General features: G+C 43.7%; 2 protein-coding genes and 2 non-coding genes across 4 annotated transcripts; 3 read left to right on the top strand and 1 right to left on the bottom strand.

The window, feature by feature from the left end:
* Positions 1–39909: 39909 nt before the first annotated feature.
* Positions 39910–340918, bottom strand: GALNT13 (polypeptide N-acetylgalactosaminyltransferase 13). The gene is made up of 12 exons (XM_001511774.4): positions 340705–340918; positions 300351–300597; positions 191103–191271; positions 150475–150641; positions 148988–149195; positions 148022–148192; positions 137085–137202; positions 119863–120043; positions 78265–78404; positions 72936–73034; positions 57481–57615; positions 39910–43288 (listed from the first exon to the last, which is right to left on the bottom strand). Exons 2-12 carry the CDS (start codon positions 300490–300492, stop codon positions 43148–43150), a joined length of 1671 nt encoding a protein of 556 aa, XP_001511824.2. The 5' UTR covers positions 300493–300597; positions 340705–340918; the 3' UTR covers positions 39910–43147.
* A 13697-nt stretch (positions 340919–354615) lies between these two features.
* Positions 354616–354753, top strand: LOC114814383. Its single transcript, XR_003762181.1, has one exon. It is a non-coding gene; the product is annotated as a small nucleolar RNA SNORA7 (small nucleolar RNA).
* A 108261-nt stretch (positions 354754–463014) lies between these two features.
* On the top strand, positions 463015–463755 carry LOC100080840. The gene is made up of 2 exons (XR_003761917.1): positions 463015–463146; positions 463598–463755. It is a non-coding gene; the product is annotated as a reprimo, TP53 dependent G2 arrest mediator homolog (transcript).
* A 1195-nt stretch (positions 463756–464950) lies between these two features.
* On the top strand, positions 464951–466032 carry RPRM (reprimo, TP53 dependent G2 arrest mediator homolog). Its single transcript, XM_039913172.1, has one exon. The coding sequence runs from the start codon at positions 464961–464963 to the stop codon at positions 465309–465311; it is 351 nt and encodes a 116-aa protein (XP_039769106.1). The 5' UTR covers positions 464951–464960; the 3' UTR covers positions 465312–466032.
* Positions 466033–468794: the final 2762 nt, after the last annotated feature.

The raw sequence follows: 468794 nt of genomic DNA, 5'->3' as shown, positions 1-468794 counted from the left end.
ATTGTTAGAATGTACTCTCCCAAGCACTTGGTACAGCGTTCTGCACACAGTAAGCACTCAGTAAATAAGATCGATCGTCCCTAAGCTCCTAGTGGGAAGGGAATGTCTCTACCAACTCACACTGTATTCTCCCAGGCACTTTAAACAGTGCTCTGCACAGAGGAAGCACTCCATTGATTGACTGATCCACTAATATATTCTCCCAAGTGTTTTAAATACAGTAGGCCCTCAAATACTACCAACTGATCGCACTAGATGCAGTTTGGGAATGCCCATCTTACTAATGATACACTCTAGAGAACCCCGCTTTAAGGAATTAGCTAGGGAGAACTGCATTTGCACGTTTCATATTTCATCTACGGTATTTATTGAGAGGTTAACGTGCACGGAGCATCATGTTACTCGTCATGTATTCCCCATGCAAGAGTGAGCTCCTTGAGGGCAGGGATCCTATCTTGTCTCCTCCCTCGTTTGCTCACACAGCCCAAGCAGAGATCTTTCTGAGGATTAGTCATCGTGCCATGGTTGGGTGGAAGAGCTAGTTGGTAAACTCGAAGATAGGAATCATATCTATCAACTCTGAGGTACTGCACTCTCCAAAGTGCTTATTTTAGTGCTCTTCACACAGGAAATGTGGCAGAGTTGAAATAGCACAGGCCTGGAAGTCGGAGGATCTGGGTTCTAATCCCAGCCTCGCCACGTGTTTGGTGGGTGACCTTGAGTAAGTCCCTTAACTTCTTTGTGCTTCGATTTCCTACTGAACTTGATTAACTAGTATCTACTCCAGAGTTCAGAAGAGTACTAAGACAAATAATAAGCGCTTTAAAAACCTTAATAAAAAATAAGTACACTTGGCACTCGCCAACTATCCCTCTTTCTTCCCAGTTAAGAAAAATCCATGAAAGATTCTCAGATTGTTCAACGACATTTATTCTCAGATTGTAAACTCCTCTCACTAGGTTGCAAATACCTTGAGGACACTTTTTTAAAAATCACCATCGTCATTGGTACTTATTGAGCTTTTACTGTGTTCAGAGCACTACACTAAGCACTTGGGAGAGTTCGATAAAAAGTTGGTAGACACGTTCCCTGCCCCGAACAAGCTTACAGTCTAGAGGGGGAATTGTACATTAATATGAATAAGTAAATTACAGGTACATGTGTGTCTCCCACATGTATCCGTAATTTACTTATTCATATTAATATACATCTCCCCCTCGAGATTGTAAGATCATCGTGGGAAGGGAATTTATCTGTTTATTGTTCTATTATACTCTATCAAACACTTAGTAAAGTGCTTTGAACACCAAGTGCTCAATATATACGACTGAATAAACTAACAACAATATTTTAAGGTCTTTGTTAAGTGCTTATGTGCCAGGTACTGTACGATGATGGGGTAGATACAAAATAATCCGTTTCAGCAGTTCCTGTTCTACAAGGGGATCATGTCTAAAACTGGGAGTAGGAGGATTTAATCTCCACTGTACAGACGAGGTAACAGGCACAGAGCAGTTAAATTCATTCATTCAATAGTATTTATTGAGCGTTTACTATGTGCAGAGCACTGTACTAAGCGCTTGGAATGTACAAATCGGTAACAGATAAAGATAGTCCCTACCCTCTGATGGGCTTACAGTCTATAACTAGCTCAAGGGGACACAGCAGAGAATATCAAATCTGGGATTAGGATCTAGGTCCTCTAACTTCCAGGACGGTGTTCTTGTGTCTACCTACTCCATTGTATTGTCCTCTACCAAGCACTTAGCACTCAAATATCACCAGTCAGTAAAGCTCTTTTATTCTCTGACTTGGTTTTTTTTTTTTATTTTTAGCTTAAAAAAAGGTCTCAGGAAAAGATGCAACTGGATTTTTACAGTCCAAATGGAGAAGCAGCAGGGCCTAGAGGATAGAGCACGGGCCTGAGAGTCAGAAAGTTCTGGGTTCTAGTTCTGGCTCTGCCACTTGTCTGCTATGTGAGACCTTGGGCAAGTCACTTCTCTGTGACACAATTACCTCACCCGCAAAATTGGGATTAACATGTGGGACAGGGACTGTGTCCAACCTGATTACCTTGTAGCTACCCCAGCACTTAGAATGGTGTCTAGCACATAGCGCTTAACAAATACCACAGTTATTATCATTATTCCCAGCTTCCAAGCTCCAATTACCCAGGATGTTTACTTGTATGCCGCTTATTGAGGCAGCATTTCTGGAACTGAAAATTTAAGACTTCACGGAAAATGCTACGGCAGTAGTAGTTTTCTACCAAGAATTCTCTAGTTGCTTGTGTAATGAGTAAATTGCGGTAATTTATATTTCCCTTCACATTCTCTAAGAGGTGGCAATAAATATTATCTCTGTGGTTTAGCTGTCACTGGGGAGTATTGGCGGAGGGAATTAGTATTTCTGTTCGTCAGTTTCTAATCTCTGGCTATTTCTTCTTCCTCTTAAGCAATAATTGGTTTAAAAAGTGAGCCTATTCAACTAATACAGTCAAATCCAATATAGTCGTGCTTCCTGCGTTTCAAGATGGTCACCTCTGCCGGGTCAGTGAGGGGACTGTGCTACTGTGAGGCTAAAATTCATTCCTGCTTAAATCTTCCTCAGCTCCCAAAAGGCAGGAAGCAGAGAGCTAACAGACTATCCCGGTGACCAAGGCAAATTATTTTTGTGTTTTGCTCTATACCGGTTCCCAGATGACAATTTTGAGTAGGAGATAAAAATATAGATTAATACAGTTCAACCCCCAAACCATCTGTAAGGTGTTTTGGGTTTGTTCTGCAGGGCTTAAATTAGAACACTTTTGTCCATTTCTGTTTAGGTTTGGCAAAAGTCTTTCTGGATTTTGGAATGATTCTATTACGCTTTTAATCTTCCAAGGCTCGTTTCATCATCACGGGAAGGCAAGACGAGCTCCTGAAGAAATGGGGTAGTGTGGCCCAATGGATAGAGCACGGGCCCGGACCCGTCTTCTCACCCGGAGTCTGCCGTTGGTCGGTTGTGGGACCTTGGGTGAGTCGCTTAACTTCTCTGTCCCTCAATTACCTCACCTGTAAAATGGGAATTAAGACCGCAAGCCTCACGTGCCATTGTTCTCGTCTGTCCGTCTCCCCCCATTAGACCGTAAACCCGCCAAACGGCAGGGACCGTCTCTATCTGTTGCCGACTTGTTCATTCCAAGCGTTTAGTACAGTGCTCTGCACATAGGAAGCGCTCGATAAATACTATTAAATAAATACTATTGAATGTGGAACATGGACTTTATCCAACCTGATTAATTTGAAACTACCTCAGTGCTTAATATAGTGCCTGGCACACAGTAAGGACTTAACAAGTACCATAAAAAAATGGAAATGGAGTTCATTCATTCATTCAATAGTATTTATTGAGCGCTTACTATGCGCAGAGCACTGTACTAAGCGCTTGGAATGGACAAATCGGTAACAGATAGAGACAGTCCTGCCCTCTGACGGGCTTACGGTCTAATGCTGTAATTAATAGAGTAATAGAGTTTAGAGAAATAGTGATAGTAATAGTAATAGGGGAAGCAGCGTGGCTCAGTGGAAAGAGCCTGGGCTTCGGAGACAGAGGTCATGAGTTCGACTCCAGGCTCTGCCACTAGTCAGCTGTGTGACTGTGGGCGAGTCACTTCACTTCTCTGTGCCTCAGTTACCTCATCTGTAAAATGGGGATTAAGACTGTGAGCCCCACGTGGGACAACCTGATTCCCTTGTGTCTACCCCAGTGCTTAGAACAGTGCTCTGCACATAGTAAGCGCTTAACAAATACCAACATTATTACTTAACTTCTCTGTGCCTCAGTTACCTCATCTGTAAAATGGGGATTAACCGTGAGCCTCACGTGGGACCACCTGATTACTCTGTATTCACTTCAGTGCTTAGAACAGTGCTCTGCACACAGTAAGCGCTTAACAAATACCAACATTATTAATAGAGTAAGAGTAATAGTAGAGTAATAGTGTAATAGAGTTTCAAATACAGTGTCACTGGGTGTGCTAAAAATAATACACTGATCACAGACTGTGAGCCAGTTATTGGGTAGGGATGGTCTCTGTTTTTGAATTGTCCTTTCCAAGCACTTGGTACAGTTCTCTGCGTACAGTAAGTGCTCAGGAAATGCGATTGATTGAATGAATTTCTGGAAAGGCCCCAATAAATCTGAGAGGAGGATGGGAAGGCTAGTGTCCTCCATGGAGGATAAGGTTGAAAGGTCAGCAAGAGCAGGTATACTGATCCTAGTTTAGATAATCTCAAATATCACTTCCCTTCTCAGTGCTTCAGCTAGCTCATCTGTAAAATGGGGATTAAGACTGTGAACTCCATGTGGGACATGGATTGTTTCCAACTGAATTAGTATCTTATCCCAGTGCTCAGTACAATCCCCGGCACATAGTAAATGCTTAACGAATACCATTAAAGATTACCAAAAAAAACCACCCAAAACATGCAGCAGATGCTGTCGTCCAATTCTCCTTGCATATCGTACCCAAGCCGTGTTGCTTGTGGAAAGCATAGTAGCCTGGGAGTCAGGAGACCTGAATTCTAATCCCGGATCTGCCACTTCCCTACTTTGTGACCTGGGGAATGTCATTTAACTTCACTGTGCCTGTTTCCTCATCTGTAAAATGGGAATTGAATATGTGTTCTCCATTTCTCTTAGACTGCCACCTCCATGAAGTCAGAAGGAGTTAGGCTCTAATCCCGGCTCCACCACTTGTCTACTAGGTGACCGTGGGCAAGTCACTTCTCTTCTCTGGGAATCAGCTCCTTCATTTGCAAAATAGGGATTCATTACCTGTTCACCCTCCTAAACTGGGAACCTCATGTAGGACAGAGAAAGTCACACCTGCTTATCTTTTATGTACTACAGTGCATAGCATGATGTTTATCACATAGTAAGTGCTTAAGTAACGACAACAACAAAACGGTGTCAACTTGGAGAGGAAAGGACAAGTCAGAAATGTAATTCAGAACTGCCTCCACCCCATTCTGAGATCTTAGAAGAATCTTAAACGTCAGCCCATTATCCAAATTTCACATTTTATGTAAATTATGTAATGTGAGCATTTGGAGATTTTCCAACTTGGAAATATGCATTTATCATAGCAAGTCCTTTGGAGCATATGTCTGGTCTAAATGGTATGTTATAGTCATTTAAGAAAATTATTCAGCAATTCTGAACTTCCATCCGCAGAGCCTCTCTCCTCTTTTCTGCTCTCAAATGGCAACTCGGCATTTTTGTTCTTTCATAAAGCTTTAGCGAAAGCACAGGAAAGAAAGATGAACAGGTCTAAAAGTGCTAGGGAAAAGTCGAAAGAGAAGGAGAAGGTGGAGAGGAGATCCAGGCAGGTGGTGGTAAGTGTCATCCATTTCCACAGAAGAGATGGGAGCTGTCAACTCCATCATAGCTGAATCTTGATTTGACATTATGACGAACTTTGCTGCTGAAACTCTGTCTAAGCAGCTGCGTAAAAAGACACCAAACCCCTGAAATTCCAAGAGGAGTTTTGAGGGCTTGGATCATCCTGATTGGTTGAGGAATGTCAGGCTGGGAAATTACTGCAGAGTTTCATATTTGTACAAAAATAAAAGCAATTTAGATCTCATTTGATCATCTCAAATTTCACTTGGGAGGTTTTTGAGCTTATTTAACATAAAAAGCTGCCAAATGACTTTACACATAATTAGTTTCTCACACACACCAGCAGCCACCTGGTATTCAAAGTTTTCACAAGTGGTAAATGGTTACGGATGTTCTCTAGAAACTTGAAAAATAAGCTTATGATGGAAACATTTTACTCGAGCACATGCTGTTGTCCTTTAAAGTGTATGGTGTTTGAAAATGAAATTAGGCACGTGCTTATAAGGCACGTATTTTAATAACAGAGATGAAGTTAAGCTGAGTATATCACCAGAGGAATGAATTAGGGAAATTGCCTATATTTAATCTTGCTAACTGAGATTGAATTGAAGCCCCCAATAAAATGTAGATTGTTCAAGTCTTCCTAATAAATGTAAGAAAGAGGAAACACTCAGAAGCTTTGAGTTTTTCCTCCCATAAATTCGGAAAGTTTCCTTCAAAGATGTTCACCAGATTTCTTTCAATTAATCTATCAGTGGCATTTATTGAGAGCTATCTGTGTACAGAACACTGTACTAAGCACTTGAGAGAGTACAACAGATCAGTTTGGGTAGACATGTTAGCTGCCCACACAAGATTTTTTTTTCCCCTCTGCTATGGAATTTGGAATTGGAGGCAAATTCTCGTTGAGTCAAACACCATTCCAAGTCCTGGAGTGGACACAGATTCATCAGATTGAAAACAGTCCCTGTCCTACATGGAGCTCACAGTCTAAGTGGAAGGAGAACAGGTATTGAATCCCCACTTTACAGACAAGGTAAGTGAGGTACAGAGAAGTTGAGTGATTTTGTCAAAGGTTACAAAGAATGCAACTGGTAGAACTGGAATTAGAATCCAAATCCTCTGACTCGCAGGCCCGTGGTCTATCCCCTAGCCCAAACTGTTCCTTTTCTAGAAAGCACTAAGGCAGGCTTTACTTGGTAGTTTAACTGGTTTCTCTATGTACTACTTCTCAGGAACAAGCAGTATGCCTTAGTGGAAAGAGCATGACCCTGGGAATCAGAGGACCTGGGTTTAATCCCAGTTTTGCCTGTAGCTCTCTGTGTGACCATGGACGTGATGTAGTTTTTCTGGGCCTCAGTTACCTAGTCTGTAAAATGAGGATTAATCCTGTAAACTCTACTTGGGACTGAGACGGTCCCCAACCCATTTGCCTGTATCTAACTCAGCATTTAGTCCAAGGCTAATCATGTTATTTATTAAAAACAATATTTGATTATTTTTGCCCCAAATGGGTTCTTTGGGTATTATTGGCTGTTGAAGTAATGCTATTATTATATTTGCAGGTAAGTGGGCTATTGTGGGAGTTTACCTTTCCATTTAGGACCAATTAGCATGTGGGATGTGAAGTTAAATTCTCCCACCATTCTGGAAGTTGGGACTCCAAAACCCAGAATGCTGCACCCTTAATGATAGCAATAGTCATGACACTAATAATAATGATAATTTTGCTATTTGCTAAGCGCTTATTATGTGCTGAGAACTGTTCTAAGCGCTATGGTAGATACAAGGTAATCAGGCTGTCTTAGGTGGGGCTCACAGTCTTGATCCCCATTTTACAGATGAGGTAACTGAGACACAGAGAAGTGAAGTCACTTGCCCAAAGTCACACAGCAGACAAGTGATGGAGCCAGGATTAAAACTCACATCTTCTGATTACCAAGCCCATGCTCTTGCCACTAGGTCCTAAATACTAGGGTAGATATAAGGCTATGAATTTGGTTTCAGTCCCTCTCACAATAATCTGTGTGGCTTCATGGAAAGAGCACAGACCTGGGAGTCAGAGGGCCTGGGTTCTAATCCTGGCTCTGCCAAGATCGCATAACAGACACGTGGCAAGTCCCAAATTTTCTGTGCCTTGTTCATCATTCTATTGTACTCTCCTAAGCGCTTAGTACAGTCCTCTACACACAGTAAGTGCTCAATAAATGTAACTGACTTAGTTACCTCATTGGTAAAATGGGGATTGAAGCTGTGAATCCCATTTGGGACACGGGCTGTGTCCAACCCGATTATCTTGTCTGCACCCCAGTGCTTAGTAGAGTGCCAAGCACATAGTAAGCTCTTAAATACCCTTGAAAAGAGAAGGTCACAATCTAGCGTGGCTCAGTGGAAAGAGCACGGGCTTTGGAGTCAGAGGTCATGGGTTCGACTCCCGGCTCTGCCACTCGTCAGCTGTGTGACTGTGGGCGAGTCACTTCACTTCTCTGTTCTTCAGTTTCCTCATCTGTAAAATGGGGATGAAGACTGTGAGCCTCACGTGGGACGACCTGATTACCCTGTATCTACCCCGGCGCTTAGAACAGTGCTCTGCACATAGTAAGCGCTGAACACATACCAACATTAATAAACCCATTTTACAGATGAAAAAAGAGGTCCAGAGAAATTAAGTCACTTGCCTAAGGTCACACATTAGGCTGGGACAGAGCTGGAACTTGAACCCAGATCTATCTCCCAGTCTCATGTCCTTTTCTTTAGGCAACAGATTCGACTCCTTTATTGAGCCTGCGCCAGCCGGGAAGATTAAGCATTTAAAATGAGCAGAAATGGACGGAGATGTACGAGCAAGAGCGGCTTATCAGTTCACTAGGGAGGTCCCAGTTCTGTGCTATTATATGAACAGACATATACGGTGATTTCTCGCAGTCACCCACAACTCGAGACCGTCCTAATGAACTGGAACTTATGACCACCCTTTGTGTCAGCCTTCTGCCATAAAGCGTCAGCAATATAGAGGAGAATGGCTTTTACACGGACGGACCCTTAGGCAGGGCAGTGGTTAAGTTCGCAGACAACTCTATAGCTTTCGGAAGTAGAGAGCCCGAGCCCTCCAAGCAGAGGACCTCAATTTCAGTTTCTCTTTTTCTACTTGTGGTGAGTGCGCTATGACACGCTAACGGTCACCGGGCAATAAATCTTCCATTCTCCTTCAGACAGCCGGGCACATACTACAGAGGCTGAAAGTTAATTTGGGTTTTTAATCGAATGCGCCGCTCGAGATGAACCAAAACCCATCAAAATGACTTGCTTTGAATTTCCTATAGGGACAACTCGCTAGCAGATCTGATGCTGAATTACCATTTCGCCTATTCCCCCTCTCTGAGTTCGTTCCTACGGTAGTTGCCGGTTGCACAATTAGCCGAGGGAGCAGCCTTTTTTTTTCCCCTCCTTTAATAAGCCGATAAGGAAACGTAAGCCCGGAGGCAACGGCGACTATTAATGGGGAGAGAGGTCTAGCCGTCATTCTCTCAGACACTTACAATCCTGAGATTCTTTCCCTTTTATTAGTAACAAGTAGGGAAGGTTCACTGGGATACGCCATAAAACTTTTACGGGGCCGTATTGCCTCTATTGGGGCTTGGAGAGGGATTATTCTTTTGGATCTGATCCTACAGTGCTTTACCTAGCCCAGCTCTTCCCAAAGGCAAACGGGAGCCGTACACAAGGAAGAATCCTGTTGTAGTGTAGAGGGCACACCAAGGATGCAATTGTTTGACCCAGAGGGACTGTGACCCAGAGGGACTCCGTCAAGCCGGAATGGGTTATAGTCCAACCTGTTGCTTCAGCTTTTCTTCCCTCCCTAAAGGAGGGATTTTTCATCTCCATTCGGGATTTTCATCTCCCATGTACCACAAACATTATTTTACCGAGGACGCTGGCATGGCTGCCTTCGTCTTTAGACATGACGACCTTGCTAGGGAAATCCCTTTTTGACAACTCACCGGGAGGGATCAAAGGATCAAATGCAAGGTTCAACCGGGACTGAAAGTCACATAAAGCTTCAAAGGTGAATTTCTCCATCAATAGTGTCTTTTTCGAGTAGGAAGTACACCTATATAACCAGGTCGGAATTAGAATTAGAATAGGGACTTGACCCTATCTCACCATCTTGTATATACCACAGTGAAAGCCCAGAGCACCCACAGTGTAAGGGCTTAATAACGTAATTATCAGGAGACACCAGAGTAAGACACCACCCAACTCGGTATTGAGCGAGTGAAGGTGGCTGAAAGTGAGGTAGATTTTGAGGAAAAGCACATGTCTTCCAACTAAAGCTGTATCTAACCAGCTCAAAAAAAAATCAAGAAGTCTGAACAGCTAGCTAAATGATTTGCTCCAGATAGAGAACCCAATTGGAAAGTCACTTGAAAAAAAAGAGATCTACCCTGCTAATGTTGTCACTATAAACTAAAGGCCTTTCCCTGATTAAGCTCTCTTTACCTCTTCTCCCTTTCTTCAGCATCTCCCCAACTTGCTTCCTTCATCCCTCTCTCCCAACCCCACAGCTTTCATATACATAGCTATAATTTATTTATATTAGTGTCTATCTTCCCCTCTAGACTGCAAACTCACTGTGGACAGGGAACGTATCTGTTTATTGTCATATTGTACTCTCCCAAGTGATCACATTGCTCTGCACACAGAAAGTGCTTAATAAATAACTGAATGAACTATGATCTCTCCCCAGTTTCCATTTCTTGGTGAATTCCATCTTTATAATGTTCTCCAGGAACGGAGTGCCTTTTATCTTAATTCCACAGGACCTAAATGGGGTGGAAATTCTTTCTCTATGAGAAGATGGGGAGATATTTGCTTCAACCAAGGTCAGTACAGGTCTCTTATAATACCTAGGAGGAGAGAGGAAAGACCTGAGAGGAGTCATTAACCTGACACACCCCACTAGAATTCTCCGGTCCGGGTGAGACAATACCCAACCAGTGGGGAGTAGGCCCAGTTGGAAAGCCAGGCTCTCTCAATACCTGGCAGACAAGGCGACTCAAGATATACCGACTTTAAGGGATACGTGGGAGTGTACCAGTTATGATAATTATGGAGGTCCATAAATATCATTACTAGCGTGCAGTCGGTAGATTCCAGATGGATCTTGTTAAGAGGCACGGATATTCGAGCATGGTTATAAAAGGGGTGGTCACCATATAATTTCCCCGGTGATTCTTTGTGTCTGTCGCAAGGTTTCCCTGCCTATCTCTTTTAGATGAGCTCACCGCAGAGGCACCTAAGAAAAACCAGCCTGGAAAGTTATTCTGCCCTTTTTCGCAGTCAGTCGAATCACATCAAAATCCACTTCGTTCCCAAGATACACACAAAGAGAGGAGAGTGGGGCAGGGTATATATGATGGCAGACTGTGAGAGTAAATGAAGAGTGGATGGAATGTTGCCATATTTTGATTATGTAAATTAAGAATTCTGCAGTGGAGTTATTAAGCAATTTTCCCTGATGCTAATGTTCAACACTGCAAGGCTAATTTTCTTTCCCATGTTTTGACTAATCAATGCTACTTTTATACAAGTTTTAAAGCCTCATACTTAAAACTGTAATGAAGCTGGTTAGTCACCACGACAGAACTGTAGACCTTCTAGTTATTAGGGAAGATAAATGGACTGGCTAATTAAACAAGGCTTTCTGGTTTTGATGTCGGCCTTAGGTTCAGCCGTTCCCTTACAATAACAAGGAGACATTTGGGGAAGGAGGGTGTGTTTGAGAGATAAATCTAACCGGCAAAATGTTTTTTAACAAAACAAAAACCCACTCACAAAACAAGTTGCCTGTAGCAAAAGAACGCCTTCCACCACTCTGGACTCTCCAGCCATAACAGTTTTCCAGCCCTCTTTCATGGACCTTCACTTTTGGGAGGAGAGTCGTCATGCGGATATACCTATATGAAGTAGTGACGCCGAATAGTGAGTGAAACAAAAATCTCACCAGTCTAGGGATTTAGAGAGAAAGGTTTTACTCTAAGGTGTTAAAGTCCCCAAGCCAAATCTACCGGACCACTGCTTTCCCATCTTCAGAGCTCTTCTAAATACCAACTCCTCCAGGAAGCCTTCCCTGATTCATTCATGCAGCAGCCCAACACCCAATTCTCTTTCATTTTCTCCCACATCTCCCTAAACTCCACCTTGCTTTCTCTGATTCACCTCAGATGCAGCAATAATAATAATAGCAGTATTTTGTCAGCTGCGTGACTGTGGGCAAATCGCTTAACTTCTCTGTGCCTCAGTTGACTCATCTGTAAAATGGGGATTAAGACTGTGAGCCTCATGTGGGACAACCTGATTACCCTGTATCTACCCCAGCACTTTGAACAGTGCTCTGCACATAGTAAGCACTTAGAAAATACTACTACTACCAATAATGTTGATATTTGTTAAGCGCTTACTATGTGCCAAGCACTGTACTAAGCACTGGGATAGATACAATAGATATCTATTTGTCCCAGTCCCTGTCCTACATGGGGCTCGCATTCTAAGTAGGAGGGAGAACACATACTGAATCCCCCTTTTACAAAGGAGGAAACTGAGGCACAGAGAAGTTGTGACTTTCCCAGAGTCACACAGCGGGCAAGGGGCAGAGCTGGGATTAGAACCCAGGGCTTTTGACTCCCAGGCCCATGTCCTTCCCACTGGGCCATGCTACTTCCTTCCATGAGGTCATGGGAAGCATTTTCCGGGTGAGCAAGAAACCACATTTGACAAAAACCCATATTTTATTTGGTTGTAGTTTCCTCTTGTACATTCATCACCAGATGAATTCAAGACTGAAAGGCAAAGAGAATAACTTCTGCATGGTGGGGTTTAGCAGTAGAGATAGAGATGAGCTTCGACTTCCAGCTCAGAATACTATTTTACACTGGGAAATTAAAATTCAAGGATAGTGAGCCCCTTTTAACAGGGAAGCAACTTGACATCCGTGCTTAGTAAAATGAGACCATCTGTTCAGCTCTCATTTGAACGTGGAGGTAAATTATAAGTTATTTATATTAATGCCTTTCTCCCTTCTAAACTGTAAGCTTGTTGTGCCAACTCTGTCGCATTATACTCTCCCAAGTGCTTCTCACAGTGCCCTGCACACTGTAACTGCCCCATAGATAGCAGTGATGGTGATAAAAAGGAGTCCTAATAATGCTGTTCTTCCTGTCACAGCTCTCTGAGCATCCGCCCTTTAAGGCACAATTGTGTATCTTGAGCTTAAGGAGGACACACTCGATAGCGTTTGTTGTAATTAAACCCACCGAACAAAAAACTACTAGAAGGATAAACTGCATCCAACCTGAATTACTATCAATATTCTGAAGCCATCAAGCTTTAATGATTTAGTTTCCATCTACCCCTCGTGCCAGCCCTACGTCTTTAGACAAGGTCCCTCCCTGTGGGAAGATCTTCAGCGAACCTCCACATCAAATAGAAATTCCTCACCATTGGCTCGAAAGCATTCAATCAGCTCGCCTCATCCGACTTCACCTAGTGTCCTACTTTAGCCCAGCCCACACACTCCTCTCCTCTAGTGCCAGAATACTCACTGGGCCCCTATCTTGTCTATCTCACTGCCATCCCTTTCCCCACATACTCCCCCTGACCTGGAATGCCTTCCCCCTCCATTTACACCAGACTATCACTCTCTCCACCTTCAAAGCATTACTAAGGTCGCATCTCCTCCAAGAGGCCTTCCCCATTTAAGTCCCCTTTTCCGTCATCGGTGTAATAATAATGTTGGGGTTTGTTAAGCGCTTACTACGTGCAGTGCACTGTTCTAAGCGCTGGGGGAGATGCAGGGTAATCAGGTCGTCCCACAGGAGGCTCACAGTGAATCCCCCTTTTACAGATGAGGTAACTGAGGCCCAGAGAAGTTAAGTGACTTGCCCACAGTCACCCAGCCGACAAGTGGCAGAGCCGGGAGTCGAACCCATGACCTCTGACTCCGAAGCCCAGGCTCTCTCCGCTGAGCCGCGGTGTACTTCCATCTGTGACCTCTGGATACTTGATATTTGCCCCATCCTCAATCCCTCGGGACCTATGTGCATATCTTTAAATTATATATTATAAACCATCGATTTATTCATATTAATGTCTGTCTCCCCCTCTAGACTGTAAGCTCATTATGGGCCCAGAATGTGTTGGCTAATTCTGTTGTATTGTGCTCTCCCAAGCGCTTAATACAGTGCTCTGCACAGAGTGAGCACTCAAATACCACTGTTGGATTGAACAAAAGGCATGAATACCAACCGTGCCTATAGACAGTATAAGAGACTGATTATATATACCTTCAGAAATTCTAAGTTCATAATTGAGGATTTCAGTGGGGGTTACTAGACAGAAGGATAGCCATGTAGAGAGAAATGTTAGGTGAACCCCTTCTAATATGCCTACCACAAGAAGAGACTGCAAGCTCCTTGTGGGCAGGGAACGTGTCTAACATCTCTGTACTCCCCCAAGCACTTAGTACAGTGCTCCCCAGACAGAAAGTGCTCAGTAAATACCGACAGCAAATAAACTTGCTCGAGGCATCCGGATGCAACTTGGGGAGGTTGAACGTGAGGCTGGATGCTTAGTCTGACTCCATTGCGTCCGCAAAATTTGAAATAAAGTACGGATCCAAAGCTAAAGCCTTTCAGAGCGAACGCTCGTTACGTTAGCATTGGACTGGGCGTTTCTTCTAACAATCCAGCTCGTAAGCGAGGACGCTCTCTTTGCCCTTGGAACGGGGCGATTTCTACTGTTTCAACAGTGGGCAGGGAGATATTCCGAAGCATCCGGAGTCAGGCCTTCAAATCCTGTCTAAATGGAGAAATATTGGAACAGGTGGCAATTAGTGATGGGTGACTTTTATTTAATCTAAATCAGTTCACCCGTCACTGATGACAACAACACAGCAACTCGTGATTGGAAAAAGGCCCTGTTTGAGCCCACTGCCTCCCGGGTGAAGCCAACTAGTGGAAATGGTAATCAGTCAGTGCGGAGCGGATGATAGAGAATATTAAATTATGCAGGTGAACCGACTTTTATAAATAAAGATGCGGCCCGGCTCTTCTAAGTAATGCCAGGAGAGTGCAATAATCAGGTTTGGCGTGAAATGGATGGCAGCTAGCCAGAGTTAGGTAAGTCCGGCTCAAACACAGATACTGTTTTGCATGATGCTAATCTATTTGTCCAGAAAGGCCACTGAAGTGGAAATATTCGACTTGATAGTTGCCATGAAGATGCTAACTATTGGAAAGCAATCCAGAATAAATGAGCCACGGAGATTATGCTCAGAAAGAAGGTCCCGTGGGTTCATGCCATTACCTAAATCCCTCAGTAAGGAGAGTGAGACTTTTTTTTTTTTAATAGATGGTGTAGAGTGATCTATTCACACCCACCTTGTGCGCATGGGTGCTTGTGACTGCATCGTGCTGTTTCAGCATCTCCCCTTTTCTCTCCAACAATTTGTATTCTTTATGATGAGATGACAGAATTAGTCATCTTTGATTTTGAAGTCATATCCAACATTTACAAGAGCCTGTCACTTTTTATAAATCACTCCACCCGACCTGTCATAAGACCCACGAACGTGCACGATGTAGTGTTTTATATTAAAAGGTAAATATTTTCAAAAGTTCATCTCCTTTAAGGAAACACTACTAAATCATTTCCCTGACAGAGATATTCCCCGTTCACAAGTGTACAGACTAATGCAAATAAATTACAGATATATACATAAGATATACTATGTACTATATGCCCTGCACTTAGTAAGTGCTCAATAAGATTGATTGAAAAAGCGACGAGTGCATGGTAAATTAGGCTCTTCTGTCTCTGTTTATCCTTTAATGTCCACCAAAGACAGTTTTCCTCAATATTTCAAAAGAGAAACATTTTTGCTTCAACCGTTATTTATTCAGTAAATCTTGAGTCGAAATTGGCTAGAGACACGTTTGAGCCCATCAGCTAGACATTAGGTAATTGTCAGCTATAAACAGAATGAAACAGTCTTTTAAAAACGTGAGTTCAGGGCTGAAATTTAGCAAGTCATTTTGAGCTCTTATGGAGATGGTCCCCGGACGAAGGCAGCAGGACACTTTAGACCTTCTTGGGTCAGTTCACGATCCTCACTGTAATTCACTGATCCTTGAACTCTCGAATCTTCTGCTGAGATCTTGGGGGATTTTGCACCTTAGGTTAGTCTAGATATTCTTGCATTCCATATTCTTATGGACTAAAACATGTTTTAACAATCCTCTGGTCCTCAAGGATATGACTAGTGTACTCAATCCCTGAAATTTATTGAATGCTTTCTATGCCGTAATATAGTCTGAAAAGATCAATTTGTTCTAAATAAATTTTACTAAGAAGATTTGTTGAAATGTATTCTAAACCATTTTGCTAATACCTGGGAACACACACACATATATATTTAATTGCATTTGTTTTGCACTTACTATTTGCCAAGCACTGTACTAAACACTGGGCTAAATGTAATAATAATGATGGCATTTGTTAAGTGCTTACTATGTGCCAAGCACTGTTCTAAGCACTGGGGGAGATACAAGGTCATCAGGTTGTCTTGCGTGGGGCTCACAGACTTCATCCCCATTTTACAGATGAGGTAGTAACTGAGGCACAGAGAAGTTAAGTGACTTGTCCAAAGTCACACAGCAGGCAAGTGGCAGAGCCGGGATTAGAACCCATGACCTCTGACTCCCAAGCCCGGGCCCTTTCCACTCTCTGGGGTAGGAACAGGTATCAAATCCCCACTTCACAGATGAAGAAACTGAAGCACAGAAAAATGAAGTGACTTACCCAAGGTTACACAACAGGTAAGCAGTACAACCAGGATTAGAACCCAGGTCCTCTGACTCCCAGGCCCATGCACTTTCCACTAGGCCATGTTGCTTTTTAAGTCCAGCTCAAAAAGACTGTGGAGGCCGTCACTACAGTGTATCCCCTTGGATCCGTCATCCAGTCAATCATATTTAATCGGAGAAGCAGCGTGGCTCAGTGGAAAGAGCACGGGCTTTGGAGTTAGAGGTCATGGGTTCGAATCCCGGCTCTGACACTTCTCACTGTGTGACTGTGGGCAAGTCACTTCATTTCTCTGTGCCTCAGTTACCTCATCTGTAAAATGGGGATTAAGACTGTGAGCCCCACGTGGGACAACCTGATTCCCCTGTGTCTACCCCAGCGCTTAGAACGGTGCTCTGCACATAGTAAGCGCTTAACAAATACCAACATTATTATTATTATTGTTTATTGAGCACTTACTGTGTGCACAGTACTGTTCTAAGTGCTTGGGAGGGTACAGTATAACAGAATTACTATACGTGTTCCCTGCCCCCAGTGAGAGACAGACATTAAATACAGATAAGTACATAAGTACCGTGGGGCCGAGGGATGGTTGATTTAAAGGAACAAATCCAAGTGCTAAGGCAACACGGAGGGAAGTAGGAGAAGAGGAAACGAGGGCTTAATCAGGGAAAGCCTCTTGGAGGAGATGTGCCTTCAATAAAACTTTGAAGGTGGGCAAAGTCTGTCAGATATGAAGAGGGAGGATGTTCCAGGCTGGATGTGGGTGCGGGATTGGTGGTGCGTTAGACTAGATCAAGATGTGGTGAGTAGGTTGGCATTAGAAGAGCAAAGTGTGTGGGTTGGATTGTATTAGGAGAGGAGCGAGATAAGATAGGAGGGGGCAAGATGATTGAGTGATTTAAAGCTAATGGAAAAGGTTTTCTGCTTGATGGGGAAACAGACTGAACCCTTTTGTAGAAAAATGATCCAGACAGCAGAGTGAAGTATGGACTGGAGTGGGGGAAAAGACAGGACAAAGGGAGGCTGATAGAGTAATCAAAGCAGGATAGGATAAGTGCTTGGATTAATGTGATTCTACTGCAAAGAAAAATAGTATTTTCTGAAAGAGGTAATTTATTCAATAGTATTTATTGAGCACTTACTATGTGCAGAGGTAATATTCATCCTAAAAAGCTACACATTACCATGACCCCATGTGAGAAGATGGAACGAAGGGATCAGCATTCTTCCACTGGAAACCACGTTTCAAAGAGCACGATTGAAGTTTATGAAGTCATAAAGGGTGTGATAGAGCAAACACAAAATTGCTGCTCGACCCAGTGCTTAAGTCCAGATAAAATGCTTAATAAATGCCATTATCAAAAAGTCACCAAGTACACACCAAAAAGTAAAACTCACTCTCTGTTTGGGTGCTGGGTGTGGTGGGGCTTATGAGCTAAAAACTGGCCTTTCCAACCACATGGGCACACAGACATGAGTTGCGAATTTCAAGAACATAAGATGGTTAACACACACACACTATGGGCTTAACACACACAAGAAAAGTAAACGATTAAAGTAAAAGTAAAAGAGAAGTAAAAGACCAAGGTCCCTGACCTTGAGGAGCTTAAAGGTTCACAGGGGAGACAAGGGAATGTAAATCGCTCAACATACACTAGATAAAAGAGTGAAAGAATAATGCAAACTATTCTATTTAATAGTCACAAAAGAACAATCAGTCCCTCTTATTACTCATTTGTCCCTTGGCACACAGCAGGAGAAGCTGTTGGCCACTGCAAAGGGTTTTTACAAGCTTGGCAAGGCCATTCATTTCTTAGAAATTATTTTTTGCATAAAATGTTAAATGTTGTCTAGGCAACATTCCTTCCCTTTCTGTGGGGATGCAGCTAGGATGAGCTAAATAGTTTCCAGTAGAAAGGAACACCCAATTATTTGTATTTTTACAGATTTCTGAACTTTGCAAAAAACCTCTCCCTTTTTGATTTGCTTAACATCAGAACCTGGTGCCTAAAGCAGTATATTATGATGGAGGATAATTCTAGACCAACACCAGACTCGACCCGACTCCAATTAGAATAAATCTTACCATATCAGAAGTGGTCTGTTTTCTCCATCGCTACTGCTGGCAAGAGTTCATTTGATGAAGAAAACAGTTAATAGCCCCATTCTTCTTCTGGCTCGTGCCTGGGAGAGGCACGCTTTCTTATACAAGGGGAGTTAGACTGGCAGAAAATAGCAGTAGGTTCAGAGAGATGTTGATTAAACCACAGAGAAGTCCATAAGAGGAAAAAATTCAGGCAAGTTGGATATCCACTCACATAGTCCTCCAAATATTCAGTTGCCAGTGTTGGAGCCAAAGCCGTGGGCTAAGTGGAACTTGGTCTAAACTAATAGGATCTTGCGTTCTTAGGAGAGAGCTGTAAAGGTGAACCAGTTCTCAATTCTCCCTTGGAATACTAAGTTGGGAACAGGTGGGAGCATTTAGAACTCTTCCAACTCCACCCCTGAGAGAACCATGACTTTGACACAGCTGGGGCTGATTAAACAACAACACTTCATTAGGAAGGGCTGTTTCAAATCAATCAGGATAGTTTCCCATCCAAGCTTGGGACACCCTCTTTCACTGGGCAGAATTTATCATGTGACCCAATTGACTTTGTGCCCAACCTACACAGGTGGCTCAGTGATTGCTGCCTGCATGCCCAAAATATATATATTTTTTAATCCTGAAGGAAGGGTGAAGACAACTTTCTCCCACCCCTTCTAAAGACTCTCCACAATCCACCTTCCTCCTCCAGAGAAAACAAACTTCAATTCATGAAACCTGCCCCATTCATTGAAGGAGAGAAATGGATTGGGTGAAATGAGGGCAGAGAGAGAGAGAGAGAGAGAGCGCGCAGGCAGGGCGAGGAACGGCTGATTAAAAGCAACTGCTTTTATTCCTCCTTATAGGCACTGCTTGGGAAATGCCAATCTAGCCCTATTGAATGTCAGAGGGAAAAACTAATTATGAGAAAGATTTGCAAGAGAAAAATGCCCAAACACCTCCTGTGCCAGAAGAGCAGGTTAAATTATTTAAATGCACAGGGAAGCACAGAAAGCAGAATTGTCCTGGAATATTGGGAGACTGATCGACTGACCACTGCAGCTGACAGATGAGCCTGGAGGGCAGCAATGGGGAGAGGGATTGCTCTTGTTGATTGGGATTCCAGACAGAAGCCCGAAAACAGAGACGGGTCCTATATGCAACAATCACACTAGGTTCGGCAAAGTAAACAGTATGTCCTGGTGGAAGCAGGGTTTGGGAGTCGGGAGACCTGGGTTCTAATCTCAGGTCTTCCATTTGCCTGCTGTGTGACCGCGGGCAAGACGCCAAACTTCTCTGGCCTCATTTACCTCATCTGTAAAATGGGGGATTCAATATCTATTCTCCCTCCTCTTTAAAAGGTGAGCCCTGTCAGGGTCGGAATCCAACCTGATTATCTTGCATCTACCCCGGCTATTGAGTACAGGGATACGTCACTCAATTCGTAGTATTTATGGAGTACTTGCTATGTCAGAGCACTTACTAAGTGCTTGGTAGAGTACAGTGCCAACAGAATTAGCAGAAATGTTCCCTGCCCATAACGAACGTACAGTCTGGAGGGGGACTCAGCCATAAATATGAATGAGGTGTATAATCCATAATTTAAAGATATGTGTGTAAATTCTGTGGGGCTGGAGGTGGGACAAATATCTAATGTCCAAAGATCACAGATTTAAGTGCATAGGCGATGCAGAAGGGAATGCAAGCAGGGACGGAAGAGAGCTTAATCAAGGAAGGCCTCATGGAGGAGATGTGACCTTAATAAGGCTTTGAAGGTGGGGAAAGTGGTGGTCTGGTGTTAATGGAGGGCAGGAGGAAGTTCCAGGCAATCGGGGAGGATGTGGGAAAGAGGTTGGTAGTGAGATAGATGAGATTGCAGAAGAATGAGTAAGCTGGGCCTAGAGGAGTGGTTTGTGTGAGATGGACTGTAGCTGAGCAGTGAGGTGAGGTAGAATGAGGCGAGCTGACTGAGTGACTGGGCCTGGGAGTCAGAAGGATCTGGATTCTAATCCTGACCCCTCCACATGTCTGCTGTGTGACTTTGGGCAAGTCGCTTCATTCCTCTGTGCCTCAGTTACCTAATCTTACCTAAAGCTCCATTCATTCTTGAGGTTTGCAAAGGACTCATTCAGGGCAAATTGGGAGTCCTCTGTAGGGTGATTCTGTGGTATTTGTAAATCCTTTCCTAATTTCTCTCCATTAGTCCAGGGTTTTTAAAGGACAAAAATACCTCATTCTCTCCTTCCCTCCCCTACTTGGGAGAAGTTTCCTTTGTGAGAAAGGGGAATTTGTTGCAAGCCAACCAATGGTCAGCTCCTTTTTGTAAAGAGGCCAATCATCTTTCTGGAAAAAGAAAAAAGTTGTGTCAATTCACATTTAGGCTAAACTGGTGCACACCATGTTCCAGCTTTATCAACATTTACACTGCAAAATGATAAATTCTAAAAATAGGGATCTATAATGAGAAATGTTGGCAGCCCCATAACGAGAACAACATTATGCCACTATAAGCCCGTACCAAACTTGGGTCAACTCAGAGTGTCTTGTGATAGACATTAAAAGGGGACAATTTAAAAAGAATGCAGGCGAGTGAAGGGCAAGGGAGTTTATGTTCATAATAGGGAGTGCTTTTAGATGAGGTAATGTTTAGGCCTGTGTTTCCTGTAATAATTTGCAGTGGGAGGCCTCTAGACTGTAAATTCACTGTGGGCAGGGAATGTGTCTTCCAACTTGGTCGTATTTTACTCTCGTTAAGTTTAGTACAGTATTCTGCACACTGAAGGCACTCAAAAAGTACCATTGTTTGATTAATGGGGTTAATCAAGTGCTCCCCAGTGTGCCAAACATGATGCTAAAAACTGGTATAGATTCATGATAATCAGATTAGACACAGCTCCTGTCCCCCACAGAATTTACAGTCTAAGAAGTAGGGAGAGTAGAATGCTATCTCGCACTCTTAACGAAGCCCAGAGAAGTTAAGTGACTTGCCCAAGGTCATACACTGGTTGAGTGATAAAGCTAGGACTAGAATCTCTGACTTCCAGCCCTATGCTTTGTCCATTAGGCCACATTGTCTTTCAAGGTCCCACTGCCTGACAACCTTGAGAAGCAGCAAGGCCACCAATTGTCTGCTGGGTGACCTTGGGCAAGTCGCTTACCTTCGCTATGCCTCAGTTACCCCATCGGTAAAATAGGGATGGACTGTGAGCTCCATGTGAGACACGAACTGTGTCCAATCTGATTGACTCGTATCCACCCCAGTGCTTGGCACACAGTAAGCACTTAAGAAACATGATAAGACAAAACAAAACAAAAAAAAGAAAATAAAAATAAAACACTCTTTCGTGTAATAGTGTAACAACTGGGTTCTGCACCTACCTACCGTATGGCTCCAGGAGACAGATACCAAATTGTATATATTCAGAACAAAAGCGGACACCTCAGTTGACTGAGGAAGCAGCTGGGTCTAGTAGATAGAGTATGAGCCTGGAAATCGGAAGGACCTGGGTTCTAATCCCGACTTTTCCATTTTTCTGCTATGTGACCTTGGGCAAGTCACTTAACTTCACTGTGCCTCATTTCCCTCATCTGCAAAATGGGGGTTAAGACTGTGAGCTCTATCGTGGGACAGGGACCGTGTCCAACCCTATTATCTTGTATCAACCCCAGTGCTTAGAACAATGCCTGGCACATAGTGAGCGCTTAACAGATACTACCGAAAAAACACCACTGTCCCTTCTCCATAGCCTTTAGAATAACAACTTAAACAGGAATACAATGGTTTTGTCTTATGTTACCATGAGAACATTAACAATGCCATTTCTATGCTTCAAATTTCTCCCTATCCAGCTTTTAATAAGGTCCCAAAAAGTATCTGAATCTGAAGCATCCATTTATATGTTGGTCCTCTACCACACCACAAAAGAACTCTCTAATTCTTCCCGAATTTGCAAATCCCAAGGCTCTGTTTTTCTCTGACAAGGTTTCTACGGCCAGGGACTCAATGTTCTCCTATATCTTTTTTTTTTTTTGCTTTCCTCACTCAGCATGTTAAACGTTGGCTCTGGGAACATGAGGCTCGCATTTCAAACCATGATAGCATTTGTTTGCATTGCTCAGAAGCGGCCTGAGCGAAATCTTGCAGGAGAGAATTTCAAACCCAGGCCATCGCAAGTTAAGATCACGAGCATTCACTAGGGAACCCGCCTCACTGAACCCACCTCACTATCCCAGCCCGGTTCTAGGAGGAATTTCAATCAATCATATTTATTGAGCGCTTACTTTATGTAGATCACTGTACTAAGCACTTGGGAAAGTACAATAAAGCAGAGTCGGTTCATTCCCTGCCCAAAGAGCCTAACGTGCTAAATCAATAGCGACAGTGGGACCAAAGTACACTGTCCCAGTCAATCAATCAGCCATATTTATTGGGTGCTGGTTGTGTAGAGGACACTGTACTAAATGCTTGGGAGAGAACAGCACAACAGTTAGAGCTGGTTAAAACTGGTGTGTAGTGGGCCCTTTAGGTAGTGGGTTGTGAAATGAATGCTCTGTGAAATGAAATATGGTTTCCTCAGATAATAATAATAATAATCGTGACATCTGTTAAATGCTTACTATGTGCCAAGCACTGGACTAAGCACTGGGGTGGATACAAACTTTTTCCTATATCCCATAAGCATTGACAGCTGGAGATTTCTTGGACAAACATCCTCCAATCCTAACAGTCAGGGACCCATGGGCAGCCACAACTGAAAAATGATGGTTTTGAGGGGCAAGCAAGAAGTGGCAGAGAGGGATTAGAAGCCAGATCCTCTGAATTCCAGGCCCACGATGGTCACACTGCTTCTCAAGCTGACCCTGAGGGATACTTGCCGGATACCCAGGGAGATGTCTTCTAACTCTACCGTACCCTTCCAACCATTTGTACAGAGCTCTGGACGTAATAGGCTCTCAAAAAATACTAATAGCAGTGCTGTTTCACTCTCACGTAACACCTCCTTGAACACAGCTGAGGAAGCTATGATGGAAAGGATGAAACGGGAAGAAAATCACAACCCTCCTCTTCCCTCCGGGTTCCACTGAGTGATTCTCCATTTGAAAACCCTCTCCCAGTGGGATTTGCAGCTCTTCTCCTGAACATACAAAATCAATTAGAAAAGGATCACTTCTCCCTCTCTGAAAAGTAGTGAGCATTGTTCACTCATTTAGAAAGGGAACAGGAAATTGAAGCACATATGTATTACGAATGCATCCAGGCTGTGCTTGGTGAATAGTTGATGAGAGGCTGATGATCCTGATGCTTGAAACAACGATGACTGTGATATTTCCAAAACCCATATGCAGAGGCAAGGCTTAAATTAGGGTTCTCAGCACCAACAGTTAATGAGCTCTTTCATAGGGTATGTATAGATGGAGTCAGAGGACATGGCTTTGAATCCCAGTTCCACCCCTTGCCCTGCTGTGTGACCTTGAGTAAGTCACTTAGCTTCTCTGTACCTTCAGTTTCCTCATATATAAAATGGGGATTCTATACCTGTTCTCCCTCTGAGGGACTTACTGTGTGCAAAGCACTGTACTAAGTGCTCAATAAATACCAACTGAATTGAATAAATTGAAGCAGCATGGTTTAGTAGAAAGACCAAGGGCCTGGGCGACAGAAGATTTAGGTTCTAACCTCGGCTCTGCCACTTGTCTGTTGTGTGACCTTGAGAAAACCACTTAACTTCTCTGTGCTTCGGTTACCTCATCTGTAAAATGGGGATTAAGACTGCGAGCCCCATGTGGGACAATCTGATTACCTTGTATGTACCCCAGTGTTAGAACAGGGCTTAGTAAATGCTTAACAAATACCGTAATAAGAATTAAAAAAAATGATTGATTGATTACACTGTGAGCTTCATGTAGGACAGAGGCTGTGCCCAACCTAATTAGCTTATATCTACAACAGTGCTTGGCTTGTAATAGCATTTAACAAATGCCATCATTATCATAATTATTTGCCAGTTCTGTATTTAACCTAATATATACATATATATTTGTGCTTCACATTAGAGACTCTCTTTAAAGCTATTCTTGGCCCATATAGCTATCTAAATCAGAAATCATTTAGGTGATTTTGCAAAGACAGCTGCTGAATGAGGCCATAATCTGCGGAAAAGTTATTTCTAGAACTCAGGTGGAAACAGGCTGCCAGAATGATCTTTTCATAACAATGGAACTAATGCCCTTCGGGGAGTTCTGTGGGTTGGGCAACCATCTCACTGCTAACGGACTCTTTTCCCACTCCAAAAATTGCATTCAAAAGACCCTCACTAGCCTCAGAGGATCAAGGGGTCCTTGTCATCATCCTAGTTATTGAGGTATTTATAGAACTTCCATTTTAGATGATCAGAACCTTTGATGCCACAGGCATGTTGTAACCTTGAAATGTAACTTTAAGATCAGGAAAATATTTTTAGTTGGATTTCAACAAAGTCGGAGCAAGAGGGGATTCATCCTGAAGTCTGATACTTACTGTTCCTGCTCTGGAGATAAAAGCTCTAAAGAGACAGAATTTTACGCACTCTAGTTGTCACACCGGATCATGAATCTATTTGAGAGCAACCTGCTTTTACCCACGGCCACTGACTGGTTCTTTAAAGGGAAGAAAAACCACCATTATTTCCTTAATGCTGGTCCTTATCCCTAGCACTGTACCCGCCCAAGAGAATCAGGAGTTTAGTGGGCAGTAGTCTAGGGCTGGCAGTCAAACTTGCCTAAAGAGCCTTGGTAAGTACAGTAACTGTTGTGGATGGTCTGGGCAGCCAGAGCCATGTGGAAGCCATTCATCATCATCATCATCATCATCATCATCATTGGTATTTATTGAGCAGTTATTGTGTGCAGAGCACGCTTGAGAGAGTACCATACAAGACTTGGTAGACATGTTTCCTGCCCACAGTGAGCTTATGGTCTAGAGTGGGAGACAGATGTTAATGTAAATTAATAAGTTATAATGTGGGATTTACAAATAACTAGAGGAACTGGGGCCGATTTAAAGCATCGGTCATGCCACCCAAATTCCCGGTCAGTCTTTTGAAAATTTCAGGATCAGAAAGGCTGGACCTGGTCTTTCAGCAAGACTGTCAGGCTCGGAGTGGGGAAGACTGTGGCTGGGTGGAATTAGCCCCAGTCCCAACAATCCAGCTGGGGCACAACTCTAACACAACATCTACCTCTAGCCAATCACTGTCTTCCCTCTCAAGCACCGAGTCCATGGAAACCAAGGAAAGAAAAATGATAGGAGAAACAAAAAAATGGAGTTTGAATTAGCCACGTGACTGGTTCTCTAGTTCTAGCCTAGAGAAGCCCTGGATATATAGCTGGTACTTATTTTCGGGGCTCCGTCAAAAATAATCTTGGATTAAAGGACAGTAGCCCCAGTGCAACACTTGTTTCTTTCCAAACTATAGAAATGGTTTCTGCTTCCACAATTTCCTGTGGCATAAGCTCGGAAACTGCCAAGGGATTCTGTTCCACTAGTGAATTTCCATATAAATAGGTGTGCCAGAAATTAAATCAGAAATATAGGGCAATCATTTGAAGAATTTTTGGTATTCCATAGTTTATATTTAGCAGTAAATTGATGTAGCATCCTGTTGTAAGTATAAAATAAGGGCAGCATAAAAGTTCAAGAAGCATAACAATTCCTTGAAAAACCAAGCCATATCATTTGTGTCGAATCGATATGTTGTTTTACCCATGTCAAATCCTTGCTTTAGAGATGATTCAAGAAGTAAAGATTTCTGCATGTGAATGAAGAAATAGCTGGCTTAAATGTCATGGCTCAACCCTCTAAAAAGCATTACGTTAATAATTTCGAGTAAGAAGAGCACGGGTCTGGACTTGGATTCTGCCACATGTCTGCATTGTGACCTTGGGCAAGTCACTTCTCTGAGCCTCAATCTCATCTGTAAAATGGGGGTTAAGACTGTGAGCCCCATATGGGACATGAATTGTGCCCAACCTGGTTATCCTGCACCTAGGCCAGCATTTAGTACGGTGCCTGCCACATAGTGCTTAATAAATACCATTTAAAAAAATCAGATCTGGCTCCATTTTGCCCCTTTGTAAATCCACGTGGGTGACCCTCGATGACTGGATGAGCCATCTGAGGAAATGGGCATTTAGGCTACAGAGTGATAGTTGTGTTTGGGGTATCAAGTGAATGAGTGCAAAAATGAACAGCCTTTCTCTTCCCCTTCCAGTGCCACTCTTCTTTTAATTCAATCCACCTCAGCCCAAATTTGCAAAACCACTGGATGAAACAAGTCGATTTCACTTAGGCACATGTTACTATTCATTGGGATAGTCAGTAATTCAGCCATTTCACCCTGACATAGGGCATAGTATTAGGTCCTCGTTCTTTCTCCTGCTAGAACTATGGGTAAATTATTTTGGTCTGTCTTGCTCTGTAGATTTTAAAGTCCCTGAGGGACCTCATGTCCTGCTTCTGTCATGCTTTGCACTCTGTGGGTGATCAGTTAAAATCACTGATTGATTAATTGATTAATATTGATCATTCAGGCTTAAAGGTTTCCTGAGGTTTCCTCCTTAAGTATAGAAATGCAGGCCTGTCAACTGATGAATCTATGATATGAATTGATTGCTTACTGTGTGCAAAGACCTATGAGAATCACTGCTTCATATTAGTTATCATAGGCTGTTCCTGCCATATCCGCTGCTTTGGCTTCCGCTGGGAATCTTCAGACAGGATCAGAGCCAGATCTCGCCAGCATCATTCAAAACACAAGAGTGTTGATATTTTGCCATGTTTTCCCTGAGTTGTCTTTTCTTATCTAAATGCCTGTCTGTCTTCGCTGAACGGGGAAACGGTCTTCAAAACCAAAGAGAATTTCGGAATCAGAACATTAACTTTTCAATGATGTTTCGAAAGAAGATGGAGTTACATTATTGTCCAAAGGAATACAAATTTGAGTACTTTCATATTTTAGAAAAACAAACACATATGGATATTGTTATATATTATCCCTGTACTGTATTCCAAAAGGACATCTATTGTTTATAACATCATAAAAATTATAGGTACATATCTTTTCTAAAGCACCAGAATTTCCAAAATATCGATGACAGCAACCATCTCTTAACATGGTCTAAGCAAATTAAAATTATATTGAGTGGCTATTGAGTCGATGTGACTTGAGGTTTTGGGTATTAATTGGGGGAAGATTTCTGATGGGTTGGGATTTCAGGAAGAATCTGAAGATGGGGAGAGCTGTGGATTTTCAGAATGAGGGAGTTTCAGGCAGGAGGAAGGCTGTGAGCAAGGAGTAGGAGGAAAAAGATCTTTGTGGGCAAGAAATGTGTCTACTAATTCTTAGATTTTACTTTCCCAAGTGCTTAGTACGATGCTGTGCACACAGTAAGTGCTCAATAAATATAATTGATTGAAAGAGACTTGCGGGTACTTGGACTGTGCTCTGCACAAAGTAAGTGCTCAATAGATGCCATCTGCTGCTTGGGCCAGTAAGAACTAAGGAGTGAGATTGGGAGAAGGGAAAGAACGATGGGAAGTAGCTAGTGAAAAAGATAGAAAAACCTAGTGGAGGGCTCTGAAGCCAGTGTCAGCAGTTACCACTAAATGAAGAGGAAAGGAAAAGATTTTGGAGGTATTTGAGGAGTTGAGAAACATAAGCTGGGAAGCAGCATGTAATAAAAATGAAACAGGGAGGCTGAGATACCAGTGAGCAGGCTGATGGTTAGCCTGACTCAAAAGACGAGAAGTGCTTACCTCAGAAAAGAGCCACAATCTTATCTCTTAATATATGGAATGCGTCTATGTGTGGCTTTCTTTTGTGGGAATAGCTATATTTGCTTTGAACATTATAGTTCATAGCTTCCTCTACTCTGATTAGCATGTGTTTTTCCGGGCCACAGCTCATCTAGTCATTTTTATGCCCTCACTTCCAAATTCGGAGTCCCTTTGTCTTATTTCTGTGTCCTCAATTAGTGTTCACCACAAGCTCTATTTAATACCTCATCTGATTTAATTAACATGCTGTTTACCTTCTCTTCCAAATGATTAATGAGGAAGACGGTAAATACTGAGCCGAACACCTATTCCTCTGGCATGCTGCTTGACAACTCCCTGTAATTCAGTATATTAAGAATCATCATTACACTCTTCATTGTCTTTTTTTTTTTTAAATCCCCAAGCTGGTCTTTAATCCATGGCTTCATTTACAAAGAAATGCTGACAGGATGTTTCTGATAGGCAATTACCTTATAACCTCTCTATTCCGGCATCGACATGCAAATAACACGGAGACTAGCCGCTTATCGACTGGGTGATTTGGAGGAGCCATCTGTCACAGAGATGACGGTGGTCAGAAAACACTAACGCAATGCACAATTCAGCGGTTGCTGACAGCTCATCCAGCTAGACTAGCTAGAGCCCAAAGGGAGAGTCTCTTTGGAGAGGGGAGCAGGGGGTCAACCGGTGGGCCGCCATTGTGACATTCCAAGAGCTTAGTATAGTGCTCTGCACATAGTAAGCGCTCAATAAATACTACCGAATGAATGAATGAAAGAATGATGACCTCCATCATTCCCTACATCCCTCCCATTGCCCAGAGATGGAGCACTGGAGTGACGAGAAGTAGTGTGGCCTAGTGGATAGAGAATGGGACTGGGTGTCAGAAGGACCTGGGTTCTAATCCTGACTCTTCCACTTGTCTGTTGTGTGACCTTGGGCGAGCCACTTCACTTCTCTGTACCTCAGTTACTTCATCTGTAAAATGGGAATTAAGACCATGAACCCCATGTGGGAAAAGGACTGTGTCCAACCTGATTGCCTTGTATCTACCCCAGTGTTTAGAAAATTGCTTGGCGCATAGTAAGTGTTTAACAGATGTGATTATTGTTATTATTTCACCTACCACTGAAACCCCACATCTTTGGAAAGTTGTCCCAATTTGAGCAGGCCCAGCTAACGGGATCCAGGCTGAGTGAGCCTGGGTCACCCTGCCTGGACTGTTAGTGGAAGGAAAGCAAGAAGCAGTCAGTGAAGCAGGTGAACAGCCATTGCATCTTACTTTCCCCCCTTTCGATATTTGTGACATTATAGCAGATAACATCCTCATCATCATGCTCAGCAGCCCGTCGGAGTACGGAAGCCCTCTGTGGTCATTTCAAGGTGGAATTTATAGCATGTAAAGAAGAAAATGGGAAGTTCAGGGGCACATGGGGCATTTCTGACCAAGGTGTTGAATTGCTGGATCCCTCTGAACCACGGGAAATGATTCCAATAACATTTTTGGAAGTTAACTGGGACCAAGCTGTGGGGAAGCTAACTCTGAGTGCTTTTTGTCAGGGATAAATGCAGAAGGGTTGAAATCCTCATAATTACTATTATTAATATTATGATTATAATTTCACCCCTCCTTCAGCCCCATGACTAATGCACATAGCCATAAGGTATTTATTTATACTATTGTCTGTTTCCCTACCTAAACTGTAAGCTCGTTGTGGGCAGGGAACATGTCTACCAACTCTGTTATACTGTACTCTCCCAAGTGCTTAGTAAGTGCTCTGCACACAGTAAGCATTCAATAAACACGACTGATGGATTGATTCTATTTATTCTTTATTTATATATAAATATATATATCTAAATAAATGAATAATATTTATTTATTCTTGAATCTATTTATTGCTACTGTTATTGTCTGTCTGTCTCCCCCGATTAGACTGTAAGCCCGTCAAAGGGCAGGGACTGTCTCTATCTGTTACCGATTTGTACATCTCAAGCGCTTAGTACAGTGCTCTGCACATAGTAAGCGCTAAATAAATACTATTGAATGAATGAATGAATAATTAAGCACTTACTCTGTGTCAAGCACTATTCCAAGCACTGGGATAGATACCAGTTAATCGGATAGAACAGATTCTAACTAGGTAGGAGAACAGGTATTGGATTCCCATTGCAGATGAGAAAAGTGGGCACAGAGAAGTTAAGTGACTTGCCCAAGGTCATTCAGCAGGTAGGCGGCAGAGTCCTCTGACTCCCAGGCCCATGGTTTCCCATTAGGCCACGCTGCTCTTCAAGAGAGATGGCTATTTTTACCATGAGATTGGTGCCTCATGTGGGCTTCTTGTTTGGCTCAAGGGTCCACCCAGTCAAATGCCTGGGCCTTTTGGAGTGGGAAACTGACGGCTACAAGTTCCTTATGTCATGGGAGAATATCACTAATTGACTGAAAAATATTGAGGACTTAGCGGTGATTTAAGCTCATCCTCTAGACTGTAAGCTCACTGTGGGCAGAGAATGTGTCTGTTCTATTGTAATCTCCCAACTGCTTAATATAGTGCTCTGCACACAGTAAGCACTTAATTAAATATGATTGATTGATTGATTGATTGATTGAGTCCAAGGTTCATATTGAAGAATTTGGCACTTCCTCTAGGGAGAAAACGCTCAAGATCTCTTAATAAACCAGCCCCCCAGTTGGACTTCCTGGATTCAGCATAAAAATAAAATCAGAGTAGCAAAACAATGAGGAGCAAATAGAATTAGTTCTTTAGGCTCTTAAGAACCTTACAGTATAGCAGGAAACTATCTAGTGATCTCTTGCACTTCCAGTTTGCCCTTTAAAAGAAGATAATTTTCAAGGTCTTATTATGGGTCAAGCACTGTGCTAAGCGCAGGGGGAGGTACGTAATAGACATTCTTTTAATTCCATGATGTACTCTTCTAGGGAATTAGTGTTGTGGTTATATAAATTTCTACCTCAGTGAATCCAGGCTCTGGAAGCTGGTTGAATAGATATGACCTCAACTAAACCAAAACATCACATGATTTATGCTACTCTGTCAATGGTGACAACATGAGAACGTATCAAGAAAATCCATGTTTCTGGGCTATTGAAAAGCAGCTTGGAGTTTTGACCTTTGAATCTCAGGGGATTTCCCTCAACCTCATCTCATTATCAAATCTCCCTCACTAGAAAGGTGTTTCCTGTCAGTCAAGTCCCAAACTCAAATTCAGGCTGCCAACCCTGAGTCTACCTGCCACAGCTCTATTGAATTTTTCTTTGAAAAATGCCCTACTTTTTCAAGATAACACACCTGCAAAAAATGAAACTATTTTCCCTTTTTTGGGAGAGTTTGATACTGTAGACCCAAAGGCATTAAACTATCCAAAGATCTTAAAATAGCAGTAGAAGGCCTTTGTGTCTCTTTCCTCACAAGTAGGAAGGAAAAGAGAATCAGAATGCTGTTGCCAGCATGGAAGCAACATGGCCCAGGGGAAGAGCAAGGGCCAGGCAATCAGAGGAGCTGGGTTCTAATCCTGGATTTGTTAATAGCTTTCTGTATGACCTTGGGCAAGTCACTTAACTTCCTGTGCCTCAGTTCCTTCAACTGTAAAATGGAGATTAAATTCTACTCCCTCCTTAGACTATGAGCCCCGTAATGATAATAATAATAATAATGATAATAATGTTGGTATTTGTTAAGCGCTTACTATGTGCCAAGCACTGTTCTAAGCCATGAGCTAGATACAGGTTAATCAGGTTGTCCCACGTGGGCTCACAGTCTTCATCCCCATTTTACAGATGAGGTAACTGAGGCACAGAGAAGTTAAGTGACTTGCCCAAGGTCACACAGCTGACAAGCGGCAGAGCCGGGATTAGAACCCACGACCTCTGACTCCCAAGCCCATGCTTTTGCCACTAAGCCATGCTGTTTCTCCTAGCCCCGTGTGGAATAAGGACTGTGTCCAACCTGATTAACTTGTATCTATCTCAGAGCTTAGAGCAATGTTTGACACATAGTAAGTGCTTTACAAATAAATATCATAAAACAAAAACAAAATTCAGACTTGACAGCAAAGCCTTTGGAGACAGGCTGGGGATGAGAGTTGGATAGGAACAAGCAAAAGTATCAGGGATTAACAATAATTATGGTATTTGTTGAGCATCTACTATATATCAAGCACTGAACTAAGCGCTGGGGTAGATGCAGTACAAGCAGACTGATCACAATAATTTGTCTCACATGGAGGTCACAGTGGGGAAGAAAACAGATATCTAATCTCCACTTTTCGGTTGAGGAAACTGTAGCACAGAGAAGTTAGGTGATTTTGCCAAGGTCACACAGATGGCAAATAGCAGAACCAGTATTAGAACCCAGATCCTCTGACTCCCTGTCTCAGGGTCTTTCCGCTAGGCCACACTGCTTCCTTAAAGTAATAACTTTTGGTGGGGAATCTAGCCTTCATTTTCCTTTTGATAGCGGTAGTGATAGCCTTAATCGGCACCCACCGGGTTCAATATACTGCAGTAACCCTGGGGAAAATACAGACTCAAAGAAGTGACATTGTGCTTGCACAAAGGAGCTGTAACAGATGAGTTCCACATTCCACTTTCCTTTTTTATGATAATAAGTGCTTACTTTGTACCAGACAACCGTAAACACTGGAGTAGATATAAGCTGGCCAGGTTGGACACAGTTCTAATTCCATTTTCCAGATGAGGTAACTGAGGCACAGAGAAGTTAAGTGCCTTGCCTTAGGTCACACAGCTGACAGGTGGCAGATCTGGGATTCGAAATCATGACCTCTGACTCCCAAGCCCGAGCTCTTTCCACTGAGCCACGCTGCTTCTCTAATGAGGTTCCAGACCTGAACCAGCCTCTGTGAAATCCTACAAGTCTGAAAGAGTGGATGGGCCTCCCCCTTAATCTAACTTACTACCAGGGAGAGTCAAAGGCAGTGGTGAGAATAAAGCCTAAGACCATCCCTTTGCAAGAAATTGCCATTCACCACTCTTTTGTCCAAGGAAATGAAGCAGTGTGGCCTAGCGGAAAGAACACAGGCCTGGGAGTCGGAGGTTGTGCAACCTTGGGCAAGTCACTAAACTTCTCTCATCTCAATTACCTCATCTGTAAATGGACATTAAATATCCCTCCCTCCCTCACTTCTCTCATCTGTAAAATGGGGATTTATTATGAACCTCACGTGGGACAACCTGATGACCCTGCATCTACCCCAGCGCTTAGAACAGTGCTCTGCACATAGTAAGCGCTTAACAAATACCAACATTATTATTATTATTATTACCCAAAGAAGTGAGCACTTTCTTTATTACAAAGGTGAGGTGCTGAGAAGAGTCATTTCTGACTCAGGCATTCTCTTGATCAACGTCGTCTAGGGTATTTCTGCTGGCGTCACGTAGACCAGGTCTACAGTAGCCAAGGAGAGTGGAGTGGTGAGGCAATTGTCCAGCTCATCAAAGCACAAATATCATTTTTCCCTCAATTATCCAGATATTTCAGCTAAGAACTCCTCGAGGTGTGTCTCAACTTCCTCTTCTCCTTGCTAATCCATATCCGATCTGAGTCAGGATCTGCTCAGTGTGAGTGGAAAGCAGAATAATGATCAGTCAATCAGTGGTATTTATTGAGCGCTTACTGTGCGCAGAGCATTCTACTAGGTGCTTGGGAGAGAACGGTTAGTTGGTAGGCACGATCCCTCTTCATAGTATAATGGGGAAACCAGATGTTAAAATAGATTACAAGTAGAGAAGCAACTGAGTTGTCCGGGGGAGTACTTAAGTGCTCATTGGATGAGACTAAGTGCATAGGAAGGAAAAGGGGATGGGGGGGATGAGACTTTACCTCAGGAAAGCTTTCTGGAGGAAATATAATTTCAGAAGGGCAGCTTGGCGACGGGTGGGAGGGGTGGTTCATATAACCATGATGTGGTGGATTTGATCGAAGTCAGTAGCCGAATAACAAAGGCCAAATTCTAAACCTAAGAATTTAAGAACTTGGGCCTGGGATTCAGCCAGTGCTCCGTCAAACCGAGTTATCTCTTCTTTCTAAATCACCTACACGTGAACCTCAACTTTCTGTTGCACTTTACCTGGAGTCAGGCATAATAAGTTCAGGATGGCTAATTATAATGAGTTTTCTGCATTATGCAAATCACTGGAAATGAACCCCTCGAAAAGTATCTGTTTAAATCCAGTTAATTAATTTTGATTTAAAGCATGTTAAACTAGAACATTAATATGATACATTTTAATTTCACAATTAACTCTCGGAGAATGCTCCGCTAAACTCGGTGCTTGAAAATTCTATTTTTTTTAATGTTTTCCCACCATTTTTATTGTCAATTATCTGCAGAGGGTACATCAGTATCTTATAATCCCCGAAGTGATGGAACTCAAATCTCATTTCAAATAAAAACAAATTAAAAATAAACCTTACTTTCACAAAGAAAGGAACTTAGTGGAAAAAAAGTATAGACCTGGGAGTCAGAGAACCTGCATTCTAATCTTGATTCTGCCACTTCCCTGCTGTGTGACTTTGGGCAAGTAACAACTTCTCTGTGCCTCAGTTTCTTCATATGTAAAATGGGGATTCAATTCCTGTTCTTCCTCTTACTTAGACCAGTAGCCCCAACTGGGACATGGACTGTGTCTGACCTGATTAACTTGTATCTACCACAGCATTTAAAACAGTGCTTGAAATGTAGGAAGTGCTGAATGAAAACCATAATCAAGTTCAATTAAATCCAGCTCAATCTTCAGAACTCCGTTTTAGATTCTACAGATATTCTTGCTCTGAAATAAACTGCATCTTCTCAGCTGTGAAGATGTGTCAAAATGATTGTTCTATGTCTTTTGGGATGCGTTGTTTTACTGAATGAAAGTCTGTAGACACACATGCAAGCAAACACACATACACACACATAATATGGACGACATATTCTATAAGATAAATAGCATATCAATCAATCAGTGACATTTATTGAGTGTTTACTTTGTGCAAAGCACTGTACTAAGCACGTGGGAGAGCACAGTGGAACAGAATTAGCATACGTGTTTCCTGCCCATAATGTGTTTACAGCAGAGAGGGGGTAGAATACTGGATGTTTGGGGGATGCAAGTCAATATATTATATCACAAACTTGCCTTTAGTTCTATGCCAGTGACTAGTACTGATTTATGTATCTTTCGAGCATGATGTCACAGGAAATTATACTTCTTTCCTGAAAGTTATTAGCAAGCTAATTCCAATATGACTCACACACATAGATATGAAATTAATGGGTTCCAGCTATTAATTGGATTTTCAGAAAATAATTCAATAGTAATTTACTGGTTTAGAAAAATCTTATTCTGTTTCCAGGTTCCTGCAAATCCCAGGATGGAACAGCTCCCCAAATTGATCTGATACGATAGCTAGGAATGTTTCTCTACAGTCCATCCTGGATAATTTGAAAATGAGTCTGTGCCTTAGTCTTTGGCCCACTTAAACTCGAGAAGTCACATTTTTTAAAAAAATGGGGTTTGTTAAGCACTTACTATGTGCCAGACACTGTTCTAAATTCTGGGATAGATACAAGGTTAATCGGCTTGGACACAGTCCCTATCCCACATGGGGCTCACAGTCTCAATCCCCATAATACAGTTGAGGTAACTGATGCACAGAGAAGTGAGGTGACTTGCCCAAGGTCACACAGCAGACAAGTGGTGGAGTCGGGATTAGAACCCCTGACCTTTTGACTCCCAGGCCCATGCTCTATCCACTATGCCATGTTACTTTTCCAAATTGCTTTGCCATACTTTATTATCATTATTATTATTATTACGGTATTTGTTAAGCACTTAATATGTGCCAAGCACTGTTCTAAGCACTGGGGTAGGTACAAGGTAATCAGGTTGTCCCACTTAGGACTCACAGTCTCAGTTCCCATTTCAAAGACAACAAACTTTTACATTTTAAATACTGATTATGTGAACTGGCGAGAATGGCTCAAGACTGGATAAAAGTAGACACCCTTTGTTTTTTTTTTCTTTCATTTTTAGACAATGTTTTAATAATTGGAAGCACTGTAGCCTTTTGCATGCAGTGTGACCCAGTGGAAAAAGCCCGGGCCTAAGAGTCAGAGGATCTGGGTTCTAATCCTGGCTCTGCTACATGTCTGCTGTGTTCCCTTGGGTAAATCACTTAACTTCTCGGTGCCTTAGTTTCCTCAACTGTAAAATGAGGATTCAATATCTGTTCTCCCTCCTATTTAAACTGTGATCCCCACCTGGGACAGGGATTCTGTCTGACCTGATTAACTTGTATCTATCTCAGTAATTAGAACAATGCTTCTTTTTTTTTTTTTAATGGTACATGTTAAGCCCTTAGTATGTGCCAGCACTTAAATATAATAATAATCATGATAATAATAGTAACAATAGTAAGAAGAATATACTAGTTCTGGGATTTTACAATCATTCGATTTATACTACACAGACTCAAATAATATCTAAAGACTAAATCTCCTAGAATGAACTATAAAGGCCTTTTTTTTCTATTGAAAGATCACTTGTGCTTCTGTAATTCCATCATCTGGATATAGATGTTTTCATGTGTCATGCATAAGCTTAATAGAATTTTATACACCATTGCTGGCTTAAGCCACTTTCCCCACAAAACCTGGCTCTGTCAAGACCACTATTTGATTTCTGCGATCGATTTCTGTGAAAAGCAGTGAGAAAAATCTGGAGAGGCTGTGAAAAACCACAAAGAAGAAGGCACAGTGATTGAGATGGAGAAGAGACGGCTTAGAGGCAGTTCATCAGTGCACTACAAATCAAGGCCAGCATATCCTTTGGGTGACTGAAAAATAAAGTCTGGCGGCAGGGCGATATCTGGCTCCAGACCAATCTAGAGCTGAAATGTTCAACTTTTCATATGGCTGTGAGATAGGGATCCTTCACACACGCCACCTCGGTCAATCCGTTAGTGATATCGGCACCCCATCAGCATCCTTAACTAAACATAAAATGGCAAGATGACGAGATTACAGACAATGGTATCTTTTGTCTGCCTTGCATTCATTCCTTCATTCAATTGTATTTATAGAATATTTTCTGTGTGCAGAACGCTGTACTAAGGGCTTGGGAGAGTACAATATAACAATATAACACACACATTCCCTGCCCACAGTGAGCCTACAGTCGAGAGGAGCTTAGAGTCCAAAGGGGGAAGCCGGAAGGTGGGGCAAAAGTGGGTGAGATCCTCTCTCTCTCTCCTTCCCACTCTGGTACTCCCCATGTATCGATCTGGTCTATTTACAAAAAAGACAAGTAGGACCATAGGAAAACTAAACTGGTATATTTTAATTCTACAAAAATGTATAAATATTTCAATTTACAGCAAAGAGTACCATTATACCATTTAGTAACTATTACAACATTTAAAATGTGTAATTCTTTATGCATCATCTACATGTATAAATCGTTCTAGATCTGTGTCTCAAGCGTTGATTAGGGAAGCTTTGGAAATGATTTCTCTACGGTTGTGCCGACACAGGCTATGAAGAAGTGCTAAATTCGCCATCACCGATGGCCCAGTGATGTGTGCTATTTTCACCTGCACGTGCAGCCGGATCAAGAAACTGCAAACCGGATCACTGTGGCTGTAGAAGCAGTGAGGCCTACGGGAAAAAAGCAGGAACTGTGGGAGATCTAGGGTCCAATTCCGACTCTGCCACTGGCCTGCTTTGTAGCCTGGTGTGAGTCACTTAACTTCTCTGTGCTTCAGTTTCCTCATCTGTAAAACGCAAATTAAACACCTCTTCTCCCTTCCCCTTAGACTGGGAGCTTCAGATGGGAAAGAAACTGTGTCAGATCCGACTGCATCATATCTATCCCGGTGCTTGGCACAGTGCATGGCACAGAATAAGCCCTTAACCAACACCACAGTTGTTGTTATTATTTGAGTGAGACTCCCACACCTTTTTCTAATCAATGTAGACACATCAACTAATATCCTTTTACCTCATGGGAGACATAAAAGAAAAAACGTGCTGAAGTCCTTGGCGGAAAACAGATGGTATTTTCCATGAAATACAACATAACTACTTCAGGAGTGTTTTTTTGTCTTAAAAGAAAGTTTCTAACCAAGCTGCCCCGGATAAATAATATTTCAGCAGGAGACTGGGCTTCAACATTTTTGTTTTTTTATGATGAAACTTGCCTTAAGAAGTTACTGAGCCTTATAAAACCAACACAAGGACACAAAAGTGCACACAACCTAGTTAAAACACATTGCTGGTGTTCATTCAACACCTCAAGGTCGTACACAAGCTTATATTTAATAGCATTTTAAACACAGTGTAATCACACCAGATGTGTTCATATACTGTACAGTAGAGCAGCTGATTTTTATCTATTCCATACACCGATATACAGGAATGATGAATTATGCTTAGTGGTATCCCAAAGGAATCCTCAAGCCGAAGCTGTTGCAATATTAACTGAATCTCTGCCAGCCTGTCGAATTGGAAATAATGTAAGATTTTCAGGAAGGAAGTACAATGAAGAAGGACACGCGGGTGGTCACGCTGATTTCCCGCCTTAACCGGAAGGGCTGAAGCTGTTTCGAGCCCTCTAGGAGGTATCTTTGTCACCTCTCTGTAATTTCCAGCAAAGTACTGGGGGGAATAGAAGAGATTCCTCTCCCATCTGCTCGGCAGACCCAAGCACAACCCCAGAGAGGAGTAGGGTAGGAAACGAGCCAAGAATGCCAAACCTCTGAGTCCGGACTTCTCTGCTCACACTTTCTAGGTGTATGAGGTGGCCATTTTCTTCCGGCATCCCTAAGCCGCCAACAGCGTACCACAGCCGAAGCTGGGAGCAAGCCCAAATTCAGGCAAAAGAACTAGAGGCAGGGCCTGGAAATGGATGTTTCCAAGAAGGGAAGGGAAGAAACAGGCAAATTAAACCCAGGGATTTCCTAAATTTCTCCTCTCGGTGAAAACAGTATGCATTCAAAAATCTCAAAGCCAAATCATCCCTTCGGGAATCACCGTATTTGAGACTGAATTCGGCGTCTTTACCGGAGATGTGATTAAAGTCTCTCTGATTGGATGTGAACCTCGTTTTTCAAGTCCGGAAAGCAGACCGTGCGTTAGGAATATGGTACTGAAAGCTATTTCCCAAACCTAGTGGGGCGGGATAAAGTATTATTACATTATGAACTACTTATTTATTTATATTGATTTCTGTCTCCCCCTCTAGGCTGTAAGCTCATTAAGGTCAGTAAACATGTCTATTAATTCTACTGTCCTTTCTCAAGTGCTTAGTACAGTCTCTGCATATAATAAGTGCTCAATAAATACAATTGATTGATTGATAAGTAGCCATGGCCAGTATTCTGGGGTCCAGGATGGTGAGTCAAGTCCCAAGTTAGGCTTCTAGTGCAGAAGAACACAATGAATGTCATCCACAATTCCCTTTACCCATATACTGATGTTTGATCTGATCCCAAATACTAGGAAAAGGGGAAATACGGACTATTACTGTAAGTCAGTGGCCACAGCAAGGTTAGTACAACGGAATCTGAACTCCTTTAGCCCTAGTCTGTCAGCCAGCTCTGAAGCAAGAAAAATCCCCACCATTGTTTTTAGGTTTTAGCACTATTACGATCTGTGCTGGGATTCTCCATCTATTTTAATAATAAAATATGGAGGATTTATGGGGCAGCCAGTGATCAAAACATTTTTTCTTCTATTACTCTGTCTTTCATGTTAGATTCTGATTACTTCATCTGCCATCAGTTTCGGACAACCTCTTGGGAAGAGAGCTCGAGTTTAGCATTGTAAAATCCTGATAACCTCAGGTGTTTGAGGCAAGAAAACTAGGTCATTGCATATGGCCATAAACCCTCCATCCCCATCACACACGTACACACACACACACCACACACACGCACACACACCACACACACGCACACAAATTGACACTGGCCTAGGGAAGCAGTGACTAGAACAACTGTGGGTGGAAAAAATAACTATCAAGAAAGATAGGCAATGTAAAACGATGGGGGTCCATCGTAAAGACATTGATCTGCTCTGTCAGGCTTTGTGAATAATCTGATTTTCTCACCATTTAGAGGCACTTACACATTAGTACCACTTCCTTCTTCTTTGCCACTGAAAACATTGTGCAAGTAAAAACAAGTGGAGTGCAACTGCACTCAGAACCCTTTACAAGTGCTTCGCAGTTAGGCACTTTCTTACATTAAATATCACCACAGCGATAACTGAACCTGTGTCAGTGCGGAACACGGTTAAATCCAGTGGGACGCCGAAGAAACACCATAGTGCATCCCTGCTCATGTTGTTGACCAATTTGGAACACCTATTTGTCATTCGTTCAATCGTATTTATCGAGCGCTTACTGAGCGCAGAGTACCGTACTAAGTCCTGATCTGGCAGCTCGACCTTACTGGTGTCAATGGAAGGGTCCAGTTTAAAGAGCAAAAATAGACCCTAGGCTCAATCTGGATGTCCAAGTGACTTTTCCCCTCATTTTTAAAAACTCTCTGTTATAAAAGATGCATGTTTGGATTTTCTTCCTTTGGGCCGTGATTGGCCATTTTGGTATCGTGGGCAGGGAAAATGTATCCGGTTATCGTTCTATCGTACTCCCCCAAGGGCTTAGTAAAGTGCTCTGCACGTGATAAGCACTCAATAAATACGAATGACTATTTCTAAAAGAGGAGCATAATATCGGATGGGAAATGATCCTGAAGGATGGGGAATGCCATTTTTAACTCGACCAGCTCCAGCTATCCATTACATGGAGGGACTGAAAGGAAGAAGAAACCACGATGCCTTTCTCTGTCCTAAAGTGGAAGAAGGAAGAGCCCCACCACAAAGTCCCCTGTGTCCCTTCTGGGCCCCAGACTGGGGTAGTCCCTGCAAAGGACAGGTCTTGAATTTACGTTGGGGTCCAGGAGGCTGGATCCACTCCGCCATCTCTGGGGTGATTCTCCAAGGATGGCTCCAGTAATTTCAAAGTGCTCATCGCCTTTCTCCTCCCCACCCCAGCCTCCTGCCCTGAGATGATTCAGGCTGCTGCTGCTGCTACAGATGAGACAGATCAGTGCCTGCAGGGGGGAATCCTGCAGTGGTGGGAGAAATACAGGGGTCATTCCTAGCATTTGGCTGGTGCCCTTTCCACCCCGAAGAGTAGAGTGGAGCCCATTACGCATAAATACTCTGTTTCAGTCATTTAGTTCTCTCTCGAAAACATACAGTATAAAGTATCATCCCACAGGGGTTCAACTCATATCCTCCTATCGACTCCGAAGACCTTTATTTGTACCTATTCTCTTGCTTTTTAACTGGGACATAACAGTGCAGGCCTACTGACATCCCAATGGACCGTACTAACTCACGGACCATCGTTACATCTGCACACTCACCAAGGGCCTAGTGCCGTAGGTGTATAGTAGGAACACACTCTAGGACTTCAATCAATATTGTTGAAACTGTTATGGAAAGGCCTCTCCATCACCACCCATCCCTGCAACTTGCCAAAGACTGCCCATCACCTTTTCCACCTCTAAGAACCACTGCCCGTGAAGCTTCTCCGTAGGGACTAGCAGAGCGGGAGAAGCCGGGCATATGAACAAGCTATCGAGAGGGGCAAGGGAACTTGGTGGGGGTAGCTCTTCTTTCCCCCATGATCACTTCAATCAGGTCTCATTCTCAGTTGCATGGGAAAATATTGTTCTACTGCCCCCCTCCAAGGGAGAAGAGATGGGCTGGAAGGAGAAAGGAGTGAGAGCATCACCCATGAGCAACAGTTCGTATATAACCCATCCTGGGCTATAACCCACAACAGAAATGATAATTAGGATGTGAGAGAATCTATGAAAAATAACTTTTTATTATATTTTCCTGACCTGGTAGTAGCGTCAAGATTCTAACATTATAGCGCGCCAGTGGAACTCTTTCGAAGTTGTACGTTGAAAATCGGGATAAAATAGCAAGAGACCTATCGGAAACCTTCAAGAACAGAGTTGAAGCTCGAAATCCTTCCCTAATGCATCACGCTGCATTGGTTTATGGTACAGTAGGTCACTCTCACTCCCTGAAGTCCTGAGCGGGTTTCTAAATTGTCCTTCCTGGCTGCCATTTTTAATCCCAAAGGGATTGGTTAAGGAACCAAGTTTCAGGCATCAAGTTCTAGCCATTGGTTACTGCTCTTGGATTATCTTTTCAGTGGAACTGTGTGAGCGGGGTTTAGCTAGCACTTACCTGACTTCAGTGGTATGACTCATGACCCTCCTCAGTGTGACTGAAAGATCTTGTAGCTTCATTTATTTGAATTTCTATTTCTTAATATCCCTCCTTTGTTCAAATTTTCAGCTTTTAAAAAGAACTTAAGTTTTGAAAAGGCAATGACTTCATTTTTCCTGGCACAGAATGCGAAACAGTCATTCTATTTAAGCGAAGTGAGTGCTCAGAAGCTTTTTTTCATTTAGTCCTTTGTACTTTATGAACCGAAACAGCCACTAATCGTCTCTCCATGCCGCCGCACCACCAGCAGGAGTAGATGGAGTTTATAAAAGAACTGATTTTGAGAGAATCATTCATTATGTGAGTTATTTTGGTAAGGCATCTGATCTATGTCATTTTCGAGCAATAGCATGTGACATAACGAGAACGAAAATACACACAACCCTTGGTGAGGCTCGGTTTTGCAGGAAACCCTTTGACATGCCTGCAGATAGCTCATGGGATATGTACCTTCTAATGTGCTTTTTTTGAACAGTTACAAATCCGGGGATCTCCGGAGTACCGAGGTTAAAGGGAGACGGTTAACCCAGGTTCTGTGTCCTTAATGGAGGTTTAAGGGGGCTTTCGTCAAGAGGACTGTCCCATCACCAAACAGAAATAACAGAAAAACCAAGGTGCTCCCCATTTCCCCTGCTCCCACGAGCAAGTCTCTCCCTGCTTCAGGCACCCAACGTCATGTTTCGTAAGAGCCACTGCTGGGACCGGCTTCCGCTGCAGTCCTTCATCGTGGGCACCATTTTGTCTTCCTCCGACGGCTCGTCAAGACACTGGTTGCTGTTGACGTGCCTTAGCGTAAGCCGCTGGAAAAGGCAACAGATGAACAGAATGTTAATCTCATGAGGATCTTGCTGGAGTTCCTTTTCCAATTCTAATGTTGATTTTGACATTTTGAACCCAACCACCCATTTTTTTAGCCTCCTGGCAAAAGGTTGGCACGTTCGGACGTATTGTTAAGTCTCGCCAAAACCACCACCCACTTCCGAAGTTCCCATCATCTAGGTTCCTAGGAACTGTGACTCAGAGATGGCAAGGACTGGGAGAGGAATTGATCCTTCATTTCCTGGTCTGACTTTTAAATACCAATAATAATAATAATAACAATAATGTTGGTATTTGTTAAGCGCTTACTACGTGCAGAGCACTGTTCTAAGCGCTGGGGTAGATACAGGGGAATGAGGTTGTACCACGTGAGGCTCACAGTCTTCATCCCCATTTTACAGGTGAGGGAACTGAGGCACAGAGAAGTGAAGTGACTTGCCCACACTCACACAGCTGACAAGGGGCAGAGTTGAGATTCGAACCCATGACCTCTGACTCCCAAGCCTGGGCTCTTTCCACTGAGCCACGCTGCTTCTCTAAGTGACAATCCCTCACTGGGCTGCAGAAGAATGGTTCTAACTGGTCTGACCAAATGAATTACCCAGATGCCCCTTGATTTTGACCAGTTATAAGGTAATAAGAATAATAATTCATAATAATCACGACATTCGTGAAGCACCTACTACGTGCCAATCACTGCTCTAAACGATGGGGTGGAGTCAAGCAAATCGGGTTGGACACAATCGCTGAGCCATATAGGACTTACAGTCTTCATCCCCATTTTGCATCTGAGATAACTGAGGCACAGAGAAGTAAAATGACTTGCCCAAGGCTACATAGCAGACAGGTGGAGGAGTTGAACATAGGTCCTTGTGACTCCTAGACCCGTGCTCTAACCACTATGCCAAGCAGTCAGGGCAGGGTCCAACATGGGGCTCTATAGTGGAGTTAGCGGAAACGCAGAGGTTGTGGATGATTGATTGCTGCACGATGTGATGGCACATTCCCAGCTGAACATGTCTGCTCCAAACAGCAGCTAATTGCCACCACAAGGGTTTGTATATCTAGGTTCATCAGCTAGATACTGCATTTATGTCACCTGAAATGGGATCCTAATGGGTGGGAAATAGGTGAAGTTTGCTTAGAGGAAGGATCCCCAGGCTTATCTCTCCTGGACCCTTACCCTGCTGAACCGTAAGCTCCTTGAAGGTAGGACTAGGTTCTACTTTATTTTATGCACAGAACAGGTGCTCAGTAAATATAATTTACTGATTGACCGGTCGGTTGCCGCATGAGAAGCCCAGCCTCCAGAAAGTCCTAATGAAGCTCTAATAATGATCCCGTTGGCCAGCTTCAATGTTCTTTTTAACTCGGTGGATACTTTCATATTTGGCTGTCATTCTATTAGTCTTTTCACTTCTCTGAGAACTCTTCCTGCATCATCATTAAAGTTATCACAAAAGCCCCACTAGCTCGGTCCCCAATCCATCGGGCCGGATCACGACCCAGAGACATAAATCTGGAAATCTGGAGATGTCTTTCTTAAAATTCAGGCCGAAACTGAGTTCCGCTGCAGGAAGGGTTATGAATGAACAACCAATAGCCCGAATGCAAATTTCACCCTCCCAGATTGCAAGTCAATAGGATTCTGTGAGCAAATAAAAAAAGAGTCAAATAAAAAGCACTCCTGCCAAACAACCCGCCTAGGTAATTATCAATCAAAGGCATTTAAAATTAAGACAATCATATCAAGCTGTTCACATTAACCGGTACAATAATGGAAGGCATTTTAAAATCTCTCAATAACTGAGTATTATGAGAGAGAAAAAATACAAATCAAAATAATATGTTTTAATAATACTCTTCAGAAATACAGTTCAAAATAATATGTTTTAATAATACTCTTCAGAACGGAAGCGTATTTTCTGGCACTGTATGATTACAGCTATCTATATCGCGAAGCAATTAACATGAATTCTTTTCACTATATTTTAGAAATATTGAAATGAACATCTCAGCCCATCTCGAAAGTTAAACCTTATTCAATTCTTCATGTTTTAAAAGAGAAATTAAAATTCCCCACAAGAAGTACTCAGCGGCAGCTATCGGCCACTATAAAACGGTAGTCCAAAGTAAACACGATTACCTTCCAGAACAATAAAACTGGGAAATAATGATCAATTTATCTACATATACTAAAAAAACTACTTTAACGGTGGAGTGGTAGAAGACAAGACACTGATGCGGAGTGGACTGCTTAATGAAGGCTATTTCAATGCATTAGCAAGAAAGAAATAAACGGGGCATAACTAAAAATTAAGGCATGACTAAAAAGGCTACAATGTACTTACACAGGCTTTAATACCGACCTCCTGGAATTGCTATAGGAAATAATCAGTAGGGCTGTAAAATATATTCCTAAAAACCTCCAACCGTGAATAGTTTCTTAGCACCCACATTTGTAATGGGCTGCCATTACATATCTCCACTGTGGGACCTTGAGAGTCATCATGTAGCTTGCTTATTGTGAGGCATGAGCGGGTGATTAGGTGAAGAAATGAATGGGTCTGTGTGACAAAGAAAATAATGATAAAATCAAGTGTCAAGGCAACAAAATGGTCACAGTTTGCCCCTGAAATTCCCCCTGTACCACTAATACTGACGCTTCTGCTGCTCCTCCTCCTATTTCTACTATTATTATCCTTATTATGGTATTTGTTAAGCCAAGCACTGTTCTCCGTGCTGGGGTAGATTCAAGCTAAGCATGTTGTCCCACGTGGGGCTCACGGTCTTCCTCCCCATTTTACAGATGAGGTAACTGGGGCACAGAGAAGTAGCTTGCCCAAGGTCACACAGCAGATAACAACTCTCACTACTACGCTACTGATTATAGTATTTAATATGACCGTACTACATGTCAACCGCTAAGATAGAAGATTGAGAGTTTGGTACACGGGACTCACAGTCGATTTTCTCCCCCATTTTACAGATGTGGAAACTGAGGTGAAGTGGGTTATCCAAGCTCACACAGAAGGCCAGCAGCAGACTTGGGACTGCCCCTGTCCTGCCTGTGGCCCGAGACGCCCTCCCTCTTCATATCTGACAATCACTCTGCCCCACCTTCAAAGCCTCATTTAAATCACATGTCCTCCAAGAGGCCTTCCCCAACCAACACCTCATTTCCTCATCTCCCACTCCCTTCCTTGTCACCCTTGTATTTGGATTCACGTTTGGATGAGGGTTTCCTTACTTCCAGTTCCGTGCTCTATCTAATAGGGTACGTTGCATTCCCGACTGCCCCTGAGTCCAAGCTGAAGACACAGCTAACGGTAGTTGCCCAAAGTGACTAGAACACTGCCCAACTCAATGGATAGTGCCTCCACCTCCCCCAAAATGGAGAAAATAAGAATTCTGGTACTTCGAACCACGTTGGCCTTTTCAACGGACAGCCCGAAGGGTTAAGAAGACACTCACGTTAGAGTCCAAGGATTTGATCCTGACGTATAACTAGAAAGGCAAAACAGCCCCTATTGGCTGGTCACTTTATTCAACAGTGGAATGGACAAGAATCAGGCCTTTTTAGATGAACAGTGACTTTGAAAGTCAGATGAGGAAACTGAAGCATAGAGCAGTGAGTGACCTGTCCAAGGTCACCCGCCTGACGGGTGGTAGAGTCGAGACTAGAACCCAGGCCCATGCTCTTTCTACTCAGTGATGCTGCTTCTATAAGGGGTCCGGAAGGAACCTGAGGGGGTCAGTCGAGTTCAGCTCCTTGATCGCGAGTTCACGGACCCCCCCTCCAGTGCACTTCTGCAATAGGGTCGGGGCGGGGGCAGAGGCGCTAATTGCTGCAGTATGCAGGGTGACGTTACTTCAGATGAGTCAGATTTTGAGAAGGGTGGAGTCCAGATATGGGAGTTTTTGTGCATCTCAGAGCCTGTGGGATCCGTGCAGAAACTCAGAATGTGGAGTTTTGGATCATCCAGCCCAGTGGCTACCTATTCAGGATAAGGTTCACTTGTCCCTTCGAAAATTTCTGAGAACAATTGAGGCTCCAATGAATTCCGAGAGAGAAAGCCCACTGGAATCTTTACCGAGACCGCAAGACGAATGTTCAGATTGTTCTTGAGGAAAAACTGGCTGTAAAGCAGAGCTTATTATTTTCTGGAAGAGCATCAGGCTAGATTTTTCCCTGGTCTAATGATGAAGTGGAGCCTCAATTCTGTGCAACTTTATTCCAGCGCAACTTTCTCCTCGGAGAGTAATTACCCAGCAAAGCCGGTGAACGTGTTCAGATGTTTGTCTCCGATGCGAAGAAACCTGCTCCTGACACCGACAATGTCGGTGGTTGTGTGTGCATCCGCTGTGAAGGTCTCTCTGTGCACAGATTCCTCCTGAGGAACTTGGCAGTGAGCAATGACTAAACAACGGCCCCCACTGGGAAACGCGGGCCGAGGCGAGTCCTCTCTTACTTTCGATTCTGCCTCTTTTGATTCAGTCGTTCGGCCCCCTCTTACCACAGTCAGAGGACTTGTGTTCTAGTTCTGCCTCCGCCATTTGTCAGCTGTGTGGCCCTGGGCAAGGCACTTAACTTCTCTGTGCCTCAGTTACCTCATCTGTAAAATGGGGAGTAAAACTGTGAGCCCCAGGCGGAACATGGACTCTGTCCAACCTAATTTATCCTGTATCTACCCCAGTGCTTAGTATAGTGCGTGGCACCCTGTAAGCACTTAACAAATATCACAAAAAGCAAAACAAAACAAGTGCATTTTCTGTGAATGGATTAGAAGTATGAACTATTAAGTCTAACACGGTTTATCTGGGTAAAATACCCATTTGAATGTTCGTCTTTCCTGGTGGAGAATAGCTCGGGAATACAAAGACAAGAAGCAGGGTTGCCTAGTGGATAGAGCACAGGCCTGGGAGTCAGAAGGACCTGGGTTCTAATCCTGGCTCTTCCACTTGTCAGTTGTGTGATCTTGGGCAAGTCACTTAACTTCTCTGTGCCTCAGGCACCTCGACTGTAAAATGGAGATTCAAACTCTGAAGGACCGGGCCCAACTTGATTATTTTGTATCTACCCAGGCCGTAGTACTTAGTACCGTAAGAGCTTACACAATAAGCTCTTAACGAATACCATTAAAAAAAGAGAGAGAAAACACTGAAGCACCTGGATAGAATAACATCCCAAGGGGCAGGAAAATGAATGATCTTATGTCCTATAGACCGTAAGCTCGTTGTGGGCAGGGAATGTATCTGCTATACTGTATTATCCCAAGTGCTTAGTACAGTGCTCCTCATAATGTAAGTGCTGAATAAATAAGATTGATTGATTCACAGTTGTATAAAGAGAAAGGATGCTCAAGAGCGGCTTTCTGTGATCCCTTCATTGGTAGTTAGCTACGTGTAGTGCTCTAATGAGAGAAGCGGCGTGGCTTAGGGGGAAAAGCACGGGCCTGGGAGTCAGAGGTCACGGGTTCTAATCCCAGTCCCGCCACTTATCAGCTGTGTGATTTTGGGAGAGTCACTTCACTTCTCTGTGCATCACTTACTCATCTGTGAAATGGGGATTAAGTCGGTGAGCCCCACTTGGGGCAACCTGATTACCTTATATCTACCCCAGTGCTCAGAACAGTGCTTGGCACGTAGTAAGTCCTTAACAAATTCCATCATTATTATTAATAATAATAATGAGATTGCTGTTTTAAGATGGGATAGTATTGTATCACTTTCTACTCATCTTAACCACCCATGATTACACCGTTCTCATTTGCGGTGTTTATTTACAATAGCATAAATGCCCCCAGTGCAGGCTAGTCTATGGTTTGATATTGTACATATTCCCAAGCGTTTAATATAGTACTCCACCCAGTAGGCGCTCAATAAATACGATTGATTGAATGAATGAATTACACCCATTTTCTACATAGCACCCTAGTAATATTTTAGGCTAGTACACTGGAACTATCCTTACATAAACCTGACACACTATTGGAAAGTCTACAATAATTTTATAACGTCCTTCTAGTTCACCAGATTAAATCTTAGTTTCCAATCAGCTGTCCATTAATGCTTTCATCCTAGGGCTAATTTCAATATTTTTCTACTGTGCTGTGGTTTACAATACTCTATTTCATAAAATACAATAGTCAGTAGTCAGGTTTTTCTCCTGATTCCAAAAAAGGTATGAAGTCCTAATGCATTGGCTCTGGATTCATTTCTTAGCACCTCCCAGCTGGAGGCTGAATGCCATAATTTGTATTTCCTAGCTTCCACCTTCAAGCTAAAATTATGAAAATGAACTTTATTCTACTGCTTGGAGTTATAAGCCACAAATTTAAAAATGATTCTCCTAGGAATGTGACCCTTTCTGCAGATGAACGGCCGAAGACATTGACTATGTGTGCCCCCAAAATTCCATACCGAAAACTGAACCTCCAGGTTATCTACAGACAGAAATTAAAAAAGTATGACTGAGCTACTGATGACTTTACACACTAGTAGATTCTTCCTAATAATATTTCAATTATGAACCTCACAACAGGAAGGTGGAAAGGCAATCTTTTTCTGTCCTAAACAGCATTCTAAAAGGAAATGTGGGTCAGATCTAGGGCAAGAATAACTTAGATTCTATCACCGAGGTCGCACTTACCTTCAAATCATATTCCCATTTACCTGCGTACTGGCAGAAGCAGAGAAAAGCAATAACAAAATCAAATACATTTTCAAATTAAGGTCTTCACTGGGACAGTGGCAAATGTTTTATGTAAGTTTTTTTTTTTTTTTAATGGTATTTGTTAAGGGCTCTCTATGTGCCAGGCACTGTATTAAGCAGTGGGATAGTTCAAGCTAACCAAGTTGGACACAGTCCCTGTCCCACATGGGGGCTCACAGACTTAATCTTCAGTTTGCAGATGAGGCACAGAGAATTTAGGTGACTTTCCAAAGGTCACTTGGCAGACAAGTGGCAGAGCCAGGATTAGAACCCAGGTTCTTCTGACTTCCAGGCCCATGCTCTATCCACTAGGATATACTGTTTCTGTTCGTGCCATACTTCAGGTAGTTGTGCAAAATTCCCTAGGATGTGGCTAAGAGAAACTTATTCTCAGCAAAAGAACTGATATATCTAAGAACTGCTCAATCCATTTCCCCTGTGGCTGGAAAAGCAGGAATATTTTAGCAGTACACTGTGCTCTTCATTCCTGGTTGCTTAGTGTTTGTTGAGCATAAATGTGTCCTGCTAAATTCAAGTCTTGAAATTTATAACTGTACATAGCTACTCAGCTCCTCCCAGAGAAATGTAATTATATACAATTATATCCTGCCATAGGATATGCATTTAAAATGGGAAAAGAAGAATTTTTAACGATATTCAAACCAGGGAAACTGTTCAGCCTAACAAGCGAGAATGAGAGGAATAGCTAAACTCATTAATCTAGAATTCAAGTTAAAGCTTTTCCGCTGAGCAGACAGACCAAGAAAAGAAAATTCAAAGTGAGAAATATCTTCTTTTGCTCTTCAATCGCATTACAGGTTTTCAGAGCAACTCGGTAAATAATGCAATTTTCATGAAAGCCTCCCAGCAAACTGGGGAATTATGTACCGCTATGTGCTCTGTATGCAAATATTCCATCAAAATTGAACACTTAGGAGCCAGATATCACAGGAGTATGGAGCTAAATTCATTTATGTGTTATTTAAGAAATGGGTATTAAGAGGGAAAATGATAGACCTACACAGAAAAGTAAATGCACTGTGCTACTTGCAGACCTTTGCTCAGGCTGCTCAATGTAAAGGGGATCCTCATTATTCTATGAACGTGCACACTTGGGGTTTCAAGCAATTTAGTGATACTGACAGAGCTGATTTGTAATCGGCATTTACCTAAATAGGAAGTACTTTTTGTGCGCTATTTATCCCGTTAGTAGAAAGTGAAATTCTGAGTGAATATGGCTTGGCTCCAATAAATCACTGGGAGTCAAATATTCCTAGGTCTGGAAAAGTGATGTTTTCATCTAGGAGACTTGCCCGATTTGCTCTGGAAAGCTTTTGATGTTTCCAACTTCCAAACCACTTTAGTTAAACTATCCCACACGATCCCACAGAACGCACAAGTAAATGAAAGGCAGAGAAACGCAGACATGTCTGCTGGCCTTTCCTCCCGTCTCAGCCGTCCTCCCCCCGACCTTAACTTGGTTATTTTGTTTTTCTAATTACAGTTAGAAAAGTATGAATTTTCTAGGTCATAGGCTAAGGTGGGCTAATCCTCAGTACTCAGGTAATGTATTCACTTGGTTTTCCCGCTTGGATCGGTGCCATTTTGCTTTTCTTCATAGGTGTTTCTGCTTGGGCTTATTCTTGTTGGACTATTCTCTACTTTACTTAGCTCACTTTGCAATCTTTTGGCCTGGGAGTCAGAAGGTCATAGGTTCTAATCCTCGCTCTGCCACTTATCTACTGTGTGACCTTGGGCAAGTCACGTCACTTCTCTGTGCCTCAGTTACCTCGACTGTAAAATGGGGATTGAGACGGTGAACCCCATTTGAGACAGGGACTGGGTCCAACTCAATTTGCTTGTATCGACCCCATCTCTCTGCAGGGGGACACGTGCAACTTAAAGGAGCATGATTATTAGCCCATTCTCCTGGTTACCTGAGAATTAGGTACACAGCATGGGCCCCAGAACATAAGCTAGATGGATCCAAACGTCTCCTAACCCCCAAAGTTACCTATTATCCATCTGTAATCTCACTGGGCATCAATCCAAAACACGTGAATAGATCTCTCAATTTGGGGAGTTATCTGCCTAGTTTATCCATGAATAGGTCAGGTGGGCAGAATCACGAGTCTCGCTGAAGTCAAGAAAGATTGCCCCTCCTTTAAACATGCCTCGACTTCTAGAGTCCAGGTCTAGACAAGGGAGTCGCGAAAGGGTCGGTCCAGAGCAGAGCATACTGAGAAGATTCTCTCCATCCCTGTACGCCCTATTCCTTTTGATGCTCCATATTATTATGTTTGCCCTCTTGTTGACCTGCAGTCCATTCACTCTCCTCAACGGATAATCCTCGTTCTTGCATCTTTATCTTTAGATGAGGTTAAACACTCGGCTGAAATATGTGCAGATGGTAACTTTCCCCCATTACCTATGAGGAATGGTGGCTGTGCGTGTTTTTGAGCTAATCGGTCACAAGCTCTCAATTTTTCAGAAGTGAAAGATCATGTCGAGAGTCCAAACTCACTTGGAATTCTGTGGTCGGTAGATAAAGCAGGCTATTTGCAATCTGCCCTCGTGTTGTTCTCTAGAAAGGAACTCCCGGTCGTTTTCTCTTCTTTAACAGCATCAATTTTCTTGCTCTGAACTAATGGCCTTTGCAACCCAGGTTTGGAGAATGGTATCTATGAAAGGAATGGTTGATAGCAAGATACCCAAGATAGCCACTGCTGAAGGAGAGTTGAAGGAGGCAGTTGGGGGGAGGAATAGGAGATAAAGATAAACGGTACATCTTAGAGAATCAAGGAAATGGTCTCAAATGTAGGGTCGGATGTGGGTACCGTTGGGAGATAACAGTGATAGAACCACAAGCCAGGCATGTGGCAGTTTGGAATGAAAACCTTGTTTTAGAGCTTAGATTTTGATGAGATACTGAAAAGAGGTAGCTTCAAACTCAGTGCCAGGGCTATCCTTCCCATTCAAATATAAGCTCCTTGTAGGTATCCGTTGGACTTCCCAAGGATCGCCTACAGTGCACTGCCCTCCATAGACACCCAATAAATATCATAATTACTACGAATGTTACTACTTCAATTAGCAAATACAGAGTTTTCAGTCTCATATCCTTCAATAAATCCTATTTACTGAGTGCTCACTCTGTGAAGAGCACCGTCCCTTGTGCTTGGCACAGAATAGAGTTAATGCTATTAAGTAATCAGTGGGAGGAACTTACACTATTATCAGACTTTTCAGCCAGCGTGGCTCAGTGGAAAGAGCACGGGCTTCGGAGTCAGAGGTCAAGGGTTCGAATCCCGGCTCTGCCACTTGTCAGCTGTGTGACTGTGGGCAAGTCACTTAACTTCCCTGTGCCTCAGTTACCTCATCTGTAAAATGGGGATTAAGACTGTGAGCCCCACGTGGGCAACCTGATTCCCCTGTGTCTACCCCAGCGCTTAGAACAGTGCTCTGCACATAGTAAGCGCTTAACAAATACCAACATTATTATTATTATTCAGCCACTTAGGCACACACGTGTAAGATTTCACTCTCAGAGGGTGCCATCTTTGAATCCACCAACGGCTCTTCAATCAGATAATGGATTTGTTTACTTGGAATGTGACCATTCGGCTGCACTTAGGGTGGAAGCTGACACAAAAACATCTTATTGCCCCTAGACACTGGAAAAAAAACAGGTAAAATTCCCTGTAACAGACAGAGAAGTCAAACCCTTAAGGAACCAGTACATCTGGTATAGCTTCTGCTTGTTGCTATCTGGTCCTTTATAGAAGACTGGGGGAAAGTTAAAATTTCAAATTGATATGTGAGCGAAGATCATATTTCCAGACCTAGGCTATAGAGCCACTGGTTTCTCATTGTATTCTTAAAAACTGATGAGAGATGAAAGATGATGATGATGAGAAACAAGGAGGAGGAAGTCAGTGCTGATGATATAAATGAGAAAAAGAGAGGGACAGAGGTAGGGAATGGAGAGAAAGCAGAGACTGAGGCAGAGTATATTGAAGCCACAATAGAGTTCCCTAATTAATTATGTTCCAGATGTGGGAATCTTCCATAGCTCAAGGGGATGATTAAGTGATCTAAGAATCAACACAAATATTTACATTCTGCAGAACAGTAATTTCAAGTCCCAGAAAGGTTAAGTCAGCCTTCTGCTCTTACCTAGTAGGCAATTTAAATGACATTAAAAAAGGATCTTAAAAATTTAAGATGTCAGATTTGCAAAGACATTAATGAGATCTCACAATGCCATTTATGAAGAGTGATCTGGGACCAAACTTTAAGGCTTAGAAAAGGCCCCAGAGAAGTGAGAAGCTTGTTAATCCTAGAATATTAGTCATTTTGAGAGAGCACAATTTATTTCTATTTCCATATAAATCAGCAACCACTTAATAAAGTAGAAAATACAGAACAGCCAAACCATTTATTCTGTGGAGAGAAATGAAGCCGTTCCCACCTAGTTTCTTCGCACAAAGGAGGATATTTCTTTTTTATTAGCTCCATCTGATGGCTGATTTGATTTTTACACAGCGCTTGCCTATAAATTCCCCAACTGGGATTTTGTTGTGTCATGTCTTTTCTCCAAACAAAAGGGTATCGACGTCCTGTCGGCTTCAAAGTTCCCATAATTTTAATTTCATGGGACACGGCCTTATATAATCTCCTCCGGGAGGTTATCTTGGAAACGAAAGGCAGATGGCTCACGCTTCCAACCGAAAGGCTGCGTCCTTCTGCCACCCGGGTCTATCCAGCGGGTAGCATCTAGAATCTTCCTCTGGGAAAGAAAGACGTTGCTGGAGACCCCTGGATTCGGGGTCTTAAATGCCTAGAGGAGCCCGGGAGTGAGGTCTTCCACTTCTGGAGCAGACGGATCGATTGTTTCCCGTCCTGGTAATCTCTCTCTAGGATGATTCTTACTGTGGGAGGACCCGCACGCCTCTGCTTCCAATCAGGGTATCTGGCCAGGGCCCAGCCATTCTACCCAACACATCACTTCTGTACCTCGATCTCATCCATCACTCCGCCGACCACTTGCCCACGTCCTTCCCCTGGCCTGAAACGCCCTCCCTCCTCATATCCAACAAACAAACAAACAACAAACAATAACTGTCTCCCACTTCAAAGCCTCACCGAAGGCACATCTTCTCCAAAAGGCCTTGGAGGTCTTCTCCAAAAGGCCCTCCTCTCCTCTCTTCCCACTCCCTTCTGCGTCACCCAGCCTTACTCCCTTTATTCACCACCCCCAAGTCCCACAGCACTTATTTACATAGCTGTAATTTATTTATTTACATTAACGTCTGTCTCCCAGCTCTAGACTGTAAGATAACTGTAGGCAGAGAATGTGCCTGTTACCGTTATACTGTTCCCTCCCAAACGCTTAGTACAGCGCTCTGCCCACAGTAAGATTGAATGAATAAATGAATGAATGAATCACTTTCTGGGCGAGAGTGCCCCGTAGGAGCCTCTCTCTAAAAACCAGCATAGTAGTAGCCAACCAGCCACGATGTTTTGGGAAAGGGATCGGGGTAAACTTCTCTGAAGAAAGAAAAGCATCCTCCCAGCTCCCAGAGCTGCAGTTATTGTGTCCATGGCAAGGCCACCGATCACTGGGGAGCTCTTGGCCCCAGTCTATCAACTACTGGTTAGAGCCACCTTTTTTTGTGGTTGTGTGGTATTTGTTACGTGCTCAGTAGGTACCGGGCACTGTACTAAGCACTGGAGTAGATACAAGCTAAATCAGATCGGGCACAGTCCATGTCCCACATGGGGTACACGGTTTTAATTTCCATCTTACAGATGAGGGAATTGAGGTAGGGAGAAGCTACGTGACTCGCCCCAGGTCACACAACTGACAAGTGGGGGATCCAGCATTAGAACTCGGGACTTTCTGACTCCCGGGGTCATGCTCTATCCACTAGGCTATGTTGCTTCCCAGCCCAAGTCCACATCTCCTCCTGGCTGATACTGCAGCTGGTCTCCGGGCCCCAATCTTCTTCCCACTCCGGTCTACCCGACATGCGGCTGCTTGAATCATCTTCACAGGACACCTTTCAGAACGTATCACACTCCCCTCTTCACTGGCTACTCATTTTTCTCCGCATTAAACAACTACTCCTAACCACGGGATATAAGGATCTCCCACTCCTTCTTACCTATCTGCCATTTTCTCCTGTTGGCACTCCTGGCTCCTCCCAACCCAACCACCTAACTGTATCTCAAATACATGCTGACCCCACGCAGTACTCAATATAAGTCTGCTTCATTTATTTTTGACCTCTCTAGCTGTGACTTTGTTTGAACCCCCCATTCGTGTGCCAGCTACTATCGAGCAATTTATTAGAATTAACCTCTGTGGGCAAGGATGGGGTTACTTCAATATGCTTTATTTCCCCAAATAGTTCAGTGAAGTGTACGATACGGGTGCTCGATAACTACTGTTGCTGTTACTACTACTACTAATAATAATAACGGTGGTATCTGTTAAGCGCTTACTATGTGCAAAGCACTGTTCTAAGCACTGGGGGGGGGGATACAAGGTAATCAGGTTGTCCCACGTGGGGCTCACAGTTTTAATCCCCATTTTACCGATGAGGTAACTGAGGCCCAGAAAAGTTAAGTGACTTGCCCAAAGTCACACAGCTGGCAAGCGGCGAATGATAAGCTCAGTGGAAAGAACCCAGGCTTGGGAATCGGAGGATGTGGGTTCTAATCCTGCCTCTGCCACTTGTCTGCTGGGTAACCCTGGGCAAGTCACTTAACATCTCTGTGCCTCAGTTACCTCATCTGTAAAATGGGGATTCAAAGCGTGAGCCCCACGTGGGACAATCTGGTTACCCTGTATCGACCCTAGCTCTTAGAACAGTGCTTGGCACATAGTAAGCACTTAAATACCATAATTATTATTATAAATAATACTACTACTATTATTGCTACTACCTTACTTGCAGCCCTCAGTGGAAAAGCCCAAGGACTTTCAAGGCCAACTTTATTGTGAAAAGTCTTTAATAGAGTAGAAATCTTTCCCCCAAGAACACCAACATTTCAACACAATTATTTCCCATCTTATTAATTAAAAAGCCCCGGTCGGAATCATCCTTTTCTCTCGCTTCAGCTGAGGCCCACTCCACATTTAGGTTTTAGATCCCCGTAAATTACCTGCTGTCGAAAATCAAAAGTTAAATGCCTGCCTTCATTCAAGTCCAACTTTTAATTTAACAAAACTCATCATACTCACGATGACCCATTTTTGAGAATCCTGGATTGTTATGCTTACGTATATGCATTTGACAATTTGCTTAAAAATTTCCAGGTACCAAGGGGAATATGGGACATTTTATGAGTAAATGGAAATTCCAGCTTAAGAGAAAAAACAACAGTGAGAGTAGTTGTGTAAAATCAATAAAGTTAAGGCATTTTAAAATAATTGGAATTAAGGAAATATACCTCAGCATCATATTCCCAAAGCTGGTTTCCTCTCATATGATGGCACTTTAGCATGATAACGGGCCCATTGAGTCTGGAAACGTCCAAGCATAAGTCATCGGTGCGAATTTCCTTGTCGGCTGTGTAAGAAAATACCTGAGTGACAAAAAGAAGTGACTTCAGAGTGAGGATCCCCATAACCGATCCCTCCGACCACTCTCTGCTTCCAGGTTGTTAGAGTTAGTCAAGCCTGTCCGAAATGTGAGATGCCCATTTGCTAGGAAGAATCATTGGCCGGTAGGTGTGATTTCACTCCACTGAGAGGTAATTTTTGTTCTTTATGGTGTTTCATAACTTTTTATAGGTTACTATCAACATAGTACTCCTGGGCTCTTCCATCCATGGAGAGGAGAAGTGATTCCTCTTCAAAACATGGAGCAGTTGTGAAATCTCTTTCGCAAGAGAGCTTTAAAAAGACAATGTTGCGAAGTTGCACAACTCAATCTGAATTGCGGGCCACATACTGAGAAGACAGGTGTAAACATTTTTTAGAGAACCGTGCAGAAATGTTGGATGCTACAGGGGGGTTTTCCTTTTGAGAATGGTTCCTGCAACATTCCTGAAGTCTCTATTGTTTGGCATGACTTGTAGCGCTAGGTCCAAGGAGGCTCGAACCTTCCGTTCCAGAAGAGAGGGAATAGTATCTTCTAACTCTTTTTTTTTTAACGGTCCTTTTGGTAAGCACTTTTTGTGAAGCAGCGTGGCTTAGCGGATGAGCACGAGCCTGGAGTCAGAAGGACCTGGGTTCTAATTCCTGCTCCTCCACATGTCTGCTGTGAGACCTTGGGTAAGTCACTTAACTTCTCTGGGCCTGAGTTCCCTCATCTGTAAAATAGGGATTGAGAGTGTGAGCCCCATGTGGGACAGAGACTGTGTCCCACCTGATTAACTTTTATCTACCCCAGTGCTTGGCACAGAGTAAGCGCTTTAAAAGTACTCTTATCATTATTATTCTCATTACGCAGTTATCACGTGTCAAGCACTGTTCCAAGCCACTGGGGTAGATACAAAATTAACAGGCTGATCATAATCCATTTCCCACAAGGGGAACACAGTCTAAATTGAAGGGAGGAAGATTTAATCCCCATTTTACAGATGAGGTAACTGAGGCAGAGACAAGTTAAGTGACTTGCCTCAGGTCATGGAGCAGATAGATGGCAGAGTGGGGTTTGCAACCCAAGTCCTCTGACTTCCAGGCCCATGCTCTTTCCACTAAGCCACGTTGCTTCTCTTCTGCACTTGGCCAAGCTCTAGCGAAAGTATAGTTACTCAGTCACCGCTAGTGCTTGATTGAGCCAGCCCCAATCATGACAAAGAACTTGGATTGATTATCAAACCTTTTTCATTAGATTGCAAACCTAGCTGGGGGTGCTTCAGGTGTTAAGAAGCAATTATCTAGTAGGGTTTTTGGAAAACTGTCACCCAGTTGCTTTACTGACAATATGAAAGCCCTCCATTTCCTTAACTAGATTCTTCTGACCCCCAAACCATTTGGCTCCTGTATATCAGTGTGCAGTATTTAGGTCAAAGTGAGTTACATGTAGGCTAAGAAATCCCTAATGTGCATTTTTAAGGACACCTTTGCTTGTATTCACCCCAGCGCTTACTTAGTAAAGTGCCTGGTACATAGCAAGTGCTTAATAAAAACCATAATTATCTTTACTATTACTCTTAAAACCCTTTTTCAAAGCATAGCAACACCCATCCACAACAAACTCTCTCAAATATTGTCCCATTTGATTCCAATGTCATATGACCCCCTGAATGGAGAAGAGAAGGATTTTCTTTCTGATTCCTTAACTCTTTCTATAGTGATTTCCCCCCAATTTTCCAGGCTTCCCTGGAGAGAGAGAAATGCACCAAGAGATAAAAAGACACGGAGAAGCACAGAGACAAAGAGAGATACAGAGAGGAATAGCAGAGGGAGGTGGGGAGAAAGAAAGAGAAAGAGTAGGAGAGAGGGTGGAGAGAAAAGTGAGAGGAGAGAGTGGGGAAAAAAGTGAGAGGAGAGAAATGCACCAAGAGATACAAAGACATGGAGAAGCACAGAGACAAAGGGAGATACAGAGAGGGATAGCAGAGGGAGGTGGAGAGAAAGAAAGAGAAAGAGTAGGAGAGAGGGTGGGGAGAAAAGTGAGAGGAGAGAGTGGGGAAAAAGAGAAGCAAGGTAAGGGGGAGAGGGGGAAGAGGAAAAAAGGAGAGAGGGGAGAGATTGGGAGGAAGGAGAGAAGAAGGGAGAGGGAAGGAGGATGAGGAGAAAATGGAGAGAGGCAGGGAGAGAGGGAGAAAATAGGGAAAGAGATAGAGGGAAAGACAGAGGGGGAGAACAGGAGAGTGAGTTTAAATAGCAAGCTAGTTTTCCTTCAGCATCTCAGTGTGCAGACAGCTTGGGCTCCCTCTTCTGGTTCTGAGACTCAACTGGGAGAGACGATCCTTGATTAACACTATCATCTTTTGAAGAAAAATGTATTGTAAAGGGAGAATTCAAATCATTTCCCAAATATTCACTAACTTCAGACTTTAGGTTTGAGTATTGCTAGGGGCCCATGCATTTATTTTCCTGGCTACATTAAAAGCCAATTTCAAGGAGATGAAGAGGAGGAGGAGGGTTGATGGGAAAACACAGTCTGTGCCAGATGAGAAAGAGAAGCACTTGCTGGTCACTGTCAGTGGATCAGTGGTATTAACTGAGTGCAGAGAACCTATGTGGTATTTTACGCGAACTTTTGGTCAGGGAGAGGCAGTCCATGTCTGAGAAGGGGCAAGCAGTGCTCGTCTGCTCAGCTGTATATATCTTCATTACCCTATTTATTTTGTTAATGAGATGTACATCACCCGATTCTATTTATTTGCTACTGTTTTAATGAGATGCTCTTCCCCTCGATTCTATTTATTGCCATCGTTCTCGTCTGCCCGTCTCCCCCGATTAGACCGTAAGCCCGTCAAAGGGCAGGGACTGTCTCTATCCGTTACCGATTTGTACATTCCAAGCGCTTAGTACAGTGCTCTGCACATAATAAGTGCTCAATAAATACTATTGAATGAATGAATGAAAAGAGCATGGGCCTGGGAGACAGAAGGACCTCGGTTCTAATCCCAGGTCTGCCGATGTCTAATGTGTGACCATGGGCAAGTCACTTTACCTCTCTGTGCCTCAGTTAGCTCATCTGCAAAATGGGGATTAAGACTACGATCCCCATGTGGGACAGGGACTCTGTCCACCCTGATTAGCTGGTATCTAGCCCAGCTTAGTACAGTGCCTGGCACACAGTGAGCACTTAACAAATACCATAAAAGGGGGTGGGAGAGGATAACAGAAGAAGAAGAAGAAAAACACAGGCAAAATTACTCAATTTCCCCACACTTTGCAGGGCATAGATTAAAGGGAATAATAATGATAAAAGTAATATTGATATTTGCTAAGCGCTTATTATGTACCAGGCACTAGACTAAGTGCTGGGGTGGATACAAGCAAATTGCTGGACACAGTCCCTGCCCCACATGAGGCTCCCAGTTTCCATCCCCATTTTACAGATGAGGTATTGAGGCACAGAGAAGTGCAGTGACTTGCCCAAGGTCACACAGAAGACAAGCGGTGGAGCTGGGCCTAAAAGCCAGGTCCTCTGACTCCCAGGCCTGTGCTCTTTCCACTAGGCCACGCTGCTTCTGTAGAAATCGGGTATCTGGACAAGGGTCAAAAGAGAGGAGCAGTGAGAGGGGAGGGGTCAGAAAATGGCGGGGAGGGGGTGGGGAAGACAGGTTTCGAGGGGGGAAAGAGAAGGAAAAAGAGAAATGAAGGAAGAGGGGGGAAAAGGGAAAGGGAGGAGAGAGGAAAAGGGAAAGATGGAGGTGGGTGGTTTCCTTATTATTTCCCCTAACCCCAATCTATTTTAACACTTGTCTCTCCCTGTAGACTGTAAGCTCCTTGTGTGCAGTTACTCTTGCCTCCCAACTATTTTAAAGTGTACTTTCCCAGCCACTTAGTACAGTGCTCTTCACACAGAAAGTGCTCACAAATGACACTGATTCATTGATTGATTCCTCATCATATTCCAGGGTCCAGTCACGCAACCTGGCTGGGGCCGCTTTAATAATAATGATAATAATTATGGGAGTTGTTAAGGACTTACTCTGTGCCAGGCAGTGCGCTAAGAGCTGTGGTGGATGCAAGGAAATCAGGCTGGACACAGTCCCTGTCCCACATAGGGCTCACAGTCTCAATCCCCATTTTAGAGATGAGGTAACTGAGGCACAGCTTTGAGCAACTCTTGTTGCTGCTGCCCAAACCACCACCACCAGTCAACTCTTCTACTCTACCTCTTCTTCTCTACCTTCTGTTCATGCTGAGAAGCAGCGTTGCTCAGTGGAAAGAGCTCGGGTTTGGGAGTCAGAGGTCATGGGTTCGAGTCCCCGCTCTGCCGCTTGTCAGCTGCGTGACTGTGGGCAAGTCACTTCACTTCTCTGTGCCTCACTTACCTCATGTGTAAAATGGGGGTTAACTGTGAGCCTCATGTGGGACAACCTGATCACCTTGTATCTACCCCAGCGCTTAGAACAGTGCTGTGCACATAGTAAGCGCTTACCAAATACCAACATTATTATTATTATTATTACCTGGGCCAGTGGGCCACACCGCTACTACTATCACTGGCCATTAGCCTTCCTGCCATCCCAAACTGGTGGTGATGGGCCCCAGCCCTTGGCCCCCTGGTCAGGACAAACCAGCACAGAGTATTGTCAGGATCTTGTAGGAAGATTCTGCAGCTCAGACAGGCCCCTTCTCCAATCGATGCCAGTCTCATAAAATTGTTTTGCTTGTTTCATGGGAAGGATAATGGACTAAGTCCTCAGAGTTCCCACCTGATTTCCTCCCCTCCTTCCTCTCCTCTCCCCAGCCTCAGTCTGCATAATTCCTCCTAACGGGACATCTAACACCCACGAATCCCCAAGGGATTGCCACAACCAAGCAATACTCATCTCCTGTTGGCTGGACAAGAGTCACCAAAACACAAAAGACATTTCAAGAATGATTTCCAACCTCTGAGAAGCCCCATGTCTCCCTCGGGGATAGCCCCCCTCCCCTCAGCACCCCTGTCTCCTTTGGTCTTTGATGTCAGGAACTCTTGGGAGTCAGAAGGACAAGAGTTCTAATCCTTTCTCTGCCACTTGTCTGCTGTGTGATCCTGGGCAAGTCACTTCATTTCTCTGTGCTGCAGTTACCTCGTCTGTAAAATGGAGATTAGGACTCGGAGCCCCCACTGGGACAGGGACTGTGTCCAACCTGATTAACTTGCATCTACCCCAGCTTGAACACTGATTGACACACAGTAAGTGCTTAATAAATATCAGTATTATTATTATTTTCATTTTTAGGGTGCTTCAATGACCCAGTTTCATTGCCCAGAGAACGCTATTCTCCCACAGATGGTCACTGGAAGAAATGCTATGTATTGACAAGCCTCCCCTGTTTACAGTGTCCATGTTAACACAATACCCAGAAATGGAGTCAGATTGATTGATTGGCATTTGTTCCAAAGGGAATGGCTGGTGGATTCCTCCACCTACTATCTTCCAGAAGGCACATTACCATACAACGGGGGCTATTTTATATAGACCTGTCTCGAAAAGAGCCTAGATGGGGCCTTTAGTTATAGTCTCGCTGCCCATTTTATGTGGCTTTACCCCACACGGTACAATCATTCCTCATTCTGCTTTTTGTGTATTTTCACCTTAATTTTTAATGAAACATATTTTCTAGTGTGCCCTTAGGTTGTTTAAATGTGGAGCACAATTTTAGAAACCTAATAAATAAACAAACATTAGGCTCCAGATACCCAAACTGCTTTATTTTAGCATTACATATATTGGAGCGGTAAGTGGCTATTTTAGGCTTCATCATGCTGCATTTCCCTAGGCAGACTTCCCCCTGGATTTCTCTTGCAGAGAAGGGCCCTCTGTGGAAACGAGTGGATGGTGTCTATCATTTAATCAGTGGTTTTCACTGAGCGATCACTGTGTGCAGAGCACTCTACCAAGCACTTGGGTGAGTGCAAAAGAACTGACAGTGTTCTCTGCCCACAGAGAGCTTACAGACGAGAGGAGGAGAACATACAAAAGTTATAGATGCAAAGGCCTAAAGTTCTGCCTCCATTCTAAACTCCCATGATCCCACGGGTCCATGAGTCTGAGCCAAATCTCCGTAGAAAATCGTCTCTGGCTTTTTACCAGCCCATCAACTACTTCAGCCTAATCAAGTAATGTGATCAAATTGGACAGAGTCCTTGTTCCTCACGGGGTTGACAGATTGTCTCCCCTAAGAGACAGGGATTGAGACTGTAAGCCCCACGTGGGACAGGAGCAATGTCCAATCCGATTTGCTTGTATCCACCCCAGTGCTTAGTGCAGTGCTCGGCACTGAGGGAGCGCTTAACAGATACCACGATTATTATGAAGAGTGCAAACTCCTGGTGAACAGGGAGTTTCATGGTTCTGCTCTATCTTCCAAGTGCTTAATAAATTACACTGTCTCCTGTAGATGCTCCATAAATACAACTATTTCTATTAATCATCCAGTGGCACATATTAAGTGCTTACTGTGTGCAGAGCACTGTACTAAGCAATTGGGTGAGTACAGTTCAACAGAGTTGGTAGACAGGTTCCTTATCCTCACCAAACCTCTCCTCCTCCTATTCCTGAGTCAGGACCGGTTAGGGAGCAGAAATAAGAATGGGGACGGTGGGTAAACGGGGGCGAGGGTGGTGGTGGAGACATGTTAAGGAAATAAAAGACATGGTTTTGCCACCATATTCGAAGTCTTTATAACTCCCCCCACGGAGTAGAGTGTGCAGATCTGGTAGCTGTAGCTCGGTAAAGAAATATTAGAGCTAAAAAGAGAGTGAAAAGAGCAACCAAGATGATTAGAGATATGGGAAAGATACTATGGGAGGATAGTCAGCCACAGTTGACTCTTATAATCTGGAAAGATGCGGGCTCAGAGAAGACATGATTAAAGTTCACAAAATCACGAAGCGGGTGGCCAGGACGAAAGGGGACTTATTCAATAAATCCCGAATTTCTAAGATGAAGGAAGGTTTACTGACAGAAGATTGAAGGTCATACAATCAAAACCAACTCCTTCAGCCAGAGGGAGGTAAGCTTTGGAACTTGTTACCAAAAGTTGTACAGTTGAAAATATCAGTAGTTTAGAGAAATTCCCAAACAATCTGTAATGGGGGAAAATTAGGGATACAGACGGTAGTTGGATGGAACAGCTCTAGACTTGAGGATGGACAGAAGGTCACCATTTTCTTTCCTCCGAGAATCTTGGTACTGCTTTCGGGGGCAGAATACTGGGCTGGGTGGACCGCTGGTCTAATCTTAATAGTCTAGTTTCTATTCTTATAAATCATTCCTTGTGTAGAAATAGATGCTGGGAGAAGTAGTGGGTACTATCCATCCCAAGCTAGAATGTCTCTTTCACTCTACAGTTCCCCTTTCGGGAACTGCTTTTCACGGCTGCCCTAAAAATGTGTCTTCCTACAGGTACTGGGATAGGGATATTTTCTATTTCTAACAGATGAAAAGAGCACACTCTAGTCCATTGAGAAAGTCAAATTCTACCTAACTGAGATAGAAATGTCATATTTATATGACAGGTTTTCGTTTGACTCTATATTAGAAATTGGACCGGATGGCAAGCAGTCACCATGGTAACCGCCTGACATCTATTTCCCAGTTAATCGAGAAGAACCATTTCTGCATGTTCTACATGTGGTTTCTCAGGCTGGAGTAGCTTAAAGACTTTTCATAACAGAATAGGAGAAATGGTGTCTTGCCATTCATTGCCCCAGTGTAATTTCGCCCCAACCAGAGGCAGAAAAAAGATCCTTTTTTTCCAGTTTCCTGCTCTGACAGAGTAATTCTTAATAATAAGATGCATTTTTATAGCAGATATACACACGGGGAGTGAGAGAGTGATATAAGGCCAATGAGAATGTCTCACGAATGCAGGGAATATCATCCAGGAGTTTACTGGCTTCTCACTGAACTCACTCATCAATCTCTCTGACATCCAGAAGAATCAACAAACTAGATGTCAGCATGGGCGTGGCCCACTGGAAGTTACATTATTTTATAAAGAACAGTCAGGACAGGACAATTGTACATTTTACTAATCACTACTATTATCTCTCCCTAGGCTGTAAGCTCCTTGAGGGCCAGGATCATGCCGTCCAACACTAGAGCACTCTCCCAAGTGCTCAGTACAGTGCTCTGGGAGTAAGTGCCCAACAAATACTACTGTTGGATTATTGGCTAGGTAATCAGTACATTAAAAAATACTACAATATTATTATTTGGGGAAAAAGGACCACGTGGCTTTCTAACAAAGCAGAATGAGACCAGGGAGGGATAAACTGCACAGACAAAATCCCTGTACTCTGCAAAGTGTCCAATAAGTATCATTGATCGATTGACTGATTGACCGTAAGTACCACTGTTAGAATGTAGGCTCGTTTTGGTCAGGGAATGTGCTGACCAACTCTGTTATATTGTACTCTCCCAAGTGCTTAGAACAGTGTCCTGCACCCAGTAAACGTTCAGATACAACGATTGTTTAATAATAATAATTGTGGTTTTTGTTAAGCACTTACTATGTGTCAAGCATTCAGTAAAACATATTTATTGAGGGCTTATTGTGTACAGAACACTGTACTGAGCACTTAGGAGAGCAAAATATAACCATATAACAGAGGTCGTAGACAGATTCCCTGCCCATAATGAACTTTTAATCTAACAACGGTGTTTACAATCAATCATTATTATTATTAATAGTAATAATTATTATATTTATTTAGTGCTTACCGTGTGCTAAGTATTGTACTAAGCACATGGGATAATACACTGTAACATCAAACACATTTCCTGCTCATTAGTCAATCATTGCTATTTACTGAGCACCTACCTTGTGCAGAATATTCTAAGTACCGAGAAGATATAAGATACTCAAGTCAGACACAATCCAACACAAGACTCACAATCCAAGTAGGAGGGAGAACACGTATTGATTCCCTATTTTATAGTTGAGGTAACCGAGGCACAGAGAAGTGTCTTGCCTTAGGTCACACAACAGACAAGGGGTGGAGCTGAGATTAGAACCCAGGTCCTCCGACTCCCTTTCATACTATTATTCCTCCTGCTCTCACTATCTGTAAATACTAATTCTGCCTGCCCTCTCCCATTAGAACATAAGCTCCTTGAAGACAGGGACCATTTCTTTTGATTTTTCCCTAAGCCCTCTGGGCCCAATAGCTACTCAAGTGATACTACTGATTGACAGCTCGGAAGCCTCGAAGAATTGATCATATTTTATGTGACAGAGGGACAGAGAGTTCTGCCAAATAAATATTTTCTTCTCCTTTCTGACCCAAAGGACCAGAGAATGGGATGATGGCATTATCCCCCACTTTTTTTTTTTTTGGAATGGTATTTGTTAAATGCTGACTAGGTGCCAGGCACTTCTCTAAGTGCTGCGGTAGATACGAGGTAAGCAGGTCAGACACGGTCCATGTCCCACATGGGGCTCACGGTCTTAATCCCCATTTTACAGATGAGGTAACTGAGACACAGAGAAGTTAGGTGATTTGCCCAAGGTCACACAGCAAACAAGTGGTAGGGCCAGAATTAATAATGTTGGTATTTGTTAAGCGCTTACTATGTGCCGAGCACTGTTCTAAGCACTGGGGTAGACATAGAGGAATCAGGTTGTCCCACGTGGGGCTCACGGTCTTCATCCCCATTTTACAGATGAGGTCACTGAGGCACCGAGAAGTGAAGTGACTTGCCCACAGTCACACAGCTGACAAGTGGCAGAGCCGGGGTTTGAACCCATGACCTCTGACTCCAAAGCCCGTGCTCTTTTCCACCGAGCCACGCTAATTAGAACGCAGATCCTTGTGACTCCCAGGCCTGTGCTCCATCTACTAGGTCACGCTGCTTCTCCAAAGGCCATGCTGCTTCTCAGTGCTAAATTTTAGCATTAAATCTTTACCTGTGGATAAACCATGCCACTATCTTATTTCTTTTCTAACAGACCACCTCTCTACCCCTCCTCCAAACCCTAGTAAAATCATATCTCCTTCCCCGACTATGTCCTTACTTCCTCGTCAAAGCCCTGCCATCTGTGTGGTTATGCATTCTGATATTCATCTCTCTCCCAGCTCCACAGTAATTATCTATGTGTCCTCTGTAATTTATTTTAATATCTATCTCCTCCTAACCTGTGAGCTCCCTGTGGGCAGTTAGTCTGTACTTACTTTTTTGTACTGTACACTCCCAAGTGCTTAATGCAGCACCCTGCAAAGAGTAAATGCTGAATAAATACCCTAGAATAATTACTTCTTCAGTTGAGGCACCTCCAACCCTACCTCATTATTTTTCTCTCACTTCAAACCCCGATTATGCTCAAAGTGATTCAAACCCTTATGGCTGCTTTGCAGGGCCAATCACAGCTCTTGTAGAGGGACTCAAAAATTTCCAGGTTCCTTGCAAGGGAATGGCTAGGCCTTAATGAGATCTGTCAAGACTGCTAAAGCAGAAAATACTACTATTCGTTTCCCTATGTCGTGACCGGGCACTTATACAGGAAACATCTGAAAATGAGTTTATTTTCCCCTTTTGATCAGTGCCAAAACTTATTTGTTCCTAAAATACATCAAATTATTTGCATAAAAAGCACACGGGTTTCTGCAGATGAAATCAGATGGGCTCATTCGTGACTGAGGGGAACAGAAGATTAGTTCAAATGCTCTCGATAGCCTTCACATACAACAAGGCAAAACTTGTGTGATTAAATTGTTTTCTTCTTCCTCTGCAGGCTATTAAGTTGTCAAACTGTTCTTTTCGAAAGGTTCTGACAGGACGATTATTCTAACTCACCTTCTGCACAGAGATCCTTCTCATAAAAAGTTTTTGAGCCGCATAACATGGAGATTTGCTGAAGGGTCTTACTGTGGATGAAGTAGATGAGGTAACTGAGGCACAGAGAAGTGAAGTGACTTGTCCAGGGTCTCACAGCAGACAAGTGGTGGAGCCGGGATAGAACCTAGGTTCTTCCGACTCCCAGGCCCATGCTCTATCTACTAGGCCAAGCTGCAAAAAGCTACCACTGATTGATTTATTGATTGACTGACTGGAAACTGCCGGCCGTGCCAAAATTGAACCTGAATAGACTGGAGAATAGGAGTAACCTCTTTGTAAAGCTGTCGCTAAAATGATCAACTTTGGAGAATTTGTTCAACAAAAGGATTCCCGTCCTTGCACTCATATTAGCTTCAGAGAACCGAGGTCATGACCAGAGGAAAGCTTACGAAGAAAATGCAAGGGGATACTAAGTGATATTAGGGTCTTCAAAATGGGTCTAATTAAGGTCCCAAGGGACAGGATTGCAGGAAGCAACTGCGAAAATGAGACAAAGGGAAACAGTGATCAGAATAAAACAAAACCTGCATGGTAAACTGGACATAATAGCTTATTTTTGTTTAACGACCTCTCCAGAAAATCGTGAAAGCTTCTATTTGGGAAAATCTGCTTCTTCCTTCTGTATTTACATAGAAGAGGGACATCCTTCAGCTGTCACTTTTACAGAGACAAAAATCAATACCTTCTCCCCTCATTTGTTTACCAATTAAGGACTGATACGAGGGCTTTCTGGTGTTCTTACTTTCTTGAAAGAATGTTTTAATGGTATCTGTTAAGGCTTTACTATGTGCCAGGCACCGTACAAAGAACTGGGGTAGATACAAGCAAATCAGACAGGACACAGTCCATGCTCCACAAGGGGCTCATCGTCTATTTAGAATGCAAACTTCTTATGGGCAGGGAACGTGTCTGCTAATTCTGTTGTATTGTCCTCTCACAAGGCCTTAGTAGAAACACTTGAAATAAGTGCTCAATAAATACCATTGATTGATTGATTGTCTTAGTCCCTATTTTACAGATGAGGAAACTGAGGCAAAGAGAAGTGACCTGAGTTGCCCAAGGTTTCAAAGCAGGTAAGTGGCAGAGCCAGTATTAGAACCCAGGTCTTCTGACTCCCAGGCCCGGACTCTTTCCACTAGACCCTGCTGCCTCCCAAGTTTCCCAGTTCTTCCAAGCACTGCTGTTTGGACGGTAGGAGACGGAAATCTTGGCTGAATGGCCCGTCGGCTTGATCCAGCAGGGTGCCCTGCTTGGTTTCTCATGTGCAGATCGCACGACAGCAAAGGGATGAGGGATGGGCAGGGATGAGAAGCGAGTAGAAAGCAGCAGTGAAGAAATTGGTCAGGGCTTTCCTCCCAGCCCCGTGTATGGCATTCTATTTTTTACCGTATCTTTTGACAACCGCACCTTCCCCACTTAGATTCCTTGATTTCTTTACCTTTTTAATCCTGTCTGACTCTGAAATGAAAATGGGACTAAACAGCTAAGGAAGAAGTATGGCCTAGTGGATAGAGCCCGGGCCTGGGAGTCAGAAGGACCTGGCTTCAAATCCTGGCTTCACCTTTTGTCTGCTGTGTGATCTTGGGCAAGTCACTTCACTTCTCTATGCCTCACTTACGTCATCTGTAAAACTGTGAATTAAGACTGCAAACCCCAAGTGAGAAATGGACTGTTTCCAGCCTGGCCCATAATAAGTGCTTAAAAAATACATGTCTGCTGTGTGACCTGGGGCAAGTCACTTAACTTCTCTGTGCCTCAGCTATCTCATCTGTCAAATGGGGATTAAGACTGTGAGCCTATACACCCCGATTATCATGTCTCCACCCCAGCCCTTATTACTGGGCTTGGCACATAGTGAGAGCTTAATAATAATAATGATGATAATGATATTTGTTAAGTGCTTACTATGTACCAGGTGCTGTACTAAGCACTGGGGCGGATACAGGCAAGTCGGGTTTGGATATCCCAGTTATTAAACAGGTTTTTCAGGGTACCTTCCCACCTAGTTGCTACAAATTCTTGGGTCAGGAAGAAAACTCAATAGGTCATCATATCCAATCTTTTACCGTTGGTAGATTCAACCCATGATCAGTCTCAGACAGGGAGAATCTATGCTATTTTGGGAGGACATGCAGTGAAGAGGATGGAGGCAGAGAGGGGAATGCTCTCATTCTCTTGATAACCTATTCCGATGCTTAACAACCACACGTGAGGAAACATTTCCTAAGAAGTCATCTAAATCCCTCTCGCTTCAGTTAATACATATTTCCTCTTGTCTCTAGTAGGAAGAGAAGGAGACACGATCTGACTTCCTCTTGAGCCCAGACACCTTTCTTATACCTCAAGACCTTTATGACCATCTGCTGGGGAAATAGAAAAGCTTTAATGTAAGGTGAAATACATTTTGATCATGGAGAAGGCCCTTTTGCTTAATAAAGGACTTTAAAGGGCATCTCAAAGTAATCAAAGTATGAGGATAATCATACATCTCCTAGATAGGCGTTAGCGATTTTGAATCGGGAAAACCTTTCCTGTTTATTACCCATCTGATCTCTATAAAAGAAGTAGATCCACCGGCATTCAAATTTTACTTATTTCTAGGTACATGAGAGGTTAAGAAAAGCACATTTTCTTATTACTGTGAGCCTCAATTTTTACTGAACTCTCTAAGGGCTTATAAAAAATCCCATCAAAAACTGTGTGAATGGAAAAGGGTCTTGAGATGTAATTGCCAGCAACCATGAAATACCATTATTTTGAAATGCATCTGAGTTGAACTCCTCACCATTTTTAACAGTTTCCATGTCTCCTGGGCTTGAACAAGAGTAAGACTTGATTATTTGTGTGAGCAAAGGGCTACTTTAAAAAAAACCCACCACACAACTAAATAATCACAGTAATAGAGGCTGTCTCCATAGAAACATAACAGAATAGCAATAAAGCGAGGGGAGGTTATCTCAGAAGGAAGGCACACAAAGTCCATTCCTTTACAAAACTGAATGACTAGAAAAAAGATGCAAATTCTAAAAATCCCAGAGAAACTGCAATGGTAATGAAGTGGGTAAATGTCACGTAAGTATACCAAACGAGTAGGGAGACATTAGGGTTCAGGAGGTTAAGAAATTCTGGGAGGACCAGAGGGTTTGCAGTTCTAACCTCTCTTCTGGCTTGACCCTCTGGAACCTGGGAAAATCACTGAGCTTGAATCATTCTGACCCTCCTTTGCCTCATTTGCAAAAAACAGAGGGTAACTCTGGACTTGCATGGTGGTTGTGAAGAAGAGCTCATAAAAAATGATTGCTTGGAACAGAACAGACCGTACCCTGCAACAACTGAATGCTGTGAACAGTCATTATAATAATCAGACTTAATAAAAAAAAAGACAATAGTAAAGATGGAGGATAGGTCAGAGCGAAGGGACAGAAGCAGCCTGGCCTAGTGGATAGAGCACGGGCCTGGGAGTCAGAAAGACCTGGGTTCTAATTCCAGCTCTGTCACTTGTCTGCCGCGTGACCCTGGGCAAGTCACTTCACTTCTCTGTGCCTCTGTTACCTCATCTGTAAAATGGGGATTGAGAATGTGAGCCCTATGTGGGACAGGGACCGTGTCCAACCTGATTAGCTTGTCTTTACACTGAAGCCTAGTACACTGTCCGTCATGTAGTAAGCACCTCACAAAAACAAAAAAAGCTCAACTCTACACTGGGATGGATTGCCAAACTCCTACCTTATCGCCCCCAAGATGTCCCCAAGAACTGACTTCATTTAATCTACCTAATATGACTCCCTTTAGTGCTGTACAGAATCTAAGAATCCTAGATCTGTAAGAGACCTCAAGATATCACCTGATGGAGGCCTCTCTGCCTACTGTCAAAGGATTCATTAAGATTTCCTGGACTCAGGGTAAGCAGGGAGATGGTCCTTTTCCTTCCAAAAAGATGAAGTAGCAAGACCGTCATTTGTCAGTTCATCCTAATATTTTTTCATTCTAATTGTCAGGAACTTTTTCCTCTTGTCTAGCCAAAGATCTTATGTGCGGGAATTTAAATCCATTTTCTCTTGTTCGATTCACAGCCTCGTGGAGGACAGTTGGCTCACATCAGCCCCATAAAACCCCTTTTGTAAACTGAAGGACAATTGTCGAATCCCCCTTTAGTCTCTTCTTCCAAAAGTGGACTGACTGCAATCTGTCCTCTCTTGAAGAGCTTACCATCTAGTGAAGCAAAGGAGAAACTGTAGCGAAGGGAGTCATGGAACAACTATTGAGGATTAGAAAAGGAGTGAAGGCCGACATTTTAATATTTTAAGGTTACAACCAGAACTTCTTTCTACCGTTATCAAGGAGCGGATCATCAGGCAGCGGATGTATGGTCGACTTCTGCATCAGCAGATCCCATAAGCCTCATTTTCAGACCCAGCGTGACGATGAAAGCATTTTACCTGGTTGCCTCCCATTCCGTGGCAGTTGAATATGCCCACTTTCTCATTCTCCTTCCGGCCCATATTGTCCAAGCACTGGTTGGTTTCAACGTTTCTGATCTGCAGAAAACCCACAGATTAGGCAGTTAAAGACAAAATACAGTACTTCTGTACAATGACTCGCTACAGAGAACACAAGTGACATGATAAAAAATCGCCTTTTTGAGTAGCAAAATTTAGCTCAGGACCTGAGTCTTTGTACACCAGACAGGACTCCTAATGAACTAGGTGGGAAATGGTGTTTCCCAGCACTGAACTCACAAGAATTAGAATTAGAATTTTGGGAGGTTTAGAGAGAAGCACATTCTTCAACCTCTCTTACTCCACTAAATCCATGAAGTTCAGAGTGATGTTCACTCTGTCTTCCTGTCAAGCAGCTAATTCCACAAAGTTTGGAATGCTTAAGCCTTGATTTTGATTCTCATTACAATTAGGGTTTCGGGGAGAAATAATTATAGTAATTTTAACAATGATAATAATTGTGTTTATTGCTGAGTGATCATGAAGCTCAAAGTCTACGTAGGAGGGAGTACAGATATCGAATCCCAGTTTGGCAGAGGAGGAAACTGAGACCCAGAGAAGTTAACTGATTTGCCCAAGGTCCCACAGAAGGCAAGTGGAGGAGCTGGGATAAGAATCCAGGACCTCTGACTTCCAAGCCCATGAAATTTCCACCAGGCCACCCTGTCTCTCACTCTACCTTCAATATTTGGGGGGATACGCTCTCACCCTGGAATAGCCACATGAAGGATCGACTTTGGATCAAACCCTATGGATGGACCGGAAAGGCTGGAGAGATCGTAGGGTCCCTTCACCCCCAGAAAGGGTTTCCAAGCAGGGTATGGGTCAGGGAAATGGCAGCGGAGTGGACGGGGCCATACTCCAGACATGCCGTGGGTCTTCAGCCCTGCCCTCCTGGCATTGTAGATAGAGCAGGGCTTGGGAGTCAGAAGGTCCTGGGTTCTAATTCCGGCTCCGCATCTTGTCTGTTGTGTGACCTTCAACAAGTCACTTCACCTCTCTTTGCCTCAGTTACCTCATCTGTAAAATGGGGATCGAGCCCCGGGTGGGTTAGGGACTGCATCCAACCTGATAAACCCGTATCTACCCCTGCGCTTAGTACAGTGCCTGGCCCATAGGAAGCATTTAACAAGTACCACAATCTTAATCCTGGACTACCTTTTTCAACAACTCTGCTCTCCAGTTTGGCCACCTGTTGAACTTCATTGCTTAAACTGGACACTTTTCCCCTGCGTTTCTGTTCAACATTACACTTGTGGGCAGCACTTGGGAATTTCTTGTAAACTTGTGCTCCCTCTGCTGGCTTCCTGTACTGGAAAAGGGACTCTTGGAAAACCTGTCAGGAAGACTTGGTCTTCACTTTAGGATAAGGCTAATTTTCAGGTAGAAGCTGACGGAATTCATTTTCATCTAGTCTCCTGACACACGCTTCATCTATTTCCAAGCATTTCTCCTCTAATTCCCTCTATTTCCCCTGCATTTCCCCGGCAGACTCCTTTTTTGGCTAATGAAATAAGTGCACTGCCCAATTGCTTAATGTTCAGGCTTTTCTAATAACAGCAATTCACTAGGGTACTTGCTAAGTGCTTACCATGTGCCACGCGCTGTTCTAAGCGCTGGGATAGACACGAGTTAATCAGGTTGGACACAGTCCCTGTCCCACATGGGGCTCACAGTCTTAATCCCCGTTTTACAGGTGAGGGAATGGAGGCCCAGAGAACTCAAGTGACTTGCCCGAGGTCACACAGCAGACAAATGACAGAGCCGGGATTAGAACCCGTGTCCTTCTGACTCCCGGGCCCCTGTTCTATCCGCTAAGCCCCTCTGCTTCTCCTAGTAGTAGGGCATCTTCCCGCTTGCTAATGTGGGCATATAAGTTGCGGGACTACGTCGCTTAAACAGGCCCCTCTCCGCCGACTCTCTTTAGCCTTCGGCTCTCTCTAAAGCGGCAGACTGGACAGTTTGCAGCTCCCAGGCAACATCTGGAAAATGCAAAGAGGTTGACTGTGTCCCAGTATGACTTCCCACCTCCTCCTCTTTTCGATACCCAAGATCTCGTAACATTTGCCCAGGCTAAAAACTTCATGGGCCGAAACTCCTGCTGGTGTCAAAATGCGAATGAATAGCACAATGAGAAATGGCCTGCCATCTTGACTGGCAGCCGCACAAGGACAGATGCAGTACTTTACAGATACTACAAAGGCTGAGACGGAGCACCAGAGAAGAAGCCAAACTCTGGCTCTGAAAAGCTAGGACTGGCCTAAGACAGAGACCGGACTTGCCCTACCTGATAATCTTGCTAAGAACCCCAGTGCTTAGTACAGTGTTTGGCGCACAGGAAACGCTTAAATTCCACAATTGTGATTTCTATTTAGTGATGATGATTATTATTGTTATTAATTTGATTCCATTCAATTCAATCGTATTGATTCAGTGCTTACTGTGTTCAAAGCACTGTGTTATTATTATTATGATAATTATTTGATCACTTCCACCTCTGGAAATAAGATCTGTTCACCCTATCTCTTAGACCGCGAGCCCCATGTGGGACAGGGACTGTGTCTAATGTAATTATCATTCATCTACTCTAACTCTAAGCACCATGCTTTGGCCCATAGTAAATGCTTACTAAATAGCATGATAACAAATAAGTTCCATTCGCTCATTCAATCATATTTATTGAGCACTCACTGTGTGCAGGGCACTGTCGTAAGAATTTGGAAAGTACAATTCAGCAATAAAGAAAAACAATCCCATCCACACTGGGCTTAGGTTTCTCCAAATTCTGACCCCATCCAATAGGTCCAAAGTTGTTAACTCAAAGACACCGAAAACTTTAGATAATCACTGAATTAGAGGAACTGAAAGGAGCCAGTAATACGCTGGGCGTTGTCCAGTGACTTAATGGCTATTTTTGCCTATAAGATTACGGTTGGATAGGCAGAAGGGAGAGTTAAAGAGTGAGTCTAGTGTAGCATAGAACCTAATTCCATCTCACCATTATCAACTACTTATTGAGTCTAAAATGCACATGCTTCATTAAGCTACTTAGAGGTTTTAGTTCAATGCAATTGCACAGCCTTTAAGACTCCACTTAAAACTGTGCTTGAAATTTTCCAAAGGGGCAGAATGATATTCCAATTACCTGGATAAGGCATAAGCACCAATCAAAGGAAGATTGTGCTCTCTGATACCGTTACCAATTTTTTTTTTTGATATCAGTATGCTCTACTAACAAAACTGGAATGAGAAGAAAAATAGTCCACAGTTCTCTATTGCACCGTTCAGGAGAACAGCAACACTAGTACAGATTTGGTACCAATGAAACGTCAGTACCATAATCCTTTTTCATTCATTCATTCATTCATTCATTCAATAGTATTTTTTGAGCGCTTACTATGTGCAGAGCACTGTCCTAAGCGCTTGGAATGTACAAATCGGTAACAGATAGAGACAGTTCCTGCCCTTTGACGGGCTTACGGTCTAATCGGGGGGAGACGGACAGACAAAAATGTGGAATTTGGAGTGGAAAATGCTGGTAACGAAAACTATGATGATTTAAAATGGTCAGTCAGGAACACATCAGTAGAAAACAAAGATGTTGATCCCATTTCCTTAGAGTCAAGGCCTGAAGATGGAACTGGGCAATTTTCCAAGAAGTTCAGACCAGAGCAATATGGGGTTCTTGCCCTTGGTTATTTCCCTAAATATTTTTGGGTACACCTGACTACGGTAAAAACTGGTCCCCATTATATTTTTTGTAGACGTCATCGATATTCTGGACTGCGACGTCAATGTCAAAGAACTACTTTTGTTCAAACAGCCCGTCTGATTCTCCCCTCGCTGAAGAGTGTTTAAAATCATCCCCGTGGAATGGTCTGGGGAAGAATCATTGGCACATTTCCTTGATGGGCTCTTTTTCACTCATCATGACTTTGAACTTCCATGACTTTGAACTTCTGTGTCTTTCCAAGTTGGGTAAAAGCGATCTCACGGAGGAGGGAGGAAGCATTACTCAAACAGTAGCATTTGCTGTTGAGAAGCAGCGTGGCCTAGGGTCTGGGAGTCAGAAGGACCTGGGTTCTAATCCCTGCTCCACCACTTGTCTGCTGTGTGATCTTGGGCCAGTCACTTCACTTCTCTGGGCCTCCATTACCTCATCTGTAAAATAGGGATTGACTGTGAGCCCCAAGTGGGACAGGGACTGTGTCCAATCTGATTAGCTTGTAACTAACCCAGGACTTAGTGCTTAGTAAGCACTTTACAAATCCCATAAAACAAATAAAAAAAAAACCCATTTGCCGAGTGTTTACTTTGTGCACAGCATTGCACTCAGCACTTGGGCAAGTACAGTAGAGTTACCAGACACAGTCACTCACCTCAAGGAACTTATGTACTACGGGGAGCCAGATACTGAAAGAAATTATTACAAGTAGAGTCCCCTTCCTAGTACTCATGAAGCCCTGGGCTGGAAAGTAAAACACCAGCCTCCCCACGTGTTTTCACCTCACTAACACAGTCCTCAGATCTATAAAAAAAAATCCACTTTTCTTTTACAATTTAAGATTCAGTGGGATTTATTCAATGCCTAATGAGTGCTCGGCACTGGAGAAAACGAGCAAGAGCGTACGATAAATGTAAATGTCACAGTTCTGGCCTTCGAGGGAATGTGTCTGTTATACTGTACTCTCCCAACCATTTAGTACAGTGCTCTGCGTACAGTCAGTGCTCAATAAATATGATTGATTGATCTGAGGAGCTTACAATCTCACCAATGAATTTATAAAAGAGGGAGCAAGGGGTAAACCAAAGATACGACGGGAAATAGCAAGCATAGTAAGTTCAAAAGCTAAGTAAATGAATAAGCATGTTAGTTCATATCCAGTCACACATATGTAGTTGTAATTTGGATTCAAAGACACCGTTCATTCACTCAATCATATGTATTGAGTGCTCACTATGTGCGGAGCACTGTACTAAGCGCTTGGAAAGTATGACACAGCAATAAAGAGAGGCATTCCCTGCCCCCACACAGTGACAAGGCATACGGAAATGCTAAGGGAGACTGACTGGAATGATTTGGGGAATAGAAATTAATTGAGGAATGCCAACTTTTTCCAAAATCTTCAAATGAAAATGAGAACTTTCTTAAAAATATAATACAAATGAAAAACTCCTTAATTTGACCAGAAATGAGCTCATTTCCATTCACTATGAATGACCCTAAAAATAAAACATGTAGAACTGAACCAAACTAAACAAGTCATACCTCACCGAGTGAGTAATAGCGTCTTGGAATCTGCGAGTCTGGATAGATGTTTTCCAGGTACCAAGAAAAAGGCTTACACTTCAGGTTTTGTCTTAGGGCTTTTCTGACTGAGACGTCTCCGTAATCCACTTTGACGACACCTGGAATTTTTCAGAGAAACGCATAAATCAGTTTACGCTATCTCTGCTGCTACACAAAAAGTGTCACTGATCACTTTATTATCATTTTTCAATTCCTCTAATTAGCTCCGCAAGATGAAATTGCCCAAGCAGCTGCATCAACATTGATTGTCTCGCTGCCATCCAATTTGGCATGTTAAAGATTGATAAAAACAACATTTTCCCTATTAGTTATGATTTTTTTTTCTTTCATCCTCCAAATACCAATCCATGAAGAGCACGTGGCTAGATAATTAATTGCACGATGTCTAAATCCGTATTCGTTTCGTGGCAGTTCAATTGGGAAAACCAAAGATACTGAGCTCAGTGTTAATGTATTTGGCTTCCTATAATCACCTGATGTTTGAAAATACCAGTGTAATTGTCCCTATTTCCCCAACATTCTCCTTCATTCATCATACTTTGATTTTTTTTGGACAAACAATTCATCTCAAATAGACATCTTGCCTTGATGCCTCATGTGTGTATTGGGGACCGTTGAGATATTTTACTGCAAGAGCAGGTTTTGGCATTAAAGCAAATGGGTATTTCCATTTAAATCTTCCCCAGAGTATCGATCGGCTGAAAAATAAGAGTGTAAAAATGACCCTCCAACCGTGTGACTTAGCAGCTTTTTCTCCTTGGTTCCGATTAATTCAGGCACTTCAAAATCCAAACAAACCTCCACATTTTTCTGAATACAGTAAGTGCTCAATAAGTACCATTGATCGATTGATTCCAGTCACAAGAGCATGTCTGTTTGGACAGGAATAAACATTTCCCTCGTACTTTGAAAACAACCAAGGTTTCCTCAACTTTTCTACCAATGCTTCAATCTGGAATGAGCTCTGCTTGAAATTGTTTTCAAAATTATTTATTGGGCTTAAATTGTATTAGGTACAATTCTACAGAAAACTCAAGGTAGTTAGGCTCCGAATCAAAATAATAATAATTGTGGAATTCATTAAGCACTTACTATATATTGGGAATGCACTAAACAATGGGGTAAAGGATAACCAGGTTGGACACAATCACCCGTCTCCCACAAAGGTTCCACAGTCCAGGTACGGGGGAATAGAGGTACTGAATCCCCATTTTACAGATGAGGAAACTGAGGCCAAGAGAAGAGAAGTAACTTCCTCACAGCAGGAAAGTGGCAGATTTGGGATTAAAACTGACTTCCAGACACACACTCTTTCCACCAGGCCATGCTGCTACTCACAGTCGTGACCTGCCTTTTATTAAACACTGAAGAATAAGCCCCAAGAAATAAATCTTATTTTGGAGCGCGAGACATTCTATATTCAGGTTGATACGCCATCATCACTCCCTAGGTTGAGGGGAGGTGAAGCACAGTTGTATAAAAGCCAAAGAAAAGCGCTAACAGTTCCGAAATGAGGCGACTCTTTCTCAACCTGCTCATGCTGTTTTGCAGTCTTGGGTTTTAGCAAGCATTTCAACAGAACCATCTTTCCAGAAATCTACAGTACACGGCCTATACTGAGGATTTAAAATCCTGGGAAAGGAGTCTCTGTATTTGTAATTCATCTATATAGGATGATGAAATACAAATGTATTGGGCATTTAAAGGTTAAAAACCTCCAATTACCTCAACATAATTTCCAGCACTGAGTAGCTAAGAATTCCTAATTAAAAGTTAATCTATCTTCAAACGTGGGGCACAGTCTTTATCATTCCACCATTGCCAAGTGTGGTCATTATCAATTTGATGCTGATAAAGAGTGAAGAAACAGAAATCCTATTTAACGGCCATTTCCAGGTGGTGACACAGAATTCCTTCTAGCTTTTCCAGCTTGCGTTTTAAGAGTATCCTGTTGGCAAATGGTAGGAAGAGCCAAAGGAATTTTGCTGTAGGACAAACATTATCCATTTGGTTTCTTGGGCTCTTTCCTGATTTTGTCTAGCCTTTTCAGGCTTTATAGATCAGCAGAGCAAATTTAGAAAAAAAAAAATCAAGTGCCGTGGAATGGGGATTGTGTGAACTAAGCGAGTTTTTCTCCTTCCCCTGAATCTCCATCCTCAGTGCAAGTCCCACAGGAAGCCGGGACCTAATTGAATGGGGCATTCCAGAATGCTGGGGGACTTTGATCTGACATTTCTTTCCTCATCCCCCACATGTCAAGAGATCTTAAAAGGGGTGGGGTAAAAACTTGGATTCATCTGCCATTTCAATCAATAGTATGCACTGAGCAGCTCCTGTGAACAGGGCGCTGTACTTGGTAGAATACAAAACTCAGTCCATCAGCGGTATTTATTGAGAACTTACTGTGTGCAAAGCACCATAATAACTACTTGGGAGAGTATATTAGACTTAGTAAACATGTTCAGGACCCACAGGAAGCTTACAGTCTAGAGGGAATTTGAGGAAAAGGGACAAACACTGTACTAATATGACAGTGCCTCGCACACAGCAAGCGCTCATTATATTCAACTGAATGAATGAATGCAGGAACTGTCAACATCAAGGCAGGGTCAGATTGAGGGAGTCAGAATTTAAATTATGCAAATCAGTTTTTTTCCTTTTCACTCATTATTCATTCAATCGTATTTATTGAGCGTTTCCCGTGTGCAGAGCACTGTACTAAAAGCTTGGAAAGTACAATTCAGTGTTTTCCAGATAACATTCGTTGTTAAACTCTTTAGCACAGCTCATTGAGCACGAACTCAACTGTAAGCCATTCTTCAAACTATAGTGGCCATTCTCGTATGACTCAGGAGACTGGATTGCTGAATCTGAGTAAAAATGTTGGAGCTAATTTTTCCGTATACAGCTAAAATCATTCCCGTCCAAGACTTATCAGTACCAAAAACTGCCTATCCATATGCCTCTGAATTATCTTATGCATGAAAGGAGAAATATGTACTTTGGCACCCAGCCACGTAACATTCTGCATCTTCATTTTAAGCTTGCTATTTTGAATATTGTCACTTATGTTATTTTCTTATGTCAGCATTTATAGTAATTCATAAAGCAACCAAACGACAGTCATGTTCAAACAATTTTAGCCAGATTTTCCCTGAGGAAAAACTACTCCAGAGTTCAAGTTCAGCCTCACTGAAGCCGAGAGACGAGATACCGGCAAGGCACCCTGTGCAGTTTTTCCCAATTTTGTGAATTGTAAGATTGGTATTAATAATAATAATAATAATAATAATAATGGTATTTGTTAAGTACACACTATGTGCCAAGCACTGTTCTAAGCGCTGGGGGAGATACAAGGTAATTGGGTTGTCCCATGTGGGGCTCAAAGTCTTACTTCTCATTTTACAGAAGAGGTAACTGACGCACAGTGAAGTGAAGTGGGTTGCCCAAAGTCTCACAGCAGACAAGTGGCGGAGCCGGGATTAGAACTCAGGTCCTCTGACTCCCAAGCACACGTCCTTTCCATTAGGCCACACTGCTACTCATGATCAGGACCTGTCTTTTATTAAACACTGGAGAATAAACCCCAAGAAATCAATCTCATTTTAGAGTGTGAGGCATTCTATATTAAGGTTGATAAGTTATCGTCACTTCCCAGTTTGGGGGAAGGTAAAGCAGAGTTGTACCAGTGTACCCCCCTTCACAGTGCTACTTCATCCCCCTCATCCTCCTTCCTCCTCCATCATCTCTTCTCTAATCAGCAGGCCCAGGGAATAACTAAAACGTTCCCAACCAACTTTGGTTCACCGGCGAGCGAACGGCTAAATGCCAGGCTGCTCCCTTTCTCTTTCTTCTCTTGTTTCTTCCTCTTTCTCCTTCTTTCCCCATCTTATCCTTGCTTCTCTCACTCTCTTTGCCCTTCACCGCTCCATCCTCTGACACAAAAGAAAAAATTGGTGCCTTTGGTGGAGACCATAAACTCATGCCTGATCAATGCACTAAAATATGGCAGTCCAGTAAAGGGCATTATAGGAAAGTGAGAAGCTGGAGGAGATAACAGTGATGCTGAAGATAATGATAATAACATCACCTCGAATTTTCATAGGGCCCAATACCATTTAACATCAATTTTCACAGCTAGCCCTCCCAACATTCATTATGAGAAGAGAGGTAGGCGTTATATTCCCTACTTCACGGGTGAGGAAACCGAGGCGCAAGTTAGCCGATTACCCAAGGCATCGCAGCAGGTCAATGGGAGAGTCGGTACTTAAAATCAGGCCTCGCGACTTCCGTTATCTACGTTCTGTTTACCGGGTCACATTGAAATGCGGGTCTTTTCTATCTACTCTTATAAAATGAGGACTGTACTAAGCACTGGGGTACATACAAGATAATCAAGTTGGACACAGTCCCTGTCCCACATGAGACTTAGAGTGTAAGTATAAGGACTCAAGAATGAATCCCCATTTTACAAATGAGGTAACTGAGTCACCAACAGAAGTGACTTGCTCAAGTTCATACAGCAGACAAGTGGCGGAGCAAGGATTAGAACTCAGGTCCTCTGTCTCCCATGCCCGGGCACTTTGGTAGGGCGATTATATAGCTTTGGAACGTGTTCTGAGAAAGAATCTCCTAGCTGGGCAGGGCCCAGCAGACAAAAGTCTTTTTGCCCTGTCAATTTAATCTGATAATGTATCTGGGGGAAAAACGTAGTGGTGCCATAACCCGTGTTTTCATCACACATTTGGGCTAGAGTCCTGACTTGGGAATTATGGAATATTTGTGTAACGATGCGATCCTGTTTGGCAACAGCATGACATGGTGTTGGAAGCAATGGTTTTTGTGCACGCATGTGGCACTCGACACAGCGAGTCATACGACACGTGTTTTCTTTAACATGGGGCTTGGCAAGAATTCCACCCTGTGCCACAGGAGTCCTGGGCGTAGTGTTCAGAAGAAGCAATTGGCAGAACTGAATGGTAAAGCGGGATTCAGAGCAGCAACAGGGTATTGATCTACCCAAAATGCAGTGTGAAAAGCTTCTACTCGAGTTGATTAAATAGAAGCAACACAGGTCAGAATGAACGTAAGAGACCAATCAAAATCATTCCTTTGACCTATTTTCCTTTGCAGATCAAATGTTCAAATGTGACAGGAAGGGCATCACAAATGGCTTCTCCAGAACAGAATATGTTTCATAAAAGGACTCTGATGAAGATCCCCCTTCGCTCTTATTTGCTGAGTGAAACATTTTCGATATCGAGATAACTGAAGACATGCCTTTATTTCCTCTCCAAGATTATTTGATCTCAATAGTAATAGGATACCCTGATGGTATTTTTCCATATTTATTCAAGTGGTAGTTCTGACTCAGAATGTCAGCATTCTTTCCCCCAAACCAATAAGCAAATCTAATTGCATTAGCAAATTGTAGGTTATTAGTAAAAACTAATATGACGCCGGAAGATTACTGTGAATGAACTGCCGCATCCTATAATGCTGAAATAATGTTTAAATTGACTTTACAGCAAATTTTCCTTGGGTTTCTGGGAAAGGTAGGTCCATGATTTCAACTGGAAATTAACATTTTTCTACATTTTAGTATTTGCTGGCTATTTCCATATCCACTGCTACAAAATATTATTTAACTTGCCTGATATTTCATAAATGTTGGATCTGGTTATTAATTGTGATAGTAATTAATTAAAATAATTGAGGTATTTGTTAAGCGCTTGCCACATGCCAAACACTAGGGTAGATAAAGGATAAACTGATTAGACAAAGTCCCTGGCCCTCACCACCGCAGACTCAGCGTGGCTCAGTGGAAAGAACCCGGACTTGGGAGTCAGAGGTCATGGGTTCTAATCCCGGCTCTGCCACTTAGAGGTGTGACTGTGGGCGAGTCACTTCACTTCTCGGTGCCTCAGTTACCTCATGTGTAAAATGGGGATGAAGACTGTGAGCCCCACGTGGGACAACCTGATTACCCTGTATCTACCCCAGAGCTTAGAACAGTGCTCTGCACACAGTAAGCGCTTAACGAATACCAACATTATTATTATTATTATAAGCCTAGGCAGGTAACAGAAGAAGGGTTGCTCATTTTATGCCTATAGTTAAAGAGAAAATGCCCATGTGGAGTTTCTAAATTAACACTACTTTGCTTTATATCACATCTGTCTCCTCCACTAGACTGTAAAAGCCAGAACTTCTGTATTTCCTAAGCACTTGCACATCATTTATCTGATTTTATCTTCAAACCTCCCTGTGAGGTAGGGAGATGTATCCTCCTTTTAAGATGAGAAAAATGAAGCCCAAAGACACGACGTGATCTGTCCACACTCCTCCAGCGGGCCAAAGGTAGAGCAGGGGCTAAAAGTAGAATGAGTATTAATAGTATGTACTTAGAGAAGCAGCGTGGCTTCTCTAAGAGCCCGGGTTTAGGAGTCAGAGGTCACGGGTTTGAATCCCGGCTCTGCCACTCATCAGCTGTGTGACTGTGGGCAAGTCACTTCACTTCTCTGGGCCTCAGTTCCCTCATCTGTAAACGGGGATTAAGACTGTGAGTCTCACATGGGACAACCTGATTTTGCTGTATCTACCCCAGTGCTTAGAACAGTGCTCAGCACATAGTAAGCGCTTAACAAATACCAACATTATTATTATTATTATTACTAAGCACTTACTATATACAGAGCACAGTACTAAATGCTGCGAAAAATACTGAGGTGCACATTGTACACAATCCTTGGTTTTTCAGGTGCTCACGACCTAAGAATAAAGCGGGGGAAAGGTCTGGCCCACAACCAAAGAAGCAGCATGGTGGAGTGGATAGAGCACAGGCCTGGGACTCAGAAGGTAATGGGTTCTAATTCCGCCTCTGCCACTTGTCTGCTGTGTGACCTTGGGCAACCACTTTACTTCTCTGTGCCTCTATTACCTCATCTGTAAAATGGGGATTGAGCCTGTGAGCCACACGTGGGATAGGGACTGTGTCCAACCCTATTTGCTGTTACCTACCAGTGTCTTGCACAACATAAGCACTTAACAAAAACCATAATTATTACTGTTAACTACATAAACGAGTCAGGTGGCCGACGGGTCAAGTGCCTGTCCCACTTGAAGCTCACAATCTAAGTAGGAGGAACAGGTATTGAATCCCCATTTTACAGAGGAGAAAGCTGAACCCCAGAGAAATGAAATGACTTGCCCAAAGTCACACGGCAGGCCAGCAGCAGAGCAGTGATTAGAACAAAGATCCTCTGACCTCCAGGATCTTTCCAGCCCAGTGACTTATCCCCGCTGAAAGAATCCGATCCACGTTTCACCCACCCGGCTTTGTGTGCATACGCTTCCCGTCGTAATGTGTCATAAGCTTCCTTATTCACTCTCAGGCTGTAACCAAATCTTTCTAATTAAGCATAATCCTATAAAATTATGATAACCTAAGGCACCCGCCTGATCATGGACATTGTTTTAAAAGTGAAAATGTACTGTGGAGTTCATAGATACATTTTTCTTACTCTCAAAAGCCGGTAGATGGAACCATTTTCCCATTAAACCTTCAACAGCCTCAGAGAGAAACTGCATCTTGTGAAGATGCTTTGGCAGGAATACAGAAAGATATTGTACCTTCTTCCCAAGAAATACACACAATGGCCACGACTGAGCCGCCCCTTCCAGCGGCCGGCATCGGGTGGAGGAGGGGGAAGGGTGGGCCGCGGTCATTATTCGTAAAGCCGCCTGTTGTACCAGCCTGTTTGTCTGCCTGTCTTTCCGCAGACGTGCCAGATGGACAGCGTGCTTTCTGTTTTGTTGTGAAATCTTTTAGAGGACGTGATCTACATGCGTTCATTCGGTATGCATCCCGGCACTGTGACTTACAGTGGCTCCCAGGCAGAGAGAGCGATCTCCAGCCCTGGCTTCTGGCCAACTCTCCAGTCAATCAATCGTATTTTTTTAATGGTATTTGTCGAGGACTTACTATATTCCAGACACCATACTAAGCGCCGGGGTGATTCAAAAGCTAATCAGGTTGGACACGGTCCCTGTCCCTCATAGGGCTCACAGTCTTAATCCCCATTTTACAGATGAGGTTACAGAGGCCCAGAGAAGTGAAGTGACTTGCCCTAGATCACAGAGCACATAAGTGGCAGAGCTGGGATTAGAACCCAGTTTCTTCTGACTCCCAGGCCCGTGCTCTTGAACGCTGCCTCCGTGAGCTTATAGACTCCAGATTTTTTGTTTCATTCTAACGATCTTGGTTAAGCACTTACTACGTGTCAAACGCTGTTTTAAACGCTGGAGCAAATAGACGTTAATCAGGTTGGACACAGTCCCTCTCCCACACAGGGCTCACAGTCTAAATGGGAGGGAGAATAGGTATTTGACCCCATTTTACAGTTGAGGAAACGGAGGCACAGAGAAGTTAAGTGACTTTTTCTAGGTCACACAGCAGGCAACTGGCCCAGTTGGGTTTAGAATCCAGGTGCTCTGAATCCCAGGCCCACGCTCTATCCACTTTGTGAGGTTCCAGGGAGAGTGGAAATGGCACCATTCAGGTTAGCTGGGGGACCCCCTCTTCTCTTCCTTCCAATTCCTCCTGCCCTCCCTTACCCACCTGCATTCTGACTGCTGCTTCGGAAAAAACACCCAGGCTCGATTTAAGCCACGGTTTGAACTTGGCATTGAGGTTTGAACTTGACGGTGCAATGTTCTCATCACTTGAAAGGGCAGATAAATTGTGGTTTTCTATGCCCCGTTTACCAACAAAACCAATAAGAACAGTGTGCTCCTCCTTGAAGAAGCTTTCACATTCAAATCCCGCTGCATCCAGGAGACCTTCCACAATTAGAACATGGGCGAGACACAGGGTTTCAGTTGTGCAGAACAAAGCTAAACTAATTTTGAGCCGGCTTCTCTCTGCTTTATAGATCTCAACTTCTCAACACTTTTCCTTGACTTCAAAAGGTTTCCCCAGTTCTCGTTTCCCTCAGCCTTTTCTCTGGCTAATGCTTAAATAGGATTCAGATAAAATGTGGAGAAGAGAGTTCAGAATGTCCAGTACACTCCAGTAACACAGACCTTGGCAGAATGTTTGGATTATATTTACCCATTGTGAAAGTGGGTGAAAATTGGAAGTAGCAGGAGATTCACAGAGAAGAAAAGACGCTTAAAATTTCTATTCATTCATTCATTCGATAGTATATATATTGAGCGCTTACTATGTGCAGAGCACTGTACTAAGCGCTTGGAATATACAAATCGGCAACAGATAGAGATAGTCCCTGCCCACTGACGGGCTTACAGTCTAATCGACTTCTACTAAGACCTCTCAGAATAACTATGGTCTCTGTTAAGCTAGATGTGCCAAGCACTGACCTGAGAGCTGGAGTAGATAAAAGATACAAGGAGGGAGAATTGACAATGGAAACCTCATTCTGCAGATGAGGGAACCGCGTCACAGAGCGGTTTGATGACCTGTCCAAGGTCACACGGCAAACAAGCGGTGGATGTCCTCTACCGAAGCAAGGGGCAGTCGCTTCAGTCGATCATTAATATTAATCAAGCACTTAAAGTGGGCAGAACGCTGAGTTTAATAGAGGTAGTAGAAGAGATCCAATCCCTGCCTTCGAGGAATTACAATCTAATTAACTTTCAACACTTCCATTGACTCTACCGGGAATCCTTCTTAGGGGGCAAAGTTTTAGTCCAATAATAATAATAATAATAACGACGGCATTTGTTAAGCGCTTACTATGTGTCGAGCAGTGTTCTAAGCACTGGAAGCCCCGTTAGCACAAGGAGGGATCCAAAGCTTCCACCCATCATACGCTCTCCCAACCTACGGTTTATTTCCCCTAGCTTTCCTTTAAGTCTATTCTTTCCAGTGTGACTCTGGGCAAGTCACTTCACTTCTCTGTGCCTCACTCACCTCCTCTGTAAAGTGGTGATTCGGACTGTGAGCCCATGTGGGACATGGACTGTGTCCTGAGTAGCTTGTATCTTGTAGCGCCTGGCACACAGTAAGCACTTAAACACCAAAAAAGCAAAAAAAGACCAAACACCGAGAACAAGAGGGCCAGATCTGATGGCCGATGTTTAGCCATTTTCCTTATTTTTCTCAAAAGCTCTTAAAGCCCCTTACATCTATCTCCAGTGCTCTTATAGTCAATTCCAATAAAGCCAACAGAAAGAGAAAACTAGAGCAAATCCCAGGCCTACAAAAACAGTGGTTAGCGGGGCAACTAAAATGGACTCAACGCATCTGAAAGCAAAGGTTTGCAACCATACATGGAAGAGCTACAGACCAAGGCTTCATTAGACCAGATTCTAAAATGCCTCTCAGTGTTTTTAGGGACTAGTGGGAGGATTTGCGCCCCGGTGTGCACAATAAACTGCCTATCATTTAGGGATCTTTTTTTTAAAGGGGTGCTGTAAGGCTTCTAAGAAATACTAGGGGAAATAGGAGGTAAGGTGATCATACACTCTAAAAGGGTTGAGACGGTCACAATATTTGGGTTTTTGGCCCATAGCCCTAAATGCCTTCGTAGTAATGATAATAATGACGATGATGGTATTTGTTAAGCACTTACTATGTGCCAAGCACTGTTCTAAGAGCTGGGGGAGATACAAGGTAATCAGATTGTCCCATGTGGGGTTCACAGTCATTAATTAGAAGCAGCGTGGCTCAGTGGAAAGAGCCCCGGCTTTGGAGTCAGAGGTCATGGGTTCGAATCCCAGCTCTGCCACTTGGCAGCTGTGTGACTGTGGGCAAGTCACTTCACTTCTATGGGCTTCAGTTACCTCATCTGTAAAATGGGGATTAAGACTGTGAGCCTCTTGTGAGACAACCTGATTACCCTGTGTCTACCCCAGCGCTTAGAACAGTGCTCTGCACATAGTAAGCGCTTAACAAATACCAACACTAATATTATTATTATTATTATGTGATGGGGGCAGCAGCCCTATCTGTTATATCCAAAGGCTCCGACTCCTTTCATTCATTCGATCGTATTTATTGAGAGCTTACTGTGTGCAGAGCATTGTGCTATACGCTTGGGAGAGTACAGTGCAACAATAAACAGACACGTTCCCTGCCCACAATGAGCTTTACAGTCTAGATGGGGGGAGACAGACCAACACAAATAAATAAATGACAGATCTGGACATAAGCGGTTTGGGGCTGGGAGCGAGGAAGAGCAAAGGAAGCAAGTCAGGGTGACACAGAAGGGAGTGGGAGACGTAAATTGCCATCGCCGTTGCCAACACCATGCTCCCGTGACTTCCAAGCTGTTGCTAGGAAATCAATCATCTGGCCATATTAGACACTCCTATCAGTGGTGATTTTAATGGGAGGTCGTCAGGGGCGAGGGATCTTGGAAAGGCACCCAATTCCACAATCCCTCTACTGCTACTAACAGAGGTTCACAGTGAAGAGGTTGGGCACAGTTTCGAGAGGAAACGTAGATAGCGCCATGAAACAGGCCGATCCCATTTTCATTCAATTCTGGATTGATTTTTTTTTTTCACTTTGCCGGCTAAAATCAGAAAAGCATTTGACCGTGATTATACCAATTTTTTCATAGCATTTTTCTGACTCCTAATTCAGTGTCTCTGGCCACGTGGGTTGGTATTTTGAAATAACTAGATGTCTGCAGTCTTGAAGCCCCAATCTTTTAGCTTGGTCTGCTCTACGGGGAGACGCTTTCAACTATTTTGCGTCGGAGAGATGTTCTGAGTGTGTTCCCGCTCAACTACTTGGGCCAATGATTATTCCGAAGATTCACGGATCATGAATTTTAACTATCTAGGAGAAAGTCGGGCTGTCGTTACTGAAGGTCGACGACACGGGTATCTGATACCGTCAGGGACCACCCGGCTGGTTTGATTGAATTGCTACAAAGGGATCAAAACTTTCACACCGATCATCTGAGCAGCACCCTTCAGTGATTTCTTTGTAGATTTGGGTAAAGCATATGTGTGTTACTCTCTATGCCGAGAGCAGCCATTGACATAAAAATACAGTTTAAAACGCGTGACGTGAAGATCACAGAAATCACCGAAACCTAACCAAACTATTTAACCGTAATACGCTTCATTTACGCTAATACCAGAGTAAACACTCATCCTACGGATATAACAATTTTATTTACTTAGTTATTATTTATCTATTTATTTATATTAACTTCTGTCTCCCCCTCTAGACTGTGAGTTCACTGTGGGCAGAAATGTATCTATGGTTATATTGTGCTCCCCCAACCGCTGAGTGCAGTGCTTTGCACAGAGTATGCGCTCAATAAATACGATTGAATGAATGCAACAGTGAATATCGCTTAATACCCAGTAGTAGTAATACCATTTATTAGATGCTTATCGTGTGCAGAGCACTGTCCTAAGTGCCTAATGGAAAGAGCTTGGCCTGGCAGACGGAGGACCTGGGTTCAAATCTTGGCTCCACCACGTTTCTTCTGTGTGACCTTATGTGAGTCACCTGGCTTCCCTTTGCCTCAGTTACCTCAGCTGTAAAGTGGGGTTAAATCCCCCTCCCTCTAATTTAACCCAGGAGCCCCATGTGGGAATGGGGACAGGGACTATGTCCAACCTGATTAATTTATATCTATTCCAGCACCTAGAATTGTACTCAGGAACCATAGTGAGAGCTTAACAAGTACCATAATTACCTCATTCTTTTGGTTGCTCTGCATAATTTGTTTTTCTCAGGTTTTGAAATGGAGTGAGATTATTCCTCGCTACTGTAATGGGGAGGGGCAGAGTCTTATGAGAATTCTAAGATTTGTGCTTTTCTTATCTAGATGAGACAGAGATGAAGTGAGCTAGTGAGACACAGAAGCATCACGGCATCAGCTTGAAAGTCACGAGACCTGAGTTCTAATCCCCACTCTGCCACTTCCCTGCTGTGTGACCTTGCATGAGTCATTTCACGTCTTCGCGCTTCGGTTTTCTCATCTGTAAAATGGGGATTCAATACCTCCTCTCCCTCCTACTTAGACTCTGAGTCCTAAGTGGGGCAAGGACTGTGTCCAACCTGCTTATATTAGTACAGTGCTTGGCACATAGTTCGCTCTTAACAAATACCACATATTATTGTCATCATCATTATTATTATCGTTATTATTGATTGGCTGGGGGACTCATTGCATTCCTAGGGAATCCAAAGAGGAGACCTCAGGAAGCCGGTCTTCGTGCCCCAGCTGGGGAAGCCATGAGGAGTCAGGTAACTGGAGTGGCTTGGATCTGGCCCTGGGGAATCAAATAAGTCCTACTGAGGGAAAAGTCAAGCCATGCTGTTTTCAGAATGCCCATAAAGAATGATTTATAGCTCCGGGGGAACGGGCTTTACGGGTTTCTCTTATGACTCAATGTAGCTGTTGGCTAGCGAATAAAATCATCAGCGCATGGCGTCTCTGGTACAGACTGCTGATGAGGTCTGGGACCCTGTGGAAACTCAAATGACCGTTGTCCCGGGAACCCCGCCCGAGCCTGAAACGTGAACTTTGTTTCTGTTGTCCCTCCCAAGTGCTTAGCACAGTGATCCATGCTGAGCTGGCGCTAAACTGAAACGATTAATGAGACGCCCCATCCGCATGATTCGAAATGACCAGGGAAGAAGAGAAATACAGAAAGGGCAAATGAAGGAAAGAGGGAAAGAGAAAGACAAGAAGAGACGAGAGAGAGAAATGGGTATTAAATAACGCAGTCTCCCTCCCTCTCAAACTGTAAAATCCATGTAGGACACAGACTGTGCCCAATTTAATTATCCTGTAAGTACCTCATAGCTTAGCAAGGTGCTTGGCACAGAGTAAGTGCTTAACAAATACCACAATTATTTTTATTATTACTACTTTTGAGAAAAAGGTACAGGAGAAGAGGGAAAACAGAGTTAAAAATGACTGCTCACCAGTCAATCGTATTTACTGAGCGCTGACTGTGTGCAGAGCACTGTTCCGAGCGCTTGGGAGACTGCCGATACCAATAAAAAGACAAATTCCCCGCTCACGAAACTGCTAACTGCATCTGCCAGCCAGGTGGAAGAATCCGCAAGTAGGTTATCGTAAACTTGTCGCGGGCAGGGAACGATCCACTGACTCTGTGGTGTTGGACTTTCCCAAGCGCTTAGTACAGTGCTCTGCACACAGCAAGCATTCAATAAATACCACTGATTGATTGTTTGGGGTGGAGGTGAGGCAGTCAACCACTTCTCCACCACCGCCCCTGCTGCCACGTATCTGCTAGTGCCCCAGCACCTACCAGGCACCTTCCCACCGCTCCAGCCAAAAACTAGGGATAAGGGTATCCCGCTCTAATAGTAATCGTGGTATATATTAAGCACTTACAATGTGCCAAGCACTGTGATAAACTCTTGGGTGGATACAAGCAAATCGGGTTGGACACAGTCCCTGTCCCTTGTGAGACTCACTGTCTCAATTTTACAGATGAGGTAAATGAGGCCAGGTCATGTTCACATGTTCTCTCTCTCAATTTTTCTTCCTCCCCCACTTTCTCTTTCTTCTCTTTCTCCTGCTCCCTCTATACGTATTCACCTTAATCAACCAACCAGTCATAGTTATTGAGGGCTTCCTGTGCGCAGAGCACTGAACTAAGTGCTTGGGAGAGCACGATATAATAGAGTTGGTAGACACATCCCCTGCTCACAGCGGACTTACGAGTAAACATTCTGGCACTTTATGAGTTATATGAGCAATTTTTATATCGCTTTTTGCTCTGTTCCCCTAAAATTCATTTCACCGCATTCGCACCGGTTCGATATTGCATCTCTATTTTGAAATCCTTACTTAGGTCCGCTTAATGACATGATTTCTTTTGCAGTGTATTATTTTCAAGATGATCTAACTTCACATTTCAACTCAGTCCACCTTAACAAATTGCCTTAGACAGCATTCTATCACATTACGTTTTAAAAAAGAGAAAATCTTCCAACATAATCAGTTTTGCTAGAGAGCAGTGATCTAATTCACATTGATTTTGAGTAAACCTTTTCACGCTCATCTGTTCAGCTGTGAGCTGGCCTGGGACAAATCAATGCATCCTTAGCATCAGTGTGCGCTAAGTGATCAATGAATAGGGAAAAAAACCCACATTATTTATTGTTCAGTAATTTTGTTTACACTTAAATAAACTGTGGAGGATGCTAGTGCAGGAAGCATAAATAACCAATGACTCACAATCAAAAATTGTAGAAGCCTGGAACAGATCGCCGAAGAGAAGACGAGACGAAGGTCACAGACGTCCAAATTAAGGTGACTTACTTTTAACACTAAAGTAGATACAGCTTCAAAAAGATTATATGTTTTAATGAATCACAATTCAGACACCGAATTCTTGGTAGCACAGTGAGAGATGTTTCACCTCACTCACTGGAGTCATTCCTAAAGAAACAGGGCTGGGAAGCTCATTATGGGGATAGTCAGCAAAGAAGAGTTCTGTCCATTATTGAGACAAGGCCAGGAACCGGCAGAGGGTAAAGGATTTCAAAAATTATAAAGCGTCTGTCAGATGTTTTAGTCAGGGTTTAAAAAACAAAACAAAACGGATTGGGTGAGCATCCTGGGAGGCACAAAGGAAGGCCTCTGCGACAGTCTTCCCTTACAGAATCTCCAAATTTAAATATAGGTTTTTGTTACACAACAGAAGGCACTTGGGAAATACTCTTTGAATTATGAAGGCAATCTCCCTGCATCACTGGCGGCTCCGAAATTTGCTTGAGTTACGGTGAGAGATCGCTATAGCTTGACCTCCACACATTGTCTCGGTGAAGACAGGAAACCGGATTCTGAGTTTGGCCTGAGGTGCATTAATATCACGGGTATAGAATAGAGCTTTCCTAAGCAGTCATCTAAGAAAGCACCAAATTGCCAAGCAAGAGGTGACTGCAGATTAAAAAGAGTGGTCATAAGCAAAGATGACAGAATCTATCAGACCAGTGACTGGAGGCAGCAAAAAAAAAAAAAAGACCGGAAAATTTATTTCAAGAAAAAGTCCAACCCCTTTCTCCCTTCTAATATCGGCCGATCTTTAGAAGATGAGTCTACTGGGTCATGGGATTTGCTGGGGAAGGGTAAAAACAATGCAGAAGAATGACGATGTTCTAGGAATTTGGTCATTCATAGGCCAAAATGCCAAAGGATTTTCTTTCCAAAAGCAAATATATACTTCAGAGGGAGCACAATTTTCAAATTATATTATGTTTAATTAAATTGTGAGAGGAGAAAGAATGTGATTTAATTCTACAATCTCTTGGATGGCAACGGTAACTGTACCCATTAATCACCCACTGTGGACTGAATGTTAGAATATCCCTGCTAGGATATTGGAAGTTGTAAAAAAGAACAAAGGCCAAAAGGATCAGAAGCAGCGTGGCCTAGTGTATAGAGTGCAGGCCTGGAAATCAGAAGGACCAGGGTTCTATTCCCACCTCTTCCACTTGTCTGCTGTGTAACCTTGGGCAGGTCATTTTGTGTTTCTGTGTCTCAGTTACTTCATCTGTAAAATGGCGATTGAGACTGTAAGCCCTGCGCAGGACCGGGACTGTGACCAACCCAGTTTGCTTTCATCCATCCCAGCGCTTAGTCCGGTCCCTGGAACATAGTAAGTGCTTAATAAATATCCCCCCAGGAAGGATGGCAGAAATACAATCACACACACATTGGTAGATTAAGAGCAAGAAGGTTAAAGCACAGAAAAGACACATACCCACACAGAGACATAACATAGAGAGATATCTATATGCTAAGATGCATCTATAGTTATCAGAATGACAAATAGGAGTGCAGATCAGTTATAACGGTAGTTGACCAGCTATATCAAGCAGATATAATGGATGACTCTACATGGGACCAAATTAATGAAACACTGAAAATCTTTATGCATCCATCTGGGTTTTAACGATATCAACAACATTTGAATTGTTACCCGGCTAAGTTAGGGCAATACAGCCAGCTGGTTCCTTTAACTCCACAAAAATTGAGGATCTTGCAAAAGAGCACTAAATGAAGTGTTGTTTCTCACTAGAAATCATATAAAGTGCATGAATGCATTCCCAACATCCAAAAATATTGAGCAATATAAATATATTTTTAGGAAATGATGAAAAACACAAAGACTACGACCATATGGCCAAATAACACCGAATAGCTTCCAAATAATGAAATATGGATTTAAACCTACATCTTAAGCTTCAAAAACTTTCGTGTTCTCTTTTCAATCTGAAGTTTATGTGTGCTTAGGTAAATACTCCATTTTGAAACAATTATCTTTCACACCCTATCTGAACAAAAGGCACTTGTGCTACATATATTATCTATCTAATAGGCAACAAATGGAGTTCACTGAGTGGTTAAGTTCACTGAGTGGTTATAGTGTGGAGCACTGTACTAACCACTTAGGAGAGTATTTCAGAAACCAAAGACTCAATCGGCCAAGTAGAGATCATTACAAGATCGGGTACCACAAAAATATTTCTTTCCTTGCTTTCACAAAGGGCAGCATCCCTTGCCTCTTCAATCAATGGCATGTATTGAGCGCTTACTTTGTGCAGAGTGCTGTAATAAACTCTTAGGAGAGCTCAATAGAACAGAGTCGATAGACGTGTTAACTACCCGCAGGGAGCTTACGGTCTAGAGTGGGCTTTCCGCTGCTGCGACCCAGCCTCAGATAGAGGCTTAAAATAATTTTGAATAATTTGGAGATATTGAAGATGCAGCAGAGAAGTGAAGAATCAGAACTGTGACCTGAAAGAACTAATGGACATTCCAAAGGAGCCCATTTTACCTCTAGGAAGTAGATCAGCGGCTCATTGAACCTGGCTCGATAATGTAAATTTCACTTAGCATTTCAATAATGTGTATGTTCTGTTAAAAGTACTAGAGGATAATCTTATTCATTTCCTCAGACTAGCCACATCAAGGAATTTTTTCTTCTTATTACTTCATTTTACCAAAAGGCATCCAAAGAATCTATAGCAAAACCTAGAAAAGAAGTTTGGGGTTTCTGCCCCTTTCTTGTCTTCCTTCTTCATGTCCTATTTTCTCGAGTCTGTCACCTCTTGTCACTGCAAGGACAGTAATGCACCACACTCATTCCTAGGGGCAGAGGAGGATATGAAAGGTGTCTACTGCACCATTCCCTTCACACTCCTCTTCCAGGCTGAGCAGAGGAAAGGGGGTATGGGAGCTGCAGGCTTGCCCAGAACTCTAGTGTGCGAGTAATTCAGAATGGGGAGGAGGAAGAAGGGAGAGAGAAAGAAAGGAGAAAGTATCCTCCCCTAGAGCAAATAGTTGGGCTGGCTTTAGTAGGAGTAAAAAATCAAATTTTTTTTAAAAAAGTTGCTTTTCCAAACACTTGTCTTAAAGAAGTATGGGAATGCTGAAACTAATGAAAGAAACCAAGATCCTTAACAACAATCCAATGGTCCCTGGTTTTGTTTCCACATTGAAAACAGGCAAGGTTTTGCTCGGTGGGGAGGGTTGAATAAAGATAAGTTGGGGAGAATGACAGAGACCCATCTTCCTCTTCCATCTCCGTCTGGAAGACCATGTCATTCCTCGAGTAAGATCTTCACTAACTTCAAGAATCAAACTATAACCCCCAAAGTGGATAATGAAAGCCACTTAAAGGCTTTAGAATGGTAAGCAACAAGGAGAATATTTGAATGCTTTTGTGGAAATTAGAATATAAAATGCATGGACCTGATCAGTCATAGCTTTTTAATGAAATGATCTAATAATTCAAAAATAAAATCCTTGATTCTAGAAAAATAACCTTTGAGAGAAACGTAAACTCACCATAATGATATTTTGCATTTAGATAACAACTTTCATTTTGAGGTTGTCCAAACCCTTCACAAGCAGAGCTACTGTTCCATAGAATAACTGAGCAGCCATGCTCCAGGAGAATTGTAAAATTAAATCTCACGGCGCCTCAGAGAGGCATCCGTCTTTATACCTATCTTGAGAAACGAAGGCCCGAAAAAGATGAAATGACTGACCGAATTTCATGCAGCAAGCCTTCGCTCAGGAGTGGAATTCGCAAAAGCCGATTTCAAGTTTCCTTTCTCAGCCACAACAAATGCTTTCTAAAAAATGCATCCTATAGACAGACCCATCTATTCTCTGGTGTGCTCCAAAATCCCCCCCTCCATTTTTTTTGATCTCTGTTGAGGGCTTACTACGGGCCAGGCACGGAACTAAGCGCTGGAGTAGATCCGAGGAAATCGGGTTGGACATGATCCAACGATCCTAAGGATGACACCCAGAGACACTGAAGGGAGGCTGCTGCTGCTTGCTGGTGAATTCCTGAGAGATTTGGACTTTGGAGAGGCCCAGGCTCCAGTGCAGGATTAGCCGTTGCCTAAGAGTATGTGATAGTGTCACGTGCAGTCCTCTTAGCTGATGCTGCTTGGTGTGATCTTTGGGTGTTAGTTCCCGGTGATCTTCTGAAGATAATTTTAGTTGCTCTTTTAACACTGTCAGGAGGGTTATATGTCAGTTTGGAGATAAAAAAAAAAAGGGCAGCAGTAAAACCGCAACATATTGGCTCGCTAAATGTCTCTGTCAGCCCCATCCTACAGTCTGGTTGATACTATTTATGAGCCGCAAAGTCGCAGAACTGATTCATGTGTAGCTTGAAGAACTCTGCCCCGTTAGGATAATCATTAATAACTATGGTATTTATTAAATTCTTACTATACATCAAGCACTGTGCTACAGGTAGTTATAAGATGATCAGGTCTGATATAACCACAATCACACTTCCCTCCTTCAAAGCCCTACCGAAGGCTCACCTCCTCCAAGAGGGCTTCCCAGACTAAGCCCCCCTTTTCCTCAGCTCCCCTGACATCGCCCTGAATCGCTCCCTTTGCTCTACCTCCCCTCCCCGCCCCACGGCACTTGTGTAAATATGTACATATCTACAGCTCTATTTATTTATATTAATGCCTGTTGACTTGTTTTGATGTGTATATGAATATAATTCTTTTTATATTGATGCTATTGATGCCTGTTTACTTGTTTTGATGTCTGTCTTCCCCCTTTTCTAGACGGTAAGTCCGTTGTGGACAGGGATTGTCTATTGCTGAATTGTACTTTCCAAGCGCTTACTATAGTGTTCTGCACACAGTAAGGGCTCAATAAATATGAATGAATGAATGAATGAATGAATGAATGAATGAAGTACTCCCTAATGGGGGCCATGCTTTGAAAGGAGGGTTAACAGATACGAATCCCCATTATACAGATGAGGAAACTGAGGCACAGAAAAGTGACTCTAGACTGTAAACCAGCTCTGTGCAGGGAACATGTCTACCGACTCTGTTGCGTTGTACTCTGCCAAGCACTTGGTATACTGCTCTGCACTTAGTAAGCATTAAATATATACCACTGATGATGGGGTCTTAAAATTCTACCCACATCTCTGTCTTTCTCCATTTTTCTCAAAGGGCATTATGGGTGACGGTGTTTCAAGGGAGCTACAAATCAAAAGCAAATTACTGATGGGGGATTGGAAGAGTATAAGAATGTGTACTTAAATGTTATGGGGTGCGGTGGGGAATATCAAGTATTTAAGGGATACAGATCCAAAAGCATTCACAATGGAAAATGATTCGGGACTACTGAGATTGATAATCAAAAGGGCATTCTTGCCAGATTGATGACCTCCTGTAACATTTTGGAAAGTGGATGCCTTATTTTGATAATCATGCTTTCTGTACCCTAGGAATCTAATTTTCACTGCCCAGAAGCCCATTTCACCCATTCCAGTGATGAACCGGAGAGGTTTCAGTGTCACATACCATCTGAAAGCCAAGCACGGAATGCTAATTAATTGCTTCAAGTAAAAGAAACTATTCTCCAAGTCTTTTCCTGCACTGAAGATTATCATATGTGGATTAACAAAAGGATCAACAAAACTATTTTTTTCATAAATCATGAATAAATTTCAAAGATCCCCAAAGTCTAATATAACACTGGCCAATGAGTTAACAGAAAGTGGTGAGTACTGAGCACCTCCAAAGGGTTCTAATTCTTACTGAAAACAATTTCACTCGTGAGTGAGGCCTTGAAAGGCCAAGGAAAAATACAAAATTATCATGGGCAAAATCCTCTACCGAAGGTACCGAGAGGCATCCTCCCTCAAGCTTTTCCACTCTCTTTTCCCCCCACGGCCCAGCTTGCACTCTTTTCAGTCTTCTCCAGTTAAAGTAATTCACCGGGTCTCATTCTCAGTCCCTCCTTCCACTGACCTCTTACATCGAGGGCTTTTGCAGGTAAGAGCGATAGGGAGACTATCCACCTGATTTTATAATCAAACTCAAACTGGAAGGCCCACAGGCTATTGGGTTAACTTAGATGAGAAGAACAAGCTATGATCTCAGAGTTTAAAATTCAATTCCACAAGCACTAAGTTTCCAATAATGTTTTGGGAAAATACTCTACACAGACAGTAAGTTGGTATTCGTTCGGCGGTTAGTGAGAGGAGCCGTGCAGGGAAAGTGAATGCCAATTGATTGCTTGAAGCATAAAGTGGCCATTGAGGTCCTAGAAGTGAGCCAGAAGCCAATAGAAGGCACTGCCCTGCTTCTGCAAATGTAATTAAAGGGGCTTTTAGCCTTTAATTGTAGGCTTGGCAACGTCCTCGATTACCACTTCCTCTCATCCACCGTGACCTTACAGCCATTGCATTTTGGCTGTTGGATGAAACAGGAAGACCAGAGGTCTCAAGGTCAAAAACTTTGGTCTCCGCCAACTTAATTACAGAGTCAGTTTTATTTAAGATTCTGAGACCTGCTTCCTCGGCTTAAACAGCCAAAGAGCACAAATACAGCATAAACACAGTAAGACAAGCCAGTGATTAAAAATGTTGATAATAAAACCTTGAATTTGGGTAGCGCCTTCAATTTTTCCCAAACTCTTTCACATCACTGACCCTTAGGTTTGGTCCAACACCATTCTTAGGAGGTGTCACTTTAGAATCGTTATCCCCTTTAGATTGTAAGCCCGTTGTGGGCAGGAATCGTGTCTATTATTGAATTGTACTCTCCCAAACGCTTAGTACAGTGCTCAACAAACAGTTGGCATTCAATAACTATGAACGAATGAATGAATAAATGAATATCCCGTGTTTTTCAGAAGAGGAAACTAAGGCCCAGAGAGACTAATTAAGTGACTTGGGAGCAGTATGGCCTAGTGGAAAGAGCATGGGCTTGGGAGTCAGAGGACTTGGATTCTAATCCTGACTCTGCTGCTGGTCCGTTGTGTGACCTTGGGCAAGCCACTTCACTTCTCCATGCCTCAGTTCCCTCATTTGTAAATTGGGGATTCAATACCTATTCTTCCTCCTTCTTAGACCTTGGGCCCCATGGGACCTGATTATCTTATATCTACTTGGCTTAGTAGAGTGATTGACACATAGTAAGCGCTCAACAAATGCCACAACTATGATTTATCATTGCCCGAGGTCACCAAGCAATGCAATGGCTACTGAGACAAGTACATATTTCCTCTGGCTCCCAGACTTGTGCTGTTCCACTATTGATAATAATAATTGTGGTATTTGTTAAGTGCTTACAATGTGCCAAGCACTGTACTAAGTACTGGGATGGATACAATCAAATGGGGTTGGACACAGTCCTTGTCCCTCTTGGGGCTCACAGTCCTATTTCTCAATTTACAGATGAGGTTACTGAGGCATAGGGAAGTTAAGTGACTTGCCCAAGGCCGTATAACAGAAAAGTGGTGAATCCGGGATTAGAACTCGTGATCCTCTGACTCTCGGTCCAGCACTCTATCCACTTCACCCCCCTGCTTCTGATGCACTGCCCTTTCCTTCTACTAAAACTGAGGCATAAAATATAATGGCTCTTCATTAACCAGCAGTTTGCGGATTCTATTTTTTATTTTATTCAAATTACCAGCTAGTTCACCTAGACTAGCCCTGATAATACAGATTAACATTTGAAGGATTGTTTCTTCTTTGCCCTCAAAGCAATTCAACTCTCAAGTAATTGACAGTGGAAAGGTGAGCATTTTGACACTTAGTGAACAAAATACTGTAGGATGCAAAGCAAAGAATAAATCTTCCGGGGTACTACTGCAAATTTCTCTATAATAATACTTTATTTTCCTGTACTGTTTCTTATGGAAATAGCCATTTAAAGGAAGCTATTTGTATGAAAACAACAAAGAACTCTTCTAAAGAGTTATGTTAAAACACAAAATGACTATGCCAACATATCTGGTTGTAGAAGCTATAGAAATGATGAGTATTTAATAATAGTTTAAAATGAACCGATAATTCTCTGATTCTCTATTTCTACTGAAAAGGCAATTAGCAGCTTATCATTTGGGTAGGAAAAAATGGAATAATGAATATGTCCTCTGTGTTTGCAGAAGATGCTTGTGTCCTATTTTAAGCTAGAATTTTGTTCCAGCCAATGAAATTGAGCTGGATCTTTGCTTGGATGCTAATCAGGAAAGATAATATCAAGGACCTCCTTATCTACATTTAGCTGTAACTTCCCAAGCAACACAGGCAGTTGAGTGTATTATGTTGTGCCTGCCAATCACACTAGTTTTCCCTATTATTGGCTTCTACATTCTCTTTGCTCTGTCTCCTCCTGGACACTTCTTTTCTCCCGCATTTCAAGGAAAGTTTACACATTCCACTCTTGCTTTTCAAGAGTAATATTCAGGGAGATCCCCTCAAGATTTAGCCAAGAAATAGTAATAAGATCTGGGGGTAACTTGGCTCTGTGCTGAATGTCCCTCGTGCCCCCTCCCCACCACTCCCACTGACACCTGGCTGTGATGTCTCCCGCCTGATCTCAGAGGACCAGGAGCTCCCGGGCCAAGGAGGGAGGAAGGACCTGGCTAGGAGAGCCAGACGTCCGTGTACCTAGCAGCTGATAAAGTGAACTGGGGAGCCTCCTCTGCATTTTCTAATTCCTGGACTGGTTTTGCACCCTGGGCACCGGGTTAAGCCGGAGAGCCTTCCAGTTGGACGGTCGGCTGGCGATCGAGAGGCTGCAAATCGACGGCAGAGCGCCTTACAACAATTCCCCAGATGCCTGTAGCTGTTGGCTTGCCCTGATTGCAGGCCCCTGAGGTTTTGCCCCTGGTTCCCTTCTGTTCAGAAGGTCACAAGCAGCTGATGAACTGACTAGTACTCCCCCTGGGGAAATGTCACTCACACCCTGAATTGCCTAGGAGCCTGTCTTACACTGTCAACATTGCTGTCTATCTACTCCTTCCTTCCTATGTCTGCCTCCTCTCTGGCCTCTCCTCTTTTCCCTCTCTCCTCTCCTCTGATCTCAAAGTCCCTTGAAAACACATTTCAAAACCATCTTCAATCCCTCCTTTCCGATTTTCCTTCTGTTGGCTGGTCGGCTCCTGTTCGTTAGTCTCTCCCCTTGGGTAACAAGTTCCGTTTGATCTCCAGGTTCTCAGTGGGGCAGTGGAAAGAGATGGATTTCTGGGTAAGTCGGGCAGCGGCTAGGGCTCGCAATTTCCCGTCTGCGGCGGCCAGTGGTTTGGCCTGTGTGGCTGCTGGGCCCTAGGTTGCCTGACCTGCAGACCCTGGCTGTGCCTTTGCAATACAGTGTGTGAACATACACACACACAAATGCACAAACCCCTCCAAAATTCACAGCTGTAGTTGGAATCCAACGTAGCTGGAATCAACCAGTCGACCAATAGCAAAGATAATTGATATTATCTTTCCTGATTAGAATCCAAGGAAGAGCCGGACTTATTGGGCTCTTACACTGTGCTAAAAACTGCTACATGCTAAGTCCCCTTTTCCTTTTCTTCACTTCCCTTCTGCATCACCCTGACTTGCTCCCTTTACTCGTCCTCCCGCCCCGCCCAGCCCGACAGCACTTAAGTACATGTCTGTAATTTATTTATATTAATGTCTGTCTCTCCCTCCAGCCAGTAGGCTCATTGTGGGTAGGGAATGTATCCGTTCTATTGTTCTATTGTTCTCTCCTGAGAGCTTAATATAGTGTTCTGCACACAGTAAGCACTCAATAAATACAGTAGGCTGACTGCCTGACACTTGGGAAAGTAAAAACAACAGAGTTGGAACAAGTGATCCCTGTCCCCAAGGAGCTTACAGTCTAGAGGTAACTCACTGTCTACCAGATGTAACCACTCCAGCTATTCATCATTTATATTTCAAATCCTAATTGGCAGAAAATGGTGGGCAACTTTCTTTTACACAGAAACCGATCTAAACATGACTTGATACGAAGTTCCAAGTGAATATCAGAGCCAAGAACTGAGATACTTTGAGAAATAACGATCCATTTTTCCCTCTATGAATAGGTCTCACGAAAAAGAAGAAAAAAAAGGCTCAGATCAGAGCATCATGACATTGCCATTTTTACTCTGGTCGTGACTCCATGAAGGAACTGGGTTTTACTGCTATTCTGATTCGAACCCAAGACCGAACTGCTCTCTGAGCCTCAGACTGGAAAAATAATATGGGAATTAAAAGGCTTACTCAGAAAAAAAAATGCATTTACAGTATGATGGTAGCCAATGTGACTCATTCTAAAGAAGGGATTGCTGAGGAAGGGATCCCTTGGTTCTGTGCAGAAGGCAAGATGGCAGTTGAGCCCTGGCCTGGATTATCACTTCCCAGGAAAGGCAGTTTCTTGGTAACATTTATTTAGTTTGAGAATGCTGTGGGCTTTTGAATGAAATATGATTTTTTAGCAGATGGGTCTGGTGGAGATTGCAGGGCTTTCTCCCCCTCTCCAAAAACCCCACTGTGGTAGAGCAGTTAACAGTGCTTATGACCAATAAAAATAAAGCACGGAAACATCAGAAGAGAGGCTGCTTTTCATAAGAAATTATTTGCCAGCATTAGAAATATGCTGATGCTTTTTTTCCAAAGCATCTGCCCCCAAGGACCAGATGTGACCCTATTGGCCTGTCACCTTCAAATGGCCAATCTGGACACATCGCCCATATCAGGAGAGCAGGACATCAGGCCTAACGCGTCCATGCGGTTTAAAAAACCAAAACAATGCGATCAAGAAGGTGTTTAGCTGTTGATTTCAAACACAAACTTGCTTATTGGATTCAAAAAGAAAATCGAGGAACTCTAACCCTAAGATGGCAGTTTAAATAGAAGTAGCTAGTTTGTATGGTCCAATCCAATATTAGAGACATGGCCCATGAAAAAAAGAACAGAGTTGTAAAACAAGCGGAAAGCTTACAGTCCTAATGCCTTGCGAGCACCTCTCTCAGTCATGGGGAGCTCCTCGAGACCAGGGTAGTTCTGAGGTAGTTCTGAGCGCCGATAGGGTGTGAGAGTTAGTGAAACGAGCTCTGGGAACTATGGTGATGTAAGACCAAACGTGTGTGAAGCTTGGGTTACACTATTCTCCAGGCAACCTTCATGCAGAAAAATCCACTAATGGCTTAGGATGTTGGACGAGCAAGAAACAGCTTATCCTCTTTCCACATTTCAGATCAGCAGAATTAGAGTTTCTCTCTCTCTCTCTCCTCTTCCACCTCCTCTCTTTTCCCCTTGCTCCCTCCAACTCCCCTGAGCTCTTTAGTGACTAAAACCCCAGAAAAGTTTCTCTTGGATGCTAAAAAAAACATTTTCTTATGGCTTATAATATGTTCTTTGGGAGTTATCACCAAAGTAAATAGTTACAGTTCCTTCTTTTATAGGGATTACTTCAGGAGGCGATTTTCTTGGCAAGCCAATGTTGAAAATTTTACTTTTCCATTTTCCACACGAAACTAGATTTTATTTGTTCCATTTGCAACCTACCTCCCGATGAAATGATGAAACATGGATTTCCTCTCGATTGAAGAAAAAGGCCCGTTCAGCCTCCCAAAGGCAACAGTCAGGAAGAATGAAGTGCAACTCTAAATTAACTTTAAGTTCTCAGCATGCTAAGATAGAGTCTGGGGGGCTCTAGGCAGGGGTCTTAACCTGCCAGGAAGGAGATCTGGTTTCTAGTAGTGACTTGGTCACAACCAGATGCCTTGGACAAAGCATCTGTATCTACCTGTGAGAGAAGAAGCACATTCAGGCCTGAGAATCAATGGACCTGCAGACTGGTTGGTCGTTAGGATAGAGAGGTAAGGGCAGATGCCTGAGGTATTCATAGTCCGGAAGTATTTGACCACTCCAGATGATTTTTAAAAGTATTTCCATCTAGATAAAAAATGACCCCGAATTATGTGATTGAAAAGTATTAACTGAGAGCCTACCGTGTGCTGAGCGCTGTTCCACATGCCTAGTGGACTACAATAAAAGCAAGAGATACAGTTCTCTAGAGATTTTCACTCTAATGGAAGCACTATCAGTCCAATGAAATTTCATTTGGTTGTAAATGATAATGCCTGCAAACAGAGTTTTAGTATGCACGAAGTCCTTTGTGGCCTCTCTTCATTGGTTTCAAGATCCCCAGAGGAGGAAACTTAGCTACAGAGAGGTCAGGTACCTAGATCAAGGTCACACAGTAGAGCTGGGACTAGAATCTAGGTCCTCTGACTCCCAGTGCCATATTCTTTCCAAGCCAAACTGCCTTTCTGTCTCATTTCTGTAGAAAAGAACCAGTCTGCTAGGGAAGTTCGGCATTTTAAGAAAATCAGCTGTGACGCTCAGAGTAACAGCATTATTTTTTAATGGATAACTTGAACGAACGAGTTACGAGGGAATAGAGTCAGTATATCCCCTGCCTTTACCTTTTAATCTGATTTTTGTGTTTTATTGGCACCAGCAGCAGCAATAAACACTCCATAAGCCCGAGACTCTAGGATGGGGAGTGGGGAAAAGAAATATGTCTAGTGAATTTAGATTAGTAGAAAATGGGATTTCCAAGGTTAAAATTTGGCCGAGTTGTCAAGTGAAAATATCATGGGCACATCACTAATTACAAGTAGTGAGTCCACCGGCTTTTCCAGATCGCTCAGATGCCTGTGGCTTAAAATGGAGGTGAATTCATTCATTCATTCATTCAATAGTATTTATTGAGCGCTTACTATGTGCAGAGCACTGTACTAAGCGCTTGGGATGAACAAGTCGGCAACAGATAGAGACGGTCCCTGCCGTTTGACGGGCTTACGGTCTAATCGGGGGAGACGGACAGACAAGAACGATGGCAATAAACAGAGTCGAGGGGAAGAACATCTCGTAAAAACAATGGCAACTAAATAGAATCGAGGCGATGTACAATTCATTAACAAAATAAATAGGGTAATGAAAATGTATACAGTTGAGCGGACGAGTACGGTGCTGTGGGCCTGGGAAGGGAGAGGTGGAGGAGCAGAGGGAAAAGGGGAAAAAGAGGGTTTAGCTGCGGAGAGGTAAAAGGGGGGGTGGCAGAGGGAGTAGAGGGAGAAGAGGAGCTCAGTCTGGGAAGGCCTCTTAGAGGAGGTGAGTTTTAAGTAGGGTTTTGAAGAGGGAAAGAGAATCAGTTTGGCGGAGGTGAGGAGGGAGGGCGTTCCGGGACCGTGGGAGGACGCGACCCGGGGGTCGACGGCGGGATAGGCGAGACCGAGGGACGGTGAGGAGGTGGGCGGCGGAGGAGCGGAGCATGTGGGGTGGGTGGTAGAAAGAGAGAAGGGAGGAGAGGTAGGAAGGGGCGAGGTTATGGAGAGCCTCGAAGCCTAGAGTGAGGAGTTTTTGTTTGGAGCGGAGGTCGATAGGCAACCACTGGAGTTTTTTAAGAAGGGGAGTGACGTGCCCAGATCGTTTCTGCGGGAAGATGAGCCGGGCGGCGGAGTGAAGAATAGACCGGAGCGGGGCGAGAGAGGAGGAAGGGAGGTCAGAGAGAAGGCTGACACGGTAGTCTAGCCGGGATATAACGAGAGCCTATAACGGTAAGGTAGCCGTTTGTGTGGAGAGGAAAGGGCGGATCTTGGCGATATTGTAGAGGTGAAACCGGCAGGTCTTGGTAGTGAATTGGACCTCCTCCAGTCCTGGAGGCTCGGGATTGGTTTTGACCAAAGAGAGAACGGGCCTGGAAGACGTCCTGAGTCCTAGGAGAATAGGCCGCACCAAGAACTTGAGCGTGAGCATTCTCCTGACTGGACTTGGGTTATTTGGCTCTGTGAGACGAAATCTGCTCCCCACACACTGACTGTAGACCCCTTGAGAGTAAGGATCATGTCCACCAACTGTACTTCACTGTATCCTTCCAAATACTTAGTATGGTTCTCTGCACTCAGTAAACGCTCCATAAATATAATTGATCAACTGACTGTGTGTATCTGTAAATGTATACACATGACAGACATTAAAAATATGTGTATATATCTGTGTGGGTTTACGAACACACACACACGCACAGATGCACACACTCTGGATTTGTCCTTCTTAAAGAACACACCACTGATGGTAAAGCCACTTATGAGCGTATACTGTGTGGCTAATGGAGCTAATCACATAGCCTGTAAGCTTCCCCTCTAGACTGTAAGCTTGCTGTGGGCAGGGAATGTGTCTGTTGTAGTCTCCCAAGCGCTTAATACAGTGTTTTAAATGCACTAAATACTTGATAGATATGATTGACTGACTGCATTTAGGACAGAGACTATCTGATCTGATCATATCTGCAGCTTAGCACAGAGCTGGGCATATATTAAGCACTTAAATATGACAATTGTTATTTTCACTGGCAGGAAGTATAATTCCAGCCATCTCTATATTGCACTCGAGAGGATTTAGCACTTAGTACGGTATTCGGCACATAGTAAGCACTTAACAAATACCACAATTATTACTGTTACCAATCAATCGATGCTATTTATCACATTCTTATTGTGTGCAGAGCACTGTACCAATCACTTGGGAATATTATTGTTAATTTGAATTTTTGAAAACTTTTTCCTAGTAAGTGGCATTTTAACTCAAGGAGGTTTTAAGAGAAAACAATTTAGACTAAATCTGGCCATCCAACTAATTTATTATTAAGCAGTTCTTCAAAATAAGTCCAAATACGAAAATTCATATTTACAGAATTCATTTACTTAGCAGAAAGCTTTCCCGTTGTGCCTGGTGTAATTAATAAATCTGACCTTTACTCTCAGTTGCAGAAAGCTAAAGCTCTGCTAAACTTAATATAATTAAAAACTTAATCAAGTTGGAAAACTCTCCAAAAGCAATCATAACACACCCTGATTGTAACGTGCTCAATGTTACTAACTCGGACTCCTGCTTCTGCCCACCCTCGAAATTGCATTTGTTTCAACCAAAGCTCTCAGCACTAAAAACCCTCGCAGATACATTTCAATTAACACTGGAGGCCACTTTTCAAGAGAGCTATGAATACTCACGAATTTATAAAGTGATGGGAATAGCAAAACTGCTTAGCGTGACTCAAATGTTTGGCGAGAGCAACAATATTTCTGATTTTTTGAAATGATATTTGTTGTGTTTACTAAGTACCAGACACTGTACTAAGCACTGGGGTAGGTACAAGTTAATCAAGTTGGACACGGTCCCTGTCCCACATAAGACTCACTGTCCTAATCACTATTTTACAGATGAGGTAACTGAGGCACAGAAAAATGAAGTGACTTGCCAAAGGTTCTACAGCAGGCAAGTGATAGAGCTGGGATTAGAACCCAGGTCCTCTGACCCTGCCCTTTCTACTAGGACATGCTGTTTTTGATTTCATCATTAACTTTGAACTTGAATGAACCTTCTAGCAATCTCAGAACCAAATTTTAAAAGGAAATGGGCCTCATGGGGGGGTTCTATCACGAAAGAGGTGCCGCCATAGACATACATGTGATTAGTTGGGTTTTGCATCAGAACCAGCCCCGTGACATCAGAGGCCTATAGATGCTATACTGGTTCCCTTCCAAATCCCAATTCTCAGATCCAAGAGGTGATGGGGGATTGAAAGGAAATGGATAATAATGCTAGCTGTAGTATTTGTTGAACACTACGTGCCTGCACCACGTTAAGCACTGAGGTGGATTCAACGCCGTAAAATCTTCCTAATCCCCATCCCAGATGGAGTTCAGAGTCTAAGGGGGAAGGGGGACAGATGAGAGTTTTACAGATTGAGAGAACCGACGCACCGAGAAGTTCAGTGACTTGGCCAAGGTCACACAGCCAGGCAGGTGACGGAGTCCCAGGCTCAAGGTCTTTCCACTAGACCACGCTGTTTCTCCACACTTTTTACAAGCTCTGGTAAAAGTATTGCACCGTCTGAAGGAGTCTGCTGGTACGGACTGATTCGGAACTTCCTTCCCCATCTGGACCCCTTATTATGCTCCCTGTTTCCCTCCAGGGGCAGTGACAGTGGTCAGAGCTTAATCAATTCAGATCCGACTTAAGGTCTGCCTCCTCATCACCACATTTCATTGGCATCCCATCAGTGTGGATCATTTTTCTACGAAAATGTTCAGTTCATGTTTCGCCACTCCTCAAAAACCACCAGTTGTTGCCCACCCACCTCCACATCAAACACAAACTCCTTACCGTTGGCTTTAAAGCACTCAACCACCTTGCCTCCTCCTACTTTACCTTACTGCTCTCCTACTACAACCCGGCCCACATAATTTTGCTCCTCTAATGCCAACCTGTACCTCGATTTCATCTATCTCGCTGAGATCTCTGGCCCATATCCTGCCTGGAATACCCTCGCTCTTCATACCTTGCGGTTTCTCTCCCCACCTCCAAAGAAGTAGCATAGCAATGGATAGAGCACAGTCCTGGGATTCAGAAGGTCATGGGTTCTAATCCTGGCTCCTCCATTTGTCTGCTCTGTGACCTTGGGCAAGTCACTTAACTTCTCTGTGCCTCAGTTCCCTCATCTGTAAAATGGGGATTGAGACTGTGAGCCTCACGTGGGACAGGGACTGTGTCCAACCTGATTTGCTAGTATCTTCCCCAGGGTTTAGTACAGTGCTTGGCCCATAGTAAGTAGTTAATAATGATAATAATAAGTTGGTATTTGTTAAGCGCTTACTATCTAAGCGCTGGGGCGGATACAGGGTAATCAGATTGCCCCACGTGAGGCTCACAGTCTTAAACCCCATTTTACAGATGAGGGAACTGAGGCACAGAGAAGTTAAGTGACTTGCTCACAGTCACATAGCTGACAAGTGGCAGAGCCAGGATTCAAACCCATGACCTCTGACTCCCAAGCCCGGGCTCTTTCCACTGAGCCACGCTGCTTCACAGTTAACAAATGCCATAATTATTACTAATACCTCCAAAGATTTACTGAAGGCACCCCTACTCCCAGGGGCTTTCCCTGAATGAGCCTTCATTTCCTCTTCTCCCACTCCCTTCCAGGTCACCCTCGCACTTGGATTCGCTCCCTTTATTCATCCCTCCCTCAGTCCACAGCACTTCTGTACAATCTGTAATTTATTCTTATTTATATCCATAACTGTCTGTAAGCTCACTGTGGGCAAGGAACATGTCTACCAACACTGCTGTATTGTTATACTGTACCCTCTCAGACAATGCTCTGCACATAGTAAGCACTCAATAAATACGAGGGGTTGATGGCCTTGGCCCATCTCCTCGCTGATTTGATCCACCGTTCCTGAGGGAAGATGATCATAGTAGTATCAATAATATTTATCAAATGCTGATCGAGTGCAGCGTACGAGACTGTTTGCTCGAAAGATGGTGTGTCTACCATCTTCATAGGACTGTACTCTCCCAAGTGCTTAGTACAACGCTCTGCTCACAGTAAGGGCCCAATAAATCCTATTGACTGGATTGATTTATTAGCTGATTGTACAGTACCGAGTGCTTCGTTGATGCATTTTCCCCCGACGAGGGTCTTACCCTCTAACAGACTTAGATGTAAATTACTTGCACTATAATCTATTACTCTGTTCACTTTCTTATTCCCTAGGTCTGTTTGAGGCAGAGTCTCGTTCCTTGTTTGCAATAGTAAACTTTCCTGGCTTGGGTGATACTAGCCCAGAAAAGAAAAGGAATTCCAGTCAAGCAATCAGTAGTATTTATCGAGTGCCCATTTTGTAAAAAGCACTGTACTACACACCTCGGAGCATACAATACAGTTGGTAGACACGATTCCAGCCCTCAACCTTGCGGTCTAACGATCTGAGATTCTCCCCTTTCGGTTGATATAGTCTCTCACCGGGGTAGTGTCATTGAATTTTGTGGACAGGGATTTCTTTGTTCCATCAACTCTGCGAAAACATGAGAATGAATAAGAGAGGGGTAATTTTGAAGGGAACCCAACTCTTGCCACAGTTATTAACCGAGTCCCAAAATGCCACTACCGAGAGGTGCGTCATGGTAATGACTGTAGTTAAGAGGCCCCGTGATATCGCTAGTTGACCACAGAATCACCTAATCAACGTTTTCAAGTTAAATGTCTGAAAATATACATTTTCAGCACCTAGAAAATGAGGCAAGTACTTCTTTCAAGTGTGAAGGCTCAGAAATGTTCATGTTTTTTTCTTTTCATCTTAGCAGCAGGAACTCGAGACTAACATTAAAAGACTGTCTGTTTTTTTAAAAAAAAAAAAACACGCTTAACTAAAGTGACACAAAAAAATTAACACAAATTTCATTTTGACTTTTATCTTTAGCCAAGATATTTTAGAAAGCACAATTCGAATCAGATGTATTATTGGTAAATGAGACTAAGATGTCCTCTAAGAGTCTGGGAACAGTGATAAAACATATCAAATAGGTAAATGATTCCAATTTATACGAATGAAAGCAAACTAAATGAAATTACTGTAGAGCTGCTCATACTTTCCAAGTTTGGTCTGTCAGAATTTCCATTTTAAAGCCAAACTGCTGTGTGCTTGGGTTTCTTGAAGAGTCTTTTGTTGTGTTGTTATTTTAAACACCGCACTCTCTCCCTTGACATCCTCCCTTTGAATTTCCTGATCTGCCATAACACTGGGATGGATTTTAGACAGTCTTATCGAGCACCATTTTCATATTCAGGTTCATACCACGAAATGGGATTTAATGAATTAAACAGTGTTTGGTAAATTGACCTCTTTTTAAATAAAAGTAATTCTCCGGGGCCATAAATGAATGAGAGTACCTAACCCCTGAGTGTGCTTAATCAAATATTCAGACAGAATCTCCCGGTGCTGTGTCTAGAAAATGGCTAAAGAGCAAATAACTCCTGCAAGGTTCAAACCTTAGCAACCCAAATGATTAATGTGTTTCCCCAGCTCCTAATCTAACACCAGGAAGAGGTCCATGCACTCTGAGGACCGAGCAGTTGAGGTGTGAAGATCACACAGGGGACTTAATATTTCAAATATTCATTTATGTGAGTTTTCTATTAGCCACCCAAACAAACCTCCGAGGCGTGCTTGCTTTTCCCGTGTTACAGTGGAACATCTGGAACATAAAATAGTAAAGAATCTGTAAAAATGCTTGGGCAATTAAAGGGAAAGTCCTTGTGAGTATTTATTCATTTAATCGGATTTATTGAGTGCTTACTTTGTGCATCACCACTTCTATTTCCATATAAGCGATTTACACGAAAGCAACCTACCCAGCTGAAGAGTAAATCAAGCTCACTGAGGGCAGGAAATGGGTCTGTTTACTGTTATATTGAGTTCTCCCAAATGCTTAGGACAGTGCTGATCACACAATAAGCTTTCAATAAATACAATGGACTAATTAGGGGGCATATTTTTGACCTGGACCACGAACCCAATCATAGTATTAGACTGAGGAGTGAGCTACCAAGAGCAAGGAATGTGTCTGTCTGCTGCTGTATTGGACTCTCGCAGGTGCTTTACAGAGTGCTCTGCACACTGTAGGTGATCAATAAATACAATTGAATGAGTTAATCGACAAGGCTCTGGAAGAGATCAGTCAATCCTCCAGCATCAACAATGGGCAGCGGGAAATAAGTAGTTTGGGAAGAATATTTCTCTCCCTTCCAGCAGTTGGAAGATCAAGGAAAGTTTCATCTATTTAGGGCAAGGGAATTTCAAAAACAGCTGCTTCTGGCATTGCTCTTAACTGTAGAGAAGCAGCGTGGCTCAGTGGAAAGAGCCCGGGCTTGGGAGTCAGAGGTCATGGGTTCAAATCCCGCTCTGCCACTTGGCACCTATGTGACTGTGGGCAAGTCACTTAACTTCTCTGTGCCTCAGTTACCTCATCTGTAAAATGGGGATTGATTGTGAGCCTCACATGGGACAACCTGATTACCCTGTATCTACCCCAGAGCTTAGAACAGTGCTCTGCACATAGTAAGCGTTTAACAAATACCAACATTATCATTATTATTACTTCCCGGCCACTGAATGTTCTCGCCTTAACTCTCCCTGACTACCCTTCACCCTGACTTTCTTTTTTGTTTTCTTCCTTTAATGATATTTGTTAAGCACTTACTATGTGCCAAGCACTGATCTAAGCTCTGGGGTAGATACAAGGTAATCCGGTTGGAGACACAGCCCCTGTCTCACTTGGGGCTCCCGGTCTTAATTCACACTTTACAGATGAGGTAACTGAGGCACAGAGAAGTGAAAGTGACTTGCCCAAGGTCAAACAGCAGACGAGTCAGGACAGAGCGGGCCATTCGACAGGAAAAAAGAAGCAGAATCTGGCATCAGGGGTAGTATGTTTCTTACATTCTTTAAGCCTTGCGATAGTAATTACAATTAAGCCGAATGAGAGATGCACGAGAGGACACAGTTGGATTTTGATTGATTCTTGGTGGGGGAAAAAGAAGAAAAAAACCTGTTTCTCGCTTCAGTGTGCCAAATCCTGGTTTTCTGATTCACTTCCAAAGTCTTTAAGTACACCAAGCAGATTCACCTCAACTTTCCATTTCTGTAACTCGTGGTGTTATATGCTGCCTGGATTATGCCTCTCACGCCATCTCAGGCACTCAATTTTATCATTACAAAAGCAGCTGACAAAGCATTTGTTTGCTAGCCCTGAAAGTGCGCTAAGGAAAAGGAGAATGGTTTAGAGATACGATTCCAGGTGTACTGTCCGTTTCTATTCACCTGGACTGATGTGAATGCAACCAAGCAGGGAAATCCCTGGCTGAAGCCCTGCACGTTCAGGGAGAATCGATGCACATTTTATTGGAACCACCTAAGCCTAGGTTTGTGAAATCAGTTTCTGAGGATTGAGGTTGAGTTTTCATGATCTGTACAGAGTAGAAGACGGGCAAACCCTTACATCTGGTAATGAAACCCAAATGCCTTGGAAAGGATGAAGGTATACCAGAGGTAGCAGCGTGAGAAGAAGCACGGCATGGTGGATAGAACATTTGCCTGGAGTCTTCTGTGCCGTATGGAAAGCCCAACTCCTCCAAGAAGTCTTCTCTAACTAAGCCCTCATTACATCTTTTCCCATTCCCTTCTGTCACCCCACCTTACTCCCTTTAGTTACCCCCGCTCCTCCCCAGCCCCACGCGACCTACGTAAATATCAGTAATTCATTTATTTATATTAATGTCCATCTCCTCCCCAGACTGTAAGCTCATTATGGGCGGGGGATGCATCCGTTATATCGTCGGGTTGTACTCTCCCCACCACTTAGTACAATGCCCTGCAGAGAAAGCACTTAATAAATTAGACTGATTAATTGATTGGCAGAAAGAACTGAGTCCTAATCCTGGCTCCGACATACGTCTGTTGTGTGACCTTGGGCGATCACTTCACATCTCTTTGCCTCAGTTCCCTCATCTGTAAAATGGGGATTAAGACTGTAAATCCTATGTGGGATAGGGACTGTGTCCACTGATTAGCCTGTATCTACCCCAGCACTTAGTACGTATAGTAACCCTTAACAAATACCAGAAAAAAGTAGTCGGCTGGGCTGCTGGAGAAATCCTGACCTGGGCTTCTTTGGGGACAAGGAACAGAAGAATGGGGGATAAGCTCAGTCTTGGGGACATCTTAGCCTCTCTTCTAGGTGGACAGAGGCCTGGCCCAAGTCAGGGGATGATGGTCTCTTGGCCTTCTATCCTCAACCTATGGCCAACTCCCTCCCCAGGCCTTCTATCACCTCTCTGAGAAAACCACAGGTCGAACCCTCTAGACTGTAAGCTCGCTGTGAGCAGGGACTATGTCTGTTGTATTGTTATATTGTGCTCTCCCAAGCGCTTAGTGCTCAATAAACACAAATGATTGATTGGACAGAACCTCCAGAGGCATGTGCGAGGTGCTCTGTAGCCAAGCAGCATCTTTGCTGTATTCCTGGAGATGTCTGTTCAGTGGTATTTCCTAAGCACTTAACATTGTGCTGGGCACGGGGATCACTAGCTACTATACAATCAGACCAGACACAGTCCCTGGCCCACATGGAACTCACAGATTAAGTAGGAGGGAGAACAGGTATTGAATCCTCAATTTAGAGATCAGGAAACTGAGGCACGGAAGTCAAGGTCATCCAGCGGGCAAGTGTCAGAGCCGGGATTAGAACCCAGGCCCTCTGACTCTCAGGCTCGGACTCTTTCCACTAGGCCAAGCCACTTCCCCAAATGTGGAGGTTACTGAATTTGAGAGAGACAGAGAGAAAACCATGAAAATGCAAAAATGTATCATCAACACAAGATTAGAACCATCAAAATCTCAAAATGCAACTTGCAAGGGCTAATTTTCTGGCTTTCGACTCTTGGGAAATAATAGAGCCAACTGTGGGAGGGAAAACCAAAACCAAAACCAGAGATAAATAGGGGGTTTTAGTCCAATTCTCCACCTGGGGCCCTGGCATTCTGCTTCCTCAATCTGGGATGCTTTCACCAGCATCAATAATAATGTCTGAAGAAAGGACCACGCAGTGTTTACCCCTAACGAAAATAGAACCTCTGAAGCATATTTCAGGATTTAACCTCCTTTTCAGGTTGGTGTTTTTCCAGTCTAAAACAATAAGATCCCAGATTGTCCTTTAGAAAGCTTTTGGAGGCTTTCAGGACTCCAGCTGCTTCCAATCATCACATCGGTAGAAATATGACTAGAAAACTCTCTTTCCCAGAGAATGAAAGAAAGCCATCTCATCTTTCTGGAACAGCCAGCATCTCAGATCACTGCGCATGTATATGACCCTAATCATATTTTTACAGCTCTCAAGCTTTACCCGACACTAAGGTTTCTCTCAGCATCTTGGGCTGCCCTGGAAAGATTGGATTTTGCTTATATCATTTCATTTCAGAGGATTTGCTAGTGCCAACAGATAGGCTTAACCTGAATCAGCCCAATTAATAATTACTGCCGCTGGTTTTGAGGCCACTTGGGGTTTTGAAAAAACAGTGGCGCTTTCACATCTGCATGTTGGAAAAGTCAACCTGAAAACAAACTGGGGGAAAAAAATTCATTCCCTACCGGTCACGGAATCCAATGTACAGATAGAGTTTCATGACTCCAACCCTCTCTTGCTAGGACTAACTAGCTAGTCATCCGAGCTAGTCATTCACAGACATCTGCAAGAAGTTGTCATCGTCAACCAAGCAATCAATCGACTAATCAATCTGCCATTCCCGCATCAGTAATATATTTTAATGTCTGTCTCCCTCGCCAGATTGGGAGCTCCTTGTGGACAGGGAAGCCTACTGTACTGTTCTCTCTCAATCATTTAGCACAGTGATCTGTGCATGTTTAAGTGCTCAATAAATACCATCGATCTATTGATTGATCGACTCTCTCTGACAGCGGCATCGAAGGAGGCTTAGAGATATCTTGTGATAGTGATCCCTTTGATGATGATCAGTGGTGTTTATTGCACGCTTGCTCCATGTAGAGCACCGTTCCTAAGCATTACCGAAAGTAGGATACGATGGGGTAAGCGGACACATCCCTGCCCTAAAGACACTTATTATCTTGGGGAATGACCTCATAATTATCCCTTTATCATCTAGCACCAGACATTTCCCTTTGAAAATGATCTGTTGACCAATTTGTTCGGGATCTTTTTAGGTCTTTTCGATTGTTCTAACTTTCCCGTTTAAGCATCCCACTACGGGCACTATGATTTTTCCTAATTCCCCCCAATAATCTACTGGCATTTTGACCTGAATAAATGGGAAGAAGTGTGACCTAGTGGAAAGAGCAGGAGCCTGGGAGTCAGGGTACCTGGGTTCTAACCCCAGCTGAGCCACAAATCTGCTGTGTGACCTTGGGAAAGTAACTTAACTTCTCTGTGCCTCAGTTACTTCATCTGCAAAATAGGGATTAAACTGTCCTCCCTCGTACCTACATTGTGAGCCCCATGTGGGACAGAGACCAAGTCCAATCTAGTTATCTTGTATTTACCCCAGCACTTAGTATAATGCCTGGCACACAGTAAAGGCTTATTAATAATAATTAATAATTATGGTATTTGTTAAGCGCTTACTATGGTCCAGGCACTGCACTAAGCACTGGCTTAACCAGTACCATTTAAAAAAATCCTGAGAGAACAAATTTATTACATTAAACTCCTGCTGGATGAAGAGTTTCCTTTGAACCTACTTCTTTCAACCTTCAGCTGGTGCCCCCAGATTTCTAGGGTTGTGGGAATGGAGATTCAGCCCATCCTTACCTAGCTGGCCTTGTTCAAACTTAAACGTTTTTCTCCTTTACTCCTTCCATGGGAAGCCCACCTACCCAGCCTCAACACCTGCCAACCTGTCGATGTGGAACATTTCCAGAGGGACCCGCGTGAAGTTGTCCCTTCGAAACTTGCATTTCTGAGATTTTTCCTCCTCCTCCTCTTCCTTCTCTTGCCCCATGGTCATACCTACTGCGTCTGAGCCACTCTGGCTACCGTGGCAATTGTTACAGGGTCTGGATCGAGCTCATCTTTGGGTCTAGCAGTTCACGGAGACTCCCAGCTCCGATGGTTCACCCTGGAACCGACACAAACAGCTGGTCGCAAGGCTGTTGACATTTTCATTTTCTCCTCCTGGGCTTCTTTTTCCACTCTTCCAAATATCAATTTGGATTTAAATAAGTCCGTTTTATAAGAACAATAACTCGCAGGACGATGTTTATAGTCACGCGAAAACCACGCTTTTCAGGGCATATGAACACTCCCTGCTGAGCAACAGAATGTAATTAGTTCCAGATACCAGGTTCCCTTTTTCATCCTTTAAGTGTTAGCCTTGTCATTTTACAACGTACCCTGTATTTTAGAAAATGTTCCTGCCAGGAGAACAGCTCTGCCTTTTCTTCCATTCGGTGGCAAATAAGGAGGATATTAATATTTTTGAGAGAAACATTTGGTCCTTAAAAAATACGTAGTAGTAGGCCTGTACAATATTTATAGGCTTATGTGCGGTATCAACTGTGACAACATGGCATGGGATCTCACTTGGCTCTTCCAATTCTTTACTTGTAGCATGCTTCGTATTTGCTGTTTTATCGTATTACTCATTCCATTTGAATTCAAGAAGTAACGGCGAAAAAAAATGAAAAGGTTACATAAATGTCACCGCTTCGCAGTGAATTTTATACAGCCTTGATAAACTCTGCTCTGTGAATATCTGGGATGGGCTTCCACAGTGGGGAGATATGTACACAGCTATGCGTGAAATCGTATTACAGGCGGTAGCTTCTGACAAGAAAAGGACTGAAAATGGATGAACCCCCATCCCTTTCCTCATCAGACATTTACATACCCTTTGTTGTATTTCTCCTCCTTGGGCAGGGCTACCCCTAAGGGGGTAAAAAGGAAAACTGAGCCAATCTCCTGCCTTCCCTCAGAAACTCCGCTCTATCTAAAGCCAAGAGGAAAGGAATTATAATTCTAACCTTTCCATTGCATCTAACTACCATCCTGGCTTTGATTCACAGCCCCACAGTGAAGCCCTCAGGTTTCTCCAAATATGACTGACTCTGAGGTCACCATGGGGCGCCGAGGTTGATTCCAGCAGTCGAGTGACTTAATATTTGCTCTGCCTCGTTACCGGATGGACAAGTGGCATTGGAGGGTGGCTAAGAGTGGAAAGGGAGAAGGCTACGTACACAGGGGCCAAGTCTGGGGACCTAGGTACACTTCTTCCTATCTCAAGATTTGAAAAACTACATTTTGTGCAAGGCACCTGTAACCTACTTGTAAATACTTCACCTGCACTTACCTCTCCAGAAACCACAGAACTGGGTTCAGATGTCCTCATCTTCCTTTTGTCCTCTTTCCAAAGGTGATGTCCTAAACAAAGCTAAGGGCTACTAAGTGTACCTAGTTGTATACTTGTGTATGTGTACTTCCGAGCACTCTCTTCTATTTCTCCAGTAGAAAAGAACCAGCCAGAGACAAGGGAGGAAGCAGGGGAGAACATCTGGTGATGGGAAAGTGATGGGAGGATCCGATGGCAAGAACCTAACTTCACTGTGGAAGGTACCTGAATGACAACCATTTTTTTTAATGGTATTTGTTAAGCACTTACTAATTGCCGGGCACCGTACTAGGTGCTAGGGTAGATACAGGTTTATCAGGCTGGAACTTCCCTGTCCCACATGGGGCTCAGCATCTTTAATCCCCATTTAAAAAGACGTGCACAAGACCGGTGCGAAAAAGATCAATCTGTTAAGTAAAAGGCTTATGCATTGGACTTCTCCTCCCCGAGAAATCCGATAGCGGTACCTGGGGATATAATGTAGAAGAAGTCTTTAAACTCATCCATCCAGACTTCAGCCAGCCTCCGGTTGTTCTTATTGATGACGTGCCCGGTTCCTCCGGGGAAGGTGTAGGGTGTCGCCTTTCGAAAAACATGTCCGACGTGGGAGCAGGTCACAATCTCCAGGGATCCTCCACACTGCCAAATCTGAAATTGAAGGGGAAAACACCCTCTATAAATTATGTAGTAGCTGGACTAATGACAGTGTTTGTTTCATCTTTATTGGTACCCTTTATTCATAGAATAATAATAATGACGATGGTATTTGTTGAGCGCTTACTATGTGCCAAGCACCGATCTAAGCACTAGGATAGATACAACGTTACCGGGTTGTCCCACGTGGGGCTCATAGTCTTAATCCCCATTTTACAAATGAAGTAATTGAGGCACAGAGGAGTTGTGACTTTGAGAAGCAATATGGTCTAATGGATAGACCACAGGCCTGAGTCAGAAGGACCTGGGTTCTAATCCCGGCTCTGACACTTGTCTGCTGCGTGACTTTGGGCAAGTCACTTCACTTCTCTGTGACTCATTTATCTCATCTGCAAAATGGGGACTAAGAATGTGAGTCACATGTGGGACGGGATTGTGTCCAACTTGATTAGCTTGTATCTATCCCCAGGGCTTAGAACAGGGTTTGACACGTAGTAAGCTCTTAACAAATACCATCATCATTATTATTATCCCACCCTCAGTCCCACAGCTCTCAAGTACACATCTGTCATTTATTTTAATGTCTGTCTCCCCATCTAGATTGAAAACTCCTTGCGGGCAGAGAAGCTCTGTTATGTTATACTCTCCCAAATGCTTAGCGTGGTGCTCTGCACGCAGAAAATGGTCAATAGATATGACTGTTCGAATGACTGATTTAGCATCTATTGGGTGCAAAGCACTCTATTAAGTGCTGGAGCCAAAAAAATAAATGGAAGAATTTAAAAAGGTCTTTGCCCCACAGGGAGCTCATAATCTAGGAATAAGGGGAAAGATGAGTCTAGTGAAGGACAGAAAAGGAAAAGTGAAATAATTAAAATATCAAAGCACCATAAAAGAGGAGGACAGTGAAAAATGAGATAAGACCAATAGGGTGATCTGGCTAGAGGAGCAAAGTTCCAAACTCTTTGTGTCTCGGGGTCCAACGTTCAGTTTTCAATGGGATGAAGATGGAGGGAAGAAGCCCAAATAAAGGGGGTCTGAAATTTTGACTCATTTTTTGCCAAAGGCTCAGAAAATACAAAGGTACACAGGAGCTGAGCTAAAACATTATCTCCAGTAGATTAATGAACCTGCTTAATTCTGGGCAGGATACTGAATTTTCAGTGGCTCATTTTCTTCTAGCTTGTAGAATTTAGTAATAAGAAAGGATGTTTTGGGCTTTCCCAACTTTCTTTCTATCTGATTTCTTCATTTCAGCCTTTTCCATTTCATGAATTTTTGCATTTCAAGCCTATGACCTGAGTATTATTTTCCATCAAGCTAGTCTGCACCGTGCCCAAAAGAACAGAATCGTCAGCCTTGCGTCTATCATTATCAGGTCACGACCACAGATGATGTTGGCAGAACCATGTGTGTAAGAGCACCTTAAAACAAAATAAATGCTGCACTGTTGAGTGCTTACTACGTGCCAAGCGATGTACTGAGCGATGGGATAGGAACAAGGTAATCAGATGAGACCACAGTCTCGGTCCCACTTGGGAGAGGAGTGTGCCTGTTTATTTTTGTATTGTACTCTCCGAAGCACTTAGTAGAGAGAAGCAGCATGGCTCAGTGGAAAGAGCACGGGCTTTGGAGTCAGAGGTCATGGGTTCGAATCCCGGCTCTGCCACTTGTCAGCTGTGTGACTGTGGGCAAGTCACTTCACTTCTCTGGGCCTCAGTTACCTCATCTGTAAAATGGGGATTAAGACTGTGAGCCCCACGTGGGACAACCTGATTCCCCTGTGTCTACCCCAGCGCTTAGAACAGTGCTCTGCACATAGTAAGCGCTTAACAAATACCAACATTATTACAGTGCTCTGTACACAGTGAGCGCTCAACAAATCTGACCAAGTCCCCTGCAACCTGAGTCCCTCCTGATTTAGAAGTTGGCAACCGTGTCACACACAGAGGCGCATCCACACAAACTGAAGAACTCACACATTCCCAACAGATGTTCTGTGGTATCATGGCAAATCTCAATCTTTGAGAAAACATATATGGAAATGCTGGGTCTTTATCCTTCTGATTACATCTTCAAATACTGGGCTCAGCCTCCCGTCTCTCCTCATTTGCAGATCTAATCATTCTCTATCAAATTTCTTCCACTTCCACTCTGTCAACAACACACCGCTTCTTTGAGTTGGTATTTTTCCTCTATCTTTTTTCTTAAATTAAACAGTGGTTGGCAGATTTCCCTGATTACTCCCATTGTATAAACCCTTTCAAGTGCTACTGTTCTGTAAAGAAATGTAGCCACGTGAACAAAACCCAGCCGATACCACGGGATTTTTACGTCTCAATATATAGACTTCTTATTAGGAAACCCAATTATTTCCTATACTTTTGTTGTACTATATTCACTGCCTAAAGCTTTGGGAAAATGTTATTTGTATTTGTCTCTACAGCCTATGGAACAGTATGAATTCTTGCAGAAAAGTTAGTTAAATGTATATTTCCGGTTCTGGTACTGCGACCTGTAAACAACATATTGACCTATTAGGCGGAGGCAAGCCTAGCAACGGTTTGAAAGAAAGTCACCAAAACCTTTTGCTCTTTCCAGTCCTAGTAATACCCCCTCAAGTTGTCTAGGGAACATTAGGAGGATTAAGGACGCGTGCTTTTTGCTACAAATGGGCCCAGAAAATCAGAAGTCATGCTGAGGATGTGGAGACAAGGTATTTATTCTTCCAGGAGTCTGTGCCCTGGTGGCCTGACTCCTGACTTGTTCACAGTCTGCGCAAGGGACCGTTTCTGTCAGAGAACGGGGGATGATGGATAGAAGAGTGGTAAGAAAACTGCAAAAGCCGCACCTATGACATCGGACTGTAAGCTCCTTGAGGGCGGGGATCCTATCTCCCAACTGTATTGTAACCTCCCAAGTATTTAGCACAGTGTTCTGCCCCAGGTAAGTGCTCAGTAAACACCGACTGACATTGTATTGTATTCTCCCAAGTGCTTATTACAGTGCCCTGCACATGGGAAGCACTCAATCAGTATCACTGATTGACCACTTGCCGGCCTGCTTTTGAGGATGCGAGACCAATAGTCCTCGAACCAGTTGCCTGGGGATGGCCGTTAGGAAGAGAGAATCTTTGGAAACTAATTTCACGGAAGACAATTTCTAGGAGGCACGATGAATAGTCTTTTCTCAGGATCCCTCCTGCTCAAGTCTCAAATTTGAAGAATACAGGGAAGAGGCAGAGTGTCTTGGACACGATGAGCGTTGAAAAAATATCAGTCAATGCAAAAGAATTTGAAAACTTTAGTACATTTTCAAGGTGAATTAAAAATGAGTAAACTTTGCACTGAATTTAAATCAGTCCAGATAGCCTGATATCCTAGCTACACCAACAGTGGCTTAGCGGAAAGAGCCCGGGCTTCGGAGTCAGAGGATGTGGGTTCCGATCCCGGCTCCACCACTTGTCTGCGTGTGAACTTGGGCAAGCCACTTAACTTCTCTGTGCCTCAGTTACCTCATCTATAAATGGGGATTAAGCCCCATGTGGGACAACCTGATGACCTTGTATTTACCCCAGAGCTTAGAACAGTGCTTGGCACATAGGAAGTGCTTAATAAATATCCTAATTATTAATTATAATTGTTATTGTAATTATGGGATCTTACAAATATTTACTATGTCACAAGACTGCTCTAAGCACTGGGGTGGATACAAGATAATCCTTTGCTGCCCCATACCAGGGTAGAACCTGGATTGAGTGGGCTACTGATCTGATACAGGATGGCATGCACTAGGCTTTTGTGCTCTTGGATGGAGGAGGAGAGAAAACTGACCTGAACTTATTAAACCATTGGGAGAAGCAGCGTGGCTCAGTGGAAAGAGCCCGGGCTTGGGAGGCAGAGGTCATGAGTTCGAATCCCGGCTCTGCCACTTGTCTGCTGTGTGACCTTGGGCAAGGCACTTAACTTCTCTGTGCCTCAGTTACCTCATCTGTAAAATGGGGATTAACTGTGAGCCTCACGTGGGACGACCTGGTGACCCTGTATCTACCCCAGTGCTTAGAACAGTGCTCTGCACATAGTGAGCGCTTAACAAATACCAACATTATTATTATTATTATTAGACCACCCCTGCTGCCCATGCCAACCCAAATGAGTAGCAGTGTGGCCTAGGGGATACAGCCCAGGCCTGGGAGTTGGAAGGACCTGGGTTCTTATCCCGACTCCACCACCTGTCCACTATATGTGACCTAGGGAAAGTCACTTCAATTCTCTAGGCCTCGGTTACCCCATCTGTAAAATGGGGTTTAAGACGGTGAGCCCCACATGGGACGGGGTCTGTATCCAAAATGACTAGCTTGTATCTACCCCAGCACTTAATACAGCGAAGATAAAAAAAAAAGCTCTGTAAAATACATCCAAATCCTGTTTTAAGCACATGAATGGTATCTCTCTCCATTCCCAACCCCTGATTTTTGACTACTCTGAGTGACGACAGTGGAGACAATCGTGAACGTTTCTTGAGGTGGAGGCGGGTTTGCCCAAGCGGAGATGCCAACGGAAGATAATGGGATGGCTTTTGCTCATTTGTAAGTGGCAGGAGTGGAGGGGAGGTCACGGTTCAATCTTATCCTTCTTGATCTAATGTTTGAAATCACACATGGAAGAACGTATCCTCATCCTAACCTCACTGATGTTGCCAGAGGCTGTTCTGGTGACATTTAAAGGTTGTTCCACCTAGTACATCAGTGCATTTTTATGGATTTGCTGATGAGGCTTTCCTCTCAAAGTGAGCCATGTGCATTAGCTGGGTAAGCACTCTAGACGAGGAGACGTCCAGAGCATTCAATGTTAGAGAGTGTAGAATTGGAGGAATTCTCAGAACCTCTCCGTTTATTTCCATTATTATTTTTTTTACATAGGTAAAATCCCATAGGGCTTGATATGATCTCAAAAAGAAAAAGGTCCAAAACACTTGCAAGAAAACGCTCTTTAGCTGGAGGAGGAGAGGTGCGATCGGAGGCTAATGCAAGACCAATGTTTTAGTTTCAAAAAAAAAATAAATCATTGAGAAGCTGTGTAACCTAACAGAAAGAACACAGACCTGGAGATTGGAGGACAAGGGTTCTAATCCTGGTCCCCTCATTTGCCTGCTGGGTGACTTTGGCCAGATCACAACTTCTCTGGGTCTCAGTGTCCTCAATTATAAAATGGGGATTCAATGCCTGTTCTCCTTCCTCTTTAGACTGTGAACGTCATCTGGGAAAGGGACCTGATCATCATGTATCTATTTATCCTGTATCAATCTATTTATATATATTAATGTCTGTCTCCCCCTCAAGAATGTAAGCTTATGGGCAGGGAATGTGTCTATTGTTTACTATGCTCTCCCCCACACTTAGTATAGTGCTCTGCACACAGAAAGAGCTCACTAAATATGATTGACTGCCTCACCCCAAAGACTTATTGAAGCAACATCTTCTCCAAGAAGCGGAGATGGGGGCTTAGTCAGGGAAGGCCTCTTGGAGGAGATGTGCCTTCAGTAAGGCTTTGTAGCTTTGAAGGTGGGAAGAGTGATTGTCGGATATGAAGAGGAAGTAAGCTCTTTGTGGGCGGGGAATGTATCTGTTGTACTGCTATATCGTACTCTCCCAAGTGCTTAGTTCAGTGCTCAATAAATATGATTGACTGATTGTATCTGCAGGGAAGGAAACTCCACATCCCCTTTGAACTGCCTTTTCCACCCTACAGGAGAGACACGCAGGCGGAGTACATTTTTGCTTCACCATTTTCAGTGTGCAATAGCTCGCACTTGTTCCTACGTTAGCTAATCCCAATTATTGAGTTTTGGAATAGAGAGAACCGTGCAGAAGACTGTACTACCTTTTGGTCTTCTCCAATGAAACACTGAAATTTTCTCGTGTTCAAAGAGCTCACAACAAGAGTCGACGACACACTCGAAGCAGATGACCACGTGTCTTGGATCGGCTGGGAGAGTCCTGGTATTTGAGATTTTCCAAGTGCTCCAGCTAGGGAGAGGTTCATGTTCAAGAATTCTTACCCAAGGACGTATTTCTGGGTGGTACAGTCAATGAATGACTCAGACTATGGCTTAATACAATGCTAGCCTTCCATCTCGGTATTTTTTAATGATATTTATCAAGCACTTCCTGTGTGCGGAGCACTATACTAAGCGCTCGGGAGGGTAGAATATAACAGAGTTGGTAGCCCTTAATGAGTTTCTGGTCTAGAGGGGGAGAAAGACATTAATGTAATCTCCGCTCGTAAGACTACATTTTTAACGCTTCACTCCGACACACGTAAATCTCCATCTAAACCTCATCCCCTCCCTGAACTCACTGGAAGGATGGAGCTCTTCTCCTCTGTCACAACCAGAAGGAACGACGAGCTGTCACGACACCAGGGTGTTCAGACCGGTCAGTTCCAGGTGAGCTTGACAATTTTACGGGCAGCCTAATTCTTACTGGTCATTAGTTACCACTAGCTGGTCCCCAGCAGCCCGGACTGACTTTCCAGGGTTCTGTGGCCAGAACCAGCTCGGGCATTTGTTCTGGATGCCGAGAAGGTCCCAGATGTCATTTCCAAAGTCAGAGTCGATCCGGAGGATCCTGGAGAAATGGCTCAAACTAATTTCCTTTAATAAGAAATGAATCATTAGCTCTCTAGTGGTTGGAATCTGACAGCAGAGTACTTATTCTTTAAGACACCCGCTGCAGAACTCAGTGGTGGTTTGATGTTCCGTGAAAATGTTTTGGACTTCTAATGAGCAAAGGCTGAGTTAACCTGATTCTGGATGAGAAGCATTGTGTCCTAGGTGAAACAACCCAGGACAGGAGACAGAGGATCTGGGTTCTAATCCCATCTCTGCCATTTGCCTGCTGTGGGACTTTGGGCAAGTCACTTAACTTCTCTAGGTTTCAGTTTCCTCATCTTCAAAGTGGGAGATTCAATATCTATTCTCCCACCTTCTTAATAATAATAAGTGCTTACTATGTGTAGAGCACTGTTCTAAGCACTTGGGTAGATACAGGGTAATAAGGTTGTTCCACATGAGGCTCACAGTCTTCATCCTCATTTTACAGATGAGGTAACTGAGGCCCAGAGAAGTGAAGTGACCTGCCCACAGTCACACAGCTGACAAGTGGCAGAGCTGGGATTTGAACCCATGACCTCTGACTCCTAAGCCCGTGCTCTTTCCACTGAGCCACGCTGCTTCTTACACTGTGAGCCCCATGTGGAACAGGGACGGTATCCAACCCAGTGATCTTGTACCTACTCTGGTATTTGGTGCAATGCTTGGCATATAGAAAGCACTTAATAAATACTGTAATTACTGTCACTGTTATCAGCATGACGTAGCGGATAGAGCACGGGCTTGAAGTCTGAAGATCCTGGGTCTTAAGCCTGGCTCCACCATTTGACTGCTGAGTGACCTTGGACAAGTCACCTAACTGCTCTGTGCCTCAGTTAACTCATCTGTAAAATGGGAATTGAGAGTGAGAGCCCCATGTTGGACAGGAACTGTGTCCAAAGCGATTTGCTTATAACCACCCGAATGCTTAATACAGTGCCTGGCACATAGTAAGCTCTTAACAAGGACCACAATTATTATTATTATTATTAGTGCCCAAAATTAGAAAAGAGAGCTCTTTGAAGATAATGATGAAGAATGATATGCCCTGGTTAAGACTACCTCCTTAAAAAGACCCAGTGCTTAAAATGGTGCTTGACACATAGTAAGCGCTTAACAAATCCCATCGTTATCAAGAGACTTAAACCTACCTTTTCATTTCCAAACCACCAGATCAATGTCTCCCTTCATCCTTAGCTCATACGTTAGAGTTTGCGGTTTTGAGAAATAAAGATTTAACATTGCAATCCTAATCCTTTACTGCCGTAAACTCCTTGTGGACAGGGATTGCATCTGCCGACTCGTTTGAATTCTAATTTTCCAAGAGCTTAGCACAGTGCTCTGCATGCAGTAAGTCCTCGATAAACACCACTGATTAATCAACCGATCAGTCGTATTTGTTGAGGGCTTACTTTGTCCAGAGCACTGAACTAAGTGCTCAGAAGAGTAGAATGTAAGGGACACGTTCCCCGCCTGCAACGACTTTAAAAGATGAAAAGATTTACATCACAAGGTGACTTCTGCTACCATGTTGGTTGTTCAGAACAGCTATTAGCAGTCATATATTTAAATTGGCATCTCTAGGTACAACAGAATAATCATAGTTTAGGACACTCCACGCTTCCAGCCATTTCTATAGAAACTTAAATTTAGCTCTTCAATAAAAAGTACCCAGGTGTGATATTCAGATACATCAATTCGAGATAAACAAGGTGCTGTTGATTCTCTAATCTAGTGCCCATATATTGATGCAAGTTGTTTTCAAATTACCCCTCTAAGTATTCAACAGTATGTTCATGGAAAATGGAGATCAAGTCCGTGAGCCCCATGACAAACAGGGACGGGTCCCGTCTAATTAGCTCGTACCATTCTACCCCAGCGTTTAATACGATGCCTGACAGCACTTAACAAGTAGCATTAAAAAAGCTCCCGAGTCTGAGAAAGTAGTTTGCTGAACATCAAACATCATATGTTTCTCAAATGATCTGCAGGAGCACTTCCTGTCCCGGGGAGGCCATATTTTCAATCAATCAGTGGTATTTATTGAGCACTCACTATGTGCAGAGCACGGTTCTAAGCGCTTGGAAGAGTAAAATTTGAGAGAATTAGCAGAAACTGCCAATAATGAGCTTGCCGCCTAGAGTTTGTCAATCAGTCGGATCAAGGAGAGAGAAGAGAAGGAAAAAGAAGAGGAGGAGGAGAAGGGGAGAGAAAGGAGGAGGAGAAGGGGAGAGAAGAGGAGGAGGAGGGGGAGAGAGAGGAGAAGGGGAGAAGAAGGGGAAAGAATAGAAGGGGAGAAGCAGACTAAACTTACACTTGCTAAAAGAAGGAAGACCCTGATTGTCCTGCCAAAGACCACAAGGCTGCCACATGTCACCTTTGATATTTCCCTGGAGAAGGCAATATCTCCCCCTCCCCCTCGCTTCCCTTTTTGCTGCAGCAGTGTGCCTGTTTTGAGCATAGCAACACTCTATCCCAGTGTGGCTCTCATTAACAAAAAAAATATCACAAGGGAGGAGGACATCAAGGCTAATGTGACCTCAACCTTCCAGGTTCCCCAGATGGTTTTACATCATTTTGGATGCACAAAAATACCCTAAGCTCATTGTGGAGAACTCTGCACTCATACTTTTCGAAACGCTTCGCACATTGCTCTGCGCTCGGTAAGCACTCGATGAATTTGACCCTCCCTCTATAGACTGTAAGCTTGTTATGGGCAGAGAACATGTCTGCTAATTCTGTTGTACTCTCCCAAGTGCTTAGGACAATGTTCTGCACATAGTAAGTGCTCAATACCATTGATTGATTGATGATCGATAGAATTCAGGGACCTAGTGCTACGCCTTTGTGTTGGACTAAACTGTTCCACACTTTCTCTGCTCTCTCCCACTCCAGTCTGCAAGGGTTTCCCTATGAGAGACCCAAAGTTCAGGAAGGCCAATTTTTCCCTTTGATAGAGGACAGAATTGCGCTCCTTATTTTTACCGTCCTGACTTGGGAATGAAAACATGCAACGATAACTGCGGAGAGAGCAGACATAGTTGAAAACCAGGATAGTATCCCCAGAGTTCCTGAACAGCGATGCTAGATTCAGTTATAATTGTGCTTGGACATATTTCTTCAGGTCCTCTTTAACAACAGACCAGAAAAACCTTAAATAAATTAGAGGCTTCGGAGGGCGAGAATTTAGACGATAATCTGTTGTAGCATATTTTCTTAGAGTCCACTTGTGGTAAGCCTTTGAAAACATGAATATGTCGCATTCTGAACAAAACCCTTTCACTTATCACATTCCCAGATCTAGCCAGCCCTGCATGAGCAGACTTTTGCTGTCTCCTCACGTCTGAATTTGGACAGGCGGTCTGAAACACAGAAATGGAGATTCAATAACTGTTCCCTCTTTTACTTAGACTGTGAGCCCCATGTAGGACAGGGACTGTGACTGACCTGATTAACTTGTTCTTACCCCACGCTTAAAATGGTGTTTGACACATAATGAGCACTTAACAGATACAATAAAATAAATTAGAATCGGGGTTCAAAGCCATTTCTACTTGGCTGTGTTTGGGCAGGGTTACGTGGTGAACCCGGATGATGAAACTGGAAGTAGATCGTCTAATGCCTCCCTGTGTTAAGGGGAGGCCACTAAGGCATGTTCAGAAATCATCCTGAACCAACTCTAACATAACTCAGCCTGATCTGAGGACATACCCTGGACTTCTACAGTGCCGATCTAAAATCCCATTCTTTTCTCCGGGCAGAAGACCAGCCCAGAATGAGGCTTCCAAATGGAGATTCTGTAGATTTAGTACCATGGGGAACTTTGTTTCACTTCACTAGAAGTAGCTTGGTGGAAGGGTGATCTATGAATGGGGAGTTCAAAGCCACTGGGGTCTCTCCTGCTTGGGCTAAACTGACCATGAGAAGAAGCGTGGCCTAGGGGAAAGACTTGGGCCTGGGAGTCAGAGCATCTAGTTTTTGATCCCGCCTTTTCCACTGAGTGAACTTGGACTAATCACCCAACTTCTTTGTGCCTCGGATTCCTGATCTGTGAATTGAGGATTAAATACCTGTTCTCCCTCCCCACTACACTGTGAGCCGCCTTTAGGGCAGGGACTGTGTCCGACCAGATTACGATGACGACGATGGCATTTGTTAAGTGCTTACTATGCATTATGCACTGCTGTAAGCACTGTGGTAGATACAAGCTGATCAGGTTGGATACAGTCCCTGTGCCTCATGGGACTCACAGTCTTAAACCCATTTTACAGATGAGGTAACTGAGGCACTTGCCCAAAGTCTCACAGCAGAAAAGTGTCGGAGCCAGGATCAGCATCCGGGTCCTTCTGACTTCCAGGCTCGTGGTCTATCCACTAGACCATGCTGTTTCCTTATCTTGTGTCTACCTCAGCACCTAATACAGTGCTTGCTTGTCACATAGGAAGTGCTTAACAAATACCACAATTATTGTTTTTACTATTATTATTATGATATGACATTTACTCTTCTACAGTTGCCCCATTCAGAGGATGATCTGGGCTCAAGGGCTTGTTTTAAGCCAGTTCCAGCAAGCTACCACCCGGGCTGCCACGAGGCCCGATTTTCAGCTTGAGGGACCTGACATCATGGGGAGCCTGCGGAGACAAAACAACGAACGGTTCAGCTCCAACTTCCTGTTCGTTATATTACACCTTTATTTACTAAGTTTCAGTAAGAAGCTCCAATCGTCATTTGATCTCTTGTTTCAAAGGGTCTTTTGTCATCCAAGGACATGAAATTGAAGAAGGCCAAGAGGAATCTCTCCATTAAGAAGGTTCATTTAAGAATTTCACTTCCACTGTATTCTTCTGAATGACTGCCCTCAAAACAAGCTTTGTTTCTAGTTTCAGTAGAGGTGGCCTTAACGTGTGTATTCAAAGATGCCGTTATTGCTGCTGATTGTGTTTCTTGCAATGTAAGAGGAGATGTTGCAAAGTTCAACTCATGGCCTGGAATCCATTCCACACAGGCACATGTGTCATGCAGTCATTACATTACTCAGCGAACTGGTTAGAAGAGTGCTTGGCACTTGGTAAGCGCTTACCAAATACCATCATTTTTATTATTATTAATCAGTCAACCGGTAATATATGTACCGCTGCACTGTGCTGAAAATGTGGGTTACATATTGATAATGATAATATTAATCAAACCCATAATCCTAATAGTGGTATTTGTTAGGGATTTACAAATACCAATGACTGTATTCAGGTCTGGGGTTGATTCAAGTTAATCAGGTTGCACATGGGGCTGACAGACTAAGAAGGAGGGAGAACAGGTACCCATTTTGCAGATAAGGGAACTGAGCCACAGAGAAGTTAAGTGACTTGCCCAAGAGCACACGGCAGGTAAGTGGTGGAGTTGAGATTAGGTCCGGGGCCTCTGATTGATTCCCAGGCCCGTGCTCTTTCCATTAGGCCACACTGCTTTCTCTGGGTTGAGATCAAGAATCCCAGGGCAGATTCAAAGGTGGGACTGTGGACCTCATCCCCAAAAGGAACGGGTGTCACATTAGCATGAAATTTACTGCTTCAGAGCAAAGACAAAACCTTTCGAAAGACGGTGAGCCCCATGCGAGACAGGAACCGTGTCCTGAAACGTAGTAAACACTTAACACATGCCATTAAAAGAGCCCAAAAACCCTTATCTAGACAAACACTTTTGCCCTGAGAAGACGCATCCACTGGAGAGGAGAGCTAACGGTAGGACAGGAAAACATCTTTATTCCAGAAATCATGGGGAATTCAGATGTATATGTAAAAAATCAGACTCTCTCCACAAGAAACTCATCCTCCCCAGTGATTTCTCTGACTCCTAGCAATTGGAGCTATAAGATGCTTGGATTCCTCAAGTCCTTAAAAACAGAAACCGAAGCATGAAGCCACCATTTAATGGTGCTGAAATACATTCGGTTGGGTCCAGAGGAAATCAAGCGGCAGGCTGTTTAGAATTTTAATAAAAATGCAAACAGAAATCCTTCAGGCTACTAATAGTCCCTGAAATAGATGCATCTTGAAATGGAAAGCGTGGGCAGGGCCGGTGCAACTTTTCCTACTGGTAAATGATTTCATACTATTTGCAAGACTGAGGAAAATAAGTACTGTACTCTAATGGCAAATTACAAGAGCCATCAATCCAAAAGAGAAAAAAAAAATTCTCTTAAAGTAAGAAGTTTGGGGAAAATCAGAGAAAGGAGAGGGACACGAAAAAGTGGATATAATTTTCCAACCTTCAATTCCACCCACATCTTTTCTAGAACCCGCATTTCAGAATCACGAGTCAATTTAGGTGTGTGAAGGTTGCATTTACAAAGATGAAGCACAGTAGAATGCTATACCTAAGCCCACATCTGTCTTGAGTGTCAGAAGGCCTTAATACAGAGCTTCACTGACGAAAATCACCCAGTTTTTCTGGTTATGAAACTGTCAAAATGTGCTTGCCTTGCATTTTATCAATTTATCACATTTTCAATTGTGGCCATCATTTTTCCTAAAAGTACAATGGGCTAAATAATGTTATTTTGCATTCATCATTCAAAAGGGCAACAAAGATTCACATATTCATACATTTTTAGGTATAAAAGCCCTATTTCAGAGCCTTTATAAGGATGCAAAGAAGGAGCCGAGGGGGTCTAATATTTCAGTTACATCCCTCCGGAAAAAATGCTGTTAAAATCAGGCACCATGGATGATGCACTCATTCGTAGCACTATTTTAGCTACCCGCTTAGTCACCCGTATGTGCTCCAATTGAACTATAAGGAAGCAAGTCTTTCTAGGAATTAAGTCATATGCTTGATCTGAGAATTATTATTGGTTAAGTACCCAGGAAATGATTTATGACTCGCTTCAGAACTCTAAGCAAGGAATGACTTCCGTGCCTCAGTTTTCCATATAGTAAAGTGGGGCTGGGGAGGCTGATGATTTCTAATACCAGTGAGGAAGTTTAAAGTGGTTGAAACACAGAGCCATGTGAGTTCAAGACCTTGAGGACAGCATGCATGTTCCTTCAATCTATTGGATCTCCCAAGTGCTTAGTACAGAGCCCCACACACTGCAGGTGCTCAGTAAATACTATTGACTGGTTAATGACGTTGGCAGCTTTGTTCCCTGCTCTCCGGCACTTAGTTTGACCAAAGAGAAATGGGCCCCTTAGTAATGATTCCGGTATTTGATGAGCATTTACTATGTGCCAGGCACTGTACGAAGCATTGGGGTGGATACAAGCAAATCGGGTTGGATACGGTTCCTGTTCCATGTGGGGCTCACAGTCTCAAGCCCCATTTTACAGATGAGGTAACCGAGGCCCAGAGAAGTAAAGTGACTTGTCCAAGGTCACACAGCAGACAAGCGGCAGGGTTGGGATCAGAATCCACGACCTTCCGGCCCCCAGGCTTGTGCTCTATCCACTATGTCATGCTCCTTAATGAAACTGTGACCCCAATCCCAGCCAAGAAAATTGGTTCTCAGATCACCATCAAATCGTTGATCAGTGATGCTTTTCTTTCCTTCCCAACACAGCTACAAAATTCTTCAGAGAACCTGGCATGTCTTAGTTCTGCTCAGAGTGGAGTTTTCTCTTCCATTTCCATCTTCCTTAGCTCCACCTCTTAAAACTATCTCCTTCCTTCTTCCCACCCTCCTGCCTGTTATCCTCAGCTAGCTCCCTCTCCTTCACTGCCCCCTTAAGTCCTCCTCAAACTCCTCCCTCCTTCTTGCCTGTAGAAGGTGAAGAAGTTCTGTGGCCTTCAAATCTGGGCTCCACAAGTCTTCTCATGCAAAGCTGACTGCCTTCTCTCGTTCCTTAGTTCTGTTGTCCCAGGGCCCATCTGAAAGGAAAAGCAATTCACCCAGGGCCTGTGAGGAACACACTCCCATCTTGAAATGTTGAGGAGAAGGACAAGGTGGACAGAGGAGAATGAAGGGTCTCTAATTATGGTATTTGTTAAGTTCTTACTCTGTGTCAAGCACTGGTCTGAGCACTGGGTAGATAGGACAGTCAGGTTGGACACAGTCTCAGTCCCACGTGGGTCTCACCGTGTAAGTAGGAGAGATCAGGTGCTGAATCCCTTTCAAAGATGAGGCAACTGAGGTTCGGAGAAGTTAAGCGACTTGTCCAAACTCACACAGCAGACAGCAGGCGGAGCCAGAATTAGAAGCCAGGTCCTCTGCTTCCCAGGCACAGGTTCTTTCCACCAAGCTATTCTCACTCATGTATTTCTTTCTCCTCACCATTTTCCTCTCTCTTTCCCTATCTCTCTCCTCACTGTCACAGAAGGGGGAGCAGAGTTAAAACTGGGAGAGGTAAAGGAGATACAAGGAACAACAGGAGCCAATACGGCCACTGACTCTGCGTGTCCAAGCTACTATAAGTGGTGCAGAGTGAATTCTGAGTTTAGGAATTCCTCTGTGATTGCTGATTGCCGATCAGACAGTAAGCCCGTCAATGGGCAGGGACTGTCTCTCTCTGTTGCCGATTTGTACACTCCAAGTGCTTAGTACAGTGCTCTGCACATAGTAAGTGCTCAATAAATACTGTTGAATGAATGATTGCCAAACCACTTGGGTGATTTAGAGGGGTGCTTGTTATTACTGTCCATAAAGTCACACTGGCTTCATTAATAATAATAATAATAATAATAATGTTGGTATTTGTTAAGCGCTTACTATGTGCAGAGCACTGTTCTAAGCACTGGGGTAGACACGGGGTCATCAGGTTGTCCCACGTGAGGCTCACAGTCTTCATCCCCATTTTCCACATGAGGGAATTGAGGCATAGAGAAGTAAAGTGACTTGCCCACAGTCACACAGCTGACGGGTGGCAGAGCCGGGATTCGAACCCATGACCTCTGACTCCCAAGCCCGGGCTCTCGCCACTGAGCCAGCTGTGAGACTTGTGACCGTGTGGCTTCACTGTATCCAGTGATGTCCTTAGGGAAACATAAGATTCCCAACACTCCAAGGAGGAAGTTATCAACTAGAGGGGAAGCTCCGAAAATAACGTCCTGCAATCGTGCCTCAGACTCTTTGTTCTTCAGTTCTAGCAAGGGAAACTGTAGCAAAAAGTACTAGTAGCAAATCCCCTAACGTTAGCTGGCTGACAAGCTGGAAAATGTCACAGCCATTAAGACACAGCTTCTCGCCACTGCTTCTCATGAGGACCATTTTGATACAAATGATTGAAACCATCGGAAAGCTGTTCAACACCCACTGAGATTTGAGGTACCTAACACAGCCTCGCAGATTGACTTTTAGGATGTTCGGGGGAAACTGAAGATAAGAAATCATTCTTGCTTTCAAATGTAGACACAAAATTTTGCATGCATGATACTCGGATAACTAGATTCCCCCAGTGAGAAAAAAATAGGTAGTACTCTTTAAGAGGGAGATTTGTAAAAAGAGCCACATATTGTTGTTAAATAATATTTAAATTATCCCGCTACTTTGCTCTTTGGGGCAAAACCTAGAAAACATAGTACAGTATCATATGATGAATTTCCTGACTGAAGGTCTGTTAAACCTCTTTCTGAAAAAGCCATAGACTTTAGAAAAAACCTGCCTAGGTGTTCTTATTTGCCCTTATATGAACATTCATCATTTTTCTATTTTTGAGAAAGCTTTAGCGGCAATTATCGAAAATTACCAGAATCATTTAATCTCTTCCTAAATTCATTTTCCATTACAGTTTAAGGAACTGAGGGCAGGGATTATGTCTACTAACTAAATTGCAACCTACCAAGTGTTCAATACAGTGCTCTGTCCACAGTAAGTGCTCAAAAGATACTACTAATCGATTGCTTATTGCACTGATGTGAAAGATCATTACCTATATGAATGCACTTAAAACTAAGAGATTATTGTATAAAGGAGAAAATGCCTGTGGTTGGGTAACAAATCATTCTGTTGAGGTCATAAAAATTCCTCTGAGGGCAGGATACCCTACTGAACAAAAAACAGAACCACCCAAGTCAGATCATGCAGGTTTATGATGACATGCACTTTTGCAAGAGTTGGTTTAAAATCACAGCCAATATTTCAGGACCAGTACTTCGTGTCTACTTCAGTGATGGCAGTCAACAGTCCTATTCTCTCTTCCGTACCCAGTGATTGTAAAAGTACTCTAGAAATTATACCTATAGTTTTTGCATAACAATGGAAGCACTGCATGCAATGGACTAAAAAAACAGGCTATAAGTCTTTCTGAATAAGCATTAGACTTTTCAACGGATGCATCATGGACAAAATATTTGATGGCAAATACATTTGACGGCAAAGCCTTCTCTGATATGAACATGCTATATAGCACAGTGTGTTGGGTGTCAGAAAATGAAGTAAAATAGCAATTACCCTAAAAGACATTTCAAGATTCTCTCCACCCCAGATATCCATTCCTGCATCGTAAGTTCCTATCTCTTCAAAGTAGTTTCTGTCAATAGAAAATAAGCCACCAGCCATAGTAGGGGTCCTAATTGAAAAAAAAACAACAGAAAAGAATACCTTTTGAAGACAGTATGTGGAACTTAACACTGGAGACTGCAACATATATTGTTCATTTTTAATATCAATGGTATTTAAAAATCTGAAATTAAAAACATATCTAAAGAATGATAGACTTTAGGATACCCACAAATTTTGCTTCGTTTTTCCCAGAGACTTGTTTCCCATAAGTGGTCCTACGGTTAAGTGGAGGGAAGAACTAAAAATCATTAGAGGACCGTACGCTTCTTGTCGACAGGGAACGTGTATACCATATCTATTGCATCGTACTGTCCCAAGTGATTAGGACAGCTTTCTACGTACAAGTGTTCAATAAATGCAATTGATTGATTTTACTATACAATGGGTTTGATTGCTCTGGGGATTTGAGGACATTCTTCTCTCTCGACCTAACTTCCAAATATTTATATTTTTAAAATAGTAATCATAAAAGATATTTACATGACAGATAAGAATATGATGATAATTATAAATTGTCTCAATATTTTATAGTTCCAAACCTACTCATCTTAGGCATTTCTTAAGTATAGAGACTGGTGGCCTATGAATGTTCATATTAATCAAGATAACCCTGTGTTGGTAAAGAGGGAACACGTCTAATTTCAGTCAATCAGTGGTGTTTATTGAGTGTTTACAGTGTGTAGAGCACTGTACTAGAGGTTTGGGAGAGTAGAGTAGAATAGAAATGGTAATATGATTCCTGCCCACAGGAAGCTTACAAGTTAGAGGAGGGCTCTGAATTGCATTGCTCTTTTCCTTTTTGGAGAAAAAGGACCTTCAGCACTTCAGCATAAATAGTCTCCTCTGACCAACACAGGTTTCAGGAAAACAGATATAACTGCACACATTACAGTACGTGGAACAATTTGCCCATCACTGGAAAGATTTGGTGTCATATGGTCTTGTGCCACACATAAAAGGAGAAATCCTACATACTCTCCATCACACCCACACTTCTTAATTTGTGTTATTTATACGACTGAACCCAGTCACCTTTGTAACTCTCTTTGCGGTTTCTTAGTCAATATATAGGAGCAGGGCAGAGTTGTTTGGCCAATTTTTCCTAGAAAATGGTTACAGGATTTTTCTACTCTGATTTCTCTGACTTCTCTCACACAAATTTTGCCAAACATGGTTTGTCAGAAGTATTAACATAATGGATGAAACCATCCATTAATCACAGCATGTAAGAACGGAAAGTCAAATAGGAGATTTTTAAACGATTCAATTATGAAAATGCTTCGCGTGAATTTAGGGTTGACGTAAAGGGAAGCGGTCGGCTTTCTCCCCTCTTAAAATCAGGAATTAGAAATTCAAGTGAAAAGTAAATCACATTTTCCTTTATCTAATTTAGGGACATCCACCGTCAACCTAACGCGGGATCTTTTCAGGATGTAAACAATTTCTTATGTACAGTTTGGGCTACGGTTTCTGGAGAGTCTATTTATATGTGCAACTCTGAATATTAAACACATCGGTTTGCTATGTTCTCTCAGTGGATGACACACTTAACATATCAAATAATTGCATCTTCCCGGGTCATGATTATGTTCCTAAACTCTAATAAGAAAGCACAGCTAACGGAACAGTAACCAAATAGTAACATGGTCGTGAATCCAGCCTACTGAAAATTTCTCTCTATTCCCCTGTGCTCCTATGCTTGCAAGCTTGGGTAATTAGCTGTCTATCACTTGAAGAGGTTGTGCCTTTCTGGGTCTTAAGACTGCTTTATTACTTGCAATCTTGCTGGGTTTTTGCCATGAAAACTGTCCCTGGCCTCTTGAGTGATAATGAGAAACAATAATAAAGCCAAACAGATGGTAATGACTGAGTGACTCTGTCCCCTAAACCCTTTTGGGTAGCCTGAATGGTTTCAACGCTGAACGGTTCCATGAAATACGAGGGAAAAAAAATCATCAGAATGATCCTACCATAAAATACCAATTAAAAAAACAATTATAAATGGTGAATTTTAATACCCTAAAGTGCATAACCAATACACTTAACTAAATCATCGTAAATATCAAGGGCTTTCAAATAAGAATAAAATGCGTCACGGTTTTCCGGCCTACATCTGAAAGAAAGACTTGGATAAACAATTCATTGTCATTTCTAAGTCAGTGAAAATGCACTGGAACGAGACAAGCCACACTCGTCTGCGGCGTGACCTTAGGCGAGTCACTTAACTTCTCTGTGCCTCAGTTACCTGAACTGTAAAATGGGGTTTTAGGCTGTGAACTACATGTACATGGACTGTGTTCAACCTGATTAGCTTGTGTCTACTTTTGTGCTTAGTTTGGTGCCCGGCACGGTGTAAGGACTTAACACATACCATTAAAACAACTGCGACAGATGACAGTTTTGTCAGATAAGAAGCAAGAGAAGATCGCGGTTATCCATAGTTAGCCTGGCCCTCGAGTAGACTATGCGATCTGTTCTTTCTGAGAATTCTTTACCAGGGTTCATGAAGTATTCTCAATAGCTCTAACAAAAATGCTGGTTGGTTACTTGAAACCCCTGTGCAGACAGCAGAACCTTTCAACCAAACCACTACTGCCTTGTCTTTCTGCTTGAAAAGCAGCAGAAATAATGTTAATGATTAATAACATGAATAATAATATTATATTTTATATTAACAGTTAATTTATAACTATTATAACTTTTAGATTTATATTAATAGTTAATAATGTTAATGCTAATGGTTGCATGTGTTAAGTGCTCTCTACATGCCAAGCTCTGGGTTGATACAAGATAATTAGATCAGATACAGTCCCTGCCCCATATGGGGCTCACGGTTTAATTAATTCAATCATGTTTCTTGAGCACATACTGGGTGCAGAGCACTGTATTAAGTGCTTGGGAGAGTACAATATAAGAATAAACAGACACATTCCCCGCCTACAACAAACTTACAGTCTTAGAGGACGAGCAGTTCAAGTAGGAGGGAGAACAGGCTTTGGATCCCCATTTTACAGAAGAGAATACTGAGGCACAGAGAAGTCAAGTGACTTTCCTAAGGTCACCCAGCAGGCAAGTGGCAGAGCCAGGATTCGATCCTAGGCTCTTTGACTACTAGTCCTGTGCTCTTCCTCTAGGCCATATTGCTGGTGAGGAGCGATAATGAGGCTAGAGAGAAGCTGGAATGTCTCTAAGTGTAAATATGTTCAGATCTCTCTCACCCATTAGCGTGTAAACTCCTAGTAAGCAGAGAATACACCTCTTCCTTCCTTCCTTCCTTCATTCATTCAATAGTATTTATTGAGCGCTTACTATGTGCAGAGCACTGTACTAAGCGCTTGGAATGGACAAGTCGGTAACAGATACACTACACTTCACTATAGTGTACTTGCCAAGGGCCTAGTCATGTCTTGTTTTATGCCGTCAAGTCATTTCCACCCATAGCGACACCTCAGACACACCTCTCCCAGAACGCCCCACTCTCTATCTGCATTCGTTCCGGTAGTGAATCCACAGAGTTTTCATGGTAAAAATATGGAATTTTTTGCCTCCTTCCATGCAGTAAACTCGAGTCTCCACCCTTAATTCTCTCCCGTGCCACTGCTGCCAGCATGGGTGTGTTTTGACTTGAAGCAGATTGTCTTCCACTGGGTAGCCACGGTCCAAGTTAGGAATGGAATGGGTAGGCCTCTGCTCGACTCTCTCTCCGGTAGCCGAGACCGTTAGACTACTGGAAACTCTCCAGGAGCAATCCTGAGAGGGGAATGGCCTAATACAGTGCACTAAACCAAGGAGGTGCTCAATAAATACTACTAATACAACTCTACTACCTGGACTCTCTGTGCTAAGGCCCCCTCGCCATCTCTCCTGACTCTCCTCCCCCAAACTCTGGTTTTCTCTTCCTGTGACACAGCTCCAACTACTGAAATCCTCATCCCACCTCCCCAGCATTTATTCGTTCAATCGTATTTATTGAGCGCTTACTGTACCTAGCGCTTGGGAGACTACCGTATAACAATAAACAGACACATTCCCGGCCCACAGCAAGCCGATACTTAATGTCTGTTGTCCATAATCTCTGCTTTAACATTTTTGGGAGGTGACAGTAAACTTCGACTTCTTGAAGCTTGGCAAACTCTTCAAGCATCTCAGTGGATTTTGAGCACTAGAATCCTATGCAGAATTCTATTTAAATAATCAATCAATTACTGATATTTATTTGGCGCTTACTGTGTGCCGAGTACTGTACTGAGAACTTGGAAAGGCACAAAACGAGAAAGTTGGTAGCTTTAATTCCAGATTGTAGTGATTATGCCAGATGCATTTTTCTCTAGCTGTCACTTTCCAGAGTTGTGGCTACCTGAAGTCATCTTGCCTTAAGCCCTCAGGCTGCATATTCTGTTCACAGGAGAATCTATGGGTCTTCGCAGTAGTTGACCCTAATCTGGATCTGAATTCCTTGGGTGTGCTTTCTAAGCCAAACTGATCCACTCAACTGTTCTTTTAAGGGTTCCAATATCTGGAATCTTCTTTCTCCTTTGGAAATTACGCTACAGAGTCTCTTAATATGCTGGCCAGAGACAGGGATTTGCTTTTTGATTGAGTTTTGATTTCTCTTAGTAATTATGGCATTTATTAAGCTCTTCCTATTTGCTGAGCTCTGGGGTAGAAACAAAGTTACTGGACAGGGCACATTCCCTGTCTCATATGGGTCTCACAAACTATTTTAGCCCCATTTTTAATAGAAGAAGAAGCAGAGCCCCAGAAAGGTTAAGTGACTGGCCCAAGGTCTCAAAGCAAACAACTTGGAGACGTGGCACCAGGAAAAGGTCCCCTGCTTTTTTTATTTATTTTTATGGTATTTGTTAAGCGCTTACTATGTGCCAGGTACTGTACTAAGCGCAGAGGTAGGTCCAACGTACGGTGGTAGACGGGCAACCACGGAGGTTCTAGAGGAGGGGGGAGCCGTGGCCGGAACATTTTGCAGAAGAATGATCTGGACCTAGGTGTGAAGTAAAGACCAGAATGGGGAGAGACAGGGAGGGGGGTCAGCAAGGAGGACGATGCCGTATTCAAGGAGGGATAAGTGCTTGGATCAACATCGTAGCAGTTAGGATGGAGAGGAATGGGTGGATTTGGGAGATGTTTTGGAGGTAGAACTGACAGGATTTGGTAACAGATTGAATGAGAGAGATTAGTCGAGGATAATGAAAAGGTTACAGGCCTGAGAGACAGGGAGAAGAGTAGCGTGGTCTCCACTTGCGATGACCGGTGAAAACCTATCGATCGAGCGTATTCATTTTGTACTTATCGTGTGCAGAGCACTGTACTAAGTAGAAGCGGGAATAAACAAAACATTTGGTAGACATGTTCCCTGCAACCTGTGAGCTCGATGAACACTATAAGATGATAAAAGGTGGGAAGGGATAGCAGGGAAAATTGTTCCAGGTCATCTTCTGGAAAGATCAGACTGCACAGGTCCTGGATGGATTGACCCTTCATCTGGCCCGAGGCGGGGAGCTGGACTAGGTGACCTTCTGAGGTCAGCAACGAAGGAGCATCACTTACTTGAGCAGGGGCCTGGGAGTCAGAGGACTCTAATTCTCTTTCTGCCACTTGCCTGTTGTGTGCCCTTGGGCAAGTCTCTTAACTTCTCTGTGCCCGAGTGACCTCATCTGTAAAATGGGAATTAAGACTGAGAGTCCTATGTGCGACAGGGACTGTGTCCAACTCCATTATCTTGTATCTACCCTAGGGCTTAGTACAGTGCCTTGTACATAGTAAGTGCTTAATAAATGCCACAGTGATAATAATAATTACTGTTACTATTACTAGTTACCAAGGCTAAGAAGAGTACAGTACAGTTGGTAGATATGATCCCTGCTTTTAGGGATTAGTTTCCAGCCTAATGCAAGATAAGAACTGTTCAAGTTTGCTCTCAAAAATATCCGAAGTCATTTACATTCACGTATCGGATAGGTCTCGGTTGGGTCCCTGGAGCCCTGGGAAGGGAACTGAGGCAGGAGAAAACCAATGAGGTTGGGGAATCATCAGGAGTAGCCCAGGAAAACATCTATCTCTAGGTTTCCACTGATCCATCCCCTATCGGATCGAGCAAAGAAGAGCTTAAAGATATAGAAAAATGGAAATAAGGGGGTAAACAATCACTCACACTCTTGAACGCTCTGAAATGACATTAAGTGTGAGGAAGGGTCACAAATTCAAACTGATCCTTATTTCAAGCCAATCAATGATCGTACTTCTAAATTAAAACTATGGCCTATCATAATAGCCATCATATCTAGAGTAACTTACATTTTAAAAGAAATATTCCTGCAGGCAAACTTACATTTTTACCTACTTTTTAGTCATTTGTATTTGCTCCTCCAAATTCCATCAGTCAAGTTATGAAGGATGACTGAGATGAATGTACGGAGTCATCCGTATGCTTGCAAGACATGTGCAGAAAAAGTGATCCTATCTTTTCTCTGAGTAATAAATTACCCTCACAAAGAAGTTCACATTACAACTGTACTGATGAAAATTACCTGCAGGCTTTTACAACACAGCCACTGAATTAATTAACCTTTCACCAACGAGTCTAGAAACTCCAGCAGAGACAGAGGTTTCTCTGGCTTCAACTCCCTGAGCATCTTAGGAAATGAAATGACACATGAAACAACTCCTTGTAATTCCTGGGGCAAACAAATCAAATAAGCTTCGCTTCTCCTCACTCTCAATGTAAAACTCGAGCAAGCCCCATCTCAGGGAAATAGAGGAAACTTCATCTTTCACCTTTCCTTGCAATTAATGAAGGTAAAAAAAAACCGATAATGGCTGGCCTTTACCTTCATGAATGAGTTGAGTGATTTCTTATTTGGAGAGGGCCGGCTACCTGTCAACTGTCCAGATTTTTCCTCACTCAAGGAGATGAATTGTGCAATGTGTGCTTAGAGATAAAACATAAACCTGAAACACATTCTTTTTATGCTCTCTCTCCCTCACACACGCACACATACTCACACACGCATATACACACCGTGTATTTATAGAGATGTGCAAATCGACCAAATACGATTTAAGGAACTTGGGTTGCAAGATAAAATGTGCTCAGAGCCTGGGCTAAATAAATAGAAAAATGCCCACAGGCCTGGATGTTGTATTCTGCAGGCAACTGAAGATCATGAACACCCGTTTTTGGCTTTGCTGCCTTGACTTCGCTGGATAAGAGGACCAGTAAAGGTCAGGGAGTAGTTAATAATAATAATAATAGTAATATTGGTATTTGTTAAGCACTTACTATGTGCAGAGCACTGTTCTAAGCGCTGGGGTAGATACAGGGTAATCAGGTTGCCCCACGTGAGGCTCACAGTTAATCCCCATTTTACAGATGAGGTAACTGAGGCACAGAGAAGTGAAGTGACTCGCCCACAGTCACACAGCTGACGAGCGGCAGAGCCGGGAGTCGAACCCATGACCTCTGACTCCAAAGCCCAGGCTCTTTCCACTGAGCCACGCTGCTTCTCCACAGAGTTGTCTGGAGGAAGATACCGTCACGTTCCGTCGGCCTTGTTTCTCAAGGACAAAGTGTGTTGGGGAGTGGGCTACTTTGGATGTGGTCAGGGACCTGAGATTAGCAGGGGAGGAGAAGTCAGGAGAGCAGGAACAAGAGTCAGAGAGAGCCGGAGATGGAAAGGAAGAGGCAGACGGATGACTTAGACCGGGGCGTCAGACCCACAGGGCCAGCTCTCTCAAAGAGCTCCCACCATCACTCCACCATAGCTGTAGGCAGAGAAGAACTCGGCTGCCGTTCTCCATAAACCTCCCCAACCTGCAGCTCTCGTGACAGTTGTGGGGCCCGGTGGGAGGGAAGGTAATTCCCTTTTTCCTTTTTCCCACTGGTAGCTGGGCCTGAAGATTCACCACCTCCATCATTCACTCATTCAGTCGTATTTACTGAGAGCTTACTGTGTGCACGGCATTGTACTAAGCTTCGAAAGCACAATTCGGCAACAGAGACAATCCCTATCCAACTTGGGGTTCGCAGTCTAGAAGCTGCATTTCCCATAGCTCCTCCCAGTTCTGCCTGAGCCTCCACTCTCCAACACCCATTTTGCCACTTCTCCGGCTCCTTCGCTTCCCAATCTCATCCTGCACCGACCAATCCAACGCCAACCAACCCAAGACCTACCTTCCTCTCCCTCCATTCAGGAAGGAGAGAGGAAGAGGGGAGGGAGAGGTGAAGGCAGCCATGCTAGGTCCAGGATGCATGCTCTGTACCTGGAGGACTCTTGACTTTTAATCCCCTGAACCTGCAACCTGCTATCTTGTTGTGTAGCAACTAGTCCTGTGCCCTTCCCAACCCATTGCTCCATGGCTCCTCCTCCGAGACAGCTCTCCTTCCCCCCAGTACTAATCCTGGGAACGCTTGCAGATGCTCTTGCACCTACGAATAACCTTGCTCCACACCTCTCCCCCAAGGCCACACAACTTTTAAATCATTCAGGGGACAATAAATCGATCAATCGACGGTATTTATTGAGAGCTTACTGTGTCCAGAGCCCTGTACTAAGCACCTGGGAGAGTACGGTGAAACCGAGTTGGCACACAAGTTTCCCTGCCCCTTAGGAGCGTGGTGTAGTGGTTAGAGCACCGGCCTGGGTTCTAATTCTGGGTCCACCACTTGTTCATTCATTCATTCATTCAATAGTATTTATTGAGCGTTTACTATGTGCAGAGCACTGTACTAAGCGCTTGGAATGTACAAATGAGCAACAGATAGAGACAGTCCCTGCCCTTTGATGGGCTTACAGTCTAATAGGGGGAGACGGGCAGACAAGAACAATGGCAATAAATAGAGTCAAGGGGAAGAACATATAAAAACAATGACAAATAAATAGAATCAGGGTGATGTACATCTCATTAAACAAAATAAACAAAATAAATAGGGTGATGAAGATATATACAGTTGAGACACTTGTCTTCTGTGTGACCTTGAGCAAGTCACTTTACTTCTCTGGGCCTCAGTTACCTTATCTGTTAAATGGGGATTGAGACTGTGAGCCCCAAGTCGGACAGTATCTACCCCAGTGCTTAGTACAATGCCTGGCACATAATAAGCACTTAACAGGTCCCATAATTATTATTATTAGAGGGGAAGACAGACATTAAAATAAATTACAGATCAGTACACAAGTGCTATGGGGCTGAAGGTGGGGTAAGTATTAAATGTTGGAAGGGTACAGATCCACGGCAATAGGAAATGCAGAAGAGAGAAGGACTAAGTGACATGAGGGTTTACTCTGTTCGAGCAAGAACCTTAGGTGGAATGGATCTGATTTGGTTGTATTTTCCCAAGTGTTAGTACAATGTTCTACACAAAGTGAGAGCTCAATAAATACTACTGATTAATGGATTGATTAATGGGTTTAAAGTCTCCTGCATACGCACACAGCAAGATTTTCCTCGGAACGATCTGGTCTCGTTAAATATTAGAAACGTAGAGGCAGAAAAGTTTCGGGTAATGCTTTTTCGCTTATTCTTAATATTAAATAGCTATAGACTGTCCACTCGGGCAAGTGCTTCTAGCCTACACGAAATGAGATGCAGTGAAGTCCTTCTCCAATTATCCCAAGCTCAACAGCACTCCCACTTCTGGATTAAACCAATAGTCCACCCAGCCTCAGCATTCTGTCTCTGCTCATGCCTACGAGCTGCTGAAAGGAACAGAGTGATGATTATCTTCCCAGACATCCACCTTCATGGGTACCGATGCACCATCTAACCTCCCTAACTTCTTTCGGTATCTCTAATTTTTGTACCAGCAACTCATTTGGGATCACCGTGAGACCGTCAGTGGGCGGGGATTGTCTCGATCTGTTGCCGAACTGTACATTCCAAGCGCTTAGTACAGTGCTCTGCACATAGGAAGCGCTCAATAAATACTATTGAATGAATCACCCATCACTGAATCCTCTAAAACCTGATATTTTCAGCCAGGACAGCTGTGGAAATGAAATCCTAAGTTTCCACTCCCAATGTGAAGAAATGCTTTCTTTTGTTTGTGGAGTACCTAGCGGTTTTAAGTTCTAATGATTACTCAATGGCTCTTGGTGAAGTTTCTGTGCTTTCTTATTCTACTCCCTTCATGATTTCATAGACCTCAGTCACGGCCTTTGTCTTTCCTGACCAAAGAGCCAGAATCCTTTCAATTTACTCTCATACAGAAATATCTCCATCTCCCTGATTATCCTGGTTGCTTTTCAGGATTTCTTTTTCTTTGGAAATGTTACAAATCCAGGCTTTGCTTGGTCCAGACCATTCTGTTAGACTGGATTTTACCAGTCTAAAGAAAATTTTTTTTCTTCGTAAGGAACAGTCAATAGATTTGATTGTTTGACAGCAACCACTTTCAAATGGGAAACGATAGTTCTTAATTTGGTTGTTGCATTTTTTTTTAGTTCCCGTAAATACTTTGGAAACGTTACTCCCTCCTAATGACTTTGAGAGGTGTGTGGAAATATTCAAAAGGAGTTTAGGCTCTATAGAATCTTTTGAAAAGTCTTTCCTTAAGCAAAATCAGAAGCAAATGACTTTCAGTTATTTTCTTCTTAACTAGGGTCTGAACAGCATTTTTGCTCAAATACTTTTCAAAACCATACGATTGTTGTAACTAGCCTAGGGAGACAGGAATAAACAAATGAAGGAAAATATGCATGTGGATTTTTATATATATACATATGGAGATATATATTAGTATATGTATATTTGAAATTGTTCTTTCTTAAATCAGTTTATGACTACACTTTTAACAAAGATCCTCTGCATACCTGACAGGCAAAGTTCGGTCTCCTTTTCTCCTGTCCATCTCTCTTTGAGGAACAGGATACCAGCGAAAATTAAGTTTCCAGTTAAAACCTCCGTAAGTCATGTCTGACCCGGCCATGTATTCGAAAGTATCGTCGCTAATGACGTCTATGATGGGACACACAACTGTTTTCCTGTAGAGAGGATGGAAAATTAATTTTGTATTTTATTTAAGCTTGCCGTTTTCGATGCATATCTGCATTTTCACAGTTTTGACTATCAGAAACTAATGATTTTAGTTGACCTGCAAGTCTATTTTATCTTCATTAACTGGAAATGCACGGTCTTCTAGTCCCATAATTTTCAAGGGCTACTCGTTTCACACTGTTTTGAAGATCTAACGTAATATTTCAATGAATTTTCAAGCTGATTTCCAAATGTTGAGTAACTCATCTGTTCTTCATCAAAAGTCTACCGCTCACTAGACAAGCATAGTTGCCATTTGGGCGGCGGAGCCTGTTAGAAAGGACCAGAAAGCCAGGATCGGGAAAAGGAGCGGAAATGTCAGGTGAGATCCATCAGGTCAGAGCCTCGAGAAGGATGTGGGTCAGAGTGGTGTGGGCACCTTACTGGGGGAGGAGGATTTCCATCGAGGGACAAGCACCCTGCTCCGACTAGTTACCCCCTGAATCGGTCAGAATGCACAAGAATCCATCTGAAGGGCCGATTTTTATTTCGGTTCCCGATCCAGCCCTGAATCATATCCACCGGCACAAACCTGCACAGGCGCCACGCTCCTCACGCCTCCATGTCCGCGTATAAATATGTCAAGGCTCGATTTGCCATTTACTGGGGCAGAGAATTTATTTTACAGCCGAGTTTTCAACCTCTGAAAGCAGAGACCTGGAATGGGAGGACCGGCCCCCTAACTAGAAAACCGCTTCTGACTTCAGACAAGAAGCTGGGAAACGAGCCTCGTGACTTCTCACCTGTCTTCTTTAATTCGTGCCAGTAAGGGTTCCAGCCAGCCAAAGGTACATTCGCAGTGAGCGTCCAGAAACGTGATGACCTGGCCCCTGGAAGCCGCCGCACCCCGGAGGCGAGCCCGGATCAGGCCAGACCGCTGTTCCATCCTAATAATTTTCACTGGCACGTCTAGGTTTTTCACATAATTCTCCAACGATGTCTTCAGGAAATCTGCAGAAGGCCACAAACGCGCATCAGAAATTCTTGTTGAACCTCTGGTCAGAGGTTAGAGAGAACTTGGGTGCTCTCTGCACTTCTATGCTTAACTTTAAACCTTCTGTGTAATTTATTTTAGTCAGTCAATAGGTCAATCATATTTACTGAGTGCTTACTGTGTGCAGAGCATTGTACTAAATGCTCAGGAGAATACAATATATCAATATAACAGATCCCAGCTGTGCCACTTGTCAGCTGTGTGACTGTGGGCCAGTCACTTCACTTCTCTGGGCCTCAGTTACCTCATCTGTAAAGTGGGGATTAAAACTGTGAGCCCCACGGGGGACAAGCTGATTTCCTTGTATCTCCCCCAGTGCTTAGAACAGTGCTCGGCCCATAGTAAGCGCTTAACAAATACCAGCATTATTATATATTCCCTGCCCACAGTGAGTTTATAATATAGAGGTATCTCTCTGTCTATATCTTTCTCCCTAATTAATTTGTAAGCTCCTTGAAAACCGGAATTGTATGTAACTCTATTGTTGTCTGTCAGTCAATTGTATTCATTGAGTGCTTACTGTGTGCATTCACTGAGAATAATACAGCAATATAACCGATATATTCTCAGCCCACAACAAGTTTACTGTGCAGAGCTAGGTCTGTGTATGTCTCCCTCATTAGACTGTAAACTCCTTGAAGACCGGAATCTCGTCTAACTCTATTTTACTCCCCCAAGTGCTTAGAAGAGCGCTCCGCACAGAGAAATGCTCAATAAATACTACCGATTAGTTGAAGGACATGGAACAGGGCCCTTCTTCAGGACCCAGAAAGGATTAAGCTGGAGAAGTTTCTCCGTTAGCTTCACGCTGGTGCTGAAACAAAGTTTACCCCTAGATCTGCAGTACCCGAGAGATAATTCTTTGTTCCTGCCAAATGCTAGAATGGATCGAGGATAAAAGAATGTCGATGAGACTGTTCTGAGTGATTCCAAATAGGGTCTCAGAAGTGTCACATCGGACAATACGGTGTTCGGTGTTAGGGTATGAATAAAGGGAACAAGTGATTACTATGGACAATCGTCATACTAAGCCCTGTGGTAGATGCAAGATAATCATATCAGTTCCAGCCCCTGTCCCACTGGGCTCACAGTCTTAAGTAGGGGGGAGAGGAGGGTATTTGATCCTCACTTTACAGATGAGGAAACTGAGGCAAAGGAAATCAAGTGACTTTCTCAAACCCATCAAGGTGGCAATCCTTCCCCACCCATTGAAAACTCTGGGGAAATTAGGCTTACCTCTTTCACTGGCATCATCCACTAAGATGACCTCAGAGAGCAGAGAGCGCGGAGACCGATTTATGACACTGAAAACAGTCCGAAGCAGAGTGCTCCAAGCTTCATTATGAAATACGATGACAACACTTGTGTTTGGAAGTTCATCGGGGTAGATTTTTGTCTTGCATCTGCCAAGGAGGGAAGAACACACAATTCAGCCCGAGGATGATTCACTCTCCGGCATGAACCCAGCGATATAAAATTTCTTAAAGAGCATCGTTTCGTCTTTGAAGGAGCAACTTCTCATGGTTTTGTAAAAGGCGGTTCTCCCTCTGACTGGTCTTAGGAATTGCTTTGAATCTTGAAAATAAAATCAGTTTACTTACCCAAGAAGAAAATCATATACGCCCACCTACGCAAACACTATACTACAGTGGATGTTGAAACTTGGACTGTCCGGTGTGATTGTGTGGATAGACTATTTGGTTTCAACCTCAGACATGAAGAGAAAGTGGAAACATATCATGAAAAAGGCACTGGAATACCATTCCAGAAGGAAAAGAAAGGCCCTTGCTAAAGGCTTACCAATGTCAAGATTATCAATCAAATCATTTATTATTACAACAGTTAAATAATAGTAATCACATTTATATAGTGCTCACCTGATGTAGTGCTCTGCACTAAGCAATTGGGAGTAGGAAACCCAAAAAGTGACGTATTCCCTGACCCCAAGGGGCTTACATTCTTACAAGAGACACATACATTATCACCGCTATTATTATTACTAATAATCATAATAATGGGTTAGCACTTATTGAGAATTGAAAAGTTTTACAAAAAGTTTAATGTGTCTGTTTATTGTGACATTGTACTCTACGAACCGCTTAGTACAGTGCTCTGAACACAGTAAGTGCTCAATAAATATGATTGAATAAATGAATAAAATAAAGCAATTCTTTGTGCACAACACTGTACTAGATGCTCAGGAAAACACAAGGAGAATATTAATTGCAGGCAGTCCACTGGACCTGGGCAAGGATTCTGGGATTAGAAAGGACCAATTCTCACCCTCGTGTAAATCAACCCAGGCACCCTTACCAGCAAAGTCATATGCCTGCAGAGCTCTCCCTTCACAGAATAGATTTTGTTGATCTTCACGCAAAAACAAGTTACGTTAATGAGAAAAATTATTCTCACAAACCACTTAGGGAGAAATGTGCACAGCCACCAACATTTCAGATGAAAAATATCTCCCCAGAATAGTTTTTAAAGAAGGACTTTGATTTAGCTAGAAAAAAGCTATAAAATTGAAACCCAACTTCCTGTGGTGTGAAGATGGCAGAAGGAGCAACAGCGAAGGAAATAAATATTTAAATTGATCTTTAAATCTTAGCGAAGCAGAAGCTGATACTTTGTTCCACTCCTTTTCCTTCAAATTTCCGGAGTGCCTTATTTTGGAGTATACAATACGCCCCATTGTAGTCATTACATGTGCATTGTGTTTGACTCATAAAGAACTCATTTACGATAAATGCAGTTATGTGTACTTCTATAGAATTTCCACTATGTCATTCTTTAATGAGTAATACTCTTTACTCATTTTTATCTCTTTGTAGTGCCAATCTGCAAGGATTTGCCTAGTTGAGTCATCCAGAATCTGGAGGGACAATCCGGAATCTGATTCCGTTGTTCAGGTTCAAGGTCGGCTGGTTCAGGATGTCTCCTCTGCATAGTCTACCAACCATGCTCCGTTAATGTGTACCGATTATCGAGCATCTGGCATGTTCATGACACACTGAAGTTGAACTAACTAATTGCCTGGAGAGGTCCTGAAAAGGGGAAGAATTCCTTTCTGTTTTTAAACTAGTGAGGTCACAGTAACAAGGCCGTGGTTTTAATGCCTTGTTTTATGCTTTGCTTCCCCAGAAGCAGCAGAGCAAGAAACCGATCCCCCACAGTAGCCTAATTAATGCTTTACTTTGACTCAATTTTTTTTTCCCTTTACCTTGGCCAGAGAATTGGATCTTATGGAAGAAGGGGAAATCCCAAAGGATTAGAAAAGACCGAATGGTAGGATCATCTTTGAAAGAGGAAATGAGAGCGAAGGTCTCTAGCTTTAGTAGGCTAATCATCATCACACTGATATCTCAAATAAGTGATCAATTAGTCAACTTTCATCTGCCTAGAAAAGAATCCGATACTTAAAGCAACTACCAGGCTAGGTGAATGATAAAACCACTGCAGACCAATTCAATTTTCTTCTATGACAGCCATGAACTAAAATTTATCTAGACCTCTGTATGGCTTTTTGACTCCATCCTGCCCCGATTGAGAAGTATTCAGAGTAATAAGTGAAAAAGGGTCTGGAACATAATTCTTCCTCTACTCCATATTAGAGCACCTTAGGGCACTAGGACCAGATCTGGACACAATATTTTTAAAAGAAAGTGAAGAAGCTGCAGAGGGTTCAGAGAAGCACATCAAAAATGAGTACCTATTCAGCGTGAAGCTCTATTCAAAGCACTTGGCAAAATAAGGAAGAAGTAAGACACACATTCTTTGCCCCAAGGAGTGTATAAATCTAATAATTTGTTAAGAACTCCTTTTCTGTTTCTACGTGATGAATTCAAAATAGAAATAGTAATACTGGTTCCGTGCACTTAACTAGGCACTTGGGAAGTACAATATAATGAAGCAGTGCACTTCCTGCTCACAAGAGCTTCCATTTTAATGGGGGGAGACAAAGGTAATAATAACAATAAGAATGATGATAATAATAGTATTTGTTAAGCACTTATTATGGGCCAAGCCCTGTTCTAAGCCCTGGGGTAGAGTCAGGATAATCAGGTTATCCCATGTGGGGCTCACAGTTTTAAACCCCATTCTACAGATGAGGTAACTGAGGTACAGAGAAGTTAAGTGGCTTGCCCAAGGTCACACAGCAGACAAGTGGCAGAGTCGGGATTGGAACCCACATCCTCTGACTCCCAAGCCTGTGCTTGGGAGTCACTAAGCCATGCTGCTTCTCTATCAATTGCTGATCGATCCAAACACCTATCCCACCGTGTCTACTTACATCAGCCTCTCTGCTGACCTCCTTCTCTTCTGTCTCTCCCCACACCAATCCATATTTCATTCTGCTGCCCAGATTATTTTTCTAAAAAGCATTCAGTCCATGTCTCCCCGCTCCACGGGAATCTCCAGTGGTTGCCCATCTTCCACCGCATCAACCAGAAATTCCTCACCATTGGTCTTAAAACACTCAATCACGTTGTCCCTGCTATTTTATCTCACTGATTTCCCAGTATCAGGGACCAGAGCAGTCTTCATGCTGTAATTCTATCATTGCAGGCCAGTTCGCTTCAAAGACTTTGCTCAAAAGCAATTTACAGTCTGAGTTAAGGCTCAGATTGAGCCGAAGTTCCGGGTATTCTAAAGGATCTGTATTTTGTTTTCTTTCCCTACTGAGAATTTTAATGATCAGACTGCAATTAAGCACTTATCCTTCAGAACACTCGATGATTAACTATCTGGAAAGATGAAGTGAAGCATAAACCCGATGTTGATTAGCTTGAAGGATGGAAGTTGGTAAAGGTTGGAAAGATAGAAATGAGCCTTTCCCTAAACCAAAGAAAGATTCAGTCACTCTGGGTGGCTGGGGATCCCTGCTACTGGGTCAAGGGAAGTAGCAAAATCAATCGATCAATCCACGATATTAATCGAGCACTCGCAATGTAAAGAACATAGCACTAAGCTCTTGGGATCTTCAAGGAGCTATTTGGAAATTTCTAGAGAGCAGCCTGACCTAATGGAAGAAGCATAGACCTGAGAGCCGGGGACCTGGGTTCTAAATCCGGCTCCACCATTTGCCTGCTCTGTGACCTTGGGCGAGTCACTTGACTTCTGTGTGCCTCAGTTTCCTCAAAAGCAAAATGGGAATTCAATATCTGTCCTTCCTCCTACTTAGTCTGTGAAGTTCATGTGGGACAGGGACTGTATTCAACCCGATTAACTTGTATCAATCATAGGGTGAAGAACGGGGCTTGGTACACATTAATCGCTTAAATACCATTAACGAAAAATCCTGACACTTTAGTTCTGTGCCCAATGTTATGACATTAGCTTCGGAGGCTTCCGAATGAAGGAAGGCCTAGGGTATTCTGTAAAGAAGAAAAGTCCAGCCGAAAGCCTGAAAAATAGCTGGCTAATGTGGAAGCCAAAGACGGCAGCTGTTTCCAAGGTTACCACCCGCTGGGTTAGAGCAATGTACTTCTGCATCAAAACTCAACTCGGGTCACTCTAGCCTTAAATGAGTCCTTCACATACAAAGCAGTATGGCCTAGTGGACAGACCATGGGGCTGGAAGTCAGAAGAATCTGGGCTCTAATCCCAGCTCTGCCACTTGTCTGTTGTGTGACTTCGGGCAAAACACTTCACTTCTCCGTGCCTGCTTTACCTCATTTGCAAAATTCATTCCATTGTATTTATTGAGCGCTTACTGTGTGCACAGCACTGTACTAAGCGCTGGGGATTAGGACTGTGAGCCCAACCTGGGACATGGACTGTGTCTAAACTGATTAGCTTATATCTACTCCAGCGCTCAGTAAAGAGCCTGGCACATAGTAGCATCGAACAAATACCATGAGAACAAACAAAGAAACGAAGCTTCTTGTGAATCTCACAATGTACATCCCTGCCTGTTTATTCGTTAGTTGTACCTGGGCATCTATTCATTCATTCAGTCAGTCAGTCGTATTTATTGAGCTCTTATTGTGTGCAGAGCACTATACTAAGCAGTTGGAAAGTACAATCTGGTGAACAGTAAGAGCCCGACTCAAAGGGTGGAAGGGAATGAATGGATGAGCTGCTTTCTGGAGTCCTGGTACGGGCTCAGGGGGAGTGCATGCGGTGAGCATGTAGCCAACACATGAGCCTGGGACCGCCGACCCAGTGCAACAATGAGCCATTCCTCGAGCATGTGTCTTGCCCATGTGGAATCCTGGAGAAATACATGTCACGCCCAAACATACTTCCTGGGTGCAAACACGTAAATCTCACCACTGCAGAGGTTACGGTTTAAGGTAACTGGGCGTAAAAGGTCATTCCAGTTTTCATCCCAGTAATCAATCGATGACATTTACGGAGTGCTTACCACATGACAAGCACCGTACCAAGTGGTTGGTAAGCTTTTAGATCATTACATTGGAAGGGTAGCAACCTGTTGGGTGGGAGCGGGGTTCCAAGGTTGGATTTGAAGGTAGAGCTTGGTAAGAAATCCTTCCTAAAGTGCAAATTCCTGTTGGGGTGAGTTTAAATTCCTAAGTACCAAAGTCTTTCCTAAGTTCTTATTCTGAAAAGTCTCTACAGTAAGTGAACAAAAATTACCCCCCCCCCCCCGCCCCGGCCCCAAGTATTCCTGGTCCGAAGATAGATCCAAAGGAAATGACCTTTAACACATACAAAGAATAGGGCAACTCCTACCAGAATATTTTCAAAAATTTATCATGTAGATTTCTCAAAATGCCTGCCTGGAAGACTTTGCAAACCAAATCTGTGAACAAGAGTAGACACGGAGGTTAATTAAAGTCAGTGTGATAAGACATTTTCACCTCAACAGTCATCTCTATGAGACTTCAATTCCAGTTTCCTTCATGTCAAATATCTGAGTAGAATTCTCAAAATTCAGGTTCTTTTCTTGTGGTATTCAAGGATACAATAAGCTCACTGCTGGGCCAATTGGTGTTTTCGAATGGACTTTGTGCCTACCAAACAGAGGAAGTTCTGAAACGCACGGGTGACAATAACTCCATTAACAACCAGTGGATTCCATTCATTGCCATCTCCCCGAACCACCTAATATAATCTGATTATCTGTTTCGACAGTTTGCAAAGCAATTTTAACTTTCCTCTAATTCCCAAAATGTTCACAAATGTTCACATTTGATTTCCTTGTTTTGCTGCAATCCCGAAGGACTTTCAGATATTTAAACCATTTCCTTTCCTTTGGTCATCATATTTTTAATAAGATGCATGAGGTTATTATCTATTTCAGAGATTTATTACAATGAAATGAGATGAGTCAGCAGCTATTTTTACGGTAATTACAAGCACAGGGAGTAACAGAAGATCTCCCCAATTCAATTACGATTTATATTGATGGTTGGACATATTACAGTGGTGGAACCATCTTCTTAAGGAGGAAAATCCTTTTCGGGAGTGTTTTATAAATATATGTGACATAAATTCAGTTGTTGAACTAAGTGGGGAATGGTGGAGCACAATATTTTTGCCAGATTCACTACAAAGGAAGCATCGTGAGGACGTGTATCTATTTACTATCACCCCCTTAAGCTATGGGAACATTAGGAGAACATAAAGTGTTACAATTTGATTTTATCAAAATTGTATCGATGTTTGGAGACATAGAGCTGAGTCCAATACGCATGAAAGAAAACAAAATCGTCTGGGATGAGAACATGAAATCACTACGGGCCCATAATGATCCGGTATTTTAGTTCGACGTGATCCATTTAGAACCCGGAGCAAAACACGTCAATGGTGTGTAGTTCAGATGACTTGTCAGATTACTTCATGGTGAGTTAGTTGTTACCTTTTATTGCTTTGGCCTAGAAAGATTGATCGGGGCAATTAAAAATGAAGACTTGTAGTGCTAGTCCGCTCTACCTTTCTTATTCTGAAGATCTATGAGACGTACAGTGAACCTTGCAGAACTGTGTGTAGTTTATAAGATTCCTAATTATTAGCATTCATGTCCTCTCTGAGAAACTTCATCATTCTCATCCTCTACTGGACTGGGGAGAGAAGAGATCTATGGCAACAAAGAAACGGGCTTTTAGCCGACAAATCAAAAGTCTAAGACCACTGCTTAGGGTGGACGCCTTGTAAATAGGTTGTGAACTCACTATGGACAGGGAGCATATCTCTGCTTCACTTTCCAAAGTGTTTAGTACAGGGCACTGCGCAAAGGTGCTTAATATTACTACACCTATTACCACTACCAACCGACAGTGGGGTTGAAAAAATCCGTAGGTTCTTCTACTTCTTAGAGTTTGTTGCTTCCGGGACAGTTTATTCTCCAATCTAAATTTTCTGCCTGGTCTGGTGTGGCAGGAATGAAAGACGTTAGGTTGTGACAGCAGAGAGTGATGTCTTTCTCAGGCAGGTGGCTATTTCTCTATAATCCCTGGCCACCCAAGGCACCATCCCACATCCCCTAGCCCACTCACCTGCCTGGATTATGGAACCAAGAGTGGGGTGACAAGCCTTAGAAGGTGTGAAAGACCAAAATGCTTTGTGTCAATCAGGCTTTCGAGCTGGCTTCAGGCTTCCTTGGGCAGACCTCTAGATAAGTAAAGCTAAGGAGTCTCCGTGGATCCTGCGGATCAAAGATCCCTGGGTCTGCTATCCACCCCAGCGCTTAGTAGAGTGCCTGGCACATAGACAGTGCCGCTTAACAAATACCACAATTATTGTTATTATTATTGATGATTTCACAGGATCACAATTTAGGCCCTTTGCATGAGGCTGGAAGGTGAGAATCTAGCAAGGAGGCAGACAACCATCGGGGACACTCTTCTGTGTCACTTGAGCACTTAGGTTCCCATAGCCCCTGTAGATATTTCTAAACTGCAATTCATTCAATAGTATTTATTGAGCGCTTACTATGTGCAGAGCACTGTACTAAGCGCTTGGGATGAACAAGCCGGCAACAGATAGAGACGGTCCCTGCCGTTTGACGGGCTTACAGTCTAATCGATGCAGTCTTCTAGACTGTGAACCCACTGTAGGCAGGGATTGTCTCTCTTTCTTGCCGAATGATACTTTCCAAGCGCTTAGAACAGTGCTCTGCACACAGTAAGTGCTTAATATACACGATTAAATAAATGAATGAATGGAATGCCCTGTATTTAGCACTTGGGAAGTATAATGAAAGCCACGTTCTCCACCCAAAAAGAACCTATACTCTGACATGAAGGGCAGGCATAAAAACATTTGCAAATAGAATAATCTATAATAGTCCTCCTGATTACGTGTCCAAAATACGCTAATCTAAGTTGAGTCATTTGGCCATCCAAAGACCACTTTGGCTTAATTTGCTCTAAAATTCATTTGTTTGTCTTTCAAGCAACCCATGGTATTCACAAAAGCTTTCTCCAAAACACATTTCAAAATAATCACTGTTCTGTCCTTCCTGTTTTTTCACTGTCCAGCTTTCAGGTCCTTACATTGTCACTGGAAACACCATAGAGTTGATATTATGCTAAGTGTTTAACGAATACTCTGATGATGATGACGTTGATGTGCATGTGTAAGTATCCTTTAAGATTTCGACCAACTAGGAGACGATGACCCAACAAACTGTCATCAGATTCATATGCTCAGATATCTTCATTGAATGAATTATAGTAACTTAGCATTCTTTTCTCACTAGGTTTTCCCTGTATGAACTCTTATGCTATAGTTGTGTTGATGGTCCAGATTTAAGATTCAAGCCATCTTAGTCGAGTCGGTTACAATATTTCTGTCCAGTTGAGCAACTCATAAATGTTAGTAGGAACTCATTCACTTCTAATTTCCAGCTCAGTGGGATGTTGAGTGAGCGGTGTGCAGTGCATCGATTCCCTGGAAGTACTCTGAATATACCAAAAAAAGCATCCTATTTTTCCCTTTTCACCATATTATCCTATAATAGCAATAATGTGGTCAGCATTGGGCATTGCCTGGATATTAATGTCTGAATAAGGTTAATGAAATCTCAAGCCATTGACTCTTCCCTGCCTGTCATTAATTCCTGGTAAAAGTCCTGGGCTTCTATTGTTACTGCTTATAAAAAACACAAAGAGCCAAGCCTCAATAACTTCAAGTAATATCTAAATGTCAAAAGGGTCCATTCTTAATTTCACCATACTCTATGGAAGAAAGGTCACTCACTCCTGCAGAATGAAACATCATGATGGGGCAAAAACTATTACTTGCAATAAGATCATTTGCAAAACGGTTCATTAAAAAGGAGGAAGTCTAGTTAAAGGAACTGCCTTATCATCAGAAGCTGTATCTTGGAAATACGTTAGCAGGTTTAATTATGCCCAAATAGACTTGAGAGCTCCCTGAGAACTTTAATAACTCGATGATTCCCTTGGACTGTCCAAAAGTGAATTTGGACATTTTTTTTTCACATTTACGCATTTCATGAGTTTTAAAATGTTATTCCTCACAAAATGGATTGTAATGGAAAAAACGAGATGTACTTTAACAATGGTGGTACTGAAAATGAGAGAATGAGCCCTAAAATAACATTTCGAAAAATGTGTAGAAGTTTCAAATTCCACAAGGATGATCCTGTGAGCGACTTCTGGATGCTTCTCTGTGGACCGATGTTAGACTGAGAACATGTGACACAATGTAAAGCCTGTTAATCGTGTAAAACACATCATGTAAGACAATCATTCAACCAGTGGCATTTATCGAGCCCCCACCAAATGCGTAACACCATGGGAGAGTATACCAGAAGTAGGCCATAAGACCCCTGCCCTCAGGAAGCTTATAGTCTAAGCGCTTAGTACAGTGCTCTGCACACAGTAATCGCTCAATAAATATGATTGAACAAATACTAGGGGAGGCAGACAAAAATGATTTACAAATAGTAGGAGTAGTAGAAAGAACAAGGATATAACAGGTAGCAATATACGTATACCACGGTGAAAAAGCTGAAAAACTAACAGTCGTATTTATTGAGCACTTACTGTGTGTGGGGCACTGTGCTAAGCACTTGGGTGAGTGCAATATAACAATAAACAGACATATTCGCTACCCACAGTGAGCTTAATTGAAACTACAAATAAATACAACTACGCATGGAAAGTGCTGAGAAGAGTAATAAAATACATGTCTGCTAAGGGCTTTTGGGGCTGCAGACTGTCAGAAAGGGAAATAAAGAGGAAAGAAATCTGGAGAAGGATAAGGAAGATTGTAGGGAATTAGAGATTAATGAAGGGAAAACTGAGATGCCCTTGAGCTGAGAGGAACCTGAGGCTTGAAGAAACTGAAGAAAAGCCAGCCTGGAACTACTCACTCAAGTGGAGAGAATCTCCACATTTTTGGTCCTCATCAGCCTAATCTCTCCATTAATATAATAATAATAATGTTGGTATTTGTTAAGCGCTTACTATGTGCAGAGCACTGTTCTAAGCGCTGGGGTAGATACAGGGTCATCAGGTTGTCCCATGTGAGGCTCACAGTCTTAATCCCCATTTTACAGATGTGGTAACTGAGGCACAGAGAAGTTAAGTGACTTGTCCACAGTCATACAGCTGACAAGTGGCAGAGCAGGGATTCGAACCCATGACATGTGACTCCCAAGCCCGGGCTCTTTCCACTGAGCCATGCTGCTTCTCAGTATACAATTTATATACAATTATATTATATATATATATATATATATAATATGCATTTTATATGCATGGGGCTTACAGTCTTAATCTCCATTTTACAGATGAGGTAACTGAGTCACAGAGAAGTTAAGTGACATTTCCAAGGTTACACGGTGGACAAAAGGCGAGGCCATTATTAGAACTCAGGTCCTTCTGACTCCCAGGCCCGTGCTCTATTCACTATGTCACATGGCTTCTCTTCCTGTATAAAATCCTCCGCATGGCTATTCTCCCAGCCCCTTGAACTGAATAGGTCCCCAAACCAGGCTTCGTTCTGTTTATTTTTAATTTATTTCCTAATGAACGGAGCTGTTTTTCTCCTGTCCATTCACTAAATAAGAAGAATTTCTAAAGGGTGTATCAGCTCCTTACATTCCCCAATTTCAGAACGTAAATCTATTTTCAGCTGGAATTTGTCCTCCCTGTTAGACCGTCTGTAGGATTAAGCTCTGGATTAATGATAAGGGAATTGCTATGCAGCCTGCCTTTTCTCCCCTGTTTGTCTTAGCTTGATTGGTTTCCAGGAACAGGAACCCATCATTACACACTAAAGTGCCATTTTGGAGCTGATGGAGTGACCTTGCTTGAGTTGGGCCGTGACACCCCTATCGACTGCGCTCGCTCCTTCGTCCTGTCAGAGAAACAACACTGGTCGAGGAACCCGGTGACCGACACAAAACGGCCAACTCCTTCGGCTCAGTTTGCTCTTCTTATAAACCCTGAAAGAAGCTTATCGCCCACGGCTCAGTGCTTGCCACTCGAACACCTTGTTCGCGTGCTGAAAAAGGGAATTTGAACCTCCATATAAAGCCTTTCCTTCCCTCATCATATTATGAACATCTAGAAGACTGCTAAGTAAGGATGATGGCATGAAATCACTGGGGAGAAATAAGATAGTGGTGAACGGTTTAACGCTGTAAGATTCTTGAAGGTGGCGGTCGCTTTTATTAATTCTAACAGTCATATCTGTTGAGCGCTCACTGTGTGCAGAGCACTTAAGCACAGTGTAACGGATCTGGTTGACACGGTCCCTGCCCCCAACAAGCCTACAGTCTAGAGGCACCGTACGACTGTAATTCTAACGCACTTTCCCAAACACTCTGTACGGGATAAGTCCTCCAGAAGCCATGTTGCCTAACGGCTAGAGCCTGGGTTTGGGAGTCATAGGGCCTGGGGCCAATATGAGAAGCAGCGTGGCTCAGTGGAAAGAACGTGGGCTTGGGAGTCAGAGGTAACAGGTTTGAATCCCGGCTCTGCCGCTTGCCATCTGTGTGACTGTGGGTAAGTCACTTAACTTCTCTGTGCCTCAGTTACCTCATCTGTAAAATGGGAATTAACTGTGAGCCTCACGTGGGACAACCTGATGACCCTGTATCTACCCCAGCGCTTAGAACAGCGCTCTGCACATAGTAAGCGCTTAACAAATGCCAATGTTATTATTATTATTAATGTTGCCTCTGCCACTTGCCTGCTGCATTGGACACAACACTTAACTTCTCTGTGCCAAAGGTTCCTCAGTTGTTAAATGGGAATTCAATACCTGTTCTCTCTCCTACTTAGACTGTGAGTCCCCTGTGGGACAGGGACTAAGTCCAACCCAATTAACTTGCACCTACATCAGCGCTTAGCACAGTGCCCGGCACATAAGAGGCGCTTAACAAATGCCATTCACAACAACAACAAGCACCTTCCATAGACCTTACTAAGGCCTTCTTTAGTCTCCACTTCATTAAGACTTTCCCATTTTAGGCCGGGTCCTCTCTCCCCTGAGAAAGGAGGCACATACAGACTCTTCAACTGAATGTTCACACAAGACAAAATGCCATGCCAATAAGGGGCCAATTTTAGGGGACCACTGAATGGGCAGGACAATCTCGGTGGCGGGATACTCCACGTGATCCCAGGCTCGATCCGAGGAGGTGGTTTACTGAGCCCCGCTATTGCTCTGGCAAATAGTTCTGCTGGTCGTTCCCCACCCCACCCCATGATAATTGTGGTACTTGTAAAGTGCATAATATGTGCCAGGCACTGTACTAAATTCTGGGGTAAGTACAAGATAATCGGTTTGGACATGGTCCCCATCCCACATGGAGCTCACAGTCTTAATTCTCGTTTTGCCGATGAGGTAACTGAGGCACAGAGGGGTGAAGTGACTTGCCCAATGTCACACAGCAGAAAAGCGGTGGAGTAGAGTTTAGAACACAGCTCCTTTGACTCCTGGGACTGATCTCTTGCTGTTTTCCATGCTGTTTCCCACAGTTCCCGGTGGGAATTCTCCCAGTCCAAGCCAAAATTGACCTGGAGAAGCGATCTGTGTTGGGGTCTCTGAGCCCAGAGCGCCTGTCATGGGCTGCAAAAGCCACCTAGAAATTTCCCTTTTTAGTAGAAAGTCTGTGGCACGTCTCACGTTGTTCCAATGAGAGCTCTCTTCCCTTCGGTTTTTAAAAACTTGCTTCAAATCCTTTAGGCAACAAACAAGGATTACTTAAACCCGTTAGTCTGAAAAAGTACATGTCCTTCAACCAAACACTTGAAAAGCCTGGGGAAGGATCCTATCCCATCCTAAGTGATCATTGTAATGTTTCAATCCATTCTCATTCAGAGTCGTGAGGGAACATATAACGTAGCCTTCGTAAGTGGCAATGGGGGTCTATTTTTAGTGCGGACAGCCACGTATTGCGACTTGAACAGAAAACAATTAATGAAGAACTCGTGCTACCTGGAGGAAGCGTGAGCCATAAAATGGCTGCAGCTTCACTATCTTGTTGAATTTTATTGAACCAAAATACTCAAAAGCCAATCAATTTTTGTTTCTGGAAAATGATGGATGTGAAAATATGTCAAGAAAATGGCTCTCTGGTGTTCTATTATGCAGTATAAATAGGTTTTCACTTTGCAAGAACAAAAACCCTTCACTCACACCTTCAGCTGTCACCGTTCATAATGATGACATACTCTGAATGTAGTCTTGAATATCAAATCTTCCTCGGGGATTTTCAAACCTAAATAGAGTATTAATATTTTAGAAGTTGCTTCATGCAAGAATATCTATTACTAAAAGCTCAAAGACCTTTTATGTTTGAGTAGGAAGAGGGTAATAGAGACTCAGTACTTCATCGATGCAAAGAGACATCTTGAATATCCGAAGCACCTAGATGCTGTTAGTATGAACTCTGTGTCTAACTTCTCTAACTCGCATTGAGAAATCAGATGCATTTTTAGCAAAATCCAATCCATTTTTTAAACGCAAACACTTTTGAAATTTCCCTGGGGTTTAAAAAATGTAGATGATGTTCACACATACGAAGACATCACCTAAACTTCTTTTAAAGCAAAAAGTAAAACTTCCCAGTTCAACAAAACTACCAAATCCTGAAACGGGTCTTAGATGATGTGAAACTTCGAATCACGTTCATCGGAATGGAGATTTCCAAGTTCAAGAACAGTGAATGAAATGTTGTGTGGTTTCACTTCAGGTTAGGGCTTGGAAGGAATCGTAAGAGAATCTTTTGCTGGGTCTTTTTGGAAGTAGGGTGGTCTAGTGGAATGAGCGTGAACCAGGAGTCAGAGAATCTGGGTTTTAATCTTAACTCTGTCCCTTGCCTGCTGTGTGACTACACTTCTCTGCACCTCATTTCCCTCATCTGCAAATTGGAGATTCAATACCTGTTCTTCTTCTTATTTAAAATGTGAGCTCTGTGTGGAATTTATCTCGTATCTACCCCAGCATTTAGCAGAGTGCTGTGAATGCTTACTCCCACCTCTGCCACTTGTCAGCTGTGCGACTATGGGCAAGTCACTTAACTTCTCTGTGCCTCAGTTACCTCATCTGTAAAATGGGGATGAAGACTGTAAGCCTCACGTGGGACAACCTGATCACCCTGTATCTACCCCAGCACTTAGAACAGTGCTCTGCACATAGTAAGCGCTTTACAAATACTAACATCATTATTATTAACAACAAATACCACAATTATCATTATTATCACTGTCTCCATCGAATGTAAATTTCTCCATCACACCTGACCCCGGTCACCACCTTCTTCCCCTCACAAAGCTTCTTAGTCTTGGCTTAAGGCTCTATCCTTTACTGGGATTGCTATTTCTCTGATCAGCTTAGTACAACTGGATGGGGTAAATTGTCAATCTACCCGTGCCTTAATTTTGCTTATTATCAATGGTGGTTATTGAGCACTTTCTGAGTGCAGAGCACTGTACTTAGCATTTGGGAGCATACAATAAAATGGAGTTGGTAGTCAAGTTCCCTGCCTACAATGAACTTATAGAGTTAAGCACTTAGTACAGTGCGCTGCACACAGTAAATGCTCAATAACTACCGCCAATTTATGTTTTAATAGTATTTGTTAAGTGCTTGCTACATGCCAGGCATTTTCCTAAGCCCTGAGGTAGATAAAGTTAATGAGGTTGGACACAATGTGGGTCTCACCTAGGGCTCACAGTTCTAATCCCCGTTTTATAGACGGGATAACTGAGGCACAGAGAAGTGAAGCGATTTGCCCGAGGTCACACAGTAGACAGACGGAATTAGACCCCAGGTCCTTCTGACTCTTAGGCCCATGGTCGATCCACTAGGCCACGCTGCTTCACGATGCAGAAGAGAGTGGGAAAAGAGCAAATGAGGGTCTACTTGAGGGAGGCTTTGGGGGAGGAGGAGATATGCAAGTTGGAACAGAGGGTCCGCAAGTCAGGGCAATCGTTCTTTTTGAAGGCTTACTACGTACAGAGCACTGTACTGAGCACTTGGGAGAGTACAAAACAGCAGAATTGGCAGACACATTCCCTTCCCACAGGGAGAATACAGTCTATGAAGGCAGGCAGATATTTATATAAATAAGTTTTTGATATGTACATAGTGTTGTAGGGCTGACTTCTCCTCTAGAACATAAGTTCCTCGTGGTCAGGGAACACATCTACCAAATCTGTTCTACTGTACTCTCCCAAGCAATTAATACAGGGCTCTGCACACAGCAAGTGCTCCACAAATAAGATCGACCGGGTACAAGATTAACTCTCACCATCCACTTGGGACAGCGATAAAGGAGGACAAGTGACACCTGTGAAGAGAGCAGGACATCACCGGTAAATGACATCGCGTGTGTGGTGCATGAGGAAACATCCCCACGTTAATCCTGTGGATAATCTAAAGGAAGGGGGTTTGGAGACGTTAGCTTGGGGACATAATTCCAGACCATTCTAAATAAAGCCAGACAATGGGGCCATACCCGTCTGACACAGTCACTTTGTTCGCTGTGTTTGCTAATAGGTAGAAGACAGTCTCCAATGTCATGCTTCACAGAGCAGGTAACAGATGTGTTGGTCTCTGAACTTCCTCCCTAAATTGAATTTCTGTCAAGAAAGCAACGGCAGCAAATCAAAAAGAGGCTCCGTGTCACGCCCGCTTCCCCAAAGGTAGCCAGAGCAAATGCCGGCCCCCCCCAGTGCTGTCGGTACACTTCCACGCAAGACGTTCCGTTGTCTTTATTAACTACACGCAGTATAATTTCACGAATGCGCAGACATAGGTGGTACGTCATTAATGCATGTGCCAACTCTCTGCAGGGTTACCATGACTCCCTCGTGCTAGCCAGCTGCACTCCTTCATCACTCTTGGAAAAACAATAAAAATCCCAATTCGATCTTCAGTTACGTATCTACCGGGTGAGCCTGCCCGGTTGATACAGGTCAGGTATACGGGCCCGGTAGGTGAGACTGCCCTAGTCCAAATTTAGGATTCCAGAATAATGCATGCTCTCAGCTCTAGAACGCCGGAGTTCTGCTCATCGTGAAGCTTGCAGGGAGGAATCGCGTGCTCTAATAAGCTCTCCTTGACTGAGCCACATGCATGCCATAGACTGTTTCTTCCACCGCTACTTTGCGAAGCAGCTTGGCCTAATAGAAAGAGCACGGGGCTGGGAGTCAGAGAATGTGGGTTCTAATCCCGGCTCTGCCCCATGTCTGCTGTGTGATCTTGGGAGTGTCTCGTCCCTTCTCTGGGCCTCTGTTTCCTCATCTGTAAAATGGGGATTAAGACTGTGAGCACCCCCAGTGGGAGAGGGACTGTGTCTGACCAGATCATCTTTTATCTTCTCCAGCACTTAGAACAGTGCTTGTGAGCCCTCAACAAATACCACTATTATCATTATTATTATTATTATCATCCAGAGAGGCCCACAAGGTTGGAATTTCTGGACATTCTCCAGCTCCCCACTGTCTATGGGGTAGAAGCGTTGAGCGGGAGCTGGTGCATTGCTTTATATGTCCTTACAGCGAGGAGTTTCACAAAATGGCCCTGCTTCATGAGTTGGTGGGGACGGGGGGACGTTTTCTTGACCCAGCTGCAACTCAGCTCTAAGTGGACAGTGGCCAAACCTAGGTGTATGACACCTTCCCCCACTCTCACCCGGCGGGGTTCTGGGATCTTCTCCAGTGACCATAGAGCCAAGGTTTGAGCTCAGAAACCGGTTTTTGGGCTCTTTGCCATTCCTGGGATTGGGTGAGGACTCTCATTTATTAGCCATCACCCTCACCAAGGGGAAATACACAATCTTCCAAGAGGAAATAAAAATTGTTGAGAAGCAGCAAGGCCTAGTGCAACGAGGAGCATGGGCCTAGGAGTCAGAGGATTTGGGTTCTACACCCTGTTCCATCCCCTGTCTGCTGCGTGACCCTGGGCAAGTCACTTATATCTTCTCTGTGACTCAGTTACCACATCTGTAAAATGGAGACTAAGACTCTGAGTCCTACGTGGGACAGGGACTGTGTTTGACCTGATTATCTTGTTTTTACCCCAGCGCTTAGAACAGTGTCTGGCAGAGAGTGAGTGCTTAACAACTACCATAAAAAAGTAAGAACCAAAACCACCTCCTTCTTTCTTTCAGAAGCAATTTCTGTGAGCCACCCCGTATTTCTGAAAATGATGATTGAAAATCTGCCATCAGCTGTGAAGGAGAGTGGCTGAAGAGTTCCCAAGCAACTAGAGAAGGGCACAGTACCATGTAGATGTTTAACTAATGCCACCACGACTAATAATAATAATTGTGTTATTTATGAAGCGCTTACTAGGTGGCAGGCACTGTTCTAAGCACTGGGGTGGATACAGACAAATCAGGTTGGACACAGTCCCTGTCCTATTTGGGGCTCACAGTCTTAACCCCCATTTTACAAATTAGGGAACTGAGGTCCAGAGAAATGAAGCGACTCCCCCAAGGTCAAGCAGCGGGCAAGTGGCTGAGCCGGGATTAGAAGCCGGGTCCTTCTGACTCCCAGAGCCATGTTCTACCAAGCAGACCATGTTGCTTCTCTTCTACTATCACTTCTGCAATGATCACTACCTTCCAGATCGAGGGCGCGTACTGCTAGGCCTCAGTTGTTCAGGCTTTGTAAACACTGGGAAAGCAAGGAGGAAGCTCAGAAAACAGAGTGTGGCCCTTTTCTGGGGGGACGCACCGTTGGAGCCAGGGGCTATCATGAGGGCCGGTATCAGGCCTTCATTCATTCATTCAATAGTATTTATTGAGCGCTTACTGTGTGCAGAGCACTGTACTAAGTGCATGGAAAGTACAATTCAGCGAGAAAGACAATCCCTGCCCACAACGGGCTCACAGTCTATAAGAAAATTAATAACGATGGCATTTGTTAAGCTCTTACTATGTGCCAAGCGCTATTCTAACCGCTGGAGTAGCTACAAGATAATCAGATTTGGCCAAGATCAAACAGCCAGCCAAGTAACAGATATGGAATTAGAACCCAGTTCTCCAGACTCCCAGTTCTGTGCCTTTTCTACTAGGCCAAGCCACCTAAGCAATAGCTTCTATTGGTTCTTTGGTTGAATATTCCGTATTGAATGCGCTTTGAAAGCATTTGAGGAACGAAAGGGAGTCAGAAAGCCAAATGCATGAAACTATTGTAATTTGCTGACTAAGGGCACAAGAAATCCAAAAAGCCATTAGTGCCTACAGTCATCCTTTCCTGAAATAGCATCTACTTAAAATGTTTGGAATAATCAAGGTTTGACATATTAGGAGAAGACTAAGTGGCATATTTCAAAACGGGGCCATTAAATTGCACCTGCATTTGGACACGACTAAGGAAAGTTTCACCGGAGATTATATCTGAATTCCAGCATTCACTGGGTTTTAAGATGCTCCCACAAAATCAGGTGGTAAGGATAGAACACACTGCTCATGGGCTGGAATGTTTATTGCTTATTGCTGTTCATTGCTATGTTGAATTCTCCTAAACGCTTAGCGCAGCGCTCTACACATAGTAAGTGCTCCATAAATATGACTGACGACTGACTGGGACGTGACTGCTAACTTCCATTCAATTGTATTTATTGAGCGATAACTGTGTGCAGAGCTTACTGTTGTCCTATGCTCTCCCGAGTGCTTAGTACAGTGCTCTGCAGATAGTAAGTGCTCAATAAATACCACTGATCGATCGACTAATTCAACTACCAACAGAGATGAGACCAAGGTGCTGCAAATGTCACCCTTTACCAGGCCAGGGCAGAAACATCTAGCGGGATACAAATTCCAAGGCTGCTATATATTATCCTGAGGAAAAAAAAATACAAATTTGCTTGCATTTTCTTATCGATAAAAGTAGATTCATGATGGCACTTCAGTCCAAAAAGTGTATTTATTAAAGCTTGCTCGCTTATTAAAGAATCACTTTGCGGTTTTGATGTGTTATTCTATAACATCACAGATTGCTCTTCTACTTGAAGGGCTGAAGCCTGTGGACATATTCAAGAACACCTGACACAACTTTCAACTTTCACTTATGAGAATGTGTGATATTAATAAATACTGTTTTCCAAAAATGCTCGGCTTTGGGATCCACAGCCTACCGGAACCAGTTCTCAACCATCGACGTGTTTTAAAGGCTCACAATAGCTGTGCATACAATAAAATTACCAATTCAGTACTTCTAAATTGTTCCTCGGAAACTCTTTCTCTAGCCAGTTTTGTAGCATTCTGAGAAAAAGAAATATGCATTTAAAAATGAACAGCTGGGAAGTGCTCATTAGGAAGTCTGCAAGGAAAGTGCGGCTTTAATCGCCTGTGTGGTAATTCCAGGGAACGCCCAGGAATGAGTATCAGGCGAAGGAAATAAGAAAAAAAAAATGCAATAGCATTGCAGGCTCACGGAACATAATCAAAAAGTTGCCCACCCCCAACTCCAGGGTTAGGTTAACTACGTCCTTATACTTGGATAACGTGGTTGGCTCTAACCCGGACGAGAGAAAGGTGCTACATCCAAAGTTGAATGATTGATATTGATCATGGTATTTGTTAAGCGCTTACTAGTGCCAGGCACTGTATTAAACGCTGGGGTGGAGACAATGAGCAAATTGGGTTGGACATAATCTCTGTCCCACATGGAGCTCACAATCTTAATCCCCCTTTTACAGATGAAGTAACTGAGGCACAGAGAAGGTAAGTGACTTGCCCAAGCTAACAGATCACATAAGTGGCAGAACTGGGGTTAGAACCCAGTTCCTTCTGAATCTTAGGCCCATGCTTTATCCATTAGGCCACACTGCTTCTCAGAACACAGTCAGATCTGTCACGGCAGGGATTTTCAGGTTATCGTGCTATGGGTAGAAAGCTGTAAAGGAATTGAGGAATGTTCTTCCAGGTGGTTGATGTCAAGCGCTTAGTACAGTGCTCTGCACATAGTAAGCGCTCAATAAATACTATTGAATGAATGAATGATGATGGCGATGTCTCTTCTGGTTCCCCGGGCTGGATTTGAGTTCATTCCCTCTAGACTGTAAGCTCGGTGGGGGCAGGGAATGTGTCTACCGACTCTATTGTATTGCACTTTCCCAAGGGCTTAGTACAGTGCTCTGCACATAGTAAGCCCTCAATAAATTCCGCCGATTGATAACTAAAATAAAGGGCGTGACCCCAGGCCACGAAGCCACGTGCCACGTGAGTGACTCTGTGCCTTCGAGAATTCAGTTTAGATTTCCGCTGACTGTAAAAACTAGGGTTTCACAGATATCCCATGGCCGTACATTTCACAGACACCTGGATCTTACTGGCTTCTGTTCAAGGCAGCCCGGTGAGTTCATTTGCAAATTCATCGCACCTCTGAATTGTTTTAAAAGTGGTATTTCCTCCAAGGATTCAAGGAGAAAAGCTTAACTTTGTTCCCAGTGACTCCTGGTTGGGTCAACAACAGTAATCACAGTAGACGTCGGGTTTCTGAGCCTTGACTTGCCTGGCGAAGGGGATTGCACTACAAGAAGGAGGCAATTTCACGCTTGATTGACCCTGCTCTATTAAATCCCCAAATCGAGTTACAGTCGGTTCACATCGCGGACTCTGCTACGACAGAACCTCCATGGATGAGCGCCACTGGCAGCCTCGATGGAAAATTGACCAGATGACAGGGAACGCAGAAAAGAAAGGTGGGGAAAGACACGGATGAGGGGGCCCCAGGGCCTATATTTTGAAGAACAAAACAGAGAGGAAGGTCTGGGGGTCATTTTACACTTTTGGAGTACGTGTGCCGGTAGCTTCAAACTTCAAAACCAGTCAACCGCACAGAATCACACACCGGTGAACTCCTGTAGACTGTAAGCTCCTTGGAGGTAAGGATCTCAACTACCAACACTACTGTATTGTACTTTCCCAAGGGCTTGGTAAAGTGCTCTGCACACAATAAGTACTCAAGGTACACCATTTTTTGAATGAATTACTGTTCTCCAAATCCCACACCTTCAGAACGAGGGGACACCCACTGAAACTCACTTGAGAAGCAACACACCTACTGGATAGAGTCTCAGGATGGGTGCCAGAAGGACCTGGGTTCTAATCCCACTTCCACCACCTCTATGACCTTGGGTGAGTCACTTCACTTCTCTATGCCTCAGGAACCTCATCTGTAAAATGGGCATTTAGACCGTGAGCCCTACTATGGACCAGAGGCTGTGTCTTGTCTGATAATCTTGTATATACCTCATTGCTTAGCATAGTGCCTGACGCATAGTAAGCACTTTAACAAATACCAGAAAGCAGAAAGCAACACCTGAATAAATGCCTGCTTCCCAAAGCAATCCAACAATCCCAATCCCAATCCCAATCCAACAACTGCCCCGAGTACATTTTTATTAGTCTAACCACAGTATTTACATCTTTACCTAAATCATTTATTCAATTTCCCCCTCACCATATTCCATTATAGCACTGTTCTTTCTTCTTCTCCTACTATCCGTAAAAAATTCGTGCCTGCATGACTCTTCCATTAGGTTATGAAAACTCCTTGAGAGAAGGGACCATCTCTCACACTTCTATTGCACTCTCCAAAGGGCTTATCACAAAGTTCTATATATGATAGACTTGCGATAAATTTCATTAATAGACTGATTAAGACTGTAAGTCCCTTGTGGGCAGGGAATGTGTCTACCAACTCTGTTCTACTTTACTCTTCCGAACACCTAGTATAATGCTCTGCACACAGTAAGCACTCGATAAATACAACTGATTAATTGACGGATTGTCGGCCACCAAAATCTAATAGGTTGGATAATTTTCTTCTTAGGACCTTCTTAATAGCGTCAATTACTTTGACTAATGTAGGATACATGGCTCAGGCTTTCCATCTTTAATCATCGATATTAGATAGTGCTAATGGTACCAAGTTGATGGGATGGAAACTTAAGTAAGTGCTCAGTAAATACAATTGAATGAATGAATCTTAATTGCAAATACACAATAGAAGCAGCATGGTGCAGTGGATAGAGTATGGGCCTGGGAGTCAGAAGGACCTCGGTTCTAATCCCGGCTCCACCACTTGCCTGCTGGGAGACCTTGGGCAAGTCACTTCACTTCTCTCTGCCCCAATTACCTCATCTGTAAAATGGAGATTAAGACTGTGAGCTCCACTTGGGACAGAAACTGTGTCCAAACTGATTATCTTGTGCTACACCAGTGCTTAGTATAGTGGCTGGCAAATATTAAGCACTTAACATATGCCATAAAAAATTTCTCTTGTCCCTTGCTGACATTAGCCTTCATCTTACCTTTTATCATTTTCTTTTTCTTTTCAGAGTTAGTATGAGGTGCACCGAGAGCTAGGATATTCATTTCTTTTCTGGAAATCAAAGAAGTTATAGGACACATATCTCCAAACCCAGACCTTTCCAAGGAAAATATATCCATACCAAGCTTGGCTGCCTTACCCATATATGCTTGAACCAACTTCAAAAATCTTGTGTGGCCATATTGCGTGGCATCATTAAAAAAGCTCATTGACTTCATCCTTGCTCCTAAAACACCCCTGAGGAGCACAGAGAGGAATCTCATGTTGAGAGTGGGAATATTTTAGTGATCTTCTGACTGTACTTTCCACCAAGGAGTAAGTTCTAGGAATCCCTAAAAATAGGTCAAAATGTGGTCTCAGCTTAAATTTTTGAGTAAAGAGCTTGCACAGCCCAAACCATGAAAGATGGTAAAGTCTATAGGTCTGATGGCATCCTATTAGAGTAAGGAGGGAAACTAATAATAATCAGGATATCTGAATGAGCTCTCTCTCTGTATTTCTCTCTCTGCCTCTCTTTGGTTATGGAATTCTAAAGAAATGCAAAAGGACCTCAAATATATCAACAAAACCATCAATTTCAAGAGAGCAGAGAACTAATAATAATAGTATTTGGTGAGCATTATGTGCCAAGAACTGCACTAAGTGCTGGGAGAGATAGAATACAATTTGATTAGACACAGTCCCTTTCCCACATGGGGCTTCAGGTACTTCATCTCCATTTTACAGAGGCAAAGAGAATATAATAATTGTGGTATCTGTTAAGCACTTACCATGTGCCAGACACTGTAATAAACCCTGGGGTGGGTATAAACAAATCAGGTTTGACACAGTCCCTTTCCCACATAGGGCTCACGGTCTCAATGGCCATTTTATGGATGAGGGAATTGAGACCTAGAGAAGTGAAAAGACTTGCCTAAGGTCACACAGCAGACAAGTGGCAAAGCTGGGATTAGAATCCATGGCCTTCTGACTCCCAGGCCACTTGCTCAAGGTCTCACAGCAGACAAATGACTGAATAAATTCCTAGGACCACTCATCCATTTCCAGCACAGACAAGTTCCAGCCAAATTCCTCTGGATAGGCCACAGAAGATAGAGAAAATATGCAAGACCCGAACTGTAATACCTGATGCCCTCCATCTTAGACAGTGAGCCCCATGCAGGAACTGTGTCCCGCCTAACTTGTATCTACCTTAGAGCTTAGAACAGGGCTTAACACAAAGTAAGCGCTTAAAAAATGCCACAATCATCATCTGTGTGGCTTCAGACTGAAAGGAAGCTCAGGGAAAAATGTTTCAGATCTCTGCATCAGTTAGAAGGAAAAGGCCTCGAATTCCTTTGCTCATATCATAAGCTCATTATGAGTATGAAATCATGGGGTAGAAATTCACTCATTCATAGCAAAATCCATCTCTGACACCAAATGGTAGCATCTTCTTGGACTTCTTGCTTGGGATGAAAATCTAGGGCAGAGAAGATCTAGGAAGCGCATGCTAATTCAAACCATCTTCTTCCTACCTGGGCAGGCCCTGATGACATTCACTTCACTGCAATGCCGAGGACCATGAGTGCCTCATTTAAGGCCAAGAAGCAATTGCCAAAGAGTTTTCGGGATTTAAAACAGTAGTACATTTTGAAGTGAAATTTCCAATCTCTATTAAATCTGTCTCTGGGGAGCATTCTAATGAAAATCAGTAAAGACAAGCTTCAACAGTTCTAGGAGGCTTTGCATAGAATAACAATTCTCCTAGATGGAATATTTTTCTTGTATAGAGAACACCAATCTATTTTACATTAAGGACCAATTCTACCAGCAGACTCACAATGTACCAAAAAAAAAAAATTCAGAAACACTGACGTGTAAATTTATCACTTGGGGATTCTTCGCAATGAGGCATAATTCGCATCATGATATGGTTTCTGATATTTTCCTATGTAACACTAATGTAGCTCCTCATCACTTAGCCCCATACTATCCAAAGGAAATATGATGGGTTGAATTGCCTATAACTCTGCAAAAATACACAACCTTTAAATCATCAGGTAGGCAGGTAGGTGGACGTAGCTTCGTTCACCACTTGCAGGTACAATTGGAATGGTCTCTAAACCAACTGGGAAGAAGCCAGTTCCCGCTTTGTCAAATTACCCTTTGTTGCTGGGAGCTGAATGCATTTAATACTCTCTGCTTTAACATGAATAGATACTAGTTTGCGCTCAGGGCTTCGGCTCTGCATACACACGTAGCATCTCCTGGTGCTTTGCTCATTCCAATAGGCACTCGGCCTAGGAAATAGATTTTCTTACTGTATTCATTCATTTGTTCATTCATTCATTCATTCAATCGTATTTATTAAGCACTTACTGTGTGCAAAGCACTGTACTAAGCGCTTGGGAAAGGACATTACAAATGTAAATAGACACATTCCCTGCCTACAACAAATTTACAGTCTAGAGGGTGAGTTCTGTATGCCCAGAACTGTTTTTTTTAAAAGAATTTCACACATAATAACTTTTATCCAGATTAATTACAGTGACTTCTTCTTTGAAAGGGGACATGGGGGAAATGACTATTGAGAGAATATGGGTATGGACAAAATTACCCCTTTCAGTTATCTCTATTAAACATTTTCCTCTCCTGGGCCTTCTCCAACTCTGAAACGTACCAAATTCAGGTGGTCTCCTCAGTGCCCTGACTTTTGCCCAGCCTCAGGACAAAGTGAGCACACTGAGTGGTTTTATCAAGAAGCTACTCACTGTGCCTCTTTCTTGTATCTGAGAAATTCTAACCTATCTTGATCAATTATGACTAAACCCTTTTCCCTCTGCTCCTCACCTCACGTCAGCTAAGCCCTCTTTTCCCCCCTTTCCCTCTGCTCCTCCCCCTCTCCCTTCCCCTCCCCTCAGCGCTGTGCTCGACCGCTCAATTGTATATATTTTCATTACCCTATTTATTTTGTTAATGAGATGTACATCACCTTGATTCGATTTATTGCTATTGTTTTAATGAGATGTTCATCCCCTTGATTCTATTTATTTCCATTGTTTTTGTCTGTCTGGCTCCCCCAGTTAGACTATAAGCCCGTCAATGGGCAGGAACTGTTTCTATCTGTTGCCGATTTGTACATTCCAAGCACTTAGTACAGTGCTCTGCACATAGTAAGCGCTCAATAAATACTATTGAATGAATGAATATGTAACAGATGTTTGAAACACGATCCACTTTTCATCATTTGGCCCAGATGACAAAAACCAACTAACAATATTCAAGAGAATAGGAAAGTTGTTTTTTATTCCCCAAATACATTCAACTGAACAACTTGTAAATAAGTTACTTAATTTCATTTCTCAGGATTTGAGGGAAACTTCTTAGATTGGATATAAGAAGTTGCCTTCTATTTAAAATTTAAACGGCTATGCTCCTCATTCTGCAAAATGATCTCACTTTCCAGCTATAAAAAAGAAGTTGTGTGCGTAAGCAAAATCCCACTGGCTTATCTTTAACTCTAAATTAACCCTGCAAGTCACTGTGCTGATTTGGTTGCATCTCTTCACTTTAATATTACTGTCACATAAGACTGTATCTTCCCTTGAAAGTTTCCTTGAAGTTCCCTTGGCTTTGAAATGGGATAAGATGGATTATAAACTCTGAAGCACTTAGTACAATACCTTGCACATACAAAGCACTCAGTAAATATCACCGATTGATTCAAATACCTGGGAGGTAAATACTAAAAGAATGCTTTTTTGGAATCACTCACTATATTGATATTTGGGAGTGAAAAGTAAGACCAGGCTTCAGCAAATCTGGGTATTAAACCCAATTCTGAACATGTTATATGGCCTTAGGGAAATTATTTAACCTCTTTGGACTTAATTTCATTATTTATAAAGCATTCCTGTGGCTGTACAAACTTATTCAACTATTGAAATTATCGCCCACCATCAACTGTATCTTAAAATTCCGGAATGAATTCAAATGCTTCGGAAAAACACCTATGCTACTTACATTTTTTTGTATTGTTCTACATGCCAAAACTGGGGAAAATAATGTCAAGCCAATAGCAAATATTTGGGTTATTTGTCACTGTGCCAATTATGAAACTTTACAAACCAGTATTTTGATATCTTCAGTACAAGAGTACTGAGAAGCAGTTTGGCCTAGTACATAGAGCAAGGGCCTGAGAGTCAGAGGACCTGGGTTCTAATCCTGACTCCACTACTTGTCTGTTGAGTGACCTTAGGCAAGTCATTTAACTTCTCTGGGCCTCAGTTACCTGGGGATTGACTGTAAGCCCCACGTGGGATAGGGACTGTGTTGAACCTGATGAACTTGTATCTACTCCAGGGCTTAGTACTCTGACTTTTGCTGAGTAAGTGCTTCATAAATACCATCAAAAAAAACCAAAACCAATTCTGTTGGATGACTGACCCACCAAGGATCAATCAATCAATGGTATTTATGGAGTGCTTGCTATGTGCAGAACACTGTCCTAAGCTCTTGGAAGAGTACAGTACAACAGAATTAGCAGACACGTTCCCAGCCTGTAACGAGCACCAGACTACATCCTAACTTATCAGCAAACAGTCCTCTAAACTCGAGCCCAGTCAGGTTCATATTCCCGTTGGCTTCATCGCAGAATTTCCTGGAACTTTAGTCCTCAGTGTGTTTATTCGTACAAAATCCCCTCCTTTCGATCTTCAGGTTAACCAGAATTTTCAACTGCTCATTCTCTGAGACTGCCATAAAACAAAGGTTTTAACAAAGTTGCAATATTAACCCGGCAAGGAAGCCGAATATTATTATCTATTCCTGTGCAGGTGTCAGAAATATCTGACCGATCCACTTTGGTCTCCCCTACAAGACTGGAAGGTTCTTGAGGGCAAGGATGATGTGTATTAACGCCATTGTTTTCTCCCAATCAATCAGTCGTATTCAGTGAGTGCTGAGCGAGTAGCACTCTACTAAGCACTTGGGTAGGTACAATATAACAGACACACTTCCTCCCCACAGTGAGCTTACAGTTTAGAGGGGGAGATAGATATTGATATAATTGTATAAATTACGGCTACGTAAATAAATGCTGTGGGGCTGGGAGAGGGGAGGAATAAAGGGAGCAAGTCAGGGAGGTGTAGAAGGGAGTGGAAGAAAAGGAAAAGTGGGCTTAGTCAGGGAAGAGCTTTTGGACTCCCCCAAGTGCCTCAAGTGTTTAGTTCAAAGAGTAAGCGCTTGATAAATGTTTCTGACTGATTGTTCCCTCCATGGAACAGCAGGACAGCCAAGGAGACAATGACCCGAGAGAACTTCAGGGAGGGACAGTAAGGGGCCATTCTTCTACTGAGCACAGTGGAAAGGAGGAAGATACCAGCTGGACTGGTCGGCCCATCATAATAATTGGTTTGTATTTGTTAAGAATTTGCAAGGTATCGTACTAGGCATTCAGACTAAGACAGTATAGGCAGAACAGACGTAGTCTCTGACCGACACGAGGCTCAGTCTACGAGGGAGAGAGGCTAAAGGTATTTTAGCCCCAGTTTTACAGCTGAGGAAACTGAGGCACAGAGAAGTTAAGTGACTTCCCAGATTTACAGAGGCCTTTCACCGGCTTCCCTTTCTCTTTTCCCTCTCAAATCCTCTGGGCTGTGTCTCTCTCCCTGCCTCTGCAGCTTTCCTTCCCCTACTCCTAACCCTTATCATTGGCTGATGGACTTAGACTATAGCAAGTCTCATCACTGAGCAAGAGATGCTTGCATTTTGCATTCTGCTTATCTCTCTGAAAAGATATACCAAAGTAATTGAAGTCGTAAGAGAACTCGGGCCGACTACGAGATAGGCTACAGACATCACACACGATTTTTCGGTCTCGTTCGTCATCCCTATTAAGCAGGTTTGCATTGGTTTACACAACTTGATGGGCATCTCATAAATTGGCATTCACACTGTGTGTGTGAATTACACTATAAACTAAGAAGCAAATCCCTGTAAACTTTTGTTGTGAAACGTGTTCGCAAGCCGAACAACTAACAGCACGCATTCCCAGTCAGCTACGGAGATGTGTGTGTCCGAGAAATCTGCCTTTCAAAATAGCCGATTAGATATGCAGACGAGGCAGGAAATGAGTCTATGTAACAGAAGGCTGAAAATGCCCTAGTCGAGATTTCCATCAGAAATGAGAACTCGAGGAAGAGACGGGCAGAGAATCCAAAGTGGGGCCGGTCCAAGGCCTGGTGATGCTCTGGAATCTGAAATATCTGCAATTCATTTATATCCCTAATTTTTGTATTAATATTAATACAATTAATATCTGTCTCCCTCTCTAGACTGTAAGCTCATTGTAGGGAGGGAATATGGCTGTTTCATGTTATATTGTACTCTCCAAAGTGCTTAGTACAGTGTTCTGCACACAGAAGCGCTCAATACATATGATTGACTGACTGACTGACTTGACATCACACCGGAAGCCTTACCTTTCCATGCTGTCATCTAGAAATGCCAGGGGGGATGGGTATGCCTCAAAAATTGCCATTTGGTGGACCCGCATCATCTGGATACAGAGAACAAATCAAAACAGGCAATTTTCCATGATTCTGAACGTTCAGATAGCTGAACAGAACATCATTTAAAGTTCTCGTCCATCTTAAATAAAGATGGCACGCATTACCAGTCTACGGAATATGTAATCGGTCGACTGTACATTCTCCCGGGCAGATACCTATTCTTAAGGTGGCTATTTCTCAGTCCTTAAAAATCATCCTGCTTCACTGGAACACACGGATATTTCTCATGAAAGTTTAAAAGAAACAGAAGCTGAGACCCAGTTGTAAAATAATTGTTCTCAGTTTGTAGCGCTCATCTTGTAGCTGCTTAGGAAGTTTCCGCAAAGATTTTCTTTCATTCGATCGTGTCAGCCCAATGTTGGACCCTGTTATGTTCAACCATTTATCATGTAAAAGCGGTCTGCAGCAGCTGGGCATTTTCCTCTTCCTGATCATCTACAGTATTGATTGAACAATATCTGTGCTGGGCAACAAGGGCACTTAAAGAAATATAAGATGTGATCCCTGAACTTCAACTGATTATAACTTCTTCTAGGAGAAATGAATCCCTCATTCTCTCATTCATATCATCACAGTCTCTTCAACATTCTTATGCCCTTATGTGTAGGTTATTTGTAACTATTCTTCCTCTTAAGTACATGAGAAGCAGCATGGCCTTGGTGGAAAGAGCACAGGCTTGGGAGTCAGAGGACCTGAGTTCTAATTCCGGCTCTGCCAGTTACCTGCACTTAAACCGTGAGCGCCACGTGGGACGGGGGCCAACCTGATTTATTTGTATCTACCCCAGCCCGTGGAACATGGCTGGCACATAGTAAGTGCTTGACAGATACAATAATAAGATTGAAAAATGTCATTTATTTATGTCTCCCGGATGATCGCAGGCTCCTTGAGAGGATCAGGGGTCATGTCTTTTACCTCTTCTGTTTGTCTCCCAAGGCCTGAGTTCCTGGCTGTGCAAACCACAGCTCTCAGTAGATAATGTAATTCATCAATTCACCTCTCTCCTGTGACCTTCTGCAGCCAACTCTCCATTTCCTATTTGAAGAAACTTCGGAAGCTAAAATGCCAGTTCTGCGTGGCTCTGAGAATTGGCATTTCTTCATTTCATTAGGGCAGTGTAGACAGGAAACCTGTTTTATTCACACTGATAAAACCTCTAAAACCTCATGGGAAGCAGCGTGGCTCAGTGGAAAGAGCCTGGGCTTCGGAGTCAGAGGTCATGAGCTCAACTCCCGGCTCTGCCACTCGTCAGCTGTGTGACTGTGGGCAAGTCACTTCACTTCTCTGTGCCTCAGTTACCTCATCTGTAAAATGGGGATTAACTGTGAGCCTCACGTGGGACAACCTGATTACCCTGTATCTACCCCAGCGCTTAGAACAGTGCTCTGCTCATAGTAAAGCGCTTAACAAACACAAACATAATCATTATTATTATATGCCCTTCCACCTCCCCAAATCCAAGAATCTGAAGGAAAAATCACATTTTTCAGGCAGGTAATTCTGTAAAATGGTTTTGAGCCATCCGCTTGAATGATTGTGTTTGGGTGGCCTGGTCTATGGGAGAAATAGTGGGTTAGAACTAAAAAGGACAGCACTTTTGAGAAAGGCACTCCTTCCTTGTTCCAGACCATTCCTACTCCTCCTCTGTTTCTCTGCCTCAATAACCCGGGGAGACAAACTCCAACTTCTCTGGCTTAAGCATGTTTGGACAAATATGACAGAACAGCTGTTCCCGGGCCTGCCTAATCAGAGATTCTACAAAAATCCAGTGAGGAAAGCAAAATGCAAGGCTTTTCACCTGCTCCAGCTCTCCCGCAACTGTGTTCAATTCCCCTGTGGCACCTTTGCATCTTGAACCAAAGTGACTTTTCCATCATCCTCAAAATTAGCCTCCATTCTGCTCTGCTGGTTTCTCTCTGTAGGGCAACGCAAGGCGGTTCTCCGGGCCAGCCTGCCATCCAAGATAATCTGCACATGAGGGACCTCAGTACACTCCAATTACTCCCTGCCTCTTTCAGAATTCATGAACACTTAGTGTACATCCACATACACTCCCTACAGGGTGCATAGCTGGGGCCAGGAGAAGAGCATCATTGAAAAGGGACCTTGTTAGGGAAATAATCCAAGGGGGTCATAAAAGAGGAAACAAATCAAATCAATGGCAAAAAAGAGCAATTTCTATGAGTTCCCTTCATTTCCTGCTGGGTACAAATCAAGCAATCCAAGTGACCTCTCAACCTCAAGAAGAGATGGTGTTGCTGGCACTAAAGTTAACTGTACTAGAAATATTCAAGTTTAAGACACGAAAACCTTAGCTTTCCACTCCTACAGCAATTACAATTCAGAATAGTGCACTGGCTTCCACAGAAATAGGCTGTTTGTAAGGTAATAAGTTATGTCAGCCAGTGCAAATCTTTAGACATATGCCAACATCTCCCTTATCAATAAAATGTCTTCCTTTCATAAGCTAACTACATTAACCATGAAATCCCATTCCTCCTCAGGTAAAAAAAAAAAGTGAGTTGGCATTAAAACAATTTAGCATCCCCCTAAGACACTGATTGGTGAACAGAAAGCATCTGCCTGGAAAAAGAGAAATGGAGAAAAAGAGCTTTTCATATCTTTTAATATGTTTTATTACTCATTCAGAAATTATACATCCCAGCGATATTTGAAATCTGTTCAGACAGATTTTTTTCCCCTGTATTAATAGATCTATATATTTGTCTAACCTGAAAACGCTCATGCACCATGTCATGGAATATCTTTTCCTTAAAATTGGATTTGTAAAAAATAAAGAATAAAACATCTTGACATTAAAATGCCAAATAATACCTTTCTGATGTCAGTGACAGTGGCTCATTCTTACAGTTTTAAAAACACCATGTTTTTGTGCTCTCATTTTTTCCCGGGGTTTCAATATGAGCATCAGCAGTCAGAAAACATCACAACTAGAACACTTTAAAGGAGCACTGTAACCAATTCGAAAGGAATCAGAAGATCGGGGTTCTTATCCCAACACCGCCACTTGCCTCCTGTGTGACTCTCTGGGCATGTTACTTAAGTTCTCAGTGCCTCAGTTTCCTCATCTGTAAAATAGGGGCACAATGCCTGTTCTCCCTCCCCTTTAGACTGTGAGCACCATATGGGATAGAGACTGTGTCCAATCTGGTTAACTTGTAACTACCCCAGTGCCCAGAATAGTGTTTGACACATAGTAAACACTTAACAAATACCAGTGAAACAAAACAAAACACTGCCTCCTTCTGTATTTTGGGCAAATTTAGAAACTGCCCTTCCCTCAAGCAATCCCAGCCAGGCAAAAAAAAGCTATGAAAGAAAAATTTATCCAATTCTGAGGGTATTGTTCAGCAGTGACATTCCTTTTCCATATCTTTTCTTTCTTCATCTACCTCCTCTGGACAAACAGGGATGAAACTATATATCAGGGCTACTAGGGTAAACATACAATGCAGCCAATAAGTGTACCAGAAAAATATTAAAGAGGGGTGTCTCCTACAGTCATTGAAGTTGTGCAGGAAAAAGACATTCCAACTTAAAGACACAGTGAACCCAACCTTTCGGGTGCCTGTGACTTCACATGGTAGAGAGTGATAAGCAACTGGGAGATAGAACAACACAATAAGACACTGAGCCCTATGTGGGACAGGAGCTGGGTCCAACCCGATTATCTCGTATCTACCCCATTGCTAAAAACAGTGCCTGACACACAGTGAGATCTTAACAAATACTGCAATTATTATTATTATTATTATTATCCGGACTATCAGAACCCTGTTTAATAGAAGGCAGCAGCGGAACTGCTTGGGAGAGGTATGTGACGGGTCAATGTGGAGAGAATTCATCTAACAAGAGGATCTCTGTGCATAAAGCTGGATTAGCTTCATAGTATCCTGAAGCCCTCAGTAGGGACCCAGAGCTCACCAGAATTGGGAAGGGAACTAAAAAGTTTCCCTAAAGATTGTTTGCGTCACCAAATGGGGACATCAAAAACTCAATGGGTAAGCCATACCTCTGGGGTCTTTTTTGTTTTTCTTTTTGAAAAGTCCAAAAGAAAATAGTAGTTGCATCATGGACCATCGATTTTGTGATTATGGGGATGGCAGGTATTCGGTAAGGAAGGTGCACTTTTGCGCAAGAGCTATACTGTGGTAGAGAGCTGTTCTGATAAAGGACAACTCATGGAAATATTTGGCTACACTAAAAGTTTATCAAAATTTTAGGATTACCCTCTACATCTTGATCAAAAGTATTTCTGTCATACCATTATTATTGGTGTTCTCTTTGAATTCTAAGGACAACTATGATTACATGCATTTTAGGTAACTATGTATACATGCAAAATGTAATAACAATTATTATTATATTTGTTAAGTGCTTACTTTGTGTCAAGTATTGTACTAAGTCCTGGGGTAGCCACAAGATTATCAGATTGGTCACAATCCCTGTGCCACATCGGGTTCAGAGTCTAAGTAGAAGGGAATAGAATTCAATCCCCATTCTATAGATGAGGAAACTGAGGCACAGAGAAATTAACTGAATTGCCCAAGTTCACACAGCAGACGAATGGCAGAGCTGGGATAAGAACTCAGGTCCACTGACTCCCTGATCCGTCCTCTATCCATTAGGCCACACAGTTCATTAAGCAATGTTGTGCACCAATATACAGCTATATGTACATGCACAATTATACAACTACACATGCAAGCACAATGTGCATCTATGTATATGTGTACAATGTTCAGCTACGTGCATCTGAACAGTGTTTGTACTAAACACACCCTTGGAGGTCAAAAATGTAAATTAATAATGCTCCCAAAGATATTGGTTACCGGAAAATAGGGTTAGGACTGGGACAACTAGACACTATATGGACAATAGCACCCACAAAAATGGATAGTTTCATACATGCCCAAAGCAGAAACAAAATCAGTGTGGAGAAGCATAGGATGAGGCAGGAGCTTAATGAGAATTTGATTAAACTGTCTCTCTCCTCTCGCTTCCCTTTTTTTGGTTGTTTTTATGGGAATCAGTTTTGATTTCAGTCTAATCAAAAACAGGACCAATTCGGCAAACAGAAAACACAGCCACAAAAAACAAATCTTTACTCCTGCAGCACCTTAAAGTCTGGCCCTTCCCTTTCGTCTTTTTGGCTCCATAGTTAACTCCCAAGCCCATACACTAACATAAATAAAGAGCTGCATTAAGAGCATAATCTCCAAGCATCGAGAATGACTAGAAATTAAGGGGGATTTTTAGAGGTAAAAAATAGAACTCATAAAATGTTCAACCCTAAGGCAGATGTCAAGGAGGGTAAGAAAAAAATTGTGTGGCATTTGTTATGCATTTACTATGTGCCAAGCCCTGATACAAGATAATCAGGTCAGACGCAGACCCATCCTACATGGGGCTTATTAGCAAGGAAAACAGGTAGTGAATCCCCATGTTATGTTGAGGAAATTGTGGCATAGAGAAATTAAGACACTCGCTCAAGACAACATAATGTGGGCAAGAGGCTGAGCCAGGATTAGAATCCAGGCCCTCCCACTCTCATTTCCAGACTCTTTCCTCTAGGCCACGTTGCTTCTCTAACCACCATCTAGACCCTCCATCCCTCCCATTCTTAATGGAAAAACATAGAATTTTAATTTAAATGGACCATTGGTCTAAGCCCGTAATGGCAACCAGGGCATTTTTATTCTCTTATACATCCCAAGGGCATTTTATGCCACTTTTTTGTGGAGGTTCAATAGATGGCTATTATAGGTTAGTAAGCGCGGGTTGGTCTAATCCTCATTTTCCAGGCCAAACAGAATCTGTGCAGCCTAATGAGTTTTGAACTTAATTCACAGAGCTGAATGAGAATATGTGTGGGAGAAGTCGAGTGGGATAAGGTGAAAAGAATATCCGGGACATGGATATGTGAAGAGCAAAGAGACTGAGAGAAGAGTTTGGAAACTGAGCAGTGATATTCCCTGAAAATGAGGGCAATGCAAATAAACGGAATTGAAATGGAAAAAGAGCAAAGGATTGCCTGGTAAAACTGTTTAAAATGTGCATGTCCATTCACATATGCATTCACTATATGCAAATATTGTGAAATGTTGAATTTGGGTGAACAACTATGATTTGAGCTGATGGGAAGGAACCACCAGGCCAAGGGATGAAGACTAGCGAGAAGCAGAGTGGCCTCGTGGAAAGAACATGGGTCTGGGAGACGGAGGACCTGGGTTCTGATCCCAGCTCCACCACCTTGTGCTCTTGGGCAAGTCATTTAACTTCTGTGCCTCAGTTTGCTCATCTGTAAAAGGGGGATTCAATACCTGTTCTCCTACCCACTCAGACTGTGAGCCCCATGTGGGTCCTGATTATTTTGTATCTACTTCAGCACTTTGCATATTGTTTAGCATATGGTTAACACTTAAATGCCACAATCATTATTGTCATTATTACTATTATTGTCATTAAGAGTAGGTAGGAAAAGCCAATTTCTCAGAAATAAAGGGACACGGAGGGAAAACCTCATTTGCTGTTATACATTTTGCTTTATTGCAGCATTCAGGAGAATGGGTAAAAATACTTGCCTAGACCCAGTTTGGTTATTTCCTCTATTGCAGTGGGAAAGATTTTAGATAAATGTGGTGATATTTTAGATAAATTATGGTGAAGATAATAATACCAATCCACTACTTGCCTCAATTAGCCTTTTTTTAAAAAAAATTCTCCAAAGTGCTTTGAGTTCCACAGCTGAGAACATTATATAAATCAAAGTATTATTATAATTATCATTATTATCCTTTCAGGCAAGATTTCAGCCAACATCTGAAAGCTGCAGTAATTCTCCAGTCAAAAAGAAGAGACAGGACTCAGAGAACAGAAATGTGTTCAGGGTTCTAATTTGCAGTGCCTTCTTTATGAAATCAATACCAACATTTATTGTAGTTTCATTTATTTGAAGGATGATGCATCCTGATGAATAGGTATGCATACAAGACTGGACAGTCACAGGAAAAACCCATGCTGGAATTGGTTTTAATTTCCTATGGAACTCAAATGTGTTGTTCTTCTTAATCAAGTCATCCTGGATTTGTTTGCCAGAGCTCTTCTTCATCTAACAATGGAACTGCCAAGCTGTTCTTACCCTTGCAGCCTGGTGCATATTCATACTTAGGAAAACTAAGTTCATCCTGGATACATAGCAGTGAGCAATTTCCAATTCCACTATGGTTTCTCCTAGAGTGGATATTCAAATGCCAACTATGGGTACCCATTAAATCACCAAATGCGGGGACTTGAAAATGCTTCCCGTATATCGACAAAATTAAATGCACAGTGACAAGCCATGATTTGGATGGCTGATTGCCTTGAGCGCTTTTTAATTCCAATTCACCCTGTTGGCAGAGGTGCGAGAACACAGGGCAAAGAATGCAGAGGGGAAAAGGAGGAAGCAACACAGAGCTGGGTCAGTAAACTCTCTGGACTCATGGGGTGAAATGAAGGTCCGGTGGATCTTCAAGCCCCATAAGGAAGGGCTGTCCTAGGATTTTCCATCCTCGTAGGATGGAAACAGAGCAGTGGAGTACAAGTATTGTCGATTTTCTACAAGCAGGACAGGTCTGAGCCAGATTCCCCTCAGTGCTCAGTCAATCAATCAATAGTATTGATTGAGCACTTACTATGTGCAGAGCACTGTACTAAAGTCCTGGGAGAGTACAATATAACAGAATAAGCAGACGCGTTCCCTGACCGTAATGAGCTTACAGTCCAGTGGGAGTTTACCGTCTCAGTCAACCGCTGGGAAATTGAAGGCTTAGAGAAGCACATTTATTACCAGATGTTTCCTCGAAGATTTAATTTGGTTTATTATTATCATTATCCATGATATTATTTCAATTTTAAACCCTCACGATATGACAAGGGCCTTGCTCGAGGTTACTGTGGATAAAAGCCAATCAGCTAAGATGTAGGCTCTGTCTCACATGAGATTAAGAATCCAAGAAAGAGGAAGGCCAAAAATCAAATTCCTATTTGACAGATGTGCCTCTCTAATGCATGGAGAATTTAAGTGACTTGTCCAAGGTCTCACCATGGGCCTGTAGTTCTAATCCCAGCCCTTAGCTCCTAGAGCTATGGAGAAAGAGGGGCCCTCCCTGTCTTTTCTGCATTAAAACAAGAAGGAAAACCGGATTTCAGTGAGTAAAAGTCATTTCCAGGGAGGAAAGAGGATGCAGAATGAGAAAGGACGTCATGATGGATGGAAAATGAAAGGGAAGAAAAAGAAAAAACTGTATGTTTTGAGCAGGTACAAGAGGAAGAGCCTCTTAGGGGTTCTCTCAGAGTATGGTCTAGTGGATACAGCACGAGCCTGGGAATCAGAAGGACTTAGGTTCTAATCCAGGCTCAGCCACTTGTCTACTGAATGACCTTCGACAAGTCACTTCATTTGTCTGTTCCTCAATTACCTTACCTGTGAAATGGGGATGGATACCGTGAGCTTCATGTGGGACAGGGATTGCATCCAACCTGAATATCCTGTAACTACTCCATTGCTTAGTAGAGTGCCAAGCACATGATAGGTGCTTAACAAATACCATAAGAAAGAGAACCTGCTTATGTGTAAAGTACATATTTCATTTTACTGATGGCCCCATTAATTCAACCTGTGTCGGGTTTGTATCTTCCCTGACTCATGCCACACCCATTAGGATTTTAAACTGGAAGGGGTCAGGTATTATACCGGCACATAGACTCAGACGATATTGATTCAATCGTACTTTCTGAGCATTTACTGTGTACAGAACACGATATAGGCTTGGACGAGTCAAAGCTCGGCTTCGCCAGAAATCTCCCCCACTCCCCACCCCAAATTGTCACTAGGAGATTTCGGCTCTGAGGCAGGAAAAAATTAATACTTCAAATGTTTTCTACTTTTGGAATTTCAACCCACTTAAATTATGCAATCTGCCCTCATTGCTCATCTCAAAGAAAGGCTATCTTTGGTCTAAAGGGTTTGGAAAATATCAAAGCCAAAATGGATCTGAAAAATCCTTCTGAAGCCTACTTAAAAGGTCCTAAATTAACACCTCTGCTGGAAATCACCCTTTCCTCTTTCCAAATGCTCAGTTAACATCACCTGGTCTCCATGCTCTGAAGAACCGTCTCTTAATCTAAACCTTTTTCAGTGACACCCGACTCATTACAGAGCCTGCAACCAAAAAATCCGCATCATTCCCATTTGTCTCCTTTGAGGGATAATTCCAAAAATCCAAATGAATTAAAAGGATTGGTCAGAGAAAAATAAAGTACAGTTAAACAGGTACATGGATTATTTTATAAAGTGGAAACCTGGTCAGAACTTGCTCCCGATCACCATTATGACAATCCATCACCTGAAAAACTGTGAACCAAGCGTTTTCCCATTTCTCAGATTCTATATGTATATTTACAAACATACGTATATATCTCTGTGTGTATACACACACACACACACATAATGTGAGCTCACTGTATAACAATAAACAGAAACATTCCCTTCCCATCACCAACCTGAATTCGTCGTATCTTCTGCAGTACTTGGAACAGTGCCTGGCACATAATAAGTTCTTATCAAATGCCATTTTTTTTTAAAAAAAAGGTCCTCTGACTTCCAGTTACTACACAGCAAGGAGAGAAATTGTAAATTCTAAGGATGAAAATAGGGCTAGGTTTTCTGAATCATATTCAACCAGTGGTCCGCTGTGACTCCCTGGTCCTTTTTTAGCTATGCTTACATGTAAGCCCTTCATTAACCATCTTGATCATTGATTTATAAAGCTTATCTTTGATCTCTGACCTGCTATTTTGAACTCAACTACTTTAAAGCTATCCTGTGTTTTGTAGGACCATTTGAAAGATTTGCCAGGTTCTTGTATATTTATTCCACTGGTTTCTTTTAACTGGGCAATAATGAAGAACTTTTTTTAGTCCACTTTCCACAGAACCATTGGCCCTGATCAAGAGAATGAGGTAAAATATTAGAATTTGATGGATCCCAGACCAGTTTGGACGTGGCAAATTCTATATTTCCTTTAGCCAAGTGCCTTTAACTGATCATTTATCACAGAAACACAAGCCCAACTGTTCAGAGGACAGAGAAGATATACAATATATCAAAGACACAAACTGTTTCATAACAATATTTCATACCACTTTTCCACCACTAATCCTTTAAAGGTAGGTGTTATCTACAACAGTGTTGTTCTTCGTGATAAAATTTCAGATTCTAATTTTGATTCGTTAGCATATTGATGGTTATTAAAGGATTATGAGAAATCGAAAAGTTACCGTTTCCCTGAATTCACATCCATCAGTGTTTCCCAGGTGACATACTGAATTGGATTACATCACGTCACATGAAATTAGGCAAAATGATTAATGCATCTTACATGTTCCAGCACTTCATTTTAAAAGAGATCATCTAGGATATAAGCAGTGAAATTTTACTACCCTTCTTTAAAGAAATGTCCCTAAATAATGGAAATATTGGTACTAAACATTTTGAGTCTTATTGCAGTCATTTTTTAACTATGTTCTCCTACCTGAAAAATAGATTCTGAATAAATCAAACACAAGTTTAATTTCCAACAGCATTTTTCATGTAGGATTATTAGTTCCGAGTGAATACCTCCCCACAGGTGGCTGAGAAACAGAGTTGTCGAGTGGTGTAAATTGTTTAATGAGTTACTTTTAGCCAGGACAAATAGAAATTTAAAAAGCAGCTTTAGGCTCTCTCAGGAGTCAGAGACTGTCACCACGTTGGCACAGTGGTGAAGCTTTGACCTAGTTCACCAAACTATTTTCCATAAAGACAGAAGTTTTTTTTCAAAAAAGCAACTGGAAGACAACACTAGAGAACTCATTTTTACATCGTAAATCAATGGGATCGCCTTATCCATCAAGTAAAAAAAAAACCAACTCATCTCTGCTGTGTTTACAAATAATGCCTTCTGTTGCACCAGTGTGGAAAAAAAGCTGGTTCTCCTCCACAAATGTAGTTTAGCCTCTAGACGGTAAGCTAGTCCTCGAGACCGTAAACTGTAGACTCTAGACTGCCCGTTGCGGGCAGGGAATGTGTCTGTTTATTGTTGTATTCTACTTTCCCAAGCACTTAGTACAGTGCTCTGCACACAGTAAGCACTCGATAAATACGATTGAATGCATGAATGAATCTACCCTGCCATTGGAACATAGTAAACATTTAAATACCCCATATACCCACATACCACTCCTAATAGTGCGCATAGTAAGTTCTCGATAAATATCCTTGCTTGATCGATCACTCTAATCTCTTTGAAGGCAGAGATCATGTTTACTAACTCTTCTGCATTCTTCCAAGTGCTTAGTACAGGGATCTGCACACCACCGATTAACTGAGATTTCGGAGGCATCTCGGTCACTCAATGTGGAGTAGATATGAGGAAGAGAGTAACGGTCTTAAATATGAGGGGTTTTGTTGGGGGTTTTTTGAGGGCACACAGTTGTACAATTGTAAAATACTGGACACACTCACCCTTCTAATCTTACATCTGGTAGACTTCTGTTTAGGGCAATCAAATCACTGGCCATAAGGTTAAACTGGTTGATTTTAAATAGCTCTTTCATTTTCTCCTGGTCATCTTTGGAAATGAGTACAGCCTTTCCCATCTCTCCTGGACCTTCTTGGCTTCTGGAAATAACCGCTGCAAGACACACACACACACACACACACACACACACACACACACACAAGATAATGAAATGCCTTTTCAGTGATTTCATTTTGCAGAAAGAAATGCAGGCAGTATTTGCAAACATACATCTTCTGAACATCTCAGCTTTAGAAGACAGGGGAAAACACAAGGTACCCGGTAAGAGAATCCTACTTTGTGGGACTTTCTAGGTAAAATTCATGTACTCATTTTGACACCCCATAGAAATAAGAATAAAGTAAATGCTCCACACAGTGGTTGGTAAAACTTCTTAGTGAACAAACTCAAAGCATTAGAAAGGGGGCCAAACTGCCCAGGATATTAAAATGGACTTTTTTGAAAAGGAAACACCAGCTAACTGGCTTTAACTTCTAAGGAAATGACTACAGGATTCCATACCCATGCCAGAATAACTTGAGAGAAGCAGAACTCGATATTTCTAAAAATATTCTTTTGAATGGCTGAGATGAATGGATGGTGATAGATAGCTAGGAAAATGTGACATAAATTTTGGGAAGCCGATAACATTACAACTCATAAAAATGCATATAATATACAATTGTACTTCTTGTGTTCTCTAGATACACGAGCCTCGCCATATTTCTACCATCATAGAAATATAGAGATCCAGTGTAGCCTGGTGGAAAGAGCATGGACCTGGTGGTCAGAGGAATCCCAGCTTCGCCACTTACCCGTTAGTGATCTTGGGTGGGTCACTTAACGTCTTCATGCCTCATTTTCCTCATCTTTAAAATGGTGATTCAATATCTGTTCTCCCTCCCTGTTACACTGAGAGCCTCATGTGGAACAGAGACTGTGCCTACTTCTAATATTGCGTACATATTCTACCACTAAGTACAGTACTTGGCACACAGTAAGCACTTAAGAAATACCGCAGTTATGGATTACCCTCTGCATATTCTCTCTAGAAATCCTTAAACAGTTTACCTGGACATGGAGTTGTAAACAGATGGGCATATACAGGGTAAAACTCAGCTTGGAAAATATTGTTCAAAAGCAGAGAGACAAAATGTACACTCTTGAGTTAAACCATGGTCTTGCTAATGTGTGGGTTTTTTTTCCTATTTGATGTTAGGAATGTAGCTTTGCGCAAAGTTCTACTCAAAATATTTACTGTTGGGTGAAAGTATTCCAAGTAGGTAGAGTGAGTTGTCACCAATTCCACCACCAAGAGTCACTGATCCCTTTCTTTGAGCTGAGCTTACTACCAGGGCACTGGAAAGAACTTCTCTAGAAATTGGACATGAAACCTGTAGCTACAATATGAATCGGTCAATAAATGGTATTTATTGAGTGCTTACTGTGTACAGAGAACTGTACTAAGCACTTGGGAGAGTACAACAGATTAGCAGACACAGTCCCTGTCCAATATCGTAGAGCTTTCTCTCCCCCCTCATTTATCTACCCCCATTCTCCTCTTACTGTTCTACAACTTTGTCGGCTTTAATTTAGACGGTATAATAATCAAGGGTAAAGTCCATGTTCTAACATGTGATAAACACAATGCAGTTCTCTATGGATCCTTGTAATTATGTAATACTTAATAAGAGACCTTCAATCCTCAAATGGAAAATTGTTCCCTAGAGAAGAGTTTCATCTAATCAAGACATAAATATTTCAAAGGATGAAGTTTCAACCACTTCCCTTAAAAGATGTAATCAAAATCTAATGGATCTCAGTCAGGAGGTTTTCTTGATATATAATGAAAATTATGCCTTCCTTTCTATATAACCACCTGACTCTGGCAAACGATTCGTCTCTGGTCAGCAAACTGAACTTCCCACTCTCTTCAGTTCCTCTAGGCCCAGTTATTACTAATAGATATTCAGGAAATATTTCTCAGGGAATATAGTGGACGACTTTTCCACAATACCAATTATTCCTTTGAAACGCTTAAATTACCAGGTCTTCCTTTCCTGCCTTCAGAAATAACCGTTTATTAAATGAAATCATTTAGAGAGTAAGCTCCCAGGGGGCAAAGTATCTTGTCGTCTACTTTTTTGAGTGCTCCGAACAATGAATGTGACATTGGAAGCAGGGTGGCCTAGTGGAAAGAGCATGGATCTGGGTTTCAGGAGACTTGGGTTCTATTGCCTCTTCCACCAATTGCCTTGTGTGTGAGACCTTGGACAGGTCACTTAACTTCTCTGGGCCTCAGTAAAATTACTGTTCAATCATTGTTCTCCCTCTCTCTTAGACTATGAGCCCCATATGGGTCAGGGACTGAGTCCAACCTGGGCATCTTACGTAATATTAATTGTGGCATTTGTTAAGCGCTATGTGCCAAGCACTATAGTAAGCACTGGGATTGAGATAATATATGTCACACACGGTGTTCACAGTCTAAGAGGGAGGGAAAACAGGTATTCTCTGCCCAAAGGTATTGAAAGACAGAGAAAAAAACAGCATAAAGTAGAAACGATATCAATGCATCACGATGAAACAGCCAAATAGATGAAATCTATACATAGAAATGCACACCACACAGGAGGTTTCAGAATGTCCATCCATAAATAACATTCCTACAGAATAGAAGTTTAATTCTATATGTGGAAAACTAGTAGCACACACAGAAAGATCTAAGCTGATGTGGCAAAGCAACCATGGCTTTTGCAAGAGAAATGTCATTAATCTACTGGCATTCTTTGAAGGGTTCACCATGCATGTGAATAGAGAAGGCTCGAGTGAGAAGAACTGTGTCCCACCTGATCAGCCTGTATCTCCCAGTGCTTAGAACAGTACTTGGTACATCATAAGCTCTAAACAAACACTACAACAATAACACTGATAATTTGGACAAGATTCAACATCTAAAGCTCAAAAAAACCAAAAAAAACCAACAGTGAAACTAACCATGAGATTGGAGGGAATGTTCTTGTTGAAGATAAAAAAAAGTATCTGGCTCAAATATAAAATTCAAAGAACATGGATCAATAAATCAATATTATTTCAATTTTATTGAACACCAACTGTATGCAGAGCATTGAAGGAAATGATTGGGAGAGTATGATGGAATTAAAAGAATTTAACTAAAGAAGCAGTGTCGCCTAGCGGAAAGAGCCTGGGCCTGGGAGTCAGAGGACCTGGGTTCTAATCTCACCTCCACCATTTTTCTGTTGTGTAATCTTGGACAAGTCACTAAATTCCTCTGTGTTTCAGTTATCTCATCTGCAAAATAGGGACTAAGACTGTGAGCCCTATTATGGATCAGGGGCTGTTTGCAACCCAATTATCCTCTATCTACCCCAACGCTTAGTGCAATGCCTTACACATAGTAAGTGCTTAATCAATACCATTAAAAAAAGAGAGGAAGGATGCAGTTGGGCAAGTGGAAAGTAGCTAATAGTTTCAACATCATTTTAAGAGATCAGCTTAATGGGATGAGGATATTTTCCATAATATTACATTTTTAAATTTCAGTGTCCCTCACCACAGACCAAACTATTCAGAACTACTAGAGTACCACATTTAAGAGTTTTGGCGATGCCAATAAAAGCATCCTGACCATAATGATAAATAACAATAATTGTGGTGTCTGTTAAAAACTTACAATATGCCAAGCTCTCTACTAAGCCCTGGGATAGATTCAAGATAATCAGGTCCCACACTGGGCTCAGAGAGGGAGAACAGGTATTGAGTCTCCATTTTGCAGAAGAGACAACTGGGTGAGAGAGAGGTTAAGTGACTCGCCCAATGTCACACAGAAGAAAAGTGGTGGAGCGGAGCTAGACCCCAGGTCCTCTGACTCCCAGGCCCAAACTCTTTCCACTAGGCATTACTGTTTCTCTGAGCACGGCATCAAATGTTGGGAAAACTGAAAAGAGTTAAACCAGGTATCTGCAAACGTTTCTGTTTTTAGCTATTTTTTATGACAGTGTGGATTTAAATTAATTTCAGCTCTCACGGCAAAATGGGTGGATGTTTCATGCTGTATTTTAAATTAGTTTTTCTAACCAGATAATGGAGTGAGCAGAGCATTTCCTCTCCGTTTAATTCAGCTCAAACACACACCACAGACTGTAAACATTAAAATGCAGTCATTCCTTCTGGCTTCAGTTATTCCAGGCAACAACCCGGTCTCAGATTTTCATGCAATACACATGAGATAAGGATGGTTCGGGGCTGAGGCAAGTGGGAAAGGGGATGATAATAATAATAATAAAATGGTTTTTGTTAACAACTTACTGTATGCTCTGGCTATAATGGCTGCATACTGTACTAAGCACTGAGGTGGAAACAAGCAAATCAGGTTGGACACAGTCCCTGTCCCACGTAGGCCTCACAGTCTCAATCCCCATTTTACAGATGAAGTAACCGAGGCCAAAAGAAGTGAAGTGACTCGATCAAGGTCACACAGCAGACAAGTGCCGGAGGTGGAATTAGAACCCATGACCTTCTGACTCCCAAGACTGTGCTCTCTTCACTTCGCCATGCTGCTTCTCAGCAGGGGCAGCAGGAGAGTAATGCAGAAAAACCCATCCCAGGCCAGCCGGGTCAAATGCTCTGACATAATTTAATGGAATCCCTGGCCTCTCCACCCCAAAACTCCCCAGAAGCCCCCTCTCTTCACTCCTCAAATCATTCTTAGTCAGACAACTGAGGAGTTTCCGCTATTTCACCTTCAAATATGGAGGCGGTTCTTCTCTTCTGCAATTTCCCGTGTGGATCCATGGAAATTATTCAGTCGAATGTAAAGTTTCCATAGCACTAGGTCAGGAGAGGCCAGGAAGCCGGATGTTCACCAAAATCCCATTAGTCAATCAATAATAGTATCTGCTAAGCATCTACTCTGTGTCAACCGCTGTACTAAGTTCTTAGGAGGGCACAATAGAGTTATATGTGAGACATGACCCTTGTTCCATCCCTCTAGACTATAAACTCCCTCCTTCTAGATTGTAAGCTTGTTGTAGGCAGGGAATGTATCTTTTTTCTCAAGCACTTAGTACAGTGGTCTGTACCCAGTAAGTGATCAATAAATACGACTGACTGACTACCTGCCCCCATGAAGTCTACAATCTTACGGGAGAGACCGATTTCAATTAAATTAATGGACATTTGGGTCTGAGTTCTTTTATTTTCTAAATGCAGACAAATGATACGCCGGTTCACATAAGAGAAGAAAACCAGAACGAGCCTCACATTTCCTTCTGATTGACAAAATGAGGAATCCATACACCCTCCCATGTGGTGACCCGACCCAACCTCACACAAGACTGAAAAATTTGACCCTGACCGGGACTTAATCAGGCAAAACCGTAACGGTCCAACAAGTCCATCTCCGGGATCTAACCCGGCTCTTCAGCCTTGTTTGAACACATGGAGGCTATCACTCTCAGCGGAGCAGTCTTCAAATAACACGAGCTGGGATAATTACGGAAGTGTATTATGTCTGCATGCGAGATCGAACAGACAATTTCTACCTTCTGGTATCTCTGAGACGTTTATAAGCAAAATCTAATTGTGCCACGTTTTGGAGAGCACATTTTTCCCTTTGTAGCAGAAGAATGAACTGCGTCGCGTTTAATCATGCTGGTAAAATCACTTTACATCTCCACTAGCACAATGTGAAAAGTGACTCCTAAATTGTATGCCTCCTTGGCAAGCGTCAGTTCCCGGATGGCTAACAAGCTGGCGGCTTTTTGCAGAAAAAGGACCGCGGCCTCTTTCCTCGAGCTAAACACTCTGCATCACAGGGCCTGACACTAAACAAACGTTTGACATTTTATAAATTGTTTTTTGTGGTTCTGGGCAAACTGTTGATACTATTCACAAGGCCTGGGGAAAGGCATATTCAATAATTATAGTACTGTTAGCTCTTTCTTCTGTTCCCTTCTACCTTGAAGACTGCATTTACCGGGAGAAATATAAAAACATTCAGACAATGAGAGGAGCAAGAAAAGGAAAAGCGTATGTCTTGAGCTGTTTATCTGATCTTCAAATAATGTTTACCCGATCTTCAAATACTCCAAAATGGCAATCTGTTTACCATTCAGTCTTCTCACTTTGGCTTTCTGTCCCACCCCATACCTACAAAATCCCCGACAAAACACAAAAACAGGTCACCAAAGCTCCGTTTTATTGTGCAAGAGAATGGTGGATTTGAAAATGGTATTGTCTAAAAATGGCATAGCTTTTTTAGTTTGGCATGATATTTTTATTTAGAGACCACAGAAGAGAGTTCTGTATTGTTATGAAATTGTCAACAATGGACTCAAGATGATGATCACCCTAAAATCTAATGTGTTTTAGAATGGAAAAATCATCCAGTCCTTCCATTCTCTTTCTTCCCCATTTCAAAGTATCTATCTCATTTTTCTCCCTTTCTCCCTTTTCCTTTCCCTATTTTCAAAGTCTTTCTACAATAACAGTAGTTGTCGTTGGAATAGTAATATTAGCATTTGTTGACCACCCACTGGGTGCAGTGTACTGTGCTAAGCACTTGGGAAAATACAACAAAAGCACAAGAAACATTTCCTGCCCACAAGGAGTTTGCTCTTTATACTGCCCACCCCATAGGCTCCGCTCCTCTGCCGTCCACCTCCTCACCGTCCCCCATTCTCTCCTATCCCGCCGTCGACCCCCGGCCCACGTCCTCCCGCTGTCCTGGAACGCCCTCCCTCCTCACCTCTGCCAAACTAACTCTCTTCCCCTCTTCAAAGCCCTACTGAGAGCTCACCTCCTCCAAGAGGCCTTCCCAGACTGAGCTTCCCCTTTTCCCTCTGCTGCCTCTCTACACCACACCCACCTTCCCTCAGCTAAGCCCCCTTTCCCCCCCCCTTCCCTCTGCTCCTCCCCCTCTCCCTTCCCCTCCCCTCAGCACTGTGCTCGTCCACTCATTTGTATATCTTTTTATTACCCTATTTATTTTGTTAATGAGATGTCCATCCCTTTGATTCTATTTATTGCTATTGTTTTTGTCTGTCCATCTCCCCCAGTTAGACTGTAAGCCCGTCAATGGGCAGGGATTGTCTCTACCTGTTGTCGAATTGTACATTCCAAGCGTTTAGTACAGTGCTCTGTACATAGTAAGCCCTCAATAAATACTGTTGAATGAATGAATGAATGAATGAGTTTACAATACTCTGGGGAAGACAGACAAAAATGCTTATAAATAACTAGAATAAGCAAGTCTCTATACAAATGATTAGACATACATACACAGGTGCTCAAAATTCTTCCACCTACCAAGGATCGCCTTCTACCCTGGGATGGAAGAAGGGCAAGTCTTAGGAGATGGGATGCACAATTGGCTGTGTAGTTAAGGATCAGAAAGAAAGTTTTGGGCCCCCAACGACTGCAACATCTATTAGCGACCTAGCAGAATAGGGACACACACACAGAAAAACGCATCTCTATTGGAATGCGAGGGGAATTGGTCTCATAACAGCACAGTTATGGTATTTGTTAGGTGCCTACAAAAGGCTAAGCACTGGGGTAGATACAAGATAATCAGATCAGACACAGTCCCTGGCCAAATGGGGTTCACAGTCTGGGGGGAAGGAGACCTGGAATTTCATACCCATTTTGAAATCAATCAACGGTATCTACTGAGTGTTCATTATGTTCAGAACACCGTACTAAGAGTGTGGGAGAGGACAGATGAGGAAACTGAGGCCCAGAAAATCTGACTCACCCAAAGTTACGCTGCAGGAAAATAATGGAGCCAAGACTAGAACCTAGATCTCCTGACTCCCTGGCCTGTGCTCTTGCTCTTAGGCTCAACCCAAAACACTAAAACGTGAATTATAAGAACAGCTCCCAGGGCAACTTTAATCACGGCCGAGGTGAATGTCAATATATTTATTACTGCTTTTCTAAAACCCTAAATGTTCATCATAAACCTGAGGTAACTGTATGAAACTGAACCTTTATTTTTTTTTTCAGTAGGGCTCTGTTAACTGACCTTATTTTCTATATCACATTTCAGGCAATGGATTTTGTGCCCGGGAAAGCTGTAAACAGTAAGCCCTGACTGGATCAAATCCAGCAGACATTAACTAGAGCTCTCCAAAGTGCTTCCCCTATTAGGCGATCGATGAGGGAACATTCTCCCAGCAGTCACCAGCTGGAGAGGATAGAGTCTTCTGTGAACCCGAAGCGAGCTCAGCCCGTTGGACCGGACGCATCCAAGTGCTGTTAGAATCGAGGGTTTGGAGAAGTCATTTGCAGAATACGCTGAGGCTTCGCCGGGGAAACTGTTGTTAGAGCCAACAGTCGTGAGGTAGCATTTTCCAGCTCCGTGGCCACTGCGTCTGAGTACCTTCTCAACAACCTCGGCCCAGACTGTAAATTCCTACTCTATTGTACTGTACTTTCCCGAGTGCCTAGTACAGTACTCTGCACACGGTAATTGCTCAGTACATACCACCGATGGAATATGATGCTCCTTGACCTTTAACCAACCCCACGGCACTTGGGTGCATATCCAGAATTTATTTACCTTAATATCTGCCTCCTCCTCTGCACTGTAAGGAGAGAACATATCTACCGACTTTCGTATGACACTCTCTTAATAATAATGATGTTGGTATTTGTTAAGCGCTTACTGTGTGCAGAGCACCGTTCTAAGCGCTGGGGAAGATACAGGGCCATCAGGTTGTCCCACGTGAGGCTCACAGTCTTAATCCCTATTTTACAGATGAGGGAACTGAGGCACAGAGAAGTGAAGTGACTTGCCCACAGTCACACAAGCTGACAAGTGGCAGGGCCGGGATTCGAACCTGTGACCTCTAACTCCCAAGCCCGTGCTCGTTCCACTGAGCCATGCTGCTTCTCTACATAATGTTGGTATTTGTTAAGCGCTTACTATGTGCAGAGCACTGTTCTAAGCGCTGGGGTAGACACAAGGGAATCAGATGGTCCCACGTGGGGCTCGCAGTCTTAATCCTCATTTTACAGATGAGGTAACTGAGGCACAGAGAAGTTAAGTGACTTGCCCGAAGTCACACAGCTGACAAGTGGCGGAGCCGGGATTCAAACCCATGACCTTAAGCGCTTAGCAGAATGGTCTGCACACATTAAGTACTCAGTAAATGCCATTGATTGAATATGATGCCGCTTGACCTCTACGCACCTCCACAGCACTTATGTACATATCCATAATTTATTCACATTAATGTCTGTCTCCCCTTCTCACTGTAAGCATTGAAGGTGTCTACCAACTCTTGTATGAAACTCTCCTATGTGCTTAGGATAGTGCTCTGCCCACACTAAATGCTCAATAAACGCAATTGATTGATTGATTGATCTGTGATAGCCCACTCTCCATCTTCCCTCCCCACCCCATTCCTCTTTGAAATTGGCTCCTGAGATAATACCTGTGAAAGCGAACTGGGGCTTCTTAAGATATACTGAATCTGAGTCTTCAAAATTATCTTGAGGACTGAAAGGCTCACTTTTCTCTTGTCAGATTTCATGAGATTGGAAGATTCTAATGGCAGGGACGAGATCATTGGTGGGTCCCAGACAGTGTTTTGAAACTTACGGGGCTCAAGAAAAACACATTCCTTTACTACCTGGCAATTAACGAAACCACTGTGATGAAACCACCCCATGCTAAAAACAATAGGGGGGTGAGGACAATCCTCTGATAATTACTGGAAGCCAAACCAGCAGCTTCCATTCTAGCTCTGCACTGTCACTGAGTTGGTACCAAGGAACTCAGAGGCTCACTTTTAGGGTACTATCAAAATGGAAAATGGAAGCAATGATCTGGAATATTCATGCGGAAAGGTCTTTTTATGATATTAAAGCGCTTACTGTGTGCAGGCATTGTACTAAGAACTGAAGTAGATAGAAGAAAATTGGATTGGACACAGGGTTCACAGTCATAATCCTCATTTTACAGATGAGTTAAATGAAGCACAGAGAAGTTATGAGTTGCCCAAAATCACACAGCGGACAAGTGGCAGAGTTGGGATTAGAACCCAGGTGCTCTGACTCCCAGGCCCTTGATCTTTCCATTAGGCCACATTGCTTCTCTTCTTCTGAGAAGCTTATACAGCAGCAGATGAAAGCCTTAAAATGCCTGGATTTTCCAGACTATTAACTTCCAATCTCCAGCTGGCTTTGGTAGTGGTGGTGATCTGGCTGCAATGGAGGAGAACTCCGAGCTGGAGAGCAAGCTGTCAAACACGGACACGCAGGGTTCAGGCATTTGCTCCTCTCGATTCCATTCACAATTACTGAGGCTGTCAAAATATTTACAGAGAATTTGTCTGGAAAGGCAAATTATAGTACCAATACGCGGGCCTTGTTCAGGACTTCACAGTTCCACGTATTCACTTCAGAGCTGTCTTGGTCTTAAACCCCATGAAAAGGTTCTCTGGCACATGCTCTAATTATAAATGTTTCTTGGAAACAAAAAAAAAACATAGTTGGCACCATTCTCTTAATGCTTTTATTATGAAATTATCTCAGAACAATAACTTAAAGTGCTGATGGTAAGATTAAAAAAACTTCCCCTATGAAGATCATCTTGGAGACTTTTTCACCAAGGTTAGACTCATTGAAAATATATCTCTCCAAATTATACTATTTTAAATAAAATGTACCCACTCCTAAAATAACTTTCGAGTGAGCATGCTGTAATTGGGGAACGGTGGTGAAGATGAGATGCTAAAATTTAAGAGAAGCAACTTGGCCACTCTCCCTGGCTTGAGACTGTAAGTTCCTCTGGAGTCAGTCGTATTTATGGAGTGCTTACTGTGTGCAGAGCACTCTACTAAACGCTTGTGAGAGTATAATAGTATAACAGTACAGTGCTCTGCACACAGTAAGCACTCCATAAATACCACTGAACGAATGAACGAACGGACACATTACCTGCCCACATTCCCTATCTAGAATGTAAGCTCATTGTGGGCAGGGTATGTCTATACCAACTGTGTTATTCTACACTCTCCCGAGTGCTTAATACGTTCCTCTGCACACAGTAAGCACTTAATAAATATAATTAATTGGGGGGAAAGTCTCCTATATCTTTCCTCTAGCATCATAAGAGCAAGATCTCCCCAAAGAGTCAGTAAGCTCAGGGGTTACTGTGTGAAGAGCACTGTACTAAGCGCTTGGGAGAGTACAATAGAACAATATAACGCACACATTCCCTGCCCACAACGAGCTTACGTACAAAAGCCCACATGCCACCACTTCAGCTGTTCTCCATTAGCACAGAAGAAGAGGCCGGCTCCCTGACGTTCTTCAGCCAGGTACAAACTTCATGTGCCCACACGCATGCATAGCCAGGACACCATAGTGATTCGTTTTTGTCTTTTTTGTCTGCTTTGTCTTTTAAAATGGTATTTTTTCAGCTGTTACTATGCATCTGCCACTGTTTTAAGCGCTTGTGTACATATAAGCTAATCAATTTGGGCACAGTCCATGTCCCATGTGGGGCTCACAGTCTTATTCACCATTTTACAGATGAGGGAACAGAGGCACAGGGAAGTGAGGTGACTTGGCCACGGTCACACAGTAGACAAGTGGCGGAGCTGCGATTAGAACCCGGGTCCTTCTGACTCCTGGGCCCGGGCTCTAGTCACTAGGCCACACTGCTCCACATGGAGTTACTTGGAGCCAGGCAGCCCCAAAGTGAGTAGAACCAGAGAATGCAGAGTCAGGATGCTCTCTGCTCCGCACCTCTGAGACAGACGTCGGGTTGTGTGTTTGGCTTTTTTTTTTTTAACATTTCTTACTGCTGAGAATTGCACCTCCGTGCACTCATTCATTCCTTCAGTTGTATTTACTGAGAACTCACTGGGTGTGGAGCTCTGTACTAAGCGTTTGGGAGAGTACAAACTTCATTCAGTTCTACTTTTTGAGCACCTACTCTGTGCAGAACACTGTACTCAGCGCTTGGGAGACCACAGTACAACCATAAACAGACACATCCCTGTCCATAACGAACCTTTACTCTAGAGGAGCTTACAGTCTAGAGGACTTTTCTGGCTGGCCTGTAGGAGTTTGAATGTCCTGATGTTTTACACATGTGGTGCTAACTGGATGCTTTGCTCAACCTCTTGGACTCTGGAACCTGCCCTGCCGAACTAATCAATCAGTGGTATTGATTGAGCATTTACCATAGCCCTAGTGACGTACTAGGCACCGGCAAAATAAAAGAAACTTGGTAGACATGATCCCTGCCCACGAGTAGCTTATGGTCTACAAGAGAAGGTAATAGTCCAGGACGGCAAAACTCCAGATTTACTTTCAGTCCATCCCCATTAATGGGCTGCGATTTGATTCATTTCACAGGCCCTCCGGTAAGATACCTAGGTCCACACCACAAGAAATACTCGCTTATCAAGTTATTTAAATTCTGGGACATGGCGTTATTTTATATACAACCTTGAGACATCCAGGGCCCCTGGGTACTTAATAGCTCTTGGTACTAATAAAAACAATAATAATGATAGTTCCCTTCTCCAGTGAAAAATAGAATTCCATTTTACCTAACAATTTGAAGGATCGGAAAGCACCTGAGTGAATGAGCAAAGCATGGTGGAATAATTTAAAGACACTGTCAGATGCTCTCACCCTGTTCTAAGGACACAAAATACACACAGTATCTCTTCGCAAAAATACAATAACTTAGCCAACTGCATTCAGTCTGCAACCATTTATTAAGTGACCAGAGGGTATATAACACCAGAGTATATTCTATCAAAATCAAGGTGCTTTTTCATACATAAGACCTCCAAGAAAACTGAAATATATCCCTACATCTACAGGGCATTACCGACATAATGATTTTGTAAACTTGCACTCTCTCTTTTCAAACAGCTCTTTGAATGCAGATGAAATAATGCTGAATGCCTAGTTTTTCATTACCCAGATCTCCCGATCGAAAGGGGACATTTTCCACATTCCATTCAGGCTCAGGATATAACCACGGACTAAATTAGTGCTCGCCAATAAAACTGCCGATAGTGTTTCCCACCCAGAGGACAAGCAATAAACCTCCATGCTGCTATTTCTTGAAAGCCACCTTTAAAATTCTTCACATGTCTGCCGATTCTTATGTACCGAATATAGTCTCCCAGATTATTCACTGTCGTCGTTCCGAGTCTCCCTCACTTGCACCATATTCTTCAGGACACATTCACAGAGGAGTCCTTTCATCAACATTTGCTAATAATCCCCATGTTTCATTCAGTACCTTGACCCCCAGGCTCCAGACTCAAGGCTCTAAGGGAAAATATTCCCTTACAATGTTGCCTTAAGATGCATCACTCTGAAAGCAGATTCTCTCTCTCTCTCCCCTGTTCCTGTAGCAGATTCTGATATTTCAAGATTCTGTTTACCTACTTTATTTCCAAGGGCAGTAGGGAGATCTTTGAGAATTTTCAGCATTACATCTTTTGAAGCCTGAGATGAAAAGGGGCTTCCATTTCTATAGTGTTCTCCTGTTTTCTGGATAATATTCAGGCTTCTTTAGACGTGAAAACTAAAATAGAGATCAGGAAACTACTTTGAAGCCATTGTATATTTACTGTTAAATCATACCGCATGTGTCTGTCAATGGTGAGTGTCAGCTATAGGAATGTAGCTTGGGATTGTATCGTGACATGTGCAATAATTACTTTTTAAGTTGACTTTTCATATATCTTAAGAAGCAGTGTGGTGCAGCGGAAGGAGCACGGGACTTGGAGTCAGAAGTCCTGGGTTCTAATCTTGGCTCTGCCACTTGTCTGCTTTGGCAAATCATAATTTCTCTGTGCCTGAATTTCCCCGACTGTAAACTGGGCATAAGATTCCTGTTTCCTGGTGCCTTACCTTGTGGGCCCATGTAGGAAAGGGATGGTAACATCTCACTGCACCGTATCTACCCAGTACTTGGCACAGTGTTTGGTATATAGTAAAGATAAAAAACCCCACAATCATTATTAATATTCTTGTGTCTATATTGGCAAGGGCCATGCGGATTCTAGTCTCCTAAAATAGTGCCATGTAGTCAGTGGACATTCAACAAGATGGTATTGAGTCTAAGGGTACATTGTGCTATTCACTTATTAATAATAAAAACACCGTCTCCTGCTCAGAAAATATCTAATATTAAAGTCAGTGATAAAAACAAACAACTAACCCTTCCCAAGGAACCCAGGTATTGATCCCAAATAAGAAGCAAGATTAAGATCAAATAATCCTGTCCTCATCCTGTTTAATTCCGACTATGGAATTGAAAATTGGGTGCCCAAGGGTTTCTTTGTTTTCAACTTGCCTAGTCTTAGAGAAAGCAGATGAGGTGAGTTAGTACACCAACTCGGGACTCCGTGACCTTCAAGAAACAATGATGGAAAGAAATGTCGGATGGCTCATAGAATGTGTGTGGGAGCAAGAGTGAGCCCGTTGTCGGGTAGGGATTGTCTCTGTTGCCGAACCGTATTTTCCAAGTGCTTAGTACAGTGCTCTACAAACAGTAAGTGCTCAATAAATATGATTGAATGAATGAATGGGCAAGAAATGCCCTTCTAAAATCCTACCCCTTAACCCTTCTCTGACCTGTTTTTTCATGGCATTTTTTAAGGGCTATCTAGGTGCCAGACATTGTACAAAGCGCTGGGATGTAGATACAAGATAACCAGGTTGGACAAAGTCCCTGTCCCATATAGGGCTCGCAGTCTTAATCCCCATTTTACAGATGATGTAACCGAGGCACAGAGAAGTTAAGTGACTTGCCCAAGATCACACAGCAGACAAGTAGTGGAGTGGGATTAAAACACAGGTCCTCTGAATCCCAGGCTCCTGCTCCTTTCACTAGCAGCAACCCATGTCATGAGCACTTTCGTATATATCCAATTCAGCTGAACATTCAAACATTTCCTCTGATTACTCTGTATGTAAATATCATCATATTTGTCCCCTTCGGAGTGTAAGGTTTTGGGGGGCAGGAAATGTGTCTCTTGCTGGCTTTGGACTTTCCAGGTGCTTAGTGCAGTTGAATGCATCCAGTGGCTCTCAATAGATACTACTGTTTCTCTAAAATGCTGTCACTTTGTATTCCTTCATAATAATAATAATAATAATGTTGGTATTTGTTAAGCGCTTACGATGTGCAGAGCACTGTTCTAAGCGCTGGGGTAGACAGGGGAATCAGGTTGTCCCACGTGGGGCTCACAGTCTTCATCCCCATTTTACAGATGAGGTAACTGAGGCACAGAGAAGGGAAGTGACTTGCCCACAGACACACAGCTGACAAGTGGAAGAGCCGGGATTCGAACCCATGGCCTCTGACTCCAAAGCCCGTGCTCTTTCCACTGAGCAACACTGCTTCTCTTCATAATGCTCAGAAGTTACCTCGTGACCGTCCTCGTCACAAGGATGTTATGCTAATTCGTTTGGCTTTCCTCCCATAGCTTGAACTTTTCAAAACATGAATCGACCACACTGCCCTCCCTTGAATTCTTTCCCCATTCTTCATTCCCACCTTTAGTTGTAGAGCCCGGTGTGAACGGAGAACCCGAATCAGGACCAAACCAAAGCCACGCAGATTGAAAGTACTGTCCAACATTGCTCCCAGGGCTCATAAATCAGTCGCTGCTTCTTACCGTTCTTTTTTTCACCAGGAGAGTTTTGCTTTGGGATGTTCCCAAAATTGTTTCTCTCGGGTGAAAATTATGCAATGGGTGTTTAAAAGTGACACTAGGCAGGAAAAGAATCCTTCTGCCATCTGGTCATCATGACTCAAAACTTAATTCCAGGCCATACGCCCCACTGCATTAATGTTGCATATTTAACTCTAATTCTACTTGCATTCAATTCCCCTGAATAATTCCTACTGCACTACCCCATTCCCTTTCTTAACCAATTTCACTTAATCTCTCAGTCATTGATTTAAAATGTCTCCCTTCAGGGCCACTGAGTTGACCATCCTTCATGTTGAGTGGAGAAACTTCCCATCTGTTAGGAATAATTAAATTCATCCACTCAACTGGAGATATCGTATTAAAAGTATCGGGCCTACCTTTCTGCAGGGAATTAGCGCCGCTTGTCTAGCTCTAGTTACTGATAACGGGCATGCCTACCTGTACACTTCTTAAATCTCGTAATGGTAAGGAAGGGTAAATATTTATGAATTCACTGTAAGGGTATAAAAACTCCACAAAAGCTAAAGCACTCAAAGGGTAAAACGATAGAAAAGAGCAAATCAGGCTAACTCAATCAATCAATGTTATGTATTGAGTGCTGACTGCTGAGGAGCACTGTACTAAGTGCTTGAGAGAGTGCAATGCAATAGAGTTGGTAGGCAGAGCACTGTTCTAAGCGCCGGGGTAGACACATTGTAATCAGATTGTCCCACGTGAAGGTCACAGTATTCATTCCCATTTTCCAGATGAGGTAACTGAAGCACAGAGAGGTTAAGTGACTTGCCCACCGTCACAGAGCTGACAAGTGGCAGAGCCGGGATTCGAATCCATGACCTCTGACTCCCAAGCCCGGGCTCTTTCCACTGAGCCCCACTGCTTCTTTAGGCCCATTCCCTACTCACAGTTAGCTTATTTAACTTATGGAGCCATAAGTACAGGGAGCTTATTCTGCAAATAAGGCCTCCATCCTGCCTCTGTCATTAATCTTTGGCTTAGTAAAGATTGACTTCTCTGTGATTATTCATATCCTTAAATTCACACCTACAATCATCATCATCATCATCACTGGCATTCGAGGAAACTCTTACCGTGTGCAGAGCGATCTACTAAGTGCAATACAGAGTACAATACAACACAGCTAGTAGACAAATTCCTTGCCCACAATGAGGTTACAGTCCACAGTGGCAGATACGCACAAACAAACGTACACCCTACAGATTAAAAGAGATTTGGACAGATAAGCGATCCAGCTCCTTGGATGGAAATTTTAAGTTTAACACTTTGGGAGGAGCATCGACTCGGATTATGTACTGGTAGAATGTACAAACAATTATTTCATTTTGGATACATCGGTAAGCAGCCTTGCAAAATGTTTATTCATTCAATCGAATTTACTGAGCGCTTACTGCGTGCAGAGCACAGTACTAGGTGCTTGGAAAGTACAATTTAGCAACAAATAGAGACAATCCCTACCCAACAATGGGATCATAGTCTAGAAGGGGAGAGACAGACATCAAAACGAGTAAACAGACATCAATAGCATCAACATAAATCAAGAGAATCAGAGACATATACACATCATTAATAAAATAAATAGAATAATAAATATGTACATATATACACAAGTGCTGTGGGGCTGGGAGGGGGGCAGAGCAGAGGGAGGGAGTAGGGGCGATGGGGAGGGGAGGAGGAGCGGAGGAAAAGGAGGGCTCAGTTTGGGAAGGACTCCTGGAAGACGTGAGCTTTCAGTAGGGCTTTGAAGCGGGGAAGTGTGATAGTTTGGCAAATGTGAGGAAGGAGGGAACTGCAGGCCAGAGGAAGGACTTGGGCCAAGGGTCGATGGCGGGATGGGAGAGAACGAGGCACAGTGTGAAGGTTAGCAGCAGAGGAGCGGAGTGTGCAGGCTGAGCTGTAGAGGGAGAGACGGGAGGTGAGGTAGGAGGGGGCAAGGTGATGAAGAGTTTTGAAGCCAATAGTGAGTAGTTTTTTGCTTGATGCGAAGGTTGATGGGCAATCCATGGAGATTTTTGAGGCGGGGGGGGGGGGGGTGAAATGCCCAGCGTGTTTCTGTAGAAAGATAATCTGGGCAGCAGAGTGAAGTATAGACTGAAGTGGGGAGAGACAGGAGGTTGGGATATCAGAAAGGATGCTGATGCGGTAATCCAGTTGGGATATGATGAGTGATGTTACCAATCCGTACTCTTTGAAGAAAAATAGAAATAAAATCAATGGATTCTGTTTCCATTTTCGAGTTTTCCCAAATGTTGTTGAAAAATAGTAGGCCATTTTCAGTCTGAGAGTTGTCGGTCCTCCCAAAGTGTTCAATTTCCATCCAAGAGTATGGGCTGGTAAACAATCAGCAAGGATGCTTACTGGCAGGTACACAAATGCAACAATCAATAGTATTTATTGAGTGTTTACTATGTGCAGAGCACCATACAGAGCACTTGGGAGAATACAATACAATAGAATTAGCAGGTATGTTTCCTGCCCTTAACGAACTTACAGTCTAGAAGGGGAGAATTGAAATTGAATTGAAATGAAGTCATTGTTTCCACTTTCTAACAATATAAATTTTAAAATACGGACCTAAAAGCTCACCATCTGAATTTTGACACTGTGTCCAATCTGAAGGGTTTTTAAATGGGCTTTCACTAAAATATTAACAACTGTGGATTAGTAGCCACACTGATGTGAGATGAAAACAAGTGACTATAAAAAGGGGTAAACGATGTGCTATTAATTTTCAATCATCTATTAATTTTCAATCACATATTAACTTATCATTTTGACTAATGATGTGGACTTTTCAAATGATAATTTTAGCAAGATCAGTCAGGCATATATAGTCAGCACATAATTTTCATCTAATCGGGAAATAATCATTTGTTTCTGCCTCATCTCTTTCAAATTTCTAATGTGGTTCCTTTTCTCCTGATCTTCCATATGTCTAGGCTTCAAGTAAACTTTGAGCCCAAACAACTTGAAACTAAACACTGAACAGTACACCTCGTTACACGGGGTTCATTATACTCCTCTTTGGTTAACAGTGAAATCCCGACAGACAAATTGAATCTTAGCTCTCACGACCTGAAGAAATGGAACACACAACTAGCTGTGAGTTTCTAATTCAAGTTACGCACATCCAATAATCCCATGAGAGTCAACCGCGATCATGGGTAGAAATTAAAATCACAGGAAGCATACGCGTGAACTCCATAGAAACAAGCTTGATGAACTAGTGGCAAAGTTTTCTTTGGGAATACAGGTGTCCCAGCTTCAGATCGTCTAAATATTCCACCCCAATAACAGCGCAGCCAAGAGATTAGTCGCTTGGTTAAGTGATAAGAATGCTTTGCAAACCAAGCATAAGAAAATCATCTCCATTAATCCTGATGCCTACTTGTTGGAAATTGATTCTAAGGCTGTTGGCTCTTGAACTGAACTCTTCTACCGTACTGTCGATGCAGGAGAGAGATAAAATTCACTCTTAAACCTTGCCACTTTGGAAATATATGTGATTTTAACACACTCCAGTGATAATTTTAGGTCCAAGCCTTTGGTGAAGTGAGATATTAACCACCCCCTTCCCACCCTTCAAAATTCTCCATGCTTCTTTAAGCCCAAAGAAGTCAATTTGAAATTAATCATAGGTGGACAATCTCCTGCCTAAGTACATAAACGGGAATTACAGGGTCGGACAAATTGTCCCTCTGACCTATAGTCGGTCTCATTCATTCATTCGATCGTAATTATTATCTACTGTGTGAGTGCTTAGTATAGTGTTCCCATCAGGGTACAGACTTGTCTTTTTAAAAATTAGCATTATGGTATTTGTTAAGTAATAACTGGGTGTTGAGCAGTCTACCAGGCACTGGAATAGATTAGATGATAATATGAATAATCACAGTACTTGCTAAATGTTTACTATGTGCCAAACACCGTTCTAAACGCTGGGGTGGATACAAGTTAATCCGGTTGGACACAGTCCCCGTCGCACATGGGACTCACAGTCATCCCCATTTTACAGATGAGGTAACTGAGGCGACTTAACCCAGGTCACACAGCAGACATGTGGTGGAGCCGGGATTAGAACCCAGGTCCTTCTGACTCCCAGACCCGAGCTCTATCCAATAATAATAATAATAATAATGATGTTGGTATTTGTTAAGCGCTTACTAAATGCAGAGCACTGTTCTAAGCACTGGGGTGGATACAGGGTCATCAGGTGGTCCCACGTGAGGCTCACAGTCTGCATCCCCATTTTGCAGATGAGGTAACTGAGGCACAGAGAAGTGAAGTGACTTGCCCACAGTCACACAGCTGACAAGTAGCAGAGCCGGGATTCGAACCCATGACCTCTGACTCCCAAGCTCGGGCTCTTTCCACTGAGCCACGCTGCTTCTCCTAAGCTTTGCGCTGCTTCTCGTAAAAAGCACAGGAAACCTCGAATCCATGCCAAATGGCAGTATATGGGCCCAGTGTGCCAGCCCTGGGTGCTAGCCAGTCTCCAATGACTGATTAATTCTGTCTGCTGTGTGACCTGGGGCAAGTCACTTCACTTCTCTGGGCCTTAGTTACCTCATCTGGGAAATGAGGATCGAGATTTGGAGCCCCACGCGGGACAGGGACGGTGTCCATCCCGATTTCCTTGCATCCACCCCAGCATTTAGTACAGTGCTTGTACCATAGTGAGCGCTTAATAAATACCATCTTTTTTTAAAAGCAAATACCATAATTATCATCAATATTATTATTATTAGAATTCAAATGGGCATTACTTGGTTGAAGTATTCCCAAGGTAGATACATCAGTAAGTCTTCTGCATCAGATAGGAAGAGGAATTGCTTAGGGGAGGCTAAATAAAACCAGCCTTTCGCTGAGATGATTATACCTAAGGTTGAATCTGTGAGGTTCTGCCAGCTCCCAGAAGAAATACGATTTCCTTCATAAATGAGGGAAGATCTTTTTCACAAAACAGCCTTTAGAGTAATTTTTTGCATAAGAAATTTGACACCCACAAATAAGAGAGAGAGGAAGTTAGAGATAATGATGCTTTTCAAGTAGGATCACATCGATAGTTTCTTAATCTAATTTGTATGACTTTTCAGTGTCACAAAGGCTACACAAAAGGGCATATTTCAGAATTACCCATCTGCCAGGAAAATCCCTCTCAATGAACGTTTATGAATAGAAACTTCGCTAGGGAAAACACAGGTATAAATCTCTCAAAAGTAAGATTAATTTTATATTTCCGTGGCACTTATAATTTAACTCTGGTTCTGGCCTTCATCTAAAATTCATCCAAGCAGATTTCAACCTTTCTTCCAATTGGATTTTTCAAGTAAAATGTGTATGCCTTAACAAAAATAATCCTTTAAACATAAGAATTAGCAGTTTATCAGGAGATGACCTGCTTTCAGCAGGCAGGAAAAATATTGCTGGCATAGAGCATTTCTAAACAGAATAAAAATTGCTATTTTTCTCTGCATGCTGCCTGCAGACATCTTTCATCATCTGTCATAGCCAGCAAGCGTACTTCAAAAATGAAAATATTCAACTCAGAAGAGGTGATTACAACCTATGCTGCAGGGAAGAGAGGGGAAAAAACGAATTCAACCTAAACAGCGAAGGCCCGGGAGACCCCTAAATCCACTATTTCATTCTCTGAGAATGCTAAAGATGAGACAATTTGCAAATAAACTTTTGATCCTGTTAATTGACCCATATATTTTTGGGCTTTTCTTTAGGTCTCAATTTCCTTAAGCTTGGGGCCTCTTCAAGACGCAGGGTTGTGAAGAGACGAACATGGTTGCCGATTCTGAGCTGGTTACGAGTTGGGGAAGGTCCTGAAGTGTGGACCATTGAAGGTCAAAGAGGAAAAAATAAAAGGAGCTCGATAATTTCCAGAACGTGCCAGAGGAGAAGCAGCGTGACCTAGTGGATAGAGCATGGCTCTGGGAGTAGGAAGGACCTGGGTTCTAATTCTGACTCTGCCACTTGTCTGCTGTGTGACCTCAGACTGTGTCCAACTTGATTAACTTGTATCTACCCCAGTGCTTAGAATAGTGCTTGCCACATAGTAAGCATTTAACGAATACCATAAAAAAAAGTGGAAATCAAAAGGGGGAAAGGGGCATTTAGCCTTTGTAACTAAAGAAAAGCGGCTTACGTGTCCTTGTAATTTATAATGTCAAATTGAAAATGGCCTATTGGTTAAATTGAGTCGATAAGCTTCTCATAGGCAGGAAAAGCGTACACCAACTCTGTTATATTGTACTTTCCCAAGTGTTTAGTATAGTGCTCTGCACAGAGTAAGTGCTCAATAACTACGACCGATCAAAGAATAAAACGAAAAGTTATAGTTGGCAGCGATTCTCAAACAAAAATGTCAGCCTATATCAGGAGGGAAACATTTTTTTCAATGCTGAACAAAGTCCACTTGAAATCATAAGGCCGCTGAAGTTGAGTTTATGGCTAGAGTATTTATACTTATATTCCTTAATTGTCTCCAGGCAGTTACAAGCACTGAATCTTCCCAAACACAGACTTTGTATTACTCATTTTCTATTTGCCAAGGATTTATTTTTTACTTCAACACTAATAAGATGCATTAAATAAATCCTCTCTTTCTTCCTCCCTAAGGAACAGCCACCAAATGTAGCTTCCACAATGGAAAATGACAACCAGAAATAGATGTCCTTCCTGGATAAACACTTCGGGAAAAATCACCACAATCAATTTTATGCATACAAAATGACTCTCTCTCTACAATACAGGTACCATTGATGCTTTTTCTAGAAAGGGGATCTGACTAAATTGAAGTTAGTTGCTTACAGGAAGGAACAGACAATTGTCAGAGCTGAAATTGCTCAATAGAAAACAGCAAACACCTATTTTAATTCCCCGCTTTTCCTCAGTGTTGAGATCTCTTAAACTCCCTTAGAATCTTCCAACTGATTTCAATGAAAGGACAAGAAAGTTAGCATGCCTTTTCAGTTATGCTTTGGGTATGAAAATCAGTGGCTCAACTTTGGAGTTGCCCACTATATGAAGTGATAAAAGAGAGTGTGTGCTAAACATACATATTGTGGTATTGAGAAGCAGTGGGTCTGGGAGTGAGAAGGACCTGGGTTCTAATCCCGGCTCCTCCACTGGCCTGTTGTGGGACCTTAGGCAAATCACCTAGCTTCTCTGTGCCTCAGTTATCTCATCTGCAATATGGAAATTAAGACTGGGAGCCCTACTTGGCACAGGGACTGTATCCATCCTGATTATCTTGTAATAATAATGATGATGATGATGATGATATTTGTTAAGTGCTTACTCTGTGCCAAGCACTGTTCTAAGCACTGGAGTAGATATAAGGTAATCAGATTGTTCCATGGGGGCTTACAGCCTTAATCCTCATTTTACAGTTGAGGTAACTGAGGCACAGAGAGGTTAAGTGACTTGCCTAAAGTCACACAGCAGATTAGTGGCAGAGCCAGAATTAGAACCCACAACCTCTGACTCTAAAGCCTGTGCTTCTTCCATTAAGCCATGCTGCTTCTCTTCTATCTACCCCAGGGCTAGGTACGATACCTGGCACGTGGTAAGCCCTGAACAAAGACCACAATATATTATGAATTTACCACAAGCAAAGCTGACTATCGCCATCCTCCGTGGTGAAAAGGCCTCTATTATCTAGCCCTACCTTATCCATCTATTCTCGTAACCCACTATTCCCCTCTTTTCTACCTTCACAACTCCCAAGACAACCTTCTAGCTGTACCTTGCCCTCAAGCCTCCCGACCCAACCCCTCAATCACGTTGATCCCACGGCTTGGATCTCCCTTCCTTCCCACATCAGACTCCACCACATGCCTCCTGTATAACTTCGGGCAAGTCACGTAACTTCTCTGTGCCTCAGTTTCTTCATCTGTAAAATGGGGATTAAATACCAGTTCTCTGTCGGCCTTACGCTGTGAGCCTCATGTGTGAAAGAGACTGCATCTAACCTGATTATCTTCTATCTACCTCAGCATTATAGTGCTTGGCACATAGCAAGGGTTTAACAAATACCACAATCATTACTATCAGTCTAACCGCAATTCTCCATATCTTCAAAGCTCTGGTAGGAGCCGCATGGCTGAATTTTGTCTGATGACGTTAAGTATATCTGTTCCAAATAGCCAAGTGTCCAGATCATCATGCGCAAGACACTTCCTGACCCTACGCCTCAACGTAACTTAGTCGTGCACATTCTTATGTCGATCAGTCGATCGTGTTTACGAGCGCAAACTGCAAGCAGAGCATTTTCTTAAGTGCTTGGGACGCTATATAATAGAGTTGGCAGACACGCTCCCTGCCCATAACAAGCTTACAATCTAGAGGGAGAGACTGACATTAATATAAATTAAAATACAGATACATAAGTACTGTGAGGCTGAGGGAGGGGAGAATAAAGGGAGCAAATTTAAATGCAAGAGCGATACGCCATAAAGTGCGATAAGAGGAAATAAGGACTGACAGGGAAGGCCCCTTAGAGGAGATGTGCCTTCACTAAGACTTGGAAGGCAAGGAGAGTTTGTTAGATACGAAGAGGGAGGGTGTTACAGACCAGAGGCAGGATGTGAGCGAGAAATTGGTGGTGAGATAGACGAACCAAGTGAGTACCTTGTGTCCCTTGTGTGGCTCAGACGTCTTTCAATCTTCCCCGAAATCATCTGATGGGAATGTTATTAGAGTTTGCTATGAGGTAAATGATGTTTCTGCGGCATTGTATATTTGCGCTAGTCTGAATACCGGTAGTTAATGACATCTCTACCCCCACTTTAAATCCCCCGTGATTTAAATGTAAATTTGAACATCATTTTAAAGATTTAACTACAGGAAGAAAATTTCAAAGGTGATAGTTTACAGTTTCTCAAGTTAATTAGACAAGAGAGTCTCTGTAGTGTAGACTCCAGGATTTTCTTGCATCTGAAATATGGTAAACTGCATTTAAATCACATAAGAGGTGGATTTCATAATAGGCATCCTTAATGTGATCTCATTTAGGTGAACACTACACCTTCTCAAAATATGACGATACACTCTAACTTACGGAAAATCCTAAACCTTCCTGCTGACTTTCATTCTTAAAGGTTTTGATTAGATCTTATTAAAAACCCAATACTGCCAGGGAAAATAAAGAAATGTCTACCAACATAAGATAGCTTTATAAAACCTTAAAAAAAATTATTCCAGTGACATTGTCTGGAATTGTACAGTTTTACCCAGAATGACGTACGGACTCTTTTCTAGAGGAACTGAGAATTGCTACCAAAGACAAGGAGTTAGAACTATTTTATGAAGAGAGAAGCAGTGTGTCCTAGTGGACAGAACACAGGTCTGGGAGCCATAAGGTTCTAATCCCTCCTCTGCCACTTATCTGCTGTGTGACCTTTCATTCATTCATTCATTCAATAGTATTTATTGAGCGCTTACTATGTGCAGAGCACTGTACTAAGAGCTTGGGATGAACAAGTCGGCAACAGATAGAGACAGTCCCTGCCGTTTGACGGGCTTACGGTCTAATCGGGGGAGACGGACAGACAAGAACAATGGCAATAAACAGCGTCAAGGGGAAGAACATCTCGTAAAAACCGATGGCAACTAAATAGAATCGAGGTGATGTACAATTCATTAACAAAATAAATAGGGTAACGAAAATATATACCTTGGGCAGGGCACTTCACTTGTCTGTGCCTCAGTTACCTCATCTGTAAAATGGGGATTAAGACTGTGAGCTTCATGTGGGACAGGGATTGTGTCAAAACTGATCAGCTTCTATCTACCCCAGCACTTAGGAGGGTGCTTGCCAAATATTAAGCGCTTAATAGATACCAAGAAAACCCTAAAAAAAAACCCCAAAACAGTTTGCCCCAACAGAATAAACGTATGGCTGCAGTTGGTTTGCAAAGCCTCCACTGGTTACTGGGTGTCTCGCCTGTGCTACTTACGCATGCTTCATGCTTCAACCTACCTGGATTTCAGTGATGAAATCTCAGGGAGTTCTTACGGTCCAGAGAAGTTCAAGAATCGCAAGCGATTTATTTTCATTGTTCAAACATTGTATCTTCTACTAATCACCTGGTAGTCATCGTCAATCGATCATTGGTGTTTATTGAGCCCTAACTGTGTGCAGAACACTGCAGCAAGTGTTACAGTCCTCTAGACTGTAAACTTGGTGTGGGCACGGAATGTGCCCGTTATATTGTCATACTCTACTCTCCCAAGCACTTAGGACAGTGCTCTGCACACAGTAAGCACTCAATAACTGGCTGACCGGTTAACTGACTGGCTTGGGAGCGTACAGTACACAGAGTTGGTAGACACATTCCTTAATGACCTTATGGTCTATAGGGCGAGACAGTCATTAAAATGAATTCCAGATATGAATTCCAGATATGTCACTGATAAGTATAATAATAACGGCGGTATGAAGTGAGAACTGTATGTCGAGCACTGTTCTAATTGCTGGGGAAGATTCGAGCTAATCAGGTTGGACAAAGTCCCTGGATCCCGTGGGGCTCACAGTTTTAATCCCCATTTTACAGACGAGGTAACTGAGGCACAGAGAAGTGACACAGCAGACAAGTGGCAGAGCCAGGATAAAAACCATGGTTCTGACTCCCGGACCCTTGCTCTATCCACCAGGCCATCAAACTGACTTTGCTCTGGAAGAAAAATAACACATATCCGGGTTAATTCATCCACTTTTTGGTGTGCTTTTCCTGATTTTGGCACTTCTATAGGAATTATCATGGAACCAGAGAAAGGGTCTGTATTATAATACATATTATAATACATTTGCAAACTTCTTAAAAGTAATAATAATGGTATGTGCTAAGTGCTTACTATAGGCTAAGCACCGTTCTAATCACTGAAGTAGATATAACCAGATTGGACAAAATCCCTGTCCCTCATTAGACTCATAATCTAAACGGGAGAGAGAACAGGATTTGAATTCTCATTTTACAGACAAAGGAACGGAGGGATAGAGAAGTTAAGTAACTTGCCTCAGGTCACACAGCAGGCAGGTGGCAGAAAACAGATTAGAGCCCAAGTCCTCCGATTCCTAGGCTGTGCTCTTGCCATTAGGATAATAATAATATAATGATGATAATGACAACAGTAACAATGATGATGATGATGATGATTGATGATAGCATTTATTAAACCACTTAAGCTACTTGCTGGGGTAAATAGAATATAATCGGATCAAGCGCAGTAGTCAATCTGTATTTCATCCCTATTCTAAAAGTGGGGAAAATGAGGTTTAGGATGCTTAAATGACTTTCCCACGGTCTCACAGTAGGTCAGTAGCAGAGCTGGGATTAAGACCTAAATCTCTTGACTTCCGGTCCGATGATCCTTCCACCTGGCCGTACTGCCTCTTCACATTCCATTCATTCAGTGATCTAATATAGACATTCCTTTGCAGAAACAACCCTGAAGAAACAGGAACACTGCAGTCTACATTTTTCATTTCAGAGATTAAAAATGATTTAAAGGTTCCAGAAGCAGAAGGTAACGGCAAAGCCGCAGGGGTAGAGTTGCAAAGGCTGCTCACTAGGGTGGCAATTTACCTCCCAAATTCTCTCGTCCGCCTAGGTTTGCCATCACAGGTGCAAAACCACAAAACCGCCATCTATCCTCCCAGTCTCTGAAGTCTGCAAATTAGATATAATCTTCAACATGAAGCTCAACTCTCACATCTGGCCTGTCACTAAATCGTGGCAGATTTTTCCTCCATACCATTTCCAGGATTCATTCGTTCATTCAGTCGTCTTTATTGAGCGCTTACTGCAGGTCACGCACTGTAGTAAGCACTTGCTGTTTTTGTTGTTATACGCTGTCGAGTTCATTCATTCATTCGTTCAATAGTATTTATTGAGCGCTTACTATGTGCAGAGCACTGTACTAAGCGCTTGGAATGTACAGATCGGTAACAGATAGAGACAGCCCCTGCCCTCTGACAGGCTTACAGTCTAATCGGGAGTTGTGTCCGACCCAGACATATCTCTCCCAGAACGCCCCGCTCTCCACCTGCGCTCGATCTGGTAGTGGATCCATAGAGCATTCTTGATAAAAATACAGAAGTGGTTTACCAATGTTGCCTTCTGTACCGTAAATGAGTCTCCGCCCTCGACTCCCATGCCGCTGCTGCCCAGCACAGGTGACTTTTGACTTGTAGCAATCTGCAAAGGCAATCTGCCTTCCACTCGCTAGCCACTGCCCAAGCTAGGAGTGGAATGGTATGTCTCTTCTTGACTCTCCCTCCCGTAGTCATGACTGGTAGAGTACTGGAAACTCTCCAGCTGCGATCCTGAGAAGGGAGTAACCACTTGGGAGAGTACAGTACAACAATAAACAGTCATATTCCCTGCCCACAATGAGCTTACAGTCTAGAGATGAATTTCCACTGTCCATACAACAGTACCTTATTCCAGATGCTTATGGCATCCTAGTTAAACTATTTTACCAGCCCCCTTACTGAGAAGCTCCTCAGATTAAGTCTACCATCTCCATCGTAATGCCTTCTCCCAAGTGCTTAGTACAGTGCTCTGCACACAGTGAGAACTCAACAAACATGACTGATAGTCCTCCTGACTCCAGCCTCATTCCTCTCTCATTTATAATGGGAGAAGAGTTACATTTTTATCGCAAATTGTGATTTCCAACTTTAGAAATTAAGTAATTCACATCCTGAGCAGAATGTAATTTTTTCTGGGTGGTATATTTTACACATGAAATGGCAAGTAGATGTAAATCTCAGTCATATAGTGATATGGATCTATTTTTTGCAACTCAACTGATAATAAAAAATAGGGGTATAGGATACCCACTGAGTGTTGGATGAATTATTCTTACAGAGCATGGGCCTGGGAATTAGAAGGTCATGGGTTCTAATCGCAGCTCTGCCACTTATCTGCTGTGTGGCCTTAGGCAGGTCACTTCACTTCTCCAGCGTGGCTCCAGTGGAAAGAGCACGGGCTTTGGAGTCAGAGGTCATGAGTTCGAATCCCAGCTCTGCCACTTGTCTGCTGTGTGACCTTGGGCAAGTCACTTCACTTCTCTGGGCCTCAGTTACCTCATCTGTAAAAGGGGGATGAAGACTGTGAGCCCTACGTGGGACAACCTGATTCCCCTGTGTCTACCCCAGCGCTTAGAACAGTGCTCTGCACATAGTAAGCGCTTAACAAATACCAACATTATTATTATTATTATTCTCCGGGGCTCAGTTACCTCATCTGTAAAATGGGGATTAAGACTGGGAGCCCAATGCAGGATAGGGGCTGTGTCCAAACTAACTTGCTTGTATCCACCCCAGCGCTTAGTACAGTGCCTGGCACAGAGTAAGTGCTTAAGAATACTGTCATCATCATCATCATCATCATCATAATCATCATTATTTATATAAAGATAAGGGAATTTAGGAGTTGAATATCAGGAGAAACCTCCGGACTAGGAACTGTATTGAATTATGAAATAGCTTTATCACAGTGGTGGAAGTTCAGTCCTATGAAATAATAAGCTGGATACATGCTGGAGGGAATTTTAGATGGGGAAGGATGGACTGATGAACAGAGAGGTCAAATGTCTGTGACCTAGGGATTGATTTGGTGGGATGATATTATGGTCTTAAATCTTTGTTTTGCCTCAGAGCAAGGATAATTGAACTCCACCTGGGTATAGTGGAGGCAGAGGGGGAAATCATGGAGGGAAAATCACAGAGACCAAAGCATGGAGGCAAAAGCATGGAGGCAAAACTATGGAAGCAAAAGGGTGGAGGTTAAGGGGGAAAGTGCAGATGTTGAGAGAAAAAGAGTGGAGGCAAAAGGATGGAGGTGGAGGGGGAAAGCATAGAGGTGGGGGAGAAAAGAATGGAGGTTGAAGGGGAAATCCTGGTGGGAGAATATATGGAAGTCTGTCTCCCCCGATTAGACCGTAAACCCGTCAGATGGCAGGGACTGTCTCTATCTGTTGCCGACTTGTTCATTCCAAGCGCTTAGTACAGTGCTCTGCACATAGTAAGCGCTCAATAAATACTATTGAATGAATGAAAGTGGAGGGTGAAAGCATGGAGGGTTTAGGGGAAAGAGTGGAGGGAAGGGGGAAAGCATGCAGGTAGAGGAGGAAAGTGCGGAGGCAGAGGAGGTGGAGGCAAAATTGTGGAGGGGAGGGGGAGACCGTGGAGGCGGGGGGAAAAACAAGAAGGAAGAGGTGGAAAGCAAGTAGGTGAAAAGCATAGAGGTGGAGGAGGATAGCATGGAGGCAGAAGGGGAAAGTATGTAGGGGTGATGGGGGGAGGAAATAGAGAAGGGGATTAGATTGGTGCAGGATTAGAGGCATGGCTACTGCCATTTTCTCTTTTAACTCCAAAGCTCTGGAACTGCTTCCTCTAACATCAGCCTCACTTCACAAAGAAAAGTGGAGCAATTTAGGAGGCAGAGAAAAGCAGTGCAAATGATTTAGAGAACCGTAAAATGGTATGCATGGGGAAATTAAAAAGATTAATTGGAACTATCTAGTCCCCAGAAATTAATATTTGGGGCAATCCAATTTCCCAGACTATAAAGAGCTATTAGGGGAGAAAGGGGGCCAGTTGTTCTCACCCACTCTTAGGGAAAGAAAGAAAACAGAGCGGAATTGCATTAAAAATCACCCAGGGAGGCCGGGAAAGTCCTCTGCCGGAGAGCTGTGGAAATGGGAGAGGCAGCCAGGTGATGAGTTTAACAGCGGTCCTGTAGGGAGGCAGGAGAATGGATAGGTTGACTCCCTCATATCCTGCCGGGTCTGTGGCTCTTAGAACCCAATTATTGGAACGGGATGCATTACATTCACCATTAGCAATGGTAAAATCAATATACCTGAGCTCGGGATAGAGTAATTGAGCATTTTCAAATCCAATTAAGGGTAATTTTATCCAACGACATTATTATTACTCTTCAGATTCTTTTTTGGTAATGTGAAAAGTGACATCCTCTCCACTGTGCCGAAAGGGACGTCATTTGCTTGGGCTGAAGCTGGTGCGATCTCAGAATGGCCTGTGAAATTTTGAAGGGAATGCTCTTTGGGGCTCCATGGTGGCTGCGGGGGAGTCATTCATTCATTCATTTAATCGTATTTATTGGGCGCTCCCTTTGTGCAGAGCACCGTACTAAGCGCTTGGAAAGTATAATACAGCAATAAAGAGAGACAATCTCTCCACACAATGGGCTTATAGTCTAGAGAGTCTAGGAGGGTGGGAAAGCACATCACTGGGTGGGTTGAACTGTAGCATAAAAGGAGGCTAGGGAGCTCAGTAGCAAAAGGCTGAAAGACACAATTGTACATCTCAGGTTTTCCAAGCCTTAAGAAATGTCTTTCAGATGATACCATGGGAAAACATTAATCTGTTGACAGAGAAGTCACATGGTTTAGTGGGAACCTGAAGGACATAGGTTCTACTCCTCACTCGGCCACTTGTCTGAGGTGTGATCTTGGGCAAATCACTTTACTTTTTTGTGCCTCAGTTCCTTCATATGTAAAATGGGATTAAGATTGTGAGTCCTATGTGGGTCATGGACTGAGTCCAACCTGATTATTCTGTATCTACCTCAGCATTTAGAACAGTGCTTGGCATGCAATAAGCGCTTAAAAAAGACCATTAAAAAAAGTTCCTTCTAAAACTTCTTTCTGGATCTGAATAACTCCGGTATCGTATACAACAGTAGAAGGGGTGGATGCTAATAAATACTCGGTTCTACCATAGGGAAGGTTTTGACCGAGTAGTACGCCTGGAAACCGAGACGGAATCAGGGCACATTTGTCCTCCAGAGCAAACCGATTTGGAAACAACATGCTGCGGTGGTGGGTGAATCAGGCACGTGCACATTGGCAATGGCGGAGTGCCTACGAGCATTTGAGTTTTTTCTAATGTGGCATTTTGCAAAAATGCCGTCCCGCGTTAAAGAAGAGTGTGTATTCTGCAATGCCAGGTCCCTGTCTGCTTGATTCTGCAAACCTGAGCAGATGGGTCCTCATTTGTTTGCTTTTTCTCCTGTCACGAGGTGAGGGGAAGAGATCCAGGGGGATGACAAGAGCTGGCTGACTGTGCTCTATCCACTAGACTGTCTTGCTTCTCTTGTGTCTCTTCATCTGTAAATTGGGGGTTCAATCCCTGTTCTTTCTCCCACGTTCGGGGAGAACCCTGGGGGGCAGGGACTACGCTTGAACTGCTTTTTTTTCTATCTACCCCAGCGCTTACACAGTACTTGGTACAAAATGAGTGCATAACACCACAATTATCATTATTATTACTCACATTAAAGGCTGGCTGAGGTGAGAGAGTGGATTAACTCTGTGAGGTTTCCAGGGAGAGGAGAAGAGAAGAGAGGAGAGGCTCAAAAGGTGTTCAGGCTAGGGAGGCCATTGAAATATACCAGATAATAATAATAATGATAGTTCAGGGGCTCTACTCGGGTCACTCATGGCCACCCTGCCCCACAGCCACAACTTCCAGTGAGGAAAAGGAAGACCCAAGGCACAAGGAGAAAGAAGACTTTTCTCTCTCCAGGCTCCAATATTACACATTTCCCAGTGTGCGGAGATGGAAGGGGCAGCTTCCATAAACATCCCAAGAAAGTGATTGCAGCAAACCTGGAAATGCATTATCCAACGTGGAGCATCTCTGAAATATGGCCCTGGCATTTTCATCAGCTTTGGTTCACATGCATTATTGAATTTTGCCCATGAGATCCGAAGAGGATTTCCATTAAAATACTATGGGGAAAGTATAGGTTTCTCTTACTTTTCATTTTGACAAACTGGACTGGGAAAAAAAAAGGATTGAAAAGTCTCCCTCTGATTCAAAATGTGCACAAAATTATACACTGCTTGAATTTTGGGGGGTTTTGCATTCAAACTCCATTTTTAATTTTTAGGTCTTGCCTTAGAGCACCTTTCACTTCTGTCTTCTACTTACTTGGGATATTTTCAGCTACTTTGCTGCAATCAACTTTAAGCAACGGGAAGCAGCGTAGCCTATTGGAAAGAGCATAGATCTGGGAGTCAGAAGGACCTGGGATATAATCCCGATTCTGTCACTTGTCTGCACTGTGACTTCGGGCAAGTCATTTCACTTCTCTGTGCCTCAGTTACCTCATCTTTTTTTTCTTGTATCTACCTCAGTGTTTAACACAGTGCCTGGCACACAGTAAGTGCTTAACGAATAGCGTTAACAATTAATATTAATATCATTAACAACAACAATAATAATATTGTCCAAATCTTCCAGCAGCGAAGTTTACTTCCTGGAGGTGACTTAATTTCAGAGGGGTATTAAGTCTTTTTCAGTCACTGGGGGAGGACTGAGCCCCCTCGTGAAAGACTTCATGAAGGTGTTAGTGGCTTACATTTGTGGCTTCCATGCTATCGCTTGCAACCATTTGCCTATCCTTGCCGGGATGTTCCCACTAGAGCCCCAGGTGTCAAAGTGAGCACAGCACAGTGCTGATGTTGCACTGCAGGACTATTACCACATGGCATAAACTGAAGAGCAGCAAATCCTAATAGAGCACAGGCCTAGGAATCAGAAGACCTTGATTCTAATCCCAGCTCTGCCAATTGCTTGCTGTGTGGCCTTGGACAAGTCACTAAACTTCCCTGTGCCTCATTTACCTCATCGATAAAATGGGGATTCAACCCTCCTCCCTTTAATTTAGACCGTGAGGCCCAGGTAGGACAGAGACTATGCCCAAGGTGATAAACTTGCATCTACCCCAGAGCTAAGAAAGTGACTGACACACAGTAAGCACTTAAAGATGCCATAAAACAAACAAACAAAAAACACTAGGGCCCGGGAAATGTTTCTACCAACACTTTTAAGAAGTAGAAAATATTGCTCAGATGTTAAAACAGCAAAACTAGTCATTAAAGTGCATTGTTTCTTACAATAATAAACAAATATTGATGAGATACCATAATGAATTTGGTAGCTAATACATCTTCTCTATTTGATGAATACTGTTACCTAAACTAATTAAAGCAACAATTGCTATCTTTTTTGGGTTCAAGTGGTTTTTGTTTGAAATATTCTAAACTTGCTGTGTGATTAGTCGGCTTTGATTTTTCTCCTCTTGTCCCACAATGACTCACTCCACCACTTAGACATGATAAATCTCTACTGTCAACATGGTCCTTTCTTAGAGCAATAAAGCATTACAGTTATTTAATGAACAAGAAGGAAGAAGAAAGTGATAGCATATGCTTAAATTTGTTAATTAAGCAGCCTTACAATGCTCTCAGATGTCAGATTAGAAGCTCATAAAAATTAATGAAATGATTTGAAAAACAAATATTGGGCTGCACCACCTGATGAAATGCAAAAGGTTACAAGGCCATAACTTTAGAGGTTGTGTCTGGGTCTCAAAATCTGTTTCAGAGACCAAGTTCCCAGAGTCATTTCTCTACAGAATCCTTGTTCCTAAGAGGATCTGAGCTCCCTCTCTTCCTGGATACTTCCTTCAAGTGTTCAGAATAGGATGAGAAATCAACTCTGAGAAATCCTGCCCCATTTAGTTTTGTTTCTCCTCCCCTGAAAATACACAGCTTTTTTTTTTTATGGCATTTGTTAAGCACTTACTAAGGGCCAGCACTGTACTAAGTAAATCAGGTTGGACACAGTCCCTGTCCCAAGTGGGCCTCACGTTCTTAATTCCCATTTTACAGATGAGGTAACTGAAGCCCAGAGATGTTAAGTGGTTTGCTCAAGATCACACAGCAGAGACGTGGCAGAGCCAGAATTAGAACCCAGGACTTTCTGACTCCCAGGTCTGTGCTCTATCCACTAAGCCAGTCAAGCAGGATCCCTCTCCACAAGCTGTAGGAACAGGAATCTTAGCTCCGCTTCCCTCCCAAAGGGAAGAGGGAAAGACAAGGGTTTGGAGAAGCGTAGAACCTGGCAAATTCAAGTAGGATCCCCCTCCATGAGCAGTGGGAACAGAGGCCCTGGCTCGGCTCCCCTCCGATGAGGAAAGACAGACAGAGGGAACAGACTTTAGTACGGGATAGAGAACTACCTGGAGAATGAGGTCCCAAGGCCAAGGAAAATGGCTCCTCACGTCGTAGTTTCCTCTCCCAAGCACTTAGGCCAGTGCTCTGCACACAGGAAGTGCTCAATCAATACCACTGTTCGACTGATTGAAAAACCAACAGACCTGGACCAAATAGGAAGGTGCAGGAGGACAAGGGATCACTTGGGGCCTTTGGGATACTGCCATCTCTCCCGCTCCCCAACGGTCCCGACTGACCCATCGAAAGACCAGGCTGATGGATATCCCCGTGCCGACCTGCACAACACCAACGTTTGTCTTCTGTGGGCAGCAATTTAGCGACCCTCCCATGTGGCATCTTTGGTTAAGAGCTGATGCAACATATCCCCTCTAGACAGTAAGCTCATTGTGGACAGGGAATGTGTCTACCGATTCTGTTACATTGTATCTCCCGAGTGCTTAGCACAGTTTTCTGCGCACAATAAGTGCTCACTACAATAGATCGATTGATTCCCACTTGCCCCCTACCACATCAGGCTTAGAAAGGGGATGATCTCTCTAGTACAAAGAGAATGCTAGGAAATCTAATTTCATTAGATTGTGAGATACTTGACAGCGAGAACCCTTGAGCATGAAACAATGAATGAGTGAATGTTGAATGAAACTGAGGTTACCTGTAGCAGGAGGGCCTTACTATACACCTAAGAAAGATTTTCAGTCAATCAATGGTATTTACGGAGCGCTACTACATGCACAACACTGTTCTATGCACTTAGGAGAGTTCAGTTCAACAGAGTTGGTAGACATGTTTTCTGTCCACAACGAGTCCCAGTCTAAAGGGCGTTCTTAGTCTAGAGGACAAGCTTACGGTCTGCCTTGGGGATGCTGGCAGAGGGAAAATCACTGTTGGGATGATTTGGGGCAGTCCTACTAGGAAACAGAAGCCTACATTGCTCTGTGATCTCCCCTTGAAGTCAACAGGACTACATTCACAGAAAAGCATTTAAAAAAATAATTAATAGCAACAAAAATTATAGCCTTCAGCAACATAATTCATATCGTTAAGCTGACAATTTTTTTCCGAACACATATTATTTGTATGTCAGCTGTGCGTCTAGTTGGCCCTCATCTTTGAAGAGGTCGTCACTAATGGCAAATGACCATCCGCTTCCGCAGGTGTAGCTGAAAAACTGGATGGCTGATCACCCATTTCTAGAAAAATCGAGTTGTACAGAGATTAATGGGGCCAGGTTTTCAATGGGCCTTCATCTAGCCTCCCTGCCAATCAGTTTAAGATTGCAGCAAAGGTCAAAAGGATGCTTCTCACAGGATTTACCTTACATGGCTACTGAAATCCCCACCCGGATTTGGTAGAATCAATTTTTTGTTTCCATAATACAACTCTCTCCAGTCTTCTACCAGTCCCCATCCTGGACAGTCTTACTGTTCACTGACACTTGGGCTATTTTACCTTGACCCCGAGCATTCGAAAAAGTTTACCTTCCTTTCTAAAGCCATTATCTCACTCCAGCTTTCGCATCCGAGTACTTTGGCCGTTGGGGGATTATTTCTGCCAGGCATTTTCGGTTTCATGAAATACACTGCAATTGAGGAAACGGTACCACTAGGGAACAATAAAGGAACAAATCAATTTTGTGGAATTTGGGCCTCCTGTCTTTTGATGAGAGCAGTTCTTGTGCAGCAACAGGAGCAGAACCAACAAGAGTGTGGTTTTGAGATTACTTGAAAGCAATTAAGTTGCTTTGGTGAACAACAAAAAGTAAATAGCAACAGGGACACTGCCATCTCACCCTCAAATAAGAAATTGGACGCAGAAGATTCAGGGATTGTTCACCTGGTCTGGAATGAGTCGCTCTATTTATTAGGAATTCACAACTCATTCGAAATCGGGAAGTCTGCAGCAGACACATTAACACCTGATTATCTTTATATGCCCGCAAGGAGCGAGGTAGGATAGGTGATGGATCTGTCAGTCTCATATCAATCTTTACAGCCATTCTGTTCACATGGCAGGATCTCCCTGTCATCAATTCCATCTCTGAACGTGAAGGGTAACTCTAGATGCTACTCTCCTCGTGTAGTTCTGCCTTGGATAGCACCCCTCAACTGTCACTAAGAGTTGGGCCAAACTTGGAAAAAAAATAAACAGAGGAAATTCAGAATATAGCAGGGAGTGAAGGGTAACTCTAGACATTACTCTCCTCATGTAGTTCTGCCTTGGGTAGCACTTCAGTGTCACTTAAGACTCGCGCCAAGCTTGGAAAAAAAAAAGAAGGTAATCCAGAAGTCATGATTATGTTATTTGCTAAGTGCTTACTATGTGTCAGAAATTGTTCCAAGAGCGGGGATAGATACCAGTCAATTAGGTCAGATGCAGCCTCTGCCCCACATTGGGCTCACAGTCTAACTAGGAGGAAGAAGAGGTATTGAATACCTACGCTAGAGATGAGGAAACTGGGGAACAGAGACGTTAAGTGACTTGCCCAAGGTCATCTGGCGGGCAAGTGGCAGAGCTAGAATTAGAACCCAGGCCCTTTGAATCCCAGGCCATGCTCTTCCCAGTAGGCTACGAGTAGTATGTTCGTTTCACCCAGCTGTTCTTGGATGTTTGTGGCGATTCTGCAAATTTACAATAAGCATCATAATAATAATCATGATATTTGTTAAGCATTTACTATGTATCAGGCACTTCTATGTTGCGGTATAGATACATTTAATCAGGTCAGGCAGAGTCCCTGTCCCCCTTAGGGCTCATAGTCTAAGTAGGAGAGGGAACAAGTATTGAATTCCCATTTGGTCTATGAGGGAACTGAGGCACAGAGAAATTGAGTGACTTGCCCGAGGTTACACAGCAGACAAGTGACTGAGACAGGATTAGAACCCAGGTCCTCTGACTCCCAGACCCGTGTTCTTTCCATTAGGCCCACACTGCTTCTAGTTTATCTAGGGCCTATCCAGAGACTGTACTATGCTTTGGGGTTGGTAGAAAATCAGGTGAACACGTTTAATGAGGGATGATTTTGAGGGCTAGGTTTTGCAGTTTGTGTAAAGGGATCAGAGCCTAGTGTGGGTAAGGGAGAGAGGGGTGGGGGAAGGGAGGAATCCAACCTGATTATCTTGACTGTACCCCAGCACTTAGTGAGTGTCTGGGACAAGGTAAGCGCTGAAGAAAATCATAAAAAGAGAGAGAGAGAGAGAGACACAGTTCTCCCCTTTGCCTGCTATGCGATCTTGGACAAGTCATTTCATTTCTCTATGCCTCAATTTTCCCATCTGTAAAAATGACAATAGGACAAGGACACCTGTTCTCCCTCCCATTAAACCGTAAACCACATGTAGACAGGCACTGCGTCCTATCTATCTTGTTCCTTCCCCAGGACTTATCCCAGGTACTGTCAAACAGTAAACACTTAAATAGTACAATTATCATTATTCATTATTATTATTGTTATTATTATTAATAATAACACATCTTGTGTAGTAAATGTTCTCCGTGGTAATCTATCATCCCAGTCATCCCCTCTCCTCAGCCCCTGCAGCACACGTGGGCTTCGCTGTTTATCAAATGATTAATCCACTTGTCTTCATTATTTATGTTTATCCCCAGACTACCTATTGAATATCCATTTATTTAGGTGGGCTTGTTTTCCCTTTTGGGTTGTAAATTCAAAGACAGAATAGTGTTTTAGGGCAGTACCTCTACGCACAGCAACAGCTAGGGCAGGAATGCCGACTCTAATCCAGAAAAACCCTACCTTTGCACGGGAACTTTTTTTATGGCATTTGTTAAGCGCCTACAATGTGTCAAGCACTGAACTAAGCTCTGGGCTAGATATGAGCTAATCAATTTGGACACAGTCCATGTCCCATGCGATGCTCACAATCTTAATCCCCATTTTACAGATGAGGGAACTGAAGCACAGAGAAGTGGCTTGCCCAAGGCCACAGAGCAAACAAGTGTGATCAGAAGCATCATTAGGACCCACAACAGAGATTTTATTCATCCAAGAACAATTCATTTTGTCCTCTGCATATAATCTGGGGTGGATGATTTGAAGATACCGGCTGTACCTTTTATGTCCGTGCTATTTTCCCCCAGTACCTAGTACAGTGCACACACAGTAGTAGCTCAATAAATACAGATGTTGATATGGAAATTAAAATGTGTTTATTAGCAGAGGGACTGGTCAGGAGTTAAAGCATAAGTGATATAATTAGAAGCAATTAAGTTTTATGTGGTCCCTTGAGTTGTGGCAATAAAGGTAGCGTGTAAAATGCAAATCTGCATTGTTATTACTAATACCCTTGAAACGTACAAAAGGGCAAGAAGCTTGTAAATTTATGGGACTGCTAGGAGAAACTAAACTACAGAGAGATTGGACGGGGTTTCCCAACCATCTTCCTTCCTCATCGAAGGACAGCTCCATAAACCTTTGCACGTCCAAACTCTCTACCATTTCTGGTAATCCGTTCCAATGTCTCCCAATTTTTATAGTCAGAAACATCTTTCCTAAATTAAACTCAAGTCCCTCCTGCAGCCACTTAAGCCTATATCCCCTTGGTCCTCGGCCGTTTTCTTTCGTCATCGAATGACAACCCCATTCCCCATTGCACGTACAAAATCTCCACCAATTCTGGTTATGTATTCCAGTGAATCACGATCTTTATAGTCAGCTGCATTTTCCCTAATAGTAATAATAATAATCAAGGTATTTGTTAAGCGCTTACTACGTGCCAGGCACTGTATTTAGCGCTGGGATGGATACAAGCAAATCAGGTTGGACGTAGTCCAAGTCCCACATGGGGCTTACTGTCTTAATCCCCATTTTACAGATGAGGTGACTGAGGCCCAGAGAAGTTAAGTGACTTGCCCAAAGTCGCACAGCTGACAAGTGGCAGAGCTGGGATTAGAACCCTAGATCTCTGACTCCCAAGCCCATGGTCTTTCCACTAAGCCACACTGCTTCTCCAAATATTCCAAATATCACATCCTACTTGTCAAACCGATCCAGAGGTGTTTCCTGCACACTATAAGGTGCTGAATGGAAAGCTGAATAGGAACTACCATCAGTAAGGAACAGTTTGTTACCCCACAGATAAAACACCACCTCAACTGAAACACCATAACTGAAGGTTTTTGGGAGAATTCAACTCCAGAAAGACAAGCAATCTGAATTGGGGTGATTCATTCAGAAGATCATGACCTTCTTTCTGGAACGATCATTATAGAAAAGAAGAGACTCACAAACTGGCCTGCCTCGCAAATAACAAATACAATTGTGCAGAAAGGAGCCATCTCTTACGTGTACCCCAAAATGGCATGTAATTAATCAGCCTCTCCTGATTCACACAAAAATGAAGAACATATAACCATCGACATGATTGTCTTCATCTGGAAAGATGCTGACAGATTCCTGAGTGTCTGTTAATACACCTCCATCTCATCACTGTCTGTTTTCAAACATAAACTGGTAATGAGTACGGATGGATCTGTCTACCCTCAGACGTGGAATACGGTGCCCTGCCTACTTGTAATGGGTGACGAGTTGTTTTTTTTCTGTAAGAAATCAAAATATATTTCCGAGTACTGGTATTACCATACAAAAAGGAAAGGGAGAATGAAATGAGGATGAGAAATCTGTTGTTTCCTTATGCCAATACTTTCATTAAAAAAGAGTTCAAAATCCTTTTTAGGACAAAAACCCTTGGACTATTCATGCCTCCACCTAACCACCATTGTTGGAAGATTTTAAATGAAAGCTGTCTAGAACACAGTCGTATTAATAATAATATGATTATTATAATATTATATTATAATACTTATTATATAATGATACCATCATTATTATAATGGTACTTGTTAAACACTTTCTATGTGTCAAGCACTGTTCTAAGCACTGGGGTGGATACAAGTTACTGGGTTGGACACAGTTCCTGTCCCAGATGGGAACTCACATTTTTAATACCCATTTTACAGATGGACGTAACCAGTGAGGTAACTGAAAAGTTAAGTAACTTGCCCGAGATCACACAGCAGACGTGCAGCAGAGCCGGGATTAGAACCCTGGTCCTTCTGACTTTCAGACCCGTGCTCTATCCACTAAGCCACACTATTTTTCATAGCCACATTGAACCAAGACAATTCAAGACTGTAATAGATGACTCTGGAGTCTTTTTACAAAATCGACTTGGTCCCAGAATTGGGATCATCTCTGCTAAACAGGTGAGCCAACCCTGAACCCCTACTCAGCTTCCCTCACTCCCATTAAATGCTGGAAATTCCTCATGCGGGGGCAAGTGCTCTCGGCTCCCGCTCAGCTTAATTCCCACCACAATCTGGGACTTGTGTGGCTGCCTTGGGGTGGACATTCTGCACCCTCACTCTTCCCCTCCATACCCTTCTGAGGGCCAAGGGATGCCACAGTGCCAGCTTTCAACCAAACCAATACCAGCAGCCTAGAGGTGGTGGTTACAGTTCACATGTAAAATTGAAGAAGGTAAATACGTGCCACACAGCAGATGTTAATTTCCCTTTGGCATCTGCCGGAGTTTTGGGTGAAGAGATGGATTGACCACATACTCCGAGTTGTTGTTGGCACAGGGCAACATGTGACATTTCTATCTCAGGGTTGTCAACTGCTAAAGCTCATTCTCCTGTTCTTGCCAAATTTCCTAGGAGACAAAGAGCTACTGTGTGCTCTCCAACTGAAGGTCCTGTTGGAAACAAGGAAGGACAAAGCTGTTCCCGACACAAGGACAACAGCTCCAGACTGGGAACAAAGCTCCAAGTGTTGACCTGAACCAGAACTGAATTCGAGTGAGCGCCCAATTCCTGGGATGTTTTTACGTCCTTGTTGGACGGATAGGATGGGGTTTGAATCCGAGCCCAGGATCCGGGGAGACTTTGGTCTCGTGCCCAATTTCTCAGGGATGCATCCGTGGGTAACGATTAAAGGTTGACGGTTCATCATACCGTTAAGCACTGAAAAGACATACTTTCAACGGCAGAGAGAGAAATCGATGACTGCTGGTTGCATAGACGTATTTTGATTTATTCGTCTGATGAAACAATGTTGGCCAAGGTACAGAGAGGGACAACAGAAAGGATGAGGGACGTGGAGTGTGGCCTCTCTGTCAGGATAGACTGAAAAGGCTTGGGTTACTCACTCGGGAAAGATGAAATCTGAGAGAGGGACAGGATCCTTATGCCCTACAAAATCATGAAGGGTGCAGACCTGGCAAACAGAGAATTATCATTCACCAAATCCCACCACCGGGACAAGAGGTCATCTATTGAAGCTTGAAAGTTCCAAACAAAAGGAACTGCTTCTTCACACAACAGGTAGTAAGCATACGGAATGCATTCTCACATCATGTTGTGGAGACTGAATTAGCTTTAAGAAGAGTAAATTACTGTACAAACAACTGCTTCATGATTGTTTGAATTGGAGCCAAATAAAGCAATTACTACCCTGTTCCACCAAGATCCTTTCCTGGTTCTGTCACAGAGGGTGGCATACCCAAAATGGTGCTTCCTACGCCTCTATAAAGTATCAATCGATTGTAATTACTGAGCGCTTACTCTGTACTGAGCACTGTACTAAGATCTTGAGAGAGTACAATATAACAGAACTGGCCTACATATTCCCTGCCCACAATAAGCTTACAAAAAGTCTCAGAAAATGGGTTTGTGGCCAACATGCTTCTGTTTTTGAGCACAATACCTGACAAATTTGTGTGTGTGTGTGAAGAGCAACTCCGATTGTCTGCTAGATCTCAGCCTGGGAACTGGGCCAGGGTGAGAACTGGCAAGTAAAATACTGCAGAATCAAGGCAGCACAATGCTACTCTACACTGGAGTGCTTTTCGTTCCTTCCCAGTTAATGGTTTTTATTGTTCTGTTGTCTATCTCCCCCTTCTAGACTGTGAGTCCGTTGTTGAGCGGGGATTGCCTCTATCTGTTGCCGAATTGTACTTTCCAAGCGCTTAGTACGGTGTTCTGCACGCAGTAAGCGTTCAATAAATATGATTGAATGAACGAATGATTGACTAATGAACAAGATCCCAATAAGAGATCTTCCTGGGCCTAACGGAAAATGCACCCTGAGGGTCGGCCAATCGTTGTGTTTGTGTGTGGACCTTCAAATGTGAATGAGGGACTAAAATGGAGTGAGGGGCTTGAGGGGCTGAAATGTGAAAACTGCACCCTCGTAGCTTGATCTCTTAATGAAGTCGACTACTTAGTTTTCTGTTCAACAATCATCAGTGGGGCATTGTCAGCTGGCCACAGGGAACAATGCCGTGTGTTCATTATAATTCTGTTCTAAATACATTAACTGAGGCCCTCAGAGCTTGCTTCTCCCTCCCCCTCCTCGGCGTTCTTTACCGCAGGTCTCCTTTCCTGGATCAGCCCCCTCTTTTCATCCCCTCTTTCTCCAGGAAGGCAGAGAGATCAGTGTTAGACTACTGTCACGGATATCACTTTATTTCACTAACTTGCACCTAGAACTATTTTTTAGCTATTCACACCTTACCAATCTTATACACCCCCATCTTGCCCCCGTACCCCTCAGCTTCTTCATCCCTGTTATGCACTAAGTAATTGATTTATTGATCCACTCAAGTTTATTGTGAACACCTACTCTCCTAAGCTCACACTCTTTAAATCATTCCATAATTGTCAAGTTGTAGTGGCTTATCCTCCAATTTGACTTCAGGCTCCTGGAGAGCAAAGATCACATCTTCTACTTGTGGCTAGTCTTCCCCATGGCTCCCCCAAGTAACCAGCAAGTTCTCTGCCCACAAAAAGGAGCTCACTAATTGCTACTAATGATGATGAGGAGGAGGAGGAGATCAAATTCAAGAGGGCAAGAACACGTTCTCCTTCTACTATGCCCCACTACTCCAAAGCATAGAACGATTAAAAGTTAATTAAACATATTAAGGAGAGAGCTTTTTCGGGTCATTACATTTATTTTAGCATTGAAACTCCAGTCTTACCTCAGTGGCCTCTGAATTAGCCAACAATGGTACCTTCCAACCTCAGGGAGACAGTTGACCAATCCCATTAAATGGGAGAGGCCGAGTGCTAATGTTTCAGGAGCAGAGCAGCATTGAGGGAAGCATTTCAATAAAATATAACATATATATCATATTCATTGGTCACACGTCCCCATCATCTTGTGACATAATTACAATTAGTCAGCAGGGATTGGAAAAGAGCCAAGGAGTTTTGTCGAGCATTCTGAATCACTTCCGATCAAATATATGGCTAAAATTACTTCCAAACTACAAAATACAAAGCTGCATAGTCTTCAAGAATTTCTGGCAGCTAAATAAACTCCAAGAGGGAGGCTTACTGTCACCAGAAACGGAAAATATAAATTGTAAAGGTAATGAAAAAATCACAGAACAATCTTTCTCTTCAGTGGTCTTAGTGAATTCATAATAACGGGAACTGAAGTCATAGAAGAAGGGGGAAATTAAGGTCCAGATTTCACAAAGTATTTTCGTTCCCCAAAGATCTACCTAAACAAAAGACAACTGGTTCCCTGAATCCAGATTAGTGCATGGCAGAACTTCAATTTATGGTCTCTCTCTTTCCAGCTAATTTTCTCCTTATTTGATTGCTGATATCTCCCCCTCAGATAAAACTGTCTCCTTCCACCTGCACCAAAGGACAACCTAAAAGGGTTGGTCTTCTGCGCAGAAACAGGGATCAAGCTGAGATAAGATGACATTTCTGACTTCAAGGGTCTTAAACACTGAGCTTTCAGAAGGAAGCTGAGGAAGTCACTTCTCTGGAGATCTTAAAAACCAAAAGTCCAAATTGACTTGTCTTTAAGACACACGTAACTCTAGAATTCTCTGATACAGCTTCCTCCCCATCCTACCCCCTGACAACTTATGCTCAGCCCCTTTCAGCATCCTTCTCTTGCACTGACTGGATTTCTGCACTTTCCGATTTTCACAACTCAGAGGCAAGCAGTACAGATGGCTAGAGAAGATTTCTCCAGTTGAAGAGACCTTACCCCGATTCCTCCATTAATAATAACAATTAATGTTCACTGTGGCATTTGTAAAGCATTTACTTTGCACCGAGATAACCAGGTTGGACCCAGTCCCTTTATCACATGGAGCACGCAATCCAAGTAGGAGGAAGAGCAGATATTTCACCACCATTTTGCTGAGGTTTCCCCTTTACAGTTATTTACAGCCAGTTATTTACAGTATTTCTTAAACATTTACTAGGTAATCATAATCATGGTATTTGTTAAGCGCTTACCATGTGCCAAGGACTGTTCTAAGCAGTGGGGTAGATACGAGGTAATCAGGTTGTCCCACGTTGCGCTTAAAGTCTTAATCACCATTTTACAGATGAGGTAATGAAGTAACTGAGGCACAGAGAAGTTAAATGACTTGCCCAAAGTCACACAGCTGATAAGTGGCAGAGGTGGATTAGAAACCACTACCTCTGACTCCCAAGCCAGTGCTGTTTCCACTAATCCACGCTTCTTCTCATATGTATCAAATTCCGTGCTATGCCTGGGTTTCGACTTCTATCGCCATCTTCCTAAAAAAGTGTTCTCGCTTCCCTCTTCAAAAACCTCCAGTTGCTAGCCACTTCCCTCAGTATTGTCATTAATATTATTTGTTAAGCACTTACTATGTGCCAGCCACTGTACTATGCACTGGGGTAGACACAAGTTAATTGGGTTGGACCCAGTCCTTATCCCACATGAGGCTCTCCATTTTACAAATGAGGTCACTGAGGCCCAGAGAGGTGAAGTGACTTGACCGAGGTCATACAGCAGATAAGTGATAGAGCAGGTCCTCCTGACTTCCAGGCCCGTGCTGTATCCACTAGGACACATTCCTCTGAATTAAGCAAAAACTCTTGACCACTGGGTTTAAGGCACTCCATCAGCTCTGTCCTTTCTCATCTGTACTTTTTGCCTACTCCTCCTCAGCCTAAGCTTTATACTCCTCCCCGAAGAAACCTTCTCACTCTCCTTAATTGTCATCACTTCTGCCTCTGATCCTCTGCTCGGATCCTGCCCCCTGCTCAGTGGCTAGCAATTGGAGGTTTTTGAAGGGGGCAGCTGGATGAAATTCTCTCCCTCTTAAAATCCGCCAAACCACAACTCATCTTTAAAACGCTTCTGAAATCCCACCTTCTCCACAGGGGCATTCCCAAATTAATTTTCCTCTCCCCACATCGTATCTTCCCAAACTGCCACTTCAGCACTATTGGACATATCAGTTCCATATGATCCTATTTAAGCACTTATTTATTCCCCCAACCAACATTTTATCTATTTTTCCTCCTACTGTAAATAAGTATTGTCTCTCCCCTTAGATTCTGTAGGGTGGAGATTGTGACTTTTACTTCTTTAAACTTTCCCAAGTGCTTAGTACAGAGGGGACTCAATCCCTGTCCTTTGGGATTTCAGAAGCGTTTTAAAGATGAGTTGTGGTTTGGTCCATTTTAAGAGGGAGGGAAGTTCATCCAGCTGCCCCCTTCAAAAACCTCCAATTGCTAGCCACTGAGCAGGGGGCAGGATCCGAGCAGGGGATCAGAGGCAGAAGTGATGACAGTTAAGGAGAGTGAGAAGGTTTTTTCGGGGAGGAGTATAAAGCTTAGGCTGAGGAGGAGTAGGCAAAAAGTACAGATGAGAAAGGACAGAGCTGATGGAGTGCCTTAAACCCAGTGGTCAGGAGTTTTTGCTTAATTCAGAGGAGTGTGTCCTAGTGGATACAGCATGGGCCTGGAAGTCAGAAGGACTTGCTCTACCACTTGTCTGCTGTATGACCTTGGTCAAGTCACTTAACCTCTCTGGGCCTCAGTGACCTCATTTGGAGATTACAGTATAATAGGGGGGACAAGATACCGTAACAGTAACACCTAGTCAGAGTATTCACATCACAACCAAAAAAGGTCAATTTTGCAGGCTTTGATTAAGGGATCTCCAAGACTAATGGGAAATGTTACCTGGAGGACTGCGTTAGGAAGCAGTTGATTTTGCAGAAATTTATTTAGACACTGAGCTCTGTTCCCCCAGGAGATTCAGCCAGTGGAAAGGGTGCATGCAAAGATCCTCTGTGTGGCCTGAACATCTTCACAAGAGGAGGGAGGGGCTGAGGAGGGAGAGAAATAGCCTCCTCTCAATACCTCATTGTGTTATCAGTTCTTAGAACTGCTGCAGTGATATGCCAGAGATAGATGCTTTTCTATTTCAAGAGGTGACACTATAAATCCGTAAACAGTTAATATATTTTAAGGCAATTCCGAATTATGCATGTACCTGCAGAGTAAATAGCACAAATTCAGCACAGCTTCTCCAGCTAGGACTAATGACTAGGCGATCCTTTAAGTGAAATATGTGAGCAGACAAACGACATATATGGATTGAAGGACATCTGCCATGCCAGCTGGCAGTCAGCAATTTAAGATGCGCTTCTCAGACGAAGCATCTTCCCGCAGGTAATTTTAGAAGATGTTTACTTAGTCTTTTTTATTTTTTTTTTTAGTTCAAGGGGAAAAGTTACATCTTCAAATTCCGATGGTTGTATCCCTCTAAAGTCTCAGATTTCACCACCCTCATAAAACACCCTCATCGTGTCCACTCTCTTGTCTGTCTTCCCCTTTCCCATCTCCCCTGCCTCGCACCTACATCCCCACAGTTCACATTAAACCAGAAACACTCCTGGTGCTCCAGGGGAACGCAGAGCGGGTGATACAAGAAAACATCTTCTGTGTGATCCAAAACCTTGGACATTTATCACCTCTGTGGCCTTTTTGCAGTCAAATTCCACTAGGGAATTTGCTAGTGATTGCTAGGGATTTTTTCAGAGTTCCTCCTACAGTTGACTCTAATCATCCGCCCTCTTGGCTGCCCTCACTATGATGCTATAATCCTACTTTTCCTTTGACAACCTCTATGCTATACTTTCAAAGCTCACTGTGGGCAGGGGATGTGTTTATCAAATCCGTTTCATCACTCTCTCCCTAGTCCTTAGTACAGTGCTCTTTACACAGTAAGCACTCAATAATAATAATAATGATGATGGTACTTGTTAAGCGCTTACTATGTGCCGGGCACTATTCTAAGTACTGGGGCAGATACCAGGTAATCAGGTTGGACACAGTCTCTGTTCCACATGGGGCTCAAAGTCTCAATCCCCAGATGAAGTAACTGAGGTCCAGAGAAGTGAAGTGACTTGCCCAAGGTCACACAGCAGACAAGTGGTGGAGCCAGGATTAGACCCATGGCCTTCTGACTCCCAGGCCCGTGCTCTATCCACTAAGCCATGCTGCTTCTCTATCAGTGCCACTGATGGGTTGATTACAAACAAAGATATTAACATACGGATAACCAGAGCAAAGTTATCAAACCAGGAATGAACAATGTTTAAATTAATGAGATTTTGTTGTTTATGTATCAACAGCCGCAGTGGCAAATTCCTTCATTAAACACCCAGAAGACAAGGCATAAGGAAGCTCGCTATTCACACATGTCATTCTCTCATTCTCTTAAGGACTGGCCTTCCATTCAAATTGCATGATTTAGGCTCAGCTGGCTATTATGCCTTTGAAGAATAATTTAGATTTTCATATGGCAGATATATTACATCCCGAGCCAATGTACGAGGTATGATTAGAAAAGACCATCGATCCATGAGATTTATTAAGCGCTTGCTATGTCAAACACTGTACTAAGCACTTGGTAGAGAACAATATAGTAGAGTTGGTAGACACAACCCCTATCACAATAGATCACAGTCTAGATGGGGTGACAGATGTTGAAACACATTACTCTTACAGGAATGGCAGAGTGCAGGGATGTGTCTAGACTCTCGTCTGTAAACTCACCGTGATCAGGGAAAGTGTCTGCTAATTCAGTTATATTGTGCTCTCCCAGGTGCTTAGTACAGTGCCCTGCACATAGTAAACACTCAAAATGCTACTCTTTAATATGTCCATATGTGATGTGGGAGTGGGGTGAGTCTCAAGTGCTTAAGGGCTACGGATCCAAGTATAGACAATGTAGAAGGTTGGGGGGGGAGAGAGTAGGAACAAGGATGATGGGTTTAACTGCTCCTTTAGGGTCGGTTCCTATCTTGGAGAGAATCCTCTACTTCGGGAGTGTTCACTGGTTATGGATTCCTTTGTCTAGTTTACGATCCAAAATCATAGTGCTACTCTTTGTAGACTATTTTTATAAGATCCGGGTCTCAGATTTCGGTCCTAACAGATGGAGACAAATGCAAACTACCAAAGCACAGTGAACCGAAAGCAGCTGGAAACATTGGCCCTGAGAGGTAAATCAAGAGATCGAAGGCCAACTGAACTTCCCCGTAGCCCTTTCACTCAATCAAGCAATCAGTGGTATTTATTGAAGACTTACTATGTGCTGTGCAGAAGATTTAAGTACCTGGGAGAGAGCAATACAATAGTTGGTAGACATGATCCCTGCACATAAGGAGTTTACAGGTCATCTCCATTTAAATTTCACAGATAAACCTCAGCAAGCTGTACCGTCCATGTGGCACAGCAGTAATAGTCCTTATTAATAAAGATGGTATTTGTTAAGCGCTTACTATGTGCCAAGCACAGTTCTGAGCACTGGAATCGCCTATCAAAACTCTGCACAAAGCGCTTGGGAAACATAGGCTGGTGAGAATTAAACCTGGTTCCTAGAGAGCTCACAATCTAAGAGTTGCGGAGGCGGGTGTTGGCGACAGACACGTAATGAAAGGCGGAACCTAAAATGCAACTTAAAATTCAAGGGCAAAGATAAATACAGTTGAATCTCACCTTTGTCAAATTTAAATCCTTTCTTCCATTTTAAAAGCCTGAACGTGAAAGATCCCCAAGAGCTAATGTCTGATTAATATGCCATCAGAAAATACCTCAAGTTAAAATGTAACTTCTTGATGTGATGTTTTTCTTCCACCCACCCTGTGTCCTGCACCACTCTGATTTCTCCCCATCTTACCTGAAATATGAAAAGGGGATTTTAATAAGATCTCTCCATCACCGAGTACTAAAGTTTAACAGGATTACCTGTTCCTGTCAGAGAGCACCGCGTTGGCTTTTTGAAGATGTTGCTCTAAATTACTGCCATTCAGCTGTTGCGGGTTTTTGGAGATGGTGTCACTGATGATGAGATTCTGTCCATCCAGATGTGGGTGTGGACGAAGAGATCAATTTGGGATTTACTTAGTCTGAAACAAGCCCTTCATCTGCTACTATCTGATACCATCCCCAGGCTTCCCATCATCCATTTCCAATGTAAGAATAAAGAACTGAGGCATTTACTAACGATTTTGTTTTGCCATTCACTAAGAAATGGAGTAGATAAACGATCTTCTGACCCTCACAGGCCTCATAGACTCACATTCCATTTTATCCTCATTTTACAGGTGAGGAAAAGGAGTTTCAGAGAGGTTGAGTGACTTACCCAAGGTCACACAGTAGGCAGAAGTGGAACTCAAACCAGTGGCTGCTGAATCGCTATTCCTGGTGCTTCCTGGTAGGTCAAATATGTCTAATCCAAAGACATCCTACCCCTACACTTCTCAATATGCTGGATGTACATGTGTAGATATCTGACATATATGGCTGGTTTCCTTCTCTCTAGTTCCCGGAATGGCACATGTTTCTGACTCCACATTCCATCTCAGATGTGGAAATTAGGAAACAGCCACGACCTTGAATGAAGACCTCTAATTCTTAGTCTTTTCGAAGCAATCCTTTACACTAGAAAAGCAAACATGACTATTTGCACTCTAATTTCATTCCATGGATCGTCTTTGTTAAATTAGTTTTACTTAAAGCAGCAGAGCTCTCCCGATGACAGTTTGGCCTATTGGAACATTTGCTCTGCCCAAGCTCGAACTGTTTGAATAGACTGATCTTTCATGACTTCCCAGATCACAACCCAAAGTCAAAATGTGTTTTGCCTTCATAAATACCCTGAACTTTCTTATTAAAAGAAGAATTAAACAGTCAGTCAGTGGCTTCTGACACATCTAAAACAGGCTCTGGGACTATTTCTTTTAGGATTAAATACTATAAAGCAGCTTGGTACACAAACTGGAACAGGAAGATATGAAAGTCCTACATACCTAATGACTGAAATTTACAAAGAACAGGCACCATTTGGTTATAATTCTGCTGCATTTTAATGTTGAGCCCATTTGCCGATTTGTGTTCGTGGCCTAGTAGATAAACCATGGGCCTGGGAGTCAGAAAGACTTGGGTTGGAATTTCAGCTCCACCACTTCTCTGCTGTGTGACCTTGGGAAAATCACTTTACTTCTCTGTGCCACAGCTGGAGGCAGATTACTAAAATAGATGGACCACCAGTAAGACATCACTCACATTCTTGGGGTCCGCCGCCCTGACTTGCGTTATGAAGAAAGTGACATCTTAAACTTTAAAATAATTTTCCCTCTAGTCTGTGAGCTCATTGCGGGCAGGGATTGTGTATTTTTGTTGTTGTACTGTACTCTCCCAAGCGCTTAGTACAGTGTTTGCACACAGTAAGCACTCAATAAATATGATTGAATGAATTAATTAATTAGTTTGCCCCCATGTAGGGCAGGGACTATGTCTATTCTGATAATCTTGTATCTACCCCAGTGCTGACTACAGTGGTTATCACACGGTAAGCACTTAAATAACGATTATTATTTATTCTAATACCTTACTGAAAGAAGAAAATTCTTGCCATCACTCTTAAAGTTATTCACTGTTGCTCACTTATTTTTCCATAGATTTAAAAATGCTACTTTTAGGTGTCTGGACCATTTGTAAAGCCGATGATCTGAAACAATAATTACGAAAAGGTGAATTCAAATAGAAAGGAGTGAAACCTAACTATGAAGCTGAAGCCATTAGGAGAGACATATTGATCAGCTAATGGATTGACAACATCTTAATGGAGATCATTCAATGCTTGGTTACTAAATATCATGTGGGCACCAGAGTGCTCTTGAAACTCTTTTCCAAATGATCACAATAAACAAACATTAAACCAAAAAAAAAAAACCTCTAATGATGCTTCAAATGATGGTGGGGAATGCTTCTTAAAATGCATTATCAACTTGCTCATTTCTAGAAAGGTCAAAAATATATTTGAAAAATGAGAATCTTGATAGGGCTATATTAACTTCGGGTGAGTCTATAAACATGATGCCTAGTTGCCTTCCTATTTACTACTCTAAAGCATCTTTTTAATGCCTGCTTGGCAAGTAGGAAATGGACAATTTTAATCAATGAGGCAAAAGATATGTAATATATGATTCTTTCCTGTACATGTGTAATTACAACTTAATGTTTCTTGAAATTGAGAAAAGCCTATTATCGAACTGTAATTGCAATATAAAAGATTAGTCCAGGACATACTAGAGTGATGGAGGCGGGAGGGGGGTGGGGCACCATTTGTAATAGTTCCCACCAATGGATGTGCCAAGCCAAACTTTGTTTTTCCATTTTCGCTCTCAGGAAATGGAGTTGCTCTGTCCAACGCCTGACATAATTTCCAGCAGGCTGTTCTACCCGTGTGCTAGAGAAGGCGCACGTGCAAAGACGCCTGGTGGAGAATGCAACGTGTCGAATGACAGTGAAACTGAAGTGGAGACGTGAGAGCATATAATTGTTTTGACAATCTCAGTTAGTGTAACGTCGCAGCCTGGCACATGAGCCTGTCTCCATTCCACATATCGGTGAATGACACGAATCAAAAACAGAGGAGGAAAACAACAGAATAGGGAGAAGTTCTCAGAATGATAATACCACCTAAACCGATCCCCATCAAGGAAAATCACATTTTCTAAGACGTCCTCCTTCTTCCTTCACCCACAACCCTCCCAGCTCACTAGAGTGAGAGATTCTGAAATATTTGTTCTTGAAGATTGAAATCTAATCCATGAAAAGGCACAGGTGCCCCAAATCCATTTAAGACTCAAATGTTGCTCTTCTGGGATTAAAAAAAAAAACAAAAACAGGGGCCATGTCTTCTAACTCTTTTGTATAATAACTTTGGCATTTGTTAAGCACTGACTATGTGCCAAGCACTATACTAAGCACTGCCATGGATACCAGTAAACGGGATTGGATTGGAAACAGGGCCTGTTCCACATAGGACTCACAGTTTCAATCCCCACTTTACAGATGAAATAACTGAGGCACAGAAATGTGAAATGACACCCAAGTCCACACAACAGACAAGTGGTGGAACCAGGATTAGAACTCATGACCTTCTGATTCCCAGGCCTGTGCTCTATCCACTACGCCATGTATCCTCCCAAACATTTAGTACACCTCTCTGTCCTCGGTACATGATCGATAAATGCCACTGTATGACTGAATACCTCATATAACAATAATGTTAGTATTTGTTAAGCGCTTACTATGTGCAGAGCACTGTTCTAAGCACTGGGGCAGATACAGGGTAATCAGATTGTCCCACATGAGGCTCACAGTCTTAATCCCCATTTTACAGGTGAGGGAACTGAGGCACAGAGAAATGAAGTGACTTGCCCACAGTCACACAGCCGCCAAGTGGCAGATCCGGGATTCGAACCCATGACTTCTGACTCCCAAGCCCTGGCTCTTTCCACTGAGCCACGCTGGAAGGGCGATTCAAGAAATGCACCCTGAAAAGATCTGTGAATAATAAGAGGGTTGGTCCTTCTTCAGAGAAAATGGAACCCGATCACCAAAAAAACCCCCGACTATATAGCCAGCTCCCATCTCGTCACCTTGGAGGAAGTATCAGCTTAACTGCAAATTGCCATTATCCTCCTAAGTGACGTATATTTCTATGCTCTGCCTAGCACACAGAGATCACTAAATATTTAATAAAGATCAGAGTTGAAAGAAAATTCAAAACAATTGTGAATGGAAAAAATGAGCCCCTCCTCAAATTATACAGTGACGCTAAAAATACAAAGTTGTGCCCAATTTCAAAATGGTGCTGACAGCCCTTTCTGGATGTCTTTAAGTGTCCATCAAAATGACTCAACTCAACTGTGCCAATATCCTTTTCCATCATCAGATAAAAGGCTTAGCTGCCAACCGTGAAGGAGATACCGCTATGGAGAACCACGCGGAGCAGAAGCAGCTCTGGATGTCTGTCCATTTAAATATTACAACGGCATTTCAGGTTTAATAATAATTAAGGATGTGGTGAGGTTTTTCAGCATGCCTGCCGAGAAGCCCAGACACAGGCAAGACAAGATTCTACTCCAAACGAAATTGGAATTTCAGACTGTTAGGTGCTTCCTTTTTAAAGTCTGTTTCCTCCCTTCTTAAAAGTCAAATGCTGTTCTCAGAAGAAGAAAAAAAAGGTTTAAAACTGAAAGAGAGATGACCATGCTCAGACACACTACCTTTCAAAGATAGCTGGAAGCTCACTTTTTCAAAGATTCCTTTGGGATGTTAGCCTACATTTTCAGTTCTGAATTTGAGGGACTTCAAGCAACTGTTTTGTCATCTCAGCCTCAAAACTTCCAGATGAGCGGAAATATTTTAACCCCGCAGTAATGTTCCAGGAGTGGCGGTATCGTGGCCTGTTATGGGGAGAGAAACCTCTACTGGGGATCGTTTTCTAGCCTTTTCCAAAGGACGTCCAGGAGTTAGCTCGGCTTTCTGGTGTCTGCTGCCGCACCTGAGACCAAATGATTGCAAAGAACTGATATCGATCATCATAATCATCATCAATAAATTGATTGATCAACAGTACTCAGGAAGAGCTTACCTGTGCAAAACTCTAAGCACCTGGGAGAGTGCAATAGAATGAGATGTACGATCACTGTCCTCCATGAGCTTAGAGTCAATCTAATGGGGTGGACTGAATAGACAAAAACTACACCTAGTAGAGCAGGAGGACGAACAGGGAAGTAACAGGAAGTGGGACAAATTAACTTGCAACTACTCCAGCGCTTAGAACAGTATTTGACCCATAGTAAGAGGTACCCTAAAAAATTTATCGGGGTGAATGAGTGAATAGCTAAATATACAAAGGACTATATCAATAAAAACAGGTATTTAAGTGCTACATCGGCCTTCTTTTCAGTTTATGTCACTCCGCTGCCGGGATCATTTTCTAAAACATCATTTTTTCAAGGTCTCCACACTCCTCGATGACTGTTGGCTCCCCTCTACATCAAACAAAACTCCTGACCATTGGTTTCAGGCACTCAGTCGGCACTTTCCCTTCTACTTATCTTCACTCGTCTCCCACTGCACCCCAGCTCAAACACTTCATTCCCTTCAAGCTAACTCGGCTTTGTTCTTGTCTCTCGTCGCCAACCTCTTGCTAATGCCCATCCTCCTGCTTGAGGCCGCCACTCCTCTCACATCTGGCAGAGCACGCTCTCCCCACCTTCAAGGCCCTTCTGAAATCATACTTATTTCCCTGTTTAATCTCTCATCTCCCCACCTTGTTCCAACCAACCTCCTGCTACTTCACCACTTTCAACCACCTAATCGCTTTGTGAATGACTGAGCCCTCTTTTCCTTGGCTTTCACTCCCTTCTGGGTTACCCTGACTTGCTCCCTTCATTTATCACCCTTCCCAGTCCCACAGAACTTATTTACCCACTGTTTTAGTACAGTGCCTGGAACATAGTAAGGGCTTAACAAATATCATATTATTATATCTCTCATTTTATTCATTTATATTAATGTCTGTCTCCCCCCCTAGAATGTGAGCTCATTTTGGGCAGGGAATGTGCCTGTTATATTGTTATATTGTACCTCCCAAGTGCTTAGTACAGTACTCTGCACACAGTAAGTCCTCAAAAAATATGAGTGCCTGACTGGAAATTCACACCCCTACTATTGCATTTATATACTCTCATCCTTCCCTCTGCCTGTAATTTATTTTAGTGTCCAGCTCTCCCACTCATGCTGTAAGCTCCTTGAAGGGGGTGGGGCACATGTCTACTAACTCTATCGTACTCTCCCAAGCCTTTAGTACAGTGCTCTGCACAGAGGCAGCTCTCAATTAATACTACTGATGGACTAAAGTGCTCAACCCCACCGTGTCTTTCCTGGGCCCTAATTCCGTGAACATAATAATAATAATAATAATGTTGGTATTTGTTAAGTGCTTACTATGTTCACAGCACTGTTCTAAGTGCTGAGGTAGATACAGGGTAATCAAGTTGTCCCATGTGAGACTCACAGTTAATCCCATTTTACAGATGAGGTAACTGAGGCACAGAGAAGTAAAGTGACTTGCCCACCGTCAGCTGACAAGTGGCAGAGCTGGGATTTGAACCCATGACCTCTGACTCCCAAGCCTGGGCACTTTCCACTGCGCCACACTGCTTCTCATGGAGATGAAGGCACAGAGTGACTCAAGCTCACCTGATGAAGATGGATTGTGTGCCACACACTACTGTAGGATTAGCACTATATTTTGATCACAAAATTCTTGAGGATTCGGGTTGTGTCATCACTATTATACTCCCCCAAGGACTTAGAACAGAGCTCTGAACCCAGAAGACACAAAACAATCATTTTGGGGCAACGTTCGGGTTTGGGTAAGGTTCAGAGAAATTTTGCTGCCATATTTTCTTCCAGGGAGATCTCACCTGTTCCCTCTAGACCGTAAGCCCACTGCGGGCAGGGAATGTTGTCTACCAACTCTGTTGTGTCACTATATTGTACTTGCCAAAGCTAGTAGTGCAATGTTCTTCACATTGTAAGCACTCAATAAATATGATTGATTCCAAAGAAAGGAGAGGTGATTATAAATTTTTGATACCTCATTCTTCTCCTTCAAGTTTCCTAAATGATAACACAATGGTGGGTGTTCCCCAGGCCCACCAGTAAGAGAGGAGGCAGGCAAGAAAATTAAGGGAATATTAATATAGGGAGAACCTTTTGCAAAGGGATTAAGGATAAATCTGACAGACCTGATATCCTTCTGAATTACAAACAAGGTTTCATTCTCTCATTTTAATAAATCTAAAAAACACCAGAATAAGCAACCCATTGTTACAAGCTTTCAAAACATGACGCTCAGGAACCTTCCTGTCATTTCTTGTCTCTGTCCCTTAGAGAGATGATCGTCGAGTTGGACATTGTCACTTCACAGCTTGAAAATGGGAAATGAAATATTTGATATTCACAACACACTTCCTCAAACAAAGGGAAAAGACTGAAAATTTGCCTAAAAACCCCTAAGCGAGTGAATGAGAATGTAAATGCCACTGAAAGAAAAAAAGAATCTTAAAGAAAAAAACTATACATGAGGAAAAAAAATAGGATGTGCAAAAGGCAAAATACGAGTGAATTTGGCAGAGTGTTTGAAGAAAGTGAAATGCATTCAAGGCCCCTCGAAGCACGCTGCCATCGTCATTAAGTATAAAAGTGGAGTAAAGCCCCAGCCTGCTGGGAAGCACATAACTAGAGATGAATAAATAAGAATTCTATATGAGGAAATGGGTGAAGAGAGAAAGTTTAAAAGAACTAGAGAGATGTCCAAAAAGCAGATGGCTCTTAGCTCGCATGAAGAATTGAGACCCGGATGCTCTTACTAGGTGTGAACAACATTGTATTGTATAACACTGTATTGTACCAAAAGTGGAATTCTCTGTGATGAGTAAAGTGCAAGGAAAGTGGTAACCAAAGCACATCATCTCAACAATCGGCTCACCTGCCGGTGGTTCTCAAACTATGTGGAGAGACCTAACAGTGCCCCAGATTTGGAGGGGCTGACATCTTTGATTCCGAGGCAAGGTGCAAACGTGCTCCCAATTTCAGAAACATGCCCTCACAGGCTCGGTCAGTTCAAAATGGCCCCACCCCGACGGGGCCTCAATGACCATCAACCAAAGCTCACATATCTTCATACACTCTTCACTGTAATAATAGTCGTGGTGTTTCTTAAGTGCTTACTATTCGCCAGGCACTGTCCTAAGTGCCGGGGCAGATACAAGCAAATGGGGTTGGATACGGTTGCCATCCCATATAGGGCTCACAGTCTTAATCCCCATTTTATAGATGAGGTAATTGAGGCCCAGAAAAGTTAAATGGCTAACCCAAGGTCAGACAGCAAACAAGTCGTGGGGCTGGGACTGGATCCCAAGTCCTTCTGATTCCCAGACCCGAGTTCTATCTGCTAGGCCACACTGCTTCAGGTGGAGAATTTTAAGCACAGGAGGGTTGTGACTGGCTGACGGCAGCGAGTCAAGAGGTAGAACTGGGATAAAAACAAGAGATCTACCTAGACCTTGCTGGGAGGAAGAATAAGGAAGGATTTATAAACAAATACACCGCTACGATTCCACTAACGACTCCAAAACAGAATGAAATACTAAAACCTGACTCTTTCCTAGTGTTCTCAGTGTCATGAATGTGTAGGGTGCTTTTATTCTGGGGAGAGAAGCAGCGTGACCTAGTGAAAAGAACAATGGGCCTGGGAGTCAGAAGGATCTGTGTTCTAATCCCAGTTCCACCACTTGTTTGCTGTGTGACCTTGGGCAAATCGGTTCACTTTTCTAGGCCGCTGTTCCTTCATCTTTAAAATGAGGATTAAGACTTTAAGCCCCAGGTGAGAGAGGGATTGAGTCCAACCTAATTACCTTATATCTATCCCAGTGTTTAGTACAGTGCATGCTACATAGTAAGCGCTTAACAAATACACTATTCTTATTATTAGGAGTTAAAAGCATTCTACAAAAACTATTTCAGTTTTCTGCAAAAGTTTATGTGAGGTCACTACATATTCTCTCTGAAAGTCCTCATTAATCCAAAGAGGAATCAAATAAAAGAAAAGTTTTGTTGTTCACTAATAGGAGAAATTCAGACAACCGGTATTCTAAAAGCCAGACTGGGACTAGATTTGGGGAAAAAATGGTAATTATTTTATGGTGTTTGTTAAATACTTACTATGTGTCAGGCACCTTAGTAAGTGCTGGGTAGCTACAAGTTAATCAGGTTGGACACAGTCCATGTCCCACATAGGGCTCACCGTCTTAATCTCCATTTCACAGGTGAGGTAACTGAGGCACAGAGGAAGTGAAATGACTTGCCCAAGGTCACACAGCAGATGAGTGACCGAGCCAGAATTAGAACCCAGGTCCTTCTGACTCCCAGGCTTATCCACCAGGCTACGCTGCTTCTCAGTGAATGAAAATAACTAATGCAGCCAAAATAACAAATTCATGTTCTTAATTTAAATGATACCGGAAGCTGAAATGATCTATATTAAGGAAAAACCAATTTAAAGACCAAGCCAAAAGGAATCAGTTGATCTACATCTAAAACTGACATAACAAAACTAAACAATTTTCTAGCATAAGTTTCTCTGATGCTCTGCAATACACGACTATTGAGAAATATTGACAAAATTACAGAGTGGAGAAGCTATGGGCCTGGGAAAGATTTCAGGTGGCTCTTAGAGAGGGTGAGGGCTTTCTCAACAGTGAAAAAAAGGATATAATATGACTGAAAAGATGTAAGCGATTTTCTTGACGAGGAGACTTCGAGAGAGCACAAGTCACGCATGCAGTTCAACTTTCTACCAAGATCTACCAAAACACTTCTTTGGCAAAATATGCATAAAGTTATGGTGTGCACTCTCTCTTCAGGAGAAAAATAAATATGTCTGATTGACATGGCTCTTTCAATCTATTATTCCTCCTAACTACTCGTGATGCGCTCTCGCCATCAAGTCTAAGAAACACCAGTATCTTTTAAGCACCTTCTTCTTTCAGGAACAGAAAGTTAAACCAGAGTGAAATTCAGGAAGTTTAATACATGGAATAAGTCATCCAGCCCCCTTACTGACTCTTGGCAATGCTTTCTGATTTCAACTAAGATGACTCCACAATCATTGAGATAAGATAAACTCATTGATGGATATTGTTTCAGAACAAGAACTAAGAGGCCATAACGAACTTATCTTCAGTCTGACGGAATAATCTTGAAGTCCTCATAAACAAATCAAATTTAAGAATTTGGACTGTTCTGATGGGGTGCATGACGTAGAGGTTTGGAGTGGATGGCGGGGGTGGTGGTGAACAAGCTTGGATGAGGTCAACGTTGGGTCTTTAGTATGAAAGCATGTTGCACTACACCGAAATGTCTAATGACGAGCCGTCAACTGAACGCTAGACGTGGAATAGGCAGCAGATATGTTTTGAAATCATAGCAATCTGAAGATTGATTTATTGTATTTATACACAAAGAAAATGGAATACAATGGACCCTTGGCAATCACTGTTTTTCTGTTCAAAGTTTCGCTTAGTTGCAGCGGGCCCTGCTCCCACCCCAGGCCCCCGCCCCGACTCCATCCCCGGAGAGCCACGAGTAGCTGAATAATCCTTCACTTCCAGGCATAGAATTACCTGTGGACTAGTGGTAAGAGCACAGGCCTGGAGGTCAGAGGACCTGGGTTCTAATCCCAGATCTGCTGTGTGACTTTTGGGCAAGTCACTTAACTTCTTCAATCCTCAGCTTCCTCAGGTGTAAAAACTGAGGATTCAATATCTATTCTCTGTCCACATGGGGCAGGGATTGTGTCTGACCTGATGATTTTGTATCTTCCCCAGAGTATAGTACAGTGCTTGGCACATAGTAAGCACTTAACAAATACCAACTGTATTATTAATACCAAAAAACGACTGTGCTGAATGTCAGCGTATATTCAGCACAGTTTTCCCAACAGAAAATTCAATCCAGAACACTACGAACATATCTGAGTAATTCTCTAACCTGAATGTGACATATGACCATACAACTCCAGTGAGGCTTTCTTTTGCAGTTTATACTTTGTCAAAATATTTCAGGAAGTGGGCAATAGACACGGTGCTGCATCAGAGTGAATGTTCCCTGTGGGCAGAAAACATGTGTTGTGTTTCTCCTATACTTCCCTGGCATTCAGTGAATGTATTGTGTCCAGGAGGTGCTCAATAAATACCATAAAGAATATCCTTCAGGTTCTCTAAGACTTAAAGGTGTGAGGAGCTTAAGGAAAGAGAACAATTTTGCATGCTTCAGTGAAATTAACTCAAATTCATTCATTCATTCAATAGTATTTATTGAGCGCTTACTATGTGCAGAGCACTGTACTAAGCGCTTGGAATGTACAAATCGGTAACAGATCCACAGTCCCTGTCCCACATGGGGCTCACAATCTTAATCCCCCTTTTACAGTTGAGGTAACTGAGGCAAAGAGAAGTTAACCCGATTTGCTCGAATCCCACCCCAGTGCTTAGTACAGTGCCTGGCACACAGCAAGATTTAAAAAGTACCACTTGCCCATCGTCACACAGCTGACAAGTGGCAGAGCTGGGATCAGAAACCAGGTCCTTCTGACTCCCAGGCCTGGGCTCTATCGACTAGGCCATACTGGTTTTCATCACAGTTTGCCTCGAAACCGAATCCCAAGAAAGCAGATACGATTCCTGCGCAACGTTAGATACAAGGAAAACCTGAGCTAACTTTACTGGATTTACTGAGCTGATCTAAGTACTTAACAGTACCAGTAATCCAAGATGCTGGGCATCGTTCCGGAGGTCTGGCTGCCAACAGAAGCCTATCCAGATCTTGAGATGATTTCATGGTATTTTAAATATTTATGCTAGTGCTAATGGTGTCTTATCTGATCCGCTCCTTTCGCCAACGGTGTTAAGTGGGAATGTGTAATGGGACAAATTTTATTCAATCTATTTCACAAAGTAACATTCAAGGACATAGTGAAGAACCCAAATGCCAGTGTTTGGGTACCGTTCAACTGCTCTAGGAAACTCCTGCAATGAGTAGAGAAGCAGCGTGGCTCAGTGGAAAGAGCCCGGGCTTGGGAGTCAGAGGTCATGGGTTCGAATCCCAGTTCTGCCACTTGTCAGCTGTGTGACTGTGGGCAAGTCACTTCACTTCTCTGTGCCTCAGTTACCTCATCTGTAAAAGGGCGATTAAGACTGTGAGTCTCACATGGGACAACCTGATTACCCTGTATCTACCCTAGTGCTTAGAACAGTGCTCTGCACATAGTAAGCGCTTAACAAATACCGATATTTATTCATTTATTTATTTTTTTCTCAAAAGTGGTCAAGATAGTAATTGAGACAGAGTTGGGTTCCTTCATGATTTTCACAGTGCAAAGAGAAAATCAGAAAGCTCCCTCAAGGAAACAATTCCAGTGGCGATTCTGCTTTGTCCCCATGGCCTCAGTCCTCCGGGGATGAATCTCAGAGGAAGAGAGTCCTAGCTGCAAAAAGCTCAGTTCATTAAATCACCGACAGATCAAGTCCTATTACATAGTGAAGGAAAAGGCACAAACCAGGAATTTTCTTTCACTCTGGCCCGGATGCTCACTTTAAGAAGAGATGAACATCATCTGCCCTGAAGGTGACATTAAAACTTCAGATCAATTGACAATTTCCAAGGGGACAGAGCTGCCCAACAGCACAGGATATTTGGCTGGGAGATGAGAACTGGGTAGAGGAATTATATTCAGGTTCTGTGCATATTATTCAAGCATCTTTTGAGTCAATTCTCCAGAATCACAACTGGTTCACGACAATACAACTCTGCTGGGCCAGAGCCAGGTGAGGAAAATGGATGACAATGACCTTTGATACCTTGGGAAAAGCACTGAGACTGGGCCAGTATTAATTCTAGAGAATTTCATCTCAAGAGATGTGAGATCTAGTTTCTTCCTCCCCACATCGGGAGGGTTTCATTTTAAGATGAAAGACTCAGCTTTGGAGAAGTAGGTGGCTCATACTACCCAAAGGAAAAGTAAAGTTCTCTAAATTGTAAGCTCCTTGAGGGTGAGACTCATGTCTACTAAGTCTATGGTATGCTCCCATGTGTTGAGAACAGTTCTGCACACAGTAGGCATTCAAAAGGAGCTCCATTCCACCCCCCCCCCCCTTCAAGTATAGTACCAGAATTCTGGTGGTTTTCCTACCAATAAACTATCCCTTCATGCCCTGCCCTAGGCTCTATATTTTAGAAACATCCTGATCCAAGCATTTTGACAAGTCACCACAACTTTCTCAAAGCTATTTTAGGCTTACAAAAATATTTTATTAGTCTGTTCTAGGTGTCCAAGGAAATTTGTAACAACCTAGCCTTCTTTACTATTTACTAAGTGTAAATTTTTACTCTCCTCGAAGATTACTAAGTGTCTGTTTTATAAAGTCAGGGACAGTGTTTAGGAATTGTCTTGCAACTTTTACATTATCTGGTTGCAAAGTAGGATTAAAGTGTCGGCATATCAAGAAATTGAATAACTGGGAGAAAAAAACACTACATCTTTCTCCCCATCTTGTTTGCCCCATTGTTTTTCCAAACAATGTTAAGGGAGAATTTTGAGTGACCTTATCCAAAGTCATTTGAGGATAAAGATCAGGTCTACTATGAAGCAGCGTGGCTTAGTGGAAATAGCCAATCTTGGGTGTCAGAGGTCATGGGTTCTAATCCTGGCTCTGCCACTTAGCTGTGTGACTTTGGACAAGTCACTTAACTTCTCTGTGCCTCAGTTACCTCATCTGTAAAATAGGGATTAAGATTATGAGCCCCAAGTGGAACAATCTGATTACCTTGTATCTACCCCAGTGCTTAGAAAAGTGCTTGGCACATACTAAGCACTTAACAAATGCCATTATTATTATTACGATTATTATTCTACTCTCAAGAGGTCTCTACAGTGTTCTGCATAGAGTAGGTGCTCAATAAGTACTGTAGATCGACTGAACGAAAAGAGGGAATAAAAGATGTGTTTCCAGTGCTCAGTCTAAACTCCAAGTCTTCGTGGCCGAGGACTCTAGGCAGGCACTCAACGATCAAGAAGTGAGATGGAGATTTCCAAATCCAAAAGCTGGGCTAAAAAGATGCGGAGTTGCCAAGAGCAACCACCCAATCGGAAGGGGTTCCAGTTGCTTAGTAACAGTGAATGAATACCTGCTCTCTATTTGTAGGAACCACAACTCAGAGTTCAACCTTTTCCTTCGCATCTGCACAACAGGGGCATTAAAGTGTAAATGCAACTTCATCTTTAAAGACAAACGTGCCCAAAATATTTTGCAGAAAATTTTAAAAAATTGATCCAGCTTCACTGAACCGTAAGCTCCTTGAGGATAGAGAGTCGTATCTACTAATTCAAATTGTACTCTCCCAATCAATCATGTTTAGTGAGTGCTTATTGCGTCCAGAGCACCGTACTAAGTGCTTGGGAGAGTACAACAGAGTTGGTAGACAAGTTCCCTGCATTTAGTACACCCAGTAAGTTTTCCATACATGCCACTGATTGACTGGCTCAAACCATGATAAGCACAAAATAAATTAATCGGCATTTTCTAGTCGTTAATGTGACACCAAAAAAATAGAAAGAAAAACCACATATCCTGGTTTGTGTGTCTGATGAATCGCAACTATTAATTAAAAATCAGAAGGCACCAAAGAAGATTGTATTTACAGAGTGGAAGGGTAATTCAGAAATTGAAGCACTGATCAACATGGCAATTTTGAGTTTTCAACATTGAAGTAAATAGTCAATAGAGGTGCATAGTCTATTGTAGACAATGATGAATCATATTGAAAATACGAGTAGGAGTCTGTTTTCTTGTAGTAGTGCAGTAGTAACTTCAATTAGAAGCTATAATGACAACTGCTAAAAATGGCAAGCTATTTTCTGAATCCCCCATGCAGACTCCAGAACACAGTGAATGGATGTGATTCCATTATACTCCTGAATAATTTTACTTTCAACCCACTCACTGAAGGGAAAGAAAACCTTTTTCAGTAATCCTTTAAGGGTCTGATGTTTCAGTCTTTAGATGTATAGTTTCAAATATTCCTCAGTCAATAAAGGCTTGACCAGGATGGTAATTTGGAACGGCATGGAAGGTTTATTATGTTAATTGCTTTTATTATAGGCATTTCACATACAAAATTCCTCGAGTTTCAAACTAGCAAGAAAAAGTGATCGCAATTCATCCCCTTGATTCTATTTATTGCTATTGTTTTTGTCTGTCTCCCCCGATTAGACTGTAAACCCGTCAGTGGGCAGGGACTGTCTCTATCTGTTGCCGATTTGTACTTTCCAAGCGCTTAGTACAGTGCTCTGCACACAGTAAGCGCACAGTAAATATGATTGAATGAATTCTGAAAGTGGTTTGTCTTGATACCACATAAAATAATGTGTAAAATACCCATCTTTGGGGTAAATTTAGCTGGGTATTTTTATTATTTTTGACTTACTGTTTGTAAGAAAATTAGACTGCACTATTTATTTGCTAAAGTAGTACAGCTCTGCTAGAGGGAAAAAAGACCTACATTTACTGAATCCACCAGGAGATATGATATTCTTAAAATACGATTCTTCTGTTTTCATGGTTGTAAGGGCCCAGAAATGTGAGTACATTCTTACTGGTGGAAACAGCTAAATACCACTCTGTCTTAGAAAATAACAGTATGCTTCCAACCTTGAACAACGGCTGGCATTTAGACAGTAAGGAACATTTAGCAATGAAGGAGGGACCCAGGCACTCTCTCCCCCAGCCCCCTCTTAACAAGAACATAACTCCACAAAAGGATGAAGCAGTACTTTTTTCAATCTAAAGCACTACAACGCAATCAAATAATTTTTTGCTTTCAATATTTCCTTCACATAGGCTAAAGTTCCTTGTCTGATTAGTGTTTTGTAGATTGTAGGTGTTTATAAACTTCTGGGTGGTGGGGGTGTCCTCTCATAATTGGTCTAGTTTGAAAAAATTCTACAAAAACAAATAGGCTCTTCAAAATTGCCACAAGTAACCAAGTGATGCATTCCGGATTTTTTTTTGTAGAATTTCAAAGGCGGCCAAAAAAGTCAGGTGTCTAGCAACATAATAAAATCATGATTGCATCAGAAAAATGATGATTAAATAATTTTCCAGCTATGACCAGATTCCATCTTATTCTCTCACCTGCCAAGGGCTATTTTTGCCTTTCTGATGTTTAGTGTGCATTTTTAAAATAAGACACATTGACCATGTCTGAATGGTTCCTTGTTACTAACAGTGTGAGAACAGTTCAAGGAATCTGGCTTCTAAGTGGTAATCACAATAACTACCTCGTTGGCTGGAAAATGCCAGAAAGATGGATACAAGTCCTTTTTTTTTTATCCCAGTTCAATAAGGATTGCATCAGAAGCTCTAGGTGGAGCTAAGGGCATACTGAGAAAATTGGCTCCGGGGGTGTGTGTCATCCTGGAAGACTCCGCACTGGTTTAGGAATCTGCCCTTTGGACTGTAAGATAATTGTGGGTGGGGCATGTGTCTGTTATATTGTTGCGTTGTACTCACCCAAGCACTTAGTACAGTGCTCTGCACACAGAAAGCGCTCAATAAATACGATTGAATACATGATTGAATGAATTGAAGGAATGTTGAATCTTCCCTTGCCTCTGAATTTAAAAATGAAGTGAGTCACATGACTTGCAGGTCACATATTTTTTATCTGGTAGAAATAACGCCATTGCAGGCACGGGTTTGTAAGTGAAATTATTTAAATTATGGATGTGCTGTGATCAATTAAAAAATATAGAACGAAAAATTAAAATGGTGAACTGAATTTGCTTCCTAAACACAATTAATTAGTAACTCCACCTAGTCTCTGCTCTGCCTCTGACCTTCTGCGTGCCCTTGAGCAAGTCATTTACACTCTCTGGACTTCAATTTCTCCACCAGGAAAATAGGGATGAAATGCCCTCTCTCCCTCCCTCTTACATAGTGAATCCATTGTGGAAGAAGAGCCACGTCTGATCTGATTGTCATGAATCTATCTCAACACTTAGCCGCGGGCTTGGCACAGAGGAAGCTCTTAAAAATTAATAAAAAAAATAAAAAATAGCCGTGGGTAAGACCATGCATAAACTGAAAAATAAAAGCTAGGAGAGGTAGGGATGAGCTCAAAAGTAAAGCAAGAGAGAAGGTTGTGACAAAAAGCAGAATCGAAGAAAGTGCTACAAGAAAGGTAGGTGGAGGAGAAGATGAGAGAGTGCAAAAGGAGGAGACTGGAAGAGATGAGTCAGAGAGATTAAGGGAGGGAGAATAAAAAATAAATAAATAAGACAATGCTTCCTCTCCTTTCCAACCGTAGCATCCCCTCAGCCACTTCAGCACTTCTATGCACTTATCTGTTCATCTGTTATTGATTCATTTATCCACTTGGATTTATAATTTACAATAGATCCGCTCTCACTGTTTCAACCATTGTTCTGTCCATTTACACTGGCTTGTCTTCTTCATTAAAGTGATGCTCCTTAAAGGGCAAGGACGGTGAATATTCTTATTCCGTAGCACCGCCCCCCCACAAGTACCAAGAAGAGGACAGGGATTATTCGTTCATTCACTCAATCGTATTTATTAAGTGCTTACTGTGTTAGCACTGTACTAAGCACTTGGAAAGTACGATTCAGTAGTAAAGAGAGACACTCCCTAACCACACCGGCGATTACAATGTCGGGGTTCAAGCAAATTTTGTAGATAGTGAAGGCAACGAAGAAACCCACTGCACTCAATTCTTCCGGAAAACTTATTTGTATAAAAAGTAAAAGTGGAATTAGGGAACAGCCTTTTGACAATGCCCATCTGTCTGAACGCAGTGTGACACGTTGACAGGAGGATTTATGCACAGCTTCAGATATGGGGTGTTCTTCAAGATCCGACCCCCATATCAGAGGCATACTGGGTGAAACACCAAAAAGACCATGGCTGTTTCCTAGGTATTGGGGAGAAGTGCCTTATTTCCTAAGAGAGATAGTGTGAAGTTAGCAATCAAGTCAGCAGTGGTGTCACTGCAAATGGGGGCCTTCTGTTTCTTCGACAATATCCTGGGTAAGTGGGTAAAGTTCTGTAGCTGGGATACTGAACTCAGAGCGGGATTTCAATTGGGTATCCTAAAGCAGCCTGATCCCTGCAAGAAATTCAACTTTATGCGCTACAGAGTTATGCACAGAAACATGTGCATACTAAGAAGGCCATCTCCATTATAAAAAAAAACACCTGATCATCAGTTCTGTTGCCGATTGACAGACAACGGGCAAAGGAATGTTCAAGTCGATGGTTTAGGACACGGAATGTCATTCCTACATTGGACCTTCCAACCACGCTCTCCCATTCGGGTGGGAACTCCCTACTAGTACTACCTTCATTACAAATGAAGATTTTGACCAACAAAGGAAACAGTGTGGCCTAGGGGATAGCGCACAGGCCTGAGAATCAGGGGACCTAGGTTCTAATCCCAGCTCCACCATATGTCTGCTGTGTGAACTTGGGCAAGTCATTTCACTTCTGTGTGTGCCTCAGTTACTCATCTGTGAAATGGGGATGACTGTGAGCCCCACATGGGACAGAGACTGAATCTAACCTGATTACTTGTATCTCCCCTAGCGCTTAGTATGGCATCTGACAGATAGTAAGCGCCTAACAAATACCAGTTTAAAAAAAGTATAGTATGCTTATATTTAAAATCCTCACACAATCTTCCTCTGCAGAAATGTTTTCCTAGACAGTTTTTTGAAAACCATTGCTTTTAAATAGTTGGAAGTTCGGTCTTTAGCACGTCCTGCTTCCTAGAAACCAATGTAATATTTAATAATTGTGTTTGCAAAGCATTTACTATGTGCCAAGCATGATATTAAGTGCTGGAGTGGGTACCAGATAATCATGTTAGATACCGTCCTTGTCCCACATGGGACTCACAGTCTTGAAAGCGGGGAGAATAGGTATTCAGTCCCTCTTCTACAGACGAGGAAATTGGGGCACAAGGAAGTTAAGTGACTTGCCCAAGGTCACTCAGCAGGCAAGACAAAACTGAGAATAAAACCAAGGTCCTCCGACTCCCAGACCTGTGCTCTTTCCACTAGGCCATGCTGCTTCCCGTTTCTGGATTGCCTTATGCGGAAATGCAGAACTGTGTTTCATTCACCTAAGGGAGGAAACAAATATAGGTATGTATAGTAATCGCTTGGTGCAAATCATGATTTTCGAACCAATGCTACTGTGATCAGCATGAATCAATGATAAACCAAGGCCGATTTCAAGTTGAGAAAAGGAATTTGAGATGCACGAACTGCTTGCGGTGAAGCAATTATTCTCTCAAAGGCTCTTATTTTTTCATCACGCCATAAATTTTGCATAAGTTAAACAGCATTTACTATTATAAGTATCTGCAATGCAGAATTTGCAGTTCACTTCCTAGGCAATTAAAAAATATATCTACAGTGTCAAGGGATCGATTTGGTTATTTTCAGAAGTCACATGTGAAGAAAAGAATAGTATGAAGAATGCTCACTTTATGTTTCAATAAAACACCAGGGATTCCCTAGTTGTAGCAACTCTAGTCCTTAACTCCAACATTGGCATCTTGAAAATGACATCAAAAGGGGAAAACATGAATTTCTTTTAAGTGAACAATGAGGATAAAGGTTATTCATTCACAGTTTACTGTATATAGGAATTTTTAGTATTGACAATCATCAATGACTGATATTTTGAGACCAAAATAAATTATTCAGACAGCAGTCAGTGTCTAGTAGAAAAACCATGTGCAGCCAAATGCATTATTTACTCAATTTTTTCCCCTGTTGCTAAACTTCTGTGAGGATTTGGTCTGTACCCATAGTAGAATACTATCAACACTTGCTACACATATTAGCTATCAACACTCTTGCTAATATCCTCTGGAAATTCAAATCATACATCTTTCTGATCCACATTTTTCAAAGGTGCTCAAGGTGCAGTATTCACCAGACAGCTTGAAAACCATTCGTTCATTCAATCATCTATTGAGCCCTTACTATGTGCAGAGCACTGTACTAAGCACATGGAAGAGTACAATGTAACAATAAATGGACACATTCCCTGCCCACAATGAGCTTTCAGTCTAGAGGGGGATTCTCCATGCTTGGCATTGCATCCCCACAGTCGATGATGAAGAATTCATAGGATGGGAAGAGTTCTCTAATCTGAGGCTTCCCAACTACTGATCTGAGACAAATCCTGATGGACTAAAGCAGAAACATCCATCATTTCTCCTATCTTTTTGTCCTTCAGTCCCAACTCTACATTCGCCGAACCCTGTCCCGGTCTCATATTGTATTTCTCCGACTATCATGGTGTAAGGCAGAGAGATATAGTTATTCCCCCTGACTATCATCCGTGGCAAATCAGCCTCGACACGTAGCTGCCATTAGTTCTCTAGAGAAGAAAATTTCACCTACCCCAGTGAAACTTAATCAGTGGTTGCTTGTGTTCAGTTGAAACTCCTCCTACTGTGGTTTAACACATCTCCTTCAAAGAAGCAATCATCTTTCTTCGCGGCCTTGTCATCGTCATGCAGAAAGGCTGTGAGGGTGGCTTTTGGAACACAATTAACTTCATGCAGACCTAACCCAGGTTACAGTCACCCGGCTCTGCCACTTGTCAGCTGTGTGACTGTGGGCAAATCACTTCACTTCTCTGTGCCTCATTTATCTCATCTGTAAAATGGGGATTAACTGTGAACCTCACGCGGGACAACCTGATTACCCTGCATCTCCACCAGCGCTTAGAAGAGTGCTCTGCACATAGTAAGCGTCTAACAAATACCAACATTTTTATTATTACAGTCACCCCATGATTCGTTCATTCAACCCAGGGATTCATCTAAGCTCACTGTGCGCAGAAAACATGTTTACCTATTCTGTTATCATATTGGGCTCTCCTAAGTGCTCAATGCAGTGCTCTACACATAATAAGTGCTCACAAATATGCTAAAAAACTTTTACTTTTCCCGTGACTAAAGACACACAGAGGAACCAGGGGATATATCTATTGTTGCTTGACACTTTGACAATCCAATGCATCACTGCATGAGCCAAAACAGGTATCAATCAATCATACTTATTGAGCGCTGACTGTGTCCAGAGCACTGAACTAAGCGCCTGGGAGAAGAATAAAGTGATGGGAGTCTCTCTGCCACCAGCTAAAACGTGGGGATTAAGAGGACTCGCATCAGTTGTAAAGAACATGAATGAGTTTATAAAAATGATCAGAGAAGACCCGAGGAGAGAGAGGAATTCAGAGGTGTTCAGAAGGAGTCGGGCCTGCTTTGTGGTAATTTAGAGAGGCAAGGAGGCTGTTGTTCAATCCAAACTGGACAAATTCTTCACTAATGTTGAAAGACCACTACCAGACAACAAAACAAGCTACCGTGAAAGTCTCCTCCAAAGATCCAGAATCACCCTTGGACTCCTCATTTAGTTAATGTTGTAAGGTTACATTTTGAATTACTTTAAACGGTGGTTCGGCACAATCTAATGATGCTTAATGTCACTCTACATAGCCCATAAAGAATTTCATATTGTTTTTCTAAAGGTTTTGGAATGGCTCCCAATTTGTAATACGTAGGTTTGTGGGGAAAAAAGTACTGCGCGATGCACTCACATTTTCAAGGATCGTTATCTTCATGCATTCATTCATTCAATCATATTTATTGAGAGGTAACTGTGTGCAAAGCACTGTACTAGGCACTTGGGAGAGTACAATACAACAACAAACAGACATATTCCCTGCCCACAATGAGCACACAGTCTAGAGGGGAAGAGAGACATCGATATACATAAATAAATGCATTTGTATATATATTATCTATTTATAAATGAATATATGCAGCGCTGCCTTTTAGAGTTAAAGATGACACTGGGGTGTGGTTCTACCCAAGGGAGGAAAGTGGCTGCCATTCATTAGTTTAATTTTTGTTATTACGCCATGGGATTACACTTCCTGAAGCGAGGTCCTCTGGCAAGCCAGGTTTGATTTTGGTGAGGCAGGCTGGGTTTAAGGAGCATTTTCTCGCCCGTTTGATGTGAGCAATATGTCCCTAAATTCAGCTGCTTGGGGTGTCGCCAAGCAGCACTGCTGCCTCATCAGTGATCACACAGCCAATAGATTGAGAGTCCTACTTGCACCAGACTTCTGTTTAGGGGCAAGAGGGTAAGTCACCAGCTGTAGGACATGAATCAGAGATGTTTTCTCAGTAGTAGTATATTGCACGAGTGAGGACTGGATAATCTTTGGTAAAATCCCATGAGGAAACCTGAGACAAAACACATTGTTCTCCTTAAGCCTAACAAATGCTCCAACTAGTTCTCTGGCTTAATAACACAGCACTCCTCCAGCGCAAATAGATCAAGGAATGGTAATTATTGAGAGATAACTTTGTATAGATCACTGTCCTAAGCGCTTGGGAGGATAAAATACACTTGATAGACACGATCCCCGTCCTCAAGCCGTTTCCTGTTCGTTTCAATCCTCAAAGGATGAAATCTGTCTAAAATGCACATAGAAGAAAAGGTCAAAAGTTTAAGATGAAACCTTCGGGGCCAATACTCTCTGCCTTGATGGTACCCGGTGACATTGAGGTAGAGGACATCCAAAACTCAAATGGAAGAGGAGGGGAATAGAGAGGGAAAGAGTCCAGAAAGTGGGTGGAGGTGAAAGAGGAGTCTGTGCTCCTGTGGGGGTGGGAAGATAGAGCAGTTAGACCTGCATCATCACCTTTCACCTTCTCCTTTTCATCCCTCTACTCTAGGACTTTCATGTATCTGGGCAACCATGGGATTATTTGCCCTCCCTAGCTGGTCCTACTCTGGGGCTCTTCACGAACTGAGTCAATGGCCAGAACATCCTGGGGAGTTGAATGGTGGCCACAGCAGTGAAGGAGCCCAACTTTGCCACTTGGATTTGCTCCCTTTTTTCACTCCTTCCTCATGAGATGTACATCACCTTGATTCTATTTATTGCTATTGTTTTTGCCTGTCTCCCCCGATGAGACGGTAAGCCCGTCAACGGGCAGGGACTGTATCTGTTGCCGATCTGTACATTCCAAGCGCTTAGTACAGTGTTCTGCACATAGTAAGCGCTCAATAAATACTATTGAATGAATGAATGAACACATGTCCACATCTGTAATGTATTTATTTACATTAATGTCCACCATCCCCTTCAGACCGTAAACTCGCTGTGGGCAGGGAACCTGTCTACCGACTCTGCTATATTGTACTCTCCCAAGTGCCTAGTATAGTGTTCTGCATACAGTAAACACTCAATAAATACCATCGATTGATTTATTTTGGCTGCCTCTTCCTCCAGCGCTTCGACTATACGTTATTATTCTGGTCTTTAATACGCACTTACTTTGAGCTAAATGCTGGGATGGATATAAGATTACTGGGTTGGTTACAGTCCCTTTCCCATTTGAGGTTCACACTCTATCCCTATGTCCACAGATTGGTTACTTCAGAGCCCAGAAAGACAAAAATAGGATTCACTGACCAAGCAATTCTATTAAGATTTACACTACTAAAATTTTAGAAAACTTTTAAAGAAAACTGAGAATTTTCAATGAAACCTCAGGTGCTTTTTCTACTATTGTTAAATATTGGAAGCTTTATATTTTGAATTTATTCTAAGCCTTCAAAAAATATACAAAATTATAAGAAGCTTTCTGTTTTTCGTTTCTTAATGGAGAAATCTATTTGGAAAGGCTTAGTTAACATCCATATCCCAATAGTTACATAATTATTATACTTGTAATTTAACATCATTTGGAGACCCAAAGCTTTCTCAGCGGATTGGATTATGATCATTTCCGCTGAATGCGCCAGGATGTTATGTAGTCAAATGGTCATTCAGGGGGAAGCCCGTTTTTCCCAGTCCTTTATGTTTTTGCTTTCAGAGAAGTGCAAATAAACCAAATATTTTCTCTAAATATTTAACAGTGGGAGCCTTGAAAATTAGATCAATCCTGGGCACATTTCATTTACAATTCTCAAGCGATTCGGATTGCTGATATTCTGTGAATATGTTATAGGGGTGTCCCTGAGAGGAGCTGAGAAATACCCCGGCCGTTAAGGGAGTGGCTGCAAGCGTCTTCATCAATCAATCAATCGTATTTACTGAGTGCTCACTGTGTGCAGAGCACTGCACTAACAATAAAACAGAAACATTTCCTGTCCACAACAACTTAGAGTCTAGAGGGGGAAATAGCCATTAATATAAATAAATAAATTAGGGATGTGGACATAAGGGCTGTAAGGCTGAGGGGAGGTGGGTGGTGAATAAAGGGAGCAAGTCAGGGTGACGCAGAAAGGAGTGGGAAAAGAGGAAATGAGGGCTTAGTCAGGGAATGCACATTTGCAGAGATATTGAAAACTACCCAAATGGCACAGGGCCACTCACAATTGGAAAACTGAAGAGCAATCCTTGCTCTAGCTCAACGAGTGAGCCAGACATCTTTTAATCCCCAGCCTGGTCCTATCCTCCACCTTCCAAAGAAGAGTCAGAGAGCACGGGAGTCCCCAAGGTCTTAATAGCCGCATCTCCGTGCTAGCACTGCTCAGCAGGACCTGAAGGATATCCTTATAACCACAGCTTTGAAAGGCACCGACCAACTCTTAGTAGTCTAAATTTTCAGTGGCAAAATACTGATTAGAGGCAGCCAAACTAGATTGATGCCGAACTCCAGAAGAATGAAGACGTTTACCAGGAGCTCCTTGTTACCACCAGGATCCCTCTCAAAGGAAAGAATTCTGAGGGTATGACTTGCCATGACTAACAGCTCCCATCAAGGCTGGGGGCTAAAGAGTCAATGCCACCATAATAGGTTTGACAAAAATGGGTGTCAGAGGATCCGGCTCCACCACTTGTCTGCTGTGTGACCTTGGGCAAGACACATACCTTCACTTTCTATCAGTTACCTCAGCCGTAAAATGAAGGTTAAGACTGCGAACCTTCTCCTACGGCTGTCTGTCAGGCTAACACTGACTTAAAAGCAGCGTGGCTCAGTGGAAAGAGCCCGGGCTTGGGAGGCAGAGGTCATGGGTTCTAATCCCGGCTCCACTGCCTGTCAGCTGTGTAACTTTGGGCAAGTCACTTAACTTCTCTGTGCCTCAGTTACCTCATCTGTAAAATGGGGACGAAGACTGTGAGCCCCACGTGGGACAACCTAATCACCTTGTATCCTCCCTAGCGCTTAGAACAGTGCTTTCTATATAGTAAAAGCTTAACAAATGCCATCATCATTATTATTATTATCTGACCTTTCTCCTTCATCAAGAGAAGAGCGCAAGACTATAATAGATCCAATCTTAATCAACCTATTCTACAGTCAGGTTGGAGCAATTAACAAGGAATGTGGAAGCTGGAAATAGAATAATCTTCAAGCCCTCCAAGAGACTTTTCTAAAAACACTTTACAAGCATCATCACACTTCTCTGCAACAGTCATCCAAAGGCAGCCCTATACCGATGACTTTCTCTAAAAGCACTCACAGCATGATGGGGGAAGCAATTACAAACTATTCTGCTGAATCAGTTGCATTTATTGAGTGCTGCCTGAGGGCAGAGCACTGTACTAAGAGATTGGGAGAGTACAATATGCACGGTAAGTCAGATTGAGGCTGAAATGCAACAGCGCAGTTGAAGACGTTATTTCCCTGGGCTTAAGGTGGACGGGGTTTCTGGTCACACACTGAACTGTTCCAGCTTCCTCGTGAACATGAATAAAGTTTACAGAGCAGGCAGCATCAAACCTTCCTACCCGTCAGACCTAGACTCATCACGGTCACCATATAGGATTTTCTGAGCAGCAACATGCCATCATATTTAATATCAGCAGGTAAGGATCACAAGCAACGTGAGCTGGAACGAAATCAGTTTAATAGCAACACTGCTTTACTGAGCAGAGCGTGTGAGGAAATTGAGTAGCAGAAACAATATCCACCCAGTTTCTATGTAAGGAACTGAAGTGGGGGCAGAACCAAGTGAGACAATCTCAAATTTTAAGGATCAGCAACTGCCTTTTGGGGGTCAAAAGGAGCAGACAGCTTGGTTGGTAGGTGTAGCAATCGGGGTGACTTGTTTTCAGCACAGGCAACGCATTCAGTCATTTAATCGTATCTACTGAGTGCTTACGGTATGCAGGACACTGTACTAAGCGCTTGGGAGAGTACAATTTAATAATAAACTGACACAACCCTACCCACAATGAGCTTACAGTCTAAAGGGGAAGATAAAAATTAATATAAATAAACACGGATATGTGTATAAGTTCTGTGGGGTTGGGAAGGGGGATGAATAAAGGAAGCAAGTCACACTGAGACTTAGCGCAGTTAAAGACAATATTTACCTGGGCTTCGGGTGGACAGGGCCACACACTGGCCCGTTCAGCCTCCCTCATGAACACGAATAGTTTACCACCAACATACCATCTCTTCTCATAAAGGACAGCTATCCGGCTGTGTAAATACACACAGAGACACACACACATCAATCGATGGTATTTGTTGAGTGCGCATTATACGCAGAACACTGTACTAGGTGCTCGGGAAAGTGGATCCAATCCCTGTGCCCTCGAGGAGCTGGCCCAGCTGGGACCCACAGAGCCATAGAGAAGCCCTGATTCGCTCTGGCAGAGGTTGCCTATGGGTACAACCAACTATGTCTCATCTAGGACGGTCTTCAACAGTTCACTTGGCCCCATTTGCCTGAGGAAATTCCATTTAACTGCTCAAATTCTAATGAGAAACTCACTTAAAACGAGTCCGGTTTGAAGCACGTCATCATCATTGTCGTGATGACGATGGGCTCCATTTAAAGCATTTCTCTCACAAAACCACTATTTAAGATAAAGCCCAAATGGCACGTTAATCCTGAAAGGTGAAGCGGCAACCACGCTCTGGAATCGCACGGGTTTCGAGGCAAAACTTACTGATGCGGCATATCCCGTAATGACTAGCCATCTCCCAAGAGCAGCCCTCAAATGTTAGGATGGAAGTGCCGAGTTATCAATCAAATGGGCTAACGGAATTCATTAAATTAAAAGGGGCTTGAAATTTGCTTCTCCACCACAGTCCTGCATTCTTTCTTGGGTGAGATCATACAGAAACGTCATTTTTTGGACTCCCTTTTAAAGATGATCTGTTGCTCCTCAATTCCTTTTCCGTCCTCTCTGGGGAAAAGCAAGCCTTGCATTACTGGATTTTCTAAGCACTTATTAAGTGCCAAACACTGTACTAAATGCTGGGGTGCATACTATGGAATCGGATAAGAAATCATCCCTGTCCCACGTGGGGTTCACAGTCTAAGGGAGCGGGAGAACAGATACTTTATTCCCACTTGACAGATAAGGAAACCAAGGTCTAGACAAGTTAAGTGACTTGCCCAAGGGCACACAGCGGGCAAAGTGAAAAAGGCAGGATTAGAAATAGGGCACTGAGAATCCTGGGTCCTTTCCTTATTTTGATAATAATAATAACGTTGGTATCTGTTAAGTGCTTACTATGTGCAGAGCACTGTTCTAAGCGCTGGGGTAGATACAGGGTAATCAGATTGTCCCACATGAGGCTCACAGTCTTAATCCCCATTTTACAGATGAGGGAACTGAGGCACAGAGAAGTGAAATGACTTGCCCCCAGTCACACAGCTGACAAGTGGCAGAGCGGGGATTCGAACCCATGACCGCTGACTCCCAAGCCCGGGCTCTTTCCACTGAGCCACGCTGCTTCCCATAAGTAACTGCAGGATCTGATTCTCCTTGTCTCCCTTTCTTCATGTCATAAACAGAAATGATACTGGTTACCTTGATTATATTGATTACACAAATGACACACTAGGTAACATCTAAGACCCTGGCAGAGTCAAAGAACGAAGCAATTCATGTACAAAACTAAAAGAATTATATAATCAAGTGGCTATACCAAACAGGAAATTAAGCCAACTTGCCTCTGTGCCTCTGTGGATTCAAGGAGATCATTTAGAATTGGAAGGCTAGAATCCCAAAAGCAAGGAAATGAGATGCGACTTGCAAGCAAATAAAAAAGGTTTTTGCAATTCAGTTGGCTTAAAAGAAGAGTAATGGAAAATGTTGCGCTATATCAGAAAAGGAAGGCTGATATTGAAAAGGCAAAGCCCTCTAATACATTTCTTTCATCCTTTAGTCTTCGTAAAAAGGTCACCGCAAACAAAATACAGGCGTACGTGACCACAAGCAGCTGTTCTAAAATATGTAATTGGATGTGGATACTCAAATCTGCAGGTCCTGATTTGGAGAAAGTTCAAAGTCTAAAAAGCAGGGCAAAGGTTCTGTCAATCTTTGAAATGAAGTACAAAATAAACTTGAAAAGTTTAGACCATTAACAAAACTTCCATTCCTAAATACACTGCCATCACAAAAAATAAAAATCAATTCACCATCATCTAACCAAGTATCTGGTAATTGTCAGTGTGACTTTCTGGAGAATAGATCATTTCCAACTCCTCTAAATTCCTCTGAGCTGGTAAAATACTAATACTAATTGTGGTATTTATTAAGCATTTGCTATGCACCATCCTTGTATTAAACATCAGGGTAGATGCAAGATAAGCATATATAATCAGGTCCCACTCGGGGCACATATTCTAAGTATGAGAGAGAAGTTAAGCGACTTGCCCAAAGTCACACAGCCCTGCCACTTGTCCGCTGTGTGACCTTGAGCAATTCGTTTCACTGTGCCTCAATTACCTCATCTGTAAAATGGGGATTGACACTGTGAGCCCCACATGAGACAGGGACTGTGTCCAACCTGATTAGCTTGAATCTACCTCAGTACTTAGAACAGTGCCCGGCACATAGTAAGCTCTTAATCAATACCATAAAAAAAAAGAAGAGCCTATGGGCAAGACATCTGCTCTTAGCATAAAATTCCAGAGCTTAGTATAGCACCTGGCATAGTTAGGGCTTAACAAATACCATAATTATTGCTAATAATGTCGTATTTGTTAAGCGCTTACTATGTGCGGAGCACTGTTCTAAGCGCTGGGGTAGATACAGGGTAATCAGGTCGACCCACGTGAGGCTCACAGTTAATCCCCGTTTTACAGATGAGGGAACTGAGGCACAGAGAAGTGAAGTGACTCGCCCACAGTCACACAGCTGACAAGTGGCCGAGCCGGGAGTCGAACCCATGACCTCTGACTCCGAAGCCCAGGCTCTTTCCACTCTAGAGCTGTCTTCTAATACTGTAATTTTACAGGAGATGGTTGTTCCCTTTTGTTGACCCAATTTTGCTTTTTTTCAACTTATTGGGCTTCTCCCTCGAGGTACCCATCACCAATAATGCAATTCTCTCTCCTTTCTGTCCCCTGCCAAACATGTTTGACAATGAAATAAAATCTTTCCTCTTGTAAGGGTTTTGATCCCGTCCCCCTGGTGACATCTGACCAAGAAACTAGGAAATTATGAGTTCAATTATAGGACCTCTAAGCGTCTTAACTGAAGATAAGTTCACAGTGGCTCTGGATCAACCTTGAGGTCAGAAAACATGGAGTCCCTCAATGGTTAGTCATCAGTCCAGGGCAACATAGCATTTTCTCTAATGATTTAACTGATGGAATTGAGCAGATGCTCATTACATTTGCTGATGACACCTAATTTGGTGGGGGACGCTAACATCTTGGAAAACCGGATTAAATTGCAAAATGACCTTGAGAAGGAGAAGCAGACAGGTTGAAACAGGATAAAGTAAACCAGGGACGAAGCGTAGCGGGCTACACTTCAGATACGATGGAACATCCCAGTAAGGGAAGAATCCATAGCACAGTCAGGACTGCGTGGGGAGGAAGCAAGCTCTGGGGGTCGGGGTGAACCCCGAGCTAAACCTGAATTGGTGCTGTGGTACTAGAGCGTGGAGGGGAAGCAGCGTGGCTCAGTGGAAAGAGCCTGGGCTTCGGAGTCAGAGGTCATGAGTTCGACTCCCGGCTCTGCCACTTGGCAGCTGTGCGACTGTGGGCGAGTCACGTCACTTCTCTGTGCCTCAGTTACCTCATCTGTAAAACGGGGATTAACTGTGAGCCTCACGTGGGACGACCTGATTACCCTGTATCTCTCCCAGCGCTTAGAACAGTGCTCTGCACATAGTAAGCGCTTAACAAATACCAACATCATTATCATTATTACTGGAGCTGAAAAAGGAAGATAATCAATATCATCAGAACTCTAGACCGTAAGCTCACTGTGGGCAGGGAACGTGTATGCCGACTCCGATACACCGTACTCTCCCGAGAGCTTAGTACAGTCACCTGCACCCAGTAAGAGCCCAATAAATATGACTCATTCATTCATTCAAACGTATTTATTGGGTGCTTACTGTGTGCAAGGCACTGTAGTAAGCACTTGGGAGAATACAATATAAAAATGAGCAGACACATTTCCTGACCATTACGAGCTTACAGTCGAAAGGGGGAGACGGACATTAATATAAATAAATAAATGGCAGATGTACATAAGGACTGTGGGGCTGGATGGGGGATGAATAAAGGGAGAAAGTCAGGGTGACAGAGAAGGAAGCAGGAGAGGAAAAATAATGGTATTCTGTTCAGCGCTTACTATGGGCCGAGCACTGTTCTAAGCACTGGGGTAGATATAAAGTTATCAGGTTATCTCACGAGGGGTTCACAGCTTTAATCCTCATTTTACAGATGCGATAACTGAGGCACAGAGAAGTTAAGTTAAGGCATCGGAGAAGCAGCGTGGCTCAGTGGAAAGAGCATGGGCTGGGGAGTCAGAGATCATGGGTTCAAATCCTGCCTCCACCGCTTGTCAGCTGTGTGACTTTAGGCAAGTCACTTGACTTCTCTGGGCCTAAATTCCCTCATCTGTAAAATGGGGATTAAGACTGTGAGCCCCACGTGGGACGACCTGATTACCTTGTATCCTCCCCAGTGCTTAGAACAGTGCTTTGCATGTAGTAAATGCTTAACAAATGCCAACATTATTATTATTTTTTTTATTAAGTGACCAAGGTCACACAGCTGACAAGTGACTGAGCTGGGATTAGAACTCACAACCTCTGACTTCCAAGCCCGTGTTCTTTTCTCTAAGCTACAAGGGTTGGTTGATTAATTAATAATGTTAATAATGTTGGTATTTGTTAAGCGCTCACTATGTGCCGAGCACTGTTCTAAGCGCTGGAGTAGACACAAGGGAATCAGGCTGTCCCACGTGGGGCTCACGGTCTTAATCTCCATTTTACAGATGAGGGAACTGAGGCACAGAGAAGTGAAGTGACTTGCCCACAGTCACACAGCTGACAAGTGGCGGAGCCGGGATTCGAACTCATGACCTCTGACTCCAAAGCCTGTGCTCTTTCCACTGAGCCACGCTGCTTCTTGATTGTTCAGCAGCACTGGTTGCACACTTGCTGTGGGCTGAGCACTGCCCCATGGGCTTTGGGGACACAGAGGAGGAAAAGACATGATTCCTGAATCAAGGAGTCTCCTTCTGGAACGTACGTGCCTGTTTGCGACTCTACAACAAACGTCACGGAGCTAGACATCATACGAGTCCAGGGGAGAGTAACGAGAATGATTTAAGATTGGGAAAAGAGTAAATTTATTACACTGAGGGGCTTGTGGAGTGGAAGGTCAAAAGGATTCCAATGTCAAAACTGACTGGGGGGGAGGGAAGTGGAAATGATAATAATAAATGTATTATTCAGTGTTTATTCTGTGCCGTACACTGTGCTAAGCACAGAACTATAGAAATGGTAATCAGGTTGGACTCAGTCCCTCTTCCACTTGGGGCTCACAGACTAAATAGGAGGGAGAACAGGCACTGAATCCCTATTTTACAGATGAGGAAACTGAAACACAGGGACGTTAAGTGACCTGTCCAAGGTCACACAGCGGGCAAGTGGCAGAGCCAGGATTAGAAGCCAGGTCCTCTGACTCCCAGGCCTGTACTCTTTCCACACTGCTTCACAAGGGTCTGAACATGTGTGGGAAGGACAAAAACGCTCAGAAAATGGGAGATTAAAAATATAGGGTATGGTTCCTGAAAAAGCTGGATCCTTTTCCATTTGGGGCTCTCGAGGCTGAGAATAGTGAGAACAAGAGCCACTAAAGTTAGGCTTGATGTAATGTGTTTTTCAAAGGCTCCTTCTCAATTCCTAGGTAAGTCCTATGTAGAACTCACCTCGGGCACTGGAGATGCCAAATATCTGTAGCCAAAATCACCATTACCAAGATGAAACAATAACCTCAGACAGACTCCATCCGTCTGTTCCTCCAGAAAGAGGTAGGATCAAACGAAAGTGCAAAGAGAACTGTACTTTCCAACCACTTAGTACAGCGCTCTGCACCCAGTAAGTGCTCAATAAATATTCATTCAATAGTATTTATTGAGCACTTACTATGTGCAGAGCACTGTACTAAGCGCTTGGGATGAACAAGTCGGCAACAGATAGAGACGGTCCCTGCCGTTTGATGGGCTTACGGTCTAATCGGGGGAGACGGACAGACGAGAACGATGGCAATAAACAGAGTCGAGGGGAAGAACATCTCGTAAAAACCGATGGCAACTAAATAGAATCGAGGCGATGTACAATTCATTAACAAAATAAATAGGGTAACGAAAATATATACAGTTTAGCGGACGAGTACGGTGCCGTGGGGATGGGAAGGGAGAGGTGGAGGAGCAGAGGGAAAAGGGGAAAATGAGGGTTTAGCTGCGGAGAGGTAAAGGGGGGATGGCAGAGGGAGTAGAGGGAGAAGAGGAGCTCAGTCTGGGAACGCCTCTTGGAGGAGGTGAGTTTTAAGTAGGGTTTTGAAGAGGGAAAGAGAATCAGTTTAGCGGAGGTGAGGAGGGAGGGCGTTCCGGGACCGCGGGAGGACGCGACCCGGGGGTCGACGGCGGGACGGGCGAGACCGAGGGACGGTGAGGAGGTGGGCGGCAGAGGAGCGGAGCGTGCGGGGTGGGCGGTAGAAAGAGAGAAGGGAGGAGAGGTAGGAAGGGGCGAGGTGATGGAGAGCCTCGAAGCCTAGAGTGAGAAGTTTTTGTTTGGAGCGGAGGTTGATAGGCAACCACTGGAGTTGTTTAAGAAGGGGAGTGACATGCCCAGATCGTTTCTGCGGGAAGATGAGCCGGGCAGCGGAGTGAAGAATAGACCAGAGCGGGGCGAGAGAGGAGGAAGGGAGGTCAGAGAGAAGGCTGACACAGTAGTCTAGCCGGGATATAACGAGAGCCCGTAACAGTAAGGTAGCCGTTTGGGTGGAGAGGAAAGGGCGGATCTTGGCGATATTGTAGAGGTGAAACCGGCAGGTCTTGGTAACGGATTAAATACGATTGAATGAATGAACAAAGAGCCAAGATGTTTATCAACGGCAAAGACACATGCACATTTTAGTCACCTTTCCTTGATGTTCTTTTCTTGTGTCTTAAAAGAGCAGAACTGCTACTTGTACAGATCTACCCAGCTGTAAAAGAACACCTCAATGATCCGACCTTATTCATCAGTTTACACACCCTCTGCCTCAGCCTATATAATTCTTCCCTGCTTCGACTGAAGATGTATGACCAGGACGAGTGAGAAATGCCGCATTCAGGTTGAGACGCCAAATTTAACACGTAAATTTAGCACAGTACGACCTCTTTTCTGCTAACAGAGGCACTCGCCTCTAAATTCATTCATGTTGGGCCTGTCCAGAGAGTAGCAATACGTGCCATTTAGCATCATTAATAAAATGTATCAAGCCACCTGAACAACCTCATCGGTGACCATCTGTGTGGGTAATAGCAGAGCACAAGGAGATTCTGATTAGCCTCATTTTAGCTGGTGTTCCTGGGGCTGAATCTGAAGCCTCAGCATCCACACTCCGCACGTGGAAAACTTCAAAAACACCACAGAGGGTTCCCTACCTGGGTAAGGAAATATCTTACAGTAGCCTGGCCAGGACATCTGGCAAATTTCATGAGTTTACCGTTCCCCAATTTAAAGGATTTAACCTTCCCTCCTCCTGCTCACTCACCTTATCTGGGAAGAGGCACAGGAGTGATGGGATAGATTTGAAAGATGATCATAGCAGGAGTTATGTAAGAGGAACAGCCGGGGCGGGGGAGATAGGCAGAGAGAGCTAGAATGGGACATCTTGGGATAGGAGTTGCTGGGGGCTTGGGGGAGATCAGATCATCGGTTTCACTTCCCTTCCCTCACTCACCCCAGCAAGGTCTGTCACCAGCCCCCGTGTGCATTCTCCATGGGCTTAGTGCGTCTCGACGTTGATAGATCACAAAGTCCTGCTACATTCAGGACTGGGTTGCCAACCACACTCCTTGCTGGGTTAGAGTCAAAGATGCTCTGGGTGAAGCAGCCGGGAAGCGGCGTGTCCAAGTGGAAAGGGCACGGGCCTAGGAGTCAGAGGACTCGCGTTCTAATCGCAGCTCTACCACTTGCCTGCTGCGTGACCACGGGCAAGGCGTTTAGCTTCCCTGTGCTTCAGTTTCCTAATCTGTAATATGGGGATTCACTAATTATTCTCCCTCCTGCTTACACTGTGAGATTTCTGTAGGACGGGGACTGTGCATAATCAATTTAACTTACATCTACCCTAGGGTTCAGAACAGTGTTTGAGACACAGTGCTTGACATATGCCAAACTTATTATTATTATTATTATTAGTATTATTATTCAGAGTCTCAAAAAACCCTCTCACAGTAGGGTCAGCAGGTACTTCCAGCATATTAGCCTATATATCAGCACTTATCAACGTATACGATATCGGAACATATCTAGACTCTAAACTCATGATCTGCAGACTGGGAGCTCGCTGGGGGAAGGGAAAGTGTCTACCAACTCTGTTGGTAGAGTCGATCAAATTACTGTGGCAATATCCAGATGCAACGTTCAATTCCTTTGAAGGAACAGGAAGTGTTAATGGAGGGTTTTTTGGACCCGTACACGACCTACCTGATAGCACAGCAAACAGAAAATCAATCAATCAGTGGTATTTACCGAGCATGTCATGGGTGTTGCGGATGGCACTAAGGCTTGTGATGAGACATGAATAATTCCACAAAGTAAGATTCCTGAGGCAGAAGGTTTAATATGGGAAAATAAGCCAGCAGGTGGTTTGGTCTACTGCTAGATCAAATCACTGGGGTATTTTTATCTCCCCTTGCTAATCCCAATCTGAAATGCTTAGATCAAAATTACTGTAGAACGCACACTGTATTATTACAAAATAAAATTCAATGATTTCAGAACCAGGGGGTCCAGTTAAAGGGATCATTCTAAGGTGGAACCAATGCCATGTTAGAAAAGAATACTGGGTGCGTTTGAGCATCTAGGCCAATGACGCGGGAATCTAATTTCCCTTATTTCAACATCAGAAGAGGAAGATATGAAGTGACTGAGTCCTCAGTTTTAGAACATCTTCTAAGCACACAATAAAGGAATCTCTTCAAAACAAATATTTATTGTCAAACTGCTCATCTGAAAACACTAAACCTTGTTCAGAAACATATATTTTAAAAACACATCTCAAGAACAACGGATGGAGACAAACATATCACCTCCCTCTTTGTATATCCACTTCTTTTAGTACGGTGAAGTTTTACTTGTGGTTTTCATGAGTTAAATATGTTCTGAGTTCCAAAAATCCCATTTGGATGTCCTCGTCACAACCCAGACTAGTCTCATTTGTCCAGATCTAAATTTACAAAACGAAGATTTCCTGAACACCGTAGTTTCCCCAAAGCCTTTAGTGTGATGGTTAAATAAGTCCTAAGAGAAGCCTCGGCATGAACAACAAACCTTTAGAGGCCCATTTGGGTAGATATACGTGTCAGATTCTATCTGAAAATATACTGCTGCACAGCTTTCTGGAAATACAGTGGAATACTTTCTCATAAATCAAAAGTGAATCGCAGGTCTGATAAAACATAGAGCAGCAATCTTACTGTGGGCTCGGCTTGAGAGGAAGAGGGAGCGAACAACTGTTTGATTTCTCCCTGAGAGCCAAAACGACCAGCGGAGAGCTATCGGCCAGCCACTTCCTTCTCCGGCAACCTATAAAGAGCCCACCTGCAAGCAGGACAACCAATAAATGAACTGATCGTATTTATTGAGCACTTACTCTGTACAGAGCACTGTACTAAGCACTGCGGAGAGTACGAGACCAGCTTCTGTCTTTGTGAACAGATCTTATCTACGTCCATCAAACCCTGGGGTCTAGAATGGTCCTGGGCCAGAGAGATCTTCTGGGGAGTCTCGTCGCTCAGTGATATTTCCTGAGTGTGAACCACTGGCCTCTGTCATTTAGGAAAGTACATCGAAAGCAAGATACGTGTGCCCTGCCTTCAAGGAGCTTTCAATTTAATATCAGTGGAATCGTTGGTATTTACGGAGTGACTACTGGGGGTGTACTAAGTCCTCTGGAGAAATACAGTGGAAGCGGAACACACATTCCCTACTCTCGAGGAGTAGGGGGAGAGACAGGCAAAGGACAAGGATTTGTGAACAGGAGGAAAAACAAAGATCTTGACAGGCTGTAGCACCTATAGGTTACGAGGAAACGGCTAAATAAATAGTACCTATGTTTACACAAATTGTGCGGATGAACATAAGACACAGACATGCCAAGGTTTCTTGCTGGTTTGATGCAACTTGGGGTGTCGGGAATTAGAGGAGGACAGCCTTCTGGTTGAGGTGGGATTTTAGGAGGGCCTTGAAGATGAGTAGAGTTTGAGGACTTAAAGTGTGGGGTTAATTAATTAATCAATCAGCGGTATTTATTGAGCAATTCCTGAACGCAGAGCACTCTATTATGTAGTGCTTGGAAGACTACAATACAGCAGAGTCGGCAGACACGTTTCCTACCCACAAGGAGCTTTCAGTCCGGAGAGGAGACAGAGACCGTAAGCTCGCTGTGGGCGGGGGATGTGTCTGTTATACTATACTCTCGCACAGTGTTCCACACAAAGTAAGTGCTCATTAAATCTGAGTGATTGTACGGATTGTACAGCTACATATTTAATGTTGTAGAGGCTGAAGATAAGGTGAATATCAAATCCTCAAAGAGGTCAGGTGCTTTAAGGGGCCAATCGTTTTACTGCCCTATTTGCCTCATCAGACAGTATATTTATTAAACACTTACTTCCCCCCAGTGCCTACACATAGTCATTCATTCAATCGTATCTATTGAGTGCTCACTATGTGCAGAGCACTGTACTAAGCGCTTGGAAAGTAAAATGCAGCAATAGACACAATCCCTGCCCACAGTAGGCTTACAATCTAGAGGAAGGGTTTACATAAATAAGTGCTTAACAAATGCCACAATTATTATTATTATTATTATTCTGCCAAACACTGTGTTCATTAGCTGGAGTAGATGTAGAGCAGAACAGATCCAGGTCCTGCCCCCCAAACTGACTTGATGTGGGCAGGGAGCACGCCTATCATCTCTCTCTATCATTGAGAAGCAGCGTGGTCTAGTGGATAGAGCATGGGCCTGGCAGTCAGAAGGACCTGGGTTCTAATCCCAGCTCTGCCACTTGTCTGCTGTGTGACCTTGGGCAATTCACTTAACTTCTGTGGGCTTCAGTTACCTCATCTGTAAAGTGGGGATTAGAGTGTGACCCCCATGTGGGACAGGGACCGTGTCCAGTACCTTCCCCAGTGCTTAGACCAGTGCTTGGCACATAGTAAGCACTTAACAAGTGCCATTATCATTATATTGTACTCTTTCAAGTACTTAATATAGTGCTCTGCACAGAGTAAGTGCTAATTAAAACCAAACGTCATTCAACTGTTCTCTGACTCGGTTTCCTTTGGTGCAACCAAACATCATTCAACTGTTCTCTGACTTACCACTGCCCTAAAAAATTCCAGTTCCTCCCAAACTCATCTGTTTTGAGTCAGCATCAGTTTGTCCCATATCATAAGAACAGAAGACCATGAGTCATGCCACTAATAGTAATAATAATGTTGGTATTTGTTAAGTGCTTACTATGTGCAGAGCACTGTTCTAAGCACTGGGGGAGATACAGGGTGATCAGGTTGTCCCACGTGAGGCTCACAGTCTTCATCCCCATTTTACAGATGAGATAACTGAGGCACCGAGAAGTTAAGTGACTTGCCCACAGTCACACAGCTGACAAGTGGCAGAGCTGGGATTCGAACCCCTGACCTCTGACTCCCAGGCCCGGGTTCTTTCCACTGAGCCACACTGCCTCTAACGGATTAGCTCAAACGGGATTCTCTCTGACCAATATCCACGGGATACTTGGAAACTGAACTCCAACCGGACCGGTTCAAGTGATTGTTCCACTAACCAAAAAAATAGCCTCAACCCAAGTCCAACATGGTCTTCTGAAAATTCTCCAAATCAGAATCTTTCTTCACACACGTTTAGGATATCCAAAAGGAACAGTTAAAAACAATGATCAGGGCCAATTGCTTTAAATTTTGATTTATTAGCTTTAAACTAATGGTCATAGTAACAAGTGCAATGTTTTTGATACTCTTTTCAACTTTGAATAATTTACTCACGATAACCAGGGCAGAACCATCCTCTAAAACTCTTTTAAGACAATATTTTAATAAACTATCAAGTCTTCAAACTGTGTACCTGGTTTTCCACATAAAACATTTACAGCACCATATGTTGCTTTCAAAGTCTTAATAGAAATTGCATACTCAAAGTTCACACAAAACAAAATAGGATTCTGAAGATGAAATTCCTTCTAAATAAAGAGCACAATGCAAGTAATAAATCATAAACATTAGGGGGATTTTTAAACTATGAGAGGGAATATTCTTGCCTGAAATTCCATTCAAAGGAAAGATAATATCTGCTACTGACAGTGCGTGCTACAAACTGAGATCGATACCAATATAATTTCGCAATATGACCAACCATCAACTTTATAAATTGAAATACAGATCCCATTACCTGCATTATCGTCAATAAAGGCCAGATGCACAACAAAAAACGTCGAATGAACTAGGGCAAAAGGCTGGCTCTAAGTTTAATTGTGCAATGGCTGATAATATATTTTTCATTGAAAGCAACAGAAGAATCCAAACAGATATGATATCTGTTCTTAGTGACTTAGTGGACAGAGCACGGGCTTGGGAGTCAAACGTCGTGGGTTCTAATTCCGGCTCTGCCACGTATCAGCTGGGTGACTTTGGGCAAGTCACTTCACTTCTCTGTGCTTTACTTACCTCATCTATAAAATAGCAATTAAGTCTGTGATCCCCACATTACCTTGATTACCTTGTATCTCTCCCAGCGCTTAGAACAGTGCTTGGCACATAGGAAGCTCTTAACAAATACCATTAGAGAGAAGCAGCGTGGCTTAGTGGAAAGATCACGGGCTTGGAAGTCAGAGGTCGTTGGTTCCAATCCCGGGTCTTCCACATGTCTGCTGTGTGACCTTGGGCAAGCCACTTAACTTCTCTATGCCTCAGTTACCTCATCTGTAAAATGAAGATAAAGACCGTGAGCCGCACACAGGACAACCCGATTACCTTATATCTACCCCAGAGCTGATAACAGTGCTTGGGACATACTAAGCACTTAACAGATACCATGATTATTATTATTATTATATGGAAAGCCCCGGTTACTTATCCATAGAAATAAGACATTTAAAAAAGTCCAAAACAATGTAGCGTTTTGGTTCACTAAATAAAACCAAAGCAGAATGATTGCATTTTCTTATTAGAAAATGCGTCAGGACGATATAATCAAGTAAGGGAGTCTGAAAATGAGATTCAGCTCTTGAGTTTCATTAATCGAATGGGGCATCTAACACCATCCGATGAGGTTTATCGAGCAGTTGGTGAATCTACCCCCCATGAAGTCTGCGAAAACAGCCAACCACAGAAGACCCATCCAACTCTTTATACCCACGGAACCCACAAATCGACACTGAATGGCAGGACAAGAGAAGCAGTGTGGTCTAGTGGACAGAGCCCGGGTCTGGCAGTGAGACGGACCTGGGTTCCAATCTTGGCTTGTCCACTTGTCTGCTATGTGACCTTGGGCAACTCACTTCACTTCTCTGGGCCTCAGTTCCCTCATCTGTAAAATGGGGATGAAGACTGTGAGCCCCATGTGGGACATCGACTGTGTCCAACCGGATAAGTGGGTATCTACCCCAGCACTTAGTACAGTGCCTGCCACATAGTTAGTGCTTGGCAATGCTATTAAAAAAAACAACAAGGGTGTTCTGGAATGCAGTCAGCTCACCAACATCACTGCTCACAAGACGTCCAGTCCCGTTGGTCAGGCAGACCATGTGAGGAGAATGAAGATCAACACGCTTTCTAAGTAGTGGTTGTGAAGCAAAGGGAAAGTCAGTCTTTCAATCATCTTTACTGAGCACTTACCGTGTGTTGAGCACCACACTAAGCACTTGGGAGAGCGCAATGCAACAATAGAACATACACATTCCCTGCCCACAGTGAAGTTGCAATCAAAAGGAGAAGACAGATGTTAATATAAATAAATCAACTTACAGATATGTACATATATGCTGTGGGGCTGGTAGGGGGGATGAATAAAGGGAGCGGTTCGGGGGATGCAGAAGGGAGTGGAAGAAAAGGAAAAGAAGGTTTAGTCAGGGAAGGCCTCTTGGAGGAGATGTGAGAAAGGGGGACACAGGTCAGCCAGGAAGAAAGAATAAATGATATAAACACATAGTGACGCTCTGTAGACTCAAGCACTGAGATGGAAGCGGGGGACAGTTGGCAGACCAGCCTGCTGACAGCAGTAACCCAAGGGTTTGCTCTCCCTTAGGCAAATTTGCCACACAGATAGGAAGGCAGGTTTGAAAATGAAACCTGACCCAGTACAAACCCATAAATGAAGCGGGTATCTCTCCTCAAATGCTTATAGTGAGGTAGAATATGTTTGCCTGCTATCAGGCTTCTCAGCTACACTCATGCACCTGACAGGATCTCACCTAGAGTAGCTTCAGTCAATCAATTAATAATATTTATGGAGTGCTCACTGTGTGCAGAGCACTGTACTAAGCATTTGGGAGTTAGCAGACATGATCCCTGCCCAGAAGGAGTTTACAATTCTAGTTTCGTCTTCAAAATCGAAGCAAATATATACACATACACATGAATGAAAAACACACAGAAAGCTCGTCGTGGGCAGAGAATGTGTCCGTTTATTGTTATACTGTGCTCTCCCGAGGACTTAATACAGTGCTTTGCGCACAGTAAGTGCTCAGTAAATACGTTTGACTGACTGAATAGAAAATATAAAAATACACACTCACATACATCAGGCATATTTATTGAGCAATTACTGTGTGCAGAGCACTGTACTAAGAGTGTGTGTGTATGTTTTATGAACCAAAGTTCCCCTGGAATAGAAAAGACTCAGAAACTCAACAGAGACAAGTAGAAACTGCATCAGGTTTCAAGGAGATCCAAAGCAAGAGAATCTGTATTTAAGAGTCTAAAAGTAGCAACGCTAAACCTTTTGAGCCTTTAAACTTGATTCCCCTATATTGAGTTGAAATATAGAAGAGACTCAGCTCAATCGAGATGCGAGGTCTGGTAAGGAAAGTGATGTGAAACTTTATAGGAGAAATGGGCATAAAAAATTAATAGAAATGAAGAAAGTGCTGTGTGAAAATGAAACATTTACAACACTGTAGCTATGCGTCATTTAAAATGTATGTTTTATGAAAAAAATCAAGTAAAATGCCTCAGGAACACATACTGGTAATGGCTAAGAGGCCTGATATAAAATTTAAAATTTCCAGACAATTGAAAATTACCAATTAATGCAATGAAAGTATGCACCTTGGATTTAAAATAAGTTTTCATAACTCCTGTATTGAATTATTCAGTATTTAAGTGCACAGGTAGCAAATAGGACATCATATTTCTAAAGAATGCGAGCCATAAGTAAGTCTCCACAAAAAGCATTGAGAAGGACCAACGTCAAAATACTGGGAGTTGCAGGACCCAGGATGGAAGCCTAATGGATAGAGTTTGGGCCCAGGAGTCAGAAATACTTGGGTTCTAATCCCTGCTCCGCCACTTGTCTGCTGGGTGACCTTGGGCAAGTCACTTAATTTCTCTGTGCCTCAGTTACCTCATCTGTAAAATGGGGATTAAGACTGTGAGCCCCATGTGGGACAGGGACTCTGTCCTTCTAGATTAGCTTCTCTCTACCCTAGCACTTAAACAATGCTTGACGCGTAGTAAGTGCTTAACAGACACCATCATCACCATCATCCGGATGGGAGTCGGGAGCAGAGAGGTAATCGCAAACGTAGCTACTAGCTGAGACGTCCCGTCACCTCTTTGAGTATTATTACACTGGTCTAGGTGGGACAGTCACAGACGGCATCACTCCTCTCTTGCCCGTTAAGAGGAGAGGCAGATTTGGGCTCACCATGACTTTGCTTGCATAGATATAAACTAAGCTTCTTCTGAAAGGTTACATTTTTCTTTAACAAAGCCAGGCCTACTCCTCTAGAGGACCACTCTAAATACTAGGAAATATTTGGCTAAATGCCTTTTTTCATGCATGGATCAACAATCCTATAATAAGAATAAAATGAGCTTTCAGCCCGGTAATGAAAGCATGAATTATGTATTGACATCGGACTTACAGATATTCCCTTAGATAAGATATAACAAAGGAGTTATTACTAGAATTACATTTTCATTTCTCAACTAAACCATAAAAACATTCACATCTCACTGTCCTTATTTTTATTTGAAGATACATTTAGTCAATACTCGCTCCGGTTACTGTCTTCTACACTGAAGTGGGGACAATCTTTTCATTTTAAACAAAGTAGCTATAATCTACGAGCATATATAAAAAAATTAAAAATCTAAAATATAATAAATGGAAGCTTTATTGATATTTCATATGATTGACCCTTTGTATGTGCTATAAGGAAAGAATAGGCTTGGGTAAGTAACTTTAGAAGAATCTCAATTTTACAGTGACCATTCTTAACTCAAGATGCATCCCATTATAACACTATTTCGGGATATTTTCCAAGGAGCTTGGTATAGCACAAGTCTTTCATTAAATACTCCAATTGGTTCCCCACAGTAAAACTAAAGGGGAAGAAATCATCATGAAAATTAGCTTATTCCTGCAAGGTGGGTGACTCAGGACTTAGAATGAATTAGTAATAGTAATAAGAATTATAGTATTCGTTAAGCATTTACTATGTGCCAGGCACTGTTCTAAGTGCTGGAGTAGATAATCAGATTGGACATAGTCCAACCCACATAGGGCTCACAGTCTTACTCCCCATTTTACAGAAGAGGAAACTGAGGCCCAGATGAGTGACTTGCCCACGGTCACACAGCAGACATGGCAGAGCCGGGATTAGAACCCATGACCTTCCGACTCCCAGGGCCTCGCTCTATCCACTAGGCCAGCAATAGTAACAGTAAAGAATGCACCACTAACAATGTTAATATGCTCGGCCATTATAAACTTTTCTTCCTGCCACTGACTCAGAAACTCTCTCCATCCTTTTTTCGATTCTGAAACACAGCAGCTTTACAGACCCCATTTTAACCTTTGATTGATTTCTCCATTTTTTCCTGTGAAATCTTTCTAATAGAAATTTGGGGGAATAAATGTGAGTGAGTGCTGCATGTGGTAGTGGCCTCCAGGTGACAGAAGCTAGGGTAGAATGATCAGAAAAGTATTGCAGGCCTATATCAAGACACTACCTGTGAGCCTGAGTAACCTTACAGGTAGTACGTTTACAGGTATTCATTCAATAGTATTTATTGAGCGCTTACTATGTGCAGAGCACCGTACTAAGCACTTGGAACGGACAATTCGGCAACAGATAGAGACAATCCCCGCCCAGTGACGGGCTTACAGTCTAACCGGGGGAGACAGACGGACATAAACAAGACAACATAATCACGGAAATAGAATCAAGGGGATGGACACCTCATTAACAAAATGAATAGGGTAATAAAAATATATACAAATGAGCACAGAAGATTGCTTACTATATTCCAACCACTGTTCTAAGACCTAGGGTAGACACAAGTCAGTCAGGCTGGACACAGTCCCTGCCTCATATGGGCTCATAATCTAAGTGGGAGGGAGAGCATGAGGTAACTGCAGCACAGGGAAGTAAAATGACTTGTGCAAGGTCACACAGCAGGCAAGTGACAGAGTTGGGATCAGAATCCGGATCCTCTGACTCCTAGGCTCCTGCTCTTTCCGGTGCTTGGCACATAGTAAGCACTTAATGAATACCATCATTATTATCATCATTATTATTATCATTATTATTAGGCAACACTGCCTCCGGATTGGTCCAGAGTCCGGTTTGCTTTCTACATTAAATTATGGGTCATGGGTGATGGATGCTACACTTTAAAGTCTCGCAACGAAAAAGAAAGCTGGTTATCGCTCCATTTTCATAGACTTGGTGTGAAACCTGATGCTACTTTGCTATGGTCAGTTTCTTAACGGACTCTTTTCTGTCTCTCTGTGGATCAGTGGACTTTGAGACAGTCTCTTACTGGGAGCTATAGGACAACTGGGATACGTGCTGTTTTGTTGGGGGAGCAACCAAGTTTTAAAATGTGTGTGTGTGCACAAATATATATGTCCGCGTGTGTGTATATATTAAAATATACACTTCTTTAAACTTGGTTGCTTCCCCTTCCCTGTAATTTATTTGAGTGTCTGTCTTCCCGCCCACACACATTAGATTATATATCTGTGTGTGTGTGTGTTTGCTCGTATGCACTTGGGGAAGACGGTCAAGTACGTACTTACAACTGCAAGTTCAAATACAAAGTGATGCAGTAGGGGGAAATAGGGGACAAATGAATTCTTCTTCTCTTTCCCTAGGGTAAATAATAATAATAATGTTGGTATTTGTTAAGCGCTTACTATGTGCAGAGCACTGTTCTAAGTGCTGGGGGAGATACAGGGTAATCAGGTTGTACCACTTGAGGCTCACAGTCTTCATCCCCATTTTACAGATGAGGTAAGTGCGGCACCGAGAAGTTAAGTGACTTGCCCACAGTCACACAGCTGACAAGTGGCAAAGCCGGGAATCGAATCCATGACCTCTGACTCCGAAGCCCTCTTTCCACTGAGCCACGCTGCTTCCCGCAGCCTCCGCACTTTCCCACACTTTCCACTCCACACTCCACACTCACACAAATGCCTCCACACTTTCCCACACAATCAGAATTCCAGTTATGCTGGTTGTGGAGCCTCCAATTTTCCCCGTTCCGGTTTCATAATTTGGGATGGCAGTAGGCCAGGTAGGAGGTATAGATGAGCCGGAATGGGGAGGTTGTCTTTCTATTAAGCCACCACGGTTTTCCTCACTCCACTCAAGCCAGTTGAGTTTACGTCCCTCTAGATTTAAGCGATTCCCAAATTGAGCTGAGTCAGAAGCTTGGGCACCTATCCCAGAGAGAAGTCAATATGTTGGCGCCAATCCTTTTCCCCTCTCCATGAAATAGTTAAGCTTTAGGCTAATAGCCAACTTTGTCCTGCGACCTGCTCATCAAAGGATGAAATAACAGCTATTATGTTTACACACCAATTTTCTCCCATTTCCATTTCTGGCACAAAAATAAAAATGAGATAAAGGAGTTCAGTCGCACTCAAGAATCAAGTTCTCAGGTTCTGCTTTGTAAGCTAAACGAACTGAAAACAGACTAGCGATTTTCGAATTCCTTTTACCAGACTGTATTTCTATAATTGTTTCTGGCTACTACGCTTTGTAAATTTTCCACTTTTCCATCACCCGAACTCATTTCAAACATTTCTATTTTGTAAAACGGCAAGAGTCTAATGAAGGCATATAGTGGTTGCCATTCAAGATGCTAAAAATCTTTATTAAAACCTAATTAGGAAGCCTTACCCCACTATGCCAAAGGAGGATCATAAAATGGGTTCTCCAGAGTCTCATTTTCCATTTCCCGACCTTCAGTCTGGTCTTCACTCCCTAGCTATTCGGTCTTTACTCCCTAACCATTAATGAAGTTTATATCCATTAACAATTCATTTATTCCTTTTAATAAAGCTGTGGCCTGTGTCACAAGGGGTCACGATAATAAAAAATTTAATATCAGAGAATTTAAAAGTGCTGAAAGCAGATGTTTTCATTCTTTTGACAATGCAATTCTTTCGCAATGCAATCTATCCAATTGGGTAAAACTCAGCTCTATGGATACAAACAGTCAATCGTTTTTATTGAGAGCTTACTGTGTGCAAAGCACTGTACTAAGCACTTGGGGGAGTACAGTATAACAATCACTAACAGAATGATTGCAAGTGGAGAGTGGGTGTTCTGGGAGAGATGTGTCCATGGGGTCACTACGGGTCAGAGACTATTCAACAGCACAAGACGAGATAATGATCAGTGAACCCAGGAGGAAGCACTGAATGTTGAGGTGTGGATATTGCTCTGAGTGATCAATCCGTGGTATTTATTGAGCGCTTACTCTGTGCAGAGCACTGTACTAAGCATTTGGGAGAGTACAATACAGAGTTGGTAGACACAGTCCCTGCCCACAGGGAGTTCAGTCCTTGACCCTCTCAGCCCTCAAATCTCCCTCAGACACCAAGAAACTCTAGCTCTCCTCCCTGGAACATTTCTGATCTTCCAAATAGGATGGTCTAAACACTATTTAGCCTGGGAGTGTAAGCTTCTTGAGGTCCAGGACTATGAATTATGTCAATCTTATTCTCCCAAGGGCTTAGCATACCTAAGTAGGTGCTCAATAAATACTCCCGATGATGAACTGACCAGTGACAAAGCTCTTTTTTGACATGGTATTTGTTAAGTGCTTACTATATACCAGACACTTGAGACTACTGAAGACTAATAAGCCAGGAGAAAACAGTGTGGCTTAGTGGATAAAACGTGAGTCTGGGAGTCAGAAGGAGCTGGATTCTAATTCTGCTCTGCCACTTCTCTGTGTGACTTTGGGCAAGTCACTTAACTTCTCTGTGCCTTCTCTGTGTGTAAAATGGGAATTAATACCATGAGCCCCTTATGGGACATGGACTGTATCCAACTGAATGATCTTTTATCTACCCCAGCGCTTAGTAGAGTGCCTGACACATACTAAGTGCTTAAATACCATGAAAAAAAAGCCATGACATACAGTACACCCATTACACTGCATAACGTGATGACATCAAATACGCCACTCTGCTGAAGTATGTTCAATCCTCCTGAATCTTGACTGTTTCTCCAAAACTCCTCCAATTTCCCTCCCAGAACCACATGGACAGGAGCACCACTTCAGAATTGCCAAAAGGAGGAGCAGAAGCTGAGGTAGAGGAAGTTTGGGAAATCAAAATGCCCCACATAAAACCAGTCAATCAATAGATCATATTTATTAAGTGCTTACTATATGCAGAGCCCTACACTCCACACTTGGGAGAGTACAACAGAATTAGCAGACATGTTCCCTGCACATAATGAGCTCACAGTCTAGAAGGGAGACAGACATTAATATGAATAAATAACTCAATCATAATTTAAAAGTAGGTATATAAGTGCTGTGGGGTCAGAATAAATATCAAATGTCACAGATCAAAGTGCATAGATGATGTAGATGGGAGAGTGAGTTGGGGAAAACAGGGCTTAATCGGGGACGGTCTCTTGGAAAAAGCAGAAAAATGACCACCTTGCCACCTCTAGGCTGCCTTACTGCCACTGAGGCTATGGGTACAAAAATGATTTAGGGCCCTGATAAATCTTATCTTTAAACTTCTTCCTACCGTAAACAATATGTAAAGGGAAAATATGGAAGACATCCTTGACACCTCTAAACTGTAAGTCTGCTGTGAGCAGGGAACGTGGCTACCAACTCTGCTATATCATATTCTCTCAAGCGCTTAGGAGAGTGCTCTATCTGCACAGAGTAAGTGCTCGATAAATAAGACTGATTGATAAACACAACTGATTGATCACATCACTTTATGAATTAGGTATTTTGTGAAACTTTTTAATGCCGAATCCTAGGGAAATAAGAGCCAGGAGTCATTGCCTTTCCTTTCAGAGTGTCAAAAAAAAAAAAATCCAGACCTAAAATCTAAGTTAGCAATTCAATCAGATTTTCTGCACCCTCAAGTTAATGTGGGAAATGCATAGGGGGTAGGCGTTACTGTGAATTCTGACTTCATCTGACTTCACTTTTTGTATGTGGAGCAGGAAATGTTTCCTCTAAAACACAGCAAGAGAGTGATACCTTTCTGGAAAATGCTTCGTGTCCTGGCACACCACAAAGGGCATGAAATGCCATGTGTTCCACTTAATTCAATTTACACCAGCAAGCATTTACTTCCATGGCAATTGGGTGGTAAAAGGTTGTTGCTGATGTTTTTTAAGATGAGAATCTCAAGGACAAAATGGATAGCATTGGAATAAATTTCACTCTAATTCTTTCTTAGCTCTTTATTATGCAAATGAAATTTCACTGTAGCTTGTCACATTTGGCAGTCATAACCCTGGAGGACACCTCAAGCTTAAATCTTCCATTATGGCGCACGAACCATCCAGATTAAAGCGCCTATCTGAATCCTAGGCCCTCTTGTTCTATACCAAAAATGATCAAGAAATTAAAGGGGGATGGCAAAATAATAAGGGAAGTGTGATTTAAGGTGTAGTATTGGATCCTTTTGAGATGTATAAAGTTAATTTATTCATTCTTATTTACTGAATGCTTACTGTGTGCAGAGCACTGTTTTAAGTGCTTGGGAGTTGCTTCACCTCTCTGCCTCAGTTCCCTCATCTTTAAAATGGGGATGAAGACTGTGAGCCCCACCTGGGACAACCTGATGACCTTGTATCTCCCCCAGCGCTTAGAACGGTGCTCGGCACATAGTAAGCGCTTAACAAATACCGGCATTATTATTACTATACGACAATAAACAGACACATTCCCTGCCCACATTGAGCTTACAGGTTAGACGTGGGATAGGGGTCGGCGGTGAGATAGGCGAGATCAAGGCACAGTGAAAAGGTTAATATTAGAGGAGCGAAGTGTGTGGGCTGGGTTGTAGAAGGAGAGTAGCGAGGTGAGGTAGGAAGGAGCGAGGTGGTGTTCTCTAAAGCCAATGGTGAGGAGTTATTATTATTAATATTGTTATTGAGTTGTCATGATTATCACTTTTGTGAGCTGTTACTTTTGCTGTTGTTGTTGTTATATCGGCCCTGGATGCTTTTTCCCCCAAATCCAATATACTGAAGAACAGCCCAGTGCACCTTAATCCCTTATAGATTACTGACAAGGGGTACAGAAGTGCAACAGTTAAGTAAGTGTTTCTGTAGCTGACATTTTAATACATAATAAATAATATTTATTAAGTCCTTACTGTTTACTAAGCACAGAGGTAGGTACAAAATTACCAGATGGGACAGTGTTCCCTATCCCATCTGGGGTACACGGTCGATCTTGTCTCCATGTTACAGATAGGAAAATCGAGTCCCAGAGGGGTTTGCCCGAGATGACACAACAGGCCAGTGGCAGAGCTGGAGGTGAAACTAGGTCTCCTGACTTCCAATCCTGCATCCCTTGTGGCTCCTTCTTGCCTGCAAACCTCATGACTACTGGGGTTACTGGGGCTACTCAGCTCCCAGAAAGACTGGCAGGTGGAGCAAAGTCTCTTGAACTCTGGAGCCCCAAATTCTCAGCGGGTATTCTCGTAGTAGAGAGTGACCACCACTGGGTCAAGTCTCCGTGACCGTTCATACCTTCCAGTGGCCCTCGGTTCGTAATAGGGGCTAAGCTTTTTCGGTAGTGTTTAAATTCATCAAATCCTGAAAATGCAGCATCAAAGAGGATATATTTGGGGCTCTCAAATGTGGTGGTTGAGCGGGGATTAAAACCGGTACCATCTGTAATGTTCTTGGACTTAAAGTCACGATTATATGAACTGCCAGTAAACTTATTTGAGAAATGCAATGTACTGCTGGGTTAAGAATTTACGAAGATTTCAAGTCGATTTTTAAACCTCAAAGGATGAAAATTCATGGATACAAAAAACCAGGACATGAACCACTCTACCAAAGCCGTATAGACCTTTATCGAGATCTTTCTCACGGCGTGATGGGGAAAGGAACTTAATGCACAGAGAAGGAATCTTCAGGGAACAATAACAGTAATAATTGTGATAGCCGTTAAGTGTTTACTATGTCTCAGGCACTATACTAAGATCTGGGGTGGAATACAAACAATTTGGGTTGGGCACAGTCCCTGTCCCAAATGGGGCTCACAGTCACAATCCTCATTTTACAGAGGAGGTAACTGAGGCATAGAGAAGTGACTCACCCAAGGTCACACAGCTGACGAGTGATGGATCTGGGATTAGAACTCATGACTTTGGACTTCCAGGCCCTTACTCTATCCATTACGCCATGCTGCAGACAGAAATGAAACGCTGCTCTCTGGTTCCTCCCTTGAGGTCTTTTAGGACTTAATCAGATCTTGTATTCTTTGCGGGTTCCTATGTAAGCCCAATTTACCACTGCATTCAAGAGGAACAATGGCCTGAGAGTCAGGTGACCTGGGTCTAATCCTACTCTACCATTTGTCTCCCGCGTAACCTTGAGCAAGTCACTTAGCTTCTGGGTGCTTCAGTTTCCTCCTCTGAAAAATGGGGAGGAAATACCTGTTCTCCCTCCCCGTTAGACTGTGAGCCCCACAAGGAAAAGGGACTGTGTTTGGTTTTGATTACCCTCTTTCTACCACAGTGCTTGGCACATAGAAAGCAGTTAATACTACAATTGTTATTATTAATAATAAACGGCATCATCACTTCATCACAACAACTTTATTAGACCCTGGGTTTGAAGGGGATGATGGAAAGTTGGAAGCACAAGAAGAAAGGAGAAGTGTGAGGGCGGGAGAAGGGAGATAAGGAAACTAGGTTCATAATGTGTTTCCTAAAGGAATCTAAAATCTTGACTCTATTTATTGCCATTGTTCTTGTCTGTCCGTCTCCCCCGATTAGACCGCAAGCCCGTCAAACGGCAGGGACTGTCTCTATCTGTTGCCGACTTGTTCATTCCAAGCGCTTAGTACAGTGCTCTGCACATAGTAAGCGCTCAATAAATACTATTGAATGAAATGAATGAATAAAAGAATAGTTCAAGCCTCTATAAGATGCTTCCCTGTGGAGACAACAGAATGGGATTACAGTATCATCCTGGTGCTAGGGAAGATTTCCCATTACTCACTGAGGACTTCGGTCCCAGATGAGAAACAGAAAGCTACTGGCCGATTTTCACCGATGGATACCAAACACGTGGGCAGAATCATCTATCTTCGCCACTTCCCCTCTCCCCAAGTGCCCAGTCAAGCTCATACAAACTGACAAATGACACAACTGCAATTTACAACAGAAGTCATGCTTAATCAGCAACCTATCATCACCGAGCAAGTCAAGTAAAACAGACCACATGGGATTGAAGGCGGAACTCCCCTTTCCAAGTCTATGGACCATGAAAATTTTGGAATACATAAAACCCTCCTCCTGCAAAACGATCAATTTTGAAGTATTTTAGCAATATTAACATAGCGGAAGGAGCTAGAAATGTTTTCCTGCTGGAAAAGACACCCTAAAAATCTATGCAGTGAGAGACCTTCTGAGAGTGTGTCGCATTGATTTTTAATGTGACGCTTCCCTAAAATGATAAATGCCAAAAATGTGTTTGCTTTCACGATCGGCAGTAAACTATGATGAGATCGTATTGTTAATTTTTATGGGCTCCCATTTGTTAGTTTGGGGTGTCAGTTTGAAAGCGCACGAGCATGTGGAGATAAGCCTACGACAACAGGGTATTCAGCATATAGTAGTGATTTGCCTTCACAGTAAATTTGCCAGACTATTCCCTTATCTGTCATGTGACAGGACTGAAATTTATGTGGTAAGATATGGAGTATACTAATGAAAGACTATAGGGGAAAAGAAAAAGAAAAAGGAAGCACGGAAGATGTGCTCCTCTAAATGCCAACTGTCGTACTATAGCTCGATCGTGTCTATCTTTCTGCTAAATCCTTGCCCACTTTCTCCCTCTGGCCTAGAACTCCCTCTCCCTCCACAAATGGCAGACCTGCAATCTCCCCACTTTCAAAGTCTTATTAAAATCACCCCCTCAAGACCGTAAGCTACTTGTGGGCAGGGAACGTGTCTACCGATTCTAACGTATCGTATTGGAGAAGCAGCGTGGCTCAGTGGAAAGACCACAGGCTTGGGAGTCGGAGGTCGTGGGTTCTAATTCTGGCTCTGCCACTTAACTATATGACTTTGGGCAAGTCACTTAACTTCTCTGTGCCTTAGTTATCTCATCTGTAAAATGGGGGTTAAGACTGCGAGCCCCACGCGGGACAGTCTGATTACCTTGAATCTACCCCAGCCCTTAGAACAGTGCTTGGCACATAGTAAACGCTTAACAAATACCATCATTACTATTATTATTATTACTCTTCCAAGTCCATAGTGCAGTGATCTATAACCAATAAGTGTTCAATAAACAATACTGACTGTGCTCATTTGCTTTCAGGGTAATCAATCAATCATGGGTATTTACTGAGCATTTACTGTGCGCAGAGCACCATACTGTTTGGGAGAGTACAATATAACAGACTTGGTAGACATATTCTCTGCCCACAAGGGTAACGTGGCATTGACTAAAATTAGTCATTTCTGCAGCAGAGTGAAGTGTCTTACCCTCTTAAAGGAAGTGTGGAGAGTGAAAGATTTCATCAACCCAACAGTTTTATGAAGCCGTTAAAAGAAGCTGTTAGAAGCTAACCCTCCCTCACCTTTGGGGTGGGCTAAGGGGGAGGAGGAGGAGGAAAAGGAAGAGGGGGGCATGGCCTGAGGCCATTTTGGCTATCAGAAGAAGGTAAATGGCCTTCCCTGCTACCTGGCTGAACTGAGGACAAAGAGGAGAATTCAGCGGAAGGTCTAAGGCTCCCTAGTTAAAGGGGAGGGAAGGAGAAAAAAAAAGAGAGGAGGGAAGGAGAAAAAAGAGGGGGAGGAGGGGAAAAGAAGAGGTATGGGAAACAGGGAGAGCAGGCAAGAAGGATGGGAAATGGAAAGGAGGAAGGAAAGAAATGGGTAGGGAAAAAGGGAAGTTGAAAGGAGGGTGGAAGGTGGGTAGGGAAAAGGAGGGGAGGGTCATTTAGTGCCCGCCAAACTGCCCAGGAGCTCAAAGCCAATTAGCTATCAGGTTCTAGAGCTGCCAAGCATCTTCCTTAAGATTAATCTTTGCCACTGACCTTCCCTGCCTGGGCCACTAAGTTCAAGAGATTTTAGAGCACTCTAGAAAGGTCCCGCAGAGCTCTCTCTTTTAATTCCTCTTTCAGACACCCAAACAAAAACTCACCCAGGCTGTTTTGGAAGTACAAGATGGTACTGTGAATCACTCTCGCTCCAGACCCAGCCTGGCTGTTTTTATAACTGGGGGGAAAAAAAGGGAAACCTGCACACTACTTTGCCCCTCCCTGCCAGCTGCATGAACACTTCATAGATCATTAATGAAAGGGAGGAGCTCAGGGAAACTGCTCTCATCAATCAGACATTAATTGGGACCTAGAGTCTCTGACCCTTGCCCATCAACAGTTGTTTGTCCCGTCCTACAACTGCTGATCCAAATGGAACAGGATTCCTGGGTCTGTTATATTACACCCACACCGAGAGCCCCGAGTCTTAGAGGAGGAGTGGCCTCGTTCTATGGGAGTTCTGCCATGGAAGGATTTTTTTTTCTTTTTTTTGCATCTGTTCTCCGTGTTTTATGTGCCAAGCACTGTACTAAGGACTGGTGTAGATTCTACACTAGCTAATCAGGTTGAACACAGTCCATGTCCCATATGGGACTCACAGTTTTCAGCCCCATTTTACAGATCAGGTAACTCGTTGTGGACAGCGAGTGTGTCTGTTTATTGTTATTTTAAACTCTCCCAGGCATTTAGTACAGTGCTTTACACACAGTAAGTGCTCAGTAAAGATGATTGAATGAATGAATGAATGAATGAAAGTAACTGATGCACATAAAAGTGAAATGATTTGTCCAAGGTCACAGACCAGACAAGTAGTAGAGCCTGGACTGGAACCCAGGTCATTCTGACTGCCAGGCCTGTGCTCTATCCACTAAGTCACCCTGCTTCTTGATTTTTTTATTATTATCACTATTATAACAATTATTATTACATACTATAATGATTGGGATTTGTTAACCATCAGGTGTCGACCACTGTGCTAAGCACTGGGGTAGATACAAGAAAATCAGGTCTCATTTTCATCATCAGCATCGTCAGTGATATTTATTGAGCACTTACTCTGTGCAGAACAATGTACTAAGTGCATAGGAGAGTACAAGTCAATGAAGTTGGCAGAGACTGTAAACTCGGTGTGAGCAGGCAGTGTGTTATATTGTTATATCACACTCTCCCAAGTGCTTAGTACAGTGCTCTGCACAAAGTAAGAGCTCAATAAGTATGATTGACTGATTGACAGGATCCCTGTTCACAACAAGTTCGCTCCCATATGGGATTTACAATCTGAGGGACCTGTGTACAGGCACTTAATCCCCATTTTCCAGTTAGGAAAACTGATGAGACACAAAAAAGTCACATGACTTGCCCAGGGCCACAAAGCAGAGCCAGGATTAGAACCCAGGTCTCCTGACCCCCAATTTTGTGTTATTTCCATTCTCAGAAAATTACTCTGTGGTCCAGGGTCCTCGTGGAAAAATTTTTTTTTATCATAAAGAGTTGGATATAAAGATGCTTTCCTGGATGTAGAATAATCCAGCATTGACGGGCCTAAATGGTTGCTTCTAGTGTAGCATTTGATTCCCTGACTCAAGCTAAAGAAATGGTTCCCACACTTTGACAACAACAACAGTTTTGAGAGTCACACATCCAGCTCTGAAAATGAATAACTTTGAATAATAAGAGAGGCTGACCTTCCCTGTGGTCTGAAGGGGCTGAGTTTTGCGATCTGAGAGCGATTCCATCCGATATAGGCCCTGCAAACACATCTCTACCCCACCTGCTCAGAAAGATGCCTGTTGATCCCACTTTCCTTCAAATACCAAGAATCTCCAATTTATAAATTAAGAGCTAACACTACAGTCTCATAATACCCAGTTTTTTGCTGTCTTTTTGCCAGTGGTTCTTCAACAGTATCTGTGAAATCAGACTATTTCATCCCTAACACCCTTGATCAGGGTTGAGATTAAATACATTTGATATGATCTTAATTGCAAATACTCCAATGGAATTTTGACAAATCACCCTGTTTCTGTGGCAACTGCTGAAATGAATGGCTCTTATTTTCCAAAGTTGGCCTCCACCCCAACTTGTATTACAGCTTCCAAATGTTTCATTCACTCCATTCACATGACTCCAACACAGCCTGTTCCTTGCAGGAAAAAAACGGGATTTTACTAGTTCAGGCAAAGTAATGATAATGTGACTCTGATAAATTCCTAAACCATTAATTTGGTAAAAACACTGAGACTAGGAACTCCAGTATCATTATCATTTACCTCTAATCCAGTACACACTTCTATTCTTGTTTTACTACCTTTCTATATTCAGAAGAACACTTTGCTTAATTTATTTCTTGATTTCTTCCCACTTTGCTTATACAACTAGCAAGCATACAGGAACTGGATGGGAGAAAACCTATACCTACTTCTGATACCAACCTGATGCAGAATTCCCACTCTAGACTGTAAGGTCCTTGTGGGCAGGAAACCTTTCTACCAAGTGCTTACTTTGGTGCTCTGCACACACTAAACACTCAATAAATATCATTGATTGATTTATTCTAGTCAGTATTCGATCCGCAAACACCACAAAGCACAGTACAGGTTTGACATTTCAAAACTTGGTAAAATTAAAATCCGAGAGTTGTAAATCGGGCATCTTTACAGATTGATCTCTAAAATGGCTGGTCCAAAGAAATTTTTATTTAAAAGGACAGCCTGTCATTTTCAGAAGAGCTAAGTATAGTGCGCACAAACACAGTCAGAATGGCCGTACGCAATTTGAAAGGACCCCGCACTGAAACTGGAACCAGGAGTGATGGATAATTCTATGTTCTTACCACCACCCAGCTTACATTGGTGCTCAGTAAACATCTACGAAGGTAATCAATTGGAGGAGGCGGAGAATGGTGGTCTTATAATAGAAAACAGGCAGCAAATGGGAAACGGTGAGGCCTAGAGGAAAGAGCACAGGCCTGGGAGTCAGAGGACATGGGTTTTAATCCAGGCTCGGCTATTTGTCTGTTGTGTGACCTTGGGCAAGCCGCTTAACTTCTCAGGGCCTCAGTTACCTCATGTGTAAAATGGGGATTAAGACTGTGAGCCCCATGTGGGACACGGACTGTGTTCATCCTTACATCTGCTCCAGCGCTTAGTACACTGCCTGGCACTTAGTAAGTGCTTAATCAAGACCTTTAATAAATAAATAAAAGCAAGCAGGAGATAAACACTCTAGGAACTGCCTCTTTTCTAATTCCTTTTGGATTTGGTTTGTAGGAGAATCTGGATTTAGGATTAATTTATGCATATTCACAGCAAGAGCACCTCGATAACCAAATGTTCTGGTTTAGGAAGGACAGTCCTGAAACTCGAGTGTCTGCCTGACTCCTCGTATCTTTTTAAGATATTTGTTACGCACTTACTAATTGATAGGCACTGTATTAAGCACTTGGGATGGAATGTCTGTTTACTGTTGTCCCCTCTTACCTCACTCTTACCTCACCTCACTTCTTTCTTTCTACAATCCAGCCCACACACTTCGCTCCTCTAGTGCCAACCTTCTCACTGTGCCTTGATCTCCACTGGCTTGCCATCGCTCTCTAGCCCTTATCCTGCCACTGGCCTGGAACGCCCTCCCTCCTCAAATCCGACAGACAATTACTCTCCCCCTTCTTCAAAGCCTTAATGAAGGCACATCTTCTCTAAGAGGCCTTCTCAGACTAAGCCCCACTTTTCCTCTTCCTCCTACTCCCTTCTGAATCACCCTGACTTGCTCCCTTTACTCTTCCCCCCCCCCCCCAGCCCCACAGCACTTATGTACGTATCTGTCATTTTATTTATTTGTGTTGATGTCTGTCTCACCCCCTTTAGACTGTAGGCTTGTACTGGGCAGGGAATGTCACTGTTTATTGTTGTATTGCACTTTCCCAAGCGCTTAGTATAGTGCTCTACACACAGTAAGCGCTCATTAAATACGATTGAATGAACGAATGAATGAATTGCGATATTGTACTCTCCCAAGCACTTAATGCGTGCTCCACACACAGTAAGCGCTCAGTAAATATGATGGAATGAATGAATGCATGAATATTCCTTTTTTCTGTTTTCTTTTCTGCTGAGACTCTCACACTCAGGCTAGGCAAACACTGGAATAGGCTTGGGCACAGATTCAGAAAACAGAGCATTTGCAGGATTTGCAGACACACTGTGAAGCAAGATGATTCCTACCCGTCATTCTTTTTTTTTTTAATGAATGGCATTTGTCACTACTAGTTCTATATGCCAGGCACTGTACTAAGCGCTGGGGTAGATACAAGCTAATCAGGCTGGATATAATCCCCGTATCTTCAACCTCTTTTTTCCCATTTTTAGTTCTGTGTTGGCGCAGTCTGCTTTTGGAATCAGGAGACATGGGTTCTTGTCCCCATCCTGTCTGTACCAAGCGTACGTGGGCAAAGACCACGTGTGCATTTCTCCACATGCTGCACCGCTGCCAGCCTACTGGCTCGTTGCACTGGGTGCCTCAGAGGAAACCCAGCTGACAGGGAATCATTCAAGAGTATGTATTGAGCGTTTATTGTGTGCAGAGCACTGTACTAAACGCTTAATGAGGGATGAGGGTATGTGATTGGACACAGTCCATGTCCCACGTAGGCCTCACAGTCTCAACCCCCATTTTACAGAGGAGGTAACCGAAGAACAGAGAAGTGAAGTGACTTTCCCAAGGTCACACAGCAGACATATGGTGGAGCCAGAACTGTTGCCTAAATTCTTTGGTTTGGAATGATCTGGCTCCCTTACACCTCCCTTAGAGAAGCAGCGCGGTCTAGTGAGTAGAGCACGGGCCCAGGAGTCAGAAGGACCTGGGTTCTAATCCCAGCTCCATCACTTGCCTGCTGAGTGACCTTGGACAAATCTTCAACTAACTTCTCTGTGCCTCAGATACCTCATCTGATAAATGGGTATTACGACTGTGAGCCCCATATGGGACATGGGCACTGCCCAAGCTGATTAGCCTGTTTCTTCCCAGTGCTTAGTACAGTACCTGGCACATAGTAAGTGCTCAACAAATATCATTAAAAAAAAATCTCCTTTACCTATAGGAGCTTAAAGAAAATTCTATAGACCTCCTTACAGAATATAAAATAATAAATAATCAAATGTCTAACCTTATGCTGACATTCCATGTAAGGAACATTAATTCTAACCAGAATTAAGCTTCTCTTGATGATGTTAATATTTTAGGATTCAGAACTCCATAATCCTAATGATGCTGAGCAGAGATCGTATTTCAGATGGACCTATTCTCTAAAGATTGCCTCTTTGTGAAAGAAAATTGTGCCTGCCCTAAAATAACATTCCTTTGAATGTAACTATATACTAATTAAAATCTTTTTCAGTTTCTGAGAGCTCTCACCAGGCCAACCTACGATTCTCCTTCAAGAACGGAATACTAGAAACATCCACAATGAAAATAATGAACTAACCATATGCCATACCTCTCCTTAATAATAAAAAAAAAATCTAGGAGGTTTAGGAAGAAGTCTGTCAAAATAAGAGGTGGCATAAAAATCTTCAATCCGAGGAAATAAAAAATTTGGATTCCACTGAATATTATACCCAGCCTAATGGTGATAATACAGCGATCAACGTAAGAATGAGAGCTTCTTGTGGACAGGACTTTGTTGTGTCTGATGAACTTTCCCATGAGTTTAATATAGCACTGAATTTAGAAAATGTTTAACAAATGGCATTATTACTCAGGGAAGAACATTCCTCTTTGCACTTACATGTCAAAAAAGACTCAATATTTTGGCCCCTCCAAGGAGATAAACTTTGGCTTTGCCTCTCTGTGTAGATTTCCTGACTTTTTAGAATTAAAATGGGAAGTAAGAATGCATGTTAAAGAAAGGTACTGACTTGGTAAAGAAAGCTGCCATACTGAGGTCGAATCAGGGTGTGATCTACACACCTCAGTTCTCCAATGAGATCATTCCAAACCAAAGAATTTAGGCAACAGTTCTGGCTCTGCCATTTGTCTGCTGTGTGACCTTGGAAAAGTCACTTCACTTCTCTGTTCCTCAGTTACCTCATCTGTAAAATGGGGGTTGAGACAGGGAGCCCCATGTGGGACATGGACTGTGTCCAATCTGATTAGCTTGTATCTCCCCAGCGCTTTGAACAGTGCCCGACCCACAGTGAGTGCTTAATAAATACCATTTAAAAAAAAAATTCCCCTGCCCCCCCAACAACTGTTTTATTGAAATTTTTCAAGACTCACCCCGCAATGCTGGCAACAGAGACCTCTCCTTCTTGTCATCACATTTGTTACATTCGCTGAAATAGAGGAGGAGAAAGACGTCGACAAGCACCCACAGGAGAGAAGTGGCCAGGACCACCTTGCAGTAGACAAATCTCCTCATGTCTCTAACTCGGTTTCTCGTTTGCTCGCAAAGCTGAGGCAGCTGCTCCCTGCCGGGTATCCAAGGCACAGTGGGAAAATCCAATGTGGAAGTAGGGTCATTCCACTGCAAGCGAGACAAAGAATCCCCGGTTATTTCATGGTGCTTTCTCTTGGGTTCCGTCAAGACACAACAGGAAATGTATTCAAAGGTCTGAAGCATTTTATATAAACAAGAATTTTACTGTTGGTGTCTAAGATTAAGAATAATAATAATAATGGTATTTGTTAAGCACTTACTATGTGCCAAGCACTGTTCTAAGCGCTGGGGTAGATACAAGGCAATCAGGTTGGACCTAGTCCCAGTCCCACATGGGGTACACGGTCTTAATCCCCATTTGACGGATGAGGTCACTGAGGCACATAGTGACTTGCCCAAGGTCACATAGCAAGACATGTAGTGGAGCCGGGTTTAGAACTCACGTCCTTTGACTCTGAAGCCCGTACTCTTGCCACTAAGGCTTCTGTTCTGGGGACCCACAAAATATACTCTATTACCCTCACATTTGTAATTTACTTGCTAGGCTGTAGCTCCTTGAGGGAAGGGATCTTGTCTTCTATCATCATCATCATCAGTATTTTTTAAGGCCTTTTTGTGCGCAGAGCACTGTCCTAAATGCTTGGGAGAGTACGCTACAACAGAGTTATTATCCACATTCCTGCCCACGACGAGCTTACAGTCTTCTAGCCCTTTTGCACTCTCCCACCTGCTTAGTACAGCGCTCTGCAGGCAGAAGGGGTTCAGTAAATCCTATTGATGGATTGAATGGCAGCCCCTCATCCCCTCCCCATTTACAATACCATCCCTGGTCCCCCCCCAACTTTTTCTTAGAGCTTGATGAGAACCTGGCTTTGTCTTGGGCAGGATGATCATTTGGGTTGTCAGCCTCCTATGGAACACAGACGGTGTCAGATCTATTGACAAACTCAGGGAATGTGTCTCTTATACTGTTGTGTTGTATTCTCCCAACCGCTCAGTACAGTACCCTGCCCACCGTAAGTGCTCAGTAAATATGATTGATTGACTGAACCCAGTGCTTAATACTGCTCTTAGTACAAGAGGGTGAAGCAGCATGGCCTAGTGGAAGGAGCTTAGAGGACATGGGTTCTAATCCCAGCTCTGCCAAATGTCTACTCTGTGATCATGGGCAAGTCACTTCACTTCTCTGTGCCTCAGTGGCCTCACCTGTAAAATGGGGATTCATTCCTTCTCCTTCCTACTTAGACTGTGATCCTCATGTGGGACAGGGACTGGATCCAAACTGATTAACTTGGATCTACTTCAGCATTTAGCACAGTGGCTGGGACATTGTAAATGCTTAACAAATGATCACTATTATATAATATAGTGATATATATTATTATTTATTGTTGTTATTATTATTCCCAAGAATTGTGGAACACTTGGAGCTCTTCAGCTCCATCCTCTGCACTGCAAAATACTGCACAGGTAACCTACAGCTAAGGTGTACTTGGGTCTAGCGCGATAGTCACAGCAGTCAAAGACAACTACCTATTTTCTATATAAACATTAAAAAGTCACACTATATTCCAAAAATAACATAAATAAATACTCATTAGCTACTCTGAAAATGAGTCAGCAGCCAAAACCTAATCATTTAAAATTCTCTGCACCTGCATTTGCACATTTCTTGGCATAAATCACTGGCAAGGTGACTTGTTTATTGAAAAAGCGATGTGTGGAACAGAAACTATGAAATACAGAGGCATTAGGAGTTTTCCAGAAACATTTTGTTTCTGAATGTATTCATTCATTCATTCATTCAATCAATCGTATTTGTTGAGCACTTACTGTGTGCAGAGCACTGTACTAAGCACTTGGAAAGTGCAATTCAGCATTAAAAAGAGACAATCCCCGCCTGCAGCGGGCTCACAGTCTAGAAGGGGGGAGACAGACATCAAAACAAGTAAACAAGCATCAATAGCATCAATGTAAATAAATAAAATTATAGCTATATACACATCAAAACAAGTAAGCAGGCATTAATATAAACAAATATCATTATAGATATGTACATATATACACAAGTGCTGTGGGGCGGGGAGGGAGAGCAGAGCAAAGGGAGCGAGTCGGGGTGATGGGGAGGGGAAGATGAGCTGAGGAAAAGGGGGGCTTAGTCGGGGAAGGCCTCCTGGAGGAGGTGAACCTTCAGTAGGGCTTTGAAGGGCGGATGTGTTTGTAAATTTTCAAATGCATCCTCCAGGGGAACGGGCTGCTTACGGTATTTACAACCGGCACAACTAACTTAGCAGCCCAGAACCACTACAAAGCTGGGGGAATTTTTTTTTTCCACCATTCCCAGAACTTTGATGGAGATTGACAGCTCACGGAACACCCAGCATTCAATTATGCAAATTGCAACTCTGCTACCACTCACAAACAAGTTCATTATCTTGCCTGGGAAATACCACAACATGTGGTGATGCTGGTTTTTATCTATATATAAATATATAGATATTTAAACTTAAGACACTAAATGTCATTTTTGAAAGCTAATGCCATATCACGGTAGTTTAAACACTCATCATTATTTGAAAGACCCTATTATGATATGTTCCTAATTTCTATTTTTTTTTTTACATTTAGCCAAGGCAATAGCCAAATAAATAAGCAAGGGAAAAAAAATCTCTCCAACAGGGCATATTCTCTGGGACACCCAGAGGCAAGTCAATAGAGCTGACTTCAGTAAGTTCTATTTTTCCTTCTTAAACATGAGACTGATTGTTGGTTTTAAGGATCACTGTGGCTGTGGGTGGGACTTGGAATCCAAACTATGAGGGGCCTGAAATTCTGCTTTTTATGATGATGAAGATGGCATTTGTTAAGCAATTACTATCTATCAAGCACTGTTGTAAGTGCTGGCATAGATTAGAGAAGCAGTGCGGCTCAGTGGAACGAGCATGGGTTTGGGAGTCAGAGGTCATGGGTTCGAATCCCTGCTTTGCCACTTGTCAGCTGTGTGACTGTGGGCAAGTCACTTCACTTCTCTGAGCCTCAGTTTCCTCATCTGTGAAATGGGGATTAAGACTGTGAGCCTCACGTGGGACAACCTGATTACCCTTTATCTACCGCAGCACTTAGAACAGTGCTCTGAACATAGAAAGCGCTTAACAAATGCCAACATTATTGTTACAAGCTAATGGACTTGACACAGTCACACATGGGGCTCACAGTCTTAATCCCCATTTGACAGATAAGATAACAAGCACAGAGAAGTTAAGTGATTTACTCAAAGTCACACAGAAGACATGTGGCAGAACTGAGACTAGAATCCAGGTCCTTCTGACTCCCAGACCAGTGCTCTATCCACTAGGCCATGCTGTTTCTCTAGCTTATCTTCTTATCCTAGCCTGTTTGCTTGCCTAGAACAGTTGATAATTGCTAAAATACTTTCTTTCCTCTCCATCCAAACTGCTACCAAACTAATCCAAGTATTTATCCTATCCTGCCTGGATTATTTCATCAGCCTCCTCACTGACTTCCTTGCCTCCTGTCTCTCCCCACATCAGTCCATACTTCTCTCTGCTGCCCAGATCATTTTTCTAAAAGAAAAACACTCAATCCGTATCTCCCCACTCCTCAAGAACCTCCGGTGGTTAACCATCCACCTCCACATCAAACAGAAACTCCTTACCGCAGACTTTAAAGCACTCGATCAGTTCACCCCCTCCTAATAATAATAATAATGGTGGTGTTCGTTAAGCACTTATAGTGCCAAGCACTGTTCTAAGTGCTGGGGTAGATACAAGGTAATCAAGGTGCCCCACGTGGGGCTCACAGTCATAATCCTCATTTTTCAGATGTGGTAACTGAGGCACAGAGAAGTTAAGTGACTTGCCAAAATTCACACAGCTAATAAATAAGTGGCAGAGCCAGAATTAGAACTCACGACCTCTGACTCCCAAGCCCGGGCTCTTTCCACTAAGCCACGCTGCTTCTTCTACCTTATCTCACTGATGTCCTACTACAGCCCAGCTTGCCCACTCTGCTCTAGTTCCAGCTTACTAGTTACGGCCCGGATTTGTCTATCCCATCATCTGTAAAATGGGGATTAAGGCTGTGAGCCCCATGTGGGACAGGGACTGCGTCCAACCTGATTAACTTGAGAAGCAGCATGACTCGGTGGAAAGAGCGTGGGCTTGGGAGCCAGAGGTCATGGGTTCGAATCCCGGCTCTGCCACTTGTCAGCTGACTGTGGGCAAGTCACTTCACTTCTCTGAGCGTCAGTTCCCTCATCTGTAAAATGGGGATGAAGTCTGTGAGCCTCATGTGGGACAACCTGATGACCCTGTATCTACCCCAGCGCTTAGAACAGTGTTCTGCACATAGTAGGCGCTTAACAAATACCAACATTATTATTATTATCTGACTGCCAACCCCTTTCCCACATCCTTCCCTTAGTGTGGAATTCCCTCCCCCTCCATATATACCAGACCACGACTCTCCCTATCTTCACTGCATTATTAAGGTCACATCTACCTCCACAGCATTTAACATACATAAATAGTACATACATACATGTACTTACATACGTATTGAATGTTAATAAATTAGTCATTTATATTTATGTCTGTCTCCCCGTCTAGACCGTAAGCTCGTTATGGGCAGGGGACGAAGCTGCCAACTCCGTTGCACTGTACTCTCCCAAGAGCTTAGTACAGTGTTCTACACACAGTAAATGCTCTATAAATACCATTGATTGATCTATTGATCCATTAGTGCACGGAACCTTTGCTTAACCCACCTGCGCCTGTCTCCTGAACAGGTAAGATAATAGCCTTCAGCGGACCACCATCCTCCAAAACAATCGCAAGGAAGCACTTTCGAATGGAGGAGTTTGTCAGGTACAAAGCAGGTGAACCTCTGAAAGCTACCACACTACGAAAAACAACAGCCGGTCAGCCGAGCGTCTAAGTCTACTAGCATCTCCCCTGAGTTTCCCTGCTTTACCGTCAGTTTGGTCCCTATTAATTGACAAATAGAGAGAGTTTTCACTTCTGTGTAGGTTCCCTAAGTCAACTTACGGGCCAGGAATTCCAGGCACTGGAATACTAGTCATTTGCCAGGTCCCTGGGGGTCTGATCCAAATGCATAAGTCAACATATTTCCTCTCCAGATTGGCTCATGCAACGCTAATATTTGTTCACCGGCATCCTCTTTACTAAATGAAGCCGAACTCCGTTGGAAGTTCGGCCGGAAACACAAGGGGCCCACCAGCTCTGCCCTCCTCTTCTATGAGTTCCCTGGTAGTGACGTTGGATCCCAGAGGATTTTAGCCAGGGTAATAATTATTGTACTTGCTAAGTGCTTACTATGTGAGCAGCACATAATAAGCACTTGGCAGCATGGCCTAGTGGAAAGAGCACAGGCCCGAGAGTCAGAAGGACCTGAGTTGTAATTCCGGCTCTGCCCCTTGTCTGCAGTCTGACCCTGGGCAAGTCACTTCACTTCTCTGGGCCTCAGTTACATCGTCTGTAAAATGGGGATTAAGGCCGTGAGCCCCATGTGGGACAGGGACTGCATCCAACCTGATTAACTTGTTTCTACCCCAGCACTTAGTACAGTGTCTGGCGCCTAGCAAGCGCTGAACAGATACCATAAAAAAGCACTATTTTTAGCATGGGATAGGTAGAATTCACCTCACTGCCCTTCTCCAGAAATTCAAGCCTCACTAAAGAGCGGTGAACCCTAGACAAAATTTCGGATGTTTGTAACCCAGCATTTAAAATGAACAATAAAGTAATGGGCTGGGATATTATAATAGTATTGGGATATTATTTTTACTGCCCACCTACTACACACTTGGGAACCAGAGGAAGCGGGTTTAGCCAGTCATTAAACAGAATTGTCTCCATTTCTATTCCATGTTGTTCCTCACCGTCTGACTGTCCCAAACAATTACCGATGGCATTTGTTATGCAAGACAGAAAACGGGAAAAAAACGCCCGAAGAGGCTACTAGGTAATCCCAAATGTCCTCCTCCCAACTGCCGGGGGCTTTCTCCTCATCTCCTTTTTCCTTCCATCATTGCTGCACTTCTCTACTTTCCTTTTTGCTATTCTCCTTATCCCTCTGTTCCCTATGGAGCTCAAAATCTAAACGTCGAGACCACGTCTTGTCCTAAAATTACAGAAATGAAAACTGGACATGGCACACACTCTCTCTGTGCCTCAAAGTTACATGGCATGCAAGTGCTGGAATTGGGACTAGAACCTAGATCTCCTAACACCTAGTATTGTGCTTTTTTGTTGTCGTTGTCATCATGGTATTTGTTATTCCATCATATTTATTGAGCACTTATAATATGCAGAGCATTGTACTAAGCGCCCCTGATAAGCACTTACTATGTGTCAACACTGTTCTATGTGCTGGGTGGAGGTACAGATCAATGAGGTCAGACACGGTCTCTGTCCCACATGGGGCTCGCGGTCTAAGTAGGAGGGAGAACAGGCTTTGAATTTACAGTTGAGGAAATTGAGGCACAGAAAAGTCACATGACTGGTCCAAGGTCACAAGGCATGCATTTGGCAGAGCTGGGATTAGAACCAGGTCCTCTGACTCCACGGCCTCTGCTCTTTTCACTAGTCTACACTGCTTCTCCACAGTCTGAGGAAAGGCGGGGGGGGAGGACAGAGAGAGGCAGGAGGAATCAGGGCAAGTCTACTAAAGAAGTGTAGAGACCATCTCTTCCCTCAGTGGAAACAGACACAAAATAATTGATAGATATTTATTTTTAGTGCTGGTCTCCCCTTCTATACTGTAAACTCCTTTAGGTCAGGAACCATGTAAGTCCCACAAAGAACAGGGACCACGTCTAATCCCTACGGTGTATTCTCTCCCAGCATGTTCTGCACACAGTATGGTTTTAGGCAATGCTATTATTACTCACTCTATTGTACTTTCCCAAATATTTAATGCAGTGCTCTGCACAGTGTCGATGCTCAAATACTACTGTTTCCTTGATAGAAAGAAGAGAATGGAAAGATAGGGACGTGAATAAACCAATCCTTAGGTAGAATATGCAGATCCATAGCGCTGCAGGGAATTGTGCTATGGTGGCAGTTGGAAAAATTAGGAGGCTATGGCCCAGGAAGAAGAAAAATTCCACCGGGATTGGCTCCAGAAGGAAGTGACCACTGGAGGTTCTTGAGGACGGGGAGCACTTATTGTGTGCAGAGCACTGTACTAAGCACTTGGGAGAGTACAAGAGGTTTGGAAGATACGCTCCCCCGAGGAGTAAGTCACATGAGAGTTGTCGGTCATGAAAAAGATCATCAAATTGGATAAACCCATCTTTCAGTTGCCTTCTCCTTTCTTCTAAGCTGTTGTGGGCAGGGAAATGACTGCCAACTCTGTTGTATGTACTCTCCCAAGCGCTTAGCACGGTACTCTGAATATAGTAAGGGCTCACCACTGATGATACGATAATGGTAAAAGGATCTTCAAAATGTACTTAAATAGACTTAAGCAATGCATCGGTATTTATCCTGCAAAACATAAACCTGAAAAACCAACAAAATAGGGGGGAAAACATTCAGAAATTTTAATTGGATGCTACAAAAAGTGACATGAAGCAAATCTAGCCCCTTTAGATAACTCCCAGAAGACATGCATCAGCTAGCTAACCCATCTCCTGTTGTAAATCCCATAATTAAAAGCAAAATAAAAAAATGTTCCCACTGAGGTTTCGAACCATTAGAATTTCTTAACCTCAGCCCCCTTCTCAGTCTTATGGCTTACTGAATTCTTTATGATAGTGGATATAAGGAATTAATAGCATACACTCTTATTTTGAAATATTACTGAAACTGTGTCAGGTAATGTTGATGTTTCATTACCTAGGTTTTCCAGTCTGAAAAGAGAGGCTATTTTGTGAGAAACTGAAGTGCTATGTTAAAACGCCCAGTAAATTGTTATCAGATAGCCATCAGCTTGGTCCGCAATTAGAAAATAGAAGGGAATGCATGAGAAGGTAAAATGAGGGGTAAATGAAGCTGCATTTCTTTGTAAATGCTGCATAAATTTCAGCCATTTTTTGATTAGACAGGATTAAACACAGAAAAGTGAAACCCACTGATAAACCTATCAGTAATTTCAACCTCCTCCCAGAATTGCTGCCGAATGGATGTCAGCCCAGTGATATTTCGTTGTTTGACCAGCAGGCCTTGGGGAATGCAATGTGCCCTGCAATGTGCCTTGAACATTGAAGCAGTAACCTAACTTCTGAGGAAGATCTGGAAGGAGGGATGGATTGTCCAGAGGGACAGGGGGATGGTCAGGAGGGAGGGTGGGTGTGGCCCAGAGGGAGGGAGAGGAGGTCTGGATTGGGAGGGCAGGAGGGGAGGGGAAAAGGAAGGGGGAAAGATGTGGAGGAAGGAGGAAAGTTGTGTAGGGGGGGAGAGGAAGGGTGTGTAGGGAGGGGGAAAGGTATGGAGAGAGGGGGAAAGGGGAAGGGGAAGGGGTAAACAATGGGAGGGAAGAGGTGAGGAGGCATGGTGGGGGAAGGTGAGACAGCAGGGAGAGATGTGGAGGGAGGGGGGAAGAAAGGCATGGGAAACAAGAGGCAGAAAACGTTTAAGACACTTTTTTAAATGTACTTGCTGTGAAGGTGACATTCTCCCCCTTCCCGTTGTATTGCCTTAGATTAAAATAGCACGCTTGTTAGGGGGCCTCAGAACTAGGATGATAGATGCTACATAAATGCATAGTCTGCTGTCTTTATGGAGCCATTACTTAGTCAATAAAAGGATGATGAAAACGACGCTAAAAATGATTGGATTCTGAAATTCTGCAACACAATGAAAATATATCCAACATGATAAGGGCAATAGAATGTTTCCTTTTTTCGGTAGGGAATACATTTTTCTTTTTTTTTTTTAGATATGCAGTGATGTATAGGTTATCCAGTGCTATAAAGCTGTTTTAGGTCATGGTTGATTTCTAAGAACATCAGCTGAAACGTTTGGTGACTTACTGCAGGCAAAGAAGGAAGCCACCGATTCTGCATGTTCTCTAGTCTCCTCTGAAATTCAATAATTAAATAATATTATGACTCAGGGAGAGATTAAGGACACCAGAAGACACATGTTCATTCATCACTTTGTAATAGTCATAACCAATTATGTAAAATCCTGGCAGCAATCTTTACCCTGGGTTTATTCCCTGGAAGCTATAGAAAACTCAGCAAAAAGTAGTTTTCGAATCACCCTATGGGGTCTTGTCTTTGTTACAACTTGTATTTCCCGGAGGTATAGATATTTTGGGGGTCTCCCAACTGAGGGGTGAATGTGCCTGGATTCTTCTGACTTTTGGTTTACTCTGAAGGTTCAATTTTCAAAAGCAAATGACTGCAAAGCTTCTCCATTTTTCTAGCCCCAGCAACAAAGGCATAAAGCATCACGATCAATAATGCCTGTTTAGACATTTTCTGTAGCAGAATAGTTACATAAAGTACCCTTTTGATTTTTATAAGGAGAATAAGTACTATTTTTTTTCTTCAAAGGCCACTGAGTGACATCAGAATAAATCAGCAGGAGTGCACTACTTCAACGTTTTGTGATCTATTAATTTCTGCTGGATGGAACAGTGTTCAAACTGAGACACCAAGTGCCAGTCGCCCCCACCCAACTCCTCTCCTCAGAGAGCTCTGATCAGCTTTAAAATTCTTTTCCGTTTCCTAAAGTTCATTCAGTTCCTCCCCAATTGAACTGCAATCAACTTTTGCCTTTCTTCAGCCTCCTCACCCTGCTCGTGTTGACATAAACTAAATCAGTCGAGTTCATTCCCAGAGAGCATTTTAGCTTCTTCCTTCCTTCCACCTTTTCTCCTTCCCGCTCTCTCCCCTCTGTACCTTTGTTCCGCCTTGGTTGCCCTTTCCCCTTGTTGCTTTGTGTTTTCTCTCACTTTCTTACCCTTCTTTTCTCTATAAGGAGATTCCCCTTCACCTCATTTATGACCTCTAGCTTTCAAAGGGATTGAGGATGTCATCAGCCAAAAAAAACTGCAGGTGGGGGGAAGTGAGGGGTGTAACCAGGTGGTCCAATTTAGGTGAGACCATCCCAAAGTTTCAGGGTCTATCCCACCTACTGCCTTAAATTTTGGGGAACATGTTCCTACCCAGAAAAATCAATTAGGTACTCATCCTTATATTCTGCCATTTCCCTTATCTGAAATTTACTGTACCGCCTTCCTCCCTCTCTAGACAGTAAACTCCTCAGGGGCAGGAACCCACTCTATTGTACTGAACTTTCCCAAGCACATAGTAAAGTTCTCCTTAAACAATAAGCATTCAATAAATACCATTGATTGATTGATTGACTGGAAGGGGGTTACAGTAGATGAAGAATGGTGAGGGGAAGGGGGAAGAGAGGAAATAGGACTGGGAGCTCCTTAAGGGCAGGGATCAGTCAATAATATTTATTGGGCACTTACTTTGTACGGAGCACTGTACTAAACGCTTTCGAGAGCAGCGTACCACAGAGTTGGCAGACACGTTTCCTGGATCACGTCTATCAACTGCACTGCACTCTGCCAAGAGTTTATTTCAGTGAAAAGAAGATATGTCCTCAAAAACTATAAATGATTGATTGATAGATTAATTGGAAACCACAGCCACCTGCATCCCAAAGCTTGTAGGCACACTTAAATGCATGTGTTTATGCATTTGCATATTGATATATTCAACTGTTCACTTAGCTACTTCAGATACTTAAGATATCAGATAATCAGCTCCCACATGGGCCTCACAGTTTATGTAGGAGAGGGAGAACAGGTACTGAATTCCCATTCTGCTAAGGGAATTTAGGCCCAGAGAAGATAAGATTAGAACCCAGGGCCTCTGACTCCCAGGCTTGTACTATTTCCACTGTACCACACTGCTTAACGTCTCACGGTTTGGAAAAACTGTGTTACACTTAGCATTATTGCCCTGAAAATTCAGAGATTTGGGGTAGATGCCTTCAGGAAACATCCCATGACACATTTTTCAATACGAATTCCTACATTATTATGTCCTCCACCTGCAAGACTTTACATCCATGCCACTCACTGTTATTTTTGCAGAATTAAACACCGTAAAGTTGATTGACCGCCAAGTCCTGTAGGGTGCAGGTCCATTCAGGCTGAGACAGTGGTTGGGATGCAAAGCAGCATCAGGTCCTGACTAAAGTCTCGCAAATTATGCACACCACTTTTTCCTCCTATTTGTCCCAATTTACTGATCCTGTTACCCCCAGAACAGATTGTGGTTGTAGGATGGACACCCCATAACATTTCCCTTGTGTGATATCTAACTCGTCTAATGAATAAGGGAAGCAGTATTGCCTAGTGGAAAGAGCACAGGCCAAGGAGTCAGAAGACCTGGGTTCTAATCCCCGCTCTGCCATAGGTCTCCTGTGTCACCTTGGGTAAGTCATTTGGGTTCTCTATGCCTCAATTAGCTCATCTGCAAAATAAGGATTAAATCCTACTCCCTCAGACTGTGAGCCCCACATAGGACAGGAACTACATCCAAATGGAGGAACTTAAGTCTATTCTAGTGTTTAGAACAGTGCTTGGCACAGGATACGCACTTAAGTACAGTTATTATTATTCTTATCATTACTATTAATAAGAAGAATAATAAAAAATACATGCTTTCACAGACTATTAGTAGTAGTAATAATAATAAAAATGCATGCTTTAGCAGAAGTGACTATTTCTGGGTGCAAGGAAAAGATGACCCTCTGTTGAGTTTTGTAAAAGCCTTTTTATAAGAACCCTGGAGTGTGGGATGGGCAAGCCCCAGCTGCCACCCTCAAACATCACTCTCTTTGACTAAAACTTCTTTATGAAGAGTTTGAAAAGAGGCTCACTCCACCAAGGATAATGAGAAACTCAAGGCCAGAAAAACACAGGGCTTGCCAGTAAACCTTGGCAAACTCCTGGAGAGAGCCCGAATATAGAGTTGGCCTTCGTACTTGAAGAAGATGCCTCCACTGATGGTGTAATTCACATATGGGCGAGTGTGTAATAGCACCCAGGCACTGCCAGGTATCCAAATGGGTGACTCAACCACAGACATTTTTCTTCAGGTCTATCATAATACAGAATATCTGACTGAATGGAATAGGTAGGTAGTATACAAGGTGTTCAAAATAATCTCTACTCCCTGGGCTAAACTCTGGCCTTCCAAGAAACACCCCAAGAAAGGTGTTTAGGAACTCCCGGGGCTACTCTGGGTTCATTCTATAGGAGTCCCCAATCTCCCTGAATTCCCAGGCTGCAAATTCCGACGGATACCAAACTTAGCTCGTTCTGCAGTTGTACCTTTCCAAGCGGGTAATACAGCTCATTTCATCCTGCACCCTCACTTCTAACTGTACTAAGTAGTGGTTGTAACACTATTTATTGAGAGCTCATTTGATGCGATCCACTGTATGAGGTGTTTGAGAAGTACAAAGCAATGAAGCGACATGTTCCTTGCCTACTCGTAGTGTAACGGCAGAGACGAGCAGAAATCGATCGACCATATTCATTGAGCACTTAACATGCAGAGCACTGTACTATGTCCTCGTTAAGGTATGATACACCTATTGCTATTAATGACAATAATAACTATTGTTATTATTAATAATAATGATAACAATAACTTATTTGGTAGACACATTCACTGCCCACAAGGAGCTTACAGTCTAAAAGGACGAAACCTAAAACTATTCACCATCAGAGAGTTCAACAATAAATAAAGCTGGCTGAATATCGTTCTGACTACGACTACTCATTCAATCGTATTTATTGAGCGCTTACTGTGTGCAGAGCACATTACTGAGCGCTTGGAAATCTGGCCCATCCTCTCCATCCAAATGGTCGCCATCCTGGTCCAGGCACTTGTCATAGCCCAGCTTGACTCTTGCATCAGCCTCCTCACTGATCTCCCTGCCTCCACAGTCTCTCCCTTCTCCAGTTCATACTTCATTCTGCTGCTTGGATGATTTCCTATCAATCAGTCGTATTTACCCAGCACTTATTGGGTGCAGAGGACTGTACCAAGCACTTGGAAGAGGACCACATGACAATATAACAGACACATCCCCTGCCCACAAAGAGTTTACCATCTAGAAAGGGGTTAAAACATAACTGTGAAGACATTTCCCCATCATCAGAGCCTCCGGTGCTTAAACATTCCTCTCTACAGCAAATAGAAACTCTTTATCATTGGCTTTAGGGCATTCCTCCTCCCTCTCCACTGGCTTACCTGGGCAATTGACACCTTAATTCCCATTCCAGAGAGCAAGCTTGTTTTGACCTTCTCTCTAATCATTCCCACCCCACAGCATTTGGAGTGGTATTCTTTGCCTGTCCTGCTAGGCTGTAAACTTCCTGGGGACGTGAATCATGTCTGCCAATTAGTTTACTCTCCAAAGTACTTAGCACAAAGCTCTGCCCAGAGAAGTCACTGGATGAATTATGTCCACTGACAAATACTGCTGCGTTCCTTCTGCTCCTGCTATATGTTAATAACGTCCCACTAGGCTCCTCTGTTAGACTGTAAGCTCCTTGAGGGTAGTCATTATGTAACTGGCTTCTGTTGTCATCTCCCTTCACATTCATTAGGTGCTCAATAAATGCCACTGTTACTGGTGTTGATGATAATGAAAGTTAGAAAGGGGGCAGATGGAAAATAACTCCCTAATACTAAGGAATCCTATTTCTCAAGAAGCTCTTTTTTGAAAATGGTCCTACATTCTGCAGAAAAAAAAAATCCCTTCCATCCATTACACTTCATTTTAGATGATTGTTTTGCTGTGAAATTGAATGTTGATTATTCCAAACTATATTTCCAAAAGAAACCCTGATTCCTAGTGAAGACAGCTGACTCAACTGCCCTCCATCATTTAAAATGCCCTCTCTCTCCCTAGTCTCATCTTCAAGAATTTCCTTAGCATTAACTCCAATGCTTTTGACATCTTCCTGATTTTGTAAGCTGAGCTGGATTTTAATCAGTGAAAATGTGAAAGAGGATGTACAATAGATGCAGTTTTCTAAGGATAATTCATATTGGATAGAAAACTTTCAACGATTCTATTTAAGGGGGGAAAAGGGTTATTTGTAGAAATTGCCTAGTCTTCTCATCTATTAGAAGACTGAAGGTTCTCTAAGACGTGTTCAGTAATTATGGGAAGATAGACATGAGTAAGGTCATTTGGCCCCAAATAATATTTGGGCTAGAATTCACTTTATCTTACTTGTTTACTCGGTCTGACGATATCCTGAAACCCTCCTTCAAAATCCACCACCATTTCTCTCAAATAAGAGAATTACAATTAATAGAGGGATCAATAGCTGAAATGGAAGAATTTGGCAGGCTTTTTGAATCCCAAATGCTTGCAAAATAAGACCGAGCAAAACTAGAGAAAAAGGAAGATGTCAAAAGCAGACTGGTTTTCCTTGGGGGAGTTGAGCGAGGTATCGGATATTCTTTAAGAAAATATTCTTTCCACCACGGCTACAAAGCCCTGGCTGCCATGTAAATTGTGTCTCTGGAGTTGGATGCTGGCAATTTAATGTTAGGTGTAAAAAAAAAATCAACTTCCAGCCATGGGGATTAGAATTATTGTGCCGACTCAGTCCTTGAGAATGATTTCTAAATGTCATGCTGCTCTTTTTAAGCTGTTTTCTAATTAACATCTTCTTGCAATGTGGGATGGATGAGGACCACATCCAGGAGGGCAACAACTGCACTGTTCCTCATGATGCCCTTTAGGGCCACTGTCAGAGACCGAATACCCAGTTGGACAGACCATCAGTCTGACCCACCTGGGCATCGAAATGCCCAGGATCTAGCAGAGCCTGCTGGGGTTGACCTGCACACCACACTCACCCCAAATCCTAGGCGCCCCCTCTCTCGGAGCTACAAGACACCGAGTCCAAGTTTTCTTTCATTCGCGGGATACCTGGCCGGCCCACGTCTCCACAGCTGCCTGTATGGGAGCCTCTGAGCCTGTCAGGGTTGCTTGGCAACAGAGGGAGCAGAACTCTGCCACCCGTTCCCATGGGCTGGGTTCCTTGGCGTGCAAAAAGTGATTGAGGAGAAATTTCAGGTGGTTTCCACATTTCTGTGGGGTTTCACCTCACTGGTCAGGGGGATGATGTGTGGACGTGACTAAATGATTTGTGTTTGCTCTGAGTGGTTTATTTTAGAAACACGATCAAACCCCTAGCACAGCAGCAAACACTCATTAAATGTTGATAATGACTGCGATCGAGAGTCCCAGATTCCGGTTTCACAACACTGCAAATTCCTTCTCACCTGATTCGGGCTCATTCTCAGAGCCAGGAAGCCAGCTCCTACCTGGACTCCCAAAGAAAATGGCCATTTAAAACTCAAGTTCCGAGGAAAGGAATGCAGAGGAAGATATATAGCTACGTATACGCAGACATACTGCAGTAACTCGGGGTTAGAAAACTCCGGTGGCAATAAATCTCCATTTCTCCTGTCTCTGTGGTATTCTGCAACAGAAAACCACATCTCCTTATAGTCAGACAATGCTCGCGGCTGAGTTTAAGCGGTTTAACGAGAGATACGATTTTGCCATATGGTAGTCAAGCTTAAACTAATAAGTTGCTATTTATAGAGGGCTCTTTGACTGCTATTTGAGACTGAAAATCCAGGAAGGTGAATAGCACTAACAGTTTCACATCAAAAGCAATCTGCACTAGATTCTGATCGGTCCATTTTACAAACAAAACGATGTAAATGTCAAAATACAAAAAAACCCCAGAAGTTTCTCCTTTAATTATACACTGTGTAGCAAGCCTCAGATACATGGTATTTGTACCAGCCATTAACGGAGAGTGCAAAATTATTTTTCTTGGTACTTTCTTCCCCTGGAAAAAAAAGAGGAGATGGAATTTCAGGCTAGACAGGTAATAAGAATAATAATGAGGATGGCATTTATTAATATCGTCTCACGCTGTCGAATCGTCTCCGACCCATAGCGACTCCACGGACATGTCTCTCCCAGAATGTCCCACCTCCATCTGCGATCGTTCTGGTAGTGTACCCATAGAGTTTTCTTGGTCAAAATATGGAAGTGCCTTCTTCCATGCAGTCAAACTTGAGTCTCCGCCCTAGACTCTCTCTCATGTTGCCGCTGCCCAGCACAGAGGAGTTTTGACTTGCAGCAGATTGCCTTCCACTCGCTAGCCACTGGGCAAGGTAGGAATGGAATGGGTAGGCCTCTGCTGACTCTCTCTCCTGCAGCAAAGACTGGTAGAGTACTGGAAACTCTCCAGGTAAGACCCTGAGAGGGATTACTGTTTTACTCAGTGCTAAATACAGGGGTAGATACCAGAGTAGGAGATCTGACACAACCTCTGTCCATATGGGACTCACAATTGATCTTACATCCATTTTATACGTGAAGAAACCGAGGCTTGTAGAGTTTAGGCGCATTATCCAAGGCAGAGCTGTGCTAAAACTAGTTCTCCTGACTCCAACGCTGTGATCCACCCATTAGACCACCCCGCCTCCTCAAATGTATGAGTTTGCAGAAGGCAATGCCAACATCCACAACGACACAGTTATCTAATTAGCTTGATTTCACCCCACAGTTTACAACATTGTTAATGAGGTGGGTGAATTTTATAAAAACTAAATAGCTCATGCTTGTTGCATTATCTCTTTCCAGAACTACAGTGAGGTCACCTAACATCACCCTAACATCACAGGAAGCAGCACGGCCTAGTGGGTGACATGGGTTCTAATCCCTGTTCTGCCACTTAACTGCTGGGTGACCTTGGGCAAACCACTTAACTTCTCTGTGCCTCAGTTACCTCATCTGTAAAATGGGGATTAAGAGTGTGAGCCTCATGTGGGATAGGGACTGTGTCTAACCTGATTACCTTGTATCTACCTCAGCACTTAGAATAGTGCTTGGCACCTAGCAACTACTTAAAAAATACCATTATTATTATCCCTGTGAATTCATTTGCAAATCTTTGTCTGATTTCCTGAAATAAACCTTTCCTCATCCTGTTTCCATGAGAAGAGTTGGAAGGAGAAAAGGTGAAAATATTGGAATATATCCATCAGTGGTATTTTTTGAGAATTTACTGTGTGCGGAACACTGTACTAAGCGCTTGGGAAAATATAATAGTGTTGGTAGACACAATCCCTGCCCTCAGGCAATTTATAGTCTAGCGGGGGAGATAGACCTAAAAATAAATTATGGGTAAGGGAAGCAATCAAGTATGAGGACACGAACGTAGCTGGAGTGGGAGTGGGGATGAAGTGTTGGCCTAGTGGAAAGAGCGGGGGCCTTGGAGTTGGAGAACTTGGACTCTAATCCATTCGAAGCACAATGTAGCACTCCAGGCTAGTTGCAAACCATGGAGCTGGAAGAAAAATGTTCCCCACTTTGGTGATTTGTTCCTGCCGGACAGACTCATCATTTAATCAAGAGGACCAAAATAAGCCCCAAAGATTGGTCTTTCTTGAACCCGAGAACTGACATGGTTTGAATCTAGCTCTCTATCCTTAATTCCTTCAAGGCTGGGCTGAGGAAAGAAGACCAAGGGCACGATGACATATTTATTATTCCAATTTATAAGTAATGTCATAAATAAAACCACTCCTAGAGCCACAGCATCCAAGTGCATATACACAACAGATCCATCACTAGCCAGGAATGGTCTTCCAACAGTAAGGTATTCTTCTTCCACCCATAAAAAGACAGAGCTGCAGTGGAGGGACATTTGGAAAGAGAGGTGCATCCTCTCAGGCCCTTGGGGGAAACAGAAAACCAAAGTCGGGGGCCTGCCACCAAGGTCCTGGAGAATTTATAGTAGGAGCTTTCCTCCATCATCCCGCAACACATATTTTTATCTTGCAAATACTTTTTACCTCAAAATATCTCTCAGCAAATAATGATAGTAAAAGCACCACCAATAATGATACCTAGTGATTTAAAGTGCATTATAATTTGAATTAATGTCTGTAACAAATAATATAAACTTAAAACATAAAATATAAAAGCCAGCATGCATTGACCACCCCAGCAGGACTAGAAACCCAGGGTGGTGTTGTCCCTGACTTGCACGGGCATTTGGATGGGGCGGTGAGAGTTTCCACCTTCGTTTTAAGGCCTCGAAGTGATCAGAGGAAATCCATATTGAGGAGAGTAATGGTGGTGACCTCCTCTCTGACTACCATCTCTCCATCCTCATAGTCACCTGGGCTAATCCAGGAGCCTGGCCAGTTGAGGCTACAGACACGTGGAGGGAGGCTGGTAGCCGACCGTGCCCAGGACCACTACCCGGAAGCCAGAGAGGGAGTCATGATTTCCCGCTCTTTTCAGGAGAGGGTGTGATTAGGTGGGCCGGATTTCCCACATCCTCTCAGATACCTCCCTTGACTCCAGGCCCACGACATTTCCCCACTCAGATCCCTTAAACGAAGGCTACTTTCGAGGCATGGACTACAGTGACAGAAGTCAAGGCAGAGGGAGACCAGGCTCTTAAAGGTAAACACCCCACATAGTGAAAGGTCCTTTCCATGGCTTTAAGGTAAACCAGATCTTCCCTCAAACTTACCTTGTCGATCTCCTACTACAAGCCAACCCACACCTTTCACTCTTCTAAGGCCCACCTATACACATTCATTCATTCAATCATATCTATTGAGCGCTTACTTGACGAGGTGATTGGGAAAGTACAATACAACAATAAACAGACACATTTCTTGCCCACAGCGACCTACTCTCTACCTCATTCTCAACAATCTTGCCGCCAACCTCTTACGCCCATTCTCCTTCTGGCCTGGATCTCCCTCCCACTTCATATCCTTCATATAGCTTCATATAGCTTCATATGCTTAGAGAAGCAGCGTGGCTAAGTGGAAAGAGCACGGGCTTGGGAGTCAGAGTTCATGAGTTCGAATCCCGGCTCTGACACTTGTCAGCTGTGTGACTGTGGGCAAGTCACTTCACTTCTCTGTGCCTCAGTTACCTCATCTGTAAATGGGGATTAACTGTGAGCCTCACGTGGGATAACCTGATTACCCTGTATCTCCCCCAGTGCTTAGAACAGCTCTCGGCACATAGTAAGCGCTTAACAAATACCAACATTATTATTATATCCAACGGACCACCACTCCCACCACTTTCAGAGTTTTCCTAAAATCACATCTCCTCCACGAGGCCTTCCCTGATTGAACCTTCATTTCCCCTACCTGCTCTCCCCTCTGCATTGCACTCAGCTCTATACCCTTTAAGCGTGATACCCGACCCTCAGCCCTACTGCATTCTCGTACATAACCTTACACTCTGCCATCTCCCCTAAATGCAATTTATTTTATTTTCTATCTCCCCCTTCTAGATCATAAGCTCCTTGTGGGGAGGGATCATGTCTAGCAACTCTGTCAAACTTTCACGAGCACTTAATATAGTACCCTGCATACAATAAGCACTCGATAAATATCCTCTCAATTGATTCCTCTAAACTAAGAAATGGAGAGATAACATAAGAGAAAAATAGATTTTGTTGTGTTTTAGTTTTCCTTAATCTATAGCATCAGATTTTTTCAGTGAGGATGTTTTTAAAATCGTTGACTAGTCTTTTTGAAAAGAGGCAATGGAAAATAGGTGATGGCTGTTACTTTCCCTTCCAATCGCATACAAAATCCATCAATAAGTGGTAATAATAATAATAATAATAATAATGATGTCATTTGTTAAGCACTTACTATGTGAAAAGCACTGTTCTAAGAGCTGGGGAGGATACAAGGTAATCAGGTTGTCCCACGTGGGGCTCGCAATCTTAATGCCCATTTTACAGATGAGGTAACTGAGGCCCAGAGAAGTGCAGTAACTTGCCCAAAGTCGCAGCTGAGAAGCAGTGGAGCCAGGACTTGAACCCATGACCTCTGACTCCCCAGCCCGTGCTCTTTCCACTGAGCCACACTGCTGGTATTTATTCCCCACTTACTTTGCGCAGAGCATTCTACTAAGCACTTGGGAAAGTACGATACAATTCCAGAGAAGAGACGAAGGGAGCACAAGTTGACTGGAAACCTTGGCCAGAATTCCCAAGGTTGAGGATCTGTCTAGGTTCTGTCTTCCCCAACGAGGTGAGCCAGAAAATTGGGTGACTATCCCAGGAATAAATCAATCATATTTATTGAGTCCTTACTGTGTGCGAAGCACTGTGTTAAGGACTTGGAAATGAATCAACCATAGCCTAGGTGAAAGAGCACCTGCCTGGGAGTCAGAAGACCTGGATACTAAGTTGGGTCCAGCCACTTGTCTGCTATGTGACCTTGTGCAAGTCACCTAACTTCTCTGTGCCTCAGATATCACCTGCGAAATGGGGAATAAGACTGTGAGCCCTAATGTGGAACAGAAACTTTGTCTAACTTGATTATGTTGTATCTAGCCCAGCACTTACTTCAGTGCCTGGCACATAGTAAGCGCTTAACAATTACCATAAAAAAATAAAACCACCAGTGTGACCCACCTGAATTATGCATGGATAATAAATTACCACCATTTACCCATTTGGGGTTCTCTAAACTAAATATTCCCCATAAGACCAGAGGCAATCCCCCCAAAAAACCTAAATGTCTGTGTTGCCATTATAGAATGGAGAAAATCACTATGACTCTTTCAAGGGAACTCTTCTACACAAACAGCATCCATAAAGAATGCCTCTATGAATTGTATTCACAGATGTCAGAAGTAATTTAGTTATTGCCATTTTAAAGTTTCCAGCTAAACAATGGTCAACACCAATAATTCCTTCTCTTGAGGGCAAGAGATGAGCATTAAACACAGAGCAATAATGAAAACTGGTACTGAAGAGAGCATAAAAAGGTTTTTGAGCAAATAGGATAGGATCTGATTAGAGACCTTCATACGATCGCCGCTGTACTCGAACTTCCAAACCCCTCATTAAACTTTTATCTGTTTTCCTTACTTTGTCCTTATAGCAATGAAATACCAAGATATATGTAACTAGAAATGTGTTCCTTTATAACCTCCTGCCAAATTCACTCAGTGTGACTGCAATCGACTGGTGGAAGAAAACTACAAATTACTGATTGTATATGGCACTTGACTATTGCAAAATGCTTGACAAACAATAATCCAGGACCGGTTCCAAATGTATTCCCCTAATGTCCCAGAGATATGAAACTGAGTGATGGTGGTTCTAGGTGTAATCTGTGCAATCTTGGCGGGTGGGGATGGGGGTGTTTTTCAGATTCCCTCCCCTTATTTTGCCCCATATCCCTAGATTTGACTTCCATCTTGAAAAGATATTGCTCAAAACATGAACTAAGGTGTGGAGAAGAGGAGCCTTTTGACTATTTCTAAGACACCCCAGGGGTCCAAAATTTCTCTCCTCAAAAATCTTGAAAGGATCCCCAGTACGTCTTCCATAAAACCCCTCATCACCAGCTTTAACATTCTCCAACAGAAGTCTAGTATTTCACTACTAAAAATAGTATCTATCGTATTTATTGAATACTTCCCTTCACCGAAAGCCCACTGTGAGGAGGAAATATGGTCTACCAAGCCTGTAGAATTCACCCAAGTGCTTAGCACAATGCTCCGCACACTGTAAGTGCTCACTAAATACCACAGATTGATTCCTAATGTGCAAAAGCACTATGATAAATGCTAGGATAGATTCAGATAGATTAGAAACACTCCCTATCCCACATGAGGCTCAAAAACTCCGAGGAGGGAATGGCGAAGCAGTATGGTGTAGCGGATAGAGGACGGGAGTGGACGTCAGAAGGACCTGAGTTCTAATCCCAGCTCCATCATTTGTCTGCTGTGTAACCTTGATGGAGTCACTTGAATTCTGTGCCTCAATTACCTCAACTGCGAAATGGGGATTAAGACCTTGTGTCCAATCTGATTATCTTGTATCTACCCCAGTGCTTAGTAGAGTGTCGGGCAAATAGAAAGCGCTTCACAAATACATGGGGGAAAAACACAAAAAACTGAGGCCCAGAGAAGTTAACTGCCTTGGCCAATGTCACACAACTAATGTATTTATTGGAATCTCTCCGTACAGCCTTTTAGGCACATACGTGAATTGAGTTTAATAAATGTAAGGAAAATATTCAAAAGGAGAAAATATTTTACTTATTAAAGTCAAAAAAAGGTCCCAGCTTCCAAGAAGCTCATCAAAGGCAGGGAGAAAGTAATTCAGCCAGTTCAAAGAGATTCCATAAAGAACAATTCTATTCGCAAAATGAGGAAACCTACCCTACACAGCAAACACACCGCTTTGGTCTTTTCTATGGATCTTATTCAAATGAGTAATGCCGTGTAATTCAACTGTGTCCAAATGAAATATCACACAACAGAATGAAAACTACCCACATTAAAAACACAGGGTGGCATTCAAAAGGGCAGATCAGATTTTAAGTAGCAACGCAGACAAATGTTTTGCAGCAGAACATGGAGGCAGTTTATATCTAATATTGAAACAGACTTTCTGGGGCTCGAAAGCATAATTAGAATAGCAATACCAAAACAACTTCAATGAACAATCGAAATCCATCAATCACTCCCTAAATCCAGCTTCCGAGTTCTAAGCGAAAACGGGAAGTATTGGACATCCCTGTCAGTAAGCATAAAACTGCACCACAATAACCAAATTAAGCTTTGTAGGGTTCGGTCAGGAGAGGCCAAAGAGAAAATTCTCATTTCCTTGCCCTTATCTTAGAAATGCTAAGGAAGCACACCCGAATGTACAATATCACTAGCCCTCTGAAAATAGATTTGGGATCAATCAATAGCATTTACTCCATGCTTATTCTGTGAAGAGCCCTGTACTAAGCGCTGGGATAGATATTAGATAATCAGGTCCCAGATGGGGCTCACAGTCTAAGTAGGAGAGACAACAGGTATGGAATCGGCATTTTGCAGTGGAGGAAACTGAGGCACAGAGATGTTAAATGACTCTGCCCGGGTCACACAGCAGGCAAGTGGTGGGACCAGAATTAGAACCCATGTCCTCTGGCGCTCAGACCCGTGCTTTATCCACTAGGCTATGCTGCCTCCTGAGTACAGCACAGTAGAGTTGGTAGACACGATCCCTGTCCATAGGAGCAGTGTGGCCCAGTAGAAAATGCCCGGGCCTGAGAGTCCGAAAACCTGGGTTCTAATTCTGCCTTTGCCACTTGTCAGCTGAGTGACCTTGGGCAAGTCACTTGATTTCTCAGGGCCTCAATTCCCTCATCTGTAAAATGGGGATTAACACTGTGAGCCCCATGTGGGACAGGTACTGTGTCCATCCTGATTAGCCTGTATCTATCCCAGCACTTAGTACAGTGCAGTGCCTATAGTTTTTTTAAACAGAATTTCACAGTCTAGAGGGGGAGACAGACATTAAAATAAATTACAGAAGGAGAAATGCAGAGTATTTACAGATATGTACGTAAATCTAGTGGGTGATTTTTGATTTAGTTCTTTGTCTTAGGAATCAAAATAAAGCAGATCGGTCTGTATTTTTAATGTTGCCTGATTTTTTTTTTTTGAGAGTGAGTCTCAAAGTACTTAAGGGATGCAGACCCAAGAGCATAGGTGACTCAGAGGAGAAGGTGAATTGAGGGAAATGATGAGTTAGGCGGGGAAGGTCTCTTGGAGAAGATGTGAGTTTAGCAGGGCTTCGAAGATGTCATATATGAAAGCGTTAGGGAGTTCCAGGCCAGAGGGAGGACGTGGGCAAGTGGACGGCAGCGGCACAGATGAGATCGGGGAAGCAGTAGGTTGGCATTGGAGAAGGAAAGTGTGCCGACAGAGTTGTAGTAGGAGATCAGCAAAGTCAGGGAGTAGAGGGAGAGCTGAGCTCAGAAGTCATGTAACTAGTCCAAAACGGGAGTATGTGTATCTTCTAAATTTATGTCTAAATGACTCATTTGGCCAGTGGCAAGTGCAGATCGTGAAGATCCCAAGATCACAAAGGACTATAAATGGAGTTTCTGAAAATAAAATTTGGGTGATATTGGATAATGATTCATTTCTGGTGGCAATCAAGATTTCGGCTTTAGTTAATCCTCCCCTCTCCTTGAATCAACAGCTGACAGGAGTCCCCCCTCCACTGTTATTCATCAGAAAGTCCTTCCCTAGCTGATCTCCACAGGCTTCAGTTAACACAAAATGGATGCCAACTCACCCTTTCCGGTTTGATGATATGCAGTACTTGAGCAAGTACTGATGATCTATTTGATTCGATTTCTATTTCATGTGCAGAAATCTCCAGGTAAATTTCAGGTCTCGTTGAGCAGAAGCTTCATAACTTAGCGAATAGAGTGCGGGCCTGGGAGCCAGAAGGACCTGGGTCCTAATTCTGGCTCCGTCACTCGTCTGCTTTGTGACCTTGGACAAGTCACTTCACTTCTCCGTGCCTGGTTCTGCTACTTCTCAACCGTGGGAGCTTGGCTAAGTCGCTTAACTTCTCTGGGCTTTAGTTACCTCGCCTGTAAAATGGGGATTGATAATGTAAACCCCATGTGAAAGTTGGACGGGGTCCAACCCAATTAGCTTGTATCTACCCCGGTGCTTAGTAAAGTGCCTGGCATATAGTAAGCACTTAACAAATGCCATTAAAAAAAGAAAGATTGAGAGATGAGGAGGCAGAAGAGAAAACAGCACCAAGCACAACAAACGTAAAACACAAGGGCAGGACAAAAGGGAGTCTTTCTGTGTCCCCATTGCGGTCGAGATTGAGGGTACCATATCGGCCTTTTCGGCCACACACACCCGTAAGGGAATTCCACCGTCACTGGCATCTTCTTCAAATAAGAGGGACCACTGACAACCCCAGATGTCTTATAGGGAATAAGAAAAGAGCTGGTTAAAAATAGCTTTAAAAGAAATCTGGATGTGCTCAAATCAGCAGGTCCTGCAATCAAAGCTTCTAAGATTCAAGGAATTGGCTGGCACCAGACAGAGCTGTTTGCATCTACCATCTTACCCAGAAAGTCAGGTTCCACAAAGCTGGTGGAGAGAAAATGCAAACACATGTTTCAGAAAGGAAAAAGAAAAATCAGGCAACATTAAAAATACAGACCGATCTGCTTTATTTTGATTCCTAAGACAAAGAACTAAATCAAAAAACAATTGATTTTCAAACCCCACAAAGAGCCCAGACAACCAATGTGACTTTGTGAAGAGTAAATCACTTCAGATCAATCTAATTTCCTTCTATGACATGGTGACAGTTTTTGTATATGGGAGGGAGCGATGAAGGTAATGTATCTTGACTTTGATACGGTTTTTGATTTTGTCCCACATGCTAGTCTCATCAACGAGTCAGGAAAATATAGGCTGCTCCGTATAACGCTTGTAATCGCAGTTGACCCGGTGAGCCAGACAATATCATTTCGTATTTTACTGAATGAGTCTGTGCGCAGGGAACATGCCTACACCACTAGGATGTTGCACTCTTCCAAGTGCTTGCTACACTGCTCTGTACACAGTAGACACTCAATAAATAGGACTGCTTGATTGATGAGGGGTTAGGGGAGGAAGATTCTCAGGTCGCAGATGGCACCTTAAGGTGTGAGCCCCATGAGGGACATGGACTGGGCCCACCAGGATTATCTTGTATCTACTCAGCCCTTAGTACTGCCTAGACCATAGTAGAAACTTGTGCCATTTTTTTTAAAAAAAGGGGGGTGCACAGCTGGAATCTTGAAAACTACAATTAGAAGCATGACTTGGTGGACAGAGCACAGGCTTGGGAGTCAGAAGAACCTGGGTTCTAATCCCAGCTCCACCACTTGTCAGCTCTGTGACCTTGGACAAGTCACTTCACTTCTCTGGGCCTCAGTTACCTCATCTGAAAATGGGGTACAGGGACTATGTCCAACCCGATTTTTTATCCACCTCAGAGCTTAGTACGGCGCCTGGCACATAATAAGGGCTTAACAAATACCATCATCTTATCATTATTATTATTCCAGAGCTACTTTAATAAACTGAAGAAGCTGCCATCAATAAACAGAATTCAAGAGAAACAAGAGAGGGGAAGGTTCTGAAAAGAAGCAACACAAATACAAGATGAGAAATGGCTGACTTGGCCAAGGTGCGGCATGAAACCATCTGGGAGGGAGGGCGGGTCACAGGTCAACAAATTGATGCCTCCATTAAAAACCTCACATGCTTTTTGATCCGTCAACAGGGGACATAAACCATAAGAGCAGTGAGACATTCCTCCGCCTCTATTCAGCCCATATGTGTATATAAATTTCCTTTGTGTTTGACTACGGGGCCACTGATGATGGTTGATTCCCCCCCACGATGGTCTGGATTCAAACGCTGCTGTCGGCAGGGTCCAGACCTGGGCTCGTCTTGACTTGGAACACATTATTCCTGTGATCTGGTGAAGCAGAGTGGCCTAGCGGAAAGCACGGTCAGAGGACCTGGGTTCTAACATCAGCTCTGCCACCTGCCTGTTGTGTGATCTTGGGAAGTCACTTAATTTCTCTGTGCCTGAGTTTCTTTACCTGTAAAGAGAGGATTTAATGCCTGTCTTCCCTCCTATTGTGAGTCCCATATGGGACACAGACCATGTATCTACCTCAGGGTTTAGAACAGCACTTAGAGAAGCAGTGTGACCTAGTGGAAAAAGCCTGGTCCTCGGGGTCAGAGGACCTGGGTTCTAATCTTGGCTCCACGACTTGTCTGTTGTGTGACATTAGGCAAGTCACTTAATGTCTCTGTGCCTCAGTTACCTCATCTGTATAATAGGGATTAAGACCGTGAGCCCCATGAAGAATAGGGACTGGATCCAACCCGATTAGCTTGTTTTTACCCCAGAGATTAGTACAGGGCCTGGTGCACAGTAAGTGCATGGCAAGTACCGCTAAGAAAACAAACCAACAACGAAAAACAACAACAGTGCTTGACAATGGTAAGCACTATTGGTTTTTTTTTTCATTTTTACTTAAGTTCCACAATACTACTTAGACTTTTGTCCTCTCTCCAGTGTTTAGTACAAGACTCTGCACTCAATAAATACCAGTGACTGACTGATTGATCCAGAGGACTAATTCTCATTTTACAATTGAGGAAGCTCAAGTCCAGAGAAGGTAATAATAATAATAATAATAATAATAATGGTATTTGTTAAGCACTTACTATGTGCTAAGCACTGTTCTAAGCACTGGAGTAGATACAAGTTAATCAGGTTGTCCCACGAGGGGCTGACTGTCTCAATCCCCATTTCACAGATGAGGTAACGGAGGCACAGAGAAGTTAAGTGACTTTCCTGACGTCGCATAGCTGACAATCGGCACATTCGCGATTGGAACCCACAACCTGACTCCCAAGCCAGTGTTCTTGCCACTAAGCCTGGAATAATAGAGGGGGCAACCTGGAATAATAGAGGGGGCCCCAAAGGGCTTGGAACAGAGTAAGTGCTTAAAATACAATTATCATTTTTCTACCTGTCAAGGCATTTACAATAGCTGAAAACATTCCCTTCTGAAGTAACAGTCTTGTTGAAACAGGACGCTAGCCTTTGAAATCTCCACCCAACTTTGATAAGCATTTAGTGTTGCAGAGCTAGCTGTCATTTAAAACAACTTAACTTCAGAAAGTTCTTTCATATAATTATGGAATTGGAAAACTTTTTTTTTTAATGCACATGGATCCTTTTGTGAGTTGAGGTATTTTAGATTGCACCAAAATCACTCTCAGTACAACTCAACAGTCTGCAAATAACCTAGGAATAAATCACAAACAGCATGAAACATCATTAGATTCTCCCCAGCAGTTTATTAATTTATGTATAATTATCATCTACACAAATTATTGTGAAGGAACTGACAAGTCATCAGTGCACCAAACAGAATTTTTTCACATATAAGAAGAAAAGAAAATTAGAATTCAAATAATTCTAAATAAGATAAATAAATGGCACTGTGCTATTTCTAATTATTTGTTCTTGATTTTTTTTTCTAAAATAGACTATCTCCTCGACATTTAAAATGGATTTAAAAACAACCTGTTCTGAAAACAAAACCTGTGTCTCTTAGGACTATGACAAATAAAAAGTCTCCTGGGTCATCTTGCCTAACCAGAAGGCCAGGAGTAGGGTGAGAGAAAATGCTCAATTCTGATTCGGTATTATGTCCATAAAGCTCAGACTTTCCAGGCCAGGCTGCCAGACATACATAAAGATCTAAATGGCAGGATTAAAACCCAGTGCCAAAGAGGCGATGAGGACAATCAGTCATTCTAGTTGGGGTTAGCACACCCAACATATTATCATTATTATGGCATTGGATAAGCATTTACTATATCCCAAGCACTGTATTGTGGTAGACAAAAAACAATCAGGTTGGACACAGTCCCTACCCGATTTGGGGCTCAAAGTTTAAATGGCATTTACTGAGCGCTGAGTCCAGTACTAAGCATTTGGTAGAGGACAAAAGAGTAAAAAGACACACTCTTTAATCCCTTCAAGGATGATGATCCAGAGAGCCCTTTGCCCCAGATCAACCAGTCAATGGTTTTCATTTAGTGTTTACTAGATGGCACCACAGAATAAGACAAGACAATGGGGGAAGACAATTAAACAAAGGTATCTTTTGAGTGCTTACTGTGTGCAGAACACCATAGTAAGTGCTTGGGAGAGTGAGTCCCAGGGAGTAGATATTCAGGGCAAGGATTCACCTTTAGACCCCTTCCTATCCCATTTCAAGGGGTGGACTTGTACCTTAACCACCTGGATTTGTACCCAAGGCCAATCTTGCCATTAAGGGATTCCAGTCAAACTAATGGAGACTTGCCAAAGGAGGACCACTAGGCCCATCTGCTTTTATTCCCTACTTCTTTGTTTCTGGGTCATAATAACAATAATAATAATCGTGGCATTTGTGGAGTGCCGACTAGGTGCCAAGCTCTGTGTTGAGTGCTGGGGTAGATAACTGTACAGTCGCAACAGCATTCATTAACAGCATTCATCAAAATGCCATAGAAATTCAAGTGAATGAATCGTATTTATCGAGTCCTTACTCTCTGCAGAGCACTTGTCCTAAGCACTTGAATATAACAGATTTGGTAGACATGTTCCCTACCCACAGTGAGCTTAAAGTCTAGAGGGGGAGGCAGACTTTAAAATAAATCACGAATACGTACACAAGTCCTGGAGGCCTGAAGGTAGAGTGAATAAAGTATACAAATCCAAGCGCAAGGATGATGTAGAAGTGAGAGGCTGTAGGGAAAAAGAGGGCTTAGTCAGGGAAGGGCTCTTTGAAGAAATGGGATTTTTCATAAGGCTTTGATGAGCAAAGAGGTGGATCAGAAGACAGCTGCTCTGGGTGTGCCCTTTGAAAAGCCTCTCTATTTTTAATAATAATATTTAGAAAACACTTACTGTGGGCTAAGCACTGGGAGAAGACACCAGACGATTAAATCAGACCCACTCCCTACTTGCAAGGATCTCACTTCCTCAGATGGTCCTCCGGGTACAACCTGAGATTCTCCTTTAGAACACACCATCTCCATGGTCCTCAAAACCCGATTCAAGCCCAGCGGCCCCCCAGAAACAAGAGAGATCTTCATTTCGGCTTCAACCCCACACAACCCAGATTTAGGAGAAGAAACTAAACCTGTGCCCAGCTAACAAGAGTGTGGGACCTGCCTTTGTTCTCAGCAGAAGTCTTGGAATCAGGGGCGTTTTCATTAATCACCACGAGCATCCTACTTCTTGGACGTCCTACAGTGTTGTATATTTAGTCACTCTGCGTTGGAACATCCAATTATTTCCCGTTCTCTACAGCTTACAGCCCAATAACTCATAATGAGATGCATCAGCTCTTTTTCCTCTACCCCCATGAAAATATTTGTAGCCGTTCTCCTCCTCCCTTAAATTTTCACGGCAGGAGAGGTATTAGGATCGAGGAAAAAAAGGAATAAATTTGTGATTCCAAGGTCCCGGTGACAGCGATGATAGGCCTTTAGGGCTGCTATTGAGTTTAATGGCTAATGTTTCCTGAAGGAAGCCTAACTGAAGAGGTCAAACTAGGCCGTTTGTGGCCGGCATCCTTCCAATTCACCCAGCACCATCTAATACATTTGAGGGTGTTGGCTGATCACAGGATCCGAATCTAAGAAGCAGTGAGTTCAAGAGTTTCCGAGTCTACATTTATAATCAATCAAATGGTCTGCCCACAGTAAGCACCCCAATACCACGATTGATTTACTGAGTGCTTACTCTGAGCACAGCACTATACTAAGTGCTTGGGAGAGTACAACAGGGCAAGGAAATTCATTCAATCACATTTTTTGAGCGCATATTTTGAACGATTGATTCATTCAATCACATTTTTTGAGCGCATATTTTGAACGATTGATTCATTCAATCACATTTTTTGAGCGCTTACTGTGTCCAAAGCACTGCACTAAGTGCTTGGGACAGCACAATATAACGACAGACATATTCCTGCCCACAGTGATCCTGACTCTTTCACAATCGAAGGAGAGACAGTCCCCTAACCTCTGGATGCATGTCCCAGATGAACAAAGGGATGTTCTCCTTCTCTGTCTCTCCCACTCCCTCCAAACTGACTTCCCTTCTCACTGAAGGAGATATGAATTTTTCCCTCCATTAGTCTCTCAGCTCACGTCCCCGAGATGAACGTTACTGAGCACTAAATAGTAACCTCAAGGGGCTTCAGTTTCCTCTCTGAGAGTCTACTCCAGTGCTCTGCACACAAGTCACCTGGGTTTCTCCTCCAAAACTTAGTGGAAAGCTCGGCATTCAGTAGCTTCTTCATCTCCCCCAAGTTTCCAGTACAGAATTAGGTCAATCAACTAATCAGATTTACTGAGCACTTACTGTGTGCCGAGCACTGTACTAAGCACTTGAGAGAGTGTGGTACAACAGAGGTGGTTGACACGGTCTTTACTCAAAACGAGCTTACAGTCTAGAGGGGGAGACAGACATAAATATAAACTACTGAAATGTGAGGGTAAGAGAGAGGTGAATAAAGGGTGCAAAACCTAGTGCGAGGGTGACACAGAAGGGAGAGGAGAAGAGAAAATGAGAGGCTAGTCAGGGAAGGCCTGCAAATTGTACTTTCCAAGCACTTAGTACAGTTCTCTACACACAGTAAGTGCTCAATAAATAGGAAGGAAGGAAGGAAGGAAGGAAGGAAGGAAGGAAGGAAGGAAGGAAGGAAGGAAGGAAGGAAGGAAGGAAGGAAGGAAGGAAGGAAGGAAGGAAGGAAGGAAGGAAGGAAGGAAGGAAGGAAGGAAGGAAGGAAGGAAGGAAGGATGTGCCTTCAATAAGGCTTTGTTTAGTGGACACGATACATATTGTTGGTAATGAAGGGATGGGATTCCAACCTCCAGCACCTTTAACCATCCCTAAAGTGTGTAGGGTCACATGGTCAATACTTCTGGGATACTTTATGCAGCCCTAAAGGCACTGGCTACATCTTACTAGGCTCCATGGCTATGCAGTGGGAAGAAGGGAAAGGGAAAGAGAAAAAAGGCAAGGGAAAGGAGGCAAATGACAACCAAGCAACAGATGTAAGAGGGAGCCAGAAAGAGGTAAGGAAGATTCCAGCCAAGTAGTGCTATTTATTGAACATTTACGAGTGCAGAGCACTGTACTTAACACTTAGGCAAGTACGGGATAATTCCACAGGAAGATTTGAAGGAAACAGAAAGGGCAAAAAGAAAAATGTAAATGCTAGATTCCCCCACTGAAGAGTGGGTGGATTTCCTAAATACTCAGTGAGGCTTCCCTTGCTTGTCTTTATACCGCGGGACAAATCGCAGGGATCTCAAGAGTTTCAGTTCATTCCTTCTTATATGATGAGCGCTTACCCTGTGCAGAGCACTGTACTAAGCACTTGGGAGAGTACAATTTACCAATAAACAGACACATTCCTGCCCACAATGAGCTTACAGTCTGGAAGGAGGGAGACAGACATTAATATAAACACATTACAGATACGTACGCAAGCGCTGTGGGGCTGGGAGGGGGGGAAGAACAAGGGATCAAGTCAGGGTGGAGCAAAGGGAGTGGGAGAAGACAAAAGGGAATCTGGTTGGAATTGTGCAGTATCTTTTCAGAAGCATCACCCATGTGAAACTGCTCATGATCATAATAATAACTCTGTTTTTCATTAATCGCTTACTATAGGCAAGCACGGTACTAAGCACTGAGATAGATACAAGATCATCAGGTCCCACATGGGGCTCACAGACTAAGTAGGAGGGAGAACAGGTATCGAATCCCTATTTTGCAGATGAGGGAACTGAGGCACCGAGAAGTTCAGTGCCTTGATGATGATGGTGGTTATATGCGCTTACTATGTGCCAGACACTGTATTAAGCACTGGAGTGGATACAAGCAAATCAAGTTGGACACAGTCCCCATCTCACACGAGGCTTACAGTCCTAATCCCCATTTTCCAGATGAGTTAACTGAGGCCCAGAGAAGTTCAGTGACTTGTCCAAGGTCACAGAGCAGACGAGTGGTGGAGTCAGGATTAGAACCCAGATCCTCTGACTCTGGCTTTTTACACTAGGCCAAGCGGGCACTCCCAGGGGTGATCTAAATTGCTCAGAGGAGCTGAACAAGTGTCAGATCATCATTTTATCCTCAAATACATTTTAAACCACCTAAAGAACCGCTCTTTTGTTTTAAATAGATTTCAGTATATTAAACTAAAGTAGCAACAAATGGAGAGCTGCTTAAGGCCACCCAAAGGCCATACCTACAGGAGAAAACTGTAAATATTACAAATCTCCAAAGAAACCATAAAGGGCAGAATCAGCATTGAAATTCAAATGTATTTTATCAAAGGTTAATGTGAGACTCTTTCAAAGATCCTGAGTGACTACTTCTTGTAGGCAAATATATACCCCAACTAATGATGAATGTATGTTATTTTGATTCCTTTATTTTTTTAAAAGAAAATCAGAGAATACAACATATTTACATTAATGTCTGTCACCCCTTCTATTCCTTCAATCCTGTTTATTTATTGAGCACTTGCTGTGTTCAGAGCACTGTCCTAAGCGCTTAGCAAGTTCAATTCAGCAATAAAGAGAGACAGTCCCTGCCCGCAACAGGCTAACGGTCTAGACTGTAGTTCATGAGCGTGCAGGGAATGTGTCTACCCACTCTGTTGAACTGTACCCGCTCAAACATTTAGTACACCGCTCTGTCCGCAGTAAGCACTTCATAAATACCATCAATCGATTGACTGATTAAAGCTTATTGTAAACAAAATGGAGAACCAAAAATTTAGTCACTGAAATCAATTTTGTGCGGGTTCAAATCTGAGCCCTGTAAAATTTGAGATGAAACACCTCTAACAACAACAAATGATACGAGCACAATGAATACTAGCAAGATACACTTCGTATCTGTCATCGTGAATTAAGTTCATAGCGCCGTGTAACAGTACACGTCCCTCCTTCCCATCTTTATCCTTGAAGTAATAAGGTAGAAACTAAGGTCCTTTGAAATACATAGATCGGACTATATGGGACACAAAATTAAATCCTTTGAGCTATTAGTCTGACTCTTCACCTAAATGGAGCCCAATACAATGATTAATCCGGGAAAAGAAAGTCACTAGCTGCTTTTCCTGCATTAGGGAGTTCTCTGTAATATAAGTTTTGTCCTGATTAATCTAGGAGGCTGACTCCTAAGAGATTCAAATTTTTCATTCTATCATTGAAAATCCCACTTGGCTTCCAAATATTTTTCCCACTTGAAAAAGCAAAACTATTAGTTCTCTGGCAAAATGGAAAAAAGGATGGAGCGAGGAGTCTGGAGACCTGGATTCTAGTCCAAGTTCTGTCACATGCCTGTGTACTGTGTGACCTTAGGCAACTGATTTAGCCCTTCCGTTTCATCCATCTCCCTCTTGGACTCTTGCTGCCTTTATTCACCCCTCCCTCATCCTCATAGCATTTACGTATAAATCTGTAATTTATTTGTATTAACGTCAGTCTCCCCCTCTAGACTGTAAGCTCACCAGGTCTACCCACTCTGCTATACTGTATTCTCCCCAGTGCTTGCCCACAGCAAGCACTCAAAAAATACGAACGATTGCTTGATCCGATCATGAGGCCTGTGGTAGACTAAGGATTGCATCTGACCTGATTATCTTTTGCCAAGCACTAAGCTTCAAACTGGGGTAGATAAACATTTTATTTTATTAACATTTTATTAACAATAATGGAATTTAATAATATAAATTTAATTTAATAATTGAACCGATTTAATGCATTGAATTAAATCGAATAATGATAGAATTTATTTGTGCTTAATAGACACCGCAATTATTATTAATTGAACTTTTGTAATTTTCATGATTGCCAATGAGTGCTGATGTAGTTTAACGTTCCGTGGGGGAGAAGAATGAAGCACAACTGATCGATCAGCTGTATTTTTTGAGCACTTACTGCGTGCAGAGCACCGTAATTAGGGCTTGGGAGAGTACAAACGGAAATAGAGCAGACACATTCCCTGCCTACAGTGAGCTTACAGTCTAGTGGGGGAGACAGCTATTATTCCGGAACAGATCTCCTTAGAGTTGCCACGAGCTCTCCAGATTCCAACCTGGGACAGCAGTACCTGTCTGCTGTCATCTGCCTGGGCTAACATGGCTTTTTTCTGGGCTTTTTACAAAGATACCGCACTCCTGGACGACATCTCCACATCAGGAGAAGCAGCGTGGCTCAGTGGAAAGAGCCCGGGCTTGGGAGTCGGGGGTCACGTGTTCGAATCCCGGCTCTGCCACTCGTCAGCTGTGTGACTATGGGCGAGTCACTTCGCTTCTCTGTGCCCCAGTTCCCTCATCTGTAAAATGGGGATTAACTGTGAGCCTCACGTGGGACAACCCGATGACCCTGTATCTTCCCCAGTGCTTAGACTGTGCTCTGCACATAGTAAGGGCTTAACAAACACCAACATTAATATTATCATCAATCCCGCCTCCTCCACTTGTCAGCTGTGTGACTTTGGGTACGTCATTTAACGTCTCTGTGCCCTCAGTTACCTCATCTGTAAAATGGGGATTCATTCATTCAATAGTATTTATTGAGCGCTTACTATGTGCAGAGCACTGTACTAAGGGCTTGGAATGTACAATTCGGTAACAGATAGAGACAATCCCTGCCCATTGACGGGCTACCAGTCTAATGGGGGGGGGGGGGGGGGAGACGGACATAAACAAGACAACTTAATGGCAATAAATAGAATCAAGGGGATTTACACCTCAATAACAAAATAAATAGGGTAATAAAAATGTATACAAATGGGCACAGCGCTGAGGGGAAGGGAGAGGGGGAGGAGCAGAGGGAAAGGGGGGATTAAGACCATGAGCCCCCACGGGACAACTTGATAACCTTGTATCTACCCCAGTGCTTAGAACAGTGCTTGGCACATAGTAAGCAATTAACACATACCATAGTCATTATTACTATTATTATCATCAGGAGCACCACCTTCAAATCAAAGATAACTCTCTCTCTTCTCCGTTTGTCGGAATTTTCTACTTGAAATTCAGCAAGCTACTTGTCGAGAGTGCCCACCCATTAAGCATTCTAGATGTTCCCCTAATGAGTTCCCACAAAGCATTTAATCAAAAATACCAGCCTGATCGGTCATTCTCTCTGGTATTTGTTTCAAGTAAATATGAATAATATAGATGACCACATCTGATGTGGGAGAATTGAAACGATTCCAAGTCAAGTCCCTTCCCTACCTCGTTCTACATTCTGAATGTGAGAGAGCTGTCACTTCTCTTGTCTGACTTAACAGTTGCCCTCCCCTAGAAAGAAATAACTGGGACTTAATGTTGATGGTGCTTGGCTTTGCTATCACAACAAAGTGTGTGCATGTGGGGGGGTGTGTGTGTGTGTGTTTGCGTGTATGTGTCTCAAGCTGGTCAAACAGGAGATTGGAGGGTTTAAGGAAAACCTGTGTAAGAAAACACAGCAACAATAATACTAATAAGAATAATTCCGGTATTTGTTAAAGTACTTACTATGTGCCACGTACTGAACCAAGCGCTGGGGTAGACACGAGACAATCGGGGCCCACCTGGGGTTCACAGCCTAAGTAGGAGAGAGTACAAGTAACGAATCCCCATTTTGCAGATGAGGAAACTGAGGTATAGAGAACGGACATGACGGGAAAGTGGCAGAGCAGAGATTAGAACCCAGATCCTCAGACTCCCAGACCCAGGATCTATCCTCTAGGTCATACTGCTTCACGTCTGAATGCACGACTGAGACATGTTGTTCAAGTCGGAGTATGCGTTTGGGTACTGGGTTCAGAGAAGGTGAGTGAAGTTGATCAAGAGCTCCAGTCCATCGCATCCCCACCTTGAGCAGCGCTGGATGGGGAAGAGTGGGGATTAAGGAGGGTAGGGAGGGAGGCGGAGGAGAGGCTGTGCATCAAGCTGTTCATTAAGCCGATTATTAGCTAAAGACTTCAGAATAGAAGTAATGCCATTACTGCATCACTGCCCAGCTTAGCCTTCCACCTCCCTCTGCGGCACCAAAAGGTCACTTGGAGGAATGGCGCGACATCACGTTTTCTAACGTCCATCCGCAGTTCGAAGACCTCTCCATAGGCCCGACTCTCTCAGAAGTGTCATCTATCGAAAGCGACGATCAGTTGTTTATTACTCACAGCAACGACCGCCACCGCAAAACGCAACGTCTAAGGTAAATAACTGGAAGGAATAACTATCTGGTCGTGAACCGACCATCTCGTTAAAGCACCGCGGCAATTTGGAAGTGTTTTGAACCTTTATTATTCCTCTTGGGTGGGATTTAATTTTGCTTAGACCCTTAATCTCATTAATCATTTTTCTCTTGCCCGGGTCATCTATTCCAAACCGGCAGTATTTCTTCACTCCCCGACAAAAGGAGGCGGGATGACCTCGGTGGCTGCTGCCTCTCATTTACGTAAGGTATCGAACATCCCTCGTCGTCGTAATTAGCACGTTCTCCCCCTCCGCCGGGGAAGCGTTTTCTCCCACCGCTCCCATTCCTCAAAGACGGTCAGAGAATCCAGCATCAATTTATCTTTCTCCTTGCAAATCCTTCGTATGCAGGGCGGCCTCCTAGGAGCCAAGAGAACAGGCCTTTGGAAGCTCGGGTTTCGCTGCGATCCTGAAAAATGTCCATCCCGTGTAGCTCAAGCCGGCTACTCAGAAAGTGTCTCCATTTCCATCAACCTGCCCCCCAGCGACTAATTGAGGTGGACGATGATTTTTTTTTTAAAGAATATCATCTCTCTAATTCCGAATCCTGGCCTCCGTAAGCGCGTCAGGCAAAACTCCAACCGTACCTATCTCATCCGAAAAGCAATACCACAGCATCTTGAATTCCTACAGACAGCTGGCACCTGTTCAGTATTACATTTCCACGGGCTCTGGGAGGCAGGATCCCGAGTTCCCCCTTCTACACTTTTAGAACGAGCACCGCAGGGAAGCAGACAGGAACGAGAGCCCTTGGGGACACAGATGCCTGAACCTCTCCCCTGCCTCTGATATCTCTCCACCCGTTTCCACCTCTCGACAGTCTGATGCTGAATACGTGCATCTTCATGAAGGGAAAACAAGGTTTTCACCTGGAAAATAGCTGAGGCAGTCGGTCTACCCTGAGCGGGATAGTCGGCCTAACTTCCTTTGGGATTGGAGAGCTACAGTCCCCCCCGCCAGATTCCCTCGAGATACCCCGTCCCCCTCTCCCGGAGTGCATCCGAGGGAGAGGAGCCCACCATTCTCTTCTTCCTCAGCATCTCCCCTTCGTGTAACAACCCACTTGCAAGGGGGTGAGAATAAAAGGCAGCGTGAGGGACGAGAAGGTGGACGGTCCAGGCGCTCCAGCTGTTAGGACCCTCATCCCGCAGAGCATCCCGGGTCCTGGGGTTTGGGGGGGAAAGCAGAGGCCATGGACGGGGGGAGAAGTCTCTCGGGGTCACCTTCACGGGGAGAGGGCATCCCACCAAGTGGCAGATTTTGGAGACAGGGCACCCACACACGCACAAAGACTCACACACACACACGTGCAGACGGATGAGCCGCAGCAAGGGCACCACGGGCCGGATCCGCTGCCCTGCTCTTGCCAGCGGCCCGCTGGCGATGCCCTTGGGCGCGCCCGCCCATCGGACCGTCGCCCAGGCCTGCAGACCCGAGCCCGGCCCGGTCTCCTTCCCGTCCCTGCTGGCACAGGGGGCCGGGGCGGCTCGACCCCGGTTCCCTGGGCGCCGTCCCTCTCCATCTCCCGGGCGTGCCCGGCCCCGAGTCCGTCCGGGGGTGACCCCAAGGGTGGGGGGGGGGCTTCCTCCCGGAGCCGGGGGGTCACCCAGGGAGGCCGAAGTCCCTTGGCTTCTTCCCAGCCTTGGGGAGGTCGCCCCCCCCCCATCCCATCCCTGGCCCCCGAGGCACGGGGCTGGGGATCCCCGGGGACCACCTCTGGGGGAGAGAAGCAGTGTGGCTCAGTGGAAAGAGCCCGGGCCGGGGAGTCGGAGGCCATGGGTTCAGATCCCGACTCCGCCCCTTGTCGGCGGTGTGATTCGGGGGCAAGTCACTTCACTTCTCCGAACGCTCGGTGACCTCGTCTGTAAAACGGGCATTAAGACCGTGAGCCCCACCTGGGACAACCTGATCACCCTCTATCCTCCCCAGCGCTTAGAACAGTGCTTTGCCCACAGTAAGCGCTTAACAAATGCCATCGTCATTTATCGTTCTCATTCCTTACCGGGCATCCCCGTCCCCAGCCTGGGGGACCCCCGGCATGGGTCGGAAGCATCAGTGAGGGGGTCCTCGTTCCCACGCCTCCCCCTCCCCCTCGACGGCGGCGGGAGATAATGATTATAATAATAATAACGGTGGTATTCTTTAAGCCCTTACCACGTGCCAGGCACTGGACTAAGCGCTGGGGTGGCTATAAGCAAATCGTTTCGGACCCAGTCCCTGTCCCGCTTGGTGCTCACGGTCTCCACCCCCATTTTACAGATGAGGGAACTGAGGCACAGAGAAATGAAGTGACTTCCCCAAGGCCACAGAGCAGAGAAGCGGAGGGGCCGGGATCGGAAGCCAGCCCTTCCGACTCCCCGGCCCGTGCTCTGCCACTCGGCTTCCCGGCTCCGCCACCTGGCTGCTGGGTGCCCTCGGGCAAGTCGCTTCACTTCTCTGGGCCTCAGTGACCTCATCTGTAAAGTGGGGATCGAGAGCGCGGGCCCCACGGGGAACGGCCTGTGTCCAACCCGATTTGCTGGTATACATCCCAGCGTTTAGTACAGCGCCCGGCACCTAGTAAGCACTTCACAAATACCACTTTTATTGTTATCATCGTTATTATCATCAGCCACTAGAGCGTGTAGCCGGCGGCTGCCCCAGGCAGCCGCCCCCAGTTTCACGCACCGTCCAACCCGCACCCTGCCAGGACCCGGGAGGAGGAGGAGGCGGAGGAGGAAGAGGAAGAGAAGGAGGAAGAGGAGGAAGAGGAGGAGGAGGAACAGGAGGAGGAGGAGGAACAGGAGGAGGAGGAAGACGAGAAGAGGAGGAATAGGAGGAGGAGGAGGAGGAGGAGGAAGAGGAGGAGAAGGACCAAAAGGAGAAGGAGTAAAAGGAGGAGGAGGAGGAGGAGGAGGAGGAGGAGGAGGAGGAAAAGGAGGAGGAGGAGGAAGAGGAGAAGGAAAAGGAGGAGGAGGAGGAAGAGGAAAAGGAGAAGGACCAAAAGGAGAAGGAGTAAAAGGAGGAAGAGGAGGAGGAGGAAGAAGAAGAGGAGGAGGAGGAGGAAGAGGAAAAGGAGGAGGAGGAGAAGGAGGAGGAAGACGAGGCAGAAGACGAGGAGGAGGAGGAAGAGGAAAAGGAGGAGAAGGACCAAAAGGAGAAGGAGGAAAAGGAGGAAGAGGAGGAGGAGGAGGAGGAGGAGGAGGAGGAGGAGGAGGGCAGAAGGGGAGGGGCAGAAAGTTGGTCTCCCCTTGGGTTGGCGGCCGCCCCTTCCTCTCCCCCGCAGACGGCGTGGTGTCCGGGGCGTCCCGGCGCCCCGTGCGGAGCCCTGCTGACCCGGCTGCCCCCCGCCCAAGGAGAAGCGAGGAAGCCACCGCCACCGAACCGCCCTGCAATGCAAAGTAGGCAGAGTAGGGCTGGCTCACCTGGGAGGTCGCTCCGGCTCTGCGCTCCTCTCAGCTCCTCTCAGCTCCTCTGCGCCCTCCCGTGCTCCCCTGCACCCTACTGCGCTCTCCCGCGCTCCTCTGAGGTCCTCCGCTCTCCCCCGAGCTTCCCTGAGCTCCTAGGCGCTCCTGTGCGCTCCTCCGAGCTCTGTGCTCTCCTGGGAGCTCTCCTCTGCGCTCTCCTGCTCTCCTCTGAGCTCCCCCGAGCTCCTCTGAACTCCCCTGAGCTCCTCTGCTCTCCTCCGAGCTCTCCCGAGCTCCCGTGCGCTCTCCTGAGCTGCCGTGCGCTCCTCTGAGTTCTCCCGCGCTCTCTTGCTCTGCTGGTCCTGAGCTCCCGTGCGCTCCTCTGAGCTCCTCTGAGCTCCCCTGAGCTCCCCTGAGCTCCTCTGAGCTCTCCTGAGCTCTCCTGCGCTCTCCTGCGCTCTCCTGCTCTCCTGTGAGCTCTGCTGAGCTCCTCTGCGCTCCCCGGCACTTTACTGGGCTCCCCTGCGCTCTCCCGCGCCCCACTACCCTCCTCTGCCCTCCCCCGAGCTCCGCTACGACCCCCTGCCCTCTACTAGGCTCCTCCGGGCTCCCCCCGCGCTGTGGCGGGCTCCGGTGCGCTCCCGGGCGCCGTCCTCCTTCACCGTTGCCCCGGGGAGGAAGGGGTGGCCCGCTCCGGCCTCCGCCCGCCCGGGAGGCGTTGTGGCATCGCGCAGCCCGGGAGGGCAGCGCCTCGGGGGGCCGGGGGGCCGGGGGGCCGGGGGGGGCCGGGGCAGGGCGGCCAGCCGCACGGCTAGCACATCGTCCGCTCCGGGGAGGGGCCGGCCCAAGCCCCAGCCGCCCTGACACTTGGCTGTCCTCCTCCTCCTCCTCCTCCTCCTCCTCCTCCTGGCGGTGCGGGTCCGGGTCCGGGTGCGGGGGCTGGTCCTTCTCCTCCCGGAGCGGCAGCCTGGAGGCTCCTCACTGGGCTGGCATCGTTTACGTAACCATCTCCCTCCTCCCCACGCCGCTCCTCCCCGCCCCTCCCCTCCCCTCCCCTCTCTCCCTCCGTCCCTCCAAACCTCCTTCCCTCCCCTCCCTTCCTCCCTCCATCCCTCCTTCCCTCCATCCGTCCCCTCCATCTCTCCCCGGGCGGGGCCGGGCGCAGCGGCCGCTCTCTTCCCACCCGGGCCCCGGACCCCTTCCCCACCCCCAAGCCCCCCGACCGCGCCCGCGGCGGCAGAGGAGCCGGGCCACCCGCACAAGACCCCAGATACTTGCCCATGCCCGCCTCCCTGGACCTCCTCGGACCTCCCCGGACCCTCCCCGGACCTCTCCGGACTCTCCCCGGATCTCCCCGGACCCTCCCGGACCTTCCCGGACACTCCCCGGACCTGCTCGGACCTTCCCCATGTTGGTATTTGTTAATAATGTTGGTATTTGTTAAGCGCTTACTATGTGCCGAGCACTGTTCTAAGCGCTGGGGTAGACGTAGGGGAATCGGGTTGTCCCACGTGGGGCTCACGGTCTTAATCCCCATTTTACAGATGAGGGAACTGAGGCCCAGAGAAGTGAAGTGACCTGCCCACAGTCACACAGCCGACAAGTGGCCGAGCTGGGATTCGAACTCATGAGCCCTGACTCCAAAGTCCGTGCCCTTTCCACTGAGCCACGCTGCGCTTACTGCGTGCCGGGCACTGTACTAAGCCCTGGGGTAGATACAGGCTAATCAGGTTGCCCCACGGGAGGCTCACGGTCTTAATCCCCATTTTACAGATGAGGGAACCGAGGCACCGAGAAGTGAAGCGACTTGCCCACGGTCACCCAGCTGACGGGTGGCTGAGCCGGGATTAGAACCCATGACCTCCGACTCCTAAGGCCCGGGCTCTTTCCGCTGAGCCACGCTGCTTCCTGGACCTCTCCGGACCCTCCTCCGACCTTCCCGGATCCTGATCCCGGCTGAGGGTCGCAGATCTGCGGGTGGGCAACGGAGCGGGCGGTGAGCCCGTTGTGGCCGGGGATCGTCTCTCTCTATTTGCCGTACTGTACTTTCCCAGCGCTTAGTACAGCGCTCTGCGCACCGTAAGCGCTCGGTGCCCGGTGTGATTGCTGAACTGTACTTTCCAAGCGCTTAGTACAGCGCTCTGCGCACCGTAAGCGCTCGGTGCCCGCCGTGATTGCTGAACTGTACTTTCCTAGCGCTCTGTGCGGTGCTCGGCACATAGTAAGCGCTCAATAAATACGACTGAATGGGTGAATGAATAAATGCAATTGAAAGAATGTCCGGGGCCCAGAATCGTGGGGGGGGGGGGGTGGACCTCCCAAGCCTGGCACCCTTTTCGCGGCCCCTGCCCAGCAAGCCCAGACCGGGTGGCACGAGCAGGGATTCCTTTGAAACAGGCTGAGTTGACATTTCTCGCACGCGTACACGGGGGGACAACTGTGTGTTGTGTGTGGTGTGTGTGGTGTGTGTGTGCGCTCTGTAAGTGTGAAGGGGAGTCGGGGTAGACACCTGCAGCTGATGCCCTTCTAGCAGCAGCATGGCATAGTGGCTAGAGCACGAGCCCGGGAGTCAGAAGGTCCTGGGTTCTAATTCCGCCACTTCTCTCCTGTGTGGCCTCGGACGAGTCGCTTCGCTTCCCTGGGCCTCAGTTATCTCATCTCTAAAATGGGGACAGAGACTGGGAGCCCCACATGGGACAGGGACGGTGTCCGACCCGATCTGCTCGTATCCGCTCCGGCTCTTAGCGCCTGGCACGTGGTAAGCGCTCCGCGGACACCACAGTTGTCACCGTTCTCCGGCCGCCCGCTCGCCCACCCGCCCCCCAGCCGGCCTGCCGGGCCGCTGGCCCGCCGCCGTGCACCCTTGGGCCGTCCGGGCAGTCCTCCCTCGGGTGCCCCTCCCTTGGGCGTACCCTTGGAGAGCAGCTCGGCACACCTCCGTCTCTTTCTCAGGCCGAGCTCCAGGTCTCCTCCTATTCTCCATCTACACCCACTCCCTCGGAGAACTCACTCGCTCCCACGGCTTCGACTACCGTCTCCACGTGGACGACTCCCGCCTCTACCTCTCCAGCCCGACCTCTCTCCGTGTCTCTGAGGTCTCACGTTTCCTCCTGCCCGTAGGACATCTGTACTTTGAGTACCCGCCGACGCCTCAGATTTAATCTGTCCGAAACGGAACTCCTCATCTTCCCGCCCAACCCTGTCTTTCCGCTGGCAAGACGTTGTGGACGATGCCGACATCCTCCGTGTCTCTCAAGCCCGTGATCTTGGCATTTTCCTTACTATCTCTCTCATTTAACCTGCCCATTTAATCGGGCTCAGAAATCCTATCACCTCTACCTCGACAACATCTCTAGATTCCTCTTTTTCCTCTCAGCCGCTACTACGCTGATTCAAGCACTCATTATTTTCCACCTCAACTGCTGTATCGGCCTCCTCGCTAACCGCCCCCCCGCCTCCCGTCTCTCCCCTCTCCAGTCTTTGTTTCATTCTGTTGCCCAGATCGTTCATCTGATAAACTGTTCCGTTTATCTCGCCCACTCCTTAAAAACCTACAGCCACCTCCACACGGAACAGTGACTCCTTACCGTCGGGCTTTAAGATGATCAATTCTCTCCTTCCTACCTTACCTCTTGTGATCTCCTACTTAAATCCCATTCTTACACTCCGCTCCTTTAACACCAACCCACTCTCTTACCACGTGCTGTTCTAGGGGCTGGGCACAGGATTCAGTCAATTAATCATATTTACTGAGCACTTACTGTGTGCGGGGCATAGTACTACTACTAATAATGGCATTTATTAAGCGCTTACTATGTGCAAAGCACTGTTGTAAGCACTGGGGGTATACAAGGTGATCAGCTTGTCCCACGTGGGGCTCACGGTCTCAGTCCCCATTTTACAGGTGAGGTCACTGAGGCACCGAGAAGTGAAGTGACTTGCCCAAAGTCACACGGCTGACAAGCGGCGGAGCCGGGATTAGAACCCACGACCTGTGACTCCCAAGCCCGTGCTCTTTCCACTGAGCCACGCTGCTTCCCTTACTGAGCACTTCGGAGAGTACGACGCAACACTCGAACGGACACGTTCCCTGCCCACGGTGAGCTTACAGTCTAGAGGCCGAATCGGATCATAATATTAATAACTGGAGATGTGAACGTAAGTGCTCTGGGGGTAGAGGTGAATAAAGTCAGGGCGGTACAGAAGGGTGTGGAAGAGAATGAAAAGAGGGTTTAGTCGGGGAAGGCGCCTTGGAGGAGATGTGCCTTCAATAAGGCTCTGAAGGTGGGAAGAGTAATTGTCGGATATGAGAAGGGAGGGTGTTCCAGACCAGAGGGGAGATGTGCCTCAGTTACCTCATCTGTAAACTGGGGATTAAGACCGTGAGCCTCACGTGGGACAACCTGATGACCCTGTATCTACCCCAGCACATAAAACAGTGCTCTGCACATAGTAAGCGCTTAACAAATACCAACATTATTATCATTATTGTTATGTGGGCGAGAGGTCAGCGGTGAGATGGATGAGGTGGAGGCACAGTGAGTAGTTTGGCCCTGGAGGAGTGAAGTGGGCGGGCTGCACTGTGGAACTCTGGGGGGCCGCCCCACGTCCTCTGAGCCCCTGTCACGTCTCTGACTTCGTCGCACCCCCTCTCCCTGAGTAGACAGAAACGCGGCCAATACCCTCCTGCTGGAGTCGCAGAATATCAAACTGCAAACCGGCTCCTATTCCTCAGAGGTTTTTAATGGGTATTCAAGAAAGCGGATTCCTGGAAATGGCCTACGTGCCAGGGAGTCACCTGCTTGTCGAGAAGAGCATCCGACGAGGCTCTCTTTCGGCTCCACTGGAAACAACGGGGCTGTCCACGGTTAGTTCTGGCGTTCGGCGCTCCCCTCTTTAAGACGGGGCTTTGCACGTCTCTTTATGGGAGAGCACGAGGTCAGCCCGGCCCAGGGAGGGGCGTGATCCAAATGATATCTCTACAACACTCCTACTCCCCGATTCTATATTTTTCATCTCTCCTGGGCTGCTTCCAACAATGTAACAGCTTCTCCTCACTCTATCCTTGCCTCAAGGAGAGGACGCTTCACTTCAGAAAGACGAAGGCTGTGCTGTAACCATTGTCAGTTACAACCCTGGGCCGCGTAGACCGCGGGACTGGCCAAATAATGGCATTTCATATATTCTTAGACTCTTTTACAGGAAGATGAGGAACTCAAACTAAAATACTAGGGGGCCAGAGGAAGTTTAATTTCTAACCCTCATCCAGACCGAAACGTGTGGCCTCTTGCTCTCCCGAAAGCTTTTCCCAATAGTGACGGCGGTTACGTAGGGGTACTACAATTACAGATAATATTTATTCAAGTGAGGTGTTGACAGGGTATTTCCTCCGACCAAGATCTTCAACAGAGATGGCTCACTGACCTTGTCTTGGTAAGATTTAAAGAGTCCCTGCCCTTTCTAGCGACCAGTTCAGACGCGGCTTTACCCTAGCAAGCATTTACGAAGGAACTGTCCAGGAGCCACTTTGGTTTCCTTTTCCTCTTTATGGTACTTGCTAAGCACTTACTATGTTTCAAGCACTGGTCTAAGTGCCGGAGTAGGTACAAGTTCATCAGGTGGGACGCAGTCCCTGTCCCGTATAGTGCTCCTCAGTCAAGTAGGAGAGAGAACAATTATTGAATCCCCATTTTGCAGTTCATTCATTCATTTAATAGCATTTATTGAGCGCTTACTATGTGCAGAGCACTGTACTAAGCGCTTGGAATGGACAAATCGGTAACAGATAGACAGTCCGTGCCCTCTGATGGGCTTACAGTCTAATGGGGGGAGACGGACAGACAAGAACAATGGCAATAAATAGAATCAAGGGGAAGAACATCTCATTACCTTTGGACCCTCGCTATTTGCCCCACCTCCAACCCCACAGCACTTATAAGCAGTTAGTACAGTGTTCTACACACAGTAAGCGCTCAATAAATACGATTGAATGAAGGTACTTACGTTTAAATCATATGCTATTTATTCATATTAATGTCCGCCTCCTCCTCTAGACTGCCAGCTTGTTATGGGCAGGGAACATCTCTGCTAATTCTCTTGTACCTTCCCAAGTGCTTTGCACACAATAAGCGCTCAGTAAATATGACCGATAAGCTAGGCGATGAGCCCAAGATTACACAGCAGACAAGCGGCAGAGCCGGCATCAGAATCCAGGTCCTCTGGCTTCCAGGCCCATGCTTTATCGACTAGGCAGCGCTGCTTTTTTATGGTTTTCGTTCGTTCATTAAGCGCTTATTATGTGGCAGACACTGTACTAAATGCTGGGAATCAATCAGGCGCTGTCTGCCTTATGGTGGAAAAACTCCAAGAAGAGTCACCCCTCCCGGTCCCAAGCGAAGTTACAGCATCTCCAAACTCTCAGATGCATCAACCCCAACAGACTCCTTGAATGGTAGATAGCCTCCCCTTTAGTCGTCCCCCCCCCCCCCCATTCTGGTGGCTGATCTGATTTCTAAAAGGAAAGAAACATGCGCTAGGCCACAGAATCCCACATCCACCTGGCTGCGGGAGCCCACACACGTCTGAGAAAACAGCAACTAAACTTTACAGCAACTAAACTTTCCATCGATTCAATAGGCGCTGCAGTTTGCTCTTCAGGCTGTCTAACTCAGGCACCGGTGAACCACAAGGGCAGAGAAACCCAGAAGCCTCTCATGTCGAGAGAGATGCCAGAAGGCATAAGGGTCAGAGCTAAAAGAGGGATCTAGTGAGCAGGCACTAGTATCTTTTTGATAGCGAATCCCAAAATGACACTCGACTAAGCACTGGAGAGGACAGGATTGGTCTTCTGCTACGCTGACTTTAAGAGTAGTTCTTTCCCCACCTCTGGAGACTGATGAAAAACCCAAAGCGAACTTCTGGAGTGGTAAAAACCCAATACATTCAGGGATGAATTAATCGGACTTCCTACCTCCCGTTTCTCCGGCTTTCTGGCCATTCATACCTCCAGCTGGAGGCAGACAAGGGAAAGGGTAGAGACTCGATTCAAATTTGTAGATTTTGAGGAATGATTTCTGAACCTCAGCCCCATCAGCTCACTTTTGTGTCCCCTCTGTGGGTCAGTTAGGTTTCTTCTATATAATAATAATAACACTACCAATAATTGTGGCATTTTTAAGCACTTACCATGTATCACTGGGGTAGACGCAAGATAACCAGGTCAGACATAGTCTGTGGCCTACATGGGACTCGCAGTCTAAGGGGGAGGGAGAACAGGTATTTCACCCCAATTTTGCAATCAATCAATGGTATTTAGTGCTTACTATGTGCAAAGCACTGTATTAAGCAGTTGAAAGAGTACACATGAAAAAGCTGAAACCTGATTACCTGGTATCTACCCCAGTGCACATAGTAAGCGTTTAACAAATACCATTATTATTATTATTATTATTATTATCATAGCCACCTCTCCCCAGTCCCCCATCAGCTTGACCTTATCCATCCCCACATGGTCCCCTTTCCAGATGGCATTTTACTCTCACCGGGTCCAAGGGGCCCATTTCGGCCAAAGGGGCACGTTCCCCCTCCGACCTCTTCAGACAGCACACCATCTGGAAAAGAAAAGGCAACTCTCAGGCTGTATTCACACGAGATCATTTCAGGTTGTTCAGCCCTCGCGAATCAATCCCCCCGCCTCTATTTTAGGCAGAGTGTAGCCAGAGTCAGAATGGATCATGACATTGATGCTAATAGTGCCATTCCAAACAGATGTGACGCTAAGAGTGGGCACAGGCAAATGTAGCAGTCTCCTATTCTGATATTAGCCCTACCTTCTTGGCCGTGACTCCTACCGTTTGCTTATTACAGCCTTATTGATCCACTTGCTCTCCTATTTACATCTCCTCTCTTTAACTAGAGTACAATTGTCCATTTATGTCAAATGGGGAAGACGGCCCCGGTTGACTGGAAGTTCTTCCAGGGCAGGGACCCTTGCCTTATATTTCTTCTGCAGTCTCTCCAAGTGGCCAGGACCCCAGTCGATACTGTTGATGGTGGTGGTGCCTCAAAGCAGCAAAATTGAATCTGATAAATTTCTTCACCCATTTTAGAGTCAATAACCTCTCCCTGCTGGTTTCTATTCAGCTGAAAGTTAAACTTCAGAAGGTGACACTCCATAAATAGCAACACAGCCTCACGTTACCTACAAACACATGCACATATTGAATTAGCTGGAGCAGAATATGGTATCGTGTCCACCCAGTACAATTTTGCCAATTCTCCGCGAGAACCATGAGGTATCAACCGGACTGTGTTCGGTTTTAACTGGAGCCCAAAAGAGTGGCAGTAGCTTTTTAAGCATAAAGGAGTTTTTGACCAAATTGCCCAATTATTCAAAACTCACCTAGGGGAAACTATACCCCTCCCCTCTAGGTCAATGGGCTACAGACAGCTCATTAGCTAGATTGTAGGATCTGAGGGCAGAGCCTCCTCCCTCACTAGAGGGATCGGTTTTGCTTCTCTAGGAACGTTCCCTTCCAAGTGACTATTGCCCAGTCACTGCCCCTCTGAGAGCAGAGAGAGGGTAATAATAATAATGTTGGTATTTGTTAAGCGCTTACTATGTGCAGAGCACTGTTCTAAGCGCTGGGGTAGATACAGGGTAATCACGGTTACTCCCCATTTTCCAGATGAGGTAACTGAGGCACAGAGAAGTGAAGTGACTTGCCCACGGTCACGCAGCTGACAAGTGGCAGAGCCGGGAGTCCGAACTCACGACCTCTGACTCCGAAGCCCAGGCTCTTTCCACTGAGCCACGGTAGCCATGGGGGCCTGGAGGAGACTTGGGCTGAAACAGAAGTGAGGCGAGCGGAAGGACAAGCAGAAAACCTTTTGGAGAGGGCGTGGATGGTAATAATAACATGTGGTATTTGTTAAGCGCTTACTCTGAACCAAGCACTATACTAAACACTGGATTATGTACAAGATAAAATCCCACATGGGGCTCACAGTCTAAGTAGGAGGGAGAACAGGTACTGAAGTGCCAATTTGCAGATGAAAGAACAGAGGCACGGAGAAGTTAAGCGACTTGCCCAAGGTCGCAGAACAGACAAGTGGCAGAGCAGGAATTAGAACCCAGGTCCTCTGACTCCCGGGCCCATGCTCTTTCCACTAGGCCACGCTGCTTCTCCAAGGTGGAGTTGGGGGAAGTAGACGGACCCATGTCGGAAAGGCAGTTCATCTAGTCCTCTCAAACCAAGCTTTGGACTGGCATGCGGGTGTCATTTCTGAAGGCAGGAAGAATCAATTGGTCATCGTAATTATTGATCACCGATGGTGGGCCGAGTACCGTATTGAAAGCTTGGTAGACTACCACAGAAGTAAATAAAGCAGTGCCTACCATCAGACAGTTTGTAATCTAATAGAGGAAGAGAGGCAGACAAATCTACAAATAATGGGATTTCTCAGAACAAAGAGAAAGCTAGAAATAGCAAGACTAAAGAAAGGTGAATAAATCAGTGACCCAGGGATGTTACTCTTTCCTTCAGACCACTGGCTTGAAAAAAGGTCCAGCCAAGCCCCATTTGATATGAAGTAAAAGTAAAGGATGGAAAAGCAACTGGTTGCCATTGAGGAGCACTGTGGCCCAGTGAATAGAAAATGAGCCTGGGAGTCAGAAGGACCTGGGTTCGAATGCCAGCTCTGCCACCTATCTGCTGTGTGACTTCAGGCAAGTCCCTTAACTTCTCCGTGCCTCAGTCACCTCATTTATAAAACGGGAAGAGAGACTGGGAGCCCTCTGTGGGACGGGCATTGAGTCCAACCCGATAACACTGTCTCTACCCCAGCGCTCAGTTCAGTGCCCGGCACGTAGTAAGCGTTTAACAAAAACCACGGTCGTTATTATCTAATCAGGAGGAAAAAGGCAGGGGAAGGTGAGGCAGAATGACAGCACTTGAGGAAAAGGAAAGCCATTCCAGGGGAGGTCTAGGTAGAGAGGGTGAGGGCCCCAGAAGACCAAGGCCCTGGATTATAACCATTCAATGGAGTTGCCGCTAACTTGATTTTATTAACATTTCGTTGAGTTGCTGAATACTGATCAGCTCAGGAGGAAGAGATTTATTGCCTGTTTCATCCCAATATGGGTTTTCATTTATGTAATTGTCAGATTTATTTGGTGAGAAGAGAATATTGCCTTTGTTCAGTAAAGAGTCCTAGCCGGGCTGATGATTTATTACAAGTTCATTACCCTGGTGTCCTTTGCAATGCGGGCACTGAGTTTTCATCCTTTGTCCTTGGGATTAATTTTTGCTGTCAATGATGGCTGGATGGAGTCGACACTCAGTTGAGCTTGATAACTCCGTGATCTACACACCATTCCATCCCTAGGGCTGCTGGATAAGAAAGTCAGAGTCATCTGATTACCTGGGATGGTCACAGGACGACAAGATGAGTCGGCTGGTCCAGAAGGTTACCTCGGTAAAAACACGTTAAAGGGAGCATCGAAGACCGAGGAAAAGGTCAACCTCTGAGATCCAGAAGTTGAAAAGACATTGACCGCCTCCACGACTATCGACAGCTAAGTTTGCAGTTCCTTATTTCCTCAGATGAGAAAGTGTTCTGGCTGGAATGTCTCTGTCATACTCTAAGACCTTAATGAAGGTATATTTCCTCCAAGAGGCTTTCCCCAACTAGGCCCTCATTTCCTCTTCTCCTATTCCTCTCTGCATCACCCTTGTACTTGAATTCGCACCAGTTATTCACCCCTCCCAGAGCCACTGTGTACATTTCCATAATCTATTTAGATTAATGTCTGTCTCCCCATCTAGACTGTAAATTCATCGTGAATAGGGAACGTGTCTAACAACTGTGTTACACTGTACTTTCCCAAGTGCTTAAATCAGTGCCCTTAACCCAGTAAGTGCTCAATAAATATGATTGATTGATTTGTCCTCCTATACTATTATTATTATTATTATTATTATTAATAACAAATAGCTTGTTACCTGAAAGCTGTTTTGTAAGTGGGATGGGGGGAATCTCCCTTGGGAATAACAGATGAGCCTCAACCCTGAGACTTCAGGACTGAGATCTTGACCAGAGAAAGTGATTGGAGGGACAGTGGTTTGTGTAATGCCACAAATAATAATAATAACAATAATAATAATAATGGGATTTTTTAAGTGCTTACTATATGCCAGGCACTGTACTAAGTGCTGGGTTGGATACAAGTAAATCGGGTTGGACACAGTCCCTATCCCATGTGGGATTCCCAGATTCAATACCCATTTTACAGATGAGGTAACTGAGGCCCAGAGAAATGAAATGACTTGCCCAAGGTCACACAGCAGGCCGGTGGGGGAGCCAGGATTAGAACCCGTGACCTTCTGAATCCCACTGGGCCATGCTGCTTCACACAGCCCTCTCATCTCAACCAAGAAATATCCACAGGGAGAGAACGCAACATGTAGGTGGGCAGGTAACACTTCGATTTTTAAAGGTATTTGTTAAGCATTTACTCTGTACCAGACACTTTATTAAGCACTGGGGTAAACACATGATCACCGCATTGGATACCGTCCCTGTCCCACACAGCGCTCGCAGTCTTAATCTCCATTTCCCAGATGAGATAAGCCGAGGCACAGAGAAGTGAAATGACTTGCCCAAAGTCACACAGCAGACAAGTGGCAGAGCCAGAAGTAGAACCCAGGTCTTCTGACTCCCAGGCCCGTGTTCTTTCCACTAGGCCAAGCTGCTTCTCTACAATGCGCTTTGCATATTGCAAAGGTTTTCTGATTGCAGAACCCATTTATGACTGGTAACCCCAGCGGAGTCCCCATGCTGTTCTGTAGCATCATGACGGGGCCGGCAGCTGCCTCGGTAGCCACAGCGGTCTTTCCTACCCACATTAACTAGCCATTTCTCAGCATCACTCCTGGGCCTTTCCATCTCAAGGAATGCCCCAGGTGGTCCCTCAGTCCAAAACCTTCACCGCTGAAGGTAAAAAAAAAAAAACCAGCAGGCAAAACTGGGGACAGCAATCCAAGTCTCCTGACCTCCAGGGCTGCATTCTTTCCACTAGACCAACTGCAGGGCTTCTCATCTTTCCGTTCACAAATGGGAAACAAATTGACAGTCTAAACACTTCAGATTTGATAAGGGATTAGCAATCGTAGACAATGGAGTATCTTCCTCCAAACCAGAACTAATTAGGAACAGTGAGAATTGTTAATTGCTACTCATATTAACAAACCTTGCCGGTTCCAGGTTGGTAATCCTCCCAGCCTAATTTAGAGGCGGTGGATACGTTCTTGAATATTCATTTTCCCAAAATATCAAGACATCAAATTCTAGTTGGCCTGCGACATTTTTGATCAGTCCGCCAATATCTGCCAAATGTTCACATTTCCAAATTCCCTCCTCCACCTCCTCGCAAACAAGATTCCCAAGCCCAACCATCTTTACATGGTGGCACTAGCAGTTTTTCAGGCAAAATAAAGAACTTCCACTCTCCAGAATCTATTGGACAATTTAAAATCCATAGTACTTCCATTCTTAATTTTTTTTTTGATCAGAACACGGTGGGCCTCGCAAGACTATTGCACTCTCAACAAATGAGATTTTTTTCTTTCACCCCCTCACCATACATTTAAAGAACTTGCCAAAGAGCAGCCGTCTGTGGACAAGTGCCATTTTGTGTCATGCACAGAATTATCCGGTCTTTGGTTCTCCATTTCTCTGCTTAAGGAATGGAAATACGTGAATACGCATCAGCTGGGCATCCAGAAAGTGTCTTGTTTACCAGGATCATAAGTCTGGGGCCTTCCTTATTCGAAGAACAAAAATATTTCATTCGTGACACGGCTGGCTGCTGAGGCTTCCCCGCCCCACTCCTGCTTGGACCAAAAGATTTCTCTCATTTGGTAACACTTGAAAGGAATTAAACACAAAAATCCTCCCTGTCATTCTGACAATCCAAGCACCTAGGAATGAAAGGGCCCTGTTCTAACTGCTTCCAACCCAGATTTGAACAGATAATAATAATAATAATGTTGGTATTTGTTAAGCACTTACTATGTGCCGAGCACCGTTCTAAGCGCTGGGGGAGACACAGGGGAATCAGGTTGTCCCACGTGGGGCTCACAGTCTTAATCCCCATTTTACAGATGAGGGAACTGAGGCCCAGAGAAGTCAAGTGACTTGCCCACAGTCACACAGCTGACAAGTGGCAGAGCTGGGATTCGAACTCATGAGCCCTGACTCCAAAGCCCGTGCTCTTTCCACTGAGCCACGCTGCTTCTCAGATTACTCGGAGAGATAACAAAGCTTCCTCTTTCTAAGCCGGATCATCTTACGGGTGAGATGGTGATGGAGGGGGGTGGAGGGGGAAGGGGGACGGACAAGAGATATTTGGATTGCATCTACAATTTACACACTTTCTAAGGGCTTCCCTTCTTCTTATATAGACTATTGACACATCCAAATGTAAATGTCAATACTTTCTTTCCCCAGTTTGGGCTAAAATATAGCACAGATAAAAGCCCTTCCCGAGCATTAACTCATTATTTCTAGTAACTCTGTGAAGGGTTATTAGTCCACCGAAGGCTTGGGTTGTGTCTTCTACATTAACAGTACGGACCCAAGCCCCGAATATAGTCCTCTGTACAGAGCAGGCACTCTACAAATGACCCTGATGAAAATGAGGAGGCATAAAGGGAATGGTTATTTTCAAAATGGAGACAAATAAAGGCTTAGAGGGATGAAGGGGCTCATCCGAAATTGGATGATGGATTCGGGTGCTGTGGATTTAGAATTTAAGACATTGATCTTCAGGCCCGGTGCTTTATATAAGAGGTCACACTTAGTGGGGGGCTTTGTGGAGAGATCCAAGTAGTAGCGATAATATTTATTAGGCTTGTACGGTGTGAGAATCCCCTCTCAGGGTCGCACCTGGAGAGTTTCCAGTACTCTACCAGTCCTGGTTAAAGGAGGGAGAGCCAAGCAGCGGCCTATCCATTCCATTCCTAGCTTGGGCAGTGGCTAGCCAGTGGAAGGCAATCTGCTTTAAGTCAAAACTCACCCATGCTGGGCAGCAGCGGCATGGGAGAGGGTCGAGGGCGGAGACTGGAGTTTACTGCTCGGGAGGTGGCAGTGGTCAATCAATTCTGTATTTTTACCAAGAAAACTCTACCGACACACTACCGGAATGATTGCAGATGGAGAGCAGGACGTTCCGGGAGAGACGTGTCCGTGGTGTCGCTACGGGTCGGAAACGACTCGACGGCATAAGACAAGACAAGACGGTTTGCAGAGCACTGTACTTAGCACTGGGAAAGAATACATGGGTGGGAATTAGACATGGTCTCTATCCCTCTGTGGCTCACAGTCTAGTAATAAAAGAGGAAGAGGGGACCGGCGATAGGTACATAAGGAGAGATTAAACAAAACACTGATCAATCAATCTTTTGGGTACTTACTGTGTACAGAGTTCTGTACTAAGCACTTGGGAAAGTCACTTCACTTCTCTGCACCTCAGTTGTCTCATCTGTATATTGGGGATTGAGATTGTGAGCCCCGCGTCGGACAGGGGACTGTGACCAGCCCAATTTGCTTGTATCCATCCCGGCACTTAGTACGGTGCCTGGTACATAATATGTGCTTAATACCATAATTATTATTAATAACACAATATAGTTGGGAGGTTCCCTGCCCACAAGCATTGCCTAATGGACAGAGCACAGTGCTGGGAGTCAGAAGGATGTGGGTTCCACTCCCTGCTCCATCACTTGTCCGCTGTGGGACTTTGGGCAAGTCACTGAACATCTCCGTGCCACAGTTACCTCATCTGTAAAATGGGAATTAAAACTGGGAGCCCCACGTGGGACACAGACTGTCTCCAACATGATAAGCTTGTATCTACACCAGCGCTGAATACGACGCCTGGCACAGAGTAAGCACTTAACAAATACCATTTTAAAAAAAAACTTGACAAAAACATAGCTTAGTAGGGGTCTATGGCAGAATTTCAGGCTTCTGATGTCTCAGAGTCCCTTCATTAATTCATTCAATCATATCTATTGAGCGCTTACTGGGTGCAGAGCACTGTAACTAAGTGCTTGGAAAGTACAATTCAGCAGCAAATAGAGACAATCCCTGCCCACAGTGGGCTCAGAATCTAGAAGGGAGGAGACAGACATCAAAACAAGTAAACAGGCAACAGTAGCGCCATTATAAATAAATAGAATTATAGATATATACACATCATTAATAAAAATAAAAAGAATTATAATTATAAATGTGTATGTATGTACACAAGGGCTGTGGGGCGGGGGGGGGGGGCAAGCAAAGGGAGAAAGTTGGGGTGATGGGGAGGGGGAGAAGAGGAAAAGGGGGGCTTAGTCTAGGAATACTCCGGGAGGAGGTGAGCTTTCAGTAGGGCTTTGAAAGGGGGAAGGGTGCCAGTTTGGCGGATTTGAGGGGGGAGGGCATTGCAGGCCAGAGGTAGGATGTGGGCCAGAGGTCAGTAGCAGTCCAAAGACACAACCTCCGCCACAGTGACCAACAGTAGCTGCCTGGTTTTCCTGAGGTTCTGTGGAGGTGACATCAGGTTGCGGCTGCTTTAAGAACAATAATAACGATAATATCTGTTAAGCGCTTACTATGTGTCAAGCACCATTCTAAGGATTGGAGTAGATACAGGCTAATCAGGTTGGAGACAGTCCCTGTCCCATATGGGGCTCACACTCTTACTCCTATTTTACGATGAGGCACAGAAAAGTTAAGTGGCTTGTCCAAGGCCACACAGCAGACTGGCAGAGGTGGAATTGGAACCCAGGTCCTTCTGATTTCCAAACCCATGTCTGGGAGTGTGTTATCTAAGTGATGACAATTTATTCCCTCTTCACCAACATTAAAAAAAAACAACCAACAAAATAGGCTTTTCTCTATCCCGCCGGTGTGGAAGGAGGATTGGGATAGAGCTTCCTCAGTGACGCAGAGGAAAACCAGCATGAGAGCCCCAGAAATAGGTTTTCAAAGTCCTGTAATCCCATTCAGTCAGTCAATCGTATTTATCGAGGGTTTACACTGTGCAGAGCACTGAACTAGGGGCTTGGGAAAGTACAATATAATTATATTACAGACACAATCCCTGCCCACAATGAACTTACAGTCTAGAGGGTCATCAGGAACCTCAACCCAAGCTTTATGATATTGGTGATACCCTTTCACCATGACCCAGTGCTAGAACTCTCTCAGAAAATAGTTCTGCTGTGACTTTGTAACCATAAAACTAGTCCTATTTATTTTTAATAGAATATATTTTGTCCCTTTTCATTCCTGAATGCTTGATTTTGGATGAGATGTGCTTTGTAATCATCAAATAAAAATAAGGCAACATTGATTTCATGTGAGCCGTGAAACCATAAACCCCTTCAGGGCAGGGAATTTATAGTAGAAGTAGGCGGCATAGCATAATGGAAACAGCACAGGCCTAGGAGTCTGGAGGTCTGAATTCCAGGCCCAGTGGGTCACTGATTAGAGACAAATAAATCTCTTACTCCAAGAGGCCTTCCCAGATTAAGCCCTCACTTCCTCTTCTCCCACTCCCTTCTGTGTCACCCTTATGCTCGCATTTGCACCCTTTAATAGTAGCAATAATAATAATGATAATTGTGGTATTTGTTCAGTTACTATGTGCCAGGAACTGTACTATGCGCTGGGGTGGATACAAGCAAATCGGGGTGGACACAGTCCCTGTCCCGCATGGAGCTCACAATCTTATTCTCCATTTTACAGATGACGGAACTGAAGCACAGAGAAGTGAAGTGACTGGCCCAAAGCCACAGAGGAGAAGAATTTGAACCCATGACCTTCTGACTCCCAGGTCCATCCTCTGTCCACTAGGCCAAATTCACCCTATTCTCTGCCCCACAGCACTTACGTACGTAGCTGCGACCTTTTATATTTATATTAATGTCAGGCTCTACCTCTAGACTGTAAACTCCTTATGGGCAGGGTTCATGTCTATCAACTCCGTTATATTGTATTCTCACAAGTGCCGAGTAAATATCACTGGTAGACTGACCTTCTTCTGAGACTTCAACAGAAAAACCAATTGATTCATGATGCGTTTTATACCCATTCCTGACTTGAACGGGCCTTTCATTTCTGAATTTCTACCAGTGGAAAGAGATTACAAATAGACTTCCTTTATGGGGGGAACAGACTCCTGCATGGAAAGTTAGATGTCTGCTGAGAAGCAGCATCTACTTTTCATTCTCCCAAATTTGCATCAGAGGGTCTTTATGGGCCCAACGGCATTTCCACTGGGAAATGCATTAATTCAGTGTCTTCTGCTTTATGCCCAGCATTTGTGATTCCATTGATGAAATTACCCTTTTTTCACCCGCTCGAGGTAGAAACCCTTTTAACTCTGTTTTCTTGCACTGAATAATTTGTCCGGGGAGGATAATATAGTTTTATGTATGTTCCCAGGGACCAAAGCCTCCAACATATTATGCGTTGTACGATTCGCACCAACAAAGCCTGCTGCTTCACAGCTGATAGAGATGAAGGTTGCAACCTAGTCTGAAAGTGTGATATCTAAGTGATGACAATCTATTCCCTCCTCACCAATAGTTAAAAAAAACAAACAACCTCTCTCCCATGATTTATTATCTTGTGGCTCAGTGGAAAGAGCCCGGGCTTGGGAGTCGCGGGGTCATGGGTTCGAATCCTAGCTCTGCCACTTGTCAGCTGCGTGACTGTGGGCGAGTCACTTCTCTGGGCCTCAGTTATCTCTTCTGTAAAATGGGGATGAAGACTGTGAGCGTCACGTGGGACAACCTGATTCCCCTGTATCTACCCCAGCGCTTAGAACAGTGCTCTGCACATAGTAAGCGCTTAGACAAATACCATTTTTTTTTTTTTACTTGTGTTGGGAAAGAGAGACGCAAACCTCTTAGGGCAGAAGTGGACTTTTCTACCTACGAGCGCAATCCAGGTTACAACCACTCTTTAAAAGCTGCGTGCTTTAGTGGATAGAGCACAGGCCTGGGAGTCAGCAGTACCTAGGTTCTAAGCTCGACTCCGCCTCTTGTCTGCTGTGTGACCTCGGGCAAGTCACTTCACTTCTCTCTGCCTCAGTTAACTCATCTGTGCGATGAGGGTTAAGACAGTGAGCCCCATGAGGGTCAGGGACTGTGTCCAACTTGATTAGCTCGTCTCTAACCCAGTGCTCAGTACGGTGCCTGGCACATAGTAAACACTTAGCAAATACTCTAGGCTGTGAGCCCGTTGTTGGGTAGGGATTGTCTCTGCTGCTGAATTGTACTTTGCAAGTGCTTAGTACAGTGTCCTGCACACAGTAAGCACTCAGTAAATACGATAATGAACGAAATACCATAAAAAAACACAAAATGAATCACTGGACTGTACTACGATAGCACTAGATTGTAAACCTCCTTGAGGGCAAGGATCATGTCTATCATCTGTTATAAATCTCCCGAGAACTTAGCATAAAGACCTTCGATCAATGAACACTCAATAAATACCCTTAACTGATTGGTTACAACCATCCCAAGGATGCAACCTATATTTTTGAGGTGTTACCCCAACTTACAACCATCCCATGATACAGGGTCAGTATCATGTGATGCCTTAAACAATGCACACACCCAATCGGTCCCAATGGGCCCACAGGAAGTCCCTGTTCATGCCTCACTGTATCCTCTCGTGCTCCAATATACGCCAATTTCCTTTTTACTATCCTCTACAGAGAATATCTGATCAGCATCCTGTCTCCCTGTGCAGACTGAAAACGGTTATTAAAATCTTTTCAGCCTTCTCCTTTGCGGGCTACATAATGCCTTTAACCTTTCCGCAAAGAGCCTATTTTCCAACCCTTTAATCATTTTTGTTCTCTTCTCTGGACTTTCTCCAGCGTATCGTCATTATCAACATTAAAAGCATTTATTAAACACCTATTTGCATATGGCATTGTGCTAAAAGAGTTTCTGGCTCTCAAAATTCAGAACAAAAACTGGACACCACCATAATAGGAGGACCAGAAGGATTATATCCCAGGATCATATTAGCTTTTGAAATAATAGTTCCAAAGTGCTCATTCAATTTCAGCTTCAATGGCACCAAGTGTTTATTCCACGACATTATGCCTCCTTTTTCCCCGGCTCGTATCTGTGCTATTTTTCTGTCCTTATCCTTTGCCATATTGGACTTGCTACTGTTTTTGAAGGCCCCCTTTTTCCAATTTGTCATGGTCGCTTAGAATTCTATTCCTCTCATGATGGTCCTCTCACCCTGTTGAACCTTGATGTCATCTGCAAATGAATCAACACACCTTCAATTCTCTCATCCAGTCGCTGATTAAGCTATTGGATCAATCCGGCTGGTGGATCAACCCCCACGAGATGTCACTTTGGGTGTCCTCCCAAGGATGACCCAGATCCAGTGGCGACCAGTCTTTGAGAGTGATCCTCCGGGGCAATATAAAGCCTTTTTTCTGCTTCTCCTTTCTTCCCACCATGATGCATCACCTAAGGCCAGAGGTGACCAGGGTCACCTGCCATCTTTCCCGTTTTAAAGATCTCTTTCCCACTTCTTCACTACCACTCATTGGATTGATGACTCCAATCAATCACTGGCATTTATTGAGCGCTTACTGGGTGCAGAGCACTGTATTAAGCACTTGAGAAAGTACAATAGAGCAATAAAGAGAGACAAGCCCTGCTCATAATGAGCTCACGGTCCAGAGTCTGCTATCCTCACTGTCTGCTATGAGACGCACCGTGGCTTCGTGGAAAGGGCACGGGCTTGGGAGTCAGAGGTCGTGGGTTCTAATCCCGGCTCTGCTGTGTGACTTTGGGCAAGCCACTCCATCTGTAAAATGGAGATGAAGACTGTGAGCCCCGTGTGGGACAACGGGATTACCCTGTAGCTACCTCAGCGCTTAGAACAGTGCTTGGCACATAGTAAGGGCTTAACAAATACCATCATTTTTATTACTATTATGATTATTATTAAAGGGGGGGAGACAGACATCAATACAGTTAAACATACATAAGTACAAATAAATAAAGTTACAGGTATATACATTAGTTCCCTGAGGAATGGGCATTGCCAATGGCCTGGGAAAGCCCCCATCCTTATTCTCTAACCTGGTCCGGTAGTGGAAAAGGATTGCCCTACCCAGACAAGACCAGGCCACACCAGAATGCCATGTGGCTAATCTTAATGCCCTTTCTGAAGGCTAGCTAGACCACATCTATCACTTCTCCCTTACCTAGCAGTCTTAGTCTATTAGGGGCGGAAATTAACTAGGGCCGACGCGATGCACTTTTCTCCCAGCTTTACATCCTAAGCATCTGGTGCTCGTCTAATTGGCTGTTGTATAATTTGTTTAACCAACTCCCTATTTATATTACGATCACCTGATGAGAATAATGGCCAAGTCTCCCCCTTTCCTTCTGACAAGCTGGGCCTTTGCTTTTTTTCCAAATAGGCACACGGGTGCTCCGTATGATCTCAACACTCTAACTCAAGGACCTCCAGAAATGCCCAACCCTCCCTGGAGGTCTGTGGATGGGACTCATCAAGATTGGCAAACTGGGAAGCATTGGGATACTGTATTAAGTGCTGGGATGGATACAACCAAATAGGGTTGGGACACCATTCCAACACTTAGTACAGTGCCTGGCACATAGTAAGCACTTAACAGATATCATTATTTAATAGGTAACCTAAAAATTGCTCTCTACTCCACTGCTTTCTACCTTGCTCTGCACACAGTAGGCACTCAATCTTTGACTGATTCAGTCTGATTTTTCACTCTTCAACCCCCACCCTACTTAATCAGGTTTTCTGAACATATTGGCAGATGTTTAGCGCAGAGAACTGTATAAGACGCTTGAAGCACCACAATAAAAAAAAAAAGACTTGGTCCCAGCCCTAGAGGAAATTTCAAACTTAGTCGAATCCTCTATAAAAGCAGGGGAAAGAAAATAAATAAAAACTTCTACAATTGTCTTGGAAATGGCATGATTTCCAGCTAATAGGAAAGGTTATGAAACCTCAGAAGTCCCTCATAAAAACTCTCGTGAGAGGAGAGAGGAAAGGGGAGGCAGGTGTAGTCTTTTTGGGACGTTCTTTTTCCTCCCTACCCTGCCCTACCGTGTCCCTTTGCTAAAGCTGGAAGTAGGATAACGTTTTTCACAGACGTTTTGGAAACACCGTCAGAGGATGGTCCGGGTACTAGAAGTCTTGGATTTCTGGGAAAGTATTCCCTGCCTCTCCTTCATCCATGGACCCGTGCAATTAAAAAGCCTTCCATCCCAACCCCTTAAATGTTTGGAGAGACATGACTGATCCAGGCTAGAGCCATGAGAAACCTCTGGGAATATGTCCTCCACCCATGATAATCTGCAGCTTTTCTTGTTCTTATCACAATTGCAGTATTGCTGCTTTTACTGAATTTACCAAGGTGTTTTTTTGCCACTGTGTCCTTCCCTTGTCTTTTAGATAGAGAACCCCTGGGAGTCAACAACCATATCTGTCTTAAAACCCTCGTACCTTCTCCCCAGCACCTAATGCTGTGCTTTTAGGAGTTTAACAAATATAATCCTGATAAGTACTGTTATTGTAGGAGTACTATATTGCAACAACAACAATAATAATATAAAACCTAAAAAAAACCAATGTCAACATCACCCTTGGATGAAAGCAGGAGTGGCAAAGGAAAATGGAAAGAACATAAAAAAAAGCCATCTGTAACAAGTGGATAAAAAAGGTAAAATGAAAATGAAGAAAATATGAAATTTCTGCTTATACCATGCAGTTCATCTCATAACCGTATCAGTGAATGAGATGAAACAAATGCACACCGTTTTCCATCAATTCAAGATAATTCCAAGAAAATGTGAAGGAAGGAGTCTCAAAGGATCCTTTGAGATCAAAGCACTTTAAAAGCTGTAGCCACTTACACCAGATAAAGAATAAAGCATCATTGAGTTACAGACATAGCATTCTAGTACTGGCTCCACTTTCAGAAAAAGAAGAAGAGAAAAGAAAGGGGGAGATTTAGATCCCAGAAAGGAATGAAGCCATTTCAATAGACTATAAATTTGGAGATTAGGGTCATTTGCCAGAGGAAAATGCATAATAAATGAAATGTTTTTAAAGATACTTTGCCAGCATGAATCTAGAAAAATACAACACAAATACGAACCACCACTGGCCTGCCCTTGTTCACTAGAAATACACTTAAATGACAGACAACCCTCGAATCATTTATCACTGTGCTTCAGAATTCAAAATCCCAGGGACGTTTCCTGTACATTCTAAATGATTATAATTCCCCATCTTCCTGGTCATGCCAAGGACCAGCCACCTTAGCAATCAAACGTAAATCATTTTATTATTTGCTTATTTTTTTTCCTTTACCACACAAATCTTACACAGCCATGCTTTACTCTTCTACTTATCGTATCATTAGAAATTTTTGTTGGCTTGTCTCCGCAATCCATTTGTAAGCCCCTTGATGTTTGGAACTTGTCTTTTCCTTTTTTTTTTTTGGCTTGTTTTCCATTCTTCAGTCTTCATTTCAGTGATATTTATTTAGCATCTACTGTGTTCAGAGCACTGCATTAAGATGAGGGTGAAGATTGCGATTGTTTTGAGTTTTCATAATTTGTTTTGAACTGAAATAGTTGTGACTACAAGAGTTCTGATTAATTACCAGAATGGAGGAGAGGCGAAATGGAATTATAGCTTAAATAAGCTCAGTGATGACTACTCCTCAAGAGAGTAAAGGAAGCCTTTGTGAGCAACCATGTAAGTAGGGAAACTTGATTTTTTGTTTGTTTGTTTAGCTAAAGAGAGTATTTCCAATCTCTAAATTAGTGAAATTCTAAAATGCCTGAACATTTTTCTCACCATTTATTCTTAGAAATCTGATCATCAATAGTTGGTGTCTTTCATAGCTCTCCCTGAATCACGACTGATCAGCCAAGAGGAACTGATCGGACTTAATTGTCAGCTGCAGAAGCTCAAGGGTACAACTAAGATGATGGAAAGTACCCATAGAGAATGAATTGTCAGAGAAAAGAGAATTATTCAAAACTGTACACTTGGGCCATCCAAAATAATAGGTTATATTGATTTTTGAAAAGTTAATCACTACATTAACGAGGGTGATATTTGGGCATGAGATGCCATTTTGAAAAGATTTCTGCCTTTCTGGATGCATAAATTTGGTATCTTTGACAATTAGCACATATGGGGGCAATCATTGACTTTTGTCTCACGTTAATCACAGAGAAGTTTGGATAAATTAATGGACAAGAAGTCCACAGTGGGTTTCCAGAAGGAAAAAGGAGGTTGAGGAGGGGAAATGTAGGGATGGAAATAGGGACTCCCAGCACCAAGAAGACAGGATGACATTCTTTTTCCCTCCAGGTGTCCTCTTACCACCATCTTTGACATGAGCTGAACCAGCAAAAGTACCATGCATGGTTTTAATGCAGCTCCTTAATCAATCAGTGGTATTTATTGAGTGCTTACCATGTGCAGAGCACTGTACTAGGTGCTTGGGAAAGTATAACGCATATAGAGTTGGTAGAATAATAATGTTGGTATTTGTTAAGCGCTTACTATGTGCAGAGCACTGTTCTAAGCGCTGGGGTAAACACAGGGGAATCAGGTTGTCCCACGTGGGCTCACAGTCTTAATCCCCATTTTACAGATGAGGGAACTGAGGCACAGAGAAGTTAAGTGACTTGCCCACAGTCACACAGCTGACAAGCGGCAGAGCTGGGGTTCGAACTCATGAGCCCTGACTCCAAAGCCCGTGCTCTTTCCAATGCGCCACGCTGCTTCTCTCCCTACCCACAAGGAGCTTAATTTTTTTTATGGTATTTGTTAAACATTTACTACACCAGGCTCTATACTAAGCTCTGTGGTTGATATACGACTGTCAGGTTGGACACAGTCCCCTGTCCCTTAAGGGGCTCACAGTCTTAATCCCCATTTTTCAGATGAGGTAACTGAGGCCCAGAAGAGTAAAGTGACTTGCCCAAGGTCACGCAGCAGACAAGTGTCAGAGTTGGGATTAGAACCCAGATCCTTCTGATTCCCAGGCCCGTGATATAACCACTAGGCCACGCTGGGTCTCTAAACCTGATCCTACTCACATTTACCAATGCTACTGGGCATGGGCCAGTTCTTTTGGAACTAGAGATTTCGTTTTGGCCCCTACTATCCCACAGCATGCACCAACACCTCTCTCTCCATCGACTAGTCAACCCTCCCACCTTCTGCTATTCCCCATGTGACTTGATGATAATAATAATGTATTTGTTAAGCACCTATTATGCGCCAAACACTCTAATATGCCCTGGAGTAGATGCAAGATAATCAGATCAGGCAGTCTCTCTCCCACATGACCCTCATAGTTAAGTGTGAGGATAAAAAAAAGTATTTAATCGTCATTTTACACATAAAAAAGTTGAGACACAGAGAAGTGAGGTGACTTGTCCAAGGTCACCCACATGGAACTGGACTCAGAATATTCAAGAATATGCCAGAGATCCATGTGTCAGCACATAGAGACATGAACACCAAACACAGCGCATAGGAGAAAAGAGGGAGCATACCAATGTTCCAATCATTCAGCTGTATTTATTGATCATTTACTGAGGGCAAAGCACTGTGCTAAGCACTTGGTAGAGTAGAACAACAAACAGATACGTTCCCTGCCCGCAACAAGCCTTCTTCTCCTCCCTTCCAGTTCTCTGTTTCCTCTTAGAGTCTGGCAGGTGGGCACAGGCTTATTTTCACAGTGACAATCCCCACGCCATCTTTCATGATATTTCATAGTTTGAGTTTTTATGGCTCTGATGGCAGGAGGAAGAACTGGCGTAGGGATTAGAATTTGGGAAAATAGATCAGTGGAGCAGCAATGAAGAGTTTCAAAGTCATTTCTCCTGTGTAGTAAGACTATCGCAAGCTGTAGAAATAAACTCTGGCTGTATTTTGCCCAAGGATACTTCATGAAATTGGCACCCACATCTACTGATGTTTTAAAAATTGTCAGCCTAAAAGGCGTTCCTAAGAAATAGATGGACTCATAAACATGGCGATGGTAACAGTTATTGGGCAGGATATCTTTAAAGCACTTTCTTCTCTAAAATTTGTAACAAAATGTAACACCAAAAAGAGTAGAGAAAGCCATCTTTCGCCTTCTGAGACTAGTCTCTCCAATAAGAATCTTTGCTAGAACTAAGTAAAATATCCTAAAATAGGAACTATTTGTGATTTTGTGATATATGTCTTCCCCTGGTTAGCCACTGCCCAATTTAGGATTGGAATGGACAGGCCTCTGCTTGACTCTCTCTCGTGTAGCCGAGACTGGCAGGATACTGGAAACTCTTCAGGTGCCACCCTGAGAGGGGAATTTAAGGGGTACTGGAATGTTATTAAGTACAGTAATAGATCTCCACAATGTTATATTATGCTCTGATCATACATTGGTACCAGCGTAAATATTCCACCACCTCTACTCTACTCAGTTGGCTCCATTATGTTATGATCCTGCCTTTCCACCCCAAATTACCTACCTGTACCTTATGTGTTACCCGAAGAACATTCCGGCAATTGGATATGATGTTTTTGGTGGGCCTAAGTGTCACAATCATTCAGTTTTAAATGTCCCTGGGTGATGGTGAATTCTGGGAGTAGGGTTTCTTGTAGGGTGCTTCTCCAATTATTTCCCTGGTGAGTTTCTCGAAGTTTTATATATGGTATTGGTTAAGCGCTACGTGCCAGGGACTGTTCTAAGCACTAGGATAGTTACAAAGTAATCAGGTTGGACACAGTCCCTGTCCCACATGGGGATCAAAGTCTTACTCCCCATTTTACAGGTGAGGAAACTGTGACACACAGAAGTGACTTGCCCAAGGTCACACAGCAGACAAGTGTCAGAGCAGGGATTAGACTCGAGATCCTTCTGACTCCCAGCCCCGTACTCTATCCAAACTAGGCCACGCTGCTTCGCCAAGTTGACCGGACCATCGGGGGAAGTATTTAGGGAGGGCACTCAATAAATAGGATTGCTTGATTGAGGACTTTTCAATCAATCAGTAGTATTTGAGGGCCTACTGAACTAATAGTTTGGGAGAGTACAAAAGACAGTTAATCAAATTCATTTGAGAGCTTACCTTTTTATGCTATTTGTTAAGCGCTTACTGTGTGCCAGGCACTGTAAGCACTGAGGTAGATACAAGGCCCATTCCACATCTCACATGGAGCTTTCAGTCTTAATCCTTATTTCACAAACAAGGGAAGTGAGACCCAGGGAAGTTATCGACTTGCCCAAGATCACACAGCAGGCAAGTGGCGGCGCTGGGATTAGAACCCAGATCCTCTGACTCCCAGGCCCGTTCTCTTTCCCCTAGGCCACGCCGATCCCCATTTTGAAGACACAATGAAGCACAGTCAATCACTGGTATCTAATGAGCAATTATTGTGGGCAGAGCACTATACTAAGTGTTTGGGAGAGCATAGCACAACAGAGTTGGGAGACACATTCCCTGCCCGCAATGGGTTTAAGGTTTACAGTTTCTTGCAATATGTCTGACTGACAAATTCCTGAGAGGCAAATATAAAAGACAGACCCGCTGGGTATCCAATAATCAGAAGAGTGGCTGTTCCTTAATCAGAGATTTCAGGGTGGCTTAGTGGAAAGAGCATGGGCTTGGGAATCAGAGGATGTGGGTTCTGCCCCCCTTCACCTCTCCGCAGCTAAACCCTCTTTTCCCCCCATTTCCCTCTGCTCCTCCCCCTCTCCCTTCCCCTCCCCTCAGCACCGTACTCGTCTGCTCGACTGTATATATTTTCATTACCCTATTTATTTTGTTAATGAAATGTACATCGCCTCGATTCTGTTTAGTTGCCATCGGTTTTTACGAGATGTTCTTCCCCTCGACTCTATTTATCGCCATCGTTCTCGTCTGCCCGTCTCCCCCGATTAGACCGTAAGCCCGTCAAACGGCAGGGACCGTCTCTATCTGTTGCCGACTTGTTCATTCCAAGCTCTTAGTACAGTGCTCTGCACATAGTAAGCGCTCAATAAATACTATTGAATGAATGAATCCCAGCTCTGCCATTTGTCTGCTTTGTGACCGTGGGCAAGCCACTTCACTTCTCTATGCCTCAGTGACCTCGTCTGTAAAATGGGGATTCGGACTACGAGCCCCACGTGGGACAACTTGATTTTTTACCTCCTATCCACTCCAGTGCTTAGAACAGTGCTTGGAACATAGTCAACGCTTAACAAATGCCATCATTTTGATTATCATTATTACTTCGGGAAGATCAGGATACTCAGGAGAAGCATATAAACAATAGCCACTGCAAAGTGGCAAACAACAGGTTGTCCAGTGTTTAATCTATCCCCTAGAAGAGTGCAGACGCTAAATGTCGATACATCTCTCATTCCCGTTGCCTCGAACGGGGCAGATCTGGGGGTGAGAGGTGGGTCGTTCGAGGAACGGGGGAGTTAACAAGCAGTGCCAACTGCAGAAGAAGTAGGTCCTGGAATCAAATATCAATGTAGTCCAAGCTGTAGGGGTGGGTGATGGTGGTGGTAGTAATAGTAATAATAACGATAGCATTAATAATAACAGTGTTTGTTAAGTGTTTACTATGTGCAGAGCACTGTTCTAAGCGCTGGGGGGATACAAGGTGATCAGGTTGACCCACTTGGGGCTCACAGTCTTCATCCCCATTTTGCAGATGAGGTAACTGAGGCCCAGAGAAGTGAAGTGACTTGCCCAGTGGAAGGCGTACTGCTCTGGAAATCAGACGGACCTGGAGGTCAGCAGAAGGCTTTAATAAAATGAAGGACACTCGCCCGTATCTGAAGACTGGGTAGTAGGAGCAGAGGGTACTGGGAGAGGGGAGAAGAGTAGGAGCGAGTGACTGTAGGCCCATCTGTCATCTGATGAATGATTGCATCATCGATAATATTGGTATTTCTACCCTAAACACCTGAGAAAGCGCAAAAGAAGCAAGCGTGTACTAGTGACTAGAGCACGGGCCCGGGAGTCGGAAGGACCCGGTTTCTAATCCTGACTCCACCACTTGTCTACTGTGTGACCTTGGGCAAGTTCTTTCACTTCCCTGTGCCTCAGTTACCTCAATTGTAGAGTGGAGATTAAGACCGGGAGCTCTACGTGGGACAGGGACTGTGTCCAACCGGATTAATTTGTATCTATCACAGTGCTTGGTACAGTGCTGGGCACACAGTAAGCGCTCAGCGAATACCTTAAAAAAAAGCACATTCTCTGCCCACAAAAACCTTATAAATCGGAGAGAGAAGCTGGGACTCCGGCGAAGGTGTCAGGGATCTATTCGCAGAAACAAGGGTCAAGTCCCAGCAAGGACTGGCACTGGTGAAGTCTTGAGGACGACAAAGAACAACTGTTCCATACCTTCCGTGGGCAAGGAAATGCCAACCCTGCATTTATCTTGAGCCACGCCAGGTGCGTGAATAGACTCTCCCTGGTGCCAATTTTCTAAGGAAGGGTGGCGACGCGGCATTTAAGGACATATCGTTTTACCTCTACTTTGGCACCGGTGATAGCAAAATCCACGTAACTGAAGATTAAATACACCATGGAGAGAAACCAAATATGGTAGGCTAACTTTAGTAAAAGCCCAATTAGAGAATCGATGTGCCAGGTCTAACTATTTAAATGAAAGTACTTCTCCAGACACTGTACCAATAATGGATTTTCTCTTCTTAAGTATGTCAATACAGATAAGTCCTCCATCCGTTCATTAACTGCCCATTAGGAAACGAAGGGTTCGCCATAATTCCGGGGATGTCTTTTAAGATTTCTTATAGCCCACTTACAGGGTTGTATCGCTTAAAGCTTCCATTTTTTAACTAAAACAGCTCCTCTGGAGTCTCCGGTTATCCTGAATCTCACCGCACTTGAATCAGAATGGGTACAACAATTTTTTTCTAACCTTCCAAAGATGGCCTAAAACATGTTAAATAAGCCAAGATATCAATCAGTGGCATTTATGAAGTGCTTATTGTGTATTAAGACTGTTCTAGGACCTTGAGGGAGAACCCAGTAATAACAATGATAATAATGATAATTGCGGTATTTAAGCACTTACTACTAATAATAATAATGCTGGTATTTGTTAAGCGCTTACTATGTGCAGAGCACTGTTCGAAGTGCTGGGGTAGATACAGAGTCATCAGGTCGTCCCACGTGGGGCTCACAGTCTTCATTCCCATTTTACAGATGAGGGAACTGAGGCCCAGAGAAGTGAAATGACCTGCTCACAGTCACACAGCTAACAAGTGGCCAGGTTGGGATTCGAACCCATGACCTCGGACTCCCAAGCCCGGGCTCTTTCCACTGAGCCACGCTCCTTCTCTATACTAAGCACTTACAATAATGTCTGTCTCCCACTCTAGAGTGGTGACTGCAGCCTGACTTCTCTAGCCCGAAGAGAAAGATCCAACTCCCAAACCCGGGCCAGACAACTTGCTCTGCCGTGGCCAAAGAGATCAGTCTGGGATGGGAAACCACACGGTTTCGCCAAGGCCCACAGCTGTCTAGACTGTACTAAAGTCATTACGGGCGGGGAACGCATCTGCTAATTCTGTTATATTGCACTTTCCCAAGTGGTTAGTACAGTCCTCTGCCAGTGTTCCGAGTAAGCGCTCAGTAAATACCATTGACTGACTGACTGACATACTTTTCTGTCTCTCTTTTGTCAGGAGTTGGAAACCCCCTGCTGATGAAGACTCTGACTTCGAGGATGGGCAGGCTTTAGCTGAAGTGTCGGTACTGCAAGCCGAAGGGGTGAGTTTTCACTGAACCATGCGAAGCTTCTGTTCTCAAGGAGTCTGCTGGATAGGAAGAAAAGGAGGAAGATGACTTTTTGAGGCCAGCTCCCTTGAGGCTAAACCCGTGAGCGGGGAGGCTGGATTTTTAAGACAGCTGATCTTCCACAGACCTACTGCCTGCTGCTTCAGCCGTCAGCGTAAAGAGTAACGAAGAGACCTCTGGCCCCCTCTGACCTGAATGCATCCCCCTCGCTATGGAAAGGGGGTGAAGCAGCGTGGCCTAGTGGATGGTGCCTGGGTGTCAAAAGGTCAGAGGTTCTAATCCCAGTTCCACCACTTTTCTGCTGTGTGACCTTGGGTTCACTTCTCTGTGTCACAGTTACCTGATATGTAAAATGCTAATTAAGACTGTGAGTCCCATGTGGGACAGGGACTGTGTCCAACCTGATTAGCTTGTATCTGCCCTCGTGCTTAGAACGGTGCTTGACACGTAGTAAGCACTTGAATACTATCATTATTATTATATCATCATTATAGTATCATTCTAATAATCATAAAGGGCCAAGGCTTTCTTAAATTCAGCTTTCAATCCCACCTGGGAACACTCTGCCTCTCCCCAGTGCTCCTAAATGTACCCTGCCTTCAGCTGCGAACATGCTTTACGCCTGCAGGTGCCGGACAGGTTAGCTAGTCAGTTTTTTTTTTGGTGTTTCTCTCCAAATTCTGCTAGCTAGGTAAGCAGAAACGATGGCCTAGATGGTTCTCTTTCATCTTCTCTTTCTCAACTAATGCATTATTCATTCCTCCTTTGATAACACGGATCAGATACACTGGAGTAAGAAATCTTTCTTTCCACTTGTTAAAAATGTGACCAAAATGAAGCTGATGAACTAACACCTTGGTCCCGTTGGTTGGGCCCATTGCTGTGTAAAAGTATTGGATCCAGTAGAGAAGCAGCATGGCTCAGTGGAAAGAGCCCGGGCTTGGGAGTCAGGGGTCATGGGTTCGAATCCTGCCTCTGCCACTTGGCAGCTGTGTGACTGTGGGCAAGTCACTTAACTTCTCTGTGCCTCAGTTACCTCGTCTGTAAAATGGGGATTAAGACTGTGAGCCCCACATGGGACAACCTGATGACCCTGTATCTGCCCCAGCGCTTAGAACAGTGCTCTGCACATAGTAAGCGCTTAATAAATACCAACATTATTATTATTAAAGAAAGCCATTTCTGTTCATCCACCAAAGCCAACCATGAAGGAGCTAGAGAGATAAAATGGGGCTTTGGTCTTCTGGATTTTAAAACGTACAGAACCGAGAAAAATCCAGAGAGTTCTTCAAAGATCCCTCCTCTCATTCCGTTTTTTTATGTTTTTCTTCTGTCTCTGAAGATCAGATGAGTGTGGACTGTTGAATTTTGAATTAGGGAGGACACCCCCTCCACATCCCTCCTTTCCATCCTCCTCTAATGCTGTCCCAATGGGTCTTCATTGTGTGTTTGTTAACAATAATAGTAATAATAATAATAATGGGATTTGTTAAGTGCTTACTATGTGCAAAACACTGTTCTAATCGTGGGGAGAGGGGATACAAGGTGATCAGGTTGTCCCACTTGGGGCTCACAGTCTTAATCCCCATTTTACAGATGAGGTATCAGGCATAGAGAAGTGAAGTGATTTGCCCCAGGTTGCACAGCAGACAAGTGGCGGAGCAGGGATTAGAACCCATGACCTTCCGACTCCCAGACCCATGCTCCATCCGCTATGCCATGCTGCTTTGCTATTCCTGTTTCGAGAAGAGAGAAGAATCCAGTGATTACAGGAAGCCACCCTCGTATTCAGTTAATGCAAATGTTTTGTCTAGACAGGAGGACATCTGTCAACTTCTGAGAAGGAAATCATCTTCTTTCCAAGACCACAGATTTACCCTTCCTGATGTAGAGCATTCCCGCATCTTTCAGCCTCTGAGATCCGCCAAAGCTCACGTTTTGGAGCACCTCTGGGGAAGAGGGAACCTTGTCTGATCAATTTATACGGGTGCAGAGTGTCTTGAGATGGTCAGGCTTTTCTTTCTCTCATCTAGCCCCCTCCTACGTCACCTGACTATGCTCCTACTACAACCCAGCCCGCACATTTCGCTCCCCTCATGCTAACCTTCTCACTGCACCTCGATCTCATTTGTCTCGCCGCCGACCCCCCCGTCCACATTCTGCCTCTGGCCTGCAACTCCCTTCCTCCTCAAATCCAACGATTACTGTCCCCCTCTTCAAAGCCTTATTGAAGGCGCATCTCCTTCAAGAGGACTTCCATGACTAAGCCCTCCTTTCTCCCCCACCAGCCCCACAGCACTCATGTACATATCTGTAATTTATTTATCTTAATGTCCATCCCCCCCTCTAGGCTGTAAGGCAGGGAATGTGTCTATTGTTATACTGCACTCTCCCAGTTGCTTAGTCCAGTGCTCCGCACACAGTTAGTGTTCAATAAATATGATTGAATGAATGAATGGCAGCACTAGAAACCCTCTGGAGACCACCCCTCTGACTTCTAGGATGGGGGGGGGGGCTTTATCCAAGGTGTTGTCTCTGCAAGCTGAAGGGTTGAGTTTTCACTGAACCATGCAAAGCCTCTGTTCTCGAGGAGTCTGGCTGGTTAGGAAGAAAAGAAGGAAGATGACTTTTTGAGGCTGGCTCCCTTGAAGTTAAATCCGTGAGCCGGGATGCTGAATTTTTAAGACAGCGGCTTCCCCAGACCTAGCTGTGTCTGCTGCATCAGCCGCCAACGGAGAAAGTGGTGAAGAGACATCTTACTGTCCCCATAGCTCAGATGGCTCCCTTATTTCAACATAAGCTTCCAAAACACTGGAGAAATAAATGAGGACAAGTATCTGGACAACTCCCACTGGACAAAACATTCCGTGACTGCAATTCTCTGAGCTCTATAAAGCATTTTAGATTTAATTATTGCCTGAAATGCAAGCAATTTAAGAGCAAAATGTCCACTGTATTTATAGCTGGGGTGAAGTAATCCTTCAGCGGCAGATTCTTAATCAGATTCTCTCTGTCTATAGGACGCTGACAGAAAAAGAATGTGTGCCTAACTATAAAAGTTTCCAAATCCTTTGGTGTGTCAATGAGAAGGGAAGAAGGAGAGAAGAAAAGGAAAAGGGGGAGATGGAGGAAGGTAGAACGCGGGGAGGGGACAAGAGTCTGAGATTGGGCCTTTCAGTACAACAGCTAGAATTTGACATGTTCAACTGCACATGGGAAAATCGTGCACAAAGAGGTTCTATGAGAAAAGACACCAGTTTTGTTCTGTTTTAAGGTATTTGCAACATGCTTACTGTGTACCAGGCCCTGAACTAGCGTAGCTCTGTGGAAAGAGCACGGGCTTGGGAGTCAGAGGTCATGGGTTCAAATTGCCATTCAGCCACTTGTCAGCTGTATGACTTTGGACGAGTCACTTAACTTCTCTGTGCCTCAGTTACCTCATCTGTTAAATGGGGATTAAGACTGTGAGCCTCACGTGGGACAACCTGATCACCTTGTATCCTCCCCAGCGCTTAGAACAGTGTTTTGCACATAGTAAGCGCTTAACAAATCCCATACTGATTGTTAGTGTTGTTACAAACTAATCAGATTGGACATAACCCCGTCCCACATGGGGTTCACAGTGTTCATTTTACAGATGAAGGTAAATGACTTGACCAAGGTCACACAGTGGCGGAGCTGGGATTAGGACCCAGGTCCTTCTTACTCCCAGGTCTGGGCTCTATCCACTACATCCATTCACCATATGTGCACAGGCTTTGACAGAACTAAAACTCAGTCATCGGGCAGTTTAATATCACCAACAGTGGGGTGGCTCCCAGGTCCACTAATTGAGCCAACAGTTTACTTCCCAGCAGGAAATCCCAGTCAGTTTTTAAATCAGTAAACACTCCGCGCAATTTCTCCTATCTTGCTCCACCAAACACAACTATGCAGTATAAAAACTTCCGACGACTGCCTAATGGGCTATGATTTGCCCTCAAATCGACTTGATTTTCATCAGTACAGAAATGCTATTTGCTCCCCAAATTAGTCAAGTTAGGTAATAACCTGCATTTATTTTAACTTAAATGAAAGTGCGGCAGATGAACGACTAATCAGGAGCAGTTCTTATTCCGCCCTTTTAAGAAAGGAAATGAATGAAGAGAGGAGAGGTGGAGTGAAAGTCAAGTAAGGTGATAGTATTCCTCCATCACCAGCCCCAAAGACTAACCCCAAACTCAATCCTTCCTTCCGCTCAACTTTCTTTTTCATTCACTTTTATCGATGTCGTAACTAATTCCAAGATGGACAAGGGCCCACAGATGAAATACCGAAACACCATGAGCTGTTACTTTGCTCGGTTTGGTCAGGGAATGTGTCTGTCTGTTATGTTGTACTCACCCGAGTGCTTAGTACAGTGTTTTGTACACAGTAAGCACTCAATAAATACTATTGAATGAATGAAGAAGGAAACTTGAGTTTACATGTGTACTAATGTCTGTCTTCCCACCAGACTGTAAACTCACTGCGGACAGGGAACGTGTATACGAACTCTGCTGTATTGTACTCTCCCAAGAGCTTACTACAGTGCTCTGCACAGTAAGCACTCAATAAATACCACTGAGTATTCTTATGAGAAACAGTGAAATTGTATTCAGAACACCCACTAAAGGATAAGGTTTAGACCATCCGGAGGTCAACTAACTCTAATGGCCTTGTCATATAATTGCATTATTTCTAAATCTGAAGAATTTAAAAGTAGCACCTTTCTTCAAGTCAAAAATTTTGGAAATTATATGTGTTCCACTGATGATGCCTGACCTTTCTGATTACAGAAAATTAACAGGCAGCATGATACTTCTTAAACATTTTCTATGCACTGAGGTAGATAGAAGATTAACAGATCAGACAGTCCCACAGGGGGCTCAAACTTTCAGAGTTAGAGGGGGTAGACTTCTGTTTTTCAGCTTTGAGGTGGAAATTGCGTGACCTTGAGCAAGTCACTAACATGGCAGCCAAAGTCAGTGTTCAGATCTGTGATGTCAACTCTCATTTTGATCATGGGGGTGAAAAGGGTTCAGGTTTCCAAGAGCTAACAGGTCAGAAGGCCTCCAGTTTAGACCTTTTCAGCCCTGATTGCAAAGGAGAGGGAGGAGAGAAAGAAAGGGAAGAGGGGAAAGAAGAGAAAGGAAGGGAAGGAGGGGGAAGAGGGGGAAATACTCTGCAAATCTGGAGGTCCAAGTGGGAGAAGGGGATGGTTTCTGGCTGACTTTTGCACCGTATGCATTTCTGAGGCTGCGACCTTGGGCCATTTTATACCTCTCAAATAAAAAAGAACCTAATCAACTTTCTTTGGATGGATTTATTCAAGATTCTGTAAGGAGAGGAAATCTTTAAGTGCATTTTCCTGTAAAAGTAAAGTGATGGGATGATGAGAACATGGGAGGTCAAATGAAAATCACAGGCCAAGTCAGGGGAATGCCAACTTTGCCATTTCCTATTGAGCACCCACTGGGTGCGCTGGACTGTACTAAGCACTTGGAAAAGTATAAACAGAAGGTACACAAGGAGCAGAAAGTCTAATGGGGGAGAACAGACATGGAAATGTTTACTGAATAAATAATTGAACTGATTGTTCGCATAAAGTCATTCATTATAGATACACACACACACAAACACACAAACTCCAGTGCTTGAAGCTAGATAGGAGCACATTAAGTGACAGTTCTCAGCAGTGGCAACCATGAAATTTAGCAAACTCCAAGGAGGTATTAAATCTTTGCTTTCTCAGCTGACTCGTGGGCTAATCAGCTGGCAAGTGGGATGGTGTTTATATCCTTTGAAAAATGAAAAACCTTGTTGTGTACCCTCTTCCCCACAAAACCATGTAAATAATAATGTTGGTATTTGTTAAGCGCTTACTATGTGCAGAGCACTGTTCTAAGCGCTGGGGTAGACACAGGGGAATCAGGTTGTCCCACGTGGGGCTCACAGTCTTAATCCCCATTTTACAGATGAGGTCACTGAGGCACAGAGAAGTGAAGTGACTTGCCCACAGTCACACAGCTGCCAAGTGGCAGAGGCAGGATTCGAACCCATGACCTCTGACTCCAAAGCCCGTGCTCTTTCCACTGAGCCATGCTGCTGTTTAGGGGACTCCCAGATAAGTAGCTTTCTTGTCTTTTTTATAAAGAAACCGTGGATTCAATCGGATTAAAGCAAGGCTAGACGGTGAAGCAAGCCTTAATATGCAGAAGTAAAACAGGACTAAACGCTGGCAACAAAATAGCAAAGCTTTAAAAACTTTTACATTAAGGACTCTTGGCACATAACCAATAATCTTTTTATTCTTAATTGGAGAGAAATGTAATAAGGGAGTGACTAAAGCACTCTCTTTCAGGCTATGGTGGTATGTCCCCCTGAGTTTGCAAATGGATGGAAAGAGCAGACGATAGGGGAGAGATCACCAAGAGGCTAAGTAGTGTCTTTGGCCACCATTGTGACCTTTGTATATCATTTCATTTTTTTCATTTCTCTGCCTTTGATTTGCCCATCAAAGGCATTTATTGAGCAGCTATGTGCAGAGTGCTATGCTAAATGTTTGGAAGAGCACAGTAAAGTAGGCAGGGCCCTGGACCTCAAGGAATTTACAATCTCTTTCTCTCTTTCTCTCTCTCTCTCTATATATATATATATATAGAGAGAGAGAGAGAGAGAAGTAGCGTGGCTCAGTGGAAAGAGCCCGGGCTTGGGAGTCAGAGGTCACGAGTTCTAATCCCAGCTCTGCCACTTGTCAGCTGTGTGACCTTGGGAAAGTCACTCAGCTTCTCCGTGCCTCAGTTACCTCATCTGTAAAATGGGGATGAAGACTGGGAGCCCTATGTGGGACAACCTGATTACCTTGTATCAATCCCACTGCTTAGAACAGTGCTCTGCACTTAGTAAGCGCTTAACAAATACCAACATTATTATTATTACGTAGATTTGGTGAAGATATATTAGTGCTACAGATTGGTGCTAGATTAATGAAATTTAGGGTATCTAGAAGGCAAGTGGCAGATGATAATGGTAATTATTGAGAGCTACTGTGTGAAGAGCACTGTAAGTACTTGGGAGAAAACAACAGAGTTCATAGAAAAATTTGCTGCTCAGAATGAGTTTACGGTATAGAAGGACTCCCTAGACAGCTCTCATTTTGGGGACCCCTCCCCAAACCTCAAGCCCCCTGTGATCTCACCTCTTCCTCTCACCAGGACGTCAACCCCTGACTGTTTCCCGCCAGACACCCCCTCCCCAATTTCCTCCACACTGTAAATTCGTCGGCGGGGAATGTGTCCCTTACACCGTATTCTCCTAAGCGCTTAATACAGTGCTCTGCACCAAGTAAACACTAAATAAGTACAACTGATTGATTCCACTGGCCTTTGGATCCCAATTTATTGATATGTAAGATGGAGAAAACTAGAGGACTGCCTCCTAAGTCAATGTAGCTGAGCATGCCCCCCTCAAAGGGAGACCCCCATTTCTGTGTATGGGCACACAGCTCCCTGGAAATGTGTCAGGCATTTCAGGTTGGACCCTCATTGTTCTTGGCCCATTTGAAAGATAATTACTTCAGTCCACTAAATGGTAAATTAAATGTCGATCCCAGACACCTAATTTGATCAGCCAGTGGTATTTATTTGGTGCTTACTGTCTCCGGAGCACTGCATTAAGCACTTGGGAAACTTTAAATGCAATGGAGTCAAGTAGACACAATCCCTGCCCGCTTGATTTAAAGAAAAACGGGATCCAGCAGAAACCAAACCAATAGGATGAAACCGCTGCTAGATCCTCATTGACTATACATGAACTGAAATAGCCAGTCTGCACCAAGAAGTTCCTGCCCTTGGACTTCTTTCCCTGTCAGTCCTCTTGCCTCTACAAAATTTTCTGCTCTAGTTCCCGTTCCTGGCGTGACCCGATCTTTTAAGTCCCTCATGGGCTGGGATATGGCTCCAGGAACTTAACCATCCAGAGGCAACTTCTACTTTATGTAGAGATCATATTACATACAAAACCTTTGTCTTTGAAGATGACAACTAACAGTGACCTTCAGCCGAAGAAGTCAGGAATCAGTATGGTCTAGTGGAAAGAGCCCAGGCCTGGGAGTCGGAGGACCTGGGGTCTAATCCCGGCTCTGTCACCTGTCTGCTGTGTGTCCTTGAGCAAGTCATTTACCCTCTGCATGAAGGGGATTAAACCTGTCAGCCCCATGTGCGACACGGAGAGAAAGCATTTAAATACCTTCTGAAAAAAACAAAAAATAAAATAATATGCTTACATTCTGTCTCTATGAAAGGCTGTTGGGGTTACAAACACATGCATAAAAAATGCTCATGGGGTGTAAGAAAGAGAAACAAGAGGTCAATCAATTTGGGGCACGGCTGACAGTTGAAGAATCCACTGCAAAAGCCTTAAACTATCAGTCTAGAAGACTATTACATGAGGTGACGTGCTGAGTTTTAAATCAGGCCATCTGAGATGCCACGCTAGGGCACAGGCGTGGAACAGTAAAATGGAGAGTACCTATTAAATGCATGTATCCCGGCAAGGGGAGAGGGAGAAAGACAGATCCTCAAAGCTATTATTGACTCTGATGATGTCTTGCTGAATCATACATGTTGTCAGAAGAAAAGAGAATTTTCTTGAAAAATGAATACATTACATTCAACTCACATGTTAAAACTTGATGGAAATGAAGCTGAACAGTGAACAAAATGTAAACAGTTCCTGATTTATTCAGTGACTACAGGGGCTGACAAAAGACAGAAAAGCTGAAAATCTTCTTGTGCTGCATACTGCTGCCTTCCATTTACGACTAAGAAAAATAGGAACCGTTTAACTGCCGTAAACCAGATGTTTTACGAAAACTGGAACCCCTAGTTACACTATTGCTGAGGAAAAACTACACTTTTAAATATACCTTGGATCTGTTATATCCACTGCTTCTTTCATAATATTAAAACAAAAAAGAGAGAGAAATGGAAAATCTGGGGACTTAATGTTAAAACTATTATGGAGCGCAGTGTGCTGGAGTATTGAACAGCTGTAATATCTTATCTTACTTCCACGTTACCTGCAGTTACGCTTTCAAGACGTAAAGGTTGAAATTACATTCTATGGAGAGGGTGCCCAAATCCTCTGAAATCCAGGGGAGCTAAAGGCAAGCGACTCAGACATTCACACGTTACTAGAATCAAGCCACTATTGTAATTCCAGGCGAGAACACAGGCAGAATACGAGGCATTAAGCATACCGCCTCACCTCTGGCCTAATGTGTCCACATCATCAGCAGGAAACACTGCCCGTGATCTCTGAACTGCTCCAGAAGAATTAATATTTATCGATCTCCCATTTGGTGTGATGCACATAATAAAGAAGTGACACGTTCCCTTCCCCGAAGGAGCTCACACTCTCGGTGGGGGAGACAAACATAAAAATATTGACAACTACAGTGATTTAAAATAAACAAGCTGAACGGTCATATTCGCATAGGGGCTGAGGGGGTGTAAATCGTTCTAAGTGCTAGAGTTGGCTGAAGGGACGACATAACTCAGATAATCAATCAGGGAAGGCTTGTTGGAAGAGGTGGGATGTCAAGGGGGTGAGGAGAACTGGGATGCCCGATGTGGGAAGGCATGGAGGGAGTACCTTGCCAGGGGAAGAGTTTGAATGAGGAGATGGAGGCTGGAGAATAGTCAGTGAGGTGCAGGGAGAAGCAGGGTGGTCTAGTGGATAGAGCAGAGGCCTGGGAGTCAGAAGTACCTGGTTTCCAATCCTGCCTCTGCCACTTGTCTGCTCTGTGACCTTGGCAAATTCCCTAAACTGCTCTGTGCCTCAATTCTCTCATCTGTAAAATAGGGATTAAGATTCTGAATCCCCCGTGGGACACGGAGGGTGTCCAACCCGATTAGCCGGTACCTAGAGCTTAGTACAGCGCCCAGCACATAGTAAGCAGATAACAGATACCATTAAAAAACCAAAAAAACCAAACAAACACAAAAACCTCCTTGTTGCCCAGGCCCCATCTCCAAACCCTTCTCTGCCTCTCCAAATCCTCATCGTCCAGGTGGGTTGTGCTGTCCTGACATTTTGGTAATTGCTCCGACCTTCGCACAATCTGGCTTGGTGCATTTCCTCAGGCAAACGTTTTCTCCGATCCCCCGTTCGAGAAGGCTGCGTCCTCCCCATATGCTGATTCAAGATCTTGTCCGTTCCTTGCTCCTAGGCTGGCCCCGCCTTGAAACGTGACAGAGTTCCTGGGTCCAGGTTTGCTTTTTTTGAGTTTAGAGTCCACTATGAGACAGTTAGCGATCCAGTTTCCTGATAGTCTGTGAGCCCATCATTGGGCAGGGATTGTCTCTGTTGCCAAATTGTACATTCCAAGCACTTAGTACAGTGCTCTGCACATAATAGGTGCTCAATAAATACTATTGAATGAATGAATGAATTGCTTTGAAGGGGAAGGAAATCCCAGACAGGAGGATGGGCTTGAGCCAGAGGTAGGGAAAGCCTTTTGCTGAAAGTTTTGGGGACTCTGCTTGCTGTGGGGAGCAGCAAGGGGAAAATCTGCACATGGTCCAGCTAAAGTAGCTGGACTGGTACCCTGCCGATAACACCCAATAAACCCGATACTTATCAAATGCCATCTTTATTATTATGATAATGATGACTAGTAATTTGTAGTCGGTGTGGCAAGTGGTGTGCTAGGTGCTGAGGAAGACATGACACGAAGAGGTCAGACACAGTTCCTGCTCTCAGGCCTCAGAGTTGAAGAGGGAGGGAGAAGCAGTGTGGACTAGGGGAAAGAGCATGGGCCTGAGAGTCAGAGGATCTGGGTTCTAATCCCCACTCTGCTCTTTCACCTTGGGAAAGTTACTTAACTTCTCTGGGCCTCTCCCTCCTACTTAGACTGTGAGTCCATGTGGGAGAGGGGCTGTGTCCAACTTAATTAACTTATATCTACCCCAATGCTTATCAGAGTGTTTGACATATAGTAAGTGCTTAACAAATATGATTTTTTTTAAAAAAAGGAGAGCTGGTACCTTCTCTCTCTCAATCAATCAATGGTATTTGAGTGCTTAGTATGTGCATGGCCCTGTACCAAGAGCTTGGGAGAATACAATCCAATAGTTAGCAGACTCAATCCCTGCCCTCAAAAAACTACAGAAGAGGAAACTGAGGCACAATGAAGTGAGTTGCCCAAGGTTACAGAGCAGGTCCGTAGCAAAACTGGAACCTGAGTCTCCTGACTATTATTCCCATGTTCTTTCCACTACACCACACTGCCTCCCAGCCTACTTCTGATGAAAAAAAGAATGTCAGCAGAAATCAAAATACGAGCATCTCAAACTAATGGTGGTCAAGGCCTCAAACCACAGATACCATTAATTTTAAATAATTTATGTCTGCACATCTTTCCCATTTGATTCAAAACTTCTTTAGGATGGGGGTCATATCTTCTATCCCTATCATTCCTTCAGTCGTATTCATCGAGCGCTTACTCTGTGCCAAACACTGTACAAAACGCTTATACTTGCCCAGTTCTGTAGAATGGCGTTCTGCACAAAGTAGGTGCTCAAATACTAGTGACTGATTTATCTGTGTGAGGAAGTTGGGAAGGCATGAATAAGACACACAGAAGGACCTGTAGCGTTGATGTGTCCACAGTTTCGAGATTTAAGCTTGTCTCTAGACTCTAAGCGCACTGTGGGCAGGGAATGTGTCTGCTTAATTGTTTTAATGTACTCTCCCAGCTGCTTAGTACAGTGCTTTGCACACAGTAAGTGTTCAATAAATACAACTGAATGAAGATTCAGCTTCTGCATTTCGCTTGCCACGCCGGTGATGCCCAGCCTGATCCAGGACCCGCAGCAGCAAAGCAGAGGTGGAGAGAACAGCCACCTGATTTTGGAGGTGGCAGCAATGGGCTACCGGTAGCCACGGGAGTTGCTCGGCAGGTGGCACGGGCATTGGCACCCCTGCTCAACTAGAACGCTTCAGCATGTGGCTGTTGGCCCACGTGGCAGAAGGGACCCACACCAACTGTAAACTCAGTTGTGGCCAACATGAAACCTACCTCGTTCAAAGTCTACTCCACTTGCTCCTTGATCCATTCCTCTATTTACTGCCATTGTTCTCGTCTGTCCGTCTCCCCCGATTAGACCGTAAGCCCGTCAAACGGCAGGGACCGTCTCTATCTGTTGCCGACTTGTTCATTCCAAGAGCTTAGTACAGTGCTCTGCACATAGTAAGCGCTCAATAAATACTATTGAATGAATGAAAGAGATTCTTCCTATAGAGTTGACCCAGAAGACAAAGATGGTTTTTGTTCTGTTAATGATAATAATAATGTTGGTATTTGTTAAGCGCTTACTATGTGCAGAGCACTGTTCTAAGCTCTGGGGTAGACACGGGGGAATCAAGTTGTCCCACGTGGGGCTCTCAGTCTTAATCCCCATTTTACAGATGAGGGAACTGAGGCACAGAGAAGTGAAGTGACTCGCCCACAGTCACACAGCTGACAAGTGGCAGAGCCGGGAGTCGAACCCATGACCTCTGACTCCAGAGCCCGTGCTCTTTCCACTGAGCCACGCTGCTTCTCTAGTTAGTAAATATACCTAGGAGACAGGGCACTTCCCATCCTCCTCTTCACAACTACTCCCCTTCCCCCATTAGAACTTCACGCAGTAGGGATGATGAAGAAAGATGAGGAGAATTTTACTGTCATCATTTGATATTTGATTTCTATAGTATGTTGGGTCCTGAGGAAGATGTGTAAAAGACTTACTGCCTGCTCTCCATATAGTTTTATCACTTCTCTTAATATCCATTCATTTAGAGCCCCCCAAAGAATCCTTAGATATCCAGATAGTAATGCTTTGAAAGTAAAGAAGGATAGAGGATTAAGAAGAAGGGATAACTAGTAAGGGTTTACGATGGTGTGAAAACCACAGTGGATCTCTTTCTTCAGTATCTGTGATTTTGTTTGCTTGTTTTAAATGGCATTTAAGCACTTACTATGTGCCAGGCACTGTAGTAAGTGCTGGGATGGTGAAAAGATACTCAGGTTGGACACAGTCCCTGTCCCACAGGTGGCTCTCAGTTTTAATCCCCATTTTACAGGTGAGGTAATCGAGGCCCAAAGAAGTTAAGTGACTTGCCCAAAGTCACCCGGCAGACAAGTGGTGGAGCCAGAATTAGAACCCAGATCCTTCTGACTCCCAGGCCCGTGCTTTATCCGCTAGGCCACACTACTTATCTTCTTTCTGAGCTAAACGTGGCCCACTGTCATTACTGCACGCACTGATTATTAGTGGTTTTATTGTAGGACGCAGCTGTGGACCAGAAAAGAATGAATGCACTCCATAAAATGGCACCTCTACTGATAAATATGATCCCAATCTATTCGGTATTTACTAAGCCCGGTGGTGTTCATAAATCAGTCTAAGCAACGGCAGCCAAAGGAAATCTGCCCTAGTGAGAGAGGAGGAAATTTAATGAAGTGTTTCTCCAAAGCCTCCAGCACACCACCCCAAAAGGGCTGCCTAGAGGGGTATGACATTCTCTTCTCCATTAAAAACCTCTGAATGTCGGTCGATTTAACCCTGCATCTGCTGTTTCAGCAGAAAATATCAGCATTTTCGCCATAACGTGGCATATCTGTGGTAGTCAGCCGTATGAGGTTCTTGGCAAGAGACCCTGCCCTCCAGGAACGTGCAGTGAAAAGAAAAAAAAACAGTGAACAGATCCAAACTGTCAAGTCTAGAGGATGGGGAGGCTAGACGCAGAAGAGAAAACAAGTAATTCAGCAGATGAATAAGCAGATAAATACATAAGGGATTAGATGCCTGAGAGCATGACAAAGCCAGAGAAGCAGAAGCAGCAGCATGGCCTAGTGGATAGAGCACAGGCCTGGGAGTCTGAAGGTCATGGGGTCTAATCCCAGCTCCTCACTCATCTCTTGTGTGGGCAAGTCACTTAACTTCTCTATGCCTCAATTCCCTCACCTGTAAAATGGGGATTAAGACTTTAAACCCTAGGTGGGAGAGGGACAGAGTCCAACCAGTTATCCTGTATCTACCCTAGTGCTTAGAACAGTGCCTGGTACATATAAGTGTTTAACAAATACCATAATCATTATCATTAATGAAACAGGGAGCAATTTCTGGGGGAGGCAGATTTTTATAAGGACTTAGGAGAAGCAGCGTGACTCAGTGGAAAGAGCATGGGCCCGGGCATCAGAGGATCTGAGTTCTAGTCCCGGCTCTGCCATTTGTTCGTTTTATGATCTTGGGCAAGTCACTTTAACTTCTCTGTGCCTCAGTTACCATATCTGTAAAACAAATGCCAGTATTAACAAATGCCATTATTATTATTAAAATGGGGATTAAAACTGTGAGACCTACATGGGACATGGAATGATTAGCTTGTATCTAACCCAGCATTTAATACAATCCCTGGCACATAGTAAGCACTTAAATTCCATTAAAAGAATGCTTTGAAGGAGAGGAACGGCACAGGATTGATGGAATTTATAGGGAGAGGGTGTTTTGATCAATCAGTGGCGTTTATTGAACACTTTAAGGTGTGCAGAGCACCGTACTAAGCATTTGGGAGAGTATCATATAGCGGTTGGCGGACACATTCCCTGACCACAGTGAGCTTACAGTCTAGGAGATTCTCTCAGTCAGAGATTAGAGCATAAAAGTCAGTTAGGAGGCTAACTATCTTTAACCTACCTTTCTGCATTAAACATTCTAGCCTGTAAACTTCTTGTTGTCAGGGAACGTGTCTGCCAATTCTGTTGTATTTTACTTGTCCATGCGCTTAGTACAGTGGTCTGCACATAGTAAGTGCTCAAATACCACTGATGACATTCAGTGGAATTTATTGAGCTCAGGGCACGGTACTCAACACGTAGGGGAAGATGTTAGAAAAAGTATCGATTCCCGCCGCTGCCCTCAAGGAGATCAGGAGTCTCATCTCTATCTTCTCTTTTCCCCTGTTTTATTCAGTCCTTGAGGCTTGTTTGATAACTCACAGAAGGGCGTGAAGTCTGAAAGTGAATGTTTATCTGTGAAATCAACGCGGGTACAAAATGGGAGCAGAATGGTTGGGGTAAGATATTATATAAGAGGCAGGCTCGACAAAGATTGAATCTGACAAATAGATTGTTCAGGATTACAACGCTCCTTTTCAATACAAATTAGCATACAGTGCCTTGCCGGCAATATATTATCTTTGTAATAGTTATTTTAAAACAGAAATAGAGTTTGAATGAATTGAACTGATAAAACCATGAATTATTGCTCTTATTAAGTTCAAACGGAAGAGAGGGAAAAAAATAGCCTGAAATATAGGTTATAATTTATGGACCTGCTACTTCGACCAATATGTCTCCTTTAAATGATCCGTTTAGCGAAACAGAACTCAAAGAAGAGCTTAACTTCCCATATTTAGTCGGATTGTCCCTAAATGTACATTACTATCACTGAAGTAAGATTTGCCATTATTGATCTAAATAAAACAAAATATTTATTTTGATAATTGGCTTTACTACAGAAGATGTTAAATGGAACCTCATGAATTATTCATGGTGATCTGGTTTAATGTGATTACTCTCTGAAGAGTCTGTTTTTGCATTTCAGGCAGAAACGCTATTCATTCGTTAATCAAATCTGAGAGCACGAGAAAGGCAGAGAATATACTTATTGGAGGCCTCCCTCTGCCTCCTCCATCTTACGGACCCACAGCATGTATGTATCTATGTTTTTACCCTGTCATTTCCCCCTTCTGCATCTTATTTCAATGCCTCCCCCTCTAGACCGTAAGCTCCTTCTGGGAATTGATTGTGTTTACCAAAGCTATTGTATTGTTATTTCCCTAAGTGCTTAGTACAGTGCTCTGCATATAGTAAGCGCTCAATGAATACATCTGATAGATAGGTAGATCTATCAGAGATCTATCATGCTGCTTAGAGAAGCAGAATGGCTCAGTGAAAAGAGCCCGGGCTTGGGAGTCAGAGGTCATGGGTTCGAATCCCCACTCTGCCACTTGGCAGCTGTGTGACTGTGGGCAAGTCACTTAACTTCTCTCTGCCTCCTCTGTAAAATGGGGAGTAACTGTGAGCCCCACGGGGGATAACCTGATTACCCTGTATCTACCCCAGTGCTTAGAATAGTGCTCTGCACAAAGTAAGCGCTTAACAAATACCAACATTATTATTATTATTAGTATTATATCTGATAGTGTCACAGGGCACAGCAAGATACCCAGGCAGCTGTTGCAGGGAAAGCTGAAATTTGGAAGACAAAAGCAAGGAGGACAGAAAAAACGTTTTTAAGGATGGAGCACAACAGAGTCAGAAGATTACTGTACATAGACCAGCCCAGAGCTCTGCAGTCAGGAAAGGAGCCGCTATTTTTTTTTTACTAGAGGAGAAATCTTCCCCCTCCAGGGACCTTCGCTGTCTGCGTCGGTCACGTAGCCAAATTTTGAGCTGACCACCCTCACGGGACGGGCCGAAACTAACTACCCTCACAGGATCTCCTGTAACCAATCCCCAAAGAGATTGTCTCTCCACGGTCACTTCCCCTCAGACAGATTGTACTCAGAACACACAATGGTTGCCCAGTCCCCACTGAGACAGGATCCAGTTCTCTCTGCTACAAATCCCTCCAGTAGCTACCTCAGGTAATCGATCGATCGGTGAATGGTAATGGAGAATCCATCACCATCTCCTTCTCCAGCAACGCACTGGAGCTCTCTCTCGCTAGACATAAGAGAGAGGGACATTTAAGGAGGCGCCATATTGTTTTTCATGGAATGGCTGCCACAGCTGAATAGGACCAACAGGGTAATGGCCGGTTCTCTGCTACATTCCTCCTCATCCTGACTCTGGACAATAGACAAGACCTTAAGGCAATTTCTGATGGTTTGGAGATGCACGCACGAGCAGGCGTGGCCAAAAAGACAGATCAGTGATTAATATTCCTCTTCACGCCGTCTCCGCGTCACTGTCCCCTGAGATTTTAGACACTGGCAGCAGAGTTTGTCTCGGTAGAAAACTCTCCCCAGTCACACAGGATGCATGCTGCCTCTGCTCAACAGGGAGCCCATCATCTGCACCTTGGCCAAATGAAAAGAGCATGATGTGAGGGTCGGAGGAGCTGGGTTCTAATGCCGGTTCTGCTACTTGCCTAGTGGGTACCCTTAGGCAGGGGTTAATATTCTCCAAGGGTCAGCTGACGGGGAAGATCAATCAATCATATTTATTGGGTGTTTACAGAGCTCTGTACTAGTGCTTAGTGATAGTACAATATAATAGAGTCGGTAGACACACGTACCCTGTCCACAAGGAGCTTATGGTCTAAAGGGGTAGAGAGACATTACCATAAATAATGGTTTTGCACCTAAGTGTCCTGGGGCTGAGAGTGGGGTGAATAAAGTATGCAAATCCAAGTACAAGGGTGATGCAGAAGAGAGTGGGAGAAGAGGAAAGAAGGGCTAAGCCAGGGAAGGCCTCTTGGAGGAGATGTGCTTTTAATAAGGCTTTGAAGTTGGAGAGAGTGACGGTCTGTTGGAAAGGAAGGGTGGAAAATAAAGTTTCATTAGCTCGGGGAGTAATCTAGGCTGTAGACTGTTCCTCTAGTCTACAGTCTACAGTTCTTCTAGACTTTAAACTCACTGTGGGCAGGGAATGTGCCTGTTTATTGCTATACTGTAGTCTCCTAAGAGCTTAGTATAGTACTCGGCACACAATAATTGCTCAATAGATGCATTCGAATGAAAGAATGAATCTACTCTGTCTCCTGCCAGGTCATGAACACACAAACACACACACACACTCACTCTCCCATTTCCTGTTATCTGTAAATGGGAAGTAAATCTGTAGCGGGAAGCAGCGTGGCCCAGTGGAAAGAGCCGGGGCTTGGGAGTCAGAGGTCATGGGTTCGAATCCTAGACCCGCCACTTGGCAGCTGGGTGACTGTGGGCGAGTCACTTCACTTCTCTGGGCCTCAGTTCCCTCATCTGCAAAATGGGGATGAAGACTGTGAGCCTCACGTGGGACAACCTGATTACCCTCTATCTCCCCCAGTGCTTAGCACAGTGCTTGGCACATAGTAAGCGCTTGACAAATACCAACATTATTATTATTATTAACTATTCCCCAGTAGAAAGTCTTTTTTCTCCCTTTCTGCTCTCCTGCCCAACCGCTGATGGCCACCATCCATACCACCTCATTTTCCCCCTAGGCTGGGGCCCAAAGGCCAGTAACCAATTGCTTTAGAGTGGCTTGGATTTCTGCAGAGAGAAGGAATTGCTATGTGGTCGAAAGTCTTCAGATGACTGCTATTAAACTGAAAACGGATGAGGAGCAAATAGACTCAAATGGGTCTTTAAGTGAAGCAAGAAAAGATTTGAATGCTAGGTTAAACCCATTATGGAAAAATCACAATACTCTCAGGAGGTGGGGGGAGGAGTTCAGTCTAATAAAAGCTGTGGTTTTTGTTACGCCCTTACTATGAGCTAAGCACTGCGACAGGTCCAATACAATCAGAGCTGATCCAGTCCCTCTCTTACCTGGGGCTCACAGGCTTCAGGGAATCTTTTCAGAAAGCGAGGTTGTCTTCTTGGAATTTTCATCACCCTCCCCAGTGTCAATAGTATTGAGTGCTGCACGGATGCAGAGCACTGTGCTAAGCATTTGGGAGAGTACAGTACAATCCTACACTCTATTGGTCCTGAGCTCTGATCACTGGCCATCACAGGAAGCAACCCAAGCAGACTTCCTTTATGGGGGTAGGGAGGGGTGGTCCTGAGCAGCCAGCCCTCTAACACCCTGCTCTCATTTAAAGCTTTTTTAAAAGAAAATGGTATTTGTTAAGCGCTAACTCTGTGTTCGAAGTACTGGGGTAGATACAAAGTGATCAGTTTGGACACAGGCCATATCCTACATGGGGCTGCCGCTCTTAATCCCCATTTTATAGATGGGATAACTGAGGCCCAGAAAAGTGAAGGGACTTGCCCAAGGCCGACCGGCAGACAAGTATTTTTTAAGCGCTTACCATGAGCCAGGCTGGATACAGTCCATTTCCCACATGGAGTTTCCAGTTTCAATTCACAATTTTACAGATGAGATAACTGAGGCACAGAGAAGTGAAGTGACTTGCCCAGGGTCACACAGCAGACAAGTGGTGGAGCAGGGATTAGAATCCAGGTCCTTCTGACTCCTAGGCTTGTGTTCCATCCACTAAGCCGTGCTGCTTTTCTGAGGGAAGGAAGTTCAGAAGCCCCTTATTGGATTTGTATTTAGCTCTACAATTTCCTGTCTCTTCCCAAATGTGCATCTTAACTGGTCCAGTGTTTCTGCTGCCTGGAAATAAATAATCCTTTCCTCAAGGAATCGGGAACAGCTTTCTCTTATGTGAGCTCCTTGTCAGGCAGCAGCCAATCCAGTTTAGGAATTTAACAACGTAATGCAAACAAATCTCACCGAGTCTTGTAATCGTTGCCTATTTATTAGCAGTGGCAGTTACAGCGGCTGCTGATCTCTCCACCGCAGGATACATGGATTACAATTAACCTAAGCCAACCTTTCTGCGCCTCTTGTCGTGGCACCGGACTGGAAATAATTCACTTTCCCTGTTTTGGTCCCAACCCCTCCCTCCAACGGCTCCGCCTCCAGCAAAAGAACGAATGTAAACGGATAAGGCAACCCTAATTCTTCCACAGTCTTCCCTGCATCCCTCAAACTGTAATCTGTCCTACCGGGGCGGGGGGCCTCAGTTAGAAAGTATTCCCCATGTGGGCCTCAGTTAGAAAGCATTCCCAGTGTGGGCTAGTGGAAAGATCTCTGGGCTGGGAGTCAGAGCATATCGCCTCTAATCCCAGCTCTTCCCATTGCCTGCTTTGTGACCTTGGGCAAATCATTTTACTTCTTTGGGTCTCAGTCTCCTCATCTATAAAGTAGGTATCAAACCCCTGTTCTCCCTCCTACTTAGACTGCGGGGCTGAGAGTGGGGTGAATAAAGGTGACAAATCCCAGTGCTAGGTGACACAGAAAGGAGAGGGCGTAGGGGAAATGAAGGTTTAGACTGGGAAGGCCTCTTGGAAGGTATATAATTTTAGTAAGGTTTTGAAGTTGAAAAGAGTGGTGATCCCTCAGTCCTATAGAAAGATCCTGTGAATTTTTCTCTTCCTTCGCCCGCCCGAAGAAAAGAAAAACGGCCTAAGCCGTTTTGCTGCAGCTCACTTATATTTACAGTTTAGTCTAATAATAGCCACCGTGGAAGCTAACAGTTTGAGGAACTGCATGTGTCATGTTAGACTGGTCGATAATTTCAATCAGGACGTGAGGTGATTTATATTATTTAGAAAACTCCCAGCACGGAGGCTTCATTCAAATGTTACTCGCGCCACCATGTTTTCTGACACTGCTTATTTGACTGTGAAGTAATTGGGTAAAAATAAAATATGGCCCTAAAGGATTTGGAGGAAAAAAAAATTGGTTTTCATTCTTCGAAGTTTCAACTCTGCTCTCATGGTTGAGCGTTAACACTCCATTCTGACATTCCATGAGCTTTCGCTAGATTCATTCATTTAGCTGTATTAATTGAGTGCTTACTGTTTGCAAAGCACTCGACCAAGTGTTTGGGAGAGTACACCAGATGGTTTGGAACAAGTCACCGTTGCGGAATTATCCTCCGTTAGAGTGAGTCTGTCCGGATACAGAGACCCAAAGAGGAAATGGTTGTGAATAAGTAGCGTGGCTCAGTGGAAAGAGCCCGGGCTTGGGAGTCAGAGGTCATGACTTCGAATCCCAGCTCTGCCACTTGTCAGCTGTGTGACTGTGGGCGAGTCACTTCACTTCTCTGTGCCTCACTTACCTCATCTGTAAAATGGGGGTTAACTGTGAGCCTCACGTGGGACAACCTGATGACCCTGTATCTACCCCAGCGCTTAGAACAGTGCTCTGCACATAGTAAGCACTTAACAAATACCAACATCATTATTATTATAAGTGTGTGGCAATCCCGGGGAAATAATCGATAGTATTTTTTGAGCAGCTGTGTACTGAGTTATGTACTTGGGACTTGGGAGAGTTCGACAGCATTAGTAGTCATAGATCCCTGCCCTCAAGGAGCTGAGAGTGTAGCTGAGGAAATGGACACCAACCCTCCACTACAATGTCACTATTTAATAACAATAATAATAATAATAATGTTGGTATTTGTTAAGCGCTTACTATGTGCCAAGCACTGTTCTAAGCGCTGGGGTAGATACGAGGTATTCAGGGTGTCCCACGTGGGACTCAAAGTCTTAATCCCCATTTTACAGATGAGGTAACCGAGGCACAGAGAAGTTAACGGACTTGCCCAAAGTCACCCAGCTGCCAAGTGGCGGAGCTGGGAGTAGAACCCATGACCTCTGACTCCCAAGCCCTGGCTCTTTCCATTAAGCCATGCTGCTTCACTAGTAAGTACTTAACAAGTGCCACTGTTATCATTATTATTATTACCTTGCTCAAATGGCCCATCCGTCCACTAGCGTGCCCGAACTGCAAGCTCTGCTTGGAAATCACTCAGATGCAGAGGGTTAAATGGATGGAGGCAGGCAGGAATGCCGGAAAAACCCGAAGTGATGCCTGGCTGACAGTCAGCCTGAGGTAGAACTAAAGGTACGAGGAACCAGAGACGGCAAAATCATCCACGTGGTGAGATTCCCGGCTGGCACTCATGTGACTAAGGTCACATCTCCTCCGTGAGGTCTTCCCCTATCACGCCCTCTTTTCCCCGAGTCCCTCTCCGTTCTGCGTCCTCTGCGCACCTGGATCTTTAGCGTGGCTCCGTGGGAAGAACCCGGGCTTGGGAGTCGGAGGTCATGGGTTTGAATCCCGCCTCTGCCACTTGTCAGCTGTGTGACTGTGGGCGAGTCACATCACTTCTCTGGGCCTCAGTTCCCTCATCTGTAAAATGGGGATTAACGGTGAGCCTCACGTGGGACAACCTGATGACCCTGTATCTACCCCAGCGCTTAGAACAGTGCTCTGCACATAGTAAGCGCTTAACAAATACCAACATTATCATTATCTTTAACCTTCGGCCATCTGGCATTCACTCCACTCTCAGCCCCACAGCACTTCTCTACTCATTCATTCAATTGTATTTATTGAGCACTTACCGTGTGCAGAGCACAATACTAGGCACTTGGGTGAGTACAATATAACAATAAACAGACACATTCCCTGCTCACAACAAGCTTACAGTCTAGAGGGGCTTACATCCTACATATCGGTATTATTTCTTTATATTAATGTCCATCTATTCCTCTAGATAGAACATGCCTACCAACCATGTGGTGTTGTAATAATAATAACGTTGGTATTTGTTAAGCGCTTACTATGTGCAGAGCCCTGTTCTAAGCGCTGAGGTAGACACAGGGGAATCAGGTTGTCCCACATGAGGCTCCCAGTCTTAATCCCCATTTTACAGATGAGGTAACGGAGGCACAGAGAAGTGAAGTGACTCGCCCACAGTCACACAGCTGACAAGTGGCAGAGCTGGGATTCGAACTCACGACCTCTGACTCCCAAGCCCGGCCTCTTTCCGCCGAGCCACGCTGCTTCTCTACCATCTTGTACCATCCCAAGCACTCAGTACAGTGCTCTGCACAGAGTAAAATGCTTAGTAAATACCACCGATCGGTTGTTTCCCCTTGCAGAGTCAGTTCAAGTGAGAAATTCTCCATTTGAAAAAAAAAATCTGTCAAAAAATTCCTTTTTGCCTCAGCTAAGGAGTGCCAATTTCATAAACCTAAAACATGGACATTTGTGCTGGTTTGAGCATCTCGCTCTTATATGGAGTAAGGGATTTAAAAAACCCCAAATGCTAGTTTTACAGTACTACATTTTTCTCCCTCTGATTTTTGCGGTCCTATGATGCATTACCTTGGGATGAAAATAGTTGCTCAACAGAATAATAACTACATATCAACCCTCCCTCCCACCCCCAGATAAAATTACTGATGAGGAAAAAGGCCTCATAAATTTCAAAACAAAATTACGTTTCTGCCTCTCATTCCTAATTAAGACAGCTTTAGAGATGGTAGAAGGCAGGTGCTGAATATATGCTCACAAAAGGGGAAAAAAACACTCTTCCATTATAGCATTAGCCAAACCTTCATCAATTTTGCTCGTCCTGTGGGGTGAAGGTTCTCAAAGTATGCTCCTCTTGGTGTGATTGAACTGGGAAATGTGTTTGGAGCACCAATTAAAGTTTCAAATTACATTTTTTAAAATTGACTGCATTCATCACCCCCCAAAGTAACCACTGCGAAGCTGGCAGTGTCGGCACAGAGTTCGACTTCACGGCTGAATGAAGAACAGTATAACGGGTCAGGGGGTGAATTCTTTTTTAAAAGAGTTCACTAAGGAAGTACTTTTTAATCCTCCTCCCGTTTAGAAAATTGGTCCTACTGTTTTTTTAAATGGTACTCGTTAAGTGCTTACCGTGTGCCAGGCACTGTTCTAAGTGCTGGGGTACGTACAAGATAATCAGGTCCTAGCCCACATGGGGCTCACAGTCTTAATCCCCATTTTTCAGATGAGGGAACAGAAGCCCAGAAACTTGTCCAACATCAGTCGGCAGCCAAGTGGTGGAGCCAGGATTAGAACCCAGATCCTCTTTTTTTTTTTTAATGGCATTTGTTAAGCACTTACTATACGCCAGACACTTTCTTAGCACTGCTGAAGATACAAGGTAATCAGGTTGGACACAGTCTATGTCCAACATGAGGACCGCAGTCTTCAGCTCCATTTTACAGATGAGGGAACTGAGGCACAGAGAAGTGAAGAGACTTGCCCAAGGTCACGCAGCAGTGGGGGAGAGGGATTAAAACCCAGGTCCTTCCAACTGCCGGGCCCAGGCTCTAGTCACTAGACCACGCTGGGTCTTGTTACTTTGGAGTTTGACTTTGCCGATGAACTTGAAGGACTTAAATCTTCCAAGATGTCAGGTCTGGAAATTTTTAAGGATGGATTGGAGTCCAGTAGGGTCGGTCACCACACAATCCTTCCACGCATGCCATTTCCCAGAGACAACAAACTGGTTTTCAGGGACCACCCATCTTTTCTGGGTTTTTTTTTTAAATGGTATTTGTTAAATGCTATGTGCCAGGCACTGTACTAAGCACGGGTGTAAGGTAATCAGGTTGGACACAGTCCCTGTCGCACGTGGGACTCACAGTCTTCATCCCCTTTTTTACGGATGAGGGAATCGGGGCCCAGATAAATGAAGTGAATTTCCCAAGACCACACAGCAGACAAGTGGTAGAGCCAGGATAAAAACACATGACCTTCTGACTCCCAGGCCCGTGCTCTGTCCATTAGGCTTCACAGCAGCGATGAGTCCAGCCTGATATCTTTTCCCTCCCCTCTATAGGCTCTGGCCGGCCCAAGCCTCAATCTCTCCCACTCTCAATATGGAATCAGGAGGGGAAGGATCCCTCTCCCTCACTATCCCAGCTCTGCCACTTGGCAGCTGTGTGACTGTGGGCAAGTCACTTAACTTCTCTGTGCCTCAGTTACCTCATATGTAAAATGGGGATGAAGACTGTGAGTCTCACTTGGGACAACCTCATTACCCTTTATCTCCCCCGGCGCTTAGAACAGTGCTCTGCACATAGTTAGCGCTTAACAAATACCAACATTATTATTATTAGGTCTCCTACAGCTAGTACAATAATATCAGCAACGTCTTCATTCAAAACTATTTATGGACCGCTTACTCCTCACCATTGGCTTTACAGCACTCAATCGGCTCACCCCATCCTACCCCACCTCACTCATCTACTACAGTCCAACCTGCACATTCCGCTCCCCTAGTGCCTACTTACTCACTGTGCCCTATCTTGACCATCTCGCCGCCATCCCTTTTCCACATCCTCCCCCTAGTCTGGATCTTCCTCCCCATTCCTATATGCCAGACCACCACTCTCTCTCCACCTTCAAAGCATTTACTAAGGTCACATGGGTCATTCACTGTGCTAAGAGCCCTGTCCTAAGTGCTTGGGAGAGGACAACACAGAGTTGAGCAGATTATTACTAGACCATGGACATGTGCAAGCTCTAGAAAAAACAAATCTCCCATGTCAAAGATTGCCGAGCCCCCACGCTGTCCAAAAAGTTCAGCTTGAGGCTTAAGCAACTTCTCCATCTTCTCTCTCCTACTTCCAATACCAGTTGGCAGTCAGAATAGTTCACCAGTCATCAAACGCAATTCAGTCTCTATGTCTTTTAAAATGGTATTTGTTAAGCCTTTGGTATTTGTTAAGTGACTTGCCCAGGATCACTCAGCTGACAAGTGGCGGAGCCAGAATTAGAACCCAAGCCTTTTCAAAAAAAAAATGCAACTGGAGGCCAGCTGCCTCTCTAAGGTTTTTCTCGGGTAATATGAGCTAAAGGTGTCAGGAAGCATACCAGCTAGAAGCCAGAGAGCCAGAACCCCCCAACAGCTGAGTCTCCCCGAGATTTGGATGCTATCTCTTCTGCAATTGCTTAAAACTCTACTTAAAAGGATGACACAACGGGCAGAAATCCTGCTGTGATTATTATTCTGATGGATGCTAAAGTAGAATAAAATCCCTATAAAATGCAAATCATACCCACTCAGATGTGCTTCCAGTTCTGATCAATTGTGCTGTTTTCAACATTAACAACAATGAGCAGCCAGAAATTAAAAAATAAAAAAGAGAGATAGAAGAAAGATGAACATTTGCTATTTAACCACCACTCTCATAGATAGGGACACATCTTCAAACATCCTTAAGTTTTCCCGTATCTTAGTTTAGACCGCTCACCGTACACCTATTCAAACCCCTCCGGAACCTACTGATAACCTTGCTTTACACAAATGCTAGGGGTGATTGCCCAAGATTTCCTTGACTTGCCACTTTCTACACTGATGAGGTATTTCCTATCATATGTTTAAAACCTATCATCTTCAAAGGATACCCCTTATTCTGGTATTGTGAGATTTGACCAAAATCTAGTAGATAGAGCACGGGCCTAGGAGTCTGAAGGACCTGTTTTCTAATCCCTCCTCCACCACTTGTTCGCTGTGTGACCTTGGGAAGGTCACTTCTCTTCACCTCATCTATAAAATGGGGATTAATATTGTGAGCCCCATGTAGTACATGGATTGTGTGCAACCTGATTAGACTGTAGCTACTCCAGCGCTCAGACCAGTGTCTGGCACCTAATATGCACTTAAAAATACCATTAAAAAATGATTCTGTGCTTGTCCACAGTATCCATGATTTCAAAAACTTCAATTATGGCTATTCTCCTCAGCCTACGAAAGTTCAGCTACAAAAATCCCTACTCTTCTTAGAGTATCCTATGGAAGTGGTTTCATCTCACATCCAAAGTGATTATCTTGTATCTACCCCAGCACTTATTACAGCGCTTGGCACACAGTAAGCGCTTAACGTAATAATTACAAGTGCCATAATTATATGCTCTTATTTATTTTGATTGCCAGAGCATGGGAGGGGTCTGTCAAGGGATACTGCCTGGAAAGGCGGGCCCTCGTCTGATGGTGAAGTTTCCAAAAGGATATTTCCCTGTGATACCAAGTTCAAGAGGACTGCAAGACACTAGGCATAGCTAAGAGAAGCCATTGAGAAGCAGCACGGCCTAGTGACAAGAGCACGGACCTGGGAATCAGAGGCCCTGGTTCTAATTCTGTCTCAGCCGCTTGTCTGCCATATGACTTGGACAAGTTACTTAACATCTCTGCCGTTCAGGCACCTCTGCTGTAAAATGGGGATCCAATACTTGTCCTCCCTCCTACTTAAACTGGGAGCCTCATGTGGGACAGGCACTGTGTCAGACATAATTAGCTTGTACCTACCCTGGCACTTAGAATGGTGTTTGACATACAGTAAGCACTTAAATACCATAAAAAGTTTGTTTTGATGCCAGTGACTTAGAGAAAAATCTTCTTGCTACAAGACATTTATTACACCAACATCTTTCTTACAGAATCTCAGGACTCAAACAAGAGTAAGACGTACAAAAAACTGCATCAGGACGTGCCAATTAAGTGAAGGAACGTGCGCGACAGATGGTGGGATGCCAAAGTGGGAGAGATTCAGGGCTATGCAAATGACCAGAACTTCTACATATCGTTAAGGACATTACAAGACTGCGTACGAACCATCACAGCACCTCTGAAGCGTGAAGATGCCTCCAGCCTCAGCGCAGACAAGGAGGGAATCCTTAAAGAGACCGCAGCATTTCAGTCTTCTCAACCTCCCTCCTACTACTGAAGATGGGGCTCTTCAAAACAGATAACATCCCAACCCGCAGAGATAAGGCATTTGACCCAACTACTGAGGAAATTACACAGCAATGAAGTCCACTGGACCTGATGTCATATCTGTTGAAGATCTGCAAGAATGCTTAAAACGTTAACGCCAGCTCTTCCTCGACACATGGAACATCCTGAAGATGCCACAGGAACTACAAGATGGTGCCTTCCTCCTCATCTTCCAGAAGAGTAGTGAAAGATCAGATTGAGGCACCTTCTTACTCTTCATTTCTAGAAGGATCCCAGCTAGAATCCTCCTGGATCGACCACGAAAGATTAGCGTCGATCAGACGCTCCGGGAAGCACGACGTGTCTTCGGGCGACAGCAAGAGGCAAGATCTTTTGCAGGAAATCAGATCCAGGAAAGGTGGCCCAAGACCTCTATTTGGTTTCAGTAGACCTTTAAATTGAGTTTGATGGATCTGGACTCTGGAAATTGTTCAGTAAACCTTGTTGCTTAGTCAAAGTTCACCTGTGCCGGGCAGCAGCGGCATGGGAGAGAGTTGAGAGTGGAGACTCAGGTTTACCGAGCAGAAGGAGATAATGGTAAACCACTTCCATATTTTGACCAAGAAAACTATGGATATACTACCTGATCGATTGCAGATGGAGGTGGGGCACTCTAGGAGAGATGAATCCATGGCTTCACTATGGATCTGATACGACTGGACAGCACAAGACAAGATTAGACAAAACAGAACACAGATCCTGGCTGCCCTAATTGGGTTGTTTCTTTCCTGATCTTTTCTGTTTTTGATCATTCTTCTTGACCTATTGTATGGCATTCTCCCAAGCTTCTAGAATAGTGCTCTGCACATAGTAAGTCTTCAATAAATGCCATTAATTACGCTAATCTTCGCAAAACCTCTGATCTCCACGAGCAGACCTTTTCCTGATCACTCTCTGCCGGACCGGTTGACTTGCCAGCATTACTTGTTTATGTTGTTTTTCTAGAGTTGCCACTGGGTTTTTAGATGAGGATACTTGATAGTGAGATTTTATCTATGAACAAACCAGAAGAGTCTGAAGTGTAATGGAGAATCCTTTTTCCACAGTGCAAATTGATTTTTTTTGAAGGAGGACGGGAGGAAAAAAGCTCACCGTTCCCCATTCAGAATAAAAATTCTTTAGAAAAAGAAACAGTGGCAGTCGTTCTCACACCTCTGGTGCTTGTTAACAGAGTTCAAAATCTGCTCTGCAATTAAGAGTTTGTTTATATTCTTTCAGAATGAGTGTTGTGATATTAATGAACTTCAGCCCCAAGAAGCTTGTAATTCTACCCCTCTAACCCCAGCTCCCTGCTGATTTTGTATATTTGTATCATGTGTTTTAATGTTTTGTCATATCTGACGTGTTTGTTTCCAGTCCTTTCTCCCCATTTATACTCTTAGATTGTGAGCCCCCCGAGAGACGGGGACCATATCTAATTCCCATCTTTGCATTATCTCCCTTTGCTTAGTAGCGTGATCTGTACACAGTAAGTGCTTAATACTACTACAACTTGAGACATGTCTTAAATGACTGCCTGTTGAATGGAGTTCTCCAAATTTTGACAGAAAAATTTGGAAATGGAGACCTTCATTCCTCGTCAAAGATTTCCCTATCAGATCTGGGTTGTAGACCCTGCTCCTTGCTGACTTAGAGGGCCTAGGAAAGAGACAACTATTTTATGACCAAGCAAGCCATGCTTGGATTCCAACACATTTAGCATCTATACACATAAGTGGCATTCCATCAGAGGCATTTAAATGTTTACTGAGTGCGGAGCACTGTAATAAATACCCGGGAGAGTATAATAGTTGGTGAACACTAACCCTTGTGCACAAGTTTATATAAAGTCTATAACATTAAATTACAGATATGGGAAACTGCAGAGTATAAGGGTAAATATTGAAGCAGGTATCCAATTAGGGAAATGTCTTTGAGAAGCAGCATGGCTTAGCGGAAAGAGCATGGACTTAGGAGTCAGAGGATGTGGGTTCCAATTCCAGCTCCACCATTTGTTTGCTGTGTGACCTTGGGCAAGCCACTTAACTTCTCTGTGCCTCAATTACCTCATCTGTAGAATGGGGATTAAGATTGTGAGTTATGGCAGACTGTGAGCTTGTTGTGGGCTGGGATTGTCAGTTTTTATTGCTGTAATGTACTTTCCCCAGTGCTCAGTACAGTGCTCTGCACATAGTAAGCTCTTAATAAATATGTTTGAATGAATTAATGAATGAGAGGTGAATGTACTGAGTGCTTTTAGACAGTAGAGAAGGAGTAAGACATGTTCTCTGTCCTTGAGGGGATCTCTACATTTTGTTTCTACTTTCTTAGGATATCAGCAAACTGCTAAGAGATTAAGGTTTGCTAAAGACAAAGACACCAAGTTAGATTTAATTTTCAAAATTCTATCTGAAGTCCAACAGGAACGATCACCTTTACATACCTCTCCAGGTGAGAAGATTGCATCACCACCTTGCCAAGCTGTTTAGCAAATTTTCATTGGTTGTTTCATGCAGCACTACATATTTTCTAGTCCACATTAATACCCCAAAGGGCCAAAAATGCCTGATTAAGTAAACACTCTACTAATGGATTGAATGTTTGGCATAGCAGAGCTGCATCAGCGCTTATAAAATGGTTAGTTGGAGGTTTCAAGCTCAAATCCTGTAAGTCACATGTGGACAGGGACCACTGGAAATGGCAGTGTCATTAACTTATTCTAGACCTGGAAAGCTGGCTAGAAATGTATCCAAATGCCAGAAAGATAAGGGGGAACAACATATATCAAACACATTCCCTGCCCACAACAAGCTTATAGTCTAGAGGGGAAGACAGACATTAATATAAATAATGGATATGTACGGAAATATCGTGGAGAGAATTGGCCAGTGCTGGCCAATCTCCACTGCAGTCACTGTATGTTTTTTGAAAATGTTTGGTGTAGCTACATAAACCATTCCAGCTGCCCCAGAATGCTCTGGACAATCTGGACAGAGTGGTGACAACAATACTGGAAAAAAGTGGACAACACTAACTGTCTTTTCTCCACTGAATCATAGACTACTATCCATTAATGGTCTGCCAAGTTACTAATCATTCTGGCTAGCTAGAGTAACAAGACATCCATAGACTCGAGTGATGCTTATCCCATGGGAAGGAGATGGGCCCTTTAATGAAATTCCAAAAAGGCCGTCCTGTTCATTCCGAAGCATAATTCCCAATTCACAGGTGTGTTCAAGAAAGAGGTCTCTCTGCCTGTTTTATATTAATCAAAATTCTGCAGTTCTGGGACGGAAGAGGTTGTCTTTCCAACACAGTGTACTGAGATTCATTTTACACTTCAGCAAAAGCTCATTGTATTGGAGTGAAAAAATTGTAGTGAGAGGCACCGGTGCCTCTCACAGTGCTTATGTCTAGTAAAACCATTAGCCTACCATTACCGGCAAGTTGGTGTGGGGACTTGAGGCTGCTTAAATAGCACACTCGGATAATGTGGCTGCATTGGCTGTCAAAGTGGCTTATTAGACTTTACTGCAACCATTAAAAAAAAGAAAAAAGTATAACTCAATGTGTCTATGAGCTAGTTAGCTACATTTTATTCATTTAAATCATAAAGTGAATCACTTTTTTCAATTACTCAGCACGAGGAGTACTGTTTAATGACATTTGTTTTCTGATGTTTGAACGGTAAGAAAACTTGACTCGTGGGAACTGCTAATGCCAAGCCCACTGCTTATTAGAATCCTGGCTTCTGAGTTTGGTCACGTTGACCTGATAAACTAAGCAAAGTTGTGAACTGAAGGGAACATAAAGGAAGGTTAGATTGCTCATTCGAAAATAAAATCTTACCTGAATGATCAAACATAAATGCCGCCCATCTTATATACTCTGGAAACATGTATTAGTAAGTTGACATTCTAAGTGCAACAAAACAGGAAATGTATCAACATCACCCAGCATCTCATTTATCATAACAAAACGGAGGCCTGCAAAACCTAGGTGGGGACACACAGATCAAGCTGAGAAAGAAAGATGACATCAAAGCTGAAGAGCTCCAGGATATGTTGAGCACCAGAAAATGGATGATTTTTAACACATCACTAAAGAAACTCTAAGGTTCCACACACACACACATACACACACATACACACAACTCCAGCAAAGCTGCCGATATGGGAAATACTTGATCACATGCAAGAGAGATTCTTAAGTGGTTGGCACATAGACAACAGAAGCGGTGTGGGCTAGTGGTAGAGCATGGTCTTGGGAGTCAGAGGACCTGGGTTGTAATCCCAGCTCCACCACTTGTCTGCTGTGTGACCTTGGACACATGACAACTTCTCTGTGCTAGTTACCTCATCTGTAAAATGGGGATTAAGATTGTCAGTCCCATGTGGGACATGGACTGCGTTCAACTTGATTAGCTTTTCTCTATCCCAGCACAGTGGCTGGGGCATTGTCAGAGCTCAGTAATATACAGTGATAACAACAACAATGAAACACTACAGTGAGCTCCCAAACATGCCTTCTCCCCACACCCCCCATCTACAAACAGGACTTCCAAGGTGTAGAATCCCTGTAATCTCTATTTTTAAGAGAGAGAGACAAACAAAGGCATTAAAAGTGTACAAAAAAAACCCACCTGAATCTGAAAGCATTCCAGCAGAAACCTAAAATCTAGGAAAGGTTCTAATTCTTAGATGTCTGCATGAGCTTTGCTTTTGTTTATAGATCACTGAAGAGATGCCTTAAGACCTCCAGAAGGAGCAGCATGGTGTGGTGGATAGAGCAGGGGCCTGGGAATCAGAAGGTCACAGGTTCTAATCCCAGCTCTGCCACTAGACTGCTATGTGCTCTTGGGCAAGTCACTTCACTTCTCTGAGCCTCAGTTACCTAATCTGTAAAATGGGGACTGAGACTATGAGCCCTACCTGGGACAGGGACTGTGTCCAAACCGATTTGTTTGTATCCACCTCAGCACTTAGTACAGTGCCTGGCACATAGTAAGTGCTTAACAAATACCACAGATATTATTATTATCTCCAGAAGGTGCCATCATTATCACCATCTTCAAGAACAAAGGAGAGAAAACAGACTACAGATATTTCCAGGGGAATCTTCCTGCTTTGCACTGCAGGTAAGATCCTATGCAGAGTCCTTCTAGACAAACTATTGAAGAGAGGCAATTCTGGACTAATCCATTTGTGACTCCCTAAATTGTAGGCCAGCAGATATGGATCTTTCTCATGGATAGACAAATAAAATACAGAGATCAACCCTTTGACCTCTGTATCAGGTTTATTGATTGACAAGAGCCCTGAAAATTGCTAAGCCCATTGGATGGTCCTGAGAAAATCATGAAGACTTTTAGATGATTCTGTGACAGGTAGATGGACCGCATCTGGCCATTTCTCCATCACGGAAAGAGCAAAGTGGGCTGCGTTCTAGATCGGGACTTGCTCTAGCTGGAGCCAGAATACACTTCCAGCTCAACAGACTCTGAGCATCATCAAAGGTCACTGGGACAGGAGTTCAAGAATTGCTGTTTGCAGATAACTATGCTCTATAGACACATACAGTGTCATTAGAAGAGAGACCCAATGTGGGAAAGCCCCACTAGTGTAACAAGGACTTATTTTATTAGTTTTTATGATATTTGTTAAGCACTTACTATGTGCCAGCCACTGTACTAAGCACTGGAGTAGACACAAGACAATTAGGTTGGGTCCAGATGAGGCTCACAGTCCTAATCCCTATTTTACAGCCATATTAACAAGCAGAGAGAAGTTGAGATCACACAGCAGGCAAGTGGTGGAGTCGGAATTAGAACCCAGGTCATCTGACTCCCAGGCCTGTGCTCTTTCCACTGAGCCACACTGCTTATCATTTATACTATATGTAATAGTAAACAATGCAGAAGCAGCCTGGCTTAGTGGAAAAAGCACAGGCTTGGGATTCAGGGGATGTGGGTTCTAATCCCTGCTCTGTCACTTGTCAGCCATGTGACTTCCCTGCACCTCAGTTTCCTCATCTGTAAAATGGAGATGAAGGCTGTGAACCCCAGGTGGGACATCCTGATTACCCTGTATCTACCCCAGCTCTTAGAACAGTGTTTGGCACAAAGTAAGGGCTTAACAAATACCATTATTATTATTATTATTATTGTCAGTCCCAAATTGGTCTTCTCTCTCTGTCTACTTCTCTCTATCTCTTCTTCTCTCTCTCTCTCTTTCTGTCTCTCACACATACACACACACACACACACAGAGTCTTCAGTAGCAGCCTCTTCAAAAAAACAAAGCAGAGCTATTTCTTATGTATCTATATGCTCACATTGATTGAATTGGAAATGGCTTCCATGAGAAATTTTAAGACTCTGAGGAGTTGCCAAGGTAACTAAATACAGAGTAATCTCATTCAGTTTCTGAAAGACATCCTAAGTGGCAAAACTTTCAGAAGGGGATAGTTAAATCATTTTTATTTGGAGCTCAGTTCACAAGAGAAACCCTTCAAGTGGGGCTCCACATAAGGTCTGTTGGAACAGTATTGTGAGTGAGAGGGAGGGGCAGGCTAGAAAGTTACCTTCAATTCCCATGATGGTGAATGACAACAGTCGTTAGATGACAATACTAATGATATCTGCTAAGCACATACTATGAGCTAGGCGCTGAACTTATACTGGGGTAGACACGAGATCATCAAGTCAGTCACAGAAGACTCTCTGAGGAGATTAAAAAAGGAAGTTAGACTAGAAAGTCCAAGAGTTAACACTGGCCCCTTTGGAAACACGTGTTAGTAAGTTGACATTCTAAGTGCAACAAAACAGGAAATGTATCAACATCACCCAGCATCTCATTTATCATAACAAAACGGAGGTCTGCAAGACCTAGGTTGGGACACACAGATCAAGCTGAGAAACAAAGATGACATCAAAGCTGAATTGCTACAGAATATATCAGGCAGATGACAACCTCTTTGAGCCCCAGTTTTCTCAACTGTAAACTGGGGATAACACTTGCTTGTCCCTACCATACAGGGTACTTATTAAGCATTTTCCTTGTGCAGAGCACAGTACTGAATGCTTAGCAGAATACAATGCAGTTGGAAGACACAATCCCGGCTCTCATGAGGATAAAGGGAGATGTCAGCAGTGGAAGCACTGTAGAAATTCAGCTCATCACCAGTCAGGTTTTTTTCTAGAGAAATTGCAAGTGTGCATTACAGCTTTTTCCCTATGTACATACACACACCTTAATATTGATTTATTTTTCTGCCACCACTCTCACCACAGGTGAGCGGTGAATAGAGCTCCTTTTAATATGTAATGCAATTCCTGAGCACAAAGTCTTGATTTTTTTTTAATGGCATTAAGCATTTTCTATGTGCCAAGCACTACACTAGGCACTGCCTAATCAGTTTGGACACAGACGGTGGGGCTCACAGTCTTAATCCCCATTTCACAGATAAGGTAATTGAGGTGCAGAGAAGTTAAGTGACTTGCCCAAGTTAACAGCAGACCCAGGTGGAGGGGGAGGATTAAAACCCAGGTCCTTCTGACTCCCAGGCCTCTGCTCTTTCTGCTAGGCCCTCCTACTTTGTTTTATATCACCTAGCCTTTCAAAATGCTCCTCCAAATATAAAACAATAAGAAAATCACATAGAACAATTCAAATTAGAGGAAATTCAGTTAAAAAAACCCCATCCAGACAAGTGCTGGGGAAAAAGAAGAGCAACCCTGTGAAAATAATAAAGATGCTTGGATGCAAATTCAAGCTAATACTTGTCAGAATAATTTCCATTCTATTTGCCTTGCTTTTCTTATTATTTCTTCCTGGCCAATATTTCCAATTCTTTTATGCCTCAGGCTATATATGAAATAAACACCTTTCAAATTAAGTAATGCTTTGTTGGGTTAGTTTTGAGCCTTCAAAAGGGACAGAGATTTCAAAAGGGACAGAGATTTCAAAATTGAGGTCTGTTCCTTTTGACACTCTGAGTGCCTCCATCTCATTTAAGGAGTCAGTGGGGGTTAGAAGTTAGGGTGGGAGTGGAGGGCGTCGGGGAGAGTGTCACGTAGCGTCTGCCTCTCCTCCCAGAAGTGAGTGGAAATGAAAAGCTAGAAGTCTCCAGAAGACATCAAAATTAACACCAAGACAGGGACTCCAAGCGCCAAAAATGCAGTGGCCATCTGCTATTATTAGATAAGCCTAGGACTAATTTTTTGGACCTTGAAAACCAATAGTTGTCAATGGAAACAACAAGAAAGGCATACAGAGTAAGGCTTGGATTCTCATGAATCTTTTAAACATGAAATTGGCAAATCTTCATTGAGAAATATATTAAGGAAAATAATCACCGACAAGAGCTCTTGGAGTTACCCTGAAAGCCAAGATTGGACAACAAAGCAGAGCTATTTCTTATATATCTATATGCTCACAGTGATTGAATTGGAAACAGGTTCTCTAGGAAATTTTAAGACCCTGAGGCCGAAGATGTAGACTTGAGAGTGAACGGCATAGTGATGGTAATTGAAATTATGGAAATAGAGTAGTTCTCCTAGAGAATGTGTAGAGTGAGAAGAATAGAGAACCTAGAATAGAGCCTTAAGGGTTCTCACAGAGAGCAGAGAGTTTACCAGCTAATAAAGGATATGGAGAAGCCTAACTGAAAGTAGGATCAATCAATCGTATTTTTTGAGCACTTGCTGTTTGCAGAGCACTGTCCTAAATGCTTGGGAGAGTACAATATAGCAGAGTTGATAGACACATTAGCTGCCCACAACAAGATTACAGTCTAACGGGGGAAACAGACAAGAATATGAATAACTTAAATTATGACTATGTATGTAAGTTCTATGGGGCTGAAGGAGGGGTGGATCAAGGGTGCAGATCCTAGGATGAAAACCAGGAGAGAGCTGGTAATCTCATTCATTCATTCATTCATTCATTCATTCATTCATTAAATGCTATTTGTCGAGCGCTTACTGCATGCACAGCACGGTACCAAGGATGGAAAGCATCTCTAAGAGAAGTGAGATCATTTCTAACTCAATGTCTCAAGTAGTAAGTCAGTGCCACAATACATTTGAGAGGGCAAAAGTCATGAAGGCAGTGTACAGAGAGAATCACCAAATCCTAGACCGCAAGCTCACTGTGGTCAGGGAACAGGTCTATCGACTCTGGTGTACTCTCCCAAGCGAATACACAGTGCTCCGCACACATTAAATGCTCAATAAATGCCACTGATTTGACCCTACTCTCTAGGACTAGGGCGTGCCCATTGCAGCATGAAGATGGTTGCTACGGGGCAAACAAAAGATCGCATTTCCTTATGCATCCAAGTGGGATTTGTTGTGGCGAAAAGTTGTTCAGGAAAAACAATAGCAACAGGTCCGTAACGGGTTGCTAGAGGGTGGTGAGGGAAGGGAGACAACAAATGGTTCCAAAAACATCCAAATGCAACTGCTCGAGACAGACTATTGGGTTAGTTGGAACTCTGACCCAGTATGGCAGTTCTTAAGTTTTTATGACACTACTGTAGAATTAAGCCCATTCCAGTTAGCCGCCTGACTCTGGAAAAAGCAGTAGCTCCTCTTTCACCAACTGTCAACAGAGATGGACTGAAGCAATTAAATTGCCCCAACTAGACTTTTGAGGTTAAAACTTCATCAAGATGAATGGAAGTGTTTCACACATCTGTTGCTGCTATTTTAAAGCCTGGCTGACTGCAGAGCGAACCAGACACTGCTGTATTGATTTACTGTACTGGACTTTCTCCTCAGCCTAGAGGGCAGCTAGACACGATACTCTCTTTTATTACTAGATGCTTAGAATTCAGCAAATTCTGCCCCCTGAAACTCTGCTTCATGGATTCTCTCTACTTATGCTTTCCTTATAACATGCTCCAATATTAAATCTTCAAGTTGGAGATTTGAACTTGTCCTTTTTCCATCTTCTCTGATGCCTTGTGACATCTTAAAAGCCCACACAAACTTTCAGCCATGATCAACCAATCGATGGCATTGACTGAGGGCTTAACATGTGCCGAACACTGTACTAAACGCTTGGGAGATTATAATAGAGTTGGAATCCCAGTCTAGAGAGGGAGACAAATATTAAAAATAAATTACAGATAGGGCACATGGCTGAGTTTAAGGATATGAACACAAGTGAGGTGGGACTGCGGTGAGTATCATGGTGCTTAAGGGCAAGTTTGTTATGGGCAGGGAAAATGTCCGCTAATTCTGTTGTACTGTATTCTCCAAACTCTTAGTACGGTGCTCTGCTGTCTTCTTTGTAAGGGCTCAATAAACGCCATTTATGACAACTAAAGTATAAGCTTCTGGGGGGCAGAGCTATGTCCAAGTTGTTCTGTGTAGCAGCCAGACTCACAACGAGTACCATTTGATAGCTGCAAAGACCCACAGTGAAGACCATTTGATAGTTCCAGTCAGACGTGTATACAAAACCCACCACATTCTGTTCTCAGACTTGATCAAAACTCATAACTTCTGGCGTGAGGAAAGGGAGTCGGAGAGATTCAGTGTAGCTTCTAAGAGACGGTCCTTCCGAACCCAAACTATCACGCTTAATTTAATGCAATTAAGCGTGATTGACGTTTCCTTTTCAGGATGGAATTAGAGCCAAGCTGGCAAGGGGAAAGAATAACTTCTCTCACCTAGAGAAGGCAGCTTTCCCTAGGGCACAGTGGAGCTAATTAGTAGGGCAAAATTTAAGACAATAAAGGTGAAACCTACTGTCAACTGCTGCCATTTTCTTTATTCTAATAAGAGTAAGGATGTCCTCCTGTATAAAGCAGCCCAAAGTAGTTGATTTCAGGATTCTCTAATTGGAAGGGATGTTTTTAGGTCACAGTCCAAACTGACATTCAAAACGTCAGTTACTTACAGGTAATGAAATCGATCTAAGTTGTTTCGGGAGATAGGACAGTATTGCATAAAGAAAGGATTCTCAATTTTTTTCCCCTGACGGTCAAAATTAAGTAGTGATTTTTTTGGTCAGCGAACTTCATCAGGTAAGCATATAAGCTGGAAATTCATTCTTTAAAAGAATGACCATTTTGTCCCCTTCGTGAAAAGGCCCCAAATTTTCTAACATTTTAATTACCTCACTCCATTTTCTAGGGCCATTTTAGGATATAATGGTTCAGGTGCTTGCAAATATGCTCATTTGACAGCTCTGTATCCTTAGGTGAGATAAGATGTCTCAGTGAAGGCAGAAGACTAGAATAAATTATTTCCCGTGTTCTTGTTAGCCAACAGCTGCATGCTCCTTAAAGTCAACACAATTCGTTTCTGTCTTCAGAATGATGGCTGGGAATCAATGTTAATGCAAAACTTTCCATTTAAAGGTTGTGCATTCTTCCCTTGAAATTGAAGCACAGACACTCGGCTTTAAGGCACTCCACTATATATACATATAAATATAATAATAATAATTATGGTATTTATTAAGCATTTACTATGTGCCAAGCACTGTTCTAAGCACTGGGGTAGATACAAGGTAATCAGATTGTCCCACGTGGGGCTCACGGCCTTAATCCCCAGTTTACAGATGAGGTAACTGAGGCAAAGAGAAGGAAGTGACCTGACGAAGGTCACACAGCAGACAAGCGATGGAGCCGGGATTAGACTCTTTCCACTAAGCCATGCTGTTTCTCGTATATGTATGACCACTCTCTCACGTCAACTTTCTTCTCACACTGCATCCAGCTGCACTTCTTGTTCCTCCTAAATCACTGTGCCTCATCCTTGACTTTCCCATCTTAAATCCTGTACTCACACTTTTCTTTCTCCCTGGAACTTCTTCCCCCTTCAAATCTGCTGGACAACAAGCTCCTCATCTTTTAAGCCGTCTTGAAAGCTCACCTCCTCCAGGAGGACTTCCCTGATTAAGCTCCTCCTTCACAGTTCATACAAAATAAACAGCCGCCTTAAGCACATATTTATGCAACTACCCTTAGCATTTATACATATTAGACTTGTATCAATTTACACCTACCTATCCTTCCACATTTCTATCTACTGCTGTAGCACTGTATCTTTTTCTTCCTCCAACTATCAGTGATTTCAGTTTCCCAAGTTATATTATAAGCACCTTGAGAGCAGGGACCTTCTCTTACTCTTCCAAGGACAAAGCACGGGCCTGGGAATCAGAAGGACCTAGATTCTAATCCCGGCTCCACCGTTTGTCTGCTGTGTGAACTTGGATAAGTCACTTCATTTCTCTGGGCCTCAGTTACTTTAACTGTAAAATGGAGATGAAAACTGCGAGCTCCAACATATCTTGTATCTACCCCAGCGCTTAGTACAGTGCTTGGCACACAATAAGCACTTGAATACCATTTTGAAAAAGCCCTTAGCACAGTAATAATGGAGACTCCAGTCAGTCATGATGGATACGAACTGATCCTAGACTTCAAGTCAAAGGATGTAAGTTCTAATCTGCCACTTGCCTGTTGTGTGAGTTTTGGGCAAGTCACAAGTAGGAGGGAGAACAGGTCTTGAAACCCCATTTTGCAGATGAGAAAACTGAGGCACAGAGAAGTTAAGTGACTTGCCAAGGGTGGCACAGCAGGCAAGGAGTGGAGCCTCTGGCTTCCAGGCTGATGCTTTATCCACTAGGCCAAGATTGGGTGAAGATATCAATGAGAGCATAGCAAGCAAGCATCTTTAAAGAATTAATTCTAACTGTGCAGATAGGGGCCCAGATATATTAATGGATGGGCCCAAAGTCTCTCTACATTAGCTGGAAACTATTGGTACCATCAAGGTCCTCAGGCAGGGATCTACTTTTGGGTAAGGACACAACTCCACATCTTTCAAATCAAAGGAACAAGATTCCCTCTTAGGAAATACCAGTTAACAACAACGACAACAAAATCCTGTCAACATCAGGACAGGGTACCAAGTACTTAAACTCCGTCTCAATGTTTTCATTTGAAAAACCATATAACCATAATAATAATAGTGGTATTGGTTAAGCGCTTACTATGTGCCCAGGACTGTCCCCTTTCCCCTCTATTGTCATCTTGAAAAATTACATTAAATCCAAAATAGGCTTTGGGCAGTGATAAACATTAGGTCATAATTCCCCATAAAAGAAAGTTTTATCAATTTCACCAACTCCCAGTTCTTGGCTCCTAACTCCTAACTGAATTATTTTACTTGACAATTCTATGTTCAAATACTTGGCCAGTCATTTGCCTAGCCTGTCAGAAAAGCCATTTATACAATGGGAAGAGTGAAAAAACAGGTTCAGGTTGTTATCATGTCAACCCGGCCTGTTCGAACCGCCAGAAATTGACTTTCCAACTCAGAGTTCTGTTTGTGTTTTAATGTAATTTTTTTAGAGCTTTTAATTGGGCAATCAATTTGATATTTGCAGCTACACATTTTTGGCAGTTTGAGGCAGGCATAATTGTGCTTTTACCCAACATCAATAGGGCGTCTGTCTAAGGATAGATGGCGGAGTCAGACATTGGAATTATTTATTTTTCTGCCAACTGGCTCTTCAAACTGTCTACCCTGAAATAACCTGTGAGATTTTTTACATTGAAATGGTCACAGTGGGGTAACCATTCTGAGCATTATCAGCGTCCTCTAATACGCCAAATTACTCCAAAGATGGATTCATGGGAGAGGGGAATGGGAGTTGGGAAACTCTCTTTCTTTGTATGGAAACCCCAAAACCGAGCATTGTAGGGTGGAGTCTCCAACTGATAGGGAATGATCTGTATTAAGCACTGAACTAAGCACTTGGGATAATACAATCCAATAGAGTTGGTGAACACAAACCCTGCCCTCAAGAAGCTTGCAGTCCTAGGAGACAGAAGCAAAATCATTATTATCCCTGAGGGAATCCCTTCCTGCCTAGAACCACAAAGAAGCAGTGGGACCCAGTGGATGGAGCCCAGGCCTGGGAATCAGAAGGACCTGCGTTCTAATCCCACTTCTGTCACTTGTCTGCTGTGTGACCTTAACAAATACAATATTTAAAAGATCCATTAATAATAATGTTGGTATTTGTTAAGCGCTTACTGTGTGCAGAGCATTTTTCTAAGCGCTGGGGTAGATACAGGGTAAATAGGTTGTCCCACGTGAGGCTCACAGTTAATCTCCATTTTACAGAGGAGGTAACTGAGGTACAGAGAAGTGAAGTGACTTGCCCACAGTCACACAGCTGACAAGTGGCAGAGCCGGGATTCAAACCCATGACCTCTGACTCCCAAGCCTGAGCTCTTTCCACTGAGCCACGCTGCTTCTCTAATAGTTATAGAAAACTAATAATAATAATAGTTATTGAGTCCTAAGTGAGTATATAACACTTAAGCATTTGGGAGGGAACGATAGCATTAGTAGACATGACCGCTGCCCTAAATGAGTTTATAATCTAGAAGGAGAATAATTTGCAGATCGGAGGGAGAAGTTACAGCTTTTAAAAGTAAGGTAAATTTCTCGTCACTCTTCACGGATATAATCCTCCATTAGATTGCAATACCATTGATTGATTACATCTAAGCACTGAGATAAGGGATCTTTTCACTATCTGTATAGTTACTAGTTCTGCATAGTTACGTGCTTTTATAATCTATCATTTGATCATTCTTTTGAAACTCTGGGAACATCCAGTCCCCCTTGTCTAAATGTAACACTCTAGCAACATGGCATAGTAGACAGAGCACTGGCCTGGGAGTCAGAAGGTCGTGGGTTCTAATCGTGGCTCCGCCATCTGTCTGCTCTGTGACCTTGAATAAGTCACTTCGCTTTTCTATACCTCATCTGTGAAATGGGGATTGAGACTGTGAGCCCCACGTGGGACAGGGACTGTCCCACCTGATTTGCTTGTATCCAACTCAATGCTTAGTACGGTACCTGGTAAATAGTAAGCACTTAATACCAATTATTATTATTATGCCACTATCCAGACATCTCTGCCTCCGGAGTTGAGTCACTCTGGCAGAGTTCAGAAGTCTTGGTGACATGCTGACCCATCTCAGGCGCCGATCCAAGTACGAGGCTGCACAGGTAAAATGAAAACCCAGATTATCTGAGGCTGGGGGATGTCTGCTGGATGATTTCTAGAAGACTGTGGGACATCCTTATTTCACTTCCTAATCATTTGCTCCAGCATTCTAACAATCCTTCATTACTACAACTGCAAGGTTTTTTTTTATTTCCCCCAGTACAGAATTTATATTTGTACTTTGCTGAAATGGCTTGTACTTTTCCTGTATTCAATTTATACCTATTAAAAGCCTGTTAAATAAAACACCTAAAACTAGACTCATAACATAGCATTTTAAAAAGTCAACACATGCAAAATTTAAGGCCCCATTTGGAGTCTATTGAAAAGCATTTCCATTGCACATTAAAAGCTCCTTTCTGCTTCTGTCGTTACATAAATGCAAACTCATTCTTATAATGACAACTGTGCTCACTTTTGGGCAAATCCCTGGATGAAGATGGAAATCTTTTAGGCACTCGATAACATTTGAACATGCTATCATAAGCTTCGCACATTAGCAACTATGAAATAGCTAAAGCAATAAACAAATTCCTTTCCCTTGCCTTCAGGATGGAAGCACACAAAAAGACCTCCTTTGCACCTATTAAGAGGTGGTTTAGAGTCACACTGTCGAGTGGCCCCCCGCCCCCAAACTCCCAAGCCTTAGCTTCCCCAAGAATATCGGTTTTACCGCATGGGTACAGTAGCTAACCACTTACAAACAGTGTGGCCTAGTGGATAGAGCAAGGGTCTGGAGTCAGAGGGACCAGGGTTCTAATCCCAGCTCCACCACTTGTCTGCTGCGTGACCTTGGTTAAGTCGTTTAACTTTTCTGTGCCTCAGTTACCTCATCTGTAAAACAGAGATTCAGACTGTGAGCCCCATGAGGTACACGGACTGTTTCCAACCTAATTAGCTTGTATCTACCCCAGTGTCTAGAACGGTGACTTGCACAAAGTAAGGGCTTAACAAATAACCTTATGATTATTACTAAGTAACAAACAGGATATCCAAATTCCCTCAAATGTAAGCCTTTGCAAGAACTCAGCCCTTCCATCGGTGCTAATCTGTTCGCATTACTCAATATCTCACCTTGAGCATTGTTAGTATCTGAGCTGAGTGTGCTCTCTACCAATTGCATTTATTATTCATTCATTAATTCATTCAATAGTATTTATTGAGGGTTTACTATGTGCAGAGCACTGTACTAAGCGCTTGGAATGGACAAATCGGAAACAGATAGAGACAGTCCCTGCCCTTTGACGGGCTTACAGTCTAATCGGGGGAGACGGACAGACAAGAACAATGGCAATAAAAAGAATCAAGGGGAAGAACAACTCATTAAAACAATAGCAAATAAATAGAAGCAAGGTGATGTACATCTCATTAACAAAATAAATAGGGTAATGAAGATATATACAGTAGAACGGATGAGTACAGTGCTGAGGGGATGGGATGGGAGAGGGGGAGGAGCAGAGCGAAACGGGGGAGAAGAGTACACTGTAATTACTCAATTGTATTTACTGAGCACTTACTGTGTTCAGAGCTCTGTATCCCCTATCCACGCCAAACTTACAGTCTAGATGGGGAGATGGATATTAATGTAGATAAATAAAATTACAGATATGTACAAAAGTGCTGTGGGGCTGGGAGGGAGGGATGAATAAAGGGAACAAGTTAGGGCAACACAGAAGGGAGTGGAAAAAAGGGAAAAGAAGACTTAGTCAGGGAAGGCTTCTTGGAGGAGATGTGCCTTCAGTGAGTCTTTGAAGTGTGTTGGGAGGGAGAATAATTGTCTGTCATATATGAAGAGGCAGGGCATTCCAGGCCAGAGGCAGGACATGAGTAAGAGGTCGGCAGCGAGATGGACGTACAGTAAGAAGGTTAACATTAGAGGAGCGCTTAGGTAGTAAGTGCTTGGGAGACTACAGTATAACCGTTGGTAGGGAAGTTCCCTGCCCACAATGACCTTGCAGTCTAGAGGGAGAGAAAGGTTGTTAAACTACTCAACACACAAGTCATGCTCCTGTTAAAAGGGTCACTGTGGGATTTCCAGACTTCAGTCCCAGTGCTGATGGGGAAAATCCATGGGTGGGAAGGGACTGGGAAAGAGTGCTTGAATTTACTGGACTTTTTCTTTAAAACCTTAGAAGCTCCAAAGTAATACCCCCAGGCACTAATCCAATCCAGATGTCATTGGCGTTCGATGAGCGACCCCAGTGAGAATGTAGTTCAGTGGTGCCATTCTCGAAAGCAGTCAGACCTGAAGAATCCCAGAAGCCTCTAATTTACAAACTTCCTCCTAGGCTGATGGAAAAGAGTCTGATAAAGACCTTCTGAAACTGAGTTTTCAACTCAGAAATAAGCAAACAGAGGTGTCTGCCACAGTTTCCCCCACTTGATACCTAGTGGTTGCCATCCCAAGTCAATCAATCCATCAATGGTATTTATTAAGTGCTGTGTGCAGAACACTGTACTAAATGCTTGGGAGAGCCCAGTATAACAGAAGTGGGTTTCCTCTGTTTGAAAAGATTGTTTCTGACTTAATGGATGGCACTAAGGTTGACTAAAGCATTTTAGCTTTACCTTGATTTTTTTCAAAGATCTTCTAAGAGAGATGTTCAACTATTAAAATGACAGGGCTGGAGCATTATTTAGCAGATCAGATAGTTGCATCTCACTCCCTCCTTTAATCCAAGCCAGACCTCTCTCTCTCTTTCTCCCTCCTCATAACCCACGGAGTCCCGGAACGCCCTTTGGTGAGGGTGGGTGGCTCAGCTAAGCTATTGAATTCTCCAGGGCTCCTGCTGACTTTTCTGTGGCTACCAGAAGAGCTAACAGCACCAGTGTTAGTTCCATCTACCAAGACCACATGGCGAGTTGGGTTATTTTCTAGTAAAATTAGTCAGTGGAGCAATCCAACCTGATCACTCAGTCCCAGATGAGTTTGGCTGTTCATCAGTGCAGGTGGAATGACAACCTTGAATGAGAATGAGAAGCAGCGTGGCTCAGTGGAAAGATCACGGGCTTTGGAGTCAGAGGTCATGTGTTCGAATCCCTGCTCTTCCACTTGTCAGCTGTGTGACTGTGGGCAAGTCACTTAACTTCTCTGTGCCTCAGTTCCCTCATCTGTAAAATGGGGATTAAGACTGTGAGCCCCACGTGGGACAATCTGATCACCCTGTATCTCCCCCAGCTCTTAGAACAGTGCTCTGCACATAGTAAGCGCTTAACAAATACCAACATTATTAACCTTGAGCATGCAGTCCAAACCGATGCTGATAAAGAAAGAATGAATGCTGTCTACACTATATAAGCTAATCAGATAACTGTTCAACTGGAGTTAGATCCAGCTATTTTAACAGCAAATAGTCCTGACAGATTCTAAAAGGAACCTAGCAGTAACTCTCTGATCATTTTTATACATTTTGAGAGTAAGTGCTTATGGAGGTGGGGGGAGTCTTTGGGATGGTGGTTATAAAGTGAAATTGAGGAGGCAAGAAATCTCAGTGGATCACACTTCTGCTTTATCGGGCACTGAGGCCCAGCCCTGTTTTCAAGCCACTGAAGAGACGATTGCCAGGAAAAGAGCATTTTTATCAAGATTCAGCATGGTTCACTTTGATAAGTACAAGTTGGACTTGTGGAGACCAGGTAATAGATGTGAGAAACACGTACCTCCCAACTTTATTGTAGGTACTCTCCCATACACTTAGTACAATGCTCTCCAAACAATAACTGCTCAATAAATACCTTAATTGAATGATTATAAAGTTGAAGACCCGCGGCAGAAACAAACTTTCTTAAGGATGAGGGTTTGGCGCTTCCTTACCTCAGTTTAAATTGCGATTTTTTCTCATTGTGGGCAGGGACTATGCCCAACAACTCTGTTGCATTGTACTCTCCCAACCGCTAAGTACAGTGGTCTGCACACAGTAAGCACTCAATAAATACTGCCCTGCATTTCCTAACTGTTCTGAGAGGGCATCCATTTGCTGATGTCTATAGACTTTCCTAACATCAGGGTGAAGCCAGTGGGTTAGCAGAGGGGTGAAAGGACCAGAATGGGGAGGGTGGTAAAGTCTGAAAGTGTTAGTTATCCCTCAGCGTTCAAGAGCACAAATAGTGATACTCGCCTCAACTGAGAACTCCATTTCTACAGCCAACACCTCCCTGAGTGGACCTAGGTGAAGGCATGATGAAAACTGAATTTTCTTCTGAAAAATTCAGGGAAAAATTCCCAGATCTGGTCTGAACACGATAGCAACCGGCATTTTCTTCTGAAAAATTCAGGGAAAAATTCCCAGACCTGGTCTGAACATGATAGCAAATGAGGCCAATTTGCACTAAATCGCATTCATTCAATTCCTGTGAGATATCACCCAACGGGGAAATCAGATCAGTTCAATGCTTTCACAATTGTGGGTGTTTAAATCAAGTACTGCTGATGAAAATGTATTTGATTACATAGACTTCTGGGATAGTACAAAACACAAAACCAACAGAATTCTTTGGACTAAAGGTGATGCAGTGAGTCGCCCGGAGGGTGATGACATACTAAAATAACCCCCTCTTATAACACTGCTTATTGCTGCTCTTGGCCCTAAGTTGAAGCGTAGTGCCCAAATGGAGGAGCAGTGTGGCCTAGTGGATAAAGAATGGGCCTGTGAGTCAGAAGGTCCTGGGTTCTAGTCTCAGCTCTGCTGTCTGCCGTGCGACCTTGAGCAAGTGACTTCATTTCTCTGTGTTCCCTCATCTGCAAAATGGGGATTACTACCGTGAGCCCCATGTGCGACAAGGACCGGCTCCAACCGGATTACCTCGTGAATACCCCAGCATTTAGAACAGTGCCTGGCACGTAGTAAGCACTTAAATACCTTGAAAAAAAATGGAGATGGCATTTTCTCCCAACACAAAACCGACAAAGTCCAAGCTCCATGTGCAAGTCCTAACTGACTGACTTAAGTGATGCTATAACTTGCAGCTGCAATAACCCGGCTGATTGTTGCTGAGCATGTGATGATGGATAGAATCGTGGGTACTGAACTGAGATCACCAGCCACGGGCTCCTACTCCCAATATCACTTCAAATTTCACCGAGAAATCCTCACCCCCAACTTGTAAAAAGAACCCCTCTGATTGCTGGGAAGATTCTAGTAATCCTCAAGCGTGTTTTTCTCATTTTACTTTCCAGAACTTCCCTAATGAAAAGCTGCCTTTTAGCTTTGTTCTTGAAAGGTGAATTTAAATTCACCAGAAGAATGATGCCCACCAGAATCAGACTTGTGCAGATCCAATTTTCTGTTCTCTGGTGTCATTGTTTGTAAGTCATTTTCTTCCAAACTGCTATTTAGAACACGGATGGAGTGTGCTTTCAAAAAACTTATGTCTCTATGACAGCGTAGTTTAACGTCAATAAACTGTGTCATTGCCTTTGCTCTCGGAAACACCCTCTTCCTGTCAGGAACCATTTTTTTTTTTGAGAGAGGATATATTCCCAAGATAAGAAGGGTGAGAGGGTCCGTACAAGCGGCAGCAGAACACAGCATTAGACCTGTTCTTGAATAATAGTAGTAACTGTATTTGTTAAGCTCTATTTGCCAATCACTTTGGGCAAAACTTCTCAGGAGGCAATAGGAAAAGCATGAGTCTGGGAATGAGAAGATGTGGGTCAAATCCCCATTTGCCATTGGCCTGCTGGGCAACCATGGGCCAGTCATTGTCTCATGGCCTCAGTTTCCCCATCTGTGCAATGGAGGTAATTCCTTTCTCTTCCTACCTATAAGATTGTCCCGCATGGAGCAGGGACCATAACAAACTACCTGGTGACTGACTCAGGCTTCAGCATGGGGCTTTGGTAATAGTAATATTAGTAATTGTATTATAATAATATAATTATATTGATATTATATCAATAATTTTATCAGTGGTATTTGGTAGCTAGGAAGTGTTTATAATTATTTTATGTTATTAGGGACTATTTCTTCTAATATGTAGCATGTGCCCTGGTTTTTCTTGATGCCTGGGAAACATTTGCAAATTCTTCTACAGAGACAGGTCTCCAAACCAGAGCAACAGTAGTTGACAGAAATCTCACTCTTGACAGCAGAGTGTCGTCATGTTTGCAGATTAAACAGATGTAGTAGGAATGGAAAGTGTTGAACTAGAGGTGGACTCTTCCAGAGTTCTGCTTTTTCATTACACTGAAGTCTCTGAAAGTTGTCAGCCAGCAACGATCCTGCTATTTAATAGAAAACACTTACAAATCATTGGAGGATTGAATGATAACCGTAAACTGAAAACAAAACTACTAAGTATGTCTCAAAAGTATTTTATAAGCCATATAATAGAATGGCCCTCCTTGCAGAGGGAAAATGCAGATGGACTAAGGCATGTTAAGTTTAAAGTGTCATCACATTTTAATGTGTAAAATTACATATACAACTCAGTCTTTGGGTAAAATCCAATTCAGCCTCCTTTTCTCACTAGAAGATACCCTCCAATCCTGAATAATTTTTCAGGCTCTCAAAGGACCTAAGGGTTGAAATCAGTCTATATCTAAGTCTTTTCAGTTAATTTTTACAAACATTTGTAAACTAAGGAAGATGTAGCCTGGTAGCTGTGGTCTGGGAATCAATATTGAGCACCAATGTTATTCAATCTTCTGTAGACTGGTTTTCAAAAAGCAGCAGTATTCTCACACCTGCTCAAAGGGAGAGGGCACGGGGGGAGCGGGTAGGACTTTTGAATGAGATGCCCTTTACAAATCTGAATGGATTGTCAGCTACGATAATAATGGTGTTATTTGTTAAGCGCTTACTATGTGCCAAGCACTGGGCTGCATGTTGAAGTCTTATCCGTGTGTGGCTGATGAGGTCACTGTGAGTAGTGCCATTTCTGACCATGAAGAACCATGAAATACACATATTTATAGATCCCAAGAGGTCCATCCCAAATGATTAAGATGGACCTCATTGACCTTCTGCCTCCTACCTCTCTCTCCCTTGCCCAGCTCGCTTTTCTCAAACACCATTCAGTCCATATCCCTCCAGGACTCCTGTCACAGCCTCCTCACTGGTTTCCATGCATCTCCAGGTTATACTTTCATTCAGTGGTATTTACTGAGTGCTTACTATGTGCAGGGCACTGTTATCATCCAACCTGTTTTATAGCATCTCTCTAAAGCATCATTCAGGATACGCCTCGCCTCCTCACAATCCCCCACTTGCTTCCCATTCTTCTTCACACGACACTGAAACTCTTGACTTTTGACTTTAAGGCATTCCATCAACTCCCTTCATCTTATCTTTCCACTCTCTTCTCCTATTATTCCCCAGCTCACACTCTCCATTCCTCCCAAGTTGGCCTTCTCACTGTGCCTTGTTCTCAATTCTCACATTTCCCATTCCGGGATCACATGCCCTTACTCCTGCCGGAAACACTCTTCTGCTCTAAATTCACCACGTCACAGCTTTTCCCATCTTGAGAGCCCTTCTGAAGTCACGCCTCCTCTAGGAGGCTGTCCCTGATTCATTTTTCTTCTCTCCAGTTCCCATCTTCCCTTCCACCACATCAGCACCTTGCACTCACAAGTGAAGAATCAGACGGTCTTGTTTTGCACTATCCCAAAGTAGTCAGATAAATTTGGTACACTTTGATTTACATTCTGATAGTTGGATACTTCCTTCTTTTAGGGATGATTTACTTTATGTCTGTTTCTCCCTTCGGATAGCAAGCTCCCTGTGGGCACAAGACGTATTTTTCTATTTCTGTTTCATTCTCCCAAACAATGCAATACTCTGCACACAATAGGAGATCAATACTATTCACTGATTAATGTACAGTCCCAAGGACTTAGTACAGTGCTTTTCACTCAGTAGGTGTTCAGTAAATAATATTCACTATTATCTTTGCACCTCCACTCCGAACCATCTCTAGCTTCGTCTCGACCCTCTCAGCCGATGGATCCAGCAAGGGTCATTCCTATCTGAGAGTCTAGTCAGTGCTGACAAGGATAATAATTGTGGCACTTGTTAGGCACTCACTAAAGCCAAGGACCAAACTAAGCACTGAGGTAGATACAAGATAATCAGGTCCCACATGGAGCTGGCAGTGTTGGAGGGAGAACAGGTATTGAATCCCCATTTTGCAATTCAGGAAACTGAGTCTCGGAGAAGTTAAATGATTTGCCCAATGTTACACAGCAAGTGGCAGAGCCAGGATTAGAACCCAGGGCCTCTGACTCCCAAGCTAGCTGGATGATGGAACGATTCCTCCAGGCCAGCATAGTCAAGACTGGTGGCAGAATACGCTGGAAAGAACAAGCACGGCCTATTTTGAATCCATTGAAATCAACTGAAAATGAGAAGATTACGATTTTTTGAACCTGTGAAAACTTTGCAAAAGGCTCTTTTTGAACTCCATGATGGAGTCACCCTTAGTTTTTAAGAAATGAGGATATTTTGTCCCCATCTTCATTATATGCTGTAATAGAGAGCAGAGGGGAGTGGGAAAAATAACTAGGTACCCGCACTGTTCGGCTGAAACTCATTTTTCCATTCTACACGTGACTGCATCTTGAATGTGTGGGGCTAAACATAAACAGGCACGAATTCAGCAGGGTGCAGAGGGAATTAGTGACAAAAATCCTCTTACATAAATGGATATTTTGTGCCTGATTTCCCTCACAGCATGGTGAAAATGTACTTAGAGAGAATACTCACATTGCTGAGAATCATGGGGAATATTCTCTCTGTACAGGGCACCTCCCACCCTATCTCCAACTCAAAAAAAAAAAAAAAAGAAGCAATGAAGTCAATGCTACTTGATTTTGAAGGGCATGGAAATCATCATTATCAAGAACAGGATCATAGAATTGTGTGGAAATAAAGAATCCTACTACTAACAATAATAATAACAACAACAATATCCTGCCTTGATTTCTCTATCAAGCTCCTTGCTGACCTTCCTGTCTCTCCCCACTCCAGTCCATACTTCACTCTGTCGCACAAATCATTTTTCTACCAAAACATTCAGTGAATGCTTCCCCGCTCTTCAAGAACCTCAAGGGGTTGCCCATCCACCTCCACATCAAACAGAAACTCCTTACCATCAGCTTTAAAGCACTTAATCACCTTGGCCCCTCCTGCCTCACCTAGCTGCTCTATAATAATCCAGCCCGCTCCTTTGCTCCTCTAATACCAATTTACGCACTGTACCTCGATCTCATCTACCTCACCACTAACCCCAAATCTTTATCTTGCCTCCGGCCTGGAATGTCCTCCCTCTTCATGACAGACAATTGCTCTCCCGGGCTTCAAAGACATGTGTCCTCCAATACGCCTTTCCTGACTAAACCTTCTTTCCCTTTTCTTCCTTCCACCCCCCTCTGTGTCACCCTGACCTGCTCCCTTTATTCATCCTCCCTGGCAGCCCCACAGCACGTCTGTAATTTATTTAATGTCTGTCTCTCCCTCTAGTATGTAAAGTCGCTGTGGGCAGGGAATTGCGTCTGTTGTATTGTACTCTGCCAAGCACCTAGTACAATGCTCTGCACACAGTTAGCGCTCAATAAATACGATTGCTTTATTACAATAATTTTTTTAAGCACTTATTATATGCCAAGTACTATATTAAGTGCTGGGGGAGATAAATGACAATCTGGTTGGACACGGTCCTCGTCCCACACGGGGCTCATAATCTAAGTAGGAGGGAGAAAATTTATTGAATCCCCTCAGTTCAGAAGAGTGAACTGAGGCACAGAGAAGTTAAGTAACTTGCTCAAGGTCACATAACAAGTACGTGGGCAGAGCCAAGACTAGATCCCAGGTCTTCTGACTCCCAGGCCTGTGTTTTTTCCACTAGACCACACTGCTTCTAGTCTGAAGTCACTGGCCACTTAAACGCTTCAATCCAATGGAGTCTCACAAAACTCAATTCATACGCCCCGTAATGGGGAAAACTGATCTGTCTCCATTTTGATGTGCGGCTCTAAAATAAAGCATTTCAACTCCAGGCTTTTACCCGGAACTCTGCAAACTATGTCTCTTCCATAATATGCGGGGGGTAATTTGGATCACTGTTAACCTGTTCCCGAAGATTTTTCCAAATGTGTCTACATACCCTGCCCCAGAAATAGTGTTCATGGCTATCTCCGATCTATTAAATTGCCACTGTATTCTGAGCAAAAAGTGTATAAGTACAGAGTCAGGTGTGGATACGGTTTTTATTTGCAGAGAACGAGACTGCTTAAAACAGAGAAGAGGCTGAGCTAGGCCTTCCTCACTACAGTATTGGAAAGATTCGCATGTCACATCGACCCCATAATGCAAATCAGCACTGCATCATTAGTAAGATATGTTTCATCTCCAATGTAGTTAAGCATCTGTTGTGATTTATGACACTACTAGTTTTTCAGCTGCTTCCCTCCATTCAGCACAGTCTCCTAGAATGTCCATGAAAGGAAAGCTACACTTCGATAAATGTCTTCAACAGTAACCTTCATCCACATCTAGAACCCCAGAGGTCATTTTGAACCCCGTATAATCTTATTTCAATTGACTATTTACGTGCATTTGTTTTTATTGTTGGTTTTCCTGAGTCAAATCATAAGTATGAATGAGAAGCAGTGTAACCTAGTGGATGGAACATGGGCCCGGGAATCAGGAGGGCGTGGGTTCTAATCCCAGCTCCACTCGTCTGCTGTGTGACCTTGGGCAAGTCACTTCACTTCTCTGAGCCTCGATTACCTAATCTGTAAAACAGGGATTAAATCTGGGAGTACCATGTGGGACAGGGACTGTGTCCAAGTTTATTTAGCTTGTACCTACCCTAGCGCCTAGTACAATGCCTGGTACAGAGTAAGCGCTTATCAAATACCCACAAAAAAATAACCTTGTTACACTGAACTTATTTTCCTGTAATACTGGATTGCTTTTGGCCCATACAATTTCAGTGAGATTGACAGATAATAAAGAAAGTCTCCTAGAGTTATGAAAATTCCTCTCCATGGCTTCTGACATCTGTCAGCTGGATGATGGAAAATCCTGATCTTTGAATCAACATCACTCAAAGGGTAGTTAATTAGAATTTAAATCTTTGGGGGTCTGTTGGATTTAAAAGATTTCAAAGTCAGACATCCACAATTATTAAGAGAAAGAAGATTGACAGTTCTTTCTATAGACATTATTGATTACAATGGGATATTCATAAAACCTAAACTCTAGAGCACAAACTATTATCATTATACATGCTACTCAAGGTTTTTGATGGAAAATGCTGGGGAGAAAAAGTGTTAGCGGAATTCCACTCCAGCATAAAATAATATCCACTCCAAACATTTAAGAGACCTGAATATTCAGAATATCAGCAATAAACTATTCTGACGTTTATCCACTTACGGACTTCAAAAATGGGTCGACTTCAAAACAATATCGAACAATGGGATTGAGTGCTTACTGGGTGCAGAATACTGTACTAAGTAACTGGGAGAGTACAGTTCAAAGAATTAAATAACTGTGGTATTTGCTAAGCACTTACTATGTGCGCGTCACTGTTCTAAGCGCTGGGCCAGGTGCAAGGTAATCGGGCTGGGCACAGTCCCTGTCCCACAAGGAGCTCACAATCTCCAACCCCATTTTACAGATGAGGGAAATGAGACCCAGAGAAGTGACTTGGCCAAGGTCACACAGCAGACAAGTGACGGAGCCAGGAATAGAACCCGTGACTTTCCGACTCCCAGGCCCATGCTCTATCCACTAGGCCATGAGTTGGTAGACAGGTTCCCTGTCCACAGTGAGCTTACACTCAATCCAGAGGGAGAGACCTATTAATATAAGTGATTGACAAATATGTACATATGTGCTGTGGGGCAAATACCAAACGTCCTAAGTGTTTTTTGGTATTTGTTGAGCATGAATGTGCCAAGCACTGTACTAATAGCTGGGGTACATAAAGTATAACCAGGTTGGACAAAGTCCCTGGCGCACAGTCTACATTGGAGGGAGAACAGATATTGAATCCCCATTTTACGGAGGAGAAAAGTGAGGCATAAAGAAATGAAGCGACTTGTCCAAGGTCACAGCAGACAAGCAGCAGAGCGGGGATTAAAATCCAGGTCTTCTGACTCTCAGGCCTGTGCTCTTTCCATTAGGCCACACGGCTTCCTTGCCTCAAAAAGTGTGCCTGCACAACCTATGGAGGGTAAAACTCCATTCCATCCCTACATAGCCGGTGTGACAACAAGGAGTGGATGAGTTATCTAGGCATGGCTACCCTGCACCACAATAAGCAGTAAATAAGGCATCTTCTAAGCGATGCCATACGTTTAAAAATCCTGAAATGAATATCTGAGGTAGATTTGCCAAGTATGTTTTTCACCCTCTACTTTACAGAGTTATTGTTAAGGTCATGGAGAGAAAGCCGAACCCGGAACTGGATGTTGATAGGATTGTGATAAGACTAATTGAATGATAAGAAGCTGCTGAAACGGCATTCTTGCGGTTTCAGGCCTTTCCTCCTAAAGTACTTCTCCCTCAACTAACCACTTCAACGATATTAATTAAGCTTCACTCTACCCCTGTGTGGTACAAACGCTCTCTGCCCGGTCTTGTTTGAAAACCGTAGTGAAGATGTAAGTGATTTTCATAAATCAAACCTTGAAGATGAGGTTGGGATAAAATGGGAAAAAAAAAATCCTCGTCTTCATGACTACGTGTGCCTACTCTAAGCTTGGCGTATGAGAGCAGAGTGTGTCGATATCAGAGTATAGGGAAATGTGGTTTTATTGATCATAGACTTCAGAGCCAGGAAGTTAGTCAGTCAATAGTACTTTCTGCACACCCCCCTTATGTGCAGGGTAATATTCCTGCTGCTTGCCTCCAGTCTTCTCTCACCTCAGTTATATTCATAACAGCAATGATAATCGTATTTGTTAAGCACTCACTACGTGCCAAGCACTGTTCTTAGCACTAGGGTAGATCCAAGGTAATTAGGTTGTCCCACATGGGGCTCACAGTCTTAATCCCCATTTTACTGATGAGGTAACTGAGGCACAGAGAAGTGAAGTGACTTACCCAAAGTCACACGGCTGATAAGTGACAGAGCTGGGATTAGAACCCATGACCTCTGACTTCCAAGCCCGTGCTCTTGCCACTAAGCCACATTGCAGTGCCCCAAGGGGCAATATGTATGTCCAATTCCTAAATGTGTACTCTTTCCCAGCGCTCTGCACACAGTTAGTGCTTAATAAATATTATTACCACTACTACTGTGGGCAAGACAAAAAAGAAAAAAACAAGATTCTGCTCCTTCCTATAAGGAATCAACAGTGTGAGGCGAGCTAAAGGACAAGCAAAAAAAAAAAATAATTCAAAGAAACAGAAGTACCAGTGATAAAAGCCAGCAAGAGAACCCCTGGAATGTAGTTGCTATCATGTAACTAACTGGATTTCCGGAACGGCATATCCAGTGGCAGTTGAATTTATCTGGAATTTTTTTCTGAAGGTCTGTTAGAAGTCAGTTCAACCATTCCCCTGCCTCATGGTTGGAATAATGGCTCTGAAATGGCTAGGACCAGGCTTTGAATTATAAGAGAGTGCTCCAATGGGACACTTTCTTTAACATCCCTCACTTCCCTGTCTGTTATTTCTGGCACACTGCCGGAAGCAGTGTGGCCTATTGGGTAGAGCACAGGCCTGGGGGCCAAAAGGACCTGGGTTCTAATCCCGGCTCCACCACTCCTCTGCTCTGACGTTGCTTCATTTACCTCATCTGTAAAACGGGGATGAAGAAACGGGTATGAAGCCTGAGCCCCATTTGGGACAGGGACTGTATCCAACTTGATTTGCTTGTATCCACCCGATACTTAATACAGTGCCTTACACATAATAAATGCTTTACCGTTATTATTATTATTACCTCCTTTACCAAAATGGCTTGAAGCCGGGCTGTCTGTACTGAAACCTATCAGTCAATCATATGTGAGTGCTTACTGTGTGCAGAGCACTGTACTAAATGCTTGGGAGAGTTCAATATAGCAGAGTTGGTAAACATGTTCCCTGACACAAAGAGCTTACAGTCTAGAGGGGCAAACAGACCTTAATATAAATGGATTATAGTTTGTACATAAGTGCTATGGTGCTGAGGGAGTGGTGAATGAAAGGAGCAAATCCATTTGCCAGGTCAAGCGGAAGGGAGTGGGAGAAGAGGAAATGAGGGTTTAATTAGGGAAGGCTTCTTGGAGATGTGCTTTTAATAAGATTTTGAAGGTGGGGAGAGTGATTATCTGTCAGATATGACGAGGGAAGGTGATCGAGGCAACCTAGAACCTTAATCCATCTGGCACCTGAAACAAGATGACTTCTGCTAAACCCCATTACTATGGGGAAATTCTAGATATTTAACAATCGGCCCGTAAACACATTTACATCAAGTACAAATACTCCAATCATGATTTTTGAGTGCAGAGCACTACACTAAACACTTGGGAGAATATAATATATGGTCAAGAGAGGCAGGCTTGAAGCAGCGTTCTAATCCAGGTTCTGCCGCTTGCCTGCTGTGTAACCATGGATGAGTTACTTCTCTGTGCCTCAGCTTCCCCATCTGTAAAATGGGAATTCAATACCTCTCTCCTTCCTGAGACCCATGTTGGACAGGATTGGGTCCAACTTGATTAATAAAGTGTTTGGCACATAGTAAGTTCTTAATACAATATTATTATTATTGAATGAGGTGTGGGAGAGGAGAATTCTCAAATAAATATGGCCAGAGGGGCCTTTTTCCTGTAGAGAACTACCTGGATATCCTAAAAAGGACTCCAGTCTACAGGAAAGAAGTTCAGGAGGAGTCTAGATTCGGAGATGTAAATTGCAACCCTTTCTTGGCTAAGTCACAGGATCCTCTTGTACAAAATGGGAAGAATTACCAGTAATAAAGGACAGTTAGTCTTGCCAACATGTGTGTATTCCCTACTCATTTTGGATAAGATACAACTGCAGAAATAAGGAACATTCCTTTCATAACAAATCATGCAACGTGGTGTGATGTCAGAGTCGTCGTTGTTGTGCAAGATGGCCATGGGAGAGTACTGAAATGAAAGCATGACAAAACTGTCCTTTTTTACTAGTAATGTACATTCCTAGGGAAGCAGTGTGGTCTAGTGGATAGAGCACGGGCCTGGGAGTCAGAAGGACCTGGGTTCTCATCTTAGCTCCCCTATGAGTCTGTAATGTGACCTTAGGCTAATCACTTTACCCCTCTGTGCCTCAGTTACCTCATTTATAAAGTGGGGATTAAGATTTGTGAGCCCTGTGTGGGACAGGGACTGTGTCCAACCCAATTACCCCATATCTACCCCACAGTACTGCTTAACAAATACCATAAAAATGTTATGATCATTATTATTATTATTCCTTAACGCATATTCAGCAGGTATACAACCCAGGGTTAGAGGAAAACTATGAAAAGTAGAACTCAGAAATTATTGCATTTTCTGAAAAAAATCATACAAACAGGACACATCGACAATCCCTATACTTTCTTCTTTGCAGGACTTCTTCCTCCAAAGAAACAAGCAGAAACATCTCAATTCTGATTTCTCAGGGGTAAAGTGAATTAAGAAGTCTCTGGGAGACAATCAGTGCAGTTCAATCATTTTACCTGAATGCCGCTGCCTGAACTCTAACTAGGGAAGAGGTAATAGAAATAGGAGTAATGGCATTTCCTGAGCACCCACTGGGTACAATGCACCATACTAAGCGCTTGGGAAATCACAGAAATTGGCAATCATCTCTTCTGAAAACCCTCCACTAGTTTCTCCGTGCCCCTCCTCAACAAGAAACAACTCTCAATTGGCTTCCAGGCTCTCCATATCTCAGTTACCCTTATAATAATTAAAAATAATAATTTTGGTCTATAAGTGCTTACTATGTGCCAAGCACCGTTTCAAACACTGGGGTAGATACAACGTTATCAGGTTGGACATAGTCTCTATGTGGCATAAGGCTCACAGTCGTGGTAGGAGGGAGTAGGATTTAATCTCCATTTTACAGATAAAGAAACTGAGGTGCAAAGAAGTGAAGTGACTTGTCCAAAGTCACACAGCAGAAAGTGGCAGAGCTGGGATTAGAAGCCAGGTCCTCTGACTCCCAGGCCTGAGCTCTTTCCAGTAGCCCACATTCTTACCTTTCTACTCTCTGGACATGCCATCCCCCCAATCGCTCTCTTCAATCTTCCCAAGGTAACCTAACTACGTCACTCCTGCCCTGCTACCCCATGCTGGTCACCGAGCTTGTAATTCCATCCCTCAGCAAGTCTAACAAACCTACATAAAATCTTCCAGTCTTATAAACCCATCAGCCTTCTCCAGCATGTAAGAACTTATCAGGTACACATCCTCAGCATTTTCATAGATAATTATGGTATTTGTTTGCATTTACTATGTGCCAGGCCACTGTACTAAGCACTGGAGTGGAGTAAATAGAATTGGACACAGTCCCTCTCCCATGTGGGGCTCACAGTCTCAATCCCCATTTTACAGATGAGGTAACTGAGGCCCAGAGAAATGAAGTCGCTTGCCCAAGATCACACAGCAGACAAGTGGCGGAGCTGGGATTAGAACCCATGTCCTTCTGACTCCCAGGCTCGTGCTCTATCCAGTACACCATGCTGCTTCTCTATATTCAGGTACATATGATATTTTTCAACTATCCACCTTTTTTTGTAATTTATTTTATATCCATCTCCCGCTATTAGATTGAAAGCCCCTGTGGGCAGGTGATGTGTCACTTCTTTAATGTGTACTTCCCAAGTGCTTAGTACAGTGCTTTGCACACATAAGTGCCCAGTAAATATGATTGAACGAATGAATGCATTTTAGCCACGAGTACTCAAATATTATGACTACTACTAACCGGAGCACAACAGATATCTCCTGCCCCAAAGGAGCTTACTCTCTGGTAAAGAAGCTATTCAGCACCTCTGGGGATTCCTGTTGAAAATCTGAAGCAAAAACTTAAAGATCCTGTTCTAGACAAGCTCTCCAGCATCTGGGGGACAGGAACTTTTGTATTTCCAGCCTACCTGCTTAATGGGGCAATGATGAGCGCAGTCCCCTGGGGAATATTTTTTAAATATTCCTTAATCTTTCCCTTATAAAAATCAATGCCATGTTCACTGAATCTTTCAGTGAGAATTATTTCAGTCAAGATATAAATAATAATCCACCAATTTGCCAGGCAGCATCCATATCAAAATAAATCCTCCAATATAGTTCCCATATTCCCATTCTGCCCGCTACGCTTCTGGGTTTTCTTATCATGTGACATCTGATAAAAGGATTAACATTAAGCATGATGGAAATAATATTCATTGTCAGATCCCAAATTAACTCTCCCCTTTTCGTCTCCAGGATGGCTGTCATTATTGGCTCACTTTAAAGGTCTGAACATAAATTTACCCTTGGTAGGAATGGAAGTTCAGCTGAACATTTATCCTAGTTAGAATATGGTTTCATCTGTGTTTGCTTCGGAGAAAACCAACTTTTTAACCTTGAGCAAACATTTATCTAAATGGTTCAAGATGACTCAACGCCTCATCCCACAGACATTTCTTCTTTACACTACTAAAGATCATCAAATCCTAATTCTCCTTTCCCAGCATCCCAGAGAGGCAAGTAGAATTTGTTCTACCGAACGGAGAAAATAAAGAAAGAAATAGCATCGAAGGATCCAAACCCATATACCATCAATAGTATGTGTTGAGCAGTTACTGTGAACAGAGCAAGTGGGAAAGTACAATAGGAGTTAGATAGGATCACTGCTCTCAACAAACTTACAATTTAGCAGGGGTAGCATGGGGAGAGACACTTAAATAATTTACCAGTAGGAGGAGAGATAGTGAAGATATCATTGAAAAAGTGCTAAAAGTAACTGTGGGAACGTAGGCGTATAGTTGGTCCAGAAACACTGAAGTGGTAGTTCAGAAATAGAAATGGGAAAGAGGATCAGTAGCAGACCTGGGAATTTTACCACCACGGAATCATCCGACCTCACTGGCTTGCAAGCCTACTCACCATCAGGCAGGTCTCTAGTGGTTCCATGTCAGTCTGGTAAGCTCGTCCTCTAGACTGTAAGCTCGTTATGGGTGGGGAATGTGTGTCTTCATTGTTGTATTGTTCTCTCCCAAGCGCTTAGTACAGTGCTCTGCACTGTATGAATGAATGAATGAATTTACCACTCTAAGTGCTTTTTCCTCAAGCCTCGAGGTCAGCTCACCTCAGATCACTTGAGAGCAAAAGAGTCTGTTTCCACAGGGACAGTAGACAGTACTGGGACAGTACTACCCCAAGTGCTTAGTTTCATGGTCAGACTCAAAAAATTCTCCCCTCTTGATTTCATCTCCAAAATCCCTACTTTGATTTAATACTATTTTTTCCTCTCTCCATAGTGCTGAGTTATGGATTTAGAAAGAGAAGGTAAAAGAGGGGCGTGATGGGAACCGGATACTTTGACATCCAACCAGGACTACTCTCTTCAAGCAGCAAAAAGCCAGAAGGGAAACAAAGGTGAAACAAGGGTTTGAACCGAGCTATGACTGTATTCACTGTCAATCATTTCCTGGTTCTTTCCCACCCTGAATACAGGATTACACTCACAGGGAGAGCCGTTGTGGTTAGACCATCTACCGAGAGAAAACTACTGTCCATTTCCCAAGTTCTCTCGGCGAAAGCTGCTATTTAGTGGAAAATACTATTATTACAATGATTACCGTGACAATACTTTAGGAGTTCCATCTGGGCATTCAGGAGCGAATAAACATCCCATAAGAGTTGATAGTGAATACTAAAAAAGTAGAATCACTGGGCTCGACAACAAAAGTATTTTCCTTCCATTATCTTCTTCTTTGGAAATGGCTAAGTGACGTTTTCCCTCTCAGAGAGAGGTTAATGCTGGGGTCAGAACAGTCAATCCTTGATATTTATTGAGTGCTAACTGTGTGTAGAACTCTCCTCTAGGCCATAAGCTCCTTGTGGGCAGGGAAGGGGTCTGTTATATTGAACTCTCCCAAGTGCTTAGTACAGTGCTCTGCACACAGTAAGCCCTCAAATACAACTGACTGGGTAGAGTACAATGTGAGTTAGTAGACACGATCCCCGCCCACAAAGAGTTTACGGTCTAGAAGACGAGTTTACAGTCTAGAAGACTGGAGTTATATCTTCAGAGTCATAAAGTGTCGGGGGAGGACAGTTCCTAAAATTTTCTTCACCTCCACCTCTCATCTAATCTCATCTAATCACCTGTTTCTGACAGTGTGGCCTAGGTATAAAGGATGGGCCCGGGAGACAGAGGTCCTGGGTTCTAATCCCAACTCCAATTTACCTGCTGGGTGACCTTGGACAAATCACTTCGCTTCTCTGTGCCTCAGTTTACCAATATGCAAAATGGAAATCCAATAACTGTTCTCTCTCCCACTAAAACAGTGAGCCTGTATGGGGGACAGGGACTGTATCCAGCCTGATGTATCTACCAAGCACTTAGAACAGTGTTTGACACACAGTAAGTGCTTAATACCATAAAAAAAGTTGCTTTTAATAATAATATAATATTGTTGGTATTTGTTAAGCACTTACTATGTGCAGAACACTGTTCTAAGCGCTGGGGGAGATGCAGGGTCATCAGGTTGTCCCAAGTGAGGCTCACAGTTAATCCCCATTTTACAGATGAGGGAACTGAGGCACAGAGAAGTGAAGTGACTTGCCCACATTCTCACAGCTGACAAGTGGCAGAGCCGGGATTCGAACCCATGACCTCTGACTCCCAAGCCCGGGCTTTTTCCACTGAGCCACGCTGCTTCTCAAGCTGCTTTTACTTTTTTTAAATATAAGCTTCTGAGACAAAATTCACACCAAAATGTTCCATTTCGTCACTCTTCCCTGAGCCTTAACCAACCTTCCTTGGACACAAATCCTGCCTCAAGGTCACAGAAGCAGCTTTTTAAATTTTGATGCCTATGCAGAAAATTTAAATCCATAGGTCAGGTGCAGTTTTCACTTTGTAACAAGTACTGTCTAACTTTGCCTCAAACTCTAGCATTCCCACTCTCTATAAATGAGGACATTTAATAACAGGTGGTTCCAGAGAAATTGAATTTTCTCTCTGTTTGAATGCACCCCAGAAATGGAAATTTTTGGCTAAAAACTTTAATCTAATACTCCAAACTTTTGCAGAAAACATCTTACTTTGAAAAATCTATTTCTATCAATGTGATAACAGCCCATTGTGAAACACTGAAGCCATCAGTAATCTTAAACACACAACAATTTCGAGAGCAGGTATTACAATCTGGGATAATTGAATAGTCTCTGGCCATATAGCTCGATGGGAGCCTACTTACTAAGTTTAATTTTTGTCTGCAGTCAATCAGAAAGCGAATCCCGGCTTGGGTTTTAAGGAACATCTATTGCTCGTCAACTGCTAGATGGGGGAGGAGGCTTAGAATAAGTGGCAGTGAAGAGTCCCTGAAAAGCTATTTGAAATTCCAGAAGTGGAGTGGATTGAATAGCTTCTCTCTGCTTTGCAGCCCAGTATTTCTTCATGCATATTCTTATTGATTCGAATAATGTCCTCAAGGAACTGATAATCCATTTGTGGGCACCGAGAGTATTAGGTTCTATTGGCAAGAGGGACGTGAAACCTAGAGATGTGAAATAATTGGGAATGTTAAGCTTAATTGGATATAACACCTTTAAAGAGGTTGGAAATTGAATAGTTACAGGCGGAATTTTTCCACTTCCAAAAACGGGCTTTGCCGCGGTTTGCTCCGGTTGTAGTACGAGCGCAATCATAAATATTCATTCTTTAAAGCCGACGCCTCGACATCAGCCTGCTATGAAGTCTGGGTAGCTAGGGTTCTTTCGGGGGACCCTGTGGCACCAATGCTACAGAAGGCACAGACAGCTTTGCACCAGACCCCCGCAGACCAGATAATGGATAACGCAGCCACGAGGATTTTCCCAGAAAGCAACTGGGTGCGTGAAATAGTGACTAGAGCCACCACAGCCGTATTGGCACCAAATTTCATTCAGTCATATTTACTGAGAGGTTGGGAGAGTGGAAAACAACAACAATGAAGAGTGGGAGAGTACAGTGTAACAATAAGCAGACACATTCCTGCCTCCGAAGACTGCACCGGCTAGGCTCCGACAATTTTCTATCTGGAATTATTAGTAGCTCCCTTGAACACTGTCCTTTCTTGAGTCATCTGACTGTCAAATGGCATTGAGTCTCCAGACTGCAAGCTTGCTGTGGGCAGGGAACATGTCTGCCAACTCTGTTGTGCTGTACTCTCCAGAGGGCTTGGTACAGTGATCTGCACATAGTAAATGCTCAATCTACGCCACCGAAGATGAGTGGTGTTGGGAGGTTACTGAAGGGCGGGGGAGCCACAGTGAGGCAGCAGGAGAGGTGGCTAGAAAGAAGAGTGGGAGGTACAGGTTGAGATCCATGGCTGTGGAGAATCAAGCTTTTCCAGCTTTCTCTGGGCCCTCTTGCCTGGACCAGTTGTCTCTCTGTCTCCCCGATAGTATTACTGTTGGCACAGGCACCAAAGTTTCCAAGAGAAAATCAACATTCTTGCTGCATTAGATGGGAAAGGAGGAACGCTAACTTCAATCAATCAGTGGTATTTATTGAGCACTTACCATGAGAAGAACACTCTAGTAATAATAATATTATTGATAGTGGTATTTGTTAAGCATTTACTATGTGCCAGACACTGTATCAAGTGCTGGGGTGGAATACGAGCAAATCAGGTCGGACATAATAATAATAATAATGTTGGTATTTGTTAAGCGCTCACTATGTGCCGAGCACTGTTCTAAGCGCTGGGGTAGACACAGGGGAATCAGGTTGTCCCACGTGGGGCTCACAGTCTTCATCCCCATTTTACAGATGAGGTAACTGAGGCACCGAGAAGTCAAGTGACTTGCCCAAAGTCACACAGCTGACAAGTGGCAGAGCCGGGGTTCGAACCCATGACCTCTGACTCTAAAGCCCGTGCTCTTTCCAGTGAGCCACGCTGCTTCCTGTCCCACATGGGGCTCACAGTCTTAATCTCCATTTTACAGATGAGATAACTGAGGCACAGAGAAGTGAAGTAACTTGCCCCAAGGTCACACAACAGACAGGTGGAAGAGTTCGGAATAGAACTCAGGTGCTTCTGACTCCCAGGCCCGTGCTTTATCCACTAGGCCATGCTGTATTCTCGGGAAGAGTACAACATAGTAGTGTTGATAGACATATTCCTTTACTTGCCCAGATCCACCACTGCAGGATCTTAAGGAGTATAACCAGAAAACGGTGATAATACCCACAGAATTCTTTGCTGGGGATGCAAACTGTGGCTGAGCCACATCTAGAAGAACACCGATTCTTTAAACAGAAAAGGACTGTGGGTGGATTCCGGTGGTAGAGTCCTACAACCTAGAATTAGAATAAGTAGGGCAGAGACACGCTATATTATTTCCACGGAAATAAGACCCCGTAACTGGGACCTTTCCCCTTCCATCCCACCCACCCCACCCCTGTGGATGCTAATTGTCAGTGAACATCAGTAAGGTCAGAGAAAAAACGAGGTGATGGTGACAGGCTTCCCCAGTGTAATTAACCATTTTTCATCCATTTCCCAAACCACAGCACTTAGCTTCTGTTCCTGCTAACAGGAAAGAGTGTTCCTGCTTGGGACTAGAGAAGTACCTAGTAACTGAAAACTCTAATGTGCTGGAGTACACAGGGGAGGATTAAGTAAGACGTTGGATTGTGGAAGGGTTGCTTTGCCGTCATTCATTTATCAAGAGCACTAACTATAGGGCCAAGAGTGAAGAAAGTATCTTCAAACCTGCGTGATAGGGTTTTCATGTCCAAGCCTGGGGCACTTGAAAGCCGAAATGATCAGATTCTACATCCTGCTGCACGAAATCTCTTCATGCTTTTTCCTTTTTAAATATTAAAAAGTTGCCCAAAGCTAAATTTGGGCTCTTATGATTCAACCACCCCAACGGGGGAATAGAGTTTATCCCTTTGATAAGAGAAAAGCTGAATTTGAGTTCTTCTTATAAAACGAATACGAGTCACGTATTTTGATGCAAATCATTTCAGTGCTAAGATTCAGACATTAAATTCATGACCATTCTATTTCTGAAAACTGAGAGCCTACTCCATTAACTGAACACCTTCTCTAAGTACAGTTTTAGTATTTTTGATTCGTTGAAGGGATGACTTGCTTATTACGTTCTCCATTTATGTAGGTCAAATTCCGTAACACATTGATTGTGCAATATCTATTGACATCCCCCCATAACGTGCTAGGCAAGATACTGAAAGTCTTGTAGTTCAAAGAGCATTTTTTTTGCATATTTGGAAAGATTCTCCCAAAATCTTTTTTAATGGCATTTGTTAAGCGCCTACTAGAGCATGCTTCTAAGTGCTGTGGTAGACACAAGACAATTAGGTTGCATATTGTCCATATTCCACATACGGCTCACCGTCTTAATCTCCATTTTACGATGCGGTACCTGAGGCACGGAGAAATTAAACGACTTCCCCCAGATCACACAGCAGACAAGTGGCGGAGCCCGGATTAGAACCCAGGCCCGTGCTCCTCTGCACAGAGTAAGTGCTCAATAAATACCATTGATCTGGTGGTGGGAGAAGTCGCTGATGTTTGTATCTTGGGTTAGTCTGTCTACAGTGGGTAGGTAGCTCACCTTTCTAAGACTGGGTGTGGCTGCTCAGGAATCCTGCTATTGGCTGCTATCCCCCACCTCCAGCAGACATGTATCACCAGCTGTATTGTTTAATGCTGGGGATCCTTTGATCTGGCCATGTGATGGACTGGAGAGTAGCACAAAAGCTACTCAGATGGAACTTTTCGGGTACATTTTTTGATATTTGGCAGGCTGAAAATTGATCAATCAATATCTGTTCAAGGTGACTGATTTTGAGATCTGTAGAAATGTAAATTATGGGGCTTTTTCATGGCATTTTAGAGTATAGCTGAAAAACCACACTTTTAGAACAGATTGTTCAGACAAAATCATTGCATTTTTAGAGGTTCAGCATGAGACCATGATTCAAAAAAAGAGAAAAAAGAAATGGTTCCCTGAAATTGATTCATATTGTCATGCCCCACCCCAACATATGCTAGGCAGTGTGTTTCTGCCCTGAAATTTCTTGATCGAGATGAGGAAAAAAACTAATATTGTAAAATAAAATCCCATAACTCAGTCCTTTAGTGGATGAGAAAATGATTCATTTCGACAGTTTGCTTTCAGGTTTTTAGAATGGGAGTAGAGCAAACAGGGGATCTCCGGAAGGCCAAGTCCCAAGTTAAATACCACTTTTCCGTTCATAATGAATGTGACCCTTAAGCATGTAGTACTGGAATAATAATAATAATAATAATAATAATGGCATTTGTTAAGCGCTTACTATGTGCCAAGCGCTGTTCTAAGTGCTGGGGGAGATACAAGGTAATCAGGTTGTCCCACGTGGGAATCACTGACAATCCACATTTTACAGATGAGGTAACTGAGGCACAGAGAAGTTAAGTGACTTGCCCAAAGTCACACAGCAGTCACAAGTGGCAGAGGTGGTATTAGAACCCCCGATCTCTGACTCCCAAGCCCGCGCTCTTTCCACTAAGCCATGCTGCTTCTCTGGAGTAGATTCAAGAGGATCAAAAATCAAATCGAGTCCCTGTTCCACAGAGTTCACATTGTAAGAAGGAGTGAGAGCAAATCCCTTACTTCCAAATTACAGAAAAACTGAGGCCCATAGAAGTTGTGACTTGCCCAAGGTCACGCAGCATGGCCTAGTATTAGAGCTGGGATGAGAACCTCGGTCTCAACTTCTGGTCTTGTGCTCTTTCCACTAGGCAATGCCACCTCACTCGGAAAGAGAGCAGCAGTAGTCGTAGTAAATATATTTATCAAGCACGCACTGGGTGCAATACACTGTACTAAGTACTTGGGAAAATACAACATGAAACATTTTCTGGCCACAGGGAGCTTACATTCCATTAGAGGAAATAGGCAAGAAGGTATTTACGAATAGGGTAGTCAGAATAAATGTTGACTTTAGAAATGATCTCACATATATGCTGAGGGAGACAGAAAAAAATACGTAAGAGCTAGAGGTGATTAATGGGTTGATATGATGGGTTTGGGGTGACAAGTGGGGAAGGCTGCAATCTGTTGGATTAGTGGAGGGAATGAGTTCCAAATTAGAACTCATTAGAATAAGGGATGGAGTTGGGAGAGTTGAGAGAGTTGCAGCTAAGAGAGTCTGGAAAGAATGAGCCCAGGTCAGACTCACCTCACTATGCCTGGTTTCATTCTCTCTCTCTGTCTTTCATTCACACCCTTGCACTTCACGTCTAGTGGACCATTCCTCTTTCCATCTTCACGATACTTCTGAAATCACCTCTCCTCCAAGAGGGCTTCCCCAACTAACCTCTCATCCCCACAACCTATTTACTGTCCAACTGCCACTTCAGAACTTTCACATAGCCTAGGCACAGATGTCCATATCTCAATACTCTTGCTTTCTTTCACATGCTATTTGTGTCTGTCTCCAACACTAGAGCTTCTGAGGGCAGGAATCCTGCTCACTAACCATTCTTACTCTCTTGATCAGTTAAGCGTAGCACTTTATTTACATATGGTAGGCAATCAAATACTCGTGGTTGAAACCATGGCTTCTTATCATCCCCAAAGAGAGCTCATCAGGAATAAATAGAGTAACGAGCAGTGGATCTTGTATGATATATGAGTGCTTGGTATATGTAAGAACACTACTAAACACTTGGGGGAAAATACAGTCCAGGAGTGCTGGTAAATGCGCTCCCTGCCCACGAGAAGCTTACGGTCTACAGGGATAAACCAACATTAAAACACATGACAGCTAGGGGAACTAATATAGTATCTGCTCCAATTAGATGTATACTAGCAAGTGGTAAGAGCTTCTGAACTCCTCACAGTGTTATAGGCCTGCACTGGCCAGAGTTCTTAACACCTCCAAAATTACCTCTCCCCGTGCACCCATGCCATTTGCAAGAACAAGGCAAATGGAAATACCCATGGTTGTTGAGTCTCACGATTGAATATTTCATATTTTCATGAAATGTTTATCCAGGCCAGTGTTCTGTCTCCAACAGTGATAACAAGATCCCTGGAGGAACAGTACGATGATTGCCCTCCTAAACCACCAACTCCATGATTAAGGGCAGGTCAATATTCCCCCCAGAACTACTCTAAATCTCTAACTTTCCCTCTAGGAGACTTCAACAGACCTCTCATCCTTGAGTTGAACTTAAGTCACTCTGAACCTGCCGGTATTTGGGGCTTACACAATTTTTCCTAGTAACAAGTTCCATTCACTTCCTGAATCGCTTGGGAAAATATGGGTTACCCTTTGCTTGGATCTTACCTCCCTCAAATTTCAATGGGCACCCTCTCGTCTTGGTGCTGTGGGAGCTGGCAAATGACAATTCTGTATTTGCCCTGATAGCATCCTTCCTGATTTTACAGACTTCAGTGATGTTCCCTTTCAGCCTTCAACCTTCCCAGCTTATTTATCCTATCACAGCTGCCGCCTTCCAACACTGACCTCATGCACTCTCTCCTCCATTCGCTTCTTTCAGCTGGAGGTTGCCAAGTGCTCTTTAGGTGATCTCCTCAAGGGAGGAGAAAAAGTCAAACGTGATTTGTATTGAAATGATTTCTTAGCCGTTTCACCATAGTGAGGTGGGGGGGGGGGGGGAGGGTGCCATGGCAGGCAGGTTTCTAAGGAAGCAAACTGACAAATGGAATTGTTTCCCATAGGTTAGCATTGCCTTGCATCATCTCTAACCCAGCTGAACAGAGTGACAATGTGGAAATGAACTCAGGTTATCAGTGTGCAGCTTGAAAAATCGCAGCTGACATCAAGTGAAAGGGTATGTGAGAGGGTGTTGAAGGAGAAACAGTAGTCAGAGGTGCCCAAGGAAGATAAAAATTTAGCTTTCTGCCCCCCTCAAGAAATGAGTGCAATGCGTATTTCTCACTAATTAAAGTTTTTGGCAATAGTTGCACTGTTGGTTCTTATTATAGTGGACTTAGTAGAGTTTCTACTCATTACTTCATGTATACTCAATTTGCTAAAGTCAATATTATGCCAGCATTTTGATTACAAAGCTCTCTCAGGATTTCCAAGTCCCAAAATGAGTTGAATGTGGACTCATCAGTGGGTAATTTTTTCTTAATGCTCTCTAAATAAGAAATAGTTTTCACTAATCGAGTTGAAACGTTGATATAAAAAATCCTCCCTTTCCCTGCAACATTACATGTTATGAGTGATCATTTTATCCCAAAATGATCCAGTGACTACCTACTAAAATGATGCCTTTGTGACTCCTCTCCACGAAAAGGCTTTCAGTGTAGGTTCTATGCTTTCCCCTGCGTTTTGCTTGAATTACATTCCAAGATGACGAACGAGTTTTGAAGCAGGGCTGGGTCGACAGAGGAAGACTTCCAGAATTCAAAGTGAGATTGAAGGTGGGAGGAGAAGAGGCTTCACTGGCGAGTGGGAGGGAGAAAAGGGCTCTTTTTGTAGCAATAATGAGCTGTGTGATTTCTAGACCAGTCTTATTGCTCCCCTCAATTCATGGATCTCAGGGAAGCAGTCTGTTCTATACACACCTGCAGTTTCTGGTAAGGATGAATCCAATCATATTGGCTTAATATGTGCCAAGTACTGTATTAAGTGCTTGGGAGACAACAACACACAGAGTTGGTAGCTTCTCTATGGGCCAATCATGGCTTGGCGCTAGTCAAATGGGCTTACAGAAGCCCAAACCTCTGGGGTCAAGCCCAGAAGAGGGTGTAAAAATCTTTAGAGGCTCACCTTCCTTGGATCCTCCAAACTGAACATTAACCACATTGTTTGGGACTTTATTTACTTTAAATACAAAGTCACCACAGGTTTTCTTCAAAAGCCTCCCTTATCTCCCCACCAATAAAGTTCTCCTACCAAGCCACAAGAATTTTACAGCCTGTTAGATGCTCATATAGAACCTTAAAAACTCACAACACTGCACCCTTAAAGTCTCACAATACTTTTAAAAAATGCTTCCTCAGCCTTCTGTTCGATTTTATTTTTAACACAGACAGGCGTGCCACTAATTTGTCTGGTTGAGAGACAGTGAGAGATTCATAGCTCCCCATAATGAAATGGAACAAAATGTGCAGTTTTAGATCCTTCAGCAGTGCTCGACCAGTATCCTCAGGAAGTTAACCAGGAAAAGAGAGTTTGGTAGAAACCTCAGTGGCTTAACAGGTATGAGTTTGTGGCTGAGATTTGGGAAAATAGACTGAGGAAGGCTCTTCTTTTCTTTTCAAAAGAGACTCAGTTCAGATATCCAGTTTACTAGCTGCCTCTGAAGAAAAGCTAGGAAGGCATAATTAACTGATAATAATAATGATGGCATTTGTTAAACGTTTACTACACGTCAAAAACTTTTCTAAGCCTGGGGGTAGATACAAGTTGATCAGGTTCAACATAATCCCTGTCCTTCATGGGGTTCACAGTTTTAATCCTCATTTTACAGATGAGGTAACAGTCACAGTGAAGTTAAGAGACTTGCTCAAGGTTACACAGCAGACAAGTGGCAGAGCAGGGATTAGAACCCAGGTCCTCTGATACCCAGGCTCGTGCTCTTTCCGCTAAGCGATGCCACTTCTCCAGATCATTCTTAAAAAAAGGCTTCACTCAAAAAATGTTCATTAGTCAAAATGGGTCCACTCATCTTGTTTTATACCAGACAATCCAATTTTCAGCTAGTCTGTCCCCTGACTGGTAATGGATTTGGTATTTCACCTTCCTATAATCCTATAATGGATTTCACCTTCCTGCCTGGAATTTTAATCCTGGGCACCCAACCTACTTCAACCTCAGCACTATTGCTGAGCTTTGTAGCTCAGAAGCAGCAGTCGTACTTAAAGGGACCTGGGAAAGGAACAGAATGACTCAAACTGGGAGATAATAATTAACATAATAACTGTGGTATTTGTTAAGTGCAGTGGACTAAGTGCTGGGATAGATACAAGGTAATTGGATTGGACACAGTCCCTGTCCTGCATAGGGCTCACAGTCTTAATCCCTATTTACAGATGAGGGAACTGAGGCACAGAGAAGCGAACTGACTTGTCCGAGGTCACAAAGCTGACAAGTGGCAGTGGTGGAAGGGGCCCCCAGAGAAATGCTCGAGACTCCAGCGGAGTCAGGGCCTGCTGAAAAATGGCATCCTAATGACATCACTAAATTAGGCCGGAAACTGGGGTACTGCAAATCATGTCATGTATGTCACAGTCTTATTGAAGAGGCCTTCCCTAAGCCCTGATTTCCTCTTCTCCCACTCCCAGAAGTGCAAGTGTTTGTGTTCTGTTGGTTGTGAATTCTCAGAGGGCCCCATGGGGTCTCTCACTCTAGACAGTGACTTGTATATTTTCACATTTAGGTTGATTAGATTTGCACCCTGTATTCATCCCTCCCCAGCCCCACAGCACTTACATACCTATCTGTAATTTATTTATAATAATCTCTGTCTCCTCCTCTTGACTGTAAACTCACTGAGGCAGGAAATGTCTCTATCAGTTCTATTGTACTCTCCCAAACATAGTAAGTGCTCAATAAATACAATTGATTGGGACAAGTTTTATTTCTAGTGCTATTATGAGCCACCCTCACTGAAGTTTAAATCCACGCTTAAAACATGGACTGATAAAAATCATTTTTTTAAAAAGCAGTATCACTATAAATCTATATTCATCCAACAGTTGGTCATCAATATGAAAGATTAGTTAAGCTAAACAAAGAGAAAATCCAATTAGAATGGCTTAGGAGGCCCAGCTATTTTGAGACCCAACTAGAAATAGTTTCCTCCATGAGGCTGGATGGAGGTAAGGAAGGCAGTCAGCACCCTTTTTAGTGTTACCATCAGAGATTAAATCCAGACCAGATGGATCATAGTTTGATTCAATACAGCATCACTCATTTATAATGTTTTTATGAGTTCACAGAGACAACCCATTACTTTTCTGTTGCAGTGGTCTTTGCTAAACCTTACAGAAGTTCTACTCAGCCACTTCTATTTACTGAATGCGTACTGTGTGCAGTGAGTTCATTGTGGGAAAGGGCTAAGTGCTTAGTACAGGGCTTTGCCCACAGCAAGTGTTCAATAAATGTGATTGAATGAATGAAAGAGCATGTACTAAAGGCTTGGGAGACCCCAATAAAACAGATTCCCCGCCCACAAAGAATTTAAAATCTAGAGGACTTTAGTGGAGCTACGGTGCGTTTCCAGCCGGCTGCCCCCCTCCTGACTTTGGTCAGTTTTAGCATCAGAATATCAGGGTGTGTTGAGGGTTAACAGTGTCAATAAGAGGGGTAGATTTTTGGACTTTATTTCTCCTCCCTGTAGTAGAGAGCAACCTCAACAACCTTGAACACCTGTGGAGATGTAAAGTGTCTCCACAGTCAGGACATTTTTCAATTCAATGCTATGGAGTGGGATGAATCCCATTATTTAATAAAGCCATTTTAAAGGTGGAATAATACCAAGACCCTGAAGATTGGGATATTCTAAATTCCTCTGTAAACCGAAAGCTCACTGTGGGCAGGGAACTTGTCTAACTCTTTTATTGTACACTACCACGCATTGAGTACAGTCTTCTGCACACAAAAAGTGCTCAAAAAATGCCATAGATGATCTTCTACATGGCATGGAGGTTGAAACCAAAATCTTCTAAATCGCATGCAAGTTAAACGCAAAGGGGGGAAAATACCTGAACACATACAGGTTTTATATTCAGAGGAAATTACAATAGAGTGGTCATACTTTTGTGCTAATCTATGGTTTTTCCCAAACACCTCTGAGGCCTTCCATTCACTCGACAATATCAATTAATACTACTTATCGACTGCTTACTGGGGGCAGAGCATTATATGAAAAGATTGGGAAGGTACAACAGAGTTAGTAGACACATTCAATCGGTGGTATTTGTTGAGCACTTACTGCATTCAGAACTCTGCAGTAAGCACTCTGGTGAGTACAATACAATGTCCCTTGCCCACAGTAAATGTAATATTTATATTAATGTCTTTAAATCATTTGATATATTGTTGTATTGATTCCCAGAGTGAAATTAATCAATCTAAATGTGAAAATATACGTCATTGTCTAGAGTGAGAGACCCCATGGGGACCTCTCAGAATTCACAACCAACAGAACACAAGCAGCATTCAGTAAGCACCACCTTTTCTGAAACACCACAACGGAAGGTGGAGGGTTATGCTTCCAAACAGCTGTGTGAGTAGATTCAACTTCTGAATCATGTGAAGATGAGCAGGGGGTAATCCAGAGACCCAAGGCAAAATAAGAGAAAGGAAATCAGGATGCTGATTTGTTAGAAAGATGCAAGGAAACTGCAAAAGGCCAGGACCTGCTAGAAGGAGCAGAGAGTGGGGTGGAGGGGAGAAAGCAGGAGAGAAGAGACCCTCAGAGCACAGAGGCTTTGAATCCAGAGCAGGCTGAAAACAGGAATCTTCAATCTGTTGGGAGAATTCTGTTTCACATTAACCACTAGGATAACAAGACAAACAAACTCACCTTGTAGTAGAGATTGCCCTCAACCTCCCACAGGCAGGCAGCACTTCTAAAGCCCTATACCTTGGGGCTGGATTTCTTCACCCATTCTTTCAATCGCATTTATTGAGTGCTTACTGTGTGCAGACCACTAAGTGCTTGAGAAAGAACAATTCAACAATAAGCAGTGACAATCCCTTCCTTCAACAAGCTCACAGTCTTGGAGGGGCTGGGGGGGGTGGGGCGGAGAGGGGAGAAGCTAGGGGGAGTCAGACATAAGGGGAGAGGGGAGAAGCGGGGAGACTGACATAAATACTAATAAATAAAATTACAGATATATACACAAGTGCTGTGGGTCTGGGGGAGGGAGAGAAAAGGGAGCAAGTTAGGGTGTCACAGAAAGGAGTGGGAAATGAGGAAAAGTAGGATTTAGTGTCAGAAGGCCTCTTGGAGTAGATGGGACTTCAGTAAGGCTTTGAAGTGGGGGAGACTAATTGTCTGACAGATTTGAAGAAGGAGGGTCTTCCAGGCCAGAGACAGGATGTGGGCCGGAGGTTGCCCGAATCAGGTGAGAGGGAGGCACAGTGAGAAGTTTAGCACTGGAGGAGCAAAGGACGTGGGCTGGGTTGTAGAAGGAGAGAAGCGGGGTGAGGTAGGAGGGGGCAAGGTGATGAACTGCTTTAAAGCCAAAGGTGAGGAGTTTCTGTTTCATATGGAAGTGGGTAGGCAACCACTCTTCAAAGAGCTCACCAGCACCACAGGCTTTATAATTATTGCTTCTAGAGGAAACTTCCGTGGTCCCCCAAAATGGTAGCTCTAAGTCGAACAAGCACTTGAGCACTACTTTAAGAAGTCTAAAGTGCTTTTTTTCTCTCGGTGACAACTCTTCCCTGCTTCCTTCACATTCTAATTAAAGACCTGCCCCCTTCCCAGCTGGATCCTCTTATCCCACAACTCCCTTCTCCCTCAGATAGAAACTAAAAGAAGTTTGCTTCCCTTTATTTCCTGTATCTGGGGGTTTCCTAACTCCTTGGAATACTGGAATACTGGAAGAGAACGGAAGAGGAGGGGAAAATTGCAAGACCATCAACAGCGAGCCTATTGTTTTCATTCATTCAATCAAATATATTGAGTGCTTACTGTATGCAGAGCACTGTACTAAGCACTTGAAAAGTGCTGTTGCCGATTTATACATTCCAAGCGCTTAGTACAGTGCTCTGCACATAGTAAGCGCTCAATCAATACTGTTGAATGAATACTGTCTTCACAATGGGAAGCCAAAAAGGGGTGGAAATAAACCCAATCCCAATCTCTCCCCTCATTTTACAAACCAGTGGTGTATCTTCTGGGTAATGCCCATTTCAAAATCGTGTCTGCCCTGGGCAAAACAAACCTCCATAGACGATTGGCTCCTTCTGGCAATGTCAATTTGTTTGGCACTGAGCAGCACAAGTCCTGCCACAAAACCACCCCAGGGACCCCGAGGTCAGCTTGCCCACCCTTGTGGCCAATTTTCCCACTGTTGGGTTGGATGTTGGGGTGGGGAGACCTTCTTTTTGGACCTTAGATATTTTTCTTTTTTTAGCTCCCCATTTCTCCTCTTTTTCTTTCAGCTCTCCTGTCCCAATCACCGGACACCTGTTTCCTAGGTTTCAGGGGGAGAGAGAACGGGAGAGGAAAGGTGGATGGGAAAGGGAGTGAGGGAGAGGATGAAACTGGATTTTTTAGGGTGGGGGAAGAGTATAAAAACGGGTCTTCCTGCTGCAAGGGGTGTTCATATAAGGAATGCAAGCAGGAGTTGCATAATCAACTCACGGAAGAGAGAGGAAGAAAAAAGAGCAGCTTCTTCTGGTGGAGCTGGGCTTCTGCAGATTTGCAAAATCCTTAGGAGTCCTTAACGGCTTCGAGAAATAAGAGCAGATACCCAGCGCTTAGAACAGTGCTTGGCACATAGTAAGGGTTTAACGAATATCATTATTACTATTATCATTATTCTTATTATTATTATTCCCGGACTGGAAGGTCTGAGCTGATGAGCAGGGTCAGGGGCTTCTGCGCCACCTGCTGGAGGAACTCGGTACAGGGGCGGCACAGATTCAGGGTCGTTGCTCCTGCTACTGATGGTACTTTTTAAGTGCTTACTATGTGCCAAGCGCTGTTCTAAGAGCTGGGGTGAGATGCAGGTTAATCAGGCTAACCTGTCCCACCTGAGTCTCACATTCTTAATCCCCACTTTACAGATGAAGTCCAGAGAAGTTAAGTGACTTGCCCAAGATCACGCAGCAGATGTGTTTCAGTCGGGATTAGAACCCAGCTCCTTCTGACTCCCTGGACCCTACTCTATCCGTTAATTTACGCTGCTTTCCCAAGATGCTGCCGCTCCTGTGGCCACAAAGGGCAGAATCAAAAAGTGGTATTTACTGGGTGCTTACTGTGGGCAGAGCACTGTACTAAACACTTGCGATGGCACAATAGAATAATAAGAAGCAGCAGCATTGCCTAGTGGACAGAGCAAGGGGCAAAGAGTCTCCATCCCCATTTTGCAGAGAAATGGGGCACAGAGAAGTGAAGTGGCTTTGCCCAGGGTCACACTGCAGACAAGTGGCGGAGCTGGGATTAGAACCCATGACCTTCTGACTCCCAGGCCCGTACCCTATCTCCTGTACCGTGCCGATTCGCCAACTCCTGGATTCTCTGCTGGCAGGTTTGGACACACAGCTTTCTTCACACCCCACTTTTTCCTCCTGTCACTTTACCTCTAAGGTGCAATGAGATCATCACAACAACCTCCACTCTGGATGTTTTGTCTTTTATCAATTGTCTGACCCTGTTGACACGATTAAAGTGTTAAGGTTGGTATTAAATTGGTTCTGGGCCAATACACTGGCTGAATTGCATGTCAATAGTGAAGTATATGAATTTCCTCTGAAGCTGTATTTTACCTTTAGACAGCACATAGGCTCGGAGTGAGTTTGATATGTGTGCTTGTCTAAAAGTGTGCTAAAAGTAGATCAATTCCTAACACAGAAGCCTGAATTCTTTATCACGATGCACTCCCAGGCACTGAACTCACATCCCCTAAATGAGCATACGAAGGAACTTAGTTACCCCAAGAATAAAACGAAATGCTAATTCTATAGGTGATGCTTAACCAGATTCTCGATCCCTAAAGAGCTCTTCTTGCATCGTTATAGGAAAGTGATTTAGTATCTGAGCTCATTAAGAGCAGGGGACCGTGTCCAATCTATCTCTAGTAAACTCGAGTAGACTGAATAGAGTGTCACTGACCCAGATATTTGTTGACAGTTAAATAAGAAATCACCTTGAAGTCAAAAAGAGGGGGATTTGCCTTGGGGACAAAAATGCTACATCATCCACCTAGAACCTCTAGTCCAATCCGTACAATCTGAAACCCATTATGAATCACTTCTACTTCTGAGACAAAAGTAAAGTTTTCCCGTAACAGCATGGTCGGAAAACACTCCAGTCCATTAGACTATAGACTCTTTGGGGGCAAGGACCCCGTCTTTAACTTCTCTTGTACTCTCCCTGTGAGCTCCACGATTAAGACTGTGAGCCCCATGTAGGACAGGGACTGTGTCCAACCTGATTTGCTTGTATTCACCCCAGTGCTTAGTACAGTACCTTGCACATAGTAAGTGCTTAACAAATATCATTATTATTATTATGTGCTTAGCACAGTGCTCTGCACACAGTAGGTGGGTCAATAAGTTGTCCTATTACTAAAATCTAACTTTTTTGTCAGTCAATCTGACTCTGTGCAGAGCACTGTACTAAGCACTTGGGAGAGTACAATAAACAGACACATTCCCCATCCCCAACGAGCTTACAGTCCAGAGGGGACACACGGAAGAACCTGGACTGGACGTTCAATCAGAAACCTGTAGAAGGCTCCCGTGTCAGCTTACCATGCAGGAAGATAGGCAGGAGACAGGATGGACACAGATGGATGACATTCCAATTACCTAAGGCTAGACTTTATCCATCACCTAACTCTAACCCTAATTCCTCTTTGGGGTGAGGCTCCTCTGAACTAAACCACCACAAATTCATTTCTGGAGTGTCTAAAGATGCCACAACTCATAGGCTTCCCAAGAGTCAGCAGCTCATAATTTATGAATGCGTATGAAAATCCACACTAATTCAATTCCTCTTCTTCTTCATCTTCCTCCTCTCCGTAAACTATACTAAATTATCAACTTCTGGAAGGTAGGGATTGTATCATCTTTGTAAAATGGGGGAAAGATACTTGTTTTCCCTCCCCATTTGACTGTGAGTGCCATGAGGGACAGGACTGTGTCTCTTCTGATTATCGTGCATCTATCCCAGTGTTTAGCAAAGTTCTTGACACATAGTAAGCCCCTAACGTATATCACAATTATTCTAACTACTGAATTCTTCCAGGCACTGAGTGGACGGAAGGGTCTAATAAATACGATTGACTGATTGCTAAATACAAATCTCTTCTGGGTTATCACTGAGGTGCGTGAAGTAGGATTTTCTCTATCTGTTCTCCTTTTTCTTCTAATATTCCCTTTCAATTTGCTCCAGCCCAGAATTTCTATTAAACTAGCCCCAGAAGGGGAAATCTCTGGAGTAGCACTTGTGAAACTTCTCGTCGAGTTGCCCATTGAAAGATGAACTGCACACCAAATTTCCCCTCGCCCCAAAATCTGAATTGAAAGCAGCGAAAAGGCCCTCAGCCTTCCTAGGCAGTGATCCGAAGGCAAAGCCCCGTTGAAGACTGCCATCTGCCAGCAGCTCCGAAAAAGGATCCACCTTGCTGGGAATGCTAATTCTGAAAGTGCAGTGTCATTTTCCACTGTGTTCGCGGAGGAACCTCTGGAGGGGAAAGCCTCGGCTCCTACCGAGGTTACCATTAAAGGAAGGGACCACCATGGGGACCTCAGACAGACTGAGGTAATAATAGCAATAATAACTGCGGTATTTGTTAAGTACTTACTCTGTGCCAAGCACTATACTAAACACTGGGGTAATACCGTATTGCCGTTAAATCATTTGCCCGCGGGAAACAGGCAACCTAACCCACAGCCCCATCTCGGGCTGGAAGCAAGTGTCCGACCATTTTCCCCCAAATCACACCTCTTCCAGGAAGGCTTCCCTGATGACTGTCTACTCCCCCAAGTTTCAGAGCTCTCACTTCTCAAAACCCAAACCTCCTCTCGCCAACATTATTGTCTCTTCCGGACCCTTAGAGCCTTGTTCTTAGCCTCTCCTTGTATTTCATCTCTCCTAACATCTCCCTGCCTGAACACAAAAAGGATCAATCTTGCCTCTTCCTGAGCCTCTAACTCCCCAAGAACTAAATGGTGGCCAGAGTTAAGTGGCACGGATCTGCCCCGTGGGAACTGGGGAAAGGTGAGATACGCGATCTTATTTCACTATACGGTTCTTGGCTCAGAATTGTGAACAGTCGGTAATCTCCTTCAGTCCAATCAATTTTCCCCTGTCACCGTTCTTGTTTACTCTTCACACTGGGTTGCTTTGGAGAGCTCAGCGTACAGCTGAGGAGAACAAGGATCCGACCCCAAGTCTCTACTGACATGAGGCAGGAAAAAAGCTGCCATGTTAGGGGCTGCAAGCTGCCTCGAAATTGGAAAGTGCTGATTCCATAGACATGTCACTTAAAAACCAAAGACACTTCTAAGAGGGTAAACAGAATGATGCAATTCAAATAATAGAATCATTTGCTCCGCGAGGTAACATTACTTCTGAACTCGGCTCATAATCATAGCTCATGTTCTACTGATTATTAAGTAAGGAATTAAACTTGGATTTTTACTGCTGCAGGTAGGGGAGAAGGGCTTTCTTTAAAAAAAAAAATTCATTAGGGTTTAATTTAATCCTCATTTTCCCGGTCGTTTTTCAAACTGGAGTAACATCCTACGAGTCCCACGGTTAAATATGGTTGAAATAGTTTCATTAGACTATCGTTTGTGAATTTTCATTCCTATTGGGACTAATTTGGGAGAATTGAAAACTCATTATGCAATTTCAAGCATCATCATCTAGAAGGCTCGGTTGAGGAGGGAGAAAGTGCCAATTAGGAAAGAGTGGTGACTTTGAACTGAGCGCCCCGTCCCCCTCCCCCAAGCCAAAACGCTAAATGAGGAGGGGGGGGAGCAAAAATAGATGATGGAGCCAGGGACGACAGACGAGATAGGTGACAGGACTGCAGGACCGAAAACCCACGTGCAGGAATTGATTTTTAGTAATAGGGCCTTGAACAACAACATGCTTTCTCATACCCGCCAATCATGTCTGCACGAGGGTACCCAGCGCAACCAGCAAGTTGGCAGAGAGGGATGCAGCAATACTGACAACTGCCTGTGCCACCTCCGCCCACATTAGCCAGCTCCAGTCAGAGCTACGTCTCCTGGTTTCCAGAGCTATGCTCTTTCCACTCAACCAACAGCTCGGCTGAGAATAGGAAATTAATCAATCAGTGATATTCCTTGAACAGTGGGAAAGGTTGGAAAAGTCTGCATGAGAATCACCTCTCCAAAATATATGTCCTGCCTCTTTGTCCTTGCCCCAAAATGCCCCAGCTTTCCTCGGGAGAGTCAGTGGCTGTGGCTGGGACTAAATGACCACAAAAATATTCTAGTTTTCTGGGTTTCTCGGGTAGGCTTCAGTGGGGCACCATGCAGTGTGGTGGCTTTCAATTAAACAAGCACCTTCATTTTCCAAAACCATTCGTGGAATTGCAGGGTGGGGTCCCATCAACTCCCAGACTCCGGTTAAACTGCTCAGCACAGATTGAGCCTTGTTTCATCTCCCAACAAGGCTATTTATCAAGTGCTTACTATGTGTCATGCACTGATAAATATTTCGTAATCAGATTGGATACATTCTGGTTCGGATGGAGTTGCAGCATGACCTAGTGGAAAGAGCATGGGCCCGAGAGTCAGAGGAACTGGTTTCTGATCCCAACTCTGCCACTTACCCGCTGGATGACCTTGGTCTATAGGCTTGGGTCAGGCCTCTGAGATCCTGAAACTGACTTTCTCTTCATCTCAGCCTCACCCCAAGCCAGCTGAAATGCGGTGAACTAAAGGGGAGAAAGTGTGGGGGAGGAAGGGGACAAAGAGGAAGCTCCTCCTTCCCCAAGTACTAGGGAGAAATAGTGGGTGTAATTCTTGAGGAGCTTACAATCTAGAGGGAGAGACAGGCACTAAAATAACTTTTTCCTGCCAGACATGTTCTTTCATTCATTCAGTCAGTCAATCATAATTATTAAGCACTTACTTTGTGCAGAGCACTGTACTAAGCTCTTGGGAGAATATGATAAAACAATAAACAGACGTGTTCCCTGTCCACAGTGAGTTTATAGTCTAGAGGAGGAGACGGATGTCACTATAAATGAATAAATTACAGATCTGTATGTAAGTGCTGTGGGGCTGGGACGGGGGGATGGATAAAGGGAGGGAGTCAGGACAAGGCAGAAGGGAGTGGGAGAAGAGGAAAAGAGGGCTTAGTCAGGGAAGGCATGTTGGAAGAGATGTGCCTTCAATAAGGCTTTGAAACGGGGAAAGTAATTGTAATTGTCTGTATATATATATATATACACTGTATATATATATATATACATATATATGAGGAGAGACGTTGGTGAAAATGTTGCATAGTTTATGAAGAGGCTCCAAACACCCAAATGGCAGACTCCTTAGCCCTTGTGTACAGATACATATGCCTAGGCATATTAAATTTCCATACGTATATACATATACAATGTACATATAAATATGCATATGTGTATATATAGGCATATGTATCTGTACACAAGGGCTGAGGAGTCTGCCATTTGGATGTTTGGAGCCTCTATTCATAAATTATGTGACATTTTCACCAACATCTCTCCTCACACGGATGTCGGATTGAGTAAATCCCCTGTGTTGCCTGAGCCTACGTTTGGGTGGGAGAATCACTCACGATTTTCTTTACACTCAGCTATTTCCAATTTCACAGCCTTGGCCATTAACTACAATATGAATGTAACAGCAGGTCTTTGATAGCAGTGTCGCATATGTCTTCAGCACCGGAACAGAAGTCATATGGTGATTTTCATCAGTTCTAGCTCCACACAGTGCAATCTTATCACAGGACCATTTGACACTCCCCAGCATTCAAGTGGCTGCATTTGCCACAAACAATGGATCTCCTCGGCTGTTGTTTAATTTGCAAACATCAATATGGCCAAGGCGGACTTCAAATGGCGCAGCTCTAAAATTGCTACATTTTGGAAGGGCTGAAAAAGGGTAATAAAATGGTGCAAACTATGCATTGCCAAATAGTTTGAGATGTATTTCCAGCAGAACTAACAGGGCAGAAAATTTGGGGAAACCAAATATTATATTTCATCCATCTAGTTTCTGATTGTTTGACAGAGGGACCACTTGTTATTCACCTCCAGGCCATTAGACAGCCAAATGACTTGCCAAGACGGCTTTATAAATGCAAGTCAGCGTCAGGTGGACTTTATCCTGAGGAAAGTGACTGAATGTATTCGTTTGCTGCATCTCTGCTTTTCACTTCTGAATGATCTTCCTCCCTTTCTCTGACCAGAAGAAAGTAGAGCGTCTATTGCTCAAAAGCATATTTTTAAAAGTGAAATGACAACTTGAAGAGTGGATAGAGCCAAGTGCTCTATGTACTAGGCCGTGCTGCTTCTCTATTATGAAAAAGCACTTTGTAGCTAACTTACCATTAATGAAGTAACTTGTAAATTATTCTAGCATTACAATCTCAGAAAAAGGGCATTCTAAGATCGAGATTTTTGCTATTTCAAAACCAACTGAATGTGAATATCTCCTGTCTACAGTATCCTGCCCACACTAGATGTCACTACATGACCTGAAATATAGGCTGGATTTTGATCTATTTCTTTCTGCATTTTCCCAGGCAGGGACAGCTTACAACGCAAAATCGACTCCAGTCACGCTCCCTGAATCACGGTCATCTTTGTTCACGTTTGGAAAATTGCCGCCACAGAATGAAATCCCACCTGAGCTTCGTTAGAGTGGAGGCATTCAGTTCAAAGAATAGTGTTTGCATTCACCATCGTTCCTTCTCCTTACCTTCAGGGCCTTTTATAGCAAATGGAAATTCTTGCCTTTTGATGTGAATGGTTACTGTCTTCCAGTGTAGTTGTGCAAATAAGCCCTAAAGAAAATCAGGCCTAGTAGAAATTGGGAAATGGGCCTAAAATATTTATTGTTTAATTATAGTATTTATTACACTTTTACTAGGTGCCCAAAACTGGGATACATAAGAGATAGGACACTGTGTCTGTCCTACACAGCTCTCACAATCTAAGAGGGAAGGAGACTGGGAATCTTGCCTCTTTTTACAGATGAGACTTGCCTGCTTTGTGACCTTGGGCAAGTCACTTAACTTCTCTGTGTCTCAGTTTCCTCATCTGTAAAATGGGGATTAAATCCTACACCCTTTGATCCATTCTGAACACAGACCTTCATAGCTCAATTATGACAGGACACACCAATTTCTAAGGATTAAAAAAACACTATTTTGAGAGAAGCACATTAGTATAAGGATTTATTTTTGTTCTCATGACTCCTGGTATAATTTTTTCCTTGCTACTTTATATCGTCGGGTGAAAGAGCGACTCTCGCAGAGTGAAAAAACAAAGCTATGATCTAGGATTGTGTTTCGATACCCCGGACTGGTTAGGAAAAGTATTTTTCATTCCCTTTCACCCCACCATTCAAACAGCCACCTGGGCTCTCTGTAAACCCAGAACGGGCTGATCAGACTCGCGGCTGCTTCTTTATTTGACGTAGGTGACTGATTATCCCTGGCCCTGTAGGTTTTAAGCCCCATTTTCCCCCGACTCAAATTGACCAGACTTTCAACCAGAAAACCACTGAGTGGAAATAATGACGGTGATTCTGCCGCTGCAAAATTTCACGTAGCATCTCTGAAAGTGGGATGGGAGCGTTCTACAATGTAGACCATTCCACAACACAACCACCTTGGCTTGAATAACAGGGCAAGGTGAGAATTCAAGACGGGAGGAGAATTAGTTGAAAGCTTTATCAGTGAATACATCTCAGTGACAAAAAAGACTGTGAACAGAAGAGGGCATCATAGACTTTACTTTTCAGCTCTCTTTAAACAGGCCCTGCTTTAAAAAGTGTCTCATGGAACTATAGGGACCTTCTTCCGCTTGAGGGGATGGAGAGCACCTTTATAAAAAAATCGCGCTTTTTTTCCCCCTTCCTCTATGGTGATGCTAACTTTTCTCCCTTGCTCAGGAAAAAATTTCCCCTCCTACCAGCACCATCGCCATCAAATTCTGAGTTTCAAGGTGTACGAACAAGTAGATTGAATCATGGAGTTATAGAAATGGCCAAAGGACACACCTCCTTTTTGGTGATCTGCCAAATATCCACACTCTGATATCAGTGACTTGAGACACAGTGTGGTCTAGCATGGACCCAGGTGTCATGGACCCAGAGGATGTGGGTTCTAATCCTTCCTCTTCCACTTCCCTGCTGTGTGATCTTGGGCAAGTCTCTTAACTCATCTGTGCCTCAGTTTTCCCATTTGCAAAATGGGGGTTCAATACTTGTTCTCCCAACTAATTAGAATGTGAGCCCCATGTGGTACAGGTCCTGAATCCCACCTGATTATTGTGTATTTATCTCAGCGCTTAGAAGAGTGGCAGGCACTTACTAATGCTTAACAAATGTCACTATAATCTTCTTTTCTTGTATTTTCTATGCTTATTATTTTGACTTCGCATAATTTGAGTGAGTGAAAAGCAATATTAGTATTAACAATCGTTACGGAGTGGCTACTGAGTGCAGAGCATTATCCTAGGAGCTTAGAGAATATATCAAAATAAAAGGTGCAATCCTGCCCCTGAGGAATTTACAATCCATCAATCAGGCAGTCGCTCAATCAGTCGTATTTACTGAGGACATACTTCGGGCAGAGCATCATTCTAAGCCCCTGGGAGAGCACAAAAGAGTTGATAGCCATGATCCCTGTCCTCAAGGAGTTTACAATCTATGGGGAGGACTTTATAGTCTAGTAGGGAAAATATAAATTGACAAAAAGGCCACAGGCACAAGTGAAGAAATGTATCATCGGCAATAAACAGGTAAGAATATGAATGCCAAGTGAAGAAATAAATCAGTAACAATAAAAAAGTAAAGATATGAATACCAAGATGGCTCAAGGATTGGCCTGATTGAGATAGGGGAAGAAAATGACCAGGTGGAAGGAAGACTAGAAATAGTGATTTAATAGTCACCATAAAGACCACCAGGATGAGCCAGCCAATGTCATCAACATGAGGCTGTGGCATCAGTAATTAGTGGAAGAAGAGCACTTAACCGAACACAGAGAGGTACACAGCTCCACATTCCTTGAGACACAGACTTGGGGATCCTGTCCTCAAGACTGTCGAGGCTCTTTGTATTTTACCCCTCAAGTGTTTTGTTGAAAAAGTACTCTTAACAGTCATTCTTTTACCACAGAGCTATCTCTACTTTTTCCACCTTAAATAGGACAACTTCTAATCTAGACTGCAAACTTCTTGAGGACAGGAGTCGTGTCTACTACCTCTACCGTACTCTCCCAAGCACTGAGTACAGTGATCTACAAAATAAGCATTTGATAAATGATACTGAATGATTAATTCTGAGAAACAGCATGGCCTAGTGGAAAGAGCACGGGCCTGGGAGTCAGAGGACATGGGTCCTGATCCCAGCTCTGTCACCTGTCTGCTGTGTGACCTTGGACAAGTCATTTCACTTCTCTGCGCCTCAGTTCCCTCATCTGGAAAATGGAAATTAAGAATGTGAGCCTTATGTGGGACAGGGGTTGTGTCCAACCCGATTATCTTGTATCTACCCCAACCCTTTAGTATAAGACCTGGTACGTAGTAAGCACATAACAAATACCACAATTATTATTATTATTGACTTGTAACGACCCCAATATTTAGAACATTCCTTGGCACATACTAAGAGCTTAACAAGTACAATAATTACAATAATATTCTCTCAAGTTCCCCCACAGACTCCTATATTAGGGTCTGAGGCCACTTCACTAGTCAAACCCAAGGGGTAACAAGGATAAGCAGCTTAGTCTAGTTTTTAAAGCACAGGCCGGGGACTCGGAGGAGCCGATTTATAACCCCGGTTCCAACACTTGCCCGCTCTGTGACCTTGGGCAAGTCATTTTGCTTCTCTGTATCTCATTTACCTCATCTGTAAAATGAAAATTAAGACTGTGAGCCCATATCCAAACTGATTACCTTATAAAAACCCAAGTGCTGATTATAGCAAGTGTTTAACAAATACCATTAACATATATGTATATGTATATAAATATATCACAAATATCATATATATATAGATATATATCTCACATTCCAGGCATTTGATACTAGTTAGAATTATCCCACTTTGATGGTAGATCAGGGAGGAAGATTCTGGAAGAATTAAGCAGCACCAGATCTTCTCAGGACTCAACTCTGATGATCTCAAAATTCTGGGTTTCCTGAAGAGGTGGATACAGAATCATCAGGACTGCAAGGGAAGAAAACAGAAGAAAGCTGCCTGTCTAACCCAGTGATTTGTTATCAACATATGCATTTTCCACACCATCTTGGGCACGGTGCTGTGCTCTGGCCCAGACTAGACTCTCCGGGAATTTTTTATATAAAACATTCATTGAGCATTTTACTGTGTGTCAAACACTGTTCTAAGTTTTGGGGTAGAAACAAGTCAATTTGGTCAGACACATCTCTGTCCCGCATGAGGCTCACAGTCTTAAGAGGGCTTAGCCAGATATAATTGAAACCCAACTCGTGTAGGAGTGGGGTTATCCAGGACAGAATTTTAAAAGACTAGATCGTGAACCACTGAAGGAGGAGAGAGAACGGAGCTAGATTATTCCTCCATTTAAGGAGTCCCTTGAACATTCTAAGAGGCTTCACCCTCCACCTGAAAAAAAAATAATAATAACAATAATAACAAATAATGGTATTTGTCAAAAAGTTACTATGTGCCAACCACTGTTCTAAGAGCTGGGATTGATACATGGTGATTAGGTTGGACACAGCCCCTACCCCATATGGGACTCTCAGTCTTAATCTCCATTTTACAGATGAGGTAACTGAGGCACAGAGAAGTGAAGTGGCATGCCCAAAGTCACACAGCAGATATGTGGCAGAGCAGGGATTAGAACCCAAGTCTTCTGACTTCCAGGCCCCTGCTCTTTCAAGCAGACCATGCTGCTTCCCTAATGAATTTTGTAGACTAAGAACCCCTCAACTCCAGATCATTTGGATGCCTCTTCTCCAACCATCTTGGACTCTATGACAGTCTAAAACATGTGGAATTTTCTTAGCCCAAACCCAGAATTACCCAAGAAAAAGTTCTTGTCCTAGTGGGGCTTAGAATATAAAGCAGAAAACACAGATGGGAACACACGTGGGTTGAGGGATTGTTTTTTGTTTTTCTTTCACAAAGGCAGAAGATAAGGAATAAGCATTTGCCAAAAATAGGGAAACAAATAGTCTGAGACTCTGTGTTCTCAAAATGATGATTCCCCCCCTTGGGGAGCTATCTTTTCTCGCCCATCACCACCCACGGTAAGTCAGAGGTGGGTGTAATGTGGCTCGACAGTGTCTAAACCCCTAATAGGAAGTTCTGCAGCACTCTTTCCTCTATGCCCCCCACAATTTGCGGTGAGGGGTTGGGGCTAGAGAGCTTTCACTTACCAGTGAGCTGGGACATGGATTTTCACCCTTTAGTCACCCTCCCTCAGCCCCACAGAATTTAAGTACATATCTGTAATTTATGTATTCATATTATGTATTTATATTAATATTATGCATTGATATTGATCCCTTGCTGTGGGCAGGGAACGTGTCTATCAACTCCGTTAACATTGTACTCTCCCATGCACTTAGCACAGAGCTCTGCACATAATAAGTGCTCAATAAATAATGATGGAATTTGTTAAGCATTTACTATGTGCCAAGCACTGTTCTAAGCACTTGTGATTGATTGATTGATTGATATCAGAGACCAAAATCTGGGGTACCTGTGATTTCCCCAACCCAGCCTTGTGATTTTTCAACCAATCAACTCCTGTAAAAACGAAAGGCTTTGGGTCACCTTTTGATATTTGGATTCCAACAAAAAATGAACACCAATTTTCAATCTCCCCTCAGCATAGAATCCCAATCCCACCATCTGATCGATTCCTCTGGCCAAATCTGATTGATGGGCAAATCTGCTGGCTAAATTCCCGCTCCAACCCTTTCTCTGACTGGTCCCTTATACAATGACATACGCACATCAGATTGAGGAGGGAAAGGCCAGCAAAGCAGCCCGTAAATCAAAGTGTCACCATTAGCTTGGCATGACGATTGCCTTGGAGAAAGTCCGCTCGGCTGCCGTGAAACCCTATAAAGCCACCCAGACTACATATTCAGCACTGGGCTCAGCACAAGGAGAGTGTTTGCCAAAAGCAAAATATACTTTTCCTGCCATCAGGGAGTTTGTAATCTGAAGTGTGGGAGACAAACCGTTTCCTTTGCTAGGAGAGTAAGCTCCTCGAGGACAGGGATCACGCCTACTAATTCTAACGCACGCCCCCAACTACTTAGTACGCTGCATTGCCCACAATAGGTAGTCCAAACTTATTATTGATTGAATACAACTTAGTACAATTTTTGGCATTTATTAAGCACTTAATATGTGCCAAGTGCCGAGGCAGATACAAGGCTATAAGGTTGGACAAAATCCCTCTTGCTTATATGTCTCACAGTCTTTTTTATCCCCATTTTGCAGATAAGGGAATAAAAGCCCCAAGACGTGAAGTGTCTTTCCCAAGGTCACAAAGCAGGCTGGCGGTGTAGCGGAACTCGAACCCAGGCCTCCTGACTCCCAGCCCAGTGCTCTTTTTACCTCGTTGAACTCCCTCTCACAAATGTCTATGCACACACTGAAATGCTGGCCATGTGCGTTCACACATAAGTGCTTAGGATGGTTGTCAGGTTGAAGTTAATTGGGAAATTGGGAATTGACGGGGAAAGGTCTCCTGGGGGAACTTTCCTGGAAAGTCCCTTGAAGAGAGAGATCATGCCTTCTAATTTTATTGTACTCTCCCAAGTGCTTAGTTCAGTATTCTGCACATAGCAAGTGTTCAATCGATGTGATTGATGGCACAGAAAGATGTTGTACCCTCTGAGAATGAAACCGGACAAGATAACCTGATTTTTTAGCAAGGGTCTGAGGAAGCAGCCTTTTATCCTCTGGTGAAGGAAGCTATCGATGCATCAGAGAAAGCTTTATGAATTGGACTCTGGAAATATGTCTACCAACTCTGTTATGTTGTACTCTCTCAAGCACTTCTTGCAGTGCTTTGCACACAGTAACACTCAGTAAGTGTGACTGATTGATGGATTGATTGATTTTGAAGAAGGGAAGTGGGTATCTCGTTTGATGAAAAGCACGGGAGAAAGAACGGATAAAAAAACCTACTCACAGTTTATGAAAAGGATGTGGGGAAAGAGCCAAACTGGGAGTGATAAATGGAAGAAAATACCATTTCTTAAGCAGACTATTAAAGGTATTCTAATTTCTGAAATTCTCTCCCCCTGACAGTGCACCTGCCAGAAAATCAATACGACCTGAAATTTTAATTTTTCTCCAGCCTCATTCTGAGGAGAAATGCACCTCACTAATCTGAGGATTTTTCAGTTCAGTAAATTGGAACCCGGACCAAAACTGTGGAAGACACAATATCTTCCTCTCCCTCTCCGCAGGAAGTTGTAAAATGAATAAGAAGGTGATACTTGGCAGAAGCCGAAAAGGGGGCAGATTTCCAGGAGTCTGGCCTTGCCGCCTGTGATAGATGCCCCCCTGACACCACCAGGCTGAAGTTCCCCAGACAGGCACTTTATCTTCACTACCCCATCCACCCTGTGCCTGGAAGTTCAACTGCAATTAAGATTCACCAATTCAACGGGCCAGTTCTGCCCGGTTCCTTCCTCCTAAGGCTCTGGCGCTGCCCAGAGAGCTGACCCCGATTGTAAGTAAATTTGCATGGCAGGGCCTGGAGTCTCTCACCTCGCCTGACAACCCAGGGTCCAATTTTGTCACTCGGCGGAACCAGGTGGCTCTCTCTCACTCTCTCCCATCTCTGGGCCTATCGCTGTCTGTCTCTGTGTCTATCTCCCTCTCTCGTTGTCTCTGTTTCTTTCTCTCTCGCGCACACATACACACAAACCCTCATACCCAAACAATCACATCTGCACATCCTTGCCCTTGTGCCCGAAGAAGTTGCGCATGGACGGGGATCGGAATGTAGCGCGTGAGAGGCAGTAGGAGCCGGAGGACTCAGGTTCGAGTCTGCTCGGTGCAGCTAACCTGCCGTGTGTCCGTGGCAAGTCACTTAACTTGTCTGTAGGTCAGTTTCTTCATCTGCAAAACAGGGATAATACCTGTCTCCTCTACCTACCTCACAGCATCGTTGCGAGGGCCGAAATGAACTTTTTCTTGTGAGAGCGCTTTGGGAATAACAGTGCTATCAAAGAACTTTAGGAATGTGTCTGTTGTACTGTTGTGTGGTACTCTCCCAAGCGCTTAGTCCAGTGCTGTGCACATAGTAAGTGCTCAATAAATACGACTAGTTGGTTGATTGAATAAAAGTGCTATAGAACGCCAAGATAGTATATTACTTGGTAGAGGAGAAGGTGGAGACGAGGGGTACGAGGGAGTCTGTCTGAATCACAATCCCATCCTCATCGCTTTCCACAAAACGGAGATGATACCTGTCTTCTTTACCTATCTCACAGGGTTGCTGCGAGGGATGAAATAAATTCATTCTTGTGAGAGCTCTTTGGGAACAAAAGCGCTATCCAAGAACTTTAGGAATGTGTTATACTGTTGTGCTCCCCCAAGCGCTTCGTCTAGTGCTGTGCACTCAGCAAGTGCTCAATAAATACGATCGATCGGTTGATTGACTAAAAGCACTATAGAAAGCCAAGACGTTATTTTACTTGGTAGGAGAAAACAAGGAGAGGAGGGCAAGAGAGAGTTCGTCTGAAGACACAATCCCAGCCTCCCTGTCTGCCCTGGGTTCAAGGAGCGGTGAAGCTAAGGGTCCCCAGTCCGTGCCCCATTCCTCTCGAGGGGTGGGGAGTGACCTCCTGCTCCTCTTCCTCCTCCATCTTCTCCCGCTCCTCTTTCTCCTCCTCCTTCACCTTCTCCACTTCCTTCTTCTCTTCTTCCTCCTCTTCCTTCTCCTCCTCCTCCTCCATCTTCTCCCCCTTCTCCTCCTCCTCCTCCTCCTCCTTCCCCTCCTCTTCCTCCATCCTCTCCTCCCCCTTCTCCTCCTCCTCTTCCTCCTCCTTCTCCTCTTCTTCTTCCTCCTTCTCCTCCTCCTTCCCCTCGTCCTTCTCCTCCTTCTCCTCCTCTTCCTTCTCCTTCTCCACGTCTTTCTTCTTCCCCTCCTCCTCCTCCATCTTCTCCTCCACCTTCTCTTCCTCTTCTCCTTTCTTCTCCCTCCTCCTCCCCAGCCCCCCCCGGACAGAAGGATGCTCTGGAAGGAAGGACCAAGAAACGCGGTGCGCAGCCGGCGGCCTCGGCCCCCCTCCCCAGGGCCCCCTCCCCAAAGCCCGCCTCCCCCACGGACGATGGCGCGCAGGGACCCTCCTCCTCCTCCACCTCCTCCTCCTCCTCCTCCTCCTCCTCCTCCTCCGCCACCGCCTCCGCTCGGAGCCGCTCTTGGTCGGGCCGTGCCTCCCTCCGGGCGCCCCCTCCCCTTCCCTTTCCCCTTCTCCTTCCCCTCCTCCTCCTCCTCCTCCTCCTCCGGGCGCCCCCTCCCCATCCCCTCCCGCGGAAAGCGCCGCCTCTGCCTCCAGCCCAACTTCCAACAGCCCCCGGCCGGGCGCGGACACTGCACGGCGCCACCACCTTGGACACGGACGGGAGAAGGCGCCCGGGGGCTGCTCGGACACAGAGACAGATAACCACTCCCCTGCCCCTGCCCCTGCCCCTGCCCCTGCCCCTGCCCCTGCCCCGTCCTGCCCCTTTCCCTGCTCCTGTCCCTGCCCTGCCCCTTGCCAGGCCCCTGCCCTGTCCTGCCCCTTTCCCTGCTCCTGCCCTGCCCCTTTCCCGGCCCCTGACCCTGTCCTGCCCCTTTCCCTTTCCCTTTCCCTGTCCTGCCCCTTTCCCTGCCCCTGTCCCGTCCTGCCCCTTTCCCTTTCCCTTTCCCTGCCCCTGTCCCTTTCCCGGTCCCTGCCCCTGCCCTAATCCCGCCCCTCTCCGGATCCCCGGGGACCCCAGTCCCCCCCTCTTGGGGGGTCGAAGAGGAGAGAGCCAGCCACAGCCCCGTGCGCCTTCGCCGCGCCCGGTGAGAGAGAGAGAGAGAGAGAAAGAGAGAGAAAGAGAGAGAAGACCCCCCACCCCCTCCTCCAGCCCCTGCCCCTCTCCCATCCCCTCTCCGGATCCCCAGGGACCCCAGCCCGATCTGCCAGGGGGTCGAGGAGGACAGAGAGAGCGACAGAGAGCGAGCCACAGCCCGTGCGCCCTCGCCGCGCTTGAAGAGGGAGAGAAAGAGAGAACTCCCCCATCCCCTGCCCTTGCCCCTCTCCCATCCCCTCTCCGGATCCCCAGGGACTCCAACCTGACCGGCTCGGGGGTAGAGGAGGAGAAAGAGATCGAGAGACAGCGACAGAGAGCCCCAGAAAGAGAGTCACGGTCCGTGCGCCCTCGCCGCGCTTGGAGAAAGAGAGAGAGAGAGAGAGAGAGACCCCACCCTCCCTTGCCCCTGACTTTCTCCCGTCTCCTTTCCGGATCTCCAGGGACCCCAGCCCGACCGGCTCGGGAGTCGAGGAGAAGAAAGAGATCGTCAGAGAGCCACAGAGCCCGAGAGAGAGCGACAGAGAGCCACAGAAAGACCACCACAGCCCGGGCGCCCTCGTCGCGTTTAGAGAGAGAGAGAGAGAGAGAGAGAGAGAGAGAGAGAGAAGAGAAGAAGAAAGAAAGAAAGAAAGAAAGAAAGAAAGAAAGAAAGAAAGAAAGAAAGAAAGAAAGAAAGAAGAAAGAAAGAAAGAAAGAAAGAGAGACCCTCCCTCCGCTGCCCCTGACTTTCTTCCAACCCCTCTCCGGATCCCCAGGGACTCCAACCTGCCCGGCTCGGAGGTCGAGGAGGAGAGAGAGATCGACAGAGAGCCACAGAAAGAGAACCGCAGCCCGTGCGCCCTCGCCGCGCTTGGAGAGAGAGAGAGCGACGTCCCTCCCCTGCCCCTAATTTACTCCCATCCCTTTTCCGGATCTCCAGGGACCCCAGGCCGACCGGCTCGGGGGTCGAGGAGGAGAGAGAGATCGACAGAGAGCCACAGAGACCGAAAGAGAGCGGCAGAGATCTAGAGAGAGCGACAGAGAGCGAGCCACAGCCCGTGCGCCCTCGCCGCTTTTGGAGAGAGCGGGACACCCCCCCCCCCCCCCGCCCCTGACTTTCTCCCATCCCCTCTCCGGATCTCCAGGCACCCCTGGCCGACCGGCTCGGGGGTCGAGGAGGAGAGAGAGATCGACAGATACCCAGAGAGATCGACGGAGAGCCACAGAAAGAGAACCACAGCCCGTGCGCCCTCGCCGCGCTTGGAGAGAGAAAGAGAGAGAGAGACGCCCCTCCCCTGCCCCTGACTTTCTCCCATCCCCTCTCCGAAACTCCAGGGACCCCTGGCCGACCCGCTCGGGGGTCGAGGAGGGGAAAGAGATCTTCAGAGAGGCACAGAAAGAGAGCCACAGGCACAGAAAGAGAGCCACCGCCCGGGCTCCCTCGCCGCGCTTGGAGAGAGAAAGAGGGACCCCCCCCTCCCCTGCCCCTGACTTTCTCCCATCCCCTCTCCGGATCTCCAGGGACCCCTGGCCGACCGGCTCGGGGGTCGAGGAGGAGAAAGAGATCGACAGAGAGCCGCAGAGACCGAGAAAGAGCGGCAGAGAGCCGGCCACAGTCCGTGCGCCCTCCCCGCGCTTGGAGAGAGAGAGGGGGACCCCCGTCCCCTGCCTCTGACTTTCTCCCATCCCCTCTCCGGATCCCCGGGGACCCCTGGCCGACCGGCTCGGGGGTCGAGGAGGAGAAAGAGATCGACAGAGCGAGCGGGCGAGGCCCCGTCCGTGCGCCGGCCGGGCGTTAGCTTGGTGCGTTAGGTTGGGGTGGGGATGGAGGGCGCGGGCGGGAACCAGACGGAGGCGTCGGGGCTGCTGCTGCTGCTGCTCCCGCCGGCGGCGGACAACAGCAGCGAGGGTCTGGAGCGGGTGGTCCGCTGCTGCACGCCGGCCTCCGTGGTCACCGACGGCGGCCTGGGCCCCGGAGGCCCCGACGAGCGCAGCCTCTACATCATGCGCCTCGTGCAGATCGCCGTCATGTGCGTCCTGGCCCTCACCGTCGTCTTCGGCATCTTCTTCCTCGGCTGCAACCTGCTCATCAAGTCCGAGGGCATGATCAACTTTCTGGTCAAGGACAGGAGGCCGTCCAAGGAGGTGGAGGCCGTGGCCGTGGGGCCCTACTGACCGGTCCCCTCGGGGGAGAAGGCTCGCCGGGACTCGGCTCCCCTCGGATCCCCCCACCTCGGACCCCCCCGGGCTCCCCCTCGGACCTCCCTCGGACCCCTCTAGGACTCTCCTTGGACACCCTTTGGACCCCCCCTTTGGACCCCCCAAGGACTTCCCTTGGACCCTCCTTAGATCCCTCTTGGATTCCCCTTGGTTCCCCCCCACACACACACACACAAAGACACACACGCACACACCCCCACCCCCATCCTCCCCGGCCACACATCCCGGCCTGGGTTTGGAGAGAACGGGTTTGGGAGCCCGGGGGAGATGGGTCGATAACATGTGGGATGTGCTGTTGGACGGACTGGTTTTTGGGGGGCTGAAAAAAAAATTTAATACCGAAAAAATATTTGATGAGTCGTTTTCCGCACCCTCTTTAAGTTGGTGGGATCCCGAGTTGTCGTTCCAAGAGAAATAGGATCCCCCCACCTCCAAGGACCAACCCCGCAATTGTGAGTGGGTTGAGTCGTTCATTTGTTGTGTGTCTCCTGTTGCTTTTCGTATGGGGAGGGAGGGGAGGGCTGAAATGATTGTCGGGGTTTGGGGGGGAGATGGGCCGGGGCGTGGGTCCGCACGGTTTTCGCAGCTAAAGTGTGTGTGGTTGGTCTGTACGGTCCTGTTTGGATAGTCTTTTCTCTATTGACTTTTTATTTAATAAAGACATCTTCGGAAAGGCCGGGGGCTTCGGGAACCGTCTGTGGGCTTCAACGGCGCTGGAGGTTGGGCGGAGGGCGGCAAGGGAGGACCCGCGGGGAGGTTGTGGTTTGGGGTTGGGGATATTTGGATCCATTTCTGTGCTGGGCAGCTCAGGGTGGGCTGGGGGGTGGGGGGTGTGGAGAGGGTCCCCTTGGCGGGGAGGGGACCCCTGGAGGGAGGAAGACTTGGGATGGGGCAGAAGTAGCAGGGCGCAATTGGCAGAAGCCCTTGTCTTGGCAATTCCCCTTTCTTGCAAGGGTTGGGGGTGGCTGATGGGAGACCAAGGCGCTGCTAGACCCCCCTAAAAGGGAGGTGGCTAGGAAGGGGTCTCGGCTACAGATGTTCACTAGATGGATATACTTCTAGACCTTGAGCTCGTCGTGGGCAGGGATTGTCTCTCTTTATTGCTGTATTGTACTTTCCCGAGCGCTTAATACAGTGCTCTGCATGCAGTAAGCGCTCAATAAATATGATTGAATGAACAGTTGCAACTGCTGTGCTTATAGGGCGCAGTGTGCATGTGTGCACTTGTGTGCCCATTTGTGTGTGAGGGCCAACTGTATGTGATCCTGCGTGTACGTGTGCCTATGGGTGCCCTCGCAGATGTACTTTTTTGTGTGTTTGCCCATGTGTGTGCCCGGGTATGTTTTGTGCACCTGTGGAATGTGTGTTGCCGCCTATGTTTCTATGTGGGAACGTGTCTGCGAACTCTGTTGAATAGTACTCTCCTAAGAGCTTAGTATATAAAGGGCTCTGCTCATAGTAAGCACTCAGTAAGTAGCATTGATTGATTGTGTGTGTGTGTGTGTTTTTGTGTGTGTGTATGTGTGTGTACATGTGTGTGTAAGGCCAGGATTGTTGGAAACAGATTTTCAGCAAAGCTCAGAGCAGAGCGGGTTCACATCTGTCAGTCTGGCTTCGAAAGGAGTGGGGTGCCCTTGGGGAGCTATGGATTCTGCAGCCCACTGATTTTCAGGAGGAGGGACCTCCTTCTTGGGGCAGGTCAATTGGAGGGGTCACAGCAGGATGCCTCCCCTGAGGGGTTTTGGGGCTTAGGCCCGGATCAGCGCTTCAGTTTGCATCTCCATCCCCTGCTACTGTCAGAGCTATCGGCCCATCTGTCGGCAGGGAAAACTTGGATTTTTTCCCGAGAGGCTCCCCGAAGGGACACCCTGAAGGGACGATCGCAATCCAGCAGGCCAGTTATTGGAGGCTTTCGCTGTGAGGATTGGATGCCACGTCAACAAAAGCAAAAAACAAAATTAAAACCATCTAATGACGGCTGAGGAGGGGTCATGGGCCTGAGGTTTGAGGTGAAGGAAATTGGATGCCACCAGAAGGTTCTTATCCTTTCAGCAACAAGGCCCTCAAGGGACTCAGCCCTGTCCCCTCGCTGATAGAAGCAGAAATAAAGGAGGTGTTAATAGTTCCTTGGGGGGGGGGGGGAATAGAGATTTATGTCAACCTAGCTGTGACAAGAGAATATAGTTTTTATTAATCACAGAGACACCCAGGCTCCTTTTTAACCACAAGCAAATCACCTTCCACCTTCACTGAGGTGGAAAAATGACCCTTCAATCCATTTACTCCTCACAGAGGTGCCAACCCACTCTCCAGCTTTTACAGAGGTGCTGAGCATAGTAAGAAGCATTTTACGTTCATTACACCTAAATAGCTATACATAGGAATTTCACTTTCGTAGGATATAAGCCGTATCCACACTCATCTCCCTTTGTTCCAACTTTTCCCTAAAATGAACAGTACAATGAAGATGATTTTTCCCCCACTAAATCAGCAGTCCTTCCCCCGTTAGAAACTGCAAAATAAATTGGGTAGAGAAGCAGCATGGCTAGTGGTAAGAGCACAGGTCTGGGAGTCAGAGGACCTGGTTTCTAAGCCTGACTCTGCCACTTGCCTGTTGTGGGTCACCTTGGGGAAGTCACCTAAGTTCTCTGTGCCTCACTTTCCTCATCTGTAAAGTGGGGATTCAATACCTGTTCTCCCCCTTGGACTGTGAGGACCACATGAGACCTGGACTGTTTCCATCCCGATTCTCTCGTATCTCCCCCAGAGCTTAGTACGGTGGTTGGCACATAGTAATTGCTCAACAAATACCACAGTTATCGTTATTATCGGGAATTTGAGCCAAGACCCTCTGCTTAAGGATAGCAGCGGATGTGTGCTCTCTTGCTTTAAGCTGGTAGTTTATTTAGCTTGATACAGTGTTCTGCACACAGTCAGTGCTCAGTAAATATGGACGATTGACGGTTACGAAGACATGCCAATTATTCCACACTGCAACCCATGCAGGGCTCCAGATCGACAGGTTAAGAGGTCCAAGCCCACTTGAAGCAACAGAGACTGACATGCTTTGCCACGAGGATATAAAGTCAGAAGTCAGCTCTAGTTCCTGGAAGCCAGACAACTGTTCTAAGGAAATTTTGGGTGCCAAGCCCTCCCTTGTTTGAAGCTTTTTCCCGGAGCAGATCCCCACCTCGGGAGTGGAAGACAGGTGGGATCCTAACCAGGTTTGCATCGCAGCTGTTGTTGTACCTTCATTCCTCTGAGATGCCTCCCTGACAAGGTTTAAGATGCAACTCCCCCTTCCCTGAGGCTCCTGCAGAGTAGTGCCGGGCAGCAGAAACACTTCAATCATTCAATTATCCCCTGATAACTGATGTACTTACAGCAAGCAAAACAAAATCATTAGACACCTCACCGGGATGGTGGAAGGAGAGATCA

The sequence above is a fragment of the Ornithorhynchus anatinus genome, chromosome 9 (genome assembly GCF_004115215.2).
Source record: "Ornithorhynchus anatinus isolate Pmale09 chromosome 9, mOrnAna1.pri.v4, whole genome shotgun sequence".
NCBI classification, from domain to species: Eukaryota; Metazoa; Chordata; class Mammalia; order Monotremata; family Ornithorhynchidae; genus Ornithorhynchus; species Ornithorhynchus anatinus.
This window is presented reverse-complemented; position numbering and strand designations above follow the sequence as displayed.

Bases quoted from the DNA above. Each gene is read 5' to 3' on its own strand.
- GALNT13 (XM_001511774.4), bottom strand. From the start codon at position 300,492: ATGAGGAGATTTGTCTACTGCAAGGTGGTCCTGGCCACTTCTCTCCTG. The intron at 191,272-300,350 runs GTGAGTCTTGAA...TGTGTCTTGCAG, and splicing joins TCTGTTGCCAGCATTGCGGG to CGGTTATTTCCAGAAGCCAA. The intron at 57,616-72,935 runs GTAAAATGCTTT...TTTGTCACTCAG, and splicing joins ACGGAATGGGAGGCAACCAG to GTATTTTCTTACACAGCCGA.
- RPRM (XM_039913172.1), top strand. From the start codon at position 464,961: ATGGAGGGCGCGGGCGGGAACCAGACGGAGGCGTCGGGGCTGCTGCTG.